Source organism: Homo sapiens, chromosome 2, assembly GCF_000001405.40.
Source record: "Homo sapiens chromosome 2, GRCh38.p14 Primary Assembly".
Lineage (NCBI taxonomy): Eukaryota > Metazoa > Chordata > Mammalia > Primates > Hominidae > Homo > Homo sapiens.
Genome location: NC_000002.12, coordinates 10,945,556 through 11,433,142, shown reverse-complemented (window position 1 = coordinate 11,433,142; position 487,587 = coordinate 10,945,556). Strand labels below are relative to the sequence as shown.

At 43.2% G+C, this 487,587-nt stretch overlaps 4 protein-coding genes, 5 long non-coding RNA genes and 3 pseudogenes across 28 annotated transcripts, besides 24 other annotated features; 2 read left to right on the top strand and 10 right to left on the bottom strand.

The window, feature by feature from the left end:
- Positions 6,311–7,510: an enhancer, noted in NCBI's record as "BRD4-independent group 4 enhancer chr2:11565759-11566958 (GRCh37/hg19 assembly coordinates)". NCBI's record gives its function as "activates an origin of replication core promoter dependent on BRD2, P300/CBP, MED14 and CDK7 cofactors, and independent of BRD4, by STARR-seq in HCT116 cells {active_cell/tissue: HCT116}" and the evidence as "EXISTENCE:reporter gene assay evidence [ECO:0000049][PMID:35650434]".
- LOC105373429 (uncharacterized) lies at positions 11,106–25,846 on the bottom strand. Of its 4 annotated transcripts, XR_001739285.2 has the most exons (4): positions 25,780–25,846; positions 25,049–25,249; positions 11,877–11,972; positions 11,106–11,633 (listed from the first exon to the last, which is right to left on the bottom strand). It is a non-coding gene; the product is annotated as an uncharacterized LOC105373429 (long non-coding RNA). The 4 variants fall into 4 exon arrangements; XR_007086219.1 differs by lacking the exon at positions 11,106–11,633 and having other exon boundaries at positions 11,716–11,972; XR_002959370.2 differs by lacking the exons at positions 11,106–11,633; positions 11,877–11,972 and adding an exon at positions 20,471–21,987.
- Positions 25,847–30,065: 4,219 nt separating this feature from the next.
- LINC00570 (long intergenic non-protein coding RNA 570) lies at positions 30,066–39,162 on the bottom strand. Its single transcript, NR_047499.1, has 3 exons — positions 38,972–39,162; positions 32,686–32,771; positions 30,066–31,118 (listed from the first exon to the last, which is right to left on the bottom strand). It is a non-coding gene; the product is annotated as a long intergenic non-protein coding RNA 570 (long non-coding RNA).
- Positions 42,588–43,787: an enhancer, noted in NCBI's record as "BRD4-independent group 4 enhancer chr2:11529482-11530681 (GRCh37/hg19 assembly coordinates)". NCBI's record gives its function as "activates an origin of replication core promoter dependent on BRD2, P300/CBP, MED14 and CDK7 cofactors, and independent of BRD4, by STARR-seq in HCT116 cells {active_cell/tissue: HCT116}" and the evidence as "EXISTENCE:reporter gene assay evidence [ECO:0000049][PMID:35650434]".
- On the bottom strand, positions 46,833–48,142 carry LOC124907734 (uncharacterized). The gene is made up of 2 exons (XR_007086217.1): positions 47,396–48,142; positions 46,833–47,006 (listed from the first exon to the last, which is right to left on the bottom strand). It is a non-coding gene; the product is annotated as an uncharacterized LOC124907734 (long non-coding RNA).
- Positions 54,733–54,942: an enhancer, noted in NCBI's record as "active region_15318". NCBI's record gives its function as "activates an Ori minimal core promoter by ATAC-STARR-seq in GM12878 lymphoblastoid cells {active_cell/tissue: GM12878}" and the evidence as "EXISTENCE:reporter gene assay evidence [ECO:0000049][PMID:35858748]".
- Positions 56,840–57,398: an enhancer, noted in NCBI's record as "H3K4me1 hESC enhancer chr2:11515871-11516429 (GRCh37/hg19 assembly coordinates)". NCBI's record gives its function as "activates a minimal SCP1, AML or CMV promoter by ChIP-STARR-seq in naive H9 embryonic stem cells {active_cell/tissue: H9 hESC(naive)}" and the evidence as "EXISTENCE:reporter gene assay evidence [ECO:0000049][PMID:30033119]".
- PPIAP60 (peptidylprolyl isomerase A pseudogene 60) lies at positions 61,348–81,516 on the bottom strand. The gene is made up of 4 exons (XM_047446546.1): positions 81,023–81,516; positions 79,534–79,540; positions 67,854–67,997; positions 61,348–61,443 (listed from the first exon to the last, which is right to left on the bottom strand). The coding sequence occupies exons 1-4, from the start codon at positions 81,514–81,516 to the stop codon at positions 61,348–61,350; spliced, it is 741 nt and encodes a 246-aa protein (XP_047302502.1).
- Positions 76,026–76,320: a silencer, noted in NCBI's record as "tiled region #7779; HepG2 Repressive non-DNase unmatched - State 5:Enh". NCBI's record gives its function as "represses a minimal TATA promoter and a strong SV40 promoter by Sharpr-MPRA in HepG2 cells {active_cell/tissue: HepG2}" and the evidence as "EXISTENCE:reporter gene assay evidence [ECO:0000049][PMID:27701403]".
- LOC124907733 (uncharacterized) lies at positions 83,855–87,631 on the bottom strand. Its single transcript, XR_007086216.1, has 2 exons — positions 87,454–87,631; positions 83,855–84,086 (listed from the first exon to the last, which is right to left on the bottom strand). It is a non-coding gene; the product is annotated as an uncharacterized LOC124907733 (long non-coding RNA).
- On the top strand, positions 87,706–253,384 carry ROCK2 (Rho associated coiled-coil containing protein kinase 2). 6 transcript variants are annotated; one of them, XM_011510417.3, is made up of 34 exons: positions 87,706–87,869; positions 145,407–145,488; positions 146,504–146,604; positions 183,345–183,482; positions 197,181–197,441; positions 205,745–205,889; positions 208,683–208,821; positions 210,969–211,060; positions 211,786–211,945; positions 214,117–214,177; positions 214,677–214,688; positions 215,974–216,053; positions 216,937–216,985; positions 217,498–217,633; positions 217,731–217,822; positions 218,057–218,303; positions 218,680–218,786; positions 221,303–221,462; positions 224,696–224,856; positions 225,233–225,417; positions 231,022–231,091; positions 231,730–231,833; positions 232,000–232,186; positions 234,369–234,462; positions 234,558–234,652; positions 235,438–235,617; positions 235,795–235,963; positions 238,118–238,188; positions 238,799–238,887; positions 239,286–239,364; positions 240,431–240,692; positions 240,782–240,995; positions 248,374–248,477; positions 249,703–253,384. In XM_011510417.3, exons 3-33 carry the CDS (start codon positions 146,539–146,541, stop codon positions 248,462–248,464), a joined length of 3,996 nt encoding a protein of 1,331 aa, XP_011508719.1. In that variant the 5' UTR covers positions 87,706–87,869; positions 145,407–145,488; positions 146,504–146,538; the 3' UTR covers positions 248,465–248,477; positions 249,703–253,384. The 6 variants fall into 6 exon arrangements, with proteins under 6 accessions (XP_011508719.1, NP_001308572.1, XP_005246247.1 ...); XM_005246190.4 differs by lacking the exon at positions 87,706–87,869 and adding an exon at positions 88,507–89,147; XM_017005379.3 differs by lacking the exon at positions 87,706–87,869 and adding an exon at positions 144,775–144,793.
- Positions 88,023–88,182: a silencer, noted in NCBI's record as "silent region_11174". NCBI's record gives its function as "represses an Ori minimal core promoter by ATAC-STARR-seq in GM12878 lymphoblastoid cells {active_cell/tissue: GM12878}" and the evidence as "EXISTENCE:reporter gene assay evidence [ECO:0000049][PMID:35858748]".
- Positions 88,253–88,322: a silencer, noted in NCBI's record as "silent region_11173". NCBI's record gives its function as "represses an Ori minimal core promoter by ATAC-STARR-seq in GM12878 lymphoblastoid cells {active_cell/tissue: GM12878}" and the evidence as "EXISTENCE:reporter gene assay evidence [ECO:0000049][PMID:35858748]".
- Positions 88,463–89,192: a silencer, noted in NCBI's record as "silent region_11172". NCBI's record gives its function as "represses an Ori minimal core promoter by ATAC-STARR-seq in GM12878 lymphoblastoid cells {active_cell/tissue: GM12878}" and the evidence as "EXISTENCE:reporter gene assay evidence [ECO:0000049][PMID:35858748]".
- Positions 124,005–125,277, bottom strand: AIDAP1 (AIDA pseudogene 1; annotated as a pseudogene).
- Positions 175,343–175,862: an enhancer, noted in NCBI's record as "H3K4me1 hESC enhancer chr2:11397407-11397926 (GRCh37/hg19 assembly coordinates)". NCBI's record gives its function as "activates a minimal SCP1, AML or CMV promoter by ChIP-STARR-seq in primed H9 embryonic stem cells {active_cell/tissue: H9 hESC(primed)}" and the evidence as "EXISTENCE:reporter gene assay evidence [ECO:0000049][PMID:30033119]".
- On the bottom strand, positions 199,049–199,155 carry RNU6-1081P (RNA, U6 small nuclear 1081, pseudogene; annotated as a pseudogene).
- Positions 229,346–229,640: a silencer, noted in NCBI's record as "tiled region #13580; HepG2 Repressive non-DNase unmatched - State 17:Gen3'". NCBI's record gives its function as "represses a minimal TATA promoter and a strong SV40 promoter by Sharpr-MPRA in HepG2 cells {active_cell/tissue: HepG2}" and the evidence as "EXISTENCE:reporter gene assay evidence [ECO:0000049][PMID:27701403]".
- On the bottom strand, positions 254,287–277,676 carry SLC66A3 (solute carrier family 66 member 3). Of its 8 annotated transcripts, NR_104231.2 has the most exons (8): positions 277,454–277,676; positions 272,595–272,677; positions 272,449–272,518; positions 268,882–268,939; positions 261,098–261,218; positions 260,319–260,392; positions 258,134–258,175; positions 254,287–255,406 (listed from the first exon to the last, which is right to left on the bottom strand). NR_104231.2 is itself a non-coding variant. In NM_152391.5 (7 exons), the coding sequence occupies exons 1-7, from the start codon at positions 277,594–277,596 to the stop codon at positions 255,315–255,317; spliced, it is 609 nt and encodes a 202-aa protein (NP_689604.1). In that variant the 5' UTR covers positions 277,597–277,676; the 3' UTR covers positions 254,287–255,314. The 8 variants fall into 8 exon arrangements, 7 of the variants coding, with proteins under 7 accessions (NP_689604.1, NP_001269639.1, NP_001269640.1 ...); NM_152391.5 differs by lacking the exon at positions 260,319–260,392; NM_001282710.2 differs by lacking the exons at positions 258,134–258,175; positions 260,319–260,392.
- Positions 274,351–274,599: a silencer, noted in NCBI's record as "fragment chr2:11298670-11298918 (GRCh37/hg19 assembly coordinates)". NCBI's record gives its function as "represses an EF-1alpha promoter that drives an FKBP-Casp9 reporter gene in an ReSE screen in HepG2 liver carcinoma cells {active_cell/tissue: HepG2}" and the evidence as "EXISTENCE:reporter gene assay evidence [ECO:0000049][PMID:32094911]".
- Positions 277,260–277,499: a silencer, noted in NCBI's record as "silent region_11171". NCBI's record gives its function as "represses an Ori minimal core promoter by ATAC-STARR-seq in GM12878 lymphoblastoid cells {active_cell/tissue: GM12878}" and the evidence as "EXISTENCE:reporter gene assay evidence [ECO:0000049][PMID:35858748]".
- Positions 277,610–278,089: a silencer, noted in NCBI's record as "silent region_11170". NCBI's record gives its function as "represses an Ori minimal core promoter by ATAC-STARR-seq in GM12878 lymphoblastoid cells {active_cell/tissue: GM12878}" and the evidence as "EXISTENCE:reporter gene assay evidence [ECO:0000049][PMID:35858748]".
- On the bottom strand, positions 278,567–300,015 carry CIMIP5 (ciliary microtubule inner protein 5). Of its 5 annotated transcripts, none has more exons than XM_006711857.3 (4): positions 299,552–300,015; positions 292,594–292,633; positions 289,001–289,223; positions 278,567–278,777 (listed from the first exon to the last, which is right to left on the bottom strand). In XM_006711857.3, exons 1-3 carry the CDS (start codon positions 299,806–299,808, stop codon positions 289,032–289,034), a joined length of 489 nt encoding a protein of 162 aa, XP_006711920.1. In that variant the 5' UTR covers positions 299,809–300,015; the 3' UTR covers positions 278,567–278,777; positions 289,001–289,031. The 5 variants fall into 5 exon arrangements, with proteins under 5 accessions (XP_006711920.1, NP_001358249.1, NP_872306.1 ...); NM_001371320.1 differs by lacking the exon at positions 278,567–278,777 and adding an exon at positions 281,826–288,138; NM_182500.4 differs by lacking the exon at positions 278,567–278,777 and adding an exon at positions 281,826–286,606.
- Positions 280,345–280,845: an enhancer, noted in NCBI's record as "H3K4me1 hESC enhancer chr2:11292424-11292924 (GRCh37/hg19 assembly coordinates)". NCBI's record gives its function as "activates a minimal SCP1, AML or CMV promoter by ChIP-STARR-seq in primed H9 embryonic stem cells {active_cell/tissue: H9 hESC(primed)}" and the evidence as "EXISTENCE:reporter gene assay evidence [ECO:0000049][PMID:30033119]".
- A 951-nt stretch (positions 300,016–300,966) lies between the features above and the next one.
- On the top strand, positions 300,967–333,292 carry FLJ33534 (Putative uncharacterized protein). The gene is made up of 9 exons (NR_040080.1): positions 300,967–301,128; positions 304,045–304,159; positions 304,257–304,422; positions 308,358–308,560; positions 309,854–309,991; positions 312,181–312,380; positions 326,356–326,447; positions 327,481–327,826; positions 333,080–333,292. It is a non-coding gene; the product is annotated as a Putative uncharacterized protein FLJ33534 (long non-coding RNA).
- Positions 302,360–302,860: an enhancer, noted in NCBI's record as "H3K4me1 hESC enhancer chr2:11270409-11270909 (GRCh37/hg19 assembly coordinates)". NCBI's record gives its function as "activates a minimal SCP1, AML or CMV promoter by ChIP-STARR-seq in naive H9 embryonic stem cells {active_cell/tissue: H9 hESC(naive)}" and the evidence as "EXISTENCE:reporter gene assay evidence [ECO:0000049][PMID:30033119]".
- Positions 302,861–303,361: an enhancer, noted in NCBI's record as "H3K4me1 hESC enhancer chr2:11269908-11270408 (GRCh37/hg19 assembly coordinates)". NCBI's record gives its function as "activates a minimal SCP1, AML or CMV promoter by ChIP-STARR-seq in naive H9 embryonic stem cells {active_cell/tissue: H9 hESC(naive)}" and the evidence as "EXISTENCE:reporter gene assay evidence [ECO:0000049][PMID:30033119]".
- Positions 303,002–303,311: a silencer, noted in NCBI's record as "silent region_11169". NCBI's record gives its function as "represses an Ori minimal core promoter by ATAC-STARR-seq in GM12878 lymphoblastoid cells {active_cell/tissue: GM12878}" and the evidence as "EXISTENCE:reporter gene assay evidence [ECO:0000049][PMID:35858748]".
- Positions 327,697–328,196: an enhancer, noted in NCBI's record as "H3K4me1 hESC enhancer chr2:11245073-11245572 (GRCh37/hg19 assembly coordinates)". NCBI's record gives its function as "activates a minimal SCP1, AML or CMV promoter by ChIP-STARR-seq in naive H9 embryonic stem cells {active_cell/tissue: H9 hESC(naive)}" and the evidence as "EXISTENCE:reporter gene assay evidence [ECO:0000049][PMID:30033119]".
- Positions 329,005–329,154: an enhancer, noted in NCBI's record as "active region_15317". NCBI's record gives its function as "activates an Ori minimal core promoter by ATAC-STARR-seq in GM12878 lymphoblastoid cells {active_cell/tissue: GM12878}" and the evidence as "EXISTENCE:reporter gene assay evidence [ECO:0000049][PMID:35858748]".
- Positions 329,175–329,344: an enhancer, noted in NCBI's record as "active region_15316". NCBI's record gives its function as "activates an Ori minimal core promoter by ATAC-STARR-seq in GM12878 lymphoblastoid cells {active_cell/tissue: GM12878}" and the evidence as "EXISTENCE:reporter gene assay evidence [ECO:0000049][PMID:35858748]".
- Positions 329,355–329,434: an enhancer, noted in NCBI's record as "active region_15315". NCBI's record gives its function as "activates an Ori minimal core promoter by ATAC-STARR-seq in GM12878 lymphoblastoid cells {active_cell/tissue: GM12878}" and the evidence as "EXISTENCE:reporter gene assay evidence [ECO:0000049][PMID:35858748]".
- Positions 330,111–331,020, bottom strand: RPL6P4 (ribosomal protein L6 pseudogene 4; annotated as a pseudogene).
- Positions 464,133–464,632: an enhancer, noted in NCBI's record as "H3K4me1 hESC enhancer chr2:11108637-11109136 (GRCh37/hg19 assembly coordinates)". NCBI's record gives its function as "activates a minimal SCP1, AML or CMV promoter by ChIP-STARR-seq in primed H9 embryonic stem cells {active_cell/tissue: H9 hESC(primed)}" and the evidence as "EXISTENCE:reporter gene assay evidence [ECO:0000049][PMID:30033119]".
- Positions 464,633–465,134: an enhancer, noted in NCBI's record as "H3K4me1 hESC enhancer chr2:11108135-11108636 (GRCh37/hg19 assembly coordinates)". NCBI's record gives its function as "activates a minimal SCP1, AML or CMV promoter by ChIP-STARR-seq in primed H9 embryonic stem cells {active_cell/tissue: H9 hESC(primed)}" and the evidence as "EXISTENCE:reporter gene assay evidence [ECO:0000049][PMID:30033119]".
- Positions 466,369–467,345: an enhancer, noted in NCBI's record as "H3K4me1 hESC enhancer chr2:11105924-11106900 (GRCh37/hg19 assembly coordinates)". NCBI's record gives its function as "activates a minimal SCP1, AML or CMV promoter by ChIP-STARR-seq in naive H9 embryonic stem cells {active_cell/tissue: H9 hESC(naive)}" and the evidence as "EXISTENCE:reporter gene assay evidence [ECO:0000049][PMID:30033119]".

The window sequence follows — 487,587 nt, the reverse complement described above, 5'->3', positions numbered from 1 at the left end:
CAGACAATTGTCAGAGGGACATTCATCTCAGCAATATCTACAATAATACCTCTAGCTGCCCTAAATGTCCAAAAATAGAGAATTTATTAAATAAATATAAATATATAAAAAAAGAAAGATGGCTGCAGAGTAATCTATTGAAAGTGTTAAATTACAGTCACCAAGACGGGAATCTGTTCATTCCTTCATTTCTTTAACAAATATGTGTTGCACATTTCCTAAGTGTTAGATATGCAAAGAGAAACAACCAAGGTCCCACAGTGAAGAAGGCCTCAGACTGATAGGGCTTGATTCTCTGTCTTCCACTTACCAGCATTAAGACCGTAATTCCTTTGCTGAACCTCTGTGAGCCTCAGGCTTACCGCTAAAATGTTAAGTGGGGAGGGGGTACAGGGAGGCATGTTCTGGCTTAAAATAAGTGTTCAGTAAATGTCAACTTTGTCCCTTCTAGGACTGAAGGTAGCTTGAGGAGAGAAGTTACTAGTAGCAAGGAAACAAGATTATTTTTATTTACTGGTTCAGCTATTTTAGAAAAAGTACAGATTATATTGACTAGGACGTTTTGCTTTCAAATATTTTGATTAATTTTCAAAACGTGGTGTAGGATTGCTTCGGAGCACAAATGGGATTTGTGTTCATGGTTTGGCTCTAGCATCCATTAGGAACTGGACTGGATTGGTGAGATAAAAAGGAGATTTATTTACCATGTGCCCAAAAGAGTACTCAAATACATAGGGTTGTTATATGAAGATTGAATGAGTTAATTTTTTTGTTTTTGTTTTGAGACGGAGTCTCGCTCTGTTGCCCAGGCTGGAGTGCAATGGCACGATCTTGGCTCACTGCAACCTCCACCTCCCAGGTTCAAGTGATTCTCCTGCCTCAGCCTCCCAAATAGCTGGGATTACAGGCATGCACCACCACACCAGCTAATTTTTGTACTTTTTAGTAGAAATGGGGTTGGCCAGGCTGGTCATGAACTCCTGACCTCAAGTGATCCGCTTGCCTCGGCCTCCCAAAGTGCTGGGATTACAGGCGTGAGCCACCGTGCCTGGCTGAGTTAGTATTTTTAAGTACTTATTTTTAAGGTATTTTTAATGTACAGAGCCTGGCATACAGTAAGTACGATGTAAGTGTTTTAGGCCGTTCTTGCATTGCTATTAAAAAAATATGGAGACTGGATAATTTATAAAGAAACGAGGTCTAATTGGCTCAGTTCTGTAGGCTTTACAGGAAGCATGGTGCTGGCATCTGCCTGGCTTCTGATGAAGCCTCAGGGAGCTTTCAATCATTGTGGAAGGTGAAGCAGGAGCACGCACATCACATGGCAAAAGCAGGAGTAGGGGAGAGAGTGGGGCGGGGGGTGCCACACCCTTTTAAATGACCAGATCTCATGTGAACTCAGAGAGAGAGCTCACTCATTACCAAGGGGATGACCCAAGCCATTTATGAGGGATCCGCCCCCAGGATCCAAATACCTCTTACCAGGCCCCACCTCCAACACTGGAGATTACAATTCAACATGAGATTTGGCAGGATTGTGCATTCAAACTGTATCAATAAGTATTTGATTAAAATTCTAATTAGTAGAATTAAAGCTAGTCTGAATTCTGTTTTAGTTATGGCTGTAACTGAACGAATATTTTTACTTAGAATCTTACATTAATCCACCATAGGGTCTTTTTACATGATGGAGGGCACACTTCTTCTTTTAAAGCATCCTTGGCTGATCTGCATGCTAGCACAGGTGACCTATCAAGCTCTCTGCAGCATTCGGACCTTCCATGAACAGATTGTTATCCCATTGAAAGCCCCAGCCAAAACCAAATGAGTTTCCCACTCCCAGAGAAGTAGATGGTGATTCACAGGTTTTAAGAAGGTGAGAAATTTTCACACGTTTGCTGTCACTTTCCTAAAGCAGCCGTAGTGCTGTTGTCTTCAGGAATAAGTGTCAAAAGGGCCTACCTAAGCCGTCTTTGTCTGCATATCAGTTTTGTTAAGCCCATTGTATAAGTAACATTATGCCCAAGAGGTGGATATGTTAGAGCTGGTTTTGTGGTTAATTAGTACAGTTTGCTGTGGCTGTACTGTCTCAAGGGTGTGTCTTTACTTTGTGCACTGAGCTTTCTGTGGCTATACTTGTAGTCCTGCCAGGGAGAGGAAAGCAGCGAAACTATGTCAAGGCTTCTGAAGATGCCCAAGGCTTTTCTCAACCACACTTAAAATGTGGGTGCACAGGCCCTCCTAGCCAGCCATTCCCAGGAGCAGGGAAGGCTCAGGCATCTTGCTCCACAAGATCTGGGAGGCAGCCAACCGGAAGGACTTGTAGGTTACTCGGGTGTGAAGTCTTCAGTTGATTGCCTTAGAAATCTCTGCTGAGGCCGGGCGCAATGGCTCACACCTATAATCCCAGCACTTTGGGAGGCCAAGGCTGGTGGATCATGAGGTCAGGAGATCGAGACCATCCTGGCTAACACGGTGAAACCCCATCTCTACTAAAAAATACAAAAAATTAGCCGGGCATGGTGGCGGGTGCCTGTAGTCCCACCTACTCAGGAGGCTGAGGCAGGAGAATGGCGAGAACCCGGGAGGCGGAGCTTGCAGTGATCATGCCACTGCACTCCAGCCTGGGTGACAGAGCGAGACTCCATCTCAAAAAAAAAAAAAAAAGAAAAATAAATCTCTGCTGAGAAATGTGCCCCTGCTGGGGAAGGAGAGCCAACCAGTCAAAGGAGACCTAGACCTACCAGTCAAAGGAGACCTAGACCTACCAGTCAAAGGAGACCTAGACCTACCAGTCAAAGGAGACCTAGACCTGCAGCCGAGAAGGTGAACGCAGATGCTCTTCAGTCTGTGTGTCTAAATGAGGAACCCGTATGTGGAATGACAGGTGAGGATTTGAGGCTGTTCTTCATCTCACTGCAAGTCCCTGTTGAAAGGTGGCAGAGGCCAAGCAATGGCATCCATGGGGCTGTCCAGGCCTAATGGCCTGAATGCAAAGCAACCAGGGTGGGGGTGGCAGGACTGAGGCCCTTTCCAACTGCAAAACTGCGCTTGGAGGCTTAGAACATTGTCATCTTGATAATAACACAAAGCGAGCCTTCCCCAGAAGCTGTTTCCATCCCTGCAACAGAGAATACAACAGAAAATGTAGGAAGGAGAGGTCAAAGTGTGTGAAAAATATGATAAAAGTAGGCCGGGCATGGTGGTTCATGCCTGTAATTCCAGCACTTTGGGAGGCCGGGGCAGGCAGATCACCTGAAGTTGGGAGTTCAAGACCAGCCTGGCCAACATGGCAAAACCTGGTCTCTACGAAAAATACAAAAATTAGCTGGGCATGATGGTGGGTGCCTGTAATCCCAGCTACTCAGGAGGCTGAGGCAGGAGAATCGCTTGAACCCAGGAGGCGGAGGTTGCAGTGAGCCGAGATGGCACCACTGTACTCCAGCCTGGGCGACAGAGCAAGACTGTGTCTAAAAAAAAAAAAAAAAAAATGAAAGTAAGAAAGTAAGTCTTCCATTAAGAATGGATGTTGCTGGCTGGGCGCAGTGGCGCACACCTGTAATCCCAGCACTTCGAGAGGTCAAGGTGGGCGAATCACCTAAAGTCAGGAGGTCGAGGCTAACATGGAGAAACCTCGTCTCTACTAAAAATATAAAAATTAGCTGGGCGTGGTGGCGTGTGCCTATAATCCCAGCTACGCAGGAGGCTGAAACAGGAGAATCGCTTGAACCCAGAAGGCGGAGGTTGCAGTGAGCCAAGATGGCACCACTGCACTCCAGCCTGGGCGGCAGAGCAAGACTCTGTCTCAAAAAAAAAAAAAGAAAAGAAAAAGAATGGATGGTGCAGCTCTTGACCTGGTGTAATTTTCAAAAGGAAAATGTCCCTTTCTCAATAACGTTAAGGAGAAGTCGTACTTCAAGTTTTTTAAGTACAGTCATGTGTTGCTTAATGTCAGAGACGTGTTCTGAGAAATGCATTGTTGGCCAGTTCTGTCGTGTGAACATCATGGGGTGCACTGATCCACACCTAGATGGTACAGCCCATACACACTAGGCTGTGTGGTACAGCATATTGCTCCGAGGCTACAAAGCTGTACCGCAGGCTACTGTAGTGAATACTGGAGACAGCTGTAACAACAGTAAGTATTTGTGCATCTGAACGTATCTCAACGTAGAAAAGGTAGAGTAAAAACATGGTATTGCAATCTTATGGGACCACCATTGTGTATGTGGTCTGCCATTGACCAAAATGTAATGACGTGGCCCATGACTGTAATTACAAGGAAATAAGTCTGACACCAAAACACACAAATATTCATCTTAGTCATTATGTTCAGGCCATTTGAGGCTAATAATAACTTCCTAACTATATGGGAATTAAAACAATATGAATTCTGCTGAATTGATCTCTTCCTTTTGTATCAGAAAAGGAAAACATTCTTCTTTGGCCTAATATTCCCATAAATCACACTGAAGATGAAAACGAATTTAAGTATCCTTTTAGTACTTTGGTCTCAACAAGTCTGTTGTTTATCACAAATTTATGAACATCAGTGATTCTTAGACACTAAATTTCCAATTCATACAAGGCAAAAAAACTTGTGTATAGTAGGAGCAGACTTTTATTTTGGTTTTAAGCCTTATTCTATAAAACTGCACCATCTAATATGGTGGCCACTAGCCACATGTGGCTATTTAAATCAAAATTATAATTAATTTAAAATGAAATGAAATGTAAAATTCAATTCCTGAGTCACACTAGCCACATCTCAAGTGTCTAGTAGCCACATATGGCTAGTGGCTGCCACACTGGACAGCACAGAGAACATTTCTGTCATACAGAAAGTTCTCGTGAACAGTGCTGCTGTAAACTTTTATTATAATGCCCCCTCCAAAAAGGTTACTACATTGTAACTGAGCTCTACCAATTACGTTTCATTATTTAAAATATTTAATCAGAAATGTTTTGGTGTCAAAGATTAATGATAGTGATTCTAATCAGACATTAAGCGATTAAAATAGTTATGCTTATTTATGTAAGCACAGTTAGCAATAAAGCACTTTAGCAATTAATTTTATAGTAATGACAAATAGGGAATTCGTGTAAAGCAGATATGAATTCAACAATTAGCTTGCTGTCTGAAGTGTGATTGATTGATTGATAACAGTTTGGAGGTATTTTGAGTGTTCAGATCTCAACAGCACATGGCCAGATAAGTCTGTCATATCATAGTTGTCATGATACTAAGCTGTCATTATTTTTTTAATTGCTACCATTTTTCTTCAAAAAAAGAAAAAGACAATTCTATGGTACTACGTATCATGAGATGGAAAGAGTGTAAATTAAAACCTTGAGGCCGGGCATGGTGGCTCACACCTGTAATCCCAGCAGTTTGGGAGGCCGAGGCGGGCAGATCACTTGAGGTCAGGAGTTCAAGACCAGTCTGGCCAACATGGCGAAACCCCCGTCTCTACTAAAAATACAAAAAAATTAGCTGGGTGTGGTGGCTGGCGCCTGTAATCACAGCTACTTGGGAGGCTGAGGCAGAAGAATTGCTCCAGCCTAGATGACAGAGCAAGACTCTGTCTCAAAAAAATAAAAATAAAACCTTGAGAAACAAAACTTTGCTTGTTCCTGGGAGTGAAACAAACATGGTGAATATTCTCTCTTATCTCTAATGATCTCTCATGGGTTTTTCCCAGAACTGTGTCATTGTCCATAGCAGTTAGTATTTGTGTGAGGAAAAACAGGACAGTGCCAGTGAGCTTGGAGACCCTGGGACTTCTTAATTGAAAACACATCTCTAAGACACTTTGATCAAAATAAATATAAAGAGACTTAACATAATTATGAAAAAATAAGTACATTTTACACTGATGATATTGCTTTATTGTACCAATAAAAGCAATACATGGTTGTAGCATAAAATTTGGAAAATGCAAAGAAGTATAAAGAATTATCTATATTTCTTCCTAGTTTTATTTCCATCCATACATAGTTGAAACACACAAAATAAAATTTTCTATCAGAATGAACTTTTGAACTCATAATGTTCAAAATAGAAAAAAGTATCCCTTTATACTTTCACAAGAAAATGTCTTTAAAATTTTAATTAATAGTAGGAGCATTTTTAAACCAGGACACAAAATGTATTAATTGACATCAATATCTTATTCTTCCAACATAAATTATTGCAGATAGTCTCCTTTATGTGGGACAGTCTATCCTAAGATTATGTAAAATTCAATGTATTAAGCGTTAGCTCTGGAAGAGATTAAAAAATGGTTGTGGGGTAGGTAGGTATGAGGACATGATTGGAAATGCACTAGAAAGAGGTACAGGGGTGTTGCAAACTTTTTGTGGTGGTGGAAACATTCTATTTTTGTTGTGGGTAGTGATTACATGAATGTATACAATTGCCAAAATTCATAACTGCACATTTAAGATCTGTGCCTTTTTTGTTATTAATAACTTAGTAAAAACCTTTAATCTTACTACCATTTGAAAGGTTCTTGTATCGGTTTGAACCCCGAGAGCGCACCAACAGACAACACGAGGCAGTGTGGGGCAACACGCTGTTTTAATGAGTGCCTGGGTGCAGGCGGGATGAGGCCTAAAATGGCGTCAGCCCCAAGTGATTACCGGACCGGAGTTTTATAGTCCTCTCTAAACAGGAAGTGTCCCGGTCTGACGTGACTGCTACGTAGTACCCGGAAGGCCTCTTTCTCCATCTTCAGGGGTACATGTCTTCCGGCCAGGGTAAGTGTCTTCCAGCAGGCTGTCTTCCTGCTTCTGCTGTCTTGCTGATGCACGCTGCTGGCTGCTGGCACAAGTGGTCTTGTGCCTTGGGACTGGGCCTGAGAAGGGAGGAGTTATTCATCCCTTCAAGCTTTCAGGCACTGGGGAGAATCTTTCATTCCTGCCTATTTGGTTATAAAAAAAAAAAAAGGAAAAGGGGCAACTTACTCAATAACTACTTCAGGCGTGACACAGGGGGTGGCATGGGCACCTTGGAAAAAGAAAACTTTAATTTTTGGGGGCGTTCTTGAGAGACGGGTTGGTATCATTGCGTCATTGTAGCAGGAGCATCATCTGGATTGTCTGGCGATTAACTGTAAGAGTTTTAATGGCTTTTATTATTAGTGGATAACCCAGGGGAGAAACAGGAGGAGCCCAGTGATGAAGATTACTGTCCCTACCAGCGTTTTACATCCTCCTAAATTACAGAACCACCTTCTAGAAGGTTTGCCGGGTCCCACCCTTTCCAGGTTTGGACCGGTACATGGGCTACTTTTCTGATGTTCGAAGCGATTTCTAGAACTGCTTTTCCGTTATTGTCTATGTTAAGACAACAATTGGAGATATTAAACTTACCACAGACCCCACCCTCTTCTGCTAATAAGTGTCTAGTGCCAGCCTGTTTTGATAAATTGCCGCGTGCATTTGGTTTTGTTGTTGCGCGAGCATTTCCAGGGCTGAGGCGGTTTGGTTAGTGATTATCTCTAGAACAGCCTGTAGTCTAATTATTCTATTTAGCATATATATGGGAGTGCGATAACCCCATGAACCATCCTCAGCCCAGGTGGCAGGACCATAATATTTGATGATCCGTTGCGGAGGCCACTCGTCCTCTCGCCATCTTTGGCTTCCTCCTACCTTTAAGGATCGTTTTTCTCTGTTTAAGTTATCATACACAGGGACTCCGAGGGTGTCGCCTGCCTGCTTTGGAAGTAAAAAGAATACGGGTTTAATTGTGCTTAGGAAGCAAGGACCTCGCCAGTGATAAGGTAGCCATGAGTAAGCCTGGGTTCCACATATCCAAAAGAATCCATCAGGGGCAGTCCATTGTAGGCTGGTATTCATAGGATTGACCCATCGTGCACTTAGGTGGGGGTATGTGGCATAAGGGTTGGTGGTGTTTGTACAGTTCCAGGCCCTTTTTGATGGAACACAGTTGAGGCAGCTTAAGTTAGAGGGAGACCAGGCTCCGTGGGGTAACCTTGGCCACCACTCGGCTGTGGAGGCGTTGACTGTTAAGGTTTGGTGACAAGGGCTTGCACCTATGGCACGATGGGTTTTATCAGTCCACTTGCGGGATATGCACACCGTCCCTCTTACTGGGTTGGTAAGTGTCCAGGACTGCGGGCGTTCCTGAAGAGTGAAAGTGAGGCTGGGGTTTTGGGATGCTAGTAAGTAAGGAGGAACGTCTATCCCAAACCATGGCCACTGTTCACTCATATGCGGGCTCCCCCACATACCCGGCAATTGGACACATTCATGGTAAGCGCGGTAAGTTCTCCTAGATCTACAAACAGGTTTTTTCCTGGCTTGGGAAGGGATACGTCTGCTTGTAGTTTTTAATAAAGGGATGGAAATACTACGGGTGGTTGTGGAGGGGAGTTGTTGGCTTTGGCTTTTGCCTTGGCTATCATCTTTTCTCTCTTTATGTCCTCTAGCACTTGAGTGTTTACTCCCCATTGTCCAATTTTGGTGAAGCAAAGCCACTGCTTCCCTTTGGGGCACATAGCCCCATTACGACTTTCAGATACTCCTAGATTTTTTACTTTATAATAACTTTTCCCTGATTCAACACATTCTTCAACTAAGGAGGCGGAGGTTGCAGTGAGCCGAGATCGCACCACCGCACTACAGCCTGGACAACAGAGTGAGACTCCGTCTCAAAAAAAAAAAAAAAGCAGCTAAAATTTAAAAAGTGACAACACCAAATGCTAGTGAGGATGCAGGGAAACTGGATTACTCATTCATTGCTGGTGGGTATATAAAATGATACAGTCACTCTGGAAAACAGTTTTGTTTCTTATAAAACTAGAGGCAAGTACTGTAAGACCCAACAATTACACTTTTGGGGGTCATTTGTTCCAGAGAAATGAAAACTTATGCCCACACAAAAGCCTGTGCATGAAAGCTCATAACAGCTGTATCTGTAACAGCCAAAACCTGGAAACAACCAGATGTCCTGAGAAGGAGGAACAGTTCAACACACTGTGGCACATCCATATCATGGAATACCACTCAGCAGTAAGAAGTAACAAACTATTTTTTTTCTTCAACTTTTAAGTTCCGGGATACAGGTGCAATATGTGCAGGTTTGTTACGTAGGTAAACGTGTGCCATTGTGGTTTGCTGCACGGATCATCCCATCACCTAGGTATTAAGCCCAGCATCCATTAGCTATTCTTCCTGATGCTCTCCCTCCCCAACCCCTACAGGCCCCAGTGTGTGTAAGAAGGAACAAACTATTGATACACATAACTTGGATGGATCTCCAGGGAACGGGATGGAGTGGGAAAAAAAAAAGCCAGTTGCAAAAGGTTGTATCCTGTATTGTCCTATTTATATAACATTATTGAAGTAGCAAAATTAAAGAATGGAAAACAGATTAGTGGTTGTCGGAGGCCAGGGACAGTGGTGGGGTGGGGTAGGTGTGGCTATCTAGAAGAGCAACACAAAAGATCTTTATGATGGTGAAACTGTCCTGTACTTTGTATCAGTGTCAATATCCTGGCTGTGATATTCTACTATAACTTTCCAAGTTTACCACTGGGGAAACTGTGTAAAGAATCCACAGGAGTTCTCTGTATTATTTCTTACAACTGCATGTGAGTCTATAATTCTATGAAAATTAACAGTTTAATCAGAAAAACTTATGAGTTATTCCACATTAGAACAAGTCTCTTTCAGACTTTGACTTGTATCTTCAAACCTTCTTCCAAACCTATTGTTCTTCTTACTCTCATAGAAACTTAATGTGTAACTGATAAAACAATTTAATGGGGAAAGGTCAATCTTTTCAACAAATGATGCGGGCGCATGTAGATGTCCATAGGCAAAAAAAGTTGACCATTTTCATCAACTTAGTGGGGTTTTTTGTTTTGTTTTGTTTTTGAGACAGGGTTTTGCTCTGTTGCCCAGGCTGGAGTGCTGTGGTGCAATCATGGCTCACTGCGGCCTTGAACTCCTGGGCTCAAGCGATCCTCCTGCCTGAGTAGCTGGGACTGTGAGTGCATGCCACAACACTCAGCTTCAGCTTAGTGTTTTGAGTAATTGTTCTTTTCTCCATTTCTTCCCATCTGTCTAAATGTAGTTTAGTGTATTTTTTGTTATTGTCTGCAGAGTTAAAGCATAAAATGGCTGAATAGAGCAAAAAAAGAAAAAAGAGTCTCTTCAATGGAGAAAAAATAAAATAATCAGTAAATATTGCAAAAAAGAATTTGTTTAAAACCTTACCCTGCTCTGCCTACCCCCACGACCTCTTCCTGTCACAGGCAACCATTCTACCAACGGAGATAATATTGCCAGAGAAGACGTTTTACCAGGGCAGGAGAAACATGCACCATCTTACGTCCCTTGCCCTCCATTTCTCTTCATATTTGTGTACCTGTTTGTAACTGAATGTGGTAATAGAAAATAGAAAAGACATGATGACTGGTGGCTGCTGAGTAAGCCTTCAGACACCCTTCCTAAATGCATGAGGATCTGCACTGGATTCTGCCCAAGGGCAGGTCGGGGGCAAAAGCAGATGAGTTGGCAAAAGACCACATGGAGACGAGACACCAACACTGGGGACAGGCTCATGCCAGTTTGGAATCCAGCCTTTGAACTGATTTCTCATTTTGCAAAATTATTTTCTACACCAGCTATTTCTTAAATGACTTCTGGTTGACTTGGGTGGTAACATTAAGATAAAAATGTGTTGGCAGTGAAAAAAACAAACCACACTTAAAAGAAATATTGAAGCTGGGCATGGGGGCTCACGCCTGTAATACCAGCACTTCGGGTGGCTGAGGTGGGAGGATCACTTGAGCCCAGAAGATCAAGGCTGCCGTGAGCTATAATCGCACCACTGCACTCCAGCCTGGGTGACAGAGAGAGACCGTCTCAAAAAAACAAACAAATATTGAAACGTTGCTTAGTTAAAAGCCTTTTACAATTTGTTTCCACCTAACATGTGGTTACTTATTCGATCACATAATCTGGTGAAGGAGAGTAAAGACCATGACACTGATTTGCTATTTACAACAAGGCAACATATTGCTTAGTGCTCATCAGCTTTCTAAAGAAGCTGAACATCATGTCCAGTACTTTGCAAAATTCTTTCAGATCCTCTGACAGCTTTAGTAAAAAATGTCATCACAAGCCAACTCAGTTGTCTACAAACAGGCTCTCATTTTACATTTAACTTTGAAAATATATTTACAATCCTTTGAAAATATATTTACAACAATTTAGAATCATTCTCAATTTCATTGCCTCTCAGCTGCACAGCTGGATTTTATTTGGTGCAAAAGGAAAAACTGGGTTGTAGGTAAACATTATATCATGTTTGGGGAGTGGTTTATAGAAATTTCAAGCCTCTTGTACTTTCATGAATTTTCTAACACTTTATTATTGTTATAATTATCTACTCATAATAATGACTGCCATTTATTGAGCCCATACCAGGTGCCGGCCCCTGGACTAGGAGAAACAGTTAATGTTTGTGTTACCTTGTCAGATAAGTGTCGTTGCTGAGGCTCAGGAGGATGAGGGCATGCTTGCCCAAAACTCCACAACTGGGAAATACTAGAGCCAGGATTCGGACCCCAGACAGTACGGTTCACAAGCCATATTCCCTTTAAAAATGAAGGTGACCCCTTGTCAGGCTATGGAATTTGAGGTGTGAAATTCTTTCAGCTCGTGCTGTAGTTACTAGAGATGGTCTTAATTGTCAGACAGCTCTTCAGCAGTTGGGGCAAACAGGCAAACATTAACTCATGATGACCATACCACCTGGATTAGTTTGTCCTTGTTGCATTGCTATAAGGAATGACCTGAGGCTGGGTAATTTATAAAGAAAAGAGGTTTAGTTGGCTCACCGTTCCGCAGGCTGTTCAGGAAGCGTGGCTGGGGAGACCTCAGGAAACTTACAATCATGGCAGAATGAGAAGACGAAGGAGGCACATTTTACATGGCTGGAGCAAGAGGAAGAGAGCGAAGGAGGCAGTACATACTTGTAAACAACCAGATCTCGTAAGCACTCAGTCACTATCATGAGAACAGCAAGGGGAAAATCTGCCCCCACGATCCCATCACCTCCCACCAGGCCCCACTTCCAACGCTGGGGATTACAGTTCGACACGAGATTTGGGCAGGGACACAAATCCAAACCATATCACTACCTAAGCCCATTCCTCCTACTACTGACCACTTCTTTCTTCCCTTGACCAGTGTGCATGGGTAGGAATACATACTGTATGACGCTGCTCGGTGAGAAGAAGCAATCTGACTAAACCCCTGGACTGCTTTCTGGATTTGGTTTTGTACTTCACTACTAAGGTTATTTTCGTTGGTCAGTGAACCTCTGGAACGGTAGTTCGAACAGCTTGTAATACATGTCTCATGAAAGTTACATGGATGTGTATGTATATACATGTATGCTGGAATAACTCTTTAAATCTTGATTTCAGAAATCTGGAATATTTATGCTTATACTCAAGTAAGGAATTTGATTTGAGGTATTTTAAGTAGAGTCACCAAAAATAATCCGTTGCAGCAAATTTAGAAAGTTATCATTAATGCTCAAAATATAGCATTTTCTACTTATTTTCACTTCACAATGTATCAAATAGGATTTCCAACATCTTATGAAAAGATACAGTATTTTCTCAAAGAGTAAGAAAACTGGGGCAAAGGGTAAATAAGGGTAGGAAAATAATGTGAAACCAGGGGAGAGGCTAGTACACAGAATACATGCTGTACAGCGTGTGTCATTGATTGCATCTCATTTTAAAAATAAAACGGCACATCCCACTTTCCTAAAAATGTGGCTTCTTGATCAGGAATCTCTATCTCTGTTACAGCAGTGGGACTTCTTGTCCTTTTTAATACTTTGTTCTTTCCTCCCTGCCTTAGGAAATATTCCATTTGATTCTGTCCTTGTTTTTTGTTTTTTTTTTTCCAATAGGCAGCCTTCCACAGCAGCAGTCTGAGACAATGAAAAATCACTTGAGCTTTTTAAAACAAATGATCGTGAGGAGCATTTGAGGATTCATTTGTCGAGTTAGTTGGAATGTCGTATGTGGGCAAGCTCATGTTTCCAATTTGGGACTTGGAGCAGGCAATCAGCTGTGTCGCATTCTCATATCCGCTTGAAGTCAGCCCTGAGAGCTGCGGTATCTTTAGTAGCTCACTGTGTATGGTGATAGCAAGTGTGCGAGTTGTCCTCACAGAAAACAGCTCACTTGATAGTTTATGAAGCTGCAACTTGGCAGTGCTATCCAAGACCTTTCTTTCAGAAATTGCTGTTGCCACTACCACACAGTGGACAAATCTGAAAGGGAGAATTTAGTTTTTCCACGGACTCTCCTTTTCCTATGAGGATTTTTTAGTACACCCTGTACATAAAACCATGGCTTACAAAGTGAAAACATTGATCGCTTTTTTTTTTCTTTTCTGTTTTTTGAGGCAGAGTCTCACTCTGTCACCCAGGCTGGAGTGCAGTGGCCCGATCTCAGCTCACTGTAACTTCTGCCTCCCAAATTCAAGTGATTCTCCTGCCTCAGCCTCCCGAGTAGCTGGAACTACAGGCGTGAACCACCACACCTGGCTAATTTTTTTATATTTTTTGTTTGTTTTTTAGTAGAGATGGGGTTTCACTGTGTTGGCTAGGCTGGCCTTGAACTCCTAACCTCAGGTGATCGCCAGCCTCGGCCTCCCAAAGTGCTGGGATTACAGGTGTGAGCCACCGTGCCTGGCTGATACATCAGCATTTTGAATGGATGAGTTGAATATGATTAAAAAAAAAAAAAGGCCAGGCATGATGGCTCACGTCTGTAATCCCAGCACTTTGGGAGGCTGAGGCAGGCAGATCACTTGAGGTCAGGAGTTTGAGACCAGCCTGGCCAACATGGAGAAACCCTGTCTCTACTAAAAATACAAAATATTAGCCAGGCATGGAGGTGCACACCTGTAATCCCAGCTACTCGGGAGGCTGAGGCACAAAAATCGCTTGAACCCAGGAGGCAGAGGTTGCAGTGAGCCAAGATTGCGCCACTGCACTCCAGCCTAGGTAACAGAGCAAGACTCTGTCTCAAAAAAATAAATAAATAAAAATGAAAATGAAATGTGAGTATCTATGTAGAACTGCAAAATGTCTTAGGTAAAACATAAAGTGTCCATTATTTTCCCTTTGTGCCACTGTAAATATGAAAAGAAATAATCAAATACTCTAGGCAGAATTGTAGGAGGGGGACCTAAAATTCTAAAATCAGTGTTTGCTGAACCTTTTATTTTTGCCTTCAATGACTTTTAAAAATAGATTATATTTTTAGAGTAGTTTTAGGTTTACAGAAAAATGATGCAAAGTACAAAATTCCCATTATAACCCCCTCTTTCTGTGCACAGTTTCCCCTACTATTAATGACATCTTGAATTGATGTAGTACACCTGTTGCAATTGATGACCTGACATTAATGCATTATTATTAAGTCTATAGTTTCCATTCGGATTCACTCTTTCTGTTGTACATCTCTACAGGTTTTGCTGAGTGCATGACGTCTTGTATCTACCACTACAGTATCACACCTAATAGTTTCACCACCCTAAAAATCCCCTGTGCTTCACCTATTGATCTCCCCTTCCCTACCCCTAACTCCTGGCAACCACTGGTCTTTTTACTGTCTCTCTAGTTTTGCCTTTTCCAGAATGATATGCAATTGTAACCTTTTCAGACTGGCTTCTTTAACTTAGCAATATGCATTTAAGATTCTTCCATGTCTTTTTGTGGCTCGATAGCTCATTTTTTTGTTGCTGAATAATTTTCCACTGCATAGATGCACCACAGTTTGTGCAGGAGCTGTGTGCTTGAGAAGCTATGTGTGCTCTAGGAGCTGTTCACTGGAGAAGCCACTCCTTAAAGCAGGCTGCGGGTCAAGCCTGTGGGAACCAGGAAGCAAACCGTTTTTCGTCTGCAGCATCTCTCTAGCGCCCTCTACTGACAAAGCTTAAAATTGTGCCAGCTAGCGAAGAAAAAAAATATGTAAAAGGCCCAGATTCATTTTCACTAGCAGGCAAAAAGGATGGTTTTGAGGCTGCCGGGCTATAAATCAAAAACGGGCACAACAATCTAACCTACCACAGCTAGTAAGATTCAAGGAGAGAAGCCAGGCAAACTGAAAGCTAATGACTTATGAAAAGCACCCAAGCTCACTCTCTGGACCAAAGCACTAGTTTTTTTTGTTTTGTTTTGTTTTGTTTTGTTTTGTTTTGTTTTGTTTTGTTTTGTTTTGTTTTTTGAGACAGAGTCTCACTCTGTTGCCCAGGCCGGAGTGCAATGGCATGATCTTGGCTTATTGCAAACTCCACCTCCCAGGTTCAAGCGATCCTTCCACCTCAGCCTCCTGAGTAGCTGGAATTACAGGTGTGTGCCACCATGCCTGGCTAATTTTTATATTTTTAGTAGAGACGGGGCTTCACCACGTTGACCAGGCTGGTCTTGAACTCCTGACCTGAAGTGACCCACCTGCTTCAGCCTCCCAAAGTGTTAAGATTACAGGTGTGAGCCACCATGCCCAGTCTCAAAGCACTAGTTCTGCTGATCAGTGAGTCTCAAAGTGCCCCCCTCGGATCTCTTATGCTAGAACCACCTACGGGCTTGTTACAACGCAGATTCCTGTGCTCCAGCTGGAACTGACAACTGAATTAGAATGAAGGAAGGCAGACAGGCATCTGTAGTTTAAACTTTTACTCCAGCTAGCTCTATGTACACTAACATTTAAGATTCAGGTGATCCTTGAGGGTAGGGGCCTTTTTAATTCATACTTGGCTCTTGGCCCAGTATTTGACTCTTAGAGGGTATTGCTGTAGATAGGCTGGTTCCTGCATTGGTTGGTTGGTTGGTTGGTTGGTTGAGAGATCTGATTCAAACCCAAGCAGCTGTAACTGGCCATGAGCTACAGCCCCAGCAATACTTTAACGGCATTTGGCAGATGAGCACGTCCCTTCACTAATGTTAGTAAAGCCCAGAGGTGACACATCCTCACTAGAATGGCAGATGGTATTTTCCATAGATGACTGTGGCAATATCTCCCATCCCACATCTTCTCCTACAATGTGACCTTGCCACCCTTCCATCAAGAGGCAGGGTCTATGTCCTGGATCCTTGAATCTAGGCAGGCTTGGGACTTGCTTGCAACTGATAGAATGTGCAGAAGTGATGCTCTCTGAGGCTACCTTAAAAAAGGCAATGGCCGGGCGCGGTGCCTCACGCCTGTAATCCCAGCACTTTGGGAGGCTGAGGTGGGTGGATCACAGGGTCAGGAGATCGAGACCATCCTGGCTAACATGGTGAAACTTCATCTCTACTAAAAATGCAAAAAATTAGCTGGGCGTGGTGGTGGGTGCCTGTAGTCCCAGGTACTCGGGAGGCTGAGGCAGGAGAATGGCGTGAACCCGGGAGGTGGAGCTTGCAGTGAGCCGAGATCGCGCCATTGCACTCCAGCCTGGGCGAGAGTGTGAGACTCCATCTCAAAAAGAAAAAAAAAAAAAAAAAAAGGCAATGCAGTTTCTTCCCTGTTCCTTGGGGCTCATGCTTTTGGAGCCATGAGTCTCCGTATGAAAAGTACCACTACCTTGAACCTCCACACTGTGAGGAAGCCCAGGCCTTCTGGAAAGGCCACATGTGGGTTCCCTAATCAACAGCCCTGGCTGAGTGAGGTTCCGCCCAACAGCCAGATCAACCACCAGACAGTAAGTGGTGATGTCTCCTGGGATTCCAACCCCCAGCTCTTGAGTCACTCTTAGCCATTAAGTCTTCCCAGCTGAGGCTCCCAAGCCATCCCACTGCCATGTCCAATTTCTGACCACAGAATCTGTGAGGGTAGTCAAATGGTTGTTATAAGCTGCTTAGTTTAGGGATAATTGGTTACACAGCAATAGTAATTACAACAAATTAGAAAGCACTTCTGGATTAGAATCACCTGGCCATCTCATCATCCAAATCATAGAAGCTGAAAAGCATAAGCTTCCACTTTAGCCTTCCCTCCACTGACAGTATTGCTAAGATCTTCCTTCCCCTCTGCTGAACATCACTGTGGAAGAGAAAACCCAAATACTCCTAAACTTGTTATAGTGTCTAAGAGTTGTATTTGAAAGACTTTAAAAGACAAAAACAAAAAAACACTAGTTCAGAAGTGTACCACATGCCTCACTACTTAATACCAGGGAGGCTTTATAAAGCAACATGAAAACCTAAACCAGTGTCATTTTTATATTCCCATCTGAAAAGAAAAGCACAAAATAATCAACTGTGCCGTAGAGTATCCAGGAATTGGTCAAGTAATCTTTAGTAAGCCTCTCCATTTGGAAGACCAAATGGAATAATGAGAAAGAGGAAATCATAGGGATCCATAAAACCCGGGTTCAAAATAGGTTCATCCTTATGGTGTCTGGGTGGTCTTGAGCGAGTTACTCAACCTCTCTGAACTTCAGTTTATTTATCTCCAAAACAGGATTATCTAATTATGTTCCTAGCCACAGGGCTGTTATGCTGACCCAATGTGGTGTTCAGAAATATGAAAGCACTTTGTACAGTGAGAAGACTAAATATGAACAGAAAAATGAAAGAAAAAAAACAAAATAAGCTACGTGTATATCCAGGCAATGTAGGCCAGTGTCAAAAAAGGTAAAGTAAGGGCTGGGCGCGGTGGCTCACACCTGTAGTCCCAGCACTTTGGGAGGCCGAGGCGGGTGGATCACGAAGTTAGGAGTTTGAGACCACCCTGACCAACATGGTGAAACCCCGTCTCTACTAAAAATACAAAAATTAGCCGGGCGTGGTGGCGCCCACCTGTAATCCCAGCTGCTCAGAAGGCTGAGGCGGGAGAATTGCTTGAATCTGGGAGGCAGAGGGTGCAGTGAGCCGAGATCGTGCCACCGCACTCTAGCCTGGGCGACAGGGCGAGACTCAGTCTCAAAAAAAAAAAAAAAAAAGAAAAACAGGTAAAGCAAAAAGCAAAACAAAAAATTCTCTATTAAACGTCAATGTTCCTGGCAGACACAGGTGCCCATATTTACCTGTTACAGTGATAGAGGATCCAGGAAGTGAAGTAGCATCACTTCACTGTCTTCCCTGCAAATCCTGTTTATACCAAGTTTTATACCGCTTTGCTTTGAGCAAATTCATCTGCTGCTGCTAAACTGCTGCCTGCCCCAGAACTCCCACTTTCGAACAAGCCTGTGATTGCTTTGCAAAGACTCATTTCCAATTCAGATTCCTAAGATAAGCTGCCAGTCTTCTTGGGGTCTTCCGTCTCACGGTTTTATGTCCGGCCAGCAGCAGGCCTAGCCCTCTCCTGTTGCTCAGTGAATTTCAATGCGAATCTTCTCTTTTCTACTTGCATGACCGAAAAGACCCTCAGAGACCAGCCAAGCCCATCATTTTACAAAACAGAAAACCAAGACCTAGGAGAGGAGAAGGCTCACAACCAGGTGTCACAATGTATTACAGAACGGAGCTCCTCTTTCCATAAATAGTTTTCTCCTCGTTATTCCTGCATCGAGCATGTGTTCCAGACTGCCTGCTTGACATCTCCAGATGGATGACTAATAAGTTTCTTAAACTTAACTTGTCCAAGCAGAACTCTTGATGCCACCCACCCAAATGTGTTCTTCCCCCGGTCCTCCCAATCTCAGTTAATTGCCCAGTTGCCCAGGCCAAAAACCCAGGAGTCATATTTGATTTATTTCTTTTTTCTTTTTCTTTTCTTTCTTTCTTTTTTTTTTTTTTTTTTGAGACAGAGTCTCACTCTGTCACCCAGGCTGGAGTGCAGTGGCGCAGTCTCGGCTCACTACAATCTCTGCCTCCCCGGTTCAAACGATTCTCCTGCCTCAGCCTCCCAAGTAGCTGGGATTACAGGCGTGCGCCACCACATCCAGCTAATTTTTATATTTTTAGTAGAGACAGGGTTTCACCATGTTGGCCAGGATGGTCTCGATCTCCTGACCTCATGATTCGCCCACCTCGGCCTCCCAAAGTGCTGGGATTACAGGCATGAGCCATGGCTCCCAGCCGGATTTATTTCTTTTATCTCACTTCCTACATCCAATTAACCAACACGTCCTGTGGCTCTGTCCTCAAAATACAGCCAGAAATTGCCTACGTCTCACCACTACCAAGACACCAGCACCTCTCAGAGGGCTTCTATTATAAAATAGCCCCCCACTGAGATTCCCTGGCTCCACACCTGTCTTTCTTGAGTCTTTTCTGCACATAGTAGCCAGAAGGGAAGTTTTGAAACCGTAAATTAGATCACTTCACTCTTCTACTGAAAGGGCTCCAACGGTTGCCCATCTCACAATAAAATCCAAACTCCTTACCATATTCTTTACACAGTGTACCCTGCCTACTTCTTGGGCTCCATCTCCTCCTACTGACTCCCTAGCACTCTGCAGTCCTGTCTCTCTTGGCCTTTTTGCTTTTCCTGGAGCGCACCAAGCTCATTTCCATCTCAGGTCATTTGCACTTGCCGCCTCCTCTCCTGAAATGCTCTCCACCCACATCTTCACATGGGTTGGTTGTTGTCTTCCTTTATGTAGGTTTCTAACTGAACCTACCTTGACCAGTCTTTCAAAAAGAGTACACCCCAATCACTCCAATTCTTTATCCTGCTTTACTCTTTTTTTTTTTTTTTTTTTGAGATGGAGTGTTGCTCTGTCACCAGGCTGAAGTGCAGTGGCACAATCTCAGCTCAACATCTGCCTTCCGGGTTCAAGCGATTCTCCTGCCTCAGCCTCCCCAGTAGCTGGGATTACATGTGCCCACCACCACACCCAGCTAATTTTTGTGTTTTTAGTAGAGATGGGGTTTCACCATATTGGCCAGGATGGTCTCAATCTCTTGACCTTGTGATCTGCCCACCTTGGCTTCCCAAAGTGCTGGAATTACAGGCATGAGCCACTGCACCCAGCTTTTTTTTTTTTTTTTTTTTTTTTTTTAGACAGAGTCTCACTCTGTTGCTTAGGCTGGAGTGCAGTGGTGCGACCTCAGCTCACTGCAACCTCCACCTCCCAGATTCAAGTGATTCTCCTGTCTCAGCCTCCCAAGTAACTGGTACTACAGGGATGTGCCACCATGCCTGGTTAATTTTTTTGTATTTTTTCGTAGAGATGGGGTTTCACCATGTTGGCCAGGCTGGTCTCAAACTCCTGACCTCAAGTGATCTGTCTGCCTCATCTTCCCAAAGTGCTGGGATTACAGGCGTGAGCCACCATGCCCAGCCTATCCTGTTTTACTCTTCTTTATAGCACCATCTCCACATGAAATCACACCACACATGTTCATGCACTTGTTTACTGTATGTCGTCACTGCTGTTCCTGAAGCTCCATGAGGATGGGGTCTTAGCCTGCCTTGGTCCCTTGCTTTATCCAGGGTGCCTAAAACAATGTCTATCGCATATCAATCACATAGCAGAATGTCTATCACAATATTTATTGAATGACTGAATCAGCAAACTCACATATAAAATTTGGGACAATCCAAAACTTTTTGAGAAACAACTTTTAGACTCAACACACAATGGGTGTACGTATCCTTTTTTAGCACATGGCTCATGTAGAGGCCATTTTATCTGTGATGGATTTACCACAGGGCCACAGTGCTTACAAAGAAGAGAGAGAATTGAACATTCTAAAGCGCGTTTAGCGCAAGGAAGGTCCTGCCTGGGCACTGGAGTTCTGGGTGGGACTTTGTTTTCCTGCAGCATAGTAAGGTACTGACAGATTCAGACTTTGGTGCATTCCCAGGACATGTGGCTTCCAGCAGAAAGGTGGGTCATTTCCAAGCAGTCGAAGCATTTCGTCTGTGCGACACAATTTAGAGCCCTTCCAGAATCCATTTTCTCAGTGGACCTCCAGGAATTCCCTGTCAGGAAAGAGTCAGACCTGCAGGGGGAGCTGATAGCATGCGTCCATCCTGGAAAGCCTCAGAAAATGGGGGTCCAGAAATCTAGCTATTCCTTCAAGTGGGATGGATTTAAAAGGTTATCGAATTTTATAAACATCCAGGATATTATTCTCTTACTCCTGCCAGAGGCTGAGAAATTGAAAGATTCTTAAGACTCAAAATCGCAAGTGGTCAAATTGCTTTTATACAGCCCGTATACGGCAGGATTTTATCGGAACTCTGGGGCCACTTCCTCTTCAAGGATAGATTTGAGAGTCCCTTATCTCCTTGTCTACAGACGTTGCCAAGGTGGTGGCTCCAAATGATGGTGAAGAATGCACAAGAAACACTGTCAAAATTCTGCCTCAAAAACACAAGAAGCCAGCTCTCATTATGAGATAGAAACTCTTGTGGGTTTATTGAGAGGACCCCAGAATTTCGCTTCATGCAAACAAGAGCAAAACCATGTGACCGTCCTGTTCAGAGGCCGAAAAATACTCAGCAAAATGGAAATCACTGTATTAATCTTTGTTTATTCACAAATAGCCAGGTCAGAATTAATTATCAAACCTTGCTTCTAAGTTCACACCAGGAACTCCATTAAGCTTTCCTGAAGCTGGTTTTTTTTTTGTGGGTCATAAAGTTTGCTTACTCTCAGACTCCAGTCCTTCAAGGCAACCCCTGGCAATGACAAAGAGTCCTAGTTCCCATCCCACTGTCACTCTAACAAGAGCCAGAATAGTGAGAAGGAAAAGGGGGTGGTTCCTCTCCGCCTGCTGTCCTGTGTTAGATCTGGGAAAGGGCAGGAGGAGACCTTTGCTGAGAGTGGTGGGCCTGGGACTGCCTCCAAGGCAAAAGTATTCAAGTCTTCACAGTGGCCTCAGCATCTCCTTTTCAAGCTTGTGAATTCCTGGACTTCTTTCTCAAGATCTTAAAACCAAAACAGCATATAGAAAAATACATTTTTCAAGGTTGCTCATTCCTTGTCCACACGGTAACATCCATGTCAGTGTATCTGATTATGTGCTCAGATCTCAGCAAGCTGTGGCTGCAAAATAAGGATGCATCTAGATTGTAATGACTTGGAGTCATCACCCGCCCAAAAGAGCAGAAAATTCAGGCCCCCTTCCCTTGGTTCCCTTCCTCAGGGTCCATGTTTGTCTACTATTACTTACATAATTAATAGCTCTAAAGGAATGCATCTTACAACTAACATCAAAAATTAAAAACACAACTCTTGGAGTACCTCCAGTTCAAGGTGTTGGCTGTTCCTAGTTGTCTGATGGTCATCCTCAGCCTGTGTGCTGAGGATCCACTCATCTGGTCGTCCCTGCTTGGAGTTATCTGCACTGGGATAACTGGAGGTGGGAGGCAGTGGAAATTTCGATTCCCAATGCCTCTCAGATTTGTTGCAGTCTTCCTGGATGTATCATCAGCATATGAAATAGGCATAGAGGGAAGAGGGGCTGCTTTGGCCGTGAATGTGACACATACGTACTTTGGACCTGTTGGGTTTGAGACACCAATGTTTCCATTACTGCATCTTGAAGGGTAGGGGCTTGAGGACCTCCGAGATTCTTCCAGATCATTCATGCCAAAGGCAAACCCTATGATGGTGTATGCTGATATTTGATGACAATGGAAAATGAGGTGTGTGCTTTTGGGAAGACTCTATCAGGCATATGGAAAGCGCTCTGGTGTTTGCCCCTTGCTCTTATGGCCTTCCTGTCAATTTCTTCATTTGTGACACGCTCATGCATCCATTCTTCATTTATTCATCCCCCTTTCCTCTCAGTTCTCAAAACATTGTATTTGGGACTCTTCTGGCATGTGTTTTCTCACATTGCATTGTGTCACCAATGCATGTTGGATAAATGAATGGAATGAGAAAGGATGGGGAAGTCATGTTTTGGCAAGTACTCCCACACAGGAAGAGAGCTGCAGCAAGAAAGTAACCAGACCACCCCCGCCCCCTAAAAAGCAAACATTTAAAAAAAACACAAATGGATATAAAACCCAATGAACTCCATGTCCTTACGATGAAAATAACAATCTTGGGATAGTTAGCGTAGCATTATTGTAGGGACAATAACGACAACAGCTGACTTTTTTGTATTGTTGATAATAATGATGTGAGCACATTCTATTTGTCAGGTATGCTGCTGAAAGTTTTATGTACACACTATGTATCTAATAGATACATATTATCTCATTTAATCCTCACAATGACCCCAGGAGGTAAGAATTATTACCCCCATTTTATATATAAGGAAACTGAGGCTGAGAGGTTAGGTCACTCCTACAAGATTGTATAGCTGCTAGGAGGCAGCTGGAATTCAAAGCTGGTCAGGGCGACTTCAAAGCTCAGACTCTGTCCACTCTAGTATCTTGCCACTGACATCATCACTGTGTCTAGTCCATATGATAAATGGTGTTCCTACTGGTGACCCTAAATCATCCTGTCATTTCCTAGTCTTAGAAAAGTGCACAGATGTATACTACCATTTGGAAAGAGCCCTTCCCAAAGGCTCAAAGTTAAAATGTTTTAGTTCTCAGTTGGTTACTCTTCAAATACCTGGAAATTTCATTTATATGGAGATCTTTTTCCCTATCAGTAAAACAAATGAGGAATTACAGTAGTTTTCTTGAGATTAAACCCCCAGAAACACACACAGAATGCCAGGCACAAATGCACCATGACTTTGCACATGAGAAGAGTGATATATTTTGGTTTGTTTCTAAAATCTTAAGAAATCATGTCCCAGACTAGTTTAACCTCTTGAGCCATAAAACACATTGGCCTATTGGCCTACTGGATTCAGAGAATAATCCATAATGACTCAATTCAAAGTCCCTCTCCTGGGTCCCTGTCAAAAGCTGAGTCACAACTTTTTTATACTTATAAACTGGATGATCCCTGCCACCAAATGGCTTTCCTTTCCATTTGCCCCCACCACTGTCAGGCTACTGCTCAGCCTGAAAACAAAAGGTCCTGAAGGCATCAGATTAGTCTCCTTCGGGCTTATTCTTTCCCAACATGATGCAAGTGAAGGTTCTTGTAAGCAAAAATTGTAAATTCATAGGTGGAGCTCAGGGCTTAAACATACTGCACAGTGAACTTCTCTTTTTCTCCTTTAATTGGCCATCTTGGATAGCCCAGCCTCAACATAATTCATTAGGCTTTCATGCTATATTTTATTTATTTTCCTTCTGAGCCAAGAAAGAAGTAAGAGGTTAAAAAGCACACATTTGGAGTTAGAAAGAGTGCCCTCACATCTCAGCATTGTCCCATTCTCTGAGCAAGTTGCTTCAGTTTTTTACAGTCGTATCTGAAAAGTGGGGTTATCGTCCCTTCCTCGCCCATTCTTCTTTCTCTCTTTTTTCCTTACTTGAAAATCCTTGACATGTCAAAAGCCAAGGAGAGTGTCTAAGTTTGCAAGAAGCTTTTGTCACAGTACTTCCTCCATAGTAAGTTAGTTATTCTAATTATTAAGAGAGAGCACAAAGCCAGGCACAGTGGCATGCTCTTGTAGTCCCAGCTACCTGGGAGGCTGAGGCAGGAGGATCACTTCAGCCCAGGAGTTTGAGGCTGCCGTGTACTGTGATCACTCCTGTGAACAGCCACTGTACTCAGTCTGGGCAACATAGTGAGACCCCATCTCAAACAAAAATAAATTTTTAAAAGAGAGGACACAGCTGGTTAGGTTCACAGGAAGACTGAGAGTCCAGCAATGCCACCGGGGGTCCCAGCACAGACATCAGGAGGGGCTCCATAGTTTAGCTGACATAAATTATGGCGCGTCAGTTGGCTTTGTTATTGGTCAATGTAGTGGGCTGAATAGTGTCCCCCAAAATTTATGCCACCAGAACCTTCAGAATATGACCTTATTTGGAAATAGGATCTTTGTAGATGTAATTAGTCAAGTGTTGTGCGATGAAATCATCCTGGATTTAGACTGACCCTAATCCCAATGATTGGCATCCTTGGAAGAACAGGCCAGGACACAGAGACATGAGAAGGCCATGTGAAGACAGGGCAGAGATTGGAGTAAGCTGGGATAAGCCAAAAACTTATCTACCAAAAGCTGGAGAGGCAAGGAATTTCCTACCTAGAGGCTTTAGAGGAAGCATAGCCCCGCTGACACCTTGATTTCAGACTTCCAGCTTCCAGAACTGTGAGATAATTACATTTGTATGGATTGAAGACACCCAGTTTGTGGCTCTCTGTTCCGACAGCCTAGGAAACTCACACAGCCATTCTCTGCTTCTTCACCTGAACATTCTGGCTTTGTCTTGCTATAAAGTTTGAGCTGTGAACAGCAAATGTGAATGCGATGAATGAACTGGTACCTGAGGAGGGATTTGAGAAAGAAGAGAACAACCTCCCATCACACCCACACAAACACTGCCTGCAAGATTAAGACCGAATTCTTTAGTGTGTCCTTCACTACATGCCAAGATCTCACCAGCCCAGTGTTTCTAGGGTCAGCTGCGTTGGAATAGGATTCATTCCTCTCCCAGCCACATGCAACTGTTCAGTCGCCAGGACATTCTTGTCCTCTCCCATCCAAATCCAACCCGTCCTCAAGTTTTAGGTTCTGCGCCACTTCCTCCAGGAAGTACACCCTAATCCATCCTGTATCACCAAGGATGCTTTTGGTTGGGAGTGCAAAAATACCTAACTCCGGCTGACTTAGACAATGAGAGGAATTTATAGTTTCACATGGCTGAAAACCCCAGAATAAGAATGGCATTAGGTAAGAAATATTTTGGTGGTTCTAGTTTATTTCTGTCTCTCCATTCACCTTCTGCAGTTAGCCTTATTGGAAGGCTGACTCACCTCATGGTTATAAAACAGCTCTCAGCAGCTCCTGGGGCTTCTTCCTTCAAATCCAACACTAAGGCTCAGTCTTTGTTTCAGCATTCCTGGCCAAAGTCTCACTCTTCACTCTGATTGGTCCAGCTCGGGGTGGGCCTGAGCCAATCACTGTGCCCAGGGGGATGGCTTGCCCTGATTGGCCAAGCCAGGTCTTGTGTTCAACATCTGAAGCTGGAAAGAAGAATCTCCCTCACTGGAAACACGTGGTTCTCCAACTAGAAGCAATGGCTGCTGGAAAAGGGGCAGGAGGAATGGAGGCTGAGAGACAACAATCAGATGTCCATTTCAACATTTTGCATCGTTGGTGCTCAATAAAGTTTTGTTGAAGTGAATTACATTTTAAAAAGGAAATAGAGAAAAAAGTTGTTTTCAGACTTTCAGATTCCCAAAGGATCCTATTACGTTGTTTTCCCCACGTTGATTAATCCCTTCTTCAGTAAGCAAGGCTGATCGTAGACAGCAGAGCGGCTCTCACGTGCTGAAACCAGATACATTTCGAACATTTTCATCATTTAAAAACGAAGTCCAATGTCCCCTGCATTTTTTGTGTGTGAATGTGTGCATCGCTATAAATAGAAGTGGAAAAACACTAAGGCTCTGTGAACTCAGTTGGCAGGGGCCCTGCATTCGGACCCCCAAATATAGCCTGCTGACAATTTGCCACAGGCATGATTTTTCCACACAGTTCATCATTTTATACATTCTGAGCAACCATCCTGGATATTTGTTCAACAGTACATTTTTTCCACTTCATCTTTTGGCCAAATGTGTGGCTTTTCCTTTAAAAAGAGATGAGAATGTCAGGCACAGATAAATATATATCCCGGCGCTTGGCTATAATGCAATTCTCCACAGGCAGTTCTGTCTCCTGTCCGTGGGAGTGCTTTAACTCTGGAAGCCTCCGGAAGGCCTGGGTCTCACACGCCCTCTCCCATAGCTTGAGCCAATGACGGGAACCCTGAAGAGAAGTTTCAGGGAGTGGGAAGCAGATGTCGTTTGCGTTCAACAGAACCAGACAGAAAGGGAAGCTCGGTGAGGGGTTTCTCAGCAGAGGTGGAGCTCCGGGAAGCTTTGAAACTGTAGGGGACCACCTCAGAAAGTAGCCATCAGTCTCAGAACTTTCCCCAGCCTTGTTACACTGTTGCTCCACCTACATTTCTCTCCTTCCTTCTCTCCCTCTCCAGACCCCACCCAGGTTCCAAAGTCCAGCCTCACGGCTGGACTTGATAAATCTGATTATAGTTGATACAGGCATTTCCCTGTATCAACTATAATCAAACGTGTCAAATCTGATGTCTGGTCCATGTCAAAAATGTCAACTGGATCTGAGTGTGGGATTAGAACAGACTTCCCAATGGGTACCATGCAGTTAATGAGGGTCTAGATTCCCAGGCCAGACCGTAGAAGCCCATGTGACCCAGATGTGCTAGTGATGTCCTGGGTTGAGGCTTCAGGTCAGCTTTTGAAAGGGAGTGGACCTCACTGGCTGTTTCATTTAGCCCCTCACCCTTGGTCCTTCCCTCTCTTTCCTGTCTCAGATGTGAATGATGCATACCTAGAGGTCAGCTGCCATCTGAGTGCCAGGAAGCAAAGGCCACACCTTCTTGAGTAGCTGCAACAGTCCAGGGCTGCTTACCTCTAGGCCTTTTTACAAGCAGAAAGTGGGGCAAGAAATAAGAAAAGAGAAAGCTGTTCAAAGAACCCACTGTAGGCACCGTTCTGCATCATGCGACAGAACATAGTCCTAAACTGATTCAGGAGAGTTCTTTCTGCAGCTCCAGGGGTACTGACTCCTGATTTTAAACAACTGGGGGCCCACATATCTCTTTTTTAACTTTTTTTTTTTTTGGAGACAGTCTCGCTCTGTTGCCCAGGCCTGGAGTGCAGTGGCACAATCTCCGCTCACTGCAACCCCCAGCTTCCAGGTTCAAACAATTCTCCTGCCAAGTAGCTGGGATTACAGGCACATGCCACCACGCCCAGCTAATTTTTGTATTTTTAGTAGAAACGAGGTTTCACCATGTTAGCCAGGCTGGTCTTGAACTCCTGACCTCAGGTGATCTGCCCGCCTTGGCCTCCCAGGGTGCTGGGATTACAGGTGTGAGCCACCACACCGGGCAAGATCTTGATCACGCAGAGGCCACCAATGAGATTTGCTACTCCAGGTGTCCCTTGACAGGCCTGGTGGCGGGTTGGATTGGGAAGAGGAGATCGTGGAAACACCGGATGGATTAAGTGGCTGGAAGGAGAGGCAGGAGAAGCTCTCAAGGGACATGCTCTTGTTTTAAAATAGGCACAGCAAAGTGAAACTGCCCCCAGCAGGGCTGCTGTCCTCGCTCTCCGCTCTGGGGCTATCCCAGCTCACCGGCCATGCATGCCCCACTAGCAATTTTCTTCCTGCCAGGAGCTTGGAGCAACCTGAGTCCACACCAGCTCTCACTAAGCTAGGCCTTATCCACCTGCTACTCAGGTGGGAGGGATCCTGGATGCTCAGTGGCTTCAGCCAGGGCCACAGGCTGGTTCTCAGCAGTCTTCTGTGAGCAGCAAACAGAGCCCAGAGGTTGCAAGGGCAGGCCTGGGTCTGCTCTGAGGGGCTGCAGCACAGCCTAGAACCCCGTGGCATTTGTCAAATGGTGGCAGCAGCTCTGAGAATTGTGTGCTGTATCTGATCACAAAGTTTCATCTTTCCGCAGCATAAGACTTTGCAGAAAAGGACAGTGGCTTTGCCAAGGACCAAAGACTGAGTCACTGCTATTGTGCTGGAGTGAAGAGAGGGGGATCAGAAGAGATCTCTGGGCAGGAACAATCTTACTACTATTGTTACTTTTAATAATTCTAATAATAGGGTCACAATTGTATTTTTTTCCCAGAGTATTGTCACCTGTATTGACTCGTTTAATTCCCACAATATCCCTCTGAAGTAGGAAAGCGAAAGCTGGGGGTATTGGATTCACATTTAAGAAATGAAGAAACTGAGGCTCAGAAAGGGTCACCGACTCCACAGGATCACACAGAGAATCAGATGTGATCTCAAACTAAAGGTAATACTAATAACAGTTGTATCATCTAGGGTCCCCGCAGGAAACAGTGGCATTCTCCAAAGAGGTAGTTCCTAAGAGTGTAATGAAGGGACTATTTACAGAAGTGGGCACAGGTTAAGGGTACACAAGAAGGGAAGCATCTGAGGCCAGCAAGAGCAGGAATGCCCTGCCACCCCGACGCCTGGAGGAGCAGAGAGAGCGGGCAGAACCTCAGTGAGAGATTTGCCGGTAGGAGGGGGCCACCAGGCAGGAGCTGAGAGAAACACAGCCATTGCCAGACCCACAGAGTGAATACCTCATAGCTCTTCCCTCCCAGCCCCTCCCATTTCCTGTTGGTGCCTCCCATAGGGCAATTACGCGCATTGCCTGCAGTCCATGAGGTCAGCTTCCCACAGCTGAGGGCCAGTGGAGAAGGGTGCAGAGCAGATCCGGAGGAAAATGGAAAATACCCAGCTGCGATCTGCTGTGTCCTGATTACATGGCAGGAACCATACTAGGGACTAGGTGGTTTCGCGTAATCCTTGCCGTAGTGCTGTGTAGTAGAAACAAAATCTCAGATGGCCAACTCAGATGTATAAGGAATGAAGCAGGCCGGGCGCGGTGGCTCACGCCTGTAATCCCAGCACTTTGGGAGGCCCAGGCGGGCGGATCACGAGGTCAGGAGATCGAGACCGTCCTGGCTAACACGGTGAAACCCCGGCTCTACTAAAAGTACAAAACAAAATTAGCTAGGCGTGGTGGCGGGCGCCCGTAGTCCCAGCTACTCGGGAGGCTGAGGCAGGAGAATGGCGTGAACGCGGGAGCTTGCAGTGAGCCGAGATTGCGGCACTGCACTCCAGCCTGGGCGGCAGAGTGAGACTCCCTCTCAACAAAAAAAAAGAAAAAAAGAAATGAAGCATTTGGCTTCACGCAGTGGCTCATGCCTGTAATCCTGGCACTTTGGGAGGCCAAAGTGGGTGGATCATTTGAGGTCAGGAGTTTGAGACCAGCTTGACCAACATGGTAAAACCCCGTCTCTACTGAAAATACAAAATTAGCGGGGCATGGTGGCCGCACACCTGTAATCCTAGCTACTCGGGAGGCTGAGGCAGGATCACCTCTTGAACCCGGGAGCGGAGTTTGCAGTGAGCTGAGATGGTGCCATTGCACTACAGCCTGGGCAACAAGAGTGAAACTCCATCTCAAAAAAAAGAAATGAAGCAATTATAGTTTTTTTAAGTATATAATTTAATTTCCAAATGGAGCCTCCATTCTGCTAGGTGGCAGAAATTTTATGTCAGCTCATGGTTTCTTCAGCCAGTTCTGGATCCCAGCACAGCCCAACTCCTTGAAAACGTCTTCCAGGAGCTTTGTGTGTGTCCATGTGGCTTCCCAAGTACCCAGTCACCAGCTGCTTCTATCCATGGGTGCACACTGACATCTCTCAAGGCATCCTTCTTCCCATCTGGTCTCTTGTCATTGGATCAAATTAATGAGTGCCTGTCCCAACTATGTGATCTCTCTAGGTCCTATTCTCTTTCAACCCTCTAGGGAACTCAGGAAACATTGGGCTATTGTCCATAATGTGGTGATGGTGGTGGTGATGGTGGTGGTGGTGGCGGTGATGGCAGCGGCAGTGGTGATGGCGATGGCGGCAGCGGCGGTGGTGGTGGTGGTGTCACCCGAGGCTGCCTTGGTCCAGCCAGCACGCAGCCTTCTCTATTCATTCTCTCTTGTGTGGACCCGTGGGGGAATTCTATGAGTCTTGCCACTTCAGGGCTCCACTCAGAAGGCAAGGTGAAGTCTTCTTTGGAGCCAGATTCCCAAATGGATCTGGAGTCTCCATTACACACAACCCCCTAGGGGTTTGACCCAGAATCCTCCTCTCAGGGTCATGTGACAATATCTACCCAACCCTCTTGCTTCTTCTCTCCTCCCTCTTGACTCTTTTCCCACCCGCCTCCTGCCATTGACTCCAGCCTATAGAATCTTTAAACAATCACTGGCGTATTGAAAGAATGGCTCTGGGTAATTAGGCATATTTCTGTTTCCAAATCTACTGTTTATGCATAAGCTTTATTCTCCAAGGCTTGCAAGAATAGGATTTTAAAGTTGAAAGGCCTAGATTTTTGCAACCTAAAGCTTTTTCTTTAAAAAATATTTTTTTTTCTTATGTCTGACATGAGAAAATTAGGAGCTCAAAAATTGAGAGTCGCCATCTTGGTTGTCTGCCTTCTCTGGTGGCATCCCTTTCCTGGGGTAGTAAGCCTCAGCTGCCACCTGAAAAAGAAGGATCTCAAATTACAGGAACTACCCAATATGAAAACCATAGCAATAGTTAATGCAGAAATGGAATCATCACGAAGATAATGCAGCTTAAATTTCAGGCCTCCCTTGGAAGAGCTGCTTCCCCAACCTTGGGAGGACTCAAGCAATAGATTAACATGGTTTTTTTTGTTGTTATTGTTGTTTTGGGTTTTTTTTTTTTTTTTTTTTTTTTGAGACAGAGTCTCACTCTGTTTCCCAGGCTGGAGTGGAGTGGCACAATCTCGGCTCACTGCAAGCTCTGCCTCCCGGGTTCATGCCATTCTCCTGCCTCAGCCTCCTGAGTAGCTGGGACTACAGGCACCCACCACCACGCCCGGCTAATTTTTTGTATTTTTAGTAGAGACAGGGTTTCACCGTGTTAGCTAGGATGGTCTCGATCTCCTGACCTCGTGATCCGCCCGCCTGGGCCTCCCAAAGTACTGGGATTACAGGCGTGAGCCACCGTGCCCGGCGCAGCATGTTTTTAAAAAATATGCAAAAATCAAGATATAATATTTTAACAATTCCTGAAGCCCACATCTCCCACTCAGACTTCGTTTCCACCACACATCTGCTTGTATTGGGTGGTGATGCGGCTCTTTGGGGCTTTAGCCGAAGGGAAGTCGAACTGGGTCTACACAGTAACATCCTCAGCCTGGACTAGGGCAGTGCACACCCTCTACTTTCAGAAGCTCCTCTCTTGTCCTTCTCTAGCTGCATTTCTACCCTAAGGGCAAGGAGTCTACAGGGCCAAAGGGAGCTTCACCCTCTTCCAGGCTACTCCTCAGGTGCGGCAGCCATGGGAATCTGCCTCTCAGAGCTTCCTTGAAGAAGAGCATGAGGGACTGGGTGCAGTGTCTCACGCCTGTAATCCCAGCACTCTGGGAGGCTGAGGTGGGCAGATCATAAGGTCAAGAGATCGAGACCAGCCTGGCCAACATGGTGAAACCCCATCTCTACTAAAAATACAAAAATTACCTGGGCCTGGTGGTGCACACCTGCAGTCCCAGCTACTTGGGAGGCTGAGGCAGGAGAATCACTTGAAGCCGGGAGGCAGAGGTTGCAGTGAGTCGAGATTGCGCCACTGCACTCCAGCCTGGCAACAGAGAGAGACTCTGTCTCAAAAAAAAAAAAAAAAAAAAAAAAAAAAACCACAGGAAAAAAAAAAAGAAGAGCATGCTGTCAGCAGCAAGGGCTGCAGTTAGCTGAGACCTCCAGCTAGAACAGCATCAGGATCTGCCACACTGTCTGAGTCAAGGCCACACTTCCACCAGGCAGCCTTCAGCTAAAGAGGGACCACAGCAGGAATCCTAGTGGCTGGCCAGCTCTGCCAGTGGGAGAGCCTTCTCATGGGCAGTCTTTCACTATAGCTCCCTATTGGGTTGGACCAGGTTTCATCAGATGGCATCTCACTCTGAGCCTCTACCTGCTTACTCTGCTCCTTCTCTAGTTCCTTTCACAGGTTCAGATTGGCATTGGGATATGAAGTCTTTTTCTGCCCAATCCTGCTTCATCCTCCTATCACGTTAACAAGGCTTACCTCTTACTCAGTCTCCAGCACTCCTAACTGACTCCATTTCTTCTACCCAGAGGACCTGACCTGACACCATCGATGCTGGAAGTGGCCTGAGAAAACAATAAAGAGAGGGCGTGGCACCTTGATCAGCTAGCATGAGGGCTCCATCCCAGGTGGTCTGGGAGGCACAGAGGGGTGCCTAGGATGACACAGCAACCCAATTGCTATGCTTTCAGTGATGCTGACTTGGGAAATTGCTCTGATGGGAAGACCCAGGTGGCGGATGCCCCTGATGACTTTGGTTCCCAAGACCCCTCTGAGCCCTCAGTGCTGGCAGGGATTGCCACTTCTCTCAAGAGTCAGCCCTTTCCCCACCCTGTAGAGGTCTCTCCCCTACACGATAGCAGGGCCCCCCTCAGGATCTGCCCCCATCTCCTTTCCTGGCTGCAAAGCCAATAAGTAGGATTAAATGGCAGCATAACCCAGCTGGGGACAGGCTAGGCTTGATAAGGGAGGAAAGCAAGAGCCCCCAAAGGTGCTGCAAGAGTGGACTGCCATAGACCAGTGGGCGCTAAGGGGGGTCCAGGCAGGGAGGGTGTTGATCAGGGTGGGGCTTAAGACCAGGTTTATTAGTTCATTCTCATACTTCTATAAAGAACTACCTGAGACTGGGTAATTTATAAAGAAAAGAGGTTTAATTGGCTCACGGTTCTGCAGGCTGAACAGGAAGCATAGCAGCTTCTTCTCAGCTTCTGGGGAGGCTCCAGAAAACTTACAATCTTGTGGTGGAGGAAGGGGACACGGGCACGTCTTACATGCCAGAGCAGGAGGAAGAGAGAGAGAGGGGGAGGAGGTGCTACACACTTTTAGACAACCAGATCTTGTGAGAACTCTATCATGAGAGCCGCACTGGGGAGACGGTGCTAACGCATTCATGAGAACCTGCCCCCATGATCCAATCGCCTCCCACCAGGCTCCTCCGCCAACATTGAGGATTACAGTTTGACATGAGATGTGGATGGAGACACAGATCCATACAGATCCAAACGGTATCATTCCACCCCGGCCGCTCCCAAATCTCATGTCCTTCTCACATTGCAAAATCCAATCATGCCTTCTCAACTGTTCCTTCCCCAAAGTCTTAACTCATTCCAGCATTAGCTCAAAAGTCCACAGTCCAAAGTCTCATCTGAGACAAGGCTAGTTAGTCCCTTCCACCTATGAACCTGTAAAATCAAAAACAATTAGTTACTTCCAACGTACCATGGGGGTACAGGCATTGGGTAAATACTCCCGTTCCAAAAGGGAGAAACCGGCCGAAAGAAAGGCTGCAGGCTCCACTCAAGTCTGAAACCCAGCAGGGTGCCATTACGTCTTAAAGCTCCAAAATAATCTCCTTGATTCCACGTCTCACATCCAGGGCACAGTGATGCAAGAGGTGGGCTCCCAAAGCCTTGGGCAGCTCTGCCTCTGGGGCTCTGCAGGGCTCAACCCCTGCGGCTGCTTATAGGCTGGCGTGGTGCCCTGAAGCAGGAGAGGCACATGGTAAGTGCTTAATCGCCGGGAGCCAGAAGGTCACACCCATTGTAACAACTGGCAAGGCTGGAGTGGCAGCCAACAGGGCTTGACTTCCAGAGTGAAGGAGATGTTGACAGAATACAGCAATGCTAGTGAGGGGCGGCCCATACGTGGACTGCTGTGTGTGTGTGTGTGTGTGTGTGTGTATTTACGTGTGTATATATAAACTGGACTGGAGTTAGCTTTTTGAAAAATATGACTTTTTAGTTTACTCAATGTCATTTTATTTATTTGTTTTTTTTGAGACGGGCTCTCACTACATTGCCCAGGTTGGTTTCGATCTCCTGGGCTCAAACGAGTCTCCCAACTCAGCCTGCCGAGTAGCTGGGATTACAGGCATGAGACACAGCCCCTGACTGGAGTCGGTTTCCAGAACGGAGAACTATTGACTGAAGAGGTGGCTGGGTACCCAGGAGAAAGAATCCTGTGACATGACAGTTTTTAAAGTAGAGATTTCAGATAAACAACAGGACCTATGACCATTTACTAGAGTGACTTTTTGCTGGGGAAAGAGGGTTGCTCAGCTATTTGAAGGACTATCTGAAGATCTGAATTGACATTGACATCCAGAGATCCGAAGACTCCTCCTAGCCCATCTCTTAGAGTAGGGCCGTGCAAAAAGCCAGGGAAGAAAGCGAGTGCTGGCTGAAGTCCAGCTGAGAGTGGGTCCACTGGCTCCGTGGATCCATCCTAAGGTCATTTTCTCAGTCCCTGAACGTATAATTGGCATTGGAAAAACTCGCACATTGGGTTTTTGGCCTGTAGAGTAAAAGCTGTCATACTGGGGAAAGCCAAGTGAAAACTCTTGATACTACTCCCACCCTGAACCTCAGCCAAGAGAGGAAAATACAAACAATATCGCATCCTGGGGGCTGCTAGAGATTAATGCCACCCTTATGGAACTCAAGGAGGCATGGCTGGAGGTCTCCCCCGTATTTCTATTTAGTTGACCAAACTGGCCCCTGCAGGAACCAGAGGGAACCCGGAGAACTGTGGACCACCACAAACCCAAATAGTAATAGCCCCAGTTACCACGACCAATGTAGTATCTTTGCCAGAGCAGATTACTACGGCCATTGATTTAATGAGTGCATTCTTTTTTATCCTGATCAGAAAAGAGAATCAGAAATATTCTGCATTCACATGGAACAGACAACACATATTTACAGTTTTGCCCCAGGGCTCTTTGACTCACTCACTTGCTTTCTGTCTTAACATAGTCTAGAGAGATCTGGATTGTTTGGGCATCCCACAGAGCATCATATTGATCCATGAAATTGATGACATCTTTCTAATTTGGCAGGATGAGAAAGAAGTAGCTGGCCTGTAGAGGACTTGGTAAAGTACATGTGCTCTTGAGGGTGGGGAAGAAACTCTATGAAGATTCAGAGACTGGCATATCAATAAAGTTTTTAGGGATGAAGTGATCAGGGGCATGCCAGGGCATCCTCTCCAAAGTAAAAGACAAATTGCTGCATTTTATAACCCCTATTGCAAAGAAGGAGGCACGATGCCTGATACGCCTCTTGGGTTCTAGAGGCAATACACTCCACACTTAACGAAGGCTATTCCAGACCATCTGGTAAGTGACATGGAAGGCTGCCAGCTCTGAGTGGCCAAGAGCAGAGTGGGGCCTGCAGCAGGTTCAGGCTGTGGTGCAGGCAGCCCTGCCGCTTGGGCCATTTGATCCAGCAGTCCCTGCGGTGCTGGAGGTGTCAATGGTGGAGGAGGATGCAGTGTAGAGCTAATGACAAGCCGCCATGGGAGCATCACAACACAGGCTCCTGGGGGCCCGGAGCAAGGCCATGCCATCTGCAGCAGAGAATACATGCTTTTCGAAAAGCAGCTCTCGGTGTGTTATTGAGCCCTGATGGGAATGGGAGAGTTGCCCAGGGGATCTAAGTGAATGCATCTAGAAATACCCAGCATGATCTGGGCTCTCACAGAGTGATGGAAAAGGTTCACCTGGGATGAAGCCTGAGCTGGGGGTGAGGGAGCACAAGGAAGTTGTATGAGCAGGTGTCCCAGACCCCATGTCATCTGCCACAGCTGCACCATCACCCCTCCCTCAGCACACCCCCATGGCCATCCCGTCGGTGGGAGTGGGCGGGGGTGCCTTCTATACCCGGCTGAGAGTGGAGAAAGGGCCTGAATTTAATTTGCAGATGGTTTGGCTGGGTGCTGTGTGCGGAAACAAGCAGAAACTGGAGAGCAGCTGCCTTACAGCGACACTCAGGGACAGAGTGCTAAAGACAGTGGCCAGGGGAAACCCTTCTGATCAGGGGGATTCCAGCATTGTCCCTGGTCATGCACTTTGTGTGGAAGGAATCTTTGCCAAAGGTGAAAAAAATCTGAACTCATGGCAGTGGCAAGAGTTCACCTTATCACCTGACTTGGCAGACTGGTCAGGGGCCAGCCTAGAAGAATGAATGATCAGAGACCAGGAGGTCTGGGGGAGAGGCAGTTCATGGATATATGGAAATTGACATAAAGAATGGTGATCTTTGCATTATATATCAACTACCTGAAAGCGTTAGTCACGAAAGGGGCACGAAATAGCCAAGTAGGCAAAATAGCTCAGCCACGGATGTCAGCTAGCATATGCCATGAGCTATGAACTGGCAGAAGCAGAGATGACATATGGGCCCAGCAGCATGAACTCCCACTTACTAAAGCCAATCTGGCTATTGTGCACCGTGGCAGTCAGGGAGGAGTGTGGCTCAGATCTCCCTTCCAGAAGGAACTTGCTGGTCAGCGGCAAGGAGAGTAGTTAGCTGGCAGCATCCAGCTGAAGCCCCTTCACAATTCACTACAGCCCCTCCTGGGCGGCCCGGCCAGCAGTGAGCATGCTGGGAGCTTTCTATGCCCAAAGCAGGACCCCTCTGATGGGCAGTCTGCACCAGAACTGCCCATCGGGTTGACCACATTGTAAATGATCTCCAGGACAGTGTGGGGCTCTCCCTGCCCATTTTTGCCCTCGACACATTTCAGATCAGCATTGTGATCTGAAGCCTTCCCCAACCAACCCTCCTCTGTCACTTTTTATCTTTCAAAAATGTCTCTCCTCAGGAACCCTCTTGCATCCCCAATTCCATTCCTGGATCTGCTTATCAGAAGACCTGGATTGATACTCCAGGCCCAGAGACCCTTGCCAACATCAGTCATGCTACCAGGGCCCGTCAGGACCGCTGCCCACGTCCTCCCAAAGGCCGGCTCACACTGGTGTGCAACCCCAGGCCTGAGGGGCTGCCAAAATGCTGTGTACACGGGAATGGTCGATCTTAGCCATGAGCCTGGGCTATCCACACACGTGCCACAGCCCTCAGGCTGCAAAGTGCTTCCTCCTGGAGAAGGAGAACCGGCAGCCAGCCAGGGGGCAGGGCCAGCTTTCCCCACACAACACATTCCCGATGGAACCCAGGATTCTGAGAATTCTAAATTTGAATCTGGCCTTTCAAATTGTCAGGGTAGAAGGATGGGACACAGTGTATTTAACGGTTTGTTAGCGTGATTGATGACTTTCAGGAATTTATTTTAAACATATGAAAAGGGGACCTCCTTTCTAGTCTCGTCCTGGGCTATGCATTTGTTAGGAGTAGGCCTGGCCTGGAGATTCATTTATTTGGGTAAATGGGATATACTGATGCATTTCAAAATCACTTTCATCAGCTTGTTGCTAGCCATCCTGGTGGAAGAGTGGTTTCTAGAAATCCTCCTGAGGCCTGTGGTGCCCACTCACCAGGCATCATGACAGAAAGTGCAGTGCTCAAAGTCACACTGAAACAAATGCATTCTGGCTGTAAAAGGATGGGTTTGTGGGGATGAAGCAAGGCAGGGCAAGGTTGAAGGAAATGCTTCCAATCATGAATATGTAATGGCAATTGCAAGCAGAGAATTTGCTTGTCATTGATACCTAGTTGAAGCCATCAATAATAAAAAACAAATTTTGACCAACTGTGCTAAGGAAAAGACTGAATTAACTTTATAATCTCTTTATAGAAACAGAAAATACTACCACAAAACCATTGCCATAGGAAGAAGCTACTAAAATGCATGCAGCCAAAAAATGTAGGAAAAAGGTATTAGAAGCATAGAAGACAATTAATAAAATGTAGTACATTATTTTTCTAGATTTTGTGATATTTGTAGTATTTGTTCAGTTTTTCTTTTTTCTTTTTTCTTGAGACAGGATCTCACTCTGTTACTCAGGCTGGAGCACAGTGGCGTGATCACAGCTCACTGCAGCCTCAACCTCTCAAGCTCAGGTGATCCTCGCACCTCAGCCTCCTGAGTAGCTGGGACTACAGGCGTGTGCTACCACGCCTGGCTAATTTTTGCATTTTTTATAGAGGTGGAGTTTCACCACGTTGCCCAGGCTGGTCTGGAATTCCTGGACTCAAGTGATCTGCCCGTCTCCACCTCCTGAAGTGTTGGGATTATAGGCATGAGCCACTGTGCCTGGCCCAGTTTTTCTTTTTAATTGTAATTTGTTGTGATTTTTTTCTCCTAAGTAAATATCCCCTTTTATATTTGATGTGTTTGTAAATTTGTATTCTTCTTTCTTAAAAAGGACCCTCCACACTGAATAAGCTTCAGGCCCCACAACACCCAGATCCACTCCTGAATGAATATTATTATTACTAGTCAAAGTATTATTTTATCACATCCATGAGGGAGATAGAATTGCCTCTGTTTTACAGAAAAGTAAAGGCCAGGAGATGAAGTTGCTTACTCATTCTGACTCTGAATGCTTTTCCCGCTAGATTCTGGAATCTTCAGGCTTCTTGGCGCTCAGCCTGTTCGTTGATCCCCCTGCTGCTTCTACCACCCAGATCCCAGCAGGGAAAGCCAGAGGGAGACTAAATAGGAAGAAGAAGCCTCTCTGAATAAGCTGAGAAGGTTCCATAACGTCCCACTCTTCCGCAGCCCGTGGTCAGGGAGCTGGGGTGGGGGTGGGAGTGGCCGCACAGAAACCAAAAACCAACTGGCCCAAACAACCAGCTTTTGCAGGAAGGCAGAACAGGCAGTTAGGGGCTCCGGATCCCAGGCCAGGACCCTCGGACCTCAGTTAACGGCTAGTGTAGCTGAAGCCTGACGTCACCAACAGAGACAAGGAGGAGAGTAGGGAAGGATTACATATCTGTGGTTCTGATTTCCTGAAATAGTCCAGCCCTGCATGAAAGGTCTCTGTGCAGAGTCGGAGTCTAATCCAAGTTCAGGATGGCCACTAAGGGCACCTGATTTATCACTTATCTTTAGCCATGGGCCATGAACATTCCTTTGCTAATCAAGGCTGTTAACAACCCCAAAAGCGTTGCGTCTTAGAGCAGAAAGAATCCCAAGATCACTGAATCCAGGGATTCTTAGGTCCACCCTGAAGAAACAGAGAATCAATGAGTGACACTTCCAAAAGCTCAATGCATGCAATTTAAACTATCATTTTGGCCAAGATATATATTTTTCTGTTGTTAAAATGTCTTCAGTGAAATGATGGAAATAATGGTGGTGATATTTGCTAGTATTTATTGAGTGTTGCCATGTTCTGGGCATTGTGTTAAAAAGCCTTGCACAGTGTATCTCAATCACCATAAGAACCTTAAGAGAAAGACACAATTTTGGTTTTTTTTGAGACAGAGTCTCTGTCACCCAGGCTGAAGTGCAGTTGCGGGATCTTGGCTCACTGCAACCTCCGCCTCCTGGGTTCAAGTGATTCTCCTGCCTCAGCCTCCCAAGTAGCTGGGACTACAGGCACACACCACCATGCCCGGCTAATTTGTTTATTTATTTATTTATTTATTTTCTGGAATGGAGTCTTGCTCTGTCACCCAGGCTGGAGTGCAGTGGCGTGATCTTGGCTCACTGCAGCCTCCGCCTCTCGGGTTTAAGTGATTCTCCTGCCTCAGCCTCCTGTGTAGCTGGGATTACAGGAACCCACCAGCACACCCAGCTAATTTTTGTATTTTTTGGTAGAGACAGGGTTTCGCCATGTTGGCCAGGCTGGTCTCGAACTCCTGACCTCGTGATCTGCCCACCTCAGCCTCCCAAAGTGCTGGGATTACAGGCATGAGCCACTGCGCCTGGCCTAATTATTAACCCACTTTTTCTTCTGAATAAACTAAGGCTAGGGGAGATCAAACTGGTACAAGTCACACAGCAGCATGTCACAGAGTTGGGACCTGAACTCGGCAGGTCTGATTTCCTTGTGCCCGCTCTTAACTGTCACATCGCCCTGCCTCTGTAGATTAAATGCAGTTTTCAATTCTGACATCCTGATCTCCCCAAGTAAAAGTGTGGTGGCCGGGTGTTGCAGCTCATGCCTGTAATCCCAGCATTTTGGGAGGTTGAGGCAGGCAGATGGCTTGAGCTCAGGAGTTCGAGACCAGCCTGGGCAACAGTCTGTGAATCCCTGTCTCTACAAAAAATACAAAAATTAGTTGGGCATAGTGGCATGTGCCTATAGTCCCAGCTCCTCAGGAGGCTGAGGTGAGAGGATGGCTTGAACCTCAGAGGCGGAGGCTGCAGTGAGCCAAGAATGTGCCACTGCACTCCAGCCTGGGTGACAGAGCAAGACTCTGTCTTAAAAAAATAGAAATTTAAAAAGTGTGGCAACCCTGGGTTGGAACCTTGTGTTTTCTTAAAGAACTTATCCTGGCCTAGAAGTCTGGAGGCCTGAATGCCATTGGTGTAACTTGTCAGATTCATCTGACACTTGCTTGGGGAGATGTACTTGAGTTACCCAATGTCATCCAGCAAGTTGGAAGCAAAATTAGACAGGGAAAAGACCTGGCCGAGTAGAATTTCAGCATCTGTGAGATATGAAAATTTGGGAATTTCCTTTGGTTTGGACAATGGCTGACTACAGGAAAGGCAACCTCTAGAAATAAATTCAGAAAACAATTCTTTCAACCTATGTTTCCCCAGGGACATCCCGGCTTCGACAATGTACTTCTGTGCAGCTCCAGGAATGCCTCTGCATTCCTCAGCAGAGTGGGAATTTCCAGTCCTGGTTCCTGGAGGCGCGTTCTCACCTCTCCCTGCTGTACTGCCTCCCACTCAGGAACTTCTTTCCCGTTGGCTGTCTCCATGGTGAAACCAAGGGAAAGAGAGAGTTTAGATGGTTGCCATGGCAACAACAAAGGCGCTGTGGTTTCCTTGGTGATACCGGGAAGGTAGAGGCGGCAGGGCTCCAGGGATCTGTTCCCCACACCAGTTACCCTGCCTAGCTCACATCCTGGGCTGCCTGGATTAGGACCATGCATGACAATAATAGCAAAACCTTCCAGATGACAGACACTCTCAGGGCCAGTGAGGCAGTGCTCTGTTCGGACTGTGGGTCCAGGCACACTCGGTCTGGGGCATGTTATTTCACCCTTCAGGCTCTGTTGCCTCATCTGTAAAATGGGGCTAATCATAGGATCAACTCGTTAGGGTTATGAGGAAAGGAAATGTGAAGTGCTTAGCTTGTGGTGAGTGGGAGTCAATTTGAACCATGATGATTACATGGTAACTATTGCTATTACAGACTAATAACCCGTGTCAGTACAGTGCAGAGAGGGAGGCAAGGCAGGTTAATAAAGCCATCTTGGGCCAGGCGTGGTGGCTCACACCTGTAATCCCAGCACTTTGGGAGGCCGAGGCGGATGGATCGCCTGAGGTCGGGAGTTCGAGACCAGCCTGGCCAACATGGCAAAACCCTGTCTCTACTAAAAATACAAAAATTAGGCGGGCGTAGTGGCAGGCGCCTATTATGCCAGCTACTCGGGAGGCTGAGGCAGGAGAATCACTTGAACCCCGGAGGCGGAGGTTGCAGTGAGCCGAGATGGCACTATTGCACTCTAGCCTGGGCAACAAGAGCGAAACTCCGTCTCAAAAAAAATAAATAAATAAAAATAAGGCCATCTTGGAGATGAGGAAGCTGGAGGTCAGGGTTGGTAAGTGGGTCAGCCTGAGTCCCACCATCGTCAAGAGCTGGTGCTGGAGTGAGAAGTCAGGCATGTGGACCCAGAGTTCAGTGCTCTTTTCACCACACACCTACACCCCCCCCTCGAATGGTATACACTTGGCCACCAGCTGGGCCTGCTTTCCTCACCTCGATCAGAGACCCTGAAAGCAGAGTATCAGCCCCTACTCCTGCCCCATGTCACTTGGTTTGCACCATAGGCCTGGACCAAGGCCACACAAGCATCTAGATGATTCTCAAAGCAATTAAGAAGCACAAAAAGGGAAGACTGAGCAAATTCAGTGAAGTCTCCCCATTCCGTGATTACTGGGAATTAGTCTCCACTGAAGGCTGGGCTGCCGGTGACTGACAGAGGGCTTCACGTTTCAGTGAGTGGTTTTTGCATCATGTAACCTCTCCCAGCATTCCTCAATCATACAATTTACACATTATTAAAGTTTCACTTGTGTGATCTAGTCGTTATTTAGAAGGTGACACATCATCATTCTCGGAAGACTTACCAGCTTTAGAACTAACCTGATTTATAATCAAATTCTAAATTCCACCCACTTCATTCTAAAATGTGAGTTTGGATGACTTCATTAACCTCTTTGAGCATCAGTTTTCCTGATCTGTAAGAGGGGCACGTAATGCTATCTCTTGACAGATTCCTTGCGAAGCTGAGAGGTGCTGTATGTATAACACCTGGTACGTTAGAAGTCATTCAACACGTGGTAGCCTTTCTTATTAAACACAGACGAGCTCATCACCGTTCTCGTTAGTCCCCCATTGGGGTGGATGCCCCGTGGCGGAATCGGGCTGCACAGGGTTCTGTGACAAGGTGAGCTCAGGAATGTGTTGCTGACGTCAGTGCAGGCTCTTGCTTGCCTCACACGCAGGTAATTATTTTAGTCTTCAGCTGAATCATCACTCTCTAGGCCAGACAGCAAAGCAAGCTGCCTGGCTCAAATCTGCAGGGCTGTCTGGGAGTGCCCATCTTGGGGCCATTGGTCACAGCCACAGGGGTGGGTCCCTGGCTGCAGGTTTGGATTGCATGGTCCTCCCTGGTGCCCCTGCCTAACAGCATGGAAAGTTAATATGTGACCAAAACCCGCCAATGAACTTGTATCTCCTAGGAATTTGGGATTGAGTCCAAGAGAGAGTTTAGTTAGTATCTTGATGTGGTTAAAATGTTTATATATAAAGCTTGGAATGCAGAATTGGCCATTGGCCACTTGATCCAGGCACTTGATCCAGGGAAAGACACACACGCATGCGCACATACATTCACACAAGTGCACACACACGCACGCACGAATACACAGATGCAGAATTCAGGGACAGATATCCCAGATCATGTGTCTGATCCTTTCTGGGTCCTGGGAGCATTTCTGACCTTGGGTTTGGTGAAATACCTTAAAATACATTCTTCCTTCTGGATTTTGTTATTGTCGTTAAACTAGGTCAAGTTTATTTCTACTATTTGCCACCAAGAGAAGGGAGATGGCCTATGAAGGGCAGGGCTGTGCTGCGATACGTTGAAAGAATTTGATTAACCAAGGTTCTACTCCTCAGGCTTTCGTTTAAATAATAATAAAGAAACTCTCACATGCTGAGCAAAGGGATTATCATGACCTTTTCTCATAGCAGATCCTCCTCAGCAGAGGGACCTCTGCAAAGGCAGACTGACACCACTTTTCGAAGCCTCAGCAACCGCATTTAAGCAGTTACTGGTTTTCACTGTTGCCTGATAAGCTCAATGCCCTCCGGGTGCAGGAAAGATCTGGAAAGCAAAATATGAAATGCACCCATGTACTGCCTGCCGCGGTTAGGGTTTCTGACTAAATTAGTTCCTGTGGAAGCAGCAAGCAATGCTTCCCTCTATGCTGGAAGCTGTCTGTGATAGTCACCATAATCAATGAGAAAAGCCCAGGGTTTGGGGATTGCCCCAGAAAACCAGCCATCCATCCCCACCACCCTCCAGGATGGGGATTCAGAAGCACTCAGGAAAGTGCCCAAGATGACGGCCCATCAAGAAGTCAGCACCAGGCCAAAGGTCATGGGGCTCAGAGGGAGGAGGCTCAGGGGTGCAGGGCCACCTTTCCTGCCTCTGAAGGACTGTCTCGAGGAAGGAGTGGGAGGGAGGAGCTGGTACAGGTCGTTTATAGGCAGGATGTTTGTTAAGGAGTGCCATCTGCACCTGCCCTGGAAAAGAGGGAGGAAGGAAGCAGGATTGGGCAAAAGGAGAAGGTGAGGCCCAATGACAGACTCGCTGACCACAGAAAGCCCAGAAGCTAGAATGGCCCTCACAGCTGGTGAGCCCAGCTGACCAAGCCCTTATACCTTCCCCATTGGATGTGGGCCACCCCAAAAGGGCATGACCTTGGGCCAACCAGCTCTCTGCAGCTGAGGCAAATCCTGAAGGGGCTGACAGCTTTGTCTGTAGACAGCATTCCCACGAGCCAGGGAAGCAAGTTTTTTGGCGAAGGGGCGTCTGGGTGACACATCACAGTGTCCACCTAAGGTACCCCCTGCAGAAGGCAGAACAGAAACCACTCGGAGGAAACTACAGGAAGCCAGATCCTGGTGCAGGCTGCTGTACTGGCTGCAGCTGCTTGTCCTCTTTTTATTAGAATTAGTGGGGAGGCTATTAGGCTGAGAGAGCTCCAACACCTCAGGTTCCTAAGCAAAGAAAAGCCCAACTCAGTGAAAAGAGTAAAATGAAACTTATGCTTAACCAATCGCAAACTGCCAGCGAATCTCTAACTACAGGCTTTTCACTTTAACTAATCAAATATTTTATTTGTCTTCGTTGTGCAAACACCTTATAAAGGTTTTCCCCTTGCGTGGCCTCGACGGAATCCTGAACAGCTAGCAGTCGGGTGCTGCCTGATACATGAATTGCTGAGCTTAATGTTCAAATAAACTTGTTAAAATCCTAATGTGCCCATGTTTACTTTTAACATTGAACCTATATGTACAAAGCGCCCATATACACTATCCCTTTGCCAAACACTTGATAAACACAGTTCCTGTCCAGAGTAGATAGTGGAACAGTTCAAACACAGAAGTATTTTACTCCCCACTGTGTGCCAGGCATCTAGTCTATAGAGGCATAGGAGCTCAAATAAAATTTTAACAAGTAAAACTCTCACCAAAATTGTCTAGGTAAGATTTTTTTAAACAAAGATGCTGGTTGGCTGGGCACGGTGGCTCACGCCTGTAATCCCAACACTTTGGGAGGTTGAGGTGGGCGGATCACCGAAGGCCAGAAGTTTGAGACCAGCCTGGCCAACATGGAGAAACCCCATCTCTACTAAAAAATACAAAATCAGCTGGGTGTGGTGGCACATGCCTGTAATCCCAGCTACTCGGGAGGCTGAGGTAGGAGAATCACTTGAACCCGGGAAGCGGAGGTTGCAGTGAGCTGAAATCGCATCATTGCCCTCCAGCCTGGGCAACAAGAGTGAAACTCTGTCTCAACAAAAAGAAAAAAAAAAGAAAAAAGATGCTGGTTGAGGAATTAGAAAGCCTAAATTTGAATCCAGGCTCTGCTGGCTATGTGACCTTGGTAAAATCTCTAAGCCTGTCTGAGCCAAATCTAAAAATGGCAGTCCCAATACCTACCCGTGTAAGGTTGAAGCGAGATGAATAGGTTAACACGTAGGCTGGCACCGCCCATGACAGACAGCAAGGACGCAGACTGCTAGTGGTCTTTCTTCCTCTGATAACCACTCAGCCACTACGGATACTGTGAAAGTTATTGTTCCAACCAGAAGGGCCGTAAACTGTTTTTTATGGCCTAATGAAAGCCAGATGCCAAACGGGGAACCACAGAACCAACGTTCAGTCCTGAAACCTCTGGAACGCATGAGCTGCTTGGTGTCTGATGATTTCCATCACCCTTGGTCTAGAGATAGAGAAGAATTAAATACTTTATCTTGGGTGCTGGTTCAAATCTGGCCAAGGTCCACCTGGACTCAGTCATTCTGAGAGACCCTGGTCAGACAGCATCCTTGTGAAATCAAGTAAGCAGCTACTACAAGCAATCCAACACACACACACACACACACACACACACACACACACACACACACACACAGACAGCCTCACAGATAACTATCTGCAAAATGGGCAGAGCTCAGATTAAAACATAAAAACCAAACTCATCTTGAGGATGAGACAGAGCCATTTGTGGCTCTGATAATTAGAAGAATTGAAGTCATCTTTGCCACCCAAGTTTGCTGAAAGTGGGAGGCAAGCAGAATATTTTTATTTCTGGTGACCTAAAAATGCTATGTTATAAACAGAACAGTTGAAAATCCCAAGCAGCAGCCTGATTTTACAGCCAAGGAAACTAAAGCCCAGAGAGGGCTGGTAACTTGTTAAAGACACACAGGCCATTGTGGCTGGTTGAGTGGGGGTCGGAGTCCCAGTCCATGGCACTGCCCTGTGCTTTCTCTTAATCGTGGGGGTAGGCGGCCGGGGTGTGGCTGGCAGTGCTCTTGAGCAGTGCCAGTCCTGACTCACCATCCTGTGCTATTTCTGGCTTTGCAAGCAGTGAAGAGAGATGGGGAAGAAGGGTCGGAAGTGGGAAAGTGGAATGGAGGCTGTATCCATTTCCCCAGGGCTGCCGTATCGAGGCACCACAAACTGAAGGGCTTAAACAGCAGGAATTTATTTCCCTACAGCTCCGGAGGCTAGAAATCTGAAGGCAAGGTGTAGGCAGCGTTGCTTCATTCCAGGGCTCTTTCCTTGGCTCACAGGTGGCCATCTTCATCTTCACACGGTGTCCTTCTGTGTATGTCTGTGTCCAAATTTCCCCCTTCTGTAAGGACACCAGGCATATTGGATGAGGCACCCACCCGACTCCAAGATGACCTCATCTCCACTTATCACATCTGAAACAACCCTATTTCCAAATTAGGTCACATTCTGAGGTCCTGGGGATCAGGACTTCAGAGCATGAATTTGGGAGCTGGAGGGACACAATTCAGTCCCTAACAGAGGGCTCTCCTTTGTGAATTAGTCCAGAGGGACAAACAGACCCACAGGCTGGTAAGCCCAGACATTTCCCATGTGTCTTTGGCAACTTGACATATAACATTATGGATCAATGAGAAAAGGATGGTCTAGTCAATAAACAACCCGAATAACCCAGCAATTTCACTCCCAGGCACATACACTCAGCTCTAGTTAGCAAATGTGACACCGAACCTTGTGTGAGAATATTCATTGCAGCATTGTTGATTATCTCCCAAAAAATTATCTGTAGGAGAAAGAGCATGTAGGAGGTTGTTACAGGCCAAAATAAATGTGCCCCCCAAAATTCATATGTTGAAGCCCTAACCCAGCACTCTCAGAATGTGACTGTATGTGGAGACAGGGCCTTCAAAGAGGTTGTTAAATTAAAATGAGGTCATTAAGGTGGGCCCAGATTCCATCGGACTGGCATCCTTAGAAGAAGAAGCCATTAGGAGAGACACATACAGAGGGCCGGCCATGTGGAGACAGAGGGAAAGGAACCAGCCTGCTCACACCTTGGTCTTGGACTTCAGCCTCCAGAGCTATGAGAGAACTACTTTCTGTTGCTTAGGCCCCACAGTTTATGGTACTTTGCTAAGGCATCCCTAGCAAATCAACACAGTGGTATATGTAGAAAGACATGCATAGAAAAGATAAACACCAGCTTTAAAACAGTGGTTACCTCTATAAGGAAGTGAGATGGGACCAGAGAGGGGTACTTAGAAGACTTGGACTATATTTGCAAAACTGTAGTTTGTAAGCTGAGTGGTGAATATCTGGACATTTATGTTATTCTTGCCATTTTTTATTATAAACCCACAGTTACAGGTAAGTGTGACTGCTGTCTGAGTGACCTCTCCTTTCGAGGCAGCCTGGCGTAGAGGGGCTCTAACTATAACTTACTGGGTGACCTTGGGATTGTCACTTCTCTCCTCTGGCTTTAGTTTCTATAACTGGAAAATTTGAAAAATGAATTAATTCAATGTTTCTCAAAGAGTGTTTCATGGAACACTAAGAGTGTGAGATTTTTAAATATATATTCTATACCAAAGAAAAGCTTACCTGATCAAATAATTTTAGGAAGCATTAGATTATCAAAGATGTAATCACCTTGTTTTACTGCAGAAATCTCAAAGACTTTTAATGAGTAGTTAACAGGGGGCTATGGTATGTATACAACAGAGTCCTCTTTTCAAAGAATAGCAATCAGTTTCTTTTTTCTGTTCATTCAAATAAAAGCTCATGTTCCTGATGGTTTTGAAAGAACATCAGTACTTTTCTGCGTGGGCTACTTTATGTAAATGCATATATTTAAAAAGTTTAGGCCGGGCGCAGTGGCTCATGCCTGTAATCCCAGCACTTTGGGAGGCCGAGACAGGCAGGTCGCTTGAGCTCAGGAGTTTGAGACCAGCCTGGGCAACATGGTGAAACCCTGTCTCCACGAAAAATGCAAAAATATCAGCCAGATGTGGTGGCATGCACCTTGTAGTCCCAGCTACTTGGAAGGCTGAGGTGGGAGGATCGCCACCAGGAGGTGGAGGTTGCAGTGAGCCGAAGTCACGCCACTGCACTCCAGCCTGGGCAACAGAGCGAGACACCATCTCAAAAAATAAAACAAAATAAAATTTAATTTTTTTTAAAAAGTTTAAATGACAAGACAAAACAGATAGCTGTCTTATATGCGATAGACCATACAGTGTGAAACGGGGCATTCTTTTTTTTTTCTTTTGAGAAAGGTTCTGTCTCCATTGCCCAGGCTGAAGTGAATGGTGTGATCATAGCTTCCTGGAGCCTCAGCCTCCCAGCTTATGCGATCTTCCCACCTCAGCCTCCCGAGTGGCCAGGGCTACAGGTGCACACCACCATGCCTCACTAATTTAAAAAAAAAATTTTTTTTATAATAAGCTAGGTGTGGTGGCACATGCCTGTAATCTCAGCTACTTGGGAGGCTGAGGCAGGAGACTTGCTTGAACCCGGCAGGCGGAGGTTGCGGTGATCCGAGATCATGCCATTGCCCTCCAGCCTGGGCATCAAGAGCAAAACTCTGCTCAAAAAAAAAAAATTATAAATGGGATCTTGCTATGTTGCCCAGGCTGGTTTTGAACTCCTGGTCTCAAGTCATACTCCCATCTCAGCCTCCCAAAGCGCTGGAATTACAGGCATGGGCCACCATGCCTGGCCAATAAGATTTTCTGTATGTTACATGGACTCTAGTTTTGCAAGATTTTAGTAAGTATTCCATAAAGAAAGAGAGCTGTAGTCAAATAAGTTTGGGAAATATCGGGTTAAGTAGTTATGTTTTTCTTCTTCTAGGACTTGTTGGAGGCTTTAATATTCTAATATTATCATACATTTCTGAAAGAAGGGTAAGGGTGCAATATTCCCCAAATATATGTATGGAACATTTTACTGTAGAAGTTATATAGAACTAATGTTCTGAGAAACACACTTAGGTAAATGGCACTTAACATATTGTGGTATATCTTGTAATGTGTATCATGCCATTAAGTATCTTTCATTTTTATCTTTTTATTTTATTTTTAATTTTAATTTTTATTTTTTTGAGATGGAGTCTCACTTTGTCACCCAGGCTGGGGTGCAGTGGCTCCATCTCGGCTCGTTGCAACCTCTGCCTCCCAGGTTCAAGCAATTCTCCTGCCTCAGCCTCCTGAGTAGCTGGGATTACAGACACATGCCACCACGCCTGGCTAATTTTTGTATGTTTAGTAGAGATGGGGTTTTGCCATGTTGGCCAGGCTGGTCTCAAACTCTTGACCTCAGATGATCTGCGCGCCTTGGCCTCCCAAAGTGCTGAGATTACAGGCATAAGCCACTGCGCCCAGCCCATTAAGTATCTTTTAAGTATGGTTTTTAATGGCTGCACCCTTCCCCAGTGTCTGATGATGCCAAAGTCCTGGAAGTGGAATTAGAGGGTCGAAAGGAATAGGCCTTTTTAAGGCCTTTCATAGGTGTTGTCTAATGCTCTCCAAGAGGCTAGTAATTCACTCTTCTGACCAGCACTGGGTGTTACTATTATCTTTTCAAATTGACACTTTGATTTGGTACCTTAGTAGTAGTTTGATTTGAAAAAAATTTATTTTTTGTTAGCTTTGTATACTAGACGTGGTAGTCAGAATAATGACCCCCCAAAGATGTCCACATCCAGATGCCCAGAACCTGTGACTGTTTTACCTTACATGGAAAAAGGTACTTTGCAGATGTGGTTAAGCTGAGAATCCTGCAATGGGAAGACTAGACTGGATTATTTAGGTGGTCCTCCAAGTGCATCATGAGAGTTCTTATAAGAAGGAGGCAGAGATGTAGCAGAAGATGTGACAACAGAAGCAAGAGATTAGAGTGATGTGTGGAAAGGGCCACAGGCTGGAGAATGCAGGTGACTTCTAGAAGTTAGAAAAGGCAAGGGAACAGTTCTCCCCTCGATTTCAACCCCTTGAGAATGATTTTGGACTTCTCACCTGCAGACAATAAGGGAATACATTTGCAGGGTTTTAACTTAGTTTGTAGTAATTTATTACAGCAGCAATAGGAAATGAATACAACAGAGTATCCAAAATATGTAAAGAATTCCCATAAATCAATAAGGAAAAGACAAACCATTAGAAACACGGTCAAGAGATCAGAACGGATCCTTCACGATCAGATATGTGATTGGTCATTAAGCATATGAAAAAGTGCTTAGCCTCATTAGTTACTAGGGATATGCAAATTATTTAATAAAACCACATTCACCAGAATGAATAAAGCTTAAAAATCTGATAATAGCAATTGTTCATAAGGTGTAGAGCAACAGGAGCTTTCTCACAGTGAGAATATGAACAGATGCAGTCACTCTGGAAAACAGTTCGGCTTTATCCACTAAAACTGAAGACAGACATACCCTACATCCAGCAATTTTACTCCTAAGTAAGTATTCACCAGAAACGTATGCTTACCAAGAGGCCAAGAGGCATGTGGAATATTTAGAGCAGCATTATTTATAAGTACCCCCAAGCTGGAAACAACTTAAACTTCCATCAGAGGTAAAGTAATAAAAATAATTATGGTGGACTCACACAATAGAATACTATGCAGCAAGGAAAATGAAGGAACTACGTACGGTTAATGCAACAATGTACGGATTCTCACAAGCGTAGTATGCAGCAAAAGAAAGCAGATGCAAAAGAATACACACATTCGATTCTAAGTATAAAAAGTTGTTTTGGCCGGGCGCCATGGCTCATGCCTGTAATCCCAGCACTTTGGGAGGCCGAGGCAGGAGGATCACGAGGTCAGGAGATCGAGGCCATCCTGGCTAACACGGTGAAACCCCGTCTCTACTAAAAATACAAAAAATTAGCTGGGCGTAGTGGCGGGCGCCTGTAGTCCCAGCTATTCGGGAGGCTGAGGCAGGAGAATGGCGTGAACCCGGGAGGCGGAGGTTGCAGTGAGCCGAGAGCGCGCCACTGCACTCCAGCCTGGGCGACAGAGCGAGACTCTGTCTCAAAAAAAAAAAAAAGGAAAAAAAAAAGTTGTTTAAAAAACAGGCAAAACTAAGAAGTAATGAATAATAGAATCAGGGTAAGTGTTTACTTTTGAGAAGGAGGAAGGAAGTAGTGACTGGCAGGAGGCATGAGGAGGTATTTCCGGTTCTGGCAATGTCTATTTATTGACCCAGATGATGGATATTGACTAAGCTATACATTTATTTTGTGCCCTTCTCTGTACATAAATTACACTTCACAGGGAAAATTTAAAAAAAAACACACAATGAATTTTTTAATGTACTGTTTGTTTTAACTCTCAGTTCATTCATAACAGTTTAGTTTTTATAATTTAGCTTAGTGTTTTAAAAATATGATTTTTCTAATCATTGCAACAAAAATACTTTCAATAAAGTCTTTCCTCTTGAATTTTAGAATGCCCCACCTTAGCCCAGCATGGTGGCCCATGCCTGTAATCCCAGCATTTTGGACTGCTAAAGTGGAAGGATCACTTGAGCCTGGGCAATGTGGCAAAACTCCATCACTACAAAACTTTTTTTAAAAAATTAGCCAGGCATGATGGTGCCCATCTATAGTCCCAGCTACTCAAGAGGCTGAGATGGGAGGATGAGTTGAGCCCGAGAGGTCATGTTTGCTGAGAGCCATGATTGCACCACTGCACTCCAGCTTGGGTGACACAGCATGACCCTGCCTAAATATATGTATATATATGTATATATACACGTATATATACACGTATATATATATGTATATATACACGTATATATACACGTATATATATATGTATATATACACGTATATATACACGTATATATATATGTATATATACACGTATATATACACGTATATATACGTATATATATACATATATACGTATATATACGTATATATACGTATATATATACATATATATATACGTATATATACGTATATATATATACATATATATACGTATATATACGTATATATATATATACATATATATACGTATATATATATATATGTAAAATCTTGTTAAATGAAAAAGTTTGAGATTAAAAAAAGGCGCAGAGAATGACCCAATGACCCTAGGGTCACATTCAGAGATATATGTATATATATCTCACATGTAGATAAATGACTACAGATAAATATAGCAAGGTCTAATTGAGGTTATCTTTCTGAATTGCTGTTACTGGCATATACTTTTTTCATGTTTTTCTATATTTCAAAATTTTCTGCAAAGAACACTAGCACTAGTTTTACAATCATAAAAAACTGCATGTGTATACACACACATACATATAATGTGTACATGGATACACATATGCATATGTGGTTGGGTGTTTTCTTCAAATGTCAACCATCCACAGACCATGAATGGAGATGCTGGATCCTTGCAGTGAAGCCACTCTGAGGGCTCTGCTGTGGTTTGGGGATGTAGGTGAAGCCATATTTTCATTGGGTTCTTCTTGTACTTGTCCTAAGAGAACAGGGACATCAAAGGTAGAAGTGCCTTCCCTGAGTTATGATGTTCCTGGTGGCCTCTGCCTTTTTGGGAATGTCCTACAAGCATCGTCTGTTTGAGCAGCGTCTGTGGGTCTTTTGCAATACTGTGGTGGAAGCCTCGGTCCATTCCACAACCCAGTGTCTCTTTTACCCTCAGCATGTTTTGGCAGGCACTTCATTCCAGGAAAATGCCCGGCTCTTCAAGTCAATTTGTATGCATTCTTTTGTCAGAAAAAGAAAACTATGTAACTCAATATGTTCCTCCCTTTGTTTTAGCTGCCAGGGAATTCAGACCCAAACTCAAGATGCCTTTATGGTAATCAGCTTTTAGAACTGCTGGGCTCCCCAGGAGTTCGAGACCAGTCTGGGCAACATAGTGAGATTCTGTCTCTACAAAAAATAAAAAATTAGCCAAGTGTGGTGATGCATGACTGTAGTTCCAGCGTCTCGGGAGGCTGAGGTGGGAGAATTGCTTGAACCCAGAAGGTCTAGGCTGCAGTGATGCCATGATGTAGCCATGATGACGTGTAGCCATGATGACGCCACTGCACTCCAGCGTGGGTGACAGAGCAAGACCCTGTCTCAATGATCACTGATTTCCTAAAGCTCCTTTAATTCCTGCTGGTAATACATGGTTACCGTATGCCAGAGCTGAACAAAACAAGGCATGGTGGGGGGCTCCCAACAGCCCAGGGTGTGGCCCAGCCTCAGTAAGAGAAGCAACCTTTCTGGAAGCTTCCAGTCAATGCCAGGCTTCTCTCTCTCCTGCCCATGGCATTTCGAACTCCCACTGTACAACAGATCAATTAGGGTCCCTTGCATCCTGTAGAGATCTCTGTACTGAGGGCCAGAGCCATGTCTGACTTGTCCTTGTCCCCATGGCCTCCTGCAGGCTCTGGGGCACAGCAGATGCCCAGTCAATGTTTACTGAACAAAGGAGGTGGTGAGGGACTCAGTGAGCCTGGCTTAGGCTGTACGCACAGGGCAGGGAGTGAGGTGGGTCCCCTGCCTCCCTTCCCAGAGCTCAGCCACTAGGCAGTGACAGGAGGCATCTATGGGTGAAAGGGAGCAGGCAAGAACCTCACCGCTGCCTGCCTGAATTCTTGTTTATTAAGGGTCTGATCTGGGCCCAGCACCTTTCATATAGTATCTCATTTAGTCTTCTCCTTGGCCCAAATGTGGTGAGAAAACGAGGCTCAGAGAGGCAAAATAGCTTGCCCGGGGTTGTATACGGTTAAGAAGCTCTGCAGGGGCTCATTCTGACTCGAATGGGCCCTCGTTCTGCTTTTAAGGAGAAGGAGCCAGCCTGAACCAGGTAGCCCCTGCTGAGTCCCCACAGGCCCACCGAGACCCTCCCTCATCAGAGGACTGAGAGGAAAGTTCCCAGGAAGTCCAGTGGCTATTTTAGGGGAAGGGACGGGCCATTTATCACAGCAGACAACATTCCCACTTGCTGCTACAACAAACATGGCTATTTCAGAGACTTCAGGCTGGAAAAAGCCCAGGGAGGAAGGGCAGCTTAGCCCGGTTTCGTTTTTGTGAATAAGAGAATGACAGCCATAGAAATAAGGCTGACAGTTCCGAGAGCGTTGGAAAGGGAAACATTTGTGCTTCATCACTCAACCCAGAAACTCTGGCAGAGTTCTAATCTCTGATGGACTCTGTCTGCTTAAAGGCAAAAAAATAATAACCATGAGTGGAGTGGGGAGCATTTCATCGCGTGACACATCAAACACCACCCTTCGCCCCGAGATGACGTCCGAGCCTGCAGAAGCCCTCTCTGTGTGGCTCCAAACACTGAGCATGATTAAATGGGTCATAAATGTTTGCAACCTGGCTGCAAAGGAGGGGAACAAACCGTTCTCCAGGGAGGTTGGAGGCCAGGCCCCTCCTAATCAGAAGGTGATTTTGGCTTTCAACAGGCCAAGGTTTCATACCTTACCACATTTTCTCACTTCCTTAAATGTTCTTTCTCTAATAATTCTGTTTTGTTGTTTGTTTGTTTTGAGACAGTCTCCTGTCTTGGCCCCCCGAGTAGCTGGGATTACAGGTGTGTGCCACCATGCCTAGCTAATTTTTGTATGTTTAGTAGAGACAGGGTTTCACCATGTTGGCCAGGCTGTTCTCGAACTCCTGACCTCAAGTGATCTGCCCACCTCAGCCTCCCAAAGTGCTGGAATTACAGGCATGAGCCACTGCGCCCGGCCTTTCTCTAATAATTCTAAATGTGGGCCACAATCAGGCATTCAACAAATGTTACTGAGCATTGGCCGGGGCAACATGGGGGCAGTCAACCCAGGAGGTCCAAGGAAGTTCCTGGACCTGGGGAAGCTAAATGGATAGGAATTCCCCAAGATGACCTGCCAGACAGTGGGGTCTTGGGTCTTGATGACTAGACCTTCATTAAAAAAATGTTTTTTAAAAACATTTTTTCTTAGAGACAAATTTTTTAAAAACATTTTTTCTTTCTCATTCTGTCGCCCAGGCGGGAGTGCAGTGGTGTGATTACAGCTCACTGCAACCTTAAACTGCTGGACTCAAGCCACTCTCCTGCCTCAGCCTCCCTCGTAGCTGGGACTACAGGCACTCACCACTGCACCTGACTATTTTTTAAAAGTTTTTGTAGAGACGGGGTATCATTATGTTGCCCCGGCTGGTCTTGAAGTCCTGGCCTCAAGTGATCCTCCCGCCTGCGCCTCCCAAAGTGCTGGGATTACAGGCATGAGCCACGTGCCCAGTCCCGAGACCTTCATTTTTCTAAAAAAATTTTTTAAATATTCTTTTAAAGTAAATGTCCTGTGGCATCCGGCCAGCTACAGTTGCACTGAAAAGAAACACAAGATGTACCTGCCTCTCCCCAGAGGCTCTGGTTGCACGGAGGTTCAGGGGAAGGCAGACAGGGAGGAGGGGCTGCTGTTGACCTGCGTTCCCTGCTCTGATCTCTCGCTTATTCCTTTGCAAATCTCTTCTGAGCCATTGCGCCATCTGAGCTTCATAACGGCCTTGTGAAGAGAAACCATGAGATACAGAACAAAAGCAAAGGCTTCCTGTAGAGAAGCCATAGGGCTTTGAGATAAAACTGAACCTATTTTTTACCAAGGTTTATTGTTTCTCTTTCTCAAGTACTGTACCATTGTTTTTTAATAACAGCTTTATTAAGCTATAGTTCACATACTATAAAATGTCCCCCTTTTAAGTTGTACAAGTCAATGGTTTTTAGTGCAGTCACAGAGTTGGATAACCATCACCATTGTCTAATTCTAAAATATTTTTATTACTCTAAAAAGAAATCCTGTACCTATTAGCAGTCACTCTCTACTCCCCGCTTCTCTGGGCCACTTTTTTGAAGGGAACAGCTGATGCCACCTCAGCTCAGGACCAGGGAGGGCCTTTTGTTTTATAAAGAAGTTAATGGGAGCCAAGGGTAGGAGAGGTCTTGGCCTGAGATCCCACTGGAGCTAGTGGCAGGGACAAGGAGAGCGTCCTAGTGAGGTCCACAGCTCAGCACTACAGGGCCTTGGGAGGCTGGTGGGTGAATCAGATCAGTGCCCCCCCAGGGGTACCAGGGAACTTGTTAAAACACAGATTTTGTTGGGGAATTCTGACGAGAGCCTCCAGGTCTGCCAAGCTCTCAGGGGATGCGAGGCGGCATCAGAGAGGCCTTGATGTGAAGTCGAATGACCTCTGGACTCAGAGTCACTCAGATTTGGAGTCAGACAGACCGGGATGTGGACTCAGCATCCCCCAGCATTTGTCACTTCAACGAAGCTCTTTCCATCACAAGAACAAAGTCTCACCCAAAGTAGTTTAAGCAAGAAAGGGAAAGTTACTGGAAGTGTAACTGGGGTGTTCTACTTCAGAGTTTGAAGCCAGGTCTCAGATGGCAATATTTACTTTATGAAGCCAGTGGATTCCCCTTCTAAGTCCAGAAAGCCCCATGTGACAGGCAGTATGGGTGGGGAGGCTGGAAGGAATGGGAGAGCCCAGTCTCACTGCCTTAACCTGGAAAATCCAACTGCCCAGAAGTACCTGGATGCTCACAGGAGCTGCTTTCTAAGTCATGAGGGAAGCACCATAGCTGGCTCCGGCCCTGGCTCTCACACACGATAGCCATCAGCGGCCCCACTGCCCTTCTCCAACGCTGGTTTTGGCTGGGACATACGGAGGGGCTGGCTTTGCCATGTCGGGGCTTGCCCCTGCCTCCCCGTCTAAGTGAGGCTACTCAGGATCTGCCCTCTAGGGACCTTCTGTCTTTGTGTCTCCAGATAGCAGCTGGTAGATTTTTCCAGTAAGTTTTTTTTTTAAAAAATCTTCCAATAGGCTATTGTGTTACATAAATTTAAACCCTAATAGAACATTCTGTTTCAAAAAGATAGAGCAGTAGAATCTCCGGGAACCAAAGGCTTCGAGAGTGACTGGAACAGGGAAGCTGGCAGAACCATCTGTCAGGACTTCTGGGGTCATTGTGTGACAGTTTCATTGACTGCTCTGCAGAGAAGCTTCCTTTGCTTCTGTTTGAGATGACAAGCTCAGCTGCCCAGGCCTGGCCTCACTGGGCTCCCCAGTCAAGGGCCCAACAGAGGCTAAGAAGGGAATCTGGAAGCAAAACTTTCGGAGAGAATATGTTATTGGCTTAGCCTGGGTCACCGGCCCATCGCTGGTCCAATTAACCAAGGCCAGGGTAACGAAGTCACACTGAGTGATCATGGCTGTGGGTGGGATTCGTTCACAAAGTAAAGGGCATAAGTTGGAGAGGCAGATACCCCAAAGCTTGTCTAGAATAGCCCGTTACCTTACACAGAACAAATGCATTGGAGCCATCACTGCGTTTTAAAATATGGATAGTAACAGCCACGCCTCTGAGTTTCCGTGGGCGCGCGTGAGTTGTTGCCTACACAGGGGCTGGTTACCGTTCTTCAGGAAGTGGCCATTTCCAGCCCGTAAGCTCCTCAGGGCCCTGAGAGCCGGGGTAGGGGAGGCAGAGGCTTTGCACGGGCCCTTCACACGCCCAGCTGGAAGGCAGCACCCAGCTCCAGTGCCGTGCGAAGTGGTGCCAAGTCCACACCACACCGTTGGAGAGACGCCAGGCCATTCACAGGTTGTCTCTGAGACACTAACAGTCATAAATACTCAGCTTTGAGATGAGCTTGCCTTGGCCCAGCCCACTATAAATAGGCCTCTTTATTTCCCTGCCTTCACGCTAGGGAGAAAGAACAGCAGAACTGGGGAAGAAGGACATTCCAGAAATGCCACAGAGACCTCAAGAGAGCGCTGCACTGTGTCTGCCTCACACGAGAGAAACGAGCTGCAGGAAGAGACCCAGGGCTCCACGGCCGCTGGATGAGGGGAGGGCCTGTCCTGGCTCTCACAGGGCCCCAGGGGCGAGGGCAGGGGCCAGGCCCTCTGCCCCAGGCCTGTGATCTTTCCACCATGTCAAGTCTACTCGAATTTAACGTGGTGGAATTTTGCTCAGTGTGTCATTCTGAGTGAGCTCCAAAGATGTCAGATTGCCCGCAGATTCGCGGGGGGAGCGGCTGTGTTCATTTTAAACAGACTCATTTTCAAACAAATCGTCTCCATCCAAGTATATCAAGAAGGAAGTCCTGCTTCTAATGGTAGACTTGTTTACTCAATGGGAAAAAATATGTATAACTTTTCAATCCCACAGCTGCTGAGGCATGCACTGGGGACACCAAGTTTCTTTCTCTTTCTTTCTTTCTTTCTTTCTTTCTTTCTTTCTTTCTTTCTTTCTTTCTTTCTTTCTTTCTTTCTTTCTTTTCTTTCTCTTTCTTTCTTTCTTTTCTTTCTTTCTCTTTCTTTCTTTCTTTCCTTCTTTCCTTCTTTCTTTCTTTCTCTCTCTCTCTCTCTCTCTCTCTCTCTTTCTTTCTTTCTTTCTTTCCTTCTTTCTTTCTTTCCTTCTTTCACGAGTCTCACTGTGTCACCCAGGCTGGAGTGCAGTGGTGTGATCTCATCTCACTGCAACCTCCGCCTCCTGGGTTCAAGCAATTCTCATGCCTCAACCTCCTGAGTAGCTTTGATTACAGGCGCGTGCCACCATGTCTGGCTAATTTTTGTATTCTTAGTAGAGATGGGGTTTCCCCATGTTGGCCAGGCTGGTCTGGAACTCCTGACCTCAGGTGATCCACCTGCCTCGGCCTCCCAAAGTGCTGGGATTACAGGCATAAGCCACTGTACCTGGCCATCACCAAGTTTCAAAAGAGAAAAGAGAGGGCCCTCCTGCTGGGGCTTCACCCTCAGTTCCTCCCAATTGACTGGCATCTTGACATGATCTCTTTTGGTTTGAGAAAGTAAAGGTGAAACCTTTGCAGGCACATTTTTTTTCCAATCTGGATGAGTTAAAAACATGTACACAAACACACACACAAACACACAAACACACACCCCAGCCCCTCCACTTAGGAATTCCTAGTGAGTTGTATTTTTTCCGCTTGTTTCCCCTTAATAATCTTCATGTTGATTTGTGCCTGCTGACACCATTTGTGTGCAAGGTTTAGGTCGGGAACAGCTCTTCCCAGTACCACTGTTTCGTTTCTTTCCAATCACAGACAGTAGGGTCAGAGGTTAGGGCTGGAGGTAGAAAAAGGAGGCCACAGTTTATGTGTGCCTGTGTCACCTATTTTGGGCATGGGACTTCTGAGTCACCACCTAAATTAAACACAGGTGTTCTTAGCAGCCCAGCCTGCCCAGCGATGTTGCTAGGAGCCTTCGAGGGGGAGACTGTCCTCTCAAGAGCATTGAAACTGGCAGAAAAGCACTTTTAAGATAAGGCCCCCAAAGTGACATCTTGGTAAGGAATGAATTTTGGTCATTCCTTGGCAAGGTCTGGTTTCAAATCTTGGTCTCAGAACCTTCTATTCTCTGATATAGACGGCAGCTCACTTATCTCAATTTTGTAACCTGTAAGATGGTTCTCTAATTCATAAATCGCAAGGTTGTTATATAAATGGAAGACAGTGACCGTTAAATGCCCACACACAGTAGGTGCTTAGCAGATGGTATGTGCCATTATTGGCATCCATTCTGGAATTAAGCTTTGTGTTCATTGTGTTTTCCACCCTCAGACCCTCAACCTAAGCTCTTGGATGGCAAGGGCTGATCTACTCACGTTTGAAATTCTCAAAGAACAGGAAGGTGTGTAGCTAGCTGTCAGCAAATCCTTGTGGGTGAACCCACCAGCACTTGGGCCTCCCTCTGCCACCCAAACCCTATCTTGACACACACACCTTAGAGGACTGTGCTTCCAGATGTCCCCTCACACACGTCAATGGTGATGGTCGGTAGAGTAAGAGATAGACACTTGGCAAGAAGCAGAAACCTAGAAAAGCACAGCATATTTTGGTTTAAGTGGCAAAGGCATCAATGAAGAGGACAGCCTGGGGACGGTCGAATTCTCAGAAAGCTGTCAAAGGTGAGAACTGCAGAGTCTCCAAGGCAAGGTCATTGGGAGGGCAGGGGCTGCAGAGGTCTGGGTGCAAGTGTGTCTGTGGGCATGGAAGGGTAAGACCATTCCCATTTATTGATGAAATACCACTGAGGGTCTTCTATGTGCCAGGTGCAGGGCTGGGTGCTGCAGATGCAATGGAGAATGAGACACAGCCAATGGAAACAGAGACAAAGAAGAGGTCATGGCAAGAGTCTGTGTGGCACCAGGAGCGGGTACACAATGCTCAGAGAGCACACAGGAGGTTGGGGAGAGGTGCTGGGCAGTGACAGCCCTCCTGGGACCTGAGGATTGAGAAAAGGAGTCAGCCTGGCCACAGGAGGAAGAACATTCTGAACAAAGAGGATTGCACTTTAAAAGGCTGAGCGTACTTGGTTTGCATGTGGAAGTCGAAGCTTACAGAAGCCTGTGGTTCTAGGGGCTGGCACTGGGGCAGACCTGTTGGATCCAGCAGTGGGTGCCCTGAGGGGAGTCTCTTGGGTGGCAGGCTGGGCATTCCAGGAAGCGTCCTTCCTTGGGGGTGATAGCACTCAGCGTCAGCAGGGATGGAGGGGGTGAGAAGTGCCCTGAGGACGAGAGCAGGGAGGCCTAAGACAGAGAAGCAGCTTTACCTGTGGCAGGCTCGGTGGCACCTGGTTCTGCCTCTTGTCCTGGAACTTGGAGCTGATGAAGGAGGAAGTTGAGCCTTTCGTTCAGCTGTCCCTTTGGCAGACTGTGGCCTGGGCAGTGGCCGACAGCAGATCAGATTCCGTTTCAAAGGTTACCTGCTTTGCCACAGGCCTGGCACTCTGTCCAGACCAGAGAACGCTCGGATTCAGGGTCAGTTTCCAGCCATGGCTGGAAATACCCTCACTCCTCCACGACGTTTCTCTGCCATTGTAGGCCTTAAAATGCCACCATCGAAGAGGCTGGTGCCTCCATGGGGCTCAGCACAGTGCCTGGCAGAGGACAACAGCCAGTAAGGGTTTGCAGTTGGAAGTCAGAGAGGGTTATGAGCAGGCGCCTCCCTGCCCCAAGTCCTCTCCTGCGTCCTGTCACCGGTGTCACTGGTGTCTCAGTCATTCAACAAGGTATGTCATGGTGTAAGGAGAGGCAGATGCCCAGGTCTGCATCTCTGACAACCTGCGTGACTCTTAGCAAGTCACTTTTCCACACAAGCATGCGAGTCTCCATTTCTGCTGTGAAACAGCATGGTTTGGGACCTGCCCGTCTGGCTCACAAAGTTACAAGTGATGGTCAGTTGATATAAAACAGATGTGTATGTGTAACCATAAAGCACAATGAAGAGATGATTTGCTCTATGTACGAATTCCCCAATATCATCTGCCTCTAGTTCAGTATTGTTGTCATTCATGTGGATGGGTGGGACAGAGCTGACAGTTTTCCTTCTGGAGAGAAGCAGCCTGTGACTGCTTTGCTGACAGAGGTGCTGACTCCAGGCATCAACGAGCATCGCAAGGAAGCCAGGGTCATGGGTCCAGGCAGATCCCTGCTCCCAACTGGTCTCTGTTTCTACAGGTAGCCAGAGAGGCCACAGCAAGCATCTACAGCAAGGGTGGGGTTCCCTGGGGTCAAAGTCACAGAGAAATGGGGAACCCTGGAATGCAAGGGCAGGGAGGGACTTGCCAACCAGATTCAGCAAACATTTGCTCGGTGCCTCCAGGATGTACTAGGCACGGGGCCAGGTGACTTATACACATTAAATAGTTTCATCTCCATGACAACCCTGGGGCTCAGGCCTCAGGTTATCTCCATTTCACTAGTTCCAATGGGTCACGTGACCAGGCCAAGAGCACGTGCCATGCCCTACTTGGCCTGTTTGAATCCTCTCATTGGCGAGGTCTCATGTGAAACATCACCTTCTCAGGGAGGCCTCCCAGGTGCCTTCTCCTGCTCTGTCTCCCAGGCCAGAGTACAGTGGCACGATCACAATTCACTGCAGCCTTGACCTCCTGACTCTAGTGATCCTCCCGCCTCAGCCTCTCTAGTACCTAGGACTACAGGCACACGCCACCATACTTGGCTAATTTTTAAAAATTTTTTGTAGAGGTGGGGTCTCCCTATGTTGTCCAGGCTGGAATTGAACTCCTGGGCTCAAGCAATCCTTCCACCTCGGCCTCCCAAAATGCTAGGATTACAGGTGTGAGCCACCATGCCTGGCCTTTTTTGTTTTTGTTTTTTTAATTTACAGAATGCTTTGTAATCACACGCTTGTGTGTTGCCTTTTTTAATGTCTACCTTTCCAACTAGACTGTAAACACAAGGTCCAGAGCCCTGTCAATTTTGTTTACCACAGCATTTAGGAAGCATCTGAGAAAACACTTGTTGAACAAACTATAGGAATAAATACAGGTATTAAGAACTTAAACATACATGGTCTGATTTTTAAAATTTTCTCCTTTGTTGTTTTTCATTGCTCTTCTTGCTAGATAAGAGATGAGAAGTGGTGTTTTGGGTGAGATTTTTCAATAAAGCCACAAAAGTTCCCATAATCTTTCTCACCCTGAAACCACTGAGCATCTGCCTGTGAAGTGAGGCTAAGACCCTCAGCAGATCCCTGGATCCACAGTGATCTCCTCCCACTTCATAATTTACAAAGCACTCAAAGCATTGCAGGTGCTCAAACAATTCATCGTGACTGTGGAGCAAGCCAATGAAACATGCTCCTTAGCTCTTGAATACACGCAGATTGTGGCTGTTTCTACCCTGGCAGAGAAGTGTATTTGGTAAGCACCTATCTTGAATAGAGTCAGCTATGGCTCAGACCAGGCTGTCAGTAGTTTAATTGCACCATTTCCCTGATGGAAATGCCTACTGCACTCTTCCCTCCAACCCCAGTCCTAAGAATAACCAGAGATAACCAGCCAAATCTCTTACGCTAACACTGGCACCTAGTAGGCACTTAGTAACTGTTGCATCTCTTCCTTTCCTCACCTGTCAAGGGTGGGCTGTGATCCTATGTCCTCCCTACTCCAGCCCCCAAGGACATTCTCCTCCTCTGAATTCTTACACAATTTCCTCCATCCTCCTACCATTGGCCGCTAACTCAGCTAACTTTGAACTGAGACATTTCTCCTCTGAATATTTGGGTCTTCAAATTCAGGCTGCGAGCTCCTTGGAGACAGGGATTTATCTGGTCTGATACTTTGAGGCCTGGCCATTCTTGGCACCTAACAAGGTTAATATAAGTCCTGGCCTTGCCCAGAGTAGCTGCTCCATAGATAAGGACCAAACTTTTGAACCTCTTTAAGACAAGGTAGATTGGATGTAGGACAAGCTAGGAAACAAAGTTGGCATGTGAGCATCAATCAGCTTTTCCTTCTTCAGGTCTGAAATGAGTTCTGTCTAAGCCTCCACCTTGAAAACTGAGCCCTTGACCCCATCACTGTAACTTCCAATTTCCCTTTCAAGAGGACAACCCGATGCTGGGAGATAAATAGGGTTTTAGAACTGGAGTTGGATCAAAACAGGAAAATCAGGCTGGGCACAGTGGCTCACGACTGTAATCCCAACAATTTGGGAGGCTGAGGCAGAAGGACCACTTCTGGCCAGGAGTTCAAGACCAGTCTGTGCTACATAGCGAGATTCCCCTCATCTCTACAAAAAAATTTTAAAAATAGTCAAGGGCAGTGGTGCCTATAGTTCCAGCTACTGGAGAGGCTGAGGCAGGAGGATTGTCTGAGCCTGGGCAATCAAGGCTGCAGTGAGCCATGATCTTGCCATTGCACTCCAGCCTGGGTGATAGAGTGATCCCATCTCAAAAAAATAAAAATAAAAACGATTAAAATAAAATGAAAAAATCTGACTGATGAGGGTCAAACTAGGAAAACAATTCTGTCCAAGAGGTTATTATGGGGCCAAAAATGGGCCTAAAAGCCAGAAAACAAGAAGTTAGGCATTCACTGAAATGCAAACCAGACAGAAAGCAAGAGAGCAGAAAGAGCTGGACAATTGCTGAGAAACAGCCCGGGACTCTGACGCTTGCCTCCACCCGTGTGGACAGCGTGCCAGTTTGACGGCTCAGAATCGGAAGGGCACCCACATGGGCCTCCCCAGCTTCCTTTGGCTCAAAGGTGTCCAGACAAAAAGCGAACAAGGCAGTAGGAAAATGGAAGCTCCAATTTCCCTTCTCATTAAAACTGTGGGTATGCCTTTTCTCACACAGAATTTCCCTCACATTCTGGGCTCTCGGCTGTGTCCAGGAGTCCAGGACTGGCTTTCAGCCAATGCACAAGCTTCCATTTCAGTCCGGAGTTAGAAATCTGTCATGCTTTGACGTTTTGGTCAAATGGCTCATGTCCAGAATCCACCAAATGTGCATTTTGCAAAACTGCCCTCTCTTCACAAGCTGCAGCCTCAATTCTCATTGTGAGTAGCTGAATATAACAAGGAGAACCTTCAGACTAGAAATTGCCTGATTTCTCCTGCAAACTTCTGCCCTGAGAAGGCAGATGTGGGGCTGCAGACACAGGCACTTATTCATTCATCTCATTGAAAAGCTACGAGTTGGTTCCTTATTGCCTCTCCATAATAGAAAAACTCTTTAATGAGCTCTCTTTTTGTTTTTCAAATCAGATATGCAAAGAAGCTCATAACAATTTTTTTTAAAAATGCGAAACAAGAATCTCCAATTATGGGAGCAAAATCTTCAGCTTCTGGGTTCCTGTCTCACTGAGGAAATGGATTTGAAATGGCAAGGAGGAAATGAGGAGGCAAACTTTCATGTCTATTTTAGTTTTCCAATGCAGTCCTATTTCCTTTGGACTTTGTATAAACAAGGAAAGGACAGTTGTTAGTTCAGTTATTACAGATAACCTGTGTCTTTAAAGTAAATGTATCTTAAATAAGTAGGACTCCCATAAATGACTACACTTTTTCAAAATATGACTCCCCAGCTTATAACAAGAATAATAGCAAACATCACTTTATTAAGCAATTACTATGTAAAAGACACTTAGTGCTTAGCACACACTGGAAATATTGTTGACTGGCTATATTTTCCCCAGAAATCCCATTTCTGAAAGCCTATTACAAAGAAATAAAATCATCAGTATAACAAAGGAGTGTGTGTGTGTGGGTGTGAGTGTGGGGGGGGGTGTGAGTGTGTGTGGGTGTGAGTGTGTGTGTGAGTGTGAGTGTGTGTATGTAAGTGCACACACATGTTGTAGTATTGTTCATAGTGGCAAAAACTAGAAACAAAGTGAATATTGATAACATGGGCACAGATGACAAATTATATCTCCAAATTATGAAACAGAATCCAGCCATTAAAATCAGAGCTTTGCCACGTGACTAGGATGAAGTTACAAAAAGTATTGTTGAGTGAGAAAAGCAGGATACATAGGATACATGGAATTGAGTATAATATGATTTCTTTTTTTTTTTTTTTTTGAGATGGAGTCTCGCTCTGTCACTGAGGCTGGAGTGCAGTGGCACAATCTCAGCTCACTGCAACCTCCGCCTCCCGGATTCAAGCAATTCTCCTCCCTCAGCCTCCTGAGTAGCTGGGACTACCGTCACCTGCCACCACGCCCCAGCTAATTTTTGTATTTTTAGTAGAGATGGGCTTTCACCATATTGGTCAGGCTGATCTCAAAATCCTGACCTCAGGTGATCCACCTGCCTCAGCCTCCCAAAGTGCTGGGATTACAGTTGTGAGCCACTGCACCTGGCCGATTTCTTTTTTAAAATGATCAAAAAACCATTTATATGTGGGAATATAGCTATATACTTTTATTATTGAATTACCATGGAAAAAAACATGGAAGAGGGAGGCCAAGGCAGGAGGATCACTTGAGGCCCAGGAGTTTGAGACCAGCCTGGGCAACAAAGCGAGACCCTCATCTCTACAAACAATTAAAAAATTAGCTGGGCTTCGTGGTTCACGCCTGTAGTTCCAGCTACTCAGGAAGTTGAGGTGGGAAGATCACCTGGGCTTGGATAGATCAAGGCTGCAGTGAGCCGTGATTGCGCCACTGTACTCTAGCCAGGGTGACAGAGAGACTCTGTCTAAAAAAAAAAAAAAAGGAAAAAAAAAAAAACTTGGAAGGTGCATTCAAGGTTGTCAACATGGTTGTGTGGGTTGTGTCATGGGCCCAGGTTCAGCCTGGAGCCATGACATGAGTGGAACAGACTAGAAGGGGAGGGAGGGGAAAATAAAGAGAAAGGGAAAATGGAATCTGTTTTAAGGAAACCCACCAGGGTATACAATATAATCACACGATGTGTATATATGCAATTATGTCAGTTATGAGGAATGAAAATAAAAATGGCATTGATTTTTTTCTCAATAACCTTGTGAAATATTATTTTTCCCACTTAATAGATAAGGAAATGGATGATCTGATTTGCCAAAGGCTATCTGATTCCAAGGCTTAAATTATTTTCCTATAAGTATGATGCACAGTTATAATGAAAAAAAATCAAATATCATAGTAAAGTACAATGAAGATTGTAAAAACTCCTGAGTTCCAGAGACACTGCTATTAAAATTTGAGAAAACAACACTCCAGAAGTTTCTCTATGCATATATACCATTTACCAAATCATGCAAAATATGCCAAAGTCAGTCGGCTGTGAGGTTATGGGGGAGGTACTGCATCCCTGCAGGAAGTGGATGCTTCTATTGTCACTCATTCTGAAAAGTGGATAATCCTGGGCAGGGAATTAGGCCAGTCTGAGGGCTGAGGGAGGAGGGGGCAGGCCCAGGACCGGCCTTGGGAGGCTCAACGTGGTTCCTGTGATGGGAAGGAGCTGCCCTGACAGCTGCAGGCAGCCAGCCTCCCAAAATGTGGATGGCAAGTAAGAGGCATGGGTAATAATGGTCTCTATCCTCCTGAACAGCTCTCCCCCTGGACAGCCGTGAAAGAAATTGGGACTGATCTTTGGACAGGAGGATGGCTGTGTCCCCTCCTGAGGTCAGAGGGGGACACTGCTTCCAGACAGGGCCTGCAGCTGAGCTTACAGCCTCTCCCGACATGGCCACGTGATGATTTGGTCATGCCTTCTGATGAATGGCTATCTGCTTATGTGCCTAGATCCACCAGAGTTGTCACAGTTACAGGCCAGTTACTAGGAGGCCTCTTCTGAATGTGACATGGGAGGAGGGTCTCCCCTTTTCTCTTGGGGAGACACTGAGGTGAAATAGGCCTGCACCAGCCAATACAGAGGCAGCAAGTAGAGTCCTGAAGACACTCACTTGGCTGCAAAAGAGACCAGGGGTTTCCTCCAGCTGCCTGGTTGGCTGCTGCTCTGAGAAGATACCAGGCCTCTGCTCCGGTGGCTTCAGGGAGGCCACCCTGGACACAGCCAGCAGAAGCAGGTCATCGATGGAGGGGTCAGCCTACAAGGACACAGCCAAGTTCATGTTCTTTGGGAGGTGGCAGCCAAGGTAAGCCTGAAGGGTCTGATTCATAGACGAATCTTCAGAAATATCTGGAGAAGTGAATCTCAGAGATATAATCCTCCCTCCAATTTGAATGGGTGGGGGCTCCTGGGCATTATGACTTGAGTATTAAGGAAGGGTGTCTTTATTTTGCACACCAAGCTGATGAGGTGAGACATGTGCATTACATGGATATAGATATGCATATCCAAAATACAAAGCTTATCATACTGCTCACCTGCTCAAAATCCAGCAACAGCTTCCCTTGGGGTGAAACCCAAACTCTTTACCATAGACCCCCACCCGGAACACTGCATGGCAGCCATGATAAAGTCTCAGTTACCTCCTCAGATCTCCAGGCCTTCACCCGTATTTCTGCTTAGAATACTTCCTACTAGAGTCACCCGGACAGTTCGTAGTCACCCTTAAAGATTCAGCTTAATGGCCGGGCGCGGTGGCTAATGCCTGTAATCCCAGCACTTTGGGAGACTGAGGCAGGCAGATCACCTGAGATTAGGAGTTTGAGACCAGCCTGGCCAACATGGTGAAACCCTGTCTCTACTAAAAATACAAAAAATAAGCCTGGTGACGTGGTGCACAACTGTAGTCCCAGCTACCTCGGGGGCTGAGGCAGGAGAATCGCTTGAACCCAGGAGGCGGAGTTTGCAGTGAGCCAAGATCGTGCCACTGCACTCTAGCCTGAGTGACAGAGCAAGGCTCTGTCCGTGCCCCCCCAACCCCACCACCACCAAAAAAAAAAGATTCAGCTTAACATGTCACCTCCCCTGGGAGGTCTTCCCTGGCCCATTCCCTCCTGGCCCAAATCCTCCAGATTTGTCTTCCTGCTTGGCGTTCCTGTAATCAAACATTTGTTACACTTTATTGGTATGTTTCGCCCAGAGATAGGGATTCTGTCCTACTTGCTTCTGTATCCCCAGTGTTTTGTATAGTTAGTATTTGTTAATCTGTTGAACGACTGAATGGTGTAGGTACATAGTTTTACACAAAGGGAACATGCTCTGTAGTCTTTTGCATTCAACAATGCAGTAAGTCTGTGCCCTTAACCATTACACGTCCCCATGAAAGGGTTTTAACTATGGCCTACAAGCATTTTACAATCCAGTCCTCATCAGCTCCATCCTTTCTGCTTTCTGTGCCTTGAATATTCATGCATTTTCATCTACAGTGCCTAGCACACAGCCAATGCACCTGCCAAAGTGAAATACCCCAGGGTGTGCCCACATTCTTTCCCTACATTATTCCATGCCTGTTTCCCACCCCTGCCTGGCTAATTCCCACCTCTCCTCTGATGTCCCACTGAAACGTTTTCTCCGTGCAAAGCCCCATCTGTTTCTCCTAGACAAAGTGAGCAAGCCTGCCTCTGTGGGCCCCTGAACCTTGCTCCTCTCTCCTCACGGCTCCTAGTGTGTACACCCGCGGTGGCTCACGCCTGTAATCCCAGCACTTTGGGGGGCCGAGGTGGGCGGATCACGAGGTCAGGAGATCGAGACCATCCTGGCCAACACGGTGAAACCCCGTCTCTACTAAAAATACAAAAAAATTAGCCTGGTGTGGTGGCATGCGCCTGCAGTCCCAGCTACTCGGGAGGCTGAGGCAGGAGAACGGCATGAACCCGGGAGGCGGAGCTTGCAGTGAGTCGAGATTGCGCCACTGTACTCCAGCCTGGGCAACAGAGCGAAACTCCGCCTCAAAAAAAAAAAAAAAAAAAAAAAAATCTGCTCTCTGACTCAACTTTGATCACTGATAGTACTGGGACTTTTGTCTTCTTCCGTTTGTTATTCCCAACATCTAGTACAGCCTCTGCCACCAACTGATATTCAATAAATATTTATTGAATGAATGAATGAGGGCATGAATTAAGAAAGTTTAGTTTCACGCTTAGAGAAACATCACGCCAGGCTTCAGGGCCAACGGGAATCCATCCCAATTCCTGCTACAGACTTACTGATCCTGTCAGTTGTAATCAGTCAGAGAAATCATCCCAGCATGCTGGAACTAGGTAGAAACCTTGTTTTGCACATGATGAAACTGAGGTCGTAAATGTGAAGGTTGCACAGCAAATTCCATCAGAAGTTGTCTGAGATAGCAAGACTGATACCCATGCATATCAAGAGTCATGAATCACCAAGATCTCATCCCTAATTCTAGTGCTGTGTCATACATTATTTTACTTTTCAACAAAATAATGATGATTCCTTAAAATTGTGTAGCACTTTATAACTTACAAAGTCCTGTAAAAAAAAAAAAAAGACCTCTGAACTAGCTATTTGTGGTTAAGTCACTTGCCAGAATCATTCAGTTCTTAAATGATGGATCCAGGGCTAGGACTCAAGTTTTTGCTCTATGCCCAGTGTACTCCTCAAGATCCAATGTCTGCCTCCAACATTACAATAAACGGTGGTTAAATAATGATTCTAGGCTCACTCCTGGGAAAACATTATCATTTCTAATCAATATAATCATTTCCTATTTCTAAGAATTTTCTGAAGGCGACATAGACCAGACTTGTCAAACTTTTACATAAGAGAGCTGATAAGATCGAAGCATGGCTATAAGAAGGAACCAGAGTGTCAGGTCTGTGTGTGTGTCTGTGTGTGTGCACGTGCATGTGTGCATGGATGTGTAGTGTGTCAGTGACTCTGCATGTGGAATACTTGGTAAAGGCTTTAGGAACTCAAAAGTGTGGGTGGAAACAAAATAAGCAAATCTCCAATGCACAGCATCTGCATAGAGTGTGACCTTGATAAATACTTGCCAATGAATTAATATGCCCTGTGTTAAAAAATTCTCATATAATTGTTGTGCCCTTAGCCAGTATTTCCATAGAATGACTTTTAACAATGTAAATATGTCTTCCAAATAACTAAATTTATTCACTCATGCTTTCATCCAACAACGAACGCCTGGCCAGGTGCGGTGGCTCACACCTGTAATCCCAGCACTCTGGAAGGCCAAGGCGGGTGGATCACCTGAGGTCAGGAGTTTGAGACCAGCCTGCCCAACGTGGTGAAACCCCGACTCTACTAAAAATACAAAAATCAGCCAGGCAGAGTGGCAAGCACCTGTAATCCTAGCTACTTGGGAGGCTGAGGCACAAGAATCACTTGAACCCGGGAGGTGGAGGTTGCAGTGAGCCAAGGACGCGCCACTGCACTCCAGCCTGGGTGACAGAGTGAGACTTTCTCTCAAAAAAATAATAATAATAGTAATAGCCAGGCGCCGTGACTCACGCCTGTAATCCCAGCACTTTGGGAGGCTGAGGAGGGCAGATCACAAGGTCAGGAGATCAAGACCATCCTGGCTAACGCGGTGAAACCCCGTCTCTACTAAAAATACAAAACATTAGCGGGGCGTGGTGGTGGGAGACTGTAGTCCCAGCTACTTGGGAGGCTGAGGCAGGAGAATGGTGTGAACCTGGGAGGCGGAACTTGCAGTGAGCCGAGATCGCGCCACTGCACTCCAGCCTGGGCGGCAGAGCAAGACTCCATCTCAAAAATAAATAAATAAATCATCATCATAATAATAATGGAGGCCTATAGGTGCCAGACGCACAGTTTCCCCATAACACAGCAGGAAACTAAACAGACAGACCAACGTCTACTCTCATGGAGTTTACATTTTTGGGGGATGCTAGACATGGATAATAACCACTCGGTTATATATTATATTAGGTGATAAGTGGTATAAAAAAATATGGTTAGGCCAGGTGCGGTGGCTCACGCCTGTAATCCCAGCACTTTGGGAGGCTGAGGTGGGTGGATCACGAGGTCAAGAGATCGAGACCAGCCTGGCTAAAATGGTGAAACCCCGTCTCTACTAAAAAAATACAAAAAAAAAAAAAAAATAGCCAGGCGTGGTGGCGGGTGCCTGTGGTCCCATCTACTTGGGAGGCTGAGGCAGGAGAATGGCGTGAACCCGGGAGACGGAGCTTGCAGTGAGCCGGGATCATGCCACTGTAATCCAGCCTGGGTGACAGAGCGAGACTCCATCTCAAAAAAAAAAAAAGAAAAAGAAAAGAAAAAAGAAAAATATGGTAAGAAAAGGGGCTTGGGCGTGGGGTGGCTAGGAGTGGGGTGGGGTTGCAATTTGAATCAAGGGGTTCAGGAAGTGACATTTGAACAAAGACCTGTAGGTCGGGTGCGGTGGCTCACGCCGGTAATCCCAGCACTCTGGGAGGCCAAGGCAGGTGGATCACTTGAGGTCAGGAGTTCAAGACCAGCCTGGCCAACATGGCGAAACCCTGTCTCTACTGAAAATAGAAAAATTAGCTAGACATGGTGGCACACAACTGTAGTCCCAGCTACTGGGGAGGCTGAGGCAGAAGAATCACTTGAACCCAGGAGGCAGAGGTTGCAGTGAGCTGAGATCATGCCACTGCACTCCAGCCTGGGTGACAGAACGAGACTCCATCACAAAAACACACAAAAAATGAACAAAGACCTGAGAAGAAGGGGCACAAACTGTGAGAATATCTTGGGGAAAATCTTAACCTTTTGAACAAACACATAATTTTTAAAACTTTGTTTTTGTTTTTAAATAGCTTATATACACTTGGCTGCCCTGCCCCCCTTTTTTTTTTCCTTGAGACAGGGTCTTGCTCTGTCACCCAGGCTCCAGGCTGAAGTGCAGTGGTGTGATCACGGCTCACTGCAACCTCTGCCTCCCAGGCTCAGGTGATCCTCCCACCTCAGCCTCTTGAGTAGCTGAGACCATAAGCACGTACTACCATGCCGAGCTAATTTTTGTATTTTTTGTAGAGAGAGGGTTTCACCATGTTGTCAAGGCTGGTCTCAAAGTCCTAGGCTCAAGTGATCCACCTGCCACAGCCTCCCGAAGTACTGGGATTACAGGCATGAGCCACTGCACCCAGCCTACACGTGGCTGCCTTCTGAGAGGATCTAGCAGGTAGTTTAACATGTTCCTGATAATTCGGGCATCTCTGTGATTGTCAATGCTGGGCACCATGTAGTGCTGTCCATGGAGGTGGAGATGGTGGAAGCTCGGAGGACTAGAGGACTATTTGCCCCCCCGCTAGAGGGCTCCAATCTGTTTTTCTTCTGCATTAATTCTATGGCATCCACTCCTCTCACACCCTATTATTTCTGGTAGTGTCCCAGCATCACTACGCCATGCGTTTTGTCTGCTTTTTCGTAATACATCATTGGTTTGTTAGGATTGGGTCTAGAAGATAAAGACTTGAGCAAAAGGCTAAAATGCAGTGCACAGGCTTTATGACATCTGCTCTGCCTCTCTGCCTATTCACATAGGACATTTTTTGCTTATTTCCTTACTCTCAATTTCCTTTCTGACTGTCTGAATGCCAAATAATTAAATCCCTGATTTGGGAACTGTTGCTAATTAATACCTCATTGTCCTTCCTTTTAGGGCTCAGAACCATTTTCTTTTTTATTTCAACAGATTTTCTTCATAGGAAGCAAGTTAATGTGCAGGTTTCCACAGAGCAGTGGAGACAGACTCAGGATAAAGCAGTGCATGAGGAGAAAGTTCCCAGGACAGGATCCAAGAAGCTCTCAGTGAGGGGAGGGGACCTGAAAGCACAGAGAACAGAAACTGTCTTTATTTATTTTTTAGCCAGTATGCCGTTTGCCTATAACCTAATAGTGGCACAGAGGAGGCCAATAATTCATAGCTATTTTATGCACATCAGGGAAAGGAGAATGAAAATACTCTAATAAAAGTCCATGGGAAGTGCAATGGGAGCACAGAGTAATGAGTAATAGACTCTTACATGGAATTTGGGATGGGCTCACAGCAGAGGTGGCATTTAAGTAAACCTTTAAAAGATAAGTACGTTTTCATAAGTAAAGAAAGGAGGGAGGCCATGTGCGGTGGCTCACACCTGTAGTTCCAGCACTTTGGGAGGCCGAGGCAGGTGGATTACAAGGTCAGGAGATGGAGACCATCCTGGACAACATGGCGAAACCCTGTCTCTACTAAAAATACAAAAATTAGCTGGGCGTGGTGGCGGGCACCTATAATCCCAGCTACTCGGGAGGCTGAGGCAGGAGAATTGCTTGAACCCAGGAGGCAGAGATTGCAGTGAGCCAAGATTGTGCCATTGCACTCCAGCCTGATGACAGAGTGAAACTCCATCTCAAAAAAAAAAAAAAAGAAAGAAAGAAAGGAGGGAAATTTCTAGACTGAGGAAACAGCAAAAGGAAAGGCCTGAAAGGAGGGAAATGCCTAGTTTATTGACAATAAAAAAGTGAGCAAATAATTAGTATACTTTGACTTTTCTGGCTCTTTTGACTGGAAGCCTAGGATCCTTCAGGTAATATGCTTGCTTAAGGCCCCGTTTTCCTTTTCCTTTTTTTTTTCTTTTTCTTTCTCCAGGTTTATATTTTTGCAACATTCTCACTCATACAAATCATCAGCTACCAACTAGTCATTCAATGGAGCTGAAATTTAGGGTGCACAGGGAAGTAATGAGAAACAGGCCAAGAGTTACCAGGGACCAGACTGATCTAGTCTTACCTAAACACTAGAAGGTTTGGCGGGGTGCAATGGCTCATGCTTGTAATCCCAGCACTTTGGGAGACTGAGGCAGGCAGATCACTTGAGGTCAGCAGTTCAAGAATAGCCTGGCCAATATGGTGAAACCCATCTCTACTAAAAATACAAAAATTAGCCGGGCGTGGTGGTGCATGCCTATACTCCCAGCTACCTGGGAGGCTGAGGCAGGAGAATCGCTTGAACCTGGGAGGCAGAGGTTGCAGTGAGCTGAGATTGCACCACTGCGCTCCAGCCTGGGCAACAGAGCAAGACTGTCTCAAAAAAAAAAACAAACAAACAACAACAACAACAACAACAAAACACAATGACAACAACAACAAAACACAACGACAACAACAAAAACAAAGTATATCACCCAGAGAGCCATGTTTCCCAAGGCATATTACTGGGAACTGTATTTGTGTGAGACATTTCTTGGAGTTACTAAACCAAAAAAATAAAAACTCCTCTGGTTGATTATATTTTGGAAATATGCTTGGTTTGATGAGGCTAAACAGGTTTCTTTCCTGCAGGACTTGGTGCACTGCAAGGAGGTCAGGGAAACAGAGACAGAGAAGCTGCTTCTCCAAACTTCAGTGACCACACCTGTGTTCCTGCAGCTGAGTGTCTCTCAGAATGGGTGTCTCTTAGGGACACACTGCTGTAGCTCAACACAGGAGCATTGCCAACACTTTGAGCTGGAGAATAACACAAACCACAGATGAGCCTCTTGGAATGACCACTGTGGGGACCTGAAGGTGTGTACTGGAGGCTGGACAAGCGTTGAGGGGCTCCCCTGGCGAGCATCTGTGACAGGTTTGATGAGGCCTGTTCCCAGCAGTGGCAGTGAGACTGGCATGTCTGGATGACCTCTACCCAGAGGCCCAGCTTTATTGCAGGCTGGCTCTGAATCCTTTCATCTCTGGCCGCAGCCGGACAAAGTGCCAGAGCTGAGCAGCTGCCTCAGTTCTCCAGCCCCTGTGCTCTGAGAGGCCACACAGGGGACAGAGATCAGAGGAGCCGACACCAAAGTGATGCAACTGCCCTCCCAGGAATGCTGTTCTCAACAGAGGAAAAAGAGTGGTGAAATGGGAGCCATGGGCCCTGTCGGGGCAGGACAGGCTTCTAGACCTCATCCTCGTGTTTAACTCCTTTATTTGACGTATGGGGAAACTGAGGCCCAAGAAGGGAAGGGAGTTGCCTAAATTCACACAGCTGGACACATTTTTCAAATAACTCCACTTATCTTACAGTAGTTTTGCATTATTTTTCTCATTGTTAATTTTAATCATTTTTTTTTCAAATACTTATGACTTCACGTCCAGGACCCTCCAATTAATATTGTTGCTCAAGACTCATATTTTTTCTAGATTCACTTTTTTTCAGTAATCAAAAAAAAGCGAATCACTTTCTTTTGATGATCTTGCCTTTGACTTTATGGCAAACTAACAGATTTTAAAACATAAGGAGAATAATGACAGGAACAAGTCCTTTGCCAAGGACTTGTTGTGCCAAAAATATCCCTTACCAAATGGTTTCCTCACTCAATAAATTTTCCCTCGTCCCTCATTTGACAAGTGACCTTCAAAGAAAGGAATCACAAAAGGGAGAAGGCAGCTGCCCTCAGGAGTTGAAGAGACAGATCTTGATCAACTCGGGGCTGAGCAGAGGAAACCTCAAGTCTAGTTCTGTGCTAGCTTTGGGGCCTTGAGGAAGTCAGAACCCTTCCTTTTGCGGGTCCTTTGAGTTTCTTGGCCTGGTGGTCAAGGTCCTTCGTATGTGTCCCTAGCCTATGTCCCCAGCCTTTCCCTCTTACGTCCCCATAGCCAACTTCTGATCCAGCCAGATGTCCTTCATGGTCACCAGCATTGGCAGGCCTCTCCCACCTTTCCCCTGCTCCAGTCTTGCTCACCTGGGAGATCCTTCCGCTATTCTAGTTATTATTCTATTCTTCAAGTTCCTGCTTCTTTCCTGAGGCCTTCCTTGGCTTCTCCAATGCAAATTATTGTACAGTTCTCTTGAATGCTCAGTACTTGATAGGATGGCCAAGACGGATGGGTTCTTACAGGTTATTACCTTCAGCCCTTTTGTTTTATAGGGGAGAAAACAGAGGTACAGAATGGGAAAATAATTTGCCCAAAATCACACAATAAACGAATGGGGCTAGCTTTCCTGATTCCAGACTCATGCCCAGTTTACAATATCAAGAAAGTTGATACTATTACATTCATTTGCCACTTGTAAGAATTATAAAAACCCATATTCTCACACCTTGTATGTTAACATCATCATTAATCCTCTTAGCCATTAATTCATTCAGGTATTCACTAATTTAAGCAGCCAACATGTATGAGGGCCAATGTCCAGGCACTGAACTGTGCTAGATACTAAGTATTGCTACTATTTCCATTTCATAGTGGAGGAATCTGACTATGACGAGTTCTGTGATTGCCTCTAATTTACTGAATAAGTTGGGTCTCTTCAGGAAATAGAACTAACTCAGATGGTTTCCATAGAGGAGCTCTTTCCAGAGGTGTAGACAGAATTAAAGGAAGACAAGAAATGTTGAGGCACTGAGACCCCAGCGACAGTGAGAAGCTGAGGTCAGGAGGGCAGAGAGAGGACATAACCTCCCTGAGGCCCAGTGAGCAATGGAATGCAGTCCGCGGAGCTGCAGGGATTGAGGTGCAGAGCTGCTGCCAGAGGTCAAGCTGGGGCAGAGGGGAAGAAACCCTGTCCTCACCCCCAATCTCTTTCCAGGGATTTAGGGGGTTAAAACCTTGTCCTCACCCCCAATCTCTTTCCAGGGATTTAGGGGGTTAAAACCCTGTCCTCACCCCCAATCTCTTTCCAGCTCTCCCTTTGGGCAGAGCTCAACCAGAAGATAGACCACAGAGAGCCCAGAGTAGGCAGTCCATAGAGGTCAGCCCCTGGGGCGCAGAGCAGGGTGGACAGTGGCTCTAGAAGCTAGCGGAACTCTCCAGACTCATACACAGCTGGAAGTGGGGGAGCTGGGATGCCACAAGCCTGTGTTCTTTCTTCTGTACCACGTGGCTTGCTCGTGCTTATGTCCTTCTGTTCATTCATTCAATCATTTGTTCAGGCTATAAATACACTGAGCACGCACTCACTCCTGGCCAGCCTCTGTGCATATGTCTCATTTCCCTCCCCAGATCACGAAGCTCAGACCTTGCCTTTTTATTGTTTGTTTGTTTGTTTTTTTTTTGAGACACAGTTTTACTCTGTCACTCAGGCTGGAATGCAGTGGCACGATCTTGGCTCACTGAAACTTCTGCCCCCTGGGTTCAAGCGATTCCCCTGCCTCAGCCTCCTGAGTAGTTGGGATTACAGGTGCCTGCCACCACACCTGGCTAATTGTGTTTTTAGTGGAGATGATGTTTCACCATGTTGGCCAGGCTGGTCTCGGAACTCCTGACCTCAAGTGATCTGCCCACCTCGGCCTCCCAAAGTGCTTGGATTACAGGCGTGAGCCACCACACCCAGCCCAGACCTTGCCTTTCTTATCTTGGCATTCCCCTTGGTGCCAGTCTTGGTCCTTGATGCATGGTAGGCATTCACCCCATTTTGTTGTTTAGTAAATAGGTCCACTAAATACCACTCTGCCTTATACCAAGGATGTGGCCACAGAGAAAGCCAGGACAGCCGGCTTTCATTCTTGGAGGCACCAGAAGGGAGTGCTCCTGCACTCATCACTAAGTCACTTTCTTGTCTTGGAGTGAGAGTGGGGATTCTACGCGAGGGCTGATGCCTCTGATGCTCTGGAAATTCCCACCACTTCCAATAGCATGAAGCTCTGGGGCTGGGGTCTCACTTCCACAGTATCTCTGCTCTACTGAGTTCTTCCGAGCTCTCAGCTCTCATCTGGCCTGCAGAGTCTCAGGGCTATTTCTTTGAGGGTTGTGGCGGAGCTGATGAAAGCAAAGTTTACCACTTTCCTTCAAACACGAGGCCGCCACGTCCTCTGCACCGGGTGATCAATGTTGAGGTTTGAACGGCCTTCCCTTGTAGATCCTGCTGGGCCACAGCAAACAATGACTGTGTGTATAACAGCCCACCCTCTGTTTAAACACTATCCATGCGAATGTCAATAAGAATCCAAAGACCTGAAGACAGTGGTCATTGGCATTCAGCTTCTGAGTAGTAGTAGTTGCACATTTCCTTCCTTCCTTCCTTCCTTCCTACCTCCCTCCCTCCCTCCCCCCTCCCTTCCCTTCCCTTCCTGTCCCTCCCTTCTCTCCCTCCCTCCCTTCCTCCATCCCTTTCTGCCTTCCTCCCTCCTTCCCTCCCTTTCTCCCTTCTGGAAAAGGGCAAAAGAATCAATGCAAACTAACCTACCACTTGCTTCTGGTTTTTTTTTTTTTAAACTCATCCATCTTTATCTACCTTAAAATAAATTCACAGCATTTAGATACAATAACTAATCTTGTTACTTCACCGATGGAGCTTAGTGAGACCTGGGGGTCATCCTGATGGGTCCCTTCCCCTCCTCTTCCATGCCCAAACCCAAGCTGGGGGTTGTCGCAGGTTACAGACTTCGGAAGTGTGCCCGCAGTCCTATATTTGCATGGCCCCTTCACATACATTTTCTTATTTTAATGCAGAAATCAAGTCTGTGGTGTAGCTTTTACCAGTAGGGAAGAGTTCAGCAGTTTGTGACTTGCTCAAGGTCACACAGCCAGTAAGTGGCTGTTTAATATCTGTCCCTCTCCATTAGATCATTAGTTTGATAATGGCCAACAGGGATTATTTCTCTGTTGTTCTTCACTGTATTACCAGGATATAAATATCTTTGTTGAACAAACAAATGAGAAAATGAATGAATGAAAGAAACAACAGCTGGAATCCTATCAGCTTCTGCCAGGTGAGAAGGAGCCAGCCTTTCTGGAGTACCTTTCCATAGGCCGAACGCTGTCTGAGCCTTCTCTTACTTGTTCCTCACCAGAATCCTAAAAGAGAAATTGAAGCTCAGAGAGGTGAGTTAATTTGCCTGAGGCCACAGAGGTAAAAAGGGACAGACAGGCCTGGAACCATGTTTCTCTGACTCTATTGCAGGTGGCCTCATCCCCACTGCTCGCTGCCTGTTCGGAGATAGGACCTTGACCAGCCCACCCTCCCAGCCTTGCAGCTCTGACTTTTGGTGGACTGTCCTCTTCCATGCTCACTTCTTGGAGGCTCCAACTTTGTTTAAGGCAAATGGAATATGACAAAGGCAACCGTGGCCATCAAAATGCCACTCTAAATGCCGGGAAGTTTAAAGTGGGTCCTCATTTTGCAATAAGGCAGGCTTTTATGGAAACTAAGTGTATCCCAGTATTCTAATGATCAATCACTTTAACTACAGTTTTCTTCTTTGTATGCTTTGTAAGTTTTTAATTAATCATGATCATATACCACCTAATTACAAATGGTGGCCTGTGGATGAGTAAAATATCCCCCAAACTGGCTTTCTTCCTCTCTGCTGTGTCGCAAGTTCCACACGATCTTGCCCATGACTGCTGCAAGGTTCCCTCCCACCTGCCTGCCTACATAGCGCGACAGTAGCAGAGGGTGGTGCGATCAGAAAGCCCTTGGATGGTATCCTATGTTAACATTTGCAACTGCAGTGAGTCCTGGAGGACGGCACTGTGGTAGTTTCTTTGACATCACATTGCAAGTTAGTATAGGACCTGGGCTTTCCCTCATCTGCTTTCCACTGACTACCCCCCATCCTCTTTCTGACCACCTGTATGCCCTTTTCCCTAGTCATCACTCATTTTTCCTTTTATTTACTTCCTACTTTCCCACTCCTGGCCTCATTCTGCCTGGAGGAATGTTCTCTCTTTCTGTTTCCAAACTCTGCTGAATTTTTGTTGCTGTTGTTATTTAGTTTTTATTTCATAATCATAAACTTAACTCTGCAATCCAGCTAGGCATGGAAGGGAATAAGGAAAACATGGAACCCAAAGGGAACTGCAGTGAGAACAGAAAGGTTATAGGATACTGTGAGCAAATGGGGTGGAGGGGACAATATGGTTTGTCTGTGTCCCCATTCAAATCTCAACTTCAATTGTAGCTCCCAGAATTCCCACGTGTTTTGGGAGGGGCCTACGGGGAGGTAATTGAATCATGGGGGCTGGTCTTTTTAGTGCTATTCTCGTGACAGTGAATAAGTCTCATGAGATCTGACGGTTCTATCAAATGTTTCCACTTTTGCTTCTTCTTCATTTTTCTCTTGCCACCACCATGTAAGAAGCGCCTTTTGCCTCCCACCGTGATTCTGAGGTGTCCCCAGCCACGTGGAACTGTAAGTCCAATTAAACCTCTTTTTGTTCCCAGTTTCAGGTATGTCTTCTTTATCATCCCCATAAAAATGGACTAATACAGGGCTACTCTCCTGACCTACAGAAAGAATGGTCTGGTGGTTAAGGTAAAACACAGGTCAAACTTACCAGAGTTGTCCACAATCAGCAATGGTGATCTTCTTGCTGGTCTTGCCATTCCTGGACCCAAAGGGCTCCATGGCCTCCACAATATTCATGCCCTCTTTCACCTTGCCAAAGACCACATGCTTGCCAATCAACCACTCAGTCTTGGCAGTGCAGATGAAAAACTGGGAGCCATTCGTGTTGGGTCCAGCTTTTGCCATGGACAAGATGCCAGGACGTATACGCTTCAGGATGAAGTTCTCATCATCAAATTTCTCCCCATAGAGGGACTTGCCACCAGTGCCATTATTGTACGTGAAGTCACCACCCTGACACATAAACCCTGGAATAATTCTGTGAAAGCAGGAACCCTTATAATCAAGTCCTTTCTCTCCAGTGCTCAGAGCACGAAAGTTTTGTGCTGTCTTTGAAAGCTTGTCTGCAAATATCCTGAAGGAGACATGGCCCAAGGGCTTGCCACTGACACTGATGTCGAAGAACACAGTGGGGTTGACCATGGCTGGTAGTATGGGGCTCCTGGTGGCTGTGGTGTCTGCCAACTCTGTTAATTTCTTTTTTCTTTTCTTTTTTTTTGAGATGGAGTCTCACTCTGTTGCCCAGGCTGGAGTGCAGTGGCACAATCTCAGCTTACTGCAACCACCGCCTCCTGGGCTCAAGTGATTCTCCTGCCTCAGCCTCCCGAGTAGCTGAGATTATAGGCGCACTCCACCATACCTAGCTAATTTTTGTATTTTCTTTTTCTTTTCTTTTCTTTTTTTTGTTTTGAGACGGAGTTTCGCTCTTGTTGCCCAGGCTGGAGTACAATGGCGTGATCTCGGCTCACCACAATCTCCACCTCCCAGGTTCAAGTGATTCTCCTGCCTCAGCCTTCCCGAGTAACTAGGATTACAGGCATGCGTTGCCATGCCTGGCTAATTTTGTATTTTTAGTAGAGACAGGGTTTCTCCATGTTGGTCAGGCTGGTCTTAAACTCCCGACTTCAGGTGATCCACCCGCCTTGGCCTCCCAAAGTGCTGGGATTACAGGCTTGAGCCACTGCACCCGGCCAATTTCTGTATTTTCAGTAGAGACAGGGTTTTGCCATGTTGGCCAGGCTGGTCTTGAACTCCTGACCTCAGGTGATCCGGCCGCCTCGGCCTCCCAAAGTGCTGGGATTATAGGCATGAGCCACCGCGCCCGGCCAACTCTGCTAACTTTTAAGGACCCAGACCACGTGTCACCTCTTTTCCCTGATTCCCCTGCTGGAAGACATCTCTTGCATCAGTATGTTATCTGTGAATCTCTTCAGGCACTTATGTTTGTTGAATTAAAATTATTTGTGTTTTTCCATTTATACATTCACTCAACCATTCAACCATTAAAAATACACTGAGTATCTATTCAATCAACAATTCCTTAAACATTTTTTGTTTCTTTTTAGGGACGGTGTCTCACTATGTTGCCCAGGCTAAACTCAGACTCCTGGACCCAAGTGATTCTCTTGCCTCAGCCTCCCAGTTAGCTAGGACTACAGGCATACGCCACTATTTCTAGCTTGCATCAACAATTCTTGACTGCAAACTCTGTGTAGAAAGAACCCATACTCAGTTCCTTTTGTATCTACCACAGAACCCGCAAGCACGATGCTCAAATTGAATGTAGAAGGAAAGCAGGAGATAGGAAACTGGCCTGAGAGAAGAATGCCTTCCAGGGTGGGTCATGAGGGGAGAGGACTGAGGAGAGGCTAGGGAAGGTGGGACAGCACCAGCAAAGGCACAGAGGTGGGAATGGCATGGTTACTTCTGTGAATGATACATCCTACACAGTTTATAGTTTTGCTGAACTGAAGCTTTTGGAGAGTGGAATAGTAGAAAAGTATTCTTCATGGTTAATAATGGGAAATTACTAATTTACTCTGGACTAACAACAGACCCAAGGTTTTGGATGTGAAAAGCATTGAAAGGGAAATGGAAATATTGTTCTTCTCATGCATGTGAGGCAAGCACTTTGCTAAATATTTTGTTAAAGGCTAAAGGGGATCTAGAACCCAGTAAGAATCAAGCCTTCACTCAAGGAAGAGGGGCCTCCATGAGGGATGAGTAGGGACTTCACAGGTGGAGAGGGGCAGAGAGGTGCCGTTCCACATGGGTGGAAATCGTCTTAACCAAAGAGGAATCAGCCAAGGGTGTTCCATTTTGAGAAAAAGAGAAGAGGAACACTGGAAGAAAAGTCTGAAAAGGGAGGTGTTGACATCTGTAGAAAGACCAGATTCCAGGCTGAGGATTTCACGCACAATCATAGGAGACCCAGTGAAAGTTTTTGAGCAGGAAAATCACATAAAGCATCACAGAGCCACTTCTATTTCACTAATGGGGAAAATGAGATTGCCAGGTATGACATCAAGGTCCCCTGCCAAACTGGCAGAGCCAGAAACAAACTTAGTTTTCCAGGATCCTCCAAGTCATTTCTCGGGACCACCATTCTCAAATATATACATTTACACGGTACATATTTTTGCAGTGACTTACCATTTACTTCTAAGTGCACTTCTGAGCTGTGACCAGAGCTTTCTCTTCTGAGAGTCTTTCATAGTATACTGGTGAATAATTTGTGTTGGATGAATGCAGTATCTTTCATCTGCAGATCTTAAGAAGCCTTAATGACAACCAAGCTTCATTAATTCTATTTTGTGTATGAGGCAACTGACTCACAGAGGGGTTCGGCAATTTTCTCATTCACTCTGGGAATTATTACCAGAACCATGAATGAAACTTAGGATGAAACTCTATTTCATAAACCATTAAACCCTGTACCCTTTATAGTAGAGGAGTTTACAAAGATAATGACACCTTTGTATTGCGAGTTCATTCCTTTATTCTGTTATTAAATCCTGGCTTGTGTGGAACAGAAGCAACTCACTACAACAATGCCAGCCTGCGTTGCCTGGCAGCGTGAAGCGAGATGGGAAAAGTTGTTACGTGTCTTATTGGTGATGGCTGGACCATTCACAGTTCGTTGTTTTCACCCATCCATTCCTTAATTCATTTATTCACTCCATGTGCATATATATGAGTCCTCATTACATCACCTGTAAAATGGGCATAGTAATATTACCGTAAGCAAAAGGCTGTTTCAAGAATTAAGATAATCTCTATAAAGCGTGCTGCCTAGCACATAGTTAGTCCTTAAAATAATAGTTATAATTAAAAGAGTAATTACAAAAGCCACATGGTCAAAAGACAAAAATGGTCCTTTTCCAGCACTAGCTATGGGTGGAGAGGGTAAAGTTGCATCTGAAAGGTGAATTAATTCTTGAGGAAGAGGCAGATTCCTCAAATAAAAAACTGAAACTTGAGGAGATGGATCTCAGAGAAAAGAAGGAGGCCTGGACCCTCAGTCTGGGTGAGGAAGCATCAGGAGGGCTAGGAAGGCATTGCTGGGTAGTGGATGTCAAATAGACCATTGGGAATGAAGAGACAGAGAAAAGAAATTCATATGAAACGGAGTGGAGTTTCTAAGTTCTGCAGAGCAAGCTATGAACAGTTATGGTGCAATCCAAGCCTTATCCATTGATAGGCCAGCCTGGTTAAATGCCCTGTATTTTCCGTGTTTATTTTTCCATTGTTCTTCCTTACTATTGAACAAAAGTTTCTGTCCAAGTTCCTGCCTGTCTCAACTGTGCTCAGGACACACTGGGGACTCTGTTAGAAAGGAGCAGTCAACCCTGGCCCGAGTCGCGTGGCAACAGGAGTCACAGCAGGAGTTCCCTTGGAGACCAGCAAGCCCAGGGAACCCCCTTCCACAGCTAATTTGGGATGAGCTGAGCTGAGAATATTAGGAAACTGCCATTTCCTCATAACCTGTTGCAATTCCAGTATTCTGTGTGACCTAAAAACTGGGTTGGAAATCCTCCTTAACACAGATACAGAACCCAGAAGCTGTAGAGGACAATATCAACCGATTTGACCGCATAACAGGTAAAAAACAAAACTGAATGACAAGCAACAGACTGGAAAAAAATCTTCACAAACTGTAACATATTTTAATATATTCTATTATAATATAACAAAAAGGAATATCCAAAATACATAAGGAGCTCTTATAAATAATAAAAAGAGACAAAACTAATGGATAAAAGATATAAACAGGTAATTGCAGAAGAAATAGATAGACAAAATGCCTATCTTCAGTAGTAATTAAGGGAATACAAGTCAGAACAAGATGGCGTTTTTTGCCCATTTTATTGACAACAATTAAAAATATAATATTGAATACTGGGAAAGGTGAAGGGACATGGGCAGTTTCTTCTACTCACGCTGAGAATGTAAACGGGTAGCGTCTTTTTAAAGGCCAGGTTGAGGCCCGGCTCTGTGACTCACCCCTGTAATCCCAGCACTTTGGGAGGCTGAGGTGAGTGGATCGCTTGAGCTCAGGACTTAGAGAACAGCCTGGGCAACAAGGCAAAATCCTGTCTCTACAAAAAATACAAAAATTAGCCAGGCATGGTGTTGTGTGCTTGCAGTTCCAGCTACTCAGGAGGCTGAAGTGGGAGGACTGCTGGAGCCCTAGAGGTGGAGGTTGCAGTGAGCCAAGATCTCTCGTGCCACTGCACTCCAGCCTGAAGGACAGAATGTAAACCTGCCTCCAATAAATAAATAAATAACAGGTTGGCAGCATCTGTATTTACAGTATGCCTACCCTTTGTTATGACAATTCCACTTTTAGGAATCTATACTATTCAAATATGAGGATACGAGGATGTCAATGGATCATTTTAACAGTGAGAAAATATTAATAATATCTAGCATTGATTGAGGGCCAGCACATTTCTAAGCACTTTATAACAAATATTGTGAGGACCCCGAGACACAGAGGAGTTAGGTAACTTGCTCAGGGTCACATGGCAAGTGTGTGTTTGGGGCAGGATTTTGGCAATTGTTTCTTAACCACTATGCTCTCGAATAGAGAATAATTACAGTGTGGCACATCCAAACTGGGGAGTAGAGGACAGCAGGTAAGCGGAATGAAGCAGATCTCTGCCTATAGACATGGACACGCCTCTAGGACATATTAGTAATGAAGGGAAAAAACCAAGTTGCCAAACACCATGATATGGTATAATTTCATGTCTGTGGGGAAAAGGTAACATGTATCTATAATACATATGTATGAGAATGGCCAAAGGCCTTGAGTGATATAAGAATGTATGTGGAAATATAGTCAGAACAGTAAATTTTAGATTATGTTCCATATATTTCTGGTTCGTTTGAACTTTTACAAGAATGCATTTGTGCATTACTTTTGAAAACAAGAATTGTTGTACTAACCTCCTCCTTACCCTTACCCCATCCTGCAAAAAGGTTTAACTCATATCAACAGATTCATTTTCTCTTCTTCCAGGTAGACAATGGGATAGGTCTTGGGTAAAAATCTTCTGTACCATGGCTTTTTCTGGTCTATATAAATAAGTATATGTAGAACATGCCCAGGATATATATCTTGTTGATCACTACTCTTAAAATAAGGTTTTCATGTTCGGTATTTGGACCATGGCTTCCTGTTATTCCACCAAGCTACATACAAATATACAACCAGTCAAAATTAATTTGGAAACTGAGAACCACAGTGTTTTTTTTTTTTTTTTTTTGAGACAATCTCACTCTGTTGCCCAGGCTGGAGTGCAGCGGTGTGATCACAGCTCACTGCAGCCTTGGCCTCCTGGGCTCAATGGAGGAGGCCTCCAACTCAGCCTCAGGGGGAGCTGGGACTACAGGCACAGGCCACCACGCCCCGCTAGACAGAGTGCTCCTTTTGCCTTGCATATTATTTTGTCATCAGAAAAATAATCCATAATCATAGATTATCTCATTATTTTGCTCCAATGCATAAGTGGGAGTGTCTAGCTCCCTCTGTTCTCCTGGTGGCCTCTGTGGAGGTCTGAATGAGTAGCTCAATACACAGACTTAAAGGACTCTCTGGATGTGAAGTCAGTGTTACTATCTGAAAGGGAAAAGCTGCATTGGATGGATCATCGGGGCCTCTTCCTGCATGAGTCCAGCTAGGGGTGGTTTTAACTAACCTAAAACCAAAGAAGAGGCTCCAACTAATCCAATGGTTTGGATCAAAATGCAACTTTTACAGGGCTGGGGCTTCACCCTATCTTCGGGTTTATCTCTGACATGCCAGGGAGACAGTTCTTAACATTCTTATTACTTAATGGATATCAGATTGTTGCTTTTCGGAGTGGTTTTTCCATTTTTTGAAATTTAATTTGTTCTTAAGTATCTTTACAGAAAAAAATCCCATTTATTTAAGAAGTACTGTATTCTCTGGTTCTTATAGCTGCTCATTTTACATAGTTTTAGTGTGTACAAACGATTTTTTTTGTTTCATTTATTTCTAATATACCTTCTCATGTACTTGCCAAAATTTCATGTTTGACACAGTCTGCATACCTGCCAGGATTCTTGCTGTTAATGTGAAGGCGCCTGTTTGGGTTACTCAATTGTTGGACAACTGGGCCCATTCCCAGGTTTTGGTCATCACGAACATTGTGAATAGCCCTGCTGTTAACATCTTTCTGCAAGTTCTCCCCCTTCTTCGCCCTTTGGATCATTTCCTTGGAAATGTACTTCCTTAAATGGGTTTACTGGGTCAAAGGGGCTCTATGAACGGTTTTATAGCTCTTGGCACATAATTTTCGGATTGCGCCCTGGGCGGATCTAAGCGATGGCACCGGCCGCCGAGAGGGCAGGAATGCGGCGGAACGGTCCCGATAACCACCCCTCTTCCGCCCCCCAAAAGGAGAAGACCCCGCGAAGGCCTGCGGCTGGAAAGCCTTTTTCCGGTGCTCTCCCGTTCTCTTGAAGTGGTTAGTGTCTAAGCCGGGCAGAAACGCTTTCAGGATCCCAGGCCCTCCTGCCCCAGGACTAGGATTCCACCCGCCTCCGCTAATTCGGAATCCCAGACACCCAGGGCCCCCTCTCAGGCTCGCCTCGAAACCCCCGGCCCTGCGGCCCCTCGCGGGCGCCGAGCTCGGTCGCTATTATTTGGGCGCGGGTGAGGCGAGGCCCGCATAGCTGCGCGCTGAGTCAGCGGGGGCCGCGGCGGGGGGCGCGGCCGGGCTCCCCCCCAGCGCACGGTGCGCTGGGCCCGGCGTCTGGGGTTCCGCCTCGGGGCCGCGGGGTAGTCCGCGGGGTCCGGCGGGAGGGGCAGGGGGCGCGCGGAAGGACCCGGCCTGGGTGCGTCTCCCCTCCCCCAGCAGGAGCTCGGCCGTGACCGCGCGCCCGGCTATTCGCCTCAGAGAACCTCGCCAGGGGGAGGAGGCGAGGGCGGGCGAGGAAGGGGCGCAGAGGAGAAAGCGGAGCGGGACAGACGCAGGAAGGGAAAGAAAGGGAGGAAGCGCGGTGCGCGGGGCGGGGCGGGGCGGAGCGCGCGCAGGGCCGGCGGGGACGCGCGCCGGCGGCTGCGGGCGGAGGGGCTTGTGGGTAGCGGCGGCGCGCGGCCGGAGACGGGCGGCCGCGCGGGAGTGTGTGCGCCGGGAGCTGGCTGAGGGACTGCAAGGCGGCCGGCGGCGACCATGGCAGCGGGCCGGCGGCGGCCGTAGTGGCCCAGGCCTGGGCTTCAGCCTCCCGGGGCCCCAGAGGGCGGGGCGGTCCGGGCCGCGGCGGTGGCGGCGCCACTTCCCTGCTCCCGCCCGAGGACTCCTGCGGGCACTCGCTGAGGACCAGCGGACCGGCGGCGCGAATCTGACTGAGGGGCGGGGACGCCGTCTGTTCCCCGCCGCTCCCGGCAGGGCCGGGCCGGGCTGGGCCGGGCTGGGCCGGGCGGGCCCCTGGGAGCAGCCCCCAGGCGGGGGACCGCCTTGGAGACCCGAAGCCGGAGCTAGAGGCAGGCGGTGGGCCCGGGTGGAGTCCCGGCCGGAGCTGGTGGTTCGGGGGCGGTGCTAGGCCCCGAGGCTGCGGGACCTGAGCGCGAGGAGCCTGAGTGCGGGTCCAGCGGTGGCGGCATGAGCCGGCCCCCGCCGACGGGGAAAATGCCCGGCGCCCCCGAGACCGCGCCGGGGGACGGGGCAGGCGCGAGCCGCCAGAGGAAGCTGGAGGCGCTGATCCGAGACCCTCGCTCCCCCATCAACGTGGAGAGCTTGCTGGTAGGTGGCCGGGGCCTGGGAGCTTGCTCGTTGCAGCTCACACCTCAGATCCCCTCTCCGCCCAGCCCTCCGTGCCCGTCCGCCCGTGGGGAGGGGGAGGTCTTGCCCCACCCCGCCCTGCTTCCGGCAGCCGGGGCCGGAGACCAAACGATTCTGTCACCGAGTTCCAAGAGTAGTGACCCGCCTTTGATTCCTCCCTCTACCTCCTGCTGGAGCCAGTGTCATCCCCGGCTGCTCCTTTCTTGCAGCACTGGGAGGAAAACACCCCTCTTCTCCTTCCGCCTGCCCACTCTGGGGAGGTGGGTGGAGGACTGGCCATGCTTCATACACCAGGTTAGCTGATTTGAAAGTGTCATGCTACGTGGGGACTTGGTGCGAGCGAGGGAGAAAGAAACCTGATGCTGTCCCTGTTGCGAGTACTCACTGGGGTACATGACAAAGAGCCGCCCTCACTCTCTCCTTTTAGTCTGAAATCTTGGAACACACAGCTAAAGTTTTGCTGTTTTCACTTGCGTTTGAGCATTCCATACTTGCTATTTAGTGCATTTTAATTGCTGTAAATTTAATTCCCTGAGATTATTGCGCCAGAGCCAAAAAATCAGTCTGAATTGTGGAGTGGAATAAATCTGTCCTCTTCATTGCGTCTCTTTCCTATAACGACCTTTGAAATCCAGATTAATAGCACCGTAAAGGCTGCTAATTGGCTCTTGGTTAAGAAAGGAGCATGTTTTACAAAATAGAAATGCACCGTAGAATGCTGGCTTATTTCTTATTTTTGTTAGGATAGATGATTGTATTTCGCAATTTGAGTAGTGTGCAGTGTAGATGCATTTATGGGAAAAGGGGGTGTGGACTTTTACCCTGGGGAGGGGAAGAAAGGTGAAAACGATACTCTGTGTATTAAATTGACTCTGGAAGACTAGAACTAGGGTGGGAGGTCCTTAGATCCGTTAGACATTCTGTGCTGGAATGCAGATGTTTAGTTCTATTCCCTCCTGGAATAAACCTTACTGTATGATGAGAAAAACTGCCTCCTCCCTTTCCAGGGACGGACGGACTGGCTTTTGGTCAGAGGCGGTTGGTTATCCTTTGAGGTTTCAGGCATCGTTTGCAGAGTGACTCAGTCCTGTTTGGTCAAAATGCAGGAACTGACTTTAGCTATATAGTGTCTTTCTGCACAGTGTACAGAAAGTAATGAATGATGTGCTATATTGTGTCACATGTGTTTGATGTTTTACTGTTTTTCGGGTTAATGTGTTGTTCCTATGTTTTAATGGGAGCAGTCTTTGAAAGTCTTTAATCGGGAGTAAGATTGCTTGCATGGATGGCATAGCTTTTCCTAGGCTAAAGCGGAGACTCTGGGCTGCACTCCCAGCATTTTCACTTTGGTATTTTGCTAGCAAAACTTTGACCTAAGGCCAGAAAGTTTAGTTAAAAATAGTACAGCAAATCTCAAGTATTCATCAGGTTCATGCTAAATCCTAGATGGAAACGTTTTGCAATTCACTTTGATATCTTAGATCTTTAATGATATTAATCATAATTATTAGAGTTATTCTGAGCTTGAATGTAAGTAGCTTATACATGTAATATGATCATGCATTTTGTTTTATTGCTTTCCAAATTATTAAAATGGAGGCTATTTTTAAAAGTGAAACATCTCACATGTTCAGGACACAGTTCATTCATTTAGCAGTTATTACAGCCAAAACACACTTTTATTAAGGTGGCACATTACGGATCTGAGAATTGACATCAGGTGCTGATGACTTGACAGACTCTGTTATTGCTGTTTCTAGTTGGTTAAATATGCTTGAGGTGCAGTAAACCTTTCCAAGCCAAAATGCGTCCCTTATTCCTTTGGAGCAAGGTTCCTGGTGTTTCTGTTACAAATTGATAAACGAAATTTAAAAATTTTTTTATAATAAATTAATTTTAAATTACGCGTATTTTATTTATGAACTACTAGAATGGATTTTTTATTGTGGTAGCGTATACAGAATTTACCATTTTTAACCATTTTTAAGTGTACAGGTTAGTGGCAGGCATTAAATACATTCACATTGTTGTGCAGCCATCACCACTATCCGTCTCTGGAATCTTTTCATTTTTCCAAACTGAAACTGTAAATTAATGTTTAAAAGAATGTTATAAAAATTATATTTCCTGAAATACTGACGAAATAATGGCTGGTATCACTTTAAAGATCTGAAACCTTAGCATTTAGGTTGCATTTCACTATTGGTCATTGTTTTACTGCCTATGACATTTATTTTTTGGTTTTGCCATGGGAAATACATATTTTGTCTTTAACAGAAAATTTAAAGGAATATAATTTAAAGCAAACACAGCTGCGACACTACATTCAGGAGCTCAGAAAGTACCATTAAAAATAGTATATACCTAAGATGACAAAAGAAGATGAAGTACACCAGAAATGATTGTATGATGCTTTCAGTGGGCTAGGCCTAGAAGGTAAAACTCTGTAGGAAACAAAGTTTTATGAGATAACGTGTAAAGTGCTTAGCCTAGTGCTTGGTACATCACAGTGCTCATTAAATTTAGTTCACTTCTCCTGTGCACACTTAGCATGTTATTAGTTAACTGCTTTAAATTTTCTTTTCAAAGGAAAATGGTTTTATTTGCAACTATTTCTTGCTACATAATTTTGAGTGAGTAGCATTATCATTTGAATTTGTCATCAGAAAAGTGCTAGCAATCATTAGGCATAGGTAGAGCTGGATTCCAAGACTAAATCAGTGTAAAGATGACATCTTGTTTCTCTGCAAAGGCTCATGGCTTTATGTGGGTCCTTAAATTAATCTGAGAAGAGTATATCTCTTTTATGGTTGCAGATTGTGAGCCGCTTAGTATTACTTAGAGTTTTGCTTCTCTACTGCCTCTTTTTTTTTTTGGAGGCGAGTCTTCAGTAATATGCTTTTGTAGTGTTTGAAACCTTTGGGTAAATACCTATGCTTTGTTGTCAAGACCAGCTTCTCATACTGCTTACCTATTATGGTAAAAAGAACTGTGTTTCAGGCTTTGCTGAAGAGATATTTTTCTAAAGGTCTGTGCTTTTTGAGTGTTGATTTATTTTACTCTTTCAAAGAGTAAACAGTCACAATAACCTGTAGGACTCACGCTTGGGTAAACTCTTACTTAAGACTTGTGTGGATGGGCAAAGGTGATTAAAACTTTGTTTACAATTTTCAGTGGCATAAAACATAAAATAATTTGATTGATTTCATTATACTTGTAAACTATCTGACAATATTATCTCAGTGCTTAGACTCTTTCAGCATGCTGCTGGTTATTTGCCTAGTTAAAATAAAATTGTATGTGTATTTTTCCCATCATGTAATAAGTAAGAACATTATAAAGATACAATAAAAATGAAATAGAATAAAAATTAAAAATCATTTTATACATTTTTTTCTTTATGAAGAGTTTGGCATTTATAGTGTAAAATTTGTGACTAGTTTACTTTAAAACTTTCATGTTGATAGGAGATATTTAAAGAAAATGAGTTAGCTAGGGAGGTTTTAAAAAAAAGGTGATGTGTGGAACTTACTGTTGATGTGAAGCAAGTGCAGGTCCGCAATCCCTTATCCACAATTTTGATATATAAAAAACCCAGTTTTTGGTAAAATGTATTTGATGATAACATCTGACCTAATCTCACATTAGAATACTTGTGGTCTAGTCATTCCTCTTGATGTAAATAATAATGCCTTTTGCTGGAGGAATATGAATGTATTTGATTTCAGGGTGTTGCCCAGATTTTCAAGAGCATTTTTGGGAGTACACAGTATATGTACTGTGTACCTTTCTAAAATCCAAGAAATTCTGAGTTCGGAAACATTTTGGTCCCAGGGTAAGGCCAATGTAGACTAAGTAAGGAAATACGGACTTACATACACTTCAGTAGCTGTAAATAAATAGTGGATAATTATCTTGAAACCTAACTTTTTTGTTTTTTATTTCCCAAGTCTTGATCAGATAGCCCTCTTTTTCCCATTTTGAATTCTAAAAATATAGTATGCAAATATAAGTTACGAAGCGTAAAAACATATTCATGAAATCACCACACAAGTTAATAAGTGGAACACTAGCCTGTAGAAGTTACCTGTGTGCCGTCGCCGCTGCTGGATTCAGTCTTCCTGCATCCTCTCTCATCTGCTACCCTGAACATTTTATTGTTCCTTTGCTTCATTTCATAGATTACTACATTTGTGTGTATCTCTAAACAATATTGTTTAGTTTTACTTGTTTTTTTAACTTTATAAAATGTCAGCATTTTTATGTATTCTTTTATGACTTGCTTTATTTACTGAAAATGGTGTTTCTAAGATTCACTAACATTGTGGGTTATTCATATTCTCTGCTATGATAATCAGTATAGCTCCGATCTACTTAATGGATATTTACAGTTTTCTTTCTTTCTTTTTTTTTTGTTTTTTTTTTTCTGTTATGGAAAGTGTTGCTAGGAGCATTTCTGGAGCTCACGTGAATAATTCCTGTAGATTAGGGTATATATCTGGGAGTGGAATTGCTGGATTTTAAGATATACTATGTTCAGTCAACTTAATATAATGGATAGAGTTGAAAATTTTCCCCATGATGTTATTATAGAAAATTTCGAAGTATAGTAAGGGTGAAAAAATCGACAGTGAACATCCATATATTTACCGCATAATTAATATTTTGCTGTATTTGCTGTATTTTCTTTATCTGTCCATTCCTTTATCCATCTATCAATACATCTTTTATTTTTGGTTCACTTAAAGTAAATTGGAGATATTAGTATACTTCACCTTCAAACACTTCAGTATGTATTTAATTAAGAAGAGTTCAATATTTGTTTAGATTTTTTAAAGATTAAATTTGCATGCAATGAAATGCACAGATCTGAAGTGTACCGCTGGTGAGTTTTGACAAATGCACACACCTATTTAATGCAAATTCTTGTAAAAATACAGACCATTATTACCAACTCAGAAATCTCCTTCACACCTTTTCAGCTAATTTCACACACCATTTTCTTCTATTAGAGGCAGTCATTCTTCTGATTTTTTTTTTTTTTTGCAGTAAAGATTACTTTGACTTCTTCTATACTTCATAAAAATGGAATCATATAGTATATACTTTTCTGTGTCTGGCTTCTTTAATTTAGCATTGTTTCTGAGAGTTATCTGTGTTATTGTGTGTGTCAGCAGTTTATTCCTTTTTCTCATTGTTGAATTGTCTTCTGTTATATGTATAAACTGCAGTTTGCTTGGATATCTCGTGTTGATGCATACCTGGACTAGTTTTCAGTTTTTTGTTTTCAGAATGTACACTGGTCCCTTGGTGTTCTCCGGGGATTGGTTCCAGGATACTTGCCTTATAGTCTGCCTACGTACCAAAATCCGACGACGCACAGTCCTTTTTATAAAATGGCATTAGTATTTGCATGTAATCTGTGCATATCCTCCATATACTTTAAGTCATCTCTAGATTACTTACAATGCCTAATACGATACTGTATTGTTTTAGTTTGTATTTTTTAATTTTTATTTTTTTTCCAAATTATTTTTGATCCATGGTTGGATTCATGGATACAGAGTGCTGAGTGTATTATATATTTTGGCTTGATTTTTTTAAAATATGGAGACAAGATCTTGCTCTCTTGCTCAGGCTGGGATGCAGTGGTGTAGTCATAGCGCACTATAACCTTCAACTCCTGGTCTCAATGATCCTTCCAACTTAGCCCCTCTAGTAGGGACTACAGGCCTGTGCCACTGTAATTGGCTAATTTTTATTTTATTTTATTTTTGCAGAAATGGGGTCTTGCTGTGTTGTCCAGGCTGGTCTCAAACTCCTGGCCTCAAGTGATCCTCCAGCCTCAGCCCCTGAAAACGTTGGATTAGAGGCCTGAGCCACTGCACCCAGCCTACTTTGGCTCTTAATACAGTTGTTATGAAAGTTTTCATTTCTTTTGGGTAAATTAAATACCTTGTAGTGGAATTGCTAACTCATAGGGCAGATATGTGTTTACTTTTTAAGAAACTGATGGCCAGGCATGGTGGCTCATGCCTGTAATCTCAGCACTTTGGGAGGCTGAGGTGGGTGGATCATTTGAGGTCAGGAGTTCGAGACCAGCCTGATCAACATGGTGAAACCCCATCTCTACTAAAAATTAAAAGAAAAAAAAAATTAGCCAGGCGTGGTGGCACGCACCTGTAATCCCAGCTGCTTGGGAGGCTGAGGCAAGAGAATCACCTGAACCCAGGAGGTGGGAGGTTGCAGTGAGCTGAGACTGGGTCATTGCACTCCAGCCTGGGCAACAAGAGTGAGACTCTGTCTCAAAAAAAAAAAAAGAAACTGCCAGATCTTTTTATGAAGTAGTTATACCATTTTATACTCCCACCAACAGTATATGAGAGTTCCAGTTGCTCCACATCTTCCCCGACACTGCTCTTTAAAATGTGATTTCGATTTGCATGATTTGCATTTCCCTCATGATGAATGATGTACTTTTTCTTGCACTTACGGGCCATTTATATATTTTCCTTTGTGAAGCATCTGTTTGAAGCAACATACCTCCATTTTTGCCCATTAAAAAACATTGGGTCATTTATTTGTATTTATTATTGAATCTTAGAAGTTCTTTTGTATATAAAGAGAACACTCTTTGTCAAATAAATGTTTTGTGAATGTTTTTTCCTAGCTTATGGTGTATCTCTCTCTCTGTCTCTTTTTTTTTTTTTCTGAGGTAGAGTCTTGCTGAGTTGCCCAGGCTGGAGTGCAGTGGCACAATCTCGGTTCACTGTAACCTCCACCTCATGGGTTTAAGTGATTCTCCCTCCTCAGCCTCCTGATTAGTTAGGATTACAGGCATGCACCACCACACCCGGCTAATTATTGTATTTTTATAGTAGAGACAGGGTTTCACCATGTTGGCCAGGCTGGTCTCCAACTCCTGACCTCAAGTGATCCACCCGCCTTGGCCTCCCAAAGTGCTGGGATTACAGGCACAAGCCGCCATGCCTGGCCCCATATCTCTTTTTTTAATAAAAATTTTTAATGGTTGTTGCTTTTCTGCCCAAGTAATTGTCGCCATCCTCATGTCGTGAAGATATTCTCCTTTGCTTTTTTCCAAAAGCTTTATGGTTGACTTTTACATTTAGGTCTAGGATACATTTTAAGCTAAATTTAATGTGTGGTGTGAGTTAGGGGTTGAAGTTAATTTTTTTTCTCCACATAATTATCCAGTTATCCAGACTATCCTGCACCATTTTAAAAAAATTAAGTTTTCTCATTGGATTGCTTTGGCACCTTTGTTAAAAGTCAGTTTACTGACAGTTGGACTTTTAAATTTGCTTTTCTACCACCTTAGTAGCTACACCGGATCATCAGTCCTGGTTCTATTGTTTAACCCATGCTCAATTCAAAAGTCATTTCTTGGCTGGGCACAGTGGTTCATGCCTGTAATACCAGTGCTTTGGGAGGCTGAGTTGGGAGGATTGCTTGAGGCTAGAAGTTTGAGACCAGCCTGGGCAACATGGTGAGATTTGTCGCCTCTACAGAAATAAAAAAATTAGCCAGGCATGGTGGCACAAACTTGTGATCCTAGCTGCCCAGGAGGCTGAGGCAGGAGGATGGCTTGAGTCCAGGAGTTTGAGACTGAGTGAGCTGTGATGGTGCTGCTGCACTTTAGCCTGGGTGATAGAATGAGACCCTGTCTCTGGAAAAAAAGTCATTTCTTTTTAGTTTTATCTGTACCTGAGGGAAGTGACAACCAACTATGGCTGAGAGGGAAACATAGATTTTATTTTTTAAAGTGAAGAAAGATTTGTCATTTTTTAAATTATAAAAATAATATGCTCTCGTTGTAGAAAATTTAGGGAGCATAGAAGGGTATAAATGCTAATAGCACTTATCTACAATCTCCTTCCTTAGAGATAATCACTGTTTAAATTAACATTTTGGTTTATATATCTTAACTTATATGTATTTAAAAATTACAGTATTCATGTGCTTTATCTTTTTAAATATTTAATGAATAGTATGAGTTTTATATAGTCACAATTATCAATCGTTTCACTGTAAAGTGATTTCTGGCTTAGTGGTCATGTTTAGGAAATTCTCTGTTACCAGGATTATATCATCATATACCTGACTTTTTGTTCTCACATGGCTTTATTTTTATTGATATTTTCATTTCATTTGGAATTCTGATGGAAAGTATGAAGTAGGAGTTCAAAGATTATATCAGGAGATTGAGATTTGTCTAGGTATTAAATTTCCCAAAATATTAATTGGGAGTTTCTGTTTACATCTCTTTATTATACTTTCTATTTGGAGAGTGGTGATTGGGGTGAGAAAAAAGGTTTAATGATTAAGGTCTAATGATTATAGGTTAGGTCTCTATTTGGGCCTCTTGAATTTCTTCATGAAAATACTATACAACTATACTTAAAACTCTAATTTGTTAGTGATAAGGATTACTGGTGGAGAGAATGTGGATGACTCAGTGCAACTTACAGCTTTTAAAAATAATAAAAGAACATTTTCCCTTGGTGGACTAGCATATGGAGCTTACTGTTTAATAAATTGATGTGAAATCATGGTGCATTTGGGGCTCAACTAAAACTATACTCACTTTATCCTTAATTGGAGTCATTTTTCTTTCCTCTCATCTGTACTCCTGCCCCCCTTTAAAGTATTATTAAATTATATAGATATTCTTGTAAATTCTGCAGTTAGGTTTTCTAAATGACCCTCACATATCTTTTCAAAAAGCATTTGGGTCACAATACTTAGCATTTCTCTCATTCCCCGCCTTCCCCTTCCGTGTGTGTGTCTGTGTGTGTGTGTGTGTGTGTGTGTGTGTGTGTGTGTGTGTATCAGTCAAAGGGAACTATTTGGATTCATTTTTAGTTCATTGTCAATAATATTTTGGGGAATGTTTCTAAGTCCAGGAATGATTTTATGGTTTGGTACTTCATTTTGGTAAGGTATGGGCTGTTTGTTCAGATATCTAAAGTGCTTTATAATTTTTTTTTGTCATAGGTGATTGACCACTTATATTCAATGTCTGAATTCCTTTATTCTCTAAAAGAGTTTCACCTCAGATTTCTTTAGTTATAAAGCAAGTGATAGACATTTTATTTTCAAGGGATTATAGACTTGGAACAATTTCTAATGTTTAATTATTGAGGTTTCTATGCCATGGAAATGAATTAGCGAAGTGTTCTCTAGCAGTACTTTATTTAGATAGAAACGCGCCAGAGCAGGGCTGGTATTGTCTTAATTACCTGCATGATTGTGTTGACAAATGCTTAATATGCTAAGCATTGCCTTCATATATGCTTCTTGGCTTTTGAGTTTATTTTTATTTAATGCACAGAATATGAGCTCTTTTAGTACGAGTCTTTTATGTTTTCCTATTCTGTAAATATTTGTTGAATGAACTAACAATTTTTTTTTTTTTTTTTTTTTTTGAGACAGAGTCTCTCTCTGTCGCCCAGCCTGGAGTGCAGTGGCACAATCTCGGCTCACCGCAATCTCTGCCTCCCGGGTTCAAGGGATTCCCCTGCCTCTGCCTCCCGAGTAGCTGGGACTACAGGTGTGCACCACCACGCCTGGCTAATTTTTTGTGTTTTAGTAGAGATGAGGTTTCACCATGTTGGCCAGGATGGTCTCAAACTCCTGACCTTGTGATCCGCCCACCTTGGCCTCCCAAAGTGCTGGGATTACAGGCTCAAGTCACTGCGCCTGGCCTCTTTTTTTAAATAACAGGAGTGATAACCTGTAGAAATATCTCTACTTGAAGAGTCATTAATTAAAATACTTCCCAGATAAACATTTTGATATGTGTTCCTGTCACTAAGTTCTTATCTATCCATAGGAAAGAAGATAAGTAAACATCTATATATGCAGGGAGGATGGGTTTAGAAGTAGAATTAATTTGGAGATCATGTAGGAAAAGCAAATTGTGATTTGGATATTTTCCGGATTGTTGTGAAACAGTTTGTCTTGGAAAGAATTAGGTGAATTTTATTCAGTGTTTTAGGTGAAGTAAAGATACCTCATGGGGGCTGAACAGCTTTTTATTATTTATATGTGTCATTTTTTCCCCCTTCTCCTTAACTTTTTTCTGGTTAAACACATTTACTTCTTTTTATGTACCTAGTTATGCCTGTGTTGGAATTGCACTTTATGAGCAGGGCAGATGAAATGCTGGTGGTGTGTTCACAAGGTGAAATCCTTTAAAATAGTGTATTGGCTGTTATTAATAGTAAGGCAATATTTTTCAATAGTACTAAAAATTAAGTTAAAGGGCATGAGATTTTTTTGACAGGAATCAAGTGTGTCATTGCAAGTCACGATGACTTGAGAATTTGTCAGGTATTAAGCATTCTGGTTTCTCATGTGTTGATTTGGCTTTAAACTGTTTCATGTTTGTAGTATTTCTTTTTTTTTCCTAATACATGCAGGTGCTTTTTTTGTGTGTTCTCTGGACCATATTTAAAACAGTTACAGAAAGAATGGAATTTAGAGCTGTGATAGTTTTTCTTCTATATCTACTAGTGGTATTCATTTAGCAGACAAAGAAGAGTGATACATAGTATCTTACTTGTAATAAGCCTTTCATATTGGTTGAACAAATAAATACAGCCAGCAGATGTAGTGCAATTGGCAAAATGTGTTTCAGTCTCTTATTAGCTCTTAGAATCAGCTCTGAAATAAAAGTCTGGTGGTTGAGAATGAGCAGGTATTGAATATATAGAGTCAGGCATCATTGTTTACTAGCATTGCTAGTTCTTTTTATTTTCAACTGTTTTATTGAGGTATAATTTATACACCATTAATGTCTTCCATTGTAAGTGTACAATATAATGATTTTTAGTAAATTTACAAATTTGTGTAACCATCATCACAATTCATTTTCATCACCCCCCCTAAATTCCCTTGATCTTATTTGCAGTCAATCCTGAATCCCATCCCCAGCCAACCACTGATCTGCTTTCTGTCTCTATAAGTTTGTCTGTTCTGTAAATTCCATATAAGTGGAATCATAAAATATGCAGTGATTTCTACCTGGCTTCTTTTACCTAACGTAATGTTTTTGACATTCATCTGTGTTGCAGCATGAATACTATGTTCTTTTTAATTGATGAATAATATTCCATGGTTATGGATATACCACATTTTGTTTATGAATTCACCATATGTGAGGGCATATGTTTTCATTTCTCTTGGACAGATTCCAAGGAGTGGGACTGCAGGGTCATATGGTAAATTTATGCTTAACTTTTGAGAAACTGCAGACTGTTTTCTGAAGTAGCCCTACCATTTTACATTCTCACTAGAAATGTATAAGGGTTCCAGTTTCTCCATATTATCACAAAACACTTGGTAGTGTGTGTCATTGTAATTATAGCCATTGTAGTGCATTTTACCAATGACAAATGATGTTGGCCACTGTTTTATGTGCGTGTTTTGCTTGTTCTTTTGATTTTTGCTAATGTGTCATGAGTGTGGCCTAATTTGGATCATTATATTTAAGTTGTTTTTGTTTTTATGCTAGGAAATAATACGGTAATCAACTGGTGAAGGAGTTTTATTTTGTATACCACAGGCCAATTCCAGTGTTTGGAATTCCAAAAATAGAATACAAATACAGATCAGTGCCCTCTGAATGTGGAATTATCCTACTGATAAGTGTTTATACCTGAAAGGCCTAGTTAATACTAAGCATTTTTTTAAAACCTTGTTATGATACTTTTTGTTTCCAAGGAATGAATGAGTCTTGCTGATCTGTGTAGGCTCTTTTTTATTTTTTTAATTAAAAAAAGGTTTTTTTTTTAAGAGATGGGGTCTCACTCTGTTGTCCATGCTGGAGCGCAGTGTGATCATAGCTCACTGCAGCCTAGAACTCCTGGACTCAAGCAGTCCTCCTACCTCAGCCTCCCAAGTAGCTGGGACTACAGGTGCATGCCACTGCACCTGGCTAATGGGAAGGCCCTAATAATGGCAGTGGAGTCTACTAGTTGGGTTATTTCTGTTTCTGTTGTTGTTGTTGTTGAGACAGTCTCACACTGTCGCCTGGGCTGGAGTGCAGCAGTGTGATCTCAGCTCACTGCAACTTCCGCCTCCCAGGTTCACGTGAGTCTCCTGCCTCAGCCTCCCGAGTAGCTGGAATTACAGGCGCCTGCCACCAGGCCTGGCTAATTTTTTGTATTTTTAGCAGAGACAGGGTTTCACTATGTTGGCCAGGCTGGTCTCAAACTCCTGACCTCGTGATCCACCCGCCTTGGCCTCCCAAAGTGCTGGGATTACAGGCGTGAGCCACCGCGCCTGGCTAATTGGGTTATTTCTGAGCTACAGATGTTAAGGGCTTCTGACGTGCACATGACTTTTTTTTTTGTTCCATTCTGCTCTGTGTTCATCTTCCATCTTTTGATTGTTTTGAACATGTTAGGTATAAGCTTATAAACTTATTTCTTTCCCTTTTGTTGACCCAAATTTTATCTTTATACTTCTCTGTTAAAACAGTTACTAGTATTACTTCAATAACTTGGTTCATATAGAGGATAGGTAGCTGTTGGTGTTTTAAGTACTATTGCACTTGGCTTTTGGCTTGTTTTTGAGTATTCATTTTAATTTGCCTTACAGATACAAAGGTTGCCTGTTCTTGTTCACAGGTGGCACAGGTGCCATGTTCTTGTTCACAGGTGTATCAGTGTGTGATTCTACTCTTTTGCTTTGTATTTAGGTGTGAATCCTCTAGAAGTCATACTCAGAATATGCTTATTGAAATTGAAGTTTTCTTTTTAATGTTAGGTTAGATAAACTATTTTGAGTTTTTATTAAAGATAACTACATGTGGTACCTTTTTCTTTTTTCTTGAGTAGCAAAGGAAACTTAGAAAATATTATTTCTTCTTCTTCTCCTCCTCCTCCTCCCTCCTCCTCCCTCCTCCTCCCTCCTTCTTTCTGCTCCTTCCTCCCTCCTCCTCTTTCCTTCTCCTCCCCCTCCTCCTCCCTCCTCCCTCCTCCCTCCCCCCTTCCTCCCTCCTCCTCTCCTCCTCCCTCCTCCTCTCTCTTCCTCCTCCCTCCTCCTCATTCCTCTTCCTCCCTCCTCCTCCCTCTTCCTCCCCCTCCTCCTCCCTCTTCCTCCCCCTCCTCCTCCCCTTCCTCCTCTCTCCTCCCTCCTCTCTCCTCCTCTTCCCTCCCTCCTCCTCCTCCCTCCTCCTCCTCCCTCCTCCCTCCTCATCTTCCCTCCTCCCTTGTCTTCCTCCTTCCTCCCCCTTCTCCTTTTTTTGAGACTTTTTTGAGACGCAGTCTCTGTCACCCAGGCTAGAGTACAGTGGTGAGATATCGGCTCACTGCAGCCTCCGCTTCTTGGGTTCTTAAAAGTTTTTCGTTTTAAAACCAAAAGGAAAAGAAAGTGTATTAGCACAGTTGTCATGAGCTTTGATGCCTACAAGATCTAGTGAAAAATGTGTTTTTGTATGTTGAAATCCCTGTAAAAGTATTTTGTATATTAAATATGAAAATATTAGTATGATTTTGAAAAATGTATCACCTTTTTCAGATAACTTTGTTGTTTTAGAGTTATAGTTTGTGGGATTTTTATCTCATGGCTAACAAAACTACATACCCTGTGGCCAAGGCACAATTCAATAACGTGGGGCTCTAGAGTGACATATAATAAAAGTATCTTTAAAGCCCTAAAGATTTATGACATTTTATCTTTTGAAATATTGTTTTCAAATAATTGCTGAATAGAAAGATAATTAGAAATGTGAAATCTGAAACTAGGTGATGCTTCTTTCACTGACTGAATATATTTCTGCAGTTATTTTTAGAAGAGTGTTATGGATGATTTAGAAACATTTTTATTGGAAGTATTTTTCCAGTTAGAAACATTTTACAATCTGGTGATGAGAATTCCTAATTCCATAATACCTCAGTGTTGTACAAGATGCTCCAGCATTTCTAAATATTTGAAAAAAATGCAATTAATTTGAGACTTCATGAGTCAGTTATGACATGTTCATGCTAAAAATATTCTCAGGCATTATTTCTTGCTGTAGCTTAAACGGAATATGCAACTCATGGTTGCAACATTTAAAATTAGAATATGGATAATGTTTATGTTGTTATATTCAGGTTAAAGAAGAATTTAATCACAAAAGCAAGAGAACATTTAAAGAATTTAATCACAAAAACGAGAAAACGCACCTAAAGGATTTTGCTGATAGTTTTGTAAAACAATTTCTGCTGCAAGCAATTTTTTTTTTTTGTAAAAATGGGGAGGCTGTAAAGTTATAAATTTTGAATGCTGGAAAACAGATTGTTTTCCATTTTTAAGACATTTCCATAATAGGAGAACAGCAGATGATACAAATAAAACTAAATTTAGAACTAATAAAAGGAAACTCTAGTACAAAATTGGCTTGTAAAATTTTCTTCTGAGGGAAGTCATAAAATATAACAGTGAATAAATTTTTAAGAAGTTACGGTTTTTTTTTTTTTTGGAGATGGGATTGTTACAAGCTTTTAGTATAGGGAAGTTTTGTCTTTCTGGATGATATAATGTAAATATTTGGTGTAGTGTTTTAATGTGCTTTCCCCTTCTTTTAAACAGAACTACTCAGTTTGACTCTAGTTACAACAGATCTGTGAAATAAAAGTTTAAAAATCTGAACAATGCCTTATTTCAAATGATTTTCTATTAATAAAATTCCACCAAAGTACATAAAGAGGATCCCTGTTTGATCTCATTAACATATGAAGGTTAAAATGAATTTTTTTCTTAAGAGTTTCCCCACCAAGGTAGTGAAGATGGGCAAAAAATGAAGGAAAATGACTTGAATTTTTAATTTCAAGTGTATTTTTTTTTGTTTCTTTTTTTTGCATTTTTAAAAAAATTATTATTATACTTTAAGTTTTAGGGTACATGTGCACAGTGTGCAGGTTAGTTACATATGTATACATGTGCCATGCTGGTGTGCTGCACCCATTAACTCGTCATTTAGCATTAGGTATATCTCCTAATGCTATCCCTCCCCCCTCCCCTCACCCCACAACAGTCCCCAGAGTGTGATGTTCCCCTTCCTGTGTCCATGTGTTCTCATTGTTCAGTTCCCATCTATGAGTGAGAACATGTGGTGTTTGGTTTTTTGTCCTTGCGATAGTTTACTGAGAATGATGATTTCCAATTTCATCCATGTCTGTACAAAGGACATGAGCTCATCATTTTTTATGGCTGCATAGTATTCCATGGTGTATATGTGCCACATTTTCTTAATCCAGTCTGTCATTGTTGGACATTTGGGTTGGTTCCAAGTCTTTGCTGTTGTGAATAGTTTCAAGTGTATTTTTAAAAGAGAGAGTAGTATAGTGGAAAGAACATTGGATTTGGAGTCAGAAAAGCTAAGACTGGTGTTAATTAATGAGATGTTCTAGTGATTATCTTCTTGATTGTGAGTAATTTATAGGACTATTTGCCTTCAAGGAGTTGTGAAGAATACAGTGAGAAGCTAACTATATGTGCTAGTGTTCTGTAAACTGTACAGAACTTTAGCTTTTTTACAGACAGTTGAAAAACTATGTGTATAACAGCCTATATTGTTTGTGTCTCTCAATGTATGTGCATACAAAATCAACCCTCTGATATTAGCCTGTTTCCCCCCCCAAATGTAGCATATTATTTGGCACATATTAGCTTCACTAAGTGTTAAATAAATGAATGAAAATTGTTGGCATTTTTGTGTTCTTAATTCACTGCGTGTAATTAGTCGCATTGGGGTTTTGGATGGATCTTTACAATCTAAGAGAATAGTAAGACAAAGTCTTGGTGGGGTTTATGGCTCATAGATGATGGACTTTGGGGATAGAAGTTTCATATCAGAGATGTGGAAGGGAAGAGAGTGAGCAGGACCAGGGATAGAGGCAGTCTTCTTTTCACTGATAATCTGAATATACCATGTTCTCTATACTCTTTGCCCTTGTGTGTACCTGGATTGCTCTGTCTCCTTCTCTGTTTTGTCAGCTTATCACAAAAACAAAAACAAAATAAAACAAACTTCATTTTTTAAATTACAAAAGTAACATATGCCCCTTTAAAAACGGACAGTTGGCCGGGCTTGGTGGCTCACACCTCTAATCCCAGTGCTTTGGGAGGCCAAGGTGGGCAGATAGCTTGAGCCCAGGAGTTGGAGACCAGCCTGGGCAACACAGTGAAACCCTGTCTCTACAAAAAATACAAAAATTAGCCAAGTGTGGTGGTGTGCACCTGTAGTCCCAGCTTCTTGAGAGTCTGAGGTGGAAGGATTGCTTGAGCTGGGGAGGTGGAGATTTCAGTGAGCTGAGATTATACCATTGCACTCTAGCCTGGGTGACAGAATGAGACTCCCCCTCTGCCTCTTTCTTGGCCATGTTCTCTTTCTCATTGAAGACACAGGCATGTGGCTCACAATCTTTCCCCATAAGGCTTTGCCACCATTCGTGGTGAATTTAGAGTTTATGTGAACAGAGGGCCCAGGACTCTGGCTTTATAGTTTCCCAATTTCATCATCTCCAGTTGTCTTTCTTTTCGCTTAATTCATTCACTTAATCCCATGGAGCTACTCTGGACCTCACCATTACCTGAAAATTGGCTTTACCTTTGAGGTCTTAAATTTAAAACACTGTCCTGGCTCTGACTGTAAACTTTTGAGATCTGTAGTTCCTTGACATCTCTAAATGGTTCCTTTACTAGCAGGCAGGAACCCATTTTCCATCACTTTAAACTTCTTGCCAGAATCCTCAGTGTCCTTGTCCTCATGAATTTTCATCGTATGTATCTGGCAAAACCTAAGTTCTGGATCAGTTTGTCTCTTTGGCCAACAAAAAAAGCATTTGTTGAGCAGTGATGGATAAAAATCACACACAATTACCCAGATTAGTGGTACTGCAAATTCATGGTCTCTAGTCCCTGAAAGAGCTGTCAGGGCTGCATTGCAATTCTTTTATTCTCCATAGGGGCTATTTTAATCATTCTTTTCTTTCTTTAAACTTAAGAAAGAAAGTATCCTCCCCGGATGGTCTCCCCCCTTCATGGGAAAACAGAACCCATGAAAAGGAGACCCCTTATATTTCCTGTTACTTGACTCACCAGTTTATCTCCTCCGTAGCATTTGTTCTTCCTTTCCTTCAATTTCAGTGGATGAGATGTTTCCTCATGCTGCCTCAGGCTGATTCTCCAACTGTGCTCTGGGTCTTATTCTTTTCTTCCTGCTGATTAACGCTATGTCTTTAATCTCTCTCTTAATTCTGATTATTTCCCATCTCACTAATAAACATGTTCATAAAACAACCAAAATACCCCTAGACATAAGTCTCATTTCTTACTGCATGATATGGTCAGAAAATAAAAAACAAAACAAAAACGAAACCTCAGTTCTTTCTAGCTTCTGCCTCCTCCTCTCACCAGCAAAACAAAGCCCCAAGCTTGTGTACTTCTCTGTTGTCTCATGTTCTGTTCACTTCTCCATACACTATAATGTCTTCTCTCATCATTCACTAAAACTGCTCGCTCCAAGATCATCTGGACTTCTTGCTGCTAAAACCATAATCTTATAGAATGTTCAAAAGTACTTGACACTTGTCAAATTGCTGTCTTCTGTTGGCTTCTATGACAGTACGCAAAGCCTCAGCTGTTTCTCCTTAGGCTCCTTTGCTGCCTTCTCTTCTTCTGCCAAATGGAAATGTTCCTTACTTTTTTTTTTTTAAATGCATTTGCCATCTTGGTTTTGTATCTTTTCCAGGACTTTATCATTTGTATGTTGATGCCTTCCATTTTATCCATCTGAGAGCTTGCATTTGAGCTTCTGGCTCACATATCCAGCTACCTACTGGGCATCTCTACTTGGATGTACTGCAGATACTTAATGATAACATATCTACAACTACATTCTTTTTTCCCCTATTGCTCCAAATCTGCTTCATTTCCTTTGGTTTTAGATTCAGTGATTGTTTCCACTATCCATTTAGCTTCGATCAGGCCAAAAATCTAGTGTCTGTTATCTTTGACCTCACATTGTTCCCAGATCTTATCAGCGTTACCTCTTAAAGGGGATTCACTTGCCTCGCATATCCCTGCTTCTTTCCTATTTCAAGTGACTATCATGCTATTTCTAGATTATTATGGTATTCTTTTCCCTGGTGTTCTTTCCCCCAGCTTTTCTAGTCTTTTATCCATTTTCTACTCTCCAGCCAGACTAATTATGAAATGTAAACTTACCCTGTTATTCTCTGAAGTATTTAAATGATTGATTTCCCATTCATTCAGAGAAAAGTTAAAATTGCTAATTATTTCCCACAAAATTGTTTGTGATCTAACTTCTGCTGACTTCTCTAACCTATCGCTTGTCCCTTACTCCTCCCTTTCTCTCATATCCCACCCCATATTAAATAACTTTCATTTGAAGCTGCACCATTTTTCTTCCCATCTTCAAGTTATTAAAAAAACCTAGATCCCTCTGCTTAAAATACAAATGCCAACTCCCCAAATATTAACTGTAATGTAGTATGTGGAAAAACTTCTGTAGCATTGTATTTAGTCTGGTATGAAGTTGGATTCTGGAAGGACAAGACAAATATGTACAGTTTTCCCTCAGTATCCAAGGGGGATTGGTTCCAAGACCCCAAGACCCCTGTGGATACCAAAATCTGTGCATGCACCAGTCCCACAGTTGGCCCTGCCAGAACCACATACACAAAAAGTAGCCTTGCCTTTGGTAGTGGATGTGCAACTCACGGATAAGGAGAACTGACTGTACTTATTGGAAAAAAAATCTACTTATAAACAGACTTGTGCAGTTCAAACCCATGTTAAGGGTCAGCTGTATTTATAATAATGTCTTTCAGAAACTGATCTATTTCTGTGTTAAATGATAATGGAGAATTGGTTTGTATAGCATGAAGGGGATTTCCTTAGAAAAGTGTTTCAAGTGGAAGTTGCTGATGGAAACTCGTGCTTCTTGTGAGCATTTCTATTATGAGAAGTATGGATAAAATAGTTGGCTAATGGAAAAATGGTAATATAAATGCTGGGCATAAAACTTCTTTATAGAAAACGAATAGATATTTTAAATAATAAGCACTTGAGACCTGTCATGTTGAATAGAGGTTTTTATGATGTACTATTACGGTTATTGTCATAGCAGAAATAATACAAGCAAGACATACATCTCTTACTATGTGCCAGGCACTGTGCTTTACTAACTTGTTAGATTTCTGTGTCATTTTTCCAGTGCCATGAAAATAACAAGTTCTTTCAAGATTGGCTTCTTTTACTTAGCAATATGCATTTTAAGTTTTCCCTCCATATCTTTTCATGGCTTGATAGCTCATTTCTTTTTAGTGCTGAATAATATTCCATTGTCTGGATGTACCATACTGTACCCACTCACCCACTGAACAACATTTTGTTGCTTCCAAATTTTGCTAATTATGTATAAAGCTGCTATAAATGTTTGTGTGCAGGTTTTTGTGTGAACATAAGTTTGTTTTGTTTTGTTTTGTTTTGTTTTTTGAGACGGAGTCTCCCTCTGTCGCCACGCTGCAGTGCAGTGGCATGATCTCGGCTCACTGCAACCTCCGCCTCCTGGGTTCAAGCGATTCTCCTGCCTCAGCTTCCCCAGTACAGGCACTCACCACCATGCCCAGCTAATTTTTGTATTTTTAGTGGAGACGGGGTTTCACCATGTTGGCCAGGATGGTCTTGATTTCTTGACCTCGTGATCCTCCAGCCTTGGCGTCCCAAAGTGCTGGGATTACAGGCGTGAGCCACCGTGCCCGGCTGAACATAAGTTTTTAACTCCTTCAGGTAAATACCAAGGAGTGCAATTGCTGGACTGTATGGTAAGAGTGTGATTCCAGCTGTATGACGTTCTGGACAAAGGCAAGAGTAAGGAACCAGCAAAAAGATCAGTGACTGTTAGTGTGGAAGGAGAGATGAATAGGTGGAGGACAGAAGATTCTTAGGGCAGTGAAAACACTATATATGATACTATAATGGTGGATACAGGTTATTATACATTTGTGTGAACCCATGGGATGTGCAGTACCAAGAATGAATACTGACGGTAACTATAGACTTTGGGGGATAATGATGTGTCAGTGTTGTAGGTTTGTTAGTTGTAACAAACGTATCATTCTGGTGAGGGATGTTGATAGTGGGGGAAGGCTATGTGTATGCAGGGGTGAGGGGTATGTGGGACATCTCTGTACCTTTCAGTTTTGATGTGAACCTCTAACTGCTCTTTAAATAAAGTCTTTTAAAAAACATGTTCTTTAAAAATATTCTGCACTTAGGAATACTTACGAATTCAAATATGGTTTAAAATTTTTCTAAAAAATTATGACCTCTTCTGGGTAGTATAGAGGTAGTTGCGTACTTTTTGCAAACATAATGAGAAACCTCTTACCTGTCTGATTAAAGTTATATTAAAGTCAGAACATCTGAGTAGCATATATGTCTAATAGTATGTAATTTCACCCAATTCTTTGAATAAAGGTTTATTCATTCTGTACCTGAGAGATTTAGTGTCTTTTAGATTTAATGTCTTCCTGAGTATTTGTTTTCTCATTTAATACAATTGTGAAATATGTAGGGCAGATATACAGAATAGAGGGGAAACTGAGGTTTGGAGGTTTGTCCAAAGTCATGCAGCTGCTAAGTGGCAGAACTGGAAAAGTATCAATGTCTGTAGATTTCTAAGACAGTATTCTTTTTTTCATTATGATGCTTATTTTCTGAAGTAAAACCTCAAGCTCTGAACAAGAAATTGGTTAGCTATTTGGACAAGCTGGATGGCTATCTTAGAAAAGTAATTAATAATATTAAATGTTTTAACATTAAAAGGATTACAAACTTCAGAATATTTGTTGTCAGTGATTGTTCAACTTGTTTACCCTAAAAAATCCCCTTAGGTTCAGGTTAATCTTCTTCACTCTTCAAAAGAGCACTGCTTTGGATTTTTTCATGTCTGCAAGTGAAGAGAGCGTTTCACTGTATGATCTATACTTACTGGAGATAATGATTAAGAACTTATCTTTAAAACTCATTAGTTGTTAGTGTGATTTTGTTCACTGACCATTTGACCAAGCTAGGGAGGAAATGGAACGCGTAACTCAGGAAAGGGTAAAGAAGCTCTTCACAACTGTGGTATCCCATAATGATAAAATTAGCCAAAACCAAAAAGTACATATTTTTAACTTTCTACCACATATAAAATAATGTTTAAGACATAGTCCAGGTACTTTTAAGAAGTTATAGTTTGGGAAGATAAAGCTTATTGTCAAGTGGAAAGTTAAATGATGAATTAAAGAGCTATAAATAGAGTAGTATAAAATGATACCTTACTTGCTATTTGAGCAGCAGATAACAAACACCCTGAATTAAGAATGGTGGCAGTCACCATGCTTTGGAAGTATTAGAAGAGCATTATGGATGCTCTTCTAATGCATTCATGACATGAATGCGACAATGGCAGCAACAGTCATGATGATTAGTAGCAAACACTTAAATGGCTACTGTTTCTGGCATTTATATATATATAAAATATATATGTATAAAATACATATACACACACTAGTGATACCTTGATTTCTTAACTTTATTTTTTCTTATTCTTTTTAAAAAACTGATACATTAATATGAAAATTATGTGTATTTATGGTGTACAACATGATGTTAACACCTCGATTTTTGAAAGATAGTTTTGTGTAGTATTCTAAATTGACCATTGTTTGTTTTGTTTTTGGCTTAAATAACGGAAATTTATTATCTCAAAGTTCTGGAGCCTGGAAGTCCCAGATCAAGGTGTTGGCAGGTTTGGTTTCTTCTGAGGTTTTTCTCCTTGGCATGCAGATGGTCACCTTCTCACTGTGTCCTCACGTGGCCTTTCCTCTTGCTTGTGTACCCCTGGTGTCATAATCTCCTCTTCTTAGAAGGACACCAGTCAGACTGGATCAAGACCCACTCTGATGACCTTATTTTAATTTAGTCATCTCTTTAAAGGCCCTATTTTTAAATACCAATGACATTTTGAGGTACTGGGAGTTAGGACTTCAACTCGTGAATTTTGGGGTGCAGGTTGAAACATAATTCAGTCAGTAACTATCCATCTATTTATCTATTTTTAAACCTATCATTTTTAACGTGGAGTGCTGTAAGACTGAAGATGCTTCAAAGAATGAATATGTATATGAAAACTTGTGATCGAGTTTTTGTTGTGATCCTTCCTCCTTTGATCAGTGTAAACTGGTCGCTTTCCTGTCTGTAATACAGCTTTCAATTCCTACCTTTCAGGATTATTGTGGGATAGATTGACTGCTTTTGTTTTTGTTTTATTTAGTACTTTTAAAACATTGCTCCACTGTCTTTAAAAAAAAATCAGTCCAGAGGTTTATTTATTTGAGACTAATAATTTATTTGGCATTCTCTGACCCAGTGATCCACCTGCCTTGGCCTCCCAAAGTGCTGGACGCAGTGGCCACGCCTGTAATCCCAGCACTTGGGAGGCTGAGGCGGATGGATCACTGGGGCAGGAGTTCGAGAGCAACCTGGCTAACATGGCAAAAAACCCTGTCTCTACTAAAAATACAAAAATTAGCCCGGTGCGGTGGCGTGCACCTGTAGTTCCAGCTACTCGGGAGGCTGAGGCACGAAAATCGCTTGAACGTTGGAGGCGGAGGTTGCAGCGAGCTGAGATCGTGCCACTGCACTTCAGCCTGGATGACAGAGTGAGACTCTGTTTCAAAACAAGAAAATAATTTGATCCTTTTGTGCCTTGCTTTGTTATGCCGGTAAAGAGCAGCAGTTAATCTAGAGCTAATTTTTCCATGCTACTGAGGGAAAAGCCTTTTGAGTACAGTACCTCAAGTCCCGTGAATTGTAGGGTTTTCCATTCTGGCTAGCATGGCAGGAATTATTCTTGTTCAGCTCTTGGGAAATGTCTCATGTAGATCATGTAGTCTCATGTAGATATGTTCTCTACTGAAGACTCTAGGGGGAGTACCTGTGTTCTTTCTCTGTACACCTCCCTCCTCTCTGGTACTCTGTTCTGTTAACTGCATTGGCTTCCTTGGCTTCTAGCTCTGCTTCTGCAATCCAGGGTGACCACTTGGCTCAACTTAGGTTCCCTCTCTGGGCATGGTCACCTGGTCACCTGGAAGTGGCCATGATAGGGCTCACTTTGTTTTTCTCCTCTCAGGGAGGGACCACCGTCTTTCACTGCCTGATATCCAGTGTCTTGAAAGTTATCATTTCATTTATTTTTTCTAGTTGGTAAGTTGTTTCAGGTGGCTGGAAGGGGTAGATTCTAGATATTTTAACTCCCTAAGCATTAAATGTAAACCCATTATCAGACTAGAGTAAGACCTATATTAAATAATTTTATCGCTTCATAATTTATGTAAGGTATTTATCACAGTGGTGACAAGGCAAAAAAATGTTTGCTGTTGCTATCCTTATTATCTCATCAAAGGACTCAATGTTGGTGTCTTCCTTACATTTAAGTGTTAAAGTATTTAGGTGAGATCCAATCCAGCTGATTACAGCTGCACCACGAGACAGTGCTATTGAAGGAACCTGGTAGTGGGTAAAGAATATTGAAAAAGTTGAGATAAACATTATGGCAGTGGCCCAAATAGCTATTATTTTCTTCTTTGTACTAGGAAAACCCCTGGAATGTATTTGAGTTTGGGCTGAATGAAGACTACTTAAAAAAATTTTTTTAAAGCAGTTTTGTTGTTGTGTGTGATTAGCCACATGAGTAAGTTGAAGCTATGGAATGTGAACACCAGAGGTTTGTGAGTAGCTTCCAGGAAGAGTCCTTATAGGGAGTGAATGTATCCTTTTCTTGCCATTGCCTTTTAACAGCTGGTGTTGGTGCTTGCTATCCCATGTCATTAGGTGGAAGCAGTGGATTCAGGTTAACAGTAACAAAGCTGAGGAGCTTAGGTCCCTGATTATCATTGGAGCCACTGGATCCACCCTGAATAGTTTTAAGGTGTTTTCTGGTTAGGTTTTTCTGTCACTTGCAGCTGAATCAGTCCAAACCAATAATATAATTTATTATGATAATATAGTATAAAATATCCGTGGTATTTAAAAATTACCATTATTTCTTTAATATTGCCAAGGAAATAAGGTGTTTAGAAATGTGTAGATCAGATGGGACGTATCTAAAAATAATAAGAGCTATTTATGACAAACCCACAGCCAATATGATACTGAATGGGCAAAAACTGGAAGCATTCCCTTTGAAAACTGGCACAAGACAGGGATGCCCTCTCTCACCACTCCTATTCAACATAGTGTTGGAAGTTCTGGCCAGGGCAATCAGGCAGGAGAAAGAAATAAAGGGTATTCAATTAGGAAAAGAGGAAGTCAAATTGTCCCTGTCTGCAGATGACATGATTGTTTATCTAGAAAACCCCATCGTCTCAGCCCAAAATCTCCTTAAGCTGATAAGCAACTTCAGCAAAGTCTCAGGATACAAAATCAATGTGCAGAAGTCACAAGCATTCTTATACACCAGTAACAGACAGAGAGCCAAATCATGAGTGAATTCCCATTCACAATTGCTTCAAAGAGAATAAAATACCTAGGAATCCAACTTACAAGGGATGTGAATGACCTCTTCAAGGAGAACTACAAACCACTGCTCAACGAAATAAAAGAGGATACAAGCAAATGGAAGAACATTCCATGCTTATGGATAGGAAGAATCAATATTGTGGAAATGGCCATACTGCCCAAGGTAATTTATACATTCAATGCCATCCCCATCAAGCTACCACTGACTTTCTTCACAGAATTGGAAAAAACTACTTTAAAGTTCATATGGAACCAAAAAAGAGCCCACATTGCCAAGTCAATCCTGAGCCAAAAGAACAAAGCTGGAGGCATCACACTACCTGACTTCAAACTATACTACAAGGCTACAGTAACCAAAACAACATGGTACTGGTACCAAAACAGAGATATAGACCAATGGAACAGAACGGAGCCCTCAGAAATAATACCACACATCTACAACTATCTGATCTTTGACAAACCTGACAAAAACAAGAAATGGGGAAGGGATTCCCTATTCAACAAATGGTGCTGGGAGAACTGGCTGGCCATATGTAGAAAGCTGAAACTGGATCCCTTCCTTACACCTTATACAAAAATTAATTCAAGATGGATTAAAGACTTAAATGTTAGTCATTTAAAACCGTAAAAACCCTAGAAGAAAACCTAGGCAATACCATTCAGGAGATAGGCATGGGCAAGGACTTCATGTCTAAAACACCAAAAGGAATGGCAACAAAAGCCAGAATTGACACATGGGATCTAATTAAACTAAAGAGCTTCTGCACAGCAAAAGAAACTACCATCAGAACAGGCAACCTATAGAATGGGAGAAAATTTTTGCAATCTACTCATCTGACAAAGGGCTAATATCCAGAATCTACAAAGAACTCAAATTTACAAGAAAAAAACAACCCCATCAAAAAGTGGGCAAAGGACATGAACAGACACTTCTCAAAAGAAGACATTTATGCAGCCAACAGACACATGAAAAAATGCTCATCATCACTGGCCATCAGAGAAATGCAAATCAAAACCACAATGAGATACCATCTCACACCAGTTAGAATGGCTATCATTAAAAAGTCAGGAAACAGCAGGTGCTGGAGAGGATGTGGAGAAATAGGAATACTTTTACACTGTTGGTGGGACTGTAAACTAGTTCAACCATTGTGGAAGACAGTGTGGCAATTCCTCAGGGATCTAGAACTAGAGATACCATTTGACCCAGCCATCCCATTAGTGGGTATATACCCAAAGGATTATACATCATGCTGCTGTAAAGACACATGCACACGTATGTTTATTGCGGCACTATTCACAATAGCAAAGACTTGGAACCAACCCAAATGTCCAACAATGATAGACTGGATTAAGAAAATGTGGTATACTTTTATGGAATACAATGCAGCCATAAGAAAGGATGAGTTCATGTCCTTTGCAGGGACATGGATGAAGCTGGGAACCATCATTCTGAGCAAACTATCACAAGGACAAAAAACCAAACACCGCATATTCTCACTCGTAGGTGAGAATTGAACAATGAGAACACTTGGACACAGGAAGGGGAACATCACACACCGGGGCCTGTTGTGGGGTTGGGGGAGCGGGGAGGGATAGCATTAGGAGATATACCTAATGTAAATGACGAGTTAATGGGTGCAGCACACGAACATGGCACATGTATACATATGTAACAAGCCTGCACGTTGTGCACATGTACCCTAGAACTTAAAGTATAATTAAAAAAAAAAAAAAATATATATATATATATATATATATATATATATATATAAATGTGTAGATCAGGGCGGCTTTAAAAAATAGCTTTTTGAAGTTAATAGCTGTTTATGTATATGCCTGGTGTTTTACAGACATTTTATGTCCTTTATTTCCTTTTCATAACAATGCTGCAAAGTTATGTTATTATCTCTGTTTTATTGATGCTATGAGGTTTAGAGAAGTTATGTAACAGTTGCGTTGGTAGAGTTAATATTCAATTTCAAGTTCGTCTGATTCCAAATCACATACTTTTTTCACTAACCCATGCTTTTCTAACTCCTTTGCTTTAAATTTTTATCTCTGAGTATCTTCTGATTGGTAAATTAATCTATTTAGGAGATGCCCTGTAAAAGTGACTAAATTTATTATTTCAGGCCACTTATTTCTTTTGTTTCTTATCATGTTGACATAAGTTACATGTCTTTTAGTTACTTGCATCATTTCTGTGGCCTCATTCGCAGGAAAAGTTAAGCTTTCCTGAATCTGTAAAGTTGAACACCACCATAAACTCTGGACTCATGATAATTTAACCTTATGTTATATACCATAGATGAGAGTTTAGTCTGAAGAAGGTCTCAAACTATTAAGCTTCTTAACTGTGCTGGTATCCTCCATCAATTAAAGGTTTGGTTTATGTATGGTTAGCTTTAAACGACCACACTTAGGATCTGAGGAAAACCATTTGACCCTTCTAGTCTATTCTAAGTCTCTTAATTCACTGAGAAATTTTGATGCATTTTTAGTTTTCATTCACTTACTATTTTGTTTTAGCCCTCTCTTTTTGTTCTAGAATGACTTATTAGCAGTCAGAGGACAGACATACCATATCGTAGGAACCTAAGCATGTCAATAATTACTTAAAATACATGGTCGCATAAAATGTTTACGTCTTAAAGAAATTTACTTTTTGTAATCTGTTATGGCAAAATATTTTTAAAGCCTGCATGTTCCAGACCTGTTCTACCTGTTACCTCTTAACTGAGATGAAGACTGCATACCTGAAAGAGAAATTCACTGGTAGAAGAGACACATGCCAGAACTACTGAGAATTAAGTCTTTGTTTATGTAACCTTTTAGTTTGTTGAGTCTTTCCTTTTTTGGAGTACATGAAATTAAATACTATGGAATAATTTGCCATTCTCAGCTGTTAATATATTCTCTATGCTGTAGAACTTGTTAATGCTACCTTTATTGTTATATAAACCTGACATGGTTTTTGACTTTAGTAATTGACAAAGTATGGATGTAAATTTAACAAGGAAAAACATTTAAAATTAGTAATGTTACATATACAAGTGTTGTATACATTCTGAATTTTCTTGGTCTCTAAGGCCTATCCATCACCTCCTCTTCCACCCACCTCTGATACTGGATATACGTAGTATTTATTTATATCTATTTATTTATTTTGCCTCTTTTGCCTTTACAATAGTTACCCATTTTCCAACTTCTCAAGTTGGAGTGCTACCAGTTGAGGGTAGTTGTATTGAGTAGTTCTTTTAAAGAGAGCTTTCTTAGGGTATATCCAAATACTTCTCTTTCCAGTATAATAGCCATTAGCTACATATGGCTAAATTAATTAAACTAATCAAAACAACATAAATTCCGTTCCTCAGTTGTGCTAGCCTTGTTTCAAGTGCTTAGTAGCTACATGTGGCTAGTGGCTACCATCTCGGACAGCACAGCTTTATAGAACGTTTGCAGTGTTCTGTTGAGTATACTTAATAATCAGAATGTGGACTGAAGAAGGCCCCTGGTACAACTCTATTTTAGATATATGTAATTTAATAATGTACTTATGGCTTTAATTTCTGGCTGAGGTTGTTCAAAAAAGTGAAATCTTTAATCCCTGTGAAGCTTGCCTTGCTTACCAGTCTACATTCTGATGAGTTTTTTCACTATGTTTTGAAGTCTTTTACAGTGCTGCCTATTTAACAGACAAATAGGACTTTGCTTGTTGTTAAATGATTTGCCAGAAAAAAATTATGGATATGTTTTTAGAAGTTTATTATATTCCTGATTATAAGAGTAACAGATGTATTACAGAAAACTGGAAAATGTAAAGAGTAAACAATTAAAACTTATATTATGCCGACTCAGATAATTTACTGTTTTTTTTTACTAGTTTTATTCATAATTTAATTAAAAAAATTTTAAACTGTTGGGAATTCATCTCATAGTTTATTTCCATTTTGTTCCCCTAACATTGTAGCATAAGAGTTTCTATATGATACTGTAAAACAACAACAACAACAAAACACTCTGAAGCATACACTGCAGTATTGAATTCAGTGGTTATAATTGCTTAACCATTCCTTGTTGTTGGACATTGTGTTCTGTGTAATGGTGCTCTTTGTTTTGTAACATAGATTACAAGGGTACATCTCTAACTTCAGAATAATTGTTTTACTTTTTTTGGTAATTATTTGTTAAGTTTGTGTCTTATACTAGAGTATAAGCCACTTGAGTGCAAGGACCATGCCTTGATTACTTGTCTTAGGTCTTTTTTGCATTGAGAAAGGTTATAAAGTTATTTTAGTGATATTTTTATCCTCAGTTTATATCATTGTGTCTGATATATAGATACTTGTTTGACAAATTGAACTTAGATAATTGGATTTTTCATTTTCATAGGTTTTGCTTATGGATAAGAATATGCACATTTTAATAAAGTAATAATTCAGCTTTTTGGACACATTCCTTTAGGGATTATAGTCTCATTTGTAATATACATTTTTCCTTTTTTGCAGCTCTTTTCACAGGAGAAAGTTTTTGGATATGCTATTTAAAGAGATGAATAATTTTCAAGGACATCTATATTTAAGCATCATATTTGCCTGGCTTTATCACATACCACAATATGGTTTAGCTATTTGAAGAACATCTTTAGTGGCAAATGCAAAACAGTGAATCATGGGTGCTGAGATACTGGCCACATTTAGTTATGATACAGCTTTGTAGCTTGTATAAGTTGATTTCAACAGTGTTCTAAAAGGAACTATGAAAAGCAAATTTGAGGATATGTATAGTTGGGGTTTTTTTCCTAAACTTACTGGGTTTTGCATGTAAAATGTGGCAGATACGAAACCTTATTCATGTAAATATGGTATATGTTGGAAATTGTAATATGTTGGTACCAATAAATGTAAATGAAGTTCTAAACTATTCCTAAACACTATTTTAAATACCTTTAACAGTACTGTGTTTTAGTGAATAATAGTAACTAAACAGCATGTGCAATGCAGTCAGTTTCTTTAAAGAACATACAGACAAAGGACGTATGTCAGTCAAAATTGGTATAAAGAGAGCAGCAAATTAGAAAACATTCATAGTAATGTTTTTAGATGCTACATTAGACTATGAGGAGAACATTACTATTACTGTGAAATACAAATTGTTGACTGCAAATAGTTTTTCTGGTATCATTATAAATGCTTTATTCATTTATCATAGTTCTATAGTAATACATTTAAATCTACCTTATTTTTAATAGCTTTTAATATTCCATTGCTTGGATAAATTATTTATCCATTACCCCTACCAAAGGATTTTTGAGTCACTTTCTTTACATCTGAGTATCAAAGAGTGTTCTTATATATATTTATGCAGATTCTAGGAAAAATGCTGTAATTTTTTCCTGTACTTCTGACATTTCTTCAGTTAGTGTTAAATGTTTTTATAATAAGGACAAAGTAAAAATTTATATTTGTAAAAAATGCTTTTAAAAGTTGTTTAAATATTTGAGAGGAAAAATTAGGTTATTTTCTCTCTTTATAACATGCACCAAAATAAACTCCAGATAATCAAAGAGGATAAAGGTAAAGTGAGAAACCATAAACAAAATGAAACTGTACAAATTCCCGTCTGATCTAAACATAATAGATATGAAAACAATCATAATGTAGTTTTTATTTACTGAAAGTGAACAAAACTAAACGAGAAGTTAAAAGAGAGAGAAAAAAACTGAGGAAAACCATATGCCCCAAAAGGCAGACACAGCACTATTATTTTTAACATAAAGAGGTTATACAAATTCACCATAAAACCTCAAATATCAATAGAAACATGGTACCAGGATTTAGACAATTCACCAAAGAAATGCAAACGACAAAAATAATGCTCAGGATTTAAAAATATAAAAATTAAAACATCAATAAGAGATAATTTTATTCTTATAAAACCCAAAAATATTTTAAATATGGTAGCATCTGCTGTAGAAGAGTGTAAATTTGTCCCATTTATTCACTGCTGGTCAGAGTCTTTCTTGTTAGTTTTAATTTGTCTTTAGTTAATAGTTAATAGACTAGAACAGTTGTAGGTTTACAGAAAATTAAGCAGATGGTACAGAGGTCCCATGTAACAGCTACTCCATCCCCTTCCGTTTCTGTTATTAACATCGTACCTTAGTGTGGTACACTTGTTACATACAGTTAATGAACCAATGTTGATACATTATTATTAACTGAAGTACATAGTTTTCTTTAGGGTTCATTCTTTGCTGTACATTTGTTTGGGTTTTGACAGATGTGTAATATCAAGTATCCACAGTTACAGTATCATACAAAAGAGTTTTACTGTCCTAAAACTCCCCCGTGCTCCACTTCATCATCCTCCTTTCTTTTTCCTCTTGTTGCCTCCAACCACTGAGCTTTTTGCTATCTCTAGTTTTGCCTTTTCCAGAATGTCATATAAATGGAATTGTCCAGTGCGTAGGCTTTTCAGAATGGTTTCTTTCACGTAGAAATATGCATTTAAGTTTCGTTCATGTCTTTTTTGTGGCTGTATGATTCATTTCTTTTTATTGCTGAATAATATTCCATATACCACAGTTTATCATTTACCTATTGAAGCAATATTGGTTCCCTCCAGTTTTTGGCAATTATAAAGCTGCTAAAAACATTTGTATACAGGTTTTAGGGACAAAACCCCAACATAAGTTGAGGAACATCTATTCTCAGCAATAACAAATGCATTATTAATACATGGAAAAAAGATGAATCTCAGAATTATACTGAATGAAAGAACCAGTCCAATAAAGAGCACATACTATTTGATTTCATTTACATTAATTATATAAACTTCAAAGTAATTTATAGTGATAGGAAAACAAATCATTCGTTGCTTGGAGAAAGTGGGGGCTTTTGAAGAGGGGCAGGAGAGGGGGATTTTTAAGGAGTACAGGAAACTTTGTGGGTTGATGGCTATGTTCATTATAGTGACTGTGGTGATGATTTTATGGATGTATACATATTGACAAAACTTATCAAATTGTACACTTTAAATGTGTGCTTTTATTGTACGTCAGTTTTACCTTAATAAAGCTCCTTTTTAAAACGAAGCTTAGAGTTTAAAAGAATATAAAGTATATGCTAAAAACTGAGAAAATTTTAAAATATGAATTTGTTAATTTATTGAGAATAACTGTAATAAAGCCATTTAATTTCACCTATGTAGTACTTAATGAAAAATATGTTTTTCAATACAAAAAGTTTAGTGAGAAGAGTGGCATTGCTCTGTAATTTTGCAAATCTTTAGTGTCTGACTTTAGTATGAAACGACGGCTGGATTCTCATCTGCTTCTTCATGTCATCAGTTGTGATATGTTGTATTTGTTGAAGTAAATGAGGAAAAATCATCATTGTACATATTTGTAGTTGGAAAAGGGAGGGGGATAGTAATAGCCTTTCTAGATAATTCTGGATATTCTTCAAGTTCTCTGTTGAAATCCCCCGTCTTGATATCTCAAACATATTAATAGCAGTGATTTTGAAGTTTATGTTAAGTTTCTGGATCTCCTATAGGGGTGTGTGTGTGTGTGTGTGCACGCGCGTGTGCGCTTTCTCTCGATTTTATGATATTTTAGTTTTATCATCTGGTATGGCTGCTAATGTTTGACTGCTGGGCATTGCATGTGAAAAAATTGCATAGAATTAGGTAACATTGTCTTCAGGAGGATTTACGTTTTCTTCTGGCAGTTACTGTTGAGGCAGACTACCTTAATCTATTCAGTAATTGAACTGATTTGAGGCAGATTTTTAATCTTTTGAGGGTTGGTCTAGTTTTTATTTTTCCTTATTACTTCTAGGATATAGCCCTTTAGTAGACTCCATTAAAAACCCTGGACTTTTTCTTCTTCGTAAGTCCAGAACTCTAATTTTTGTGTTCCCTACTCTGCAAGAATGCTAGAAGCTCTCTTAGGCTTCTCAACTTCAGAGCTGCAACTTTGTAGTCAACTTTAGGTTCACTTCTTTCTCCACCCACCACCCTGCCACCTCAAGGATTTTGGTTTCAAATCTTTACTGCTTTGGGGGCTCTCCAGGACTTGAGTAGATTTTTAAAAATAAATTCGTTTGGCCTTTAAAGCTTTTCCTCATTAATAAGATTGGCTCTATCAAATTAGTCTATCATTGGTAGAGATAGAAATCTCCAGATTGTCTAAGAATTGTTTGTTTTTTTAAAAAGTGTTTCACTGTACTAGATAGTAGAATTTCAGGGGCTTGATATATTATAATTACTCTCATGCTGATTTCATAGCTAGTTGAGAGTTGGAGAAGTAAGTTAGAGATCAGAATGTCATCTATATTACTGGTGAAATCTAGGATGCAGGCTGTGGCTCAGAGACAGGACAAAACTGTTGTCCTAAATGAAACTTGAGTCATAGATACATTTTTCTCACAGAGGTGAAATCTTCCTTGCTTTATTACAAGAATAAGAGTAGATGAGAATAAATGTGTATCATTTATATGGATCAAAATTCTGGAAAATTAAGTAATTTAGTGTAACTTAAAATTGTAAATCACTGTTGTGGTCAGTGTGTGTTATATAACAGACATAGGTTGTATATACAACCTATGATTCTTTCTTCAATTGAGCTTTTATTTTTATGAATTTTATGAATTGAGCTTATATTTTTGTGAATTTTGCAGAGCGTGGATTTGTAGTAAGTAATGTTGAGCATGCCAGGATATAAAATATTATTTTGCATTCTCAGGAATTATCAAAAAATAGAATATTTTGTGATGATTTTGTTTGCCATTTGGTAACCGTTCTGCAATCTGGTTATTTGCTGTTCATATTCGGAATTTATCTACGAGTCAATGAGTTGTGTACGCCAGGAATTCTCTCAGTATTGCAGTATATGTCACAATAATGTGGCAATATCTTTCATCAATTCTAAGCCATGTGATTAGGCATGTTAATTGTAGGAATCACCCATTTAAAACTGCTTGACTTTGAACCCAACTCTGCTTTAACCTTTTTTTTAAAAATTGTAAATAAGACTTTACAGTGATGGCCAGAACTCATTTAGTATTCCGTGAGGTTGTAATCAGTGCTAACACCAGGTGACACAAATGCAGTCAAGCTACTTCCCTTAAAAAAACTCACCAAACTTTAGGATCAGATTACCATAACATGGGCTAAATTAAAAACAGAAATGAAATACACAGTATTTATTACAGGGATATTTACCAGGAAAAGAAAGTATCTTTAGGCCATGTTGGTTTGACTTTTATTTTACGTAATTTTATAATTAGTTCAGTCCATTCATAGAAATCTCTCAAAGAAAAATTTTGACATAGCTCTTTTTTTTCTTTCATTTCTTTTCTTTTTTTTGTTTTTTTTGGAGACAGGGCAGGCTGGAGTGATGTGGCATGATCTTGGCTCACTCCAACTTTTGCCTCCAGGGCTCAAACCGTCTTCCCACCTCAGCCTCCTGAGTAGCTGGGACTACAGGCATAACGCCACCATGCCCGGCTAATTTTTGTATATTTTGTAGAGACAGGGTTTCATCACATTTCCCAGACTGGTCTCAAACTCCTGAGCTCAAGTGGTCTTCCTGCCTTAGCTTCCCAAAGTGCTGGGATTACGGACATGAGCCACCAAGTCCAGCTGATGTAATACAGTAATTGATTGGTTTCATATTAGGAACATTAAACTACATTTTTATATTTCATATACTCATTTTTGTGATTTTTAAAACAATTTTTTGGTGGAGATGGGGACTGAAATAACTTTCTAGGTATAGAACCCTAATTTGCAATACTGTTTCTATTGGAAATTCAAATTTTATTTACAAATTTAAATTTCAGTCATTATCAAAGAACCAGTTAGGTTGTAAGATGGGTGGGAGTCGTGTATAAGCTCAATTAAATCAAACCATCTTTATTTTGTGTATACTGCATATGCACACACGCGTACATATACAGTCATTCCTCGAAGTCTGTGGGAGACTGGTTCTAGGACCTCTAGAGGATACCAAAATCCATCCTTGCTCAAGTCCCTTATATAAAATGGTGTAGTGTTTTCATATAACGTGTGCCCATCCTCCTGTATACTTTAAATCATTTCTAGATTACTTATAATGCCTAATACAATGTAAATACTATGCCGGTAGTTTTTTTTTTTTTAATAGAAAGTAAAACATGTTTCAAAAGCTACAATAAACCTGTATCCAAAGGAGTCCTATACATCAGTGATGTGCTGGACTTTGAATTTTGTGGTACAGCTTTGCATTGGACTCCCTCCGGCCTACTGGTCTGGGTACGGCTTGCTTCCTGCCTGTTGAAGGGTGAATACGCTACACAGAGCTATGATGGTTTCTACTGAGTGGTAAAATTCACAGAAGTTCCAGGTTCATCATGTCAGGATCATTCCTTGTGCAAAGTTTGATGTAGATGAAGATAAAGTGGTTTCTTGGTCAATAATTGCAATTGCTTTCTTTTAAAGTCAGTGGGTTTCTTGTATAGTTCTATTACATTTGGCCCAAGTTTAATTTCATCCATCTCCATGAAAGCAAAACACTTGGTGCTGGTAAACCTTTTTTTAGGCTTGTAGTGTTTGAATTCAAAGAAGATAGCTGCACCTTTGGTTAATTTTTCAACATGCTTCTGGAGCTCAATGTCCACATTAAAATGAACATATGTATCTTCTTTTCTTGAAGCCACAGGAGTATCTTGCACAGGAGTTAAGTCTATGCCATTCAGATCCTTTACACTAACTGTAATATAGGGATTGATGCACTGCCCAGCATCTTTCAAACCAGTTTTCTCAATTCTGATAGTGAGTAATGTCATTCCTGGTTCCAGTGGCAACCTTGGTAAGAAAGTACCGGGAACTCTAGCAGGAAAAGAATCAGGAGACCCTGCTCCAGCACCACCCTCTTCTTCATCTTCTTCAGATTCCAAATTCTCTTCTTCACCAGGTGCCAAAATTCTTCTTAATGGGACAGGCTAAACATCAAATGGGAATTCTTTATTATATGTAAGAATATTCTTTAGGATTGGTTCTAGCTTCTTCAGGTTCTCCAATTTAAATTCTTCTTGAGACTGTGTGGACTGTAAAGCTGTACTTCGCAATTCTAAGCATGTTGCAATTTTGCCTGTGGTTTTCTTTCTTCTGTGAATTCAGAATTATTGTGTTGAGCTTGGGCCTCTTTTTGTAGATGTCTTGCTAATATCTGATACTTGTCTATCGCCTCCACCAGCTGGCCCCAAGAGTCGCAGTCGGCGCCTCTCCTAAAACTGGCGCCCCAGCGCTGCAGCAGACTCCGGGTCACCTCTGACATGGCTGGTCCCCACCCCGTCCCCTCCTGCCCCTACCCCAGCAAGGCCGGGTTCTAGGGCGCCATCCTTCCCAGGCCTGGCCCTGACATTAACAGGGCCAGGAGGACCGCTACGGCCACCACCGCCACCCACCGAGGAGCCGCCCAAGCCCATTTTTCGCCGATAGTTGTTATATTGTATTGTTTAGGGACTAATGACAAGGAAAAAAGTCTGTGTATGTTCAGTACATATGCAACAATCTGTTGGTTTTTTTCCTGAATATTTTCAGTTCTGATTGTTGAATCAGTGGATTCAGAAACCGTGGATATGGAGGGCTGACTATATACAGTCTTTTTGGTATGTTTCATTTTCAGAAGTGTTGGTTTAGATTCAGATATATTTGTTATTTAGAAGTCTCTTTAAGATAATGTTTTCTGGCTGGGTGCGGTGGCTAACGCCTGTAATACCAGCACTTGGGGAGGCTGAGGCGGGCGGATCACGAGGTCAAGAGATCGAGACCATCCTGGACATCATGGTGAAACTCCATCTCTACCAAAAATACAAAAATTAGCTGGGTGTGGTGGCATGCGCCTGTAGTCCCAGCTACTCGGGAGGCTGAGGCAGGAGAATTGCTTGAACCTGGGAGGCGGAGGTTGCAGTGAGCTGAGATCGCACCACTGCACTCCAGCCTGGTGACAGAGTGAGACTCCGTCTCAGAAACAAATAAACAAAAAGATAATGTTTTCTGTCATTTTGGTGACAATTATGCAAGAAAGGAAGGTCAGCTTCATTACCTGGTACACAGGAGAAAAAAGTATTTATAAAATGGGATGCTACTGATTTGACTACTTCATGTGTAGAAACCATAAGATCATCTTTAGATTTTTGAATTATACTTTTTAAAGTACAAACCATTCAGTACGTTTTATAATACTGTAAATTAATTGAAACCATTGTTGTTAGTGTAATTATAGCCTCGGTAGTTTTTCAAGGAAACGTGGTAATGAAATATCGAGACCTCAGTTACATATGTCTTTTGGTTTATACCACTGACTTTATTAGAATATTAGTTTGGCGTCATTCTTTTTTCCCCCAAGAAAACCTGCTTTCTGTATCTTCCCATATTTTTCAAGCAGGTCTGCTATAGTTAATTCCTCTCTGTCAGCATTTGGATTGTTTATACTGTATTTCCCACATGGTGTTGGTAGGTATTTTCTTGCTGTATTAGCTGGCTGCAGTATTATGGCTTTGCTTGCTGATGGAAATAGGTTTGTTCACTAAGCTCCTTTGGGCAAGGACATTAGCTCATCCATTTATGCTGTAGACATATTTGTTGAAATGATATCCCGGAGCTATCAAGTTAACAGCGGAGTTCTTTTACCTGTTTCTGTATTCCTTTGCTTTGATTGAGAAAGTGAACTTATTTTGCAATTGATTCTTAAATCCCTTGTGTTTAAAGGATTTTATGTACACTCAGTCATTTAATGAATATTTAGTAACTACGGCATGCCAACCACTGGTTTAGGCAGTGAACAAAGCAGATAAAATATTCCTGCCTATCAGTTTGCATTTTAATAAGGAGCTAGATAATAATTTAATTGTTTGTAGGATAGTGATAAGTGGTAAGGAGAAAGAAGGTAAAACAAAGATAATGCGAAATATAGAACTTTTAAAGTTTACATATTATAATAAGTTCTCCCAGAAAAGGTTACTTTTAAGTGAAGACTTGGTGGAGAGCTACCACCAACTGGTGCAGTTATATGGGTGTGAGCTTTTCTGACAGAAGGAAATAGTGAGTCCAAAGTCCCTGAGTCAGGAACATGCCTTTTGTGGTTTTTAAAAAACTTCTTATTTTGAAACAATTTTATAAACTTACTGCATACACAAAACATTTGATTTGTCAACTGTCCAAATAATGTTCTTCATAGCAAAAGAATCTGACCCAGGATCATATATTCATCCAACTCTCATGGCTCTCGAATCTCTTTCAATCTGGAACAGTTCCCCAGTCTTGACTCTCATGCTCTTGACAGTTTTGATGATTACAAGCCATTTATTTTGTAGAAATTGTTCCAGATTTGCCACTGGGAGCCCTTTCATACTGGCTTATGTGTCCTCTTGACAAGTCACCATCAGTCCTTGTACACTTCTTTACTTATTTTTAAACTTTTTTCTTGAAATAATTATAAATTCACAGTAACTTTGCAAAAATAGTACAGAATGGTCCTGTGTACCCCATTTCCCATAGTGTTTATATCTTACATAACTATAGTTTATTCTCAAAACGAGGACATTGACATTGATACATTGTGTATGTATAGCTCTATGCCATTTTATCACCTGTGCACTTCCTTCCTTTTTGGCACAAGATGCTACAAGCTCATCTTATCATTTTCCTACTCCAGCCTTAGAATCAGCTATTTCTGCAAGGAGCCCTAGTTCCTTTTAGTGAAGAGTAGTATTTTAAAACCAAGATCTGAGTGCTAGATGAGCTCATTGCTATGGGAGTATCTATTGTACACCAGGCCCTTTCAGTGGTCACATCCAGGAAGCATGTGCATGCACGTAAGTGTGTGTGTGTGTGTGTGTGTGTGTGTGTGTGTACACCCACACAGACATTTATCTACATCTATATTTCTATATCCATCTTTATTTTTTTTAACTTTATTTTTGAGACGGAGTCTCGCTCTGTTGTCCGGGCTGGAGTGTAGTGGCATGATCTCTGCTCACTGCAACTTCTGCCTCCCGGGTTCAAGCAATTCTCTTGTCTCAGCCTCCCGAGTAGTTGGGACTACAGGCGTGCGCCACCATGCCCAGCTAATTTTTGTATTTTTAGTAAAGACAGGGTTTCGCCATGCTGGCCAGGCTGGTCTCGAACTCCTGACCTCAGTTGTTCCACCCTCCTCAGCCTCCCAAAGTGTTGGGATTACAGGCATGAGCCACCACACCTGGCCCCCTGTATCTTTTATATAATGAAATCTGTTAATTCATATTGATACAATCTAGTTCCAGCTCAACACCATGAGTTCATTGTAGTGTGCCCAACCCTCCTCCCCCATATTTGTATTTATTCTATCATTAGTATGAGCCTAGTTCGGTTATTACATAGTAACTAATTGGCTGAATTCCTCATATTTAGTCAGTCTCCCAACCCTGTAAAACTGTGGTGCTGCTCAGTTTTCCCTACTTGTTAGTGCCCTGTCTGCCACTGAGCTACCTTCCTACACCATTCCTACTTCTTGTGTAGGGTACCGGTTGTGATTTCGAAACGTTTAGAAGGCCAGTGTGGCAGAAGCACAGTGAGTGAGACAGAAAGTAATGGGAGGTGAGGTTTGAGAGTTAATAACTAGGTGGATGCGAGCAGATGATAGACTCAAAGGCTGGGAATTGTGCTTTACTCTCAATGAAATGGGAAGCCGTTGGAGGTTTTGAACAGAGGAGTGACAGCATCATTCTCTGAGTTCCATTGAAAATATTCTAAGAAGAGAGAGAAGGCAAAGTTGGAAGCAAGAAGACCTAATGGTAGACATTTGCAATGATTCCAGCAAAATGTTGGTGATTTGTAAAGGTGGTGAAATCTGGTGGAGTTCTGGATTCATTTTGAAGGCAGTCTTGACCAGATTTGTAAGTGTTAGGATTTGGGCTCTTGAGAGAAAAAGCAGTCAGATTTGAATATTAACATTATTGGCCTCAGTATTTGCAAGGATGGAATTGGCATGAATGGAGATGTGAAAGACTGAAGGAGGGAAGTGGTTGTAGTAGGAAAAGGAAGGGGTAGGGCATAGTTTTGGACATTATTGTTTGAAATACTTACTAGACATTCAGAAAAAGCTGATGAATAGCAAATAGATATATGGGTCTTGAATTCAGGATTTTAGTTGGAATAGAGATAATGAATTTAGGAGCCATCAGCACATATTTAAAGACGCAAGACAAGATGGAGTTCGAGGGAGTGAGTGAATTTGAGAGAGGAGGCCCAAAGACAGGAGAAAACCAATAAAGTATACTAAGAAAGGGCAACCAGAGAAATATGTGATAAACGATTTAAATGGGTTTTCATCAAAGCAAAGTAGAAAAAGTTTTCAAGTTTTTGAAAATAATAGGGCAAGGCAGTCCTGACCAAACTTTGACCTGTTATTTTGAAAAAAATAGTGAAGGACTGTCTAAAGATGTTTATAGGTCAAGTAAGATGTGAACTGAGACATGATCATTGGATTAGCAACATGTAGGTCACTGATAAGCTTGAAAAGAAAAGTTTAGGAGTGTGATGATGGCTGTTAGTCGGGGGAGATCTGATTGTAGTGAATTGTAAAGGGAATGGGAGGAGAAAAACTTAAGACAGCTAGAATAGGTATTTCTTCCAAGAAATTTTTCTGTAAAGAAAAAGATTGAAATGGCAGCTGTATGGGAGGTAGGGTCAAGGGATTTTTTCTTAAGGGTAAGAGAAATAACAACATGTTTCCATGCCAATGGCAGTAATCAAGTAGAGAAGGCGGCGAGAAGAAATGAAGAGATCATGGGAGAATTGCTGTTGTGGTGTTAATGAGCAAGAGGGAATGGGAGATTTAGTGTGTAGGTGGAGGGATTAGCTGTAGCTAGGACTGTACATCCATAATAGCAGGAAAGAAAGTAAAATGTGTGGGCACAGATGCAGGAACGTGGATAGATTTGGTGATGAAGGCTTGTACAAGTTCTCAGTGAGGTAAGAAGCAAGATTTGAAGAATTCTGCACTTGAGGAATTTACAGCTAATAGATGTGAGATAAGCTGTGTACAAAAATAACTTTTATAAGGACAAAGTGACATCTTCTTTGAAGAACATGTAATGTGTAGGAGTTAGGAAGGAGAGATTTTTATCCTGGAGGATCCTGAAGATTTCACAGAAATAAGTTTTATCTGAACTAATCTTTGAAGAATAGATAAAAATTTGAACAAGTAGACATGACTGAAGAACTTTAACTTTTTAATTTTTTTATTTTAATGCTTAGCACTCAGCCTTGGTACATGGCTACCCCTCAGCAAATGAATGAGTGTTGAATGTTCTGTGGTGAAAGACTGTGAGGAAAGTGATGGAAGTAGAAAGACCAAGGTGAAAGGTGAAAGTTTGGGTGGTCCAAACTTTCCAGTGGATACTGTTCAATAGATATATAATGTGAGCCACATATATAATTTAAAATTTCCCAGGAGCCTCATTTTAAAAGGTGGAGGGAAACAGATGAAATTAATTTCAATAAATATTTCATTTAACCCAGTATAACAAAGTATTATTTTAACATGTAATCAATATTTTAAAATTATTAACGAGTTATTAAAACAGTTATTTCATATTCTTATTAGTACTAAGTCTTTGAAATCCAATGTGTATTTTACATTTACCAGAGCATCTCAGTTCAAGCTAACCACATTTCAGGTGCTTGGTAGCCAGATGTAACTAGTGCCTTCTCTATGGGACAATACAAATCTAGAGCAAATGTGAAAGAAGGGTCGTAAATAGTGGGAAGTCAGATTGGAGAAGGTCGATGGGGCAAAGTATTCCAAATGCTAGTTTAGACTTGATTTTCTAGGCATTTGGAAGGTATGGAATAATGTTAGGGGTGCCTGTAATCCCAGCTACTTGGGAGGCTGAGGGAAGAGAATCACTTGCGGAGGTTGCAATGAGCCAGACCATACCACTGCACTCCAGCCTGGGCGACAGAGTGAGACTCCGTCTCAAAAGAAAAAAAAAACAACAACAAAAAAACACCCCACCCCAACAAATTTGAATATTAAGAAGAGCATGAAATGTATAGCTTTATGTTTCAGAAAGATTACTCAGCAGTAGAATGGAGATGTACTGGAGCAGAGGGAGATTAGAGGCAGGGAAACAAGTTAGTAGGTAAGAAATAATGTGAATCTGAAACCATAATGGAGAAATTTTGTTATTTCTTTTAAACCATAGTTGCTGGCCGGGCGTGGTGGCTCACGCCTGTAATCCCAGCACTTTGGGAGGCCAAGGCAGGTGGATCACCTGTGGTCTGGAATTCGAGACCAGCCTAGTCAACATGGTGAAAACCCATCTCTACTAAAAGTACAAAAATAAGCAGGGCGTGGTGGTGGGTGCCTGTAATCCCAGCTAGTTGGGAGGCTGAGCGAAACTCCGTCTCAGAATGACTTATACAGAGGGAATGACTTGAAGTAAGGGGCAAGGGAAAGGAATTCTAAACCTGACTTACATAGAATGGCGTTGCTTATTAGATGTAGAGTAGGTAAGATTTTTTTTTTTTTTTTTTTGAGGCGGCGTTTCACTCTTGTTGCCCAGGCTGGAGTGCAATGGCGCGATCTTGGCCCACTGCAACCTCTACCTCCCAGGTTCAAGCGATTCTCCTCCCTCAGCCTCCCAAGTAGCTGAAATTACAGGCACCTGCCACCACGCTTGGCTAATTTTTTGTATTTTTAGTAGAGATGGGGTTTCACCATGTAGGCCAGGCTAGTCTCAAACCCCTGACATCAGGTGATCTGCCTGCCTCAGCCTCCCAAAGTGCTGGGATTACAGCCATGAGCCACCGCGCCCAGCAGAGTAGGTAAGATTTGAATGAGAAGATGCCTAATTTAATTTTGGTTATGTTGATACTAAGATGCTGGCTATTTACACAACAGTTTTTTGAGTATATACACTATGACTGGAATATAGAAAATAAGTTTTTACCTTTAAGGAAGATAAAAAATTCCTTACCTTTAAGGAATTTATGACCTCTGAAGTTTTAATCTTGTATCCCATCATTGAAAAATTTTTGAGAATATCTCCAAATATATTTTATTTATAATTTGTATACATGGACTATAGTATTAAAACATGTAAATTACAAAATATACATAAAAGAGGAGTTTTTAAAGTATAATTTTATAAACATAAGATTGTTATAAATATTACTTTATTAATGGTACAAACTTTTTCTTTCCCCACTAAATGACATATGCTTTATTGCTTTTTACAATTTTTGTTTAATGTTGTTGCAGTGATTTGAAGATTAGGTTCTAAGTTCAGTTTATTTTGCTACCAGGTTTTGAGAACTATCATAAGTTTTTTTTCCTCCTGAAATTTCACAAGGAGGTATAGATACAAATGGAAGAAGCATAATACGTTAGTGGCTGTAGTTACTAAATCACAATACTCACTTTCTAATTCTGCTCACCAATGATACAACTTTTTTTTTTGCACCTTAGTAGATCATTTTACACTCTCATTGAGTAGGTCCACTCAACTTAGGAGACTTCTTGGGTCTTTTGGGTATCTGGTGGATACTTGGAAATAAGGGTACTGGATCACAGTGTACTATTTTGTAGAAACAGGGTTATTAAGCCTACAAGATGGTTCAAAGAATAAAGTCTAGATTTTTGTTGACTTTATTGCCTTTCCATTTTGAGTGTAAGAAAAATTATGGCTATTTGTGGCAATTTAGGTTGTGTCTTTGAGTAATTTTGTATTTCTTTTAAACCATAGTTGTTGGCCGGGTGTGGTGGCTCATGCCTGTAATCCCAGCACTTTGGGAGGCCAAGGCAGGTGGATCACCTGAGGTCTGGAGTTCGAGACCAGCCTAGTCAACATGGTGAAAACCCATCTCTACTAAAAGTACAAAAATAAGCCAGGCGTGGTGGCGGGTGCCTGTAATCCCAGCTAGTTGGGAGGCTGAGGCAGGAGAATCTCTTGAACCTGGGAGGGCGGAGATTGCATTGAGCTGAGATCACGTCATTGCACTCTAGCCTGGGCAACAAGAGCGAAACTCCGTCTCAGAAAAACCCAAAAAAACCATAGTTGCTAATGTGTATCTAAATTGGTTGATAAATTATTATTCCTACTTAAGGTGCTGTTATTGCCAGAAATGAAGGAGCAATATGCAGATTTATGGATGAAATGGTCTAGTTGGTAATTAGCCTTTAGAAACTGTAGATTTACCTATTAGTTATCAAATTGTTTCATCAATGGGACCTTTTCTCTGACAAATAAGGATTTATAGGCTACCAAAATATGAAATAGACCCCAAAAACTGTGAATTAGATTCGCTTTCCGAGACTTGCTCATCATTCTTTATAGGGGAGGGCACATAGAGTGGACAAAAGAGAGACAGGATAGATATTTAAAAGGTTGTTAAAATGTTTTCTGATTTTTAAAAAGTGTTTACTTAAAAAAGTTTCCTGAGAGGTATGAAAGAACTGTTGCCTCCTGGGTAAGGATGAGTTGTGCCTTGCTTCTCTGGTTTCTGTTGAGAAGAACATTTTTACTTTTCCATGAAAATTAGGTTGGCTACTCGTTCTGCATAGTTACAAATGTAGTTAGAAGAAGAAAAGAGAAGCGTGCGTCCTTTAAAACAACCATCAACAACTATTTTCTTCTTGCTGTGTTCTTTCGTGGTTCTTAGTGGTAGTTATATGAATAGCAGAAAGACCTGCTCCTGGTTGCAGCTTCTGCCTCTGCTGTATCCCTAAGTGGCTCTGCCTCAAAACACTTCTCCATTTTTTTTTTTCTAGTGGAACTTTTACGAGAATTGAATGAGCGAGTGACTTTCTTTTGCACATAGTATGAACTCAGTAAATGTTAATTTCCTAATGTGATCTGTGGGCACACATTTTTGCCCTTTGATTTTTCATGTGAACTTGGTTTTTTATAAAAGTACTTGGTTGTGCCTTAAAAAGTTCATTGTTTAGATTTGATTAATATTTGACTGGAAAATTGAAGATGATGTCTGTGGGTATAATGATTTGATCTTGGGGTATTTCCAGTGATTTTTTTTTTTTTTTGAGATGGAGTCTTGCTCTGTCGCCCAGGCTGGAGTGCAGTGGTGCAATCTCGGCTCACTGCAACCTCCGCCTCCCAGGTTCAAGCGATTCTCCTGCCTCAGCCTCCTGAGTAGCTGGGATTACAGGTGCGTGCCACCACACCCGGCTAATTTTTGTATTTTTTTTTTTTAGTAGAGACAGAGTTTAGCCATGTTGGTCAGGCTGGCCTCAAACTCCTGACTTCATGATCTGCCCGCCTGGGTCTCCCAAAGTGCTGTGATTACAGGTGTGAGCCACCGTGCCCGGCCTCCAGCGATTTTTTAATGTGGAATATAAAATGAGATTTTTAAATCTCTGTAGTTTTAAAACATATTTATAATAACTATAGTGATATATCAAATTCTGACAATAGGGAAAGATAGTTTTGTGTTTGAAATTCCTTTAATTCCATCTCAGATTCTCCAGCAGGGCAGCTCTCCTCTTCTCACTCAAAATTGCTGACTTGTTTTTAAGGGTTATGAGAAACATCTTTTGGAAGATGGGATCCAAAGTATAAAGTCGTGTGACTTCTCATAACCTGCTCCCTCCCAGCACTTTGAACACAAATAAGCTTTGAAAGTGTTTGGAGGATAAGTCTCTGTAATAAAAAGTTTTCATTGAAATGTAGCAGACTTGAGGATGAGTTTCCTACTCATATGTCCTCCCTGATTGAGAAGATACAATATATTAGAAAAGGTATGTGAAAATGTCTAAGCACAATGATGGCAAACAGGTTTTAAAGTTCATTTGCCCCTGTGTGTGGTTTTTTTTTTTTTTTTTTTTTTTGAGATGGAGTCTCACTCTGTTGTTCAGGCTGGAGTGGAGTGGCACGATCTTGGCTCACTGCAGCCTCTGCCTCCCAGGCTCAAGTGATGCTCCTGCCTCAGCCTCCCAAGTAGCTGGGACTATAGGCTAGCACCACCATGCCCGGCTAATTTTTGTATTTTTAGTGGAGACAGGGTTTCACAATGTTGGTCAGGCTGGTCTCGAACTCCTGACCTCAGGTAATTTGCCTGCCACGGCCTCCCAAAGTGTTGGGATTACAGGCCACTGTGCCTGGCCTCCTGTGCTATTTTTATGTTGTCAGTAAGTTCATTATTATCCAATGCACCCAAAACATTCTTTGTAAATATATGTCTATATATACCCTCACAGAAAAGTATGTACATTGTATGTATACAGCTTGATAAATTTTTACAATCTGAGAACCCATATAATCAGCAGCTAGGTCAAGAAACAGAATTTTCCAGAATGTCCCCTTATCCTGACCTTCTAATCACCACCCCACCTATGTTTTTCATGAAATTTTTATTTTTATGTACAAGTTTTTAACAGTTTTAGGGAAATTACATTTGCTTTTAATTACCTAATGTATGTTTAAACATCATTAATTAGAAAGAAATGGGATATTTTGAACATTTCTATCAGAAACTTGAAAAAATTTTGTTCATAAAGGTACTCAGAGAGCTCTGTGTCCTCCACATGGCTGACCTAATATAATGTGGTAATAGCCACAAAAAGGTAAAATACTTAGCATATAGACTTAACAACATGTATTTAGAATAGATGTGTTTATCACTTTGCTGAAAGAAATAGATGGAGAGACCTACCTTGTTCTTGGATGGGAAAAAAAAGTTAGTTTTTCTCAAATTAACCTATTAATCCCTGTTAAGATCCCAGTTCAGAGAAGAGAGAGAAAAAAAAACAACATATGACTTATAGGAGGCGGCGAATAGTGAAATGCATTGGGATTTAAAATAGCATCTGTTTTAGTAGAGATATGGAGCTATAGATAATAAATGAGTAATTTTTTAAAAGGTCTAAATGTATTAAGACTGTCTTCTGTAATACCTTAGATCTTGTTTACTTAGATTTGCTATATTTTATTATGAGTTATTAATACAAATTTCACCACAAAAAACTTAGGAAAAGAATAAAATGATATAATTTCATCATGGTATGATAGTTATTGTATTTTTTGCTTTCCATTCAAAAATTTCATATACATAATTCCCTTAAGTAGAATTATTATACATTTAATTTTTATTCTGCACTTTTTAAACATTAATTTTTTAAAAATACTAATTCCTACCTAGTCTTTGTAACAACTATTTTTAATGATTGGTTAATATAACTTTGACAAGCTTTAGTAAAATTTACTTAGTTTTTCTGTTCCAGATTTTTAGGTTGCTTTGAGTTTCTTGCTATTATAAATAATGTTGCTCCAAGCACTTTTGTGTTATATCTAATCTTTCCCAGATTTTAACTGTCTTAAATAAAATGTTAAGCTGTATAAACTTAAAATAAGACTGAAAATTACTTGGCAGTGAAAGAGCTTTTAAAATTGATTAAAACATAAGTACATTCATAACAAAAGGAGTTACAGTGACTAGTACCTAACCTTTGTTTCATTTGGCATCACAGTCTTTCATTAGTTGTCACACTAGCCCTGAGACTTAAATGTTGTATTGCATAGATGTCAAAAATGAGATTTAAAGGAGTAAAATAATTTTCTTTATGGAACACATTATGTTAGTGATGGAACTGTTTTTGGTTCTGTTAGTATAAAAAATGTGCTAATAGGTTTAGACGTTAAAGTGTAAAAACCTTCCAACTCTCCATATCCTAAATTACGTAATCTTTAAATGCATAGTGTGTATTTAGGTGATATTGAAAATAGTGGTAATAATAGCTAACATTTATTGAGTGATATTGTTTGGAGATGAAGCAGAAATTTAACTTCACAATTGTAGAAAAATAATTTTCTATATTTAGGTTCTTAGGGGTGGAAACCATATAGACAAACTTCTTGTTATAAATGAAAAAGAAGGTTCTGTTTATTTAATTGACAATTGACTAGAAACAGGCTGGGAAGACTGTTTCTTGTCATTAAGTGTGAATATGACCAAACTGTTTTACCTTCTAATAAACAAAACTTTATCTGTTTGTTGTATCTTTTCAAAATTTAAGAAATACTGGAATAGCTCTATATTCAGAGTAGCTTAGCTATCTATCTACTTAACTGTATATCCACAAATATTTTACAGACAAATGTTGCTTTGTAATTTAGTTGGCCATTGTCATCTCCAGCATTCTTAGTTACTAGATAGACTTTATAGGAAAAGTTGTTCCTCCACCATCTTGCCCCTTCAGCTCCAAAATGTCCATGAAGTGTAGGTTATTCTGCTTTGAGACCCTTTGTTTTCTCTCTCTCTCTCTCTCTCTCTCTCTCTCTCTCTCTCTCTCTCTCCTCTCTCTCTCTCTCCTCTCTCTCTCTCTCTCTCTCTCTTTTGTTTTTTGAGATGGAATCTCGCTCTGTCACCCAGGCTGGAGTGCAGTGGCGCGATCTCGGCTCACTGCAAGCTCCGCCTCTTGGGTTTAAGTGATTGTCCTGCCTCGGCCTTCCAAGTAGCTGGGATTACAGGCGTGTACCACCACGCCTGGCTAATCTTTGTATTTTTAGTAGAGACGGGGTTTCACCATGTTGGCCAGGCAGGTGTCAAACTCCTGACCTCAGGTGATCCACCCTCCTTGGCCTCCCAAATAGTTGGGATTACAGGCGTGAGCCATCATGCCAGGCCTTCTCTTAAGGTAGTCTGGTCTTCCCTGGAGTATCTGTAATGGAGCACTATATAAACAGATCCTGCCATCAGTGTATTTAAAGTACTGCTGCTGAACGATATTATGAATATCAAAATATTGAAGCCATATAATTATTCTGTGTACTGTGAGCACCAAATAGGAAAATTAATAAAACATAAAACCAGCAGGCCTTTTGGGGGTATTTTTCTTGCATGTATGTGTTATATCCTGGATGAGATTTTTTTTTTTTGCCCTAAAGTCTATCTGTGATACTTAACTGTACAAGTTTCAAATATGGAAAATACTTTTTAAAAAGTCTAACTTGCCTACAATCAGAATAACAACTCTAATTTTATCTGGCCAGTAGTTTCTCAGTTGAATACCAATATTAAATTAAGAATAGGATTCAGTCAGATGATGCATTACTTTTTCTAATATTTTATAATAGGTGTGTAAATTGCCTGTTTTCTGTTTTATAGGGAGTTTCAGGTAACATTGTATGTAATTTTTGAGGAGAGAAGCTTTTTTTAATAGAGGAAAAGATAAAATTGTTGATTTATAAGCCATAAGAAATCTAGTAATGCAGGCTGGGCACAGTGGCTCACACCTGTAATCCTAGCACTTTGGGAGGCCAAGGCGGGTGGATCACCTGAGTTCAGGAGTTCGAGACCAACCTGGGCAACATGATGAAACCCCGTCTCTACTAAAAATACAAAAAAGTAGCCGGGCATAGTGGTATGCGCCTGTAGTCCCAGCTCCTCTGGAGGCTGAGACACAAGAATCACTTGAGGTGGAGGAGGAGGTGGAGGTGGAGGTTGCGGTGAGCTGACATCATGGCACTGCACTCCAGCCTGGGCAACAGAGCAAGGCTCTGTCTCAAAAAAGAAAAATAGTAATACAAATATAATTTGATCTTAATTTTATTCATGTGTTTCTAAACAATATGTTACATTATGTATTACACAAATAAAATAATAAAACAATGTATTACATTATGAATGCAATTTGATTCATATCTTCCCATCAACTTAATATTTTAGAAGAAAAAAATCAGAATTTAATTTAAAAAATACCAATAATTATTCAAAGCAGCATTGGGCCCAATACCAACCTTAATGCTTCTAAGCTGTGCAGTTCTGGGAAATGGTTTAAGTTCTCCAAGCCAAATTTCAACTAAAAAATATGGTGATATTAAGACTGTATAATTAACACCATATAATTCCACCATATAATTAACACCATATAATTAACACCATATAATTCCACAGTCTGTTAGGAAAATTAAATAAGGAGATGTTATATAAAGTGTTTGGCATCATGTCTATCCAAGAACTCTGCAATAGCAGCTGCTTTATTATCAGCACAGAGCACTATCACCATTAGAACAATTACCAACTTTACATTTAATTCTTCTAAAACCTTGATCAAATCAATAATGTGATTTTTTGCTCTTTCCTTTCTTTCCTTTCTTTTCTTTCTCTCTCTCTTTGTCTTACTTTTTTTTAAATTTTTTTTTGAGACGGGAGTCTCACTCTGTCACCCAGGCTGGAGTGCAGTGGCACGATCTCGGCTCACTGCAAGCTCCACCTCCCGGGTTCACGCCATTCTCCTGCCTCAGCCTTCCAAGTAGCTGGGACTACAGGCGCCCGCCACCATGCCTGGCTAATTTTTTGTATTTTTAGTAGAGACAAGTTTCACTGTGTTAGCCAGGATGGTCTCGATCTCCTGACCTCACGATCCTCCCGCCTCGGCCTCCCAGAGTGCTGGGATTACAGGTGTGAGCCACCGCGCCTGGCCCGTACGTTCTTTTAAAATCAGAATATGCTATCGTTAATGCCTCTCTCATTGTAAAGGTTCATTCTCTTTTTAGGACCACGGCTGAGGTTAGGGTGAAGCCATTCAGGCACTTGGAACAAAATTTGAGGGAGAACCCTAAAAAGCCACAGTAATCAAGATATTTTAATGTAATATTTTAAAAATTAATGCAAAGACTCACTATGAACAGAATATCAAACTCAAAATTTTAAAGAAAGGCAAAATCAGGAAGAGTACTGTGCCAAGCCATATTGGCATGTGAGGCAAAAAGGAAAAATTAATAATACTGGTCCTATCTTGCCATGCTGAGCCATGTTAGAGCCTGAGGCTCAAGGAAAAGTCATAAAAACATTCCTATTGCTCCTGTCTTTTGCCCTAGGAAAGTTTCTTTCCCTATGCCAGGCCTTGCTTTAACTATTTAAATAGCCAATTTTTAAAGAACTGCTCACCAGAATGATTTTATAGGCTATGAACTCTTTTTTACAAACGAGGGCCCTAGAAGTTGGGTGAAATTACTTGTGTAGGGTCACACAATTTTATCTTTTCCTCTATTAAGTTTTTCTCCTCAAAGTTACTGCTAACCTCTGAGTTGCTAAATTCTCAGTCCTCAATTAAGTTGACTTAGCCGTCCTCAATTTAAGTTGCCACTAAATGGCAGAACCGTGATGATGTAACCCAGGTTTCTTAACTTCTAGACTTCCTTTACTTTATTATCTCTTTATAAAACACATCTGTGTATTTGTTGGCTCATTACCCTGAGACTGGGTAATTTATAAAGAAAAGAGGTTTAACTGACTCACAGTTCCCTAGGCTGTACAGGAAGCGTGGCTGGAGAGGCCTCAGGAAACTTATAATCATGACAGAAAGCAAAGGGAAGCAGGCATATCTTACATGGCTGGGAAAGGAGGAAGAGGGAGAAGGGGGAGGTGCTACACACTTCTAAACCAGATCTCCTGAGTACTCACTCACTATCATGACAACAGGGAAAAGTCTTACCCTGTGATCCAATCACCTCCCACCAAGCCCCTCCTCCAACATTGGGGATTACAATTTGACATGAGATTTGGACAGGGACACAAAAATCCAAACCATATCAACTATTTTAGTTATGTATTTGTGTTTGGAGTTGAAATAGCAAACAGAGGAAATGTGTTACAAATTCATTTAAATAACATTTCCTGGTCACTAATCTGTACAGCAGATACACAGAAATATGCTTCCTATGCTCTGTAACTAACTGTTTCTTTGGTTGTCTTGACTTTAAAACTTGTTTGTTATTTAGTATTCTTTTAGAGGAATAATTTTACTAATTAAGTTTATTATTTTATTAACTTTTAAGTTCAATATTGTTTATAAGAGCATCATAAAATTTTAATTCTGTTACATATAAGCTATTCTGGCTTGGACACATTTTTTAACCTTTTAACCTTTAAGCTTCAGTTTCTGTGCCTACTAATGTAGGTATGACAATAGTATTAACTTATATGCTGTGAGGAATAAAATGTTAAATGCATGTATAGTGCTTTGCACAATACATGGTGCAAAGTAATCAAGAAAGGTCCCTGTTAATAATATATGCTGTATTAACCTGTATAATGTAGTTAAAGTTTTTGGTAGGTAGGCTGTAAAGAATAAGACATAATTTGTGGTCATGCTGAATGCTAGGTATTATTTACAGTCTATGAATATGGACTTTTTTTTTAATACGGTATTTAAAATAGTAGTACTAAGAAAGTGGTGAACAGTGATTTAGAAATAATAAACTTGTAATCCAAATAGCCTTTAGAAAAGTTACTGCTAACCTCTGAGTTACTAAATTCACAGTCCTCAATAAGGTTGATTTACCAGTCAGATTAACTATCATAGTCTGTCATTTGTCTATCATTCTGTCCCTCTTCCTGCACTCTTCATCTGGCTTCTAAGATGCCATGATGGTCTTGATTTCCCTCCTCAAAAAAATGGTTGTTCCTTTTTAGTCCCCTCTTCTCCCTTGTTTCTTAATATTGATGCATCCCAGGACTCTGTACTTGATTCTTTTCTGTTTATCTATAATCAGTCCTCTGGTGATCTTACCCAGTTTTATAGCTTTAAATACTACATATGTGCTGACAACTCATAAATGTATAAAATTTTCAGCTAAAGGATAATTTGTGCCTCATTTAGCAATTGAAATTCCTAAGAGGGTATCTCCATCATATTGCTTATCAATTTAGACTTTCCAGGTTGGCAGAGTATTTCCAATCTCCTTTTATTTTTATTTTTTTGAAGCATTTTATTTGGATGTTTAACAACAATTAGTTTTTTTTTTAAGACAGAGTCTTGGTCTGTCGCTCAGGCTGGAGTGCAGTGGCGCGATCCTCCGCTCGCTGCAACTTCCGCCCCCTGGGTTCAAGCGATTCTCCTGTCTCAGCCTCTCGAGTAGCTGGGATCACAGGCTTGCGCCACCACGCGCGGCTAATTTTTGTATTTTTGGTAGAGATGGGGTTTCACCGTGTTAGCCAGGATGGTCTCGAACTCGTGGCCTCAGGCGATGCGCCCGCCTCGGCCTCCCAAAGTGCTGGGATTACAGGCATGAGCCACTGCACCTGGCCAACAACAATAAGATACTAAGAAGCAGTGTACAGTGAAAGTGAAATCAAGTTCAATACTTCATTTCTTGACAACTGAAGTATAAAAGGCTCTGTGTTCAGGAAAAGTTAGAAAAATAGACCATTTTATGTATATGTATTTTTTCCCTCATAATAATTATAGTAGGGGAAACTGGGTGTTTGGCTTATACATGTTTTTTTAAAAAATACAGTAGGATAACACATTTTTCTCCCTGCCTTTCTCTCATGCTTTTTGCATATAGACAACCTAAGTTAGTTTCTGCATTGGAGCTAATTCACGTTTCTCAGCTGGTAACCTTAGAGATGTAACTGGGCTAGCCGGGGGCATAGACCAAGGCTTGATTGAAAGCTGTGTCTGACCTATCTAGTGATGCAGATTCATATGAAACTTGGGCAATAAGATGTTGTTGTTGTTTTTCCCTCCAGTGTCTTATTTTAGGAGTGGGGATTTTCACTCCGGGTACTGATTTTCTCGTAATCAGTCTGGTTTTAACTCCTCACCTCATTTAGGCCCTTTTAATTATCAGTCATTGATCTTGCTGCTTTCTGACCTGAAATCCAATAGACCTCTGTGACTTTTAGCACGTACCCATTGCTTGGCATTTTTCTTTCTGGTCAGTTATTGGTGGTAGTGTTTTGTTTAGTCTCAGTGGGGCTGTCATTTTCAAATGTTCTCCTGTCATTTCTGTACGGTTGGAAACAGGCAGATCGTTTTCTTCATTGCTTTAAAATTTTGGTTGTAGTCTTTTCCTGAATTTATTTGTATTTCTTTTTAGCATTTCTTTATCTCAGTTTTAGTATCATTTTTAAAAAAAATGAGATGGGGTCTTGCTGTGTTGCCCAGGCTGCTCTTGAACTCCTGGGCTCAAGCAGTCCTCCCACTTCAGCTTCCCGAGTAGCTGGGATTACAGGGGTGTGCCACTGTGTCTGGTTTAGGGTCACTTAAAGAAAATAATCACAGTTGAAATCACTGACACTTAAAACTTATGAAAGTTTATTTGAAACTGCATAACAAGGAAGGTCACAGACATGGGCTTTCAATCAAGTCCTGAGCTAACTCAGCTTGCCCAGTGACTGGATCTCAGTATTAATTTCATATACTTAAAACACTGTTATCTGAAAACAATTCAGAATTTTTTTCTTAAAAGGTGATACTAAGTAGAATAAATTTTGATTGTAAAAATTATAAACGTAAAGGCCTCAAGTAAGAATGTAAGTTTATAAATGTATATGTTATCAACCTACATTAAAGTATCATAGTATCATTAAAAATTGATGCTACGTAAAAATAATAGTGCCTAATTGTGATAGTGTTTGGTCTTTAAAAAATGGTTTTATAAACAAGATGGTTGAGTTGAGCAAATGTTCAGATGTTCCAAATGCTGAAAAAGCTCTCTGACCCTATTCTACTGGGGAATCTTATGGGAAAATATTTATAAACTTTCCAGATTAGTTAATCTTCACATAATCCCATCTCTTGGAGAGAACTTTTGGGGAAGATACGGGGGAGCAAGGATTTCATTCTTTTATTAATGTCAAGTTGTAGTGTTGCTTCAAAGAAAGGCTTCTCTTGTCTTATGTGTAAATGGAGATTTTAATGCAGAGTTACTTTTATTTCAGTATGAAGTGTTAATATTCTATCTGTTTGAAAAATCTCTGAGGAAGATTTACTGTTGCAATAGAAGCCTTTTCCTTGTCAATTTATATTTTTCTTCTTTTTCTTCTCGTGGAGGTAAATGGAAGCATGGAAGAATGCTTTCCATATGAATATACTTTTCTTTGATTTGAAATTGTAATACAGAGTATAAGTCTAGATACATCTAAAATATAAATGATTCAGATTTTACATTTTAAACTTACTGAAATATCAAAATTATACTAATAAAGATACATTGATTTGGTACTTAAAAATAGCCTAATATGCTCAAATGTTAGAATCCTTGAAAAGTAGTCCAGCTGTTTTGGAGGAGTGTGTGTGTGATGTTGTTTATGTGTATGTGTGTGGGAGGGTATGTCTCAATGTGTGAATTTAACAATCCCAGCTTACCTGGAAGTTGGATTTTTTAAAATGTATTTTTTTCTTTTAGTTGAAGAGAATGAAGATTGCTTTGTATCTGTATTAGATATCAGTGGGATATAAATCATTTTGTTATTAAAAATGTTAATAGTTTACTCTTAACACCTTTGCCCCTTTCTGTTATTAAATAATATTTTCACAAAGTGTTAACATTTTTTAGTGAATGAAAATTAAAAATATGAACTATAACTGAGTGGCAAGCATAGTATGTACAGTTATTCTAGGATTAGTAGATTAATTACCTTTCTAAAGAAAAATTTTTTTTCAGAGACAGGGTGTCACTGTGTTGCCCACGTTGGTCTGGAACTCCTGGGCTCAAGTGATCCTCCTGCCTTAGCCTCCCAAGTAGCTGGGATTACAGGTGTGTGCTGCCACACCCACCTGGATTACCTTTCTAAATTTTCTGTGTAATTTTCCCCATGTTTTCCCCCTATCCAAGTCCCCTAAAGGTTTATTTTTACTGCTGTTTCGTTTTCTGCAATCCTCTAGCTTCCCTGTTTACCCTCCCAGGCTCCCATTGTTTCTTTTAGCAGGGTGTCAGTCTGATCATTGAGACTAGAGGGATGAGTTAAGTCTATTGGACCTCCTAAGATTTAGGTTGTATGCTGCTACTGTCATTTCCTAACATCATGACCCTGAGGAAATCAAAGTCATGTAATTTCTCTGTGCCTTAATTTGTTTCTTCGTCTTTAAATTGAGGATGTTTCCTCCTACCTTCCACAGAGTTACTTGGCGTTGAGACAATGTATGTGATAGTGTTTTAGAAATCGTGCTACCTTCACAAGCATTTCCATTGAGTAATCTGAGACTTAATTACTTTCTGGTGAGTTTTTTTCACCTCCACCATTATGTGTATATAGTTTTTTTCTGTTTTAATGCATGTTCACTGTAGAAAATATGGGAAATACAGAAATGTAAAGAAAAAATAGAAATCCAGACAATGCATCATCCTTTTGTTGTTGTTTTAAGAGGAAATTTAGTTTTGAGACTGAGCTCCCAGAGGGTAAGGATGGTGTTATTTATTTTTGGATTTTCTCTTCTTAATCTGCACTAGGCACAACATTAATGCAGGTTTAATGAGAGGGAACTTAGTGTAGCTGTATTTCTTGAAGTCAAAACCTGATGAAATTTGGCCATTTGAAGAGAGAAAAGAAGACATCTGTCTAGCAAAAATAATAATAGATACATGTTTTGAAATTACATTTTTCCATTGGCCGAAAGAACACAGGAAAACATGATAGGGGCAGTCCTAATATTCTCTGACAGAGGTTAGGAAACCAGTTAAAGCTGTTGGATATGGAACTTATGGACACTATCATATCAAAGTGGGTTGGCATTTTCCTGGTGAAAATGACATAAATAAAATTAAAAGACTTTTTTAAATGAATGCTTGGAAATTGTAAAAACTGTCATTTCCTCTTTTTATTTCTTAACAGGATGGCTTAAATTCCTTGGTCCTTGATTTAGATTTTCCTGCTTTGAGGAAAAACAAGAACATAGATAATTTCTTAAATAGATGTAAGTATGTTTAAACTTCATATTTGATCTTATAACTCTACTTTTGATAAGAGATTTTTGTTTGGTTATTATCAGCCTATAAATTTATTAATTTAATCAACTTATTTATTAAACTTAAGTCTTTTGCTTACCATTTGATTTATTCAAAAATTGTTACTTTTATTTTTAAAGCAATTGCAGAACCGAATTACAATATGCAAAGCAGATAAAGTTCTAAATTTTGAAATACATTATTAAGACTATTTTAGGACAGGTTATTTATAGCAGTTTGAAGAGAAGTTTTAAATTAATATTTACAATTCCAAGACTTAATATTGCCCAGAGAATTAATAAGCTTTATACTTCTGTAATTGTGGACATTTCAGACTAGTTAATAATAAATAATGTAACTATTATTACCATATGTGTGGTAACCCTTAATCTTTGCCATTATTAATGTTGCAATGCAGAAGTAAGTGAAATTGAATTCCAAGAATAAGAAATTCTCAAAACAATTAATGTATACATTGTATCATCACAGTAAGCTCTTTACTTTGAAATTGGCAGAGACTGAGGTATTTTCCCAATTAAACAATCTTATCTATAGTTACTATTTATATAGTATGATTACCACTTTTCAGAGAAGTAGGCCATCAAAATTCATTACTAAGATTAGCCTTGCAAGTAATTTCATGGCAACTTTCTGCCATGATTCAGAGTGCACACCAGGATTGCTTGGGTCATCACTGTGTCAGCTATCATCTAACTTGCTAAGCAACAGAATCAGAAACAGAATAGCTGTAACTGCTACTTTTTGGCAGTCAGTGGTGTTCATTTATATGTGTTAATAAACCATAGAGAGTTTTGGTTCTTTAACGTTAATGTATATCTTAGATTTTTAACTAACAGCCTTTAAAAACTGGCAAGTTTAGCTAAAAACTGTCTTTTCTTGAAACAAAAATATATTTATAAATGTTGATTATGTAAAAATATAAATATGATTGATATTATAAGTATGGTGATCTTTTTATGGTAGATGAGAAAATTGTGAAAAAAATCAGAGGTCTACAGATGAAGGCAGAAGACTATGATGTTGTAAAAGTTATTGGAAGAGGTGCTTTTGGTGAAGTGCAGTTGGTAAGAAAGTGTTTTGTTCTTATTGTTCTCTATGACATCATGGTTTTGTGAAGCATTATCAATAGCAGCTGAGTAGATCTAATTTCTATGCCCACCCATGCCAGAAGGTGGCTTTGTGATCTTGGTCAGTGTCCTCATCTATAAAAGGAAGCCTTTGTTGTCTACTCTGGGTCTCTTCCAGCTCTGAAACACATTGTAGAAAATAAGGCCAATATAGCTTCACATGTGATCTGCCTAGCAGTTACTATTCCACCAGAACTGTTGTATTTTTATTTAGAATGTTCAGATTAAAAACATCTGCTTAAGGAACTGAGATTTATTTAGATGTATAAGAAACCTAACAGATAAATTTTAATAACTGAAATTAAATCTGAAATTTATTTTCGCAGGCCATACTGGTACCAATTGGAATTATAAGAAATGTTGACAATAACTATTACCTTTATATTATTGGCTTTGGAACTCTTCCTAATCTCGTATTCCTGTTTTCATCACCTGAGTATATGAAACTCCTCTATTATTGTCCTTATAGTTAAATTAGAGTCAAATTCTCTTCTTCACACTACAGCGTTTACCCCTCTTGATGGAGCACTAAGAAAAGTAGTGATCATTATAAGCCAGCATGGATTTTGTTAAGAACAAGTCATGATAGACTTTTTTTTCCTTTCATTGCTTCTTTCTTTGGGTTTTTTGTTTCTTTTTGTTCCTTTTTGAGACAGGGTCTTGCTTTGTCACTGAGGCTGGAGTGCAGTGGCACAATCTTGGCTCACTGCAGTCTTGACTTCTCAAGCTCAAGCAGTTCTCCTACCTCAGCCCTCCAAGAAGCTGGGACTATAGGCATGTGCCACACACCCAGCTCATTTTTTGTATTTTATGTAGAGATGGGGTTTCACCATGTTGCCGAGGCTGATCTTGAATTTCTGGACTCAAGGGATCTACCTGCTCGGCCTCCCAGAGTGCTGGGAGTACAAGCATGAGACACCTCACTGTGCCTTTCTTGATAGGTTTATTGGACTTGTAGATCAGGGTAGTGCAATTTATGTAATACATATCCATAAGAAGAATATTATTCTTCTGAAGAAGTCTGACACACTTGAGGATAATATGATGAAATGGCACAGTAATAATTGTATGGGTAGGCAAGCTTTATAACTAATGTACTAGTTTTATTCCAAGGAGGCTGGTGAAAGCATGGATGGTACATGGGACAGAGACCTCCAAGAAAGGTTTCAGGGTCCCTCTTCTCCTATTAAACATTTTTTTTTTTTTTTTTTTTTAGACAGAGTTTCACTCTTGTTGCCCAGGCTGGAGTGCAATGGCGCGATCTCGGCTCACCGTAACCTCCACCCCCCGGGTTCAAGCAATTCTCCTGCCTCAGTCTTCTAAGTAGTTGGGATTACAGGCATGCACCACCACGCCTGGCCAATTTTGTATTTTTAGTAGAGACAGGGTTTCTCCATGTTGGTCAGTCTGGTCTTGAACTCCCGACCTCAGGTGATCCGCCTGCCTCGGCCTCCCAAAATGCTGGGATTACAGGCGTGAGCCACTGCACCCAGCCTCCTATTAAACATTTTAATGACTTGTTTGGGAGCAATGGTAGCACGTTGAATAATTTTGCAAATGAGTTAAACCTGAAGTATAATGAGGATGATTTTAGGTGATGAGCCAAAATTCAGAAATCATCAATGGGAAAGAACATTGGCCAGATAGAAGTGAAATTGAACCAGAATATAGTACTTGGATGTGAAGAACACAGGGAATAGTTGCTTAACAGTACTGTCTTAATTAAAGAACCATTTTCCTTGGATTGTAAGCAGGCAAGAGTCATTAATGATCAGACTACCTAAAGTAGTAAAGAAATTTGGGGCTGCTTTAATATAATTTCTAAATTGATAGAAATTGATGGACCATACCTGTAATATTTTATTTATTCTAGATGCCCTGTTGGCCTGTTTTTTTAAAAAAAGACTTTAGTTTTTTTAAGAGCACTTTTAGGTTCACAGTAAAATCGAGAGGAAGGTATAGAGATGTCCCATATACCCCTTGCCCCAACGTGTGCATAGACACTTCCATTGTCAGCATCCCTCATTAGAGTACATTTGTTACAACTGATGCTTACATTGACACATTATACTCACCCATTGTCATAGTTTACATTAGGGCTTGCTCATGGTGGTGTACATCCTATAGGTTTGGCCAAGTGCACAATGATATATGCCCATCGTTATACTATTATACATAGTATTTTCATTGCCCCAAAAATCCTCTGTGCTGTGCCTATTCATCTCCCAGCCCCAAGTCTCTGGCAGTCACTCTTTTTACTGTTTTCATAGTTTTGCCTTTTCCAGAATGTCATGTAATTGGAATCATACAGTATGCAACCTTTTCAGATTGTCATCTTTCACTGAGTAATATGCATTTAAGGTTTCTCCATGTCTTTTTGTGATCCTTTAGCTTATTACTTTTTACTAAACAATATTCTGTTGTCTGGCTGTACCAAAGTTTATCCATTCACCTACTGAAGGGCATATTGATTGCCTCCAGGTTTTGACAATTATGAGTAAAGCACTATAGACATCCATATGCAGGCTTTTGTGTAGACATAAATTTTCAGTTCATTTGGTTAAATACCAAGGATCTTGATTGCTGGATCATAGGATAAGAGTGTATTTGGTTTTCTAAAAAACTGCCAAACTGTTTTCTAAAGTGGTTGTACCACTTTGCATTCCTACCAGCAATGAATGAAGATTCTTCTTGCTTCACATCCTCCCTGGCATTTGGTCTTGTCGCTGTTATAACTGACAAAAAACAAGTGTTTTGGTTATTTGATTAGGTGTTTAACAGTATCTCCTTATTAATTTGACATTTCCCTGATGACATATGATGTGGAACATCTTTTCATATACTTATTTGCCATCTGTATATCTTTTCCTTTTTTTCTTTTCTTTCTTGCTTTTTTTTTTTTTTTTTTGAGACGGAGTCTCGCTCTGTCGCCCAGGCCGGACTGCGGACTGCAGTGGCGCAATCTCGGCTCACTGCAAGCTCCGCTTCCCGGGTTCACGCCATTCTCCTGCCTCAGCCTCCCGAGTAGCTGGGACTACAGGCGCCCGCCACCGCGCCCGGCTAATTTTTTTGTATTTTTAGTAGAGACGGGGTTTCACCTTGTTAGCCAGGATGGTCTCGATCTCCTGACCTCATGATCCACCCGCCTCGGCCTCCCAAAGTGCTGGGATTACAGGCGTGAGCCACTGCGCCCAGCCTCTTTTTTTTTTTTTTGAGACGGAGTCTCTGTCGCCAGGCTGGAGTGCAATGGCGCTATCTAGGCTTACTGCAACCTCCGCCTCCTGAGTTCCAGTGATTCTTCCTGCCTCAGCCTCCCAAGTAGCTGGGATTACAGGCACTTGCCAGTATGCCCGGCTATTTTTTGTATTTTTAGTAGAGATGGGGTTTCACCATGTTGGCCAGGCTGGTCTCAAACTCCTGACCTCAGGCAATCTGCCCACCTTGGCCTCCTAAAGTGCTGGGATTATAGGCATGAGCCACCACGCCTAGCCTGTATATCTTCTTTGATGAAGTGTCTGTTCAGGTCTTTGGCCCATTTTTTGATTGGGTTGTTTATTTTTTTTTATTGTTTAGTTTTGAGAGTTCTTTGTATAACAAATTCTTTTGGATAATAGACCTTTGTCAGGTGGGTGTTTTTCAAATATTTTCCCCCAGTCTTTGGTTTTTCTTCTCATCCTCTTGACATTGTCTTTGAGTAGTAGACAATTTGAATTTTAGTGAAGTTCAGGTTATCAGTTCTTTCTTTCTTGGGTTATGTCTTTGGTGCTATATCTAAAAAACCATTGCTCTAATCAAGATAATTTAGGTTTTCTCCTATGCTATCCTCTAGAAGATATAAGGTCTGGTCTTGATTCTTTTTTTTTTTTTTGCATGTAGATATTCAGTTATTCCAGCAACATTTGTTCAATCCATCGTATTGCCTCTGCTCCTTTGTCAAAGATCAGTTGACTATATTTATGTGGGTCTATTTCTGGGCTCTCTATTCTGTTTCATTGATCTATTTGTCTTTTCTTTCACCAATATCACATTGTCTTGATTACTGTAGCTTTATAGTAAGTCTATAGGTTGGATAGTTTCATCCCTCCCATTTTGTTCTTCCTTATTTATTTTTAATTATTATTTTTTGAGACGGCATCTTCCTCTGTTGCGCAGGCTGGAGTGCAGGGGTGTGATCCTGGCTCACTGCAACCTCTGCCTCCTGGGCCCAGGTGATCCTGCTGCCCCAGCCTCTCGAGTAGCTGGGACTACAAGCGTGTGCCACCACTCCTGGCTAATTTTTGTATTTTTAGTAAAGATGGGGTTTTGCTATGCTGCCCAGGCTGGTCTCAAATTCCTGGGCTCAAGCGATCTACCTGCCTTGGCTTTCCAAAGTGCTAGGATTACAGGTGCGAGCCACTGCACCTGACTGTTCTTTAATATTTTGTTGGCTATTCTGGGTCTTTTGCTTCTCCATATAAACTTTAGAATCAGTTTGTCAATATCCGTGAAATAACTTACTGGGGTTTTTTTTGTGATTGGATTGAAAATATAGACCAACTTGGTCTATATTTGAAGAACCGGTATCTTGACAACATTGAGTCTTCACATCCAAGAACATGGACTGTCTCTCCATTTGCTTAGTTCTTTGATTTCTGTCATCAGAGTTTTGTAGTTTTCCTCATATAGATCTTATACATGTTTAGTTAGATTTATGCCTGTTTTATTTTTGTAGGTGCTTTAATGTAAATGGTACTGTGTTTTTAATTTCAAATTCCACTTTTTCATTGCTCATATACAGGAATTTAATTTCATATACATTGCTCATATACAGAATTTAATTTCAAATTCCACTTTTTCATTGCTCATATAGAGGAATTTAATTTCATATGTATTGCTCATATACAGAATTTAATTTCAAATTCCACTTTTTCATTGCTCATCTACAGGAAAGCAATGAACTTTTGTGTATTAACCTTCTGTCTTGCAACTTGGTATAATGACTTGTTCCAGGAAACTTTCGAATCCTCTACATAGATGATCACATAGATCCTTCCCAATCTGTATACGCTTTACTTCCTTTTCCTGTGTTATTGCATTACCTCGGACTTTCAGTACAGTGATGGAAAGGATTGGTGAGAGGAAATGTCCTTGCTTTTGTTCTTGATCTTAGTGGGAAAGCTAGTTTCTTACCAGTAAACATGAAGTGAGCTGTGGATTTTTTATAGATATTCAAGTTGAAGTTCCTCTATTCTTCATGTACTGAGGTTTTTTTTTTTTTTTTTTTTTTTAAATAATGAGTGGGTGTTGGATTTGTCAGATGCTTTTTCTGCATCTATGATATGATCATCTGTCTTTCTTTTTTAGCCTGTTGGTGTGATGGATTACAATAATTGATTTTGAAATGTTGAACCAGTCTTGTATACCTGTAATAAATCCCACTTGGTTGTGGCGTATAATTCTTTTACACCGCATAATACATTGTTGGATTTGATTGGCTAATATTTTGTTGAGGATTTTTGCATCTGTGTTCATTAGAGATAATGGTTTGTAGTTTTCTTGTAATATCTTTGTCAAGTTTTTTGCTGACCTCGTAGAATGATTCTGGAAATATTCCCTCTACATCTGTCCTCTAAAATACATTATAGATAATTTCTTCCTTTAATAGTTGGTACATTTCACCACTGAATCCATCTGGACCTCATGCTTTCTGTTTTGGAAGGTTAATAACTATTGATTTAATTTATTTAATAACAGTAAGTCTGTTTCTTCTTGTATGAGTTTTGGCATATTATGTCTTTGAAGGAATTGGTCCATTTCATCTAAATTATTAAATTTGTGGGCATAGAGTTATCATTCATTCATTCACTGAGACAAGTTCTTGCTCTATTGCCCAGGCTGGAGTGCAGTAGTGTAATCTCAGCTCACTGTAACCTCCGCCTCCTGGGCTCAAGTGATCCTCCCACCCCAGCCTCCTAGTAGCTGAGACTACAGGTGTGCACCACCATGAATGGCTCAATTTTTTTTTTTTTTTTTTCTGTAGAGATGGGGTTTCACCATGTTGCCCAGGCTGGTCTAGAACTCCTGAACTCAGGTGATCCGCCCGCCTCGGCCTCCCAAAGTGCTGGGATTTCAGGCATGAGTCACTGCACCCGGACCCTTATTATCCTTATTAATGTCTGTGGAATCCTTAGTGGTTTTCCCTCCTTCATTTCTGATATTGGCAGTTTTTATTCTCTCTCTTCTAGCCAACCTGGCTAGAGCCTTATCAATATTATTGGTCTTTTCAAAGAACCAGCTTTTAGTTTCATTGATTTTTGTGTATTCTTGTTTTCTATTCCTTGGTTTCTGCTCTAATTTTTATTATTTATTTTCTTTTGCCTACTTGGAATTTAATTTGTTTCTTCTGTTTCTAGTTTCCTAAGTTGGAAACTCAGATTATTGATTTTAGATATGTGCATTAAGCACTGCTTTCACTGTATCCCACCAATTTTGAAAAGTTTTGTTTTTATTTTCATTTATTTCAAAATATATTTTAATTTCTCATGAGATTCCTTCTTTGACCCAAGAGTTATTTAGAATTATGTTGTTTAATCTCCACATATTTTGGGATTTTCTAGTTATCTTTCTGTTACCAGTTTCTGGTTTAAATCCATAGTGATCTGAGAATAGACACAGTATGATTTCTATTTGAAGTTTGTTACGGTGTGTTTCGTGGCCCAGAATGTGATTTATCTTGGTGAACGTTCCATGAGAGTTTGAGAAAAATGTGTATTCTGCTGTTGTTGGATAAAGTAGTCTATAGATGTCAGTTATATCCAGTTGATTGATGGTATTGTTGAGTTCCACTATATTCTTAACTGGTTTTCTGCCTGCTGGATCTGTCCATTTCTGATAGAGCAGTGTCAAAGTCTCCAGTTATGATAGTGAATTTATCTCTTTCTTCTTGCTGTTCTATCAGCTTTTGCCTCATGTAATTTGACACTCTGTTGATAGACATATAACACATTGATGATTGTTATGTCCTCTTGGAGAATTGATCCTTTTATCAGTTATGTAATGCCCTTTTTTATCGCTGGTAACTTTCCTTGCTTTGAAGTTTGCTCGTCTGAAATTAATATAGCTACTTCTGCTTTCTTTTGATTATTGTTATGGTATATTTTTTTCCATCCATCTACTTTTCATCTATATGTGTCTTTATATTTAATGTGAGTTTCTTATAGAAAAAATATAGTTGGGTCTTTTTTCTTGATTCACTCAATCTCTGTTTTTAAATTGGTCCATTTAGACTTGTGACATTCAAAGTGATTGTTGATATAGCTGAATTAATATTACCATATTTGTTGTTGTTTTCTTTTGTTGCCTATATTCTTGTTCCTATTTTTGTCTTCCATTCTTTTTCTGTCTTTTTTGGTTTTAACTGATCATTTAATGTGATTTCATTTTCTCTCCTTTCTTAGCAGATTGTTTATACTTTTTTTTTTGCTTTTTATAGTGTTTGTCTACTTTTTTCCTTTTTTTTAGTGTTTGCCCTAGAGTTTTAAATATTTATTTACATTTCTGAGAAAATTAAAAATAAAACCACCAGCTGGGCACGGTGGCTAATGCCTATAATCTCAGCACTTTGAGAGGCCAAGGCGGGTGGATCAACTGAGGTCAGGAATTCGAGACCAGCCTGGCGAACATGGCAAAACCCCGTCTCTACTAAAAATGCAAAAAATTAGCCAGGCGTGGCGGCAGGCACCTGTAATCCCAGCTACTTGGGAGGCTGAGGTGGGAGAATCGCTTGAACCCAGGAGGCAGAGGTTGCAGTGAGCCAAGATCGCACCATTGCAGTTCAGGCTGGGCGACAGAGTGAGACTCTGTCTTAAGAAACCAAAATAAAATAAAACTACCTTTACAATCCAGCAATTCCACTAGTAGGTATATATCTAAAGGAAGTGAAATCATTATTTAGTAGAGGTATCTGCATTCTCATGTTCATTGCAGCATTATTCATAAGAGCCAAGATATGGAATCAACCTAAGTGTCTAACAATGGATAAAGAAAGATAATATGGTATGTATAAACAATGGAATACTATTTAGCCTTACAAAAGGAAGAAATCCTGTCATTTGGAACAACATAGATAATTGATGGTTGGAGGATCTTGTATTAAGTGAAATTAGCCCAGGCACAGAAAGAATACCACATGATATCACTTATATGTGGAATCCAGAAAAGCTGAGTGCATGGAAGTAGAGAATAGAATGGTGGTTACCAGCAGCTAGGGAGATCTTTGTCAAAGGATACAACATTTCAGTTAGATGGGAGGAATAAGTTAAAGAGATTTATGGTACAACATAGTGACTGTAGTTAATAATGTATTTTCAAAAAATCTCTAAAAGAATAGATTTTAACTGTTCTCAACACAGAAAATTAAAAGTATGTGAGGTAATGCTTATATGTTAATTAGCTGGTTTTAGCCATTCTACAGCATATACTTACTTCAAAACACCATGTTGAACACCATAAATATATGCAGTTTTTGTCAATTAAAAAATAAAATTTTTATGAAAGGAACTTCAAATGCTAAATGAGGAATCCTGCCTGTAAATCATGCTCTATGATTCCATAAGACATTCTGGAAAAAGACAACTTTGGAAGCAGTAAAGATTAGTGCTTGCTACCCAGAGGAAAAGAAGTCATACGAAAAAGATACTTGCACACACGTTTATAGCAGCACCATTCACAATTGCAAAATCTTGGGACCAACCCAAATGCCCATCAGTCAACGAGTGGATAAAGAAATTGTGCTATGTATATATGATGGAATACTACTCAGCCATAAAAAGGAATGAATTAACGGCATTCATAGTGACCTAGATGAGATTGGAGACTATTACTCGAAGTGAAGTAACTCAGGAATGCAAAACCAAATATCGTATGTTCTCACTGATATGTGGGAGCCAAACTATGAGTACGCAAAGGCATAAGAATGATACAGTGGACTTTGGGGACTTGAGGGGAATGATTGGAGGGGTGCAAGGGATAAAAGACTACAAATAGGGTGCAGTGTATACTCTTGGGGGATGGGTGCACCAAAATCTTACACATCACCATCAAAGAGCTTACTCATGTAACTAAACACCACCTGTACCCCAATAACCTATAACCTATGGGGGAAAAAAAGATTGGTGGTTGCCAGAAGGTTGTGAAGGGGTGAATGGGTGGAGCACAGCGGATTTGTGGGGCAGTGAACCTATTCTGTCTGTTACCATATTGGTGGATACATAACATTTTATCTGCTAAGGCCATAGAATTGTATAGCACAAACAGTGAACCCTAATGTGAACTCTGGACTTCGTTAATAGTAATGTATGAATATTGCTTTATCAGTTGTAACAAATGTACCACACTAATGCATTCCTGTAATATGTTAATATTAGAGGAAACTGAAAAAGAGAAGGGGACAGGGAGTATATAGTAAATTTGTGTACCCTATTCGGTTTTTCTGTAAACCTAAAACTGTTCTAAAAAATAAAGTCTATTAATAAAAACATGAAAAAAGAAATATACTCACAGTTTATCCAAGTCCCCTTTCAAATCACAGCATACCACTTCACGGGGGGTGTAAAATACCTTATAATAACAAAATAATCCTAATTCCTTCCTCCTGTTACGTCTATCATTGCTGTTATTCATTTTGTGCATATATATGTATACATACACACACACCAGTACACATACAGACAAGCATATGTTACTGAATATATTGTTGCTGTTATTATTTTGAACAAATTTATTTGTTAGATCAGTTAAGAACATGAAAATAACAGTTTTTGTTTTACTTTCACTTATTTCCTCTATTTCTATTTTTGCAAGAAACATCATTGGAGTTACAGGGTTTGCATTGACTCTAGGTTGTTTTGGGTAATGGTCATTTTAACAATACTAAGTCTTCCAGTCTAATAACAAGGGACTGGGTTCCATTTACTTATGTCTTCTTTAATTCCTTTTAGCAGTGTTTTGTAGTTTTTATTAGATGTCTCTTTCAATTAAGTTAATTCCTAAATGTTCTTTTTGATGTTATTGTAAATGGAATTGTTTTTGTAATTTTCATTTTAGATTGTTTATTTTTAGTGTATAGAAATATAATTGACTTTTGAGTGTTGACTTTGTATGCCGCAATTTTGCCTAACTTATTCTAATACATTTTTTGGGAGGTGGGATCTTTAGGATTGTCTACATAAAAGATCATAAATCACTTATGGACAAAGATAGTTTTATTTATTTTTTATTATCTAATTTCTCTGGCTAGAACTTCCAGTGCTATGTTGACTAGAAGTGGCACAAGCCTTTTCTTGTTCTTTATCTTAGCGGAAAAACTTTTAGACTTTCACTATTGAGTATGATATTCACGTGGGTGTTTCACATATGTAGTTTATTACGTTGAGGTGGTTTTCTTTTACTCCTGGTTTGTTCAGTGTTTTCTTTTTGTAAATCATGAAAGAGTGTTGAGGCAGGGCACGGTGGCTCACGCCTATAATCCCAGCACTTTGGGAGGCTGAGGTGGGCGGATCACCTGAGGTCAGGAATTTGTGACCAGCCAGGTCAACATGGTGAAACCCCATCTCTTCTAAAAATACAAAAATTAGCCGAGTGTGGTGGCAGGCAGCTGTAATCCCAGCTGCTAGGGAGGCTGAGGCAGGAGAATCTGTTGAATCCGGGAGGTGGAGGTTGCAGTGAGCTGAGATTGCACCACTGTACTCCAGCCTGGGTGACAGAGCAAGACTTTGTCTCAAAAAAAAAAAAAAAAAAAAAAGATTGTTGAATTTTGTGAAATGTGTTTTCTCCCTCAATTGAAATGATTATGTGTTGCTTACCTTTATTCTGTTAATGTGGTTTAATACAGCGATTGATTTGCACATGTTTTACCATCCTTGGATTCTAGGAATAAATCATACTTGGTCATGATGTGGAAACCTTTTAATATACTGCTGATTTCAGTTTGCTAGTAATTTGTTGAGAATCTTTCTGTTAATTTTCAGAAGTGAAACTGGTTGATAGTTGTTTTCTCGTACAGTCACCTGCCCTTACCTGTAGTTTTGCTTTCTACAATTTCAGTTGCCCGCAGTCAACCAGGGTCTGAAAATATTACATACAATAAGGTATTTTGAAAGAGAGAGAGAGACCATATTCATATAGCTTCTATTAAAGTATATTGTATAATTGTTCTTATAATTCTTTTTTTTTTTTTTTTGACATGAAGTCTCGCTGTTGTCCCCCAGGCTGGAGTGCAATGGCACGATTACGGCTCACTGCAACCTCTGCCTCCCGGGTTCAAGCGATTCTCCTGCCTTAGCCTCCCGAATAGCTGGGATTACAGGTGCCTGCCGCCACGCCTGGCTAATTTTTGTATTTTTAGTAGAGATGGGGATTCACCATGTTGGCCAGGCTGGTCTCGACCTCCTGACCTCAGGGGATCTGCCCGCCTTGGCCTCCCAAAGTGCTGGGATTACAGGCATGAGCCACTGCTCCCGGCCTGTTCTTATTATTCTTAATTTTTACTGTTGCTTAGTTTATAAATTGAACTTTATCATAGATATGTATGTATAGGAAAAAACATAATATATATATAGGATTCAGTACTCTCCATGGTTTCAGGTAACCACTGGGGTCTTGGAATGTATTTCCTGAGGATAAGAGGGGACTACCGTGATGTCTTTATCTGTCCTTGGTATCAGGGTAATGCTGGCCTCATAGAATGAGTTAGGAGGTGTTCCTTCCTCTTCAGTTTTCTAGAGAAGTATGAGAATGATTGATGTTATTGAAATATTTGGTAGAACTCACCAGTGAAGCCATTAGGTAAAGAGCTTTTCTATGTCAGGAAAGTTTTGGTTACTGAATCAATCTCTTTACTAATTGTAGGTCTATTTATATTTTCTGGTTTTTTGTGTGAGTTAGTCTTGGTAGATTTTGTGTTTCTAGGAATTTGTCTGTTTTATCTAAGTTATTCTATTTGTTAACATAGAATTGGTCAGAGTACTCTCTTAATCATTTTAATTTTCGTAAAGTGGGTAGTAATGTCCCCACTTTTATTTCTGATTTTAATAATTTGAGCATTCTCTGTTTTTTTAATTAGTCCATCTAGCCAGAGGTTTGTGACTCTTTTGGATTGTTTCAAAGAACCAACTTTTGGTTTCATTGATTTTGTTGTTGTTGTTGTTGTTGTTGTGTTCTCTGTTTTATCTTTGCTCTAATCTTTATTATTTCCTTGCTTCTGATGGCTTTGGGTTTAGTTTGTTTTTCTCTTTCTAGTTTCTTAAATTGTAAAGTTTCGTTTTTAATTTCAGATCATTCTCGTTTTTTTAATGTAAGCATTTATAGCTATAAATTTCTCCCATATACTACTTTTGCTGTATTCCGTTAAGTTTTTTGTTGTGTTGTTTTCATTTGTCTCTGGAGTATTTCCTAATTTCCCTTCTGATTTCTTATATGATTCGTTGGTTATTTGTGTGTTGTTTAATTTCCATGTTTTTGTGGATTTTCTCATTGTAGTTATTTTATCGAAGTCTTTTTTTTTTTTTTTGAGATGGAGTCTTGCTCTGTCACCCAGGTTAGAGTGCAGTGGCGCAACCTCGGCTCACTGCCAGCTCCACCTCCCGGGTTCACGCCATTCTCCTGCCTCAGCCTCCTGTCTTTTATCGATTTCTGACTTCATCCCATTGTGGTTGGAAAATATACTTTGTATGTCTATCTTTTTAAATCTTTTGAGACTTAGTCTGTGGCCTGACATATGATCTGTTTTGGAAAATGTCCCATGTGCACTTGAGAATATTATATATGTTATTATGTGTTCTGTATATATCCCTAAGATCTAGTTAGTTTATTGTGTTAAGTCCTCTGTTTCTTTACTGTATTTCCATACTCCATTCTATTAAGTGATAATAGAGAATGAAAGTCTCCAACTATTATTATAGAGCTGTCTATTTCTCCCTCAGTTCTGTTTTTGCATCATATATTTTGATGGTCTGTTACTAGGTCTATAAATGTTTGTAATTGCTGTGTCTTCTTACTGTGTTGAAACTTTTATTAAGATATAATGTTTTTTTTTGTTTCCTGTAACCTTTATTGATTTAAAGTGTATTTGGTCTGATATTAGTATAGCCACTTCTGCTCTCTTTTGGTTACTATTTCCATCCTTCCACTATCAATCAGTTTGTGTCTTTGGATCTAAAGTGATTATCTTATGGACAATGCATAGATGGATCTTTTTTTTAATTCATTCTGCCAATCTCTGTCTTTTGATTGGAGAGTTTAACTCACTTACATTGAATGTCATTACTGGGAAGAAGAATTTATTTCTGTTATTTTGCTATTTGTTTTCTATATGTTGTAAAGCTTTTTTTTTTTTTTTTTTTTTGACCCTTATTTCCTGCATTTCTCTTGGCTTTTGTGTTCAGTTCATTTTCTTATAGTGGTATGTTTACATTCTTTCTCAATTTGTTTAGTATGTATTCTGTTTTCTTTGTAGATACCATAGGCATTACATTTAACATCCTAAACTTATAAAAATTCAGATGTCAATTTATACCAGCTTAGCTTCAAGAATATACAGTAACTCTTGCTCTTTTTTTTTTTTTTTTTTGAGACAGAGTCTTGCTCTGTCGCCCAGGCTGGAGTGCAGTGGCACCATCTTGGCTCACTGTAACCTCTGTCTCCCGTGTTCAAGTGATTTCCCTGCCTCAGCCTCCCGAGTAGCTGGGGTTACAGGTGCCCATCACCGTGCCTGGCTAATTTTGGTATTTTTAGTGGAGACCATGTTGGCAAGGCTGGTCTCAAACTCCTGACCTCAAATGATCCACCTGCCTCGGCCTCCCAAAGTGCTAGGGTTATAGGCGTGAACCACTGCAGCCGGCCAGCTCTGCTTCTTTAACAGCTCTGCCCTCACCCTTTCCAGTTGCTGTCACAGAATTACCTCCTTATTCATTATGTGCCCCAAACCATAAACTAATCACTTTAAATGCATCAATTTTTTATATAGAACAAAATGGGTTTATGAAACAAAGTTTCAATAATACTAGCTTTTAGATTAATAATTTAAAAATATGTATTGGCCTTTTAAATCATGTAGAAAGCAAAAAGTGCAATTATAATCCATTATTACAGTAATACTGGACTTTATAATTGTGTGTGTATTTACCTTTATTGAGATTTTTATTTCTTCACATGACTTCAACTTACTGTTTAAACAGTGTGTTTTCATTTCACCCTGTAGGACTTCATTGACCATTTCTTGCAGGTCAGGTCTACTGGTAACAAGCTCCCTTAATTTTTGTTTATCTGTTAATGTCTTAACTTTCCTGTCAGTTTAGGGAAAACACAACAACCAAAAAACCCAGTCAAACAATAACAAAGCTTTGTCACTTTCCAAGGCAGTCCTTTCCTCAGATCTGCTCCAAATGAACCTTTCAATTCTACTTTTTTTTTTTTTTTTTGAGATGGAGTCTCGTTCTGTCTCCCAGGCTGGAGTGCAGTGGTGTGATCTCTGCTCACTGCAAGCTCCGCCTGTCGGGTTCACGCCATTCTCCTGCCTCAGCCTCCCGAGTAGCTGGGACTACAGGTGCCCGCCACCACGCCCGGCTAATTTTTTTAGTAGAGACGGGGTTTCACCGTGTTAGCCAGGATGGTCTCGATCTCCTGACCTTGTGATCCGCCCGCCTCTGCCTCCCAAAGTGCTGGGATTACAGGCGTGAGCCACCGCGCCCAGCCCCGAACCTTTCAGTCCTTTCAACCTCAGATGGCATTGTTTCAAGTTCCCAGAGCACCATACCCCTTGAGTATATCCTATCAATATGCCCTTTAAAACAGGGCAACAGGTTTCTGGTTGCACAAGTAAGGAGCTTGGAAATCACCATCCATCCTAACAACAAATAAAATGCTGAAGAGACTGAAAAACCAACAGTGCTTCCGGGATCCAAAAGACAGGTGAGGACACCAAACAAACCACTGACCCCAAACTAGAGAGACAAACAAATAGCCATGGCTATAAGATCCAGGATTCATAAGCAGAAATTGCCACGAGAACCAGTGCTGAGGTAGGAAAACCTGAGCTGTAACTGACAAATTGCTGGGGGCTAAGTGGTGGTCAAGTCAGACAATTAAAAACTTGCAGGGGACCCAGTTATAGGTGAGCCCCCACACCTTTACAGATTTTATATCCAAGAGCTCAACCAGAGTCTCACAGTGAATATTGGAGAAAAATCTCCTCATGCTTCCAAGAAGATTAAAGGGAAAGGAACATTTTGAAATATGCCACAGCATTTGCTTCTTAACAAGGCCTGCCCTCCAGATGTAACCAGAGCATAATGGAACTTGGGGAAGGTTAATACACAACTCCAGCCCACACTAGCCATCCTATGACTCAGAAGCACATTTAAAGTTCACAGTATAGAGGCATAAGGATTCGCTGAGACCTAATCATAAGACTATAGAACACTGCCCACAAGATTGTAGAACCTAAAACTATAGGAAACATTGCCTCACTCTACACCTTATATTACTAAAGACCTATTTACAGAAGTTCCTTTTACTCAATGCATCATGTCCCGCTATCAAGGAAAAATTACAAAGCATACTAAAAGGCAGGAAAAAAGATTTTGAAGAGACAGTAAGCATTAGAAGCAAACATGGTAGGAACACTAAAATTATCAAACCAGCAATTTAAAAGAACTTTGATTAATATGCTAATGGATAAAATAGCATGCATGAATAGAGTGGTGATGTGAGTAGAGAGATAGAAATCCTAAGGAACAAGTGAAAATAAATTCTAGAGATCAAAAACACTTTTAACAGAAATGAAAAGTGCCTTTGATAGACTTATTGCTAGACTGAACAAGGTTGATAAAATATCTCTAAGTTTCAGGATATATCAATAGGTACACCCAAAACTGAAAGCATGTAGAGGGAAGACTGAAAACATCAGAACAGAATTATCACAGAACCATGGAACCACTAGAAAAGGTGTAAAATATGTGTAATGGGAATACAAGAAGAAGAAAAAAACAACAGAAGAAACATTTGAAATAATAGTGAAAATTTTACCCAAATTAATGTCAGACACCAAACCACAGATCCAGAAAGCCCAAAGAACAGAAAGCAGAATAAATGTCTTAAACGTTAGATTTAGGAATATCATTTTCAAACTATAGAAAACCAAGCATAAGAAAAAGCCTGAAAGCCAAGAGAAGAAAAAGCCTAACAAACCACACTTTACCTATACAGGAACAAAGATAAGAATTTTATCTGACTTCTCCTCAGAAACCATGCAAGCAAAAAGAGTGGAATAAAATTTTTAAAGTATTGAGAATAAAAAAGAAAGCAAAATTGCGAATAAAAAAGAAAGCAAAATTACCAATCTAGAATTCTGCACTTTAGGAAATTATCCTTCAAAAGTGATGGGGTGGCTGGGTGCAGTAGCTCATACGTGTAATCCTGGCACTTTGGGAGGCCAAGGTGGAAGGATTGCTTGAGGCCAGGAGTTTGAGACCGGCCTGGGCAACATAGTGAGACCCCATCTCTACGAGAAAATTAAAAATAATTAGCCATATGTGGTGGCATGTGCCTGTAGTCCCAGCTACTCTGGAGGCTGAAGTGGCAGGATTGCTTGAGCCTGGGAGGTCAAGGCTCCTGTGAGCCATGATCATACCACTTTACTCCAGCCTGGGTGACAGAGCAAGACCCCATCTCTTAATGAAAAAGCACACAAACACAAATGATGGGGAGAGAGAGGATTCTGAAAAGAGAGGGGAGTAACAAGCAAGAGGAATCTCTTTCGTTACCTGGACAACAATCACACCGGCAGAATATGTCTTATATCCGAAGAAACAGGAAAATGTATATAGGCCATTCAAAGAAAACAAAAACAAATCAAAAGAAACCGTCCTTGAAAAAGACCTGATGGCCAATATGGCCGATCCATTCAAAAAAGATTTTTTTTTTTTTTTTGAGATGGAGTCTTGCTCTGTCACCCACGCTGCAGTGCAGTCGTGCAGTCTTGGCTCACTGCAACCTCCACCTCCCGGTTCAAGAGAGTCTCGTGCCTCAGCCTCCTGAGTAGCTAGTATTACAGGCGCCTGTCACCACACCTGGCTAGTTTTTGTGTTTTTAGTAGAGATGGGGTTTTGCCATGTTGGCCAGGCTGGTCTCAAACTCCTGATCTCAGGTGATCCGCCTGCCTCAGCCTCCCAAAGTGCTGATATTACAGGCATGAGCCACCACTACTGGCCAAAACAAAGACTTTAAAACAGCTATCCAAAAGATGCTCAAAGAACTAAAGGAAGATGTAGAGAAAGTCACGAAAGTGATGTATGACCAATATGAAAATATCAGTAAAGAGACAGAAAACCTAAAAAGAAACCAAAAAATTTCTAGAGCTGAAAAGTACAATAACTGAAATAAAAAACACTAAAAGGAGTCAAAGGGGCAGATTTGAGCCGGCAGAAGAATCAGCAAACTTGTATATAGTAAAATGAAGATTACTGAGTCTGAGGAACAAAGAAAACAGATTGAAAAGTGAACAGAGTCTAAGGGGTATGAGTAGGACACATTCAAATAGAACAAAATAGATACTGTGGGAGTAACAGAAGAAGAAAGAGACAAAATATTTGAATGGGTGTAAACTCCCGAATTTTGATGAAAGCCATGAATATCCAAGAAAGTCAACAAAATCCAACTAAAATGAACTTGAACTCAAGGAAATCTACAATGAGAAATCTTACGGTCACACTTGAAAATTACAAAGAGAATTTGAAAGCAGCAAAAGAGAAGTGATTTGTCACATACAAAGAATCTTCAATAGATTATGAATAGATTTCTCATCAAATATTTCAGAGGCCAGGAGACAGTGGGCCAATATATTCAAAGGGCTGATAGAAAAAAAGTCATCTGTGAATGCAGAGACACACACACACACACACACACACACACACACACAGTGCAAAACTGTTAAATACACACACACACACACAAGGAAAAAAACACACACACACAGTAAAACTGTTACATCCGGAGGGCTGACCTTAAGAAGCGAATGCTGTGGCATATTTCAAAATGTTCCTTTCCCTTTAACCCTCTTGGAAGTGTGAGGGGATTTTTCTCCAATATTTACTGTGAGACTCTGGTTGAGCTCTTGGATATAAAATCTGTAAAGGTGTGGGGTCTCACCTATAACTGGGTCCCTTTCAAAGTTTTTAATTTTCTGACTTGACCACCACTTAGCCCCCAGCAATTTGTCAGTTACAGCTCAGGTTTCCTACCTCAGCACTGGTTCCTGTGGCAATTTCTGCTTGTGAATCTTGGATCTTGTAGCCATGGCTCCCTTTATTTGTTTGTCTCTCTAGTTTGGGGTCAGTGGTTTGCTTGGTGTTCTCCCCTGTCTTTTGGATCCCGGAAGCACTGTTGGTTTTTCAGTCTCTTCAGCATTTTATTTGTTGGTAGGATGGATGGTGATTTCCAAGCTCCTTATCTGTGGAACCAGAAACCTGTTGCCCTGTCTTAAAAGGCATATTGGGGCCAGGCGCGGTGGCTCACACCTGTAATCCCAGCATTTTGGGAGGCTGAGGCGGGCAGATCTCCTGAGGCCAGGAGTTTGAGACCATCCTGGCTCACACAGTGAAACCCCGTCTCTGCTAAAAATATAAAAAATTAGCCGGGCTTGGTGGCGTGCACCTGTAGTCCCAGCGAGCCGAGATCGTGCCACTGCACTCCAGCCTGGGTGACAGGGTGAGACTCCATCTCAAAAAAAAAAAAAAAAAAGGCGTATTGATAGGATATACTCAAGGGGTATGGCGCTCAGGGGACTTGAACAATGCCGTCTGAGGTTGAGAGAATTGAAAGTTTCATTTGGGGTACATTTGAGGAGAGGACTGCCTCAGAAAGCAATGAAGCTTTGTTATTGTTCGGGGTTTTTGTTGTTGTTTGTGTTTTTTGGTTTTTGGTTTTTTTTTTTTGTATGTGAAAATGGTGAAGCTTTGGCTTTTAGAATTTTGGTACTGTGGTCGGGAGAGTGGGAGATTAGATGACATGACAGTTGAGTTATAGAAGAGCCTAAAGATAGGGAAAATATATAGTAGTTGAATCCTAGCTCTTCCATTTTCTAACTCAGAGATCGTGGTGACCACAGGCGTGAGTCTTTCTGAGTTCCCACCTATAGCATAGAGATAATTATACCTATCTTATGGGAGTCATTATGGGGGATTAATAATATAAATAAGCCTGGTCAAAGTGCTTCCTAAGGGTTAATTGTATTATTGCCTATTGGTATATAGATTCATGCTGTAAATATTTTAAACAGATGCATTGTTTCTGCATACCTGTGTAGTTATGGAAGAGATACAGAATTTGGAGTTGAAATTTGGAAGGAATATGACAGACCTTGATTTATCATGTCTTAATGGCAGGATATTCACTGTACTGTGTTAATTTGATCATTACAATTTAATCTGTTAAAGGAAAGAGAAGAAAAAGGAAGATGTATAAATAAAGAAGGCTTTTATTTTTGTTTTTATCATTAATTTTTCATCTCAAAATTTGTTTTGGCTACAAAATATGCAGAAAGAAAGTCTTAATTTTTAGAAATGAAAAATATTTTAACATTCCATTAATCTGATGACCTGACCCAAGAGTTTATAGCATGTTTGTTTTAGCTTTAATTCTTGGTTCTGTTTTACTTTATGTAGAGATTCTTTAAAATAAGGATAAGAATCCAAAGGAGAAGTGCAGGTGCTTCTTTCATAGCCTTTTAAAGTTGATTCGTATACAGTAAATAAATTAGTATGGCGGATATGTGTGGACTGTTCCACATTTGGCACATCTTTATGAGTATGTTTTTGTAGACATTTGAAGAAAGTTTTATAATAGTTGGTGCAAATTTGTCCTTTTATGTGAAATACTTTTTCATTTCAAGTTAAAAATGCATTACCACAGAGGATCTGCCAATTTCTACAGATAGAATTCTCATTGTACAAGTAACTTTAGTATGTCACAGTAGGTATTGCACAGTACAGTCATGCGCAGCATTATGGTGTTTTGGTAAATGATAGACTGCATATATGTCAGTGGTCCCCAAAGACTATAATGGAGCTGAAAAATTCCTTTTACCTAGTAATGTCAGCTGTCTTAAGGTCATAGCCATCTTAATGCCGTAGTTCCAACACATTACTCATGCAACTCAATAGTGAGAAAAGAAACAAGCCCAACAAACCACCATGAACATATTTCTGAAAAAAGTGACACCTCCTCAAGAAGTACCTCAGGCAGGTCCCTCAGGAGGGATTCCAGGAGAAGGCATTGTTACCATAGGAAATGCCAGCTCCATTCATGTTATTTCGCCTGAAAACCTTTTAGTGGGACAAGATGTAGAGGTGGAAGACAGTGATATTTATGATCCTGACCCTCTGTAGGCCTATGCTAGTGGGCGTGCGTGTTTTAGTTTTCAATAAGAAAGCTTTAAAAATCTAAAAATAGAAAAAGGACCACAGGTGTGTACCGCCATACATGGCTAGTTTTGAATTTTTTTTTTTTTTTGTAGAAACAAGGTCCCCCAGTGTTGCCCACACTTGTCTCTAACTCCTGGCCTCAAGCAGTCCTCCTGCTTTGGCCTCCTAAATTGCTGGGATTACAGGTGTGAGTAATCCTGCAATCCCACTGTGTAATCCCCCTGCTTACTTCTTATTCCTAAGAAAAATGTTAAGTGACATTAAATTTTTTCCTGGTCGCTGTTTTATTTTAAACTATGGAATTTAATATATGAATGCATTCTCATTCACAAAGGTCTAAATTGCTTAGAATTAGGTGGAAAAACGTGTTAAAACCTCCATTTATCATGTTTCTTTCTCCCTATTACCATTTTCAAACATAAAGGTAACCACCCTTTTTGTATCGTTTCACTGCTTGGTGATTTACAGACATTTGGAGACTGTTGCAAAACTAATGTTGAATTATTTTCAGTGGGTATTTATATTTTCTCCTAATCATTTTCATTCTAGGAAAGTTTAAAACTTTTCGCTATTGAGTTATGAAAATTTCCCTTGAAATTAAGAATTATGTAAATGATGAATATGTTCACAGTAGAATAATGAGAAAATAAGCCAACGTTATATTTTTAAAATTCACCTGTAGTGTTAGAATTGAGAGAGAACTACTCTTATTAATTTGATATCTAGATTTCCAACTTGCCCATTTCTGAAGATAAATGTAATATATTTAAGTCTTAAAGGATCATTATATACATAGTTTTGTAATTTGTGTTTTTTAATGTAGTAATAAATGGTAGCATACACTCTTTTAGCAGTTGTAACATGCCAGCCAGACTTTTAATCCATTTGTATTTAGTAACCTAGGTCTTCACAACAGTCCTTTCAGGTAAGTATTATTACTATTATGCCCATTGTACAGATGGGAAAATTAAACTCACGTAGTTAGGATAAATAACCCCCAAAGTTCACATAGCTGCTAAGTGGTTGAAATGAGATTTGAATTTAGGCAGAGGATTCCAGAGTGTGTTCTCTTTGACATATGGTCATAACCATCTTTCCATGTCAATAAATATAGACTTCACCTGTACTTGTATTGGCTGTATAGTATTTCACTTTCATCTCACTCAAACTCTTAGTAATATTCACATATCTTCATTTCTTGAAAGGATTTTTTCTTTACAGGCTCTTCCTTCTAAGTTTCCTTCATGGTTCATTCTCTACCTGACTTCTAAATTTGTAGTTTCCAATGGCCAGGCTCTTTGTTTATTTGCCTTCTTAAGGTAAGCTCATGCATTCCTGTGACTTTAAATACAGTTTATATAATGGCAATGCTCAAATTTACAGTTACTGCTCGGAACTTTCTACTTTGCTCCCCAACTCATATCCACAGTGGCTTATTTGACATCTTCATGAAGATGTGTCATAGATCTCTAAAATGTGTGAAATCAGAATGTTTGATTCCCTCTCTAACTTTGTTCTTCCTCCACAAATCTGTTCCTTCTCTTTCTGATCGTAGTAAATGGCTCTTGCATCAACCTAGTTGTTCAAGTCAAAAAATTAGGAGTCATCACTGATTACTCTTTTTTCTGTCAACTCTTATAGTTAATTTTTCAGTAAGTCCTGTTTCTGCTTTCATAATATTTCTCCAGTCCATCCACTTTTACTGTCATCACCTTCATCAGGCCACTCCATCGTTATCCAGTTATGTATGAACACCTGCTTTGCATTCTATTTTCCACTTCTGCTAACAGTGTTTCACCATTGTTACTATTAATCTTAGGTTGTGAAGTGCTGATAAAGACAGTGTCAGGACTCTGCTTATTACATCTATAAATTCACACTATCCAAGCTCAGTTAGACTGACATTACTATTTAGCAGACCATCTTCCTCCTGCTTGAAATATCCTTGCGTTCTCATGTATTACTCCTATCCCCATTCCTGGTTTATGTGTAGTGGAATTAAGAGTGGAGCTTTTTAGCATACATGTTTTTTTTTTTTTCATCTTTTTTCTTTATTTCCCCACCTCCTTATATTGAGTTAGATAAAAAATGGGAATTCTACATCTGATCTGACTAATATAAACTGCTGTCAAGGTGACCTTATAAAATATATTTATGTACTATCTCTGCTGTATATTCAATGGATCTTTTTCCAACCAAATGAACTATGAAAACTTCATCCTGGCCCTCCAGGCTGCCTTTTAAGGTGTTGCCAATTAAAAAAAAAAAAACTTTAACCCTTATCTTCCACTGAGCTATTCATTGTAGTCAGGCTGCTCATTTCAGAGCATGCTCTTTGTTTTTTTTTGTGTGTGTGTGTGTGTGTGTGCCTTGTGCTATAGTTTATATATATACTTTGATTTCTTTTTTTTTTTTAATAATGTAAAACTTTGGATGCAGGAACTGTGTCTTTCAAGTACTTTTGGCATTTACATCAGGGATTCATAGCTGTTCTACATAGTTCACTTGTATCGGGAAGATTATCTTACTTAGTCAGGAACACAGTTTTGGAGGAATATCTGTAGAGCAGCAGGAAGAAAAGGAGAACCCTTACTGTAGGCATTTGTCAGTTCAACCCAGACATTGGTAACTAATGTGTGTGTGTGCAACCAGATCATATCTGGAGTTAGATTTTTCTTGTCTTTCAGTATGCTGTATAGCACAGAAACTTGAATGTAGAAAGTTTTCATTGAAGAATTGACTGTGATCCTTCCTGATCACTGGGCTTATTGCTTCCTGGGCATCCACTGGCTTTTAATTTAGTTTTAAGCCAGGCTTTTAAAGTAGAACCAACCAGGAGGCAAGGATGTTGGGGGCATGATTTTCCAATGCTACTCATGTAAACTCAACTTTTTAATTCCTTTTTTGGAATAAAACAGGCTCTTCACTGTTTACAGGGTTATTTCTAAGTTGCAAAAATTATCTCTCAACATGTTTTTGTAATTTCTGTATCCCCCATTTGATCTTGGCTGCCACAAACAGAAAATGTGAGAACATTTTTTTTGTGTATCTATGGTAGAAACAGTAACTGCTCCAGGTCTGTCAAGTAGATTCATTGGATCTTCTTATAAAAATAATATATTTTTGTTAATAAAAATAAATTTGAAAATTTCAAATGAGGTGTTTTACTTAGAATGATGTTCAAAAGTTTTTGTCCATAAGTGTTTGAGGAGGTCCATTTTAGGATTTTCCAAGTGTATTAGTCTGTTTTCATGCTGCTAATAAAGACATACCCGAGACTGGGCAATTTACAAAAGAAAGAAGTTTATTGGACTTACAGTTCCACGTGGCTGGGGAGGCTTCACAATCATGGCAGAAGGCAAGGAGCAGCAAGTCACATCTTACATGGATGGCAGCAGGCAAAGAGAGCTTGTGCAGGAAAACTCCCCCCTTATAATAACCATTAGATCTCATGAGACTTACTACTTACTATCATGAGAACAGCACAGGAAAGACCTGCCCTCATGATTCAGTTACCTCCCACTGGGTCCCTCCCACAACATATGGGAATTCAAGATGAGATTTGTTTGGGGGCACAGCCACACCATATCACCATGTATGTCTCTGGCTACACTTAGGAATGTCTCATCTATTTAAGTTTTTTTTAAGCTCTACATATTAGCTTCAGAAAGTACAAATAAAAATAAGAATAAAAATTACCAAAGATTTTATCAGTTATGTTATAACCCCTGTTAACTTTTTGACCATTATTTATTTTTTTGTTCTTTGTTTTTTTTCATATGTATAGCCAGTTAGATGGTGTTTTTACACTCATCCACTTTTAAAATTAAAAACAAGGGATGTAGCAATCTTTTCTATACAAAGAGAAACACTGTAATAGGAGCAACGTTTTTATCCTTTAGGTACTCATAGACTAGTGACGGGAAATTCATGTCATACTACATAACAGAATGAGCTAAATTCCATTTGTCTGTGGTGGAGTCAGCTAACATTTTCATTGAGGATATTCTGTGTGCTGAATATTTATAGCCATTATCTCATTTTATCTATGCAATAACTCTATGATATGATGTAGATGAAGCCATTGAAATTTAGAGATTAGATAAATTGGCCACATAGTTCATAAACAGCTAGGAGTTTGCCCAGGTTTGTTGACATTTAAATCCACGCTTGCTACTTCTTTCTTTATTTATTTAAGACAGAGTCTTGCTCTGTGACCCAGGCTGGAGTGCAATGGCGTGATCTCGGATCACTGCATCCTCCGTCTCCTGGGTTCCTGGGTTGAAGCGATTCTCCTGCCTCAGCTTCCTGAGTAGCTGGGATTACAGGTGCCTGCCACCACGCCCGCCTAATTTTTGTATTTTTAGTAAAGACAGGGTTTCACCATGTTGGTCAGGCTGGTCTCGAACTGCTGACCTCATGATCCACCCGCCTCAGCCTCCCAAAGTGTTGGGATTACAGGCATGAGCCACCAAGCCCGGCAAATCCATGCTTTTAAACATTACTCTGTATGGTGTGATAATGAACAGTCACTGTATCTGACTGTTCATCTGTGTGTCCATCTGTATTGAATAAAGGAGAAGGAGTTGAAGAATAAAGGGAAATCTACAGAGATGCTGAGGAAAATAATAATAAAATAACTTGGAAAGAGACATCCTCAAAGGATAATCAGTGGAAACCAGCTTTGCTAAAGTAATAGCACTTTATTGTGGTACTTGTAACATGACTGCTAACGAATTATAAAGGTATGGTATAGATATTTGGCATAAATAAGCTTATTGCCTCTTAATGTTTGCTCTGTAGATTAAGTTATGTCAAAGACCACAAGCTGATGGTTCCCAGCTCTTGATTTATGAGCCAGGAACTGTCCTGTCAAAGCAGTTTAAGTGAAATTCAGGCCCTATGAACTAGAACATGTAGCCAAAATATTCTAAAGTTTTGTAGATATCCTACAGATATATGATTTTGTTGAATTAGTCAATTTAGCATTGTGCCAGCCACTACGCAGTCTCACAAATGAAAGTATGTGTTATATTCCTAAAGGAGCGTATGAAGTAGACATGTTCACAAGTAATAGATTATTTTAAGTGCTATGGAAACACATAGAGGGGAGCATTTTTGCATGAAGAATCACCAAAAGTGAAGTCAGTCAGCATTTTTCTCATATTCAAAAGCCATCTTATGCCTATCTTGTGTGATTTTATTTTATATAAATGAATATCTTTTTCCTTCTAGGTATATTTGTTTTTCTGTTTAGTTATCTCATATGTAAATGCTAGTTTAAATATTTAACTGTTTTCTACCAGCTGACAAATATATTTTAGCTTCTGTTGATATCTTTATAACAGAAGTTTAAAAACTGTTCTTGTCATGTTCTGAGTCAAGCATAGGTAATAATACTGTATAAATTAAAATTGGCTCTTAATGTTGTATGGATTGCTTTCTCTAATGAAGTTAGGAAGCATTCAAAATTTGATTTGTTCTTAAAGTAAGTGAAGATTTGAAGAGTGGTGTAAATATATATAGAAGAAGGACTATGTTAGCACAACTCCTTTTTTTTTTTTTTTTTTTGGAGACAGAGTCTCGCTCTGTCACCCAGGCTGGAGTGCAATGGTGTGATCTCAGCTCACTGCAACCTCTACCTCCCAGGTTCAAGCAATTCTCCTGCCTCAGCCTCCTGAGTAGCTGGAATCACAGGCACCTGCCACCACACCCAGCTAATTTTTGTGTTTTTAGTAGAGATGGGGTTTCGCCATGTTGGCCACACTGGTCTGGAACTCCTGACCTCAGATGATACACCTGCCTCAGCCTCCCAAAGTGCTGGGATTACAGGCGTGAGCCACCACACCCGGCCTAAGCAACTTCTTTTTAACACTGTTGACATATTTTAAACTATATTTAACAACATTGCTGGAATGACTATTTGAGATAACCTGCTAATTGAACACAAATCAGTTGAAAATCTAGTCTATCTGCTGTAAGAGGGTTTTCTAGTTTCAAGTCTAGGATAATTCATTCCTTAAATTCCCACTCCCCACCTGTGTTTTCATAGTCCTTTCCTGTGCATTTATTTTCAGTATTCTATAAATTTTACAACAGTATACAAATCAAAGGAATTGTTACTCCAGCTTGGTCATTTAATATAAAAGATGGATGTAAGCCATGATTCTTGTCATTACTTACTTGGCTCTTTGCATTTAGGATTCTTGTTATATACAGTTACTGTATATCAATCCTTCAAATTTCAAAAAATTTTTTTTACAAGAAAAGTATATTTTAAAGATAAAATTAATCCAAAAGTAGTGCCAAATAGGACTGCTTATTAGTATAGATTTATGTATCACTAAGGATAATTACTAATTAATACTTTTACACAATTTAAAAATATATAAACACCGTTAGCTACATAAACTTATTTAGACCTAACAACAACCTTATGATGGGTATTATGATACTAGCTTTATAGATTGCAAAACTGAGTCTCAGAGAGGTCAAATGACCTGCCCAAGGAGAAAGAATTAAGTGGCAGAGCAGGACCTGAAACCCATATTTGTATGATTTTGAATCCAGAAGTATTTTAATTACTTACACTTAATTGGTAGCTTCCAGAGTGCTTATGAATGTTTTATTTTGGCTTAAACATTTGTCTTGCAGTTCCATTTACAGTATATGATATGCAAACACTGATTTGTATAGTTAATGCAAAGATACTTCAGTCTGGTCTTTACCCTAGTGATCACCAACTAGGGAAAAGTCATCCATTTAAATGAGGCTCTAGAGCAGCTTTTCCCAAAGTGTGAGGTATGCTAGTGTAGGTATCAAAGGAATATTTATTATTTTAATGTAATTCTCAGCCTAAAAGGCCATCAGCCCTCAGACCAACCAACAACAGGTTTATTCTAGATTTTATGTAGTGAAGCCTAAATCTCCCTTAAAAGCTCAAACTTTCTTTTCCCCTGTCCTCACTTCTCTTGAAGCTCTTTGTCTAGCTCCTTCCCCTCTGGGCACATGCAGTCCCCTCATAATTTCCTCCAGTCTGTCACCCTTGCCTTTCCTATATTTGACTCTTCATACTTCTTCAGTAATCCAACTCTTCCTCCTCAGCTCCAACTCTTTCCCTTTTCAGTTTTCTTTTTTTTTTAATCCCTTTCCAGGATCCACACATCAAACACCAGTGTCCTCTTTACCCCTTGGGTTCTTCATAACACTTTCACATATACCTTAGCCCTAGACTTATCCTACCTCCCATCCTATCACAGCTCCTTCTCCAGTCAACTGCATTCACAACCCACCCTAACTCCTTAACCCGTGACTAACAGAAATAACCTGCTCAACAAAATCTGTAGTATGAAGTGTCTTTCTCACCAAACCAAGGTCTAACTGGTTCCAGGATTGGGAGGTCTTGTTTTCTTCCCCTTGGCTGTCTCATAACTGAACTCCATAGGCTCTCTCCACACTTTTAAATGTTTTCTACACTTTTGTGCTTATTCACTGTTGCTAAGCTTACATTCTACAGTTTTGGTGATTCAGAATGTTCTGGGATTCACGAATAATATGGGGAACATTTTAAAAAAGAATTAACTAAGAGCAGTTGACAAAGCCTCCTGCCTTGAAAGGAGATTTTGGCTTACAAAGGACCACTGTTAAATCAGATTGGACAGCAGGTGATATCAAAGAAATACGCAGGTAGTAAGGGTATGAGACAAAACTTCTAATGCATGAAGTTTGGGAAATACTGCTCTAGAGTATTTGGAATTCGAATTTATTCATTCAGTCAGTCACTTATTCACTCATGCATTCACCATGTCGTCATTATATTAAGCATCTACTCTGTACCAAGCATTGGGCTGGCTATGCAGTAGTATGACAAAAATTCAGTTTCAGCCCTCATGGAGTTTCCTGTGTAAGGGAAGGGAGATTCCATGTGCTTTTATGAAAAGCAGAGTTTTTGTTTCTTAAAAAAAAAAGTTCCTCCTTAAACAGATTTTAAAAATATAACTGAAGTGACAAAAATACACTTTCTGTAAATAACATCTGGTAGATGTGTTACCACTCAGAATTTCTATTATGATAAATAAATGTACCAAACCTGGTGTCAGAAATCACTGTGGGCCAGGTTAGAAAAACAAACACTTTTCACTTGAGAATACATCACTCCATTATTCAGTATTATAAAATGAAGAAAAATCACTATTACTGCTCTAGTTAGTAAATGAAAGTGTATTTGCTTATTACAAATGTTGGTTTGATTTCGAATCTCCTAAAGTACCTATCTCCTGAGATGCTGGCTGAGCTTTAAGGACAGCTTGCAACACTGGATCTTCCCATGGGCCGCCATCTCTAATGATTCGAGTCACCAGTTCCAGATTCACATTTCCATATCTGCGGAGGTGATTCTGGTATTCCTGGAATGATCCAAGAATATCCTTTAAGGGCTCTTCATAAAACTCACCTCTTCCAAAGAACAGCAGCAACTCGAAGAAACTCACAGCAAGGCTACTCAAAACATGTTGTACGTGCTCACATTCATCTGGGAATGATGCACTGGCTGTTGTAAAACAACAAAGTACAGTCTGAAGAACCTGAAGCTGTGGCAAAGGGACCTGCCATCTTCCAACGTAATCTTCAACCACCTGACAGAAGCGTCAGCAGTAACCCCGACAGCTGATCGTGACGCCGCCACTGCAGCTGCCAGCACCGCCTCTGCCGTCGCCCGCAGCTCTAAGCCCCACAGGGCCAGCAGGGACTCCACAGTGGCCACAAGCTCTTCTCTGAGGCGTTCGGCCTTTTGATCGCTGTCTTCCTCCGCCATGAGGCTCTCGCTGCCCAGCGCATACCAGCCCCTGCTCCTCCACCACTGTAGCTGCCTAGGCTAACCTCCCAAATTTCAAAATATTTTAAAATGAGAAGTGATGTAATCTATTAATATAATCTTTGTAATTATAATTTGTTTAGGCAGTTTTTATTTTGGGCTATATTTTCTTTATATCCATACTGATGTTTTGTTTGCTTGTTCTATCAAATACTGAGAGTCCCTAGCCTACTATCCCTGCATTAAAAATTTTGGTCGGGGTGACCTTGGAGCGTAATTCAACCTCCGAACAACCTAAACTAAGACCATGGGGTATTAATATTTCCAACTGAAGGTATAGATTTGTCCGTTTCTTTCTTAGTCCTGTTAGTTTTTATGTTATTAATTTTCAGGCTCATTTATTGAAGATGCATACGTAATTAGAATGGTTATGCCTCCGTAATGGATTACCCCTTTTATCTAAATTACCTTATCTCTTATAATACTCTTTGCCTTGAAGTCTGCTTTATTATTTATATACCAACTTTTTTACCCTTGCAGTTTGCATGGTAGATCTTTCTCCATTCATTTGTTTTCAACTCATTTGAACTCATAATTAAACTATATAACTTATGTATATATTTATATATAATATGTATATTAGATATATGTATTAGTCCGTTCTCACATTGCTGTAAAGAACTACCTGAGAGACTGGATAATTCATAAAAGAGGTTTAATTGACTCACAGTTCTGCAGGCCGTACAGGAAGCGTGGCTGGGCAGGCCTCAGGAAATTTACAATCATGGCAGAAGGTGAAAGGGAAGCAAGCACGTCTTACGTGGCCAGAGAAGGAAGACGAGAACAAAGAGGGAGAATGCCATATACTTTTAACAACCAGATCTCATGAGAACTCACTATCAGGAGAACAACAAGGGGGAAGTCCCTCCCCGTGATCCAGTCACCTCCCACTAGGCCCTTCCCTCCAACACTGGGAATTACAATTTGACCTGAAATTTGGGTGGGGGCACAAATCCAAACCATATCAATATATAATTATTATATATAAGTATGTGAACTATAATTGCTTTTTAATCAGTTTTTATAATTTATGTTTATTAATTGGAGTATTTAATCCATTTATAATTACACATATTTTAGACTGTTTAAAATGGTATTGGAATCCCCTGAGTCTCTTCAGTTTCATTTATTCATTTTGTCTTTATTTTTCAGATTGATTTGTGTTGAAGTTCACTGACTTCCATATAGTTTCCTTTTTTTTTTTTTTTTTTTTTTTTTTGAGATGGAGTCATACTCTCTCATCCAGACTGGAGTGCATGGAGTGCAGTGGCACCATCTCGGCTCACTGCAACCCCTGCCTCCCAGGTTTAAGCAATTCCCCTGCCTCAGCCTCCCGAGTAGCTGAGATTACAGGCACATGCCACCATGCCTGGCTAATTTTTGTATTTTTAGTAGAGACGGGGTTTCACCATGTTGGCCAGGCTGGTCTCGAACTCCTGACCTCAAGTGATCCGCTCACCTCAGCCTCCCAAAGTGCTGGGATCACAGGTGTGAGCCACTGCACCCGGCCTAGTTTCCATTTTTCTGTTGATATTTACTTCTATTCACTCATTAAGACTATATTTTATTTCTTTAATATATTTTCCCTTAGTTCTTTGAACATATTTATAAGAGCTATTTTTAAGTATTTGTCAGTTGAATCTAACATCTTTTGGGGCCATTTTCTATTGACTGCTTTTTTCTTGATGATGAGTCGCATTTTCCTTTTTGCCTATCTAGTAATTTTTAAATTATATACTGTACCTTGTGGATGTATGGTAGAGACTCTGGGGTTTTGTTATTTTTCTTTGAATACTATTGATTTTCATTCTGATAGGCTGTCCAGTTACTTGCTGTTCATCCTTAACTCTTGCAGGCTGTTTTATACTTTGTAAATGTAGATGTGTGGAAAGATCAAGATGTTTCCCAAGTTTTTTTTTTTTTTTTTTTTTGAGATGGGGTCTCGCTCTTTCCCCCAGGCTGGAGTGCAGTGGCGCAATCTCCGCTCACTGCAAGCTCCGCCTCCTGGGTTCATGCCATTCTCCTGCCTCAGCCTCCCAAGTAGCTGGGACTACAGGTGCCCGCCACCATGCCTGGCTAATTTTTTGTATTTTTAGTACAGACGGGGTTTCACCGTGTTAGCCAGGATGGTCTCAATCTCCTGACCTCATGATCTGCCCGCCTCAGCCTCCCAAAGTGCAGGGATTACAGGCGTGAGCCACTGCGCCCGGCCCCCAAGTTCTTTTAAATTTGTAGGGTACAACCTCCAAACTGTGTTTCCCTTTGGATCTTTTAGGGTTTAATGTTAGGTTTTGTTAGGTTTGTGCTAGAGTAGGTCTTACTTTAGAGCCTGGTTCTTTTTCATAAGATGTGTCAGCTGAACGACCAAGAAATTAGCCAGGTTTCTCTACCTTTTTTTTTTTTTTTTTTTTTTTTTTTTTAAGAGACAGGGTCTCACTGTTGCCTAGGCTGTCTCAAACTCTTGGGCTTAAGCAGTCCTCCTGCCTCAGCTTCCCAAAGTGCTGGGATTACAGGCGTGAGCCACCACACCTGCCCTTCTCTACTTTTGCTTGTCTGGAAATCCTGTGTTCTTCCAATGCCACTTAACCTCCAGTGTTTATGTTTTACCATAACCCCAAAGCAGTTGGTCTCTAATAAACCTGGACTGCTTTCTCTCTGGGTAGCCCAGCCTTTAGCCAAGTACACACATGTGACTTCTAGGGATCTCCCTCTCCTTGCTTTCCAGTGTCCTGCCCAGAATAATTTAGCTGCTTCATTTGTCTTAAACTCTGATCTCTGCCTCCTCAACTCAGCAGAAACATGCAATTATATGCTGCACACTGGTTGCAATATTGACTTTTATCAGAGTTTCTGGGCAATTATGGGGTTGACTTGGTGAGTTTCTCTTCTCTCAGGAATTACAGTCTTGTGTTTATTTTACGAAACCTGAATACGGTTGCCTTGTGTGTTTTGTCATTTTTGATGGTTGTTTACAATGGGAGGGCTAGCTGGTACCAATTACTTCATCATAGCCAGAAGTGCATGATTCTGAGTAATAAGTATACAAATGTATTGTGTCATGCTGGGACTTATTTGTATTTTCCATTAGTGATTTGTTCAAACCCACTCCCCTAATAAAATTTTGTACCTGGCTTTTATTGGAGGGGGAGCAAAACTTTCTCTATTAAAGAGGCGTAGCATTTTATGATTTTCTAAAATTTTATTGCATTTTATAGAGTATCTGATAAGTGTCATGGTTCTTCCCTGTCTGCTCTGGGGAAGACACCAGCATATCTTTGGTTTACCTTATTTTCATCAATATAAGTATTAGCTGTACATGTGGATAGTATTTGACAAAAGATAGCTAGAAATATTAGCTGCTGAATCTTTTTTAAAACTGGAAATTGATGGTGTGGCCACTTTTAAAATAAATTTTTGCAGATATTAATTGAGTCATTAAATATTTAGTGAGTGCCTGTTTTATTGCCATTGCTGGCATTGTACTTGGCACTAGGGATATAATGGAGAACAAAATAGGCATGCATAATCCCCATCCTTGTTGAATTTACATTCCACTATGGGAGACAGGCAATAAATACAAAGAAACAACATCAAAAATTACAAATTATGATACCTACCAGGAAGAAAACAAATAGGGTTCTATGGTTGAGAACAGTGAGTTCTTAGTTCAGTTAGGGTGGTCAGAGAAGACCTCTTTGAGGAGTTTTATATTTAAACTGAATGGATAAGGAGGTAGTGTCCTTATGGGAGAGGTTGAATTAGGTACTATGATGGGTTTTTAAATACCTTTCCAGTACCCATAAAGATCCTGAGGAAAGTTTCGTTATATTAGAGGAACTGAGAGAAGATAAGTGTGTCTGAAGTATGAACAATGGGAAGAAAATGACAAGATTTAAGTCGGGAAGGTGGACATAGGCTAGATCATTTAGGACCCTGTAGACAATGGTAAGGTGCTTGATTTCTTCTTCTTTCTTCCATCGCTGAATAGGGTAACTATATAATTTGTTGTACAAAAACTGGCATACTCTGAGTAAAAAGGAGCACCAACTGGATGGAATACTGGGTGGACAGATGTAATCTAGCCCTGTTTGGTAAAATCATCCTAATTGTGTACATAACATATGTAGAAATAGTATAGATTCTGCCTGCAGATTACCTTTAAATATTATTATTATTATTATTATTATTATTATTATTATTATTATTATACTTTTAAGTTCTGGGATACATGCACGGAACGTGCAGGTTTGTTACATAGGTATACGTGTGCCATGGTGGTTTGCTGCACCCATCAACCTGTCATCTACATTTCTCCTAATGCTATCCCTCCTCTAGCCCCTCACCCCGTGACAGGCACTGGTGTGTGATGTTCCACTCCCTGTGTCCACGTGTTCTCATTGTTCAACTCCCACTTATGAGTGGGAACCTGCGGTGTTTGGTTTTCTGTTCCTGTGTTAATTTGCTGAGAGTGATGGTTTCCAGCTTCATCCATGTCCCTGCAGAGGACATGAACTCATCCTTTTTTATGGCTGCATAGTATTCCATGGTGTATATGTGCCACATTTTGTTTATCCAGTCTATCACTGATGGGCATTTGTGTTGGTTCCAAGTCTTTGCTGTTGTGAACAGTGCTGCAATAAACATACGTGTGCATGTGTCTTCATAGTAGAATGATTTATAATCCTTTGGGTATATACCCAGTAATGGGATTGCTGGGTCAAATGGTATTTCTGGTTCTAGATCTTTTTTTTTTTTTTCACCCAGGCTGGAGTGCAATGGCGTGATCTTGGCTGGCTGCAGCCTCAGCCACCCGGGTTCAAGCCATTCTCCTGCCTCAGTCTCCCAGGTACCTGGGATTACAGGTGTGCACCACCATGCCAAGCTAATTTTTGTATTTTTGGTAGAAACGGGGTTTCACCATGTTGGCCAGGCTGGTCTCGAACGCCTGACTTCAGGTGATCCACCCACCTCAGCCTCCCAAAGTGCTGGGTTTACAGGCGTGAGCCACCATGCCTGGCCTCTGGTTCTATATCCTTGAGCAGTTGCCACACTGTCTTCCACAGTGGTTTAACTAATTTACGCTCCCACCAACAGCATAAAGGTGTTCTATTTCTCCACATCCTCTCCAGCATCTATTGTTTCCTGACTTTTTAATGATTGCCATTCTAACTGGCATGAGGTGGTATCTCATTCTGGTTTTGATTTGCATTTCTCTAATGACCAGTGATGATGAGCTTTTTTTCATGTTTGTTGGCTGCATAAATGTCTTCTTTTGAGAGGTGTCTGTTCATATCCTTTGCCCACTTTTTGATGGAGTTGTTTGTTTTTTTCTTGTAAATTTGTTTAAGTTCCTTGTAGATTCTGGTTATTAGCCCTTTGTCAGCTGGATAGATTGCAAAAATTTTCTCCCATTCTGTAGGTTGCCTGTTCACTCTGATGATAGTTTCTTTTGTTGTGCAGAAGCTCTTTAGTTTAATTAGATCCTATTTGTCAGTTTTGGCTTTGTTGCCATTCCTTTTGGTGTTTTTGTCATGAAGTCTTTGCCCATGCTTGTGTCCTGAATGGTATTGCCTAGGTTTTCTTCTAGAGTTTTTATGGTTTTAGGTCTTACATTTAAGTCTCTAATCCATCTTGAGTTAATTCTGCTTACTATCTATATAGCCCTTGGGCAGTTTGATGTCTCTGTGCCTCAGATTTCCCATTTGTAGTATGGGGAAATAATACCTCACTGGGAATGAAGATTAAGTAAGATAATATATGTATCAAAACACACAGTGCCTGGCACATGCCAAGTACTTAGTAAATCTGTTCTTTCAGCAGATATTTATTGAAAGGTTATTATGTGCCAGACATTATACTAGGCAATGGGGATTAAACATTGAACCAAACACAGAAATCCTTGACTTCATTGGGTTTATATTCTGGTGCTGAGAAATAGGTGATAAATAAGTTAAAAATGGGATGTAAGATGGTAATAAGTACGATGAAGCAAAAACATGACACAGAGAATGGAATATGGAATATGCTGGCAGCAGAAGGGGATGGTGAGCTAATATGTAATATGCTGGCAGCAGAAGGGAATAGTGAGCTGAAAGTTTAAGTAGATTGATCAGAGTAGACCTCATTGAGAAGGTATGATTTGAACAGGGATTTAAGGAAGTGAGGGATTGAGCCAGCTACAGGAGGTGATTCCAGGCAGAGGGAACATGCAGAGATGATATGGGAAGTAGTTAGGGGGTTTTAAGCAGAGGAATGACAGGAAATGGTTTATATTCTAGAAGGATGACTAGGCTGTGGATAAGAGAGAGTGACAGCAGGGAAACAAGTTGGGAATTGAAATAAAATATGTTGAACCAGGGTGGTATCAGTGGAGGTAGTTAGAAATGGTTGGATTCTGAAACTTCTTGAAGGTAGAACTGACAGGATTTGCTGATAAATTTGATAAGTTGTTTGAGAGAAAAAGAGGTGCCAGAGGTTTTTTTAGCTAGAGCAACTAGAAGGATGAAGCTACCATTTTACCATTTACTGAAACGGGGAATAACTGTGGGAGGAATAAATTCGGGTGAAGATTAGGAGTTTCAGTTTTAGGCATCCTATTAGACATCCAAGTATTCGTGTTAGCAGTTGTTACTTATCTAATAAATGTTAACTGTTATAATCATTCATTAAATATTTATTGGCTCTCTGGTGAACAATTTGCTATGTTCTTGGAATTAAAAGGGTGGTCAAAAATAGACAATCTTCTTGCCTTTATGAAATTTGCAGTCTAATTGGAAACATAGAAATTGGTCAAATGACCTCATCATTGGTAGTATTTTTTTCCTAAAACACAAACAAACAAAAAAACCCTTTAATTAGGGCACCTAAAGAGAAATAAGAGTGACTTAACAAAATCATAGGTATCCCTTGATATCTAAATTTATTAGGTTCTTACGGGCAGATAGTGAGGGATGTGTATACATTGATCTTTCAGACTACTTACATAAATGGTTTTTTTTCAGTAGACATATATTTTAAGTTTCTTATTTAACAATATCTCATTCTTAAAGTTGGTTAGCTTAATTAATATGAGAGAATGAAGCTTCACGAATTTACCTTCATTTAGTTGAAATGAGAGAGTTGTATATTGAATTTAGTGTTTAAAAGTATTACATATTTCATGAAATACTTAGGTTGTTAGAAATGTTCTCCTTTGTTTCTTTCATTAAAAATGTTTTGCTTTTACTTTTTATTAGCTAAGGACCATTTTTTTGTAACTGAAGTCTTTAATAATAGCATTATAGTATCATCTATTTACCTTTCTCTCATAACATGAAAGTATTAATTTTTGTGTTTTCAAAAATCAACAGGTTCGTCACAAGGCATCGCAGAAGGTTTATGCTATGAAGCTTCTTAGTAAGTTTGAAATGATAAAAAGATCAGATTCTGCCTTTTTTTGGGAAGAAAGAGATATTATGGCCTTTGCCAATAGCCCCTGGGTGGTTCAGGTAAGCATACTAACTTTTATAAGTTTATTTCCTTTTTTTATGAGTGCTTTATTATTCATGAGTTGATTTTTGTGTGCCAAGTCTTATGCTTCATTTACATGGTAACAGTGCAGTTATTTTTAGGAGATTTGATTCAAAACATTTGTTTAATGTTCCAAAACAGTATGTCCACATAGATATGACATGTAATACTTACTTAAATTGTTGTATGGAAGCAAGTATTACTTGCAGCTTTTTCTTCTTGATAAAGAATTGGCTTGAATACCAGTATGCCATTGTTTCATACCCACTTATTCTTGTGATTTACATAGTAGGAACATAGTAAATTCATTGAATCATCTGGAAGGATATATACATATTAATATTCCAACATGGCACATGTGTACATATGTAACAGACCTGCACGTTGTGCACATGTACTCTAGAACTTAAAGTATAATCATTAAAAAAATAAAAAGTTTGTGTGGCCAGGCGCAGTGGCTCACACCTGTAATCCCAGCACTTTGGGAGGCCAAGGCAGGTGGATCACGAGGTCAGGAGATTGAGACCATCGTGGCTAACACAATGAAACCCTGTCTCTACTAAAAATACAAAAAAATTAGCCGGGCATAGTGGCACACACCTGTAATCCCAGCTACTTGGGAGGCTGAGGCAGGAGAATCGCTTGAACCTGGGAGGCAGAGGTTGCAGTGAGCCGAGATTGTACCACTGCACTCCAGCCTGGCAACAGAGCAAGACTCCGTCTAAAACAAAAAAAGAAGCTTATGTTACATTAATCAGCCTATCTTGAAAAGAAAAAAAACAACAAAAAACTTCCTACAATAAACATTTAGAAAATTCTACAATATTGTGGCTCCTAATTTTGCCTTTTATTTGACTGTGGGTTAAGGAATTTATGGTTCTGCTTTGCCTTCATTCTTTCTTTTTTTTTTTTTTTTTTTTTTTTTTTTTTGAGATGAAGTCTTGCTCTGTTGCTCAGGCTGGAGTGCAGTGTTGGAATCTCTGTTCATTCCATCCTCTGCTTCCCGGGTTCAAGCGGTTCTCCTGCCTCAGTCTCTCGAATAGCTGGGACTACAGGCATCTGCCACCATGCCTGGCTAATTTTTGCATTTTTAGTAGAGATGGGGTTTTTGCCATGTTGGCCAGGCTGGTCTTGAACTGCTGACCTCAAGTGATGTGCCTGCCTTAGCCTCCCGAAGTGCTGGGATTACAGATGTGAGCCACCGCACCTGGCCTTTGCCTTCGTTACTATTATATTTCTTCACTAGCTTTGCTTCTGTAAACATTTTTTTTATACTAGTAAGTAAATCTGCAGACATTTTTGAACAAGTGTCCTGAGTAAGATTAGGTATACACCAGTTCTTGTTCAGAATGCTTAAATGATCTGGGAGTTTGATACCTTGCTTGTGGAAGGCAGTTCAGATTCCCCTCCCCCCATCCCCCCCCAAAAAAAACCCACTTTTGACCATGTTATTTAGAAGCTCATTAATGTTGCTTTTTTATAAGATTGATCCTCATTCCTGCTCCCTCCCCCACTTTTTATTTAAATTGTAGGCAGTGAATAGAAATTCTGATATGTACAGTGAAACTAAAACTTCTATGGTAAATTCTATACCATGATAATTTTTTTTTTTCCCTTGAGACGGAGTCTCCCTCTGTCACCCAGGCTGGAGTTCAGTGGCGTGATCTTCGCTCATTGCAACCTCCACCTCCTGGATTCAAGCGATTCTCCTGCCTCAGCCTCCCGAGTAGCTGGGATTACAGGTCCTCACTACCACACCTGGTTAATTTTTGTATTTTTAGTAGAGAGACGGGGTCTCACCATGTTGGCCAGGCTGGTCTCGAACTCCTGACCTCAAGTGATCTGCCTGCCTTGGCCCCCCAAAGTGCTGGGATTACAGGCATGAGCCTCTGCGCCTGGCCTGCATACCATGATAATTTATCTGATTAAAGAATGATTGCAGTAAAGTATTTGTTTCACTTTTAGCTTTAAATTGCTTTCATAGTAGCGGATTGCCATTTCTGGTTATTTCATAAATTGATATTCTTTGATCTTTAATTCTGCTATGTGAACCTTTATAAAGTGTTAATTGAGATAGAAGAAAATCTGCTGATTATTGAAGTAATTGAGATAATGGATCTGAGGGAGCAAACCAATAGTGAAACATAGTACAATTGAAAAAGTAAATCCGATTATAATTGTGGCCTTTATATGCTTATCTCTCTGGGTAAAGAACAACATTCCATGCACCATTATATTTATGTGTATAAAATGTTTGACCTTTTGTGAAAACTTGTCAAAGTGACTGACTTATTTTTATTTATTGTTTTATTCAATGATTTTGAATATTTTCACAGAGTTGTACAACCATCACCATTACCTAATTTTAGGACATTTTTCTCACCCTCCAAAGAAGCCCTGGACCAATTAGCATTTATTCCCCCAATTCCACCTGCCCCCCTGCCCCTGCCAACTGCTATTCTATTTTATGTCTTTATGGATTTGCCTATTCTGAAAGCTTCCTATAAATCAATCACACAACATGTATGTATGTCTTTTGTGACATCTTTCACCTAGCCTAATGTTTTGACATTCATTCATTCATGTTATAGCATGTATCAACACTTAATTTCTTATTATGGTTAAATAGTATTCTGTTACATGGTTGTACCACACTTCGTTCATTCATCACTTAATGGACATTTGTGTTGTTTCTCCTTTTTGACTATAATGAATAATGCTGCTTTGAGTGTTCTTTCATAAGGATTTTGGTACATATGTTCACACATTTCTTTTAGGAATCTACATTGCAGTGAAATTAATGAGTCATTGGATATGCCTATAATTAATTTTATTGGACTATTTCAGTTTTCCAAATCTCAGCTCTTATTTTTAAATGACTATTAAATATTTAATTGTATTAATACCCCCACAGTTACTATACTTTTGTTAGAAATATCACTTTTCATTTTTGTTAATATAAATTAGCCACAGTAATAGGTTAAATCTTGGGCCTATCTGTATTTCTTAGAAATATATTATTAGGGTGATTTCTGAATTCAATAGATAAATATTGACATATTTTAAAAACTTTTATTCATTTGCGGGTAGAGAGGACTTTGTCTTTTTAAAGCCATTTATATATCCAGTTTGCTGTGTTTTTCTAGTGTTGTTATTTTTATGGCAAATGCTTCCTTGCTTTCCTTTGTAGTTTTATCACCCAGATGTGTACCCCTAAACACCTTAGTTTAGTTTTGGCATTAAAAAAAAATTTAAGTTCAGGTATATCTTTTAAATCTCTCAATGTAGAGAGTTTCCCTCTTCTTTCATTTACTTTTGTCCCCAGGTTGAAGAAACCTAGATTTTGCTGATCTCTTCTTGTGGTGTAGTTTAACATGTTTCTCTCTCACTTGTATTTTTGTAAATTGGTTGTTAGATATAGAGGCTTGATCAGATTCAGGTTCCACTTTGGAAGGGGACGGTATAGGACTACTTCATAGGCCAGGTTCATAGGCCACCTATAAGAAGACTAATGTCTGGTTATCTGGTGTGTTACCAGCTATTTGTGCTCAGTGTCTTGATATATCATTTATTAAGATTTGTCAAATGATACTTCAGTTCAATCATTCCTCCTTGGTTATAGTGACTGGAATACTTCTGTGAAGAAAAATATTTCTCTGTTTACTTGTTAAGTTACTCAGGGTGCAGTTCACACTGGAAGGACAGGATAAATGCTTTATTCTTTTATTGTATTTACCAGTTTTCAAAATAAGGGTGACCAATTTTGGGGGAGAATCAGTTTGAACTCATGGACTTAAAACCTGTGTGATATGTTTCAGTCCTTTGAATATCTTATTGATGCTCAAATTGTGGTACCTTTGACCAGTGGGATCAGAATGAGGTTGGTTTCTGAAACCTTTAACGAAGCCTTAATAATCTTTGATAGCTTGCTTGCAATGTGATGTAACAGGGTGCTCCAGACCTATCTTAAACATTTGCTGCTCTTGATGTGTAATTAACTGTGCTTGTAGGTCTGTCTTTTATACATGTGTGAGTTTTTCTTTACAATAGATTCCTAGCATTGGGATTGCTAGGTCAGATGGTATGCACATTTGACATTTTGATTGATAGCACCAGATTGCTTTGTTAAAAAATTTTTCTTTACAAGTTTACATTATCTTTGTACAATAGATGTTCTCTTTCACCACAGTTTTAGCAAATACTTGATATTGTAACTATTTTAAATTTTTACTAGTTGCATGCTTGAGAAATAAGGTGTTAACTGTGTTAAGTTGTACTTCCTTGATTACTTACGAGATTCAGCATCTTTCATATGCTTATTAATAATTTATATTCCTTATACATTAAGCCTAAAATATAATTTATATTTTTATAAATTTATAATATAATTTTATAAATAATACATGATTTATAATATAATTTATATTTTATACATCAAGCAAAGTATAAGGAATATAAATTTCATTGCTAATGTATAAGGAATATAAATTAGTAAGCAAATGAAATATGCTAATCTTTTATAGTGCACTGAAAAAGATTTCAAAGTAGTGTAAAATTTAAAGTAAATGCTATTTGCAATAATGTGATTTTTAAAAGTGGGATACTGAATTTGATTTACTAATATTTTGTTAAGTAGTTTTGCATCTATGTGCATAATGAGATTTGACCTTTAATTTAATTTAATTATTTAAACATGGGCTCTTGGTTTTCTTATTACGGTAAGACTACTCTAATAGACATAATAGGGAAGCATACTACTTTTTTCTGTGCTTTGATACAGTTTATATAAAATATAAACTATTCATTTCATGAGGCTTGAATGAACTTACTTGCAAAGCTTTCTAGAAAAAAATTCTTTTTTTTTTCTTTTTTCTAGAGACAGGATCTCACTCTGTTGCCCAGGCTGTATTTAGTACAGTGGCAAGGTCATGGCTCACTGCACCCTCAAACTCCTGGGCACAAACAATCCTCTCACCTCAGTTTCCCAAGTAGCTGGTACTGCAGGCATGTACCACCATGCCCTGGCTCATCTTTGGTAAAGATTGGGGTCTCACTATGTTGCCCAGGCTGGTCTCGAACTCCTGGCCTCAAGCATTCCTCCTATCTCTGCTTACCAAAGCACTGGGATTATTATAGACATGAGCCACTGCACCCAGCCTAATGATACATTTTTCCATTTTAAAAATGTATTATGATAAATTTCAAATATATCCCAAAGTAGAAGAAAAAAGTATATTGAATCCCCATGTACAGTTCACCCAGCTTCAACAATTACCAACCATGGCCAATCTCATTTCATTTATGCCAGGAATTGCAAACATTTTTTGGTAAAGGGCCAGATGGTAAATATTTAGGCTTTGCAACCTAAGAGGCAAAGTTGAAGATATTACATAAGTATTTATATAATGAGGAAACAAATTTCTGCACAGTTTTTATTGATAAAATTCAAGAGATAATAAATACAATTTTAAAAATACAGGTCTACTAATGACAAGAATGAAATTCTTTTCTGAATGTTTGCTCAACTGGGGTCCACAATTAGTGTTTCCTATCATCAAAATTAAGTGCAAATACTCATCTGTTAATGCTGGTGTGTAAAAATATTTTACATGTTCATCTGTGAAAATGTCCTTTCACACAGCTAGGTATTGCCACGTACTATAATTATCCACTAACGTATGATTGTTTTTTAAAGTTGTAGATTTATAGAAAAATTGAGCAGACAGTATAGAGTTCCTATCTATCCCCAATACAGTTTTCCCTGTTATTACAAATGTATGAATGAACCAGTATTGATACATTAAACTGAAGTCTTTATTTAGATTTTTAAAATTTTTACCTATGTTCTTTGTTTCAGGATCCCATCCAGAATGCCACATTACATTTAGTTATCGTGTCTTCCTGGGCTCTTCTTGGCTGTGACAGTTTCTCATACTTTCCTTGTTTTTGATGACCTTGACAGTTTGGAGGAGTACATGAATTATACTGTAGGATGTGGATGCTCCTCTGTAGGAATTTGTCTGATGTTTTTCTTATTAATTATACTAGGGTTATGGGTTTTTGGGAGAAAGACTGCAGAGTTAAAGTGCCATTTTCATGCTGTCATATCAGGAGTACATACTAATACATTATTTATGACTGTTAATGTTGACCTCAAGCATATAATTTTGATTTACCATATTTATCACTTGGAGAAGGCGTTTTCAGAAAATTTTAAAATTCTTCTTTTGATAGTTACAGGTTAATCATTTCTAATTGAAGATTAGATAGAAGAAGCCCCTTGATTGGAAAGTTCAAATAGATTTTGAAATATGGATATTTCCATTGCGCTTACATTTGGGCCAAAAATGCTGCTGCAAAATGAGGAAATTAACATTGATACATTACTGATTAATATTCAGATCCCAATCAGGTTTTCACCAGTTGTCCCAGTAATGTCTTTTATAGCAGGAGGATCCAGTTTCAAACCACATCACATTTATTTTCTTTCAGTTTTGAACATTTCCTCAGTCTTCCCTTGACTCCTCAACCTTTTTGGCTGTTATATCCCCCACTAGGCTGCCCCTTTGCTTGGATGTCCTTTGGACCCTGTTTGTGTTACCAACCACAGGTTCCTAGGGTCCCAGGCACTAGAAAGTGAAATGAGGCAAGAAAGTGTCCCAGACAAGGCTTTATTCATGGCTGATGTTAGAACACAAAGGAGAGCACTAGAGAGAGAGTTCTCCAGCTGGCTCCCTGAGGACAGGTCTTTTTGTTGTTTTAAGAACCATGATGACATAAATAAGCATGAGATACTTGAATGTCATTACATGTGCAGGGTGGAGCACAAGGTGTGCAGGCGCAGTGAGAAATCATGGTAGTACACACATGGCATGATAACAAAATGGTGAATAAGCTCCTCCCTGGGTGGGGAGTTTAGTATTGTAAGGAGGCAAGGGGTGGAGATTAGCCATTCTTCTGGTCTTATGCACATATGGGCGATAGGATTAACTCCCTTGAGTAAGATTTAAGGTGGGATGCTGTGTATTTTAGTTTCTTCAAGATCATACTTCAGTGAGTGTGGCACTTGATAAGATTTAGGGTGGGATTCTGCTTATCTTGGTTTCCTCAAATTCCAGCCATCATCTGGAAGGAAGGTCAAGGTAGGGGTAGAATCCCGTCCCTCCTCTCTCACTTGGGCTTTGGTATCCCATGGCACCCATCCTCACACGTGAATGGTCCTCCTTCCCTTTCTGAGCTCTGATACCCTCTGTGCGGCTTGACTTCTGACTCCTTTTATAGTATGTTTTGATGAATAGTAATTCATAATTTTAATGCAGTAAAAGTTTAATCAAACTTTTATGGTTAATGGCCTTTTGTGTTCAGTAAAATTTGTCCCTACCTTGAGAGCATGAAGATATTGTGCTATGTTACCTTTCTGACTTTTATTTTTTCCCTATTAATCTGTCCTATCATGGTCCATTAGGGCTCCTATAACAAAATACTATGAACCAGGTAGCTTATAAACAACAGAAATTTATTTCCCAAAGTTCTGGATGCTGGGAAGTCCAAGATCAAAGTCCTGGCAGATTTGTTGTCTGGTGAGAATCCACTTTGTTATATATGGCACCTTGTCTCTGTGTCCTCACACAGTAGAAGGGGGTGAATAAGCTCCCTTGGGCCTATTTTACAAGGGCAGTAAACCCATTTATGATGGCTGACTTCATGTTATGCTAACAAGGTGGCTCAAGTGACCTCCATGACCTACTCATTTTCCCAAAAGCCCCTTCTCCTAATACCATCACCTTAGGATGACGGTGTTATACCGTCATTAAGATTTCATATGAATTTTGAGGGAACACAAAACATTCAGACCATAGCACCTATGATCAGCCCAGAATGGATTTTTTAATAGTGTTACTTAAGTATTCAATTTTACGTGTTTCCATATGGATATTCAGTTGTTCCAACATTACATATTGACAAAACTTTCTGTTCCCCACTGGTGTATGTTAACTCCTTATGTTGTCATGCATTTATCCATCTGTGCATAGATCTGTTTTGGGGTTCTGTGTCTCACTGCATCATTTATCTGTTCTTGCCACCAGTAACACAATACTTTAATTAGCTTGGCTTACCTTGCTTGGTATTTATTGGAGTTTCTTAGAATTATGGGTTTATAGAGTTCATCAAACTTGGAGGTAGTTAGGCCATTATCTCTTTAAATGTTTTTTCTGTCTCAGCTTCTGTCTCCTAAGCCCCTATCCCCTTTCTCAGACTTCAGTTACACATGTGTAATCTGCTTGATGTTGTCCCATAGGTAACTGATACTCTTTTTCCCACCAGTCTTTTTTTCTTTGCATGCTTCATTTTGTATAGTTTTTTTGCTATGTCCTTAAGTTCATGGATCTTCTCTTCTACAGTATCTGCTCTAACTTCAGTCCCATTCTATTTGGCTTATTTGACTCCACAAAATTGTTTTGAGATTCATCCATGATGTATATCAATATTTCATTCCTTTTGATTACTTTTATTACATATATCCTTGTAGGGAGATGTGACAATTTATCTGTTCATCTATTAATGGACATTCAGGTTTTTTCCAGTTTTTCTCTCTTATAAATAAAACTACATTATTATTTCTGGATTAACTTGATTCTTTGAAAGTTGTTGTTGAGCTGTGGTAAATTTAGAGTTGTCTTTACTCTGATGGAAAATATATACGGTATCTCTTTTCTGTTGTTCTAGTGGCTGTGTTTACCATTTTAACATGCACATTTAAGTTTTCAAAATTAATTTTATTGAGGTATAATAACTATACAACTTTATTGAGGTATGCAACTTTTTATACCTTTGTAAGACAACTTTATAATAGAACTTTATGAGGTATAATTTGCATAGCATAAAATTCACCTGCGTGAAGTGTATGCTTTAGTGAGTTTTAGGAAATTTATAGCATTGTGGAACCACCACTACCATCTGATTTTAGAGCATTTCCACCATCCCAAAGTGGTCACTTGTACCCTTCAATGACATTTCCTATTACCCTCTGAGCCCCAGGCAACCATTAATGTGCTTTCTGTCCCTGTAGGTTTGCTTTTTCTAGACAGGTCTTATAAATGGAATCATACAATATGTTATCTTTTACATCTGGTACTTTTTCCTTAGCATACTGTTTTTAAGGTTCATCCACATTGTAACGTTTGTTATACTTCATCCCTTTTTAGTGCTGAATAGTATTCCATTGTATGGTGTGTTATAATAAATAATATATCTAGTCTTTGTTGCCATTTCTGGCACAGAGCTTCAAAAGCCCTGGAATTTCCTGAGTGATAGGAGTGTCTTTGTTACACCAGTGAGGTGACTCACGTGTCCTTCTGATAGCTTCAGGATGAGGGCTGACCGCTACAAAAGACCAAACACATGATTAGAAGATTAAGGCTTTTAGCTGCCAGACCTCCCGGGAGAGGGAGAAGGAGGTATTGGGGGAGGATTAGAGATTGAGTTTAATCATTCGGCCAGTGATTTAATTAATCATGTCTGTGTAATGGGGCCCTTATAGAAACTCTGGATACTGACACTCAGTGGAGCTTACTGGTTGGTGAACACATTGATGTTCTGGTGCCAGGAGAGAAATGCACTTTTATTCTACACAGACAGGGTGGAGAAGCTCTGTAATCTGTTCCACACTTTGTCCTGTGTGCATCCTTTATAATAAAACTGTAATCATAAATATAGCACTGTGCTGAGTTCTGTGAGTCATCCTAGTAAATTGTTAAGCCTGAGGAGGTTGTGGGAACCCCTGAATTTGTAGCCAGTAAGTCCAAAATATAGGGAACCTGGGGATCCCCAAAGTGCAGCTGATTTCTGAAGTGAGGGAAATTTTGTAGAAGACTGAGCTCTTCACTTGTGGGATCTCATACCAAGCCTTGTTGGTTAATGTCAGAATTGCATTGCAGAACACCCAGTTGGGGTGGAAACGGTATACAGATGTACTCCATGTTATTTGCTCATTTACCGGTTAATGGACATTTGAATTGCTTCCACTTTTTGGCCATTATGAATAATGAATAATGCCGATATGAATATTTGCTTATTAGTCTTTGGCAGATATATTTCATTTCTTTTAGGTAGGTACATAGGCGTGGAATCCTTGATTGTTTGCTACATTTATGTTTAACTTTGTAAGACATTATCAAACTGCTTTCCAAAATGGTTGTGCCATTTTGCATTCTCATCAACACTTAACTATTTTCTGTCTTTTTTAGTATAGCTATTCTGATGGGTGTTAAGTGGTATGTCATTGTGGTTTTAGTGTGCATTTCCCTAATGACCAATGCTATATATATATCACTTGTAAATATTTCCTCCCAACCTGTGGTTCATCTTCTCATTTTATTAATAGTATCTTTCAAGCCAGAAAATTTTTATTTTGATGAAATACCATGTATCAGTTTTTTATTTTGTCAGTTGCGTTTTTGGTGTTATATCTAAGAAACCTTTGTCTAATCTAGGTTCATTAAGATATTCTCCTGTGTTTTTTTAAGATTTTTGTAGTTTTAACTCTTAAATTTAGGCCTATAATTCATTTTGAATTAATTTTTGACTTATGGTGTGAGGTAAGGGTCTAAAAATATTTTGGCTGTAGCTATCCAGTTGTTCAAACTTTTTTTTTTTAATTATTTTTTCCCTCATTAAATTGCCCTGGCACCTTTGTCAACAAATTTATTGATCATAAATACAAGGATTTATTTCTGGGTTCTCAGTTCTATACAACTGTGTTCAATCGATCTATGTATCTTTTCATATGCCAGTACTCATATCTCACTGTGTTGCGCAGACTGGAGTACAGTGGTGCAATTGTAACTCACTGTAAACCTCAAAATCCTGGGCTCAAGCGATCTTCCCACCTCAGCCTCCCAAGTAGCTGGGACTACAGGTGTGCGACCATTCCTGGCTAATTTTTAATATTTGTATAGAGACACAGTCTCACTTTGTTGCCCAGGCTGGTCTCAAATTCCTGGCCTCAAGTCATCCTCCCACTTAGGCCTCCTCAAGTGTTGGGATTACCGGCGTGAGCCACCGTGCCTGGCCAGTATTGTCTTGATTATTGTAATTTTGTAGTAAGTTTTGAAATTGGGAAATGTAAGTCCTCCTGCTTTGTTCTAGTTCCAGATTGTTTTGGCTCTTCTGAGTCCTTTGCATTTCCAAATAAATTTTAGGACCTGCTTGTTGGTTTTTGGAAAAGACCCACTGGGATTGAGATGGAGATTGCATTGAATATAATGATCAATTTGGGGAGAGTTGCCATTTTGATAGTATTGATTCTTCCAATCCGTGTACATGAGGTGGTCTCTTCATTTATTTTCATATTTCCTTTAATCATTTAAACATGTTGTACACTGACACACACAACAGACACACACACACACACACACACACACACACACTCTTTCTCAATTTGGTAACCAGCCTTATCATGCTTTCCTATTTCTTCCTTCTCTTCATCCTGATGCCTTCCATTTTAAAATTATGTCTCACATAATAATCCTCTTACTTGGATTTATTCCTTTTCTCCCCGCTAGTCAAAGTCTCACTCTGTCGCCCAGCCTGGAGTGCAGTGGCACGATCTCGGCTCAGTGCAACCTCTGCCTCCCGGGTTCCAGCAATTCTCCCACCTCAGCCTCCCGATTAGCTGGGATTACGGCATGCGCCACCATTCCTGGCTCATTTTTGTAATTTTAGTAGAGATGGGGGTTTTGCCATGTTGGCCAGGCTGATCTCAAACTCCTGACCTCAGGTGATCTGCCTGCCTCGGCCTCCCAAAATGCTGGGATTACAGGCATGAGCCACTGCTGTGCCCAGCTATTCTTCATTTTGTCAAACTATATTCTTGAATAATTTTTTTGAAAATGGTCTGTCAATTATAAAATTTCATTTTGTCATCTCCTTTGTTTTCTTGTCTGCCATATTCTAGAATCAAAATTATTTTCCCTCAAAACTTTGAAGATATAGCTATGTTGCCTTTTATATTCAGTATGTTGGCTGAGAGGTTTGTTGCCAATATGATTTTATGTTTTTGTGTATATGGCATTTTTTGGAAACAGGATTTTTCTCTTGGATTTCTGAAAATTTAGCCCTAGCTGTGTAAAGTATCAGTTTCATTTAGAGGTTTTCTTGATCTTAGATTTTTAACTTTACTCATTTCTAGAAATTTTTGTTTACTATTCCTTTGTTCTAGTCTACATACTCTCTAGAACTACTTTTAGGTAGACGTTGGTGCTTTTCTGACATTGCTCTGTATTTCATCTCTTACTCCTTCAGTGTGTTCAGAGAACATTCATTTTTTCAGTTTTCTAACTGTAATGTTTGTCTATCATCAGTCATATAGTGAATTCTTAGACTTCAGGGTTTTTTTGGTCCTCATATCAGCCTAATGTTTAATTGATGTGACATCTGTTACCCTTTTGAGGGTATCGATTTTACATATATTTTTTGTTTTCTTTTGAGACAGAGTTTTGCTCTTGTTGCCCAGGCTGGAGTGCAATGGTATAATCTCAGCTCACTGCAACCTCCGCCTCCGGGGTTCAAGCAGTTCTCCTGCCTCAGCCTCCCAAGTTGCTGGGATTACAGGTGCCTGCCACTACGCCTGGCTAATTTTTTATAGTTTTAGTAGAGACGGGGTTTCACCATGTTGGCCAGGCTGGTCTCGAACTCCTGACCTCAGGTGATCCACTTGCCTCGGCCTCCCAAAGTGGTGACATTACAGGTGTGAGCCACCACGCCTGGTTGATTTTACATTTTTAAAGCTGTCTTCGGTTTGTCCTATTAAACATTTCCTTGAGTATTATTTTTGTTTCTCAAATTGCTGTTTTCTCTATTTCATGATGTTGGTTTTTCTCAAATATTGATTCTTAGTTTTATCTTTTCCCTGTTTGTCTGTGGAAGACTTGTGTTTGCATTGCTTGTTTCTGGGAGGGGTGTGACATACTGTTTGGTAGAATGTACAGATAGGTTTTCTTCAGACATTGTGGTTTCTCTGTCTGTTTGGGGGGTCAGTAGCAACCTGGACTGGTATCTTCTTTCTCTGGTCCCAATGCTACTGCTATAGTCTCAGTAAACTGAATGTCTCTTGTTTATCATGAACAAGGTGATGGGGAAGGGGAGAGAAGAGTTACGCGTCTTCCAAATATGGCTACCAGTGACTCATTCTTTCCATTGATATGGGGCTTATTCCCTCTTCTTGTGTCCGTTGAATCTAGTATCTCTAGATTTTTTTAAATTGCTCCTACCTCCTCTGCTCTTTTCTGTGTGAGTTAGGTGCAGTAGTTTGTTCAGAAAGCTGTTTTTTTTAAATTATAGTGAATTCTTCTGTCATTCTTTCACCTTTAATGTTCCTTATTCCTGTTTGTTTCTTTCTTAAATGTTTCTATTTAAATAGTTTCTTTTGTATTGTGTTCTCCATGAGGGGAAATATTCATTTATGCTTGAATAAGGTACCCATATAAAAATTTTGTCTGATACTGTTTATCCATTACATACGCCTGAGTCTAAAATAAAAGATCTCATAAATTTTAGTTTTGGTTATAAAATAGTTTGCCTTTTTCAATAGTAATAATAGTTTTTTAAATTTTTGTTCTGATTATGATTTTTGGTTTGGGTTTTTAAAAATTTTTCCTTTTCCTTTTGTTTTCCAGCTTTTTTATGCCTTTCAAGATGATAGGTATCTGTACATGGTAATGGAGTACATGCCTGGTGGAGACCTTGTAAACCTTATGAGTAATTATGATGTGCCTGAAAAATGGGCCAAATTTTACACTGCTGAAGTTGTTCTTGCTCTGGATGCAATACACTCCATGGGTTTAATACACAGAGATGTGAAGCCTGACAACATGCTCTTGGATAAACATGGACATCTAAAATTAGCAGATTTTGGCACGTGTATGAAGATGGATGAAGTAAGTAAGCAAATTATTTAAAACGATAGTGTTTTGAGGGACAGAAATAAATGAAATACTTTAAGTCAGGTCTTCATAGTTTTGAACAAAGGTAAATTTAGTTTTCATAACTGTATAGCACCCAAACAAGATATAACCAACTTAAAACATTTCCTTAACCAACTTAAAACATTTCTTTTGTAATCATTTATGTAGCTGTAGAGTACTTATCAAGAGAAATAAAAACTTAGCTTAGTTATCTTCCTCATAGACTGTTGACAAGCATTTGCTACCAATCAAAACCGGTTCATATGTATAATTTAGGTGAAGAAGGACACAAAATCTAAATTAAGGTAAATAGGTATTTTCACCACCATTGTTACTTCTGCATTTTTTTCTTTAAGAGGAGGTAAAAGTAAGTAAAGAAATTTATGTTACAACCTCCTCGTCACTCCCTCTGCATCAACCACACAGAATAAATTTGGGAACATCATCTGTTCCGATGCTTTACCTGTTGATCAATTCATATTATGATTGATAGGTTCAGTGGCATTAACCTCGTAGCTAATTATGATACTGATTTATTTTGGTTGTAAAATTTATATATCTTGCCCTTTTCTCTGTAAGTGTGCAGTAAGTAATTCTTGATGGAGAGGGATCGGTTCTGTTTCCTTTGTATTACCCTGTTGGTCCTAGGAGTCGACTTATAAATGTTAATATATATTGACAGCAAACTGTATTTCATCTTTTGTATGTTTTTTATAACTTTCCAGTATGCTTATAAAGCCAATCTTATTTCTTGGTAGTTACCTAGTCAAATGTTTATTTTGAGTTAAGGTAATTTTCTCTCTACCTCTTAACTTGTTCATGCCACCTGTATGACATTCACTTTTATTGATCATTCTACCTTCATCAGCATTCCAACTTCTAAGCTCATCTCAGATTTTACCTCGGCTTTAAGGTTCCTTCTGATAATCCTGACCTGACTGATCATTCTTTAATGTCATAATGTCCATAATTTCCTCACATAGTCAGAATTTGTGCTATACTTTATGGGCCATTTTTGTCTATCTTAATCTATCCAGCTAGAACTTAATATCCCTATATATTTTTGGTCTTTTTGATAGAGTCTGTTATATTCTGCAACCCTTAATCAATGTTTAATAGGTGGAGTTTTTTATTGTACCCAAAGCTCCCTCTTGTGGTATTTGGTATAATATAGTGTGAAATGATTAACAGTGCAAATTATCTTTAATGAAAATGAAGTATGAAATAATTTCCTAATAGAATGCTAAACTTATGTCTGCTATACATAAGAGAAGATGTTTTTGTGTTGTACTTCCATGAATGTATTGCGATTTTCATTAAACCAAAAACTTTTGGCACTAGGGTACAGACAAATAAATCATACCACATATTTTTAGGGAAGATAAGGGTGGTTAAGGAGAGCAAGGTGTAGAGAAGAAGAATATGGGGAACGGGATAGAATATGGTACCTACAGAATAATTGTATAAGCATGTAAGCAAATACTTAAATTGTCTCTTTATAAGGCAAAGTAAAACATGGCCTAATTTTGTTTACTATTTTTACTTTTATTTATTTTTATTTATTATTTTTAATAAATTTAAAAAATATGGACTGCTTCAAGAATTTGCATGTTATGCTTGTGCAGCGGCCATGCTAATCTTGTCTGTATCATTCTAATTTTAGTATATGTGCTGCCTAAGTGAGCACGGTTTACTGTTTTTAAACTCAGATACAGACAGTTGAGTTAATTATACTCCTTGGTTCATAGTTTATTGTCATGAGTAGTCAACACGAAGGCCTCATCTTGCTTTTATTTTATATTTTCCTCCATTCAGTTTCTGTCTCATTCTGTCTTTCCTCTCCCTAATAGATAGCTAGTATATGTTCACCATACGTTTTTGCAGATTATTAGTATAGTGTACTATATGTTCTTAGCTGGTATAAACAGTATCTTGATATAGATGTCATTTTGTTTGCTGTTGTTACTCAGCATTGTTTTTATATCTCTCCCTGATGTCAGTTAGTTCATTGCTTCTTTCTGCTGCTTAGTATTCCATAGTATCTATCAATCAATTTACCTTATTATTCCTTGGATGTTCGATTTCTAGGTCACCTCCAAATCCCTGCTAACAACAATACTATCTTGAACATCTTTATATATGTCCCATGTATATGCTTACAGGGGGTTCTCTAAATATAAACATAGAAGTGAAACTACTACATCAGAGGGTACATAAAGAAAGAATTGCCCGATCTCCAGAATGGCTGTGAATGTTTCTAACTACTTACTACTAGTACATGAGAGATCTTGTCTCCCCATATCCTTGCTAACACTTACTATTCAGTTCTCTAAGGGTTACCAGTTCCGTTGATATACAGTAGTATCTTTAAACAATTATGTTCATCTTATTGGACTAAGGTTGCCAAGAAAAAAATAAATAAGATTTGTAAAAATTACATTAATCTTTTTTTGTTGTTATTGTAGACACGGTCTCCTCTATTGCCCAGGCTGGAGTGTAGTGGTGTAATCATAGCTCACTGTAGCCCGAAACCCCTGGGCTCAAGGGATCCTCCCTCCTTAGCCTCCTGAGTAGCTGGGACAACAGGCGTACACCACCATGCCTGGTTCATTTTTTAATATTTCATAGAGACAGTATCTCTCTATGTTGCCTAGGCTGATCTCAAACTCCTGGGCTCAAGTGATCCTCCTGCCTCAGCCTCCTAAAATGCTGGGATTACAGGTGTGAGGCACTGTGCCTGACCAGTTATGTTAATCTTGTAACTAATGATGACAAACCTCTCTTCATATATTTGTCAGTCATTTCTGTTTTGTGAATTACCTGTTTATATCTTTTAACTCTTTTAAATTGGTTTCTTGTTCATGTACAGGGATTGCTTATATAATCTAGATAGTGATTCCATAGATATTGCTGATATCATCTTCCATTGTGTTACCCATCTATGCCTTCCTTTGTTTGAATAGAACTCCTTCATTCTGATGTAGTCAAAGGTGTTCTTTAACAAATACTGAACTTTTAAAATGTTGTTTTACCCCAGATCTCCATTCCTCAAGCAATACTAAGGATAATTATACAATGTTTAAGAACAAAAGAGTTTTTTATTAAAAACTATAGTACATTGGATTTATAATTTTCTATTAGTTTTTAACATGAATAGTCTTATTGCAAGTTTAAGGCTCAACACTTCATGTGCCTTTGTTTGATTATTGTTACTATACCAAAGCCATTAGAAATGTCCATAGTTTTGGCCAGCTGTGGTGGCTCACACCTGTAATCCCAGCACTTTGGGAGGCCAGGGTGGGCAGACTGCTTGAAGCCAGGAGTTCGAGACCAGCCTGGGAAACAAGGTGAACCCCCGTTTCTACTAAAAACAGAAAAATTAGCCAGGCGTGATGGTGCATGCCTGTAATCCCAGCTCCTTGGGTGGCTGAGGCATGAGAATTGCTTGAACCCAGGGGGTGGAAGTTGCAGTGAGCCGAGATCGTGCCAGGCCACAGCCCTCCAGCCTGGGCGACAGAGCAAGACCCTGTCTGAAAAAAAAAAAGAAATGTCCATAGTTTTATTCTCATCCACTTACAGAAGGGACTGTGACTTGGTTTTATACAGCTTACATGCCAGAAATAACTTTTACATTTTTAAAAGTTTGTTTAAAAAAAAGAAGAAAAATATGTGACGGAGACCCTGTGTGGCCCACAAAGCCAAAATATTTAGAGTCTGGCCCTTTACAGGAAAAATTAGCCAATACTTTATCTATAATATAGACATATATGCTCAAATTATTTTTCAGCCATCCTGACTTCCTATAAAATGTTATGCCATGGATAAAAGCAAAAATAAAATACAACTATAAACTTACAAGGACTAAAATGATTTGTCACTATCAGAATTAAGAGTAATAGTATCTCATTAAATTATATAATTGATAAATTGTATATTACACAACTTTCTGGATGCAGTTGCCATCACCCTTATTCTCTCAGGAAAAAAAAAACTTATCTAAATGTGAGTGAGAGTCACATTGTAAGATATTTATATGTAGATGTGTCTCAGTAAAAGTTGAGAGCTACTGCTATGTTGGGTGTACTCTTTGCGTGTCATGCATTTTATAGCAACCTTTACCTCCTTTTAAGACCACTTTATATGTTAGTATTTTAAATTACCTGAAGAGGCCAGGCACGATGGCTCATGCCTGTAACCCCAGCACTTTGGGAGGCTGAGGTGGGTGGATCATCTGAGGTCAGGAGTTCGAGACCAGCCTCGCTAGTATGGTGAAACCCCATCTCTACTAAAAACACAAGAATTAGCCGGGCATGATGGCGCGGGCCTATAGTCCCACCTACCTACTCAGGTGACTGAGGCAGGAGAATCGCTTGAACCCAGGAGGCGGAGGTTACAGTCAGCCAAGTTCGTGCCACTGTGCTCCAGCCTGGGTGACAAAGCGAGACTCTGTCTCAAAAAGAAAAAAAAAATTACCTGAAGAAAAAAAAAAATTACCTGAAGACGATTTTTATCCATTAATATTCTAGCATATACCATTTGACTAAATAGAAGATATAATTTTTTAAAAGCTAACTGGTAGCTTTTCTTTTTAAGTAATTTTTTTAAAAAAAGGTATGCATTTTCAAAAGGTTTCTCAGATTATTTTAAATGTATCATATTAAATATGTATTTGCTAAATGTATTTGATGTATTATGGCCCAAAATATCATAAATTCAGAGAATTTACTGAAAACACTGAATTTACTGAAAAGAGAAGAATTTCCTAAAACAGAAGCATTCAGTGATTCTGTTATTAAAAATTCCATTTACAGTTTTTTTTCCACCTTTATAGGAAGCATTTCAGTTGTTTTTAGACCAACTCCAAGATTTCTGATTGACCAGTTTTGTGTTTTCAGTAAGTTATCTCGATTTATGATATTTTTTGACCATGATAACACATCAAATATATTTAGAAAATACACATTTAATCTGATACATTTAAAATAAAATAATTTGAGAAACCTTTTGAAAATGCATACTTGATTATCTGGCTTTCCAGCTTAATACCCTTCAGTAGATTTCTGTCATCTACTGAATTAAGTTCAAACTCCTTAGCTTGTCACATGAAATTTCTTCTGATACGACCCCCTGCCTGCTTTTGTACCCTATTCTCTATCATTTGACAGTACTTTATGGCTTAGAAGTCTTGAGTTACATGTAGTTCTTTCTGTACTATGATATATCATGATTCTTGGCCTACGTATATGCTGTCTAAAAATCTGCCTGGAAAATTCTTATTCATATTTTGAAACTCAGTCCAAAGTTTGCCATCTTGTGAAAGCTCCTTAGGTTGACTTCTTTGTCCTTTCCACATATCCCCCTTTTGGAGCATTTTCTTATTTTTTGACACTATACAATGTTCAAGACTTGTCTTATATTTTCTCTGTCTCACCTCTGGAATCACTTCTCCAAGAAGCTCTGATTCTTTTTATTAAAGAATGGTATTTATAAATCAATAATTGGGTGCTAGATGTGCTCATTGCTTCTGGACTGTCATTACTTCTAGGCCCTGCCAGCTGACAGAGTTAGGGGGTATATATTGTATATACTAAATGTACTAAACCATAAACCACATGCACACATGTTTATATTTAATTCTGAATATGTCTGTATATATAGCATATTAAAAATTAGGAGCTCATACTGATAACTCTGATTCAAGTCCAGCACCACTGGGTTTATTCTTGTCTCCCTCCTTTCTTTTTTGTAATTTCTTTCGTGAACAGTAAAACTCTTGGCTCTTATTATCTGCAATATATTTACTTACCAGTTGAACCCTAGTATACACATAAAATTATTTCAGAATTGTCAGTCCTTATCCCTGTGACAAACAGATTTGCTAACCAAAATATATTATTTTTGTACACTTCTTTCTGTTTTTAATTAGTCTTACAGTATTGTGTTAAGATGTTATTTTCCATAGTTACTTAGTTTATTTTGTTTCTTTCTACCTTCTCTAATGTGGTTATATTATTTGTTTATAAAACAAGTTCATTTCTTGTTTTTTTTTTTTGTGTTGCATTTAGAGTTCCCCCCACATCCTGATTGGTTTTAATGTTTATTTTTTTTTTTGGATACGTGAAGTTTCCTCTGGTTTTAGGAGATAGAGCCATGCAAAATGTATGCTCAGAGAAGAGTCACTTGCTCCATATTCCCATACCCTGTTCCCATTACTCCCTTCTTTCCATCCTTTGCCCACCCACCCACTGTTGGTAAACCAATCTCTTTAGTTTTTTACTTATCCTTCTCACAGTTCATTTAAACAGGGTTAGAGACTTGTTATAAATGTAGATTTCATATTCATATAATTTGAGGGCTTCCACATAAGACACTTTTTAAGTATTTTTAAATATCATTTTCAAATGTTTGTTTTAAAAACTTCAGTATGCTATCCAAAAATTATGGTTAGAACATTAATTTTCCAAAAGCAGAGTGTTATTCACATAGTTTAGTATGTGAATATAGTTTACTATTAGTAATTACTATTACTATATAGAATATAATAGTTTATAACCAATAAAAATCTTTAGTCCTACCCAAGTATTTATTCTGCAAGTGGTTATTCACACTGATATGCAGCTTATCCTTCCAGTCTTCATTGTGTAGAACTTTACATTTAGTTGATTTGGATTTCACTGCATTTCTTGAACAAGTTTATACCAGGTTGTTCCTGTTTCTTTATGCTCTTTTTTTCTATCTAACCTGTCATACCATCCTCTCTCCTTTAAACCCTAGCTTATCCGTCCTTTACAGCCTAACTTTATGCCAATTCTTTCTTATCTTGCCCTTTCTTCTCCTTCCTCTGAACCTTTGAATGCTAAGTAATTTTTCCTTTGGTTGTATGTGTGTGTTTGTGTCTGTCTGTGTGTGTGTCTCCAGTAAGTTGGTTTTAGTAGCTAAGTCTCATATAATTTTTTAAAAGCTTAATTTCTGTGGATGTATGTGAAATAAGGAAATTTTCTTTAACCTAATAAGCCTCTATTGATTTTTTCCCCCAACAGAAGTCTAGACTATAGGACAGTCCATGATAAAAATTAATTGTATACCCTGCCTTTTGAAGTCAGGCACTGTCTTGTTCATAATTTGTCCTTTGTAATAATCCACACAAAGTGTTACTCCCATGGTTTGCTCAATTATTTCCATAACATTTATTTTTAAATTTCTATTCACACTAAAATAGCTTTTATTCTCTATTTGCTATATATGTGGGAAAATAAAGCCATTGAGTTAGTTCTGCCAATTTGAGAATGAATGAAAAGATCTTTTCTATAACAAGTTTTATATAAAGTTACATAAATTAGGTTTACAAAATGTGTTCAACCTCCTTTTCTCAAGGTAGCCATAATACTCAATATTAGGTAGTTTGTATAGCTTCCTTATGAGGAATGTGGGCAACACACTCTTTACTGGGCAGGTAAAGGAAATAAAGGGCACTTAATCTCTCAAATCATTGCAAGTTGGACAGAGCTAGAGGTAAAGAAATACCATTTAGCACCATACTTCTCTAGTCATTTAATTTTGCAGCATGCAGACACACACACCCCTATAATGGTTATTTTACTTGTCAAAAAGACATCAGGGAGGGATTATTTTATTATCTGCTGAAACTAAACACAGATAAGTGGTTTTTAAAAATCATCATGCCAAATATATTGATGCCACAGCTGCATATTTCTAAATATATAGCTTGGAAGTATAGCTTTCACACTTCTAAGATCTTTTAATTTAAACATTTGATCTATTTCTTCATTTTTTTTCTTGGTAATACAAGAGCCAATTCTTTATTCAGTCTCCAAACTGGGGCCCTTTGTTATCTTGATTACTTCAGTTTATTCTGGAAATATGAAAGCTTCCTTTCTCTAATGATTCTTTTTCCTGGGTCAGTGTCCTTAAGACCACATTTTGTACTAACCTCATAACTGTAGTGTAAGAAATAAGAAAAAGAAAAGTTGTTGATTTGCATGGAATCTCCATTTTACCAAACTTTTTTCTTCTTTCATTGAGGAAGCCTCCTGTATTTTAGAGTTCACAGTTTATTCCTATCTCCCATAATTTAGGCATTTTAATGCATTTTCCAGTGTATTTATTCTCTGTATCCTGAAGTCATGTCAGCAGTGAAGTTCTGTTGGTTAGCAATATGTAATCATTGTATATCTAGTAATAAATGGATTCATTGCATTTATAAGTGTGTGTTTTTACACTGAACTGTTTTTTCTTTATCTCTCCTGTTCATGCAGACAGGCATGGTACATTGTGATACAGCAGTTGGAACACCGGATTATATATCACCTGAGGTTCTGAAATCACAAGGGGGTGATGGTTTCTATGGGCGAGAATGTGATTGGTGGTCTGTAGGTGTTTTCCTTTATGAGATGCTAGTGGGTAAGTAAATATTTTAACTTCTTTTTTCAAAATGCTTCTTATAATACTTTATTTCAGTCAAGAATTTGAGAATATAAGGAAATTAATTGCCTTTGTCGTAGGGAAGAATTAGATTTCTGGAAACTTTGAATTAGTAGTATCTGATAGGGCAGACTGTTAATTGGAAAATTAATACCAAGCCTGATACTGGCATGGTGATTAAATAGAATAAGTAGAATGTAAAAAGAATTAAAAATATATCAGACATTTTTGAATTAAAATATTAGAACAAGAAGCAAGTTTACAGCTTCAGTGGGCCTTCATTCTAAGATTTTCCTTCTTTTTTTTTTTTTTTTTTTTTTCTGAGGCAGGGTCTCGCTCTGTTGCCCAGGCTGGAGTGCAGTGGCATGAATGTGGCTCACTGCAGCCTTGACCTTCTAGGCTCAAGTGATCATCCCATTTTGCCTCCCGAGTAGCTAGGATTACAGGCACATGCCACTAAACCCGGCTGATTTTTCTCATTTTTTGTAGGGAGTGGTCTCATCATGTTGCCCAGGCTAGTTTCAAACTCCTGACCTCAAGTGTTACTCCCACCTCAGCCTCCCAAAGTGCTGGGATTTTAGGCATGAACCACCACACCTAGCCCTCTAAGATTTTCTTGATCAATCATATTTGTTATAATATTTAAATATAAGACTTAATATTTGTCCCAATAGTAGTAGAGAAGTAAAAATCTCTTTAGTTTATGTAATTACATAATTGATTTCGTAAACAACTGTATTCCTTCCATTTACTTCTTGCATATATATTGTTTGTAATTCTCGTGAAATAAATTATAAATACAGTGTTTACCATTTGATTATCAAGATAAATATATTTTGTAATAACATTTCAGTTTTAGAAAACTCAGAGACAGATTTAGTTATTTCTTCTTTTTTATGACCAAATCAAAATTTGAAAGGCTGAAGTATTTCAAAACTTTCTTTACATCATAGATTTCATTCCTAATGTTTCCCATTTGTAAGTACTGGGGTCATAAAAATACTAGTACCTTCTGGCTAAGGAAGCCAGTGACGTGGCATGGGGATGAGGGTTGAAAATGTAGTTAAATCCACTTTCCAAGGCAAGTATGTCAAGGCTAATAACATAATATGGAATTAATTAGAGTTAAAAATATACTTTTTAGAATTAGAGAATATATTTTCTAAAAGATGAGCCTAAAAGAAATGGTAGTGTAAAACCTGTATGATAAAAGACTATGGTTATTGCTAAAAAATCAGAAATTTTCGGTAAATTGCAAATTTAAATAATAATTACTCTTGAACTTTTTTGTGGCATAAATTGTTTTCTCTTGATGACTGTCTTGTGTATGTAGCATTGATCTTGTTATGCTTTGTTTCATGTCATAGTATGACCTACTTTATTTTGGGCCTTTCAAAGTGAGTCTGTTTGTACGCATCATATGGTCCCATGTAGCTGTCCGTTCTCCCATCTCTGGCCTAGGTTGTGTCTTGTAATCTTTTGAAAATAGAGTATATTCTCTTTTTTGCCTAGACACGCTTTCCTAGGGATTTACAAAATAAGGTACTTTAGAGGAAGTAATTTGGCTTATTTGATGAAGAGGCCATTTAAATTCTCACGACTGCCAGGCTGGGTGGTGCTAGCTCAGCTCTTCAGGAGGCTGAGGCAGGAAGATCACTTGAGCCCAGGAGCTCAAGGCCAGCCTGGGGAACATATGAGATACTGTGTCTAAAAAAGTAATAATAAAAGAGTAAAATTAAAATAAATAAAAAATTTTTAACATAAGAAAGTTTAAAAAGTTAAAAAATAAATTAAAAAATAAAAAATAAAATCTTGAATTCATCACTTCCCTCCACCTTTCTTTGAACACAAACAAAAATAACTACCTGAAGACATTTTTTGAAGTTTTGGATTGGCTGATTTGGGAAAGTCAGGTTTTCATTAAAGTTACTTGTAGTGTAGGTGTACTGGCAGAGCCTGTAACACTTGTGGCTTTAGCTGAGTACTGGCCAAAATGGTGCCTTCAACATTTTCCATCTTTATACTTGCTTCAGTGCATCTATTACAGTCATTAGTAAGAACACTGCATGGGGAGACCATTTCTTCCCTCTTTCAACTCTAGCTATATGTCATTTTAAGCTAGTCACAGTCTGTCTCTCTGGGCCTGACTTCCTCTTATGTAAAATAATAGAGCTGGTTTAACTCTTGCAGCAGCCCTGTCTGGCCTATCATGATGTAAATGATTTAAATCTGTGCTGTCCAGTGTGGTGACCATTGGTTACAACATGACTTAAAATGTGGCTAGTATAACTAGGGAATTGTGTTTTTCATTTTATTTAATTCATTTTAACTTTAAATTGCCACCTATAGCTAGTGGCAACTGTGTTGTATAACATATCTCTAGAGAATGATTTCAAAATGCTGATCCAGCCCAAGCATTAAAGGACCCTGACTGATCTGACCCCACATAGGAACTCTTTCTCTTGGACTATTCAGTAAAACATTTCCTCTCTTAAATTAAAAAAAAAAAAAACTCAACAAATTCGGGAGTTATCATTGATTTTATTTTGCTTTTAAGGGATGAGGGATCATTGGTGGTGTTAAATTTTAAATATATTCTTTGATTTAGAATATAACAATATGTCTGTTGTTTTGACTGGGACTCTGTGCCCGTAGAATATTTGTTCTTCCCTGCATGTGACAAATTTAAACTTAACATATTTAAGTACTAGGTGAAAAGTGTTTCCTTTGCATTCTCTGTTACATTCAGTATCTTCTTTCTTGAAATTTTAGGGGATACTCCATTTTATGCGGATTCACTTGTAGGAACATATAGCAAAATTATGGATCATAAGAATTCACTGTGTTTCCCTGAAGATGCAGAAATTTCCAAACATGCAAAGAATCTCATCTGTGCTTTCTTAACAGATAGGTAATGTACATTGAATTTCTTTGTAGAGAAGCCCTTTATGTTAAATTTATAGAAATAAAAGCATGCCTAGCTTATTAACATATGAAATCAGTCTGCCTCTCATTACCCAAGTAGCATCTAATTCTGGGTTAGCCTTTTCCTTCTGCTAAGCCTGGTGTTGGGCTACCTTGTTGTTATGTGTGTACAGCCCAGTTGTAATCGAACTCTAACCTTAACCCTCATGTCTAAAAAGGAAAAAATAGAACGTGGTAAAACAATGGATTTGAAAGAAATAAAACTTTCGTGTTGTTCACATTTTATCCTCCAAGCTGGTTATTCCATATTACTCTTATATAACTTTTGAGAGTATTTTGTGTAGATAAATACTCAACAGGTTATAATCTTAAAAACTATTTGTGTTAGACTTGGGAGTGCTTCCTTCCCAACCCTTTTTAATTTGCATTTGAATATGAGCAAGACTATCCTGGAAATTCCATACTTTTAAAAACAAAATAGATGAACAAAGGTGTGAAAACCTGCCCCCAAAAGATAAGCTAGAAAACTATTTGATTTCTCTTCTTTGTTCACCCCATTCCATTTTTTTCTAATGTCCCGTTTTATATTTGTGATAGGAGTCATCCTGTCAAAGGACCAACATATACAAGAGGATGCTCACACCCTCGTTCAAACTTACACATCAGCTTTATGATCTTGGGGAAATTATTTTTACTTTTTTGGGAAATAATTTTACTCATCCATAAAACAGTGGTCTCAAATTACAAAACTAAGGGCATTTCTAGCTTTAATATGCTAAGATTCCTTAGCACATCTTATTGCTTATTAATTTGTTACAAGCATTACTGCAGTGACTATCCTCACACATTCATCTCTGCATACTTTTTATAGGATAAAATCTTAAAGGTGGAATTCTGGGATACACATTTTAAACTTAAGTGATGTTACAAAATTGATCCCCAGAGAAGTTACAGCAGTATGTATTTCCATTAACAAAATTGTTTTCTTCTCGTCAAACTGAACATTGTAAAATGTTTTTTCTTTTTTTCATCAAAGAGGATAATTATTTTTATTTGTCAGTCATTTGTAGAATAAAACTTTAATACCTGTCAATTACATGGTTGACGAGCAGTTGGTGCTGATAAACTCAAAGTAAAATGGAAATGACGATTTATATATTAAGACCTGGAGATGAGGAGATGTTATCTTTGAAAAGAAGGAGAGACGCCTCTTTCTAAGAGGATAGGGTGGAAGAAGAACACAGCCTGTATGATGTTTGATGTGGGCACTGAGCAGGATTGGTAGGGATGGCCATAATTTGTGCTGGATGATAAATTGTACAACAGGGTACACCTGTTTTATGTTAATGAAAGGAGTGTTATTCATGAAAGTTTTGAATTAGTAGTCATGGGGCAGGGGTGTGCAATCTAAGGAATGATTATAGGTGGAAAACTGATATTTTGAAAACGAGTTAATGCCGTAAATATGGCTAGGAGCACTTCCCCTTAAGGTCTACAGTTTTCCTATTTATGTTAAACATAGCTCCAGGGCCTTGTATAACACAGATGCTCTCTATTTCCATACAGTCTTCATTGAAGACTCAGAGGGTCAAAGAATGAAATTCTTTGTAACATTTTTCATATATGCAGAATGATAAGTTTAATATACATGTAGAGATATACTTTACCAGAATAAATATGGATAGCTTCAAACATAATATATGCATTCTTTTTAGGAAAGGGAGAGATTTTTAAAATAATATTTCTATTAGGGAAGTTTTGAATAACTCTTCTCTGCCGAAAGTTAGACCTATGTCTGTTTATATCCTGAAGTTATTGTCATTCAGTCGTGGCACATGCAGGTGAATTTTTTTACTTGATAGTCTTAACGTACTTTCATTTGATGCAAACTATAGACAGAAACATTTTACTTTTCATGACATTTATTGTGCATTACAGTTTTTTAAATCTGTCTAAAGAGATCACATACTGTAACTTGGGATTGCTTATTTTTGAGAAACATTTAAGCTGAAGCTTTTAATACAAATATCTCAAATTTACTTGAGATCTTTATTTTGGTTAAACTGTTGACATAGAGTTAATCTTTTTATTTTATAATTTTTAAATAATACAATCTTTAACTGCATTGTTTAGGGAGGTACGACTTGGGAGAAATGGGGTGGAAGAAATCAGACAGCATCCTTTCTTTAAGAATGATCAGTGGCATTGGGATAACATAAGAGAAAGTAAGTCAATAAACCTAAATATTTTCATTCCATCACATTCTGAAACTCATAAGTTGATTCCTTTTTTGAAATAACAAGCATATTTGATAACACTTAATGCTAACTCATTTTTAAATTGAGAAATTTCATTTCAAATTTGTTCTGTGGCAATATTTATAACAATATTCCTCAATATCTTTGCAAACTATTAGCAATATTTCTCAACACTTTTACAATAAACATTACACATTTCTTAATTTGCCAAGTTAAGCTTTGTAGATCTCAATAATTTTCAGAATCAAGGGAATGCAATCCTTTAATTTAAATGCGTTTGACTTGATAAATCAACAATTATTTATGGAGACCATACTCTGCTAAATATTGCTGTAAGCATAGTAACTTATTTTTACTATGTATATATGACATTGATTCATTTTAAGGGTAAGAAATATTTCTGTTTCGAGATTGTAGAAAATGGAGGTCTCTAAATTCTGTGCAAATTATTGCTGCTTGTAATTTTTAACAACTAGAATAATATGTTGCTTTCCTTGTTTAATCTATATTTAAAAGTGATCTAATATAGCAATAAATTACAAAATTTTAATTCTGTGAATCGATAAAATGGCAAATGCGCTGCTACAAATTTATATAGTGTTATTAAATAATAAATAATACATCATAATAAAATAGGATGGTTTATATATTTTGGTTGTGAATGAAATAATTTATTTCTTTTCTTTTAATAGCGGCAGCTCCTGTAGTACCTGAACTCAGCAGTGACATAGACAGCAGCAATTTCGATGACATTGAAGATGACAAAGGAGATGTAGAAACCTTCCCAATTCCTAAAGCTTTTGTTGGAAATCAGCTGCCTTTCATCGGATTTACCTACTATAGAGAAAATTTGTATGTGGTTTATTATTTGTTAAATTTTACTGTTTTTAGAATCTAGCTATAAGATGATGTGTTATTTTGAGACTCAATTATAGGAGATAAAGTATTAATTTGTTTTTTCCAAAAGGACTATCATCAGAAGAATTCTTAATTTTATTTTATTATTTCTGAATGTTATATGTTATTCATTTATAAGTTATTGCAAGACACCATTCTACATTCTTTTGGGGATATACAGTAAAAACAAATACCTATTTTTGAAGAAGCTTGTCATCTCGTGAAGGATATAAGAGAATTATATAGTCATAAAGAAGGGTAAAATGTGACAGTTGCCTTAAGAAAGATGCTGAGAGAATCTGGGATGGTTCAGAAGAAAAATAGAAGTCATCTCTTTGGGGTGGGAGTAGGGAGAAATAGGTCAGACCTCTGGGAAGAGGTGGCATTTTAGCCAAGTCTAACAAGAAAAGGTTTTGAGTGGCTGAAATGTGGGGAGGTTAGGGGACAGTTGTGAGGTGTTGAATAGTGGAAGCAAATGTTTGGAATGTGAGCATACATTGGGAGCAGAGCACTCGCATTGAGTCCAGTAGCACTCAAACATAGAGCAGGTGCTACTATGTCATTACAGTTTGGAGGACTCGATGAGACTATGTGGTTTTCTTGCCTGTAGTCTCTGCATCTAGCAGAAAGTCTGACACAAGATCATTCAATAAATATTGGTTAACTGAAGTGAGTATTGGATGTAAGATTAGAAAATATGTTGAGGCCAGGTGTGGTGATTCACACATGTAATCCTAGCACTTTGGGAGGCTGAGATGGGAGGATAGCTTGAGCCCAGGAGTTCTAGACCAGCCTAGGCAACAAAGTGGAACCCTGTCTTTACAAAAGAAAAAAAAAGCCGGGTACGGTGGCTCATGCCTGTAATCCCAGCACTTTGGAGGCTGAGGTGGGCAGATCACCTGAGGTCGGGAGTTCAAGACCAGCCTGACCGACATAGAGAAACCCCGTCTCTACTAAAAAATACAAAATTAGCTGGGCATGGTGGCACATGCCTGTAATCCCAGCTACTCTGGAGGTTGAGGCAGGAGAATCGCTTGAACCCAGGAGGTGGAGATTGTGGTTGAAACGAGATCGTGCCATTGCACGCCAGCCTGGGCAACAAGAGCGAAACTCCATCTCAACAACAACAACAACAACAAAAAAGCCAGATGTGGTGGTTTGCGCCTGTAATCCCAGGTACTCAGAGGCTGAGATGAAAGGATCACTTGAGGCCAGGAGTTCAAGGTTGGAATGAGCTGTTCCAGCCTGGGCGACAGAATGAGACCATGTCTTAAAAAAAAAAAAAAAAAAAGTGAGTTTTGGGGAAGAATAATCAACAGATGATTGTTGTGTGCTCTGCTAAGGGGCTTTTGACCGCCTGGCATTGGGAAGCCACTGAAAGCTGTTCAATAGTTGAATGAGGCATTAAAGATATTTGAGAAGCCCAGGAGTTCGAGGCTGCAGGGAGCTATGATTGTACCGCTATACTCCAGCCTGGGTGACAGATTAAAAAAAGAAAGAAAAATGAGATAATAAGATGAAGAGGTGGGAAGTATAGTTTCATTTAGTGAGTCTGGTGCAAACAAAATTAAAGACTAGTTATCCCGTAAGAGGGAAAGGCAAGAAAAGTTTAGCATTTGATTGATTGATTGATGGATGGATTGAGATGGAGTCTCACTTCGTCGCCCAGGCTAGAGTGCAGTGGTGCGATCTCAGCTCACTGCAACCTCCACCTCCCGGGTTCCAGCAATTCTCATGCCTCAGCCTCCCGAGTAGCTGGTACTACAGGTGTCCACCACCATGCCCGGCTAATTTTTTTTTTTTTTTTTTTTTTTTTGTAGAGATAAGGTTTCACCATGTTGATCACACTGGTCTCGAACTCCTGACCTCAGGTGATCTTTCCCGCCTTGACCTCCCAAAGTGCTGGGATTATAGGTGTGAACCACCACGCCTGGCCCTAGCATTTTAAATTATTGAAAATGATACAAATGTCTTGAGGGAAAAATATTGCTTCATTTGTAAATAATGTGTTGAAGGGAAAAGAGAGAAATCTGTGTTTGATATTTAAGTCTGAGAATAACTTGAATAAAACAGCACATAGATTAAAATGAAATGAAAAAATTTATTTTCTCCCCCCTTCCATGTAGATTATTAAGTGACTCTCCATCTTGTAGAGAAACTGATTCCATACAATCAAGGAAAAATGAAGTACGTATACATTTTTACTGCTGTAGTTATTTTAGTTTCATGTTTAAATATTTTAGTAATCCCCATGTTTTTAAAAAGCTAATTTGATGCTCCTTTTAAAATCATGAGATGGCATTCCTTGTGTAATACAGTTTAACATAGCATTGCAATGATTGATTTATGTGAATAGTATCATTATTCAAGACATGATGGCTAGTACAAAGAGGACTTCTACATGGCTTTAGGCTTAATTGAGTGCCAAAAGTGATAGAATAAGTTTGTAAACAACTATAATAACATTTAGAAAATTGACTTCTATAATTTGTAAATGAATGCAAAGCTAAATCATACATGGATATACACATACACATAAATGATGATGCTAAACATTTTTTCTTCAAACTTATGAAAGCTAAAGCATTAGGTTGGATAATTTTGTTATGGTTTGTGTTTTAGGAATTTTACAGAATATAACCATCATTTTAGTATTTTAATGTGTTTTCTGTTTTGTTTTAAATAGGAAAGTCAAGAGGTATGTTGATGTTGTCAGATATATTGAAAAACTGAGAAAAGCTCATCACTCTCGCAAAGTTTAAATATAGTCATATCCTACCTAGCATTTGGAGTACTACATCTACCCAAGAGAGAAGTTCCCAACCTTTCTTCTACCAAGTATCTCTTTTATTATTGTTCTGTGGATCTGTTTAAAATATATATTATGTAATTTTGTTTTTATTTATCAAGGACATATAACTGGCAGCAAAAATTTCTGATTAGCATATAATAACTGGTGTGCTCAAATTATTGTAATGCAGTAGTAGCCAAAAGCAATTAAACTTGACTAGTTCATTAGCCTGTATATTTTTATTAAGGGAAAACAGAGTTTTGCTTAAGATAGATGCAGTATTTAAAACCATGGAGAACCTGATCACTAGAAGGAATAATGGAAAGTACATTGCCATGGGAGTCTAATAGACCTGCATTGATTTTTGCCACTGCGACTTATTAGCTATGCCATCTTGGCCTGATTATTTACCTTTTTTGAATTTCATTTTCTGTATCAAGTAGATACAATGCTACCATCTTTGTAGGATTTTTGTTAATATTAACAAGACAACATTTGTAAAGTGCCTGATATTTTACCAAAGGCACCACAGGAGCTCAAAAAGTTAAATCCTTTAAAAAGTAAATAATGTTCCAAAAATGGATTATTTAATAGTTTCGGTAATTTTTGCTTGTTTAAAGACTTACATAGCTAGGGAAAGCTGCTGAGGAGCTGGCTTGTAATTAATTAGCTATCATTTATTCGAAAGTTATTGATTACTCCTCGGTAATATGACCAGCACTACATAGGAAGATATAAAAGAAGAGCTTATATTCTTTACTTTGAGCATATTCAGTTGAGTACTCTGAATATTTGTTTTAGATGTATTCATTTTTATCCGACTAGCACAAATAATGACAATATTTTCAAGCAAATAATTCATAGAAAAGCAGCAGAAGATATCTGAGGTGGTATTCTTTATAATGAATTTGAAACTTTGTGTCATAGAACAATTCTGCCAAAGTTAGAGCTTCTTATGCATGGTTACATAAGTATGTTTCATATATACATGTGTACTCTGATAGAAAGCAAGAGATGGGGGAGTTTTTCCTTTTATCAATATAAGTCACATTAAGGAGGTACAAATACTGTACCATTATAGAGGACATTATGTTTAGTGGAAAGACAAAATAAGCTTATCATTGTTTTCTTTAAGCCTCTCATCTTTAAATATGACCAAAATACGTAATTACAGTTTCTTGTTTTTTGACAGATTCAGAAAAAACTGTATACATTAGAAGAACATCTTAGCAATGAGATGCAAGCCAAAGAGGAACTGGAACAGAAGTGCAAGTATGTTTTGTAGATAATTAAATATTACATTATAAAATTTAAGTTTAAACATTTACTGAAAAAAGAGCGGCCAGGTGTGGTGGCTCACACCTGTAATCCCAGCACTTTGGGAGGCCGAGGTGGGTGGATCACGAGGTCAGGAGTTCAAGACCAGCCTGGCCAAGATGGCGAAACCCAGTCTCTACTAAAAATACAAAAATTAGCTGGGCATGGTGGCGGGTGCCTGTAATCCCAGCTACCTGGGAGGCCAAGGCAGAGAATTGCTTGAACCTGGGAGGCAGAGGTTGCAGTGAGCTGAGATCATGCCACTGCAGTCCAGCCTGGGTGACAGAGTAAGACTCCATCTCAAAGAAACAAAAGAAAAAAAAAGAAAAAACAGAAACGGAGAGCTATGGCCTGGTGCAGTGGCTCACACCTGTAATCCCAACACTTTGGGAGGTCAAGGGAATTACTTGGGAGGCTGAGGCGGGACAGTCGCTTGAACCTGGGAGGCTGAGGTTGCAGTGAGCTGAGATTGCGCCACTGCACTCCAGCCTGGGCGACAGAGCGAGACTCTGTCTCAAAAAAAAAAAAAAGAAAAAAGAAAGAAAGAAATGGAGAGCTACGGCCGGGTGCGGTGACTCACGCCTGTAATCCCAACACTTTGAGGGGCCAAGGGAGCTACTTGGGAGGCTGAGGCAGGACAGTCGCTTGAACGTGGGAGGCAGGCATTGTAGTGAGCCAAGATTGCGCCACTGCATTCCAGTCTGGGCAACAGAGCAAGACTTCGTCTCAGAAAAATAAAGGAGAGCTACCAAGTAATTATGTAATTACTTTTAAATTTATAGACTATGTTTTATTGTAAATTAGAAGTTATTTACTGTTTCTTTCTGAAATTCTTTAGATCTGTTAATACTCGCCTAGAAAAAACAGCAAAGGAGCTAGAAGAGGAGGTAAAGTTGCCCCACTTTTTTATTAACATTTTTGTTAGTAAAAATCTTTGATGTCTGACTTACCTAAGGAGCTCTCTTGGTACCATAGTAATACGTGCCTTGAAACCTACCTTGTAGTATTGGTGGATAGGACTAAATTATAGGGAAATCATGTTATAAATAGGCTTCATTCTGTTATGTTTTTGCAAACTTGAGTTAATTCAGTATGTGTAAATATTTCAAGGGAAAAAAATGCTATTCATAACATTTTAGGCCAAAGTATTAAATAATGATAGTTCAGTAATTGTGGAAATTTACAGGAAGTTTGAATAGTAAACAAAACATTTACGGTCTTTATGATTTAAGAGTAGTGTGCTAGTTTACAATCATAGAAAGCATTATTACAGTTTTAACAAAAAAGCAGTGAAAGCCTTTTTGAGATCTTTTTTATCTGTTTGGAATAGCAAGTATTTTTTGTTTTGATTTCATTTTTATACATACTTTTTTGATAATAACTTTAAGCATTATTTCAGATTACCTTACGGAAAAGTGTGGAATCAGCATTAAGACAGTTAGAAAGAGAAAAGGCGCTTCTTCAGCACAAAAATGCAGAATATCAGAGGAAAGCTGATCATGAAGCAGACAAAAAACGAAATTTGGAAAATGATGGTTTGTGGTGTAGAATATTAATTACTCATCAAGAAAAAAATTAAGTGTGTGTATGTGTGTTATGCTAAGCTTGCCACTGAAATGCTTTTTATCATAGTTAACAGCTTAAAAGATCAACTTGAAGATTTGAAAAAAAGAAATCAAAACTCTCAAATATCCACTGAGAAAGTGAATCAACTCCAGAGACAAGTAGGTGGATCTAATTTGTAGTAAAGATACTGGGTTTTATTTTTAACGCGATAACATTAGTTTTAATTGACAGTGTTGCAAAAGGCCTTTACCTCTAATTTTAGAAATCATTTGGAAAATATTTTTAGGTTTTTGTTTATTTTAAATAGTTTCTAATGGGGGAATACATTGACTTATTTTCATTACATACATGTGTGTTTGTTTGTTGTTGTTTGGTTTTGAATGGAATAACAGCTGGATGAAACCAATGCTTTACTGCGAACAGAGTCTGATACTGCAGCCCGGTTAAGGAAAACCCAGGCAGAAAGTTCAAAACAGATTCAGCAGCTGGAATCTAACAATAGAGATCTACAAGATAAAAACTGCCTGCTGGAGACTGCCAAGTTAAAACTTGAAAAGGAATTTATCAATCTTCAGTCAGCTCTAGAATCTGAAAGGAGGGATCGAACCCATGGATCAGAGATAATTAATGATTTACAAGGTATTGAAGTCGTGGTTGCACTTGAATTAATTTTGATGATTCTTATTTTAAAAATAACTTTAGATGATGGATAGTGTGCTGGATTGGACATTTCTGAATATACTATTATGTAAAGTTAGAATATTAGAAATACACTGATACAAAATTTTAGGAACAAAAGATTTAATTTCAAATAGTATGATTTTAAGTATTAAACTCTTCAGGTAGTAGATTGGATTCCATTTGAATTAACTATAAAGCACAATACCAACAAGTATAAAACTTCTGCTCACAAACAACAGCTCCAAAATAGAAGGTGGCTTGCAAACTTTTTATTCCTAATTGAATGTATATACTTTGTGGGTTTAATGTTTTAAAAAAACGTTGCAATTTTTAGGTAGAATATGTGGCCTAGAAGAAGATTTAAAGAACGGCAAAATCTTACTAGCGAAAGTAGAACTGGAGAAGAGACAACTTCAGGAGAGATTTACTGATTTGGAAAAGGTAAAACATGTTTTATATTTTTGCATAAGAAAATTGACAGTAGACTTTCAGGTTAGAAAAGTTATTCTAAACTAAGGGAAGTCACTAACTGGAATATTTCCACATGCTCATGGATTCCTTTTGATTTGGACTTGATGTGTAGATAAGAGATGTATCTGCAGGCTTACCATAACACTGTACAAGCAGCCCTCAGCATGCTGGTTGCTCATGAAGTAAGGGGACCCATCCTGGAGTGTAGATAATGAGGATCTCTCTAGGACCCAAGGAAAACTCAAATTTCGACTCATAACATGTCTTAAAAATGCCATATATAAAGTCACCATGACTTTTGGCATTTAGAAGTTTTTCTTTTAAAATACTCTAAGAAAGGGATGATTTCTAGAGTCTATGCAGTTAGCATTTTATTTTCATTCACTTATTTATTTACTCAGCTAAATATTCAGTGTGTTATATGTGGTAGAAATATCAGGATGCAGTCCTTGCCTTGAATAATGTCACAGTTGAATAGTTAAGTTTAAAAGTAATAATAAAGCACAAAGATAATTCTAATGACAGTATGGCAAATAGAATGATAAGACTTATGGACAGGGTATATGTATTGGGTGTATGGGATGCATCCCTAACCTGACAGCAGGATAGGTCCGTAGGGCAAAGGCACATTCTAAGTTAGGGAGAACAGCATGAGCAAAGACATAGAAGATGGAAAATAAAAAAGGCATTGTTTGTTTTCTGGAGTATAGAGTGGGAGTCAGCAAATTTTAATCGTTTAAAGGCATGGTAATAAATATTTTATCTTCTGTGGGTTATATGGTCTTGCAACTGTTCAGCCCTGCTGTGATTCATGAAGGAATGGATGTGGCTACGTTCCAGTGAAACTTAAAAAAGAAAAAGGCATCAGGTTAGATTGGCCTGAAGATCACAATGTGGTTGTTATGTAAGGACATGAGGAATTCAGTGGTCAGAATGAGGCTACAGAGCTCGGCATGAGGTAGATCATGCAAGATAGCGAATACTCTATTAAGAAATTTTGAATGTAGTAATGGGCTAGCCACTTAAGGGCTTTAAATTGGATGATCTTATTAGAGGTACATTAAAGATAGATCGCTGTATACTGTGTGGAGAAAAGATTTGAGGAGGACAAGACTAGAGGTAGAGAGACTGGTCAGTAGACTTTTTCAGTAATGCTGATAAGGAATAATGGGAGACTTAGTACAGCCATTAAAAGGTTGGAAAAATTGGAAGACTCAGAAATATTTGGAAGAGGAATATTTGGCAGCACTTAATAGTTGATTAGATATGGCATATGAGTAGCAGTCAAAGATGAGTCCCAGATTTGTAGGTTGTGACAAGATATATAGTGATGCTGTTAATAAAGAATAAAGGAAAAATAGCTCATGAGACAGTGATAAACCCACTTTAGTCCTCTTAAGTTTGAGGGTACCTATGGGACAGCCAAATTAGCATGTCTGCACTGCAGTAGGCTATAGTAGTAGAAGTTAGAAATATTTGAGTCATTGGTATGTAAGTAGCTGAAATCATGTGAGTGGAATAGCCCATCTGGGAAAAGACTGTGTGAAGTAGTGATTTTTTTTTTTCTTTTTTAGGACAGAGTAGATTACTCTGTTGGTGGATTATGTGGTTTGAGAAATCATTTTTTGTATGAAAGGCTTTATTTGGAAAAAAGCCTTTATCATATTTATGATATGAACTATAAAAATCAAAGAATTAGAAAACCTTTGGGGTTTATGTAGAAAATAGGAGGAGTATTGGGGCTTAGATCACCAACATTTAAGGGACAGCTGGGAAAGCTTCAGGAGCAACAGAAAGGATGCAAGCAGAATGGAGAGAACCAACTAAGTACAAGGTCGGCAATGCCAAGGGATAGTTTTAAGGGGGGCAGTGAGTTCAAATAAGACTGAAAAGGGTCTTTAGAATTTGATATTGAGAATAGCATTGGTCTTTTTGTTGAGATTAAGTGAGCTTGATACAGATCTCAGAACAGCAGAGTGGTGGTGTAGACTGTTGGGTACAGTGGGAAGTAGAGAAGTAGAGTATATAGATTACTATTCTAAAAGGTTTGAGTGAAGACGGGAGGGGAAATACTGAACATTCTAGTTAAGCCTGTTAAAAAACAAGTTAAGGTTGAGCACCATGGCCCACACCTATAATCTCAGCACTGTGGGAGGCTGAGTCGGGAGGATCACTTGAGCCCAGGAGTTCAAGATCAGTGTAGGCAGTGTTTAATGAGACCTTGTCTCTACATTAAAAATAAAATAAAATAAATTAGCCAGGAGTGGTGACAAACTTCTATAGTCCCAGCTACTTTGGAGGCCAAGGTGGGAGGATTGCTTGAGCCTGGGGAGGTTGAGGCTGCAATGAGCCATAATCAAACCACTGCACTTCAGCCTGGGTAACAGAGCAAGACTCTGTCTCAAAAAAAAAAAAAAATTAGAAAGCTTTTGAAATTGTGAGCTAGTCTCTTTTTTGTTGATAGCTGCATTTTAAATATTTAATAGGAAAAAAGCAACATGGAAATAGATATGACATACCAACTAAAAGTTATACAGCAGAGCCTAGAACAAGAAGAAGCTGAACATAAGGCCACAAAGGCACGACTAGCAGATAAAAATAAGATCTATGAGTCCATCGAAGAAGCCAAATCAGAAGCCATGAAAGGTATGCATTTTTTAAAGAGGGTTTTCCAGCAGCGTCTTCCTAAGAATTGATTCTGTGTTAGCTTTTTGGTTTTGAAACATTTTTTTTTATATTTCATTGTCAAATATTGGGAATTGGAGGGAAAAAAACTATTAGGGAAGCTTTACATAGATATTCTATTATTTTTCCTTTGTATCATTACAGTAATCATTTCTAAGATAGTAAGACCCAAACACAAAATTACATGATCAGATTTTTAGATCAGAGATAAATTAATATTTCTCAATATTATATACCTGGTAATATCTGTACCACTCGGTATACGTGTATCAGTAGTAAGAAGGAATATCTGAACTTCACACGCTGTATACCTGTTACTATTGATACAGGTAATTCTTGTAATACAAGAGTTTTGTATTATAAAATTCTTGCCAGTTTATGCAAGGTAAGAATTTAAAAGTAATAGCTGGTCTAACTAGAATATAAGTTCACTGAGTATTTTGATCTCTAACATGATGAAGATACTAGCCAGATTTGGTCGAAGCCATATAATACTAATAGATAACAAAGTTAACCTTCCCATAAACTAGACTTTATCCTGGAATTGTCTTAGGATAATTTTTTCTTTTCCAAACTGACTGTTTATAATGACTCTGAAATTCCAGAGAAAATCAGTACTTTAAGCTATTCTTGTGAAAGGCTTAAAACTCTTGAACAGAAATTTATTTTCATATTGAAGCATTACATGAGTAACTAACTTAGAAAAAATAGCCTTTTAATTATTGCATGTAATTAAAATGGTAGATTTTCTTAGTAAAAATCAGTGTAGTTTAAGGCACTAAATCAGGATGATAAGAAATGAAATGAGTACTTTATTTACAAAAATCTAATTGTAAGGGAGAAAGTTACTGGGCCATATTTCCTTGTCTGTGGCCTAGAAGACAGAGTTCAATTATTTTCATTGAGGTATAATTTACATGCAATAATAAAATGTAAACATTTTTGACATTTCGTGATATGCTCACATAACTACTGTTCAAAACAAGATAAAGAATATATCAGGCTAGGCATGGTGGCTCACATCTGTAATCCTAGCACTTTGGGAGGCCAGGGTGGGAGGATCTCTTGAGCCCAGGAGTTTGAGACCGGCATGGGCAACATAGCAAGACCCTATCTCTACAAAAAATAGAAAAATTAGCTGGATGTAGTCGCGTGCGCCTATAGTCAGAGCTACTTGGGAGTAGGACTCTCAGTATTCCTGCAATGATGCAGGAACATTGCTTGAGCCCAGGAGTTCAAGGCTGCAGTGAGCCATGATTGCATCACTGCACTTGAGCCTCAGTAGCAGAGCAAGACCCCATCTCAAAAAAAAAAAAAGGACTATTTTCATTATCTCAGTAATGCCTCTTTCTATTCTCAATGCCTACATTATGGTGATTGTTTTTTTTGTTAAATGAGGACATTTGTTTAGTGATTATTCTCTGAATTGATAAAAATGAACCAATTCAGTATTAACTACCATTTTTTTCAAACTATTAAAACGCTAATGTAAGATACATGATGACTTCCATATTTTACACATGAGTACACAAAACTGTTACATATTATAGATGGTTTCAAATCTGAGGCTAAAGCCTTTGGTCCTTCTGTTGCATGTCATTGGCTCCTTGGATTAAGAACATGGCTCACCAAATAATTACTAGCTATGTGACCTTGTCTAGTTATTTAAACTTTCTGTGTCTTGTTTCCTGTGAAGGGACAATTACAGTATTGTTACGTTGTTGTGAAAATCAAGTGCAATAAAACATGTAAAGTGTTTAGAAATGCTATTATTAGTACTACATGGGGAATGTTTCATTTTTCTGCACTTTTGAAGACCATTCATTAAACACTAAATATTCATAGGTTTAATTTTTACCTAATACAACTTTATAATAGATGATAATTAGATGTTGAGCATTAATTATGAAAAAGCAGAGGAGCCTTAATTGAATGTGAACTGAAGTACTAACCAGTATATCAAGATAATCCTTTAACTGTGATGACTTACATTTAACACTGAAATCACTTGGAACTTTGCCTTCTGATAAGTAAAATAGATTAAAAATTTATTGTAAATAATTTAGAAAACACAGGAAAGTATAAAGAAAAAAGCAAAGATTACTCATAATCCTATGAGTTAGGATACTATTTTGTAAATTTTCTCCACTTTCTATACCGTTTTGCTTTTTAAAAAACAAGACATTGTGAGCGTTTCCTTGGTCATTAAAAATTCTGCTTAAATAATAAGCACTTACCAAGTGCTTGCCATATGCCAGGCAGCATTTAAGTGGTACACATGTATTAAATCTTCACAACCTCCCTAGGTGCTGTTATCCCTATTCTGGAGATAAGGAAACAGGTCCAGAGAGGTGAATTACTTGCCCAGTCAAACAGTGTTAGACCCAGGGTTTAAGCTCAGAAAGTTTGGTTCCAGAGTCTTGTCCTTTACCACCTCCCTAAAACATATTTTTCAACACCTGCATAATAATGTGTTAACATGGAAAGTCCTATGGAGATCATAGAATCTACCTGGATTGTTTTAAGGTAAAAATAGTAACACTGAGAGACATAGAATAGCAGTAAGCAGTAGAATATAAGAAACCTTTGTTTAAAGATGTAAGCATCTTGTAGAATATAAATAAAGGTAGAACTATCTTGCTTCCATTAGAATAGATGTAATATTGCAGAGTGTGATACATTTTTACACCCTGTGAATGAAACTCCTAATTTTCAAGTATGAAAGTGAAAATATTAAATTGAAAATTAAGGCCAGGTGCAGTGGCTCATGCCTGTAATTCCAGCACTTTGGGTGGCCGAGGCGGGTGGATTGCATGAGGCCAGGAGTTTGAGACCAGCCTGGCCAACATGGCAAAACCCCATCTCTACTAAAAATACAAAACTTAGCTGGGTGTGGTGGCACACGCCTGTAATCCGAGTTATGTCTGGAGGCCGAGGCACGAGAATTGCTTGAATCCAGGAGGTTACAAAGAGCTGAGATTGCGTCACTGCACTCCGGCCTGGGCAACAGAGTGAGACTCTGTCTCAAAAAAAAAAAAAAGAAAAGAAAAAAAGAAAATTAATAGAATATAAGGCAGCATCATTTATTATAATTTTTATTAGTATGGTGTCATTTAATGTGCTTTTACTTACAAATTTATGATATGCTTCTTTTATTTGTAAATTTATGATTGTGTCCATTTTTATTATACTAGAAATGGAGAAGAAGCTCTTGGAGGAAAGAACTTTAAAACAGAAAGTGGAGAACCTATTGCTAGAAGCTGAGAAAAGATGTTCTCTATTAGACTGTGACCTCAAACAGTCACAGCAGAAAATAAATGAGCTCCTTAAACAGAAAGATGTGCTAAATGAGGATGTAAGTATTAAGTGTACTAATGATTAATAATAAACTAATGAATTAATAGGTTTATTCATGAAGGTCTAGTGATGGTTTCATAATTTTAAAGTTTTTCTTATAATAGTCTGCAACCTGTTGGTTTAACTAAATTTTGATGATATACTAAAGGAATCATAATTTAAACATTTTTAAAGTTATATTTACCTTATTATATTTTATTTAAAAAATACAATTATAATATTATTAGAAATACAAAAAAAATTTTAGTATGAAATGAATTAGCTACCTAAGGGTAAAAAAATCTGTTTTACATCACCATATTTTATACCAACTTCATTGATTAGAAAAATGGAAATAATTTACTTATATACCAAGTACACAATTTATTTCTTAGGTTAGAAACCTGACATTAAAAATAGAGCAAGAAACTCAGAAGCGCTGCCTTACACAAAATGACCTGAAGATGCAAACACAACAGGTTAACACACTAAAAATGTCAGAAAAGCAGTTAAAGCAAGAAAATAACCATCTCATGGAAATGAAAATGAACTTGGAAAAACAAAATGCTGAACTTCGAAAGTAAGTTAATTGATTGAGATGTTTTAATATGCATAATTATCCATGTATAAGTTAATTTTGGTGTATCTGTGGATTTTCTTTTGAGCATTTTACTTTCTAGACCATGTTTTCTATTTATTTCTGTACAGGTAATGTGTTGAGTGTCACTGTTGTCCTTCGAGATTATATTCGTTTCCCCAACAGTTTTTACTGCTGCTACCTAATTACAATGTGATGATAGAGGAAGTGTTGGTGATGAGGCAGAAGAAAATATCTGGGATTTTCATACCATGCTTTTAGATTCCTCCTCAGGGCTCTTTCTCAAGCTTATTGTCCGTGTGCCTGTTTGTTTCCTTAGTTTCTTAGACTTGGAAATGTTTGACTGTTAAATAAACAGCATGTAAATTTTTAATCATGTCATAGGATGTACTCTAGTGTCTACTTGATTTACTTATAAAATGGAGAACATATTGTTAAAATACTTTAAAAATATTATAGGCACGATTGTGCACGTCTGTAGTTCCAGCTACTTGGGGAGCTGAGGCAGGAGAATCACTTGAGGTGAAGTGAGATTGCTTTGCACTGTGATCATGCCTGCGAATAGCCACTACATGCCATCCTGGACAGCATAACAAGAACTCAACTCTAAAAAAGATAAAATATATAGTAAATATACTATTAAAATTTGTCCCATTTATTCTATTAGTAGGAGAATTACTTCTTCCTAATCATGACCAAAGGTCATATTGGATCCCGGTTGTTTGATGAAAGACAGTGTGATAGAGTGGAAAGAAAAAAGTCTTTGGATCCAGACAGACTGAGTTGTGAATATTGGTTCTGTTACTTACCAACTAACCAACATCGGGCAAATGATTTAATTTCTCTAAGCCTTTTATCACACTTGTGAAAGGGAGCAGTAATAGCTTCCTTGTTAGGGATCTTGTAAAGGATAGCAATGGTTTATTTAAAGCATCCATCATATGATAAGTGTTAGGGACTATTACTGCTAGATCTGTTACTGTTACAACTACTACAGCTACTACTAATGTATCCTCATTATAATTGTCTGCTTTATGCATACCTGTGACAGGTCAGTAAGACTGATGCTATCTAAGAAAAGATGCTTAAAATATTCAAGTAGACTTTGTTCTTTTTGCTGAGCTGATCTATTTATTGCCAGGGTAAGCCTAGACCTTCAACTTCATGAGATTTAAACTTTTAAAATTGGAACTAGAAATTGGAACAGTAATCAGACATCTTTGTCTTTGTGTTTTTTGTGGGTTTTTTTTCTGTATATTAGCTTTATTTTTCTCTCTTATTTCAGGCCAGCTTTTTATTCTAACGATAGTGTTTATGCAGATGTAAGAGCTAGTTAATCATCTAGGTTGTGTTTCCTTCCCACTTCTAATAATGCTTTGTTTATACCTAGTGTATATGCCTCTTATTTTCTTTGTAAGTGAATGGCGTTCTGTTATTTCTTAGTCCCTCTTTTCCTTACCTCTCCCCACCAAAGACACCCATGTTTTCTATCTTAGCCACCTAATAGGGTTATAGAGGAAGTGTTCATTGTAGGGTTAAAATTGAAGGGCAAAAATCATTTATTTATATTTTGTTCTCCCCAGTCCTTTTTTTTTTTGGAGATGGAGTTTCACTCTTGTTGCACAAGTTGGAGTGCAATAGTGTGGTCTCAGCTCACTGCAACCTTCCCTTCCTGGGTTCAAGAAATTCTCCTGCCTCAGCCTCCCAAGTAGCTGGGAATACAGGTGCCCACCACTATGCCCGGCTTATTTTTGTATTTTTAGTAGAGATAGGGTTTCACCATGTTGGCCAGGGTGGTCTTGAACTGCTGACCTCAGGTGATCTGCCTGGCTTTGCCTCCCAAAGTACTGGAATTACAGGTGTGAGCCACTGTGCCCGGCCCCCAATCCTTGATTAAGGTTTTACATATACTACATCCTCAATAAATGTTGTATGAATGATTACATCCCTCTTAGGTGTAAGGCATTGTAGTAGTTACTATGAAAGATAGAAAGATTAACCAAATACATTTCCTACCCATGAGAAGTTTACTAGCATTTTATCATTAGTTATTCAGTGGGGAAGATAAGGCAGGTACATAAGTGAATAGAAGGTAAAAAAAAAAAAAAAATACATGCAATGGGAATTTACATATGAAGTGCTATGTTGGCTTCTTTTTAAAATGGCCAACATGTATATCTCTTCTTTCTTGTAAGATTCCAGAAAAACTCTAGTAAAGGAATTAAAAAATATATAAACCCACAATAAATAAGAATGAGAATGGGTTGGAGGGCAAGAAGGTTCTCTAGTGAATGAGATGGCAGTTAGATGGAAGCCTTGTGACTGATGAAGTAGAACAAAAGAAGAAAGGAGTATATATAAGGCCAGGGGTATACATGAAGTGGGATATAGATGGAAAAGAAGTATTCAGAGCAAATAAGGCCTGGAGTAAGTTGTGACACTAAATGAACTAATCTGCTGATCATACTCTACCATTAACCTTGCAGATATGTCTGCAGCCAGGCACCTCCCACCACTAAGGTTTTTATCAGAGCATTCTCCTCTACAGAGTAATTGGGTACAACCTCTGGGGTAATTAGAACAGCTAATATGGGGTGAAAAGCCTTTCTCACTCTGGCATTTAGGGGTCCCTTTGCTTAATGCTGGCTTTTAAAGCCTCTCATCTTAAACTGAAGCTTGCCAGTGAGAAAACTCCTACATACATAGAGATTAAAGTTTTTCCCACCCCCTTTGCAAGTAAATAACCAAGTATCACTAAACATTTGAGGAAAGCCTGCAATCTGAAAGAGGAAGATTATGATAATGAAAGAGGAAAAGTGCCCCCGGAGGAAACATATATCAAGGAGTAGAAGAGAACTGCTAAAAGTTCTGGAAAAACAAAAGCACTGTAAAAAGCTACTGGTAATTAGTATTGATCAAAGATTTCAGGAGATACTGCTTCCATTAATTGAGAACCAGACACAATGTAAAAGGAACAGCCAGAATAGGAACGAGCTCTTGAAGATGAATAATTACTGCCAATATAAATTTGTTGGAAGGGTTCAAAGTCAAAGAAATTTCCTAAAATGTAGAACAAAAGAAGAAATGTCATGGAAGGTTTGAAAGACGTAAGTAAGGCCCAGAGGGACTGTTCTAGGAGATCTAGCACCCAGCGAATAAGAATTCCAGCAAGAACTAAAAACCAAGAGGAGGAAATTAAAGAAATAATAGAGAAGAATTTCCCCTAGCTGAAGGAGAAATGTCTTTAGACTGAAGGGACTCAGCATATAAATGAAAAAAGATCTATATCTAGACATATTCTCATGAAATTTCAAAAACAATGACAGGATAGGAGTGTTAGAGTTCTCATCTAGTAAACCGGGGAGATTATAGTTTGTGGTTGCTATAAGAGGGAAATGGGGGGTTCATTATACCACTTAGATGAGTGATACAACTATATTGGGAGGTGGGGAGAGGTTGGGGAAGGCAAGAGAGCTAAATTCAAGTCTGACAACAGGGAATGGGCAAATAATATCTAAAACTTATGAGATGTGGAGGTAACCACCAAAAGATAAAACACAAATGAAACAGTTATTTCTTCTAGGCGAATAGGATTAGTAGGGGTGGAGAGGTGTCAAATGAGGAGACTTCTACTTCTCATTGTAATTTCTTCCTTCTGTTCTGTACTCCTCATTTGTAATCATGTAATTACATGGTTCTTTCTGAAATAATACTTTCTGAAAATTACTTTTCTTAAATACCTAATAAATATTAGGTTATAAAAGTTACATATAAATGAAAGATATCAGCTCTTGAAGAAGGTCCTGATGTTAAAATTATACTGTGGTTTGCTACAAGTGGGCTTAGCTGACAGTGATCGGACAGTTTTAAAACTTGACCTTTCATATATTTGTTAAATTGCATCTCTCACATCTTTGACTCATGGAGAAATAAGAATCATGAATTCTCTACAGTATACTCATCAACAATAAAATACAGAAATGACACAGTTAAGTGACATTGAGTCATAACTTCCCTTTTTACCCACAAGTTTAAGAGCCAGTGAGTAAACAAAGTGACCAAATTATGTTAAATGGGAATGAGGATAAACCTCCTAAGCAGTATACGAACTGAAGAGACTAGGGTTAAATCACGTGCTCCCTCTGAGTCTTCCTGCATTGTAGTTTTTAAAAATACCCAAGTGGTGTTCATATAGCTTCCCATTGTAAAATACTTGACTACATTTAAAAAAAAAAGCAGTACGTAAGCTCTCCTTCATGAATGCAGACATTTTCCTCTCTCCAGAGGTAACATATCAACAATTTGTTATTTCTCCTTCCAGACTGTTTTCTGTGCCTTTATCTATATATCTGAACAAATATATGTGAGGTTGAGTTTTCTGTACATTTGATTCTATTTTTTGCTTGTTTTTAAATTATATCATACAAATTGTATTGTTCTCCAACTTGCTTTATTCCTCCTTAGTTTTGGTTTCGGATAACTATAATTTTTATGTTTTTAAAATAAGGCCAGAATTTAATGTACCATTTCAACCCAGCTTCTTAAATGGGTTGTTGGGCTTGCTTTTATTTTATTTATTATTTTATTCCTTTATTGAAGATTAACATAATACAGAAAAAGTACACAAATACTAAGTGTGGAGCTGAGTGAATTTTTACAAAGTATACAAATCTGTGCAGCCACCATCCATGTTTAGATCTAAAGCCAGCACTTCTCGCCTCCCCAGAAGCCCCCTCCCAGGCATTCTGCACTCCCCACTGAGATCACCAGATTTGAGGTGCTCTTTGGATTCTACTTGTTGGCATAAATGGCTGATCACAGTGTCTGTATGTGAATGTGTGATTCAATGTTGATTTAGTATAACACTGGTCTCAGAACCCCTTTATACTCTTAAAAAAATTATCAAGGGTTCTGCCGGGTGCAGTGGCTCACGCCTGTAATCCCAGCACTTTGGGAGGCTGAGGTGGGCAGATCACAAGGTCAGGAGATCGAGACCATCCTGGCTAACACGGTGAAACCCCGTCTCTACTAAAAATACAAAAATTAGCCAGGTGTGGTGGCAGGCGCCTGTAGTCCCAGCTACTCGGGAGGCTGAGGCAGGCGAATGGCGTGAACCCGGGAGGCGGAACTTTTAGTGAGCCCAGATCGCACCACTGCACTCCAGCCTGGGCGACAGAGTGAGACTCCGTCTCAAAAACAAAAATAATAATAATTATTATTATTATTATCATCAAGGGTTCCAAATGAGTTTTTGTTTACGTTTGTTATATCTAATGATTTGTATTGTGTTAGAAATTAAAACTGAGAAAACTTTAAAACACAGGAACACACAAACACGTTATTTTAGCCATCAGAATGATGTAATTACAAGTCATGTGGCCTCAGGAAAAGTACATACGGTATATAACGAGGGAATGAGAGTTTTAAAAAAAACCATGGTGCTCAGTATTATGAAAATGATTTGACCTTATGGGTTCTGTGGAAGAACCTCAGAGACTCCCAGGGCTTCCCCCAGACCATACTTTGAGAGCTGCTCGTTTAAAATATGTGTAAGTTATTTAAACCTTTGATTCATTGTCCTCACAGAGAACGTCAGGATGCAGATGGGCAAATGAAAGAGCTCCAGGATCAGCTCGAAGCAGAACAGTATTTCTCAGTAAGTTCAAGACACATTAATTTGCAAATAGCAAACAGAGTTTTGGTTGGGATATTTTATTTATACCATACAACTCATATAAAAAGAGCAGCTGGGCAAAAGAATGTAGATAGTTTAAGAGAAATTTATTATCATTGCTAGAAAAATAATTCTAAGCACAAAACATACCTGGTGAAGCTGATTAACAGCATTGTTTTCAGGAAGAAAATATTTTCATAATGCAAGAAATAAAATTGTAATAAAATTATCATTTTAATAGTTGTGCTTTTTTTGAGATCAGTTTTAAAAATATGAAGTAGAAACTCCTGTTTTATTGATTTAAGCCAATAACATTTTTTTGTCTAAATTGTTAATGTTTTTCCTTGCCTCCTTATTCATTTTACCTATCTGTGCTATTAAATGAGAAATATCACTGTGATATCCAGTTGAAAATCATGCTTCTTAATTATTACCTGAACTTGTATTAGTTAATTGATGACTAGAAATAGGAAAGTTCATTAAACTATTCATTTGCTCGGGGACTTAGCAGTAAGAAAATATTTGTATGTGTTCATTCTCCTTTTTGTCTGAATAGCTTTTGAATGTAGAAGTAATATTTCTGATGATGATACGCATTTCTGTTGTATTTTGCTATTTAGACCCTTTATAAAACACAAGTTAGGGAGCTTAAAGAAGAATGTGAAGAAAAGACCAAACTTGGTAAAGAATTGCAGCAGAAGAAACAGGAATTACAGGATGAACGGTAAGTATGAGACCCTTGTCTCTTTTTGTTCATAGCTGTATACTTTGCTCCTAGAACAATGCCTGGTAATCACCAAATAAAAAATTATTGATGAAGTGAATTAGACAAAAACTTTCACTTCATAGTGAAAACTGAACCATTAAAATGATATATTGCTAAAATGTAGGGACTCTTTGGCTGCCCAACTGGAGATCACCTTGACCAAAGCAGATTCTGAGCAACTGGCTCGTTCAATTGCTGAAGAACAATATTCTGATTTGGAAAAAGAGAAGATCATGAAAGAGCTGGAGATCAAAGAGATGATGGCTAGACACAAACAGGAACTTACGGAAAAAGATGCTACAATTGCTTCTGTAAGTCAAATTCTTGGTGCTTTTTTGGATTATAGTTAAATTGCTATATCTTAAACCTTCTTTAGACATACTAAGTATCACAGATCTAAATGAAAAATTATATATGCTGACTACAAGATTTTTAATCTAGTTAACTGCCACCTTCTCAATGTTGTCAGAGGAGCTTACTAAAAGTGACTTCACCTGTTAATGAATTCAAAGTTAAAGGTCTAAAGTGAAAGGGTCATTTTTTTTTTTCTTTTTAAACAGAACTTAGTTCAGAAGAATCTTGAAACTACCAGGAAAACAGTTCCGTGCAGGTTGAAAAAATTGCAATAAAAATTTCAGAGAGAGGTCAAATATCAAGTAGTTAGGTTTACCCTATCAATTAACTAGACCTATTGAAATGCTGCGGTAATTAAAAAGTCTGGTATTAGAACAGGGATATTCAATCCTGTTCAGTGGAAATGAAAAGGGAGGCCAGAAAGATTTCTGCACATACAGGAACTTGGTATATATGATGGGAGTGGCAGTACACAAATCACTGGGAAAGGACACATTTCATAAATGGTTTCAGAATAACTGTGTTTTTATATGGAAAGGAATAAAATTAAATCCCCACTACATCACACACAAAAGTAAATTCTAGCTATCTTAAGGACTATGAAAAATAAAAATTTTAAGCTATCAGAACAGAATCTAAAAGTTGCATATGACAGAAGACAGCATAAACAAATGACAGAAGGGAGATATTTGTAATATATTTATTAAACAAGGGATTTGTATCTAGAGTATATGTAGAATGTCTGCAATTCAGTAAGATAAGATTAAAGAATTTGGAAGAAAACTTAGCTGAAAGAGAAAACCTAAATATATAAGCATGTACTTAACCTCACTATTGTTCAGGAAAAGCCTAGGTAAAACAACTTTGAAATACCATTTCATACCCATCACTTTGGCAGAAATTCAGTAGCTGACAATTTCAAGTGTCTGAAGAATGTCTAGAAAATGGCATTCTTATTCACTATGGGTAGTATAAATTTAGTATGGCATAGTACAGTAAGTAGTATGACAGTTTCCAGTAAATTTTAGGCATTCACATAATGCAGTCAGAAGAAAGTCCACATTAAGATAAATACACTATAGAAATTTAGGCACAATGCTTATAGCAGCATAAATATTTAGCAAAAACTCAAATGTCCATGAATGAATGAATGCATGCATTAAATGTAATAGAAGATGGAACTATTACATCAGATCTTCATTTGTATCAGCAATTTAATGCCTTAATATGCTATTGAGTGAAAACAATTACAGAAAGATAAATTCAGTAAGATAGAAAATCGCAGCCTGGCATGGTGGCTCATGCCTGTAATTGCAGCACTTTTGGAGTTGAAGGTGGGAGTATTGCTTGAGCTCCAGGAGTTTGAGACCAGCCTAGGCAACATAGTGAGACCCTGTTTCTACCAAAAAAAAAAAAAAATTTTTTTTATCCAGGTGTGGTGGTTCATGCCTATAGTCCCAGCTAGCTACTCATGGGGGCTGAGGTGGGAGGATCCTTAGAGCCTTGGAGGCTGAGGCTACAGTGAGTGGTGATCGCACGCCATTGCACTCCAGCCTGGGCAACAGAGCTTGAGACCTTGTCTCCAAAAAGAGAGAAAAAAAAAAAAGAAAATCACATAAAGCCACACTGTGTATTGTTTCATGTGTATATAATGAAATACAGTCATGGGTGGAAAGGCAAAACACGTAATTTACAGTAAAACTTCCTTCAGGCCAGGTGTGTTGGCTTATGCCTGTAAGTAATCCCAGCACTTTGAGAGGCCTAGGCGGGCGATCACTCGAGGCCAGGAGTTTGAGACCAGCCTGACCAACATAGTGAAACCCCATCTCTACTAAAACTATAAAAATTAGCCAGGTGTGGTGGCGCATGCCTGTAATCCCAGCTACTAAGGAGGCTGAGGCAGGAGAATCACTTGAACCCAGGAGGCGGAGGTTGCAGTGAGCTGAGATTGCGCCACTGCACTCCTGGTTGACAGAGCAAGACTCACCTGGGTGACAGAGCAAGACTCTGTCTCAAAAAAAAAAAAAAAAGAAAAATAAGAGGTTTAACAATATTCTAGGATGTTTCTCATTTGAATCATTTTATAACATAAATTGTGTAAATTGGGATGTGATTATTTTTTCCTCTTTCATTTCTTAGCTTGAGGAAACTAATAGGACACTAACTAGTGATGTTGCCAATCTTGCAAATGAGAAAGAAGAATTAAATAACAAATTGAAAGATGTTCAAGAGCGTATGTATTAACAAAAAATGTTTATTTTTAATATACCTAATGTTTATCAGCTGCTGTAATTACCAATGTAATTTTAACTTTTTTCCATGTTTCAGAACTGTCAAGATTGAAAGATGAAGAAATAAGCGCAGCAGCTATTAAAGCACAGTTTGAGAAGCAGCTATTAACAGAAAGAACACTCAAAACTCAAGTATGTATAATAGAATCTAAATATGATTTTGAATTTTGTCTCAGTTTATCTCTTTTACATTTTACTTCTAGCATTACAAATTGGTAGCAGTAGTCATCGAATGTACCAATATTTGTGAAGTCACAATTACCTGATTTTTGCCAGGTTGAGAGAAGTTAGATTTGATTAATATTGTTAAATTCTATAGCAACTAAAATTTTTCTTAATATTTCCTTTTGGAATCACATTCTCTTTCAATTTATTGTTGTAATTTAATGTGTTTTTCTACTTTTAAGAACTGTTGGGATTGACCATTTGCTGACAACCTGAAAAGTGTCAGTTAGTTCACTCTCTGCCAACTCCTACAGTTGCATATGTACTGCATGAACAGGTGGGGTACTAGATACTCTTCACTGTTGTTGCACATAGAATATTTTATTAATTTGATGTCACTGCAAAATGTTCTTCCTCCAGAATAAAAGAAGAAAGGTCTGCCTATTAAAGTCTCTCTAGAACTAAAAAGTCAAAATGGTAGAAAGCAACATCAGATCAATTCTATAAATATTTAAATTATAATTCTCAGAAAACACGAGTAAAAATCTAATGGCTCATTGGATGGAGAAGGATGATGAGTAGTAAAGGAGGTGTATTATTTAAATATTATAGAAAGTGTTTCTTTGTAGCCCTGTATGTAGGGAAGGAGAGTATTTGTGATTGTATAACTTGTTGCTCTTGATGAGATACTGAGAAACCATAAACGTAATTTATTTTATTTATGTATTATATTTATTTTTACATTTTTTAAGGCTGTGAATAAGTTGGCTGAGATCATGAATCGAAAAGAACCTGTCAAGCGTGGTAATGACACAGATGTGCGGAGAAAAGAGAAGGAGAATAGAAAGCTACATATGGAGCTTAAATCTGAACGTGAGAAATTGACCCAGCAGATGATCAAGTATCAGAAAGAACTGAATGAAATGCAGGCAGTAAGAATACTTTTTGGACTCTAGACTGAAGACTTCTTTTTAAGAAGTAGAATTATTTTCATGTCTGTGTTTTACTGGTTATAGACCATTTCTATTTAATAATTATTATTGAACCAAGAAGCAAAATGTTGAGTTATGTTGCATCCAATTAACTTATTGTAATTAAATTTCTTATAGCAAATAGCTGAAGAGAGCCAGATTCGAATTGAACTGCAGATGACATTGGACAGTAAAGACAGTGACATTGAGCAGCTGCGGTCACAACTCCAAGCCTTGCATATTGGTCTGGATAGTTCCAGTATAGGCAGTGGACCAGGGGATGCTGAGGCAGATGATGGGTTTCCAGGTATGGATTTGTTTTCAGCACTAATATTTATCTTAAATATAAATCAGTTGATTGTTTTAAGTCTTGCGACTGACTGCTCTGAAGGAAAAATGTTTGTAATTTCTTTAAGGGAAAACCTACTCCTTGGAGTAAGGATTCAAGTAACATTTCAAACTTATTTTATTTATTGATTTTTTTTACAAAGTTTTTCATAAACATACAAAAGAAAAACTCCACATGTCTAGTTTTTAAATTATTATATTAGCTCTATTTTTAAGCTTTCGTTTCATTTTCTCTTCTTTCTGCATTCTTACTTCCTTTTATGTTGGGTGTTTAGTTCATATCACTCAGTCACACACTATGGAATCCATGTCATTCACCTACCAGCGTTCCTCTACTTCTCTCAATATTGCCACTAAGCCTTCCAGTTCTCACACGCTCCTTGACTCTGATTCTGACTCAGAAGAAGAATCTTTGCCTTACTTACCCATTTCATCGGAACCTAATGGTACAGGTGATATCCTGAAAATCTTCTCATCTTTGGAGTTTTTCCCACTACCCTTAATTTTAGTCCTTTTGAAGATTTTTTATGTAACATTAACTAATAACCACTAACTCTAATATGTTGTTGTAGACTCAGTTAAAAATAAACTGCTGCATGAATAAAGAATTTGTTTTTAAGGTATTTTCTCATGGCATTGCTGTTATAATTGATAGATGCCAACTTGCGAGAAATGGAGTAATACATTATATTGCTTAAGAGCGCATGGTTTCACTGCTTGTTTTAGCCATTTTCAACCAAGAAGAAATTCTTCCTGAAGTTTCATAACAAGAGTGGTGGTACAGAAAAAGTACTTCGACTGATTCAAAGGATATGCTTAAGGTTTTTACTGAGTACTTACTGACATTATCCTAGGCATATGTCCTTCATAAGAAACATGAAAGAATTTGGCCCGATCGTTACCCTGAAAGAGATTACAGTTTAAATGAAAACAGCAGAGAGTTCCGTCATTCAGAGTCAGAGGCAGCCCTGTGTGATCTTTCAAGACTGCAGTTTCCTCATCTAAATTAGGAAAATAATTCCTGTTCTGTGCGGTTTTTTTAGGATTAAAGAGAATTTGTGTAAAGCATCCAGCACGATTGATACATAATAGAAGTTAAATAAGTGATAGCTACTTTTACTATTAGAATAACTTCCCCAAATGCTATTTCACATATTTATTTCATTAAAAGACATTGATCAAATGTCATTAAAACAAATTCCGAGGATTCATACACATTCCTTAGTTGAATTACAATGTTACTGATTTTGATATTTTGGAATTTAGAAATCTTTTGATTATTTTGCTGCTTATTAACCAAATTTTATCTAAAATGTACGTAATTGGTCAGGTGTGGTGGCTCATGCCTATAATCCTAGCACTTTGAGAGGCTGAGGCAGACAGATCACCTGAGGTCAGGAGTTCGAGACTAGCCTGGCCAACATGGTGAAACCCCATCGCTACTAAAAATACAAGAAATAGCTGGGCGTGCTGGCGCGTGCCTGTAATCCCAGCTACCTGGGAAGCCAAGTTAGGAGAATCACTGGAACCCAGGATGCACAGCCTGCAGTGAGCCAAGATTACGCCACTACATTCCAGCCTGGGCGACAGAGCAAGACTCCATCTCAAAAAAAAGAAATAAAATAAAACAAAATTTACATTATTTTATTTTATTATAGTTATTCTAAAAGTCCATTTTCTCTGAACACGTAATTATTTAAAATATTTACTCCTTGAAAATGTGCACAATGTGGCCCTCTTCCAAAGGAAAAATAAAGGAGTCTAAGGCAGGTGTACCAGTGAGAATAGAGAGTTGCTGCTGCTGCCTTTTTTTTTTTTTTGGCAACTTTTCTCCTGAATTTTATAAATGCATGAATTTAATCAATGGAACATTTGACTTTATAAAAGTATAGACTATCTGTTTCCAATATGATATAACCTGGATTTTGTTTTGCATTGCATAACTTTTTACTACTGATCCTGTACTATTACTGTATCCTAGATGATGTATAGTGATAAATTCTAAAGGATATATTTTATTTGTTTTATAAATTTCATATTAAAATTTTATTAAGTTCTTTGTTATCTAAGGAGAATTGTTATCTTTAGCCTCACATGTTGTGCTTATTTGTAGAATCAAGATTAGAAGGATGGCTTTCATTGCCTGTACGAAACAACACTAAGAAATTTGGATGGGTTAAAAAGGTAATTGATACTTTGGAATATGAGCCTTTTGTTTTTGTTTTTGTTTTAACTCTAGTCATTTGGCTTTTGTAGTTGTAGGATATACATGACTGGTACCTTTAGACACATAGAACTTGTTTATACTTCAGGATTTGAAATGATATGATTTTATTTATCTTTGTAAAAAATTTTTGTCCTCATACCTTGTTAATAATAAGACAGATTTTATTGTTAGGAAATTGTTGATTTTGATACTTTTGCTGTTTTGTTGGGAAAAGAACTGTGAATATAGTAAAAAAGACCCACTTATTTATTTTCCTCTGTTACTATGATTATTGATGTTATTATGTTTATTTTTGAGAAGGTTACTAATGATGTTGGATCCCAAAGCTAAGTCCAAAAAAATTTGACTTTACTTCTCCCCACAGTTTGCTTATTTAAAATATCTATTAATATAAACAAAATTTATTGTTATTTTAAGGAAGACTGTCCTAAAGATATATTAAATACTTTTTAGTTACTTAGTATTTTATGATTTTTATTGCTAATATAGAATTTATTTTCAAAAAAATCAATAAATAAGGTATATAAAAACTTGAATTACTGATTTCTTTTCTCCCTGTTTTAACAGTATGTGATTGTAAGCAGTAAGAAGATTCTTTTCTATGACAGTGAACAAGATAAAGAACAATCCAATCCTTACATGGTTTTAGATATAGAGTAAGTGTTTTTGTTAGAATATTTAGAAACTATATCTTTTAAAGTATAAGAGACTAACAATGCAATTTATTAGTCTCATAGTATAGCTCCTACTGTAATATTGTTACATTTTCCTGTGATTTGCTTCATACAGATGAAAGTCTGGGATACAGGGTTAGTTAAAACATCTTTATTTCATGGGCCTTTGATACATTATTTTTTGAAACTAATTAGAAAATTTCTGACATAGAGGTTTCTAAAAATCTTAATTAATTATAGAATTAATAGAACAAAATATTCTGAGTTCCTAACATGGGTCAAAGTAGTCAGTGTTTAACGTCTGATGTAAGTATAGAATAATTAATATATAATTTGATCCTTGGGTGATATTTTATTCCTTTATTCAAAATTTTTTATAGCAAGTTATTTCATGTCCGACCAGTTACACAGACAGATGTGTATAGAGCAGATGCTAAAGAAATTCCAAGGATATTCCAGGTAAACATAGTTTTGTTTATATTTGGTTGGTTGGCTTTGTTTTGTTTTTTTCACATTTAGAAGTTCTCAAGTGACATGACATGTTAAATCTCTTCATTCTTTGACCCTCTTCAGGTTACCTTTATGTTTCAGTCCTATTTAAAGATGGTTTGTTGCTTTGTGACTTTTGTGCTTAATTCTGTTTGGGAACGTTTTCATTCCTTTCTCCATTTTATTTGTTAAAGCTTGCGGTGTGTTTGTATCATGTTTCTGGTCTTTGCTATATTTTTGTTTAAGGTTGGTTATGACTTTTTTTTAAACATGAATTTTTCCCTTTCTGTTTTTGTTTAATCTCAGCTCTCTAGAAAGTTAGAAAAGTCAGTTATGGAGGTAAATTTTGTACCTTGTAGCCCTTTTACCTCCGATTTAAAGTGAAGCCACATTCTTCCCTTTACTACTTCCATTTTAAAATTAGTCAAACCAACAATGACTTACTGATTTCCTTCTATGTAAGAGTCGTTGTGCTTGGTGTACTGTGTGGAAGTTGGCTCCTTGTTTTCTGGATGCTTGTCATGTTTATTTGGAGTTTAATACACATCCTTTCCTCTTTCTTTTCTCTCTCAACTCTCAAAATATAGGACTTTTAAAATGAAGCTGTGCTCATAGCTGTTACCCAGTTTTCTGTTAAGTATTACAAAACACCAATTAGTGTGATTGCCACATTTCTTCAAGTGATTATTTTGAACAGTCTCTCCCAGAAAAACTTCCTAACACCTATGAAGTTACCTTTTGCTGACCTATTCTGATAGTGCTGCTAAAGCATGGGTGTTATAAAGAAAATAAGGAGGCAGCATTTGAACAGGATCAGTTCTTTTGAAATGCAAACCAAAGTGACTGTCTGATGACTTTTCTTATATAAGCTCTTGATTAAGTTTGCGTAATCAAGAGCTTAAGTTTGTACTTCAGATACATTTTCTTCTCTTTGAATAATTTAGGCTAATTTTATTTTACTTACACTATCAGAATTGTTCCTACATAAAAAAATAGCATGTTTGGAAATCACTTATTGTTCTTTTGGCATTCATAGATTCTGTATGCCAATGAAGGAGAAAGTAAGAAGGAACAAGAATTTCCAGTGGAGCCAGTTGGAGAAAAATCTAATTATATTTGCCACAAGGGACATGAGTTTATTCCTACTCTTTATCATTTCCCAACCAACTGTGAGGCTTGTATGAAGCCCCTGTGGCACATGTTTAAGCCTCCTCCTGCTTTGGAGTGCCGCCGTTGCCATATTAAGTGTCATAAAGATCATATGGACAAAAAGGAGGAGATTATAGCACCTTGCAAAGGTAAATGATAAATTACTTGCTCCATCGATATTGGTTATGTTCAGATCATTTTAAGCACATTAATTTTTTTTTCTAATTTTTCTTTATAGTATATTATGATATTTCAACGGCAAAGAATCTGTTATTACTAGCAAATTCTACAGAAGAGCAGCAGAAGTGGGTTAGTCGGTTGGTGAAAAAGATACCTAAAAAGCCCCCAGCTCCAGACCCTTTTGCCCGATCATCTCCTAGAACTTCAATGAAGATACAGCAAAACCAGTCTATTAGACGGCCAAGTCGACAGCTTGCCCCAAACAAACCTAGGTAATAAACTAAAATGTGGTAAGGAAAAAAAAAAAGTCTATTAAAATATTTTGCTATTTATGTTCAAACTACAAATTTTCCTAATTAGTTTTCCTTTGCTTTGTATTTTAGTTAACTATGGAATACCAAATGTTGGAACTGTCTTAATGTGCATGTCATGTTCATCGATTCAGATGAAAGTAATATAAACTTACTTACTAAATCACACACATACAGTAAATTCAACCAAAAATCTTTAAAGATTTTTGTTATGTTTATTTGTACAATAAATCCTCACTTAACATTGTCCATAGGTTCTTAGAACTTACAACTTTAAGCAAAATAATGGCTGGTCCTGGAATTAAGTTGTTTCCTTCAAAATTGTTCTGTTATAACCTTGATGAGAAGAAAATGGTTTTGTTATACTTCATTTAGCTTAAAGTCATACTTTCCAAGAACCTGTCGATGATGTCCAGTGAGGACTTACTGTATAATAATATAATTTTCAGCTTTTATAAGCACTTGAGTAATTTAATAACTTAAAAGATAGAATTAACATTGTACACAGACCTCACATTGTCAAGTGCACACACTGTGTTTCATATTATAAGCTTTTATTATGTTGGGTGACTTGGGAGGCAGGTTTAAAATCAGCTTAAGTTTTAAATCAAATCTATAAATTTAAAACAGTAACTTGAGTGTGATTTTAACAGCAACATAGACCAGCTTTAAAAATGCAAATATTAGCTAATGGGTAAAGTGGTTATTCCTTGGAATTGAGGTAGAGTTAGGAAAATGGAGTAAGGTCAGGGATGATCATTATGCACAAAAACATTTTGATGGAGCCATTTTCGGATAGCTATGTGAAAGTCCTTTAGTTAAATATCGTGATTCACAATAGCCATTTCTTGGCTTACTAACTACTTCAGCATTTATAAACATTGCTATCCATTGAACATGAAATGAACACAAGAATTTGGTTAGCTAAAGGAAAAAGCATATCCTTTGATCAGGTATCTGATTTCAGGTATCCTTTTGGTTCCCTAACACAGGACCTTCAGTATATGAATATTGATAGCATTGGCTGTATTGTCAGAAATTCTAATCACAAACATCTTAGATGAAACTTTCTGAAACTAATCTCTCAAGGAAATAATTTAGAATGACAAAGGCAGAATTGGTGTTTCAGCAGTGAAAATGTTGAATATTTTGTGTGAGGTATGATAAAACTAAACAAAATTAATGATTATTGACTAAAGCTAAAGAAACTCAGAATTCAGAGACACTGAAGGCCATTTCAAGTGCCTTCTGTAAAACATCTGAAAATTAAATTTCTATTATTAATATTGTAGAACTATTAATGCTTAAATGGTATTTTAATACCTTATAGTGTGTAGTGATTTCAGTTTCCAAAGTACTTCTCTGTGTATTCTTTTCTCTCATTTAACTTCTTATATATTATCTCATTTGCTCTTTAAAATAGTCCTATGGAATAGAATAGGTATTGTTATATTTGTTTTTGATTAAGACTCCAGAAGGGGTTTGTCTAGATCTAGAACTATAATAACTCCAAATATCCTTTTGATACATTTTTTTCTTTTGTGCTATTTGACACATTAATGATTTCACTACATACGATAACATATATGGAATTAGTTTATGAGGCACGCTCCCAGTTATGTAACAGGCTGTTTTTATGTACACTGACTTACAAATACCTTCCTTTCCCAGTCCAAATCAGCATTATGGTCTATTTGAGAGTACATTTACTTTTGATTTTTGTTACTTTTTTTTTTTTTTTTAAAAAACTTCTGGCCTTGCCCTGTGAATCATTCTTCATTGATTTTTTTAAAAAACACATTTTGTCATAGCAACGGTAAGTAGTAAGGATTTCTTTCCCTCATATCTGCATGTAAATAAAACTAATATCAAAATTGACTGTAAAATGTGTAGTGTATATTTTGTGAAAAAATTCATTTAATACATTCTTTGAAATTCTAAACATAAAGGTGGTCACATTTATAATATAATTTGGATTTTGTTGTACATCTGCAACATTATTTCCATTGTTTTTGGCATTTGAGTCTCCATTGTTTCATGTACTCCTAGCATTGTGTCTGTATCTCTTACATGAATCAATCAACCTGCATTTTATTATTATTATTATTATTATTGAGACAGGGTCTCACTCTGTTGCCCAGGCTGGAGTGCAATGGCACGATCATGACTCACTGCAGCCTTGACCTCCCAGGCCCAACTGATTATTCTCCCACCTCAGCCTCCCAGAGTAGGTGGGACCACATACATGCACCATGACACCTGGCTAATTTTTTTTTGTTTTTATTTTCTGTAGAGATGGGGGTCTCCCTATGTTGCCCAGGCTGGTCTCAAATGCCTGGCCTTAAGCAATCCTCCCACCTCGGCCTCCCAAAGTGCTAGGATTACAGGCATGAGCCACCACGCCTGGCCAGTATTCCATTTTGAATGTCACATTTTAAGAGTCACTTATACAAATTGAATGGTATATAGATGAGAATAACAGAGGTTGCAGTATGTCATTTGAAAGTATTATGTAGCAAGCGAAGGAACTGAGGATATTTTGTTCTCTAAAGACATTATTTGAAAGTGTGAGAGATCATAAATAGCACTAAACAGTTAAAGACCTTTTCCTTGGAAGATGTATTAGAAGAAGAACCAATCAGAGAGGCAAATTGTAAATCTCATTGAGTAGCATGGTTCCAGGGAGGAATCAAGCCTCAGGCTGGATGGTTTTTAACATTCTACTGGACTAAAGCCCATTCAGTATACAAATGGGTGGAAATGGTAAAGGGTCATCCAAGAAAACAGAGGCACAGAATTGCTGGTGTGTCTCAGCAGTGATCTAACATCTAGCTGTTCATTTGAGTTTGTTTAATATTAGTCTTAGCATTAGTCAATCTAGCTTTAGTTGAACTAATTTGACATGGTATCCTTCTTAAAACAAAGTTTGGCTTTGTTAGATACATCAAATATAAAGTGAACCCATAAATGTTCACTTAACCATTTTTGGTAACTTTTCCTCTGTGTCTTTCTTTGTGGTCATCTGCCATTACATCATTACATCTTTTTCTCTTCTTTTTTCTTTTTTTTTGTGACATGACGTCTCACTCTGTCACCCAGGCTGGAGTGTAGTGGCGTGATCTCGGTTCACCCTAACCCTCCACCTTCCAGGTTCAAGCAATTCTCCTGCCTCAGCCTTCTGGGTAGTTGGGATTACAGACATGCACCCTACAAAATTAGCACTTTGGGAGGCCGAGGCAGGTGGATCACGTGGTCAGGAGATCGAGACCATCCTGGCTAACACAGTGAAACCCCATCTCTACTAAAAAATACAAAAAATTAGCTGGGCGTGGTGGCAGGCACTTGTAGTCCCAGCTACTCGGGAGGCTGAGGCAGGAGAATGGCGTGAACCCGGGAGGCGGAGCTTGTAGTGAGCCGAGATCACGCCACTGCACTCCAGCCTGGGCGACAGTGAGACTCCGTCTCAAAAAATAAAAATAAAAAAATAAAAATAAAATAAGACTAGAAATTAATTGACAGTTCATAAAAATAATGTATAGAAATGCTATTCTACAGGAATGTTTTCTTGGTACTTTTGAATTAAAATTAAAATGCCATACTGGAAAAGTAGGAAATTTGTGAATAAAATGCTAATTTTTGATGAAGACAATTTGGGGAGTCCTAATTTGTTTCAATGCAAGATAAAAATATACCAGTCTGGGCTGGGCGCGGTGGCTCACACCTGTAATCCCAGCACTTTGGGAGGCCAAGGCAGGTGGATCACCTGAGGTCAGGAGTTCAAGACAAGCCTGGCCAAGATGGTGAAACCCCATCTCTACTAAAAATACAAAAATTAGCCAGGCGTGGTGTCAGGCGCCTGTAATCCCAGCTACTGGGGAGGCTGAGGCAGAGAATTGCTTGAACCCAGGAGGTGGAGGTTGCAGTAAGCCGAGATCGCACCACTGCACTCCAACCTAGGCAACAGAGCGAGACTCCGTCACACAAAAAAAAAAAAAAAAAAAAAAATTATATACCAGTTTGGCTAGAGGGTATTTCTCTTTAATTATTTTTCTTTTAAAGATTTTTTTTAACGCAGTATTTAATGCATGCAGAAAAGTATAAAGCAAAAATGTAACAAATGCTCACTTACCGAGTTTTAAGAAGTGTAAAACATGGCAGCACAGTTAAAACTTAAAGGAGGAAGTAGCTATTGTGTCATTATTATCTTATCTTTGCTCTTCCTCATTTCTAAATGTTAAAGAATTAACAGTCTACTTGGGAAAATAATGAAGTTATATACAATTTGAAGTGTCAAAAATAAATCCATAGGTGAATATATACCTGATCTTGAATTGGGGAAGAACTTCCAAATAATAAAAGCAAAGAAAACAAAGCCAAAGATCAACTACCCCAAAAGTAAAGCCTTGTAAATTTAAAAAACACCATGTATTTCCAAAATATATGAGAAAGATGAGTTAGTATCTTCACATACGAAAAGTTCTTATAAATCATTGAGAAAAAAGATTGCCTCATCCCCATACAAAATTAATGAGGCGCATGCAGGCATTATTATGGAAATAGCTGTTAAATGTAAAAAAAAGTGATCAGCCTGATTACAGTAGTCCCCCTTTATCTCAAGGGATATGTAGTCCAAGACCCCCAGTGGATGCCTGGAATCACGAATAGTACTGGACCGTACACATACAATTTTTTAAAATCTGATAATGAAGACCATTAGTAAGTGACTAACAAGCATGGATATGCTGGACAAAGGGATGACTCACATCCCAGGCAGGACAGAGTGGGATGGCACAAGATGTCATCACGCTGTTTACAACGTTGGGCAGTTTAAAACTTCTAAGTTGTTTTGAGCTTTTCTATTTAATGTTTTCAGACTGTGGTTCACCACTGGTAACTTGAAACCATGGAAAGTGAAGACAAGGATATGGGGGGACTACTGTATTAAGAAATTAGCATTAAATTAAAACTATAACATAAAACCATTTTTCACCTGCCAAACTGGCACGGGTTAAGAAACGAAATGGGTACTTTTGTGGACTGCTGGTAGAACTCCAAATTAAATGCACTCTTTCCAAAGCATCTTTGACAATAAGTTTCGCAGGCCTGAACTATATCCCTGTTAATGGTGGAGACAGTCAAGCAACAGGCAATTACAGTACTATGTAAAATGCTGTTTATAATATAGGGATGAACAGAGCGCTTGGGGAAACGAGGGAAGCATGGAGAATTCTGCCTGAGGACATTAAGAAAGATCTCAAACAATGGAGGATGGATAATTTTACAAGCAGACAAATAAGGGAAAATCAGTTCCAAGCAAAATGTCATGTGCAGAGGTACAAAGTCATCAGAATTACTTATGTATTTGTAATTTTGTGTTGGCTTGGCGTTGGGAGAAGGCAAGGGTAGGGAGTGGTAAAAGATGATGTGACACTAGAGAGAAAGTCTGAACCCAACTGAAAAGCTCCATGTACACTGTGCTCAGGAGTTTTGATTTATAAGTAGAAGTCTTTCAGTAAGGGATTGGTATTCAGGCTTAATGAGATCCTGAACTGAGTACTTGACAATGAAAACGAAGAAAATAAACCTGGATTTGGAAAGATTTCTTCAGTTGAAATAACTAGAATTAGATGACTGATTCGAAGGGATGAGGGAGAGGGTTGTAAGGGAAGTCTCGTCATACACTACAGTCGCATCTAGCGATTAGACTTAAATTTGAGATTGTGACACTGGCACACACTTCAAAGGTTTTGAAAGGGTATGCAATGCAGCTTTCTCCTAACCTATGCTAAAGCTGAGGCTTGGATGCCCTGGAAGGCCTGCTGATCACAATCTCCCAAGCAGTAGAGCTGAAACTATGGCTATAAGTTACATTATATATAAGTCTAGAGAAGTGAGTGTGTGCCAGGTTGCGATATGTGTTCAGTGAGTAATTATATCTGTTTGTGTGTTTTCTCAAATGTTGTGCTGTGTTTAGCACATTTTAAAAGAGTAATTTGAGTCGCTGTGTTTATTTTAAATTAGAGTAATCATCCATTAACCTATTCTGTCAGTGTTTCTCAAAGTTAACCAGCTGTATCAGAAATCGCCTCAGGTTTTTTATTTGAAAATGCAAATATTTGGGCCCTTTTCAGTCATATCTAAATCTCTTGGAATGAGGCCTTATAAAGAGCAGTAGGTAAATCATATACACTAAAGTTTCTTACTTTAGAAGTGTGTAAATAAGAACCACTGACAATAGTGATTACAGGTGAGACTTTGGGGACCAGATGAGTTCCTTGGCACAAGTTGATTCATGAACACCACAGTTTTAAAAATGAAAAAGTTACTGCTTTTTTTTATTATTTATTTATTTTTATTTTTATTTATTTATTAATTTTTTGAGACGAAGTCTCACTCTTGTTCCCCAGGCTGGAGTGCAATGGCACGATCTCGGCTCACTACAACTTCCGCCTCCTGGATTCAAGTGACTCTCCTGCCTCAGCCTCCTGAGTAGCTGTGATTACAGGCACCTGCCACCATGCCCAGCTAATTTTTGTATTTTTAGTAGAGACATGGTTTCACCATGTTGGCCAGGCTGGTCTTGAACTCCTCACCTCAGGTGATCTGCCCGCCTCAGCCTCCCAAAGTGCTGGGATTACAGACGTGAGCCACCGCATCTGGCCAGGTGGCTATTTTTAAAAACAAAGATGATAGCAATATTACAGTTTAGGTTATTGAATTAGAAAGAAAAGACCACATATATCCCAACTCTAAGTCCAATTTAGCCAAGATGACTTGCTAATGCTACTTATGTACCTGTGGCTTTTCCCTTGTCCCTAGTTTTTCATATGCAGGACAAAGCTCTTGGTGACACATTGAGCAGGCAGGGTCCTACTGGAATTCAGAAAGCTGCTTTCTTATTCTATTACTCCCTTTTTACCCCATGGTTTTTGGTGCTATGATGGAAAAACTGAGCTGACAATCTGACCACTTTGGTGAAGGGGAACATTGACAAATGTGCTTTCATAATTCTCAAATCAAACTGGGCATCAGGATGGTTATGTGTTTATCTGGGGTATGGGAGTGAGGAGGGAGAAGCAGATTGTTTCTTATTATCCCAAATATGATCGCTGTCTTCAAATATCTGGAAAGTGTACTTGGCCAACATGATTATATGCATTTATATATAAAGGGCAAGGCTTCCCTATGTGCGTCCGTCTTAATTTTAATCTTGTTGTTATCCATGAAGGGAAAATTAAAATGCTTACAAGCACATTCAAAGTATGATTTCTAAGTCATAACATTAAGTTACAGTTTCTAAAGAGTGTTAGAGTATAAATTTACAAACCTCCTATTGCAGATTGCTTGATTTGGCATTTAAAGACTGGGATTGGTCATTTGATGATGTTGATGGTGGTGGTGATGATGATGACGATGTTTTTGATTTCTGAAGAAATAAATGGGGTAAATCAAAAAATGAAAAATCAGTTATTTTAGTACTTCAACGTAGTGCATGTGGTTTGCCACTTGGGCTTTCATTATTTTTTATTTTTGAAACTTGTTTTTAATAGTATATAGTTAAAAGTAGTTTTCGAAAAGTTGCTAACTGAAATTTACATGTTAAGTGTAAAAGTGAAATGCTATGTTCAGATTCTTTATTGGCTATAAATTTTTAGTACAGTTAGAATTTATCTTAGGAATGAGATGTAGAAATCACAAAAGGAGTTAATTCTGATACGTTCTGTTCATTCCAAAGAAGCCATATTCAGAAGAGAAGTAAAATTTACAACGTTTTCAAGTTCCTACAGCTATATTAGTTTGTGAACATAGCATGAGATTCCTTTCTCCATCTCTCTCCTTTTATTTCCAACTTGCAAGAATTGAAAGCATAAAAACTTTATAAGTCTAATAAGTGCTGTGAAATAGCTATTTCTGATTTGGCATTTTTGTGTGTGGTGCTGTGAAATGTTTGCTTTGTGAGAATTTAATGTTACCCTTGCTGAAGAATGTCAGTGATACGCTGTGAGAATTGTGCTTTTAGAAAATGTAAAATAGTTTGGTTAATAGTGGCTAAAGGAGATTTGAATGAAAGTTGAGCCTCAAGTTAAACCTTTTACATAGAAGGATTTAAAAGAAATAATGTGTGTTTTAGTCTAAGTAAGCAAGTTGCAAAACATAAATCAGGTAGTACTGGTATCTATTTATAATCAGATTTCATAGAGTAGCTTGTATATATTTACTACAACAATGTAGTTGGTCCTATCTTATAGAAAAACAAAATGTGGCTTAGGGTTGAACAGCCAAGTAGAACCTGATCAATAGGCCCATTTCCCTTTCAGCTACATGAGGCAGCTGGCAGTTAAACCCCAAATCAAACTTTTATCTTCTAAGTTATTCTGTGGTATATTGTTTAACCCTAATAGCTTGTTAACCATATTAAAATGTGTGTGTAATGTGTGTAGCTAATATTCCAAAATCCCAAGTTGTTTTGGGAAAGAATATAATTGCATGTTGTACCTATAGGAAAAGTAATACAGTAAGTATGTTTATGCATGATTTTAGTGTTAAAAAATATAGTAGCTGGAAGACTATATAGTTTAATAATGTGAATGGAATGCTTTTTCTAGGAATTTAACACTCTTAAATTATTTCACTGTATCAACTAACTTTATTTTTCCTTTCTTTTCAGCTAACTGCCTTCTATGAAAGCAGTCATTATTCAAGGTGATCGTATTCTTCCAGTGAAAACAAGACTGAAATATGATGGCCCAAAATTTATTAAAAAGCTATATTTTCCTGAGAGACTGATACATACACTCATACATATATGTGTTCCCCTTTTCCCTGTAATATAAATTACAAATCTGGGCTCCTTTGAAGCAACAGGTTGAACCAACAATGATTGGTTGATAGACTAAGGATATATGCAACTCTTCCAGACTTTTCCATAAAGCTCTCTCGGCAGTCGCTCACACTACAATGCACACAAGGATTGAGAAGAGTTAAAGGCTAAAGAAAACATCTTTTCTAGCTTCAACAGAGAGGTTTCACCAGCACATTTACCAGAAGAATCTGGGAATGGATTCCACTACAGTGATATTGACTGCATCTTTAAGAAGTGACCATTATACTGTGTATATATATATAAACACACACACATATATATATATATATATAGTACTCTAATACTGCAAGAAGGTTTTTTAAACTTCCCACTTTATTTTTTATACACATTAATCAGATATCATTACTTGCTGCAGTTGCAACTATGCACTTGTATAAAGCCATAATGTTGGAGTTTATATCACTCATTCCTGTGTACCTGATGGAAGTTGCATGTTCATGTTTAAGCAGTTACTGTAACAAGAAGTTTAAAGTTAATTATATCAGTTTCCTAATGCTTCATGATAGGCAACTTTACCCATTTTGAATGCCTTAATTTAATTTTTTTCAAAGTCTCAGCCCTGTCTGTATTAAAAAACAAAAAAAGCGTTTACCAGCTCTTAGGATGTAAACTAGCTTTGTGGAAGATAAATCGTGCACTATTTTTACACATAAATAGTTATATCAATGTCAGCCTATTTTGATTAACAAATGTTTTTAAAGTATTATTGGTTATAGAAACAATAATGGATGGTGTTGGAACTAATATATCCTTGATGTCTGTCTATTATTCATTCAACTCTTTTTACAGACCTCAGTATTAGTCTGTGACTACAAAATATTTTATTTGCTTTAAATTTGCTGGCTACCCTAGATGTGTTTTTATTCCTGGTAAAGACATTTGTGATTACATTTTCACACTTAAGATTCAAAATTTTTCCCAAATATAAAGAAAACTAAGACAGACTGTAGATGCATTTTAAATATTTAAATATGATCCTCAGACATGCAGCTGTGTGTGGCAGTATTTTAGTACCGGGTTAAGAAAACTGGCAACTGGGAAGAAGTGGCCTCAAAGGCACTTAATTTGATTTTTATTTTTTAAATGCTGTCAAAGTTACAGTTTACGCAGGACATTCTTGCCGTATTCTCATGATCCCAGATAAGTGTGTGTTTTATACTGCAACAATATGCAGCAATGGTAAGCGTAAAGTTTTTTTTTTGTTTTTGTTTTTTTTTATATTATGAAGTCTTTTAACAGTCTCTCTTTATATAAATACACAGAGTTTGGTATGATATTTAAATACATCATCTGGCCAGGCATGGTGGCTTACGCCTGTAATCCTAGCACTTTGGGAGGCCAAGACGGGCGGATCACCTGAGGTGAGGAGTTCAAGACCAGCCTGCCCAACATAGTGAAACTCCGTCTCTACCAATATACAAAAATTAGCCGGGCATGATGGTGGTGGCCTGTAATCCCAGCTACTTGGGAGGCTGAGACAGGAGAATCGCTTGAACCCAGGAGACGGTGGTTGCAGTGAGCGAAGATCGAGCCACTGCACTCCAGCCTGGGCAGCTGAACAAGACTCCGTCTCAAAAAAAAAAAAAAAAAAAAGTCATCTAATATTTCGATGAAGGAAATAGACATTTTTCATTGATTCCCTCTGATGTCAGTTAGAGATATTTAAAAAGTTAGATCCCCATAATAGATACTATTGTGGAAACTGAAGAGTAGCTACTGGCCTACTGATAGACTGAAACTGGTTTTGTTATTCTTAACGTTCTCCAGTCTGCACTCTGCTGTGCTGTCTGTGCTCAGACTAGACGTGCATGCCGTTTCCTTTGCAGGTGTGTTCTGCAGCTCTGGTTTTGGGGGATAGCTCTTTTTTAAGTAAGATTAAAAAATGAAAAATATATAAATTTATATAGAATAAATATTTCCATTCATTAGAGTTGTTAAAAGGAGACTGAATTAATATTTTATATAAAGATTTTGTTACATTATGGGAGGTTCTATCCTATTCTGAATTGGAGAGTATATATATATATATATATATATATATATTTTTAATAAACTTTATTAAGGTGAAATAATTTCAAGTTTACATATGAGTAACTGAAATATTTGAGTAAAAAAGGCAAAAGTTTAAATTTGGAATGCTGTATATATTAGAGAATATGGGGAATCATGGTGTGACCAACTGTACAAGGAAGATTCATATGAAGGTCTTAGGGGAAAAAGATAATTCTGAAGGGTGAAAAAAAAATCTCTCCCATGGAGATTCTTCACATTATATGGTTTGACATAAGGGTTTATAAGGTTGTTTGTCCAACTAATGAAAATGCGCTTAATAAAAAATTCTGACCTTGGGTAAGAATTCGCTTTTTACCGCATTGCCGCTTTCATGTACATACATGAGTGCATGCACCTATCAATGTGTTTTCTTCCCAACACTTATTAAATATAAAACAACCTGATTTTGTGCTCGTTTCTCGTTTTTCTTGAGGCCCTGAAGCTTCCAAGATAAATATAAGACTAAAATTTGCTTGTTCCTTCACACCTGATTTCTCCTAGAACCATAAATACCTCCTATGGGGAACTAAGAAATCATGAATACTGGGATTTTCTTATTGGATTTTTTACTTTTGTTTTGTGGGGATAACGAGACAGAAGTGAAAGGAAAACTGGTGCCGGTATTACTGTTGAAATTAATGTACAGTGAATGTTTTTAAAGTATTAATTTTAAAAAACCATGTTCTCTAGAAACAAGTTTTAAAAATCTATATGAAAGTTTTAAAATGTTCCAGCTAACTAATGGATAAGCATACCAGTAAAGCCAAAGTAAAGGTTAGTGCCTTTAAAACTAACCTGTGTTAGAGTTACATGAATCTGGCTCTAAAGTATCTATTTTGCATCCATTTATATATAGATCTTAAACAGAAATACTCTAGGTTGCCACACCACAGTTTTAAGAAGTTATGCTGCTGCTGTTACTCTCTTCTAGGATTCTGGTGGTAAAGTAGAGAAACTCGGACACTATATTAACCTTACTGAAACATGCTTTAAATCGTGTCTAAAATCTGATTTGAGCAAGTCACTGCCGAGCTTCTGAGTCTGCATTGACACTGCTACTGACTCACCTCTCCTTCCCTGGAATAAGGCTTCAGCTTCCCTATGCTGTGAAGACACCATTTGTAAGCACTTTGAACATAAGCACTGTGTGACAGCGCTGGATATCATGCTTGGGGGGGGGCCTCTCCCTGACTCCCATCCCCATAATAATGAGTTTTGTTTGGAATTGTAATAAGTAATGAACTGCATGGTTTAGAAAATTATAAATATTTGATCAGCTGTCCTCTCTGAAAAAAATTGCACCCCTTTTTCTTTTTTAAAATTTTGTTGCATCTTCGTAGTAATGTAATTGTATTTTATGCCTGCTTTTTTATAAAAAAATAAAATAAAATAAATGGAGACATAAGCATTTTCATACTTCTCCTGTGAAATAGTCCTGGAATACGGCAACCTTCTAAAGTTTACCCAAAACATTTGCTTTCTCTATAAGATGGGTATAAACAGTGGGATGAGGATAGTAAATAAGTCTTAGAACTAAGGCTGTAGACTTGTGTTTCTTCTGCCCTATGATTTAATTCATGGAGAAATACCAAATTTCAACCAGGAGCCTGTCTCTGATCTGATTTGGGTGTTTTAAGACGCACGCAAATAATAGAACAAACTCATTTGAATTGGTAAGGATAGGGAAAAGAGGCAGGATGTCTGTTTTGTCAGGAAATAGTGTGCTGATTGATTGATAGGTGATTTTCTAGAAAGTGTTTCTCTGGCAATCAGTGGAACCTTTTCTAGGGCACTTATTTGCTATGTGCTCTTGGGCAGGTTATTCACTCTGAGCCTCCGTGTTTTCATCTGTAAAATGGAGATATAGATTGTGTCTACTTTACAGGATCACTGGCAGATTAAGTAAGTATGATGTGTGTAGAATGTCTGAGATGGCTCGAGTGTTTGTTGCCTTACAAAGGGGGAAAAACAGAGACCCTGTCACCTAAGTATGCTCTTAAAGGAGTTGCTTTAAGCAGTGATAAAGTACTAATGTTATCTAAATATAACATTTGTTGGACTAAAAATCATATAATTTGTATTGATGCTAATGGTCAGATTATAACTGCAAATGAAAAAAGATTAACTTGCATGTTTAAAAATATGACATCTGTAATTTTAACAACTACAGAATGAATAATTTTGTCTTTAGATACCATGTTTCTCTTCCTGTTGGTCCCAAGCAGTAGTTCTAAAAGGATTAACCAGTTTGTTTAAAAACTATACCTTACATAAAATAGTCATATTAATGATTGACAGTTTTAAGACTCAGCAGAATTCAAAATATGAAAATTTATTTTGCATAGGAAACAATAATCTCTGGTAAACATCATTACTGCATCTAACAAAACAATGCCTTCAATTAAAGGGGGAAAGTGAGTTTTTAAACATTAGGGTTAATTTAGAAGAAAATACAGTATATAATAATCTCAACATCATGTTTAGGGTAAAAATGCTATAATGTGAAAAAAGTCCCTAAGAACTGGACAGAACCTACCTAACAACACCATTTACCGTGTATGTTTTCAATAGACAAAACATATTTTGTACCAAATTCCAACAGTGGTAATTCTATAGTTGTGGCCCTTTAAAAAATGGCAGCATTGTACTTGAATCAGAAAGCTTACTGGGATTTCCTCATCGAAAGTAGAGATTGCAGCTAATCCTAGTACCTTTTGTTAGTAATTACTTAAGGCACAGTGCAAAGTTGAAGGACTGTTTTGGTACAAACTCAAGCCAGCTACATGTATGCTTGCCTTGGTATCCTTGCTAGAGCACATGCGGGTATAATACCGTATTATACACAACAAGGCCACCCTGTTGTATCTGTGTTACAATTAAACATCAGTCCCAGAAAGTGAACCCTAGTCATTTATTATAGGTGCCCACCTCTGACTTGGAACAAAATGCCACTCCATTCATGTTCATTTTTGTCCTGGAGAGGATTTATTTCCTAAAAGATTCTGAAAGCCAACAAATCAATGTAGTTCTTCATAGAGAACTTAAGAGTAAGGCTCAAAATGGCCTCAAAATGGGCTTCTTGGATGACTTCCAACAGTGACTGGCCTCAACACTGCAGATGTCTGAGCACTACCATAACCTAACGAAGTGAGGAAGGAGGAGGCAAATTGGTATTTTTAAACAAGAATTTAAGTGGCTCTTTCTTTCAAGTCTAAAAAAACCTTTGGCTTTAAAGATTATAAACTGATTTACTAAATTTATAAAAGACCTTAATTTAGCAAAGAGCTTCTTTTTCCTTTGGTTCAGTTACTCAAAATCCACTGTGTGAAGGAATAATGTATCCATCATTCAGCCTTTATAGCGGTCTTCCGGTAGCGAAGTACTGTCACTGTTACCCATATATTTAAAGCCAGCATGATCACAAAACGTAGAAGAACTGAAATAAAAAAAAAAGTGTATTAAAAACTGTCTTTACAATACAGACCAAAACCACCTCCTGCTCAAAGTATAAGCCTAAATAAAGCTTCACCCCCAACCTCCGAAATGAACAATTTTGGTTCCAGTTATTTCTGGGGAAATGATCTCCCTATCATGACAATTTTTGGCCCCTTGGCCCAACTTCATAAATAATAATTTATCATCTTAAGTGCTCAATTGACAGTAATGTGGCTCTGGCTAAGAAGGGTTATAACTTTTAACTTTTTTTTTTTTTTTTTGAGACAGTCTTGCCCTGTCACCCAGGCTGGGGTTCAGTGGCCTGTCTTGGCTCACTGCAACCTCCACCTTCTGGGTTCAAGTGATTCTCCCGCCTCAGCTCCCCAGGCACCTGGGATGACAGGTGCCCACCACCACGCCTGGCTATTTTTTGTATTTTTAGTAGAGACAGGGTTTCACCATGTTGCCCAGGCTGGTCTCAAACTCCTGACCTCAAGTAATCTGCCCACCTTGGCCTCCCAAAGTGCTGGGATTACAGGCGTGAGCCACTGTGCCCAGCCTAAGAAGGGTTATAACTTTTAAAAATCCCTTTACTCATCTGACGTCCTGAGGGTGCTGCTGTCTCAGAACGTTCCATATTAAGCAAGGGTGGTTTAACATACTCTGTTAAGATCATCCTGAAAAACTGGCCCACAGGACAAGGCATATTTTATATTCAAGTAACCATGAAAATGTGTCTCTTTGTGGAAAAATAAATAAATAAATATATATAACTTTAACAGTGACTTAACTTCTACTTTAAGGTACGGATACACTCCTGATAAATAGGTTTAATGAGATTTAAGATATCTTTGTGTTTGAAAAACACATGTAAGATTTTAGCTGAACTGTTTTTAAAAAGTTATTCCCTGGCCGGGCGCGGTGGCTCACGCCTGTAATCCCAGCACTTTGGGAGGCCGAGGCGGGCGGATCACGAGGTCAGGAGATCGAGACCATCCCGGCTAAAACGGTGAAACCCCGTCTCTACTAAAAATACAAAAAATTAGCCGGGCGTAGTGGCGGGCGCCTGTAGTCCCAGCTACTTGGGAGGCTGAGGCAGGAGAATGGCGTGAACCCGGGAGGCGGAGCTTGCAGTGAGCCGAGATCCCGCCACTGCACTCCAGCCTGGGCGACAGAGCGAGACTCCGTCTCAAAAAAAAAAAAAAAAAAAAAGTTATTCCCAGGCCGGGCGCGGTGGCACACGCCTGTAATCCCAGCACTTTGGGAGGCTGAGGTGGGCGGATCACCTGAGGTCAGGAGTTTGAGACCAGCCTGGCCAACATGGTGAAACCCCATCTCTACTAAAAATACAAAAATTAGTTGGGCATAGTAGCGCATGCCTGTAATCCCAGCTACTCTGGAGGCTGAGGCAGGAGAATTGCTTGAACCCGGGAGGCAGAGGTTGCAGTGAGCCAAGATCACACCACTGCACTCCAGCCTGGGCGACAGAGTGAGAATCCATCTCAAAACAAAACAACAACAAAAAAGTTATTCCTGGATATACTGATCACTTTCAAGAACAGCTGTCATAGATAAGAAATAAATCACAATTAGAACAATCTTGATCTTTTAATTTCTAATGTATAGGTTTTGCTGTTTACTTGTGGTTTGACTTTCCTTTCCATGCTGAGAATTCAAGTCCTGTGGAAAGACCCAAGCCTGTCTTCCTTCCCATTTCCCACTTGATCAAAGTTTATGCTTTGACCAGAACAATTTTAGTCCTATCATCAGAGCTGACAAAAAGTATTCGAGCAAAGGTATAACCTCCAGGAAGAGACTAACAAACATATCTCTGTTCTGAAGCACTATTTCTCAAATAATAATTAGCTCATTTAAAAGGTCTACATGCTGGGGACATTTTCTGATCTTCACAGGTGACACCATCTGTTCTAATCATTTTCCAAAGATGTATAATATATGCTTGATTTGGGAGTTGAAAACAGCCTAAGGAATTACTAAATTCTTTTGTGGTTAACCATAGTATTTCCTCCTCCATGACAGCTTTTTCTTTTAAAGAAACAGAACAAAAACATAGTCCATTGGTGACACCACTTCCCTGCTTCAAAGCCTCCAGAGCCTTCCTACTGTTTTGTAGGCAGTTCTTGTAGGCCCTGGATACTTGGGCCACTGCCAGTCTCGCATCCTTCCTCTCCTGAAACCCGCTTGTCACTGTCCCCCTGCTCTCCGCACTCTAGCCCTTTGTCCTTCGCTCATGACCTTCACAATGCTGCTCCTTGTTAAGAGTCTGGCCTCCGCCCACATCCTTTCCTCTGGCTAAACCTCTACTCATCCTTACGATCACTCTTCTTCAAATTAATCTGCCCAACTCCTGCAAACTAGGCCAGGTTCTCCTTAGATGCTCATCCTGCCCTACTCTTCCAAACCATGTCCCATTAGAATTCAATAGGGAATTGTGTGATTACCTCATGTCCAATTCCACTGCTTAAGTGGAAGTTCCATGGAGATAGGAATCTATTGTCTTGTGCATAGTCTATCCCCTGTACTATAAGAAGGAGAGGCTTAACAATAAAAATGGTGACCAATAAGACTAGGAATACATTGTTGCCATCTTCTAAATCTATAATCCAACAGAGCCAAGTCCATCCATTAAACCCTAAGACAGTTTACAAATGAAGGAGACACAAATAGCACAAAACTCAAAAAGGAAGTGAGAAGATATTTTGCTTACTTGTAAAATCATTGGTGGTCATTAAGGTTGTGATTATTCTTGCTGTAAAAGAAAACTTGCAGCAATAAGTAACTTGCCTCTCGGACATTTTGGGGCTTAGCTAATAATGTCTTTCCCTTTTAATATCCCAATATATATTAACCATTATTTTTAAATTATTTTTATTCTTTTTTTAACAACATATATTAACTATTCTTGACAGAGTTTGGTAGTACAGAAAACCAAATAGTGCTGTATTTCATAATTACATAAAAACTAGCCATGCCGGATCACCTGAGGTCAGGAGTTCGAGACCAGCCTGGCCAACATGGCAAAACCCTGTCTGTCTCTACTGAAAATACAAAAATTAGCCAGGTGTAGTGGCGGGCGCCTGTAATCCCAGCTACTCAGGAGGCTGCGGCAAGATAATCGCTTGAACCTGGGAGGCAAAGGTTGCAGTGAGCTGAGATTGCGCCAATTGACTCCAGCCTGGGTGACAGAGCCAGACTCCGTCTCAAAAACAAAACAAAACAAAACAAAAAACAGCCATGCATCCTACCCCAATGGCCCAATGGTTTTGAAACTGCTCATGAGGGAAGGTACCTAGAAGGTACTCGAGCGCTGCCTGCGGAAGGCCGGAGAGACTGAGCTCCCTTCCACTGTCTCTGTGCTAACCTGCAACCCCCAACCCTCCAAAAGCAACTCTCATTTACAAATTGAGCATCTGGGTAGTTTTATTTAAAGAAAGGCTCCCACTAATTAAAAACAATGTTTTGGCCAGGCACAGTGGCTCACGCCTGTAATCCCAGCATTTCGGGAGGCTGAGGCGGGTGGATCATGAGGTCAGAAGTTCGAGACCAGCCTGACCAACATGGTGAGACCCTGTCTCTATTAAAAATACAAAAATTAGCTGGGTGTGGTGGCGGGCACCTGTAATAATCCCAGCTACTTGGGAGGCTGAGGCAGGAGAATCGCTTGAAACCGGAAGGCTGAGGTTGCAGTGAGCCGAGATCATGCCACTACACTCCAGCCTAAGCGAAAGAGCGAAACTCTGTCTCAAAAAACAAACAATAAATGTTTTCGAATCACTGGTTTCTATCCTTGCATTTTATAGATAAACAGACTGAGGCCCAGAAAAGGGGAAGATTTTTCCAAGGGTCTAACTAGAACTATTTTGTTTAGTTTATTTGTGTGCCATAGCCCTTTACTTAGTAAACATTTAGGAAATTGGAGTAACAGTTTAAACCGACACACAAGAGCAGGGAGTGGCGTGACTTGGGAGTTAGAGAAGACCACTGCCTGCAGCTCAAGGCATGCCTTTCCTAGCCCAAAACCAGCCTGTCAAAACTCTCTGCTAACACATTCTGCATTTAGCACATATTGACATAGAAGTTTTTTGGTCTACCTTCCAACTAAACTGCAAGCCCCTGAAGGGCAGAGGCCAAATCCTATAAAATGTTTTGTTGACACATTTGATAAACCAAGACTTTACACACAGACACCACATAAATAGTTGTTGATTAAATCATCATTTAAATAAAAGAATTCAATCATATAAGTAGACAGAAGACTTCAGTTAGGAAGGCGGCCAACAAAGGACTCTCAGACAAACTTTTTAAAAGGCTGTTAATAACCACACATCTGACAAGGGTTAATGACCAGAATATGTAAGAAACTCAAATGACCCAATTAAAAAATGGGCAAACCATGTGAACAGACATTTCTCCAAAGAAAACATACAGGGCCAGGTGCAGTGGCTCACACCTGTAATCCCAATACTTTGGGAGGCTGAGGTGAGATGAACACTTGAGCCCAGTAGTTTGAGACCAGCCTTGGCAACATAGTGAGACCCCTCTCTACAAAAAATTGGCTGGGCGCGGTGGCTCATGCCTGTAATCCTAGCACTTTGGGAGGCCAAGGCGGGTGGATCACTTGAGGTCAGGAGTTCAAAACCAGCCTGGCCAACATGGTGAAAACTCGTCTCTACTAAAAATACAAAAATTAGCCAGGCATGGTGGCGTGTGCCTGTAATCCCAGCTACTCAGGAAGCTGAGGCAGGAGAATCGCTTGAACCTTGGAGGCAGAGGTTGCAGTGAGCCGAGATTGCACCACTGCACTCCAGCCTGGGTGACAGAGCGAGACTGTGTCTCAAAATAATAATAATAATAATTAAAAATTAGCCAGGTGTGGTGGTGTGTGCTCGTACTCCCAGCTACTTGGAAACCCGCAGTGAGTGAAGATCGTATCACTGCACTCCAGCCTGTGAGAGAGAGCGAGACCCTGTCAAAGGAAAAAAGAAAGAAAGTCTTGATTTTAAGACATAATTAAGACAAGTAACTTGTTGAATATAAAGACCAGCAACCATGGATGGAGACATTAGCCCTTTAAGATGCAGAAGAACCATGATGAAGTCTACTTAAAATATCTAAAACTAGTAAATCCAACTAATGTGATAGCTCTGAATTATAAAAATGTTTCTACCTACATATACCATATATGTATTTTAGGTAGTTTTTGTAAGAATCCAAATGAAGAGTGAAAATTCTAAAGTTGAGACCAAACAATGTGGCTGCCGAAAATCTCCATCACTACACATTTCATTCATTCTCAAAAGCCACTGTATGATTTTCATATTTTAAAACCTGTTATATTCAAATTCTTAAGATAAATTAGTACATTCAATATAATCAACCTCTTTATCCTTTCAAAGAAGACAGAGCTAATTAATATCAGGCCAGGTTTTTGGAGAAAAATAGGCTTTCACTTTTTTTTTTCTTGGCAACTTGGATTTTACAGAAAATGGAGAGCAGTTTGCATTAAATCATCTTTGTAAACATGGATACACTTAGGAGGTTCTAGCTGAGTAGCCATTTGTAAAGTAGTAAAGCGCCAGGGACCATGTTACTTCAACACCAACTTAACACCCTACTACGTAGACACTTGGTGCTACCAAAGGCCTCCCCACCATGTGAGTCCGGTTCTTACTTGCACAGGTATAGGAAGAGAGGCTCCAAGTCAGCGCACTCACAGTTCCTGAGTCTCTCGTCTTCCACAGACACTGGAGCTGTGCAAACTTACTGGCCGCGCTGATGAAAGTACATAGATTCTGTTTGCAGATAAAATGTGAGAAAGTCACGAGTCGATTTGTTAAAAAAGCAAAAGAGGCCAGGTGCGGTGGCTCACACCTGTAATTCCAGCACTTTGGGAGGCCGAGGCAGGCAGATCATGAGGTCAGGAGATCGAGACCATCCTGGCTAGCACGGTGAAACACCGTCTCTACTAAAAATACAAAAAATTAGCTGGGCGTGGTGGTGGGCGCCTGTAGTCCCAGCTACTCGGGAGGCTGAGGCAGGAGAATGGCATGAACCCGGGAGGTGGAGCTTGCAGTGAGTTGAGATCGTGCCACTGCACTCCAGCCTGGGTGACAGAGTGAGACTCCCATCTCAAAAAAAAAGCAAAAGAGCACGAGATACTCAAAGCATTTTTGAAGCCAAATTTTCAGGTCAAAATAATAATGGAATTGTACAAAGTTGAAACCTAAGTTTAGTGAAAAGTAATGCAATAGTGAGACATTTATTTATTTATTTATGACAGTCTCACTCTGTCACCCAGGCTGGAGTGTCAAAATAATAATGGATTTGTACAAAGTTGAAACCTAAGTTTGGTGAAAAAGAATGGAATAGTGAGACATTTATTTAGTTAGTTAGTTAGTTAAGACAGAGTCTCACTCTGTTGCCCAGACTGGAGTGCAGTGGCACAATCTTGGCTCACTGCAACCTCCACCTCCCAGGTTCAAGCAATTCTCCTGTCTCAGCCTCTCAAGTAGCTGGGAGTACAGGCACGTGCCACCACACCTGGCTAATGTTTGTATTTTTAGTAGAGACAGGGTTTCGCCACATTGGCCAGGCTGGTCTCAAATTCCTGACCTCAGGTGATCTGCCTGCCTCAGCCTCCCAAAATGTTGGGATTACAGGTGTGAGCCACCATGCCCAGACTAAGACATTTATTTATAACTCACAGATTCCACCGTGCAGTGGGTAACTAATGGCCAGAGCTAGTTTGAAGTTGGGAATGAGAAAGAATCAATGCTTGGCCACAGAGGTTCATCTATCTACACCTCCAATGAGAAGTAAGTACTGAGGAGCCAGGTGCGGTGGCTCAGGCCTGTAATCCCAGCACTTTGGGAGGCTGAGGCGGACGAATCACAAGGTCAGGAGTTTGAGACCAGCCTGGCCAACATGGTGAAACCCCGTCTCTACTAAAAATACAAAAAAATTAGCTGGGTGTAGTGGCGGGCGCCTGTAATCCCAGCTACTAGGAAGGCTGAGGCAGGAGAATCCCTTGAACTTGGGAGGCAGAAGTTGCAGTGAGCTGAGATCATATCACTGCACTCCAGCCCTGGCAACAGAGTGCAACTCCGTCTCAAAAAAAAAAAAAAGTACTGAGATACTGTGTTTTAGAGCTTGGGGAAATCTATGCTGTTCTGAACTGACAAACAAACTCCAGCAGCAAGCCGCGGCACCTCAGCCCTGAATTTCTGGCTATTCTGATAGTCTGTGTGGTGGTGCGCTCAGGCCTCTGCTATACAGTGAGGTAAGAGATCCTCACAAATAAGCCTGCTGCTCTGCACAGCATCCTCGACGCTGACCACCACCAGCCCTGCCAGCATCAGCCTCTTCAGCAGCTGAAACTCCAGTCTCTGGGTTGAGTGTAGACCGAAGGGAGACAAGGTGACACCTGGGAGACCAGTTAGGCTAGTGCAGTCACCTGGGTTTGTACGAGGGCAGTAGAAACAGACGAGGTGAGAAGTGTTCAGGTTCCGGATATATTTCAAAGGCAAAGCCAACAGGATTTGCTGAGGGAGTGGTAATGGGATGTGGCAAAAAGAGAAATCTGGCTGGGCACAGTGGCTGACGCCGTAATCCCACTACTTTGGGAGGCCGAGGCGGGCAGATCACGAGGTCAAGAGATCGAGACCGTCCTGGTCAACATGGTGAAACCCCATCTCTACTAAAAACACAAAAATTAGCTGGGTGTGGTGGCACGTGCCTGTAGTCCCAGCTACTCGGGAGGCTGAGGCAGGAGAATCACTTAAACCCAGGAGGTGGAGGTTGCAGTGAGCCAAGATCATGCTACTGCATTCCAGCCTGGTGACAGAGCAAGACTCTGTCTCAAAAAAAAAAAAAAAAAAAAGAGAGAAATCCAGGGTGATTCTAATCTCCGGTGTTTCTGGCCTTTGCAGTGGAAGAACAGAGTTCCCATTAACTGAGACACATTAAGATGAAGGTGGGAGAGGGGCAGGGTGGGAGATCAGAAACCCAGTTCTGGACACGCGAGGTTGGAGAGGCTCAGTCGTCAGGCAAGGGTAGCCAGTGGTTGGCTGTGCGGTGTGTGCTGGAGCCCTGGGAACACGGAAGTCAGGGAGCTGAGGAGGAACCAGCAAGGACACAGAAAGGATCAAGGGGAAGGGACACTGGGGAGCACGGCTTCCTGGAAGCCCGGTGGGCAGTGATTCAAGAAGGAGTCCTGATCGATGGTGTCAAAAGCTACCGAGATATGAATGAAGAAGAGGAATGAGAACTGGCCACAGGCTCTGGCGCGAATGAAAGCCGCTGGCCTTGACAAGAGCAGCTTGTTTACCTTCTGTCTCCCCTGGAGAAGGAAAGCTCATGGGGAACACTCGGTCTGTTTCCTGCTGGGTCCCCAGGACCTGTGACAGTGCTGGCACCTGGCCGGCACTCAACAAATCCTTGCTGAGGGAATAAATCCTTAATAATAATGCAGTCTGGCAAACGTGATGATAAAGGTGCATCCAGGATGACTTGGGAGGAGAGAAGGCGTCACTTGGACAAGGAAGAATTATGGAGAAGGGAGGCAGGGTGCAGTGGCTCAAGCCTGTAATCCCAGCACTTCGGGAGGCCAAGGCAGGAGGATCACTTGAGGCCAGGAGTTCGAGACCAGCCTGACCAACATGGTGAAACCCCATCTCTACAAAAAATATAAAAATTAGCCAGGCGTGGTGGCGTGTGCCTGTGGTCCCAGCTACTCAGGAGGCTCAGGCACAAGAATCATTTGAACCCAGAAGGCAGAGGTTGCAGTGAGCCGAGATCACACCACTGCACTCTAGCCTGAACAACAGGGTCAGACTCTGTCTCACAAGAAAAAAAAAAGGAATTATGGAGAAGGGAACCGCAGGGAGTGCTCTTGGGCAGAGGAGTTGACCAAGAACCTGTGGTCAGGCCTGTGGCAGGACTAAAGTCACCCTGAGAGCTGGGTGCAGATGCTCGGAGGATGGCTGGCCCCAGGCAGGGAGACCTGTGAGGAGAGGGGCTCTTGTGCAATCAGGAGACCTGGACAGAGCAGAGGAGGGAGGACTGCAGGGGAGGGCTCGCACCAGAGAACCAGCCAGAACACAGGCTCGGCGGGGTGGCGAGGAGTCGGTGCGGAATGGGAAGAGCTGGGGAAGCTGGCTTTGTTCACACACATCAGGGTCCCAGACCACATTACAACACACTCGTGTTAAACACAAGCTTGCCTGCTAGATATTCTACCAGATTCATCTTTCAGGAACAAAGCTATTTTTACAGTCCTGAAGTAGTGTTGGTTTGGGCCCCAACCAAGCCCTGGAATGTCTTATCACATTAATTCAATTGGAGACTATGAAGTTTTTCTGTAAAACAGTCTAATCCAGGAACAGGATTGGAAAGAAGGGATGCTTAGCTGTCACGGAGAGCTTTTTTTTTTTTTTCAGACAGAGTCTTGCTGTCACCCAGGCTGGAGTGCAGTGGCTCAATCTTGGCTCACTGCAACCTCTGCCTCCCGGGTTCACGCCATTCTCCTGCCTCACCCTCCTGAGTAGCTGGGACTACAGGTGCCCGCCACCACACCCGGCTAATTTTTTTTTATATATTTTTAGTAGAGACGAGGTTTCACCGTGTTAGCCAGGATGGTCTTGATCTCCTGACCTTGTGATCCGCCCGTCTCGGCCTCCCAGAGTGCTGGGATCACAGGCGTGAGCCACCGCACCCGGCCTTGCAGATCATTTTTAAGTACTTTAATCATTTTCTTGTGAATAAACTATGAGTATATGAATTATCAATTTAACCATGAAAGCACAGTTTAGGACCTCTGGGGGAACGATCTCGGGTACCTGCATTTGAAAGCCAAAAAAATGGAACATTCTACAATGGAGGTTTTCCACTGATTCAAGCAGCACCCGCTCCTCTCTAGGATTCTGGGGTTTTGCTACCATGTGTGAGCTCTGAAGGCCCTGCTCGTTCTCCTGCACTGGGGCTCCACGACCCTCAGATCTGGGCCACCTTGTGCCCCGGACCCTGGTACCTCAGAGCAGGTGCGTGAGGAACACTCATTGAGTCAGTGAAGGAGGGCTATGGGCAGACACAGCACGGAGCCTGGTGTTCAGCCCTTGCATGATAAAGGAAAGAATCAAAATTATATTCCATGAAATGTTATATCATCAATGTTATAGTTAGAATAGATGACTACTGCTAAGGGCACAGAACAAACACCTAAAAGCTGTTGTTGCCCTTGACCCCTGAACTTGATTCTTTTGTTTTGTTTTGTTTTTGAAATGGAGTCTTGCTCTGTTGCCCAGGCTGGAGTGCAATGGCTTGATCTTGGCTCACTGCAACCTCCGCCTCCCGGGTTCAAGCGATTCTCCTGCCTCAGCCTCCCGAGTAGCTGGGATTACAGGCATGCGCCACCACACCCAGATAATTTTTGTATTTTTAGTAGACGGGGTTTCGCCATTTTGACCAGGCTGGTCTCGAACTGCTGACCTCAGGTGATCTGCACGCCTCGGCCTCCCAAAGCTCTGGGATAACAGGCATGAGCCACCACATCCCTCCATTCTTGACAAGCCTGTATCTCAACACTGCTAGAAGGATGTTTCCTCAGGGGTGAAGGCTCACAGCTGCTGTATGGGGGCTAATAGAACTAGAACCACCCCAACTCATCAGTAGTAAGACCTACTGAGAACATAGAGATGGCTCATTTACAGGGTTGTGAGAGTTGGCAAACAAAAATACAGGACATCTAGTTAAATTTAAATTTCAGAACAACAACAAATAATGTTTTAGTACAAGTATGTCCCATGCAATATTTTGTTTGTTTTTTGAGATGCAGTCTCGCTCTGTCACCCAGGCTGGAGTGCAGTGGCGTGATCCTGGCTCACTGCAAGCTCCGCCTCCGGGGTTGAAGCGATTCTCCTGACTCAGTCTCCCAAGTAGCTGGGATTACAGGTGCCCGCCACCATGCATGGCTAATTTTTGTATTTTCTTTTAGTAGAGAACAGGGTTTCGCCTGTTGGCCAGGCTGGCCTCCAACTCCTGACCTCAGGTCATCTGCCTGCCTCGGCCTCCCAAGGTGCTGAGATTCCAGACGTGAGCCACCCCACCTCGACCCATGCAGTATTTTGGACATACACGTACTGAAAAAGTGTTCCTTGTTAATATGGCAACCCTACTTATTTGCTCTCCCAAGTCACAGGGTTGAAATGTAACAGAAATGTAACAGAGAATCTAGTCTACTTTCCAGACAAGATGTTGGGGGAAAGGGGAAAGAAATTCATGAGTCTGCGTGTGGCAGGCAGTGCCCTGTGACCACCAGTTAGTTCTCCTCCTTTTCTCGTTGGGTAGAAACGTTCACTTCTGTCACCTTGGAGAGGTCTGTGGTCAAACACATCCTGAACCACCCTCAGGAGCCCTTGGAAATTTTCGGCCCTGAGCCAAGTATGAAAAAAAGTCAGCCCCTCTCCAGGACAAGGCCAACATGCCATTATGAACCTAAGAAGAAGCTAGTTAACTGATGCTCAATTCTTCATTCTAAAACTGCTAGTGGCCAGCTGCCGTGGCTCACACCTGTAATCCCAGCACTTTGGGAGGCCGAGGCGTGTGGATCATCTGAGGTCAGGAGTTCGAGACCAGCCTGGCCAACACAGTGAAACCCTGTCTCTACTAAAAATACAAAAATTAGCTGGGGATCCCTCTCCCTCTCCCTCTCTTTCCACGGTCTCCCTCTGATGCCGAGCCGAAGCTGGACTGGACTGCCGCCATCTCGGCTCACTGCAACCTCCCTGCCTGATTCTCCTGCCTCAGCCTGCCGAGTGCCTGGGATTGCAGGCGTGCGCCGCCACGCCTGACTGGTTTTCGTATTTTTTTGGTGGAGACAGGGTTTCGCTGTGTTGGCCGGGCTGGTCTCCAGCCCCTAACCGCGAGTGATCTGCCAGCCTCGGCCTCCCGAGGTGCCGGGATTGCAGATGGAGTCTCGTTCACTCAGTGCTCAATGTTGCCCAGGCTGGAGTGCAGTGACGTGATCTCGGCTCGCTACAACCTGCACCTCCCAGCCGCCTGCCTTGGCCTCCCAAAGTGCCGAGATTGCAGCCTCTGCCCGGCCGACACCCCGTCTGGGAAGTGAGGAGCGTCTCTGCCTGGCCGCCCATCGTCTGGGATGTGAGGAGCCCCTCTGCCCGGCTGCCCAGTCTGGGAAGTGAGGAGCGTCTCTGCCCGGTCGCCCATCGTCTGAGATGTGGGGAGCGCCTCTGCCCCGTCGCCCCGTCTGGGATGTGAGGAGCCCCTCTGCCCGGCTGCCCAGTCTGGGAAGTGAGGAGCACCTCTTCCCGGCCACCATCCCGTCTAGGAAGTGAGGAGTGTCTCTGCCCGGTCGCCCATCGTCTGAGATGTGGGGAGCGCCTCTGCCCCGCCGCCCAGTCTGAGAAGTGAGGAGCCCCTCTGCCCGGCAGCCGCCCCTCTGAGAAGTGAGGAGCCCCTACGCCCGGCAGCCAGCCCGTCTGGGAAGTGAGGAGCGTCTCCGCCCGGCAGCCGCCCTGTCCAGGAGGGAGGTGGGGGGTCAGCCCCCGCCCGGCCAGCCGCCCCGTCCGGGAGGTGGGGGGTGCCTCTGCCCGGCCGCCCCTTCTGGGAAGTGAGGACCCCTCTGCCCGGCCGCCACCCCGTCTGGGAGGTGTACCCAACAGCTCATTGAGAACGGGCCATGATGACAATGGTGGTTTTGTCAAATAGAAAAGGGGGAAAGGGGAAAAGATAGAGAAATCAGATTGTTGCTGTGTCTGTGTAGAAAGAAGTAGACATGGGAGACTCCATTTTGTTCTGTACTAAGAAAAATTCTTCTGCCTTGGGATGCTGTTGATCTATAACCTTACCCCCAACCCAGTGCTCTCTGAAACATGTGCTGTGTCCACTCAGGGTTAAATGGATTAAGGGCGGTGCAAGATGTGCTTTGTTAAACAGATGCTTGAAGGCAGCAGGCTCGTTAAGAATCATCACCACTCCCTAATCTCAAGTACCCAGGGACACAAACACTGCGGAAGGCCGCAGGGTCCTCTGCCTAGGAAAACCAGAGACCTTTGTTCACTTGTTTATCTGCTGACCTTCCCTCCACTATTGTCCTGTGACCCTGCCAAATCCCCCTCTGCAAGAAACACCCAAGAATAACAATAAATACTAAAAAAAAAAGAAAACAAAAATGAATCAATTAAAAAAAAAAATTAGCTGGGTGTGGTGGCACATGCCTGTAATCCCAGCTACTCGAGAGGCTGAGACAGGAGAATCCCTTGAACCCAGGAGGTGGAGGTTGTGGTGAGCCGAGATTGCGCCATTGTACTCCAGCCTGGGCAACAAGAGTGAAACTCCATTTCAAAAAAAAAAAAATATATATATATATATATAAATATCTATCAAGTTCTCTCCAAGGTAGCTTATTCCTCCTACTTTCTTTTCAAGCATAATACTTACCATGGCCAGGTCTATGATCCACTTCTGCAGGGCAAGGATGAACCAAGAAGACACCAATCTTACCAAGTGCTAAGGGACACAGCAGTGGGTCACCCACATCCGCGCCACCCTCCCATCTCACATATACAAACCAAGACCACAGACAGCGGCACGCAGAAGCCAGGTGGGTGGGAGGGGAGGACATGCTACCAGAACCTGCCGGATTTGGAAGGGACGAAAAGGGTCGCAAGTGAACACCTGCTCAGAATTCAAAAGAACGAAAACAGGTTACAGAAGAGAAATACAAAGACACCCACGCTCATGGACTGCTCCCTAGGATTGGGAACATTCCTAGTGGTTTCACTGCCCACTGAATTCTAGACCATGCAGACTTCTCTGATTTATGGTCAAAAGCTAAGCACTTAAAGGAGAAGTCCAACATTATAAAGCAGGAATGTTCTGCAAAATTGCTGTGATGTGAATTTCTGTTTACTGACTTCCACCTTTCCCCACAAACTCCACTGTAAAAATGATACAGCTGGGGTGGGCAATGCTGGAAGTCAGGCATGTGCACCGAGCTCGGTGACGCCACGGGAATAGAGGCCAGCTAGGGAGCTGAACAAGCACCCAGGAGACAGCGGCCAGGGCTGGAAGGGGACAGCCAAGAGTCTCTGGAGTGCCCTTGGGCAAGTCACTTTCCATCTTTCCACCTTGATTTGCTTATCTGTAAAATGCCTACAAGCACGTAGCACCGACTCAAGAGACTGCTGTTATTATAATTTCAAACATTAATTAAATGAAGATATTGAAACAGACAATGCCCTGTGCTAAAAGTCAGTGGAACTAAATACTCACAGCCTGATCAACACCAGAAGGTAGCTCGAAGCTGGCTGGATAGAATCCTGTTTTTAAAACACTAACTCAATTTTTAAATCTAATTTTTGTGACTCCTCCCCCCACCAATTCTGTTCTATCCCACCTCATTCTGTGTATTCTGAATATACATTTTATAAAATTTGACCAATAGTAGGAGCTCCTGAGATCCTACAGATGATTTATTTGTAGGGTTGCCAGATTTCACAAATAAAAGTACAGGACACCCAGTTAAATTTTAATTTCAGGTCGAAAACAAGTAACTTTCCCCAAGTAGCTGGGATGACAGGTATGAGACACCACACATGGCTCATTTTTTCTCTTATATTTTTGGAGCGCTAGGGAATCCCACTATGTTGCCCAGGCTAGTCTCAAACTCCTGGCCTCAAATGATCCTCCCACTTCGACCACCCAACACACTGGGATTATAGGCATGAGCCGCTACACCTGGCCAATAATTATCAGTAGAAGTATATCCCAAGCAATATTTAAAAGTATTCATTAGGCCGGGCACGGTGGCTCACGCCTGTAATCCCAGCACTTTGGGAGGCTGAGGCAGGTGGATCACGAGGTCAGGAGATCGAAACCATCCTGGCTAACATGGTGAAACCCCGTCTCTGCTAAAAATACAAAAAATTAGCCGGGCATGGTGGTGGGCGCCTGTAGTCCCAGCTACTCGGGAGGCTGAGGCAGGAGAATGGCGTGAACCCGGGAGGCGGAGCTTGCAGTGCGCTGAGATGGCACCACTGCACTCCAGCCTGGGCGACAGAGTGTGACTCCGTCTCAAAAATAAAATAAAATAAAATAAAAATAAAAGTATTCATTAATATGGTAACCCTATTCTTTCGCTCTCCGTAAGTCACAACCAATGGGAGATTATAAGCATCTTGCTGATACTACAGACTCGCCATCAGCATCCAGCCATGTGGTATCTCCCAGTGCCACCAGCACCCAAATTTTCTAATCTGCAGCCTCACTATCTTCACAAAGCTGTTGCATTTTATTTCAAAAGTAAATTATGTAACTCTTTTCATCTTCAAAGTACTGTTTACCAAAACCTTTAACCAGCTGGGACTGACCGTGAAGTGTTGAGGTGCAGTACAGCTGTGCGATCCCTCTTTCCGCAGACAGAAACTGAGGCAGCAGAGCTTGCCACTCGGGGAAACAGCAGAGGGTCAGGACTCAGCCAGAACCCAGCTCCCTCCATAGACACAGGCTGCAGAGCCTCGCCTCTAGTAAAACCACCACAATGGCCCTGTCATTTACTCTGCTTGACTGTGTTTCTGGTACTTCTAGCTCTTACAGTAACCCTAAAACATAGGCATTATGATCCCATGTCACAGATGGGGGACGCACAGTTTATGGTGTATGCTGAAGCCACCCCTGTGGTGGCAGGGACCTGTCCTGTCTGGCTCCAGGCCAACTGCTTCCCACCACTCCACACCCACATTCTCATGGCCTGCGGGCCACAGGCCTGGCTCTGCCCTCCTTCCTCCACTCTGAAGAGGGCATGGGAAGAAACAGCTCAAGCCATTTCACAGATGTGGCAGGACAGGCTGACAGCTAGTGCCATTCAAAACACTTTCTTGGGCCAGAAGTGGCAGCTCATGCCTGTAATCCCAGCACTTTGGAAAGCCAAGGTGGAAAGATCGCTTGAGTCCGGGAGTTCAAGACTAGTCTGGGTAACATACCAGGACCCAATCTCTAAAAAAAATGTTTTTTAATTAGCTGGGCATAGTAGCATGCACCTGTAGCTCCAGCTACTCAGGAGGCTGAGGCGGGAAGATTCCTTGGCCCCAGAAGTTCAAGGCTGCAGTGAGCTCTAATCCAGCCACTGCACTCCAGCCTGGGTGACATAGTGAGACCCTGTCTCTTAAAAAAAAGGTTAAAACATCTTGTAACTTGGGCAACATAGTGAGACCCCGTATCTACAAAAAATTTAAAAATTAACTGGGTGTGGTGGCATTCTTCAATAGTCCAAGCTACTCGGGAGGCTGAGGCAGGAGGATCACTTGATCAAGGCAATCAAGCTTGACCGAGGAGGTCAAGGCTGCAGTGAGCTTTGATCCCACCACTGCAACCCAGCCTAGGCCACAGAGCGAGACCGTCTCAAAATAAAAACCAAAAATGAAACAAAAAAAAAAAAACACTCTCCTGGCTTTTTAAGGAGTGTGACGTTCAACTAGTGAGTCTTTACAAAGAGAACTGAAATGAAGCCTCACCCTCATTCACAGGAAGTGCCACTGAGCAGGAACAGGTCTCTGAGCTGACCAGGCTCCCACTGCAAGCCTCTGGGCCAACAACTGCCCCTCAGACCTCAAGGTTTAGCCTCTAAGCTAACGTCTTGAGAGGCGCCGGATACTCTCATTATTATTGCTTCCAATCCTCGGAGGACATTATCAGGGCAGGAAGAAATGTCTCACATGAACTAATGCAGTTGGACGATGCTGCTCTTAGCAGGGGTGGACTCTACCGATCTGCCTTCCACTCGGCCTGCTGGCACCGCCCAGGGCATGCTGGTCTCGGAGGAGCAGCAGGGGCTGTACTGAGGGCATCTCTGGTGTACATGGACACGTTTGCATTTGGGATTTTTTTTTTTTTTTTTTTTAGTTTAACCAAAAAATACACATCTGGTAAAGGAGCCTGCTTCACAATGCATACCATTCACAAATAACATCCCCGTTCCCACTTCTGGCTCAGATTCAGAAAGGATACACAGCGATGTAAGGAGTGGCCTGCTTCACGTTCCCGTTAAAATGAAAGATACAGAGCAGGAGGATGACATCTGAAAGAGAGAGGCTCCGAGTGAGGGGGGAAGGGGAGACCCGTGGCAGTCCGCTGGACAGGGAAGGGGCTGTTACCTTGCGCGATGAGGATGGGGTACTCCAGGTAGGTCAGCGGCGGATACCCATAGTAACACTGGTACCGCAGAAACACCAGGAATCTGGAGAGAGAAGGGCACATGTCCACACGGCTGCCCCAAAACGCAGCTGTCGGGGCCTGGCAGGCACCAGAACACTGAGGTCAGTTTGCCGAATCCTTGCAGTGGGGGTGTGGACACGCCAGTGTCAAAGAGGAAGGTTTAGAACAAAATAGATGGAATTCAGTTGAATCATCTGTACAATTTTTGGAGCATCCAGAACTTACTGGGCACCGGGCCACAGTGCAATACCCACGATCTCTATAGAGTGCCTTGAGATGGTCGCTTACAAAGGATTTTTACAGAAGGCAAATCCCTGAGCAAGAATATGAGACTGGGCCTTCTGGGCCCACGCTTCTGGCCTGCCTGCCATGTTGGGCTCCCACTGACCCCGGCAGCTGCCCCTCAGCTGCTGCACACATCTGCCCTCCACTCTGAGAAGCTGCAGAGGCGCAAGGATCCGAGGAGCCGCAACCATCCCTGGATGCGGGGGTCTGTGGCCGTGTTTTTAGAGTTAGAACAGCACCTGGATGGTCCAGTTGCCTTCCAGAAGAGCTGCCCGGTTGAGAGGGCAGTGGGGGAAAGCGTGAAGAACCACCCTCAATTTCGCTAAGAAGACTCCGGCTGTGAGGATGCTGCGAAGGCCACAGGGTCCCACATTCTCAGAAGAAAAGGCAGAGCTTCCTGCCTCCCCCTCACACCCAGCCATCTCCCTTCAGGACCGGAATCCCTGTGGTCTCCTGGGGCTACCTGTTTGTCTCATCACCCAGCTTTTTGGCTCCCTCCCTCTCACCTGTGTGTTCAGACCACTCAGGTCAGGAAGAAAGGGGAGCCGGAACCATGGGACTTCAACACACAGGAGGGGCCCCCCAGGGTCTCCAATCTCCTAAGCTGGGAAGGAATCCTGGAAAAGTCCGATTCACAAACAGGCTGTGCCTCCCTGGCCTGTTTCTGACAGTGCACAACTTAGCTGGGGGCGGAGTCAGAGGAGGTCACAGTGTTGCCCTGAGCACGAGGGCCTCCCACAGGCCTGGTCCCCGAGTGCGGGCCCCCACCGTGCCCAGCAGGGTCCCCACCCCCAGCTGCCTGCAGGCCCTCCGGGTGCTGTGCAGCTGAGCCACCTCCCAGCTTCAGGGACAAGCGGTGCCTCTGCCCTGCCCTGCCGCAGGGACTCTCCTCCTGCCAGCCTCCTGAGCAGCCCCCTCTGTTCCCCTGGGAGATTGAGCCCAGGGGGGCTGGCAGAGGGGGAGGCTGCACCCCAGCCCCTCTGTGGGGCCACAGCCAGCCACTGAGTGCTGAAGAACAAAAGCTATGGGGGTCTTCACCATCGAAGTAAGTGTGTGCTGACCCCTGGGACGCAGCCACAGTCCACAGGCCAGGCCTGAGAACCTGGGGATGTCAGAGCCCGTTCTCACCTTCAGGGGTCATCCATGCTGGCCTCCACAACTTACAGACCACTTGGGGAAATGGAGGCCCATAGACACCAAGAACATACAAGATGAAGAGCCTGGATTTCCCGAGGCTGATCTGGATGCAGCCGTTGCTGCCCCTGCAGGTTTTGCCGTCTACTCCCTGCTTTCCCTGGGATTCAAACTCCCCCCATCCCTGCAGCCTGGGGAGGTGGGGTGGGGACAGTGTCTTTCCTTTAGTTTTTAATGTTTCTTTTTTTTTGAGATGGAGTCTTGCTCTGTCGCCCAGGCTGGAGTGCAGTGGCGCGATCTCAGTCACTGCAACCTCCACCTCCCGGGTTCCAGCGGTTCTCCTGCTCAGCCTCCCGAGTAGCTGAGACTACATGTGTGCCACTACACCTGGCTAATTTCTTTTTTTTGAGGCGGAGTCTTGCTCTGTCACCCAGGCTGGAGTGCAGTGGCACGATCTCGGCTCACTGCAAGCTCCGCCTCCCGGGTTCACGCCATTCTCCTGCCTCAGACTCCCAAGTAGCTGGGACTACAGGCGCCAGCCACCACGCCCAGCTAATTTTTTGTATCTTTAGTAGAGACAGGGTTTCACCGTGTTAGCCAGGATGGTCTTGATCTCCTGACCTCGTGATCCGCCGGCCTGGGCCTCCCAAAGTGCTGGGATTACAGGTGTGAGCCACTGCACCCAGCCTACACTGGTTAATTTTTGTGTTTTTAGTAGAGATGGGGTTTCACCATGTTGGCAAGGCTGGTCTTGAACTCCTGACCTCAGGTTATCTGCCCGCCTCGGCCTCCCAAAGGGCTGGGATTACAGGCATGAGCCACCATGCCTGTCCCTTTAAAGTTTCTTTTAATAAGTAATCGCTATAGTGCTTATCATAATAAAATCATGCCAGCCGGGCATCTGACACAGCCCCATTTGTTTCCATTCCCATCTGCTCCATGCAGCCATTGGAGTTTTCTCCCTCAACACCTACTAGAGGGTTAAACAAAACGTACCCCCACCCAGGCTGGGGGACAAGTGACCTGGAGCAAGGGGTGGGCTCCAAAGGCATCCTACCCAGAGGCCAAGGCTCTACAGCCTAAGGGTCCACCGTGGGAGGGCCGCAGTCCATGGAAGGCTGCAGGCAGGGCAGGTTGGATGAATCTTGTGCTCCAGGAGGCTCCTGGCTGCAGAGAGCAGGGAGGCAGAGCCCAGCAGAGCCCTGGAGGCAGGAGAAGCAGCAAGGTTGGGAACTTGCGAGGGGGAAGGCTCCAGCTACAAGGAATGCCCCTGGGTGGCAGAGGCAGGTCCCTGGGCAGAGGCTCCTGCCCTTCACACCAAGCCACACTAAAAAGGCTTTTCTGGCATTATTAAGACACACTTCATGCTCCAATTGACTCAGTGCTCTCAAAACCAGGCTCTTAGTTTGCTCAAATGGAGACCCAAAGAGGGCCCGTGCCCTCCAGGTGGCTGACTGCGACAGCCCTGGGGTTCCTTCTGCTCTAACTCCGGCTGCTGCCTGATCTGGTCAGGGGCCCGGGGGCCCAGCTGGCAAGCATGGCCAGCCCCAGGTGGGCCTCCCAGGCAAGGCTGGGAAGGGCATGAGGGAGGCAGGCAGGGAGACAGGAGGGCCAGGAGGATGGGTCCTGACACAGCCAAGCCCATTTTACAGAAGTCTGTGTGCCTGGCCCTGGCCCTGGCTTGGAGGCTGCAGAGCTGGTGCACCAGCCCCGACAGAGCCCCCTTTACCTGCACGTGATCAACTGCAAGACCCTTAGACAGGCCAGCAGGGATGGCAGCAAGCTGCTGCCCCACCCAACCCTTGAGCTCCCATGCCCAGGAAGATCCTTCCACTGCCAGAGGTCTAGCTTTCACTAAGGTGAGCTGGGAGAGGTGACAGCTGGCAGATCTAATAGGAGCCCTCACCTGCGTATCTCTGAGGGTTTGCATTTTTCAAGCAATGCTGCAAAAGTGGTGGAAATGCAGGCCTAGGGGCTGGCGGCAGGAGGGAATCTATAGACTCTACAGACAGCCTGGCTTCTTTTCCTTCATGGGTCCAGCTTCAGCTTCCCCAGCTCAGGGACCTAGCAAGGGGCCGAGGCCAAATCCCACTCCTGGCTTTCATGCCCTTGTCCCCTCTCCCACCTGAACAGTCACCACAGCCACTTCCAGCCTGTGTCCTTTGCCACAACCTCATCGCTCCAGCCTCTCTGCTCCCAGCCTGGTGGTGGCACCAACCTGAAACGCATGCTGCCCACCTCCCCTGGGTGCCTCTCAACCCTGCCATCCAGCCTGGGACCCCCCCCTCCCCACCCCGCAGGGTAGAGTCACTCACAAGCCTGGAAGAGGTCACAGTCCCTCCCACTGCAAGCCTTTCCCAAAAATTTCCCCTCAAAGCCCCCTATTGGATGACTGTGCCCAGGGCCGGGCTCCATAGGGCCGGCGCGGGGTCCAAAGCCTGAGTGGGACCCCTCACCCTCCCACACCTGAGGTCTCCTCTTTCTCCCCCGCACCCCTTGGCTTCTTCCCATCCTGTATGCCGCACCCCCCACCCCGCCCACCAGGAAGGCTTGTGTGGAGGACCAGGCTTCAGACCCCACTGGGTGATGGCGGGGGGCAAAGGGGAAGGCCTGGCCTGGCCAGGGGGAAGGGGCGAGACCACTAGGTTGAGGTATGTGTTTTCCTATTGTTGGGGCTCAAAAATGATACCCCAAAAGTTTGGCGCTCTGGCATGATGAATACTTTGAATAGGAAAGCCTTAGAAGCTGCCTCAGAATCAAGGATTTAACGACCTTTCCGTCACCCCTTCCCAACTGCAGAGACTCTCCAACTTCCTTACAGATGACTAAGGAAACTTCTTTCTACAAGAAATGCAATTGTCTTAAGACCCTCTCCCAAGGAATCTCATTAAATAACCAGGAAAGATTCCCCACCAATCACCGGGAGAAGAGAAGAGATTCATACATTCTTAGTTCAACCCCTTATTTCACAGGTGAGGAAACCGAGGCCCGAGAACGAGGTTGACGGTGCGTGGTGAGTTTAGGGACAATGAATATGACAGCCTCGAGGTGCAAATGGCCTTGCTCAGGGCCAGCAGGTTTTGTCACTAGCGCACCAAGGGCTGCCTCCGCTGGGTCTGTTTTCTCATCTGTAAAATGGGCGTGCGCAATCAATTCGTGCCACGCGGGGCTTGGTGAGAAACAATGTACGCGGGTGGCGGGTGGCCGTGGGAAGAGCACCCCGAGCCCCTAGGCTCCCTAGTTCACCCTCGGCCGCCCAGCTGCGACGCCGGCGCGCGGGGATCATCCCCGCCCTACTTCGAGCCGAGGCTCTCCTGGGCTCCCAGCCGGCAGCAGCTGCGAGGGGGCAGGAGGCAGCCCCGGCCGCCCCGGGCCTTACCCTGCCAGCTCCAGAAGTAAACTCGGAAGGCTGAGGCCCCGCGCGCTGCGCGCCGCTAGCACAGCGGAGATCTGCGGCAGCTTCAGCGCGGCGCACACGCCCAGCGTGCTCCAGTTACACAGCCCCAGCAGCGCCGCCTCCATAGCGCCACGGGCGCGGGCACCTGGGCGGCCGCAGCGAGAAGGGACCGCTCAGCCTCGGCGGCGCAGCTCTGCCGAAGCCTTCCGCCTTCCCGGGATCCGCCCGGGACCACCCGGCCAGGGCCCGCCCCTCCGCGCGCCGCCAGGCCCCGGACCCGCCTCGCTCCGCCCCTCCCCTGGACGCACCCCGCCCCCGGGCCCGCCCCGCCCCTCCCGCCCGGGCCCGCCCCGCCCCGCCCCTCCCGCCCGGGCCCGCCCCGCCCCCTGGCCAGCCTCATCTCGCCTCGCCTACGGGCCCGCCCGGGCTCGCTCAGTCCTCGGACTACCCTCATCTCGCCCCGCCCCCAGATTCGCCCCCTCCCGGTCGGCCTCACCTAGCCCAATCCCGTGGCCAACCTCGCCTCGCCCCGCCCCTCCTCGCCCCGCCCCTCCCCTCCTAGCCCCGCCCCGGGCGACAGTCCCACCCTGGCCTGCGGGCTCCACCAGCAGCTGCTTCGCATTTCCGCGTTCTTGCCACCCGATAGTTTAGCCGCCGCCGGGAGCCGCCCTGGAAGTCCGGCTTTTCCACGGGTTGGGTGGACCGAGAGGCAAATGGCCCCGGGGGATGGGCCATTCTGCCGGGATTTTTCCCTCCCTGCAAGTGTTTTAGTTTCTCTCACTAAGCATTTCAGGAGTTAAAGCCTCCTGCTTAAGGGCTGAGTGCACCCTCCCGACTTACAGGTGGGGAACCAGGCTGGAGAGACTTTCTGGGACCAGAGCCCCAGGGTCGCCTCATTTGTGCCCTTTCAGAGCACGCGGCCTGTCTCCAGCCTGGGACTGAAGGCTTCCCTCCTAGCGGCGTGGGCCCTGAGGGGCCACCGGAAGCCTTGAACTTGAGCACTTCACAGTGAAACTGTTTCTTAAGGATTTCTCCTGATAAAGTAACTTGGACGTGGCCGTCTAAGCCACAAACTGAGGGAAAGGGAAGGACGCATTTTCCAACCTCTGAAAATCGCCTGTGTATTAGGGCCTGGTTATGAAGCAGGCAAAAAAGCACCAAAATGCAATGCCAGAATCCACGATCCCTGGTTTTGTGCCATAAATCTCAGCCGGGAAGTGTGAGGGACGGGAGCTGGGTCAGCTTCGGAGTTCGGAATTCTGGCCGAGGCTCTTTCTCTCCAGCCTCACCGGCCCATCACCTCCGCCTATGGAAAAAAAAAAACAGGTGCTGAGTCCTGCCTCCCAAGTCTAAATGAGAAAAGGATGTTCAGAAGGGAACCCTTAAAGGAAACGGCTTGGACCTGCCCTGGCTAGATCGATACTGATCGTTATTGACCCCGCGAAGCGGGAAGATTGCTTGAGGCCAGGAGTTCAAGACCAGCCTGAGCAACATAGGGAAACCCCCGCCTCTACTAAAAATACAAAAATTAGCCGAGCGTGGTGGCGCGTGCCTGTGGTCCCAGCTACTCGGGAGGCTGAGACAGGAGGATGGCTTGAACCCAGGAGGCGGAGGTTGCAGTGAGTCGAGATCGCGCCACTTCACTCTAGCCTGGGAGACAGAGCCAGACCCTGTCTCAAAAATAAATAAATAATATGTATATAAATTTTTTGAAGAAGAAAATAGAGAAGAGCTTTTTTTTTTTTTTGAGACGGAGTTTCACTCTTGTCGCCCAGGCTGGAGTGCAGTGGCACGATCTCTGCTCACTGCGACCTCCACCTCCGGGGTTCAAGTGATTCTCCTGCCTCTGCCTCCCAAGTAGCTGGAATTACAGGCATGTGCCACCACTCCCGGCTAATTTTTGTATTTTTAGTACAGACGGGGTTTCGAACTCCTGACCTCAGGTGATCCACCTGCCTTGGCCTCCCAAAGTGCTGGGATTACAGGCATGAGCCACCGCGCCCAGCGTAAAGAGCTTTTTAACAAGCATCAGCAGCAATGACTATAGGAACATCTAGAACCTGTTGAGTGCCTCCTGCGTGCCAGGTGTTTTACTTTCATCATGCCATGTGATAGGTCCCTTGATGCAAGGAGGTGGTCCTGGTTGGAAGTGCCTGGTTCCTGCCACATGGCAGTGGAATCCCCCTCCCTCCTCTTCCCCTTCTGCCCCAGCCTTTATTCCAGGGGTTGGCCAGGATCTGGGCCCCCAGGACTAGCCTTAGGAGGGAACTGCTCCCACCTGGGGTCAGCCTGCGCTAGCACTTGGGGATGCAGGCAGCATGAGGGGCCTTTGAGAGGTATGAGTGCCCCCAGGACCACGCAGGGAGTGGCCTCCTCCATTGTGGAACAAATGCTGCTCCTGGCCCAGGACACTGCAGCCGCCTGCTCTGGGGGTCAGCTGGGTGAGGCAGGGCTGTGGAAGAGGTTTCTTCCTGGCTCCTAGACCCCTCCCTGGCTACTTTGCGTGAAGACCAGGATGCAGTGATGTGGGTGTGTGGCCCTTCGGGGTTAGGCAGACCTCAGCTGTCCTCCTAGCATTGGCCCCTACAGGCTGCATGATCTTGGACAGACCTTAACTTCCCTGTTCCTCAGCGTCATTTTTAAAAGGGGAGAACCATCCCGCTCAGAAGGTTATTGAGAGGCACAGAATAGGTGCTCAACGTATATGGTCATTCCCCACCAGGTGCAAACTAGCAAAACCTTTTTGGGATTTGTGGGCACTGGCTTTGCTCCTGAAGCTGTGGGGATGGGGGCGGTCCTAGGTTGGAGCCAGGTTTGGGCCATGCAGGAAGGCGTTTGGGTCTCAGCCCCCATGCCCAGCGGGACATCTCAAGAGCATGCCAGCTCTTCTGCTTGGAGGATGGCCTCAAAACAGCTGATCTGCGAGGCTCCTCTGTCCCTTCAGGAGGTTGGGGAGTGTCTGGACGGGGGTCTCTACAGTGCACACTCACTGGGATATCTCTGCAGGACAAGATAGTGCCCCCATGTTAGAGACCTCTGCCTCCTCCCCAGCTACATGGCAACCCTGGTCACAATCTGTTACAGGACCCTAACCCCACTCCTGGGCCACAGCTGCACAGAGTGAATCAGCTCCCTGACTGAAGCTGGCCAAGGAGTCTCATTGAAACCACCTTTGCAAAAATTATAACAGGAAATTATGACAATGAAAGAAATCAGACCTAACTGACCCCATCTTGCTTCTAAACTTTAAGCTGTCCTGGTTCCTTCCTGGGCATAGGCTGAACCAACCTTGGGAAGGAATTTAGTTTATGGTTTGACTCTGAAACAAAATTAGTAATAATCCTTTCCCGAAAAGACCACCTTTGTGCCTTGGGACCTGTCTGCCTTTGTAGGACTAACAAATTAGCTACAAGATTAGAAATGACAGTTTAGGGTCAGGCAGCCTCTGGCTGCAAGAGTCTGAACCTTCCCAAATTGTTCCTGGGGATCACATCACTATTGTAAAACCTAAGATCAGTGCTTGAGGTATTTTGCAGCCCCTGCACTGGATGGATCAGCTGACACCACCCAGACCAATTATTTGGCTCAACCAGTTCTGCAATCCCCGCTCGGGAACAGAAGACAGCGAGAAAACTTCACTTCGACCCCCGTGTGATTCCATCTCCATCCTCACCAATCAGCACTTTCCACTTCCCAAGCCCCTACTGGCCAAATTATCTTTAAAAACTTCCATCCCCAGTCGGAGCGCGGTGGCTCACGCCTGTAATCCCAGCACTTTGGGAGGCTGAGGCGTGCAGATCACCTGAGGTCAGGAGTAAGAGACCAGCCTGGCCAACATGGCCAAACCCCGTCTCTACTAAAAACAAAAATTAGCCAGGCATGGTGATTTGTGCCTATAATCCCAGCTACTCTGGTGGCTGAGGCAGGAGAATCACTTGAATCCAGGAGGCACAGGTTGCACTGGGCCGAGATCGTGCCACTGCACTCCAGACAGAGTGGGTGACAGAGCGAGACTCCGTCTAAAACCAAACCAAACCAAACCAAAAACAAAAACACTTCCATCCCCGAATGCTCTGCTCAGGGAGACTGATTTGAGTAATAATTAAGCTCCAATCTCCCGCACAGCTGGCTCTGTGTGAATTGCTCTTTCCCCTGTCTTGATAAATGGGGTCTGTCTAGGCAGCGGGCAAGGTGAGCCCTTTAGGTGGTTACACCTTCACGTGGGAACATGGAATTGAGCAGAAACTGATTCCATGCCTCCCCCACCCTCACCCCCTGACTCTCTTCAACAGAGGAGATCTGAACTCGAGAGCCATTGGTGGTGGCAGTAAACCCAAAATATCTGAGACAGGTCTCAAGCAATTTAAAAGTTTATTTTGCCAACAGGTCCTGACGACACGTCCCCAAGGTGGCTGGGGTACAGCTTGCTTTTGTGCATTTTAGGGAGACCTGAGACATCAATTAATATATGTAAGATATACTTTGGTTCCATCCAGTAACACAGGACAACTCGAAGAGGGGGGCTTCCAGGTCATAGGTAGATAAGAGACAAAAGCTTGCATTCTTTTGAGTCCTTGATCAGCCTTTCAGTGAATTCACAATCTAGTCTGGCTCAGTGAATCTTCATTTTTACATACACAGTAGGTCTGAGGAAGCAATCAGATAAGCATTTCTCTCAGGTGAGCAGAGGAATGATTTTCTGTCCTGCACCTGTTAAGATCAGCTATCAGTTTACATTGCCAGGATGAATTCAACAGAAATGTTTCAGGGTAAAGTTTTGTTTTTTGTTTTTTTTTTTAATTCTTGGCATGATCCTGAGTAGGGTAAAGATCTTGAGGCCCACAAGGAATTTCCTTGTGGGCAAATTGTGAGGGAGGCATGTAGCTGTTTTATCTTTATAGCCATCTTATTCAGGAATTAAAATGGGAGGCAGGTTCCCAGCTTGACTTTTCCCTTAGCTTAGTGATTTTGGAGTTGAGATTTATTTTTCTTTCACAGTGGCCATTCCCCCACCTTCATTAAAAAAAAAAATTCCTAAACCACCGGGCACGGTGGCTCACACCTGTAATCCCAGCACTTTGGGAGGCTGAGGCTGGCAGATCACCTGAGGTCAAGAGTTCAAGACCAGCCTGGCCAATGTGGTGAAACCCTGTCTCTACAAAAATACAAAAATTAGCCGGGCATGGTGGCAGGTGCATGTCATCCCAGCTACTCGGGAGGCTGAGGCAGGAGAATTGCTTGAACCTGGGAAGCGGAGGCTGCAGTGAGCCAAGATGGCACCACTGCACTCCAGCCTGGGTGATAGAGCGAGACTCCATCTCAAAAAAAAAAGAAAAAAAATCCTAAACACAAATTTTTCGTTAAGCCACTTGCAAGTTTGTTATATACATCATGGGACTTTTCAGCAAACACCTCCTAAGAACAAGGGCTTTCGGCTGGGCACAGTGGCTCACGCCTGTAATCCCAGCACTTTGGGAGGTTGAGGCGAGTGGATCACGAGGTTCGAGACCAGCCCGGCCAGAATGGTGAAACCCCGTCTCTACTAAAGATACAAAAAATTAGCTGGGCATGGTGGCACGCACCCGTAATCCCAGCTACTCGGGAGGCTGAGGCAGGAGAATCGCTTGAACCCGGGAGGTGGAGGTTTGCAGTGAGCCAAGATTGTGCCATTGTACTCCAACCTGGGCAATGGGGTGAGACGCCGTCTCAAAAACAAACAAACAAAAAGAACAAGGACTTTCTTCTACAGAGCCTCAATGGACTCACCACACTCTGCACTTTCTCACTGATACAATGGTGTTAGCTAACATTTAGTCTGCAAAGTGTCCTTTAGAGCTGCTTTTGCTTTCACCCAGGATCCAGTCAAGGATCACGGGCTGAATCACTTCTTCAGCCTTTCTTTGTCTTTTATGACATTGACTTTTTTTATTTTTATTTTATTTTAATTAATTAATTAATTTTTTTTGAGATAGGGTCTCATTCTGTCACCCAGGCTGGAAGGCAGTGATCAGATCATAAATCACTGCAGCCTTGACTTCCTGGGCTCAGGTGATTCTCCCATCTCAGCCTCCCAAGTAGCTGGGACTATAGGCCTGCATCACCACACCTGGCTAATTTTTTGTATTTTTAGCAGAGATGCGGTTTCAGCATGTTGTACAGGCTGGTCTCAAACTCCTGAGCTCAAGCGATACTTTTACCTCGGCCTCCCAAAGTGCCGGCATTATGGGCGTGAGTCACAGCGCCTGGCAGACATTGACATTTTTGAAGAATCAAGGCCAACTCTTTGGCAGAATATTTCTCAATTTGGGTTTGCCAGGAGTTTCTTCCTGATTATATTCTAGTTACTTTTTTTTTTTTTGGCAAGAGTGCTTCCTAGGTAAGTAGGTAGCGTTGTCCTCAGTGAACCACACCAGGGGAGCACGGTGTCAGCTGTCCTGTTATTGGTGAGGTTTGGCTTAATAGTTTGGTTAAGGCAGTATCTTCTAGATTTCAGCATTTACCGTTCTCTAAGAATCTTTCACTCAGTCGTTTTAGTGTCTTTTATTGATTCTTGCCTAAGTCAGTTATTGCTGAGTCATTAAATGCTGATTTTTCTGTTATCATTTATTCTGCATTCTTCAATAGAAAAGAGTTTTCATGGCCAGGCGCAGTGGCTCATGTCTGTAATCCCAGCACTTTGGGAGGCCGAGGCGGGCGGATCACCTGCGGTCAGGAGTTCGAGACCAGCTTGGCCAACATGGTGAACCCCCGTCTCTACTAAAAATACAAAAATTAGCCAGGCATGGTGGCGGGTGCCTGTAATCCTAGCTACTTGGAGGCCGAGGCAGGAGAATCGCTTGAACCCAGGAGGCGAAGGTTGCAGTGAGCGAGATCGCACTATCGCACTCCAGCCTGGGGGACGAGAGCGAGACTTCATCTCAAAAAAAAAAAAAAAAAAAAGAGTTTTCATTAGTACTTAAAATTTAAAAAAATTATTGGTATGAACCCATGGATTATTTGTTATTGTTATTATTATTAATGTTATTTGGTGGGGCTTGTGGCACTGGCTGGGGGTGGGCATGGGCGTGGTCAGGGTGGCCTATTACTGTTCTTCATTTCGATGCTCATATTGTCCCAAATTTAGGCTGGTCCTTGTATCCCTTTTCCATATTTTCATCACTTTTTGAATTTTTCTTAGTTTCTGGCACAGGAAGTTGCTCCAGGCTCGCCTTGTACTTTCCGTGGATAGAAGTCATTTTTTATCATGTGGAAAGTTGGCTGGGCGCAGTGGCTCATGCCTGTAATCCCAGCACTTTGGGAGGCCGAGGCAGGTGGATCACCTGAGGTCGGGAGTTTGAGAACAGCCTGACCAACATGGAGAAACCATGTCTCTACTAAAAATGCAAAATTAGCCGGGTGTGGTGGTGCATGCTTGTAATCCCAGCTACTCAGGAGGCTGAGGCAGGAGAATCGCTTGAACCTGGTAGGCGGAGGTTGTGGTGAGCTGAGATCGTACCATTGCACTCCAGCTTGGGCGACAAGCTGGCGAAACTCCATCTCAAAAAAAAAAAAAATGTGAAGCAAGCATCCCTCCAGGCTTGCTATGGCTCTCAGGTCTTGATTCTTCCTTTCCTGAAGCCCTGCTGTCTCCTGGCCCTTGGTCTCCAAGTGCCCATCTCTTTATAGGTAATGCCCCCATTTCCTTTTGCTGGCACTGACCCTGCAGGCTTGGTGCCCACTTCTTCATGACCTCCTGGCCCATCCACCCTCCCTTGTTCTGGCCCAAACGAGCTGAAAGGCTGGCCTTGGGACTTCACTGCAGATGCCCCTCTGTCCTGGTTTTCTGGGCTCCCAGTGGGTGAGATGGGGAAGGTTAGAAGCAGGCGTCTTCTTGAAAAGAAGGCAGATGTGGCAAGGAGCAGAGGGTGGGTGGGGCTGGTTGTGAGGGATTTGGCGTGATGACAGGTCATTGCAGAGTACAGAAAGCAGTTCTGCATGCAGAAGCCATCAGTGTGCCTGCACAGTTCTGTTGGGCCCTTGCACCCTTGTGATGTGCCATGAGAAAAACATGCCCCAGGAGGCTTTCAGTCCAAGAGAATGAGAGACATGCACAAAAAACTTGAACCTAACCTGAAGTGTGGAGGCAAGTCTAGCCAAGCCCAGCCAAAATCAGCTGAGCCCCAGCTACATGCAGACCTGTGAGCAAGGAAGGGGGTGTTTTGTTACACAGCATTATCACAGCTGACTAATGCACTCTGTAAAAGAACTCAAACCCCTTTCTTCTTCAGTACTCCCTGAATGCTCAAAGAAGAGAATCCTGGAGCTGGAGATGCCCTTAAATCTGTCTTCTTCCCTCCCGCGCCATTTTATAACTGTGGAGACTGAGGCCTGGAGCGGGGAAGGCAGCATGGAGAAGTCACACATGAGATGGATCCTGGCTCTTCACTAGTTGTGAGACCCTGACCAGATTGAATGAAGTGTTCGGCTTAGTTTCCAAACCTCTCAAATGGTGACAATTCTAATACGTGCAAAAGACACAATGTGGGTAATGTGCCAAGCCCAGAGTCTGTGCTTATAGGTTGCATTGTCTGTAAGTGGCTGTGCTTCCAGGAGTGGCAGAACCGGCGCTGGTCCCTGGCCCTCCTCACTGCCCTCCAGGGCACTCAGTGATTCTCTCCCCTCTGCACAGGCCTGACCACTTGCAGCCATCCTTAACCTTGACTTTTCTTGTGCCTCTCCCTCCCTCAAATGGAAATCTTCTTTATTTTGAGTGTGAGAATAATATAAGGCAGGCTCAGGGCAAAAACGTAGATTGGGTCTTTAAGGAGCCTCCAGCATCTTTGTACCCACCCAGCCTAAGGACGAGCACTTGACCTTCATGGGATGCAGCCAGGATGTGACCAGGACCCCTGGCTGTCCTGGCCACTGACCTTTACCCAGCTGATGATCTCAGAGTGGAGAGGGAGCCCAGCTTCCATGTCAGACACTGAGAAAGAAGGCGGTGGCCTCCAGATCCAAGTAGGAAGGGTTGGGCCTCTTCCTGGCCAAGTCACACTGGGCCTGGTCTGCTCCATCACACAGTCGCTCAGGGCCAGGGTATGGCATGAAACACAGGGGCTGTTGCATGGAAATAACGTGTCCTGTCCTGTGTAACTCCTGGAAACACCGATGATCTATTCTTGATGGTAGTAGGGATCCCAGAGATTGGAAAAATCAGTTTTTCCTTTCTCAAGAATCAAGAGACTTTCTTTAAGCAGAAAAATCCTGTAATTTGCTAAATTTGGGGGAATCAATTCATTGAGGATTAAAGGGGACCCATATAGCATAATGCTTAAGTATATAGTCCTTGGAGCCAGACTCAACTGCTGAGTCTGAACCCCAGCTTCACCACTTGCCAGCTGTGTGACCTTGGGCAAGTGACTTAACCTCTCTGCGCTTTAGTTGCCTCATTTATAGGAGTATCTATCTCATAGGGTTGCTGAGAGGATTAAATGAGTTAATGCATGCAAATAACAGTGACATTTAGCTACTGCCGAATAAGACCCAAGCAAGCATCAAAGACAGAGCAGTCATTTCAGCCCCTGCCCCATTTTTCTCTCTTTTCTGGAGGCCACGGCTGGGGTCCTGCAGAGAACACTGGGCTTCAAGCTTGAGGCCTGGCATTAATGTATGTTCGGGATTTTATTTCACCTCTCTGAATCTCAGGTTTTGCCTGTATTAAATGAATACGAAATCCCTGCCTGTTGATTCTCTTGGGTTGTTGAGAAAATAAATTTAAAATGCTTTACCCTAGAAGTGTGGGCTATTGTTTTTGTTTTGGCCAGTTTTTGTTTATTTTGTTTGTGTGTCAGTGTGGGTGTCGGGAGATTCTGCTCCACGAGCTCACTCAGGGCTCCAGGCTTGGTCCTGACATGCTCCCTCCATCTTGTGCCCCTCTCTTCCCTGCATCCTCCAAGTCCTCTCCCTTCTTCAGCTGATGGGGAAAGGAGAACAAGCCAATACCTGGAGTGTCTCATGGACCAGGCCTGGAAGGGAGACCTAGGGTTTTTGCTCCCATTCCACTGGCCATGGCTCTGTCACATGCTCCACCCAAACCAAGGGAAACCACAGCCTGGCAGAGCACCCAGGAAGAAGAGGAGAATGCGGATGTTTGAAAGAATGAATCCATTTGTGTTTTAACCAACAAAGAGGAACTAAGCCTTTTCTGCATTTTTTTGCTTAAATATAAAGGTTGTGATATAATCACAAGGGTCCTTAAAAGGTGGAGGAAGTGAAACCAGATGCCTGTAATCCCAGTGCTTTGGGAGGCCAAGGTGGGAGGATCATTTGAGCCCAAAAGTTCAAGACCAGCCTGGTCAACATAGTGAGACCCTATCTCTACATAAAATTTTAAAAATTAGCCAGGCATGGCCGGGCGCAGTGGCTCACACCTGTAATCCCAGCACTTTGGGAGGCTGAGGCAGGCGGATCACCTGAAGTTGGGAGTTTCAGACCAGCCTGACCAACATGGAGAAACCCCATCTCTACTAAAAATACAAAAAATTAGCCAGGCATGGCGGCACATGCCTGTAATTCCAGCTACTCAGGAGGCAGAAGCAGGAGAATTGCCTGGACCTAGGAGGCGGAGGTTGCGGTGAGCCAAGATCACACTGTTGCACTCCAGCCTAGGCGACAGTGCGAGACTCTGTCTGGAATAAAAATAAAAAAAAAATTAGCCAGGCATGTTGCCATGTGTCTGTATCCCTAGCTACTTGGGAGGCTGAGGTGGGAGGATTGCTTGAGCCCGGGAGTTCAAGGCTACAATGATTTATAATTGCATCACTGCCCTCTAGCCTAGGTGACAGAGTAAGACACTGTCTCTAAAAAAAAAAGAGAGAGAGAGAGAAAGAAAGAAAAGATGAAGGAGTGAGGCAGGAGAGAGCAAGCGATAGAGACTGATTTGAAGATGCTAGGATGCTGGCTTCAAAGACGGAGTAAGGAGCTGCCAACTAAGGAATACAGGCTGCCTTGAGAAACTGGAAAAAATGTGGAAATAGATTCTTCCCCAGATACTCCTAAAAGAGCACAGCTCTGCAACATGTCACCCATGTCAGAGTTGTGATCTTCAGAGCTGTAAGATGATACGTTTGTGTTGTTTTAAGCTATGCAGTTTGTGCTCACTTGTCACAGCAGCTGCAAGGAGTGAACACACTGAATCGCAGGAGGGGAGACGGAGGCACAGAGTGTTGCAGCAGCCAGCTCAAGGTCCCACAGCTCATCAGGGTCACAAGCTGGATTTGAACCCAGGCATTCAGTGCTCCTGACCACAATGCAGGGTCCCTTTCATGGGGCACCCATGAGTTCCCAAGCTGGAAGGGCTGGGGATTGTACGGCCGTGGACCAGTTACTGACTCCTCTGAATCTTACGTGTAAAAAGTGTGTAAGAGTGACCCCTTGGGTCCCCTGGAAGAGTGTCCTGCAGCTTACAGACAGTGCAGACCCAAGCTGCCTTGTGTGGGGAGCTGACTGGTGCTGTTGTGGGCTGGGTCTCTTGTCCCCACCCACACCCACCTGGGGAAGGCCAGCCCAGCCCTCCTTGCTCCTAGATGGGCTGCATCTGGTCCTCCAGCTTCTTCTTCCGGGCCCCTTCTGTGAAGAAGAAGTCCATGCGGATGAGAGTCTGTCCCAGGGGTGTGTCCAGCCTGCTGCCCACAACCTGGTTCGTGGAACTGGGAACTGTGTCCGAAAAGAGAGGCACATGGTCTGGCAACTTCTCAGGCTCCTTCTTGTTGCCCTGAGGAGAGGGGACAGCTCGGGTCACACAGAGCGTGGAAAAAGGAGGACCTTAGAATGGGAGAAAACAGAGCAGAGAGCAGCTGCCTCTCTTTGTGAAGCATCTCCAGGTGATTCAATCCTGGTTTGGACTTGGGATCCCCCAAGAGTGACCCGATGCCACAGCCTCTGCCAAGCTTGTCCCTCCTCTTCCTCCACTTCCCCTTCCCCAGGTGCCTCCCAGATCCCTTAACTTTCATGCTGCGACCTGCAGAGATCAAGGGAAGGATCAGGTCTTATTCCCCTTTCTATCCCCAGGACTAAGATGCCACTTTACATCTGGTGGGAGGTTTTGATTTTTTTTTTTTTTTTTGGTAAATTTGTACTTAAGAGTATAACATTCACACAGAAAACGCACAAGCCATCACTGTCCAGCTTGACAAATGTTCACAAAGTGAAGATGCCCATGTGCCCAACCAGATCAAGGGGTATGATCCCCTCCCCCACCTCCTTTCAGCCCCTCAGCCCCTGTCTCTGCTCCCAAGGCACCCTGACCTTGACCTCTAATGCCACGCATTAGCTTTGCCTGGTTTTGAACTTTACATTAGTGGAATCATGGCTCTTCTGTCTGGCTTCTTTCTCTCAACATTATGTGTGTGAGATTCATTCAGCTTTGGAGTGTGGCTGCCGTTCATTCATTCTCAGTGCTGTACGTTACTCCATGGTGTGAACTGTACTCCATGGTGTGAACTGTACTCCATGGTGTGAACTGTGTGAATATCACACAAGTTATTCACCTGTATCACCACTGATCACACTTGGGTTGATTCTAGTTTGGGGCTTTTATGAGTAGTGCTGTTTTGGCCATATGTGAACGTGCGTTTGGGTAAACTCTGTAACGGATGCATGCATGAATGAATGACTAAATGTAATCTGATGGCCAGGCACCATGGCTCTTGCCTTTAATCCTGGCACTTTGAGAAGCCTTGGCGGAAAGATTCAGACCAGCCTGGGCAACATGGTGAGACCCCGTCTCTACAAAAAAATACAAAAATTAGTTGGGTGTGGGGGCACGTGCATGTAAGCCCCAGCTACTCAGGAGGCTGAGGTGGGAGGATCACTAGAGCCCAGGAGGTTGAGGCTGCAGTGAGCCATGATCATGCTACTTCACTCCAGCCTGGGCAACAGAGTGAGACCGTATCTCAAAAAAAAAAAAAAAAAAAAAAAATCTGACAAGTGGGAAAACATCCTCAGCTCTTCCTGCCCCTGTTTAGGGTTACCTTTCTGCTACCCTGTGTCTAATAGAAATGACATGACCTGTCAAGTAAGGAGATCATGGTTTTCACCTGGCAAAGTCCATGCCGAGGTGGCTCCACCCTTTGGCCATGATGCAGATTTCAGTAGTCAGGTTGCTATCATGTAGCCCTTAGCAGGGAGAGACTCTTACAGGCTGGAAGCCCAGACCAGATGCACAGGTCGGGATATCAGGTCCCATGAGCTGAATTTTCCCTCCAGAATAGACAGCAACAAGTCCAGCAGGTCCACAATGCAGGCATTAAAACTTTCCTCAACCTGGCAGGGTCCAGGTAAGCATGGCCACCCCCTCGAGTGACTTTCCATATTGCTCATCTTCCAGGTTGGTTCTTTGACCATCTTTTTTTTTTTTTTTTTTTTTGAGACTGAATTTTGCTCTTGTTGCCCAGGCTGGAGTGCAATGGCGTGATCTCTGCTCACTGCAACCTCTGCCTCCCAGGTTCAAGCTATTCTCCTGCCTCAGCCTCCCGAGTAGCTGGAATTACAGGCATGCACCAGCACACCCGGCTAATTTTTGTATTTTTAGTAGAGATGGGGTTTCTCCATGTTGGTCAGGCTGGTCTTGAACTCCCAACCTCAGGTGATCCACCTGCCTCGGCCTCCCAAAGTGTTGAGATTACAGGCGTGAGCCACCGCATCCAGCTGATCATCCTTTTTGTAGTGAGATCCATCTTTCCATTCATTCATTCATCCAGCATGAACTGAATGTTCACTCTTTTATGGTCTCTGGGGGATGGGGCAAATGCTAGGGTTGTGATAGGGTGCAGTGATGAATTCATATTCATCTTTTCTCTTTTTAAAAAATAATGTTATTTTTGTAGAGACAGGGTCTCCCTATGTTGCCCAGGCTGGTCTTGAACTCATGGGTCCAGGTGATCCTCCCACCTCAGCCTCCCCAAGTACAGGCATGGGCCACCATTCCTGGCCTCATCCTTTCTCTTAAGGAGTTCACAGCTGGTGAAATTGGGCATTGCAGTATTACATTACATGGAATACCAAAATAACGGGTGAGATATGCTGGTGAATCAAAGGAAGGAGTGATCTGGTCAAGCCTGCCCAGGAAGGTGAGATTCCCTAGAAGAGGGGGCACTAGAGCAGGATCTTGAAGAGTGAATAGGAGTCCATCAGGCTGACCAGGTGGAAGGACATTCCAGCAGGGGACGAGCATGCCCAAAGGCATAGATAAAAGAGTGTTGTGGGGGCTGGGTGTGGTGGCTCATGCCTGTAATCCCAGCACTTTGGGAAGCCGAGGCAGTTGGCTAATTGAGGTCAGGAGTTCGAGACCAGCCTGGCTAACATAGTGAAACCCCCTCTCTACTAAAAATACAAATATTAGCCAGGCATGGTGGTGTGCACCTATAATCTCAGCTACTCAGGAGGCTGAGGCAGGAGAATCACTAGAATCCAGGAGGTGGAGATTGCAGTGAGCCAAGATTGCACCACTGCACTCCAGCCTGGGCGACAGAGCAAGACTCCATCTCAAAAAAAAAAAAAAAAAAAAAAAAAGTGTGTTGTGGGGTCTGTGTGGGGTGGGTAATGAGGCTGGGGAGATAGATGGTTTAGATCACAGGAGGCTTTGTAAGCCACCTGAAAATTTCAGACTTACTGAAGCATTTTAATCAGGGGAGCTACATGGCCAGTTCTGCCGTTTAGGGAAATTAGTCTGGTGGCAATGTGGAGGATGGATTGGAGGTGGTGATACCAGAGTCAGGGAATTTGTTTACAAAGTATTTTTACCCAATCTCATTGTCCTTCTCGGGCACGCCACACAGATATGACTACATATTGCTGCCATCCTCAATCAGGGGAGACATTTCAGCAACAGATGCCTGTCATTTCCAATTGGTTCATCTTAATAAAATTAAGAAACACTGAGGGAAACACATTTCTAAATGCTTCATGTAACTGTTTTCTATCCAACGGACCCTGCATTCCTTGAAACAAGAGTGTATTTGACTCATCGCTGCACATCCAGTATCTGGTGTAGAGTAGATCTTCAATAAATGTTAGTTGAATGATGGAAAGAATGAGTAATATTCAATTGCAAGTATGTTTGGCAGGAACATATTTTACCTTACCATTGGGTCATAGTCTTTCAGGAAACTCCAGTTCTGAATCCTGGAAAGGAAAAACATGTTGGCTGTGTGAGTTCCTTCCAGGACATTTTTACCAATGACTTTCACTGTGTCAAGTCAATGCAACAATGTATCACGTGGAAGAACTAAATAATTTTTTTTTTTTTTTTTTTTTTTTAAGACGGAGGCTCACTCTGTCACCCAGGCTGGAGTGCCGTGGCGCAATCTTGGCTCCCTGCAAGCTCCGCCTCCCGGGTTCACGCCATTCTCCTGCCTCAGCCTCCCGAGTAGCTGGGACTACAGGCACCCGCCACCGCGCCTGGCTAATTTTTTGTATTTTTAGTAGAGATGGGGTTTCACCGTGGTCTCGATCTCCTGACCTTGTGATCCGCCCGCCTCGGCCTCCCAAAGTGCTGGGATTACAGGCGTGAGCCACCACGCCCAGCCTTTTTTTTTTTTTTTTTTTGAGAGGGAGTCTCGCTCTGTCACCTAGGCTGAAGTGCAGTGGCATAATCTCAGCTCACTGCAACCTCTGCCTCCCAGGTTCAAGCAATTCCCCTGTCTCAGCCTCCCAAGTAGCTGGGACTACAGGTGCATGCCACCACACCCGGCTAATTTTTGTATTATTAGTGTAGATGGGGTTTCACCATATTGGTCAGGCTGGTCTTGAATTCCTGACCTCAGGTGGTCCACCCACCTTGGCCTCCCAAAGTGCTGGGATTACAGGCATGAGCCACTGTGCCCAGCCAGAACAAAATAATTTTTAAGTGAAACAAATGCCAAGTGTCAAGCAGGTATTTATGGTGTATCCTACCAAAGGAACAAACATTTCAATTTCCAATGACTTTTCCTAGAACGACAAATATGATGTCACTATGGTGGGGCTGCCTAAGGAAAGCAAAGGCTACCATCTCGCCCTGCCTCTGTGCATTTCAGAAGGCTACAGTAGGCAAGCATTCTCTGAAGAAAAAAGTTTTCACATCCCCAAACCTTTGTAACTTTCCAATGTGAGTGATAGAGGAAGGCTAGGGAGAGGTAGGAAAAGGGAGGGACCATAAGGATAGTATTAGCTTGCACTGGCCATTTAGTTTTATTTGAATCTAATCTTAAAAAGTCAAACAATTCTACAAAACATAATAAAAACAGCCTTCTCTGTCCCCATCCTCACAGCCCCTGAGCCCCACATCCTAGAGTCAAACCTTTGCCAGCCTTTTAGCTGTTTCTTCAGGCCTTTGCATCCATATTTTGAAATAATAGGATTCTACTGCTGTATTATGCCATTCTTGCCTTGCTATAAATAATACCTGAGACTGGGTAATTTATAAAGAAGGTGTAGGACAGGTGCGGTGGCTCACGCCTGTAATCCCAGCACTTTGGGAAGCTAAGGTGGGTGGATCACCTGAGGTCAGGAGTTCGAGACCAGCCTGGCCAACATGGTGAAACCCTGTCTCCACCAAAAATACAAAAATTAGCCGGGCATGGTGGCGGGCGCCTGTAATACCAGCTACTAGGGAGGCTGAGGCAGGAGAATCGCTTGAGCCCAGGAGGTGGAGGTTACAGTGAGCAGAGATCAAGCCACTGCACTCCAGCCTGGGTGACAGAGTGAGACTCTGTCTCAAAAAATAAAAATAAATAAAAATAAAAATAAAAAAAAGAAGGTGTAATTGGCTAACAGTTCCACAGGCTGTACAGGAAGCAGGATGCTGGCATCTGCTTAGCTTCTGGGGTGGTCTCAGGAAACTTACAATCATGGTGGAAGGCAAAGTGGCAGCAGGCAGGTCACATGGCCAGAGCAGGAGCAAAGGAGAGAGAAGGGAAGTGCCACACACTTTAAAAGAACCAGATCTGGTGAGAACTCACTACTGTGAGGACAGTACCATGGGGATGGTATAAACCATTTATGAGAAGCCACCCGCATGATCCAATCGCCTTCCACCGGGCCCCACCTCCAAAACTGGGGATTACTATTCAACATGCGATTTGGGTGGGGACACAGATCCACACCATATCCACTGCTGTTTCTTAATATTTTTTAAAATTTAAACTTATCTATCGACTTTCTATTATGGGAGATGAAGAGTTATCATTCTTACCCCTGCCCTTCCCTTTGTTCTTTCAAAATCATTATAGATCTCAGTTAAATTGATATGTATCGTTTTGATTCTTATGATTATGTAAATGTTATCCCCTGGTGAACTAAGGAGTGCAATATACCCCAATTCTGTTCTTGTACAACCTTGTATTCTTTCTAGAGCTAATAGAGAAATTACATTTCCTCCCAATTTTATTTAGGCTTCTATGTACTGATCATTGATTTCACATGCTCCAACAAAACTGAAAAGTCCCTCTCAATATTATTTTCTACACAGTCATGTGCATCAGATAATAAACATTCCTTTAAAACCTTTCTGCCAGGCGCGGTGGCTCACGCCTGTAATCCCAGCACTCTGGGAGGCCGAGGCAGGCAGATCACGAGGTCAGGAGATCGAGACCATCCTGGCTAACACGGTGAAACCTCGTCTCTACTAAAAATACAAAAATTAGCCGGGCGTGGTAGCGGGCACCTGTAGTCCCAGCTACTTGGGAGGCCGAGGCAGGAGAATGGCGTGAACCCGGGAGGCGGAGCTTGCAGTGAGCCGAGATGGCACCACTGCACTCCAGCCTGGGTGACAGAGCAAGACTCCGTCTCAAAATAAAGAAAGAAAGAAATAAAATAAAACCTTTCTTAGACACCTCCTCAGAAGCCCCATATCCTCCTGCTCCCACTGGCCTAGCCATGCCTCAAGATCACAGGCTGGTCTTTTCCTTCACCAACACACTGGCATCCCCCTCTTTGGGAATTCCATGTCTCACTTTCTTGTTAATGCACCTGTTTTTGTGGAGCACCTACTCCAATATCTGTGGACTCATGCATTTCTTTGGTTCTGGAAAATTCTCACTTACTTTCTCTTTAGACATTCTCTCTCCCATTCTCTCCTCTGGGAGTTTTGATTAAAGATAGGTTGGACCTTCTTGTTCAGTTTCTCTACGTTTTTAATTCGTCATTTGTGTTTTCTGTCTTGATTTTCTGAATAATTTCTCCTGTCTTGAGTTTATGAAGTCTCACTTCAGTTATGTCTTATATTTCAACTTTATATATTTTTATTTCTACAAGTTCTTTTTGTTTTTTGTTTTTTTTTGAGATGGAGTCTCACTCTGTCACCCAGGCTGGAGTGCAGTGGCACAATCTCGGCTGATTGCAGCCTCTGCCTGCCGGGTTCAAGCAATTCTCCCTGCGTCAGCCTCCTGAGTAGCTGGGATTACAGGTGCACACTACCATGCCTGGCTAATTTTTGTGTTTTTAGTAGAGATGGGGTTTCACCATGTTGGCCAGGCTAGTCTCGAACTCCTGACTTCAGGTGATCTGCCCACCTCAGCTTCCCAAAGTGCTGGGATTATAGGTGTGAGCGATTGTGCCCGACCTCTTGTTTCATTTTTATAAGCAGGCTACTAGAAAATTTAAGCTATGTGTGTGGCTCACATTGTATTTCCGTTGGGCAGCACTGCCTTGCACATTCCTCTTTGGGCTTTCCAGGCCTTGCAAAACTCTTTCCCCTTGGTCTTTATGCCTCCTTGTGCCCCTGGCTTTCTTCTCTGGTGTTTCCTGGCAGCGTCTCTGCCCTTCTAGTAAATGTTACAAGTTCTGTCCTGCATCCTCGCCTCTTCTGATCCATTGTGCTCTTCCAGAGAGAGCTTATTCACATCGCTGGGGCCAATGCCCACCCGTTTCCTTCTAAAATTGAGATAGAATTCACATTCCATAAGATTCACCTTTTAAAGGACACAATTAAATGACTTTTAATATATTCACGGAGTTGGGCAACCATCACCACTTTCTGATTCCAGAACATTTCATCACCCCCAAAACACCTGTGTCCATTTGCAGTCAGTCCTCATCCTCCAAAACACCTGTGTCCATTTGCAGTCAGTCCTCATCCTCCCCTTCTGGATGGGTTTTTAATGCGCAACTCCTGACTCTCACACTCAACTACCTCCTGGGCAGCTCCATCTAGACGTGGTTCAGGCATTTAAAACTCACCAGAACTCAGCATCTTCATCATTTTCTTCTCCTCCTTATTAATTATTCAAGCTGAGACCTGTCATCCTTTACTCCTTCCTCACCTTTCCTCCCACATTTACTCAGTTTGTAAATATTTTCTGTCATTCTGTAAGTTGCCTTTTCACTCTGTTAATTGTTGTCTTTGCTGTGCAGAAGTTTTCACATGCAAAAGAATGAAATTGGATCCTTTCTAACATGATACATACCAATCCAGTCAAAAACATAGGAAGAAGCTTCATGACATTGGTCTTGGCAATTATTCCATGGATATGCCACACAAAGGACAGGCAACAAAAGCAGATAGACAGATGGGATTACATCAAACTCAAAAACTTCTGAAGAGCAAAGGAAACAAGCAATGAAGTGAAAAGGCAACACACAGAATGGGAGACAATATTTACAGATCATATTTCTGATAAGGAGTTAATTTCCAAAATATATAAGGAACTTCTACAACTTCGTAGCACCAAACCAAATAACCCAATTGAAAAAATGGGTTAAGGACTTGAATAGATATTTCTCCAAAGAAGATAAATAAATGGCAAATAAATATATTAAAAGATGATCAATGTCACTCATCATCAGAGAAATGCAAATCAAAACCACAATGAGGTCAAACACGGTGGCTCACACCTGTAGTCCCAGCACTTTGGGAGGCTGAGGCACGTGGATCATCTGTGGTCAGGAGTTCAAGACCAGCCTGGCCAGAACTTGCAGTGAGCTGAGATCACCCCACTGCACTCCAGCCTGGGCAACAGAGTGAGACTCTGTCAAAAAAAAAAAAAACCAAAAAAACCCCAAAAAAAACCAGCCTGGCCAACATGGTAAAAACCTGTCTCTACTAAAAATACAAAAATTAGCCAGGCATGGTGGAGGGCACCTGTAATCCCAGCTACTCAGGAGGCTGAGGCAGGAGAATTGCTTGAACACAGGAGGCAGAGGTTGCAATGAGCCGAGATCACACCACTTCACTCCAGCCTGGGTGACAGTGTGAGACTTCATCTCAAAACAAAACAAAACAAAAAATCACAATGAGATACCACGTCACACCTATTAGGATGGCTGTTATCAAAAAACAAAAGACAATCAATGAGTGTTGGCCAGCGTGTGGAGAAACTGAAATGCTGAGATACTGCTGATGGGAATGCGAAATGGTGCCACTGCTATGCAAAAGACAATGGAGGTTCCTCAAAAAATTACAAATAGAGGTACCGTATAATCCTGCAATCCCTCCGATATGGTTTGAATGTTTGTTCTCTCCAAATCTCATACTGAAATGTGATCCCTAGTGTTGAAGGTAGGGCCTAGTGGGAGGTGTTTGGGTCACGAATGGCTTCGTGCCATCCTTGCGGTAATGGATGAGCTCTTGCTCTATTAGTTCACAGGAGAGAGCTGGTTGTTAAAAAGAACCTGACACCTCCTCTCTCTCTGTCTCTCTCTCTGTCTCTTGGTCCCTCTTACCATGTGACATGCCTGCTCCTCCTTCACCTTCTGCCATTATTGTAAGATTCCTGAGGCCCTTACCAGAAGCCAAGTGGATTCCAGGACTATGCTCGTACAGCCTGCAGAACTGTGAGCCAAATAAACCTCTTTATAAATTACCCAGCCTCAGGTGTTCCTTGACAGCAATGCAAAATGGACTAAGATATCCATTTTTGAGAATTTCTCCAAAAGAACTGAAATCACTCCCATGCCCATTGTAGCACTACACATAATAGTCAAATGTGGAAGCAACCTAAAAGTCCATTGACAAATGAATAAAGAAACTGCACACATATATACATTCACCCTTAAAATGGGAGGAAATTCTGCGATATGCAACAAGATGGATGAACCTGGAGGACAGGATACTAACAAAACAGACATGGAAAGTCAAATATTGCACAATTCCACTTCTATGAGGCACTGAAAATAGACTCCTGGAAGCAAAGACTAGAATGGTGGGTGCCAGAGGCTGGGAGGAGGGGGAATGGGGCGTTGCTAATCAACGGGTATGAAGTTTCAGTGGTGCAAGATGAATGCATCCTAGAATCTATCAGGCTGCTCACTTAAAAATGTAATCGAGATCATGCCATGTTCCCGCTTAAAATCCTGGATGGTGTCTCCTTTGGAAAAAATGCATCCAGACTTTTATAAGGGCTGGGGTGGCCCCCGCTGCTCCCCCTCATCCTGTGGCCTTCCTCACTCCCTGTGCCTCAGCTACACGAATTCTTTGTTTTGTTTTTTAGATACATCAAACTCTTGGCTCCTTCTCCTATTTCATGTCTCAGCTTAAATGTCTCCTCCTCAGAGAGGCCTTCAGCCGGCTCTGCCCCCGACCCTGAACTGTTTCCTTCTTACCGCTGGTCACACTTCATACAGATTTGTACTTGTTTGCTTCTCTGCTTGCTTTTTGGCTGCCCTGTCCTGAGTATGAAGGCTCGGTGGAGCCATGGCCAGGTCTGTCTAGTCCCTTGTTGCAGTCTGGTCTCGTTTCAGAGCGGCTCATGGGTATTTTTGGTTGAATGAATGCATGAAGGAGCATCCTTTCCCCGAGTCAGGTCAGACAGCCAGCTCCTCTAACCCAGACTAGGCCAGCAGGCTCCAGCTCAAGGGATTACCGGCCGCGTCGCAGTCGGAATGAACGAGGTGGGGCTGCTCTGACCCAGCGGCATCTGGTCTTGGCTTCCATCTTCCTCGCTTCTTAGGCTCAGGCTCGGGTCTGGCTCTGGGCTGGGCTGGTGACCCACCTTCCCCCGGGCATGCCATGCCCTCTGTCCCTCAGCCAGATCATTTGCCCTCCCATCTCCCTTTCTCCAAAACCTTCCCCAACTTGCAGTCAGGCTGCGGAGTCAGGGTGGAAAAGGGAGGGCAGGTACTCACCAGCGCTGCTGGCCCCGCCGCTCGGCCTCCAGGAGCTCCCGCCACAGCTGGTCCTGCTGCACGCCATCGCAGGCAGCTCCCTGAGCCACCCGCTGCGCCTTCAGAGCCTGGGGGGCCTGGCAGCCACCAGCAAGACCCCTGCTGGCCATAGGGCCACCCCGGGCAGCTGGGGAGACCGAGGCTGGTGGCCTGGTGGGGGGCAATCGGTACCCAGCTGATGTGGTTCTCTGGAGCCCAGGGGTGGGGTGGCTCCCCATGGTGCAAGTGTGTGTGTGTGTGTGCGCTTGTGTCAGAGAGAGAGAGAGAGAGACCTGTGCCTGAGCTCAGCTCAAACCTCCTCCTGGAACACTCTGTCCCTCCTAACCCCGGGAGAGCCTGGGCAGGGTCCTCCTCACTGTCCCTTTAGGCCTCGAGCTCAGAGTGGCCGATGGGGACAGGGCTCTCCGGGCTGGGGAGAGCATTTGAGCCCAGTTTCGTTTTGAACTCCCGCCTGTGCTGTGTTGACTGTTGTCCTGGGAACGGACAGCTCCTAGGAAAGGGGCGGGCCCCGTGTGTGTGTGTGTGTGTGTGTGTGTGTGTGTGTGTGTGTGTGTGATCTGAGCCCTAGGGCTGGGGGGCAGAGAGTTCCTGACTAGATGCCACGCCCAGTTCAGCAGCCCCCTACCCCAAGGCCGGAGTCCTCCGCACAGGGTGGGGGAGGGGGAGGGAGCAAAGCTGGGGCTCCTGGGGGCCACCCCCACCATTATTGCACTTGCTTCCGGCAGCCCGTCAGGCCGTGGGGCGATGTTAGTCCTGTGCTGCCCCCTCGTGGATGCTGCGAGGCTCGCAAGAAATGGTGGCCCTGAGGGCGCTTTGGGAATTGTGGATCAGGCATCAGTGTGAAGCTTCCTGCTTGTTTGGGAACGATGGCGGAAGTCATGAGCTTATGTTGGGCGAGGAAAATGAGTGCAATGCACTAGGAACATCCACTCTGTCTGCAAACCCAGAGCGTTCACACAGCACTCTGCTTTATCTGAGACCTCCCAGCCATGCCTTTCCAACGCCATTCTACAGATGAGGAAACTGAGGCCCTTACCGGCAAGATTAAGTGACCGCCCACGGTCACACAGTCAGTCACCAGCTGAAAGGAACAGTGAGAATCTGAGGGCTTATGGTCCGAGCCCTCAGCCCTGTTTCTGCTCTAACTGGGTACAACCAGGCTCCCTCCGTGGCAGCCTCTCCTGGTCTGGCTCAGCTGAGCTCCATGGACGCCCGCTGCTCTCATCACTTCTGCCTCCTGCACTCTCTGCTTCCGGTTCTCTGAGTTTTGTGCTGTTCCGGTAGGTGCTGGCAGATTCACAGTTCCTTCCACGCAGCTTCTCTGTGGGTCCATTCAGCTGGCGCGCTGCTTCCTATCTTTGTAAGGGAAGAGCTAAGTGCAGACAAAGCCCTGACGAATAGAGGCCTGCGCAGAGTGCCCGGGGTGCAGGGCAGCAGGGCAGCCAGTGAACCACTGAGCTCGCACTGTAGCCAGTCCTGTGTGCCCCTGCTGGATTCTGCTTCTATGAGGGAGGCAGCAAGGAGTTGGGACTTCACAGGTGAAAGGACTTGCCAGGTAGAAAAACTGGGGTGACCACAAAAGCTTGGATGCAAGAGAGAGCCTGGTATTTTGGGAGATGTGGGGGAGGAGACAAGGACGGGGGTGGCAGGGCACATGGGGGCAGGCCCCGGGGTATTTTCCACGGTATCCTGCACCCAGTGGGGAGATACCGATGGGCTGTGAGCCCCAAGGGAGCTGCAGGGAACAGAACCATCAGGACAGGGGCAAAAAACAGGTGAGGTCACCATTGCCATGGCGTGGTGTGGGTGAGCAGTGGCAACGAAGCCCCTACTGGGCTCGGGCGGAGGGCTGGCGTGGAGAAGACAGGGCTGAGAGCCAGGCCAGAAAGAGCTGCCAGCTTCGTCTTCCCACACTTGCATGAGGACGGAGCTGAGGGATGGGACCTTTTGGAAAAACATTAGTCTAAAATCAGAGCTGCAGGCCTGGGACTCTGTCTCTCCTCTGTTCCTCCCCTTGGAGCTGGGATGACACAGGGTGGCATCTAGTGACTTAAATTTTCCTGGTAAAGATGAGCACAGCAGGAGTGCGGCGGGGTGGGCCTCTGTGAGCTAGGACCCTGGGTCAGGCTTTTCTGAGTGCTGTTTTCGTGGAGGTGTCTGTGCTCCCTGCACTGCGACGACAGGTTCCTGCCATGCCCAAGGAGCAGCGGTTCTGGCTTCCCTGAACCCCCAGAAGGCATCCCGTGAGTGTCTTTAGAGAGGACGGTGTGTCCTGGGGGGTCCTTGCTGTGTGTCCTGGGAGGCTTTGTCAGGCTGACCGCAGGCTGTGGCCCTGAGCAGCTGGGAACAGCCATGCAGTTTGCTCAGATACCTCCAGCCCTGGCCACAGGCTCCAGACACAGGGACCAGGGCAAAAAAGGCCAGCAAGGGCATCTGTGACAAACCATCACAACTGATTGAGTTCCTGATGTATGTAGAGGCTGAATAGTTCAACGGATTTTTTTTTTTTTTTTTTTGAGACGGAGTCTCACTCTGTTGCTGGGGCTGGAGTGCAGTGGTATGATCTTGGCTCACTGCAACCTCTGCCTCCCAGGTTCAAGCGATTCTCCTGCCTCAGCTTCCCGAGTAGCTGGGAATACAGGTGTGCACCGCCACACCCAGCTAATTTCTTTTGTATTTTTAGTAGAGACAGGGTTTCACCATGTTGGCCAGGCTGATCTCGAACTCCTGACCTCAGTTGATCCACCTGCCTTAGCTTCCTAAAGCGCTGGGATCACAGGTGTGAGCCACCGCGCCCGGCTGGAGGTTGGTTTTTAAAAATTAAAATGTAATTTAAAAACCATTTCAGACCGAGAGTTGATAGAGGGCTGGACTGATGTGTGACAAAGCAAATACAATACAACGTAACTGCAGAATCTAGGTGGTGGGCGTATGGGTGGGCATATGTTGGGTGTCTGCCCTACCATTCTTTCAACTTTTCTGTATGTCCGAAAAATTTCAAAATAAAATGTTGAGGGGGAAAAAAAAACTCACCTGCCAGTCCAGGTCAGTCACTGCCAGTCTCTTTTTACATGTCCTTCTGCCTGGAAAAACATCCAAATTCACTCTGGGTGAGCCTCACTGCGCCCCAGCCTGGGAGGACCAACCCCGCCCTGCCCCTCCCGCCAGCTCTGAGGCTGGCCTCACCTGGGGATCAGGACACCGGGTTCCAGTCCCTGCTCTGCCAGTGACTTGCTCTGTGCCCTTGAGCGAGGGCTCAGGGCACACCCACATTTTGTGGTCTAACTTTATCTGAGACTTTCCAGGGGAGCACAAGAATCCCTGCGTTTGGGAGGTTGCTGGAGTTGTCTTTTATTGGGTTTTCCTCACCCCAAAAGGCGTAGCAAGTTTAGGGCCTTCAGCTGGGCGAGGCAGAACGTTCCAGCCCAGGCAGCCACAGGGTGGCCCCACCAGCCCGGGAGCAAGCACACCTGCGATGCACAGAGCGAGGCGAGGCTCCGCCCTGCGAGCCAGCCCCGCCCACTTCCTGTAGGCCCCCGCCCCTTCCCGGGTCGGCGGACGAGGGAGGGTCGCGAGCTCCGCCCCGTTCCGCCGGCGCAGGGCTCAGGGGCCCCGGAGCTTGGGAGCGCGAGGGAAGGAGCTGAAGGGGCGGGTCCGTGGGAGGCGAAGGCAGGGGAAATGTGTGTCTGCATTTTTTAATTTGCAGGGGATATTTTCCGTCCCCTTTGTCCCGTAAGCCTCTGCTTTTTGGATGAAAACGTTGGCTTTACCACCCTCTCTCTCCTTCCCGCACGCGCACACCTTGAAGGCATCCTACCAGGCGGTGACCGCAGAGGAAGCACCCAGAGCCACAGTTCTTGCCTTGTCAGCTGCTCCCACCACGTCCCCAGAAAGCTCCGGGTTCGTCAGAACAGCAACATTAAAGGAAGGCCCAATTTATCTATGGAAAAATCCGCTCCGGCCTTCCTCTTGTAGCCCCAACCGTTTTCACTTCTAAGTAGCCGCTTTGGGTCTTACTTGTTGGTTGTACAGTTGCTGTCAATGTGCCTACCATTTTGTACCCAGCTTAAAATTGTTTATTTATTTATTTATTTATTTAGAGGCAGAGTCTCGTTCTATCACCCAGGCTGGAGTGCAGCGGGGCGATCTCTGTTCATTACAACCTCCGCCTCCCGGGTTCAAGCGATTCTCCTGTCTCAGCCTCCTGAGTAGCTGGGATTATAGAGGTGTGCCACCGTGCTCGACTAATATTTGTATTTTTAATAGAGACTGGGTTTCGCCATGTTGGCCAGGCTTGTCCTGAACTCCTGACTCAAGTGATCTGCCTGCCTTGGCCTCCCAAAGTGCTGGGATTACAGGCGTGAGCCACCATGCCTGGCCAAATTTTTTTTTTTAATGTATCAGCAATATTTTTTCATGTTTCTCTTTATATATATATATATTTTTTGACACAGGGTCTTACTTTGTCGCCCAGGCTGGAGTACAGTGGCATGATCGTAGCTCATTGCAGCCTCCACCTCCCTGGGCTCAGGAGATCCATCTCAGCCTCCTGAGTAGCTGGGACCACAGGTGCTTTATAATCTTTACACATCTCATTGTAGCCAGTTTCTTAGAGTTGATGCATGATAATGTGTTTAACCAATTTTTTCTCTTCTTGGGCATTTAGGTTTTGTTCAGGTTTAGCACAAGCTGTGATGAATATCTTCAAGCCTCTGCTTCCTGCTGTGGAATTGTTGCCAAAGGACACATTCCCAGATGGGATTACTGAGTCAGAGGAAGTGGACATTGAGTGGCTCTCAACAGACAGGCTGTGTTGCTCTCACAGTGCCCAGGTACCACCAGCAATGTATACACATACAGGAAGCGCCGGCTTCCCTGTTGTCTTGTTGCTGTGGCGTGTTGGGGTCTCTAAGACCACCCTGGGTTTGTTGATTGGCTAGGAGAACTCGCAGAACTCAGCATACAGTGATACTCGAGGCTATGATGTATTACGACAACTGGAAATGAAGCAAATTCAGCAAAGGAAAAAGGCACATGGGTCAAGTCCAGAGGAAATGGAGTGTGAGGGTCCAAGACCCTCTCACATGCTGGACGCGCCCACTTCCCCCAGAAGTGTGTTGGGACAACACGTGTGGAATGTCATTTGTCAGGGACACTCACTAGAGATTTGGCACCGAGGGTTTTACTGCAGGCTAGTCACAAAGGCCCCCTCTGCCTAGCATGTACCAAAATTCTGGACTCCCAGTACGAAGACATAAACCACAGTGTTTACACAGTTTAGGGGCAGTGAGCCATTCATATCAGGGAAGGGCGGGAACCCTCCCCAAATCCAATTTCCCAGATACGAACCAAGGGCCAACCTTGCAAGCAGTCCTTGCTAAAGATAACATTGCTATAATTTGTATTTCTTTCATTTTTCTTTTGAGAGTAAATCATTTCGATATAAAATAATGAGATGGGACCTGGCCATCCGAAGGTTCATTCACTCTCAAGGCTGGAGGTTGATGCCAGCTGTCGGCTGTGACCTCAGGTGGGTCTGGCGGCCAGCTGCGGCCCCTCCATGTGGCTTGGGCTTCTCTCCAGTGTGAAGTGGCTGTGTTTCAAGGATGAGGAACTGACAAAGAGGGAACCAGGTGGAAGCAGTGTCACCTTTTCTATCCTAACCACAGAAGCCACCCTGTGCCACTTCTACCACATTGTTTATTAGAAACAAGTATGAATACTGGCCCATATTCAAAGGGAGGAGAATTAAACTCCACTTTTGATGGGAGGAGGATCAAATAATTTATAGAGGTTATTTAAAACCATCACAAACATATTAGATTTGCCATGTTTAGGCATTTATTCTGCAAAAAAACATACAAATGTGCAAAGTTACTTGAGGCTATTTTCTGCAGTGTTATTTGTGTTAGTTAAAAAAAAAAAGGAAACAATCTAAATGTCCATCAAGGGTCAGGTGCAGTGGCTCACGCCTGTGATCCCAGCACTTTGGGAGGCCGAGGCGGGTGGATTATCTGAGGTCAGGAGTTCGAGACCAACCTGGCCAACATGGTGAAACCCCATCTCTATTAAAAGTACAAAAAATTAGCCGGGCATGGTGGTGCATGCCTGTAGTCCCAGCTACTCGGGAGGCTGAGGCAGGAGAATTGCTTGAACTCTGGAGGTGGAGGTTACAGTGAGCTGAGATCGTGCCACTGCACTCCAGCCTGGGCAAAAGAGCAAGACTCCGTCTCAAAAAAAAAAAAAAAAAATTCCATCAATAGAAGACTGGTTATGTTACTTGTGGTATCTTTACTATACTTATTACTTGTAAAGATGTCATCTATATAATGTTAAGCAAAACAAACATGATAAAACAACAATAACAAAACGTGTTGCAAAGTGGTATATGCAGTCTGATTCTGGTGTTGTTATTATAATATGAGTTGAATGCATGAGAAAAGTCTGAACGGACGTGCTTCCTCCCGTGTCTACTGCATATCTTTAGGGAGTAGACCGGAATGCAGTGGCATGATCTTGGCTCCCTGCAGCCTCCAACTCCAGGGTTCAGCAATCCTCCCACCTCAGCCTCCCAAGTAGCTGGGACTACAGGCATGCGCCACCATGCCTGGGTAGTTTTTGTGTTTTCTTGTAGAGACAGGGTCTCACTGTGTTGCCCAGGCTGATCTCAAACTCTTGGGCTCAAGCAATCTGCCCACCTTGACTTCCCAGAGTGCTAGGATTATAGGTGTGAGCCACTGCACCTGGTCAATCATGTTAACGCCTAAGATATGATTGTCAGGGGTAGTGCAGAGAGCACAGAATTGAGAATCCAGAGAACTGGGTTCTTGTCTAGGCTCTGACCCTACCTTCCTGGGCTTTTTTTTTTTTTTTGAGACAGGCTCTCCCTCTATCGTCCAGGCTGGAGTGCAGTGGCACCATCACGACTGACTGCAGCCTCCTGCGCCCCGTGATCTTCCCACCTCAGTGCCCTGAGTAACTGGGACCACAGGTGTGTACCACCGCACCCAGCTAATTTTGTTTATTCTTCTGTAGCAATGGACTCTCGCTATGTTACCCAGGTTGGTCTCAAACTCCTGGGCTCAAGCGATCCACCCTGCTTGGCCACCCAAAGTACTGGGATTACAGGCGTGAGCCACCATGCCCGGCCTGGGCCCATTGGTAAGGATTATTCAACAGTAAAGATAGTAAATCTATGACAGTCTCTCTTGGATTATGTATTAGTTTGCCAGAGCTGCCCTAACACAATGCCATGAACTGGGTGGCTAAACAAGAGAAATGGAGCGTGTCACAGTGCTGGAGGTCAGAGGTCTGAGAAGAGGGGTCGGTGGGGTTCATTCCTTCTGAGACAGTGAGGGAGAATCTGTGCCAGGCCCCTTACCCCACTTTTGGGACCTTCCTGGCAATCTTCCATGTTCCTTGGTGTGCAGAAGCATCACCCTAATCTCTGCCTTCATCTTCACATGGTGTTGTTTCTTTGTGTGTCTCTGTCTAAATTTCTCCTGTTTTATGAGGGCACATTCATACTGGATCTCAGCCCACCCTACTCCAGTATGACCTCATCCGAACTCATCACATCGGCAATGACCCTGGTTCCAAATAAGGTCACATTCTGGGGTGCTGGGGATTAGCACTTCAATGCAAATTTTGAGAAGCACAATTCAACCAATCACAGATTATACAGATTTGAATTCCTTCTGGGATCTATTAAGGGATAAAACCGACCTTGTATGGCCAGGCACAGTGGCTCGCACCTGTAATTCCTGCCAGCCCTTTGGGAGGCTGAGGTGGGTAGATCACCTGAGGTCGGGAGTTTGAGACCAGCCTGGCCAACATGGCAAAACCACATCTCTACTAAAAATACAAAAATTAGCTGGGTGTGGGTAGGCACGAGCCTGTGATCCCATCTACTTGGGAGGCTGAGGCAGGAGAATCACTTGAAACCTCGAGGTGGAGGTTGAAGTGAGCTGAGATCATGCCAGTGCACTCCAGCCTGAGTGACAGAGCGAGACTCCATCTTAAAAAAAAGAACCAACCTTGTATTCAGCCCCCACTGTACGTCAGGCATTATTTCCAGTCCTCACCTCACCTCATTCGGTGAACAGTATTAGCTCCATTTTATGGATGAGAAAACAAAGTCTTCAAGAGGCTGAGTGTCTTGTCCAGGGACCCAGGCAATAAGTGGCAGGCCTTGCATGGAATTCACTCATACAACTTCTAAAGTCTGTGCTTTATTGGAACTGCAGAGCTGTGGTTTGACTAATACTTGACTACGCCTAAGGATTTTTCCCCAGGAACTTCCTTGATAATTTTCATTAAATAGACCTTATATTTTCAATCCACTCGAGCCTCTGGGAGACAAGTGAGAAATTCCCTGATGGATAATGGCATTAAAAACAGCAACTGTGTACACTGCTTGAAAAGTGTGCTTTCTTGCATTTCTCTTGTGAAGTGTTGTGACGGCCTTGTGAAGTGGAGCCGATCACATGTGGATTTAGGGGCAGAAACTGGAAGACCACAACCCACCTAGACCGCACAGGCAAGAAATGGACCCCCAGGACCAGAATCCCTTCTGACTATAGTTTCTGGCCTCTTCTTCAGTTGTTATTTGCAGAGAAAAAGCATCTCACATAAACAGTTTTACTTCGGTTATCAAAAAGATACTCAATGATCTATATTTCAAAGACTCTAGATTCCTGGGAGTTGGGGGAATTTTAAGCATTGGGAACATATTCTGGAGCATGTCTTTATGTTCTTTATTCTGTAGCTTCCCATGGGTGGCCAGCCGAATGCATTATGGGAGAAAGCAGGTCTCGTGGATAATATTTCTGAAGATCGGAGCAGGTTGCCAGGTCCACGTCGGCCATGACTGCAGCACGCTCCGGAGGCAGCAGGGGGCACCCTGGAGCTTCGCATCCTCCTTCAGGCCCGCGGCATCTCCCCTGGCTCCACCATCCCCAGGTGTCTCAGGTTGGACGCACGGTAGTTCGCTATGGCCATTTCTGATTAAAGACAGAACAAATGGATTGTCCGGATACGGTGTCTGTGAAAGGAACCCAGCTGTGAGCCTCGGCAGGCAGGTGCGACATTCTAAATCCACAGGGAGGGCCCAGAAGGGACGCAAGAGGTCACCTGCCGTGCAGGGTGCGGGGGGTCTTGGAGGTGGGCAGCAGCTGTTCACCCGTGAGCGACGAGGAGCATCAGCGCTTGAACAGCGGAAGCAGCATTTACAGGTGAACACCAGCCCGAGAGGGCCGGGGGGCCCAAAGCTATGGTGTCCAGAGCCTCCCAGCTCCCACTCTGGCCTCCAGTGGCCATGGAATTGCTAACTATGAGGGCGCAAGCTTCTCCCAGCAAGTCAAGGGGATGCTATGTGCTGCGATAACGGGTCCGGCCGCCTTGCCTTTGGCCTTCCAAGCCCCTCTCTGAGCCCCAGGACGTACCCACACCTGCCGGCCCATGTAGGGTGGTCCCAGCCTGCGTCAGTCAGGCCACACTCCGGAGCCAGGCTTGGTGCAAACTCCCAGCTGAGCTCACCCGCTGGCTGCGGTCTGTGATACTTCCCTGGTGGTCTCTGACGGGGCTGTATGGCCTCCCTCTGGAACCCAGGCTGAACACTCGAGGAGCTGGAGGCAGTCGGGCAGAATCAGCCTCTGGTTGCCAGCATGGGGTGTCAGGCAGGGGCAATCCAGCGGGGAGCCTGGGGAGAGAGGGCGGGGGTGAGGCACTGATCTCAGGCTGTGGGGAGGAATTCACACCTGCATGGCTGAGGCTGGTGCTGCCCCCCTGATCACCAGGAGATCAGCCTCTCCTTCCCCAGCCTCAATTTGCACCCCTGGCCTGTGCGGTTGGCACTGTCTCCCGTGGGGAGCCCCTGCCTGGCTCAGGGGAGACCCTGGTGCAGAGCCCACCTTTGGAGCTGCCCTGTCCTGCTGAGGCAGGAGCCACCCCTGGCCTGGCCCTGGCCCTGGCCCTGGCCCTCCGGTGAGGCTGCAGTAGCCAGGAGAAGGCCAGTCAGAAAGGCCATCTGCCTGGCGGGTGTTTCTAGCCAGCAGGCCAGGGTAAGGAAGTTGTCAGGCGTCCTGCGGGGATGGCCAGGGTTGCAGACAGGGGTGGCAGCCAGCTCCATGTAGCTCTGGGACCCAGGTGTGTGGCAGGGCCAGGAGCATGTTCTGCTGCTCTTCCAGGCCCGACTCCAGCTCATTTCCTTGAGAGACCCTTTCACCTATTCCAACCTGCATTTGCCTGTGTCGTCCTTTGCAGCAGCAGCCTTGTGGCTGTGCCTCTTCTGTGCCCTCCGAGTTCTAGGCTGAGGGTGAGGATTGGATGAGTTGATCCACGCAAGGCTCCTGGCACAGTGCCTGGCATATGGTTAAATAGACTTGAAGTTATAATTACCAGGTATGTGACCCTGTCCTCAATATGAGTGCCACAGTGGGCTGGAGAGTGGCAGCCCTGCTGGGCAGGATCGTAGGGTCTCAGTGACAGGCCTTCCTCGTATCCCTGACAGGGAGAGAGGCTCACTGAATAGTAAGTTGGCTGTGTCTTTTCTGTCTGAGCCTCTCTGGGAAGCTTCCAAGGGGATAAAGGCTTGAGCTGGAACTTGGAGGAGTTTGCAGGTGGCTGGATTGGGGTGGGGGTGGGGAGGAGGGTGCCAGCATGCCAGGTGGGGGAACAGCATGGGCGAAGGTATGGAGATGGGGGAGGGATCTGGACAGGGTGCCTGTGGCTGGAGCACAGGGCATGTGTGGGCGGGAAGCAGGTGAAGAGAGGAAGAGCTCTGGGGGACTTCTGGAGGGGACCCACCGTAGGAGCAGGCCAATGGCTGGCAGGGCTAAGTGGTGCAGGTGCCCCTGATGGATTTGATCGAGGTGGGCACACATGCTCATGTCAGAGGCATGTAAACCAGAGCAACTCCATCTTGCGTAGGAGCTGGGTAAAATGAGGCTGAGACCTACCGGGCTGCATTCCTGGACAGTTAAGGCATTCTAAGTCATGGGACAAGACGACACAGGTCATAACGACCTTGCTGATGAAACAGGTTGCAGTAAAGAAGCTGGTCAAAACCCACAAAAACCAAGACAGCCATGAGAGTGACCTCCGGTCGTCCTCGCTGCTACACTCCCACCAGGGCCATGACAGTTTACAAATGCCACAGCAATGTCAGGAAGTTAGCCTATATGGTCTAAAAAGGGCAGGCATGAATAATCCACCCCTTGTTTAGCAGATCATCAAGAAATAACCATAAAAATGTGCAGCCAGCAGCCCTCGGGGCTGCTCTGCCTATGGAGTAGCCATTCTTTATTCCTTTACTTTCTTAATAAACTTGCTTTCACTTTACAGACTCACCCTGAATTCTTTCTGGGGTGAGATCCAAGAACCCTCTCTTGGGTTGTGGATCGGGACCCCTTTCCTGTAACATATATAGCTCTGTACACCTTGAGGGTCTTAGAGGGAGGGTGGAGAGAGCCCAGGGCTGAGGGCGCCCCTTCTGTCAGGGGTGAGGCTGATGCCTGGAGCCTCAGTCTCTGCCCCACCCACCAAGGCGGAAGGCTGTCCCCTAAAGAGGAGCGATAACCCAGGGTCCTAAAGGAGCAGCGGGGCTCCTTAGTGTGGTGGGAGGTGGAGGTTGGTTGGGGTCAGGGTGGGAAGTGGGTGCCTGGCCAGGTGAGCGTCCCCAGATCTGTGGGACTGGCTTCTGCAGACCTCTGTCCCCGCTCCTGCTTCATCACCCTGACCTGCCCCTGTGCTGAGAGAGGACAGATGAGAGGGTGGGGCCAGAGGCTCTGCAAACTGTGAAGTGCTGTGCTCACCCCCCTTGAGGTTGTTCATTCTCAGTTCAGCTGTGCTTCTTCCCGGGGAGAAAGTCTTCGGAAGCTCAGGGAAAAGGCAGATCAGGAATGCGGAAGTGCCTGGGGAGGGAGCCACTCAGAGGATTACTGTCCACATGGTGAAAGCAACCCACACAGTGGTCCCCCGAGAGCAATCAAGGCCGGGGGAAGGGGTGCTACAGGCCCCTGAGACTGAGGAAGGGGAGGAGATATGGTGAAAGGGGACAGGAAGGGACTTTTGGGGGTTGCAGGCATCTCATTTGTTTGTTAAGCCATTTCCCCATCACACCAGCCCATAAGGTAGGTCATATTTCCATTATACCTGTTGGAAAAGGGAGGCTCAGAGAAGGTGAGTAACCTGCCAGGGTCACACAGCAGAGCTGGCATTTGAACTCAGGGCTCTGACTCATGGGTCCTGGGAAATCCCTCCATGGCAACAGAAAAGATCACAGAGAGGCTGGGGCCAAAGACAGATTCTGCCTAGCTCCCAGGTGGCCTGTGGCCAGCTCTGCAATGATTTCTTCTAAGGCTGTTAGTCTTTAAAGAATGGCAAAGCCCAGGAGTGAGTTCGTCTGCTACTGCGAAGTGAGTTGTTTCTGAGACGCACTTCTGGGAGGTAGTGACATTGCTGTCACAGAAGGGACTGAGCAGAAACTGCTGCTACAAATACGTCTTGTTTGAGAGTGAGCTGGGGCTGGGTGAGCTCGGAGGCCCTTCAGCTCTGGGGTTCCTTCATTCCAAGTCTCTTTCCTTTCACAGGCCTGTTTCCTCCTCATGAGAGGTGGAGCGGTGGTTCCCAAACACGATGTGGGAAGTGTGTTAAAATGCAGATCCTGGGCTCGACCCTGAAGCTCTTCCGGCATCCACCTTCCCAGGTGACCAGACTCTGGGGAAGGCATCACCTCAAGACTCCTGCACCCTTCCTCCAGAGTCCTGGGATTCAGCTAAATCCTGGGAAGGTAGGACGGGCCTGCGCCTCCCGCCTTCCTTTGCTGTAGGGTTGGTCCTGTCTCTGCTCCCTCAACCCCTAGTTCCTGTCCATTTCTCTTGAGACAGCTTGTCTGTCTCGGGTCCTCTAAACCTACTCTCAGGCCCTCACTTCCTGTCACCTGGGCAGCAGAGCATGTTTTCTTCAATAGCACCCTCCCTAAGAGACTCTTCAAATCATTTATTTGTCATGATGCATGATAGTTAAATGAAATAACAGAGGCAATGAAGCACCTGCTCAGAGGCTGGCACCTGGTGCACTTTTGACAAGTGACACTTTCATCTTGACAGTTGGGAGGAGCTTGCATGGATGAGTGGGGACGTGGGTGTGCTGGGTGGCACCAGGGCACACACAGCTTGACATATGGACACTGTCTGGCAGCAGGTTAGATTAGAGGTGGACGGGGTACGGATGTGTGGACAATTAAACTAGGACTCAGGGACGCTCTGCCCCAGGACTGGGCAGGCAAGAGCTCTGGGAAGTCAGTGGGCAGACAAAGGGTGTGGTTGGGTGGGCAGGGCTTCCTGGGGGAGGTGATGGTGTTGACCTGACCAGGGACCCATGCCCTTTCACCACTTTGTTGTTCTTTTTTTTTTTGAGATGGAGTTTCGCTCTGTTGCCCAGGCTGGAGTGCAATGGCACCATCTTGGCTCACTGCAACCTCTGCCTCCCAGGTTCAAGTGATTCTCCTGCCTCAGCCTTCTGAGTAGCTGGGATTATAGGCAAGTGCCACCACGCCTGGCTAATTTTTGTATTTTTAGTAGAGACAGGGTTTCACCATGTTGGTCAGGCTGGTCTTGAACTCCTGACCTCAAATGATCCTGCCGCCTTGGCCTCCCAAATGTTGGGATTACAGGCATGAGCCACTACGCCCAGCCTCTTTTCTTTTCCTTTTTTTTTGAGACAGGGCCTCAAGCTTTGTCACCCAGGCTGGAGTGCAGTGGTGTGAACATGGCTCACTGCAGCCTCAACCTCTGGGATCAAGTGATCCTCCCACCTCAGCCTCCCGAGTAGCTGGGATTATAGGTGTGCACCACCATGCCCAGTTACTCTTTTTGATTTTTGTAGGGATGAGGCCTCCCTTTGTTCCCCAGGCTATTCTCAAACTCCTGGGTGCAAGTGATCTTCCCACCCTCAGCCTCCCAAAGTGCTGGGATTACAGGTGTAAGCCACCATGCCTGGCCACTGTTTGTTCTTCTTACAGCTCATGGAGAAGACAATTATAATACTTTAGCTCATCCCAATCATCACACCGTGGCTTTAGCAATGTTGGGAATCTGATGTACCCGTGTCCTGCTGTTATAATGATGTCGGTGGTAATAGGTACACATCTTGAGTACCTCTTTAACCACTCGAATGCTTTATTTCATTGACCCCTGACAACAACGAAATGACATGGTACGATGGTTAATTTTATGGATCACCTTGACTGGGCCAAGGGTGCCATATTTGGTGGAGCGTTACCAACTGTGTAATGTGTCTCTGAGGGCATTGCTAAGTGAGGTCTGCATTTGAATGGGTGGGCCGAGCGAGGCAGGTGGCCCTCTCTGATGGGCGTGGGCTGCATCCAGTCAGTTGAAGTCTATGTGGGTCTCTTTTGAAGACCCAGATAGAACAAAAAATCTGGCACGAAAGGGCTCTTCCTGCCTGACTGCTGGAGCTGGGACACTGTTCTTTTCCTGCCTTTGGACTGAGAGGAAAACATCAATTCTTCTTGGGCCTCTTGCCTGCTGGCTTTCAGACTGGCACTTAGTGTTTGGAGATCCGTAGGCTCTGACTCAGACCAGAGCTGTCGGCTTTCCTGGGTTTCTAGCTTGCTGACTGCCCATCTTGGGACTTAGCCTCCATAATTGCATGAACAACTCCTCAGAATAAATCTCTCTCTCTCTGTCCTATTAGTTCTGTTTCTCTGGAGAACCTTGACTAATACAGACAAATAAGTGCTATTGTTTCTCTTTTGCAGATGAAGAAACTGAAGTTCAGAGAGGTCAGATGGTGGGGTGGGAAGTCACCCTCGGACTCAGTCCACACCCAACCTCCTGAGCTCTTGGCCACTGATATGGTTTGGCTGTGTCCCCACCCAAATCTCAACTTGAATTGTGTCTCCCAGAATTCCCACGTGTTGTGGGAGGGACCTAGGGGGAGGTAATTGAATCATGGGGGCCAGTCTTTCCCGTGCTATTCTTGTGATAGTGAATAAGTCTCATGAGATCTAATGGGCTTATCAGGGGTTTCCACTTTTGCTTCTTTCTCATTTCCTCTTGCCGCCGACATGTAAGCAGCGCCTTTCACCTTCTGCCATGATCCTGAGGCCTCCCCAGCCATGTGGAACTGTAAGTCCAATTAACCTCTTTTTCTTCCCAGTCTCGGCTATGTCTTTATCAGCAGCGTGAAAATGGACCAATAGGCCGGGCACGGTGGCTCATGCCTGTAATCCCAGCACTTTGGGAGGCCGAGGCAGGTGGATCACCTGAGGTCAGGAGTTCGAGACCAGCCTGGCCAACATGGTGAAACCCTGTCTCTACTAAAAATACAAACAATTAGCTGGGCATGGTGGCGGACACCTGTAATCCCAGTTACTTGGAAGACTGAGGCAGGAGAATCACTTGAACCCAGAAGGCAGAGGTTGCAGTGAGCTGAGATCACGCCACTGCCCTGTGGCCTGGGCAACAAGAGTGAAACTCCATCTCAAAAACAAACAAACAAAAAACAACGGACGGATACAGCCAGTGTGCCCATGGTCCTACCAGGTCTGGGCTGGTGCAGCCTCTGCAATTTCCTGGGGAGGTGCCTGGGCCCTATTCCTTGACACATGAGGAGCAGATGCCAAGGGCCACAGTGAACGCTGTCACCTCTGAGGACCAGGGTCGGGAGCTGGGGAAGGAGGAAAGGACTCAGGGGCATCCCATCCTTGGTTTTCAGAGCAGCTGAGGCTCTGGGAGGACGGAGAGCTATCTGCGTTCTCATGTCTAGTGGGTGGTGAGGCTGCACAGAGCTCAGACTCTGACTTCAAAGCCTGCTTGGCAGGTGAAGGGACCTATGTATTAACATTGCGCTAAGTGATTTCATGCTACTGTCTCATTTATCTTGTACCCTGTGAAGTGCAGACGATTCTACCCCAGTTTGAAGAAAGGGTCTTGGAGAACTTAGGTGACTTGCCAAAGATCTCCAAGCTGGAAAGTCATGCAGCTTGGAATCAATTTGACAACAAATGATTCTAGGGTTCAGGTTTTTCTTCCACTCTTCACTCTTTCCAAGTGGGAATCCTTCTATTCATTTCTAAACAAGGGAGGCAGGGAAGCCTTGTTAAAAGAAAATATCCAACAGTGATTTTGAGGAGGAAGTAGTATTTGACGCAAATGACAGGGTATACAAGGGTTAGCTTTGGGGCTGCTAAACCAAGATGGGTGGAAAAATATTTTGTTTACTGATGGATTAGTCACCAGTGCCTGCTGATTATATTGCCAATATTAGTCTTGTTTTGATTACTGCAAAGGCCAATAGCTGCCTCCTACAACATGCTGGTTCTACAGATTGGTGGGGAATCTGTAAATGAGGAGGTGTCCTTGGGAGACCCCACAAACCTAGCTTGGCCCTGGTGGTGCCCCTTAAAATGTTGCAGTTACACAGCTGAAGGATGATGTCTGCTCCAGGATTATCAACTCAAATCATGTGTTTGAATTACAAGTCCCTGCTCTTGTTAGAGGGATTAGTGCCTATTTGGAATGAAATATGTTTGGATTTACAAGTCTTGCAGGTTCTCCTGGGATCAAGTGTACTGGAATGGGATGCCTCTTGCATTTTGCATTAGGACTGAAATTCACTTAGTGCCTGTGTCAGTGGAAAGGTGGTAAACTATGATGATTACGAGCAAGCACTTAGGAGTCAGACCTACAAGAGAAAGCTGGCTCTTCCCCTCCCAGCACTCAGGATACTGACAGTGCATTGCTGAGGGCAGTGTCTGCAGGCGGCTATGGAGTGAGCACCTGCTCCTTGTGGGCTCCACTCCTTTATGGCTTTCGCTCACTAAGTTTCAGTCCTGCTCCCTCGGAAGAAGGATAATAACAATAGATAATGATAATAATAGTCACCCCGTAGGGTTATGGCAAACGTGAAACACCTCCAATTGTGTGCAAAGTTCTCTGCAAACTGAATGGCATCTGGTAAGAATAATGCTGGCTAATATGATGATGATGCAGCCCACCAGAAAAAATAGCCCCCAGGAGCATCCCTGTAATCTGCAGCGTTGGGTCTGCTTGGCTTGCCGTAGCAAGGGGGAACACACCTGCTGAGGCTTCCAGGGCCTGGCCTTGTGCTGGGCGAGTCCAAGGAGGAGCGCTGGTCATTCTTGCAGCTACAGCATGGTCCTGCCTGGGTTTCTTGGTTTCTCTGTTCTGTTGGCTTCAGCTGTGTCCCATTGGAAACCTTGTTTATCTCAGTTTGCCTGCAGCATGGCTCATTAGCTTTTTTTCCTTTTTTTTTTTTTTTTTTGAGCCAGGGCCTCACGTCTCACTCTGTTGCCCAAGCTGGAGTGCAGTGGCGCAATGTTGGCTCACTGAAACCTCTACCTCCTGGGTTCCAGCGATTCTCCTGCCTCAGCCTCCCAAGCAGCTGGGACTACAAGCACGCACCACCACACCTTGTTAATTTTTGTATTTTTGGTAGAGACGGGGTTTTACCACGTTGGCCAGGCTGGTCTCAAACTCCTGACCTCAAGTGATCTGCCCACCTTGGCCTCCCAGAGTGCTGGGATTACAGGTGTGAGCCACTGCGCCTGGCCTCAGCATGGCTAATTTTCACTGTCTCAATTATATAGGTCTTAGCTATCAAAGCATTGGATCTCATTTATTATTTAAAAAATTTAAAAAATAATAAACAGAAGTTTGTAAAAAAATTTTGTAAGAAAATTTAATGAGTCCTACCCTTTCAACAAATTTGTGAGTGTACAATCAGTATTGTCAACTGCAGGCGTAATGTTAGACGGCAGATCTCCAGAATTTGTTCATCTTGCATAATGGAAACTTCATATCCATTGAACAGCGATTCCCCATTTTCCTGTTCCTCCAGCCCCTGACAACCACTATTCTGTGCTCTGCTTTTCTGAGTTTGACTTTAGGTATTTAGTGCAAGTGGAATCATTCAGTATTTGTCCTTTTGTGACTGGCTTATTTCACTTAGTATCATGTCTGCCAAGTTCAGTCAGTAGCAAATGGCACGATTTGCTTTTTTGAAAGGCTGAGTAATGTTCCATTGTGTGTATGCACCACAGTTTTTCTAACTATTCTTTTTTGTTGTTGTTGTTGTTTTGTTTGTTTTTTGAGATAGGGTCTTGTTCTCTTGCCCAGGCTGGAGTGCAGTGGCATGAGCTTGGCTCACTGCAACCTCCACCTCACAGGTTCGATCAATTCTCCTGCCTTAGCCTCCCAAGTAGCTGGGATTACAGGCATGTGCCACCATGCCCGGCTAATTTTGTATTCTTAGTAGAGACGGGGTTTCGCCATGTTGGCCAGGCTGGTCTCGAACTCCTGACCTCAGGCCCACCCCAGCCTCCCAAAGTGCTGGGATTATAGGTGTGAGCCACCGCGCTCGGCCCCCATTCATTTGTTGAAGGACATTTGCACAACTTGGCTATGGTGAAAAATGCTACAGTGAGCACGGGAGAGCAATAGCTCTGTGAGATACTGATTTCAACTCTTTTGAATCAACATCCAGAAGTGGAATTGCTGGGTCATATGGTAATTCTATTTATGATTTTTTGAGGAGCCTCCATACTGTTCTCCATAATGGTATTCCCACCAACAGTGTACAGGGCTCTAATGTCTCTGCACCCCTGCTAATACTTCTTATCTTTTATTTATTTTTTTGATAATAGCCCTTCTAGCAGGTGTAAGGCTACACATCTCGTGGTGATTTTTATTTGCATTTCCCTAATGATTAGTGATGTCGAGCATCTTTTCATATATCTGTTGACTATTCGTCTATCTTCTTGGGAGAAATGTCTATTCAAATCCTTTGCTCATTTTTAAATTGGGGTAGTCATTTTTTCTGCTATTAAGTTGTAAGAGCTCCTTATATATTTTGGACATTAATCCCTTATCAGATATATGGTTTGCAAATATTTTCTCCGATTCCATAGGCTGTGTTTTCACCCTATTACTTCCTTTGCTATGCAGAAGCTTTTTGCGTGAGAAAGAATGGAATTAGACCCCTTTCTTATACTATGCACAAAAATCAACTCAAAATCTATTGAAGATTTAAATGTAAGACCGGAAACTGTAAAACTCTTAGAAGAAAACATAGAAGAAAAACTTCATGACATTGGTTTTGGCAATGATTTTTTCAAAATGACCCCAAAAGCACAGGTAATAAAAGCAAAAGTAAACAGGTGGGACAAAAGCCTTGGGTCTCATTTAAGCCAACACAAGATCATCCCAAGGGAAAGGAAATTAAATTTTCTCATAGCCTCATGATTGTGCCTTCCTCTCCCTGTGCTCCAGCTTCTCCAGGCTGCTCCCCCCTCCCACCTTTGAGCATGCTCCAGCCTCTCCAGGCTGCTCCCCTCTCCCACCTTTGGGCCTGCGGGACCCCAGAACTCTGATCTGTCGTGGCTCTGGTCATTCAGGTCCCAGCTCAAACCATTCTTTTTAATGGCTTTCTAATAACCAGGCCTCCATCTAGCTTTCTGGGAGACTTGGTCTCATTCCTCTGTTTTCTTCATAACATTTAAAAGTCTCCAATTATCTTGTTCATTCTCTGTTTCCTGCAGTAGAGTAAAAGGTCATTGGCGCATCTCCAGCTAGAATGGCTCCTGGCATGTGGTAGGTGCTCTGTAAACAGTTGTGGAAGAAAGGAAGGAAGGAAGGAAGGGGAAAGGAAGGAAGGAAGGGGAAAGGAAGGAAGGAAGAAGGAAGGAGGGGAGAAAGGACAGAGGGAGGGAGGGAAGAAGGAAGGAAGAAGGAAAGAAGAAAGGGGAGGAGGAAGGAAGGAAGAAAGGTGGGGAGGAAGGAAGGAGGGAAGGAGGGAAGGAAAGAAGAGAGGGAGGAAGGAAGGAAGGAGGAAGGAGGGAAGGAAGGAAGGAGGGAAGGAAGGAAGGAGGGAAGGAAGGAAGGAGGGAAGGAAGGAGGGAGGGAAGGAAGGAAGGAGGGAGGGAAGGAAGGAGGGAGGGAAGGAAGGAGGGAGGGAAGGAAGGAAGGAGGGAGGGAAGGAAGAAGGAAGAAGGGGAGGGAGGAAGGAAGGAAAGGAGGAAGGAAGGAAGGAAAGAAGGAAGAAAGGAAGGAGGGAGGGAAAGAAGGAAGAAAGGAAGGAGGGAGGGAAAGAAGGAAGAAAGGAAGGAGAGAGGGAAGGAAGGAAGAAAGGAAGGAGGAAGAAAGGAAGGGCGAAGGGAAGGAAGGAAGAAGGAGAGGAAGGAAGAAAGGAAGGAAGGAAAAAGGGAAGGAAAGAAGGAAGAAGGGGAGGAAGGAAAGGAGGGAAGGAAGGAAGAAAGGAGGAAGGGAAGGAAGGAGGGAGGGAGGGAAGGAAGGAAGAAAGGAAGGAAAGGAGGGAGAGAATATCCCCACACATGATCCTTCGCTGTTGATCCTTGCATTCTAGGGAGTTGGAAGGGAGCTAGAAGTCGGGACCAGCATTCCCCTAGCAGCAGCGCTCCCTCCTGCAGCATCCTTGCCGTACTTCCTTCCTTCCTTCCTTGCCATCCATCCATCCTTCCTTGCCGTCCTTCCTTCCTCACTGTCCTTCCTTCCTCGCCGTCCTTCCTTTCTCACCTTCCTTCCTTCCTTCCTCACCATACTTCCTTCTTTCCTTCCTCACCTTCCTTCCTTCCTCACCATACTTCCTTCCTCACCGTACTTCCTTCTTTCCTTCCTCACCTTCCTTCCTTCCTTCCTTGCCATACTTCCTTCCTTCCTCACCGTACTTCCTTCTTTCCTTCCTCACCTTCCTTCCTTCCTTCCTCACTGTACTTTTGCTGCACCGTTTTCATCACTTCATGTCATGCCAGTGCTCTCCCTTTGGAAATACTTTTCTTAGGAACAGACACACCACCATGAGCCTCACTGAGTGGCCTCAACTCTGACCCTTAGAACCACTGAGAACAACACCCCTCACTCATGATAGCTCTCCAAGTAATTGAGGATGTCTCTCAGCACCCTAAGGAGGCAACTTTTCTCCAAGATGAGGCCTCATCTCTTTCAACTTTCCTCCCATGACATGGCTTCTGGATGTCTTGCCTTCAACTGTTTATATCAGGAGCCCTAGGAACACTGAAGAATTTCAAGGATGTCCTTTAGGGTGTCTGTGAAACCCTTGATACTGGTGGTATGTTCCCTGCAGGTGTGCATTTTGGGGGTGGGGAGAGACTCTGTAGGATTCAAAGGACCCTTGACCTCAAGTGGTCCAGAAGCCCTTCTCCCTCTATCCCGTCTTCCGGGAGCCGTGCGCCATCTATCCTGTCTGCCAGGAGCCGTGCGCCATCTATCCTGTCTGCCAGGAGCTGAGCGCCATCTAGCCTGTCTTCCAGGAACCCCGCGCTATCTAGCCTGTCTTCCAGGAGCCCTGCTCCATCTAACTTGTCTTCCTGGAGCCCTGCTCTGTCTAGTCTGTGTTCTAGGCCAGAATCGCTCTACCTAGCCTGTCTTCTAGGAGCCCTGCTGTATTTAGCCTGTTCCCCGGGCCAGGCCTGCTCTCTGCAGCACACAGTGGGTATTTTTCTCCTTCATAATGACCGCCTACTCTAGGTAGCACTTTCTGATTTAATGACTCACTTTCACATTTGGCATCTCACTGAGTGCTCATGATTCTGTTCATTCAGTGTGTCTAATTCTCCTTCTGCGAACAAAGAAACAGTGTCCTGAAAGGGTGTGTTTTCTATATTTTGAGGCTGTTTTTTTTTTTTTTTTTTTGAGAGGGAGTCTGGCTGTGTCACCCAGGCTGGAGTGCAGTGGCGCGATCTCGGCTCACTGCAAGCTCCGCCTCCTGGGTTCATGCCATTCTCCTGTTGAGGCTGTTTTTTGATGTATCAGCTTCATGACTGTTATACCTTCTGCTGTTCCATCATTACACAGTAAGTTTGTTGGCTTATAAAGCACAACTTTTTGTTTTTGTTTTTCCTGTTAATATATTTACATAGCTTTTCTTTTGATAAGTATTCGTGTGCTATATTTTTTCCCATCAGTTTATTTTAAATCTGAATCCTTAGTTTTAGTTGTGTTTCTTGTAAGCAGCATAAGGCTGTTCTAAAAAAAATTCAGCCAGAGAATTTCTGTCATTTAACTAGCAATTGTTTTCATTTACATTTATTATAATTACTGATTCCTTAAATTTTCCCTCAATCTTATGTTGTACTTCCTGTTTACTCTGCTTTTTGAAAATTCAATTTCCTCTTGCTATTATTATTATTATTATTTTGAGATGGAGTCTTGTTCTGTTGCCCAGGCTGGAGTGATTATTATTATTATTATTATTATTATTATTATTATTATTTTGAGATGGAGTCTCGTTCTGTTGCCCAGGCTGGAGTGATTATTATTATTATTTTGAGATGGAGTCTCGTTCTGTTGCCCAGGCTGGAGTGCAGTGGCGCAATCTTGGCTCACTGCAACCTCCACCTCCCACCTCAATCAATTCTCCTGTCTCAGCTTTCTGAGTACCTGGGACTACAAGCACATGCCACTATGCCCGGCTAATTTTTGTATTTTTAGTAGAGATGGGTTTCACCATATTGGTCAGGCTGGTCTCGAACTCCTGACCTCAGGTGATCCACCTGCCTTGACCTCCCAAAGTGCTGGGATTACAGGCGTGAGCCACTGTGCCTGGCTTTTGCTATTATTCTGAAAATTATAAACTGTATTTCTCTTTCTTATCTCTTTGAAAATTGCCAATTTTTTAGTGGTGTTTGAAAATTCAAATGTGTGTACTTAATTTCTGCAATTCTACAATTTTTCTATCCTTCTCCCATTTTGTCTGAAATACAAAAATTTTAGAATGCTTTTACTAGAATCACGTTATCCTATTTTGCATGTTATTTTTGACCAATATTTTAGTTTCACCTTGTTTTTATTTCACCTTAAATTAGTTATGTGTTTTTTCTAGTCAGTGGTTTTTTTTTTTTAACTTTATTGGTATATTTTTTACCCCTTTCTTTGCTCATCTCAGGCCTTCCTTCTGCGTTCAATTTTCTTCTTTTTGAAGCACTTTCTTAATAAACTTTTTAATTGAAGATCTCTTAATAAATTCATTTAGTTTCTTTTTGCCTGTAAATATCTTTATTTTCCCATCATTCCTGAATGATAATTTCAGTAGACAGGCAGTCAGTCCCACTTTGACAATAATTTTGACTTACTGCTTTGAAAGCAATATTCCTTTGTATTCTGGTTTCCGATACCCCCATGAGAAGTCAAGCTGTCTGCCTGCTACGCAGTGTTCTGAAGCGGTCTGCCCTTTCTGGTGGATTTTCAGTGTGTGCCTTTGTCTTTGGTCTATTGTAGTTTCATTGTGGTGTGTTCAGGTGTGGGATCATGCTTTAGGTTGAGTTCCTGAGTCTGAGGATCAGCCCTTGGCATATGGGCCTTTCTTCACTTCCTCTGTTTGTTTCCTTCCCAGACCATCAGATGTATGCATGTTGGTCCTTCACCTTTTCTTTGTTTCTCTTTTTTTTTTTTTTGAGACAGAGTCTCACTCTGTTGCCAGGCTGGAGTGCAGTGGTGTGATCTCAGCTCACTGCAACCTCTGCCTCCTGGGTTCAAGCGATTCTCCTGCCTCAGCCTCCCAAGTAGCTGGGATTACAGGTGCACACCACTAAGCCCAGCAAATTTTTGTATTGTTAGTAGAGACGGGGTTTCACCATGTTGGCCAGGCTGGTCTTGATCTCTTGACCTCGTGATCCACCCGTCCTGGCCTTCCAAAGTGCAGGGATTACAGGCGTGAGCCACCGCGCCCGGCCTCTTTGTTTCTCTTAACTTGCTTTCATATTTGTTCCAAGTCTTTGTCTCTCCATGACTCATCCTGGGCATTCTTTAGCTAGATCGTTCAGTTTAGTAATTTATTTCCTCACATCTATCGATCTAACTTGTGCTTTAACTTTAAAGTCTTGAATTTTAATTTTTAAGTGTGTGTATTTATTTTTTCTTTAGAGACAGGGTCTCACTATGTCACCCAGGGTGGAGTGCAGTGGCTATTCACAGGTGCCATTATAGAACACTCCAGCCTCAAACTTCTGGGCTCAAGCAATGCTCCCGCCTCAGCCTCCTAAGTAGCTGGGACTAAGGCACGTGCCACTGTGCCCAACTTACATTTTTTATTTCTAAACATTTTAATTGTTTTCTCCTCTCTTATTTACTTTGTCTTTTTCTTCTGTATCTTGTCTGCATTTTTGAGAATGTCTTTAAACATTTTAAGCATTCTTATTTGTATTCTGTACCTCAAGATTCCATTGCCTGGAAGCCCTATGACTGATTCCAGGTAACTTGTGCTCATGACGGGTTCCTCTGCGGACTGTGGGCCAGACTTCCTGGGTTTGAATCTCAACTCTTCTTCTTTGCTGTGTGTTCTTGAGTAAGTTACTTATCCTCTCTGTGCCTTCATTCTCTCCAATTCCTAATCCAGGAATATGAATGACATTAATAAATAATAATGAGAATAAAACTACCTACCATTAGAAGAATGTGTGAAGATTAGGTGGGACAATACAGGTCAAAGATTTATTTATTTTATTTTTATTTTTTTTGAGACAGAGTTTTGCTCTGTTGCCCAGGCTGGAGTGCGATGGCACCATCTTGGCTCACTGCAACCTCTACCTTCCAGGTTCAAGTGATTCTCCTGCCTCAGCCTCCCAAGTAGCTGGGATTCCAGGCACCTGCCACCACACCTGGCTAATTTTTGTATTTTTAGTAGAGATGGGGTTTCACCATGTTGGCCAGGCTGCTCTTGAACTCCTGACCTCAGGTGATCTGTCCTCCTCAGCCTCCCAAAGTGCTGAAATTACAGGTGTGAGCCACTGTGTCTGGCCCAGGTCAAAGATTTAAAACTGTGCCTGGCACGAGTTAAGTCTTCAATAAAGGTTAATCTTTTTTTTTTTTTTTTTTTAATTGAGACAGAGTTTCGGTCTGTTGCCCAGGCTGGAGTTCAGTGGCGCAATCTTGGCTCACTGCAACCTCTGTCTCTCAGATTCAAGTGATTCTCCTGCCTTAGCCTCCTGAGTAGCTGTGGCTACAGACACATGTGGCACCACGCCCGGCTAATTTTTATATTTTTAGTAGAGGCAGGGTTTTACCATGTTGGCTAGGCTGGTCTCGAACTCCTGACCTCAAGTGATCTGTCTGCCTCAGCTCCCCAAAGTGCTGGGATTACAGGTGTGAGCTACCGCGCCTGGCCAATAAAGGTTAATTTTATAGTACACAGCTGGGCTTTATCTTGGAAATCCTACACACCTTGGTTTGAGGACGTGTTTCTCCAGAGAGATTTTACATTTGTTTCTGTCAAGCATCTGGGGGACTATCAACCTAAGACCACTCTTAGCTAATTTCTTGACTTTGGTTTCCCAGACCAAATGGTATCAATTCAAACCCAAACCCAATGAGGCCAGGTATGGATTCTCAGGGGATGCTCTATCCCACTCAGAGCCCAGGAGTTGAGACACATGTTTCCTTGTCATTTCTTTTTATTAATTTCTGTTTTACCTCATTCTATCACTGAGGGTATGGCCTCCAAGGGTCCTGCATTTCCAGGGAGTCTCACTTCCAAGTCCCTGCCTCGTGCAGGCCCCGGGTTTGGTGTCCAGTGCCCGGATGGCTGTGGAAACCGAGGCTCTCTGTTCCTGAGCTTGGCAAATATCCCCAAGGGCAGCAGCTGAATCCGCAGCTTCTTCTTTGCTTCTGTCCACTGGGGCTCTCTTACTGATGTGTGCCCCGCCATGTATTTAACAGGATATTCGGGATAAATTTTCCAGGATTTCTAGGTGTTTTCTGGCCACAGGATTTTCAGATTTTGTAGATTTTCCTCTTGCTGGAAATAAAAATGCCCAGAGAGGTTTTATAACTGACTCAAGCCCATGCATCTTGGACAGAACAAGAGCCCAGTCCCCTTCAATTACACCGTGCCGAAATGACATGTTAGCTAGCCTGTGGGTAAGAGTACGCTTTCCATTAGGCCTTTTGAGATGCCGTGTTTAGCTGGCAGACCCCAGCAGCACCTTCATGGACCTGTAGACACCTGGGGGATTGAGGCTGGGGAGTGTGGTGTGGAGACTTCAGGGGACCTCAGCCTTACACTGAAGCCTTCTGTTACCATCTGACATTGCCTAGCTCTAGGCTCCTCCCCCCCTTTCTCCTCCTCCTTCTTTTTCTTCTGTTTTTACAAAGAGTTGTGGAAAGATGTACATTTTTTTTTCTACAATAAAGACGAGAACATGGAGCCCATAACATTTTCCAGGGCTGTTGATCTAACGACCTCGTCAAAGTGAAAGGCGATCGGTCCTCAGTGACCACGTGCTGGTTCCCAGCAATTAGTTTTCTTCCCCACCTCCTTAATCATTTCAAAATTACTTAAGGCCAGGTGCGGTGGCTCAGGCCTGTAATCCCAGCACTTTGGGAGGCCAAGGCGGGTGGATCACTTGTTCAGGGATTTGAGACCAGCCTGACCAACATGGTAAAACCCCGTCTCTAAAAATACAAAAATTAGCTGGGCGCAGTGGTGTATGCCTGTAGTCCCAGCCACTTGGAAGGCTGAGGCAGGAGAATCGCTTGAACCCAGGAAGCGGAGGTTGCAGTGAGCAGAGATTGTGCCACTGCACTCCAGTCTGGGTGACAGAGTGAGACTTCATCTCAAAAAAAAAAAAAATTACTGCATACTGGAATTTTGCTCAAAATTGGTCAGGCTTGCTGGTTTGTTTCTATTTTTCATTTATTTATTTTTTTGAGATGGGGTCTCACTCTGTCACCCCATCTCAATCATAGCTCACTGCTGCCTTGACCTCCTGGGCTCAAGTGATCCTCCCACCTCAGCCTCCTGGGTAGCTACAACTGCATATGTGCATCATCACGCCTGGGTAATTACTATTATGTTTTAATTTTTTGTAGAGATGGAGGGCGGGGGGAGTCTCACTATGTTGTCCAGGCTGGTCTCAAACTCCTGGACTCAAGCAATCCTCCTGCCTCAGCCTCACAAAGTGCTGAGACTATGGGCATGAGCCACTGCACCAGGCCTAGTTGGTTTTTAGAATTCACCTTTCCTCTGTTTTTGAAAACTGAGCTGGCATTTCCTGTCTTCAGACTACTGGCCTCTTTTCTTTCTTTTTTTTTAAAACAGAGTCTCACTCTGTCCCCCAGGCTGGAGTGCAGTGGTGCGATCTTGGCTCACTGCAACCTCTACCTCCCAGGTTCAAGCAATTCTCATGCCTCAGCCTCTCGAGTAGCTGAAATTACAGGGGCCCACCACACCTGGCTAATTTTTGTATTTTTAGTAGAGACAGGGTTTCACCATGTTGGCCAGGCTGGTCTCAAACTCCTGACCTCAAGTGATCTGCCCTCCTCGGCCTCCCAAAGTGCTGGGATTACAGGTGTGAGCCACCACGCCCAGCCTCTCTTTTCAGTTGTCTTGATTTCTTAGGTGTTTTTGCATTTGACCTGTGCCGAGGCTCTCACGTTCTTTCACTTTCCCTGGTTAGAAATTTTCTAGTTCTCAAAGTGTAAACCTAACTAAATTGACCCAAAGGTTTTTACCCTCCCTCTCTTATCTGAAGATTGGAAATCCTGTGATGTGAGGAATATGGTCACAGAATTCATAAATTAAAGTTGAAGTAACTTTGGCAGACCAGTCAGATGAGCTGGTGAAGACCCAGGACTGATCTGATCAAAAAAATCAGCCCCCCATGTGGAATGAATAGGGTTCAGGTGAAACCTCCAGACCAGAAAAGGGGAGAGGGAGGGTCCTAACTCCCAGGCCGTGTGCTAAACACGGTACAGATCCACAGCCACCAAAAGTATCAGGCATTGTATTGTGGCCCGAGTAGTACTGGGGATAGCTGCCTCCAACTAGTTTAGTAACCTATGGAGCTCAATAGTTGTTCATTTCACAATCAGGTGCCTGCCTCCCTGCTGCGCCTGGCCACGTGGAAACCCCTGTAGCTCCCTGGCTGTGCAGGAGCAGCCACAGTGTGCCCCTCCCAGGACCACCATCCCCCTCACTGTCTCTGAGGCACCTGCGTGGACCGGGTCTGGATTGAGTCTCATTTCTCTGGATTCCCACGGCAGCCGGCGGCTGCCTCTCCCACACCCGTCACTCTGTGTCATGGAAAGCTGTGTGTTTGTCTTCATTCCCACCGAGTCTGAGCCACTCGAGGTCAGGGCCATGACCGTGAGCTACACGTCCTTGGCGCCCAGTGTGAGCCGTGTACAGTAGAGGCTGACTGACGTCTTGGAGGCAGAAGTGAGTACATAACTGACAATTGCTTAAAGTCGGCCGGGCCAAGGTTTACAGACCGGGAGGATCATCAGACGCGGGTGGGGCACAGTGGGGTGGGGGGAGGTTCCCAAGGCTGCTCATCAATGGAGTCTGGAGATGGCTGCCTAGGGGTAGCCTCTGAAACGTTCTGGAACAACCTCGTCCTGTCACAGCGTGGCTATGAGGGGACCCTCACCTGGAGGCCTTGGGTGATGTGTTAGTTTCACAGCCACACATCAGCATGGGCCTGTGTCCCCCAGGCCACACGTCGGCATGGGCCTGTGTCCCCCAACCCACGTGTCAGCATGGGCCTGTGTCCCCCAACCCACGCTTCAGCATGGGGCATGTCCCCCAGGCCATGCGTCGGCATGGGCCATGTCCCCCAACCCACGCGTCAGCATGGGCCCCGTGTCCCCCAACCCATGCTTCAGCATGGGGCATGTCCCCCAGGCCACGCGTCAGCATGGGCCATGTCCCCACATAGGTGAGTCCCTGATGCAGGTTGGGTCCCCGGGGAAGCTCACTCAGAGACAGAAGAGTGTTTATTGGTGGCGGGGCAGTGCTCTTGGGTTTAGGGTCTGTGAAGGGAGAGAAGGAAAGCCAGTGGGGTAGAGGGAGTCGTCGGGCAGTGATGCCCTAACCGCTGGTCCCTGGGGAAGCTCTGGAGCTGGCACACCCCTTCAGGGTTGTCCCGAGTGGAGCCTGGGGCCAGGCCTTTATCCACAGTGTGGGCCGCCACCAGGTGCAGGTGCCCAGGAGGGGCGTGTTATGGGTTGAATTGTGTCCCTCCAAAAAGATACATTCAAGTCCCAAGCCCCGCTACGTGTGAATGTGACAAATCCACTGTAGAAACCAGCATTCAGATCTCAGGTCTGCACAGCTGAAATCAGCATTCAGATCTCAGCTCTGCACAGCCGAAACCAGCATTCAGATCTCAGGTCTGCACAGCCGAAACCAGCATTCAGATCTCATCTCTGCACAGCTGAAACTAGCATTCAGATCTCATCTCTGCACAGCCGAAACCAGCATTCAGGTCTCAGGTCTGCACAGCCGAAACCAGCATTCAGATATCATCTCTGCACAGCCGAAACCAGCATTCAGATCTCATCTCTGCACAGCCGAAACCAGCATTCAGATCTCAGGTCTGCACAACCAAAACCAGCGTTCAGATGTCAGCTCTGCACAACCACAACCAGCATTCAGATGTCAGCTCTGCACAACCACAACCAGCATTCAGATCTCAATTCTGCACAACTGTGATCACTATTGAGAGCAGTGACTGTTACATGGATTTAGAGACACGTTGTGGGGGTTATACGACCACGTATTACTGTGCAAAAAGACGTCACTCAAGCCCATTAGTGCAGAGGTTCCTTTAACTGTGGAGGATTAAATCAAGGAATCAGAGATTGTTTACGCCGGAAGGGACTTTGAGGTGTTCACTTAATTGGAAAGCAGGTCATCGTGGGCCCTCCATGGGTGTTGGTATCCACTGAAACTCCAAATCCCATCCAGGGGAGGCTGACACAGGCACCAGGTGTAAGGCCCCACCCCAGCCGGGCTCACCTCTGCGGGCAAGCCTGGGGCCTGGCCGGGAAGCCCAGCATGGTGCGTGTGAATGCTGTGGTGGGGGGGCGCCCCAAACTCCCCCTCCAAGACAGAGGCACAGGCATCGCCTCCCAGGACTCACCTGGAGGGGGCTGCCTGGCGTAAGCTCATGCTCCTCCCGTGCCACCTGCTTTAGTGGCTGATTGCTATGCCAGGTAACGTCAGGGCCACCTGCCTGATTCAGGCTGCTGTGCAGCCGCGCAGACTCAGAGCTGCCTGTGAGCCTGGCTGAGGCCTTTACTGCTCATTCCCACTGCCCTCACCCCTGGCGGGGGCTGGTCTCCAGGGCACCCCCATAATCCACTTGCACCCAGATCTCCGTCTCCAAGTGCGCTCCAAACCCAGCCCCAGCGTGTGGACAATGGCATCCTTCTTGCACATGCTGGGGTAATTGATGGCTGTATCTGCTCTGAGACGGCAGAGTGGGCTAGCTCCCAGCCCCAACAAACGGCCCTCTGCGCCCTCCACACACACTCAGCATAGGCTCAGCAGCCTGGGGAAGAAGAAAGCCGCTCTGCTCCGTGCTCTGGGTGCCCAGCCCTGTGAACAGCACGGGGTGTCCCCACGGCTCACTGTGCCTCCTCCTGGCCCATGTCCACTCCGGCATGCTGTTCACAGACACGGCCCAGGCCTCTGTCCCCACAGCTTTATTATTTTTTAAATGTTATCAGTTATTTAATTAGGTTCTTAAGAAATTTAGAACACCAATTTGTGAGGATAAATTCCATTCCTCAGAACAAACACAGATCTCAGGTAGCCCTGGAGCTAAGGAATAACTTTGATTTTTGGTAAAATCTGTGAGTCCACAGCTTTCTGATCAATCTTGCGCTGCCCTGTGATCTCGTATTTCTCTTTTTCTGTGTCGAAGATCTCACCTTCCTGGTGTCTGGGCTTCCGCAGCTGCTGCTTCTTGAAGCAAGCATCAGTGAGATGTTTTGGGATTTTTACATTGCTGATGTCAGTTTTGGTTGAGGTGGCAATGACAAATGTCTGGTGTGTTCTTCATAGAGGAACTCGATTGAGGACCAGAGGTCCAGTCCTAAATACCAAGCCGCTAGCCAGCTGCTTCAAGAAAACCACCCTCTTGCCTCTGTGGCATCCAGTGAAGATGATTAGAATGGCTTCGGGGGTAATGCTGGCTCACAGTTTTCTCACGTGCTGACTGAAAGTTTTTTTGCCGTGGCTCAACAGCTTTCGAGGCGCATCTCCGGTAGGGTAATATCTAGGCATTTTGTTAACCACCCAGGACCACCGTTCTTGTCACCACCAACTGGTTTGTAACAGTTGCAAGAACCTTCTCCTTTTTCTTTTCAACCTTGGACTTCGCAGCTAAGTACTTCCTCTTCCACGTGGCCTTTCTGGAATACATGGCAGGTTGGGAATACCTGCCAACTCCTCTGACAAGGACGGGATTGAGGCTGCAATGGGGCTTCCCCTTCTTGAGTTTTTCAGTCTTGAGGTGATGCCTTTTCACCTTGCCACCAGCATCAGCCTTCTTTGCTTCAGGTTTCTTCTCTTTAGTATCCGGCTTCTCAACTTTTTCACCTGCCATCTTGCAAGATGGGAAAGAGCTTTCCTACAGCTTTGCTTCCAAGGCAGGAGCTGAGCTTTCTTCTCTGCAAAGGGCCTTATAGAGAATGTTCTCTGGTCTTCTTTTCTTCCTTCTGCAAACTCTTCTCCAAGGGGCCAGATGCTGGAGATGATGGGACTGTCTTTTAATCTAGGGAGGGGTTATCATTAGCCTGTGGTGCTAATTACATGAATTCTTAAAGCCCACATGAGCACACTGCACCCAAGGTGCAAAGAGAATGCAGCCCCTTTGTTTCTACTGGCTAGCATTGTCTCTTGGGGATGCCACAGTCTCTTGACGGACACGTGGTCAGCACTGCAGACCTCCCTTCTTCCCCTCAGCCCCTGATCCTCTCTGAGTGGGGGTGGTACATGTGGTGGGGGAAGGAGAGCACCTGGTCTCTAGGCAGGTGGCTGTTCTGCCCTTGGGTGGGCCCTGGCTGCTGGAGGCTTAGGTGGTGGGTCTGTCTTGTCCTGCCCCTGGGCAGCCTGGTGGGCTGTTGCAGAAGCCTGTGGCTGCTATCATCTGTGGTCTGGGGAGCTCAGCCCTCCACCCTGGCTGATGATGTCCTGGCTGCTCTGGAGGTGCCCTGACGTCTGGTTGGAACTTCCATTTGATTCTTGGCTCAAACAGTCCCATTGACTGATTGCGCCCTTGGCTTCAGAGTCCCTTTACCCCCATGAAAATGACTTTCTCTGACAGGTCCCCATGCCTCAGCTAATAGGTACCTAGGGGTTCCTGCCATAACACATGGAGCTGGGCAGACCCTGAGTGTCACCTTGGGCTCTTTTTGAGTCTCTGTATTTACCCAGCTGCCCTGGCCTGGGTGGAAGTTGGGAGTCCCAGAGCCACTGGGGTGGGGCCCGCAGGCCGGGTGTTCTTGGAGTCCCCATGGGAATCAGGTCGAGGCAGGGCCCTGCTTTGACCTCTCCCCATGCTGCTTTATGACCCTCCTGGCTTGGAGAGCGTGGGCTCAGGGGGAGAGGGGACACCAAAGGTTGCTGCCTGTGCCACCTGCCTCTACCCCACACTTCCTCAGCACCACCTGGCGGGAAGGCTCCGAAGTCCTGTTTCCCCCAGGTGGCTGAGATATTCTCCACTCCACATCTTTCTCCTTTCAGGAGCAGGATCTTCCCCAACCCTGCCTTGAGGCCCAGATGACAGTCAGGGATCAGGTTTAGGGAACCATTAACACCCAGTGTGACGATTTCAGATCCTGCTCCCATGACCTCCACATCCCCTAGACTGGAAGCTTCCTGAGGACAGGGCCCTGCTGTCCTTTCTGTTACTGTACCCCCAGCACAGGCTGGCACCAAATGAAAACACAGACTTACACATTCTCCTAGAAAACTCCAGACAGCCCAGTAAGGCCTCTCTGGACCTCATCGGAGATGTGGGAAACACTCTTTGAGAAACACTGCTCCAGACTTTCCTGTGAGTCCCCGAATGATACTGATTTCACCTGCTGCTGTTATTTAGATGACTGCAATACACTAGATGATTTGGTTGTAAAACTTGGCACTCTCAAATAGAGGTCAAGTTCAGGAGTCAATCCAGAAATGCTCTTCACAGTGTGCAGTGTCACTGGTTGTAGCACACTGAAGTCACGACCAATAGAAGGCAGGCTTTGGGAGAACCCTGCGTGTGTCTGAAGTTAATGCATTAAGAGGAAAGCAAATGGCTGACCGGCTGTTCTGCTTTGGTTCCCATGCCCACCTGTATTTCTAGAGGGTGGGGTTGTCAGGCCCAGGGCCTGCGGGCCTTGAGGTCACTCTGTTCCTCAGTGCAGGGGCTGCTCTCCCCACAGGGCAGCAGCAAACAAGGAGAAACAGAGACACCCCCCCCTGCCACCATGTGCTTTACACGCATCACCTCACTAAGTTTTCCCAACCAGCTATGGGCAATAAATGTTATTGCATCCCATTGAACAGGTAGGCAAACCGAGGCTCTGGGAAATTTAGTGATTTTGTTTAGATCATGCAGCCATACAGTTTAGGGGATGTGGAGGTCATGGGAGCAGGATCTGAAATCATCACACTGGGTGTTAATTGTTCCTTAAATCCTGATCCCTGACTGCCATCTGGACTTGGAGGCAGGGTTAGGGAAGATCCTGCTCCTGGAAGGAGAAAGATGTGGAGTGGAGAAAATCTCAGCCACCAGGAAGACAAATGGGAGGACGGAGCCTTCCCGCCAGGCAGGTGGTGAGGAAGAGTGGGGTAGAGCCAGGCGGCACAGGCAGCAGCCCTTGATGTGCCAAGGCTGGAGCGTGAACTGGCTCTTGCAAGAAGAGGTCCTTTGAGGACCCTGCGGCTCCAGGACTTTCTGCAGAAGTGGGTGCTCCTCCCCAGGAAAGGAAAGGCGCATGATTTTGAGCAGCACTGGGCTTTTCCAGCGCCAAGAGAATTTCTCCTGAGTTTCAGACAAGAGCCTTTCCAGATTCTTCCTTGAAGCCCTACTGGGGAGAAGTGTGCCACTGAGCTGATGGGGGGATGCGACTTGGGGGACGGAACGTCAGCTGCCATGTCAGTGCCAGGGGCACTAGGCTGGCAAGAGAGCCACCATTTCTGCCCAAGCACTAGCCAGGGGATGATGGACATTGTGACAAAGAAACAAGGACAGTTGGGTGTGACAGTGACAATGGGCTCTCTGTGTGCCATGACATAGCAGGAAAGGCCAGGCCAGACGGACTGTGGATGTCTGATGGCTTTGAGTGAACTCAACAACCATTGACTAGGTGAAGAATGGGAAGGGCACCAGCTGAATCCTGAGGACCATCATCTGTTGAGCACCTACTGCCACCGTGTGCTCTGCATGCGTCACCTCACTTAATTTTCCCAGCAGCCATGGCCAGTAAATGTTATTGTATCCCATTTGACAAGTAGGCAAACTGAGGCTCTGGGAGATGTAGTAATTTTCTTTAGTTCATGCAGCCGTGCCTTACACAAGGGGTGCAGGATTTGAATTCTGTGCTTCTGTAACAGGGATATTATCCCTGTGAGGCCACCTAATAGGAGGCATGCTGTCAGAAAAGAAAATTCTGACCAGGCTACTGGCCTCTTTTCTTTCTTTCTTTTTCTTTTCTTTCTTTTTAAAAAAACAAAACAAAACAAAACAAAACAAAGCCAAAAAAAAAACAAAAAACAAAAAACAAGAGTCTCTGGCTGGGCACAGTGGCTCACACCTATAGTCACAACACTTTGGGAGGCCAAGGCAGGTGGATCACTTGAGGTCAGGAGTTCAAGACCAGCCTGGCCAACATGGCAAGATCCTGTCTCTACTAAAAATACAAAAATTAATCGAGTGTGATGGTGTGCACCTGTAATCCCAGCTACTCGGGAGGCTGAGGCACGAGAATCACTTGGACCTGGGAGGCAGAGGCTGCAATGAGCCAAGATTGTGCCACTGCACTCCAGCCCAGGGAACAGAAAGAAACCAGGTCTCAGAAAAAACAAACAAACAAACAAACAAACAAAGGAAAATTCAGAAGTGGGACTGAGTGATTTTCATCAATTACTTTGTTTATTGACACACTTTATTTGACACACTTTATATTGACACACTATATTTGACACTATATTTATTGAGCACTGTTATTTGCTAAATTAGGAAGACAGATAAAGGCTCACGAAAGAGGAGTTGGCCAGGTTTGCAATGGCTTCTCTGGGGTCACCAGCCAGTTAGGGCAGCACGAGGACCAGAACTGGGGGCTCCCAGCACCTGCCCTTCAGGGTTTTCAGGAGGCCACGTGCTTCCATGGAAGAGACTGCTTCCTTTTCCGATGGGATTGAGACTGAAGGTTGCATTCCCTGCGTCCTGGTCACGAACATTAAATGTAACACGATGACATAATTATAGAAATGGATAACACCCCAAGCCTCCTTAACCACCTGTTCTAATCATCGACAGCCCAGAACACATTGTAATAATTTGTCACCCATTTTTAAGGTACAATGCACTAACTCTTAATAAAGCGAGAGATGAGCAAATAAACATGCACGCCAGTCTGAATGCTATAATTAGAACTACCATTTGGTTAAAGAAAAATGGAGACGTTTTAATTTCAGGCCTCTGCTTGAATTCTGCTTGAATGTGAAGTTGCTGCTAGGGAACAAGCCACGTGTGTGAACACATCGAGTTCTGAGGACACGGTGGCATCTTGAGAAGGTATTTGTTTGTGAGTGAGGCTGGGGTGAGCTCTGTACATTACTAGATTCTTAAGTTCCGTGTTTATCTCCCAGGGCCAATCTAACATGATAATTAGTATTTTTCAGATATTCCTGACAGTTACTCAGGATGATGATTTCACATAAAATTTCTAACTCTATTGATATAACAGGTTGGCATCATTCTTTGACACCAATGGGTTGGGTGATGATAGGATGAACACAAATTATTCATTCATTTAATAAATAATTAGGACATACGTGTCTGTTATTTCCAGGGAAGCCAGGAAGTGTGTTTTCCTCGCTGTCTTCACAAAAACACCTCAGCCTTCTGTTCTGACCACTGAGTTAACATTTACAAGAGTGACTCCTTTAGGCCCCGTCAGTCCAAGTGCTCAGCAAAACTGACCAGAGCAATCCAGAAGCAGAAACCTACTCTCTCTGCAGTGTCATGAGTCAGCTAGATTTTAGACTTCATTCCTTCTTGGTTACTCAATTAGAGAAATTTCAAACTCCTGAGCCACAGGGAGGATGGGTACTCGCTTCCTATGCCCATCAGAGGGAGGGAGTAGGATGATTTCAGGTAATCAAGTTGGTGTACTTTGAAAATCAACCCATGCAGAATAAGAACCTTCCTGGAGAAGAGACCACACCCCCGGTGGGCCTCCGCCAAGGCACTCAGTTCCCTGGCATCGGTGAGTGCTCGGTGGAATGGTGGCCACTTCCAGCACTGGTCGCAAGCCAGGCACTGTGCTAAGCTCGGAGGCCTCCAGCACCACCCACGAGGAGGGTCCATGCTCTGAAACCTCCACGTGATGCAGCCACCAGCATCACCTGGAGGACCCTTTAAAATGCAGATTGCAGGGTGCCCCCAGACAGGGCTGCCAAACTTAACAAACAAACATTCAGGACATCCGATTAAATTTGAATTTCAGATAATGAATTATCATTTAATATAAGCATGACCCAAATATTGCGTGGATAATATTAATCATCTGTCTGAAATTCAAATTTAGCGGATGACCTGTAGTTTGTCTGGCAGCTCTACCCCCCGGGTTTCTGAAATGGCAGGTCTGTGCTGGGGCTTGAGGATTTGTATTTCCAGTAAGTTCTCGGGTGATGCCGATGCTGCTGGCCAAGGCCACACTTGGAGAACCACCGAGGAAGGTAATGTTATGATCCCCACTTTATGGTGAGTCAGATGGGGCACAAAAAGGCTAAGCAACGTGTCCAAGGTCACAGCTCTGGCTGGGACCCGGGGAGCCTGGCTTCCAGGTCTGCTTGTTAGCCACGGTGCCACCCCACCCCAACGAGAGGTGCTTCTCAGAAGTGGTGCAGCACCCCCACCCTCACCCCCACCCCCACCTCCACCCTCACCCCCACCCCCACCCCCAGGCTGTCTCCTCACATGCTTACTCCCAAAGTATTCTGGAGGTAAAGCCAAAATGGTTATTTTATTTTATTTTTTTTTGAGATGGAGTCTTTCTCTGTCACCCAGGCTGGAGTGCAATGGCGTGATCATGGCTCACTGCAACCTCCGCTTCCTGGGTTCAAGCGATTCTCCTTCCTCAGCCCCCTGTGTAGCTGGGACTACAGGCATGTGCCACCATGCCCAGCTAATTTTTATATTTTTAGTAGAGGTAGAGTTTCACCATGTTAGCTAATCTGGTCTTGAATTCCTGACCTCAGGTGATCCACCCACCTTGGCCTCCCAAAGTGCTGGGATTACAGACGTGAGCCACCCTGCCCAGCCGAAATGCTTATTTTAAAATGCAAGTTGAGGCTGGATGCAGTGGCTCATACCTGTAATCCCAGCACTTTGGGAAGCCGAGGCGGGTGGATCACTTGAGGTCAGGAGTTCGAGACCATGCTGGCCAACATGGCGAAACCTCGTCTCTACTAAGAATACAGAAATTAGCTGGGTGTGGTGGCACACACCTGTAATCCTAGCTACTCAGGAGGCTGAGGCATGAGAATTGCTTGAACCCGGGAAGCAGAGGTTGCAGTGAGCTGAGATCATGCCACTGCACTCCAGCCTGGTGGAGAGAGTGAGACTGTCTCAAAAAAAGAAAAATAAAAAAGTAAATGCAGGTTGAATTATGCTTCTCCTTCACTCAAAAGTGGACAATGACATCCATGTTCATCAGTAAAGCCTACATTCTGACTGTGGCCCTGACGTCCCCTCTGGCCTTATTTCCCACCGCCTCCCCCATTCATGCTTCTCCAGGCACACTGGCCTTCGTGCTGCCTTTGAACATTTCAGGCAGACTTCTGCCATAGTGCCTTTGCACCTGCTGTTCCTCTGCCTGGAATTCTCTTTTTCAACAAGCCCACATGGCTCCCTCACTGCATTCAGGTCGCTGGCACAATGTCACCTCTTGAGAGTTTTTCCCAGTGATCCAGCTGAGACAGCAGCTTTCTTCATCAACCTCTAGCCCCTCATCCTGCCTTTTATTCCTTTGCAGCACTTATCACCCATCAGCTGACATTCTGCATGTATATACTTGCATGTACACCTGTTTATCTGTCCTATTTATCTCCATCCACTAAAAGGTAAGCTCTGTGAAAGCAGGTCATTTGTTTTATGCACTACCTGGAACAGTGCCTGGTAATAGATGGTGCTCAAAAACCAAGACTGGATTAACTGCCTGTATCAGGCGCAAGTTCACCTGTTGGAATTCAGTGTCAAGACGCTACCCCTGCCCTTGCGGAGCTCAAGCTAACATGGAAGAGAGATGCAGAAAGATACAGTTATGCAACAGTGTGGCAAATGCAATGCTGAAGATCTGCTTGGGCGCAGCTCCGATGTATCCATCTCAGTTTGGAAAATGGCTCACACTTAAAGCTTTTTAAAAACGAGGTTAGTAGAATCTCAGTGAGAAAGTTCCATCTTTGCTGCACGAGACCATCTTTCAACAGAAATCACATGGTGAGTTTATTCCTGAACCTCTTATGCAAGAAGTGGCGTATCTGGAACATACTGGGATTGGCCACCCAACTGCCCATCCCTTCTCTTTGTGGCCAGGAGAACCCACATCCTGTCACAGAGGTGAACATTTTAGACACTCTCCTTAGCCCCCAGTTACAGTTAGGGCCTGGGCATGGGAGCTCCTCCGCCCAGTGGGACCAGATGGGGAGTCTCTGGGGCCTTTTAGGAAATGCTCCCTCCCTAATTCAAAGAGCTGTACTGGAGGAAATGCCCCCTTCTTTAAGTGGACATTGTCACATCTGCAAGTGGTGCCCAGAAGCGCAGAAGCCACATTGGAACCACGAGGTGACAGGTGAGGGGCTCGGTGACTCTGCTGAAGGTAGCAGAGTGGAAAGGTCCCCCTGAACCCAGCCACCCCCAACGCCCTCATCTCTGAACCTTTCATGATGTGTGACAAGAGGCTGCTGGTGTTCTACGGCCACTTTCCCAGGGTTCCTGTCCCTTGTGCTGAGGCATCCTGCCAGCCCTGGTAGGAGAGCCCCCCGCCCGCCAACCTGGGCTGCTGATGCTGTGGACCTGGGGGAATACTTTGTATAAGAAGTCGCACACCTGGGATGCACAGGGATTGGCCACCCACCTGTGATGTGCAGAGAGGCTTTCCAGATCATGCCTGTGAGCAGAAAGGGGGAGGACGGTGGCCAAAGCTTAGGGAGTGGCTAACTGGTCCTCTGCAGCAGGGTCCGGTTCATTTTGCTGCCTCCCTAGCTGACACCTAACCGTACCCCACAGACCCTCTGGAGGAGCCTGGCACGCGTCTGACGCTTCTCACTAAGGGGCCAGTGAGACTGTGGCTACAGGCAGGCGGCGAAAGAGAATGATCCGGATGTTTCCTCCTCCTGTGACACCCAGGTTCTGCGCTTCCTTCGCTCATCCACTCTTGCTGGGAATCCAGTGCCTTTTGTACATCTTGCAGTTTAATTTAAGCACAGAAATTCTATCAGCTGATTTTAAATGAGGGTGCCCTCCTCAATGGCTTAGGCTTCAGGGTTGTTTCTGACCCTGGGAAGGACTTAGTCCTTCTGTTCCCCAGTGCTGCAGCTCTCTGCTCTCTGTTTTGTGATGGGAGAGAGGGGATTTAAACTCTGCTCATTTTAATGGGTAGAGTCGTTTCTGGGCTGGTGATGTGGCCCCCTTTGGGCAGAAGCATGCCTCCACAGGATTCCCTGTGCAGCTCCACTGAGCACCGAGCTGGGGGAGCAGCTCAGGGGTGACCCGGGAGGCCATGTTGTCTTGGGGACATTTGCATCTCACATGTCCCAGGATGCAAGTGTGAGGCCCCTGCTGTCTGTGCTCCTGATCATCTGGTGTCATGGGTTCCATAGATGTGGAGGTGTCCAGCTGCTGCCACAGCCAGAGTGTGACTGGCCCTGTCCTCCCGGCCTTGTGGCAGTTTAGGTACAGGAGTGAGCTCCTGGAGGCCAGGGCCTGTGCAAAAGCTCCTTGCATGCCCCAAGGGTGAGGAATATTGAGTGGGTGAAGAGTAAACACAGTTCCTGGCACACAGAGTGCAATGAACAATTCCTAATTGACTCAAATGGCTAAGCCAGGGGGAGCTGGGTATACCATAAATCCTACAATAAAAATTTGGCTTCATCCAACAGAAAAACCATGGGGTGATGCTGATTTATAATACAATCTGTTTCACTGTGGGATTCTTTTTCAGTTGTTGGCTCTTCTAAACACATTCTAAGCAGGATTTGATCAGTGCATTGATTTTTTTTTTTTTTTTTTTTACATTTTAGGAATCCACTTACTGCACACGGTGAGGTACATCAGCAGGGGCTCAGGCCTGCTGGGGTTTCTCCCAGGCTGGCTACCTCGATCCATCACCCCATCCCTCCAGACTCCAGAGGCTCTTTATCTGTCACCTGCTGAGTTTGCCTCTGGTGCCTGTTGTCTGCTTGGGCTGCCTTCCTTGCTTTAATCTTCTCTCCCAGAGAGACAGAGTTGAGAGAATATGTCCTTGTTTGCCTGCAGTTTGCAGCACATGACATCCCTCATTCTTCTTTCTCCGGGCTCCACTGCACGAGGAGGGCTCTTTCCAGCCTGTGCAAGTGGGCATGGAGCTGAGGGAGGCAGCAAGAGCTGCTTAAACAGGGAGAGCTGTAATATACATGCCTTGAGATTCACCCATTTCAGTGCACGATTCAGTGGCTTTGGTATAGTCACAAAGCTGGGCAGCCATCACCACTGCATAATTTCACATTCCCATCATCCCCAAGGAAGCCTTTTTCCTGTTTTCCCATTCTTCCCTCCCATTTCCCCTTCTTGCCTCCCATTTCCCCTTCTTACCTCCCCGCAGCCTCTGGCAACCATTAATCTACTTCTTGTCTTTTTGGATTGCCTAGTTTGAATGCTTCGTATAAATGGAATCATACACTATGTACTTTTTTATCTGGCTTCTTTCTCTTAACATAATATTTTCAACATTCCTAGGCTGGGTGCCATAGCTCACTTGTAATCCCAGCACTTTGGGAGGCTGAGGCAGGTGGATCACTTGAGGCCAGGAGTTTGAGACCAGCCTGGGCAACATGGTGAAACCCTGTCTCTACTAAAAATGCAGAAAAAAAAAATTAGCCAGTTGTGGTGGCACACACCTGTAATCCCAGCTACTCAGAAGGCTGAGGCATGAGAATGGCTTGAACCTGGGAAGCAGAGGTTGCAGTGAGCCAAGACCACTGCACTCCAGCCTGGGTGACAGAGTGAGACTCTGTCTCAAAAAATCTCAAAAAAGTTATATTAATATAAATAAATTATATATAATATAATATTTATTATACTATATTATATAATATATAACATATATATTATACTATATTATATAATATATAACATATATTATATATTATACTATATTATATAATATATAACATATATATTATACTATATTATATAATATATAACATGTTATATATTATACTATATTATATAATATATAACATACATTATATATTATACTATATTATATAATATATAACATATATATTATACTATAATATGTAATATATAACATATGTTATATATTATACTATATTATGTAATATATAACATATATATTATACTATATTATGTAATATATAGCATATGTTATATATTATACTATATTATGTAATATATAACATGTTATATATTATACTATATTATGTAATATATAACATATGTTATATATTATACTATATTATGTAATATATAACATATGTTATATATTATACTATATTATGTAATATATAACATATGTTATATATTATACTATATTATGTAATATATAACATATGTTATATATTATACTATATTATGTAATATATAACATATGTTATATATTATACTATATTATGTAATATATAACATATGTTATATATTATACTATATTATGTAATATATAACATATGTTATATATTATACTATATTATGTAATATATAACATATGTTATATATTATACTATATTATGTAATATATAACATATGTTATATATTATACTATATTATGTAATATATAACATATGTTATATATTATACTATATTATGTAATATATAACATATGTTATATATTATACTATATTATGTAATATATAACATATGTTATATATTATACTATATTATGTAATATATAACATATGTTATATATTATACTATATTATGTAATATATAACATGTTATATATTATACTATATTATGTAATATATAACATATGTTATATATTATACTATATTATGTAATATATAACATATGTTATATATGTTTATTATATATTATATATAATTTATTATATAATATATAACTATTATATAATCTATATGTGATATATATGATGTATATTATATATTAATTATATATATTTATTATTTATTTATTAATTATATAATTAATATATAATTATTTATTAATTATATATTATATATTATATAATTAATTTATATATTATACAATTAATTTATATATTATATAATTTATATATTATATAATTAATTTATATATTATATAATTTATATATTATATAATTAATTTATATATTATATAATTTATATATTATATAATTAATTTAATAATATATAATTTATATATATTATATAATTAATTATATAATATATAATTAATATAGTATATAATTTGTATATATTATATAATTTATATATTATATAATTAATTTATATGTATTATATAATTTATATATATTATATAATTAATTTATATATTATATAATTTATATATATTATATAATTAATTTATATATTATATAATTTATATATATTATATATTAATTTTTATATATTATATAATTTATATATATTATATAATTAATTTATATATATTATATATATAATATTATTTTAATTATATATATTTAAGATACCTCCATGTTGCAGCATGTTTCAGGACTTCATTCCTTTATATGGATGACAATTCTCCACTGTATGAATATACCACATTTTTTAAATCTGTTCATCAGTTGATGGAAATTTGGTTTGATTCCTTACACTTTTTGGCTATTATGAATACTGCTGATAGAAACATTCATGTGGAAGTTTTTGTGTGGCCATGTTTTCAGTTCCGTTGGGTGTATACCCAGGAGTGGAAGTGCTGCTGGGTCATGCAGTAACTTTATGTTCCACATTTCAAGAAACTGCCAAACTGCTTTCCACAGTGACTGTGCCATTTTACACTCCCACTAGCAATGAGTGAGGGTTCCAGGTTCTCCACATCCTCACCGACACCAGTGAATAACTTTTTAATTTCAGTCATCCTAGTGGGTGTGAGGTGGTCTCTTTTTATGGTTTTCATTTGCACTTCTCTAATGGTTAATGAGGTCGAGCATCTTTTCATATCTGATTGGCCATTATTATATAATATTTGGAGAAATGTCTATTTAAATCCTTTGCTGATTCTTTAGTTGGGGCATTTGTCTTTTTATTAAGTTGAGAGAGTTCTTTATATATTCTAAGTATCCTCAGATATATGGATTGCAAATATTTTTTCCCATTCCATGGGTCGTCTTTTCGCTTTCTGGAATAGTGTCCTTTGAAGCACAAACGTTTTTAATTTCAAAGTCCAATTTACCGAATCTTTTCTCTAGCTGCTTGTGTTCTAGGTGTCATATTTAAGAAACGATTCCCTAATCCAAAGCTATAAAGATTTATGCTTTTTTGTATGTGTTGGGGGAGTAACAGTTTTATAGTTTTAGCTCTTATATTTAGGCCTTTCATCCATTTTAAGGTAATTTTTGCTAACGGGGTGTGGTAAGGGTCCAAGTTCATTCTTTTGCGTGGGACTATATGATGGTTCCAGCACGTCTGCTGAAAAGATTCTTCTTTATCCTTTGAATTGTCATGTCTGAAATCTATTGACCATAGATGTATGGGTTATTTCTGGACCGTCCATCCTATTCCGTTGATCTATGTATTTATCCATATGTGGGTGCCACATTGTCTTAATTACTCTAGCTTGGTAGTAAATTTTGAAATCAGGAAGTGTAAATTCCCCAACTTTGTTCTACTTGTGAAAGTTGCAGATATGAGGATGAAATCACTTTAGTCAGATCCAGACAATACAGTGCTGGGAAGGCGTGAAGGAGAGGGGCTCATGTTTACATATCTGAAATAAGAACTATTCCAAGGACTTTCTAGAAACCCTGGAAGAAATCCCTTCATGTCCTTCACACATCTGCTTTGTGCAGCTTGTATGTTTTGCATGTGTGCTCATATTTCTTTTTTTTCCTTTTCTTTTTCTTTTTCTTTTTGTGAGATGGAGTCTCGCTCTGTCACCCAGGCTGGAATGCAGTGGCACAATCTCGGCTCACTGCAACCTCCGCCTCGCAGGTTCAAGCGATTCTCCGTCTCAGCCTCCTGAGTAGCTAGGACTACAGGCGCCTGCCACTACGCTTGGCTAATTTTTTGTATTTTTAGTAGAGATGGGGTTTCACTGTGTTAGCCAGGATGGTCTCGATCTTCGGACCTTGCGATCCGCCCATCTCGGCCTCCCAAAATGCTGGGATTACAGGCGTGAGCCACCGTGCCCGGCCGGGTGCACATATTTCTATGACACGTGGTTTATCAGTAGACATTCTTTAGGACTGTAACAATTCTGATAATATGCTCTTGAAAGAAGGCTTGCTCAGTAAGCCCTCCACCAATGAACTGATGCCAACTCTGGCTTTGAGCTACCAGAACCAATGAACTCTGTGTCCAAGAAGTTTATGTGAATGTCTCTCTTTTTGCTAATAATAACTTCCCCTTACTCCTTTTCCCTCACTGGGTGCACCTGTGACTTGTCATAGTGTATTACGGATTGTAATCCTCTTTTCTATTCCCCTCCAAATTCAACATATTTGGAGACATTTTTCTCTGATGTCTTTTTTTTTTTAGGTTGACATACTTTTTCAAGATTGTTTTGGGTATTCTGGGGCCCTTGCATTTTTATGTGAATTTTAGGTTATCTTGTCAATTTCAGAAAGAAAGCAGCTAGAATTTTTATAGAGATTGTATTGAATATGTAGGTCAATTTGGAGGGTATTGCCATCTTAACAATATGAAGTTTTATAATTCACGAATATAGAATGGCTTTCCATTTATTTAGATTTTCTTTAATTTGTTTTAATGTTTTGTAGTTTGTAGTGTACAAGCCTTGCACTTTTTTCATTAAATTTATTCTTAAATATTTTATTTTTTGATGCTATTGTAAATGCAATTGTTTTCTTAGTTTCAATTTTGGTTTGTTCATTGCTAATGTATAGGAGTACAATTGCTTTTGTATGTTGATCTTGTATCCTGCAACCTTGAAGAACTTGTTATTAGCTCTAATAGTTTCTTTCATGGATTCATTTGGATTTTCTATGTACAAGATCATGCCATCTGCAAATGCTGATAGTTTTACTTATTCCATTCCAATCTGGATGTCTTTTATTTCTTTTTCTTGCCTAACTGGCATAGTCAGCCCTTCTAGTATAATGTTGAATAGAAGTGCCACCTCTCAAAAGAGAGCTCTTAAAACGTTCATCTTGGTGCATTTTAAAAACAACGTGGGGAAAAATAAGAATAGAATTCCTTCAAAATGCTAGGAGGTAGGAAGAGAGAAAAAAGAAGTAAAGCAAAAGAAAAATAACATTAAGTAGGAAGTACAAAATAATATAGCAAACCTAACTCTAATTAGTTCAGTAATTATAATAAAAGTAAACAGATTCCATTTTCTAGTTCATTTAGAAACTCTTGGACAAAAATCAGGCCAGATGCAGTGGCTCATGCCTGTAATCCCAGCACTTTGGGAGGCTGAGGCGGGTGAGTCATTTGAGGTCAGGAGTTCAAGACCAGCCTGGCCAACATGGTGAAACCCCATATCCACTAAAAATACAAAAATTAGCTGGGCATGGTGGTGTGTGCCTGTAATCCCAGCTACTTGTGAGGCTGAGGCACGAGAATCGCTTGAACCCAGGAGGCAGAGGTTGCAGTGAGCCGAGATGGTGCCGCTGCCCTCTAGCCTGGGTGACAGAGCAAGACTCTGTCTCAAAACAACAACAACAACAACAAAACCAGTTCAAATTCAGCTATGTGCTATGATACCCAGAAAATAATGAAGCAAAAAGGTTAAAATTAAAAACAGGGAAAGATTAAAAAGGATGAAAGAATAACTGAAGGAAGCTACTAGTTATATTAATATTAGACACAAGAGATTTGAGTTACATCATTAAGGATTAATAGTTATTAAATACGGTAAGCGAAAAGTTTCACAAGAAAGAGGTAAAAATCCTGAACTCGTGTGTTCCTAAAACATATCATCATAATAGATAAAGCAAAATTTGGCGTACTTTTCCAGAGAAGTTGACAAATCGCTAATCATAGTGAGAGATCTTAATACCAGCTTCCAGAATTGATCACTCAAGCAGAAAAACAATACTAGAAGAGATGATCAATACACTGATAGGCTTGATCTAATGAGCTGCATAGAACCTATGCCCAATAGTTAGGAAATTCACATTTTAACTTCCAAACATGATATAAAACATTTACAAGAATTGGCTACATACTGGGACACAAAGCAAATACAAATAAACATAGAATGAAATGGTATGATGTTGACCTTTCTGTGGTCATAGAAATAAAATACAAGGCCGGAGCGATGGCTCACGTGTGTAATCCCAGCACTTCAGGAGGCCAAGGAGGGTGGATCATTTGAGGTCAGGTGTTCAAGACCAGCCTGGCCAACATGGTGAAACCCTGCCTCTACTAAAAAGACAAAATTAGCTGGGTGTGGTGGTGGGCACCTGTAGTCCCAGCTACTTAGGAGGCTGAGGCAGGAGAATCACTTGAACTCAGGAGGTGGAGGTTGCAGTGCGCCAAGATCGTGCTGCTGCACTCCAGCATGGGCAACAGAATGAGACTCTGTCTCAAAAAAAAAAAAAAAAAAAAAAAAAAAAAGAAAAAAAGAAAGAAAGAAAGAAAATACAAAAAGACTGTCAAAAAGTATCTTACAAAAACTAAGAGGAAGTTGGCAGAGTTTACACCAGTCAAACAAGGAAAAGACACAATAAGATTGAACTTGTTGGAATTTGCTGTATTACTTATTTGGTTTTATTTTGGCCAAGGTATAGACAATGAATGTTCTAGGGGAGGTGGAAAGGGAGGCATGGTGAAATCTTGTTTTCTGGGTAATTTCTGTTCTGAAAATAAAAATGTGTCTGCAGGGCTTATTCACTACAGGCGCAATTTTGCAATCTTTTTCTAAGTGAGAGGTTCACACTGTAGTTATATGGGGAAAATGTGCTTTAAAACTCATTATTACTAAGCCTTTGAATTCTATCTTGCTTCCCCCAAAGCCAACATTTTATTCACTCCAACATGCCCAGTGCTTTTGTATAAGAGATTCTATGTCATTTGAAGCAGAGAAGCTGTCTCTTTCTTATACACACAGCTCCAAAGAATGTGATGGTAAATTGAATTCTTTTTTTGTTAATTGCTGAAGCAATGCCCTGGGAATGTTGAATTTATTATAGTGCTGCCTTATACTTCTACAGATGTGAAAACCCATATTGAAAAAATACAAGTTTGTAATTTCCTTAATTATCATGAGAGGTTCTTCTGTATCTGGACAGTCTGTAAAAAAGAAAAAAATAGTGCTGGGGTAATGATGAGAGATGTGCTGGATAAGCTTACTACGTTTGTAATGATCCAGAGAAGAACAGGAGGGGTAATGAAGAGGCAAAATGAATATGGCAGAAGCATTAGTCTAATAACTGACATCTGCTCAATCAAATTTGGGGGCCCATTGTTTAGTAATATACACTTTTTTGATTGTGAAATCCATAGACTTCTATAGATCAATAGAAAAAAAAACAGAGAGGAACTTTTGGGGTTCATCCCAAACAAGATGTCTCCCATTCATTGTGCATCTCAAGTGAGCTACACAGAAAAAGGCAATCCAGTTTGATATTTGCACCATTTTCCTTAAACACTAATCTCTTTCTCTTGCACAAAGTTCTGGATTTTAAGCAGGTTAACCACAATTGGTGTTAGCATTTGCAACTTCATTAGTGAGTTTTAAAAACGGTCTTGAGGACATGAATTGAAATTGCAATTCGTAAATGTAGACAATATTTTTTGCCTAGCCTAGGCATGACATGACAAATATCAGATACCTTGGGGGGACTTTTTAGGGATTAAAAGAAGATTCAACTGAGATCCGAGAGGAGAGTTAAGTATTTGGCAAAAATGATTCAGTTAGTCAAGCGTGGCGGCGTGTGCCTGTAGTCCCAGCACCCAGGAGGCTGAGGTAGGAGGATAGCTTTAGCCTAGGAGTTTAAGACTGCAGTGAGCTATGATCGTGCCACTGCACTCCAGCCTGGGTTACAGAGCAAGACCCTATCTCTAAAAAAAAAGAAAGAAAAAAAAAAGGAAAAAGATTTGAAAGTTCAATTGGCATTAGTTCAGAAGAGTCCATATAGGGCAGAAAGAAACTTGAGGCTAACACAGACAGTAAATCAGAGGTAAGGCTGCCTTGTAATGCAATGTGCAAGTACAGAAAATTGCCAGTTATAACAGCTACTCCCAATTAAATAAATTTTGAGTCAGGTGGAAGGGTAATTAGCCCAGAATCACTTGTCCTTTTCCCATCTGCAAAACATAATATCTCAAGACTCCTAGAAACTACCAGTGAATTGTAAGTAGGTAACGTAATGCTATCATTTTATTTTGGGTGCTGATATGGTTTGGCTCCAACTCTCATCTCGAATTGTAATCCCCGCATGTTGAGGAAGGGGCCTGGGGGGAGGTGATTGGATCATGGGGGTGGTTTTCCCCATGTTGTTCTTGTGAGAGTGAGAGAGTTCTCAAGAGAGTTGATGGTTTTCATTCTGGCACTTCCTTGCTCTTTTGCTCTTACTTTCCTAATGCCATGTAAGACGTGCCTTTTTTCCCCTTCACCTTCCATCATGATTGTCAGTTTACTGAGTTCTCCCCAGCCATGTAGAACTGTGAGTCAATTAAACCTCCTTTCTTTATAAGTTACCCAGTCTCAGGTAGTATCTTTACAGCAGTGTGAGAATGGAGAATGGACTAATACAGGTGCTAATATATATTTCTGTAAAACTTAGATTTTTTTTTTTTTTTTTTTTTAGAGATGGATTCTCGCTCTGTCGCGCAGGCTGGAGTGCAGTGGCACAATCTTGGCTCACTGCAACCTCTGCCTCCCGGGTTCTAGCAATTCCCCTGCCTCAGCCTCCTGAGTAGCTGGGATTACAGGTGAACGCTGCCACGCCTGGCTAATTTTTTGTATTTTGCTAGAGATGGGGTTTCACTGTGTTGCCCAGGCTGGTCTGGAACTCCTGAGCTCATGCAATCCACCCACCTTGGGCTCCCAAAGTGCTGGGATTACAGGCGGTGGGCACACTGCACCCAGCCGATCTATCTTTTAAAAGACGGACAGGGTCAGAGAAAGTCAGGGAGGACCATGGGAAATATTGACATGATGGCAGTGGGTGGGGCTATTGAAGGACCCTGGCTTCCCAGTTCCACACACCTGTGTTTAAACACTACTACTTAGCAGCTGTATGACCGTTTCAACTGGCTGACTTTTCAGCTCAAAGATTCTGTGAGCGCCTCCTATCTGACAGTCCAAGTCCTAGGTGTTTATTCACCATGGTGACTGAGAGAAGTATCATTCCTGCCCTAGTGACACTCATGTTTTATTATAAAAAACATGAAACAAGGAGTTGCAGCTAAGTACAATTCAGTGTTTGAAAAACAGACAGAGTTCTTTGGAGCACAGAGAAGATGTGTTGCGGGGGTTGGTGGGAGCTTTGTCGGGTGGAGAAGAGGCCAGGCCAGATCTTAGGGAAGGGGGCAAGTCAGGAAGCAGATACAGCATCAGGCAGAGGAGGTGAGGGTGGGTCCTACCTGGAGGAGACACATGGGAATGAAGACCATATATTTAAGAATTAGAATTGGTAGGGCTTTTTATAGCCTTTTTCTAAAAAAAATTTCATAATTTACCTTTAGTAAAGATGCCATCATCCATTTTTTGGTCTGTAAAGGATTATATAGGCATGGAGGAACATATGGAAATATATGACTTAATTGTTAATGACTTAGGTTTTGTTGGTGTTTTAGTCTGGGTTCTCCAGGGAATTGGTTCTAAAGAACCAATAGCCTACACACACACACACACACACACACACACACACACACACACACATACACATGCAGAGAGAGAGAGAGAGAAAGAGAGAGAGAGAGAAAGAGAGATTTATCATAAGGAACTGACTCGTGGTTATGGAGGCTGAGAGGTCTCCAGATCTGCAGTCAGCAGGCTGGGGACCTGGGAGAGCTGATGTGTAAGTTCCAGTCCGAGTCAGAATCGGAAGGCAGAGAAGATTCATGTTTCAGCTCAGACAGTGAGAGCACATGTCAGGCCTTCGGTGGACTGGATGAGGCCTGCACACACCGGGGAGGGAAATCTGCTTTCCTGCATCTACCGATTCAAATGCTAAACATCACTGACACAGCCAGAGCAATGTTCAACCATACATCTGAGCTCTCCATGGCCCAGTCCAGTGGACACATAACATAAACCTCATGGTGGGTATGAAGGGAGAGCCAAGACAGGCAAAACAAAATGAAACGAAACACCCCCAAACCCCAAACCAATAAAACAACAGTATGATATATTTTCACTTAAGCATGTGGGCATATGTAAAAAAAAAAGTTTTTGTGTGTTTTTTTTCATTTTAATTTTTTTTTAATTTTCTTTTTTTGGAGACAGAGTCTCGTTCTGTTGCCCAGGCTGGAGTGCAGTGGCACGATCTTAGCTCACAGAAACCTCCACCTCCCAGGTTCAAGCGATTCTTGGGCCTCAGTCTCCCAAGTAGCTGGAACTACAGGTGCATGCCACCACGCCCCGCTAATTTTTGTACTTTCAGTAGAGACAGGGTTTCACCATGTTGGCCAGGCTGGCCTTGAACTCCTGACCTCAAGTGATCTGCCCGCCTTGGCCTCCTAAAGTGCTGGGATTATAGGCATGACCCACCGTGCCCCACCAAAAAAAAAAGTTAAAAAAAGAAAAGAAGAAAAAGTGGGTTTCAAAAGTCATTTGGGTCACTCATCTCATCTTGTGATTGGTTTATGTCATTGCTTAGACAAATGGCTAACTGAATGTCTGGGACGAGTATTTGATTCTCCACTGGTAGGGATTCAAAAGTTCTTTATTAGGCCTGGTGCGGTGGCTCACGCCTGTAATCCCAGCATTTTGGGAGGCCAAGGCAGGCGGATTGCCAGAGCTCAGGAGTTTGAGACCACTCTGGGCAACATGGTGAAACTCCATCTCTACTAAAATACAAAAAATTAGCTGGGCGTGGTGGCATGTGCCTGTAGGCCCAGCTACTCGGGAGGCTGAGGCACGAGAATTGCTTGAGCCTGGAAGGCAGAGGTTGCAGTGAGCCAAGATTGTGCCACTGCACTCCAGCTTGGGCTAAAGAGTGAGATTCTGTCTCAAAAATAATAATAAAAAAATTCTATATTAGTCTTCCTGTATCAGCTCACTTACGTCTGAGATTTCTTTAACAGGTTTCTTACTCATTACAGAGGAGGCATAGCATGCAAATGACACATTGGACAAGTAGCACAGGGGCTTAAATTCATACTAAAATGTAAATGACTAGTACCAGAACTGTGCACTGACTTTGGGTGGAAGAGTGGAAGGAGCACTGAGTCTGAAGGGCATAGAAGAGAGTTTGTCACGCAGTGAGTTAAGGGACCCAGAAGGGAAGTTTTGGAGAAGCTCTGTTGGCTTACTTGTTTCTGAAAGAGGCAGCTATAGTGTAAGGAAAAAGTACAAATCTGGGTTCACTGTGTCACTTACTGGCTGAGTAACTTGGGCAGATGGCGTAACCTCTCCAAGGGTAAAGATATTCACATGGCTTTTTCAGAGATAAAAGCCATGACAGCCGGACGCGGTGGCTCACGCCTGTAATCCCAGCACTTTGGGAGGCCAAGGCGGGTGGATCACCTGAGGTCAGGAGCTCGAGACTAGTCTGGCCAACATGGTGAAACCCCATTTCTACTAAAAATGCAAAAATTACCCAGGCATGGTGGTGGATGCCTGTAATCTCAGCTACTCGGGAGGCTGAGGCACGAGAATCGCTTGAGCCTGGGAGGTGGAGGTTGCAGTGAGCTGAGATCACGCCACTGCCCTCCAGCCTGGGTGACAGAGCAAGACTCCTTCAGGAAGGAAGGGAGGGGGAGAGAGGGGGAAATGGGGGGAGGGAGGGGGGAAGGAGGGGACAGAAGGGAGAAGGAGGGGAGGGGGGTACAGGGAGGCATGGAGGGGGGAGGGAGGAGGGAGGGGGAAGGGGGAGGGGGGAGGCCAGAGGGAGGGAGGGAGGGAGGGAGGGCGGAAAATGACATGTGGCTGCCGAGCAGAGTCCCTGTTCCGTCGTGGCGATGCAGGGCTCTCCTCCCGTTCCCCTCTGCCCTGGCCGCCCAGGGAGTCTGCCGCAGGCTTCCCCTTTCCCATTACAGATATGTCCGCAGAGTAGGGTTCACGGGTGGATCTTACCATGCGCTGACCCCACATGGCTCAGCCTACAGGAACTTGGCAGGGGCCGGCCTGGCCCTGTTTCTGCCTCAGTGACCCCAACTGGCTGCCAGAGAGGCGTGGTGGAGCTGAGTCTCTGAGTGTGAGAGCAGGGCTGCACGCGAAGCCCTGAGCACAGTGCTTAGCACATAGTAGGTGCACAACAAGTCCTAATCACCCCAGTGATCATGATGAGGAGGAGGGCGTTAATCACGTTCTCGTAGGCCTCATCTGCAGGAAGGATGCTTCAGAGGTCAGGGAGGGAAGTGAGCTGGGGACACCTCCTTGAATGCCTGCCTATCTGGAGAGGTGCTCAAAGGCTTGCCTCTGCAGGCAGATCCAATCCTAAGACCCCAGGAATCCAGCCCCCACTTCTCAGCCACCTGGCCTCCAGTAGTGTCTCTGTTCTAGTCAGCTGGTCTCCCAGCTGTCCCCAGCTCATGCATGGTTTCTCCTTGTTCATTGTTCCCTTGGTCTGGAATGTCCTCCGGCTTTCATGTCTGCCTCCACCAATCCCCCTGCCCTTCCCAGCCTGGCCCCTTGGCAGCACCAGCCTCACTGTGCTCTCTGTCTGCAGCTCCCAGGTTCTCTTCTCATGCACAACTCCAGCCTGCTTTCCACTGCAAATCTCACACCCAGTGAGGATGCCCTGCCTGCGAGCAGGGACACAGGGAGCAATTCTGCTTTCTTTCTTTCTTTTCTTTCTTTCTTTCTTTCTTTCTTTCTTTCTTTCTTTCTTTCTTTCTTTCTTTCTTTCTTTCTTTCTTTCTTTCTTTCTTTCTTTTTGAGACGGAGACTCACTCTGTCGTCAGGCTGGAGTGCAGTGGCGCGATCTCAGCTCACTGCAACCTCTGCCTTCCGGATTTGAGCGATTCTCCTGCCTCAGCCTCCCAAGTAGCTGGGATTACAGGTGCCTGCTACCACACCCAACTAATTTTTGTATTTTTAATAGGGACGGGGTTTCACCATGTTGGCCAGGATGGTCTCAAGCTCCTGACCTCAGGTGATCTACCCACCTTGGACTCCCAAAGTGCTGGGATTACAGGTGTGAGCCACCGCACCGGGCCACAATTCTGCTTTCTAACTCAGTCGTCTGCCAGGGGCCCACAAAAGTTGACTCTGTGTCTTTCTAATGAAGGACAGACAGTTGACAGTTTGGCATCAAAATCACCAATGACTGTGGGCCTGTGTATTGGTGGTGGTTGTGGCTGGTTTTGAGGGAGTGGTGAGGGTGAGGTCGCACAGGTGGCCCTGCTGCTGTCACTCCCGTGTGCCAGTGCGGTCAGCTGCTGCTGGGCTGGAGCTGTGCTTGCCCACATTGGTTTGTTTTGCTGTTTTCAATATTTATTGCCTAATGAAATGACAAATTGCATCCGATGCAGCTGTCTTGTCAATGAGGAAGCAATGTAATTAAGTGTTAAAATTATACTGCTTCAATGCCCCAAGCTGTGCTTGCTTCACGTAAATTGAATGGCTATAAAAAGATCCCAGGGCGGGCTTTGTAAATGGCCTGTCACATCCTGCAGGAAGGGAACTCCATGGTCACCAGGACCTTCTGGACTTTGAATGTCAAAAATGACAAATGGACTGTGCTTTCCTTCTTAGTAGTGATCATCTGTCACCCACTGGTGCAGAGTAACAGGCCGGGCTGCTCGTTTGCCTCATCTGCTGAAGATGATTCCATCAAGGTGAGCTGTCAGTGCCCAGAGGCACTGGGGGCACCTGGAGGCCAAGTGTGATCAAAAGCAAATTCCAAGGGATGGCTTCTTCAGGTGTCCTCAAAGCCCAAGCACCTCCCTCCTCACAACAGCTCCCCACCCACCCCCATTTTTGATCCAAATACCAAATGCCCATTCCGGACCCATTAGACTGTGGGTTGTTGTTTCTTTTTGGGGGAGGAGGTTAAAAATACATTGCATGGCTGGGCGTGGTGGCTCACGCCTGTAATCCCAGCACTTTGGGAGGCCGAGGAGGGCAGATCACGAGGTCAGGAGATCGAGACCATCCTGGCTAACATGGTGAAACCCCGTCTCTACTAAAAAAATACAAAAAAAAAAAAAATTAGCTGGGTGTGGTGGTGGGCGCCTGTAGTCCCAGCTACTCGGGAGGCTGAGGCAGGAGAATGGCGTGAACCCGGGAGGCGGAGCTTGCAGTGAGCCAAGATCGCACCACTGCACTCCAGCCTGGGCTGCAGAGCGAGACTCCGTCTCAAAAACAAACAAACAAACAAAAAGCCATTGCATAGTATTAATCATTTTAACTATTCAGAAGTGCATGAGTCAATGGCATTAAGTACATTCACCACGTTGTGTACCCATGACCATTATCTATACCCAAGCAATTTGTCATCCCAAATAGAAACTCTGTACCCATTCAACAATAACTCCTCCTCCTCCACCCCCAGCCCCTGGTCGCCTCTATTCTACTTTCTGCCTCTAGGCATTTGCCTGCTCTAGATGCCTTATGTAAGTGGAATCACACAATACTTGTCCTTCTGTGTGTGCCTTATTTTACTTAGCATAGTGTTTCCAAAGTCCATCTGTGTTGTAGTGAATATCACCATCCCAATTCCTCTTTGCAGCTGTATAATATTCCACCCTGTGCATAGACCATTCAGCTGGATTTGGAAAGGACCCAGGCAGCTCCTGCTCCACTGTAGCTGCAGACCTGGGTGAAGGCTGTCCTCTTTGGCACCAAGGTCAGGACTGTCTCCATTGCTCTTTACCCTGAGGATGTGGCTGGCTCCTTCACTGCCTGTCCTCTTCAACTCTGTGTCCAGAAGTCATGGGGTGCTCTGAGGGAATTGCAGGGAAAAGCAACAACAGTGGATCTTGAAAATATGGAAGAGACTCAAAGCAAGTTATTTCCTGGATTTTTGTGAAACACTGATAAGATGCTAACAAGCACTGGGTAGAAAATCTATTTGCTCTTGGACAACCAGTCCCACAGGGAAACCATCTGTGCCTCTTGCCATGGGGAGAGCCGAAAGGCAATGGCTTAGTTAATCAGGACTGGGCACTGCTGGCCTTCCCTGGGTAGTGTTGTGGGAGAGAGTTAGTGTCACTCCATCAGGCCACACCTTCACTCAGAGCACTCTCTTCCCACTCACGATGGACTAGGACCCTCACCTTGGGTGAGAATGTGATTTGTCATGGCATCTGTGATCATAAAGTCACTGAACATGACCTCAGAGGGACCCAAGACTCCTTCTCTTGACAGATGAGGGAACTGAGCCCGTAAATGAACAACAGATGTGCCAAACCCCCTCAGCTGGTGGCTGTTTGTCATCTGTCACCTGATCATGGTTCTCCTGGCTTCTATGTTGCCCTCCCTCCACAGGGCAGCAGGTGCTACTTCTAAATGGACAAGTGGGAATGTGGGTCTAGGGGAGGCCCCACAGACAGGGGGATGCTGTCGGTCCCAGACCTGCCACCAGACCATTGCTCATTTCCTGTTGATACTCTGCATCTCCAGTGCTTGGGTCTGAAAGACCCGTTTTACTCCTGAAATATTCACACTTCCTAAGATGGTAATGGCTGGTATTATTTTGTAAAAGACATCACTAATGCTTTATTGCTTTAAAAGAAAGGAGAAGGCCGGGTGTGGTGGCTCACGCCTGTAATTCCAGCACTTTAGGAGGCCGAGGCGGGCAGATCACGAGGTCAGGAGATCGAGACCATCCTAGCTAACACGGTGAAACCCCGTCTCTACTAAAAACACAAAAAATTAGCCGGGCGTGGTGCTGGGTGCCTGTAGTCCCAGCTACTCGGGAGGCTGAGGCAGCAGAATGGCGCGAACCCGGGAGGCGGAGCTTGCAGTGAGCCGAGATCTCACCACTGCACTCCAGCCTGGGTGTCTCAAAAAAAAAAAAAAAAAAAAAAAGAAAGAAAAGAAAAAAAGAAAGGAGAAGAAACATAACTGTAATTTTCCAAAGTTTGGACTGGGACTTTTCAGGTCCTTTTTGGAGGGCAAAGGAAGTGCCAGCTTCTCTGGGGAACTTGTTTTTAAATCCAAAGACTCCAACCACATTCCCTACACATGAACATGTTCGCTTTCATCCCTTCTCTCAGTGTCTCCTTCCCATCTTAGTACCATTGTGATTATAGACATCTGCATTTTTAGAAGCATTTTACCCATTTATTTTTTTAAACATTCCAGAACTGCTGACATACTGTGGATGTGGAGTATAAAACTTGAAAAATGCAGATGTTGAAGGAATAATAAGTATCTTGTGCTTTAATACTTTATGGCAGGATGGTACTATAAGCAAGTGAATTAAACAGCTATGTAAATCATAAGCAAAAACTAAAAAGGAACCAAAGTGAAAAGGATAACTTCCAGGCAGTGTCTTTCTATTGTAACCTGTTATTTAAGGAAATACTGGTGATTTCTTCTAAATAGGATATAAAACTTACTTCAAATTACTCTTCCTCGGTCCTGCCTGCCAAGAACTCACGTGTAACTGTGATAAAATAACCTTTCCCAGGTATATTGGCAGGTATGTGTGTAATCTCAGAATACGCAGGTGACACAGATATGATATGACAGCTGGTAATGGTGGATTCATTTATAATGTTTACACTTCTATGACCAGGCCTTAAGGGAAGGTCAGTTTTTTAAAAAACCAAGCAGTGTCTTCCTACCTATCTCCAGATACATGTCAAAAAAGAAGCACATGTTTGTGCTTCCGTTTCGTTTCTGCTCAGCAATATAGTCAAGCAACAGTTTGTTTCCAAGTGACCCATTGAGCTGTGTATGCATTTTTGTTTATTTCAAATAAAATATATTTGTATTATTTGTCAAAAAAAGGAGAAAAAAGTACAATAAAACATTATGCAACTTGTTACTAGATGCTGAGGATGTCACATTAAAGATGAGAACACAGAAAGAAGAAAATGACAGAAATAGACTTCTCCTAGTCACAGAACAGACAGGAGTGCCAAAGACTGTTAGTTAGGAGTAGGTTCACTGCTAGTGACAGCAACCTGGCCTTAGAGGCTCAGACACACAAAGGTTTATTATCTCACAAAAAAGTAGTACAGACGTAGGCAACCTAGGGCCGATGTGGTGGCTCCATGAAGTTATCAGGTAACCCGGTTCCTTTCTGTCTTCTATTTTTGCCTGGTATCACTTCCAATATCAAGGCAATCTCACAGCCTAAGATGGCTGCCAGAGCTCCAGCCATTATTCCTACAGTTGAAGCACCAGAAAGGAAAAAGTGAGGAAGAAGGGCTCCCTCAATCATCTGAGAAACACTCCAAGAAGTCCAACACAACACTTCCATTTGCATCTCACTGGTCACTCCTAGTTTTGAGGGAGGCTGGGGAAGGCAGTCTTTATTCTTAAGTGGCAACATGTCCAGCTAAAAAGCAGGACTGTGTTACTAAGAAAGAAGAGAGAATGGCAATAGGTAGCAGCTGTAATCTCTGCCACATACACAAAGTCAGTGGCCTGAGGTGGGTCTGATGGTAGGGACAGTTGTACTTTGGCCAGCTGTCCCCCCTGTGCTGAGAGCTGCTGGTCACTTGCTGCCTGCTGTGACACTGGCAAGGCCACTGGCAGGAGGGAAGCAGTGATGCTAGCCGTTCCTCAGTCCACCGCTGTGTCTCATATGGTGTCCAATCTTGTTTTATCTGTACAGATCCAACAGGAACAGTAGTCGTTTTCACTTACATTTCAGTTTGTGCCGTGCATCGCCTTCTGACCAACATGGTGTTCTTTGGCTGGCTCCTATAGAAGCAGAGTTTGAGAGAGGAGTTTTTGTTTTTTTAAGGGATAGGGTCTCGCTCTGTGGCCCAGGCTAGAGTGCAGTGGTGTGATCATAGCTCACTGCAGCCTCCAACTCTTGGACTCAACTATCCTCCTGCCTCAGCCTCCCAAATAGCTGGGACTACAGGTGTGCTATCACACCTGGCTAATTTTTAAAATTTTCTTTAGAGACAGGGTCTCACTATGTTGCCCAGGCTGGTCTCAAACTCCTTGACTTAAGCAAGCCTCCCACCTCAGCCTCCCAAAGTTCTGGGATTACAGGCGTGAGCCACCTTGTCAGGCCTGAGACAGAAACTCTTGAGGGAGTGCCCTCGGGTGACGTGTGTGAGGGTGAGAGAAGCGTACCCAGACAGGGGAAGAAGTAGACAAAGAGGTGGTTTGACCCCACAGGGAGCCCAGGACTGTGAATGGGACCCATGTTGTCCCACCTGAGGCAAGGGGCTGGGTTTTAGTGTCCCCATCGGTCACGTAGGTGCCGTCCTGCTCACATCAGCCCAGTTCAGAGCCCTGCCTAGTGCCAGCCCTCAGAGAAGGAGACGGAGCCTGCACAGATGGCATCCAAGTCATCCTCGTGGCACCCAGTGAGGAGCCCCAGGCTCGGGTCATTATCCCTACATTACAAAGGAGGAGTCTGAGGCCTTGGGGAGGGAGGTGACCCGACAGGACCATGGGCCACCCTGAGGCAGAACCAGGACCAGCCGTGGCCTCCTGCCTGCCGGCCACTGCCTTAGATGGGAACACCTGGAGCCCCTTCCACTGCTCTGCGTTGCTGCCTCCAAACTGCACTTCTGGCGACCGAGCATCTGTTATTTGTGCCATTTTAAATTTTGTACTGGGTCTGAGTGAGACACATGGAAAGGAAAGCAGCTAAACCACTTATTAGAAAAGGAGTGTTTCCAGCTGCAGACAATCGCTGTAGTGATCCTCATCGCCCTTAGAATAAAGACAAACGGCAGCACACGTTTCCCGGGGTAAAGGGTGCACCACAGTGGCACAATCACACCTGTGTGCATTTGACGGTGCTTTTTCTTTATTTTTCCCTTTGGAGGGGAGTACAGGTGGGCAGGGGCTGGGCGCAGCCGCCTGGCACCATGGGCTCAGTCCTGGCTTCCATCTCTGTCCAGTCTCCATTTTCATCCTGAGTTCCTGAGTCATTTTTTTCTTGCAGTTGAAAGCAATTTCCTGTTTACATTTTTTCCTTCAGGACACAAGGGCGGCTGGTTATGGACATATGAGCTTTCATAGATTTAAAAGTCTCAAGCGATTCTTCCATAAGGATGTAAAAATTTCCTCATGGGGCCCATTTTTCCAACCGAAGTTTTTTGGGTCTCCTCAATGGTCTCTTTCTCCTTTTTCGGTGTGAGATGATGGTTGCTGTGGCACTGTTGACGGTGAAAAACTAAAACCCCCGAATGACCTTCAGCATTGGGCTGATTGAACCTCAATGGCACCTCTTATCGTAAGAATATAGATTTGTATGTATTGACCTGGATAATTGACCTCCAAGATATTCTGAAGTGGGAAAAGCTAGTTGTAAACAAGATTATATAGCACTACGTAGTTTTTTTTTTTTTAAACAAACAACACATACACTCAAAACCTCTGTGTGCATATGTGTGTGTGTCTGTGTTTGTGTGTGTGTGCCAGAAGGAACAGAGACAGAGGTGAAGGCAGAGACGCTGCAGCGCCACCCACTGGCGCTGGCTTGGGTCATGCGGGAGGGGAAGAGGAAAGGGAGAGAAGGCTGCTGGGCAGTGCTCGACCTGAGACGTTCTCAGATTTCCCATTTCCATCCTGCCCCCGTCCGCATCACATCACATCCAGACAGGTCTGCAGGCTCCTGCTATAGCCCCACTGTTTTAAGCCGCCTGTTCCTAAACCTGTCCTTTCCACAGCTGCCCCGCCCTGCTTCCGGCACCCCACAGAACTCCTGAGGAATCTACATGGATGCCATTGAATTGAAACGGCCATTGCAACATTATAACTGAGACAGCGAAAGAGATCTGACTGAACCAACTCCATCTTGCTTCTAACCTCCAAGTTGTACTTGTTCATTCCTGAGCACAGGCTGAAATAATTCTGAGGGGAACTTAGTTTATAGTTTAGCTTTGAAACAAAGACGATAACAGCCCTTTCCCAAAACAAACTCCTTTCTTGCCTGGGCACTCCTCTGCCTTTGTATCACTAACAAATTAGCCAAATATTAGAAATTATGGTTTAGGAGCCATGCAGCTGGAGGCTACAAGACTCTGACTCTCCTCAGATTGCTCCTGGGGATAACATCACCGTTTTAAAACCTAAGATCAGTGCTTGAGATATTTTGCAGACCCCAAACTCGATGGATCAGCTGGCACCACCCAGATCAATAAACTGGCTCATCTGGTCGTGTGGCCACCCCCAACCCAGGAACTGACTCAGCACAAGAGAACAGCTTTGACTTCCTATGATTTCATCTGCAACCCGACCAATCAGCAGTCACAACTCACTGGCCCCTACTCACCAAATTATCTTTTAAAACTCCAATCCCCGAATTGGAGTCAATTCTCGGGGAGACTAATTTGAGTTATAATGAAACTCTGGTGTCCTGCACAGCTGGCTGTGCATCAACAACTCTTTCTCTATTGCAATTCTCCCGTCTTGATAAATCTGCTCTGTCTGGGTAGCGGGCAAGGAGAACCCGCTGGGTGGTTATACAATTGTTAAGAGGCAGGAAACAGAATCAGGTGAATAACCAAGGAGCAAGGGGAGGTGGCATCTAGCTTCTTGAGCAGGAGTTAGGGGTCATACTGGGAATAGAGGCACTGGGGGACATTATTACTTTTTCTAGGTAGATTATTTGATTTGTTAAAGTAATAAAATGTAAACTTTAATGAATCAAATGAATTGCTTTGAAACATTAAGGGTGAGGGTCCTTTGAACACCACAGTTCTACTGCTCACCATAGCCTTTGACTGATCAACAGCAGTAAACCACAAAGCCCCTTAGAGCGGGAGCTGCCGGCTGCTGTTGAAGCTTCTCAGTCCCAGCCCTGGAATCAATTGTTTCTCCAGGGGATGTGGGTTCCTCTTTCATGTGGAGAATGAAATTTAAAAGCCAAAGTCTGGGTGCTAGGTGTGCTCAGTGCTTTTGGGAAACAGCAGCTTTTGTTGCTGTTCCCAGGCTCCTTAAATGGGCAGAGCTAGGGAATATATGTAATATATATATGTGTATCTTTCTACCTGGTATCTATCGTCTATCACTGTCTGTTTAGCTAATCTCTCTCTCTCCATCATCTAATTTATCTGTGTATCATCTATCTCTGTCTATCTAATATCTATTTCTATCATCTAACTTATCTATCATCTATCTATATCTAACCTTCATCCATCCATCTCTCATCTCTCTAATCAATCTATCAGCTGTCTATTGTTCCCCAAAACTTTAAGTTCACATGGATACTTTAATCCCAGTGTTGCAGGACTTTCTCCTCAGTTCAACTAAAAACCAGGTTCTTGTCACATGACCAGGAAAGATTAGGCTCACAGACACATAGAAGGGTGAGAAAAATGGAATTTATTGGGTGAAAAAGGAAGAAGAGAAACACTTTCAGCAGAGCGAGAGGGAAGCTGAGAAATCAGCTCCTGCCCCCACCACACAGGAACTGAAGAGGCCGGGCTCCTCCCCTCTGCAAATGGCTGGAAGTTCCCTGGCTCCACCCCGTCCTCCTAGTGTGCAGGCCTGTTAGAAGTTCTCCCGGGAGCCCTTTTTACTTGGCTGTCTCACCAGGTCAAACAACAGGGCTCATTCTAGCTTTCCCCTTTCCACGTCTGTAACTCACTTCTTTGATATGAGGGCCCTGGCTCCCATCGTCCTCATATGGCTTCTTATGTGGTCCATGTCCCTATGTATAACCCACCTCCTTTCACTGGCACTTTCTCCTCCCTCACGCAGGTACTCTCCTCCCAACCCTTCCTGAATCATCTATTCTGGTGGCTACAGCAGGAGCCACCAGACCTTTCTGGGTGTGATGTGATACAGTATCCATGCATCACATCCAGTATCCCCTCCTATACAAAGGGAGGGGACCCAAAGAGGGTAGCCGTTGCCGGCTCAAATGCCTGGGTTTATATCCCTTATATCCCGATCATTGTACCTCCTGCTGTGCTCTCAGGCAATAGATGATCCAGTCTTCCATGTATCACAGTATAGCTCCCTTTGCAAGGGAGCTCTGTTTTCACTCTATTAAATCTTGCAACTGAAAAAAAAAAAAAAAAAAAAAATGGGGGAAGACTGTTTCACAATCGCCCCAGCTCTAGGGGTTCCAGGGGGCTGGTTGCCCAGAAGGAACCAGCTGCGAGAAGCCCTGTCCTGGGTGGGCAAGATGCTCTTGACTTTTTTCTTTTTTCTTGTGAGAAGCAAATGGGACTGGCAAATGTGGCCACCGTCTGTTGTCATTAATGGACAGTAACATTCATGTGCCCCTTTTTAGAAGATGAATTATATATTAACAAGAGCTAGAACAGGTACTATTAAGTTGGTGCAAAAGTAATAGAAGGGTGAGAAAAGTAATTACTTTTGCGCAACCTAATACTTACAACATTCCTCTGAGAAATCTCTCTCTGCCCAGAATTTGTCCTGGTGGTTTTCAGGGTTCTTATTAAGGAACAGAGAGGGAATTACCCACGGAACCTGCTTCAGATTGAAGCGGGGAAATCCCTGCCTAGGAGGCCACGTCTGAATGGAGCTCACAGAGACTCCCAGTGGCTCTGGGCAACATCCCCCGCTTCCCAACCCAGTCTGCTCCCAGGAAAGGGGCTCCTGAATGGCCCAGACATTTGAAAATGAAAAATTGCAGCAGCCCGGGGTGTTAAAACAATGTGGGCAAATATCCGAATGCTGTTTGGCCTTACTTTGGGTAAAGAAAAAAGGAAATGGCACGGTGGTCCCTCCCCGCAGGTGAACGGCTGTCACAGAGCATCTCAACGTGATTAACTAGATGTGATGCTGAATCACGCTTGACTTGTCTTTGTCTTGCTTGTTAAGGAGACTCTGAGGAGAGGTTCACCCCTGCTTCCAGGAAGATCCTACAGGCTGTGTTGACTTAGTGTCACTCTTGGGGGTGCAGGAGAGACCTGATGGCCCAGGTGACCATTAGAGGATGGTGACCTGGTGGACAGTGGTGTCCTCAGGTAGGAAGCCAGGAGAAGCAAGTTTTTAGGGCAGATGGAGAGTTTTGGTCATGGTCAGTGGAGGAGAGTCAGGTGGGTCCTGATCTACTTCAGCTGCTGAGTAGATCCATTCCAATGACACACTTAGGGACTGGGGAAAGGACCGCAGGGCGGGCCCACGGGCCCAGTGGACCAGTGTGAACTGGACTTGCGTCAGGACGCCACTTGTCACCTGCACCCCCACCCACACAGAGGGCTGTGTGGATGCTTTGGGCCTTTTGGGATCAATGTCAGACCCCATATCCAGAAGTCCTCGACACGTCTGCTTGTTGCCCTTTTTCCAGCGCACGGTCACCTGAACAAATTGCCACAGACCCTTCAGGGAAAGGATGGGGGGACTGGCATGGTAAAGACTTCCCAGAATGTCACAGGATCCTTCCCTCTGGGGAAGGCCACCTCCTTAGTCAATAGTTTTGGGGTCTGAATATGGGCTTAGGTCTAGGAGCAGAGCAAGGGGCTTTATTTTTCTTGGGGCGGCCACCCTCCACCTCTGCCCCCCGTTCCTGCTTGTTATTGGCCATAAGTGCACAGTGGCCCTTCTGCTGGCCACTGCCAACTTGCCCCTGGAGGTGCCAGCTCTATTATCTATCCCCACCCCTCCACGCAGTGCAGCTCCTGCAGACACACACCCTCGGGAGATTCGGGGACTGGCCACTCCAGGGGGGTTTTAGGGGCCATTGGTCAGGGGCAAGCTGGCATATCCTTCCACGGTAAAACATAAATTATTGTACTTTTGTCCCTTGGCACAGAGAAGGAAGCGGGGTGCGTGACAGGTCTCCCTTCTCGCCTCCTGCTGGGTGTCCTGGCTTCCATGGTTGAGCCTGGCCTCTGTCACTCTGAGGCCCCACCATCCCCATGGATGTCAGTGACCTCAGCTCTGTGACTGCCGCCTACTGTGCCTGGTCTGCAGGGGACAACCCTTGTCAGGCCTCTCAGTGACGCTGCTGCCCCTCTTGCCAGCAGGTTCCAAGTAGCCTGGGGGGGATATGTGTCCTCTGGGCTTGCTCCTGAAACAGCACCTTCTGCCCACACCTCAAATGCCCATCCCAGCACGCCCGCTCCCCTCAGCTTTCCCTGCTCTCTGCCAGGCCAACTCAGGCATCTCCATCTCTCCTTGTTGGTCGTCATTTCTTCCTGGCCACTCTGAGCCATCCCAAGAGTGTGCTTGTCCCATCTCCCTGGGGTTCTTGCTATGGTGTTAAATCCTGTGTCCCCATGTGACACAAAGTTCATGGGAGGCCGTTATTTTGGATGGGCCTCCTGCACGAGGCCCCAGTGGACCAGACCCAACCAGCATGAAGGCACTTGTACTAAATGCCCCGTAATTGAAATGAACTTTGAAATGGGCCAGTTTTCAGAAAGAACAACAGCAACAAACCCCCGGAGATCCCAGTCTACCCGAGTCAGCATAATAGGGAAGTCCCCTCTGTATTGGCAATACAAGGAAAGTAACTTTGAAGTGATCAGTCCACTTTTTTTGTTCTCTTTTCTGTTCCCTTCAGTCCTTGTTTGCCTACAAAGCCAACTCCTGTGATGGACTCATTGGAGCACTCATTCTGTTGCATAGCACAAGGCGCTGCCCGATTCTAGAATCACAAATAAAGCAATTCGATCTTTAAACTCAATTGTGATTTTTGTCTTTTAATGCAAGACAATGCCCCCGTCAATAAGTTTCTGCTCACCCGGTCTCAGCATCCCAGGCCGTGGGACCCCAGTCAGAGCAGTCCCTTCCTGCTGGTCATGCTGGCTCATTCTTGCCCTCCTGTAAGTACATAACCTCCTTCCTTATCAGGCCAGGACAAACCCAGGACCATTTATGCTAAGATTTAACTATAGCAGTTAGCAGCCAGGAGATGGCATGGGTGCAACTCCTGAGGGGCCTCCATTGCCTTGTGGGGCAGTGGTCCCTGCAGCATCCTCCATCCTGGCAGAAGTGCTAGCTCCTATTAGGGAAGGGTGGGGCACCTCTGCAAGCACAAAGGGGCCAGAGGGACCTGCAGGGGATTCCTGGGGGCAGCCATCCATGTTTCAGGGTCCCAGGGTCCCCTCCTTAGAGCCCCAACCTTTGCATGGCAGATCTGGCTTGGCCGACTGCGCAGATGGCTGTGGAGCTCTGCGCCTGCTCAGCCCACGTGTGAGAGACGAGGGCCTCTTCGGGAGCTACCACAGAGGCCCGACGGCTGTCCCATGAATCACAGCTGCTTGTTGACCCTCCTCTGCTGGGAGGTTTTCCAAGGTCACTACTGGGGGAAGCTTCAGCTGGCCCGGGTTCCAGAAACTATCAGTGTCCTGTCTTTAACCAGGATGGCATCCTTGTCATCCTCTGGGCAGTGGACAAGCCGGTCCCAAATCCTCCTCTGACCGACCGTTTTCTTGGACCATCCCTGGAACCATTTGTGGAGCTTGGGAGCTCTGAGGAGCAGACACCAGCAAAAAAGTAAAGCCGGAAAATCAGGGGACATGCAAGTGGGGGAAGATGGGGTGGGGTGCAGAGAGGCGAGGCGAGCCGTGGGATGGCGATGCCCATCAGAGGAGCGCAGGGAGAGGAAGGGGGATCTGAGGAGGGGGCTGAGTCCACCATGAGGTTCTCAGGGCAGGTCGGCCTCGTCCTGGTGAAACTTGGAGCCACAGTCACCTGTCAGGGGAGACCCATCTCCCAGGAATGGGCCTGCCTCAGTGTCCCTGGCATGCTCCGTCGTGGCTAGGAGTGGCTGATGGGAATTGTTTCAGCACAAGCGTAGGGAACGGTTTCAGAGCATGTCAGCGAAGGCCTGAGCGATCACTTCCCTGCAGACGAATCGAAAAGGTGCGCTCTCCACATATGTTTATTGCGGCACTATTCACAATAGCAAAGACTTGGAACCAACCCAAATGTCCAACAATGATAGACTGGATTAAGAAAATGTGGCACATATACACCATGGAATACTATGCAGCCATAAAAAAGGATGAGTTCATGTCCTTTGTAGGGACATGGATGAAGCTGGAAACCATCTTTCTCAGCAAACTATCACAAGGACAAAAAAGCAAACACCGCATGTTCTCACTCATAGGTGGGAATTGAACAATGAGAACACATGGACACAGGAAGGGGAACATCACACACGGGAGCCTGTTATGGGATGGGGGAAGGAGGGAGGAATAGCATTAGGAGATATACCTAATGTTTAATGACGAGTTAATGGGTGCAGCACACCAACATGGCACATGTATACATATGTAACAAACCTGCACGTTGTGCACATGTACCCTAAAACTTAAAGTATAATAAAAAAATAGTAAAAAAATAAAAAGAAAAAAAAAGAAAAGGTGCATTCTCACCGCAACCACCATCTCACTGGGCTGTAGCATCTGCTTCCAAACTGGAGGAGCTTCTTTGCAGCCCTGTCTTGCTGGAACCACAATTTTGACTCTGCCTTCTCCCAATTTGGTGACAGACCTGCAGCCAGAATTTGCTCTTTCTTCTGTTACCATCACAGTTGATGCAAGTTGATGGGTCCTGGCATCTTCTTGGTTAATGCTCCACCTTCTGTCTTTTGAAACGGGCAGTGGATCGACCTCGTCCTGCTATGTTCCCTGTGAGAGAGAAGGCTTGGATTCCTTGGGAAGCTTTCTGAATAGCCTGGCCCTCTCCTTTCCTCCGCAGCTGGACTTTCTCAGCACCGTCAGAAGGAACGTCTCCAGCCCTTGGGTTCTTGGTGATCACAGCCTCCCCAGAGGGTTCTGACAGCGGTGGCTGCTGCTTCAGGTGGAAGATACCAGGGTATTTCCTCTGTCCACATTTCTCAGTGCCTAGGCATGACTCTCATTGTGTGGCCATCTCTAGAATCTCAGCGTACAATTATATGCTGTTTGTTTATTCTGAGATTTCTTGGCATTGCCAGTTAGGGCTGTCGCCGTTCATCTGTCTTGGAGTCATAGATTGTTACTGCTAGTAAAGTGCTTATGAGGAAGTTTATGTAACTTTATGTATTTACAGCCAGGGATACTGCAGTTCAGAAAGGTCTATGACCCAGGAAATTTGTGGCAGAGCCAGACTGGAATGCAGGCTCCTGATTCCCAGTTCGGTGTACTTTTCTTTTCCTACCCGACCTGGCTTCTCATCTTTCTTCCCCTCACCCCTTTTGCTCACCTTCCCCTTATTTAATTCCTCCATCTTCACAGGCAATCGCATACAGACTCATACATTCGTGGTCCCTGACTTTCTCTAGCATAAGAGATGCCAGTTACCCTCTGAGCACCTGCAGCAGTGACCCTAATGTATGTGGACCATGGCTTCTTCCTTCCTCACTTCTCCCCTGTCTCACTTCTCACTCTCTCACTCCTGTTTCCCGGGATCACCTTCCAAATAAACAACCCAAGTTCTTGTCTAAGGGTCCACGTGGTGGCAGAATTCTAAAATGACCCCAAGATTCCCACCTCCTGAGATCGTAGCCCCAGCTAACACCTTGACTTCAGCCTTTTGAGATCCTGAGCAGAGAAGCTAGGTTATGTCTTGACCTCTGACCAATATAAACTGTGGGAAAATAAATGGCTGTTGTTTTAAGGCACTCCGTTGGTGGTAATTTCTTATAAACTGAGTACAGCATACCTTTTGTGAAACCCAAACTAAGATGCCTTCCAATTATAAAGCTTCATGAGTCAACACTCATGAAGCAAAAATTACAGAAAATACAAGGAGAAAAAGAAACACATTAATAGTAGAAGATATTAATTCATCTTTTTAGCATATGATAAATCAAGTAGCCAAATAACTAATTAAGGATATAGAACTAAGTGATATAATTAATATAATAGGTTGTATAGATGTCTAGTGTAAGCCAGGTTGAACTAGGCTCACTACAGCCTTTCCCTCACACCAATTACAACTAAAAGCTCCGGACAAAATATACTGAAAAGTTAAAAATAGCAGGCAGATTGGGAAGGGAAACCAAACTTGAAGAATGACGTATTCAAGATATCTAAATTTCTGAGATGCAGTTAAAGCAATGTTTAAAGCAATTTACAGTATTATATGCTTATATTAGAAAAGGAAAATGGCTCATGTCAATAACCCAAGCTTATATCTTAAGGAATTGGAAAAAGAAGAACAGACTACATTCAAGAAGAAGGAAGGAACTAGTAAAGATATCAGCATAAATCAATGCCACTGAAAATAGAAAAATAATAGAAAATAATCAATGAAGCCCCAAATCGGTATTTGGTAAAATATCAACACAATTAATAAACTTCTGGCCAAACTGACCAATATGAAAAAGGGAACCAACAGATCTATTGTACAACGTGATAACTTTAGTTAATATCAATGTACTATATACTTGAAAATTGCTAAGACAGTAGATTTGAAATGTTCTTAACACAAAAAATAAATATGTGAGTAAATACATTAATTAGTTTGCTTTAGTCATTCTACAATGTATACAGGTATCAGAACATTATCTGTACACCATAAATGTATACAATTTTTATTTGTCAATTAAAAACGATTTTTTAAGAAAAGAGGACACACGAATTCCTAAAATCAGAAATGCAAGTGTGGGATATCACTAAAGACCCTACAGACATTCACATAATAAGGGCATACTATGAACAACCCTGTGCCTTTAAGCAGGATAACTTGTACTAAACTGACTAATTATTTGAAGAAGAAAAAGTACCAACATTCATTAAAAATACATAACCTGAATATACTATAAATATCAACATTTCTTAAGGAAATTGAATTCATAGTTAAAATCTTCTGGAAAAAAAAAAAAGAAAAGTCCAGGACTAGGTGGTTTCATTGGCAAATTCTTTAAAGCAGAATAATACCAATTCGACACAATTGCTTAGAGAAAGTAGAAGGGGAAGAAATATTTCTCAACTCATTTTATGAGGCCAGCGTTACTCTGATATCAAACAAGACAAAGACACTATAAGAAAACTACAAATATCCCTCATTAACCTAGATACAAAATCCTCAACACAATATTAGCAAATTGAATCCAGTAATATATAAAAAGGACAATACAGCATGATTATATGGGAATTATCCCAGGAATGCAAGGGTGATTCAACATTTGAAAGTCAATCAATGTAATTAATCATATTAACAGAATAAAAAATATAAACTATATGACCATCACAAAAGATGCAGGCAAAGCATTTGACAAAACTAAATATCCAGTTGTCTTAAATACACTCAACTAAGTAGGAATAGAAAACTTTTTTTAAATGAGATTTTCGTGCTTTCTTTTTTAAAAAAAATTTATTTTATTTTAGGTTCCCAGACACTTGTGCAGAATGTGCAGGTTTGTTACATAGGTAAACGTGTGCCATGGTGGTTTGCTGCACCTATCAACCTATCACCTAGGTATTAAGCCCCACATGCATTAGCTATTAGTCCTGATGCTCTCCCTCCTCCTGCCTCCATGACAGGCCCCAATGTGTGTCTTTCCCCTCCCTGTGTCTATGTGTTCTCATTGTTCAGCTCCCACTTATGAGTGAGAACATGTGGTGTTTGGTTTTCTGTTCCTGTGTTAGTTTGCTGAGGATGATGGCTTCCAGCTTCATCCATGTTCCTGCAAAGGACATAATCTCATTCCTTTTTATGGCTGCATAGTATTCCATGGTGTATATGTACCACATTTTCTTTATCCAGTCTATCACTGGTGAACATTTGGGTTGGTTGCAAGTCTTTGCTATTGTGAATAGTGCTGCAATAAACATATGTGTGCATGTATCTTTATAATAGAATGATTGATATTCCTTTGGGTATATTCCCAGGAATGGGATTGCTGGGTCAAATGGTATTTCTAGCTTTAGATCCTTGAGGAATTGCCACACTGTCTTCCACGGTGGTTGAACTAATTTACATTCCCACCAACAATGTAAAGCATTCCTATTTCTCTGCAGCCTCACCAGCATCTGTTGTTTCTTGACTTTTTAATAATTGCCATTCTGACTGGTGTGAGATGGTATCTCATTGTGGTTTTGATTCACATTTATCTAATGATCAGTCATGTTGAGCTTTTTTTCATGTTTGTTGGCTGTATAGATATCTTCTTTTGAGAAGTGTGTCTTCATATCCTTGCCCACTTTTTGATGGGGTTGTTTTTTTCTTTAAATTTGTTTAAGTTCCTTGTAAATTCTGGATATTAGACCTTTGTCAGATGAGTAGATTGCAAAAATGTTCTCCCATTCTGTAGGTTGCCTGTTTGCTCTGATGATAGTTTCTTTTGCTGTGCAGAAGCTCTTTAGTTTAATTAGATCCCATTTGTCAATTTTAGTTTTTGTTGGAATTGCTTTTGGCACTTTCATCATAAAATCTTTGCCCGTGCTTATTTCCTGAATGGTATTGCCTAGATTTTCTTCTAAGGTTTTTATGTTTTGGGTTTTACATTTAAGTCTTTAATCCATCTTGAGTTAATTTTTGTATAAGGTATATAAGGAAGGGTCCAGTTTCAGTTTTCTGTATATGGCTAGCCAGTTTTCCCAGCACCATTTATTAAATAGGGAATCTTTCCCAGCACCATTTATTAAATAGGGAATCTTTTCCCCATTGCTTGTTTTTGGCAGGTTTGTCAAAGATCAGAAGGTTGTAGATGTGCAGTCTTATTTCTGAGATCTCTTCTGTTCCATTGGTCTATGTCCGTTTTGGTACCAGTACCATGCTGTTTTGGTTACTGTAGCCTTGTAGCATAGTTTGAAGAAAACTTTCTTAACATCATACTTAATGGTGAAAGACTAAATGCTTTTCCCTAGGATTAAGAACAAGGCAAGGACATCTGCTTTCACCACTCATATTTAACATTGTCCTGGAAATCCTAGCCAATACAATAAGGCAAGATAAAGAAATAAAAGACTTTCAGATTGATAAAGGAAGGAAATAAAACATTTTCTATTCATAGATGACATGACTGTTTGTAGACAATTCCATAGAATGTATGCAAAATTTCCTAGAACTAATAAGTGAGCTTGTTAACATCACAGGATCCAAAATCATTTTACAAAAAAATATTTTTTTATACTGGCACTAAACAATTGGAATTTTAAATTTAAAAAACAGTACCATTTATAATGGTTCAAAAATGAAATACTATGTACTAATCTAACAAAATATGTTTAGGATCAGTATGCTGAAAACTATATGAGGAGATGAAAGAAATCAAGGATGTCTTAAATAAATTAATAGATATTCTATGTTCGTGGATTGGAAGATTCCACATTAATTATATGGTCTTCTCTCTAAATTGATCTATAGATTCAGCACAATCACAATCTAAATTTTAGTAGGACTTTTTATAAATATTAACAAGCTGATTTTAAAATAGTATCAAGAGAAAAAGGAAATATGATAATCATAAGAACTTTGAAAAAGAACCAAGTTGGAAAACTTGCATGAACTTATTTTAAGACTTAATATAAAGTTGTTATTATTAAGACAATTACGGTATTAGTGAAACAATAGATCAATGAAAAGAACAGAATCCAGAAATAGACTTATACACATTTGAAAAATTGATTTTTTATAAAAGTACAAGTGCAATTTCTTTCTTATTTCTTTTTGTGTTATGTTCTATAGCTTCTTTGTGGTTAACATGGGAGTCACATTTAACATCCTAAACTTGTAACACTTTATTTTGAATTTGTACCAGTTTAACTTCAATAGCATATACAAACTCTGCTTCTTTACAATCCTGTTCTCACCTGTTTCATTTATTGTTGTCACAAAATTACATCCTTATACTTTGTGTGAGAAGTGTTCAGCCATTATTTCTTCATATATTCTCTCTGCCTATTTCTCTCTCTCTTCTGAGACTTCCATAGTGTTAATGCTGGACTGCTTAATACTGTTGCACAGGTCCCATAGTCTCTGGTCACTTTTCTTCAGGTTTTTTTTTTTTTTTTGCTAAGATTTGATAATTTTCATTGTCCTATCTTTAAGTTCACCAATATTTCTTCTTCTGCCTGCTCAAATCTGCCTCTGACTCTCTCTAGTGAAATTTTCATTTCAGTCATTACAGTTTTCAGCTCTAGAATTTCTTTTGGTTTCTTTTGAGGTTTTCTATCCTCCTTTTTAATATTTCCATTTTGGTCATACATTGGTTTCTTGCCTTTCTCCGCATCTTCCTTTGGTTTTTTAAACATCTTTATGACAGTTATTTTAACATCTTTCTGGTAGATCTGCCACCAAGTCTTTTTCAGAGACAGTTTCTGTTGATCTATTTTTTTCCTTTGAATGTGCCATACTTTCGTTTCTTTGTATGCCTTGTAATGTTCCAGGCAGTCCTTCACATTTCCTGTACCGGACTTGGAATTAGTTATTTCTCTAAGGAGCCCTGGCTCATTTTAGTGGGAATTGGTATTTATGACCACAATTAGATGTTAGGGGTGCCTATTATCTTGATTAGTCATTGTTTTCAGGTTTGTTCACTGGCCAGCACTGGCAAAGTGTAGACCTACACAGTTTTTGTTAAGCTTGTTTATCTTACATCTGCACTTCTTTGTTCTACTCCAAAAATTCATTTCATTTACTTTAACATAATTACTTGTTTCTTTATCCCACAGAACATGCACAATCACTTCAGAGTGCGACTAAAACTATGACCAACAATAAGAATAGCAAAAAAAACAATATAAAGCTTTTTTTTTTTGCCCTCTGGGAGAATGGGAAAAATCCTTTTGTTCGGAGGTTATATCTCACTAGGTGGGTGAAATTAAATTACTGTGACTTAAAGTCCCTTGCATGATGCTTCTTTACAGGATAATCCACAGCCTGATACATGGTGAGATTCATTTGTTTCACTTTGCTTTTGATTCTAAGGGATTGCTTTCTAAAGTTTAATGTTGCTTTAGATACATAAATTATTTATATCAAATCTATAAGACAGATATATTCAATGAAATCTAACTTCTAAACCTATTCTCTCCACCCTATACTTCCCCTTTTCCTATAAATAACAATACTTAGTATTTTATTGTTTATCCTTTCATTTAAAAAATATAACACACACATCTCCCTTCTTTCTTAGATAAATGGTACCATACCATACACATTTTTCTCCATCTTGATTTTTATTAATAAAATATCCTGAAAATCAGTAAGTAGTATATTGAGATATCCTTATGCCATTTTATTGTTGTATAGTACTTCATCGTATATTTGCTATATTTAAAAAGCCAGTTTCATCTTATCAACATTGGGTCATTTCCAGTCTTTTACTATAACAAACAGTGCTGCAACAAATAGCCATGTGCATTAATGTCTTTTTGTCTTTTGGGGATAGAGTTTTAGAGGTGGGATTTCTGGGTCAAAGGGAAAAAGCATATATGTAAATTTGCTCCATATCACCATATTTCTATAATAGGGACTGAACCATTTTGCATTCCCCCAGCAAACATATGAAAACAACATCGCCCCTACCTCCTCACCAACAGAGCATGTTGTCAAATTTTTGGAGTTTTGTCAATGCGATAGGTGAGAAGTAGAATCTCAGATAATTTTAATTTGCATTTCTTTTATTATGAGCAAGGTTAAGCATCTTTTCATACTGTTAAAAGTCATTTTTATTTTTCTGTGAACTTCCTATTCATATTCTTACACTATTTTTCTACAGGGTTTGCTTTGTATTTTTATCTCATTTTTTAGAAGCTCTTCATAAATTTTTTCCTGTGACAAAGGATAAAATATTTCTCAAATTGGTATTTGCTTTTCTCATTGCTTCTGCTGTTTGATATGCAAAATCTTTTTAAAATTTTTATGTAGTCAAATTTATCCTTCTTTTTCTTTATTGTTTCTGGATTTTGAGTCATTGTTAAGGAAGTTTTTCTCACTCCTAGATTATGGAGAAGTTTACTCATGTTTTCTTCTAGCACTTATAAAGGTTTTTATGTTTATCCATTTAATATTTATCCTGGTGTGTGGTATGAAAAATATACAATTTCATTTCATCTTTTTTCCTATGTTTATTTAGTTATACTAACTAATTTCATTTATTAAAAAGTCCATCTTCTCCCCATTGACTTGAGATTCTGTCTTTATTTTATACTATATATGGCTCTATAGTTTAATTTTTCCATTTGGTTCCATTGGCTTATCTATTCATTCACTAATATCACACTTCTTTAATGAAAAATAGTTTAATTGGTATGTAGAGCTCTTTCTTGCTACTCTTCTTTTCAGAAATTTCCTGGCTATTCTTGCTTGTTTCTTTCTTCAAATGAACCTCATAATCAACTTATTCAGCTCCAGAAAAAAAATGGTGATATTTTCATTAGCATTGTGTTACATCTATACCTCAATTTAGGGAGAACTAACATCTCAGTGATGTCGTGTTTCCCTATCAAAGAACATAGGATGTCTTTCTATTTGTTCAAAATTTCTTCTGTTCTCTCAGGAATGTTTTCTAGGTTTTCTTCTATAGGTTTCCAACATCACGGAAGATGTAGAAATGTACTGCTCAGATATTCCTTCAGGAAAAGACCCTGCCCCGTTGGGAGCAGGTGGTTGGCTGACAGCCTCCACCAGTTTTGTCAGGGTCCACCTCAGCTTTGGGGCCAAAGGAATGCTGTTCTCAGGGCAGCTGCTGGCTATTGACTGAGCAAGGCCAGTAGAAGAGCCTGGACATTTCTGCCCAACCCTGAATGACTCTAACAGGCGACCCTTGCTCCAGATCCCCCTCTGCGCCAGAGACAGCGACACTGGGGTCTGAGTGCCCTGCCTGTCCTATCTGCCTCCTGCCCTTTCCTTTGACTTTTTGCACTCTTAACTCCATCTTGGCATCTGCTTCCCAGGAAACCCACACTGCAACAGACATTGATTAAGTTTAAGTGTAAACTTAGGGATGTGCGTTACTCAAGTTACTACTTTTATTGCCTATGGTCAGAGGATGTTGTTTGTACAATTTCCACTCTTAAAAATTTACTAAGGTTTGCTTTGTGGCTTAAGATATGGTTAATTTTTATGAATGTTCTCTCTGTCACACTATTATTTAGCATTGTTAAATATCTAATGTCAATTAGCTGAGAAAGAGAAATGAGGCAAACAAATTAGAAAGGAGAAGGTAACATTATTACTATCAGATGTTATAAAAGAACCAACAGGACAATCTATATAAACATCAGGTAATTTACCAAGGTGGCTGTGTAAAAACATTAATATATACAAATCAACACCCTTTAAATATATATGTAAAAAATTAGAAGCATAATGTGAAGCTAGTTACATAGTTTGTAAACGTGTGTATAGAAAGTGTTTATCTATGCAGATATGTGTATCCATGCGGAGACTCTCAAGAAAAACATGACACTGGTTGCTTTTGGGAGGAGAGAGAACTGAGAAACCCAAAAATATCTTAGGATGAGAGCTGAAATGTAATAATGGCGACCCTTCCCTTTGCTCCACAGAAATATTGGGGTGCCCAGGATATCAGGGTACCTAGGAAGGAGAGAGATCCAAGAAAAAAGTTAATTTACAATCAGAATGGAAAGACAGGTGCTCTGTGCTTGGCATCCGAGCTATGAGACTCGCAGGGGGTAAGGGCCAGGGAAGGGTGGGGGACAGCAGAAGATGCAGAGACCAGAAGGAAGTTGGGTGACTCTTGAGTTCTTTCCACCAGAAAGAAGAGGCCATTTGGAGGGTGGATTATAGCAGTCCCTAAAAGCAGATTTTATTCCTAAAGTTATCTTTGAACAGACGGCGTTCGTGTACCAGTTTTCCTGAAGGAACTATGGAAAACAAGCTGATGCACTTATGTCTGCAGAATTAATGACAAAAAACATCATTTGGGAACTGTTCTAAGGGCTGAGCATTGTTTGAAGACTATATTTTTTTAGACAGAGAGAAAATTTGTGCGTTTGCTCTTGAAGCTTTAAAAGCTTTTTTATGCTCTTGCATTAAACAGTGTTGTTAATGGAATGAGAGTTTTTTCCCCTCTAATAATGGTCTATTATCGCTTCAGAAACCAGTCTTTAGAAATGCCACAGTTTCTCTTTGCCAGCCCTGATTCCGTCATTGATGGAGGTACCTGAGTGTCTAAGTGCTATTGCCAGACCTCTTCTTAAATGTGGAAAATGCACAGCCACTTGGAATTATCCTGACAAACTGATGGCTTTGAAGAGGAAGCTAAGCCACAAGCCTTTTTGCCAGCATTGAGAGCAATTCCTCAAGCATGCCATTTGCCGGTGCTTCTGTGGAATACTGCTGGGCTTCGAGCCAGAAGTCTTTAATTAAGCCCTAGATTCACCACAAACTTGCTCTGTGAACTTCGGTGAATCACCCAACCCTCTTCCATCTCAGTTTCTCATCCGTTGGAGAGGAGCTTTCATATCTCACAAGATTGCTGCAAAGTCTGAAAACAAAATCCCATGTAAAATCAAAGAGCACAGTGGTTGGTGTGCAATAAGGGTCTACTGAACTGAACTATGGGCGTGTTTATCTTTTGGGAAAATGGCCCCCTCACAGTGGTCCTCATCGTCTCTCTCTCTTTTTTTTTTTTTTTTTTTTGAGACAGGGTCTCGCTCCGTAGCGCAGGCTGGAGTGCAATGGTGCAATCTCAGCTCACTGCAACCTCTGCCTCCTGGGTTCAAGCGATTCTCCTGCCTCAGCCTCCCAAGTAGCTGGAATTACAGGCACCTGCCACCACGCTCGGCTAATTTTTGTATTTTTAGTAGAGATGGGATTTTGCCATGTTGGCCAGGCTGGTCTTGAACTCCTGACCTCAAGTGATCCACCCCCGCTAGTCTCCCAAAGTGCTGGGAATACAGGCGTGAGCCACCGTGCCTGGCCTCATTGTCTCTTAAGTTCACCTGGGAAACTAACACACAAAATCCTAACGAACACAGATCCCTGTGCCTGTTCAAAACGATCTGCGTGTCCTCCTGAAACCAGACCACACGCCCCACATCAGCATCTTGGGCCACTGGACTGGAGGGTTTGAAGCTGCAACACTGTGACCACCAGATGGGTCTCTAACTGGGTACAGCTGCCAGGTCAGTGTCAGCAAAGATGGCTGATTGCATCGCACCATAGAGTACTGCAAGGAAGTACTCCTGTGAATTTATCATCTCAGGATGAATTTCATCTTATAACCTTGAGAAATGAAACAGCATTGTCAGAATGTAATTTGCAAACAGACGCAATTTACCTTAATCACCAGCCTGGTTGGAACTCACACTGTTTTATGTGGTATTTTGTCAACACTGTAGAAAGTTCTCAAGGAAAGGCCCCCCAAGGAGTTTTGGTGCCCTGGGGTGAAGCTATCTGCTCTGAACATTCCCCGCAAGGTAACTGACCTCAGCCAATTCCTCAAAGTCTGGTGGGTGGCCCCACACCAAGAGCACTCACAGGAATCAAAGTTCAAATCCAGCCTCCCAAGGAGGAACGGTCACACCAGAGCTGCCCCTGACATTTGCAGGGCCGGGGCGAGGGCACACATGGGGGCCCACATCCACGTCTGAATATCTAAAGATTATCCACTGGCCTTGTACGCTGTTCAGTGAAACAGGCCTCATTCTTCCACCTTGAGATATGTGCCAGGAAGGTGAGGTTTGAATTTAGAATCCTTGGGCTCCTCAGATTTCCTATGGAAAGGTGGCTGTATGGTGGCTGCGGGCCCGGGACTGCCCCTGCCCCAAGGTTCATTTCTCTCTCTATGGCATGAGACACTGCCGGCAGCCACAGCCCCACAAGGAGCCGCCTTCAGCTGCTCCTTAGGCCTGGGGGTGCGCACACCCACGTGTGCCCCTCTGGGAGGCTGGGCCTGGGAGGAGGCCCATGCAGGCCTGAGGCACACTTGGGGCCTTTTGGGCAGCAATTCTGGGATGCTGGGCCACTGGAGCATGGTCCAGATGGGCAGGGGCGTGGGCCCCAGGTTGGCACAACTCCTTGGCCTCTGCCAGTGGGGAGGGGAGTGACCAGGAAGGTCAGGGCAGGAAGGTCACTAAGGCTGGGGCTTGGGGCAGCGCCCAATGGCAGTGCTGACTTAGCAAAGCAGTAGATGCCATGAGGGGCCACTCAGGGCAGAGAAGTCTCACCAAAGGCTCCGGCACAAGGTCACCAGCAATGCCACAGGGCTTGGACTCAGAGACATGCTCCTACTAGATGGGAAACAAGATCTGAAGGAGCCAGGCAAAGAAGGAAGTGGTGGCAGGTTGGGTATTTTAGACACAGGCAAAATCTTGTGCAGAGGAATGGAGGTGTGAAAAAATATACCATGTTCAGAGAAACCGCATCTGATTCTTGGCAGCCAGGTGTGTGGGTGGGGTGGAGGGTTAGGGGAGGCTGAGAGGCGATCTGCTCATGGGGTCCCTGCCCAGGCCCTTGTGAACATCACCACGGAGGGGATGAGAAGCATGAAGCATTGTCATCAGCAGACTAAAAGCAACACTATAAATAAGAGGGGAGGTCGGAGTGTCCTTGAGTAATGCGTATTTTCTCACGTACAAAAATACTCTTACGAAGTGAATACTCTTACAAAGTGAGCAGCTGTCGCTGTTTTTGCAAAGTCTGTGTAACAGAATCTTATGTTATAGCACAGATAATGAAACCATCTGATGCATTAACATTAGAGATGTCCATTAATTTTTGTTTGTAGTTGTGTTTTTTCTAGCTATGGACTAACAAAGAAACTCAGTTCCTTCCATGGATTTTGTTTTTAAGACCTGCAGGTATTTGATGGTTTTATAGCACGGGGAGCTTTAATGAGGCTTTGCAAGCCACAGTATTGTTCCAAATAAATAAATCCAAGCCTTGCCTCAGGATATTAAGGACAAACAGCACAGAAATCTTTCTTGTTCTCATTTTCATTTCTATTATCTGACAAAGTTGTAGGAGTGCTTATTGGTCATGTGAATCTGAACAGCAGAGGCCCCTGGAGGGGAGGAAGATGCGAGTTCTGAATATGACTTTTCCACGGAGCAAAATGAAATGGCATTTGAGTCCATTATAATCCACTCCACAGGACATACCTACTGTCTCGTTGCAGCAGACCTCCTTCGTGACGACTGTGCTGTTGGCATCCAAACTCCTCGCTTAGAGTGACTACAGATGAAATGGCGCAAAGAGGCAAGGAGAGGTGCGTGGAGCCTCAGCAGGCAGGCGGTTCCTTATTCGAAATCCGTCTGCCTTTGATCCTGGCTGACTTTGTGCAGATGTCTGCCCGGGCCCCAGAGGATTCAGGGAAGGCTGAGCCTGGTCCCTGAGGTCTCATTCTCCTTTTCTGCGATGGATTTAGGTTTGGGATGAGAAACAGCTCTGGCCAATGGGAACCTCTCTTCTAGCCACTGCTAGGTTTGGAGGTGATGCCCGGACAGTTGTAGCCGCCGTGCAGCTATGATGAGGAAAGCTGGCTTCAAGACAGGTCAACCTGCTAAGCATGTCGAAGCAGGAAGGCAAAAAGGGCTGGGGGCTTTGACAATGTCATTGAATAACTAGATAGAAAGCTTTTTTGTTGTTGTTGTTTTTCTGAGACGGAATCTCGCTCTGTCACCCAGGCTGGAGTGCAGTGACACGATCTTGGCTCACTGCAACCTCCATCTCCCAGGTTCAAGTGATTCTCCTGCCTCAGCCTCCCGAGTAGCTGGGGTTACAGGTGTGCGCCACCACGCCCAGCTAATTTTTGTATTTTTAGTAGAGATGAGGTTTCACCATGTTGCTCAGGCTGGTCTCGAACTCCTGATGTCATGATCCGCCCACCTCAGCCTCCCAAAGTGCTGGGATTACAGGCGTGAGCCACTGTGCCTGGCTGGGTAGAAAGTTTTATTAGGTAAGACGACACATTTTTGTTCCTGCAGCTGACAACATTCTCACCAACAGAGGAAAAAATGACCTTTTCCTAATCCCTCCACATCTCCCTTCTTCCTGGATCTTTATGCTTATTGTAAAGTCATAAGGTTAAAAGTGAGAGAGGTCAGCTCAGATATCTTATTCTCTAGCCTGATATATATTGTCTTTGTACAAACAGACAGTCTTCATACCGGGAGCTAGTGTGGTGGTATAGAATAAGCACTGGACTGTGAGACTTTTTTTTTTTTTTTTTTTTTGAGACTGAGTCTCACTTTGTCACCCAGGCTGGAGTGCAGTGATGCAATCTTGGCTCACTGCAACCTCCACCTCCTGGGTTCAAGAAATTCTCATGCCTCAGCCTCCCAAGTAGCTAGGATCACAGGTGCATGCCACCATGTCTGGCTAATTTTTGTATGTTTAGTAGAAATGGGGTTTCACCATGTTGGCCAGGCTGGTCTCGAACTCCTGGCATCAAGTGATCTGCCCAACTTGGCCGCCCAAAGTGCTGGGATTACAGGTGTGAGCCACTGCACCCGGCCCCATATGCTAAATTTTACTGAATTCTGCTTTCCACTGTGGCTCTGAGCGAGCTTGTGAACGCCACAGTGCCCTCTCTGGCCTCAGTCTTCTCATTTGTAGAAAGACAGGCTTTGAGGAACACTGTCTCTGGGGTCCCCTTCTGGCTTTTCCGGTGGGTGATTCTAGAACCCTTCACCCCATATGTGTGCCCTGGATCACCTGCCTCCCCCGACAGCACAGCCTGCCCCCTCTGCAGCAGGGGACTCAAGGTTTTTCCCTCTGTGTATTTCTGTGCCAATGGAGGTGACTGGCCTAGAATGTTTGGATCAGTGTTAGGCCCTAAGGAGATTCTTCTGCTGGGATTTTAATCTGTGTCATGTCTTTCTGGGGATTTGGGCATAGTGCTAGCCTGAGAAACTCCACTGGCTGAGAGGTGTCATAGGAACATATCATTTTGTCAAGGACGTTACCACATAAATAATGGCAGGTGTGTACAAAGTAGTGCTCAAACCATCAGTATTATCCCCACAGGTATTGTTCATCTGTGCAAATAGTGTGCCCAGGGCCCTTGCAGTAGTGTATGCTTTCTACTTGCTGTACATTTTGAAGAAAGCAAAACCCTTAGGGCAGGCCTGGTCTCCTTGATCCCTGCTGGCGTCTAGCGCTAGTACCTTCAGAGTGAAACTTGGGTAAGTGGAACTGATCTCAGTGAGGTGAGTGGGAAGGACTCACAATCAATTCTTTGTTCTGGGACCGAGAAAAGAGTTTTGTGGCCCCTGACGACCTCCTCCCCTCATCTCCTCCACTGTCTGCCCTGTGCTCTCCACTTACCTGCCACGGTGACCTTTCTTCCTTGGCTCTAAATGGCCACTCTCCTCCTGCCTCAGGACATTTGCATGAGCTGTGGCCTCCTCCTGGACCACCCCGGCCCCGTTAACTCCCACTCATCTTCCAGGGCTCATCAAATGTCCATCCGGTCAATATGTACTGAGTGCTGACTACATGCAAGGTCTAGGGCTGGGGGTTGTGGAGCCTTTCTTGCCACCCTCACCCCAGAACAGAGCCAGACCTGGTCTTTTCCTTTGCTGCTTTCATTGCAATTTGCAACAGTGTCTTGTGATTCTGCATCTGATTAATGCCTAAGACCGTCAGGCTCCTGCGGACGGCCACCCCGTCCACGTGTTCTTCATGAGGCTCTCAGCAATGGTGCAATCTTGGCTCACTGCAACCTCTGCCTCCTGGGTTCAATGATTCTCTTACCTCAGCCTCCTGAGTAGCTGGGATTACAGGCACGCACCACCACGCCTGGCTAATTTTGTATTTTTAGTAGAGAAGGGGTTTCGCTTTGTTGGTAAGGCTGGTCTCGAACTCCTGACCTCAGGTAATCCACCTGCCTTGGCCTCCCAAATGGCTGGGATTACGGGCATAAGCCACCGCACCCGGCCAATAAATAAAGAGATTTTGTTGTAATCTAGTCAACCGCAAGACACAGATAGGCTTGTCTTTCAACAGGGATTTTTGTGGGTAAAGAGAACCCTCACCAAATTACAGACACACATATATATACACACACACACACACACGTATACACACACATATATGTATGCAGGTATATATACATATATGTGTGTGTGTGTGTGTGTGTGTGTGTGTGTGTGTGTGTGTGTATGTCTGTGGACCTGAATGTGCATTTGTGGTCTGAGACAGAGATCATGGTCTAAAATACCAGGGATTTGTGTATTTTAAATTCAAACTTCTTCAATCTTTACTCAGTATTCTGACCTTAAAAAAAGCGCCTGCGCAAATGTCAGGCTTTTGTTTGTTGGGGAGATGGTGGGTGTTCAAGCTTCCAGAACGAGCCCATGTATTCTCTGCGTGGGGAGGAGCGTGCCAGTTGGCTTTGTTCTCTCAGTGGGAAGATTGTTCTGGAAGCCAAGGAGGAGATAGACAGGTATTCCACAGGATTAGTCACAGGAGAAATGCCTCTGTCACAGGGTTTCTTCCTGTAATTGTTCACAGGAATTCTGTGTTTGAAAAGGATGAGTGAAATGAAACATTCATTTTATTTGGTTGAATGGAAGCAGTTGGAGCTTCCTGGGTGAAGCAATTACTGATCAATTATGAATTTAGGTTTTGGGAGAAGAATTAGGATGTATTTGTTTTCATTATAATCATCAACAGACTTCATGGACAAAGCTATCTGTGCATACTAGAGACTCTGCTGGTTCTTTCCCTGCTCAATGGGGAACATGCAGCTGTGCATTTCTTCGGCCTTTCTTCCTTTCAAAGCACTAGATCATTGCATCCTTGTGACAGCCCTCTGCAAGGTGAAGACCCATTTGACACAGAAGGAAACAGGGGTAGGAGGACATGACTTGGCTGTCTTAAGCCTCACACCTACTGTGTGATACACCTGGGCTTAGGATGGAAGCCTCTATCCTTTTTCTATCGCCTCCTAGTGCCCTATTTTCTTCTGAAACTGGGATAAGACGTGAGAGGGTGGTAGGGAGAAATTGTGGGTGGACTACACCAACCCGGTAGCATGGCTCAGTCCTCAGACTGAGGTGCTGTTCAGTGCAGATTGTGGAAGGCCAGAGCCTGGGGAAAGCAGCTGTTGGATGCTCTGCAGGATGTCTGGACCCTGCCCTTGTGGGAAAACGACAGCAGCGTCAGCACCAATAACAACATCTCCTCTACACATGGTACAATTCAGAGGAGGAAGCAGGGCTTCCTAGTGAGGACAAAGGCGTGCGTAGCTGTTCAGCAAGGGGCAAAGCCGTGCCTTAAATGCACTCTCAACTGTGAGGGTGTTTTAACCCCATCCAATGAATAAATGTTAACGCATATCCGCTCCTTCTAAAATTTTCGCATCATATCTAGCTGGGATTTTAGGTGTGTGATTCTTAGTCATCCATTTATTCAGCAACTGATATTCCCCTGTTTTCACAATGCTTTGGCGAATGCCGTAAGTTTCGAGCCCTGTAGTCAACAGGTGTAGACCCACATGTTATAAATATTGCATTGGAGGAATGAAGTCCACTTGTTCATTTCTTAAGTACTTTCTGAACGTGGTACTGGATTCCGCTGGCTAACGTTTTGCTTAGCATCTTCTGCACTGATGTTCATGAGTGGTGTTAGTGTGTATATCTGCACCATCTTTATTAGGCTGAGTTATCAATGTAATATCAACGCTTCATCAAATGGATTTAGGATGTTTTTCTTCACATTCAGTGCTCTGGAAAAATCTGTGCCTACATCAACCCTCAGAAAAATTTGAAGTCAGAGAGTGCCCCTGCTTCAAAATAACTGTAAGTTAAAAGGGGGAAAAATCACCAAGTCCAAGCACACAAGCACACAATTGCTCATGCTCCTGGCCTACCTTCACCCCACCACAGGCTTTGTAGCAAGCAAAGGCAGACCAAGGGAAACTTGAAGGAAGAGAGAAGAGGGGAGTTTAACGAAGGGTCCCAAGGTTGATCTAAAACCACCACCATAAAGATGATGTCGACCCTCCATCTGAAAGTACTAAAAATGTATCTGGGTAGATCACAGCGCGGACTGCAAGCAAGGGACTGACACTTCTGTGCAGCTTGAAGGAATGGTTTTCAAAATGCACAGCTTCTGGGGAGAAAAAAGCAAATGTGAAGGAAGAGTGTTCTTTTGAAATCAGATGATGAAGGGGAGAAGAAGTAAAAGGGGAAGGTTTAAGATCCTGCAAGATAGAATGAGAAAAACCAAAAATAGGAGAAGACTCAAGCACTCCCTCGCCACCAGCACACACACACACACGCACACACACACACATATGAGTGTGCACACACATGCATATGTAGGCACACACACATGCACACACGTGGGTGCGCGCACACACACACATGTGCGTGCACACACACACCATACACACATAGACGTGCACACACACATGCACAGATACACACACAAGCACACACACACACAGAGTCCATTTATACATCTGGACTGTACTGACAGAATAGAATACCATTGAGGTAGAAACCTAGTAAAACTCGCTGATATAAAAATAATGAGAGGGAGGGAATGGGTGGGAGGGAAGTGGGGGAGTGAGGCTGCCGTGGCCTCTGCTGCTGGGCTTCAGTTGCCTTCTACTTAGGGTGCCCGGGAGGGCGCAGTCTTAGGCATTCCAGGTGACTCGATACAGGGGATGCTGCAATCACTTGATGACACTGGCTTCTTGTCCCCAGGTGCCGTCTCTAATCTCTGCCCATTCCACTCCTGCAAAGGTCACTTCTTGGTTTGCAGCCCGCCCCTCATTTAAATGTGAATATAAAAATAATGGACAACATATATTTTATCCAGTATGTAAATTATGTGATTTAATTTAGTGCATCTTGTTTGTTTTAGTTAATTTTTACAACAACTCTGAGGTTCTCATATCCCCATTCACAGATGAGGAAACCGGAACTCAAAAAGCAAAATAGTTCATCCAAGGTGATGAGATCCTTCTAAGTCAGTGGCAGCTCTAGAATCTGGTCAGGTCTGCCTTTCTCCACGCCTCTGCTCTTGGCTACCATACTGTGACATCCCCCACAGCAATCATCATCAAAGAGCAGAACATGGAGCCATTATCAGTAATGTACACCTCAGTATGAATTAGTTTATTCGTATTAGCAATTCATATCTCTTTAGCACTTTACAATTTGCAAAGCACTTGGGTGTATACTATGCTGCTTGATGTTTATAACAGCCCTGCAAAGTAGGTATCATCACCCCCAGTTTTACAAGGGGAGAAATTGGTGTTCAGATGTTTGCTCAATGTCATCTAGTTAGTGAATGGTGGGATAGTAGATTGTACGCAGTCAGGCCTCCCAGTTGTCAAGTCCATTTCTATCCACCACCACAAGCAAACTTCCTGAGCACCTAGCTGAGAGCAGGGCATTGAGGGAACAACAGCGTGAAGATATATATATACACACACGCACACGTGTATATACATATGCATACATACATATATACGAATATGTATAATTAAAGTAAAAAGATAATTTTTTTTTTTTAGACAGAGTCTCACTCTGTCACCCAGGCTGGAGTGCAGTGGCACGATCTCAGCTTACTGCAACCTACAGCTCCCAGGTTCAAGTGATTCTCCTGCCTCTGCCTCCCGAGTAGCTGGGATTACAGGCACCTGCCACCCTACCCAGCTCTTATATATATATATATATATATATACATATATATATTTTCTGTATATATATATATATACATACATATATATATTTTCTGTATATATATATACAAACACACATATATATTTCCTGTATATATATATACATACATATATATCTTTTCTGTATATATATATATACACATACATATATATATATATATATTTTTTTTTTCTGTATTTTTAGTAGAGACAGGGTTTCACCATCCTGGCCAGGCTGGTTTCAAACTCTTGACCTCAAGTGATCCGTCTACCTCGGCCTCTCAAAGTGCTAGGATTACAGGCATGAGCCACCACTCTTGGCCTTAAAGCAAATTTTTAAACTAAAGAGAAACCAAATAAAAAAACTGAATGTAGTTTTACCCTAAAACTCAAAAAACTTTTTAAAAACATAAAAAAAATCTTTAAAAAAGAGCACAATTTAAGATTAAGTTTGGATCAGTACCGTGACACCAGTCTGAATAGGACTAGAATAGCTACTGAAAGCACAAATTGGATTTGTCCTGTGCTCAGCTGACTCTGAGCTTTGCGTCCACTTTTCTTTCAATATGGAACACTCCTCTTTTCCACCTTATCTGTCAAAACAGAGCTCATGCTTCCAGACCAAGTGCAAACATCACTCCCATCATATTGCCTGTCTTAATCTGCCAGCAAGAAGGGAATTCTCCCTCAGAGTTTCTGAGCACTTTGTTTTCAAGGCTAAAATTGATTTAACTTTATAATCATTTTCACTTTTTACTTTAAGTTCACAGAATGTACAAAACCTTAAAATACAACTTATAAAAGTTGTTGGCCAGGCACAGTGACTCACAACTGTAATCCCAGCATTTTGGGAGGCCGAGGCCAGAGGATTGCTTGAGCCCAGGAGTTTGAGACCAGCCTGGGCAACATGGTGGCACCCTGTCTCTACAAAAAATGCAAAAATTAGCTGGATGTGGTCGTGCATGCCTGTATTCCCAGCTACTGAGGAGGCTGAGGTGGGAGGATCACTTGAGCCCAGGAGGTCTGAGGCTGCAGTGAGCCTTGAGCCTGCCACTGCACTCCAGCCTGGGTGACAGCCAGACACCGTGTCCAAAAAAAGTTACCAAATAAGTTGAAACAACACTAACAAATTCTGCATATCACAGCATATTCAATGTCTCTTTAGATAAATGCTAAATTTGATAAGTTTTATCACACACATATTTTATGAATACTGTATCTTTTAGTTAAAAGCTTTGTTTTGAGATAATTGTAGGCTTACAAGCCATTCCAAGAAATAACACAGAGAGCTCCAATGTTCCTTTTATCCATTTCCCACTGATAATGACATCTTACAGAACTATGGCACAGTATCCCAACCAGGATATTGACATTGGTACAATACACCCATACACCCAGCTTATTCCGATTCCTCATTTTTCCTTGCACCCATTAGTGTGTGTGTTTATGTAGTTCTGTGCAGCCTTAAGGACATGGGTAGGTTCACATCTCCCCCACAACAATCAAGCACAGAACAGTTACATCTCCGCAAGGATCCCTCCTGTTGCCCTTTTACAACCATGGCCGCCTCCCCCCAGCCTCCCTTCCCTAACCCGTGGTGATCACCAATATGTTTTTCATTCTATAGTTTTGTTGTTTCAAGGATGTTATATAATGGAGTCAGACAGTGTGTGACCTTTTGGGATTAGCTTTTTCATCTGAGCTTTTCGTAGAACTGCAATCATTATGTTTGAGTACTGCTTCTACCACTTGCTCAAGTTACTTAAACATCGTGTTCCTCAGTTTCCTCGCCTATAAAGTGCAGAAGATAATGTCTATTTGATAAGACTTATCTGTAACTTGGCCTACTGTTGGCTGCAAGGCGATTGTGGTTGTTCACTTGACCCATTTGTGATGCTGGACTGTGAGCTTCTTGTAGGCCTCGGCTACAGATGCTCCTGGAAGACGCTGACCATTGCTGTCTTCTAGATCAGAGGCTCCCAACCCCTGAGCCACAGAACGGTCCTGGTCTGTGGCCTGTTAGGAACTGGGCCACACAGCAGGAGGTGAGTGACGGGTGAGGGAGTGAGGCTTCATTTGTATTTATAGCTGCTCCCCATTGCTCAAATCATTGCCTGAGCTTCACCTCCTGTCAAATCAGCGGTGGCATTAGATTCTCATAGGAGTGTGAACACTATTGTGAACTGCCCATATGAGGGATCTAGACTGTGAGATCCTAATGAGAATCTAATGCCTGATGATCTGTCACTGTTTTCTGTCACCCCCAGATGGGACTGTCTAGTTGCAGGAAAACAAACACAGGGATCCCTCTGATTCTACCTTATGGTGAGTTCTGTAATTACTTCATTATATATTATTAGGTAATAATACTAGAAATAAAGTGCACAATACATGTAATGTGTTTGATTCATCCTGAAGCCACTCCCCATCCCCGGTCCATGGAAAAATTGTCTTCCACGAAACCAGTTCCTGGTGCCAAAAATGGTGGGGACTGCTGCCCTAGATCATCTTTGTGGGATGCCAGGGGTTAGGTTGGCCTGGAAAAGACCCTTTCAACTGAGAAGTTGCTGTTCACTCTCAGTGGGAGAAGAGAACAGGCACTGGAAGGAGGTGGCACACTGGCACATATATGTGTCAGTGTCACGGTAGGATCTGGAGTCAGAGAGAAGGCTCCTGGAAATACAAGAACGGAGAATTCGCTTTTTTGCCAATTTAATGCTGGGAACGCCCACCTAGAGAGGAATCCTGAAAATGCCCATCAAGAGAGGTATATTATTCCATTCTCACATTGCTATAAAGAAATACTGCAATTGGGTAACTTATTAAGAAAAGAGGTAGAATTCATGGTCCTGCAGACTGTGCAGGAAGCATAGTGGCTTCTGCTTCTGGGGGAGGCCTCAGGAAACTTACAGTCATGGTGGAAAGCTAAGGGGAAACAGGAACATCTCACACAGCTGGAGCAGGAGGAAGACAGAGTGGGGAGGAGGTATCACATACTTTTAAACAACCAGGTCTCATTCACAATCACGCGAACAGCACTGAGGAGATGGCGCTAAACCATTCATGAGAACTCTGCCCCCATGATCCAATCTCCTCTCACCAGGCCCACCTCAGACACTGGGGATTACAATTCGACATGAGATTCAGTGGGGACAGAGATCTGAACCATATCAAGAGCGATCCTGGGAACGCCCACCAAAGAGGCATCAGTTGCCTGTTACATTCTGTCTGTGGAGTCCTCATTCAGAAGTTTAAGTGTGGCAAAGGGAAGATTTTGAGATGTTTAAGACATAAAATGCTACAGACAGTAAATGGTACTAGTTCTTTGAGAAGTTTAGTTGTGATAGATTTTTAATCTCATATATTTAATTAAAGTTCCGATTGTCTTTTGACAGCCAGGTAAAAATGCTTTGTTATTCCATCTAAATCTCAAATGCACACAGTAGAACCTCCAAGTCACACAGTAAGAACCAATATTGCTTCTTCCAGGTAAGTGAGCAAATAGGACCAAATCCATTTGCACCAGAGTATGTTCCACCACGTCTGTACAGCTGTCAGTGTATTTGCTCATTGTATGGAAAAAACCCCCACCATTTGGCACTTTTAATGTTTTCCCCCAAAGAACACCTCTAACCAAGCAGAAGCAATCTGATCCCCCAGTTGGAACGATGTAAGTGGAATTAAATATTTTAAAATGATGTCTTGATAATTGTTGAAATTCTTGGGCCTCTGCTGTGACTTGACAGCTTGGTAATTGCTAATTTGCTTTTATGCTAATTTAACTGGATCCTCATTTTCCTGTTAAATTCTAAGACTTGTTGATTGAGCTGAGCTCTTCCTACCTGACTCAGGAGTGCAAGAGGGGGATAGTGGAGGGCAGAGGACCTGTCTTCTCTGGCTTCCTAACTCCATTCCAGAACCTGCAGCCCCGGGGCCTTCTGCAAGGAAGGTGCTCAGTAAATATGTATGACATGAGTGAAGCCTGTCGAAGGGAATGTGATTTTCCAAAAGGGAAATTAGCAACTCTTCAACCAGGCAAGCATTCACTTAACAGCTGTCACTGATGGCTGATTTAGTGGAAGAATCAGAAGTTTTAGAGGAAGACATAGCTGGGTACAAATCTTTTCTTTGTCATTTGCTGGCTGACAGACTGGGAAAATGAATCAATCTTCTTGAGGTATGTTTCCTCATTTACAAATAATGTTCCTATTTTAAGGCATTGTGTGCATTTAAAGAATATATGTAAGGACCGGGGCAGAGTAACTATGGCACGTGGGATTCAAGAAATACTGGCTTCATTTTCTTCCTCTTTCTAAACATTTGTAATTCTGTTTTCTGCTGTTTTGTTACATTCCTTCACCCTCCCCAAACACAGTCAATAGCATTCATTCAGTTAAATTTGACTTTATGCCAAACTCTGTGTTTCCTACTGTGAATGAAGAGATAGACAAGCACAGCTGGGCCCTCAGAAGCCTAATGGGCCAGCGGGTGGCACCCCCCGGGCTGGAGGTAGAGGGCCAGGCTTCTGGAAATGCCCCTGGACCCTAATGTTACACAGGAGGTGACCGGGAAGCATGAGTGGATCGCCCGCCCTTGCACGTTTCTACCCTTGCCTCTCTATTACTCCTGTCAGAAGCAAATCCTCTCAGTAGCCTCGACTCTCTGTTCTGGGACAGTTCTCGGCAGCCAGGGCACCCATGGGTGAGTATCTGTGTCACCTTTCTTCTTCCCAAACTCACTCATTTGCACAGCAGGAACTTAGAATATAAATTTATTGCATAAAATGAAGATTGCTTGTGTGGCAGATAACGGTACTCAAAAAATAAAGCCTTGTTTGAGTCTCTGTTTTCAATTCTTTGGGGCATATACCTAGGAATCAAATTGCTGGATCATACAGCAATTCTGCTTAACTTTTTGAGGAACCACCAAGCTGTTTTCTACACTTTCCTTCTTTTCATGACCTTGGCCATCTTGAGGAACTGGTTAGGTATTCTTTAGAATGTCCCCAGTCTGGGTTTGTCTAGTATTTTCCTCATGATTACACTGGCTGTTTGGGTGTTTTGAGAGACTATGAGGTTAAGAGCCCTTCTTTCTCATCACGTCACATCAGCGGTACATGGAATATGCACGGCATCACTGGTGATGTTATCTCTGACCACTTGGCTAACATGGTGTTTGCCAGATTCCTTCACTGTAAATCACTCTTTCCCCTTTCCCTAGACTACTCTACAGGAGTGCATCAGTAAGTCTAGCTACCCTCAAGGGGAGAGGGTTAAGCTCCACCTGTTAGATGACAGCATCTATATATACTGCTTGAAATTCTTCTGTAAGGAAGATTTGTCTATTTTCCCATTCAGTTATTTATTCAAATGTTTATTTATAACAGTAGAGACCTGGTAGATTATGCTTCAGGTTATATTTCAATATCACGCTGTTTATATTTTTGCCTAAATTATTCCAGCTTCACTTCTTTCCATTTGGGCCCTGTGTCCCTTTGACATGCCCCATCCTTTTGCTTTTTGAGCAGTTCCAATGTTTTATTGGAACATTGTATTTAGAGACCAGGCTCTTGACTCTGGGTGTGAGATGCCTGAGCTTTGAAGGTTTAGTTAATATTCATCAACTACCCTCATCCCCAGCAAACATAGTCTGTGGCCCTAGAAAACAGAGGTCAGCAATGGCAGGCAGAGACCCAAGTCATTATTCCCCAATGCATAGGTGCCGGGTGAAGGGCTTGTCTTATGGTATTGGCACAGATAGACATAGAAAGCCCCACTGCTCAGTTGTCTGCTGTGGGCCAGGGCACAGGATAAAGATGTAGGTGCCAGAGCTTGTCTTGTAAAGGCCCATAGCCAGCAAAGCTAAGTTCTGTCAACAAGTCTAGGTAGGTTGCAAACACACCCAAGCTTGTGCCATGCAGGGATGTGAGTAGCAGGAGGGTGGAACTTCCCAGAACGTGTCAGGTTTTGGAAACGGGATGGCTGGTATTACAGGTCAGGCTTCAGTGCAGCGTTGAGTACAGAAATGTGGACAAGCTGGAAGGAGGGATGGCCAAACTCAAATTCCAAACAATGACCATTCACTGAATGTCCTTGTAGGACTATAGGACGGAGAACTGGAAACCAGGACCACCTCCAAAGATCCAGGCTGCTGCTTGCCATGGTGAAGTGGAACTAGCCAGGTGGGAGTTGATCAGAATCAGAGCAGACACCAGATCAGAGCAGAGCAGAGTGGGAAGGGGGCAAGGGCTGGTGCCTGGAGGCCAAGAGGTTTGGCATGTGGGAGAAGACCCAGTGCTCAGCAGAGGCTGGTACTGAGCCTAGTGCTCTGCCCTTTTTCATGTTTCCTGCAAGATGTGGCTGAGGCAGGAGCTTCTTCAGGATATGGTGGGTCTGAGCCCTGGAGGTGGAGCCCTGCAGGGGGCTGAGTCTCTAGATCTCTAGGGTAGCTCTGATTTCCTCTCTGAGGAGCTACCTGTCTTTGACAATCGAATCTAGAGTCCACGCTATCACCAGAGCATCAGAATATAAATCTTATGGAAGACTTGCCCACATAGAGCAACAGTGGGGGCGGGAGTAAGTTTTGTTACAGGAATTGGTAAATTTGATTGCTACATATCTAAATCTACATGATAATGAGAGCTTTGTGGAGATTCATTATGCATAAGTTTGTTTGGCTTAAGCCCTAGAAATTTCCTGGTGCAATTTTAAAAGTTTCTCATTACATCCAGGTTTCCTGGAGACTTTGCCTTTATTTTATAAAGCCTGGTAGGAAAACATTTGATATTTGAAAGACTTTTCTTTGGCTTGAAAAATAGCTTCCCACATTGGAAGGGGATGGAGTCCTCCTGGCATTTTTCATGCCTGGGCTACAGTATAGCTTCCAGGAGGGCCTGTGTCAATTATTTCTCAGCAGTGCTGACTGGAGCTTGTGCGGACTGCACCGAAAGACTGAGATAAGAAAATAATCAATTATTCATAATTTAAAAATTCTGTACTTGATTTTTAAATGAGAAAGGAAAAGGTAGGATTTTGTGCAATATATTTACAGGTACATTCCTAAATTCTGACTATAATGTTAATATTAATTGATTTGTTCAATCATTTAACAAACATTTATTTTCAGAAAACCATCTGTGCACTTTGCATAGCAGCTATTTTTGTGCCATGCCCTATGCTTGTCCCCACCTTCACAGGTTGACAGTCTCATGGGGCAAATTCCAAGCAGAGATGCAAGGAAAGAAGGATGGGGCAGGAAGCAAGAGACCCATAATTCTGTCTCTGATGAGTGTCCTGGATGACTTAAAAGACATTAGTGATATGATGGGTCCCAGTTTAAAGTAGTGGCTGAGCACCTGCATTTATCTTTCCTGACTCCCAAATCTCCTCTGAAATAGTAGTAAAGAAGTGTAAAATTAATAACAACAAAAGACTGGGGTGGAGAACAGTTGTTAGGAGGCAAGAGATTTTTATGAATTTGAAGAACATGGAGGGCAGAGAGGATTGTACTGATGGGTGAAGCAGAGTAGAGCCCAGAGTGACTGCAGCAGAAACGGAAGCTGTTCCCTCCCCTGATCATGGAGGAGGCAGGGAGGGAGGAGAGGGGATATATGGGACCCACACAGAACTATGCACCAGCCGTGGAGTTGGCCTCAGATTAAGAGAAGAGAAACAGTAAGAAAATGAACTATTTACCAGGGAAGGACTAAATCTTGCAATGTGAGTTCTGGCCCAGGGAAAGCCACCCTAACTCTGGTAGGAGGGGAGGGCATTGCCAAACTCACCTGCTTTTCATCTTGAGTCAAAATAAAGTTTGCCATATGCATGCTTCAACCCCATGCCCAGGCACCTGGGGGAAACAGAGCCACCTGGAAGATGAGGCACTTCGTACTAGTGATTTATATTATTCAACCAAGGCCTTCTTTCATAAACCTAAAAGGACAACTAAATAGCACCACACATTCAGCAAAACAAATGTATAAGAGAAAGACACCAACAGGAACAAATCCTGGAGGAAACAGAGATGTGCAAAAGATAACTTAAAGAAGATACAATTGGTATTTCAGAGTTATCTAATAAAATACTTTTTCCATAAAATAAAAACCAGAGGCCATTAAAAAGGAAAACAGAAAAGGGCAACCCATGGCAGTTCTTTCTGTTTTCTTCTAGGAGAAAACTCCAGAGGAAGGTGTGAATTATATTGGAACCCACCAAAAAGTTACACCCTGTAATAGTCCAACCTTGGCAACACAGGTGTTGAAATCTGAAAATAGAGATTCAGATTATTTTTACTGAAGTATAACTGGCATACTATAAATTTACTCATTGATGTGCACAATTCAACAGCTTTTGGTATATTTATAAAGATGTGCAACCAATATCACTATCTAAAGGTTTTCATCACCCCTAAAAGAAACCCTTCACTTGAAAGAATTCTGAAAGCAGTGAGACAAAAGCACCAGGTAACCCATAAAGGAATACTTATCAGACTAACAGCAGACTTTGCACCAGAAACTTTACAAGCCAGAAGGGTTTGGGATCCTATCTTTAGCCTCCTTAAACAAAATACCTGTTAGCCAAGAATTTTGTATCCAGCAAAACTCTTTCCTAAACGAAGGAGAAACAAAGCCATTTTCAGACAAACAAATGCTGAGGGAATTTGTCACTACTAGACCAGCCTTGCATAAAATGCTAAAAGGAGTTCTAAATCCTTAAACAAAAGATTGATATGAGCCAGAATAGAACCTCTTGAAAGCCTAAAAGTCACAGGGCCTACAAAATAATAACACAATTAAAAAAAAGTATCTAGGAAACAACTAAGATGATGACTGGAACAGTACCTCACATCTCAGTATTAATGTTGACTGTAAATGGCCTAAATGTCCCATTTAAAAGATACAAATTTGCAGAATGGATGAAAAACCACAAACCAAATATCTGCTGTCTTCAAGAGGCTCACCTAACATATAAGGATTCATAAAAACTCAAGGTAAAGAAATGGAAAAAGATATTCCATGCAAATGGAAACCAAAAGTGAGCAGGAGTAGCTATGCTTATATCAGATAAAATAGACCTTAAAGCAACAACAATAAAAAAAGACAAAGAAGGTCATTATATAATAACAAAAAAAATCAATCTAACAAGAGAATATTATAATCCTAAATTCATATCCACCTAACGCTGGGGCTCTTAGATTCATAAAACATTTACTACTAGACCTAAGAAATGAGACAGACAGCAACACAATAATAGTGGGGGACTTCAACACTCTACTGATAGCACTAAAGAGATCATTGAGACAGAAGGTCAACAAAGAAATAATGGACTTCAACTATACTCTAGAACAAATGCATCTAGCAGATATTTACAGAACATTCTACCCAAGAACAGCAGAATATACATTCTTCTCTTCAGCACATGGAATATTCTCCAAGATAGATTATATGATAACTCCCCAAACAAGTCCCAATACATTTAAAAATATTGAAATCATATCAAGTATTAATATATTCTCAGACCATGGTGGAATAAAACTAGAAATCAACTATGAAAGGAACCTTCAAAACTACACAAATGAATGGAAATTAAACAATCTGTTACTGAATGATTTTGGGGGTAACAATGAAATCAAGATGGAAATTTAAAAATTCCTTGAAGTGAATGATAATAACGACACAAGTTATAAAAACCTCTGGGACACAGCAAAAGCTGTGCTAAGAGGAAAGTTTATAGCACTAAATACCTACATCAAAAGGTATGAAAGACTACAAATTAACAACCTAATGTCACATCTTAAGGAACTACAGAAACAAGAACAAACTAAAGCCAAAGCTAGCAGAATAAAATAAATAACAAAGATAAGAGTAGAACTAAATGAAATTGAAACAAAGAAATACAAAAGATCAATGAAACAAAAAGCTGGTTCTTTGAAAAGATAAACAAAATTGACATGCCATTCACTACATTAACCAAGAAAAGAGAGAAATTCAAATAAAGTTAACTAGAAATGAAATTGGAGACACTACAACTGACACCACAGAAATACAAAAAAATCATTTGAGACTACTATGAACACCTCAATGCATATAAACTAGAAAGTCTAAAGGAACTTGATAAATTACTGGAAACATACACTCCTCCTAGATTAAATCAAGAAGAAACAGAAACCCTGAACAGACCAATAACAAGCAGTGAGTTGAGTCAGTAATTTTAAAAAATGCCAACAACAACAACAACAAAACCCAGGGTGAGATGGATTCATAGCTGAATTCTACCAGATATTCAAAGAAAAATTGGTGCCAACCCTACTGAAACTATTCCAAAAGATTGAGAAAGAGGGACCTCTTCCTAACTGATTCTATGAAGCCAGTATTACCCTGATACCAAAACCAGGAAAGGACATAACAAAAAGAGAAAACTACAGACCAATATCCCTGATGAACACAGATGCAAAAATCCCCAACAAAATACTAGCTAATCAAATCCAACAGCACATCAAACGGATGATGATACATCATGATCAAGTTGGTTTCACCCTAGGAATGCAGGGATGGTTTAACATATGCAGGCCAATAAATGTGATACATCACATAAACAGAATTAAAAACAAAAACCATATGATCATTTCAATAGATGGAGAAACAGCATATGATAAAATCCAGCATCTCTTTATGATAAAAACACTCAACAAACTAGACATAGAAGGGACTTACCTCAAAATAATAAAAGCCGCATATGACAAAACCACAGCCAACATTATACTGAACGGGGAAAAGTTGAAAGCATTCCCCCTGAGAACTGGAACAACAAAAGGATGCCCACTTTTATCACTTCTATTCAACATAGTACTGGAAGTCCTAGCCAGAGCAATCAGACAAGAGAAAGAAATAAAGGGCATCCAAATTGGAAAAGAGGAAGTCAAACTATCGCTGCTCACCAATGATATCATCATACACCTAGAAAACCTTAAAGACTCCTCCAAAAGACTCTTAAATTTGATAACAAAAATCAGTAAGGCCTCAGGTTACAAAATCAATGCATACAAATTAGTAGCACTGCTATACACCAACAATGACCAAGCTGAGACTTAAATTAAGAACTCAACCCCTTACAGCTGTAAAAATAGAAAAACAAAAACAAAAACAAACAAACAAACACCCAACAACCCAGGAATATGCTTAACCAAGGAGAACTACAAAACACTGTTGAAAGAAATAATACATGACACAAATGAATGGAAACACACCCCATGCTCATGGATTGGAAGAATCAGTATCATGGAAATTACCATACTGCCCAAAGTAATCTACAAATTCAATGCCATTCCTATCAAAATACCAACATTAGTTTTCACAGAATTAGAAAAAACAATTCTAAAATTCATACGGAACTTAAAAAGAGCCTGAATACCTAAAGCAATCCTAAGCAAAAAGAACAAATCTGGAGGCATTATATGACCAAACTTCAAATTATACTGTAAGGCTAGAGTTACCAAAACAGCACGGTACTTGTACAAAAGTAGACACATAGACCAGTGGAACAGAATAGAGAACCCAGAAATAAAGCCAAATACCTACAATCAACTGACTTTGACAAAGGATACAAAAACATAAATTGGGGAAAGAATACCCTATTTAATAAACAGTGCTGGGAAAACTGGCTAGCCACATGTAGAAGAATGAAACTGGATCCCTATCTCTCACCTTATACAAAAATCAACTTGAAATGGATAAAAGGCTTAAATCTAAGACCTGAAACCATTAAAATTCTAGAAGAAAACCTAGGAAAAACTCTTCTGGACATTGGCCTAGACAAACAATTCATGACTAAGACCCCAAAAGCAAATGCAAAATAAAATAAAATAAAAGAGACCTAATTAAAACTAAAATGCTTCTGTACAGCAAAAGAAATAATCATCAGAGTAAACAGACAACCCACAGAATGGGAGAAAATATTTGCAAACTATGCACCTGGCAAAGAACTTATATCCAGAATCTACAAGGAACTCAAACAAATCAGCAAGAATGACCAACATGCAAATGAAAAAATGCTCAACATCGCTAATCATCAGGGAAATGCATATTAAAACCGCAATGAGATACCACCTTACTCCTGCAAGAATGGCCATTATTAAAGAGTCAAAAAACAAAAGATGTTGGCATGCATATGATGAAAAGGGAACGATTATACACTGCTGTGGGAATGTAAATTAGTGCAAACTTTATGGAAGACAGTATGGAAATCTTTCTCTTTCTTTCTTTCTTTCTTTCTTTCTTTTCTTTCTTTCTTTCTTTCTTTCTTTCTTTCTTTCTTTCTTTCTTTCTTTCTTTCCTTCCCTCCCTCCCTTCCTTCCTTCCTTTTTTTTTCTTTTTTTTGCAGAGTCTTCTTCTGTTGTCCAGAATGGAGGGCAGTGGTGGTGTGCTCATGCACCATTAATGCTTGAGCCTGGGAGGTGGACAGCAAACTCCACTTCCCAGGATCAAGTGATCCTCCCACCTCAGGCTCCCAAGAAGCTGGGACTACAGGTGCATACCACCACACTTGGCTAATTTTAAAATTTATTTTTGAAGAGATGAAGTCTCACTATATTGCTAGACTGGTCTCAAATTCCTGGGTTCAAGCGATCTGCTCACCTTGGCCTCCCAAAGTGTTGGGATTACAGAAGTGAGCCACTGCACCTGGCCCAGAGATTTCTTAAAGAACTAAAAGTATATCTATAATTTGATCCAGCAATCCCACTGCTGGGTATCTACCCAAAGGAAAAAAAGTCATTATATCAAGAGGACACCGCACACATATGTTTATTGCAACACAATTCACAATTGCAAAGACATGGAACCAACCTAAGTGCCCACTGACCGATGAATGGATAAAGAAAATGTGGTATATATACACCATGAAATAGTACTCAGCCATAAAAAAGAACAAAATAATGTCTTTTTCAGCAACTTGAATAGAGCTGGAGGCCATTACTCTAAGTGAAATAACTCAGGAATGGAAAACCAAATACCATATATTCTTACTTACAGGTGGGAGCTAAGCTATGGGTACACAAAGGTATACAGTCATATAATGGACTATGGAGACTCAGAGGGGGAGGGTGGTTGGGGGGCGAGAGATAAAAACTACATATTGAATACAATGTACATTACTCAGGTGAGGGGTGCATTAAAATCTCAGACAATTCATCCATGTAACCAAAAGCCACTGATACCCCAAAAGCAATTGAAATTTTAAAAAAATTGAAAATAAGCTGAACATGAAAGACTGAAGAAAAAAAAGGAACCCTTCAATCAAGGGCAATTATTTTCCATTTGCTTTTTGCCCTAGCCTTTGGCAACAACTAATCTACCTTCTGTCTCTCCATATTCGTCAATTCCAGACATTTCATGGAAATGGAATCATACAATATCTGACCTTTTGTGCCTGGCTTTTTTCATGTAGCATAATGTTTCAAGGTTGACCCAAGTTGTAGCATGAATCTGTACTTTATTCCCTTTTATGGCTAAATTATTTTCTATTCTATGGATATAACACATTTTATTTACTCATCAATTGATGGAATCTGATTTCTACTTTTTGCCTTTTATGAATAAAGTTGCTGTGAACATTTGTGTACAATTTTTGCACAGACATGTATTTTCAGTGTTCTTGAGTATATAACTAGGAATGGAATTACTGAGTAATATGGTAAATCTATCTATGTTGGCATTTTTGAGGGAATGCTAAACTGTTTTTGAAAGTGGCTGCACCATTTTATACCACAATGTACAAGGGCTCCACTTTCTCCACATCCTTGCCAACATTTCTGATAACAGCCATCCTGGTGAGTGTGAAGTGGCATCTCCTTGTGGTTTTCATGGCTAATTCTGTTGACCATATGTTCATACCTTCAACATTCATCCAGGCAACTGATAACTCTTAGCCTTCTCTTTCTGATGATACTGATCTTCAAGGTCACCCAGAGGTGAGAACTTAGGGCATTTTCAGATCTATCCCAGGCATGCAACACTGTCACACATGTACAAGGCCTTCCAGGTTCCTAGGAACATGCCAGAACTTTCCAAAGCCCACTCTGGATACTTCAGCTTTTCCTTTTATGTTTTTTGGTCAGCTTCTTGTTTGTCCCAACTGGTAGCATGATTGCAGGCAGCTGTAATGTTAAACAACTGCCACTGATTGTCTTCAACAAATGTCCCTGGAGAAAAGGCTATTCATGCTCAGTGAATGCCAAGTCAAGTCATATAAAGACAAGCCCTGCTAGTAAGGCTTTCCAGAGCTGCAGACAGGTCAAACAATGAAAAGTCTCTGTAATGAGGCTTTCGGGAAGCCCAAACCTATTTTGCCCTTTCCAGTGGCTGCTAGGCTGTTGGTTTTCACTGGGATTGTGGAGATTTTGGTTTTCCAGGCTGCTGCAAGAGGGGAATGCCAGTAAGAGAAGTTCAACCCCACAAAGTTCACTGCTTTTACTGAAATTCAGCTGCTTCTCTTTAATAAACACTTTAACATTGCTGTGAGCCTTTGGTTAGTTTCCAGAGTTTTAAAAAATTGATTTGAGCATTTTTTGCCAGTGTTCAGGTCACTTTAATGGGGAAGTGGAAGTTTGGAGGTCCTTACTGTCCATTTCTGCTGATGTCGTGATGAGACTTCAGATTCTTGACTATATCAGGCCTTTTTGCCAAGGGGTAGAAATATTTATTGTTGTTACTCCAAGAGAACAAAGAAATCAACACTTATTATTTAAATATTAGCTGGCTAATTTGACAAAAATGTATTAAGCACCTGAGATATTTTCCTCCAAGCAACATACGAGATGGGATTGGGATGTCTGAATTTCCTCTCAGACTCACACATTTTGAGCAACAGCTTTTGCTCCAAAAGGGAAGTGGTGCCATCGGGTGTCTGTGGTTTTTGTCCATATCACATGACTATTGTGCCTTGATATGTTTGCCTTCTAGGTGGGAAAGCAATCCAGTCAGCCATTCACACCTGAGATTTAAGAGGCAGATTTTGATTACAAGATATATCTTACTTTTTTTAAAGCCCTTAATTTCTCCTGCCCCAAAAGAAATTCTATTAATGTAATCCAGCACATTAGCAGAGTAGAATACAGTGATACCAATAGATAATTATCCAATGCATTAAAAGCATTTGATACAATTTAACATCCAGTTGTGATTTTTTTAAAAAGGAGAGGAAACTCAGCACATAAGAATTAGAAGAATATCTGTAAAAAAATAAAAACCTTACAGATATCATCTTACTTAATGGGGAAGAATTAAAATAATTCCTGTTAGAACACAGAAAAAAAAACCCAAGGATACCCACTCTCAGGGTGAAATTTAATGTATTACAATAATTTCTAGTCAGAGAAATAAGAATAGGAAATGGAAGTTTTAAAGATTTGAAAAGAAGAAACGAAACTGTCATTTTCTTTGCAGATGAGATGACTGTTATGTAGAAAGTCCAGGAGATTAGATAGACTATTAGAATTAATGGGAGAGTTCAGCAAGATACTAGATTTTTTAATTAAAAAATTACATTTTCACACACCATGCATCAGTTATAAAATGTCATTTAAAACAAAATACCTTTTATGATAGCTACAAAACAATCAAAAATAAACCCAGCTACCCAGAAATAATACAAATGTGTAAGATTTTCGTGGAAAAAATGGTAAAATTTACTGAGTGATATTCAGGAAAACCCAGAGATAAGTCATGGTCATGGATAGAAAGACCCAATATTGACTAAGCACAGTGGCTCATGCCTGGAATCCCAGTGCTTTAAGAGGCCAAGGAGGGAAGCCAGCTTGAGGTCAGGAGTTCCAGACCAGCCTGGGCAACATAGCCAGTCTCTGGTCTCTATTAAAAAAAAAAGGTTAGCTGAGTGTAGTGATACACACCTGTATTCCTAGCTACTCCATCAGAGGCTGAGGCAAGAGAATCACTTGAGCCCAGGAATTCGAGGCTGCTGTGAACTATGATCATGCCACTGCACTGCAGCCTAAATGACAGAGCAAATCTCTGTCTCAATAAAATAAATAAAATAAAATAAAGACCCAATATAAAAAAGATGTTAATTCTTCCAAAAATGATTCATAGATTTAATGGAATTCCAACTTTAAAACTTCAGTAGGATTTTTCACTAAACTCAATGAGCTTATTCTAAAATTTATATGGAAGAATAATAGACCAAGACCAGCCTAAAACTCTTTGGAGGAGGATGGGGGTGGGGGTTGCCCTCTGAATCTAGAAGCACATCACACAGAGGGGGCAGTTTTGTGTGGGATCAGAAACAGGCAGGCAAGCACAGAGAATAGAATTGGAGGAACTCTCCAATGATTTGCAGGTGTGTAGAAACGGGCTACTGACTCAGCTGGCAATGAAGGTCGTGGAAGAAGGACAGACTCTTTAATGAAGAGTAATTGATTAACTACAGGACAAACACTGAAATCGGATCTTTACTTTATCTCTTAATGTAAAAATAAATCTCAAATGGATTAAAGACTTAATTATTAAAGTCAAAACTTAGAGAATATGATATAGGAGAATATCTTCATGGTCTCGGGGTAGAAAAGAATTAGTTAAAGCAACCCCTAACGGAAAAGATTAATACATTTGCAGCATTAAAAAAATATTGTTCATCCAAGCTCTATAACAAAATTCAAATAAGACATGAATTAGCAGAAGGTATTATCAACACATGACTGACGAAAGATCTAGAATATATTAAAATTTCTAATAAGATAAGAAAAAGCTCCCCAATAGAAAAAAATACAAAAGAAAGCACTTTGCAGAAGAAGCACAGATACCCGATTAATATGTGAAAAGCAACTGAACCATATTAGCAAATAAAGGAATGTAAACTCAAACCATTGTAGGATATTGTTTAGTATTCCCCACCCATTGACAAGAAATTAAAATACAATATAATAAAGTGGTATCAAAGACATGGAACAATTCCTTTATATTGCTGGTGGGGGCTCAAAATGGTACAATCACTTTGGAAAAAAATTGACATTATTTAATAAATAGATTGAAGATGCATGAACTCAAAGATTCAGCAATTCTACTTCAAAGAAAAACTCTTGTATAAAAACCCTTGAATGCTAGGAAATGTATAAGAATATCCACAGTGAAATTGAATGTAATGTAAAGAATCACTGGAAAAAACCCAAAAGTTCACTGGCAAGAAAACGAATAAATGAATTGTGACATAATTTATACGACGCAATGCTGCACACAGTGCAAATGAACTAACCAAGCTGCAGGCACCAACACAGATGAATCCGGCCTAATTTGGAGCAGAATATGTCACTCACAGAAGAATACACAGCATGACATCGTTTTTGTAAAGTTCAAAAACATGCAAATTAATCAATGTGTAGAAACACGCATATTGTCAAACTCTAAAGAATAGCGAAGGATGATAAACAGAATTCAGGACAGTGGTCACCTGTCGGGAGGCAGACGGGGGCATGGGACTCAGGTAGGCACACGATGCCTGGCAGGTGCTGATACATGGAATGGTTCTTTTTTGTTGTTGTTTGTTTGAGACAGAGTCTTACTCCATCAAACAGGCTGGAGTGCAGTGGTGCGATTTGGGCTCACTGCAACCTCCATCTCCAGGGTTCAAGCGATCCTCCTGCCTCACCTTCCCTAATAGCTGAGATTACAGGCGCACGCCACCACACTTGGCTAATTTTTGTATTTTTAGTGGAGACGGGGTTTCACCATGTTGACCAGGTTGGTCTCAAACTCCTGACCTCAAGTGATCCACCTGCCTCAGCCTCCCAAAGTGCTGGGATTACAGGAATGAGCCACCAAGCCCGGCTGCATGGACTGGTTCTTAAACCAGCAGTCAGGGCCTTGGCCTTCACTTAGTACTCGTGGAGCCCTTCCACCCTGTGCTCTTTAACACCGCCCTCTGGTTCTGCAGAACAGAAGGAAGAAACAAATGACCCAGACTCAGTCAGATACAACTGCGTGAAAATGTGAACATCAAGGAAAAAGGGAAGAGCTTCAAAGCTTCAGAGAGAAAAACATGCAAATGTTTACACCTTCAAAGGAATGGGAATCCAGACTGGTATCAGGCGTCTCCACAGAAACACCAGATGCTGGGAGATAATGAGGCAATACCTACGATGTCCCTGTTCAGCTGAGCAGCAGGGATGGAATCAGAAAAGCCTCACGTGACCCCCTTGAATTCATGACACAGGGCTGGTTTGTTGTTGCTGTTGTCGTTGTTGTTTTTTGTTTGTTTGTTTTTGCCTGTCTCTGAGTGAAACTTAGGGCAAATCTTATGGTTTTTCTTATTCTTGTCGAGATAAGTGGCCACCAGCCAGTCACTCATTTGCCTAGCTTCTCCTTTTTTGGGCTGAGGTCTGCACAGGTGACCCCAGGTGGGAGAGAGAGGCATGACCGTTGCTTCTCTTTCCCTACTTCCTGCTAATTGCAGTTTCTCACATTTTGGGAATGGAGCAGGGGGAGGGAGAAGACCCAAGAAGTTAGGAGGGCCCTCACCTGGCTGCATGGATCCAGTTTTAGTTTGGTTTGGTCAGGTGTTTAAAGATGCCTCTTTCTGGCGATGTTGGTGTGTTTGCTGGAGGTGTCCCCTGCCTCCCTATTAGGGATCTCTTCCTGTAATTCCCTTTATGAGGGTGAGCATGGCTTCTCCCTGCTGATCTCCCAAACCTTCCTTAGATCCCAGCACCTGTCCACCCCTCCAGAGGATCTCACAGACAGGACCAATGACAATCCACATGCTCTCTCTGGCACAAGCCCCAGTGGGTCCAAGGATGCCCTCAGGCATCCTCCACCTGCGTCGACTTTGGGAGTGAAGGCCGCTGGTGCAGGGAACTCACCTTGCTCTGCTCTCCCAGCAGGTGGTGCTTGACCTCCTGATTTTCCAGGTGGGCTCCCCTAGACTGCAGAAAACAAACCCTCTGAGTTTATTATCTCTCTTTGCTTTAGGTGAAGGGGTGGAGCCCCTCCAGGAGGAAGGACTCCCCGCACACCAAGAACACTCCAGAAACAGCCTCCTCCCTTCTGCAACCTCTAACCCTTTCAAGCTCTCTGTGTGTGTGTCTATGGATGAGGGACCTGAGAGTTATAAAGCCATATTTCTCTATCTTCTTTTTAAAACTCTTGTTTGGGCCAGGAGCGGTGGCTCACATCTGTAATCTCAGCACTTTGGGAGCCTGAAGCGGGTGGATCAGCTGAGGTCAAGAGTTCAAGACCAGCCTGGCCAACATGGTGAAACCCCATCTCTACTAAAAGTATAAAAATTAGCTGGGCATGGTGGTGGGCGCCTGTAATCCCACCTACTCAGGAGGCTGAAGCAGGAGAATCACTTGAACCTGGGAGGTGGAAGTTGCAGTGAGCTGATATCATGCCACTGCACTCCAGCCTGGGCGACAGAGCAAGACTCTGTCTCAAAAAAAATAATAAAAATAAATAAATAAATAAATAAAACTCTGTTTGGTGACCATGGTGGGCAGAATAACACAGCCTCTTCCCCTGACCCCCCTAGAGAGGTCCATTTCCTAATCCCTGGAGCCAGTGGATATGTTACCTTCCATAGCAAAAGGGACTGAGAAGATGAGATTAAGAAATTTGAGATGCGGGCCGGGCGCGGTGGCTCATGCCGGTAATCCCAGCACTTTGGGAGGCCGAGGCGGGCAGATCACGAGATCGAAATCATCCTGGTTAACACGGTGAAACCCTGTCTCTACTAAAAATACAAAAAGTTAGCCGGGCGTGGTGGCGGGCACCTATAGTCCCAGTTACTTGGGAGGCTGAGGCAGAGAATGGGGTGAACCCGGGAGGTGGAGCTTGCAGTGAGCTGAGATCACACCCCTGCACTCCAGCCTGGGTGACAGAGCGAGACTCTGTGTCAAAAAAAAAAAAAAAAAGAAAAGAAAAGAAAAGAAAAGAAAAGAAATTTGAGATGGGGAGGGGTATCCTGTACTATCCAGGTGAGCCCAATATCATCACGCCAGCCTTTCTGAGGGAAGGCAGCAGAAGAGCTGGTCAGAGAAGGGGACGTGAAGAAGGAGGGGAGGTTCGGGTGATGCCAGGGCTAGCCTGGAAGGTAGAAGAGGCCAAGGAAAGCAGGCGGCCTCCAGAAGCTGGAAAGGGCAAGGAGACAGCTTCTCCCCAGAGCCTCCAGGAGCACAGCCCTGCTGTCGCCTTGATTGTAGCCCAGTAGACGCACCTTGGACTTTCATTGGAAATAATTTTGAAACCAGAATTTTGTATTCAGCCAAACTGTCATGAAGATTAAGGGACAATAAAGATATTTTCCTACATGGGAGTAGTAAAAATGTTTATTTCCAACACCTTAAAAGAAACACACATGCATATACACACACAACTGAAGGACGTACTCTAGCAGAATGAAAAGAAACCTATTAAAGACAAAGGCTTGAGGCCCAGGTAACTGTGGAACTAATTCAGGTGTGTAGGGGAAATAAATGTCAGGATTACAGCCTTGCAGGAGGTCTAGAAAGCAGGAAAGAAAGTAAGAAGTTAAAGAATAAAAGTAGTTTCTGTTCAACAAACTCTGATAACTAACAGGAAGATTTGATTGCTGTGTTAATGAAAACATCTATTTTTCTTTCAATAATGAAAAAGGAATTATTAATGGAAAACCAAGGAAACAAAATCTGCACAAGGTCGTTGTGGCGGCTGCTGCAGGTGAGCCTCCCCAGCTCCATCCGCCCTGCTGTGCCCTGGAGCGCAGTGGCTCTCGCGGTGTGGTCCTTGGACCAGCTACGCAGCATCGCCTTGGAAATGGTTAGAAATGCTCATTTCCAAGCCCCACCCCAGATCTGCCTGTTCAAGTTTGGGAGCCACTGCCTAAGTGTACGTTGCAGGTGGGAAAGCCAAAGGCTATGAATGTTTCCCAGGCTCCCTCACAGCCTGGGATCATCCTGTGGCCTAGCTCCTGCCGGGCTGATGCCCGTGACCTGCCGATGTGGATGGGAGGAGTCTGCGGGAGGCTGGATCCAGCTGCCAGCATAGAGAGGTGTTGGCTTGTCTGCAGCAGGGGCAGGCAGATGGCCCGCTAGCTGGCCTCTAGTTCATGGGTGTTAAGAGGCTGGGTACGGGCCACCTGTGGTGCTGGCATAGATGGTACATGAGACAGTGAGATCCCACAGCCCATGGAGGGAGGGCAGTGGATTCTGACCCCCAGATCGAAGGCAAGACAGTACGGCTTGGAGACTCAGAGTTGAGGCAGTGGCTTCCTGGTTCTTGTTTGCCTAGTTGTTCCCCTCCTCCCTGGGCAGCTTCCTTGGTGGGCTGGCTTTGAGAGTCATTTCTGGAAGCTAGGCCTTGAGCCTGGGCCTCCAACCCTCCCAGCAGTTTCGTAAGCCCATAATTTCACATCTCAAATTCCTTTCTGCTTAAACTAGCCAGAGTGGGTTTTGTTCTCTGGGACTGAACCCCGACAAGTAAAAGATCCTGGTTCAAATATGCGGACCTAAGATGAGACGTGACATTGAGCACTGACAGAATCCATTTGACCTGTGTGCACGGAATCTTCTCCTTCCAGAATCGTTTAGTGGGGCTTGAAGCCCTCATGGACAAGTGACACACGAGGATCCTCATTGATGGATGTGAATTCCTCCACACTTCACTTTACTGCGTTCGTGACAGTCAACATTCTTCTACTAACTCAGTGCATTAAAAGAGAAAATAAAAGGGGGATTTTAGGACACATTTTATGTTGACAGCCTGCTCAGGAATCTCCCACCAGGAAGGTCAGAAGGGAGGCAGCAGGAAGTGTTGTGGCGGGTGGGTCACCTGCTGACACAAAACTGCTCCTGACACTGCACCAGACAAGACAGAATCCCCAACATCAAGATGTGGGCTTTGAGTCCAGCTGATTGCAGGCATCGACACGGAACAAGCCCATAGCAGTTGGCTGCTGCGGCGTATTAATAATTTTAAGTATCAGATGCAACCCACGTTTTAGATTTCCTTGATTCCTTGTCAGAAGACAATGATGGAGGCCACACAAGTGTGAGGTGACAGTGAAGGTGAGATACGGGATGAGGGACCCTTCCCACCACAGTGTCACCATCTTGTTTGGGGGAAGGACCTAGTAATGGAAACATGGAATTATGTTTTCTTCTCTACAAAGCAAATCGCACTACTTTGCAGAAAACAGTACTTGTCTAATGATAGCATTATAACCTCTATTGGCTTTAGTTTTTAGAATTAACCAATAGGCAATTCAATCATTAATTCAGGGTTTAATTAATGGGAGTCCGTGATAGATACAGAACAAAACTGAGTAGGCTAAGAACTGACAAATGAAAAGCCAGGGTGGGTGGGGGCTGGGGAGACGGAGGAGGAGGTGCGGTGCGGGAACATAATTTTCTTCACCTTACATAATAGGACATTAGAAAATGCGCCGGTATCATTGGTGGAACAAGAGGTGGAGGTTTCTGTATATTTTTAAAGATATTAAATTAATGAAACAAAAACTGTTGTTATAACTAAACAATTCTGGAAGGAAGATAAGGAAGGTAGGAGACGCTGTGAGCGAAATGATTCATCTTTGAGTGGGGAGGTAACCGACAAAACAGAGGCATGCCTGTGTTATTCCCGTCATGGTGGGACAGAAGAACCTCGGGACCAGACTGGAGGGTGGGGACAGTGGGAGACATTGAATTTTTTAAATATCACTCCTGATTGTTTGATTTTTAAAAACCATATGTGAATATGGTTCTCTCTCCCTCTTCCTGTCTCTGTCTCTCTCTTTCTGTCACACACCCAAACATCCTATGGATCTTACAAAATAAAAAGCAGCTGGTCTCCTTCAAAATCTGGCCTCTTGAAATGTGGAGCTGTGGGGATGGGGCGGCCAAGGGAGAGCACAGCAACACACCAGGTGTTAAAGTGGAGCCCCTCGAGACGGCTCTCTGATCCCAAAGGAAGCGTCAGAATGTCCCTTACCAACAAAGCATGCTAAAAGCCCGGGGTCAGAAGTTGCTTCTACTTCTGTCGTTCTGTGTGCATGTCTCCCGCTGTCGGAGGGCGGTGCCGAGTTCAGGGTCACGTGCAGGCCACTGGCACGTGCGAGCATGTTTCATGGCCCATGTGCAGCCACCCGTCTGCAAAGCCTTGGGAAAGGCTCTCTCTGATCCATCATGGTTGTTTGCTTTGTTTCTCTAAATAACAGCAGATTACCTCTGCACACACTTTTTTTTTTTTTTTTTTTTACTCTCAAAGTGTGTTTACAGCGCTTAGGCCATGTGAAGCCATCCCAAAGAGGCCAGCTGCACCTGGGGCGGGGCCAAGCAGGGAGAAGGCCGGGTCCAGAGGGCCCGGGAGTCTTCACACGGACGATGCTCAGGGAAACCGCGAGGCCCAACTTCTGCTTCAGGGACTGCAGCATCCCAGGGAAGAGGAGCCTGGTAGTGACAGCTGGAGGCAGGGAGGCCGTGACAAACTGTCCCAGTGACCCGGCAGGAGGCCATGAGCCAGCAGAGAGAGAGAGCTGCAGTGGAGGTAGAGAAGGAATCGGCTTTCTCCTGGGTCTGTGAACAGCATCGTAGCCGACTTCGCCTCCTCTAGGACCCGCCAGGCTGCCCGCCAGAGTGGTGCGTTTACAACTGCGGTTCCGGGGGCAGGTGTCGACGTGGGCCCAGGGCTGGCCTCGCACGCCCCTCGTCCCTGTGATGGTGACTGAGGTGTAGCTTGGACCGCAGAACCCCCATGCAAGACCTCAGCCAGGCCTGCAGCTGGGGCCAGTCCCACCGGCCCTGGGGTCTTCAGTCTGCCTTCTTGGACGATCTCCCCCATTCCACCAGCTGAAGGTTTTCAGAAGTTAAATTCAAAGTTGCTGGTGGTTTTGAGTCACTTTTTTTTTTTTCAATAGCGACTCTTGAGTGAAAATTAGGCTGTTATGTGGGTGGCTGTTAAGGGTGCTTCATTTCCACATCGGAGAGCTGCCCACACAGCAGATTTTAGTAGCACTTAAAGTGGGACCTGATTTTGCCTCTCAGCTGCTACATTAAAATAAAATGCCCTTAAGCTGATTATAAAGATACTAATTTAAATGCATGGATACCATTTCCTGGGAGGAGAAATGTCTTCATTGATTCTGAGACCTCATGTCCCCTAGGGGTGCATGCCACCTTCTAGCACTCTGTAGCAGAGATGGCTCAGCAGGGCAGAGGGGTGGATGCAGAGGGGCTCTGGGCAGTGAGTCCTGGCTCTGTTGTTGGCTTGCCATGTGGTTTCAGTGAGTCACTTATCTTGGTGCTTCAGCCTCTGTCCACGTGGGGACATTCACCCCGCTTGCTCACCTGACCAGGTTACCATGAAGACCGGATGAGTGACCCAGTGGCAAACCCTGGGCACCTGCTGAGCAGTCCTCTGTGAATCACCACTCCTCACCCTCCAGGTGGGCCGGGGCATGGCAGGGCAGCCACCATCACCGCATCAGACCAATTTGGTTCAACCTTTATGTAACGAAGTTGTGATGTTTTGCAGTTGCCATGGACACCCAGGTTGAAGGTCACATAACCTGAGCATGCCCAGATGAACCAAGCATGCACCCACGGGCAGAACTAAGTGCTCGGACCTAGGAGCAGGGACTGAATTAAGAAGCAGATGCCACACAGCAAGATCCAGGATCCAATCAGATTGAGCCCTGGCATCACCCCATCGCATGATCCAGTCAGATCACGCCTCCAGGCATCACATTATTGTAAGATCCAATCAGATCACACCTCATTACCCTATGCTTATAAAATCCAACCCAAACCCCAGCTTGTGGAGACAGATTTGAGTGTTTCCTCCTGTCTTCTTTTCAGTCGACTCACAATAAGCCTTTCTCACTGCAAAAAGCCAGTGCTTTCGTGTTTGGCTTTCTGTTGTATGGGTGCAAATGGACACAGTTTGGTTTGGTGACACCACTGCTCTTGCATTTGCCCCCATCCTGAATTTTCTTTGAGCTCCTTTGGAAGAAGTTCATGCCTTCGCCTCCCCTCATTCAGTCTGTTACAACAGTCTCCCAACTAATCTTGTTTCTCCTCATTTCACCTTCCAGGTAGTTGCCTGAGAGCTCTCTAGCATGCAGGTCTGAGCATGTGGCTCCCAACTTCAAAATCTTCAGTTTGGCATTCAAGACTGTCTTTGCTCTTCATCCCTGTGTGCAGGGGTTCTTTTCACCCTTCTATGTGAAGCCCGTGCAGCCCCCTCCTGGCAGGTGAAGGTACTCGATTCCTTGAGCAGGCAGGTGGAGGGGCTCGATCCCTTGACTTCCTCGCGGCACCATGAACAGCCGCCATTGTAAACTGCTTCCTCTGTGATATGGTTTGGATATTTGTCCCCACCAAACCTCATGTTGAAATGTGATCCCCAGCATTGGAGGTGAGGCCTGGTGGGAGGTATTAGGATCATCAGGGCAGACCCCTCATGAATGGCTTGGTGCCATCCTCTTGGTGATGAATGATTTGTCACTCTGTTAGTTCACACGAGAGCTGACTGTTGAAAAGAGTGTTGCACCCCTCCTCTCTCTCTTTGTCTCCCTTTCTCACCTCTGCTCCCCCTTTGCCTTCCACCATGATTAAAAGCTTCCTGAGGGCTTCCCCAGAAGTAGATGCTATTGCCACTCCTCTCGTACAGCCCGCAGAACCATGAGCCAAATAAATCTCTTTGCTTTATAAATTACCCAGCCTCGACTACTCCTTCATAGCAATGCAAAACAGATGAACATGCCATCATCCCGGATAGCTCTGATTACCCATCCCTCCCCACTAGGCCATGAGTTTCTGGAGAATAGAAGCCAACACCGACCCATCACAGTGTCCCTTGTAGGCACTCGGGTGTTTGTTGAGTGAATGAATACATGGGTGACTTAAGGTATCCTTTTTGTTGGGAATGTTCTTCTCTTTCTGCTGAGCTTTCTAGATTCAGCTAGCTGTAGGCCACATCCTCTGAGGAAGAATTCTTAGGAATTCCTTCAGGGAAATATGACTCCCTGTAGGTCCCTGGATAGACTTCTGTCTGAGCACACACACAAAGGTTTATTTCACTGAGTTGATTTTATGACCCTGGTGTTTCCCCTGCCAATTCCAGTTTCCATCCCATAGGATGAGACGCTATAAATTGGTGGGGGACAATTTTGATTTGGAGTCTTTTTGTCCCTAGGGAAGAGTCCTCCGTGGCTGCCTCTAACAAAGATGACCCCACACCACTATCCACAGAGGGCTGGGGACGGTGGATGCTGTGGTTTGAATATTTGTCCCTGCTAAAACTTGTGTTGAAATTTGATCTTCAGTGTTGAGAGGTGGAACCTTTGAGAGGTGATTGGATCATAAGGCTCTGCCCTCATGAATGGATTAACCCATTCGTGGATTGATGGAATCATGATGTGAACTGAAAAAGTCACAAAATCTATAAATTTAGAAAGGAGGGCTTTATTTCTAAAGGAGGGTATCACAAAATCTATAAATTTAGAAAGGAGGGCTTTATTTCTAAAGAAGGGTACCACGACCTGCAAGCAGAAAGTGGAGCCTCCAGCTGAACAGAAAAGCAATCCCTTTAGGGAGGAGGTTACGAGACAGGAATTTGTGCTGAAGGGGTGGGCTAAGTGTACCTATTCAGCAGGCTATAGGAGGAGCTATGAATATTCACAAGAGGGAGATGGGCACATGCATAGTAAGCCAGCATGTATGTTACACACGTCCCATGTTCCCTTTGTGATGGAGAGGGAGAAACCTTTAAATGTGTTACAGTTAGGCCCTATACGTCAAAAGGTGAAGCAGGGGCACGAAGACCCTCTGTGCGCAGCTCTGCAGACTGAACAGAACCATTCCATGGCCAGTGGTCTCTTATCAAAAAGGAATGCTGGTCTGGTGCTGTGTTAAAACTGCAGAATGGAGGGTGGGTATCAGGAGGCTGGTGGATATCAGCAGCAGAGCAAGTCTTTCAAAAGTGTTGGTTTCTGTTTATCCCTAAGGAAAGAAAGGTGGTTAGCGAAGGAGTAGAAAGGGGCGGGTCTAACCTCCTGTCCTGTCATGTCCGGGAGCTCAGTTCTTTTTAAGATTTCCTTCAGTCCCCTTGGCTGAGAGGGGGTTTGTTCCATCAGTTGAGGGACTTAGGATTTTATTTTTCTTTTGCAATGGGTTATCATGAGAGGGGAACTGGTGGCTTTATAAGAAAAGGAGAGAGACCTGAGCTGGGACACTCAGCCCCTTCACCATGTGATGCCCTGCATTGCCTCAGGACTCTGCAGAGTCCCCACCAGCAAGAAGGCCTTTGCCAGAGGCAGCCTCTTGACCTTGGACATTGCAGCCTCTAGAACTGTAAGAAATAAGTTACTTTTCTTTATAAATTACCCAATTTCAGGCATTCTGTTATAAGCAAGAGAAAATGGCTAAGACAGCGGAAACATGCTCCATCAATCAGTCTGTCCTCTGCTGAGGTTTGCAAGGATGACAGCCCCATCCCAAGCACACGCTGGCCCCTGCCCCATCAGCTTGTACCAGGTCAGTACCACTGGATTACAAGGTGAGGCACACTCTTCTTTCCAAAGGAGAGGAGGCAAAGCCTAGAGGGCATGGCAAGGCTGAAGCAGGACCACTGCTGTGCTGGTGACCTGACTGTACCCTGTGCTGCCTTGAGACAACCCTTCACCAGCAGGTGCTCCCCCAATGCCTGACCTGTCTCTTTCACCTCCAGCTCTTCTCCACCTAGATGCTCAGGCATGGCAGGCTGGGGTGGTTGGCTCTAGGTCCATGGGCAGAAGGAAATGTGAGTGTTCCCGTTCTGGTTCCATTTCTTCCTTAAAGAAGGTGGTAGCTGACTTGCTTAATAAAGTCAGCTAGAAGTGAGCACACCTTACCAAGGGCACACATTCATATTTCTTGGAGGCACCATGGTCTAACCTCAGAACAAGGAAGGGCTGTGTCTCCCTTTGGCTCTGGGTTTGCCCCTTTTTGTAACAATAGACCCCAATGATAGAGTTTTAGGCTCTTTCCTGCCTGGCTGGCCTGGCTGCCATCCCAGAGGAATAGCATAGTTGTTGATGGCTTGTCTCTTTGATACCTGGTGAAATGGGTCCCATCTCTGATGTGCTCATTCTGATTAAATTCTACTATTTTTCTTTTCTCCCTCTAATGAGGGGGGCAGACCTGCCATTTGCTGGTTTGTTCTACCATCTATCTGTTTCCTCCACTGGGCTTGAGGGCAGATGCATGATTTATTGCTCACCATATTCTCAAGACCCAACAGAAAACTTGATCCAGCATAAGCACTCCCTTGATATTTGTGGAATGAATGAAGGAAAAAAAAATGAATGCTGGGGAACAGAGGTTAAAAATCCGTGAGGAAGAAGAAAAAGGAGGTGGGTCTGTGAAGATGGGATTCCTTGCCCAGCCCAGCCAGTCTGGGGAATGAAGAAGACAGAGAGGCCCATGTGGCTGGAGAGGGGACTGCTATGTGACGGTGCTCCATAGCCACCAGATGCATGATTCAGCCTTTTCTGGTCAACCCTCTGCCCTTTTTTTCCCGAGCCAGGTGGTGGAGGAGCTGACAGCCATGAGCAGGATTGCTCCTGGCAGACCTGAAGCCTGGACTGTATGCCCCCTGAGATTTTCCACACAGCAAGAAGTCACCTGCTCTTTCTGAGAACTGACAGGTTTTCCTCCCCAAAACCAAGGGAAGGGGTCTCTACAAGCATCATTTGTAAATTCCAGGGATGCCTGCAGGCAGGGGAGACTGCATTCTGCCTTCTGGGGGCATCTGTTCAGATGGTGGCTGGCTGATCTGATCTGACACTGTGAGCAGGAGAAAAGAGAAGCAAAGAGATGGCAGGGTATGGCGGGGAGACGGTGGCGTGGCCTGGATCTCCACCACTGGGCAAGGTTACTTGAGCCAAGGTGCTTTCAAAAAACCCAGAGGAAGGTGTCTAGGCCTGAGCTGTACGGCTGGTGCCTGACTCTGCTTGCAGGACCATCCCTGGGGTTAAAGAGACTGAGCTGGAGCCATAGGAACTATTTTGGGAGGAGCAGGGAGAAAGCCCCTTAAGATCTTCATGGGATCCCAGGCATGCAAATAGCAAGAGCGATAGCAACACAGAGAGCACTTCTGCACATTCAGGTTGGGCCAGAGGAACCACAGGCCCTCACATAAGGAAACCTCTCTGGTCCTCCCTCTTCTACCCCAGAGAGGCGAGCCATGGAAAGCAGGCTCTCTGTCCCCACCCAAATCTCATGTCAAATTGTAATCCTCAGTGTTGGAGAAGGGACCTGGTGGGAGGTGATTGGATCATGGAGGTGGACTTCCCTCTTGCTATTCTTATGATAGCGAGTGAGTTCTTACGACATCTGGTTGTTTCAAAATGTGTAGTGCTTCCTCCTTCGTGCTCTCTCCCTTCTCTGCCATGGTAAGACGTGCTTGCTTCCTCTTCATCTTCCACCGTGATTGTAAGTTTCCTGAGGCCTCCCCAGCATGCTTCCTGTGCAGTCTGTGGAATTGTGAGCCAATTAGCAGTGAGAGAACAGACCAACACAAAAGTAAGCCATTCCGCGTCAATTCCTTTCTCAATAGGTGGGTTGGATGTTGCACATTGGAAAGCAGAAACATGGAAGCCCCACCATGCAGGTCTTGTTCATGCTCTCCTCTCACCTCCCCAGGAGCCCTGTGAGCTGGAGACTATTGGCCCCGTTCTTACATAGATGAGCACTAAGGTCCAGAGAGGTCAGAATCTTGGCCAGGGCCACACAGAATTTAATTTGCCCCTGGGCAAGGGGCAAAACAGAATTTAAATGCAGAGGTTCAGACTCTGTCACCTACCCCACAGGGATTAATGCTTATTGAGCACCTATTATGTAACTTTTGCTTTTCATAGCTCTCTCTATCCCAACTGGGATAAATAAATTCATTTTCTTTATAAATTACCCAGTTTCAGGGTAATTTATAAATTGCATTATTTTACCAGGAAAGAAACTGAGTCTCAGACAGGAAGGTATTCACATATGTGAGCATGGTGCTAGCAAATCGGAGGCTGGAGTTTGCACCCCAGTTAGTCTGATTCCAAATCCAGTGTTCTTCCCAGTATTCCCCAGCTGCTCCATCCAGAGACCTGCAGGATTCCTTGAGCAGAACCCTGCTTAGAAGGTGGGGTCTGATCCCGACAGAAAAGAATTGTGTTGATCTTTGGGCTCAGCTTAAAATTCAGTCATCTGACTGAGCTCTTCTCTGATTTTGAAAACTGCTCTCCACTCAAGCCCTTGCTGTTTGGTCTGAAACTACAGGGTGCCAGCAGTGTAGACAGAGAACTGGGCTGAATCAGACAAACCCCCAGCCCTCCAGTGCTTGTGAGCGAGCCGTTCTGCAGGGTCTCCTTGCCTTCTGAAGATGGATTTGGGACAACACAGTTAAAAAGCAGCAGCATTTGGTCTTGGGAATGCCACTTTAAAATCCCTTAAAAATAAATGTTGAGGCTCTTTATCTTCATTGAAATCCTGTCTCCACGGCTCTGGGTGGGGGAGCCCCTCAGAGCCTGCTGCCTGGGCTGAGCTGGGAGGTGGGCATTTCCCTGGGCAACTGGAATGCAGTCATGGATACTGCTTGTAAGGGCTTTAATTACAAGTTTTCTGGCATAAAAGTTTGCTTTTAAAAATAGAAACCGTGCCAGCAAATATACGTAATATTTGCTTTGAAGTACTGAATTCCCAGAATTAGGTTTCGGCTTTTCCTCCATGGAGGGCTATAGATCCTTGGAGTCCCTCTTGCTCCTCCGAGGGAACCACATTATTTAGTTCTACTCTCCAATTCCTGACTTCACCTTTTCCTCACTTTTAATTTTAAACTCTGCAGCTGTAAAGTGATAGCAGTGGTCCCATCTATGAAGTCAGAAGCTCAGGTCTGTGTCCCAGCAACTTTGGTTAGTAACTGTGTGACCTTGAGCAGCTCTCCTAACCTTTCAGAGGCTTCTTCTCTCCCTCTGTAAAGAATAAGGGTGTGGTGGCTCACACCTGTAATCCCAGCACTTTGGGAGGCTGAGGTGGGAGAATGCTTGAGCTCAGGAGTTTGAGACCAGCCTGAGCAATACAGTAAGACCCTGTCTCTACAAAAAATGCAAAACTTAGCCAGGCTCAGTGGTGTGTGCCTATAGTTCCAGCCTCTCAGGAGGCTGAGGTGGGAGAATCACTTGAGCCTGGGAGGTTGAGGCTGCAGTGAGCCAAGATTGCATCACTGCATTCCAGCCTGGGCAACAGGGTGAGACCTTGTGTCAAAATAATTAAATAAATAAAAAGAAATAAATACATAAATAAAAAGAATAAGAATGAGGGCAGTATTGCAGAGCTGTGGAGAGGCATAAAGGCTCAGTGGGCAAATCTGAAGCATTGAAGCCCATTAAACGCTTGTTCATTCATACAAACAAATTTCCTTTTGAAGCTCATCTTTCTTGTTCTATTCTGAGTCTTTATCTGTTGGGTATGTTTTTAGGTGTTGATTTTTTTTTTCTCTCTCTCTGAGATGAAAAAAACACACAAAGGCTTCCTTCCTTCCCTCTCCACCTTCTGTCTCTCTGCAAAGCTTCCTTTCCTCTGTGCTTGTTTCATTTCCCCCTCATCTTCCTGAGCTGTCGTCATCCCTCCTGGAAGCCTTTGTCATTTACCTGGTTTTCATTATTTCTCTTTAAGTAGCATTTATCATAAGCCTCAATCTAGCAGGCACATCTCAGATGTTTTCTCATTTTGATACAACCTTGTTTTTCTTCCTCCTATTTCCTCTCATCCAGAAGGATTTGAAACGTCCCTAAGAAGCACTGAAATTGACTATATAGGAAAGTAGGGGCTGGAGCTTGGTTTCTTGCCAAAGGTCTTAGTAATTTCTATTTTCGCTCTTCCATCTTGCTATTTGGCTTAGAGTAGGGGGTGGTGGTGAGAAGGGACATTGATGTAAGAACCAAAATGTCGTACCTTGTCATCAAAAGATGTGAAAGCCCACGGAAGAAAATCCCCTTCAGAACATTAGAGAGACACAGGCTTGGACATCGGAGAGGCCTCATTTTGAACCCCTAAATGGCTACTTTGGCTTATTTTACTTTTAAAGATCATAGTCTTTTTCACCATGTTTAAAGACATATGTTTAGATATTTAATGCACCCAGAATTTACCTGGGAGGTAGGGAGCCATCTTCATTTTTTTCTAAATGGATAGCCCATTGTAGCAATACCGTTTGTTGATTAGTCTGTCTTTTTCCTAGTGATTTGGAATATCATCTTTGTCATATGCTAAGTATATAATCTATAGGCCTGCTTCTGGGTTCTCTGTTCCGTTCAATTGATTTTTCTATCCCTCTGCCAGTAATTACTGTTAGAAAGCTTGAGTTCCTGAGCCAGAATATTCATGGCCACTCATAATTCACTTATTTTTTTTTACAAGAATAAAAGGGTGGTTGCAGAATCCCTTATTCCTACAAGCCATCTGGCGTCCTCCAACACTTGGAAAAAATAATGTAAAGCAATAATTTAGACTTCTATTTGATTATTTTAAAAATCATTTTGAGCACCCTTGTTAATAAGATATTTGCTAAATCTTTGAACTGAAGAGAAGGAAAATTCCACATGTTTAATTTATGAGATGTTTGCTCCATGGAGACTAGTTTATTTTCAGGTTGGGGAAAACAAACCGAACTTGGGTAAATTCTCTTATTTTTCAGTTCTGGCACTGATAATTAGTTTACCACAGCCATGCTGCCCTGCTCTGCATTTGAGGTTGGATACAGCAATCTTCCATTCCTGGCCATGAAGCCTCCTTTTGGAAGTGCAATGAGTACCTCGCAGTCACCTTCCAAGTGCTGTTGTCACAGGTTCCTGGGGTTTGGAGTGGGGTTGGCCACAGGTCATCAGCTGTCACTTGAGCTGATGTAAGTTGAGTGTAAGTTTCACTGATGTCTGGGAACTGAGGATTGTTCCAGAGCACACCTATTAGGTTTCATGAATTTTTAAAAACTTTCCAATTTTGAAGAGTAAATAGAGTTTTGGGAGCTATGTATGGAGGTGGAGCATGTATTGAGCACCTCGTTTCTTCCCGAATACCTAGACACTTACTTATGGGAATCAGTATGGTTCTTTTGAAACACAGGAGTAGGTGGATCATCCCTGGGAGGAAACTGAGGCCAAGAGAGTTTCTGTAACTTGCCCCAGTCGACTCAATTCATAAGTAAAGGAGCAGGAACCCAAAGCCCCACCTGTGAGATCCACATGCCTTCCACCCACCAGGCTTCTTCTGCTTGCCAGTGATGGATTCAGACTCTGCTTGGTTCCAGTCCCAAGTGTTCCACAACAGACCATGACCGTAACTCATCAGTAGGCTCAATCAAGGTCAAGGCCAATGCCTGTTATTGTTTCTGACATTTATTCTACATTTAAAGTACTGAAATTGCCTTGTTGCTTTAGGCACAATTTTGTATCTGAGATGCCAGATTTGATCATTCCTGTCTGTTCCCTTCCTTCTCTTTCTCTTATGTAATCATTCAGCACGCTCCTTGGAAAGCGTTCAGTGATAATATGGAATTTCTGCCCTCTAGGAGCCTACGGTGCAATGGTGTGTATAAGTGATCACAGTTGACGTTCACTGAACACTATGTTTCCCAGGCACCATTCCAGGTGCTTTGCATGTGTCCTATCATGAACTCCTCTCAAGAATCCTATGAAATCAGTTCTAGTATTATGCCCATTTGGTATAGAAGAAAATGAAGGTACAGAGAGGTTATGTAGCCTGCCCAAGGTCACACAGGTAGGAAGTAGCAGAGCCAGGCTTCGCATCCAGGTGGTCTGATAGGAAGACCACACTCTCAAGCCCGGTGCTGGCCCACAACCCACAGAAGGGAGCAAAGGTGGAGGAGCATCTGAGGCTGCCTTGGGGTCAGAGATGTTTCATCTGGAGGATGAGTCTATAAGGCCATTCTCGTTCACATTGCTATAAAGAAATACCTGAGACTGGGTAATTTATAAGAAAAGAGGTTTAATTGGCTCATGGTTCTGCAGGCTGTGCAGGAAGTGTGGTGGCATCTCCTTCTGGGGCGGCCTCAGGGAGCTTTTACTCATGGCGGAAGGTGAAGCAGGAGCAAGCAGTTCACAGGATGGCAGGAGCGAGAGAATGAGGCGGGGAGGAGCCACACACTTAAACGACCAGAGCTCCCAAGAACTCACTCCCTATCACAAGGACAGTACCAAGGGGGAAGGTCCTAAACCATCTATAAGAAATCTGCCCCCATGATCCAATCACCTCCCACTAGGCCCCACCTCCAACACTGGAGATGACATTTCAACGTGAGATTTGGGCAAAGACATACATCCAAAGTATATCAATGAGTGGCCAGGTGCGGTGGCTCACGCCTGTAATCCCAGCACTTTGGGAGGCTGAGGCGGGTGGATCACCTGAGATCAGGCATTTGAGTTCATCCTGGCCAACATGATGAAACCTTGTCTCTACTAAAAATACAAAATTAGCCGGGTGTGGTGGTGTGCACCTGTAATCTCAGCTACTTAGGAGGCTGAGGTAGGAAAATCACTTGAATCTGGGAGGCAGAGGTTGTAGTCAGCAAAGATCCTGTCATTGCACTCCAGCCTGGGCAACAGAGCAAGACTCTGTCTCAAAAACCAAAACCAAAACAAAATCCAAAACCAAAACAAACAAACAAACAAACAAACAAACGAAACTGTATCAATGACTAGGAATGTTCCAGCCACCCACAGGGGCTGGGGGCGGAAGGCTGTCCTGGCGGAACGGACCGCACAGGCAAAGGCCTGGAGGTTTGGAGGGTGTCTGATAGATTGATAAAGTCATAAGCTTCTCAGTGGTCATTTCATGTTCGTGGTTTATTGTGTCCTGGGATCATAATACCAGATTTAATGAACCAGCTTAATCCTAGAAGAAATTTGAAACAATGAAGCACTTGAGGTTTGAGTGCAGGACTAAACCCTAGGGAGCCAATAAAGAAACATTTTTTCATACTTGAAATATGACCTGTGCCTACAGTCTCCTCTCCCAGTCTCAGCATGGGTAGAATGACCCACGTGAGCTCTTTGGGGTGAGCAGCCAGAAGAGAGTTAGGCTAAACGAACATGCGCTATGCCCAGGGCTGTGCTGGATGATGGAGATTCAGGCACTCTCCCTGCCCTCTGGCAAGCCCAGGCTAGCAGAGGGCACAGACAGACCAGCGAATACAAGATGGCTACACGGTGTGATAAGTGGGCAAGGTGGGGTTTTGCATGGAGCACAGCTGGGGAGCATCTAACATCCCCTAACCCCCCAGCAGCATGTGGGAAGTTTTCTCTTTCTCTCTCTTTTTGTTTTGTTTTGTTTGAGACAGAGTCCCACTCTGTTGCCCAGGCTGGAGTGCAGTGGTGCAATCTTGGCTCACTGCAACCTCTGCCTCTTGGCTTCAAGTTGATTCTTCCACCTTAGCCTCCCAAGTGGCTGGGATTAGAGGCACGCACCACCATGCCTGGCTAATTTTTGTATTTTTAGTAGAGACGGGGTTTCACTATGTTGGCCAGGCTGGTCTTGAACTCCTGGCATCAGATGATCTGCCTGCCTCGGCCTCCCAAAGTGCTGGGATTACAGGCATGAGCCGCCCACCATGTCTGGCCTGCCGTAAGTTCTTGTTGGTCTTAGCCCCTAACTTCTCTTGGAACCATTAGTTTTCAGAATCATCATTGATGAACCTTCTCCCTTTAACCTCTGTGAAGGAGGGTCACTGTGCACTGGTTACCGACTTGTCTGAGTTTTGTGAGATAGAAACTCCCACACATGCAGCAGGTTAAATGAAGTGGATTTATTTCTTATAGATAGGCAGCAAAAGACAACAGAAGCCTGGGATTCATGAGGAGTTGCTCCCCTGAGGCTCGGGAAAGCTGCCTGGGTGGATGGAGTCTTGTCTTCAAGTGCCCGAAGCTGGCCTTGGGTTTTATACCCTGGAGAGCATGACTTGCCGGGCTAAAGTGTTGAAGAATTTCCTGTCTCCAGGGGTGATTCGGACAGAGTCAGTCTGTTCTGGTTAGTCCCCCGTTATCTAACCAGAACATGATGTACTCCAGCACGTTCTGGTTATTCTCAGGCACTACAAGTGAGAGAGGGGGAGAACTGGGTTAGTCCAAGGCCCAGGAGAGCTGTCCTGCAATGCCAGTGAAGCTTTATCACCCAGCTGTGACTTTCTCACTTTTTAGACTTTTATTTTAAGTTCAGGGGTACATGTGCAGGTTTGTTATATAGGTAAACTTGTGTTATGGGGGTTCGTTGTACAGATGATTTCATCACCTAGGTACTAAGGCTGGTACCCATTAGTTATTTTTCCTGATCCTCTCCCTCCTCACCCTCCACCCTCCGATAGGCCCCAGTGTGTGTTGTTCCACACTATGCGTCCACGTGTTCTCACTAGTTAGCTCCCATTTATAAGTGAGAACATGCAGTGTTAGGATTTCTGTTCCTGTGTTAGTTTGCTAAGGATAATGGCCTCCAGCTCCATCCACGTTCTTGCAAAGGACATGATCTTGTTCTTTGATGACTGCGTAGTATTCCATGGTGTATATGTACCACGTTCTCTTTATCCAGTCTACCCTTGACAGCCATTTGTGTGGTTGATTCCTTGTCTTTGCTATTGTGAATAGTCCAGCTGTGACTTTCTTGAGAGCAGGATTCAGCATGATTCCTCTCGGTACCAGGCCAATGGCGTCAGAGTTGTCCCAGAGTGGGAACTGTCAGCCACCTCCAGGGCTTTGACAGTGCCTGTGCACACTGGTGACTGCCCATGCTTCCTGGGGCCATGGCCTCGTCTCCTTCTTCATTCTACAACAGTTGCCCAACTGGCCTCCTTGGTCTGCAATCTAGCCCCTTCCATTATTTTTCCTCTATGCTGCCAGGATAAAAACAGAGTGTATCTGTGTGTTCTCAAATGGGCTATACTATCATGAGCCCCTGTAACTGTCCAGCCTCATCTCTTGATCCTTTTCCCCACCCTGCCCACCACTACTCCACACTGCAGTCGAACTAAAGCCGAAACACATTGAGCTCTCTCACCTCCAATCTTTCATTTCTTCTTCACCCGCTTCCTGGAATCCACCGTCCCACCACCCCTGACCCTTGGTCTCACCCCCTCTGGTCTCTCAGGATGTCTGCCCCTCCGGCACGTGGCCTGCCTCCTGCAGTCCTCACACACCTCCCTGGGCTTCCTGCTTTCCTAATGCCATCATGCTAGTCTAGCTGTTTATGATGCTGCCTGCCCCAGAGCTCTGGAGTCTGTGAGCACAGGATCAAGTCCTTGGTTTTCCCTGTGTCCCAGCATCTGGCGTTGGCTTGGGTGGATGTTATGTGAATGGATGCATCTGCCATAGTCTCACGCAGCAAAGGGCGGGGCTCGGGCCTGTGTCCCCTTGGCCTCCTCCTTCTGCTGCAGCATCTGTGCCTGCACAGGCTCTGCCTACGGATTCTGGGAACAGCCTCCTGTCTCTGCAGAAAACAGCTCAAAGCCCTCCTCAGATTTCAGGTCCTCCCAGAAGGCTTCCCAGACGAGGTGGGCTGAATAAGGCTCCTCACCTCCCTCAAGCTTCCGGGATGAGAAATGCTCTTTCCTTCTCTGTCCCTCTAAGCCGACCAAATAAGAAAAATGTAGGGCCTAAAAATGGAAACCAACAAGTTGAACTTCACCATAGAAATGGAGTGAGTGAATATGTGTGTGGGTGTGAAAACTAAGCAGAACTTGAACCCACCATCTGGACATCTGTCCGGGGCCTCCAAGTCCTTCTACAACACACCAGGGAGAAAAGATGGTGCAGCCACAAGCTCTAAGACTTTTACGTGTCCTTGGGGAAGGAAGAAAGGCTTGTCACATTAATTTTTTCTCAACTCCCTACTCTGGAAAATTTCAAATATATTTAAACATTGGGAGAATAGTAAAATAAGCTATCGTGTACCCACCACCAGCTTCACCAATGATCAAGTTATTGCTCAGCAAATATAAATATCTATTCATTAGAGATTTAATGATTAATTTAAAACATTGATTGTATCAAATATTAACAGTGGATATTAATATTAAGTGTTAATATATTTAAATGTTATTTATAAATGTTAATTAATTCAATTATTTATTACAATAATATATACAATAAGGTTTAGAGTGCGTAACATTTATTAGGTTGATGCAAAAGTAATTGTGGTTTTTGCCACTGAAATTAATGCGTTCTTAACACATAGCAACATCTCCAGTCACCTGGACCCAGGCCCAGCTCAAGAACATTCATGTCAGAGGGACAGAAGAGGTAACCTTCCTCTGTGCTTGTGCTTCTATATAAGACAAGAATCTAGTAGCCCCCCATGGGATCGTCTAGTCGCTCCTTGGGTTTCATGAAACTCAAGAGGGGCCTACAAAGTAAATGGCATCTAAGTGTCAGCTGTTACTGGGACATTTTGGCTTTTGGAAAACCTGGGAACAAGAGTCAGCCAACGTGGGATCTTAACAGCTGTGTCATTGGCCATGTGCATAACCTGTCTGGGACTTCATAGTTTTTGGTTTAAAAAATGGAGTAAGACCTGTTTTAGGGACCACATGGATTTCTGAGAAAGAAGGAAGAAAGAGGTGTAGTTAGGCTTTTTTATTATTATTATTATACTTTAAGTTCTAGGGTACATATGCACAACGTGCAGGTTTGTTACATATGTATACCTGTGCCATGTTGGTGTGCTGCACCCATTAACTTGTCATTTACATTAGGTATATCTCTTAATGCGATTCCTCAAGAATCTACAACTAGAAATACCATTTGACCCAGCCATCCTATTACTGGGTATATACCCAAAGGATTCTAAATCATGCTGCTATAAAGACACATGAACACATATGTTTATTGCGGCACTATTCCCAATAGTGAGGCGTAGTTAAGATTAATGTGAGGCTCAAAACCAGGGTCAGAGTCCGCACGCACACCCACCTCTCACCCCACCTGGCTTCAGATAAACTGGGTAGGGGGGCTCCTGGAAAGGCCTCTCTGCACATCGCTCCAGCCACAGCAACAATACCCAGAGACACGGCCTCAAGCCCCCTGGAGTTGGACCGTCTCTGATCTTAGAAGGGTCAGACTAGGACAAAACAAGCCAAAAAGAGAGCTGCTCTTTCCCATCCCTATTTAAATAGAGTGAGACATGCTGAATGCATGATGGCTCTCGAATGTTCCACAGCAGGGGAGCTGCAGCAGAAGGAGGAAGGAAAGGCCAGGGAAGAGGAAGGAGAGAGGTGGAAATCAGAAATCAGGGTGCCTGCACCTGCCAGCAGGGATAGCACTACCCAGTGTTGGGGTCATGGGTAAAAGCAGACAGGCTCCACCTGGATGTCTAATACCTGTCAAGGGACAGCTGGGAGAGTTGCGAGCTGCTCACCCGTCTGCTGGTTATCTGCGTACACATCACACCGGAGGAGATATTGAAAAGGAGTTGTTTTGACAGTTATTTAATTAGGGCTCAGCTATGAATATGCAACCCAGTGGTAGCTAAATTGCCTTGTCCCATCAGTGCTTAATGACATGCTTTCATTCCTATTTCATTACAAAAAAAGGTATAAACTCTGACAGTGACCATCCCTGACGACAAATGAACATTGCTGATTAGAAGCCACCGGTTTGACTGAAAGCAGATGAGGGTTGCCTGGGAATTGGGCAGAGGGTGAAAAGGGGGGGTGACAAGGGCCCAGGACACTATCAGGATGATGGGCATTTTTTATTTATTTATTTATTTATTTATTTATTTATTTATTTATTATTATTATACTTTAAGTTTTAGGGTACATGTGCACAATGTGCAGGTTAGTTACATATGTATACACGTGCCATGCTGGTGCGCTGCACCCACCGACTCGTCATCTAGCATTAGGTATATCTCCCAATGCTATCCCTCCCCGCTCCCCGCACCCGGGCATTTGTTATTGAGACCATGGCGATGGCCTCAGGAGCGCACTGTGTCAAATGCATCAGCACTGTGCGTTTTAAACACCTGCAGCCTCTCCTTCTCAACACAACTGAAGACGGGTCCATGGGCATCATGACCGTTGAGGCCTCTTCATCACTGCTTCCCCCTGAGTTAGTCTCAGAAATCCTCCAAAATAAACCTTGGAGGACTAGTTTTTAAAAATGTTATAATGTTTACAACGACAACAAAAAACCTTAAAAGCCAGGGAGACACGGGGGGAGCTGAGGTTTATAGAACCACCACATCTTTGCAAACATGGTCTCATTTGACGCTTACCACAGCTCTATGAACCTGGTGGTGTTATGACTCCCGTTGTACATGACACACAGTGGCTCTGAGAAGTTACAGAACATAGGTGGTATCTGGTGGAGCCAGTCCGTCTGTCCGGCAACACATTCCCTCTGTTCTCTGAGCATCCCATGCTGCTAACTATGGTGCCACCTTCATTTGCAGGGGATCACAGGACACGCAGGCTGCTTGCTCCTACCACCCTCATAGAGGTCTCTGTTTCCTCATGATCCTGCTTCAGGCCTTGCCATATTGTCATCATGTAATCGTAAGGTAAGCATGATTCTGCATTCTGCTGTTTTCATTTCACGTTGTCAATATTTTCCCGTGGTGCTCATATTTATTTGAAAGCCTTCATAAAACCCAATGAGTTGATGCCTTATGATGATTTATTAATACTTAATCCTAGTGTTAGACAATAAGATTGTTTCTAGTATTTTGCTATATAAGTTACACAACACCCAGCATATCGTGCAACAGGCAGTGTTAGGGAGTGGATGAGAATACAGCCCCACAGTCAGGCTGCCTGGGCTCGAATCCCAGAACTGCCGCAGAATGCTGTGTAGCTTGAGGCAGGTTTTTTTGACCTCTCTGCCCTTCAGTTTCTTAATTGATAAAGCAGAGCTAATACTACCACCTCTCTGAGTCTCCGGGCCCCTAGAACAGAGAGACCTGGCTCCAGTAATGCAGGGTCCTGGGTCCATGGCTTTCCCATCGCAGGCAGCCTCTCTTTTGGTGACCCCTCTTTTCTGTGGCTGCTGTGATAACCCAAACCCCAACTCTAACCCTAACCCTACCACAGACGTAGTGGCTTGGAACAACACAAAGTGACTAGCTTACAGTTCTGTAGAGTAGAAATCCAGCACACATCTCACTGGGCTCAAATCAACGCGCATCCCTCCCTGGAGGCTGCAGGGGAGAGTGGGAGCCTCACCGTTTGCAGCTTCTGGACGCACTTGCTCATCTCCCTTCCTCCAGCCTCAAGGCCGATGGTGTTGGATGAGTTCTCGTGTTGCTCTCTGATGGCTCTCTTCTGATTTCCTCATCCACTTTCAAGGATATAGGATTCATACAGATAATCCAGCATAATCTCCCTACTTTAAAGTCAGGTGATTAGAAAGCTTCATTCTATCTGCAGCCTTCATTCCCTCTTGCAGTGTGACCCAGCCTATCCACAGGTTCTGGGGATTAGGATGTAGATATCTTTAGAGGAGTCCTTATTTGCCTACCACACACTGCTGAGGCTAGAAGCCTAGAAGCCACATATACCCCTGCTCCCTTGCTGGCCAGGTTCTAGCTAGAGTAGCCGAGGGAGACCCCTGCACCAGACTAGAAGGTGGGCGCAGGTGTGCATGCGTGGGCTGTTGCCTCCAGCCGGGGTACTGATGGCCTTCTTATCACTACACAGCACCCCCACCCCACAACCCCCTTCACACCTGCAGCCTAGAAGTAGACGCAGCTTCCTGATCACTAGATCATATCCCTGTCCCCTTTCCTCCATCACTGCTTCAACAGCTTTGTCACAAGCTCCTTGCGTGCATGCCTTGGTCTCCTCCAGCTCCACACAAAGGAGGTGCCAGGAGGGCTGGGAACCGGGACAGAGCCCTGGAGCACCTACCAGGTGCTGGGCACTTGTCATCCGTGGCTTCGTTTAACCCTCCCAACAGCTCTTATTTTGAAGATAGATCCACATGCTTCACTCAGGTCACCCAGGTGGTGTCTGCCGGACACTGTCTTGCCTGCCCAGGGGCCAGGCCTCATCTCAGGGGGCACTGTGGCCTTTTGGGGTGTCTCCTGAGCCTCTCTCAGCTCTCTTTTGAGTTCTGTGGCCCTGAGAGTGGTCAGACCTCCCAGAGACCCCTCCCCAGGCATGTTGGGTTGGGGGCTCTCAGGAAGCCCCCTCTGTCCGGCTGCTTATGGCACCTGTGCTACAGGAATTGTCACGTGTGGACCCTTTACCTCCTCATGATTGGAATATCTTGGTGATCCTCTAATTTATTGTAATAAGCTTTCACAAATGTTAAATGCATCTCCCCCTAGTTCCTGCCTCTTCTGTTCACACAGGATGGACTAGGGTTCGGTGTCTGACTGACCCAGGGGAAACCTGGCTCTGGGAGGCTCACAGCCCCCTCTCCCTCACGAGTGCAATAGGGTCACGGTGCCTCCTCCTGGGGCTGCCTCAAAGATGAAATGGGAGGTCATGGAAGTGCCTAGTGCCACACCTGACGCTTGATATGTGCCTAACACATTATAGTTTCTTATGATTTTAAATTTTAGGTTTGTTGGGTTTTGCTGATTTTAATTTTCAGCGAAATAGCCAAATGCTCTTTTTCACTGAAATTTCTTCTGTTGATTCCATTTTGAAGAAGCTTGCCTCTCTTAGAAGTTGAGGTAAATACTCAGATTTAATTTTAACCAGTTCCCCTCTAATTTCACATATTTAAAACGATTTAACTCCTTCAAGCATCTGGAGTCTATTCTGGAGCATAATGTAAATGTGACTCTAAATGAATTTCCAAATCCCTATGAAATCAACCTAACTTAATTTAATGAATAACTTTTTTTTCCCTAGTGTTTGGTGCTGCTTATTTTAGTGTGTATTAGGTTCTTGTACGCAACAGAGTCTATTACGGGCTCTGAGATATGGATTCACAAGCCATACAAGGACATTCTGTGGATCTGAAAGCGCCTTTGTGTAGCCTCAGATGGGGATGACAACTTGTTGAGTAACTAATTCTCAGAGCATATCCTTTCTGCAGAGCTGAGGCCTATAGATGTGATTCTTTTGTCTTTGGGAAGTGAGAGCATTGGAGAAATCAAAAGCAGCTATGAGTCATACCTGTCACTGTAACATGTCTTTCCTGCTTGGTGATTGCTGAATATTCAGTCTTTTCACTTGGTTTAAAAGTTTTATGAGACACTGTGTTGGTGCAGACTCTGATTGCAAATTTTATCACAGACTCTCTGAACCTTCTCTGTGCCCAGCCTTGGTTCTTTTTTTTTCCCCCAGAATCATCCACTTCACTGTAATCTGGATTTTATTTTCTCTGTGCTGATTATTCTTCTGTTTCCTGATAGTGACTTTAATTGGTCTATTGTGATTTTACGGCATGGCTTTCTTTAAAATAATAACAAGCATCCTGGTTTATTCTTATTGATTTCAAGTGATGTCCTCTTTCATTTCTTTGGGAAGAGATGCCAGCAACTCTAACTTGTTACCTTGATGTCTGACAGAAATGTCAGGCTGTGTAAATTTGGAGATCGTACTGTTTGGCTCTTATGCAGGGTAAACATTTTGGAGGCTGTGTCCTGTGTTTCTGCCCTGCTGTGTTTGGGCTGTTGGCTTTGGTGGCCCCCACACTTGCTGCTGTTTGTACATGTCCCAGGCAGGTAGAAAGGGGAGCACAAGGGTCTGAGAGCTGCCCTTTCAATAAGGGAAGGGATGCCTGCATGGATATGAGCTTATATTTCATTGTTTGACACTGTATTGGTTTCCAAAAACAAAGCACCACAAACTGGGTAGCTTTAAACACCAGAAATGGATTCTCTCACAGTTCTGGAGGCCAGAAGTCTAAAGTCAAGATGTCAGCAGTGCCCTGGTCCCTCTGAAGCTCTGGGGAGGATCCTTCCTGCCTCTCCAGGTTCTGGTGGTGGGCGGCCATCCTTGGGGTTCCTTGGCTAGTGGATCCATCACTCCAATCTCTGCCTTTGTCTTCACATGGCCTTCATCCTATTCCAGTTTCTGTGTCTCTTCTCTTTTCTAGAAAGACACAAGTCATATTGGATCAGGGCCCACTCTATTCCAGGAGGACCCTATCTTACCTAATCACAACTGTAGCGACCCTATTTCCAAAGGAGGTCAGAGTCACAGGTACCTGGGTACCTGGTCATAGTCACAGGTCCCTATATAACCTGCATTCTTGGAGAACATAATTCAATCCACAGTGAATACCATGTCACCTGGACGTCCCTGGTCAAGGCTCTTTTAGTAAGTAAAATGATGAGACTAGGTATTTAGCTGGCTCTAGGGGTGCCTGCCACAATGGTCTGATGCAATGGGGATGATTGCCCCACTCTCCTGAGGTTCAGATGTTGTGTGCCCTGCAGCCTACCTGGCAGCTCCCACATCGTGTCTCTCCCAGTCTCCCCTGCCTTTGCAGATGGCATCAATGTCCACGCAGAGTGCCGGGCAGAGACCTCGGCAGTGCCCTTCATTTCGCTTTCCCTCTACTCATCTGCCCAGCCCATCAGCATCCCGTCAGTTCCTTCTTGAGAAGATGACATTTCCCATATCTACTGCCATGAGCCCACCTTAAGTAATCAAATAACCAGCTAAAGACTGCCTTGATCTCTCCCCAGGTCACTGCAAGAGCCTCATCACCCTCTTCCTGACCCATTCTCTGCACAGCTGCCACAGTGGTTATTATCCTGTGCTCCAAACCATGCATCTGCTTTGCTGAACCCCAAACTGGGCTCTTGTGTCCCTGTGAGACCAGCCCCTTCCCTCCTCTCCTCCTCACCTCTTCCCACTCTCCCCTTCCTCACTCCCTTTCTGCACAGGAGTCTTCCCTCTGTGCTGGAACACACCAAGCTCATTGGGGCTCAGGACCTCTGCCCGGGATCTTGCCACTGCCCCTGGTCTCTGAGATGAGCTCTGTGAGGGTGGGATGATGGATGATGCTGAGGATGGGGCGGCTCTAATGCGAGGAGTCCTCTGGGTGGGTGCTGGTGCTCTCTGTTCACATTTAATCAGGAAATTCTTGAGCACATTAACTGGGAACTGATTATTCCAAAAGTTAAGGATGGATTCAGCTTCTTTTCTTTCTTTTGGCCTAAAGCCTTTGAAGTCTCACAACTTTTCCTGATAATAATGGCATGAAAGAGATATTTGTATTTTTTTAACTTTTATATAAAACTACAAAAGAAAGAACAAGAGCTATCAATAAGCTTAAAAGAAATGGGAAACTTACAAACAGGAGGGAAATTATGTTATTTTGCCATTTGGTTTACAGACCGGTGGGAGGACATGAATAACACATAAGAAACCATACTGGGGAGGAGGAGCCAAGATGGCCGAATAGGAACAGCTCCGGTCTACAGCTCCCAGCGTGAGCAACGCAGAAGACGGGTGATTTCTGCATTTCCATCTGAGGTACCGGGTTCATCTCACTAGGGAGTGCCAGACAGTGGGCGCAGGCCAGTGTGTGTGCGCACCGTGCGCGAGCCGAAGCAGGGCGAGGCATTGCCTCACCTGGGAAGCGCAAGGGGTCAGGGAGTTCCCTTTCCAAGTCAAAGAAAGGGGTGACGGACGCACCTGGAAAATCGGGTCACTCCCACCCGAATATTGCGCTTTTCAGACCGGCTTAAGAAATGGCGCACCACGAGATTATATCCCGCACCTGGCTCGGAGGGTCCTACGCCCACGGAATCTCGCTGATTGCTAGCACAGCAGTCTGAGATCAAACTGCAAGGCGGCAACGAGGCTGGGGGAGGGGCGCCCGCCATTGCCCAGGCTTGCTTAGGTAAACAAAGCAGCCAGGAAGCTCGAACTGGGTGGAGCCCACCACAGCTCAAGGAGGCCTGCCTGCCTCTGTAGGCTCCACCTCTGGGGGCAGGGCACAGACAAACAAAAAGACAGCAGTAACCTCTGCAGACTTAAGTGTCCCTGTCTGACAGCTTTGAAGAGAGCAGTGGTTCTCCCAGCACGCAGCTGGAGATCTGAGAACAGGCAGACTGCCTCCTCAAGTGGGTCCCTGACCCCTGACCCCTGAGCAGCCTAACTGAGAGGCACCCCCCAGCAGGGGCACACTGACACCTCACATGGCAGGGTATTCCAACAGACCTGCAGCTGAGGGTCCTGTCTGTTAGAAGGAAAACTAACAACCAGAAAGGACATCTACACCGAAAACCCATCCGTACATCACCATCATCAAAGACCAAAAGTAGATAAAACCACAAAGATGGGGAAAAAACAGAACAGAAAAACTGGAAACTCTAAAACGCAGAGCGCCTCTCCTCCTCCAAAGGAACGCAGTTCCTCACCAGCAACAGAACAAAGCTGGATGGAGAATGATTTTGACGAGCTGAGAGAAGAAGGCTTCAGACGATCAAATTACTCTGAGCTACGGGAGGACATTCAAACCAAAGGCAAAGAAGTTGAAAACTTTGAAAAAAATTTAGAAGAATGTATAACTAGAATAACCAATACAGAGAAGTGCTTAAAGGAGCTGATGGAGCTGAAAACCAAGGCTCGAGAACTACGTGAAGAATGCAGAAGCCTCAGGAGCCGATGCGATCGACTGGAAGAAAGGGTATCAGCAATGGAAGATGAAATGAATGAAATGAAGCGAGAAGGGAAGTTTAGAGAAAAAAGAATAAAAAGAAATGAGCAAAGCCTCCAAGAAATATGGGACTATGTGAAAAGACCAAATCTACGTCTGATTGGTGTACCTGAAAGTGATGTGGAGAATGGAACCAAGTTGGAAAACACTCTGCAGGATATTATCCAGGAGAACTTCCCCAATCTAGCAAGGCAGGCCAACGTTCAGATTCAGGAAATACAGAGAACGCCACAAAGATACTCCTCGAGAAGAGCAACTCCAAGACACATAATTGTCAGATTCACCAAAGTTGAAATGAAGGAAAAAATGTTAAGGGCAGCCAGAGAGAAAGGTCGGGTTACCCTCAAAGGAAAGCCCATCAGACTAACAGCGGATCTCTCGGCAGAAACCCTACAAGACAGAAGAGAGTGGGGGCCAATATTCAACATTCTTAAAGAAAAGAATTTTCAACCCAGAATTTCATATCCAGCCAAACTAAGCTTCATAAGTGAAGGAGAAATAAAATACTTTATAGACAAGCAAATGCTGAGAGATTTTGTCACCACCAGGCCTGCCCTAAAAGAGCTCCTGAAGGAAGCGCTAAACATGGAAAGGAACAACCGGTACCAGCCACTGCAAAATCATGCCAAAATGTAAAGACCATCGAGACTAGGAAGAAACTGCATCAACTAATGAGCAAAATCACCAGCTAACATCATAATGACAGGATCAAATTCACACATAACAATATTAACTTTAAATATAAATGGACTAAATTCTGCAATTAAAAGACACAGACTGGCAAGTTGGATAAAGAGTCAAGACCCATCAGTGTGCTGTATTCAGGAAACCCATCTCACGTGCAGAGACACACATAGGCTCAAAATAAAAGGATGGAGGAAGATCTACCAAGCCAATGGAAAACAAAAAAAGGCAGGGGTTGCAATCCTAGTCTCTGATAAAACAGACTTTAAACCAACAAAGATCAAAAGAGACAAAGAAGGCCATTACATAATGGTAAAAGGATCAATTCAACAAGAGGAGCTAACTTTCCTAAATATTTATGCACCCAATACAGGAGCACCCAGATTCATAAAGCAAGTCCTCAGTGACCTACAAAGAGACTTAGACTCCCACACATTAATAATGGGAGACTTTAACACCCCACTGTCAACATTAGACAGATCAACGAGACAGAAAGTCAACAAGGATACCCAGGAATTGAACTCAGCTCTGCACCAAGCAGACCTAATAGACATCTACAGAACTCTCCACCCCAAATCAACAGAATATACATTTTTTTCAGCACCACACCACACCTATTCCAAAATTGACCACATAGTTGGAAGTAAAGCTCTCCTCAGCAAATGTAAAAGAACAGAAATTATAACAAACTATCTCTCAGACCACAGTGCAATCAAACTAGAACTCAGGATTAAGACTCTCACTCAAAGCCGCTCAACTACATGGAAACTGAACAACCTGCTCCTGAATGACTACTGGGTACATAACGAAATGAAGGCAGAAATAAAGATGTTCTTTGAAACCAACGAGAACAAAGACACCACATACCAGAATCTCTGGGACGCATTCAAAGCAGTGTGTAGAGGGAAATTTATAGCACTAAATGCCTACAAGAGAAAGCAGGAAAGATCCAAAATTGACACCCTAACATCACAATTAAAAGAACTAGAAAAGCAAGAGCAAACACATTCAAAAGCTAGCAGAAGGCAAGAAATAACTAAAATCAGAGCAGAACTGAAGGAAATAGAGACACAAAAAACCCTTCAAAAAATCAATGAATCCAGGAGCTGGTTTTTTGAAAGGATCAACAAAATTGATAGACCGCTAGCAAGACTAATAAAGAAAAAAAGAGAGAAGAATCAAATAGACACAATAAAAAATGATAAAGGGGATATCACCACCGATCCCACAGAAATACAAACTACCATCAGAGAATACTACAAACACCTCTACGCAAATAAACTAGAAAATCTAGAAGAAATGGATACATTCCTCGACACATACACTCTCCCAAGACTAAACCAGGAAGAAGTTGAATCTCTGAATAGACCAATAACAGGCTCTGAAATTGTGGCAATAATCAATAGTTTACCAACCAAAAAGAGTCCAGGACCAGATGGATTCACAGCCGAATTCTACCAGAGGTACAAGGAGGAACTGGTACCATTCCTTCTGAAACTATTCCAATCAATAGAAAAAGAGGGAATCCTCCCTAACTCATTTTATGAGGCCAGCATCATTCTGATACCAAAGCCGGGCAGAGACACAACCAAAAAAGAGAATTTTAGACCAATATCCTTGATGAACATTGATGCAAAAATCCTCAATAAAATACTGGCAAACCGAATCCAGCAGCACATCAAAAAGCTTATCCACCATGATCAAGTGGGCTTCATCCCTGGGATGCAAGGCTGGTTCAATATACGCAAATCAATAAATGTAATCCAGCATATAAACAGAGCCAAAGGCAAAAACCACATGATTATCTCAATAGATGCAGAAAAAGCCTTTGACAAAATTCAACAACCCTTCATGCTAAAAACTCTCAATAAATTAGGTATTGATGGGACGTATTTCAAAATAATAAGAGCTATCTATGACAAACCCACAGCCAATATCATACTGAATGGGCAAAAACTGGAAGCATTCCCTTTGAAAACTGGCACAAGACAGGGATGCCCTCTCTCACCGCTCCTATTCAACATAGTGTTGGAAGTTCTGGCCAGGGCAATCAGGCAGGAGAAGGAAATAAAGGGTATTCAATTAGGAAAAGAGGAAGTCAAATTGTCCCTGTTTGCAGACGACATGATTGTTTATCTAGAAAACCCCATCGTCTCAGCCCAAAATCTCCTTAAGCTGATAAGCAACTTCAGCAAAGTCTCAGGATACAAAATCAATGTACAAAAATCACAAGCATTCTTATACACCAACAACAGACAAACAGAGAGCCAAATCATGGGTGAACTCCCATTCACAATTGCTTCAAAGAGAATAAAATACCTAGGAATCCAACTTACAAGGGATGTGAAGGACCTCTTCAAGGAGAACTACAAACCACTGCTCAAGGAAATAAAAGAGGACACAAACAAATGGAAGAACATTCCATGCTCATGGGTAGGAAGAATCAATATCGTGAAAATGGCCATACTGCCCAAGGTAATTTACAGATTCAATGCCATCCCCATCAAGCTACCAATGACTTTCTTCACAGAATTGGAAAAAACTACTTTAAAGTTCATATGGAACCAAAAAAGAGCCCGCATTGCCAAGTCAATCCTAAGCCAAAAGAACAAAGCTGGAGGCATCACACTACCTGACTTCAAACTATACTACAAGGCTACAGTAACCAAAACAGCATGGTACTGGTACCAAAACAGAGATATAGATTAATGGAACAGAACAGAGCCCTCAGAAATAATGCCGCATATCTACAACTATCTGATCTTTGACAAACCTGAGAAAAACAAGCAATGGGGAAAGGATTCCCTATTTAATAAATGGTGCTGGGAAAACTGGCTAGCCATATGTAGAAAGCTGAAACCGGATCCCTTCCTTACACCTTATACAAAAATCAATTCAAGATGGATTAAAGATTTAAACGTTAAACTAAAACCATAAAAACCCTAGAAGAAAACCTAGGCATTACCATTCAGGACATAGGCGTGGGCAAGGACTTCATGTCCAAAACACCAAAAGCAATGGCAACAAAAGACAAAATTGACAAATGGGATCTAATTAAACTAAAGAGCTTCTGCACAGCAAAAGAAACTACCATCAGAGTGAACAGGCAACCTACAACATGGGAGAAAATTTTCGCAACCTACTCATCTGACAAAGGGCTAATATCCAGAATCTACAATGAACTCAAACAAATTTACAAGAAAAAAACAAACAACCCCATCAAAAAGTGGGTGAAGGACATGAACAGACACTTCTCAAAAGAAGACATTTATGCAGCCAAAAAACACATGAAGAAATGCTCATCATCACTGGCCATCAGAGAAATGCAAATCAAAACCACTATGAGATATCATCTCACACCAGTTAGAATGGCAATCATTAAAAAGTCAGGAAACAACAGGTGCTGGAGAGGATGCGGAGAAATAGGAACACTTTTACACTGTTGGTGGGACTGTAAACTAGTTCAACCATTGTGGAAGTCAGTGTGGCGATTCCTCAGGGATCTAGAACTAGAAATACCATTTGACCCAGCCATCCCATTACTGGGAATATACCCAAATGAGTATAAATCATGCTGCTATAAAGACACATGCACACGTATGTTTATTGCGGCACTATTCACAATAGCAAAGACTTGGAACCAACCCAAATGTCCAACAATGATAGACTGGATTAAGAAAATGTGGCACATATACACCATGGAATACTATGCAGCCATAAAAAATGATGAGTTCATATCCTTTGTAGGGACATGGATGAAATTGGAAACCATCATTCTCAGTAAACTATCGCAAGAACAAAAAACCAAACACCGCATATTCTCACTCATAGGTGGGAATTGAACAATGAGATCACATGGACACAGGAAGGGGAATATCACACTCTGGGGACTGTGGTGGGGTCGGGGGAGGGGGGAGGGATAGCATTGGGAGATATACCTAATGCTAGATGACACATTAGTGGGTGCAGCGCACCAGCATGGCACATGTATACATATGTAACTAACCTGCACAATGTGCACATGTACCCTAAAACTTAGAGTATAATAAAAAAAAAAAAAAAAAAAAAGAAACCATACTGGCTAGTTCTGAAAAGTAGGGGGTTGGTGCTGAATGATTGTGAGATGCAGAATGTTAGTGGGACAGGGTCCAGAGAAAATGGGCTTCACCAGTGCAAGGAAGAAAGGTCGGGAAGTTGTGAATGTGAACTTGAAAGCCACGAGGCCACGCTTGTCAGAACTGTGCTGAAGTAAGAGCTAATTCGGAGTGTCTTTTCTCTGTGGTGAAGTCGTGGGCTTTGTTCCAGTCCCCTCAAGTCCTCTTTGCTTGATTTTGGTTTCTTGATGGAATCCCAGAGGGCCGAGATTGCTGCAATCCCATGACGATGCCTAGAATCACAGATGTTTGGTCTGGCTTTCTGTTTCACCTCTCCTATATGGCAGCTCATTGTTGGACCTCCTTTTCTTCTTCCTGTCTGCATAGGAAAAGAATGTCCCCCTCGCTATAAATGAAACAGAGAAGACCAAGATGAAGAGGAAGATGAGCGCAGTGCAGCATGCCGAGGCACCGGGGACTCAGCAGGGACTCAGGAGAAGAGAGACCCTGTGGAAACAGGACGAGCTGTCCTATGAGAGGTCTCCGGAGGTAGGCTCTGAGTTCCATGCCACATGCACAGCCTCATGGCAGTGGCCTCTCAGGAGGATAGTGGGTCCCCACCTTCTGGGGGAGCACACCAGGTCCTGTAGCACAACGCCACAGGTAATGGCAGATCAAGACTCTAGCATAGGAGGACTCTCCCCTCCCTCACTCTCTCGCCAATCTCCCTTCCTTCCTTCCTTCCTTTCAACTACCCATTTTTCCTTTTATCCATCCATCCATCATCTACCTCTTTCCAGAAAAGGAGAAAATTTACAAAGAGGCAGGTAATACTTTAAGATACAGATATGAAGTTGTTATAAGAACAATATACAAAAGGTAAAATGAGTATAGGAAGCTGAGCTGAAGCCAGAAGTTATATTATCATACAAAACACAAGCCTCTAAATGCTAAGCACCTTCTAGAGATCAGCAACATCCTGTCTCTGAGCTTCCTAGCAGCTGATGGGAATGGGGAAACAGGATAACATGATCAGTCCCTTGACTCTCAGTATCCGTAAGGTAAAAATAAACTCACTGCCAAGGAAAAGTTTGGCTTCAAGTGATTTAGAGACCAGTGAAAATGTTCCCAGGGCTTTTGTAGAAGAGGAGGTTTGAGGTTTAGCCAGGAACAAGGCTGGTGAGCAACCACCCCTAGCTGAACATGCTAGACCCCTGTTAAGGGAAACTCTAGGGACAGACTCAATCAAAAGAGTGAACAAAACAGACAAAATTTCTGTTCTCATTGAGCTTTCTCTCTAGAGGGGAGAGACAGGCAGTAGACACATAAGTAAGTAAAAAATAAAGAATAGAGAGTTTTTTTTTCTCATATGGTGATATGTGCTATGGAGAAATATGAAGCTGGGGAGGGGGTTGGGAAAGCAGGGGATATGGGCGAGGGGGACAGAAATCTGAATAGAAAAGTCAGGAAGGTTGTGCTACAGTGACAGTGATGTTTAAACAAAGACCTTCAGGAAGCAAGGGAGCCCGCCGAGCAGATACTTGAAGAGAGAACCGGGTTAGAATCCTAATCACACTGGGTTTAGTAAGCAGAGTGCAAGTTTAAAGCCCTTTAAAAATTAATCTCACCCGGGCCGGGCATTGTGGCTCACGCCTGTAATCCCAGCACTTTGGGAGGCCGAGGCGGGTGGATCACGAGATCAGGAGATCGAGACCATCCTGGCTAACACAGTGAAACCCCGTCTCTACTGAAAATACAAAAAAATTAGCCATGTGTGGTGGCGCATGCCTGTAATCCCAGCTACTTGGGAGGCTGAGGCGAGAGAATGGCGTGAACCCGGAAGGCAGAGCTTGCAGTGAGCTGAGATGGTGCCACTGCATTCCAGCCTGGGCGACAGAGCAAGACTCTGTCTCAAAAAAAAAAAAAAAATTAAAAATCTCACCCAGCCGAGTTCAGGTGATGCCGAAAAACCCACATTTTGTGAACCCATGAGACGTAGTCATAGCACTGGTGCAGGGCAGGGACTGGGCATGCCTCCTGGGGCTGTCCGCACCCTGAGAAACAGGAGAGACAGGAGGACATGAAATCCTGCACCCCACGCACTCCCTTCATAAGGCTTCTCTCCTCTGTGGACTCTGAGACAGGCTAAGCTTGGGACTCTCACCACAAAGAAAGGAGTTTAGCAGAAACACAGGGAAGCCAAGGGAACCCCAAAAATCCAACTGGACATTGAGGGTCCCAACCAAGCAGTGCCTTCTGCCACCCAGCACTCACTGTTTGCAGCCCTGGAACACGCGTGAGACTCTGCGTCTCTGCTCCTGTCTGAGCCTGAGCCTCTTGCCACACCGAGCCAGCTTCCTGTGCCCAAAAGTGTGCATTTTCCAGGGGACCCACCTGTGTGCACCTGAAGAATCAGCTGACCAAATTGCATTTATTGAGGGAAAGCGTGTGGGTTTCTGTCCACCATGACACTGCCTCAGCTATTTTCAGAGGTGATTTGTTTTGCTGGTATTTTATTGTGGTTTTAAATGAAGATACTTTTGTCTTTCTCTGTTTATATGAATGGCTGAGCAGGCAGTATTGTTCAGAGAGGAAATCTCTTGTATTGGAGGTCGTGAATGTTCCAGGGCTATAAATACAACGAGAATGTGTGAAGTCTGTGACTTCAGGAATTCCAATAAAATGAAGAGAGGAAAATTGCACAGTGTTTACACTCTTATGACTCCCAATGCAAGATGGGCCAAGAGCAAAGTTGGAGACCAACGAAGCAGGGAGAATGACTAAGGCCAGCCTCCCCGCCTGCTCCCTGGCAGTGGGGCTCCTGAGGCGCCTCCCTCCACTCACCACTTGACTGCAAGAAACAAAACAACGCATGAAATGTACAAGTCACCAGGCAGCCATGAGGAGCGGGGCCACTTCTTGGCTCGCTGGTGGCCCCTGGCAGGAAGCTCTGGAACTAACAGGGGACAGATTTTTGTCCCAAAGGAGGGAGGTTGTCAGGGAGTAATTGGAGGACTTAGGCACCTGCTGGAGTGAGATTTGGGTCCTGCAGGTCTGTGGCACCCTGAGGCCCCTCTGGATGGGTCACTAGGTGTATGTTGATGTCCTGCTGGTTCTTCCTGTCCGTGCCACTGCCTGAAAGGAGAACACTGCAGCTGGCAGGTGGATGCCCACCCCCTGTGCCCTGCTTGGCTGGCAGGGACTGGAGCTGCCAGACCATGCATCCCCCAGGGGGTGGGCCACCTGTCCAAGATGGGAGAGGAGAGGTAGAGAACATGGCCATTTGTAACATAGGCGGGGATAGGATACTGAAATGTTCAAATGGTATATCAAAATATAAGAAATCTGAAATCCCGCCACCAAGGATAATTTTCAATTGTGCTAAAATTTCGTTTTTGAGTCTACGACTGACTGTAGTACCTTACTCCCTGCAGCATGCCCCCGCGCTGGGCACTGTGTCCCCTGACTTCCCTAGTGGGCAGATTTGGGATTTGGTGGGATGTGGCTTGAGGCCTTGTTGTCCTCTGAAACACTCTGGGCAGAAAAGGTGGAACCTTCCCTGAAGGTAGTGGGATGCTGATCCCGAGGATGGGCCACCTTCTCAGTGGGCCACAAAGGTCCAATATAGGTGGACAGTGTGGCCTCTACACAGGGCATCTGGGGGCACTTCTCCCCATGGAAGTCCCCTAGGGATGATGAATGATGCCTCCACTGGGAATTTCATTCTGGGCATAGCAGCCTTGGTGTCTGTTCTGGAGCTTCTCAGGCAGCCATTCTGGAAGACGGTGTGCGCTGGGAATTGCCTTCTGGGCATAGCAGCCTCGGTGTCTGTTCTGGAGCTTCTCAGGCAGCCATTCTGGAAGATGGTGGAGCCATGCCGCTGCACTGTGGGAAGCTGCTCTCAGTCTTCCCGGGCTGCAAAGCCTCGGGAACTAACCTGGGCTTTCTGGGGCCTTTCTCCGGTCAGTCTGCAGCACTGACTCCTGGACACCTGAGCATCCATCCATTCCCTCCCTGCAGGAAGCTCCTCAGTGCTTCCTTCCTACAGAGCCCCGATTTCACTTTCCTCCCTGTCAGCTCATTCCCACAGCTCCCCAGCAGCATGTCATAGTAACAGGCTTTGGGAAAGGATGCAGGACTTTCCTCTCCTCCCAGGAAACTGACTAGGCTGCATCTACAAAATGACATTGCTGTTTGGACAGAGGTCATTCCCAAAGGAACAGGGAAGTTGGGGGCAAAAGGCAACCCAAAAGCTGTTCCAGTAGCCCTCCCAGAAGTCTAGGGCTCCTCCTCCTCCTCTTCTTTCTCTTCCCCGTTTTCTTCTTCTTCCTCCTCCTCCTCCTCTTCCACCTCTTCAGAAAAACAGAAGCTTGCTCATTATTAACTGACTTTTGAGGTTTAAAAATATATACTTTACAAATCAAAGTTCATTATAAAGTTCAGACTTCAGGATTGTAACGTAGAGGGACTTTTTAAATAAAATAAATGAAGATAAGAAAAAAGTAGGGCAGTCAGGACTGTCTGGCTCAGTGAATCTTGTTAACTACACAGATCTTTGAAGTAAAAATATTCTGGCTGTAGAGCAAATTAGTTTTAAGAGATAAAACCTTTCTTCAAAAGTATTACCATGAAGAACGGCAAATGAAGTCTTGCTTCCAGAAAGATGGAGTAGACACATTTTTCCCTATTCTTCCCACTAAGTCACTAAGTGAGCTAAAAATCCTGGACGTCATATAAAAAACAAACATAAGGAGACTCTGGAAGGTGGAAAGAAGGCATACTGTTTAGAAATTTCAGAACCCAAGGAACGACACGAAGGTGAGTTCCCTGGGTTTTCTTGATGCCTCATGTATCCCAGATTTTGAGCAGAAGAGCTGAAAATCCCAATGGGCACAGATGATAAAACCCTGAACAAAAGCCTGCTCCCTCCAGCTGAAGGACCAGGGCAGCCCATCAAGACAGAAACTTCAGGAAAACAATCACTCTTTTCCAGCCAAACGCTACAGAAAACCACTGGCCTGCCTTTTCCCACACTGGCAAAGGCCAAGGACCAGGGTGCCCAGCCTTCTGCCCCCAGGGAGGCTATAACAAGGTGCTTCCTCTTCTTTTGGGAGGAGAAGAACACAGTGGCTGTGGTGGGATGAGGAGTGACAGTGTCATCACTGGGGAAGCCAGTGGGTAGCAGAGGGCATGCCTGGGCAGACGGAGAAGGAGAGAGCCTCACTGAGTAGGAAGGAACTTGGACTGGCTCTGCCCTCTTCCCTCCCAGCTGGTCCTGACCCTGGAGGCACAGGCAGGGTTGGAGGAGTGGGTCTAGCCCATGCTCCTGTTGCACAGCCTGTGAGAGGCTGAGCCCCAGCTTCACCCTGCCAGTGTCTGCAGGTCCCTCTCGCACACGTGGCTGGCTGAGCTTAATTCAGGACCCATGACACTCAGTAAGAGTCCGGTGGGATGCAGCTTCAGCCTTGGGGAAATGACTATGTTTAGGAACTCAGATCTGCTCAAGGCCTCCATCCATATGGGGTTTTTCTATATGAAACATTCAAATAAAATGGCCCAAACCCTTATCCAGCCCAGGGCCTTCTCCCAGTGTCCAAGGATTCCTGGGTCATCTCTTCTTTCACATTCCTGCTCCCACTAAATTCTCAGTCTTCAATTTGCCCACCTGCCTCCTGGGGCTGCTGGGCCCTCTCTGCCTTCACCCCCTGCCCAGGAGATGAATAGCACCCTCTCTCCTTCACCGTGTCAGTGCTACCATCTGTTTAAACAAGATGCCACTCAAGATGGGGGGAAGGGTGGTATTTAGAACCTCAAGTAGAATATTAACTATCTCTGTCTCTACAAAGGGGTGGGTCTCCCCTCATAAGGGGAACTTCTCACTGGTCTGGGTCCCCCCTTAGACTCTGGCTTCTCATCTATGTTTCTAGGCCTCTCTTTCCCTGCAAATTGCTTATTCAGACCTTGACCCTCTTCCCTGGTCACTAAGAAGCCAACAGTGGAGATCCCCAAATTCCTGATACTTTATCCTGCAGAATGATTTAGTGCTCTGCTCCCTACCTTCCTCCTCAGGCATGGGGCTCCTCCCAGGTGCTGCCTGTATCAGCCTGTTTTCACACTGCTGTAAAGATACTATCTGAGACTGGGTAATTTATAAAGAAGAAAGGTTTAATTGACTCACAGTTCCACATGGCTGTGGAGGCCTCAGGACACTTACGCTCATGGCTGAAGGTGAAGGGGAAGCAAAGCATGTCTTACATGGCGGCAGGAAAAACAGAGCATGAAGGGGGAACTGCCAGACACTTTTAAAACCATCAGCTCTCGTGAGAACTCACTCACTATCATGAGAACAGCACGGGGGAAACCGTCCCCATGATCCAGTCACTTCCCACCAGGTTCCTCCCTTAACACATGGGGATTACATTTGAGATGAGATTTGGGTGGGGACACAAAGCCAAACCATATCCCTGCCTGTTCCAACCCAGGTGTCAGATGTTTTCTCCAGCAGGAGTGATCTGCCTCCCATAGGAACCCTGCTCCGCCCCACAAATACAGAAGTGTGGCCATCACTTCTTTTTTAAAAGCCTTTATTGGAATTTTTTTCTCATATTCATAAAATACAGTGTGCTGCCAAGTTGACTGGTACAGTATAGCAAGAAGAGATCTCAGGAAACAAAGGAGAAGGACCCCGGGCAGCGACGGGCAGGGAGACACAGCTTAGTTGAGCCTGGAGGCTTGCTCCCCTGAGAGCCAGGAGACTTCTGGGCTGGACAGATGGACCAAGGAGCTTAAGCCAGCTGCACTTACCAGGACTGGGCCTTCAGCAGGAAGGAAGGCTCTGTGAGGAGAGAGGAAGATGTCTCTCTTAAGGGAGAGAGGACAGGGCCTGAAACAGAAAAGTTCAACCTCACCTCTGGGCAAGATGTTCTGGAAACGAAATATGTAAGATTTGTCTCCTAGTTTGGGCCAGGCCTGCCTTTATTCCCTCTGCAGCCGGAGCTGTGCCTTGACCCACACCCACCCTGCCACCACAGTGTCTGCTGTACCCAAGGCAACCCATCTGATAATATGAAAGTGAGGGGGGGATTTGGTGAGAGAGCACTTTTCCCAGAGGGGAGGTCAGAAGGGGAGAAGGGCCCACCCAGCTCTGTGTGGGTTCTGGGAGCACAACCTCTCAATTTTGTTAGAATTAACCTTTCTCCTGAAGCACTGCAGCTGCAAAGAGGCAGATGTGTGTCGATCAACATGTGAGCCTGGAGATGCCTCTGAAGGATGCCCATCAACAAGATGGCTTTCTGGGTTTTGTTTTAGTTCTCTTGTTTGCTTTCAAATAACAGAACATATCAACAGATGCATTGGCCAGACGATGCCTCCCTAGCATTTAGCAAAATATCAAGCAGTTTTTTGATGCCCAAAAGATTCCTTGTTTCTGCAGTGGGTCTGGAGGGATGCAGCTCCTTGAACCATGGGAAGAATCAGAGCTTTATTTTTTTTTCTCTTTACGAAGAGCTACCAAGAAGGGCTGGAAATTATCTGGTTCATCCCCTGCCTCCAGATTCCCCGATCAGTTTGGTCTGACCCAAGAGCCACCTTAGTTTCTTCATGTGGACGATTGTCACAGGGACAAATGGTCTTCACCCTCTCCAGTTGTTACTGCTGTCAGTAAAAATTGAGTATGCATTGCCAATATATGCAGTAGTTATGTATTGAAACGTACATATTCCAGGACTACTTTAGTAACACATTCTGTACAAAAATAGAAGTTAAAAATAGATTAAGTAAAAATAAAATATGAATGTACTAATTTGGAAAGTGTGCCCCCAAAATTCATGTCCTCTCTTGAAGCTCAGAATGTGACCTTATTTGGAAACAGGATCTTTGGAGGTATAATTCCTTAAGATGAGGTTGCCCTGGAGGAGGGTGGACCCTTAGTCCAATATGACTCGCATCCTGATAATAAGAGACTGAGACACGCAGGGAGAATGCCAGGTGACACCAGAGGCAGAGACCAGAGTGATGCAGCTACAAGTCAAGGCACCAAGAATGGCTGGCGGCCCCAGAAACTAGGAGAGAGGCATGGAAGGCCCTCCCCTAGAGCCTTCAGTGAGAGCATGGCCTGCTCACACCTTGATCTTGGACTTCTAGTCTCCAGAATGGTGAGACAAGAAATTTCTGTTGTTTTAAGCCATTTTGTTTGTGGGCATGTATTATGACAGCAGTAGGCAATTAATACACTAAGATTTTAATATTTTCATTTTGCTCCTCAATGGGGTGTCTTGTACAACCTCTGTATGACCTCCACTTTCGAGACCATAGATCAGAGGTGTCCACAGCAGGCCAAGAAGGGAACTGAAGGCAGGGACAGGGCTGCCTGGGGTGAGCAGGGGCTGGTCAGCCCCACTCCCAGGAGCTGCTGTGTCCTGATTGGTCCCTGTAGGTGCATCACTGATTTCTAACTGGAAAACTTGGAAAAGATTTATTGCTCCTGACTTGTCAACCAATCAGAAGAGAGTTATTAGCTGGCTCCAGCGTGTTCCTCCTAGACTTTTCTGTGGGGCTCCAGATTCACCTGCCTGCTGGGACCCTGCATCTGTTTTCTGGGGCCCTTGGGCTCAAGATGTCTACAGCTGAGTGCTTGGTTTCCTTCTGCAGCTTGTTCCCCTCAGCCCCAAGTGAGGCCAGTGTTAAGATCATTCATAAAGTTTCCCAAATCAGGAATCTAAGAGTCATCTTGGAAGCCTCTCTCCCTGGTCCCTCAACTTCAGCACATTTTGTTGATCATGCTGATAATCAGCAATGGTCCGTCCTCTACTCTCTGGAATACATAGGATGAAGTGAAAACCCCTGGCTTAGCCCCCAGTCTCTTTATCAAGGGTCTGCAACAGACACTGTGGTCCTGCCACACACAAGCTCCTCCCAACTTCCTGGGTCTTTTTTCTTTTCTTCTTTTTTTTATTATTTCTTTTTTCTTTTCTTTTTTATTCTTCTATAGAGCCTGGAAAGCTAAATACTTGATTTTTCTAGACACCTGCCATAGAGTGGCCATAGGACCCTGTTGTGGCCAACAGGACGTAAGCGGAGATCTACTTGGGAAGGCTTTCACTCTTGGAAAGAAGAAGGGATTTTGCCCTCTGCCTTCTTCCTACATGGAAAACAGATGTCTGGAAGTGCAGCAGCTATCTTGTGAGTAGGAGGGCAATAGTCTCAGTGGAAGGATGGTAGAGGACAAAGAGAGATACAGAGGCTGGAACCCTCATGGCTTCGTTGAGCAGCCATTGGCCTGGGATAACCTACCCCCAAGTTACACAAGGAAGAGAGACTCTTAATTGTTAGCCACTCTTGGTCACATTTCCTCTTGTTCCAGTTGCATTCCAACTGGTCCTGGAACATTGTGGTTGCTCAGTAAGTGTGAGCTCCTTTCCCTTCTCCACTTGCTTGCTGCCTGACGTAGTCACTCTCTCCATTTCCTGAGGAATTTTCTAGAACTCTAAGGGGAAAGTTCATTATCCTGGCAGACAAGTGCGTGATGAGATTAAGGTCTCTGTAGATAAGACAATTCTTTGAAACTGCTCATGTTGGACCCTGACAAGGGCTCAGTGAGTGTGGATGCCAACTCCCAATCTTGTCTTCCCTCTTTTGGCAGAAATCTCAAAAAGCATGGGCTGGGCAGACATCCTTCTCCCATGACCATCGGTGCTACCTGGGGGAGTTGCGGGTCATCTCCCCACAGCCCAGGCCCCCTTGTGATCTGCTGCGTGCCTTCCAGCTGGCCCTGCTGGAGACAAACCCCAGTGCCCACGCCCTCTCCTCCTGGGGCTCCTAGCCCACCACTGCCCTGTGGCTTTTCTCCCTTCCTCCTAGGACCCCACATCTCGTCAGTATTTAGGATGTGTGGATTCTGCCTCCTTGGTGGCTGTGGGGTCTGTCCAGTCCCCAGCTGTCTCATTGCCTTGACCTCAGTCCAGCCCATGTGCCATCCCACCACAGTCCCAGCTTCTGTCCCCGCCTGGCTCCCCTCACCCATCATGGGCTCTGCAGCCTCTAAAACATCACTTCTGTTCTGGACGCGGCCTTTGTCTATGAAGTTGCCTTCATGGTACTTTACATATTTTATTTTATTTTTAATTTCAATTTTTATTTTTTGAGATGGAGTCTCAGAAAATAGTCTCGCACTGTGACCTGGGCTGCAGTACAGCGGCGTGATCTCGGCTCACTGCAACCTCTGCCTCTCAGGTTCAAGAGATTCTCCTGCCTCAGCTCCCAAGTAGCTAGTATTGCAGGCACCCACCACCACACCTGGCTGATTTTTTTGTATTTTTAGTAGAGACGGGGTTTCACTATGTTGGCCAGGCTGGTCTCAAACTCCTGACCTCGTGATCTGCCTGCCTCAGCCTCCCAAAGTGCTGGGATTACAGGCGTGAGACACCATGCCCGGCCTACATATATGAAAATATTATTTGCTGACATTTAAAACCAAGGCCTTTCACATGCATATTCTGCTTTCCAGATTCTCTGGAAGAATCCGAGGCTCTGTGGGTGACAGGCTGCCTTTCCTCACAGGAAGCCGTCAGTGTGAGAAGGAGCTGCCCCTTCAGAAGGCGCTCCCCATCCAGTCCCCTGCTGGCTGCTTCCAGTCCCTCAGACACAGGCCTGCTTTGACACGCATCAGAGGCTTATGAATTCCATTCAGTGGATCACAGCCAGGATTTAAGAAAAAAATGAAATGGAATTAGATTGAACATATCAGGTTGACTATATTGCATGTAGCAAGGCTAAGTATTGCTTTCTGCAACTTTTAATTCAGATATTTCCATGGCCTCAGACATGTGTACTGAGTCGCGGTGTAAATCTATTTCTTACTCTGGGTCCTTAGCCTCTTGGTCTCTATCTCTTTAAAAGGCCTCCCAATCCCAAAGGAAGAAAAAGTGGGAGTGGGCAGGGGTGGTTGCCCACTGTTCTGGAAGACCTTAGAGATGAAGGGCTGCAGTGGCTTTGTCCAATAGCTTCCTGCCTCCATTCTCTGGTCTTATTCCTCTGGGGTTCCAATGAATAAAGGATTGTTTTCAAAAACGGAGGTCTGCTACACTCTGGAAGGGATCTCCACCAGTCTTCTCCGTTAGAGCAGTTTTACCCTGTGTACTCTCTTTAAACTCTTCCAGATGTTAATGGTCATTACTTGAAATAAGCCTTGTGCTCTGGCAAGTTTGGGCAGTGCTGGACTACATGAAATAAATGGGTTTCTTATCTGCAGGATTTCTCAGACACTCCAGGAGTTCTTGACATAGTGTTCTCTAGAAAATACTTTGGGAAATGCATGATTAGAGGTAAAACCTGGAGGTGCTTCAGAATTTGAAAGTTTAATTTAGGCTGGAATCTTGAAAGGAACCTGCAGAAAACTTGACTTTACTCCTTCCCACCTTACCCAGTGAATAATCCCTCATCATTGACGTCATTCACGAAATACACAGGCTATTTAGACATTGATTCTGCCCTCCACAAGCTAACAGTCTACAGTGCGTAAGATGGAGACACACATGACTGTAACACCTTGTCTCCAAGGGAAAGAAAGGTAAAGAGACAGGGTTCAGACACAGGGTTCCTGCCAGCCGAGGGGACTGGGCACTGAGAAGGAGGCAGGTGTCTTTGGGTTAGGCCTTGAAGGCCGTGTGAAATGAACACTCACGCAGAGGGGACGGGGTGGCATGGACACTCCAGGTGAGAAGGAGTGTTCTGGGGAATGTTTGGAAGAAGGTGAGCCTGAGACAAAAATAAAGGAACAGTGCTGGGGCCAACCTGCCTCTCAGAAGCAAACAGTTGGACTAATGCTTCAAGGGCACTGTATGGGTAGGAAACAAAGAAACACAGGAAGGCCAGATGTTGGGGTGCCTCAAATATGGGGCTGGAGGCTTCCACCTTCATGGTGTTGGGCAAAAGTCATGGAGGGATTTGGGGCCAGTGACAAGGGCTTCCTCAGTCTTTGACCACATGTATCCGGGCAGGGGAGTCACTGTCTCATGGCTGGATAAGCTTGTAGCCCTTTCTTCCAGTGAGCCCTATGGCTGCCACCCCGAGTCTTAGCTCTCTGTAACAAACAGCTGGGCAGGAGAACAGTGAGAACCGAGTCCTTGTCTGGTCTTTGAGATTTCCAGGGCGCTCTAGCAGCGGCACCTAGACACAGCCACCAGCCCACCGGGGGCGTTATCTCCAGGGCTGGCCAGCCAGGATGAGTAGAGCCTGTGACCCCTCTCCCCCTCCAGAATGCCTGGCGCTGTCCCTGACTTGGGGACCGTGTGGCTGTGTGTCTGTCCTCCCGTCAGCCACCAGAACAGTGTGGCCTTGGAGAAGCGCTTCATGTCGCCAGGCTGAGCAGATAACTTCCCAGGGCTGACGCGCTCTGCCTTTCAAAGGGGGCTTCTCTGTTGCAGAGCCAAAAAGCACAACACTTTTTCGGTCCAAGAGCAGAGCTCAGAAAAGTAGCTGTTGGGGGAAGTCGCCCAGCCTGAGCTCTGCGTCTTCCTCCGAAGCCTGGGGTGGAGGGAGGGAGGGATGTGCCGAGCCAGGACCAGATGGCTCCAGCTGGATTCGTCTCCCGGAAGAGAGGCCACTGTCATTTCCCCTGATTCCTAGACTCACAGAGCTGGAAGGGTCCTCGAGAGATCACTCCGTCTGTCTCCCTGTCTTGAAACGAGAAAACATCTAAGCCACCAGCTGGCGTGGAGCATCCGTGCAGAGCGTAGTGGGAAGCAGGATGGAGGAGCTCGGGGAGGCGAGAACACAGCGCCTGCTCAGCGGAAGGGCAGGGGGACAGGGCAGGGAGGTGGGAGAGGGCTGCAGGCTGGGGGCTGTTGGCTGAGCCCCCGCTGCAAAGTGCAGAGGGTGCAGGAGCCGGAGCGCAGTGCAGGCTGCATCGGCCTATTTTTAAGAGGACTCCTGTGTGAGGAGCCCACACTGTTGAGAAATCATGGGATTTGAAATCAAGCCAAGTCTCTGAGATGTTTGTACCCCTGAGCCATAGATCCCTTCCAGTGGCCCTTTCTGAAAACCCCAGTGTTGTTTGGGGCGGTTTCATTTTGGTCAGAAGACATTAAAGTGTGAAGATAAAAGCAACGCATTTGGTCCTTTATTGGCAAAATAATTATTTGGCTGAAAAATCTCCTAAGGCCAATAATGACTGTGAAATAATCACTGCACTGCACCTCACCCGGCATCTACCGGGAAATGCAAACAAGGCTCTACATTTGTCTTTCATATTATTTTGTCCATAATTGGGTACTGGCTTAAAAAAAAAAAAGTACATTATTCCAATGAGAAAAACAACAAAAATGGCCAGGTGCGGTGGCTCACGCCTGTAATCCCAGCACTTTGGGAGGCCGAGGCGGGTGGATCATGAAGTCAGGAGATTGAGACCAGCCTGGCCAACATGGTGAACCCCCATCGCTACTTAAAAAAATACAAAGTTAGCCAGGTGTGGTGGCGGATGCCTGTACTTCCAGCTATTCGGGAGGCTGAGGCAGGAGAATTGCTTGAACCCAGGAGGCAGAGGTTGCAGTGAGCTGAGATCATGCCATTGCACTCCAGCCTGGGCAACAAGAGTGAAACTCCATCTCCAAAAAAAAAAAAAAAAGAAAAACAACAAAAAGAACAAAATTTTACCACCAGATGGAAAAAGCAGACGAGGGAGTAGAAGCTTCCAGAGCGGGAACTGAGGCCGCCTGCTCAGAAAGGCCAAGGAGGAGGTTGACCAGACGCTTCTGCTGGAAGCCTCCTGGGTCCTGTGGGTTCTCCTGGGCTGTCTGCTTGGCTGGGTCTCCCAAGGCCTGAGGCCCACGTGCAGGTCTGGAGTCCGGTCAACCACAGGAGGCCAGTTGGAAAGCCTAAACCACTGGATACATTCAGGATGAGGGAATGCTGTTTCCGAAGCTGGCACACAGATGCCTCGCTGCGATTGTCCATGGGAAAGCCTGCCTCCTCTCTCCAACTTGGAAACTGCCAGAGGGCCAGGGTCTGTCTAAGGCACCTTGGGGACAGAGCCTGGCACCCAGGAGGTGCTCAGGGAACCGGGGTTGCCCCGGCGACCTACCTCTAACTTGAGGACGAGAGTCTTTTCTCTTTGAACTGAAGTGGACACTGCTGGCTTTAAGTAGATGTCGTAGGAGGAACTCAAGTTTTGATGTCCTGCCTGGATTCAAACCTTGGTCTCTTCACTTGCCAGTTGGATGAACTTCACCATTCATTTATTCTCTTTGGGCCTCAGTTTTTTTTCCACATGTAAAATGGGGCTAAGATGAATGAAAATTGAAATACTGCATGGGAATCCCTAGAGCAGGAGCCCTTTACAGGCACTCGGGAACAAGAAGCAGCATTCTTCGCTCTCGGTTCATGCGGCCTGGTTCCACATCACTGAGACGTGATGCTGGAGCATTCCCTGATACCTAGAATTCTAGGAATGCATGGGGCGGGTGCTGTTGGTGTAACAAATCTGTTCACCCTCATGGGCTTCTTCTTGGTGTTGAATCTGTGCAGAAATTCAAAGCAAATAGGCTTGACAGACTCCAAAAACTTTCATTAGGCACCAGTAATAGAAGCTTCCTTCCACTGCTCTTGACAAGTGTGAATATCTCGCTGATGCCTCCAGCTGTCAGAATGGGTGCTGGGAGCCTCTGGCATGGTGATGGGCCAGCGTGGGAAGCCCTAGGACCTGGTGGTGGGTGTGGCTTCTCAGGTGGGCAGAAGCTGGCAGTGGACCCAGGATCAGGAGCTGGGGGGTATTTATGGCAGTGGGTTGGTCAGAGCGATGACACTCAGGTCGTGAGTGGTTCTCAGTCTCGGCTGCAAGTTGGCATCACCACAAAGGCTTTAAAAACTAGTTGCCTGAGTCCACCCCTCGGAATTGTGATTTAATTGGTCTAAGGTGTGGCCTGGGCAGCAGAGTTTTAAAAGCCCCAGGTGATTCCAGTGTGTAGCCAAGGGTGTGAGCCAGGGGTGCCCAGAGCAGAGCACCGGGAGATAGGGGGAAAGTGGGAAGGTTGGCAGCACCTGCCAGTCACCTAGATGTGAGAACAGCCAGGTGTGCAGAACAAAATAAGACCGGCTTCTGGGCTGGAATACAGAACCCCCATGGGAGAGAACTGGCAGGAGCCCCATTTCCTGAGATTTGGTTCAAAGTCAAAGGAAGACTCATTCCTATTCTCTGTTCCCCAAGCACCCTGTGCCACCCTGTCAAAGCCTGCACCTCCCTGCACTGCAGTTATTTGATTATTTGCCTGTTTCCCTTGGCCTATGAAGACATTCTGGAAAGCAGAGGCTGTATTATTTTAGTCTAAGCGCCCCCGATAACAAGCACCATGCCGGGCCCAGAGCAGGCCCCTGGCTGGTGTGTATTGAATGGAGCAGACCCCATCTTCAGTCACGTGTTTGGTCCGAATCTGATGCTTCTAGATCCATCAGACAGCAGCTGGTTGACCCCAGTGCCTGAGCTGAAACTGAGCCTGTATCAAGAATCAGGTGATTTCATCTGTGAGGAAAAGAAAAAGAGCTTGGGGCCTGGCAGGACCTGATACCTTCTCTGATTATTTGCCTAAACGAAGACTTTCTTTAATGAAGGCATGACTTCTAGTCACCATGAACCATTTTAGGTTTGAGGAGGACATGAAACAGCTATTACATTTTACAGAGCAGTTTCTTAATCTGGTTTATTTTTTATGTTTTGGCTTGTGCTCATAAGCCATTAATTGCTGTGCCGAAAGCCAGGGTGACGTTAGCAACCTACCACTTGGGAGGTGATGAGAAGAAAAGGAGCTGTGAGCTGATTTTCTGAGTATGAGTTGAGTCTGTCAGCTTTGACCTTTCCAATCCAACTCAATGCCTATTCAACAAAAACCCTGACATTTCAAAAGGCAGCACATCCAGCCCACATCTTTATGTTACAGGCCGACCACTTTTCAGAGCCTTCTTTCTTCAGAGCTATAGCCAAAAAAGTAGCTTGGCATTTCTGATACTTCTGTTCCCTAGCTTTCTGAAAAATGAAGGGGAGACAGGCAAGATAAAAGTGTCTGTTCGCTGATGTCCATTCGCCTAAATGGACCTGCGTTTGCTGGTGGGTGTTGATGTGTCGCACACAGCTTTATTTTGCGTTGAAAAGGAGAGGACCGCAGGTGTCGGGAAGCAAGATGAGACAGGTGGAAACCCACTTCGGTACACCTATTTTTAGCTCAGATTCTATTTAAGTGGAAGTGATAACTTCAAGGTAACTGGCAAGACAAAATGAGTCTGTTTGCACAGTAATTGTTTTGCCCAAAAAAGGAACGAACATCCTTAAGGTAATCCAAAGGCTGAGTGAAGGGAAAAATCAAAACAGGTTACTGAGAGAAGAACCTCTGTAGGAGGTTTAAAGAAATTAGCACAGCCAGAAAAAATACAGTGATGAAAGTGAGGCTCCGGTTGATCAGAGGAGCCATCGACCGCTTTGCTGGCTTTCCCTCTCCTATGGCGGCTCCTGGGGTTCTCAGCACCCCAGCAGGGAGAGGTCACTAGTACGGGGGGCTGGACAGTGCTGGAGTGTATCACCACATGCAGACCACCCTGAAAATCCTGAAACCCACTTCTTGACCACAGGCCTCTAACCTTCTGGGTCCCTTTGCCCTCAGTCTGATCATACCTGTGCTTTGACCTCTTAGAGATGTGCCCCTTCCCTTTATACCTGTCACCCCCACCTCCATCTTCACCCTCTTCCCTCACTGGCACCCTCTTCCCTCATGGCGGTTGGCTGAACTAAGGTCTTGCCAAACCCTCAACCCCCTTGTCCCTGGGTCAACTGTACTATCTTCCCTCTACTGGAAAATGCCCTCGTGATGCAGGTGGCAGTGCTGGGCACAGCTCTGCCCAGCTCTCTCCTCTCTACTAGGTGAAGGACCACAGGAGAGCAGAAGTCTCGTCTGTCTGATGACCTCCCTCAGTCTGGCCCAGAGCAGGTGCTCAGTAAGTGTGTGTCAAAGGAATATTCCCCTTGCCATATGAAGTGGGTGTCGGGGCAGAATTTAGGAGTTCTTTGGTCTCGGCACGTTTGCTGTGTGATATGGAATAACTCTCCAGTCCATCTTTTTCTAAGTTTTCTTGAGTACATGAGGGAAGGGGGCAGTGGCCCAAGGTGGGAGTTAATGGTCCTGGACAGGCCACGGACCACCTGGAAGACAACAGTCACTGAGCATGTATTGAATCCTATGTAGGCAAGAGGCTGAGGTGGGCTATGCAGACTATAAGGCCCCAACCCTCCCTCCTGCCCCTCCCATCCCCAAGGCTCCCTTCTTGGCTCTGCCTTGGATTCTCTGGTGACTCTAGCAAGTTACTTTTTTTCCTTGAACTTCCGTGTTTTTCTCAATGAGACAGAGAGTTCCACCGGGTCATCTTGGGGGTCCCTTTTGGCTCTGACACCCCATTACTCAAGTCCCATCATGCTGACGGGTGGTCGGAGCTTTTTCCTGGGAATTAGAATATGCTCAGCCCACAGGGCTTTCCCTGGGCCCCGCTGCCCCACCCCACCCAGGACAGGAACATTTCCAGGGCCAGAGGTGGGCAGCAGCGATGGGAAAATCTAAATCGATTTCAGTACAGTGCGCCCCGGCCTGCGTTGAGCGGACGTGCAGGAGGACTGCATTGGAGAATGGATGGAAATCTGAAACTGGGGCCGAGCAAAGACGTGTCCTATTTTTCCATTTGGGATTTTCTTTCTGGTAGAAACAGCTGTTCTCTTCATCCCTCATTTGTAAAAGGGGCCCGATAACAAGGACGGTGCGAGTGTGTTACAGAGTCGCTGCGAGCACTCAGTGAGAGAATATGGGAGAAGCACGGGGACTCAGCCGGGTGCAGAGTTCTGGCGGAGGGGCCACGATTATTCTTATCATCCTTCCTGTCATTTAACTTTTCCCTTTCCATAAGTTCTGATAAAAGTCTCCTAGGGCTTTCCAGCGCCTGGGTTTTCTCCTGTGCAAAGCCACTTCCATTATTTTTGCTTTCAATTCAATTTCATTAGAAAAAAAAGAACATTTATTTTCTTTTTACTCTAGCTCTTCCTTTGAAAAATGTCAGGCAAGTCAATGTGGTCGGTCTTGGCAGCCATGTTACATTTAAAAAAAATTAAAACGATGAAATATTATTTGAAAATTATAGAAAATTGGTGGGTAATGAGACTGGCTCTGATTCACATTCAAAATAGCTTTCCTATCTGGCAGGAACACGCTCGGGTTGGGGGAGGGCGGGCTGGAGGATTTGAAGGCAGAGCTCTTAGAAACCCGGCTTTCCCCTTCTCATCTGCCTGTGGAGATGATTGATAATCTCTTCCTTTTTAGAGAAAAATATAATTTAAAAATGGTACACCTCTTTTTTAGTTCACAGTTGTAAGAACATTGGAATAGCAGATTCTGTTTCAAAATGACCTGCGTGATAATGTCACAAAAAGATCAAAAATTAAAACCCCAAATTCTCAAAAGATAGATATTAATAACTCATGACAAAAGCATGGACTGTCTTCAGCAAACAAGCGATTTGTGTGGGAATCGCTGTGCTTTGTGAAAATAATTACAAAGTTACTTAAACTAAGCTTTTCAGCCAATCGCAGGAAAAGAAATGCTTTGGCCCATATTTAATATTTTCAAGAATTTCTCTCCACCTTAAGTTAGGATCAGATTTGCCTCCATGGATAAATTAGGTGCACAAAAGAGCAGCCGGCTGGCCAGAGGAGCAGGGTCGTCTTTGTGGTTCTCTGTCCCATCCCACGCCAGCCTCCGGGGATACTGGGTGACAGGCGGCAGGGAAGGCTGGGCTGTGGACTGTTTCATCATCAGTTTGAGGTTTTGAGGCCAACCCTTCAAAGCTTGATTATTTTCTCTGAGGCATCAGGTCAACGATTCCTGTAGCTGTCGCCGGGGATGACGGGAGGAAGTGGGGCTTCCTAACAAAGGTCACTTAGCCCAGAGCTGCTCTTGCTTTGAGAGTTATGCATTTTCTGCCAAAATACACTGATAAAATGACAAGTCATAATAGGAATAAGGTTTTAGAACTTCTGCTATATCTTTAAATAACATTCTGTTGTCCCTTCCCTCTTTTTGTTTGCTTTGTACAACAAAAGTAATAAAAACAGTTACAGATTGTATAGAAAATGCAGATTACAAAGGGAAGAAAATTGAAACCACTCTATATCTTTCCATCTGGTGAAAAGCAATATTAATATTTTGGTAGATACTTTGTGTGTGTGTGTTTGTGTGTGTGTGTGTGTGTGTGTGTATTTGGTCACCTATTCATTCAATAAATATTTATTAGCCCTCACTTATCATACTTAATATATTAACAAAACAAAAACACAGTTTTGTTATCCTCTCATGACATTAAAACAACGTCTTTCAAAATCACTTTTAATGGCCTCGTAACTTTCCATTGCATGGGTATACAAATATACTGAAGTAGTCTATTCCTTGAACTAATAAACGAATATATACAATTCATCATTTCAGTGTGGCTTAACATCAAAAGGCCCTTTCCCACTTTAATCAATATATTATTATTATTCACATGAATAGTATTATAGTTTTAACAACAGTAAGATCAACCATGAACATTTATTCTGTATTTAACTGTGTGTCAGACATTGAGCTTAAAGTTTCATATGAAATATTTTATTTAAATCCAACAACAATCCTATGAAGTATCTACTATACGCATATTACCTGTCAGGTTATAACATTCACCCTAAATTCTCAGTCCCTTTATGCAAAGGAAAAATTGGATTTCTTTCTCTCTGTGTCTTTTAGCATTACCTCAGATTTTGCAAATTTTGGTTTGACTAAAACCAGAGAGTGATTATAAAAGACCTATTATTTTAAAAAGCATAAATATACACGGAAATAAAATTTCAAGCAGTACACGATAGTATGCATTTCAGAAGTGGAAATCATTTGACTGTTTTTGTTTTGTTTTATCTTAATATGTTTAGATGTCTCCTTTTGCTTTATTATTTTGAAGCAATATTTATTAATGCCCACACATGAAGACTAAAATATTTAGATTATTTTCACCTCCACCTCTTTCCCTAACTTCTCTTTGCAATTTTTTTTTGTCTTGAGACAGAGTCTCACTGTGTCACCAGGCTGGAGAGCAGTGGTGTGATCTCTGCTCACTGCAACCTCCACCTTTCAAGCTCAAGGATTCTCATGCCTCAGCTTCCTGTAGCTGGGATTACAGGCATGTACTACCACACTCAGCTACTTTTTTGTATTTTTAGTAGAGACAGGGGTTTCGCTATGTTGGCCAGGCTGGTCTAGAACTCCTGTCCTCAAGTGATCTGCCCTCTTCAGCCTCCCAAAGTGCTGGGATTGGATTACAGATGTGAGCCACTGCGCCTGGCCTCTCTCTGAAATTTTTAAAGTAGCAATTACAGTTCTTCTATGGTTTCCTAAGGATCTGAAAGTAGACATCCCATACCTGGTCCTAATCATATGTGAGTAGAACACAAAGGCTGGGTGCCTTTTTCATCTTTTCAGAGTGCATACTTTGGTAATCATTTCAGAAAAGTGAGTGGAAATTGTAAAGTCTTTGTATATCTAAAAATGCTTTCACCCTTCTCCTCCACCTAATTGGTTGATTGGCTGTGTTTGGAATTCCAGTATTAAACTAGTTTTCTGCCTGAACTTTTAAGGCGTTGTTTCATTACCTTGTAGTGCTCATTGTTGCTGAGATGTCTGAAGTCAAAAAGCTAGGAATAAAAATAATAATAATACCAACAAGCAAGATTATTAAAAAAATTATTCTCTCTTTAGCTCTTAGGATTCTCTTTTTATATTTTTCACATTTTAGCTGGGTTCAGTGGCTGTAATCCCAGCACTTTGGGAGGCCAAGGCAGGAGGATTGTTTGAGCCCAGGAACTTGAGACCAGCCTGAGCAACAGAGTGAGACCCCGTCTCTATTTTAAAAAGTAAAATAAATAAATAAATAAAAATTTGAAAATATATTTGATGCTCTTAGATATCATAAGGGTATAACCAGTTTGATTCATGTGTTCATTTTTATTCATTATGCTTTCAGCATTAAGAAATCTTTCTCTATTGTTCTGTCTGTCCAAAACTCTTCTATGTTGCTTAGCTCTTCTCATAGTGACATAATTTGGACCTGTGTCCTGCCCAAATCTCATATCGAACTGTAATCCCCAGAGTTGGAGGTGGGGCCTAGTGGGAGGTGATTGGATCATGGGGGTGGATCCTTCATGAATGGTTTAGCACCATCCTCTCGGTGCTGTTCTCGTGATAGTGAGTGAGTTCTGGTGAGATGTGGTTGTTTAAAAGTGTGTGGCACCTCCCCCCTTGCTCTCTTGCTGCTCTGGTCATGTAAGATGCCTGCTCCCACTTTGCCTTCCGCCCTGATTGGAAGCTCCTTGAGGCCTCCCCAGAAGCAGAAGCTGCCATGCTTCCTGTTCAGCCTGCAGAACTGTGAGCCAATTAAACCTCTTTTCTTTATAAATTACCCAGTCTCAGGTATTTCTTTATAGCAATGCAAGAACAGATGAATACACAGATATATATATTTTTTCATCTCCTTATCTTTGCTCTCGCTCTGGGAGATTTTTCATGGTTTTTCTTATTGCCTTTCTGTTGTTGTTGTTTTATTTTGGTAATAGCTTTTTTAAAAAAAATTCAACCAACTCTTTCTTGTTCTCTGATTTCTCCCTTTTGGTAGCAGTTTGTCTTACTTTTACTGAGAAAATATTTGCTCTCTTTTTTTTTTTGAGGATACTAATTGTAATTACTTTGAATGTTTTCTTTCATTCCCTAAGTTATTTCTTTTTTCTCTGGGATCTTTTGTTGTTCGTGTTCGTATTGTTCCTTCTCCTTTGTACTGTTTTCTGCAGGTGACCTGTGAGTTTTGTTTTCATTCATAGTTTGATGAAGGTCTAAGCTGATTAATAACAAAGAGTGGCTGGGGTAGAATCCTCTGCCATTATCAGCTTCTCCCTGGATGAAAATGATCACTCTTGTAGATATGGGACGGTTGTTCCAAGCACCGGGTTTGTCTCCATCCCTAAGAAATGCACCACCGAGGAGGTCACTGCTGGGGGCACCAGCCTCTTTTGTGAAAGCATTTGCCTGGCCCCAGCCTGGGGGCGTGGGAGATGGGGGTGGTGTGTGCGCACACGTGCTTGTCCTGTGGATAGAGGGGCCTGGGGTCTCCTCACTCTGCCATCTCTGCCCTGCTTTCTCCTTTGCCCTTGCCAAGTCTGGGTGCTTCTGCCATGAAAACTGGCTCTTACTCCTAGACTCCACTCCCATGCCAGCTCTGAGCTGGACTCCTTCCACTCTGATATGTCTGTCAGTTTCGGCACATGTCCTTCTGGTTTCCAGCAATGAGCCACGACTGGGGGCTGCTGCTGTGCCCCTGTGAATTCTCAGCACTGTGTTAACTTACTCCCTGTTAAGCCTCTTTACTATCCTTTTAAGGAGTTTCTGGGAGGCAAAGCCTGTTGTCATTTCAAAGGATTTTTGAAAATCACAGTCAAACATCTTGACCCAGAAGCCCCAGAAAGTCCATGCGTGCGTGCCTCCCGATGTGGTGATGTTTGACTAAAAAGGAGAACTTTTTCCTTTCCAACAACTTCTCTCCCAGCTCCTGAAGCTAGCGGGCTTAGACAGTCATTCATGGTTCCAGCCACTCCGTATCTCTTTTTCCCCAGGTGGACACCCCACATCCAATCCATCTCAAGTCCTGTCATCTGTCCCTTCATATGTCTGTGCAGACTCTGGCCATCCCGGGCTGAGCCACTGCATGCCGTCCAGGCAGGCCCGTGCTTCCACCCAGCCCCCTAAGGTGGGTTCTCAACACTGCAGCTAGAGAGGCCTTTTCAGAACACATTAGATCGTGTCCTTCTCCTGCCCCAAACTTACAGTGGCTCCCATGTCACTCAAAGTAACAGCCAAAGTCCTCCCTGTGGCCTCCCTGCCCTGTGTGACCTGTACTGGCCACCTCACTGTTCCTCAAAATTGCCATGCCTTCCTGCCTCAGAGCCTTCACACTTGCTGTTCCCTTTGCCTGGAATGTCCCAACCCCTCCCCCACCTCTCCCTCTGCACTCCCCTCTCCCATCCCTCCCCCTCCACCCCGCTTCCCCTGCACCAGCAAAGACCTCCCCAGTCGGGCTCCCTCACTCCCATTAGCTCTTTACTCCAGTGTCACCTCTGCAGTGAGGCCTTCCGCAGCTGCTCGACTCTAACTGCCCCTACCAACTGTGTCACATCCTCCCTCCTCCGGGTACATGACTTGCCCGATGGCAGTCCAACGGCCTAGGCAACACGCTGCGACTGAACTCACCTTGTCTCGTGTTGCCTCCCACTGGAGTGAAACTCCTTGAGCTCGGGACTTTTGTCTATTTTATTCACTGTTCCTAATCCCAGCGCCTAGAGCAGGGCCCAGTATACAATAGGTGCTCATTTGGGTATGATGAGTTATTGAAACATGAATACAAGATGTGCTGTTCCTAATCTCTGTAGCGCTCCCTTCCAAATGGACTTTTTAAGAAGGGCTTTTCAAGCTCCCTTCTGTCGAGCGCGGTGTTTCTCAGTCTTTCCTTCATCAGTGTCCCCCTGGACAGCCTTTCTAGACTTTCATTTCCTGCCTGTGCCCCCCATGAAACTTGAACCCCACAGATAGACTGTGTGTCTGCCGATGTACTGTATGTGTATCTGGGCTTTATACATAAAAAGTGTCAAGTATTTTCAATCTAAGAAGCAATTTTTGCCCTCTGGGGAGCACGATCACTCATGTTGAGAATGCATGATTTAGCACAACAGAATATTTCAAAACGCTTTAAACAAACTATAACTAGGTTTCTTAAAAAAGATATGCAACGGTTTTATGGTAGAAAGGGGAACTCAGTGACTGAAGAAAGTCTGAACTCTGTGCCTTTAACCCTATAGCCAAATGTGCCATCAGCCCCCTCCTGGGAGCAGAAGCTAGAGCAGGGAGCAATCAGACGAGCTCCTCCCGGGTTTCCTGGTAGCCTCGTGCCATCACTGCACTCCCTGGGAGCGTGAAGAGACCAGCGCAGCAATTGTCCAGCCTGTTCTTCATGGACCACTAAACGCATTGTGAGCCAGGAAGCCAGAGCCTGGCCCCAGGCAGGGCCCAGCTCACACACAGGCTGCAGTCAGCAGCCTCCAAGCACAGACGTGATTTTGCACAGAGGGGAGGATGAGCGAGGAAGAACCCTGCTGCTTTCACCCAAGCGCCCTGTCCCCTCTTCCCTGAGCTCCCCCATGCCCCAGCCAGAGGCAACCCCTGCCATCCCTGAGCGACATGTGGCCCATCGACCCATCATCCAGAACATCATTGTTGCGTGGCCTATTGGACACCTCCGTGCCCTTGTTTCTCCTCACTGGGGGCCACCTATGTCCCCTGGACCTGTGCTGTCCCCTCAGCCGGGCTCGCTGGGCAGTCAGCTCATGTCTGAAGAGCGTTGTCACACGTGATGGGAATGTGTGGCTTGTGCCAAGGTGTGTGGCAGCTAATGACTTGTCTGCTTCCCAGGAGAAGGTGCTAATTAGATACTTGGTTTGCAGGGAAAGGATGCCCAGCCCTGGAGGAATCAGGTTCCATCATCCAAGTGTTATGAAGGAACAACTGGGTGCCTAATTGTCCAGGGAGTAACAGTTGTATCAAATTATAAGCTTGAAGGGACTGACAGTGGCTCATGACTGAGGTCTCCCTGCAGCGGTGAGGGGCTCTCGCTGGGCCTTTCAAATGCCTGTCTGAGTCTCCAGCGACACTGCTCTCCTTGGCACGGAAGGCTGTCCCTGCAGCCCCCAGCACCCAACCCCACCCTGCATCCCAGAAAGTTTACCCCAGGGCTTGAAGGGGAGGGTGCCAAGGGAGGTCCTGTTCCTCCTGCCTGTCAGAGAACTGGAAGCTTTTTCAATCTTACCTTGCCCTTTGGAGCTAACATATCAGAGCCAGACCTCCCTCTCTGTCCCCCCTGCAGAAAACGGTCATAGCCTTTAGCAACAATGGGGATTTGTTTGGGGGTCAGGGCTGGCTTGTCTGGGACTGATGATTACAATAGCTCTAAAGGCACCTGAAGACCTGTAGAACTGGGTGAGGGCTCGTGGGCTGGACTTGTGTGTGGTATAGGAAAATAACAGGCAGAGCTTCCCTCCCCTCCTGCAGGGTCTCATTCAGTGCCCAGCATCTGGGAGGAATGAGGGTGGGGCCAGCCTCGGAGGCCCTCTATGGCTCTCCCTGGACTAGGGGTCCTGCAGGGGCACAAAAGGAGATCCACACACTGTATGTCTACACACCTAAAGGTTATGTGCCAAGCCAACCAATTAGATCCAATCCATGCCATTCTACCACCTTGACCAAGGTACCTTTATAACTGCAAAACGACAAAAATATGTGTGACACTATTGCTTTTATGCTTATATGTTTGGTAAAATGTGAAAGATGTCAGAATTTAATGTTGTGTATGCTTGGCTGTTGATGAGATGGCTGTATTTGGGTGTGTCTGGCTGATACTGCATGGCTCTCTGCCCAGGAGCTCGGATCCTTGGGCTCTGCAGGGCTGGTGCCCTCACCCAGGAGGGCCTGCCCTGACCACCCCACCCTAACCCATCCATCACCTTTGGTCCAATTATCTCACTTATTTTCTTCTTAGAACTTGACACTATTAGAAATAATATTATTTATGTGTTTGTTTGCTGTCTGTCTTCTCAAATGAAGAATCAATGAGGCAGGGATTTTGTCCGTGATGTTTGTAGCTAAACACCCAGCAACAGATACAGAGCCTGGCTTGTACTTGCCAACATCTGTTGAGCAAATGAATGATATACAATCAGTGGGTATGAAGATCTTAGAAACTGCTAGGTAAACAGATAACAAATCCAGAAGAAACATTAGACACTCAGGGGTGAATGTAAACTGCTTAAAAGCAGGTTTTGTTTTTGCATTCAAAATAAGAAATGTGGGAAATAGAAAGAAAAATGCAGCGGGACATTGAGATGCAGACTTCAGGGTAAACTCTCACAAGCAGACAACATGGGGACAAGATGGGGGTGGCATCCTGATGACAGCAATTTCACCTTCTCTGGGAAAGACCCCAGGATTCTCAGATGGGCTCCCTGTAGCTGGGCTCCTGTCTTCTGGAAAGACTGCTGGGTCTAGGGATGTACACCTCTTCCAAGTTGGGTGACTCACAGAGCTCAGCCCCTCTGGCCATAGTTAATTGGTCCCAGGCTATGTGACCTGCTGATATGGTTTGGCTCTGTGTCCCCACCCACATCTGCCCTTGGATTGTAATAATCGCCACGTGTCAAGGGCAGGACCAGGTGAAGATAATTGAATCATGGGGGCGGTTCCCCCGCGCTGTTCTTGTGATATTGAGTGAGTTCTCACAAGACCTGATGGTTTTAGAAGGGGCTTCCCCCTTTACTCGGCACTCATTCTCTCTCCTGCCACCCTGTGAAGAGGTGCCTTCCACCATGATTGTAAGTTTCCTGGGGCCTCCCCAGCTATGCAGAACTGGGTCAATTAAACCTCTTTTCTTTATAAATTACCTGGTCTCGGGCATTTCTTCATAGCAGTGTGAGAATGGACTAGTAACACCTGCCAAGACAAGTTGCGGAACTTTGAAGTGGGCAAAAAATACATACACACATACATACATAGATACATATTTAAAGTGGCTGCTAGACGTCTAGAGGACTCTCCTGGGATCATCCGATTCTGTAGGAGTCCGTGTCTTTTATTGTCTTTGATTATTATTCAACTTTTTAAAGATACAAGTTGGCCGTGGAGAGCTGATGTTGATGCATCTTATTTCAATTCATAGAAATTTGAACACTGGTGTCCATTCAAATTGCAAGTGTTTACCACTCCCTGTGAAAGAAGTCTGCCTCTATTAGCGAATTCATTTCAGCATTCCTGATTGCACACACACACACACACACACAAAGACACACACACACACACACACACACACACACGTCCTTTGATTCTCCTTTGAACTTGGTTTTTTGATCTTACTTGTTCTCTCATTACTTAATTAGTTAAATAAAATCTTAGACCTGGTTAGTTTTCTATTTCTGTGAGAGTCATGTTTTACTCTCAAAAAAAAAAAAAAAAGATTAACCCTTTAACAGACCAAGCAGAACCAACTGGAATCTTGGGACGTCAGTGGCCATGGTGCTCTGCAGGCAGAGGTGAGTCGGGGAGCCGAAGATGAGGGAGAGAAGAGCCTGGGGGTGAGCCCCGCTCCTGGTGTCTGCAGTCTGGGTGCAGAGGCCCTGTGGTGCCTGCCTGAGTGAGACAAGCTTGCTTTCCTGTAAGCTACTCGAAGTCGGGTTTCCATCAACTGTGGCCCAGAGCAGGCTAGCCACACAGGCTCACGTTGCAGAAAGATTGATTTCAGAAGCAGATGAGGTTTAATCAGTCCATCTGGGTTTGTTTGAAGGTCATGGGCCGCACCCATGGGTGGACGCAAACCCAGGTCCTGCAGATGCAAGGAGAGAGGGAGGAGAAGGGAGGCTCCCACTGACTCGGAAGGAGCAGAGATCACTCAGAATCGGAGAATTCATGGCCTGACCACCGGCGAGGTTTGAGGAGGAAGCTCAGAGCCAAGGAAGGGCAGGTGTTGGAAGTGCACGGGCAGCACCCCAGTGCAGAAGTGTGCTGAGGGCCATCTTCAGCTGCGTCCTCCAGACGCCCTGGCAGGACAGATTCATCCTCCAGGGACAGGCCACAGCCAGCATGACTCCCCTGGCTCTGTCTGGCATTGCCGGCCACACCTCTCCTCCCCTCTTCCAGGCGTGGACAAGGAGCAAGTGTCCACGGGGGCCTCATTGACAACTCATCATCTGTATCCAAAAGTTTAAATATGAAATTAAAGATGGATGAAAGCCATAATGAGAAAACCAAAAGGAACATTGCCAGGGCCTCGGCAAACCCTAGTTATTCTTAGAGCAGTTGTGAATCCTTAGGAGGGTGCGTTTTATTTCCTTGTAAAAATACCAAATGGTTGAGGGGGTGAGCAAGTAGTGGCCAATCTTGCCCAAGTTACTTTTCTAAAAAGTTTATATGATGCTCGGATGTGCTGCTACCCAACGCTCCCTTCTTGGAGTCCAAGAAGCTTGGGTGTGAAACGTGGCTCTGCCATTCCTTTAGCTGAGTGACCTTGGCTGAGTTCTTTACTTTCCCTGAGCTTCAGTGACTTCCTCCACAAAATGGGATGCCACCCAGTTATGAGGATGACACGTGACAATGCAGGCCAGGTGCCCGTCACACAGCAGATGAAGGAAAATGGAACCTCTGCAAGGGAACTTGCCATCCCCACGTTCAGCCCCCACAATCGTCCCCTCAAATTCCAACTTCCAGTCCTGAGCAAGGAGGAGGAGGGGCCAGGCAAGGCTTCAGCCACATCCTTTTTAATATTTTAACTCCATTTCAATTGACTGTCATCTAGAACAGGACCAGCTGGGAATCTATTCAAAGGGCTGGTCCCATGCAGCTGTGACATAGGAAACAGCCCATGTGGGGTGATCTCAGATCCTGCCCCCACCTCCAAAAACCTCCTGCTCCCAGAAATGCCACCTTCATCCCTTTGATGTAAGACTCCTCCTTGTCCACTCCCCACTCTGGAAGAGGTACCCCCGAGGCTACAGCAGACCCAGAATTCATTTCAGAAAGGCAGGTGCTTTGGGGCCTGGCCCTGCAGTGTGAACACTGGCTCACCCCATCCAGCTCTGTGCACCAAAGCAACAGATAGTCACACAAACAGTTGCTGAATGAATAAATGTGGAATTGCTAAAATGAGCCAGTGAAAATACTGGATGGTCATTGTGGGAACCGTTCACATGCCCATGTAGAGGTGGGGAGGGTCGGGGCTTCCCACTCCTTGAGGTCCGTATCCTGTGTCCTCCATCGTGAAGCAAGCGTTCCATCCCTCAGAAATTGTTTCTTTATAGAATTGACTATAACACCATCTACCTTGCGTTCTCGTGCGGACTCAGCGAGACACTGCAGAGTGAGTTTAACAGGTGGAAGTCACTGTCCTGCTTGTGAGTACGTGATGTTGTGCATGCATGCGGGGTCCAGGCCCGTGTCCAAGAGATCCCACGCAGGAGCAGCTGCCGCTCCTGTTCCTGTGAGCATCAGCGATGGGCAGACTTGGGCAAGTCACCTCCCCACAGGCTTCCACACGGAGAGACCTCACTGACTGTGCCCAATACAGCTCTGCTGAGGAGGGTCTCTCATCCATAAACTGAGAACAATCAGATCAAATGGAGCCCCACATGATAATCAATGTCATTGGGACTGAGCAGGAATTTGAAGAGGTCCTGGCTGAGCCCTGGAGGACAGCTCCCCCCGACCCCAGGGCTGATGAGAGAATGAGAATGAAGGTGAGCTTGCCTCTTCAAAGCTCTCCTCCTGTCTCCAGGACGCAGATGTCCTGAGAGGACACCACCTCCTCACCTCTCTTCCTTTCCACACTGCCATGGGAAATTGTTGATCATCAAAGGACACAAGGAGATTGCAGCCCAAGAGTGGAGGCTGGAGCCTGTCTGGAAATGAGAAGCCTTTCCAGGAGGAAAGAGGGTTGTTGGAAGGCAGGAGACCAGACCTGTGGCCAGAATCTGGCTTTCTGCCATGTCTCACCCAAACTAAATTAACCACTCCCTGTCCCCAGCTGCCGCCTCCACCTGCAGGGCCACCAGGGGTTGCTCAGGCCTCCTCTCAGCTGACCAGCCCCAGGCTGAGCAGAGACACATGGGGGCAGGGCCGTCCTTCTGCAGCCACAGGACTTTCCTCCTGGCTGCACGAGAGGATCAGAATGAAGCCGAGACAATCGTAAGAGTGGTCATTCAAGGCAAGGAAGAGGTGGGGCGCAGCCCCTGCTAGCTGGGGGCACTTGGGAGCATGGACTGTGGTCACCGTGGTAGCTCTGGGCAGCCTAGTTATGGATGCTGTGTCATTTTTCAGCATTTTTTGATTTCCATGTCCAGCCACACAACAACTCAGACAAGACACCTTCTCAACTGGGGTGCCTTGTCCCTGTGATGGGTGATGATTTCCTTACCTCTCACTTCAGCGCTCTGGGACCTTCTCCATTTGACTGGGGCCTGGTGCACGTTTCTGGTCTTAGCTCCCAGCTCACCTCGCTCATTGCATCCTGGATTCTCCTGCGTGTTCTGCAGCCCCCTGGCCTTTGCTCAGATCATCCATAGAGTCCAGAATGCCCTTCTGCTCAGCCCCGTTCTGGAGCAGACAGCCAGAGTGGACACCTTGGTCCGCCACTTCCAAGTCATGGGAACTTGGTCAAATGGTGTCCCATCGCTGTGCTTGTTTCCTTGTCTGTAAACACAGCGAATATTAGTACCTACGTCATGAGGTTGTGGCGAGGCTCAAATGATCTTAAAAGTGTCACGTGCTTAGAACAGCCTTGGTATAAACATGAGTTATTATTGTTACTCGCCTTCTTCACCTCCTCCAAAATACCTTGGCAGATGCCCTTACCCAGCTCCTGGGCACGGTCAGCCTCTCCCGCTTGTAGATCCCACAGTCTATGAGCTTCTATTTCAGCCTCGTCACCATCTGGCTGGCCGCGTGATTTTTGTAGCAGTCTGACTCCCCCAGATAGAACTTCTAGGGGGAACAAAAACTCATTCACCCCAATGCCTGGTGCAGGGAGGGCAGCAGGTCGGCCAGAGTGGGAAACAGGCAAGGCTGAAGTGAACAGGGACAGGCGTGTGTCCTGCAGACACCGGGGCCCACAGTGCCGTGGCGTGTGCAGAAGACGGCTTGTCTCTGTATGAAGACAGTGTTGGGAGTCCACAGGGCTACATGGAACCCGTATATGGGTCCACCTAGCACAGCTCCTGGCCCCTAGTAAGGCAGAAGTGGTATTCCTTTCTTCTCTTCCTCTCTCCACATAAGCCAGCAATAAGACTTGTAGCTTTTTTCTTTTACCTACCCCCCTCCCCTTTTCTAAGGTCATCTAAATTCAGTGTCAAGATCAAGGTATCTGGAGACTCTGTGCTGGGCTCCCTGGGGGTGCCAACTTGTGTTCTGGCCCAAGTGTGACATTACAGAAACAGTGAGGAGGGCCTGGAGTTTATTGGAGGACAGTGGCAGGAACCATTCACCAAAAGAAAGGGGCAGCTGAAGGAGCCTTTGGGGCCCAGACTGCAGGAGAGCCAGAACAAGAGGCCCGTCCCTGATACTTCAAAGGTTCCCTTTCCTCTGACATGCAGAGGGGCCTTCAGACTCAGTGGGGAGGAACCTAGGGAGGCGGGTTCGGCTCTGTCTAAATTTGACATCCCCCCAGAAGCAAACCCTGAGACAAGGATGGGGGCAGGTAAATCATTTGGGAAGTGATCCCAGGAAACAGAAGGGGTGAGAGGAAGTGAGAAGGGAGGGGAGGACAGCCGGTCATGGGGTGTCACCGAGCAAGTCACCACTGTGAGCAACTGAAGCTTCATCCCTCTAGGACTCTGGGAACTCCTCCAGAACGCACAGCAGAGGTCCCCACCCAGCGGGGAGGGAGCTGGGTCGCAAAACCCATTTCCCCTGGCACTTTGGTGTTTAGTCCTGACCTGAACTGCAACAGAAGTTTGTTGATTATATTTCTTCTTTTCCAGCATCTGCCACAGCTGGAAGAGACTTTTTTTATATGAGCAAAAATGCAGAAAGAATGAGTTAATGACGAATTGTGTGTGTTTCATCTGAATGGACCGAGTTGCTACAACCCAGCAGAGCGGGGAGTGGATGGTCTCTCAGCCTCTGCGAGGTCTCAGGGAGTCCTGCTAAAAAAACTCCCTGTTGCGCTTGGTCAGAATAAATCACATGTTCTTCGTGTTTGCCAGGAACTTAGTGTAAACTGGACTATAATCCGTCTGTTTTATTCCTTGTTGGAAGTGCTGGAAATCTTCAAAGTACAAAATGCACTGTGTTAGGTTTAAGAAGAAAGGGAATCACCTCTTAGTGTCTGGTGTCCTGTTCATTTCCATGACTTTCCCTCCTCTGGGAAGTGCCCTGTGAATGGCCCCTTGCTGGTGAGTTTCTCAATGAGTCCCTGGCTGCGTGGGGCAAATGTCTCCCTTTCATTCCAATGAGGAAGAAGTCTCAGAATTATGCTAATTGGCTAAGGTTTAATGGATATATTTAAAATAGTCCCAAATATCCAGTGTGCCAGGGCAGCGTTGCCCCAAGGGAAGTATCTGGGTGGGAAATAATGATTGCCTAAATTAAAAACCCAGAAGAGGAACTAGCACCTATTTAGGGGGTTAGAAGAAGGAAGGCAGAAATGGTAAAACGTCTGTATCTGTGTTCTTTTTAGGGTGAGAGAGTGGACCATTGTGAGGGTCTGGATGGGGGAATAAGGGAGATGGAACCTCATGGGGGAATCCAAAACCCAGAGATGCAAGTCAGCAACGAAAAGACAAATAACCCAATTCAAAAACAGGCAAAGAACTTTAATGCATGTTTTCCCAAAGAAGACACAAATGGCCAATAAGCACGTGAATAGATGCTCAACATCATTAGTCATTAGGAAATGTAAACCAAAACCACGACAAGATACCACTGCACACCCACTAGGAGAGCTAAAATCAAAACGACAGAAGATGGGTGTTGGCAAGGATGTGGGGAATTGGAACTCTCATACAGTGCTGGTGGGAATGTAACGCGTGCGGCTGCTGGGGAAAACAGCCTGGCAGCTCCTCACAAAGTTGAACACAGCTCTCTTTTTTCTCTCTTCTTTTCTCTCTTGGGCCTTGGCGCCTACTTGGATCCCTGCCAAGCGCATCTTCCTCTTTCCTGTTCTAAAGCTTTATAAATAAACTTCCATTCCTGTTCTGGAAAGAAAAAGTTGAACACAGAGCTACCATATGACCCAGCAATTCCACTCCTCGGTGAATTTCCAAGAGATGAAAAGATATGTCCAAGCACACACTTGTATCTGTGCGTTCACAGCAGCATTATTCACAATAGCCAAAAAAATAGAAACAAGGCAAATGTTCATGGACTGATGGAAGGTTAAACAATATGTGGTTTATCCATGCCATGGAATCTTATTCAGCTATGAAAAGGAATGGATATTGATACATGCTGCAACTCGCATGGACCCCGAACACACCATGCTAAGTGAAAGAAGCCAGGCACAAAAGCTCGCATGTTGTGTAATTCCACTTATATAAAATGTCCAGAATAGGTCGATCCATAGAACAGGAAGGAGATTCATGGTTGTCGGGGTGTGGGGGTAGGGGAGGATGGGGAGTGACTGCTTCACGGACGGTAGTTTCTTTATGGGTTGATGAAAATATTCCAGAATCAGATATTGATCATGGTGGCACAACATCTATGACTGCACTGAAACGCACTGAAGTGTACACTTTAAAATGGTTCAAATGGTACATTTTGTTATGTGAATTTTGCCTCAGTAATAATTTTTGAAAACATAATTTTAATAGGGGTATAGCCATAAATCATAAATTGTGAAGCACAGCTAATGAAAATGTGGAGTCCTTTGTTCAAAAACTGTAAAGAGTTTCAGGATGGCAATGGCAGAGTCTTAAGCCAAGCGAGGTGGCCTATGGGGCTACACAGGTCGCACCCCAGAGGCAGGACCAGCAGTGGTGCTGGGACCTCGCTCCCAGCGTCTACAGCAGGGGCCGGGATCCCCTGCTCCTCAGTGACGCTGCAGTGCAGGTCTGCCCTTCTGTGGTCCCCAGGCTGCTGCCATCACAATTTCCGCTTTTGCTTGTCCCAACTCCACCCCGTGCCTTGACTCTGCTTGGTTTCTCTCCGCTTCCCACCAAGGCTGTGATTCCCTCTCTCGATGGGGGTTCCACGGTCACATTCTGGAGGGAGGGAACCTGCATGCAGCCTGCTTCGTGGTTGGAGGAGGTGTGGGGGGGCAGTTTCCCAGCAGCTGTGTCATAGATTGCTGGGACCTTGGGAGCTCTTCGTCAGCTGTGGCTGTGAGGGGAATCGTGTAGTCCGAAGCCTGGGGCTCTTTTGGAAAGGCTGGGCGAGATCCCTTTGCGTGGCCGGGGTTCACAGGAAGACGACAGGGAAGGTCCTGGGAATGATGGCCTTGAGCGTCCCTTCCCCATTGCCCATCCAACCTCTTCAGGTGACAGCTTCTTGATATTGGACAAGTCATTTAACTTCTCTGACCCTCCATGACCTCTTTAGTAAACGGGAATAAAACCTTAGCTGTTCACGCACGGGGGCTGAATCAGTTGATGAAACCAAATAAGCCCTAGGTGAGCTCCTGCTGTGTTCGAAGTGGGTGCTGGGCCCTGGGAGGCGGAGGGGAGGCGGCTGGGTGGGGACACAGGTGTGCTTACAGCTAGCTGTGATGCAGAGTAGAGGGGGCAGCACTCACACGCGAGCAAGGCAGGTGGGAAGGGGCCCGGAGGAAGGCGGAGGGTCCTCCCTGGGCCTCCAGGGCCTTAGTGGAAGAGAGGCGTCTGAACTGGGCTTTCAACAGTAAGCGCGTGTCCACAGGTGGTGAAGAGCCTTCCAGACAGAGGCAGCAGCTGGAGACCAGCAGAACAAGGTCGTGCAAGTGGGAGGCGTCCTCGGCCCAGCCGGGGGAGGGAGAAGTGAGGTGAGAAGGGCCAGCCGAGGCCAGAGGGAGCAGTCTCCGATGGCCCCAGCCGCCTTCTGGTCTTCCTTCCTTCCCACCGGCGGCGCCATCACGGCTCCCTGTGCCCCCTGTCCCTGCCCGGTCTCCCTGATTCCACCAGGAGAGCCCGAGACGAGGGGAGTCGCAGCCCTGGAGGAGCAGAACGAGCCCGGTTGGCCAAGGCCTCACTGCCGCGGGGAACCTCAGCCCCGGAGGAAAAGGCGCCGCCTCTGTCTTAGGTTCCAGGAGACTCCGCACAGGGCTTCGGAGTCGAGAAATGCGCTGGTGTCCCCGGTGCACGGTGGGGCCTTGCCCCCGTAACTCCCACCCTGGACCCGGGGCTCAGTCAGCAGCTCCCCGGCCCATCTTCCATCCGGATGCAAGCAAGTCTCTTCTCACCTTCGGCTCTCTCCGCGCTGCCGTGGGCTGCGGCCATCGCTCAGGAACCGTGAGATCTGAGTGGGCCCTGCGTGGGGGAAGGAAGGGAAGGAAGCCACGCCGGCCCCTCCCCGGGCGGCAGCAGGGTGTGGAGCACAGAGCCCAGATCTTCACTCCACCCCAGGCTTCCCTCCTGGGACCGGCCCTCCCCTCTGCTCCACGCAGGAACCCTCCCGCCAGCTCCCCCACCTCCCCTCACCCAGCCCTGCCTGCAGCCACCAGACACTTCCATGACGGCCCGTCGGACCGTGGCCACCGAAGCCACGCTGGTGAGGGAAGGCAGAGAGCCCGAGACGCTCAAGGGGATGGGACTCTGAGGACCATCCGGACTTGGCCTTTCAGGTACGTTCCCCTGTTTCCCTCAGTGTTTCCGGAGTGGAGGTGCGGATACTGGAGGCTCTGGCTCTAGAACCTTCTGTAGGAGGTATCTTCCACCATAAACTCACACTTGCTCTGCATCCATCCCCTTTTCAAACCTACATTTAAGAGGCAACCTTAGGACAATATAGTCAGCAGTGGCCAACGTGGAGCTTTCTTTTCTTGAAGTAAAAATTTCTTAAAATAATTAAAAATTTGTCTTGTTGCAAAGTAATAAATATTCATTGCAAAGAAAAATAGAAAAGGCTGAGAACAAAACAGTAGCAAATAAAAGTTTTTCCCTTGAGATGACTGTTGTCAACATATATACAGTGTTTCTATGTATATATATATATATTTTAAAAAATCAGGGCTTATAATGAATGCATCGCTAATTCATAATCTTTTCCCTCAGCTAACAATACACAATAAACTTATTTCTAGTCACTAAAAATTCTCCTTCTGTGTTATTTTAGTGATTATGTAATATTCAAAATTGTATTGAATCAATCCTCAAAGTATGTTTTTATACTTTTTTCCTTTTGTGAACAATGCTGCTATAAATGATTTTATAGCTAAATCTCTGCATGTATTCATGAATATTTCCTTGGCATAAATTCCTGAAGGTGGAATTACTGGGTCAAAGGGATGCAAAAATTAAAGTTTTTGAATGTGTTACCAAAACGCCTCCAGAAAAGTTACATCAATTTTTACACCCAAGAGTACTGTACGAGAATGGCAACTTATCTGTGTCCTTGCCAACCAACTATCGTCTTTTTTTTTTTTGAGACGGAGTCTCGCTCCATTGCCAGGCTGGAATGCAGTGGCACGAACTCGGCTCACTGCGACCTCCGCCTCCTGGGTTCAAGCGATTCTCCTGCCTCTCCCGAGTAGCTGGGACTACAGGCGCACACCACCACACCCAGCTAATTTTTGTATTTTTTTGTAGAGACAGGGTTTCACCATGTTGGCCAGGATGGTCTCGATCTCCTGACCTCATGATCCTCCCGCCTTGGCCTCCGAAAGTGCTGGGATTACAGATGTGAACCACTGTGCCCAGCCCAACTATTGTCTTTTTAATCATTGCCAACTGAAGAACAGAGCAAAATGATACTTCATTTAGCACTTATTTGATTGAATAGGTGGTTGAACATTTATTTGTATACTGACCAATTATATGTTTTCTGTGTGATATCATTCCATTCCCTTTTACTGTAATATTTCTTTTCTATTGATTTTTAATGGCTATTTATATATTGTAGCTGTTGAACATCTTACTAGCTATATATGTTATAAATATATTTTGTAAGGTTGTCAGTTGCCTTTAGTTCTGTTTATGGCTTGTTTGGAAAGTAGAACTGTTCTCTTTTTATGATCAAATCTGTCAATTGCGTCTTTGATGGTTTGTACTTTGGCATCATGCTTAAACAGTCTCTTTTCATCTCAAGAATATAAATATTAAACAACATTGTCTTCTAGTACTTTTATAGATTTCTTTTGCACTTAATGTTTCATCTTAATTTTAATTTTAATCTTAATTTAGTTTTTTTTTAAATTTGATTTAAATTTAATTTTAATCTTAATGTTTTGGACTATATTTAGTGCTATAGTTTGAGTTTATTTTGTTTGTTTTGCTCCACTGCTCATTTGAAATGAAAATGGCATATTAGGGGTGAGATGTCCTTTCCTCCCCTGACTGCCAGGTATCTGCTGCTCTGATGGCCCATCAGGTTTTCCATTATTGTTTAAAAATCAGCTTTGGGGCCAGGCGCAGTGGCTTACACCTGTAATCCCAGCACTTTGGGAGGATGAGGCAGGCAGATCACTTGAGGCCAGATCACTTGAAGCCAGGAGTTCATGACAAGCCTGGCTAACATGACAAAACCCCGTCTCTACTAAAAATAAAAAAATTAGCTGGGTATGGCAGCACATGGCTGTAATCCCAGCTACTTGGCTGACGCACAAGAGTTGCTTGAACCAGGGAGGCAGAAGTTGCGGTGAGCTGAGATTGCACCACTGCACTCCAGCCTGGGTGACAGAGGGAGACTTTGTCTCAAAAAACAAAAAAAATTAGCTTTGGTTTATTTAGCTGATTCTCCCTCCTCAACAATCATCCCCTTGTTCCTTGCCTTCCCACCCTGATGTGAGCCACAGCACACCTTAGAGCTGTGGAGAAAAAAATTCACATCTCCATATACCCAGATGGGCATGGAAGGACAAGACAGCTGTGGTTTGCTGCACATCGACTATGGGGCTTAGCTCCTGTGCTTTGGGTAACTTTTTGGGTTCAGTCTCCATAACAACCCTGAGAAATGAGTGTTAATATTCCCTTTTTATGAAGAGGAAACATTAGGCTGAGCAAAATGTCACTTCAAGTAAATAGCAGAGCTGAAATTCAAACCTAGTTCTGCTCACTCTGAAATCCACAGCCCACCCAGGGCTCTCAGCAGGGGTGGAGAGTGAGTCCATTCTCTGCCTTCTGTGTAAAGTCTTGGAAGGTATCTCTTAGTTCAAATCGCTGTAACAAAAGATCATGGATGGTGTGGCTTAAACAACATTTATTTCTCAGTTCTGGAGGCTGGAAGTCCAAGATCAAGGTGCCAGGAGAGCTGTTGTCTGATGAAGGTCCTGGCTTTTAGGCAGCACCTTCCAGTGTCCTCACGTGGTGGAGAGTCTCTTCCCCTTCTGATAAGGGGGCTAATCTCATCATAGGGGTCCATGCTCATGACTTTGTCTAAACCTAATTGCCTCCCAAAGGCCCCATCTCCAAATACCATCCCATTGGGGTTAAGGCTTCAACATGTGAATTTGAGGGGGGTATAAACATTCAACCCACAGCAGAGGCCCCTCCTGCCAGGAGTCCCACTGGCCCCACAAACGGACATGGGCCCCTCTTGTCCCAAGACAGAACCAGAGCCCTCTTAGGAGGGAAATGGCTTATTAAGCATGTAGTTTGTTTCTCAGGACTGACTTTCCTTTGCAGGAAAGAAAGTCATCTGTAAAATCTGTATCATTGCCTGATGACAGAGGGAAGTGGAATTCCGGCAGGGAAGTGAGAGAGGACTGGGGAGACCATCTGCTTGATGATTTTTTCTCTGTTCATTCCCCTGAAGTCAGGAAGTTTCTGCATCCACTTTGCAATCTTCTTGGCAACTCATGCCAAGGACACATTCCTTCTATGAAATGTCCACGGTGTCACCATGGGCCTGACAATTAGCTGCTGCTATTACCTGTGACTTCGCAGTGATGGAGGCTGAAGGGCAGTGTGGTCTTGGCACATCTCTGAGGTGGAGCAAGACCATGTGCACTGGGGTCACTGTGCTTGGGGTAGGGAGCATGGGGGGGGTCTCAGCAAGGGAGACGCAGAGGAGCCCTAAGCAATCGTGAATCCCCTAAGACCCCCTCCAGCCACACTGCTGCACATTTTCATGTTCTAAACCCACTGTGATTGATGGCCACAGAAAAAGCTTACAAATAAAGAACTGATCTTCTTGAAAGAGGGAGGCTAGTGATTGTAACACAAAGGATAAGTGCTTGATAGGATGGATACCCCATTTCCCATGACATGATTATCAAGCATTGGAGGCCTATATCAAAACATCTCATGTACTCCATAAATACAAACACCTACTATATACCCACAAAAATTAAAAATAATTTTTTAAAAGGGGGGCTTGTGGATTTCAACTTGGTAGAAGCCAGTATATTTTCTTTCAGTTATTAGATTAATCGACAAACACCTATTAAATTTCTACCATGTATCAAGCCATGGCCAGAGATAAATAGTACATGGCTCCCACCTTCAAGAACTCACAGGCAGGTCACTCTTGTGCCCAGATCTGGGTCCAAATGCTGTGGTGCAGGTAAGTAGAGGGGCTGATGGGTACGGAAGAATGGCAGAGGGCACCTGAACCAGCCTGCGGAGGTGACCAGCTGTCAGGAAAGCTTTCTCCAGAGGTGCCCTGTAGGAGCCACGCAGAAAATGTGTCTGGGGCCCGGCTGCTGAGGAGATGCCCAGAAAGAGGAGGAAGGGGATGTGGCAGGCAGAGAGTGCCCATGTGCAAGGACAGAGGCAGGCGGTGGTGAGCCCCGAGAGCTGAGCTGGAGCTGTGTGGCTGGAGTTGGGGTCTGGGAGAGGGTCAGTGAGAGAGGGGGAGGCCAGGCCTGTCTGGTCCCCAGGGGTGGCTCAGACATCACTGAGACCTGCGGATTGGAGCAAGCGGAGAGAAGGAAACTTCCCCAGTGGAGAGAGGGGTCTGGGGAGAGGAGGGGCTGGTGTGAGAGTGCCAGCTAGAAAGAGAAGGGTTGGGGGGGTGTCACTGAGGAAAAGGAGGGTGTATTGAGAAGGCCCGGCTTTTGCGCGATGTGGCAGCCTGGTTGAACCAACGCCTCCTGCTTTTCCTCGGTGCCCCACTGAAATGGCCCAAGCTCCATCCCAGGGGAGGAGGTTGTCCTGCAAGGAGGGTCTTGTGGTTACTTGCTGGCTTGAATTCCAACCACCGCGCTCATCAGCCCTTCTCCTGAACCTCCTGTCACTTCCCACCCTGCTTCTCGCTGGTGGGGGCAGCTCCTCTTCCCCAGTCCCCAAAGCTCAGTTAATATAAGGGTGTTGAGCAGGCATTTTTCTAAATGCATTTTTAAAATGCATTTAGAAAGACTATGCATAGGGGTAGGGGGTATAATCACCTCTCCTTCCCCCCCAGGCATACACCCAGTCATTGGTTCAACCACTGTTGATTAGATACCCGTATGCGGTTGCACCTAGGAGCACTGGGATAATGACAGACACGGACTGTGCCCTTGGGAAGTCCTCGCCCAAATGAGGAGACAGAGGCCAACAGGTAAGCGCTACCATGGAGGAATAGATGGAGGGAGTGGCTGAGAGGTCATTCGCCAAGAACTGATCACACAGAAGACACAGAGCCCAGGTTCCAAACAATGAGTTGAGATTTCCCTGGTGAGAAGCAGGAGTGGACGCGATCCAAGCAGAGATAGCACGTGGATGACAGCATGGTGAGCTGGGGAGCACAGAGTGTCCCTGGAGCCCAGGTGCAGGGCAGGAGGAAGCAGGGCCAGGTCCCCCAGAGCCCTGTTTGCTGTCCTGCTGGCCACGGCTGTACAGCTGAGAGGTCAGATAGGGATTAGTTCTGGGGAAACTGAGGCCCAGGAAGTAATGTGTTCATGGTTACTAGCTGGCTGGGGCTGGGTGGGGCTGTGAGAGCTGAACCAAGGCTCCTGCTGGGCAATGGAGGGGGCACAGCAGGGAGGCTGTGGCAGAGCCAGATGACTCTTGCAAACAGGTTCTCCAGCAAGACTTCAGCCCAGAGAGAAGGTGAAGCAGTCCTGCAGCTGGAGCTGGGAACTCGGTACATCTCTCCTTTTGGTGGGAGAGAGAATGCATCATGTAGCAGGAATCCTTTTGGAAATTCCAGGTGGCAAGAGAGAGGGAGGAAAGCCACAGCTGTCTCTGCCCTGGAGGCTTTGAGGGATGCCCACGTGAGGCTCCACCAAGGCTGGGCCCAGGCAAGGCTTCACTTGCCAGGAAGCAGAGCTCCTGGTTGGCACCGGGGGCAGGAGACAGTGTGGCAGAGAGAGGTGGGCATCACCCAGCCTTCCTGCACCGGACTGCACCCTCTGTTCCCATTGGCCCAGGGTTTCTGTGGCCAGCCCTGACTCCAGTGACCTCAGAGAGAGCCTGGATTTGGGTTCTTTGGTTAAACGCTGCCACACTGGGTGGCAGGACCCTAACCCCATTGGGGAAGCCCTGTAAATTTTGGAGATATCCAAGCATGAGGAGCTGGGGTGTACACACACCAACTGCCATTTGCCATTCATTGAGAACTGCTCCCAGATGGGCTTAACTCCCATGAAATTCTCACCTCCCCTCCAAGTGGTAAATGCATCCCAGAGGGCACAGAAAGCCCAGGACAAAGAGGTACAGGTGGTGGCAGATGGCTTTGGCCCTTGGGCCCTAAAGCCTGCAGGAGACATGTGGGTGGGGCCCCAGCAGGTTTCTGCACTCTGCAGGCTGCAGGGATGATCTTCTTCCTGTCAACCCACCTTGGGCAGCCACACTTCAAAGTCCTGCCACTGTTGGTTCCCCATCTGAGAGCTTTGCCCCCACCTCTTGACGAAATCCGATACCCCCACCAGAGGAGACCCTACCCTACCATCCCTCCCTTCTTTGAACTTGTATGCTGCTTTTCATAACATTATTTGTCTTGATATTTAATAAAGACACAGACATCAAAGAGCAAGGGAGAAAGTAGGGGCTTCTGGATGAAACAGATTTGATTATGAACCCTGGCCCCACTCCCTTTCAGCTGTGTAGGCTTAGGCAAGTTACTTATCCAGATGGAGCCTGTGAAATGGGAACAATCTTACGTTTCCTGCCTTTCAAGATTCTTGTGAGGGCTACAGGTAGTGAGTACAGAAAATAACAAGCACCATTTGGAACATGGTACATCCACATCCACAACCACATCCACATCCACAACCACAACCACATCCACATCCACAACCACATCCACAACCACATCCACATCCACATCCACAACCACATCCACAACCACATCCACAACCACATCCACATCCACAACCACATCCACATCCACATCCACATCCACATCCACATCCACAACCACATCCACATCCACATCCACATCCACAACCACATCCACATCCACACCCACAACCACACCCACACCCACATCCACATCCACAACCACATCCACAACCACATCCACATCCACATCCACAACCACATCCACAACCACATCCACATCCACAACCACATCCACATCCACATCCACAACCACATCCACATCCACAACCACATCCACATCCACATCCACAACCACAACCACATCCACATCCACAACCACATCCACATCCACATCCACATCCACAACCACATCCACATCCACATCCACATCCACATCCACATCCACATCCACATCCACATCTACACACATGTTTTCTCTTTGATAGAAAATGCCAGTGGGCAAGCATCATATGTTCTGGTTCCTTGAACTTCTTTCTCCTCCCTTCACTGGCATAGTGCTGGGCACCTGGCAGGTCTTGGTGACTATTTGGCCCATGCTTGCACACAACTTCTCACTCTTCTGTCCTCCAACCCCTGGCTTCAGAGTTTGGCTGGACCCTTCAGCCTGGATGTGCCACCAATCAAATCTAAGATGCTGAGAATAGGGCTCACTCTCTCCTGCCCTGAGGCTTCTCCTCTTAACCACACCTTCCCTGCTGCTGGCCCCTGTCACATCTGCCCTGTCCCTATCCCCTCTTTACCCACTCCTGGAAGTCAGACTGCTACAGAGGGCTGGGAATACTAACCAGTGTTTAACAGCCATTCAAAGTGGCCACTGGAAGCCCTGCTGCCTTAGTTTCTAGAATCTTCCTCATGGGGCAGACCCTAGACATCATTGAAGGAGAGCTTCAGATTTCCTGGGCTCTCTGAATTATCATGTAGATGATGGCAGGGAGTGTAGTAGTGACTTCTGTGCCTCCTTCCTCACTGGCAAATTGGAACCTACATCTTCAGGGCTGTTATATTAGGTTGGTGCTAATAGGAACTAAATGAGAGAATGCATGTAAAGCACATCCAAAATCCACAACCACAACCGCAACCACACCCACAACCACAACCACATCCACATCCACAGCCACATTGTGAGGGTACAGGGTCCACCCTTGGCACCAGTTAGCTCTGACTACTGACATTATCATTTATTATCATCAATGATCACAGCAGTATAGCTTCACACCCATTCTCTCCACTCTGTTTACCTCATAAGATTCCTTTGGGAATAAAATCCAATAAGGAGCATTGGAGCATCTGAGCAAACGCACTAAGCTGTAGAAAAGCTAGAGAAAAAGCAAAGATCTGGGCTAGTATCCTGCTGTGTGACCTTGGAAATGTGACTTCTCCTCTCTGGGCCTCCACATATGCTGAGGTTTGGGGATGTGTTCCACCATAGGTCTCAGGTCTCTGGTCCCAGCAAGAGGCAACTGGTGGTTCTTAAGCAAGCAATCTGTAGTTAAATCAGCCCCTCCTTGAGCCAGGAGGGAAGGCTGAGGCTCCCTGGGAAGACAGGATTCTGCAGGGACAATTCCCTGCCACCAAGCTTATGCCTGCCTGCTCCAGCCACTTTTTCAGCTTCGTCTTCCAGGTCAGAGCTTCAGCACAGGTACCTGGGCCTCAGAGATGTGGAGCTGAAAGGGCGCTCAGCCCTTCCGGGAACTGTGGATTCCTCAGGATGGCTGCTGCAGGGGGAGGGGAGTTTTTTCCAGCATAAAAGCTGGCTGCAGCTCCTGGAGGTATAAACCTGCCTTGTGCACCCCACTTTCTGGAGATGCAATCCCACACTGAGCATGTCCTCCTATCCCCTCCCCTCACCACCCTGAGCTCAGCTACTGCCGTGTCTGTTTTCATTCTTTTGTGTGGGCAGCTTGTTCCTCTGGGCCAGATTCTGCACCTTGGAGGGTGGGAACTGGGGATTCTGTCCTTACTGCCCAGCCAAACAGCACGAAAGTTGGCATTGACCCAGCGTGGTTTCCATGCCTGATGCTGCAAACAGATGTTCAGTGTGGTAAGCCCTAAGCCCGGGTGGCTTCATAGACTCAGGAAAAGCATTACTCTGGCAGCTAGAAACAACCCAGGTACTGGAGTCGGTTCTGGGTCTTTCTCTCTGGTTGTGTAGTCTTGGCTAAGCCACCTCCCATGTCTGAGCCTAGGAAACCTGTACACATCACAGTCTTCGCACCCACATCCCTGGGTGGCTGTGGCCTCTGGCCTGGGAGTGAATGCACCCGCCTCTTGGTGTGCAGCTGCTAGAGTGTGGCTCTCAGGAGAGAGGTGTCCAGGCTGGCAGATGATGTGTTGACACCTGTGAGTACTGCAGAGGACCCAAAAATTCCCAAGGCCTGGGGGCAGAATGGATGCATGGCCACATCTCCTCCAGCATTGGGTACCCTGAAGGGTCAAGTGGGCACTCACAAAGCCAGGGCCTGAGCAAGGGCAATCTGGGCACCCACACCAAAGAAGAGCAAAGGACCCATCCACATGTCCAGGGGACCACACAAGCCTCCACGCTCCCAGACACACACACAATCACACCCACAACCCACATCTCAGAGGAAGAGCAGTCAGAGATGGGGGATGCCTGGAAGTCTGAGCACTTACCCAAAAGACAATGAATTGCCCTGAGGAAACCAGGCTAGAAGAGACTGAGATGCCGCTTCTTGGCAAATAAAGTTTCTTTATCCTGGTATCCAGTACAGGGAGGCTCCTGAGGAGGGAGATTCCATGGCAGCTGACTGGCTGAGTGCAGTATGACTGGGACACATTGCCTTGTTCCCATCTCCCCTGCTGCGGTGGCATTTCACCAACCCAGTCCAGGTGGCAGCAGTGCCCACCCCTCACTCCTCACTTACCCAGCAGACACCATGTGAGACCCTGGCCAAGTGCGGTAGGGAGGCAGAGACACAGATAGGGCCTCAACCTCTGGGAGCTCATGGTCTAGTACAGAAAACAAGACTCCAACTATGTTGGGGTCTTTTCCAAAGAGCAACCATAGGTAATCTGCTCCTCTGAGAGGGGTGATATAGAAGAGAGGATTGTTCATGTGGGAGACAGTTTTGTGGGACAGAATAGTCGGGAAGGGTTTCCTGGAAGAGGATGGATCTCTGAGGTTAGATGTTGTGTTAGTCCATTCTCACACTGCTATAAAGAACTACCTAAGCCTGTAATCCTAGCACTTTGGGAGGCCGAGGCGGGCGGATCACAAAGTCAGGAGATCAAGACCATCCTGGCTAACATGGTGAAACCCAGTCTCTGCTAAAAACACACACACACACACACACACACACACACACAAAATTAGCCAGGCGTGGTGGCGGGCACCTGTAGTCCCAGCTGCTTGCGAGGCTGAGGCAGGAGAATGGCGTGAACTTGGGAGGCAGAGCTTGCAGTGAGCCGAGATCGCGCCACTGTACTCCAGCCTGGGTGACACAGCGAGACTCTGTTGCAAAAAAAAAAAAAAAACAAAACAAACAAAAAAAAAAAAAAACAACTACCAGAGACTGAGTAATTTATGAAGAAAAGAGATTTAATTGACTTACAGATCTGCATGGCTGGAGAGGCCTCAAGAAACTTAAAATTACGGCAGAAAACGAAGAGGAAGCAAAGCACATCCTACATGGCAGGAGAAAGAGGGAGTGAGTAGGAACACACATTTAAACCACCAGATCTCATGAGAACTCACTATCATGAGAACAGCATGGGGGAAACCACCCCCATGATCCAATCACCTCCCACCAGGTTCCTCTCCTGACACATGGGGATTACAATTCAAGATGAGATTTGGGTGGGGACACAGAACCAAACCATATTAGATCTTGAATTTAGATAGTTGAAAGAAGAGAGGGAGGGCATTTTATGTGTTCATCCATCCATCCAACCATCCATCCATCCATCCATCCACCCACTCACCCATCTACCCAAACATCCATCCATCCATATATACATCCACCCACCCACACTCATCTATCCATCCATACAGACATTCACCCACTCACCCACCCATCCATTTCTCCACTTATCCATCCATCCACCCATCCCTTTACCCATCCATCCATCCATCCACCCAGCCACCCAGCCACCCAAACGTATACCTATCCATCCATTCATCCATTCACTTATCCATCCATCCATCCATCCATCCACCCAGCCATCCAGCCAATGTTATTTGTGCAGTGTTTATGAGCCAAGCACAAACTAGGGGGATTCATGAGATATTTAAGGTTCTACATTGCAATTCCATTTTCAGACACCATCTCTGAGCCCACTGGCTAAAGTGGTCATTTGAATAGACTTGGTCACTTCATGTTGTAATCTATTAGCACTTTTACTACATTTTTTCTTTTTGGCTAGGTCATAATAAAAGCTGTGTGTATTTGAGGCAGGAGCCAATCTGGGAATTTTAAAATCACTTTCCCCTGGTCTTGACAAGCTGATCTCTGCTTCTAATAGAAGGGACATAAGCTTAGGCAAGGCAGAAGTAGCGGAGGAGTCCTTGAAAGATCTATTTCACCTGGAAAATCACATGATATAGTTTTACATTTTAAACAAATCAAATGCAAGGTCTTCCTTTCCAGGTGGGTGCACTGGTTCTCATGATGCTCCTGTGTAGGGAGGGTGTGAGCAGTGGGGCCAGGCAGGCCTGAGCGGAAGCCCAGCTCTGCCACTCACCATGGGGCAGCCTTGGGCATGTCTGCCTGGACCCTGGTTTCCTCACTTACAGAGTGTGGGCACTTCTACCTTCCTGGAGGAACTCAGGCAAGCACTAAGAGAGAGCCTGCCCAGCCCATCCATCTGCCCCAGGTCCTCCAGGCTCAGAAGTTATCACTAAGCCTGGGCCATTCCACTGAGCCAGAGTCATGGACCTCGAGGTCATTGAGAGCCAGCTCTGGAAGCCGGAACCCAAACAGCAATGAAAGTTGCCCAAAGTCCCACAATGAGTTGATCCACCGGGAACAGGAGGAGGCCCCGCCGCCAGCCTCTGTGTTATACTTGGCATCTCGTCCAGGTTTATCGGAGAGGAGATCACACGTCCCTTCCCCAGCCCTCCCAACTCCTCCAGCCAAGACAGGTGCCACCATCTACCCCAGCCCCAGTGTGCTCTGAGTGTGCCGGATGGCCCCTTACCTGTAGCCATGCCATGCCCAAGCCTCTTCCTTCTCACAACAACCCAAAGAAGACTCTTGGGGGCTGGCATTGCCCGTTGACCAGAGACCTCACTCCTCTCAGCAGAGCAGCCCAATCCCTTGCCCTCCCCGGTTCCCACCTCGTTTCCTCTCCCGGTGTCCTCCCCACCAACTCCACACCAGGCACCCCAACACATCCTCAAAGGCCGCATGCGAATGATGTCCCCTTCTGCCCTTGATACAGTCAGCCTCACCCTTGTTCTTGTCACCACTGGCAGGTCTGTAGGGGGCTGCACACCCTTGACAGCCCCCCTGAATCCCTGCCATGGCCCCTAACTGGTCTCCTGTTGTCCATTTCTCCTCTCCCAGGCCATTAGTGCCCTATCTTCAGAGTTTTCCTTTTCGGCAATTATCTGACTTGTCCATTCCTGCTTTAGACAATCCAGTAACTCCTGGCAGCTGTCAGGACAAGGCTCATACTCCAGGAGTGAGGCCCCAGGCCTTCAGGGCATGGCCCCTGCTGATGTGGCTCCGCACTAGGCCCCGTCCTCAGATGCACTCCCTTCGTCCTCTGCTTGACGGGTCCCCTGTGGTTCACCTCTAACGTCTCCATGTCAGCAAAGCTGCCCCTCTATGCCCAACCCCACCACCACCATCTAGTAGTTCACATGAGCATGAAGCCACATAGCTATGAATGAAGTGCAGTAATGAAGGCGAGTTGTTATCACTGTTGAACGGATGAGAGAAAAGAGTCTCAAAGAGAGGGATGTGCTTGGTCATGGCAAAGAGGGAGGCATGCTTGGTCACACAGAGAATGTGCAGCAGAGTCCTGGGCCTCCGCTCCAGAATTTAAAACTGTCCCCAGCAGTCCCAGGGGCTTGGTGTTGATTTCTGCTGGAAATAGTTAGAAAGGCTGGCTGCAGTAATTACCGTGTCTTCTGCTCTCTGAGGGGCTGCTATCTTTGGCAAGCTAATTACTAATAAGGTTTGCTCACCAGCCAGTGTAATCACCAGAGAAAACCATCTTTAAGGACTTATTCTGCCCAATTTGAGGTTTGATCTTGCAGCTGCAGTGTTCCGAGAGGCTCGGTTCTGTGACAGGGGCGTCAGTGCAGAGGACCTCCTGGGCTGGCTAGGCCTCTCCGTGCCTGCAAAGCAGCCCCCCGCTGCCCACTCCTCCCCAGGGACCTTCCCAACCTCTAACGGCAGCTTCCCTGTCTGCCGTCCAGGCTTAAATCCCAACTCTGCCAAGAATCTGGGGTTAATTTCTTGACATGAAGGTGAGGACAGTAATCCATGCCCTAGAGGGTGTTGTGAGAACAAGTGAGGCAGTGGCTGCAGAGGAGGTAGTGTGGGGCTGGGCACCCAGTAGCCCCCAGCCAGGGGTCCCCCTGCCACCCGCTTCCCATGGGAGACCACAGCTCAGCTGGGTCCCTTCCCTTCTTGGCTTGCAGACCAGGAGTATTGTCTGCTCCCCATAAAACCATATGTGCCCAGGAAAATCTGGAATGATGTTCCCCAACACGAGAGCGATGATTCATTGTCTCTGTGTGGTTAGATTTACATTTTTATTTGAACCTTTATGAATTATTTTCATTTTGTGTAATAAGCATGTGTCATGCTTATGATCAGAAAGAACAAGCTCAGGAAGTTTTTTCTGAGCGAGGTGCCCAGTACCCCTGCTTCCTCATACCAAGGGACCTGCAGGAAGGACACCGGGGCAGGCTGGGCTCCTCCTTTGCACTCACGGCGGAGAGAAATGACACACACATGTGTCGGAGGTGGGGGTTCCCAGCTGCCTGCCTACGGCCGGCTTCTGTCATTTGTACTGAAGCATGTTCTGCTCTTCCTGGCTCATTTGAGTGCTGAGAGCTGAACTCAGGCTGCTGGGCCGTGCCTCCATGTGATCAGTCACAGGAGTTCGGTGCAGTCATTAAATACTTTCCTTGTCAAAATCTCAGAAGCAAATGGAGATGACTGGCTTTTTGTAATATATACATATTTCCTCCTCCAAATCAGTTCCATTGATCTAACAGTTGGTGTTATTCTTTTTTAGTTGCGACTGCAAATCATAAATATGGATTTAAGAATTTTCTTTTAAAGGCTTAGAAATATTTCTCTGTCTCCAAAGTTCCTGAGGTAAGAAAGGCCAGTTGTCTGCTCACGGGACGTTGCCTCTGGTCAGGGCTCAGAGGAAAGAGATGCAGATGGGCCAGGTTCTGGGGCTGCGCACACTCTGCTCTGATTGTCTTCTTACCTGGGACCACCCCCTTGCTCTCTGGGCCTCCGTGGCACCCCCATTTGCAAGAAAAGCAGTGAGGCTCAATGAGCTTTCAGGCCCAGCACCTGGCCCAAGCCTCACGGCTGTGGCTGTGGCTGTGAGGAAGGCTGCCCAGTTGGCCCTGCCCAGCCAAGAGACCAGCAGGGCACATACCCACAGATCCTAACCCCGAAGGGTAGAGGGCATGGTGGGCACCCCAGGGGGCTTCAGGGTCAGTGCTATAAGGTTTAAGTGAGTCTTTCTGTGCTTCCAGTAGGCTGTAGGAAACTCTCTGTGCCTCAGTTTCCTCATCTGCAAAGCAAGGGTTATGGAAATAATACTGAGGTAAGAGGCAGGACTCAACTCTAGAGGCAGGGCTAGGACACCGGACCAGATTGAGGACTAGCTAAAACAGGTACCAGGGCAGAGGCAGCTTTCAATCAGACATGCCCACGAGTGTGCCATGTCAATTCACTGTTGCCATGGCGACACCTGGGCTTTACCGCCCCTTTCCATAGCAATATGATCCAATGATTACTACCCCTTCCCTAACAATTTCTGCATAACCCCTTAATATGCATGCAAGTAAAAGTGAGTACAAATATAACTGCAAAACTCCCCAAGCTGCTACTCTCTGCCTACGGGGTAGCCCTGCTCTGCAGGAGCAGTCACGGGGCTGTAACACTGCCTCTTCAATAAAGCTGTTTCCTTCTACCCCTGGCTTGCCCTTGAATTCTTTCCTGGGCAAAGCCAAGAACCCAGCAGGCTAAGCTCCACTTTAGGGTTCCCTGCCCTGTAGCAATCCTGCCTGAGGAGGTTGCTGTCAGGACCATGGGGTTTATGCCAGTCACTTACAGAGGTGCCTGGTGTCCCTGAGTGTGAGCTGTTTTCATCAGGAGACTGACTGTGGCGGGGGACCCAGTGCACCAGCTGCAAGAAAGCCCATTCCTTCAGCTGTCTTCTCTGCCCTTCTCAACCTCCCGCTTCACACTGTGTTATTTCCTAAAATGTTTTTGAATCAAATCTTTTATTGAGGCACTGTTCACAATAGCAAAGGCTTGGAACCAACCCAAATGCCCATCAATGATAG

Excerpts from the sequence above, each read along its gene's own strand:
- PPIAP60 (XM_047446546.1), bottom strand. The coding sequence starts at position 81,516 with ATGGTCAACCCCACTGTGTTCTTCGACATCAGTGTCAGTGGCAAGCCC. Across the intron at positions 61,444-67,853 it reads CTGGTCTCTTTTGCAGCCAA|AGTGCCAGGCCTGTGGCAAA; the intron begins GTGAGTGTCTTC and ends TGGTCTGGACAG.
- ROCK2 (XM_005246190.4), top strand. The coding sequence starts at position 89,007 with ATGAGCCGGCCCCCGCCGACGGGGAAAATGCCCGGCGCCCCCGAGACC. Across the intron at positions 205,890-208,682 it reads CCTTTATGAGATGCTAGTGG|GGGATACTCCATTTTATGCG; the intron begins GTAAGTAAATAT and ends TTGAAATTTTAG. Across the intron at positions 240,996-248,373 it reads CTTGCCCCAAACAAACCTAG|ATTGCTTGATTTGGCATTTA; the intron begins GTAATAAACTAA and ends CTCCTATTGCAG.
- SLC66A3 (NM_152391.5), bottom strand. The coding sequence starts at position 277,596 with ATGGAGGCGGCGCTGCTGGGGCTGTGTAACTGGAGCACGCTGGGCGTG. Across the intron at positions 261,219-268,881 it reads GGATCATAGACCTGGCCATG|AATCTATGTACTTTCATCAG; the intron begins GTAAGTATTATG and ends ATCTGCAAACAG. Across the intron at positions 255,407-258,133 it reads GACCACCAATGATTTTACAA|TTCTTCTACGTTTTGTGATC; the intron begins GTAAGCAAAATA and ends TTTTTATTTCAG.
- CIMIP5 (XM_006711857.3), bottom strand. The coding sequence starts at position 299,808 with ATGGGGAGCCACCCCACCCCTGGGCTCCAGAGAACCACATCAGCTGGG. Across the intron at positions 292,634-299,551 it reads CGGCGGGGCCAGCAGCGCTG|GATTCAGAACTGGAGTTTCC; the intron begins GTGAGTACCTGC and ends TTTCCTTTCCAG. Across the intron at positions 289,224-292,593 it reads TGAAAGACTATGACCCAATG|GGCAACAAGAAGGAGCCTGA; the intron begins GTAAGGTAAAAT and ends CCCTCTCCTCAG.